The 576716-nt window shown below is 42.0% G+C and overlaps 16 protein-coding genes and 2 long non-coding RNA genes across 37 annotated transcripts; 13 read left to right on the top strand and 5 right to left on the bottom strand.

Moving 5' to 3' along the window:
• The first annotated feature begins 6538 nt into the window (after window positions 1-6538).
• On the top strand, window positions 6539-9386 carry LOC111949002 (uncharacterized). Its single transcript, XM_023964652.2, has one exon. It carries the CDS (start codon window positions 6773-6775, stop codon window positions 7979-7981), a length of 1209 nt encoding a protein of 402 aa, XP_023820420.1. The 5' UTR covers window positions 6539-6772; the 3' UTR covers window positions 7982-9386.
• A 1183-nt stretch (window positions 9387-10569) lies between these two features.
• Window positions 10570-15151, top strand: LOC144984646 (uncharacterized). The gene has a single exon (XM_078933881.1). It carries the CDS (start codon window positions 12536-12538, stop codon window positions 13742-13744), a length of 1209 nt encoding a protein of 402 aa, XP_078790007.1. The 5' UTR covers window positions 10570-12535; the 3' UTR covers window positions 13745-15151.
• Window positions 15152-16610: 1459 nt separating this feature from the next.
• LOC144984645 (uncharacterized) lies at window positions 16611-21645 on the top strand. The gene has a single exon (XM_078933880.1). It carries the CDS (start codon window positions 18293-18295, stop codon window positions 19499-19501), a length of 1209 nt encoding a protein of 402 aa, XP_078790006.1. The 5' UTR covers window positions 16611-18292; the 3' UTR covers window positions 19502-21645.
• Window positions 21646-22092: 447 nt separating this feature from the next.
• On the top strand, window positions 22093-31486 carry LOC144984499 (uncharacterized). Its single transcript, XM_078933138.1, has 2 exons — window positions 22093-25264; window positions 29798-31486. The coding sequence occupies exons 1-2, from the start codon at window positions 24059-24061 to the stop codon at window positions 31028-31030; spliced, it is 2439 nt and encodes an 812-aa protein (XP_078789264.1). The 5' UTR covers window positions 22093-24058; the 3' UTR covers window positions 31031-31486.
• Window positions 31487-33817: 2331 nt separating this feature from the next.
• On the top strand, window positions 33818-38939 carry LOC111949003 (uncharacterized). Its single transcript, XM_023964654.2, has one exon. It carries the CDS (start codon window positions 35587-35589, stop codon window positions 36793-36795), a length of 1209 nt encoding a protein of 402 aa, XP_023820422.1. The 5' UTR covers window positions 33818-35586; the 3' UTR covers window positions 36796-38939.
• A 1543-nt stretch (window positions 38940-40482) lies between these two features.
• On the top strand, window positions 40483-44606 carry LOC101166330 (uncharacterized). The gene has a single exon (XM_020709955.3). It carries the CDS (start codon window positions 41350-41352, stop codon window positions 42556-42558), a length of 1209 nt encoding a protein of 402 aa, XP_020565614.2. The 5' UTR covers window positions 40483-41349; the 3' UTR covers window positions 42559-44606.
• Window positions 44607-52557: 7951 nt separating this feature from the next.
• Window positions 52558-53816, top strand: LOC144984410 (uncharacterized). The gene is made up of 3 exons (XR_013648061.1): window positions 52558-52747; window positions 52827-52956; window positions 53132-53816. It is a non-coding gene; the product is annotated as an uncharacterized LOC144984410 (long non-coding RNA).
• A 92006-nt stretch (window positions 53817-145822) lies between these two features.
• On the top strand, window positions 145823-263479 carry zfpm2a (zinc finger protein, FOG family member 2a). Of its 2 annotated transcripts, none has more exons than XM_011484912.4 (8): window positions 145823-146347; window positions 175602-175760; window positions 184451-184552; window positions 202446-202570; window positions 218483-218591; window positions 258692-258898; window positions 259331-259558; window positions 259880-263479. In XM_011484912.4, exons 1-8 carry the CDS (start codon window positions 146308-146310, stop codon window positions 262417-262419), a joined length of 3510 nt encoding a protein of 1169 aa, XP_011483214.2. In that variant the 5' UTR covers window positions 145823-146307; the 3' UTR covers window positions 262420-263479. The 2 variants fall into 2 exon arrangements, with proteins under 2 accessions (XP_011483214.2, XP_011483215.1); XM_011484913.4 differs by having other exon boundaries at window positions 218480-218591.
• On the bottom strand, window positions 223078-326386 carry si:dkey-122a22.2 (uncharacterized). 4 transcript variants are annotated; one of them, XM_078933878.1, is made up of 13 exons: window positions 326202-326386; window positions 325955-326117; window positions 325746-325817; window positions 325596-325672; window positions 323371-323471; window positions 320965-321081; window positions 319467-319541; window positions 267204-267342; window positions 264235-264317; window positions 264059-264155; window positions 263796-263955; window positions 225013-225049; window positions 223078-223279 (listed from the first exon to the last, which is right to left on the bottom strand). In XM_078933878.1, exons 1-12 carry the CDS (start codon window positions 326256-326258, stop codon window positions 225021-225023), a joined length of 1170 nt encoding a protein of 389 aa, XP_078790004.1. In that variant the 5' UTR covers window positions 326259-326386; the 3' UTR covers window positions 223078-223279; window positions 225013-225020. The 4 variants fall into 4 exon arrangements, with proteins under 4 accessions (XP_078790004.1, XP_078790005.1, XP_004077679.2 ...); XM_078933879.1 differs by lacking the exon at window positions 225013-225049 and having other exon boundaries at window positions 223166-223279; XM_004077631.5 differs by lacking the exons at window positions 223078-223279; window positions 225013-225049 and adding an exon at window positions 242181-242751.
• LOC111948982 (uncharacterized) lies at window positions 282331-287948 on the top strand. The gene has a single exon (XM_023964563.2). It carries the CDS (start codon window positions 285167-285169, stop codon window positions 286844-286846), a length of 1680 nt encoding a protein of 559 aa, XP_023820331.1. The 5' UTR covers window positions 282331-285166; the 3' UTR covers window positions 286847-287948.
• Window positions 291912-297049, top strand: LOC111948981 (uncharacterized). Its single transcript, XM_023964561.2, has one exon. The coding sequence runs from the start codon at window positions 294268-294270 to the stop codon at window positions 295945-295947; it is 1680 nt and encodes a 559-aa protein (XP_023820329.1). The 5' UTR covers window positions 291912-294267; the 3' UTR covers window positions 295948-297049.
• Window positions 301040-306175, top strand: LOC101163637 (uncharacterized). Its single transcript, XM_020700988.3, has one exon. It carries the CDS (start codon window positions 303394-303396, stop codon window positions 305071-305073), a length of 1680 nt encoding a protein of 559 aa, XP_020556647.2. The 5' UTR covers window positions 301040-303393; the 3' UTR covers window positions 305074-306175.
• Window positions 326387-327193: 807 nt separating the features above from the next.
• oxr1a (oxidation resistance 1a) lies at window positions 327194-531039 on the top strand. 15 transcript variants are annotated; one of them, XM_078933866.1, is made up of 18 exons: window positions 327194-327250; window positions 358849-358934; window positions 425052-425248; window positions 471727-471809; window positions 490305-490412; window positions 492941-493054; window positions 499361-499402; window positions 507772-507924; window positions 509429-509613; window positions 515275-515906; window positions 516772-516937; window positions 519653-519815; window positions 523618-523698; window positions 526228-526353; window positions 528653-528805; window positions 528880-528975; window positions 529047-529120; window positions 529295-531039. In XM_078933866.1, the coding sequence occupies exons 2-18, from the start codon at window positions 358918-358920 to the stop codon at window positions 529428-529430; spliced, it is 2526 nt and encodes an 841-aa protein (XP_078789992.1). In that variant the 5' UTR covers window positions 327194-327250; window positions 358849-358917; the 3' UTR covers window positions 529431-531039. The 15 variants fall into 15 exon arrangements, with proteins under 15 accessions (XP_078789992.1, XP_023820265.1, XP_023820266.1 ...); XM_023964497.1 differs by lacking the exon at window positions 327194-327250 and adding an exon at window positions 337255-337423; XM_023964498.2 differs by lacking the exons at window positions 327194-327250; window positions 499361-499402 and adding an exon at window positions 337255-337423.
• On the bottom strand, window positions 454335-460417 carry LOC144984644 (uncharacterized). Its single transcript, XR_013648470.1, has 2 exons — window positions 459338-460417; window positions 454335-459258 (listed from the first exon to the last, which is right to left on the bottom strand). It is a non-coding gene; the product is annotated as an uncharacterized LOC144984644 (long non-coding RNA).
• A 2582-nt stretch (window positions 531040-533621) lies between the features above and the next one.
• On the bottom strand, window positions 533622-540780 carry sqlea (squalene epoxidase a). Its single transcript, XM_004077709.4, has 11 exons — window positions 540151-540780; window positions 539736-539997; window positions 538476-538653; window positions 538241-538337; window positions 538039-538152; window positions 537297-537468; window positions 536807-536902; window positions 536518-536660; window positions 536264-536360; window positions 536095-536182; window positions 533622-534391 (listed from the first exon to the last, which is right to left on the bottom strand). Exons 1-11 carry the CDS (start codon window positions 540427-540429, stop codon window positions 534199-534201), a joined length of 1719 nt encoding a protein of 572 aa, XP_004077757.1. The 5' UTR covers window positions 540430-540780; the 3' UTR covers window positions 533622-534198.
• Window positions 540781-550070: 9290 nt separating this feature from the next.
• On the bottom strand, window positions 550071-563839 carry rnf144b (ring finger protein 144B). Its single transcript, XM_011484906.4, has 8 exons — window positions 563564-563839; window positions 560841-561088; window positions 560189-560293; window positions 559594-559654; window positions 558316-558529; window positions 556017-556146; window positions 555854-555943; window positions 550071-550962 (listed from the first exon to the last, which is right to left on the bottom strand). Exons 2-8 carry the CDS (start codon window positions 561009-561011, stop codon window positions 550816-550818), a joined length of 918 nt encoding a protein of 305 aa, XP_011483208.1. The 5' UTR covers window positions 561012-561088; window positions 563564-563839; the 3' UTR covers window positions 550071-550815.
• Window positions 563840-568314: 4475 nt separating this feature from the next.
• LOC144984637 (uncharacterized) lies at window positions 568315-570806 on the top strand. The gene is made up of 5 exons (XM_078933767.1): window positions 568315-568471; window positions 568920-569061; window positions 569149-569187; window positions 569408-569560; window positions 569673-570806. Exons 1-5 carry the CDS (start codon window positions 568448-568450, stop codon window positions 569867-569869), a joined length of 555 nt encoding a protein of 184 aa, XP_078789893.1. The 5' UTR covers window positions 568315-568447; the 3' UTR covers window positions 569870-570806.
• Window positions 570568-574126, bottom strand: drc9 (dynein regulatory complex subunit 9). Of its 2 annotated transcripts, none has more exons than XM_004077630.5 (10): window positions 573982-574126; window positions 573647-573779; window positions 573531-573565; window positions 573194-573283; window positions 573005-573089; window positions 572797-572937; window positions 572634-572708; window positions 571160-571291; window positions 571000-571089; window positions 570568-570918 (listed from the first exon to the last, which is right to left on the bottom strand). In XM_004077630.5, the coding sequence occupies exons 2-10, from the start codon at window positions 573773-573775 to the stop codon at window positions 570808-570810; spliced, it is 888 nt and encodes a 295-aa protein (XP_004077678.1). In that variant the 5' UTR covers window positions 573776-573779; window positions 573982-574126; the 3' UTR covers window positions 570568-570807. The 2 variants fall into 2 exon arrangements, with proteins under 2 accessions (XP_004077678.1, XP_020565613.1); XM_020709954.3 differs by having other exon boundaries at window positions 573647-573776; window positions 573982-574122.
• Window positions 574127-576716: the final 2590 nt, after the last annotated feature.

Below are 576716 nucleotides of genomic sequence, written 5' to 3'. Positions count from 1 at the left end.
CCAATAACCACAGGGTTGGCAGATCAATCCCCACTTTCCCCAGCTAGCCATCACCCCCCCCAAGCACAGCCAGCCTGCAGCTCACCGCTCCCCCCAGGGGATCTGTCAAAGTGTGGAAAACAATTTCCCCATTGTGGGATGTAACTTAAAATAAAATAAAAAGCAGACACATTAACCTAAGCATCTGCAATCCATTCACAAATTGGGGTGTAACTTGCCTGGCACTGCCTCCCAGTCTTACTAAAAGACTTAGTGGAAGATGGACAACTTTCATTGTAATAATAATAATAAGTTAGCATTGGGAGACCTGAGAGACAAAATTCTTTCCAAGTTACTTGAAGTCAGAAAGATTTAAACTTACAAATATATAACATGATTAAAGTCCTAATAATTTATTTAATATTTATGTTTTTTGTAAATATTTTTTGACCATGGTATGAGCGGGATAATTCCCTTCCCCATGTGCATTATCAGACATGACTAGACTAACACAAAAGAAACCATCCGAAGCAAAAATTATAACGAATGTGCTTCAACTAACCTGTCATGAAGAAAAGGGAAGGGATGCCTGGTGAATTGAAAATGTTTTTATTTTTTTTTTTTGTTAAGGGGAAGGTGGAGGAATCCACTACTGGTTGAAAATATCAAACAAACTGCATACTACTTTTAAACCTCTCTAGGTTTTACAAAGCTCTCTAGAAACATATATAGAAACTCATCAGAAACTCATAAATACACAAAACACTTTTCCATTACACACAACACACACTGATGAAGTGAACAACACATTGTGACTCTACCTCAAAGACATACTTGAATCCCTGATCTTTCCTCTAAAGTTGATCTCTCCACCAAAGCCCAAAATGAACACAAGCAAGCATGATGACGACGGTAACAGTGGAATTTTCCCCATCCTCAGTGTGCTGACTTGTCTCTTGGAGAATAAGGCGTCCTCACTTGACTGCAAGGGTTGCTTTGTGGCCAATGCTGTTAAACTGTAACCCATAGCGCATCTACGGGCACACATGCATGAGCACATGGAGAGCGCTGTTTGTGTTGTTTATATTTGAAGGCTTTTTTTTCTTCCTAAATCCTCACAAAACAGCATGCCTGTGATAATGCTGCGATATCCCTGGAGCATGCAACTGCCTCTCTTTCAGGAAGAGTTGTCAGCCACTGGGAGAGATTAATATTTTACTGCAGTGGATTGGTTGTCTGCGCCGCATCAGTCCAGACAACTTTTCTCATCCATTAGTGTATTACGAAAAACAAGACACATTGGAGAGACAAAGATGCATGCGCTGGTGAGATAAGCGCACGCACAGGGCTTAGGAATACCTAACCTTCACAGTTGCAATAAACAATAACATGTGACTTAAGAGGATTTACATAAGATGAGGGGAATAATCAGAGGGAGTGAAAAACCAATGAGGCAGCAATGGCATCTCCTCAAAAGTCTCTGAAAGAGGAAAGTTGCCTTTCAGCAGGATTTAGAAGAAGGGTGTTGTTATCAATTCATTTCCTCTACGAGTACTGCAAGCCAACAAAAATGTCACTTCTTTATTGCCTCACTTACTTAAAATTTGACAAGAAAAGCTTTCAATGTTGATACTGTAAAACTCAGGCTTTGGAAGGGCAGAGCGTGCTCTAAAAAGTGACATGGGATGATTCTCACACAGACGCTGAACACGTCTTTACCCAAAGGCATGCCATGTGATGCACGTGCGCAAAAGCTGAAGGCTCTGCAGAAGAAAAGAGAGGCAATTGCATGGCAGTTTTGTCAGTTACTGTGGGAAACCCTAATTTTTCTTTGTTTTTTAATAAATATTACTCCTCATTTTCCCTTATATGTTTACATTTTAAAATCCTCTAGAAAAAATCCTCTTATACATCTCCATTCCTACGATGTTTGTTTTCTGAGTATAGATGTCATCAAGCTGAATAGATGGAACACTGCAGTCAGAAATCACAAGTCCTTGTTTACTTCTTGTTCAGTTATTCTTTTTATTTAAACCCTTGTGCTATCTTAGATGACCCCAGGGGGGCCTCCTCTGTGCCTGGCAGGGTGGGTGGGCGGTCTCTCCCCACTGGGGCTGCATGGGTCCCGCCACTGGGGATGCTGTCGGGGTGGGGGTGTCCCCCTCTCTCCTGGTCTGGCTGGTCGGGCTGGGGAGGATCTGGTTCCCCTTGTGATCACATGGTCTATTTTGGCAGCGTGCATGTAGCTCCACCCCCACATGCACATGCACACTGCTCCCTGTCTGCTTTATCCCTCCTCCTAACCCAAAGAGTATTGATGTGGACGGATATTTTCCACTTGTCTTAGTGTCAGAATTTCATGTTTGAATGTAATATTTGCCTTTCTGCAGATCTAGCATAAATGTTTCACAGCTTAAAATAATAACCTATTCAAATTAGCTACTCAGCACTTGTATCCCCTCACTTTCTCCCCCTCCATCTTTATTTCTTTTTCTTCTACCCACAAACTCACACTTTCCCCCTCTCCCTCCCCTTTACTAACAAGAATATGTATAAATACTTAAAACACAACATGTAACAAATGAATAAAAAAAACAAAAAGGGGTTTATACAAATTTACATCCTGGCTGTCCGAAGATTCATAACCCCTTTTTTGTAATAGCATAACCTGTCCAACACAAAGAGCCTTCAGTGCTCATCTGTTTGCTCAGTTGCTGGACAGAACAAGTTTAAGAAAAAAAAGGATATCTCCTAGGAAACCGCTGCTAAAGAAAGGCAACAAGCAGAAGAGACTTGTTTGGGCCAAAGAACACAAGGAATGGACATGAGACCAGTGGAAATCTGTGCTTTGGTCTGATGAGTCCAAATTGGAGATTTTTGGCTCCAACCACCGTGTTTTGTGCGACGCAGAAAAGGTGAACGGATAGACTCTACATGCCTGGTTCCCACCGTGAAGCATGGAGGAGGAGGTGTGATGGTGTGGGGGTGCTTTCCTCATGACACTGCTGGGTATTTATTCAAAATCGAAGGCATACTTAACCACCATCGCTACCACAGCAACTTGCAGCCGCTGTCAAAAAATCACAAAGGAAGCGATCCGGTGACAAGTGAGGAGGCACAAAAGGTACATATACACAACAGCGATTGAAAACAGGTGAGTAGACAGGTGCTGGTGATGAATGAAGTCAAGTTAACAAAAGCACAATGGAACACAGAACAGGAACTTAACAAAATAAAAGCCCCAACCCGGAAGTGAAGACAAACATAACCGCCCTGGCCCTGGTACCCGACATCCGCATGCTATTCCATCCGGGTGGCGCTTGGTTGGACTATCATGAATTCTTAAACAGAACAATGAGCCCAAACACATCTCCAGGCTGTGTAAGATCTATTAAACCAAGAAGGAGAGTGATGGGGTGCTGCGCCAGATGACCTGGGCTCCACAGTCACTTGACCTGAACCCAATCGAGGTGGTTTGGGGTGAGGGCAAACAACTGCTAAGCATCTCTGGGAACTCCTTCAAGACTGTTAGAAGACCAATTCAGGTGAGTACCTATTGATGCTCATCAAGAGAATGCCAAGAGTGTGCAAAGCAGTAATCAAAGCGAAAGGTGGCTACTTTGACATATTTTCAGTTGTTTCACACTTTTTTGTTATGCATACAATTCCACATGTGTTAATTCATAGTTTTGATGCTTTCAGTTGGACTCTACAATTTTCATGGTCATGGAAATAAAGGAAACTCTGAAAGAGAAGTTGTGTCCAAACTTTTGGTCTGTACTGCATAGAAAAAAAGAATACATTTAAAAGTGTGTTCCTATGTTGAGAACAAAAAAGTAGAGGTTAAATCTTTTGGATAATTTGTTAGGTCTAAATTGTTTTGACAGGTCTTCAAGAGTTCTCAATGCTGCATCTTGCTTTACCCTCAGGAACGTGAATGTTGTTGAAGAACACTAATAATTTGTCACCCACTCCACTCAAATCAAAATGTCTGATCCAACTGAGCCCGTTGTGGGAAGAATGGGCTTGTCTACTTTGTCTGTTTGTCCACACAGAAATTTGGAAAGAGTTCAGTAGTTTTTACATAATTCCTATCCTCAGAGATCTCTCCCTGAGAGAATCTCTCCTTAACGTCTGGATCCGGTCCTTCCTTTCTGAAGCACGCTATAATAAATCCTGTGCTTAAAAAACCTAACTTGGACCACTCTGATCAAAATAATTTCCGTCCCATTTCAAAACTTCCTTTTATTGCTAAGATCTTGGAGAAGGTTGTAGCAGAGCAAATAAGGTCATTCTTAGAACAAAACAATATTTGTGACGTTTTCCAATCTGGCTTTAAAAAGAACCACTCAACTGAAACAGCTCTTTTAAAAGTTTCTAATGATGTGCTCATGGCGGCAGATTCTGGTTAATTTACCGTTCTCGTTCTTTTAGACCTAAAATCTGCATTTGATACTGTAAACCATGTCATCATGCTCGAACGTCTTCACAACGACTACGGTTTATCTGGTTCTGTCCTAAGCTGGTTTTTCTCCTATTTCAGTGGTAGATCTTATAAGGTCTGTGTTGACTCTCTTTCTTCAGAAACAAAAATCCTGTCTTGTGGCGTTCCCCAAGGTTCTGTATTGGGACCCATTCTATTCACTCTCTACATGATTCCCCTTGGGAGACTCATCAGCAAATTTTCAAATATTTCTTATCATTTTTACGCTGATGACATTCAACTTTATTGCTCCTTTGGTAAAAATAATTACACAAATCTACCAAATCTCCTAAACTGCTTGGCCAGCATTAGAGTTTGGTTAAATGACAACCACTTACTCCTGAACCCAAACAAGACAGAGACAATAATTTTTGCTCCTGATGACAAAATTCCCTCCATCAAAAGACACCTTGGTTCACTGAGCTCTTCTGTCCAGCCCAGTCTCAGGAATCTTGGTGTCTGGTTTGACAAAGCTATGTCTCTAGACTCTCATTCGAAGCGCTTGGTCAAAAACTGTTTTTACAACCTGAGGAATGTGGCTAAACTGAAGCAGATGTTGACCAGGTCTGGCCTTGAGCTGATCATCCATGCTTTTATTTCCTCTCGTTTAGACTATTGTAATTCTCTTTTTACTTGTTTTAACAAAAAGTCTCTTAAACGTCTCCAACTGGTCCAGAACTCTGCTGCAAGGCTTTTAACTGGAACCAATAAGCGCACTCATGCCACCCCTCTGCTTTTATCTCTACATTGGCTTCCTGTTAAATTTAGAATAGATTTTAAGATTCTGATTTTAGTTTTTAGAGCCCTGCACGGACAAACCCCGATCTATATTTCTGCCCTTTTAACTCCCTACACTCCTGCACGTCCTTTGAGGTCCACTGAAAAAAATCTCTTGTGTTCCAAAAACTCATTTTAAAACAAGAGGAGACCTCGCCTTTCAGGCAGTCGCTCCCCGACTTTGGAACGACCTCCCCCTGTCTCTGCGCCAGATTGACTCAGTCGAGTGTTTTAAAGCTCAAGTTAAGACCTTTTTATTTAGGAAAGCTTTTAGCTGACTTTTACTTGTGTTCACTTTTGCCTGTTTGTTTATTTCTATGCCTGTATGCGTTTTATTGGGTATCGCTACTGATTTTATATTGTTTTTACTTTTTGAAGCACTTTGTGAGTCGCTCTCTGTGAGAAGTGCTATATAAATAAAGATTACTTACTTACTTACTTACTACTTACTTACATACTGAGAAGAATTCTCATCTCAGGGATGTTGCTTTGTTTTTTCAGGATCTCAAAAAAAAAAAAATTAATTAAATTAAATTATATACAATATGACATATTTTCAGTTGTTTCACACTTTTTTGTTATGCATACAATTCCACATGTGTTAATTCATAGTTTTAATGCTTTCAGTTGGACTCTACAATTTTCATGGTCATGGAAATAAAGGAAACATTTTGAATGAGATGTTGTGTCCAAACTTTTGGTCTGTACTGCATAGAAAAAAAAATCCATTTAAAAGTGTGTTCCTATGTTGAGACAGAAAAAGTAGGTTAAATCTTTTGGATCATTTGTGAGGTCTAAATTGTTTTGACAGGTCTTCAAGATTTCTCAATGCTGCATATTGCTTTACCCTCAGGAACCTGAATGTTGTTGAAGAACACTGATAATTTGTCACCCACTCCACTCAAATCAAAATGTCTGATCCAACTGAGCCCGTTGTGGGAAGAATCGGCTTGTCTACTTTGTCTGTTTGTCCACACAGAAATTTGGAAGGATTCAGTAGTTTTTACATAATTCCTATCCTCAGAGATCTCTCCCTGAGATGAAAAATGTGTTGCTTTGTTTTTTCAGAATCTCAAAAAAAAAAAATGATTTTAAGTAATGTATTAATTCTTCTGGCAACATTTTACAAACATAAATTTAAATGTAAAAATAAAACATCATATTTTCCACAATCCATTAAAGATTAATTTTTTTTTACATAAATCTAATGTAATATTCCACCAACATAAATGCTCTCAAAACTATTAAAATCTGTAATTCATGGCATATTTTTATGTAATTAACCCCCCTGTTTTTTTAAGCAGAAAATGCGTCAAACTCTGATGACATCGCGTCATGTGATGACATGTGATGACATGTGACATCATCTGATGACATCACATGTCATCAGATGATGTCACGTCTCATCATATGAAGTCACATTGTCGTATCTGAAAAACTAATAAATACACCTGCCTTCTTCTCCATCTGCCATTTCAAGATTTCCAAGTTTGCTTCCTTAAAGATTAGATAAGAAAACAAATCTCATCAAAAATGACCAACAAAGTGTGCAAGCTTTTCATCGGTGGACTCTGTGTGAACACGAACGACGATGGGCTGCGCAAGCATTTTGAGCAGTTCGGCACCCTCACTGACTTCGTTGTCCTTCAAAACAAGAATGCACAACGATCTCGCTGTTTTGGCTTTGTGACCTACTCTACACCAGAGGAGGCCAACGCAGCCATGGCAGCAGCCCCGCACACAGTGGAAGGGAACAGTGTTGAAGTTAAACGAGCTATTCCAAAAGCAAAGGACAATAAGTCTGAAGCTTTTGCCAAGGGGGAGAAAATCTTTGTTGGTGGCTTAAGAAATGACATTAAAGAGTCTCACCTCACCGACTACTTCTCTTGGTATGGTCAAGTCGAAAAGTCTGAAATCCTCTTAGAGAAGGAGACAGGGAAAAAAAGAGGATTCGGCTTTGTGCACTTCACGCATCACAATTCGGCAGACTTGGCCTTGGTTGTAAAGTACCACACAGTGAATGGACACTTAGTTGAAGTGAAGAAAGCTGTTGCCAAGCAAGAGATGCAGGCAGGTAACCGAACGGAAACAACAACAAGACACAGGCCAGGCCCGGGAATGATGGAAAACCAAACTGGATACGGCGGCTTCGGCTTTGGGACCTACTATACACCGGAGGAGACCAACACAGCCATGGCAGCAGCGCCGCACACAGTCCAAAGGAACAGTGTCAAAGTTAAAGTAGCTGTTCCTAAAAGAAAGGCCAATGGGTCTGCAGCTCCTGCCAAGGGAGAGAAAATCTTTGTTGGTGGCTTGAAAAACAACATTGAAGAGTATCACCTCACCGACTACTTTTCTCGGTACGGTCAAGTCGAAAAGTCTGAAATCCTCTTAGAGAAGGAGACTGGAAAAAAAAGAGGATTCGGCTTTGTGCACTTCACGCATCACAAAACGGCAGACTTGGCCTTGGTTGAAAAGTACCACACAGTGAATGGACACTTAGTTGAAGTGAAGAAAGCTGTTGCCAGGCAAGAGATGCAGGCAGGTAACAGAACTGAAACAACGCCAAGACACAGGCCAGGCCAATGCATGATGGAAAGCCAAAATGGCTACTGCGGCTTGGCTTATGGGGAGTGTTGCTGCCCTTGCCACCTCTCCTACTCGAAAAATGGCAACAGAGGCTATTCCTACCCACAAAATCGTTACAGAGGCAGTGGCTATTCCTACCAGGAAAATGAGTAAAAGAAGATTTAGGCATAGAGGAACCCCCCTTTTAGGAATCCACACTTGTAGTGTGTGGATATAGTGTAGAGTTGGGATTTATATTGTCTCTGCATTTTATTTAGTTTTTAGTTTTTATTTATGTTAGAAAATGTAATGCATTATATTGTGAGTAGGACATGCAAAAAGAAGATTTAAACATACAGGAACCCCCTTTAGGAATCCACACTAGTAGTGTGTGGATATAGTGTGGGGATGGGATTTAGATTTAATCTTTTTTTCTTATTATTATTATATATTTTTTTATGTCTGAAACTTTATGCCTCATATCGTGAGTGAAGATTATCAAAAAATGAATCTAAGAGATTAAACAACTCTATCAAAATTGGACTTTTTTTTGCATTTTTATTTTTAATTTGTTGTTGAATTTTTAAAAGTAATTTAGAGTAATGTAAAAAGCTAATTATGTGAGGCTTCACAGTCATGAATTTTTATTTGTGAACAAAATGTTTTTGAAATGCAAATCAATGTATTTATTATATAAAATAAATTGTTTAATGTTGTATTTTTACCTGTCAACCACTTAAGAAAAGAGGACAAGAACAGTTAACCATGTATACAATCAAAAAACAAATGTTCTAGAGTTTCAACCTCATTTTCACAGAAAACATAAACAAACAAAATATGTTTATCACAAGAGGCACTCAGCCAGAGGAATTTTTGGATTAGAATAAAGGAGTTATTCTCAATTTGGGAACCACATTTATGACTGAAAACGATCAGGGGAGATTGTGACCAGGGAAGTAATACTTAAACCACGACAAACAGGAAACTTTCCAAATAAAACAGGAAGCAGAACTTAAATCATGACAGAAACCAAATGGAAGCAAAAACCAAGGCAAAAAACCCAAACCAAGACACAGAAATTGTTCTTGTGTTCCTTTGTGCATTAGTGGGTTCTCTCCGGGTGCTCCGGCTTTCCCTAGATTCTAAAAAAGACTTTTTTCAAAGTAAATTAGAGGCTAAGAGCACTACTTTCCCTCGTCCTCACCTCTACGCACCACCCACCCTCACTGTTCGCATCTACGCCCTTCTCTTTATGTAAGGCTGTCTGACCTGTATGTGACTGCATGTGGCTAAAAGTGTTAGCATTTCTATCAGCATCATTAACTGTCTGAAAAAAAGGTTTGCTAAAGGTGCAGACATTTTTCCAACTGTGAAAACAATACGGTCCTTGCAGTCAGTGACTACTACTGCTAATAATAATATTAATAATTAAAGATTTAAAATATATTAAATTGAGTTTATAATAAAGTATTAATAATAATACATTATGATAAAAATGAAAAAAACAAAAACATCAGTCACCAAAATGTATAGAAAATTAACCAAATCAAAAACAGTTTCCCCACAGTAATTGTTAGCAATTGGCTAGTGACTGATAAATATCCCCTCCCTGAATCGCCACCTTATCGTGGTGGAGGGGTTTGCGTGCCCGAATGATCCCAGGAGCCGCTAGCTGGTTGGTGTACCACCTCAAACTGGTCCTGGGAGACGGGCCAGACTAAGAGCGATTCAGACAAAATCCTTTTCCTTTCTAGATTTATTTACTCCCCCCAATGAGAGTTGCCAGTGCCCCATCCTGGAGCCAGACTTGTTAGTTTATGTCTGGTGGCTTTGAATTGCTCTGGGTCAGTGGACAGCAAGCATGTTGTCCCAAAGGCCCCCCAACGCAAAGGAACGTCTTCTGTAGTTCCTCTTGTGGCTTTGGTTTGTTGTTGGTGATAGATGTTGGGCCAGGCTTCATCAGGTCCTCAGCACCACAGGAACCTGCAGTGATCCGGCTGTGGTAACTGTAGACGAACCGCTGCACAGGATAAAACAGGTAAATGTCAACAGAGAGGCCTTCCAGCTGAGAGACTCCTTCATGATCCACTTTCTTGCAGAGGGAGCAGACCCATGACACCTCCAGAATCGTGTTTTCTGTCCTCCAAGGACTGACCCAAAACGGCTCTTTTTAGAGCCACCCACAAAACCTTTAAGAAAGTGATTCTCTCTTTTTCACTGTTTTTACTCCAAACTTTTAAAGTAATGCATTGTAGAAAAGGTAAGAGATTAAAACAGGTTAAACAGAATATTTGGACTTGAGCACAACTGCCCCCTCCTTGTGAAATCACAATGGATTTCCATCAGATATAAATACGTGCCAATAACATCACCTTACTTTTGATTTTTGACAAGTAAATATTTGTTTCGTTATTCAATAAAAAAAAAACTGCGTTTTTTCGTTTCACAGAGTCAGCACAGTGTTTTGCGACAGTTTTTGCTTACCACACCCACATTCATATGTAGATACACAAATATACACTCAAACACAGACATATACACACACACACGCTTACAAACACACATACATTACCGGCAGCCCACACCACAATACACAGGTGGGATTGGGGAGGGGCGGCCGGTCTTCACTCGCCTGGCCTGGTGTGTTGGGACCCTGTTATACCAGGTGGTGGCCAGGCATGCGGTGCTGGGGGGGTCGGTGGCCTGGAGGGGGTTACTGTGTAGCGACAAGGGACGGGGGACGGGGGGGGGGGGGGGGGGGACTAGAAGAATACCTGTGTCTGAAGGTGCATGGGTGGGGACAAGCCTGGGGGCTACTTCCCCAGCACCCTCTGGGGCTCACCCTCCCTTTTGCAGAGTGGGAAGGGCACCGGGTGTGTAAGGGAGGAGGGGTTGAGGAACGTGTTGGGTGATGGGGGCTGCAGAGGGTAGTGCAATGTGGGGGGAGGTAGGGGTGGAGCTGTAATTGTGTCGTGATCTTTGGGCTGCTTGGGTCGGGCGCCGGGGCTGGGCTGCGTTGACGAGGCACCGGCTGGGTGGTGGGCTGCTCCTTGGCCCTCTGGGCCCTGCATGGCCTTACCCTTGGCCTGGGTCTCTGTGTCCGCCAGAGACGTACAGTAGAGTGCGCCTGTCCTGTGGCCTGGGGGTCCTGACGCTGGGCTAGCCAAAAAGGGGTTTATATAAATTTACATCCTGGCTATCCGAAGATTCATAACCCCTTTTTGTAATAGCAAAACCTGTCCAACACAAAAGGCCTTCAGTGCTCATCTGTTTGCTCAGTTGCTGGACGGAAGGGGGATCTAAGGGCAGGGATGCCAGTATAGCTTAGTCAGTTTGTTAGTTCATTTTAGTATTTTTCTATTGAACTCTTTGTATTCGTGATCCTTTTGATTTCATGTTTTACTTCGAAGCCCATCGAGACGACTGTTGTTGTGATTTTGGGCTATACAAATAAAATTGAATTGAATTGAATTGAATTGAATTGGACAGAACAAGTTTAAGACAAAAAAAGAATATATGCTAGGAAACCGCTGCTAAAGAAAGGCAACAGGCAGAAGAGACTTGTTTGGGCTAAAGAACACAAGGAATGGAGATGAGACAGGTGGAAATCTGTGCTTTGGTCTAATGAGTCCAAATTGGAGATTTCAGGTGACTACCTCTTGATGTTCATTAAGAGAATGCCAAGAGTGTGCAAAGCAGTAATCAAAGCGAAAGGTGGCTACTTTGAAGAAACTACAATATGACATATTTTCAGTTGTTTCACACTTTTTTGTTATGCATACAATTCCACATGTGTTAATTCATAGTTTTAATGCTTTCAGTTGGACTCTACAATTTTCATGGTCATGGAAATAAAGGAAACATTTTGAATGAGATGTTGTGTCCAAACTTTTGGTCTGTACTGCATAGAAAAAAAAATCCATTTAAAAGTGTGTTCCTATGTTGAGACAGAAAAAGTAGGTTAAATCTTTTGGATCATTTGTGAGGTCTAAATTGTTTTGACAGGTCTTCAAGATTTCTCAATGCTGCATATTGCTTTACCCTCAGGAACCTGAATGTTGTTGAAGAACACTGATAATTTGTCACCCACTCCACTCAAATCAAAATGTCTGATCCAACTGAGCCCGTTGTGGGAAGAATCGGCTTGTCTACTTTGTCTGTTTGTCCACACAGAAATTTGGAAGGATTCAGTAGTTTTTACATAATTCCTATCCTCAGAGATCTCTCCCTGAGATGAAAAATGTGTTGCTTTGTTTTTTCAGAATCTCAAAAAAAAAAAATGATTTTAAGTAATGTATTAATTCTTCTGGCAACATTTTACAAACATAAATTTAAATGTAAAAATAAAACATCATATTTTCCACAATCCATTAAAGATTAATTTTTTTTTACATAAATCTAATGTAATATTCCACCAACATAAATGCTCTCAAAACTATTAAAATCTGTAATTCATGGCATATTTTTATGTAATTAACCCCCCTGTTTTTTTTAAGCAGAAAATGCGTCAAACTCTGATGACATCGCGTCATGTGATGACATGTGATGACATGTGACATCATCTGATGACATCACATGTCATGAGATGATGTCACGTCTCATCATATGAAGTCACATTGTCGTATCTGAAAAACTAATAAATACACCTGCCTTCTTCTCCATCTGCCATTTCAAGATTTCCAAGTTTGCTTCCTTAAAGATTAGATAAGAAAACAAATCTCATCAAAAATGACCAACAAAGTGTGCAAGCTTTTCATCGGTGGACTCTGTGTGAACACGAACGACGATGGGCTGCGCAAGCATTTTGAGCAGTTCGGCACCCTCACTGACTTCGTTGTCCTTCAAAACAAGAATGCACAACGATCTCGCTGTTTTGGCTTTGTGACCTACTCTACACCAGAGGAGGCCAACGCAGCCATGGCAGCAGCCCCGCACACAGTGGAAGGGAACAGTGTTGAAGTTAAACGAGCTATTCCAAAAGCAAAGGACAATAAGTCTGAAGCTTTTGCCAAGGGGGAGAAAATCTTTGTTGGTGGCTTAAGAAATGACATTAAAGAGTCTCACCTCACCGACTACTTCTCTTGGTATGGTCAAGTCGAAAAGTCTGAAATCCTCTTAGAGAAGGAGACAGGGAAAAAAAGAGGATTCGGCTTTGTGCACTTCACGCATCACAATTCGGCAGACTTGGCCTTGGTTGTAAAGTACCACACAGTGAATGGACACTTAGTTGAAGTGAAGAAAGCTGTTGCCAAGCAAGAGATGCAGGCAGGTAACCGAACGGAAACAACAACAAGACACAGGCCAGGCCCGGGAATGATGGAAAACCAAACTGGATACGGCGGCTTCGGCTTTGGGACCTACTATACACCGGAGGAGACCAACACAGCCATGGCAGCAGCGCCGCACACAGTCCAAAGGAACAGTGTCAAAGTTAAAGTAGCTGTTCCTAAAAGAAAGGCCAATGGGTCTGCAGCTCCTGCCAAGGGAGAGAAAATCTTTGTTGGTGGCTTGAAAAACAACATTGAAGAGTATCACCTCACCGACTACTTTTCTCGGTACGGTCAAGTCGAAAAGTCTGAAATCCTCTTAGAGAAGGAGACTGGAAAAAAAAGAGGATTCGGCTTTGTGCACTTCACGCATCACAAAACGGCAGACTTGGCCTTGGTTGAAAAGTACCACACAGTGAATGGACACTTAGTTGAAGTGAAGAAAGCTGTTGCCAGGCAAGAGATGCAGGCAGGTAACAGAACTGAAACAACGCCAAGACACAGGCCAGGCCAATGCATGATGGAAAGCCAAAATGGCTACTGCGGCTTGGCTTATGGGGAGTGTTGCTGCCCTTGCCACCTCTCCTACTCGAAAAATGGCAACAGAGGCTATTCCTACCCACAAAATCGTTACAGAGGCAGTGGCTATTCCTACCAGGAAAATGAGTAAAAGAAGATTTAGGCATAGAGGAACCCCCCTTTTAGGAATCCACACTTGTAGTGTGTGGATATAGTGTAGAGTTGGGATTTATATTGTCTCTGCATTTTATTTAGTTTTTAGTTTTTATTTATGTAAGAAAATGTAATGCATTATATTGTGAGTAGGACATGCAAAAAGAAGATTTAAACATACAGGAACCCCCTTTAGGAATCCACACTAGTAGTGTGTGGATATAGTGTGGGGATGGGATTTAGATTTAATCTTTTTTTCTTATTATTATTATATATTTTTTTATGTCTGAAACTTTATGCCTCATATCGTGAGTGAAGATTATCAAAAAATGAATCTAAGAGATTAAACAACTCTATCAAAATTGGACTTTTTTTTGCATTTTTATTTTTAATTTGTTGTTGAATTTTTAAAAGTAATTTAGAGTAATGTAAAAAGCTAATTATGTGAGGCTTCACAGTCATGAATTTTTATTTGTGAACAAAATGTTTTTGAAATGCAAATCAATGTATTTATTATATAAAATAAATTGTTTAATGTTGTATTTTTACCTGTCAACCACTTAAGAAAAGAGGACAAGAACAGTTAACCATGTATACAATCAAAAAACAAATGTTCTAGAGTTTCAACCTCATTTTCACAGAAAACATAAACAAACAAAATATGTTTATCACAAGAGGCACTCAGCCAGAGGAATTTTTGGATTAGAATAAAGGAGTTATTCTCAATTTGGGAACCACATTTATGACTGAAAACGATCAGGGGAGATTGTGACCAGGGAAGTAATACTTAAAACCACGACAAACAGGAAACCTTCCAAATAAAACAGGAAGCAGAACTTAAATCGTGACAGAAACCAAATGGAAGCAAAAACCAAGGCAAAAAACCCAAACCAAGACACAGAAATTGTTCTTGTGTTCCTTTGTGCATTAGTGGGTTCTCTCCGGGTGCTCCGGCTTTCCCTAGATTCTAAAAAAGACTTTTTTCAAAGTAAATTAGAGGCTAAGAGCACTACTTTCCCTCGTCCTCACCTCTACGCACCACCCACCCTCACTGTTCGCATCTACGCCCTTCTCTTTATGTAAGGCTGTCTGACCTGTATGTGACTGCATGTGGCTAAAAGTGTTAGCATTTCAATCAGCATCATTAACTGTCTGAAAAAAAGGTTTGCTAAAGGTGCAGACATTTTTCCAACTGTGAAAACAATACGGTCCTTGCAGTCAGTGACTACTACTGCTAATAATAATATTAATAATTAAAGATTTAAAATATATTAAATTGAGTTTATAATAAAGTATTAATAATAATACATTATGATAAAAATGAAAAAAACAAAAACATCAGTCACCAAAATGTATAGAAAATTAACCAAATCAAAAACAGTTTCCCCACAGTAATTGTTAGCAATTGGCTAGTGACTGATAAATATCCCCTCCCTGAATCGCCACCTTATCGTGGTGGAGGGGTTTGCGTGCCCGAATGATCCCAGGAGCCGCTAGCTGGTTGGTGTACCACCTCAAACTGGTCCTGGGAGACGGGCCAGACTAAGAGCGATTCAGACAAAATCCTTTTCCTTTCTAGATTTATTTACTCCCCCCAATGAGAGTTGCCAGTGCCCCATCCTGGAGCCAGACTTGTTAATTTATGTCTGGTGGCTTTGAATTGCTCTGGGTCAGTGGACAGCAAGCATGTTGTCCCAAAGGCCCCCCAACGCAAAGGAACGTCTTCTGTAGTTCCTCTTGTGGCTTTGGTTTGTTGTTGGTGATAGATGTTGGGCCAGGCTTCATCAGGTCCTCAGCACCACAGGAACCTGCAGTGATCCGGCTGTGGTAACTGTAGACGAACCGCTGCACAGGATAAAACAGGTAAATGTCAACAGAGAGGCCTTCCAGCTGAGAGACTCCTTCATGATCCACTTTCTTGCAGAGGGAGCAGACCCATGACACCTCCAGAATCGTGTTTTCTGTCCTCCAAGGACTGACCCAAAACGGCTCTTTTTAGAGCCACCCACAAAACCTTTAAGAGCTTGATTCTCTCTTTTTCACTGTTTTTACTCCAAACTTTTAAAGTAATGCATTGTAGAAAAGGTAAGAGATTAAAACAGGTTAAACAGAATATTTGGACTTGAGCACAACTGCCCCCTCCTTGTGAAATCACAATGGATTTCCATCAGATATAAATACGTGCCAATAACATCACCTTACTTTTGATTTTTGACAAGTAAATATTTGTTTCGTTATTCAATAAAAAAAAAAAACTGCGTTTTTTCGCTTCACAGAGTCAGCACAGTGTTTTGCGACAGTTTTTGCTTACCACACCCACATTCATATGTAGATACACAAATATACACTCAAACACAGACATATACACACACACACGCTTACAAACACACATACATTACCGGCAGCCCACACCACAATACACAGGTGGGATTGGGGAGGGGCGGCCGGTCTTCACTCGCCTGGCCTGGTGTGTTGGGACCCTGTTATACCAGGTGGTGGCCAGGCATGCGGTGCTGGGGGGGTCGGTGGCCTGGAGGGGGTTACTGTGTAGCGACAAGGGACGGGGGACGGGGGGGGGGGGGGGGGGGGGGACTAGAAGAATACCTGTGTCTGAAGGTGCATGGGTGGGGACAAGCCTGGGGGCTACTTCCCCAGCACCCTCTGGGGCTCACCCTCCCTTTTGCAGAGTGGGAAGGGCACCGGGTGTGTAAGGGAGGAGGGGTTGAGGAACGTGTTGGGTGATGGGGGGCTGCAGAGGGTAGTGCAATGTGGGGGGAGGTAGGGGTGGAGCTGTAATTGTGTCGTGATCTTTGGGCTGCTTGGGTCGGGCGCCGGGGCTGGGCTGCGTTGACGAGTGGTGGGCTGCTCCTTGGCCCTCTGGGCCCTGCATGGCCTTACCCTTGGCCTGGGTCTCTGTGTCCGCCAGAGACGTACAGTAGAGTGCGCCTGTCCTGTGGCCTGGGGGTCCTGACGCTGGGCTAGCCAAAAAGGGGTTTATATAAATTTACATCCTGGCTATCCGAAGATTCATAACTCCTTTTTGTAATAGCAAAACCTGTCCAACACAAAAGGCCTTCAGTGCTCATCTGTTTGCTCAGTTGCTGGACGGAAGGGGGGTCTAAGGGCAGGGATGCCAGTATAGCTTAGTCAGTTTGTTAGTTCATTTTAGTATTTTTCTATTGAACTCTTTGTATTCGTGATCCTTTTGATTTCATGTTTTACTTTGAAGCCCATCGAGACGACTGTTGTTGTGATTTTGGGCTATACAAATAAAATTGAATTGAATTGAATTGAATTGAATTGGACAGAACAAGTTTAAGACAAAAAAAGAATATATGCTAGGAAACCGCTGCTAAAGAAAGGCAACAGGCAGAAGAGACTTGTTTGGGCTAAAGAACACAAGGAATGGAGATGAGACAGGTGGAAATCTGTGCTTTGGTCTAATGAGTCCAAATTGGAGATTTCAGGTGACTACCTCTTGATGTTCATTAAGAGAATGCCAAGAGTGTGCAAAGCAGTAATCAAAGCGAAAGGTGGCTACTTTGAAGAAACTACAATATGACATATTTTCAGTTGTTTCACACTTTTTTGTTATGCATACAATTCCACATGTGTTAATTCATAGTTTTAATGCTTTCAGTTGGACTCTACAATTTTCATGGTCATGGAAATAAAGGAAACATTTTGAATGAGATGTTGTGTCCAAACTTTTGGTCTGTACTGCATAGAAAAAAAAATCCATTTAAAAGTGTGTTCCTATGTTGAGACAGAAAAAGTAGGTTAAATCTTTTGGATCATTTGTGAGGTCTAAATTGTTTTGACAGGTCTTCAAGATTTCTCAATGCTGCATATTGCTTTACCCTCAGGAACCTGAATGTTGTTGAAGAACACTGATAATTTGTCACCCACTCCACTCAAATCAAAATGTCTGATCCAACTGAGCCCGTTGTGGGAAGAATCGGCTTGTCTACTTTGTCTGTTTGTCCACACAGAAATTTGGAAGGATTCAGTAGTTTTTACATAATTCCTATCCTCAGAGATCTCTCCCTGAGATGAAAAATGTGTTGCTTTGTTTTTTCAGAATCTCAAAAAAAAAATGATTTTAAGTAATGTATTAATTCTTCTGGCAACATTTTACAAACATAAATTTAAATGTAAAAATAAAACATCATATTTTCCACAATCCATTAAAGATTTTTTTTTTTTTTACATAAATCTAATGTAATATTCCACCAACATAAATGCTCTCAAAACTATTAAAATCTGTAATTCATGGCATATTTTTATGTAATTAACCCCCCTGTTTTTTTTAAGCAGAAAATGCGTCAAACTCTGATGACATCGCGTCATGTGATGACATGTGATGACATGTGACATCATCTGATGACATCACATGTCATCAGATGATGTCACGTCTCATCATATGAAGTCACATTGTCGTATCTGAAAAACTAATAAATACACCTGCCTTCTTCTCCATCTGCCATTTCAAGATTTCCAAGTTTGCTTCCTTAAAGATTAGATAAGAAAAAAAATCTCATCAAAAATGACCAACAAAGTGTGCAAGCTTTTCATCGGTGGACTCTGTGTGAACACGAACGACGATGGGCTGCGCAAGCATTTTGAGCAGTTCGGCACCCTCACTGACTTCGTTGTCCTTCAAAACAAGAATGCACAACGATCTCGCTGTTTTGGCTTTGTGACCTACTCTACACCAGAGGAGGCCAACGCAGCCATGGCAGCAGCCCCGCACACAGTGGAAGGGAACAGTGTTGAAGTTAAACGAGCTATTCCAAAAGCAAAGGACAATAAGTCTGAAGCTTTTGCCAAGGGGGAGAAAATCTTTGTTGGTGGCTTAAGAAATGACATTAAAGAGTCTCACCTCACCGACTACTTCTCTTGGTATGGTCAAGTCGAAAAGTCTGAAATCCTCTTAGAGAAGGAGACAGGGAAAAAAAGAGGATTCGGCTTTGTGCACTTCACGCATCACAATTCGGCAGACTTGGCCTTGGTTGTAAAGTACCACACAGTGAATGGACACTTAGTTGAAGTGAAGAAAGCTGTTGCCAAGCAAGAGATGCAGGCAGGTAACCGAACGGAAACAACAACAAGACACAGGCCAGGCCCGGGAATGATGGAAAACCAAACTGGATACGGCGGCTTCGGCTTTGGGACCTACTATACACCGGAGGAGACCAACACAGCCATGGCAGCAGCGCCGCACACAGTCCAAAGGAACAGTGTCAAAGTTAAAGTAGCTGTTCCTAAAAGAAAGGCCAATGGGTCTGCAGCTCCTGCCAAGGGAGAGAAAATCTTTGTTGGTGGCTTGAAAAACAACATTGAAGAGTATCACCTCACCGACTACTTTTCTCGGTACGGTCAAGTCGAAAAGTCTGAAATCCTCTTAGAGAAGGAGACTGGAAAAAAAAGAGGATTCGGCTTTGTGCACTTCACGCATCACAAAACGGCAGACTTGGCCTTGGTTGAAAAGTACCACACAGTGAATGGACACTTAGTTGAAGTGAAGAAAGCTGTTGCCAGGCAAGAGATGCAGGCAGGTAACAGAACTGAAACAACGCCAAGACACAGGCCAGGCCAATGCATGATGGAAAGCCAAAATGGCTACTGCGGCTTGGCTTATGGGGAGTGTTGCTGCCCTTGCCACCTCTCCTACTCGAAAAATGGCAACAGAGGCTATTCCTACCCACAAAATCGTTACAGAGGCAGTGGCTATTCCTACCAGGAAAATGAGTAAAAGAAGATTTAGGCATAGAGGAACCCCCCTTTTAGGAATCCACACTTGTAGTGTGTGGATATAGTGTAGAGTTGGGATTTATATTGTCTCTGCATTTTATTTAGTTTTTAGTTTTTATTTATGTTAGAAAATGTAATGCATTATATTGTGAGTAGGACATGCAAAAAGAAGATTTAAACATACAGGAACCCCCTTTAGGAATCCACACTAGTAGTGTGTGGATATAGTGTGGGGATGGGATTTAGATTTAATCTTTTTTTCTTATTATTATTTTATATTTTTTTATGTCTGAAACTTTATGCCTCATATCGTGAGTGAAGATTATCAAAAAATGAATCTAAGAGATTAAACAACTCTATCAAAATTGGACTTTTTTTTGCATTTTTATTTTTAATTTGTTGTTGAATTTTTAAAAGTAATTTAGAGTAATGTAAAAAGCTAATTATGTGAGGCTTCACAGTCATGAATTTGTATTTGTGAACAAAATGTTTTTGAAATGCAAATCAATGTATTTATTATATAAAATAAATTGTTTAATGTTGTATTTTTACCTGTCAACCACTTAAGAAAAGAGGACAAGAACAGTTAACCATGTATACAATCAAAAAACAAATGTTCTAGAGTTTCAACCTCATTTTCACAGAAAACATAAACAAACAAAATATGTTTATCACAAGAGGCACTCAGCCAGAGGAATTTTTGGATTAGAATAAAGGAGTTATTCTCAATTTGGGAACCACATTTATGACTGAAAACGATCAGGGGAGATTGTGACCAGGGAAGTAATACTTAAAACCACGACAAACAGGAAACCTTCCAAATAAAACAGGAAGCAGAACTTAAATCGTGACAGAAACCAAATGGAAGCAAAAACCAAGGCAAAAAACCCAAACCAAGACACAGAAATTGTTCTTGTGTTCCTTTGTGCATTAGTGGGTTCTCTCCGGGTGCTCCGGCTTTCCCTAGATTCTAAAAAAGACTTTTTTCAAAGTAAATTAGAGGCTAAGAGCACTACTTTCCCTCGTCCTCACCTCTACGCACCACCCACCCTCACTGTTCGCATCTACGCCCTTCTCTTTATGTAAGGCTGTCTGACCTGTATGTGACTGCATGTGGCTAAAAGTGTTAGCATTTCAATCAGCATCATTAACTGTCTGAAAAAAAGGTTTGCTAAAGGTGCAGACATTTTTCCAACTGTGAAAACAATACGGTCCTTGCAGTCAGTGACTACTACTGCTAATAATAATATTAATAATTAAAGATTTAAAATATATTAAATTGAGTTTATAATAAAGTATTAATAATAATACATTATGATAAAAATGAAAAAAACAAAAACATCAGTCACCAAAATGTATAGAAAATTAACCAAATCAAAAACAGTTTCCCCACAGTAATTGTTAGCAATTGGCTAGTGACTGATAAATATCCCCTCCCTGAATCGCCACCTTATCGTGGTGGAGGGGTTTGCGTGCCCGAATGATCCCAGGAGCCGCTAGCTGGTTGGTGTACCACCTCAAACTGGTCCTGGGAGACGGGCCAGACTAAGAGCGATTCAGACAAAATCCTTTTCCTTTCTAGATTTATTTACTCCCCCCAATGAGAGTTGCCAGTGCCCCATCCTGGAGCCAGACTTGTTAGTTTATGTCTGGTGGCTTTGAATTGCTCTGGGTCAGTGGACAGCAAGCATGTTGTCCCAAAGGCCCCCCAACGCAAAGGAACGTCTTCTGTAGTTCCTCTTGTGGCTTTGGTTTGTTGTTGGTGATAGATGTTGGGCCAGGCTTCATCAGGTCCTCAGCACCACAGGAACCTGCAGTGATCCGGCTGTGGTAACTGTAGACGAACCGCTGCACAGGATAAAACAGGTAAATGTCAACAGAGAGGCCTTCCAGCTGAGAGACTCCTTCATGATCCACTTTCTTGCAGAGGGAGCAGACCCATGACACCTCCAGAATCGTGTTTTCTGTCCTCCAAGGACTGACCCAAAACGGCTCTTTTTAGAGCCACCCACAAAACCTTTAAGAGCTTGATTCTCTCTTTTTCACTGTTTTTACTCCAAACTTTTAAAGTAATGCATTGTAGAAAAGGTAAGAGATTAAAACAGGTTAAACAGAATATTTGGACTTGAGCACAACTGCCCCCTCCTTGTGAAATCACAATGGATTTCCATCAGATATAAATACGTGCCAATAACATCACCTTACTTTTGATTTTTGACAAGTAAATATTTGTTTCGTTATTCAATAAAAAAAAAACTGCGTTTTTTCGTTTCACAGAGTCAGCACAGTGTTTTGCGACAGTTTTTGCTTACCACACCCACATTCATATGTAGATACACAAATATACACTCAAACACAGACATATACACACACACACGCTTACAAACACACATACATTACCGGCAGCCCACACCACAATACACAGGTGGGATTGGGGAGGGGCGGCCGGTCTTCACTCGCCTGGCCTGGTGTGTTGGGACCCTGTTATACCAGGTGGTGGCCAGGCATGCGGTGCTGGGGGGGTCGGTGGCCTGGAGGGGGTTACTGTGTAGCGACAAGGGACGGGGGACGGGGGGGGGGGGGGGGGGGGGACTAGAAGAATACCTGTGTCTGAAGGTGCATGGGTGGGGACAAGCCTGGGGGCTACTTCCCCAGCACCCTCTGGGGCTCACCCTCCCTTTTGCAGAGTGGGAAGGGCACCGGGTGTGTAAGGGAGGAGGGGTTGAGGAACGTGTTGGGTGATGGGGGGCTGCAGAGGGTAGTGCAATGTGGGGGGAGGTAGGGGTGGAGCTGTAATTGTGTCGTGATCTTTGGGCTGCTTGGGTCGGGCGCCGGGGCTGGGCTGCGTTGACGAGGCACCGGCTGGGTGGTGGGCTGCTCCTTGGCCCTCTGGGCCCTGCATGGCCTTACCCTTGGCCTGGGTCTCTGTGTCCGCCAGAGACGTACAGTAGAGTGCGCCTGTCCTGTGGCCTGGGGGTCCTGACGCTGGGCTAGCCAAAAAGGGGTTTATATAAATTTACATCCTGGCTATCCGAAGATTCATAACTCCTTTTTGTAATAGCAAAACCTGTCCAACACAAAAGGCCTTCAGTGCTCATCTGTTTGCTCAGTTGCTGGACGGAAGGGGGGTCTAAGGGCAGGGATGCCAGTATAGCTTAGTCAGTTTGTTAGTTCATTTTAGTATTTTTCTATTGAACTCTTTGTATTCGTGATCCTTTTGATTTCATGTTTTACTTTGAAGCCCATCGAGACGACTGTTGTTGTGATTTTGGGCTATACAAATAAAATTGAATTGAATTGAATTGAATTGAATTGGACAGAACAAGTTTAAGACAAAAAAAGAATATATGCTAGGAAACCGCTGCTAAAGAAAGGCAACAGGCAGAAGAGACTTGTTTGGGCTAAAGAACACAAGGAATGGAGATGAGACTGGTGGAAATCTGTGCTTTGGTCTAATGAGTCCAAATTGGAGATTTCAGGTGACTACCTCTTGATGTTCATTAAGAGAATGCCAAGAGTGTGCAAAGCAGTAATCAAAGCGAAAGGTGGCTACTTTGAAGAAACTACAATATGACATATTTTCAGTTGTTTCACACTTTTTTGTTATGCATACAATTCCACATGTGTTAATTCATAGTTTTAATGCTTTCAGTTGGACTCTACAATTTTCATGGTCATGGAAATAAAGGAAACATTTTGAATGAGATGTTGTGTCCAAACTTTTGGTCTGTACTGCATAGAAAAAAAAATCCATTTAAAAGTGTGTTCCTATGTTGAGACAGAAAAAGTAGGTTAAATCTTTTGGATCATTTGTGAGGTCTAAATTGTTTTGACAGGTCTTCAAGATTTCTCAATGCTGCATATTGCTTTACCCTCAGGAACCTGAATGTTGTTGAAGAACACTGATAATTTGTCACCCACTCCACTCAAATCAAAATGTCTGATCCAACTGAGCCCGTTGTGGGAAGAATCGGCTTGTCTACTTTGTCTGTTTGTCCACACAGAAATTTGGAAGGATTCAGTAGTTTTTACATAATTCCTATCCTCAGAGATCTCTCCCTGAGATGAAAAATGTGTTGCTTTGTTTTTTCAGAATCTCAAAAAAAAAATGATTTTAAGTAATGTATTAATTCTTCTGGCAACATTTTACAAACATAAATTTAAATGTAAAAATAAAACATCATATTTTCCACAATCCATTAAAGATTTTTTTTTTTTTTACATAAATCTAATGTAATATTCCACCAACATAAATGCTCTCAAAACTATTAAAATCTGTAATTCATGGCATATTTTTATGTAATTAACCCCCCTGTTTTTTTTAAGCAGAAAATGCGTCAAACTCTGATGACATCGCGTCATGTGATGACATGTGATGACATGTGACATCATCTGATGACATCACATGTCATCAGATGATGTCACGTCTCATCATATGAAGTCACATTGTCGTATCTGAAAAACTAATAAATACACCTGCCTTCTTCTCCATCTGCCATTTCAAGATTTCCAAGTTTGCTTCCTTAAAGATTAGATAAGAAAAAAAATCTCATCAAAAATGACCAACAAAGTGTGCAAGCTTTTCATCGGTGGACTCTGTGTGAACACGAACGACGATGGGCTGCGCAAGCATTTTGAGCAGTTCGGCACCCTCACTGACTTCGTTGTCCTTCAAAACAAGAATGCACAACGATCTCGCTGTTTTGGCTTTGTGACCTACTCTACACCAGAGGAGGCCAACGCAGCCATGGCAGCAGCCCCGCACACAGTGGAAGGGAACAGTGTTGAAGTTAAACGAGCTATTCCAAAAGCAAAGGACAATAAGTCTGAAGCTTTTGCCAAGGGGGAGAAAATCTTTGTTGGTGGCTTAAGAAATGACATTAAAGAGTCTCACCTCACCGACTACTTCTCTTGGTATGGTCAAGTCGAAAAGTCTGAAATCCTCTTAGAGAAGGAGACAGGGAAAAAAAGAGGATTCGGCTTTGTGCACTTCACGCATCACAATTCGGCAGACTTGGCCTTGGTTGTAAAGTACCACACAGTGAATGGACACTTAGTTGAAGTGAAGAAAGCTGTTGCCAAGCAAGAGATGCAGGCAGGTAACCGAACGGAAACAACAACAAGACACAGGCCAGGCCCGGGAATGATGGAAAACCAAACTGGATACGGCGGCTTCGGCTTTGGGACCTACTATACACCGGAGGAGACCAACACAGCCATGGCAGCAGCGCCGCACACAGTCCAAAGGAACAGTGTCAAAGTTAAAGTAGCTGTTCCTAAAAGAAAGGCCAATGGGTCTGCAGCTCCTGCCAAGGGAGAGAAAATCTTTGTTGGTGGCTTGAAAAACAACATTGAAGAGTATCACCTCACCGACTACTTTTCTCGGTACGGTCAAGTCGAAAAGTCTGAAATCCTCTTAGAGAAGGAGACTGGAAAAAAAAGAGGATTCGGCTTTGTGCACTTCACGCATCACAAAACGGCAGACTTGGCCTTGGTTGAAAAGTACCACACAGTGAATGGACACTTAGTTGAAGTGAAGAAAGCTGTTGCCAGGCAAGAGATGCAGGCAGGTAACAGAACTGAAACAACGCCAAGACACAGGCCAGGCCAATGCATGATGGAAAGCCAAAATGGCTACTGCGGCTTGGCTTATGGGGAGTGTTGCTGCCCTTGCCACCTCTCCTACTCGAAAAATGGCAACAGAGGCTATTCCTACCCACAAAATCGTTACAGAGGCAGTGGCTATTCCTACCAGGAAAATGAGTAAAAGAAGATTTAGGCATAGAGGAACCCCCCTTTTAGGAATCCACACTTGTAGTGTGTGGATATAGTGTAGAGTTGGGATTTATATTGTCTCTGCATTTTATTTAGTTTTTAGTTTTTATTTATGTTAGAAAATGTAATGCATTATATTGTGAGTAGGACATGCAAAAAGAAGATTTAAACATACAGGAACCCCCTTTAGGAATCCACACTAGTAGTGTGTGGATATAGTGTGGGGATGGGATTTAGATTTAATCTTTTTTTCTTATTATTATTTTATATTTTTTTATGTCTGAAACTTTATGCCTCATATCGTGAGTGAAGATTATCAAAAAATGAATCTAAGAGATTAAACAACTCTATCAAAATTGGACTTTTTTTTGCATTTTTATTTTTAATTTGTTGTTGAATTTTTAAAAGTAATTTAGAGTAATGTAAAAAGCTAATTATGTGAGGCTTCACAGTCATGAATTTGTATTTGTGAACAAAATGTTTTTGAAATGCAAATCAATGTATTTATTATATAAAATAAATTGTTTAATGTTGTATTTTTACCTGTCAACCACTTAAGAAAAGAGGACAAGAACAGTTAACCATGTATACAATCAAAAAACAAATGTTCTAGAGTTTCAACCTCATTTTCACAGAAAACATAAACAAACAAAATATGTTTATCACAAGAGGCACTCAGCCAGAGGAATTTTTGGATTAGAATAAAGGAGTTATTCTCAATTTGGGAACCACATTTATGACTGAAAACGATCAGGGGAGATTGTGACCAGGGAAGTAATACTTAAAACCACGACAAACAGGAAACCTTCCAAATAAAACAGGAAGCAGAACTTAAATCGTGACAGAAACCAAATGGAAGCAAAAACCAAGGCAAAAAACCCAAACCAAGACACAGAAATTGTTCTTGTGTTCCTTTGTGCATTAGTGGGTTCTCTCCGGGTGCTCCGGCTTTCCCTAGATTCTAAAAAAGACTTTTTTCAAAGTAAATTAGAGGCTAAGAGCACTACTTTCCCTCGTCCTCACCTCTACGCACCACCCACCCTCACTGTTCGCATCTACGCCCTTCTCTTTATGTAAGGCTGTCTGACCTGTATGTGACTGCATGTGGCTAAAAGTGTTAGCATTTCAATCAGCATCATTAACTGTCTGAAAAAAAGGTTTGCTAAAGGTGCAGACATTTTTCCAACTGTGAAAACAATACGGTCCTTGCAGTCAGTGACTACTACTGCTAATAATAATATTAATAATTAAAGATTTAAAATATATTAAATTGAGTTTATAATAAAGTATTAATAATAATACATTATGATAAAAATGAAAAAAACAAAAACATCAGTCACCAAAATGTATAGAAAATTAACCAAATCAAAAACAGTTTCCCCACAGTAATTGTTAGCAATTGGCTAGTGACTGATAAATATCCCCTCCCTGAATCGCCACCTTATCGTGGTGGAGGGGTTTGCGTGCCCGAATGATCCCAGGAGCCGCTAGCTGGTTGGTGTACCACCTCAAACTGGTCCTGGGAGACGGGCCAGACTAAGAGCGATTCAGACAAAATCCTTTTCCTTTCTAGATTTATTTACTCCCCCCAATGAGAGTTGCCAGTGCCCCATCCTGGAGCCAGACTTGTTAGTTTATGTCTGGTGGCTTTGAATTGCTCTGGGTCAGTGGACAGCAAGCATGTTGTCCCAAAGGCCCCCCAACGCAAAGGAACGTCTTCTGTAGTTCCTCTTGTGGCTTTGGTTTGTTGTTGGTGATAGATGTTGGGCCAGGCTTCATCAGGTCCTCAGCACCACAGGAACCTGCAGTGATCCGGCTGTGGTAACTGTAGACGAACCGCTGCACAGGATAAAACAGGTAAATGTCAACAGAGAGGCCTTCCAGCTGAGAGACTCCTTCATGATCCACTTTCTTGCAGAGGGAGCAGACCCATGACACCTCCAGAATCGTGTTTTCTGTCCTCCAAGGACTGACCCAAAACGGCTCTTTTTAGAGCCACCCACAAAACCTTTAAGAGCTTGATTCTCTCTTTTTCACTGTTTTTACTCCAAACTTTTAAAGTAATGCATTGTAGAAAAGGTAAGAGATTAAAACAGGTTAAACAGAATATTTGGACTTGAGCACAACTGCCCCCTCCTTGTGAAATCACAATGGATTTCCATCAGATATAAATACGTGCCAATAACATCACCTTACTTTTGATTTTTGACAAGTAAATATTTGTTTCGTTATTCAATAAAAAAAAAACTGCGTTTTTTCGTTTCACAGAGTCAGCACAGTGTTTTGCGACAGTTTTTGCTTACCACACCCACATTCATATGTAGATACACAAATATACACTCAAACACAGACATATACACACACACACGCTTACAAACACACATACATTACCGGCAGCCCACACCACAATACACAGGTGGGATTGGGGAGGGGCGGCCGGTCTTCACTCGCCTGGCCTGGTGTGTTGGGACCCTGTTATACCAGGTGGTGGCCAGGCATGCGGTGCTGGGGGGGTCGGTGGCCTGGAGGGGGTTACTGTGTAGCGACAAGGGACGGGGGACGGGGGGGGGGGGGGGGGGGGACTAGAAGAATACCTGTGTCTGAAGGTGCATGGGTGGGGACAAGCCTGGGGGCTACTTCCCCAGCACCCTCTGGGGCTCACCCTCCCTTTTGCAGAGTGGGAAGGGCACCGGGTGTGTAAGGGAGGAGGGGTTGAGGAACGTGTTGGGTGATGGGGGGCTGCAGAGGGTAGTGCAATGTGGGGGGAGGTAGGGGTGGAGCTGTAATTGTGTCGTGATCTTTGGGCTGCTTGGGTCGGGCGCCGGGGCTGGGCTGCGTTGACGAGGCACCGGCTGGGTGGTGGGCTGCTCCTTGGCCCTCTGGGCCCTGCATGGCCTTACCCTTGGCCTGGGTCTCTGTGTCCGCCAGAGACGTACAGTAGAGTGCGCCTGTCCTGTGGCCTGGGGGTCCTGACGCTGGGCTAGCCAAAAAGGGGTTTATATAAATTTACATCCTGGCTATCCGAAGATTCATAACTCCTTTTTGTAATAGCAAAACCTGTCCAACACAAAAGGCCTTCAGTGCTCATCTGTTTGCTCAGTTGCTGGACGGAAGGGGGGTCTAAGGGCAGGGATGCCAGTATAGCTTAGTCAGTTTGTTAGTTCATTTTAGTATTTTTCTATTGAACTCTTTGTATTCGTGATCCTTTTGATTTCATGTTTTACTTTGAAGCCCATCGAGACGACTGTTGTTGTGATTTTGGGCTATACAAATAAAATTGAATTGAATTGAATTGAATTGAATTGGACAGAACAAGTTTAAGACAAAAAAAGAATATATGCTAGGAAACCGCTGCTAAAGAAAGGCAACAGGCAGAAGAGACTTGTTTGGGCTAAAGAACACAAGGAATGGAGATGAGACTGGTGGAAATCTGTGCTTTGGTCTAATGAGTCCAAATTGGAGATTTCAGGTGACTACCTCTTGATGTTCATTAAGAGAATGCCAAGAGTGTGCAAAGCAGTAATCAAAGCGAAAGGTGGCTACTTTGAAGAAACTACAATATGACATATTTTCAGTTGTTTCACACTTTTTTGTTATGCATACAATTCCACATGTGTTAATTCATAGTTTTAATGCTTTCAGTTGGACTCTACAATTTTCATGGTCATGGAAATAAAGGAAACATTTTGAATGAGATGTTGTGTCCAAACTTTTGGTCTGTACTGCATAGAAAAAAAAATCCATTTAAAAGTGTGTTCCTATGTTGAGACAGAAAAAGTAGGTTAAATCTTTTGGATCATTTGTGAGGTCTAAATTGTTTTGACAGGTCTTCAAGATTTCTCAATGCTGCATATTGCTTTACCCTCAGGAACGTGAATGTTGTTGAAGAACACTGATAATTTGTCACCCACTCCACTCAAATCAAAATGTCTGATCCAACTGAGCCCGTTGTGGGAAGAATCGGCTTGTCTACTTTGTCTGTTTGTCCACACAGAAATTTGGAAGGATTCAGTAGTTTTTACATAATTCCTATCCTCAGAGATCTCTCCCTGAGATGAAAAATGTGTTGCTTTGTTTTTTCAGAATCTCAAAAAAAAAAATGATTTTAAGTAATGTATTAATTCTTCTGGCAACATTTTACAAACATAAATTTAAATGTAAAAATAAAACATCATATTTTCCACAATCCATTAAAGATTTTTTTTTTTACATAAATCTAATGTAATATTCCACCAACATAAATGCTCTCAAAACTATTAAAATCTGTAATTCATGGCATATTTTTATGTAATTAACCCCCCTGTTTTTTTTAAGCAGAAAATGCGTCAAACTCTGATGACATCGCGTCATGTGATGACATGTGATGACATGTGACATCATCTGATGACATCACATGTCATCAGATGATGTCACGTCTCATCATATGAAGTCACATTGTCGTATCTAAAAAACTAATAAATACACCTGCCTTCTTCTCCATCTGCCATTTCAAGATTTCCAAGTTGGCTTCCTTAAAGATTAGATAAGAAAAAAAATCTCATCAAAAATGACCAACAAAGTGTGCAAGCTTTTCATCGGTGGACTCTGTGTGAACACGAACGACGATGGGCTGCGCAAGCATTTTGAGCAGTTCGGCACCCTCACTGACTTCGTTGTCCTTCAAAACAAGAATGCACAACGATCTCGCTGTTTTGGCTTTGTGACCTACTCTACACCAGAGGAGGCCAACGCAGCCATGGCAGCAGCCCCGCACACAGTGGAAGGGAACAGTGTTGAAGTTAAACGAGCTATTCCAAAAGCAAAGGACAATAAGTCTGAAGCTTTTGCCAAGGGGGAGAAAATCTTTGTTGGTGGCTTAAGAAATGACATTAAAGAGTCTCACCTCACCGACTACTTCTCTTGGTATGGTCAAGTCGAAAAGTCTGAAATCCTCTTAGAGAAGGAGACAGGGAAAAAAAGAGGATTCGGCTTTGTGCACTTCACGCATCACAATTCGGCAGACTTGGCCTTGGTTGTAAAGTACCACACAGTGAATGGACACTTAGTTGAAGTGAAGAAAGCTGTTGCCAAGCAAGAGATGCAGGCAGGTAACCGAACGGAAACAACAACAAGACACAGGCCAGGCCCGGGAATGATGGAAAACCAAACTGGATACGGCGGCTTCGGCTTTGGGACCTACTATACACCGGAGGAGACCAACACAGCCATGGCAGCAGCGCCGCACACAGTCCAAAGGAACAGTGTCAAAGTTAAAGTAGCTGTTCCTAAAAGAAAGGCCAATGGGTCTGCAGCTCCTGCCAAGGGAGAGAAAATCTTTGTTGGTGGCTTGAAAAACAACATTGAAGAGTATCACCTCACCGACTACTTTTCTCGGTACGGTCAAGTCGAAAAGTCTGAAATCCTCTTAAATAAGGAGACTGGAAAAAAAAGAGGATTCGGCTTTGTGCACTTCACGCATCACAAAACGGCAGACTTGGCCTTGGTTGAAAAGTACCACACAGTGAATGGACACTTAGTTGAAGTGAAGAAAGCTGTTGCCAGGCAAGAGATGCAGGCAGGTAACAGAACTGAAACAACGCCAAGACACAGGCCAGGCCAATGCATGATGGAAAGCCAAAATGGCTACTGCGGCTTGGCTTATGGGGAGTGTTGCTGCCCTTGCCACCTCTCCTACTCGAAAAATGGCAACAGAGGCTATTCCTACCCACAAAATCGTTACAGAGGCAGTGGCTATTCCTACCAGGAAAATGAGTAAAAGAAGATTTAGGCATAGAGGAACCCCCCTTTTAGGAATCCACACTTGTAGTGTGTGGATATAGTGTAGAGTTGGGATTTATATTGTCTCTGCATTTTATTTAGTTTTTAGTTTTTATTTATGTAAGAAAATGTAATGCATTATATTGTGAGTAGGACATGCAAAAAGAAGATTTAAACATACAGGAACCCCCTTTAGGAATCCACACTAGTAGTGTGTGGATATAGTGTGGGGATGGGATTTAGATTTAATCTTTTTTTCTTATTATTATTATATATTTTTTTATGTCTGAAACTTTATGCCTCATATCGTGAGTGAAGATTATCAAAAAATGAATCTAAGAGATTAAACAACTCTATCAAAATTGGACTTTTTTTTGCATTTTTATTTTTAATTTGTTGTTGAATTTTTAAAAGTAATTTAGAGTAATGTAAAAAGCTAATTATGTGAGGCTTCACAGTCATAAATTTGTATTTGTGAACAAAATGTTTTTGAAATGCAAATCAATGTATTTATTATATAAAATAAATTGTTTAATGTTGTATTTTTACCTGTCAACCACGTAAGAAAAGAGGACAAGAACAGTTAACCATGTATACAATCAAAAAACAAATGTTCTAGAGTTTCAACCTCATTTTCACAGAAAACATAAACAAACAAAATATGTTTATCACAAGAGGCACTCAGCCAGAGGAATTTTTGGATTAGAATAAAGGAGTTATTCTCAATTTGGGAACCACATTTATGACTGAAAACGATCAGGGGAGATTGTGACCAGGGAAGTAATACTTAAAACCACGACAAACAGGAAACCTTCCAAATAAAACAGGAAGCAGAACTTAAATCATGACAGAAACCAAATGGAAGCAAAAACCAAGGCAAAAAACCCAAACCAAGACACAGAAATTGTTCTTGTGTTCCTTTGTGCATTAGTGGGTTCTCTCCGGGTGCTCCGGCTTTCCCTAGATTCTAAAAAAGACTTTTTTCAAAGTAAATTAGAGGCTAAGAGCACTACCTTCCCTCGTCCTCACCTCTACGCACCACCCACCCTCACTGTTCGCATCTACGCCCTTCTCTTTATGTAAGGCTGTCTGACCTGTATGTGACTGCATGTGGCTAAAAGTGTTAGCATTTCTATCAGCATCATTAACTGTCTGAAAAAAAGGTTTGCTAAAGGTGCAGACATTTTTCCAACTGTGAAAACAATACGGTCCTTGCAGTCAGTGACTACTACTGCTAATAATAATATTAATAATTAAAGATTTAAAATATATTAAATTGAGTTTATAATAAAGTATTAATAATAATACATTATGATAAAAATGAAAAAAACAAAAACATCAGTCACCAAAATGTATAGAAAATTAACCAAATCAAAAACAGTTTCCCCACAGTAATTGTTAGCAATTGGCTAGTGACTGATAAATATCCCCTCCCTGAATCGCCACCTTATCGTGGTGGAGGGGTTTGCGTGCCCGAATGATCCCAGGAGCCGCTAGCTGGTTGGTGTACCACCTCAAACTGGTCCTGGGAGACGGGCCAGACTAAGAGCGATTCAGACAAAATCCTTTTACTTTCTAGATTTATTTACTCCCCCCAATGAGAGTTGCCAGTGCCCCATCCTGGAGCCAGACTTGTTAGTTTATGTCTGGTGGCTTTGAATTGCTCTGGGTCAGTGGACAGCAAGCATGTTGTCCCAAAGGCCCCCCAACGCAAAGGAACGTCTTCTGTAGTTCCTCTTGTGGCTTTGGTTTGTTGTTGGTGATAGATGTTGGGCCAGGCTTCATCAGGTCCTCAGCACCACAGGAACCTGCAGTGATCCGGCTGTGGTAACTGTAGACGAACCGCTGCACAGGATAAAACAGGTAAATGTCAACAGAGAGGCCTTCCAGCTGAGAGACTCCTTCATGATCCACTTTCTTGCAGAGGGAGCAGACCCATGACACCTCCAGAATCGTGTTTTCTGTCCTCCAAGGACTGACCCAAAACGGCTCTTTTTAGAGCCACCCACAAAACCTTTAAGAGCTTGATTCTCTCTTTTTCACTGTTTTTACTCCAAACTTTTAAAGTAATGCATTGTAGAAAAGGTAAGAGATTAAAACAGGTTAAACAGAATATTTGGACTTGAGCACAACTGCCCCCTCCTTGTGAAATCACAATGGATTTCCATCAGATATAAATACGTGCCAATAACATCACCTTACTTTTGATTTTTGACAAGTAAATATTTGTTTCGTTATTCAATAAAAAAAAAAAACTGCGTTTTTTCGCTTCACAGAGTCAGCACAGTGTTTTGCGACAGTTTTTGCTTACCACACCCACATTCATATGTAGATACACAAATATACACTCAAACACAGACATATACACACACACACGCTTACAAACACACATACATTACCGGCAGCCCACACCACAATACACAGGTGGGATTGGGGAGGGGCGGCCGGTCTTCACTCGCCTGGCCTGGTGTGTTGGGACCCTGTTATACCAGGTGGTGGCCAGGCATGCGGTGCTGGGGGGGTCGGTGGCCTGGAGGGGGTTACTGTGTAGCGACAAGGGACGGGGGACGGGGGGGGGGGGGGGGGACTAGAAGAATACCTGTGTCTGAAGGTGCATGGGTGGGGACAAGCCTGGGGGCTACTTCCCCAGCACCCTCTGGGGCTCACCCTCCCTTTTGCAGAGTGGGAAGGGCACCGGGTGTGTAAGGGAGGAGGGGTTGAGGAACGTGTTGGGTGATGGGGGGCTGCAGAGGGTAGTGCAATGTGGGGGGAGGTAGGGGTGGAGCTGTAATTGTGTCGTGATCTTTGGGCTGCTTGGGTCGGGCGCCGGGGCTGGGCTGCGTTGACGAGGCACCGGCTGGGTGGTGGGCTGCTCCTTGGCCCTCTGGGCCCTGCATGGCCTTACCCTTGGCCTGGGTCTCTGTGTCCGCCAGAGACGTACAGTAGAGTGCGCCTGTCCTGTGGCCTGGGGGTCCTGACGCTGGGCTAGCCAAAAAGGGGTTTATATAAATTTACATCCTGGCTATCCGAAGATTCATAACTCCTTTTTGTAATAGCAAAACCTGTCCAACACAAAAGGCCTTCAGTGCTCATCTGTTTGCTCAGTTGCTGGACGGAAGGGGGGTCTAAGGGCAGGGATGCCAGTATAGCTTAGTCAGTTTGTTAGTTCATTTTAGTATTTTTCTATTGAACTCTTTGTATTCGTGATCCTTTTGATTTCATGTTTTACTTCGAAGCCCATCGAGACGACTGTTGTTGTGATTTTGGGCTATACAAATAAAATTGAATTGAATTGAATTGAATTGAATTGGACAGAACAAGTTTAAGACAAAAAAAGAATATATGCTAGGAAACCGCTGCTAAAGAAAGGCAACAGGCAGAAGAGACTTGTTTGGGCTAAAGAACACAAGGAATGGAGATGAGACAGGTGGAAATCTGTGCTTTGGTCTAATGAGTCCAAATTGGAGATTTCAGGTGACTACCTCTTGATGTTCATTAAGAGAATGCCAAGAGTGTGCAAAGCTGTAATCAAAGCGAAAGGTGGCTACTTTGAAGAAACTACAATATGACATATTTTCAGTTGTTTCACACTTTTTTGTTATGCATACAATTCCACATGTGTTAATTCATAGTTTTAATGCTTTCAGTTGGACTCTACAATTTTCATGGTCATGGAAATAAAGGAAACATTTTGAATGAGATGTTGTGTCCAAACTTTTGGTCTGTACTGCATAGAAAAAAAAATCCATTTAAAAGTGTGTTCCTATGTTGAGACAGAAAAAGTAGGTTAAATCTTTTGGATCATTTGTGAGGTCTAAATTGTTTTGACAGGTCTTCAAGATTTCTCAATGCTGCATATTGCTTTACCCTCAGGAACCTGAATGTTGTTGAAGAACACTGATAATTTGTCACCCACTCCACTCAAATCAAAATGTCTGATCCAACTGAGCCCGTTGTGGGAAGAATCGGCTTGTCTACTTTGTCTGTTTGTCCACACAGAAATTTGGAAGGATTCAGTAGTTTTTACATAATTCCTATCCTCAGAGATCTCTCCCTGAGATGAAAAATGTGTTGCTTTGTTTTTTCAGAATCTCAAAAAAAAAAATGATTTTAAGTAATGTATTAATTCTTCTGGCAACATTTTACAAACATAAATTTAAATGTAAAAATAAAACATCATATTTTCCACAATCCATTAAAGATTTTTTTTTTTTTTACATAAATCTAATGTAATATTCCACCAACATAAATGCTCTCAAAACTATTAAAATCTGTAATTCATGGCATATTTTTATGTAATTAACCCCCCTGTTTTTTTTAAGCAGAAAATGCGTCAAACTCTGATGACATCGCGTCATGTGATGACATGTGATGACATGTGACATCATCTGATGACATCACATGTCATCAGATGATGTCACGTCTCATCATATGAAGTCACATTGTCGTATCTGAAAAACTAATAAATACACCTGCCTTCTTCTCCATCTGCCATTTCAAGATTTCCAAGTTTGCTTCCTTAAAGATTAGATAAGAAAAAAAATCTCATCAAAAATGACCAACAAAGTGTGCAAGCTTTTCATCGGTGGACTCTGTGTGAACACGAACGACGATGGGCTGCGCAAGCATTTTGAGCAGTTCGGCACCCTCACTGACTTCGTTGTCCTTCAAAACAAGAATGCACAACGATCTCGCTGTTTTGGCTTTGTGACCTACTCTACACCAGAGGAGGCCAACGCAGCCATGGCAGCAGCCCCGCACACAGTGGAAGGGAACAGTGTTGAAGTTAAACGAGCTATTCCAAAAGCAAAGGACAATAAGTCTGAAGCTTTTGCCAAGGGGGAGAAAATCTTTGTTGGTGGCTTAAGAAATGACATTAAAGAGTCTCACCTCACCGACTACTTCTCTTGGTATGGTCAAGTCGAAAAGTCTGAAATCCTCTTAGAGAAGGAGACAGGGAAAAAAAGAGGATTCGGCTTTGTGCACTTCACGCATCACAATTCGGCAGACTTGGCCTTGGTTGTAAAGTACCACACAGTGAATGGACACTTAGTTGAAGTGAAGAAAGCTGTTGCCAAGCAAGAGATGCAGGCAGGTAACCGAACGGAAACAACAACAAGACACAGGCCAGGCCCGGGAATGATGGAAAACCAAACTGGATACGGCGGCTTCGGCTTTGGGACCTACTATACACCGGAGGAGACCAACACAGCCATGGCAGCAGCGCCGCACACAGTCCAAAGGAACAGTGTCAAAGTTAAAGTAGCTGTTCCTAAAAGAAAGGCCAATGGGTCTGCAGCTCCTGCCAAGGGAGAGAAAATCTTTGTTGGTGGCTTGAAAAACAACATTGAAGAGTATCACCTCACCGACTACTTTTCTCGGTACGGTCAAGTCGAAAAGTCTGAAATCCTCTTAGAGAAGGAGACTGGAAAAAAAAGAGGATTCGGCTTTGTGCACTTCACGCATCACAAAACGGCAGACTTGGCCTTGGTTGAAAAGTACCACACAGTGAATGGACACTTAGTTGAAGTGAAGAAAGCTGTTGCCAGGCAAGAGATGCAGGCAGGTAACAGAACTGAAACAACGCCAAGACACAGGCCAGGCCAATGCATGATGGAAAGCCAAAATGGCTACTGCGGCTTGGCTTATGGGGAGTGTTGCTGCCCTTGCCACCTCTCCTACTCGAAAAATGGCAACAGAGGCTATTCCTACCCACAAAATCGTTACAGAGGCAGTGGCTATTCCTACCAGGAAAATGAGTAAAAGAAGATTTAGGCATAGAGGAACCCCCCTTTTAGGAATCCACACTTGTAGTGTGTGGATATAGTGTAGAGTTGGGATTTATATTGTCTCTGCATTTTATTTAGTTTTTAGTTTTTATTTATGTTAGAAAATGTAATGCATTATATTGTGAGTAGGACATGCAAAAAGAAGATTTAAACATACAGGAACCCCCTTTAGGAATCCACACTAGTAGTGTGTGGATATAGTGTGGGGATGGGATTTAGATTTAATCTTTTTTTCTTATTATTATTTTATATTTTTTTATGTCTGAAACTTTATGCCTCATATCGTGAGTGAAGATTATCAAAAAATGAATCTAAGAGATTAAACAACTCTATCAAAATTGGACTTTTTTTTGCATTTTTATTTTTAATTTGTTGTTGAATTTTTAAAAGTAATTTAGAGTAATGTAAAAAGCTAATTATGTGAGGCTTCACAGTCATGAATTTGTATTTGTGAACAAAATGTTTTTGAAATGCAAATCAATGTATTTATTATATAAAATAAATTGTTTAATGTTGTATTTTTACCTGTCAACCACTTAAGAAAAGAGGACAAGAACAGTTAACCATGTATACAATCAAAAAACAAATGTTCTAGAGTTTCAACCTCATTTTCACAGAAAACATAAACAAACAAAATATGTTTATCACAAGAGGCACTCAGCCAGAGGAATTTTTGGATTAGAATAAAGGAGTTATTCTCAATTTGGGAACCACATTTATGACTGAAAACGATCAGGGGAGATTGTGACCAGGGAAGTAATACTTAAAACCACGACAAACAGGAAACCTTCCAAATAAAACAGGAAGCAGAACTTAAATCATGACAGAAACCAAATGGAAGCAAAAACCAAGGCAAAAAACCCAAACCAAGACACAGAAATTGTTCTTGTGTTCCTTTGTGCATTAGTGGGTTCTCTCCGGGTGCTCCGGCTTTCCCTAGATTCTAAAAAAGACTTTTTTCAAAGTAAATTAGAGGCTAAGAGCACTACCTTCCCTCGTCCTCACCTCTACGCACCACCCACCCTCACTGTTCGCATCTACGCCCTTCTCTTTATGTAAGGCTGTCTGACCTGTATGTGACTGCATGTGGCTAAAAGTGTTAGCATTTCTATCAGCATCATTAACTGTCTGAAAAAAAGGTTTGCTAAAGGTGCAGACATTTTTCCAACTGTGAAAACAATACGGTCCTTGCAGTCAGTGACTACTACTGCTAATAATAATATTAATAATTAAAGATTTAAAATATATTAAATTGAGTTTATAATAAAGTATTAATAATAATACATTATGATAAAAATGAAAAAAACAAAAACATCAGTCACCAAAATGTATAGAAAATTAACCAAATCAAAAACAGTTTCCCCACAGTAATTGTTAGCAATTGGCTAGTGACTGATAAATATCCCCTCCCTGAATCGCCACCTTATCGTGGTGGAGGGGTTTGCGTGCCCGAATGATCCCAGGAGCCGCTAGCTGGTTGGTGTACCACCTCAAACTGGTCCTGGGAGACGGGCCAGACTAAGAGCGATTCAGACAAAATCCTTTTACTTTCTAGATTTATTTACTCCCCCCAATGAGAGTTGCCAGTGCCCCATCCTGGAGCCAGACTTGTTAGTTTATGTCTGGTGGCTTTGAATTGCTCTGGGTCAGTGGACAGCAAGCATGTTGTCCCAAAGGCCCCCCAACGCAAAGGAACGTCTTCTGTAGTTCCTCTTGTGGCTTTGGTTTGTTGTTGGTGATAGATGTTGGGCCAGGCTTCATCAGGTCCTCAGCACCACAGGAACCTGCAGTGATCCGGCTGTGGTAACTGTAGACGAACCGCTGCACAGGATAAAACAGGTAAATGTCAACAGAGAGGCCTTCCAGCTGAGAGACTCCTTCATGATCCACTTTCTTGCAGAGGGAGCAGACCCATGACACCTCCAGAATCGTGTTTTCTGTCCTCCAAGGACTGACCCAAAACGGCTCTTTTTAGAGCCACCCACAAAACCTTTAAGAGCTTGATTCTCTCTTTTTCACTGTTTTTACTCCAAACTTTTAAAGTAATGCATTGTAGAAAAGGTAAGAGATTAAAACAGGTTAAACAGAATATTTGGACTTGAGCACAACTGCCCCCTCCTTGTGAAATCACAATGGATTTCCATCAGATATAAATACGTGCCAATAACATCACCTTACTTTTGATTTTTGACAAGTAAATATTTGTTTCGTTATTCAATAAAAAAAAAAAACTGCGTTTTTTCGCTTCACAGAGTCAGCACAGTGTTTTGCGACAGTTTTTGCTTACCACACCCACATTCATATGTAGATACACAAATATACACTCAAACACAGACATATACACACACACACGCTTACAAACACACATACATTACCGGCAGCCCACACCACAATACACAGGTGGGATTGGGGAGGGGCGGCCGGTCTTCACTCGCCTGGCCTGGTGTGTTGGGACCCTGTTATACCAGGTGGTGGCCAGGCATGCGGTGCTGGGGGGGTCGGTGGCCTGGAGGGGGTTACTGTGTAGCGACAAGGGACGGGGGACGGGGGGGGGGGGGGGGACTAGAAGAATACCTGTGTCTGAAGGTGCATGGGTGGGGACAAGCCTGGGGGCTACTTCCCCAGCACCCTCTGGGGCTCACCCTCCCTTTTGCAGAGTGGGAAGGGCACCGGGTGTGTAAGGGAGGAGGGGTTGAGGAACGTGTTGGGTGATGGGGGGCTGCAGAGGGTAGTGCAATGTGGGGGGAGGTAGGGGTGGAGCTGTAATTGTGTCGTGATCTTTGGGCTGCTTGGGTCGGGCGCCGGGGCTGGGCTGCGTTGACGAGGCACCGGCTGGGTGGTGGGCTGCTCCTTGGCCCTCTGGGCCCTGCATGGCCTTACCCTTGGCCTGGGTCTCTGTGTCCGCCAGAGACGTACAGTAGAGTGCGCCTGTCCTGTGGCCTGGGGGTCCTGACGCTGGGCTAGCCAAAAAGGGGTTTATATAAATTTACATCCTGGCTATCCGAAGATTCATAACTCCTTTTTGTAATAGCAAAACCTGTCCAACACAAAAGGCCTTCAGTGCTCATCTGTTTGCTCAGTTGCTGGACGGAAGGGGGGTCTAAGGGCAGGGATGCCAGTATAGCTTAGTCAGTTTGTTAGTTCATTTTAGTATTTTTCTATTGAACTCTTTGTATTCGTGATCCTTTTGATTTCATGTTTTACTTCGAAGCCCATCGAGACGACTGTTGTTGTGATTTTGGGCTATACAAATAAAATTGAATTGAATTGAATTGAATTGAATTGGACAGAACAAGTTTAAGACAAAAAAAGAATATATGCTAGGAAACCGCTGCTAAAGAAAGGCAACAGGCAGAAGAGACTTGTTTGGGCTAAAGAACACAAGGAATGGAGATGAGACAGGTGGAAATCTGTGCTTTGGTCTAATGAGTCCAAATTGGAGATTTCAGGTGACTACCTCTTGATGTTCATTAAGAGAATGCCAAGAGTGTGCAAAGCTGTAATCAAAGCGAAAGGTGGCTACTTTGAAGAAACTACAATATGACATATTTTCAGTTGTTTCACACTTTTTTGTTATGCATACAATTCCACATGTGTTAATTCATAGTTTTAATGCTTTCAGTTGGACTCTACAATTTTCATGGTCATGGAAATAAAGGAAACATTTTGAATGAGATGTTGTGTCCAAACTTTTGGTCTGTACTGCATAGAAAAAAAAATCCATTTAAAAGTGTGTTCCTATGTTGAGACAGAAAAAGTAGGTTAAATCTTTTGGATCATTTGTGAGGTCTAAATTGTTTTGACAGGTCTTCAAGATTTCTCAATGCTGCATATTGCTTTACCCTCAGGAACCTGAATGTTGTTGAAGAACACTGATAATTTGTCACCCACTCCACTCAAATCAAAATGTCTGATCCAACTGAGCCCGTTGTGGGAAGAATCGGCTTGTCTACTTTGTCTGTTTGTCCACACAGAAATTTGGAAGGATTCAGTAGTTTTTACATAATTCCTATCCTCAGAGATCTCTCCCTGAGATGAAAAATGTGTTGCTTTGTTTTTTCAGAATCTCAAAAAAAAAATGATTTTAAGTAATGTATTAATTCTTCTGGCAACATTTTACAAACATAAATTTAAATGTAAAAATAAAACATCATATTTTCCACAATCCATTAAAGATTTTTTTTTTTTTTACATAAATCTAATGTAATATTCCACCAACATAAATGCTCTCAAAACTATTAAAATCTGTAATTCATGGCATATTTTTATGTAATTAACCCCCCTGTTTTTTTTAAGCAGAAAATGCGTCAAACTCTGATGACATCGCGTCATGTGATGACATGTGATGACATGTGACATCATCTGATGACATCACATGTCATCAGATGATGTCACGTCTCATCATATGAAGTCACATTGTCGTATCTGAAAAACTAATAAATACACCTGCCTTCTTCTCCATCTGCCATTTCAAGATTTCCAAGTTTGCTTCCTTAAAGATTAGATAAGAAAAAAAATCTCATCAAAAATGACCAACAAAGTGTGCAAGCTTTTCATCGGTGGACTCTGTGTGAACACGAACGACGATGGGCTGCGCAAGCATTTTGAGCAGTTCGGCACCCTCACTGACTTCGTTGTCCTTCAAAACAAGAATGCACAACGATCTCGCTGTTTTGGCTTTGTGACCTACTCTACACCAGAGGAGGCCAACGCAGCCATGGCAGCAGCCCCGCACACAGTGGAAGGGAACAGTGTTGAAGTTAAACGAGCTATTCCAAAAGCAAAGGACAATAAGTCTGAAGCTTTTGCCAAGGGGGAGAAAATCTTTGTTGGTGGCTTAAGAAATGACATTAAAGAGTCTCACCTCACCGACTACTTCTCTTGGTATGGTCAAGTCGAAAAGTCTGAAATCCTCTTAGAGAAGGAGACAGGGAAAAAAAGAGGATTCGGCTTTGTGCACTTCACGCATCACAATTCGGCAGACTTGGCCTTGGTTGTAAAGTACCACACAGTGAATGGACACTTAGTTGAAGTGAAGAAAGCTGTTGCCAAGCAAGAGATGCAGGCAGGTAACCGAACGGAAACAACAACAAGACACAGGCCAGGCCCGGGAATGATGGAAAACCAAACTGGATACGGCGGCTTCGGCTTTGGGACCTACTATACACCGGAGGAGACCAACACAGCCATGGCAGCAGCGCCGCACACAGTCCAAAGGAACAGTGTCAAAGTTAAAGTAGCTGTTCCTAAAAGAAAGGCCAATGAGTCTGCAGCTCCTGCCAAGGGAGAGAAAATCTTTGTTGGTGGCTTGAAAAACAACATTGAAGAGTATCACCTCACCGACTACTTTTCTCGGTACGGTCAAGTCGAAAAGTCTGAAATCCTCTTAGAGAAGGAGACTGGAAAAAAAAGAGGATTCGGCTTTGTGCACTTCACGCATCACAAAACGGCAGACTTGGCCTTGGTTGAAAAGTACCACACAGTGAATGGACACTTAGTTGAAGTGAAGAAAGCTGTTGCCAGGCAAGAGATGCAGGCAGGTAACAGAACTGAAACAACGCCAAGACACAGGCCAGGCCAATGCATGATGGAAAGCCAAAATGGCTACTGCGGCTTGGCTTATGGGGAGTGTTGCTGCCCTTGCCACCTCTCCTACTCGAAAAATGGCAACAGAGGCTATTCCTACCCACAAAATCGTTACAGAGGCAGTGGCTATTCCTACCAGGAAAATGAGTAAAAGAAGATTTAGGCATAGAGGAACCCCCCTTTTAGGAATCCACACTTGTAGTGTGTGGATATAGTGTAGAGTTGGGATTTATATTGTCTCTGCATTTTATTTAGTTTTTAGTTTTTATTTATGTTAGAAAATGTAATGCATTATATTGTGAGTAGGACATGCAAAAAGAAGATTTAAACATACAGGAACCCCCTTTAGGAATCCACACTAGTAGTGTGTGGATATAGTGTGGGGATGGGATTTAGATTTAATCTTTTTTTCTTATTATTATTATATATTTTTTTATGTCTGAAACTTTATGCCTCATATCGTGAGTGAAGATTATCAAAAAATGAATCTAAGAGATTAAACAACTCTATCAAAATTGGACTTTTTTTTGCATTTTTATTTTTAATTTGTTGTTGAATTTTTAAAAGTAATTTAGAGTAATGTAAAAAGCTAATTATGTGAGGCTTCACAGTCATGAATTTGTATTTGTGAACAAAATGTTTTTGAAATGCAAATCAATGTATTTATTATATAAAATAAATTGTTTAATGTTGTATTTTTACCTGTCAACCACTTAAGAAAAGAGGACAAGAACAGTTAACCATGTATACAATCAAAAAACAAATGTTCTAGAGTTTCAACCTCATTTTCACAGAAAACATAAACAAACAAAATATGTTTATCACAAGAGGCACTCAGCCAGAGGAATTTTTGGATTATAATAAAGGAGTTATTCTCAATTTGGGAACCACATTTATGACTGAAAACGATCAGGGGAGATTGTGACCAGGGAAGTAATACTTAAAACCACGACAAACAGGAAACCTTCCAAATAAAACAGGAAGCAGAACTTAAATCATGACAGAAACCAAATGGAAGCAAAAACCAAGGCAAAAAACCCAAACCAAGACACAGAAATTGTTCTTGTGTTCCTTTGTGCATTAGTGGGTTCTCTCCGGGTGCTCCGGCTTTCCCTAGATTCTAAAAAAGACTTTTTTCAAAGTAAATTAGAGGCTAAGAGCACTACTTTCCCTCGTCCTCACCTCTACGCACCACCCACCCTCACTGTTCGCATCAACGCCCTTCTTTTTATGTAAGGCTGTCTGACCTGTATGTGACTGCATGTGGCTAAAAGTGTTAGCATTTCTATCAGCATCATTAACTGTCTGAAAAAAAGGTTTGCTAAAGGTGCAGACATTTTTCCAACTGTGAAAACAATACGGTCCTTGCAGTCAGTGACTACTACTGCTAATAATAATATTAATAATTAAAGATTTAAAATATATTAAATTGAGTTTATAATAAAGTATTAATAATAAAACATTATAATAAAAATGAAAAAAATAAAAATATCAGTCACCAAAATGTATAGAAAATTCACCAAATCAAAGACGGACAGTCCTGTTGGTTTTCTCAGAGTACTACGATTTCCACACAGTAATTGTTATCAATTGACTAGTAACTGATAAATATCCCCTCCCTGAATCGCCACCTTATCGTGGTGGAGGGGTTTGCGTGTCCGAATGATCCCAGGAGCCGCTAGCTGGTTGGTGTACCACCTCAAACTGGTCCTGGGAGACGGGCCAGACTAAGAGCGATTCAGACAAAAACATTTTCATTTCTAGATTAATTTACTCCCCCCGATAAGAGTTACCAGTTCCCCATCCTGGAGCCAGTCTAGTGAGTTCTTGTCTGGTGGCTTTGAATTGCTTTGAGTCAGTGGACCGATAGAGCTGCATCTTTAACTACGACCTCTCCCCAACCTGCCTGCTTGTGAAGAAGGCCTTCTGGATGTTCTCTCCACAGTGGGGTCTGTATTGACGCCTGACTGAAGATCCAGAGCAGAGTGTGAAGTTCTCGTGTTCTGCACTGCTTCATCAGGTCCTCAGCACCACAGGAACCTGCAGTGATCCGGCTGTGGTAACTGTAGACAAATACAGGATAAAATAGGTTGCTGCCAACAGAGGCCTTCCAGCTGAGAGACTCCTTCATGATCCACTTTCTTGTAGAGGGAGCAGACCCATGACACCTCCAGAATCGTGTTTTCTGTACTCAAAGGGCTGACCAAAAACGGTTCTTTTGAGAGCCACCCACAAAACCTTTTAGAGCTTGATTCTCTCTTTTTTTTACTGTTTTTACTGTTTTATTTATATCTGTTTTATATATATCTGATTTCCATCAGATATAAATACGTTCCAATAATTTCAGCTTTCTTTTGATATTTGAAAAGGATATATTGGTTTTGTTATTCGATTAAAAAATTGAATTTTTTTCGTTTTGCAGAGTCAGCACAGTGTTTTTGTGACGGGGTAAGCCAGGGGGGAAACCCAATAGCAGGAAGGAACGACTCGAAACCAGTTTCCAAAAAGAGAAGGGTTTTAATGCCAAAACCACAAGAGTAAACTGGAGCATAGACAGAAGATGCTTCGGCACAGAATCAAAAACATACATGGCTTAAGTAGACCCAAACATAATTAACACTGGGCCTGCACAATATACCTCAAATTTATCGTTATCGCAACATCAAGCTGTGCAATATGCATACCGCAAAACATGCCAAAAATCGCAATAAGTGGTTACCTTAAATGTGCTAAAACAAACTCCTGGCAGCTTGAAATATTGAACAAATGAAATAAATCCCTTTATGCATTTAACCAATAGGAAGGACCCATTTACGTTGTTGATCAATCAGATGAGCCCTTTTATGTTTGATGTTTGCCGCCTACGTTGACAAGGGTCATTTGGAGTATAATTTTTAAACTGCTGCAGTGAAATGGAAATTTTTTTTGTTTTGCTATTTGTTTATATACCGCAAATTATATCGTTATCGCAATATTAATCATCAATATCGCATATCGCGAGTTATCCTCATTTTGTGCAGCCCTAATTAACACAGAATTAAAACACCTGTGACACTTGCAGGAAACCTCAGGAAGGAGGAGGAGGGACTCCAGGAGGGATCCCACAGAGAAAGTCAAGCCTTTTCATGACAGAACCCCACCCCCTACGTCCGGCTACCAGACGGACGACGAGGTTGATCAGGGTGATCACGATGGAAACGGGCAACCAGGGATCGGTCAACAACGAAACGGTCAGGAACCCACTGTCGATCCGCCGGACCGTAACCCTCCCAGTCAACCAGATATTGCAAACCACGACCCACCCTTCTGGAACCAAGGAGAGTCTTGACCGTATAAATGGGACCTCCATCCACGATACGGGGGGCTGGAGGAGATGCTGGCACGGGTTGAAGAGGGAAGACTCTGGCAGGTTTCAGCTTGCTCACATGAAACACAGAATGGATGCGTAGGGTGCGAGGAAGATCCAATCTAACAGCAACGGGATTGATGATTCTCGAGATAGAGTAAGGACCAGTGTAGCGTGGATGTAACTTTTTGGAACCCCCCTTTAGCGGAACATCTGCTGAGGAGAGCCAAACTCTGTCTCCCACCTTATACTCCGGAGCTCTTGTTCTCCTGCGATTGGCCACCACCGTGATACGCTCCTAGTTACGCAAGAGTTCGAGCCTGTATCTGCTCCAGGTTCGGCGACAACGTCTCACGAAGGCAGCAGGTCCAGAAGAGGAGGCCTGTTTTTCCTGACGAGGAAACAGAGGTGGCTGATAACCATAGGCAGCCTGGAAAGGGGAGTATCCGAATGAGTTGACTAGAGAGTTATGGGAGTACTCCGCCCATGGGAGCTGAGAAGACCAGGTTTTGGGGCTTCTGCTGCACATAGCTCGTAACGTGGTCTCCAAGTCCTGGTAGTACCTCTCTACCTGGCCGTTAGTCTGAGGATGGAAGCCAGAACTCAGACTGACCTTGATCCCAAGGAGGCTGCAGAACTCCCTCCAGAAAGCAGCAATGAACTGGGGACCACGGTCTGAGGTGATGTTCTGAGGAAGTCCATGTAAATGAAACAGGTGTTGACTGACGAGCACAGCCAATTCCTTAGATGACGGGAAATGGCGTGTACCAGCTTGGAAAAATGATCAATGATGGTAAGAATGACCGTCTTACCTCGTGAGTTGGGTAGACCAGTGATAAAGTCCATGGCAACATGGGACCAAGGTCTAGACGGCACAGGTAGAGGGTGAAGCAATCCAGCAGGTGGGGTCCGGGGTGTTTTGACACTGGAACATATTGGACAAGCAGCCACAAAGGTCTTAATGTCAGAGTACATAGAGGGCCACCATGAAAAAACACGCCATGAAAAGAAAAATGGCCATTACTCAGCCATGCATAATCCAATCTGATCCAAAATTGGGCCACCAGAAAACTGGTTCTGGTCACTCCGGGATGACAGGCCAGTCGGGAGGAATGACCCCACTTTAATACCAGGGTGCGTAGGGATGGAGGTACAAACAGGCACCCTTCCGGACAGCCGGCAGGTATGGCCAGGTATGGCGGCAGGATCAGGAACCGAAGCCTTTACCTTGCGCTCCAGCGACCAGCGAGTGGTTCCCAACGCCAAGTGAGGAGGGATAATGGCTGTGGTGGCTGCAGGTATTGCAGACCCTTCCTCCGTCTGGAACTGCCGTTAAAGGGTGTCAGGCTTGATGTTTTTGCTCCCCGGACGGTAGGATATAGAAAAATTGAACCTGTCGAAGAACAGAGCCCACGTCGCTTGGCGAGGGTTCAGACGCTTGGCAGTTCGGATATATTCTAAATTTTTATGATCGGTCCATACTAAAAATGGTTGTTCAGCCCCCTCCAACCAGTGACGCCACTCCTCCAAGGCAAGTTTGACCGCTAGCAGCTCCCTGTTCCCAATGTCGTAGTTTCTCTCTGCAGGAGTGAGCTTGCAGGAGAAATACGCGCAGGGATGGACTTTATTATCAGCCGCTCTCTGTGACAAAACAGCTCCTACCCCAGACTCAGACGCATCCACCTCCACAATGAATTGTTTGGAGGAGTCAGGCTGAGTCAGAATAGGAGCTGTAGAGAAACGACTCTTCAGCTCGGTAAACGCCTTATCGGCCCCCTCATTCCAGACAAAACGTACCTTAGCTGATGTGAGTTTATGGAGGGGTGCAGCAACGCCACTGAAACCTCTGATGAAAAGTCTGTAAATTGGCAAACCCGAGAAAGCGCTGGAGTGGTTTGAGTCCAGAAGGAACAGGCCATTCTAGAACAGCTTTAACCTTAAAACCATCCATCTGGACACTCCCAGGAGAAACCACATGACCCAGGAACCGAGTTTGCGTGGTGTGAAACTCGCACTTCTCGGCCTTACAGTAGAGCTGGTTCTCCAGCAGGCCCTGGAGTACGGCTCTGACGTGCTGCACATGAGTGTCGAAGTCTGAGGAGAAAATCAATATCTCGTCAAGATAAACAAAGACAAACTTGTTTATCATATCTTTCAGAACGTCATTGATTAGACTTTGGAAAACTTCTGGGGCATTTGTGAGGCCAAATGGCATAACCAAATACTCAAAATGTCCATTAGGAGTATTAAAGGCCGTCTTCCACTCATCCCCCTCTCTGATGCGGACCAGATGACATGCGTTCCTGAGGTCTAGTTTAGAAAAAACCTGGGCTCCGCTCCACAGGTCAAAAACAGTCTGTAACAGAGGTAGGGGATAAGTATTGCGAACTGTAATACTGTTCAGACCTCTGTAATCAATACAAGGGCGTAGTCCTCCATCACACTTCCCCACAAAAAAGAATCCCGCTCCAGCAGGAGAGGAGGACGGTTGAATGACCCCTGCTTGAAGACACTCCTTTTTTTTTTTTTTTTTTTTTTTTTTTTTACTTGTCCTGTCCAACAGCTGGGCAGACAGATGAGAGCTGAGGGCCTCTTGTGTTGGACATATTTTGCTTTAACAAGAGGGGTTATTAATCTTCAGACAAACCAAAGGTATCTCTGAATAAACCCCTTTTGTAATTAAGGCCAAACTTTATTAATTTCAATCATGTCTGAAAATCTTTGGTGTTGGACCGGACGGAAAAGGAAAGAGGGGAAGAAGAGAGAGGGACGCTAGAGAGAGGGGGGGTAGGGGGGTGATAATAGGAGGGGAAGGGGGATAAGACCATGAAGCAGCATACAGCAACAAGTTTACTGGTTGTTAATCATTATGGTAAGGTTCAAATGCAGTACAAAAAGGGCGGGGCCCGTCCACACACACACTCAAATTTTATAAACACACCTGCTAGCTGCAAAAATGTCCACCTGTCGACATGTACACAAAACAGATAGTGTTCACACACGCATACTTATGCCTTAAAACCAACTAGTGTGAAATATTTCAGTCATTCAGTTATGCAAACTGTTAGTGCAAAGGTGAGCTAACACCAGTGCTCAGGTGAGTGTTTATGTTCTTCTAAAATGGATGGTGGAACGTGAAAAGAAGGAGGGAGAGTGCCCAGCCATCCCCACTGCTTGAAGACACTCCTGTAGGTAACTGTCCATAGCTTCCCGTTCAGGTGGTGACAGGTGGTAAATGTGACCCCTAGATGGTTGCGTACCTGGCAAGAGGTCAATAGCACAGTCATACGGACAGTGGGGAGGAAGAGACCCAGCTCGAACCTTACAGAAAACAGTGCTTAAGTCACGATATACAGAAGGATATCAGGGGGGGCAGCAGGCCGTTGACCTTTAACAACATTACGAACAGCAGCAGAAGAGAGACAGTTAAGCAAGCAAAAAGAACTCCAAGATAATACCCGTCCTGTGGACCAGGCTATGTGAGGGGTATGTTGACACAACCAAGGAAAACCCAAAATTATAGGTGGATTCAACGACTCCAAAACATAAAAACTTAGGAGTTCAGAGTGGTTACCAGACACAGAAACAGAGACATTGACGGTGCGGAAAGACACTTTGTGGATAACAGAGCCATTTATGGCTTTGATAACTAAGGCAGGAGACAAAGGTTCCTCAGGAATCTTAAGTATGTCTACTACCTCCCGGGAGATTAGATCTCCATCAGAACCAGAGTCTATCAGGGTCTCAAATTCCTCTGCTGCTCCTGCATGAGACACTAAGACCTTGTTTGACGGTCGTGGATGAGAAGAAAAAGAGGATGTGCAGCTTACCAGTTCCCTCTTAGCTGGTAAACCCTGACGTTTACTAGGGCAGTGGCACAAAAAGTGTCCAGACTGTCCACAGGACAAACAAAGTCTGTCCCTCATGCGGCGCCGTCGCTCAGCAGAAGTGAGACGGCCTGTTCCTAGCTCCATGGGCTCCGGGGGAAGAGCAGTTACCTGCCGAGAAATGTTGGAAAGGGGCGGGGTCTCCCCTTCAGAAAGCAGTGGATGGAGATCTTTGTTGCTGCGTAGTTCACGACCCCGTTCCCTCATCCTCCGGTCGTTACACACGGCGAGATTGATCAGCTCTTCCAGATCTTCAAGGATCTCCCTTGCCGCCAGCTCGTCCTTGAGGGCATCGGAGAGCCCCTGGAGGAAGACGTCCACCAAGGCTTTGTTCGACCAGCGGGTGCCGGCAGCCAAAATCCAGAAATTCACACACACAAAATATGAAAGATGGCGGCCTTTTCCTGACATCAAATATCAATGAAACTCCATAAGTGATTGTAGACTTGCGCCAGTGACATGTGTGTCAGATTTCTTGAATATCGTTTTAAAAAAAGTTTATTTTTCCATATTGTGAAAAAGCGCATAAATTGCGAAATAGCAGATTTTGACACAAAATGGCTTGCCAAACCATAGGTCATGTAACCGACCTGTTAAGATTTTAAATCTTTGTTTGGATAAACCTGACAATGTTATATCGGTTTCATTCTCCAATCAAAAAAAATTCTGATTTGTTTTATTTTTTCCCCTAGAGTCAGCACTTTTTTGAGACCATTTTTTGTTTACCATGTCTACATTCCTTTATCGATCTTGCCGTATGTTACATTGTTTTGTTCAGCGTGGGACAGGGAATCGCATATTTGATTTTCATGATATCCAAATAAAAAATGTGACCCTGGAAAATTACCAGAAATAGTTACTGAGGGTCAAAATTAAATGTGTGCTGAACACATTTGTTATCTTTAATTTGTTTACATTAAGAAAATAAATTATACTCATAAAGAGTGTTATATCCATGTCTTTAAAAAAAATATGCTGTAGGACAAATATCTTCTTCTGTGTATCTTATATGCTGTTACCAGCTGTTGGATGAATGGTGAAATTATAAATCTGAGTTGGAGCCTCACCAGCCATCAACCTCACCGCACGTCACTGGGCCACGCCAACAATTTTTTTAAGTTTGGCAGCTGCATGAAATCTTAAAGATTTGCCTGTCTCCCCATCGCCTGATGGCAGTTATATTTCTGCCCGTAGTATTAGAGAGATGGTTTCATTCAAAAAAATCTATATCTGATTTGTTCAGTGCCAATGTAACCCAGGCAGTGTGAGCCCACTCTGAGGTTTATTTAGTACTTGGAGGTAGCCTACTGTTGTTGGTTCTTTTGTTTGTAACAGTAAAAAAATGTTTTTTTCCTAACAAAATTAATGTCAAAAACTTTTTGTTAACTAAGAGTGGTCATCTTAACTGCCTACCATCTTTGTCCGAATGGCATTTTTGGCGCCCAAATTTTTAGCTCAGAGTTATGAGGTGCCGTGTAGGACATAATTCAGAATTAGCATTCACAAACACATATGAAATCTCTCACACACACTAGTGAAATGCTTGTATACATACAACTGAAAATGTATTCATTCACATACACATGTGAAATCTCTCACATACACATGTGAAAATGCTCTCACATACACATGTGAAAATCCTCTCACATACACTACTGAAAATGCTCTCACATACACTACTGAAAATGCTCTCACATACACTACTGAAAATGCTCTCACATACACTATCGAAAATGCTCTCACATACACATGTGAAAATGCTCTTACACACACTACTGAAAATGCTCTCACATACACTACTGAAAATCCTCTCACATACACATGTGAAAATCCTCTCACATACACATGTGAAAATCCTCTCACATACACATGTGAAAATGCTCTTACACACACTACTGAAAATGCTCTCACATTGATACACTACTGAAAATGCTCTCACATACACATGTGAAAATCCTCTCACATACACATGTGAAAATCCTCTCACATACACATGTGAAAATCCTCTCACATACACATGTGAAAATGCTCTCACATACACTATCCAAAATGCTCTCACATACACTACTGAAATTTTCGACAGAAACGGAAGGCATTTCAGTAGAAACGGAAGTTGGCTGATTATCGCGAGATAATCATTCGTCTGAATCATTCGAAAATGGCAGCCGGTTGCGCAAGGAAAACCACCGAAACGTGTAAGTATATTAAAAAATATCCAGTATCTGTTGTAAAATATATTTGTAAATACTTAAGATGATGTGTTTAATATGTTATATTCCTCAATCAACAACCTAGATTGTTTTGAAGCTCATCAATTTCAGTAATGCTAAAGCTAACGCTAACGCGAATTAGCGCCGAAGGCTAAAAACAAACGCTAGATATTACATCAAAAAGCAGTGACTTCTAACCGTAGTCACAAGTTATTAACACATGTTTTAAATGTGTTCATATATGTAGGGACAGACGAGGATGAGGAAAATCCGATCCATTTGCGGATGGAGAAAGATAGCCTGTTTGTTTTCAAGCTAGCTCGTGCCAGATGGGTAGAGACATATGATCAGATTTGACTTCATTTTAATAAACGGTTAATCGTTGTCGTACTGGGTTAAAGGTTTATGTTAAAGACCCAGAAGAGAGAGGAGGAAAGGGCTAGAAGGGAGGAACAGCGACAGGAGAGTCTGTTAAGTTTACTTGAGTTGAAATTATTGTTCTAAATGTAATGCAGCCATTGTTTTTCCAATTTGTTTAATAAATGTATGAACAAAAATGAATAATTTACATGTATTATTTAAATCTGAGCTATTTTTAACAATCTTAAAAGGATTTTCATATAAATATCAGATGTACATATTTAGAATTTCGTTTTATATGTTAATATTTATTTTTATACATGTTAACAATAATCCTGGTCTTCTAGAGTCATGTGTGTCACAGTTGGAGCTGAAAGGAAAGCAAAGATTTGTCCTTGCAGACAGACGTGACTCTGCTCGTCCTGCATGTTCCTGGTTTTGTCCTGCTGTGGCTCAACATCTGTGGCTAAGCAGTCGCCTTTGCTGATGCACAGAATGTGCAGAATTGAACTGCAGGCAATGATTTTCATTGCAAAGGTTGGTTTTACTTCCAGTGCCCCCAGAAATATTGCTCTCCTCCTCATCTTTATCATGCCAAATGCTCTCTTCACAACAGAGCGTGTTCTGGAGTGGTTCTGGTTGTAACTGCCTCAATGGCATTCCTCATGGGTTCCCTGTAGGGTGTCAGCAGCATGATGGGATGTGCAATGCAGGGATACCCACCATCACCCAAAAGGATCCTTCAGGTGGGTTTGTTTGATTTACATAAATTGGGCTTTTACGTAGAACCCGTGAATCATGGATTGATCCTGGATTCCCAACAAAAATATCTATAAATTTGGCATTAGAGTCACATACAGCATGCATTTTAATGGAATAAAAAAGCTTCCTGTTAAAATAACAAGCTGCATTTTCTTTTAGGGCCTTTATTCTTATGTGGCAGCCATCAATGCTCCTTGTGACCCTTTGGAAGGAGAAAGACCAAGCGAGCTGCTAAAATCCAGAGGCGACTTATGGTAGTTCATTCCCACTGGGAAGCTGGGTGACCCTGCTCATCAGCTGGAGGATGCGGTCTGCCGTCCTGTGGACAACATCGCTCACGGTGGACCGTGTCATGTCAAAGACTCTGGCTACCACACTGTAAGATGTGCCACACGCCAGCCAGAAAAGAAACACCAGGACGTCAGTCTCCTGTGACCCCCCAGAGTGTGAGGAACCCGAAGCTGATGCTTCAGGACCATCGACCCAGATGCTCGATGGTCCTGCGGGTCAACCGAAAATCCAGTCTTGTGTCGGACTGACCGTCAGCGTAAAGGGCCAGGACAGACACCTTTGTGTTGGTAAAGCAGTAGAGACGTGGAAGACCCTGGAAAATGCAACATTAATTATTTCATTGAGGAAATTAAATCACATTTTTTTAATGTTTCTATTTATTTTGATGTCTTACATTTTAGATTATGAAGTATTTATTAATTCTGGAAAATCTCGTGGTTTTTATTTGGCTGGGTCTTTTGGATTTTCATTTAAACTTTTAAAAATGAAAGTTTTTGTTTTGTTTTTGTTTAAAACAAGTGATATGGTTTGACTCTGAATAAAAAATTCTAAACTTTGAACTCACAAGTGTTTCATGTAATTGGACTACACAACTCACTTGAAAAAGAATGTTAAACTCTTACCCAGCAGACTGTGTAACCTTGAGCATGATTAGTAACAAAGTTTAAGTTAAAGTTTAAGTTTAACTAAAAAAAAAGCTTTAAATTTAACTCACAAGTTATTCTGTCTGGTCAGGGCATCCAGAGGAAATCTTCTGAGATGTCTGCTTGTCCTTGCCGTCCTGTGATGCTGCATATCTGCTCGTTTTCAGTTTGATCTCACGAAAAACGGTTGAATTATTGCCAGGAACACGGACAGATTCATTTTCAAAGCCATTTTCAGTAAGGTGTAAGAAAACTACAGAAAAAAATGCCTCCTTGCAAGAGCCCGTTAATCGTTCAGCGGCACAAAAACAAAATAAATATTGGCATGAAAAAATAACTTGGGGGTTTATTTATGAACAAATACATTAAATCAACACCAAAGTGTTTGTAATTTAATTATTTATAAATCAGTCACGTTTTCCATGATCAGAACACAGCAGATTCATAAATAGTCTTTGTAAAATGTTCATATTTATTATGTTTTTACTCTGACAAATAAGTGTCATTCTCCGCGTTAAATAGGAGTAGTTCGCCTCCACACCAGGTGGTGGCGGTAATGCGCCACTTTGTTTCCGTGTCAAGCGCGTTATGAACAACACCCAAAAGAAAAAAGTACTGAGCACGGGTGTCTGAATTGCTTTTAAATTCAGAGAACTATATATAGTTCTGCACTATATAGGGTTTTAGTAGTTAGGGATCAGGGCAGGAATTCGGACACAGGTTCATTTCCACTGAAATGCCTTCAGTCGACCAACTTCGTTTCTAACAATAAAGTTAAAAAAAAAACGTTGTTTCTACTGAAATGCCTTCCGTTTCTATTGAAATTTTCACATGTGTATGTGAGATCATTTTGGATAGTGTATGTGAGAGCATTTTCAGTAGTGTGTGTGAGAGCATTTTCAGTAGTGTGTGTGAGAGCATTTGACATGTGTATGTGAGAGCATTTTCAGTAGTGTGTGTGAGAGCATTTTCAGTAGTGTGTGTGAGAGCATTTTCAGTAGTGTGTGTGAGAGCATTTCACATGTGTATGTGAGAGCATTTTCACATGTGTATGTGAGAGCATTTTCAGTAGTGTGTGTGAGAGCATTTTCAGTAGTGTATGTGAGAGCATTTTCACATGTGTATGTGAGAGCATTTTCAGTAGTGTGTGTGAGAGCATTTTCAGTAGTGTGTGTGAGAGCATTTCACATGTGTATGTGAGAGCATTTTCAGTAGTGTGTGTGAGAGCATTTTCAGTAGTGTGTGTGAGAGCATTTCACATGTGTATGTGAGAACATTTTCAGTAGTGTTTTTGAGAGCATTTTCAGTAGTGTGTGTGAGAGCATTTCACATGTGTATGTGAGAGCATTTTCAGTAGTGTGTGTGAGAGCATTTCACACGTGTATGTGAGAGCATTTTCAGTAGTGTGTGTGAGAGCATTTCACATGTGTATGTGAGAGCATTTTCAGTAGTGTGTGTGAGAGCATTTTCAGTAGTGTATGTGAGAGCATTTTCACATGTGTATGTGAGAGCATTTTCAGTAGTGTGTGTGAGAGCATTTTCAGTAGTGTGTGTGAGAGCATTTCACATGTGTATGTGAGAGCATTTTCAGTAGTGTGTGTGAGAGCATTTTCAGTAGTGTGTGTGAGAGCATTTCACATGTGTATGTGAGAACATTTTCAGTAGTGTTTGTGAGAGCATTTTCAGTAGTGTGTGTGAGAGCATTTCACATGTGTATGTGAGAGCATTTTCAGTAGTGTGTGTGAGAGCATTTCACACGTGTATGTGAGAGCATTTTCAGTAGTGTGTGTGAGAGCATTTCACACGTGTATGTGAGAGCATTTTCAGTAGTGTGTGTGAGAGCATTTCACATGTGTATGTGAGAGCATTTTCAGTAGTGTGTGTGAGAGCATTTCACATGTGTATGTGAGAGCATTTTCAGTAGTGTGTGTGAGAGCATTTCACATGTGTATGTGAGAGCATTTTCAGTAGTGTGTGTGAGAGCATTTCACATGTGTATGTGAGAGATTTCACATGTGTATGTGAATGAATACATTTTCAGTTTTATGTATACAAGCATTTCACTAGTGTGTGTGAGAGATTTCACATGTGTTTATGAATGCTAATTCTGAATAATGTCCTACACGGCACCTCATATCATCACAAGATCATCTTGCTCCTACTGAGATCTTTGTGTGATTGCGTTTTTTTTGCAACACCGTGTGTGCAGAGTCACAGAGAAGGAAACGGAACGTGGGAGCGAATAACCAAATTGATATTGTAGTTTAAAGAAAGAAAACCCTAGAAAGCTATTTGATTTGTCCTGGAGCTGTGCTTTGTTGAAACTCCACTGAACATGTTTTGATACTTTGTACAACGGATAACCTGGTAAGTTATTACAGCTATTCAAATAGCTGTTAGGATGCTAAACCAAGTTGCCGCGTGCACAATATTAAATTAAAAAAAAAAAAGTCGTGATAACTTTTTTTTTTTTATTGGAATTTGTCAGTTGTTTTAGAATCAGTCACATTGTCAATTATAACCTGGTTATGCAGTTAATAAATGTGAAAGACCATTGTATGTCGTTGCTATGCTGTGAAAAGGCAAAAAAAGAAAAAACTTTTTGAGCTGTTTTATTTAAATTTCTAATGAATAAGAGTTTATATGAATAATATTTCTACACGTTGTGCAGGCTTTTTTTTGGTATTTTTTTTGTATGTGACATTCCGGAGGAGCTTTCGTTGTCTGCCGTCTTCTGTTCCCGCCTCCAGCTTGGATCATTTCCCTCCTGAAGTGAAAAGACCGTTGGTCCCATCCAATCATCCCCTTTCAGGGGTGTCAAACATACGGCCCGCGGGCCGTATCCGACCCGCCAGGTGGTTTAGTCCGGCCAACAGATGAAGAGTAAAAATCACAAGGAAGTTTAAAAAAGAAAGCAAGTTTTTAGTCCATTCCTGTGGCGAGTTATGATTTTTTAAAGAAATAACCGAAATGCGCAATTCTGCCACTAGGGGGAGCAAAGGGAAAACTTAACAGGTGAAACAACAAAACTCTGCATGTGCCAAAAACTAAACCTAACAGCTCTATGTCTGGGTAGGCAGTAGTTTGGTTCCCTGTGAGCTTCATCACTGAAGGATGATCAGTAGTGACACCCTAATGACCAAAATGTTGTCAAAAAGAAAAAAAAGGTTGAAGTGAAGTCCTGAGCTTTCCAGGAAAATGGAAAGCGTTTTATTTGTTCACGGAGCTGAATGCAAACCTGCAAGCTTGATATGTCATCAACAAGTTATCCAAGAACATAACATTCAGCACCACTATGAGACTCTCCACAAAGAAAAGTTTCACCATTTGCAGTTAAAAAAAAGATTTAGCAACTATTAGCTGGACTGATAAATAACCATCTGGATTTACTGCAGCCGTGACGTCAGTGATGGAGCAGTGGCACCTAGCTACCTTATTGCAAACAAGTTGGACCCAACATCCAATCCATTTTCTGATGGTGAACTTATGGAAAAATGCTGAAGGCTGCAGAAGTCTTGTGCCCCAAAAAGCAGTTGACCTTAAACATGAGTCTGTCAAGAATTATGATCAGATCCAACATCTCTGGGGAAACATGGGCAGCCATATGAAGGAATCCAGTCATTTATTGTATTTTCAGTCACTATTGATGAAAGCACCAACATCACAGATATGTACAGCTGTGCATAGTTATTAGAGGTGTTTCAGAGATGTCACAGTGGAGTTTCTGGAGTTGATGGACACAAAACAACTGATGACATAGTCAGCTTTCTAGTTACTGTGCTGGACAATGTAGGAGTGAACTGGTCACATTAAGTAATTCTGGTCACTGATGGCGCTCCATCAAAGGTCAGGAAGAAGGCAGGTGTTGCCACAAAATTCAGGCAGAAACCAGGAAAAGATTCTTATAATAATGAATGATAATAATAATGGACATTTCATTGTGTTTTGCTCACTTGAATGACAGTAAATGTGTTTTTGCACAGGATTTAAATCCTGATATCTATGGACGGGTGAATTTTCAGGAGAGAAAGGAGGTTAACTCCAAACTCTTATGTTCACAAATGCTTGCAAGTTTAATTTAGTGTAATTTTGTCATCGTTTGGACGTTTACATTTAAGGAAGGTGTTTCATTTTTTTATGTAGCCACTCTTGAATTCATTATCAGGATTGCTCTAGTGTCAGTTTTAAAATATTCAGTCTGTATAAAATTGAATAAACCAATATTTTTTAAAAGTGAAATTAATTTTATTTAAGATCCATTGGCCTCTGTGAATGAATGTGTAATAAGAAATGATAAGGCTACCATGTTGGTTGAGGCATGTTTTCCAATTGGGTAAAAAGCTTTATTTTCCCTTTACGCTACTGGTCCGGCCCACTTGAGATCAGACGGGTTGAATGTGGCCCCCGAACCAAAAAGAGTTAGACACCCATGCCTTAGATCCAAACCAACTCTGTGAACTGCATTCCTGGACATTAGAGGGCGGTAGGACTGTTGAGTGCACTCATTTGAGGGTATTTTTGTGGGTTTTTTTGGAGCTCCAAATTGCAATTTTCCCTGAGATCTCAAGTGTTTTTATTTATTTCTTTTTTTAAATCTTTTTTTTTTTTTTGCTTCTGAAGTGGGGGAAAAAGGAAAGAAAAAATATCTGTAAATTGACAGAATTCAAGAATCCATGCAGTTTAGGGGCGGCCGTGGTGCAGCGGTAGGGCGGTCGACCCATGATTATAAGGTTGCAGTCTCGATTCCCGCCTTGTACGCCCATGTGTCAAAGTGTCCTTGGGCAAGACACTGAACCCCACCTTGCCCCTGGTGGTAGGCAGGCACCTGTGTTTGGCAGTGGAGCAACCACCAGTGTGTGAATGGGTCTGTGACTGTAAAGCCCTTTGTCCTTGTAGGTAGAAAAGCACTATATAAGTATACAGCATATATGTCTGAACAATTTTTTTGAAACTGTTGAGTATAATTCTGTGTTATTAATACATTTGTTATCATTTTCAGTACTTGTCGTGTGAAATTCTTGGGGTGGATAGTATAAACCTTCATAGGTAAAATTTGACCCAACCAAGAGTAAAGATTTCCCCTCTACCACAGTGGACAGCCCGCCTGTGGAGCAATAGGAGCAAAGAGAGGGATTACACGTCCCTATTATTTAAAATGCTCCTTCTTCTAGCTACTTTTTGTCATTCATTTTACAACTTTGGATTTCTCCGTTGCCGTTGTCACTTGGTGCAGCGAAGTTTGGGGAATCAAAGATTTTCATTTGTGCCTAATTCAAGGAAAAGAAAAAATCATTGACTGTACATGAGAACTGGATGGATGAGTGTGATTTCACTCATAGAAAACGGTTTACTTCTGGCTCCAACCAAGTTAAGATTTCTTTAGAAATCATCAGTAAGCAATGATTGGTACTAGTCGGTCTGAGTCAATATTTCTATGGCAACTACTCTCACCAACCAGAAGTGAGCTTCTTGGGAGACTAATATTCAGGCATCTGATTGGTCAGTTTAAAATTTAAATAACTTGCACTACAGCAAAAAATATGACAAAAATTGGGATTATCAAGAACATGTTTTTTTTTTTTCTTTTTTTTTTTCTTTTTTTTTTTATTTTATTTTTTATTTTATTTTTTTATTTTTTTAACTTGTCCTGTCCAACAGCTAGGCAGACAGATGAGAGCTGAGGGCCTCTTGTGTTGGACATATTTTACTTTAACAAGAGGGGTTATTAATCTTCAGACAAACCAAAGGTATGTCTGAATAAACCCCTTTTGTAATTGAGGCCAAACTTTATTAATTTCAATCATGTTTGAAAATCTTTGGCGTTGGACCGGACGGAGAGAAAACGGGGGAAGAAGAGAGAGGGACGTTAGAGAGGGGGGGGTAGGAGGGTGATAATAGGAGGGGAAGGGGGGTAAGACCATGAAGCAGCATAAAGCAACATGTTTACTGGTTGTTAATCATTATGGTAAGGTTCAAATGTGGTACAAAAAGGGCGGGGCCTATCCACACACACACTCAAATGTTATAAACACACCTGCTAGCTGCAAAAATGTCCACCTGTCGACATGTACACAAAACAGATAGTGTTCACACGCATACTTATGCCTTAAAACCAACTAGTGTGAAATATTTCAGTCATTCAATCATGCAAACTGTTAGTGCAAAGGTGAGCTAACACCTGTGCTCAGGTGAGTGTTTATGTTCTTCTAAAATGGATGGTGGAACGCATGGTGGAGGCACGGAGGGAAAGAGAGCGCCGCCCCAGCCCAACCAGGAGAGCAGCCCCCCCGCCGCGCCGGGAGCGCCCAACGCAGGGCCCCACCGGAGAAGGACGCCCACAGCCCCAGACGAACACCCCACCACCACCCAGGAGTTCCGGGCATCCCCCCGCCCCTACCCCAGGTATGAGCCAGGGCCCCCCAAGGGAGACCCGCTCCGCACTCCAGGCAGCCATCCGCCCGGCCCACGGTTTGTCCAGGGAGGAGCGAGGCAGGGGCCCGCCGCCCCCGCCCAGGAGGGGGGGAACCCCGGGAAAAAAGAGGGCCCACAAGGGGTGTTATAAATATGGCCCGGCCAGGCTCGGCCATGTTGGAAGTTTGGCGGGGCCCAGGGCTCAGGGGCAAGGACCAGGACCCACCCCCCAGGGAGACGAACACCCCCGACTCAGGTGTAATATGAACCCCCCCACCGTGCGGAGAGAGCACCGCCGGGCCCAGGGAGCCAGCACCCAAGGGACACGGCCGCCATCGCCAAGGGGCCCGCACCCCCCACCAGGGAAGGGGTAGGGGACAGATGGACCCAGGTCCCACCTTCCTTGCAAAATGTGTGTGCGTGTATGTGTGTTTGAAGGGGTGTGTGTGTGCATGTGTGTGTGTTTATGTTGGAATGTATATATTGAAGGGGGAGGGGTGTGTGTACTAAGGGGGGTGCAGTTAAAATTGGCGAGTAGGGCACTAAGGGGACATCTCCTGATTACTCACAGTGATGTCCCCTCACCCTCCCCACCAAGGGGCCCTAAATGTCTAAGGTGCGGTTAAAATTGGCGGGTAGGGTGCCAGGAGGACATCTGCTGCTTGCTGGCAGTGATGTCCAAGCACCCCCCCTACCAAGGACCCTACATGTCTAAGGTGCAAATAAAACCGAAAGAGGGGGGGCCCACTCCATACGGCAACCATAGGAGGGGGGCCACTGCCAAGTAGCCCCCCCCAAGGCGCATCGCAGGCTAGACCCCCCACCCCCTCACCCTAATATGAGGTTATATGAGGAAGGGCGTGAGTTGGGGACAGCTGGTAGACTGTCCCCCGGTGGTCAAACAGCTGTCCCCCAGCCCCCCCCCCCCCCCAGCAAAGGGGCCAGGGCCACCCAGCCCAGGGGCCCCACCCCCGGAGGCGCCGACACCCCAGGCCCAGCACCACCCACCCCACACAGAGAGAGAGGAGCCAGAAAGCGCCGCCCCCCCCGGAGCAAGCCCAGGCCCCCACCCCCAAACGCCGGCCCTAGAAGAGCCCTGGTCAGGCCTCGACGGGACCGAGGCAGCCAACCGGCCGGGGAAACCGCCGATGGCCTCAGCGGAGACCCCGACCCGTCAACCCCCCCTGCCCCGTACCAATAGTGCCCCCCCCTCCCCCAGAATGCCCCCCCACAGGACAGGGCCGACAAGACCCCCCACCCCACCCCAGACCCCGCAGCCGAAGCGGATGACACCCAGAGCGACCGGGGGCCCCAAGAGGGTTGTCCCGTCCCGCCCCAGAGCCAGGGAAGGGCCGATCCCAGCCCCAGGTGCAGATGGGCAGCCCATCCGGCGCCGCTGGCCCCCCCCCCGAGCAGGGCCCCCCGCCAGCCCCCCCAGCAAAGGCAAAGGGACCACCCCCCCAAGCCAAACCAGACCACCACCCCACCCCCCCACCACGCACCCCCACACCGAAGCCCAGAGGACAACGCAGCACCCCAGCCCGCCCCACCCGGGCGCCGGACCCGACCCCCCGACCAACAGAGCCCCCACCACCCCCCGCCAGGCACCGGAGGCCCCGACCCCCACCCCAGCCCACGGCAGAAGGGCAAGGAGCAACGACGACCAGGCCCCCCCACCCCCTAAGTCATGGAGTTAGCTATGGGAGACCAGAGAGACCGAATTCTTTCAAAGTTACTTGAACTTTGGGCTGACATTTTTTCCAAGCTGATATGATCAAGCAGCAGATTTCTGTGTTGACTTATATTTATATTTTTCTTGCTTTTCCAATTTATTAAAATAGTTTTTTTAGCAATGCAAAGAGTTATGAAAATGATAGAGCCTAATCCTCCTTCTACATCGATGGCACTCATGTCACCAAGCACACAAAGTGACGGTGAAGCTGTGATTGAAACCTTAAGCCAGACTGATAGATCGGCACATACCTGCTGCCAGAGAGCCTGGACAGGCGTGCAGAACCATAGTGCATGCATGTAATTGTCGGGCAGATTACCGTCACAGTGCTGACAAATGTCTGAGTTGCTGAGACCCATCTTGAACATCCTTTGTCCAGTGTAGTAAATTCTGTGTAGAGTTTTAAAATGGATTAGCTGCAGATTTGGACTTTTTGTCAGTTTAAAGGTGTTTAGACAAAGTTCTGACCAAAAGCTTTCATCTGTGCTGATGCTCAAATCCGCATCCCATTTTGTTGTCGGAAGCGAAATATTATTATCTAAATTACATAAAAGTTTGTATATTTTGGAGAGAGTTTTATTCATTGAGAATTTGATCAGAGTGGTAACTACATCTGGTAGCTTTAAATCGTTGTCTCTGTATTTAAACTTTTTAGTAATAATTGATTTAAGTTGCTGATATTCCAAGAAGTTATTTATTCCATGTTTGTCTTGAAGTTCCTGGGGAGTTATGAATCTTCTATCAATAATTATGTGCTCTAGTTGTTTTATGCCCCCTGCTTGCCAAGCTGGATCCTGATAATTTTTTTGTTTATGAGGATGTCTGGGTTGTTCCAGATGGGTGTCATTTTGCACGGTTGAATTGATGATTTTGATATTTTGAGAAATTCCCACCAGGCTGTTAAAGTGGCATTTATATTAATACTTTTGAAACAATCCTGTTTTTTAACTGTTTGGCTAATAAATGGAAGATCTGATAGGTTGATCTTTCCACATAACGCCTGTTCCAAGTCTAACCATGAGTTGGTTTCTGGATTATTTTTTTAACCATTTTAAGATGTATTGTAATCTATTTGCAAGAAAGTAATTGTGGAAGTTAGGTAATTCTAATCCTCCACAGCTTTTTGCAGATTTTAAAGTTTTTAGACTAATTCTTGCAGGTTTATTGTTCCATAAAAAGCTTGACATGGATGAGTCTAATGTTTTGAACCATTTTAATGGCGGTTGTGTGGGAATCATTGAGAAGAGATAATTAACTTTGGGTACGATTTTCATTTTTACTGTGGCTACCTTGCCCATAAGGGACAGAGGCAGGTTGGTCCAGCGTGTTAGATCGTCCTGTATGTTTTTCAGTAATGGGGTGTAGTTTAGCTGCACCAGTTCTGATAGTTTGGGGGAAAAATTGATACCTAGATATTTGATATATCCTGATTTAACTGGTATTGTGAGTCTTTGCTCCGCATTATTGTTCAGTGGTAATAAAACAGACTTATTCCAATTAATGGAATAGTCTGATATAGAGGAGAATTCCTTAATGATTGTTGCCGTTTCATTTACAGAATGTAAATTACTTAAAAACAGTAATATGTCATCTGCATAGAGACTAATTTTATGATGGCTGTGTTTGGTTTTAATTCCTTTAATGCTCTCATTCTGTCTTATTGCTGCAGCTAGAGGCTCAATAAATATAGCAAAAAGAGAAGGAGAGAGTGGGCAACCCCGTCTGGTTCCTCTTCCAAGAAAAAACCTGTTGGAAGTCTGTTTATTAGTTCTAACTAATGCATTGGGGTTGTGGTATAATATTTTGATCCAATTGATGAAGGATTCTCCAAACCCAAACTTATGGAGGGCAGCAATAAGGAACTTCCAATTTACTCTATCAAAGGCTTTTTCAGCATCCAGTGATAGTATAGTCATTTCCTGTTTTTTGATGGTGGCAAAGTCTATTATGTTAACGAGTCTGCGGACATTGTCATCCGAGTGTCTGCCTTTGATGAATCCAGTTTGATCAAAGTCAATTATGTGAGGAGTGACTTTTTCTATTCTCTGTGCTAGTGCTTTGCAGATAATTTTTACATCTGCATTAATTAAAGAAATGGGGCGATAGCTTGAAGGACTAGTGGGGTCTTTGTCTGGTTTTAGAAGAAGGATAATGTTGGCGGAGTTCATGTTAGGTGGTAGAGATTGGCTTTCATTGATAAATTTTACCGTTTTATAAAATGTTGGTGCCAGTTGTTCCCAGAATTCCTTATAAAACTCTGCAGGAAAGCCGTCAGGCCCTGGTGCTTTACCATTAGGCATAAGTAACAGAGCTTCATGAAGCTCAGACAACGAGAGCGGAGAGTCTAAATTTGTGATTTGATCTTCGTTTAACCTGGGCAGGTTTACATTGTTGAGAAATGAGTTGATGCTTTGTTCTGATGGATTGATCTGTGGAGTGTATAAGTTTTGATAAAAGTCTTTAAACGCATTATTAATTTTTACCGGGTCATGGGTGACATTCCCTGTTTGGTCCATAATAGAAGTGATTGTTGATTTTTCTTTATTAATTTTAAGCTGATTAGCTAGAAATTTGCCAGATTTATTTGAGTTTTCATATCTTTCCAGTCGAAGCCTTTGTATCTGGAATTGTGTTTGTTTATTGATGATGTCATTTAACTGCAGTTTTAAATTTTTCAGGTCGCCCAGTATGTGTTCCTGTGCAGAAGCAGCATAAGCAGTCTCCAGGGTTTTGATTTTATTTTCTAGTTCTAATAAATCTGCTTTCTCTTTGCGTTTTTTATGCGTTGAATAAGAACATGTCAACATATCATATCAAGAACATGTTAAAAAGGTATCAGAGCAAGAATATTTTTTCTGACTAATAGAATGAGTAGCAGCTGTTTATTTCTCTATAATATAATGGATCAAATATTTATGCTCACAAGAAAAATGCTTAAGGTTGCAGTACCGCCAATCACAGCCCAGATGGCAGTGTTCTCCTCAGGCTGAAAGAGATTGTGTGTGGATCCTACAGTAACTGACAATTATGCCAATTTTATGATGAGCAAATGATCTTAAAAATACAATTCTGAAATGAATCGTTACACTAAAATACTGCTCATGCATTTAAATGGGATTTGAGTGCATCACCTAAGTTAATGTGAAAACAAATAAACCCTCTTTTTTTAGAAGGATTTTATTGAAATACATATGGTTTAGGATAAAAACAGAAAATGTATGTGTTAAAACAACCAAAATCTAAAACAGTGTTTGCATTTCTATTTTTGCTTTTCAAGAAAACAAAATGAGTGACACATTTCTTCTGGTTTCCAGCCTTGCATAAAAAAGCATGTAACAAGGCTTCAAACGTGACAAAAGTAATGTAACTTTGTCTGAGTCGTTGCCAATAAAGACACAAGCAAGTCTGCAGCTACTTCAAAACATTTGTCAGTCACATTGTTGCAGCTCAAGCATCACAAGGCAGCTGTTAAGCAGACTCCAAAAATGTTAAGCTTCCAACAATGGGAGGCAGAAAATGTGAAGGGAAACAATTAAATTACGCCTTGCATGAAGTTTGCTTTTCATTTTGTGAGGCAAATTTAGCGCCGTGGTTAATCATTATGCTGTTGAACACGATTTGCAAAAATATTCAAGAGCTTTATGTGCCTCAGTGCTCCTTCTGTATTGAAAAATAATGGGCCTCTATCCAATTAAAAACTGCATTAAATCTCTAAAGTATTACATGCACTTTACTGGTATCTCTCTGATTAGGCTTTTCTGCATGTGCAGATGGTGACAGCACTCTGAGAAAGAGAGCTTTGGCTAACTGTTCCCTCAAAAAACTGCTTCACTGGTCCTGGTTTTTAATGGTTAAAGAAGGTGCATGCATTTATTTCCAGAAAAAAGAACACCCTTCAATAAAAATGTGAATCTGGATGATATCACAGTTCAATTAAACCAGCTATTGTTAAAAGAAAAAAAGCTCACGTTTTATCAATATTTTATGTTTTCATGCCTCTCACAGTTTTTTGGGATCTTCGTTTCCATATTCTGATATTTTCTAGAAAAAAAACAACAAGGCAAAAAAGTTTGAGTTTCATCTCAGCTCTCGTGTTTTCCTTTTTAACTTTGGAGAGCAGCTGAGGCATCACTCCAACATGTGAATAAATGATTTATGTGGCCATCTGTTTTGTTTTGATCTAAAATTGATTATCTGTTTTTGTGGAACAACTTTCTTTGTCAGGAGTCATGCTGTTGAACAAACACTCTCTCCATGAGTGAAGCAAACTTTGGAATGATTCTGCTTCTTCTCTGCCTCTGTCTCACATAGTCTCCCATTTCCCCGAACAGCTAACCAAATTATGATTACAGCCAGCAGACACTTCAACAGCCAGCTCACTTCCTTCTTTCTATGTGTGTTAATTAAAAGATTTGCAACAACATGTCTGCAGATAATCAAAATATCTCGTGCAGAGGCTTTCCCAGATGCATCATCACTCCAGAGCTCATTTGTTTGCTTCGATCTCATGTTTGTTTAGAAATTATCAATCTACCCACAATTGAGTTAATTAATTACTGTTTTAATGCTGCTCTTTATAATTGCAGTCAGATGAGTCTGCAGACAAAGCAATCACATTAATGCAAATACAACAGATAATTGTAATCCAAAGTTCGTCAGCAGAAGCAGAGCTGAGCTTCTACTGGCATGTGGGGCTCATGGCCTTCAGGGGACACTAGATGGCACCATTGAGCAGGCTTGCTCTTCCATCCTGCTGTCACTTCTTGGATGTTGAATTTTGTTGTCTTGTATCGCCCTAACTGAGTGGCTGCACACATGCATTGATGGATGGAAGACAAAAGGGTACCCTTGATACACTCACTTGTAGACGAGTGTCTATTACTGCAGCAGCGGCGAGATGAAAGGTCAGCCGGTTCAACAAGTGCAACCCGGACCGCAAAATGTGATCACTTCTGTGTATCAGCTGTGTATCTACGGAGACCTGGTCTGTGTCGTCTCACAACAGTTTACCTATCAGGACCTTTGAGGCTCCTTTTGACTAATATCTGTGTTTTCCGTTTATAACGTCTCCTACAAATGTTGTTCAGCCTCGGAATGCTGAAGAAAATGAAAATGTCCTAAATAGCTGTTGCTTTTTGGGGAAGGGGGGGGGGTAAAATAACTGATCGATGGACGCAAATGTAAACATTTGAAATTCCTTTTCAGAGTATTCTTCATCTGTGGCAAAAGTTTGACTTTCTTTGAATTTTGAGTCTATAAAAAATTCTACTGTTCAATGTTCTTCAGAGAATCTTCCTCATCGCTCTTGCTGCCATCATCACCATCAGTTAGCAGGTATCATTTTGGAATGCGAGGCTTTGTACAGTATCTTTCTGTTTACCCGGATCCTGGTGTTTTTCAGGAATGTGCTGGAATCATCCTGCTGCCTCTCAGCGAGAGCCATTATTCCCTCATCTCCTTAGCTTATCTCCTCTGATGATCTGCTCTGATAGATATGACAGCTGAATAAATATGCAAACGTGCAGCACAGCCCTGCAGTTCTTCTCACAATTTCTTTTCCGCTCTGCGATTTTGAGAGGAACTGTATATTGAGATAACAATGGGAGTCTTTGGGGATTTGGATGAATGATTTTCTTCTTTACTTTCCCATCTTGTGATAAAAATGCAGATTTCAGCTTAAATAAGAAATACATAGACATATTTCTCATTCACTCCTTAATTAAAAATCTGTTTTGACAAATCAACAATTGATACTCTGAGAGATCTTTGACAATCAGAGAATATAATGGTATTCATAAAATCTTTTTTAATTAACTTTAGTCAGTGGAGTCGTGTCCTCTCTTCGCTGTGTCCTTCAAATCTGTTCTGTTTGAACCAAGGATGAAGGAATCACATCACAAATGTTTCCACTGCTGTGACCTGTGAGTTTCACACCAAAGGCAATTACATTAGATTATTAGAAAGTTTGATTTTGACTAAAAAGACAAAATCTTTTCTGGTGAAAAATCTCCTGTTCCTCTTCCTGTATGAGAAGAATTGGTAACATTTCCCTTTTGTCTCGGAGTCAAAATCACAAAACCATTTTAAAAAGCATTCATTACTTCTGAATCACAGTGTGCATCAGTGCTGGAGCATATGCCGTCTTTTTATAGCATACTAGTGACTTCTTAATACTTTGGGTTTTCGCCTGGGCCCCAGTTCCCTGCATGCTTTGAAACATGTGAGGCTCTTTTCAATCAGTTTTGAGCATGGCATCTATACTGGCTGCAGTTGTGGCAGTGGAGGCGCTTTGGCAGCTCCGCCTGAAAAGAATCGCCTAGGGAGGGGTCGGCCTGACCCAGCTTTAACACAAAACTGAAAAGAAAGAGGAAACAAGGACCACAAAAAACCCCCACTATATTTAACCAAATCTGCAGCTTACTTAGAAAACACATGATAATGATATCCTCTTAACACTCCTCGCTGCAGAATTACAGCCCTCATGGCTGCGGGGGCCAACATTCAAGACCAGAGAGACGACACAGTTATTACACAGCACAATCATTGTGTTGTGTCTGTGTTTCTGGCCTCTCTCACCTTCCTTGGTCAGAAGACCAACGCTGCAAAATTAGCAATTAACAATGCAGCACGGACCCATCTCTCACAGAAGACTGCATTACCCCGTCAATATTCAAAGTGATTAATTTTTTGTAGTCTCTGTGGTTCAGGGGATTTGCCTCTGCACTACAGCTGTGTTAATTGAAGCACAAATGCAGCACTTTGACAAGGTTTGTTTTTCTAGAGGAATGGAAACTTTTCTGCATCCACTCCTTCCACAAAATCCTCTAAAAATACTCAATTCCTCCAGAAGGTTTCTTGTTTTTTTTTTGTGTAAATCTTAATTAGTGATTAGTTAGAATAATTCTCAAAGTGCTTCCTTTTTTTCTCAGTGGAGGGTTGTCTGTTATTTTAATTAAGCAGAGGTCAGATTTATTAACTCAGCAGGAGTGTGTTGTGTGAAAACGAGAAAATCAGCAACAATAATAGACGTCATGCCACTCACACACTGATGAGCGTTTTGTCTGTTCTTCTCCACCTAACTGTGAAACGAGGCAGGAGGGGAGTCTTCAGGAGGGGAAGGGGGCTTCCATTCCCATTATGTTGCTCGATGATTCCTTCTTGCTTCCTTTTTTGAATCTTTTCAGTACTTTCCTCTGTTTTTTAGATGATAATGGGAGTTTAGAAGACGAGCTGACAGCAGGATCACAGGAAAAAAGACAAACCGAGAGAAAAAAAGGAGGGTTCACGAAGACTTTTAATCAAATCATGCACTCTTACAACGGATGCCACAAAAAGATCAAAACAACTTTTTTTAAGGATTGCAACACCCCAAAACATCCTCACTAAATGTAAACCTAAAAGTTTGGAAAATGTTTTGTTAGAGATGCACAAAATTTGTAAACTGTACATTTTAAATTAATTGCTAGGTTTAGAGGCAAACATTAGTTTTTATTTTGGTTATTCATGTGTTATGATTCATTAAAAAAAAGGTTAATTCTGTCAGTGGCCTTGCAAACATGAATGCCAGCAAGGTTTTGACTCCTTCTGTTTATGTGAAGCCTTTCAAAAATACCAGATTTTACATCACATGCTGAGCATACCTCAGCTACAGTTTGGAGCCTCACAAGAAAATCTCGACATTTACGTACACCCCCCCCACACACACACGCACACACCCCTGCTTCCACTATGGGCTTTATTTGCCTGTTAGGGCGATGAAAGACAAACACAAGGGAAACTGCTTCCATTCCATGCTCGGCGCTGCAAAAAATATCCTTCCTAATAAGTCATTTCGTGCAGTCTTGATTTATGAAAGCAATTTGTCACAGCATAAAGATGAGCTTGTGAATGATGTGTTTCTGTATGAACCATACTGATGTTATCACAGGGATGAAAACACTTATCTTTATTTCTTTTTTATTCTTTGACAAAAACGACTAATTAAGATTTAAGAAATACTTTTTAAAAATAATCTAAAACTGTCTATTTTTGAACATCCTTTAGTTTAATTCCTGGAATAAATTGGGATAAATAAAAACTCACATTTGGTCCATTCACTATTTTCCACACAGGAAACAGTCAATATAGTTTAGATCAAAACAGAAAGGACAGTTGAGGTGTGTCTACAGTGGATTTTTTACTTTTACATTTTTAACTATGACATAAAATATTTAAGAGACTTTCGTCAGTTGGAACCTGCTCACCAAGTGCGTGACTTCAAACTTTTGATGCAACTCATCACTTGTAATTCCCCTACCATTTTCTATGGCCCACGTTATGGCACACAGCAATGAGGTGTTGCAAATAAAAATGACACATGCAGAATATTTCCAGCCCTCCCATAAAAAAAGGTACAAACATTCAGATTCTCTTTCATCAGTGTCACATATTGAGTGGGTAAGGAAGGATTTGTGGCATTTTATAATTTTGGCATAAGGTCCTGTAAGACACACACTTCTCTCTCAGCTCTCAAAATCCATTCATGTTTTTTTTAAATTAATCTTTACATAAAAACTGGAGTATTCAATCTATTGAAAACTTTAGGCGATTTAATGAATGTTGCACATACTATGAAAATGAATCAATCCTCATCAGAATAATCATCAATATATTATTTATGTGGTTTTATTCAAGCAAAGAAGCTATTGCATTTCTGAAGACTGAGACAGATATTTCTGTGTTGATCATCAGAATACATATTAAAATTTATTCTCCAACACAAAAAATCTACCGCAACCATGCTGGATAGTTCCTGAGTAAAATAACTGTCTTTAATGACTGGTTTAAGTTTCATCAGCCAAAGGTAAAAAAGGATGCATGGATGGATGGATAAGTGGATGGATGAACAGCTGGATTGATGAATGATAATAAATGGATAGATGGAAGATAATAAATGTGTGGATGAATAGATGGATGGATTTGCAGAGCAGTCTCATTGAGATTTTTCTATACAAGGCATCAGTACCACAGTCAGCCTGAACCTGGCCAGATACTTAAAACCTGAATCAGAATTCTCAAGAGCCATCCAATTAGAGGCTTGTACCTCTTGTAAGAAAGAAATTGTCATAATTAAAACCAGTTGGACCAAGAAAACATTGAAGAAGTCCCAATTCCTCATGAAATATTCCAGATTTTCCTTTTTCTGTAAATACAAAAGTACAGCCCAACTAAAAAAGCAATGAACAAAAGATGGAGGCGTATGAACAGAAATACATTTGTTAGCTGCATCTAATGAAAGAGATTGCTAATACCTGGATTGAAACTAAAAATTCATTTACTGTCTCCAGTCAGCGCCTCAGTCAATGACATTGTGTGACAATTCTGAAGACTTAAAATCAGTTCAGTGGTTTTAATTGTGCCTCATTTCTTTTCCTGGAGGTGACTCTTATCAGATGCTTGGTGCTGAGCCACAGTAAGCTGGACCCTTTTCGCAGGGTGCTCCAGAGGCGTTCAGGTTGCAGCAACGTCAGCCAGGGGCCTCCACTCTGACTGACACTCAGTGAGTGATAGTGAAATCTAGCAGGTGCGTTTGGCTTGCATACCTCTGATCAGAACACCACTGCGCTTGTCTTCTTAGCTTGCTCTGTAATAAGCTCCTTCAAAGATCAGTATGTACACCCGCAACCCCCCTCACATCCCTCCAGATAAGATCTGGAGTATGTAGTTCTCTCTTTCCCTTTATTCCCAACTCTTTTCGTTTTCTTAAGAAAATGTCAGTTTAATCATATTTTAATGCTTTGATAATGGGGTTCTTTTACACGGGCAAAGAACAGTCACTTCAGTGTCTTAAAGCCCAGGATGTGGAGGGTGGAAGAGAATGTCTCTAAATTAAATTTAGTCGGGCCCTGCCTCAGCACTCTGTGTTTGTCTGAGTGTGAGAGCGTGTGTGCAACTGCAGGAACTGAGGCTTTTTTTTCACCCCTCTTGACAAAGACACAAAACATGTAATTGTTTCTCGTGCGAAAGTGAAGACTATTAATATTCAAATATCAGCTTGCTTCAATGGAATAACTGTGAAGGTTTAAGTGGAGGCTAAACATGAGAATCTGTTTGGGTTAAAAACTGCAGTTTTCAGGATTTTTTTTATAATTCTTAAAATGATTTGGCTGTTAATAGGTTTTGAAACAAAATTATTTAAAGAACCACTCAGATGAAAATTGTTTGGGGAATTTTTTTTAACATGTTTATTGTTATAATGCTGGAGGACATATAAAAAGAAAATTAAGATCAAAATTGCATTTTTAAGTATTTCTTTGTTCACATTGTTGTGAATCACACTCAAAAAAAGGAAATTACCAGCCAATTAAGTTAACGAAAAAGTAACTTGTCATTTCAACCAGAAAATGTTATGTTTGTAAATCTTACGTGAATGAATCATGTCGATTGTACATAAAAATAATCCATTTAAAAGTTACTAATTTCAATCATGTTGATCCAACGTGATACCATTAAATTGGATGCATTAGTAATCGCAAGGAATTGTGGGATACCATTTTCTTTGTCTATCTGGGCAGATTGGGGTTTAAGTGTGAGTTTTTGTCCCTGGGTTTTATTGTCTAGCTGTTTTACTCTGTTTTAACTAGTGATTTAAACTGTTATGTTTATTTTTTTTTTGCACCATGAGTTAAAGTTTGGTAGAGGATGATGACCAACCCCCTTGTGTGGTAAAATGTTAATGTTCCAATACTTAACACAGAGTTCGTGGTAATTGAGCTCTTGGCTTGTGATGTGGGACTTTGCTGGGTAATTCATGTCTTTGATGTGAAAATTAAAAGACCCATTGGTTGTAACATTGGAACAATGTACCAATTACAGATGTGTAAATAAAATTAAAGAAAAAAAAAGAAATTTAAGTTAAATAAACTTAATTTTCTTATGTGTGACCAATTGAAGTGATTCAATTAAATTGGATCAACTTTATTCTTTTTAGAGTGAGCAACAATATCAATTTAAAGTTGGGTGCAACTGCTCTATTTAAATTGAATCAACTTAAATTTATTAGTTTGAACCTAAATACATTAAGTTGACCCAACCTAAATATATTAAGTTGAGCCAACCTAAATACATTAAGTAGGACCAACATGATTCATTTTTGTTAAAGTAACGCAATCTAATCATGTGGAAATCCTTTCCATAATTTTTTTATGTTCATTCAAAGTGAACGTTTTTTGAGTGCAGGAGCCGATGAAAAAAATGCTGTTTAACAAAGATCGTATATGTGATGTAGAAAATACGTTGGGTGGGCCACAAGCTTCCTGCTCCGCTCCATTCTGATGCATCCACTTGCAGACAAGTAGATCCATGAACGTCTTTGTTTTCCTCGTCTGAGCTGGAATCTGGATTTAAACTCTACAGCTTGATAGCTCCAACATTGGTTGCCATTTTGTTGCACCAGTAATGTTAGGTTGGGGGTGTGAGGGGCGATAAGCTAACAAGAGAGCATGTAAACAAAGAGCTCTCAGCAAAGGGGAGGGAAGAGGTTGCATCACGCTAACTGTGCGTCAACACATTTCTAATGAACTCCTGCGGCTCTGCAGAAACTATGTCATAGAAGACGGCACAGATTTTTTTGATTTTGGCGAAAAACAGCACCATAATCAAAAGACCACTGGGAAAATTTTGAAAATAGTTCAAAAGATGATTGGAGGCGATCTTTAAGCTCAGAAACATTACAAACATAACAATGAATATGTGTAACAGAAACAAAATCCACACTTAAGAAGCAATTTGTAAAAACCTTTGGCATCTTCACTTCTTCCTTTGTAGAAAACAACTGTACCAGTATATTTAAGAACTAGCAGGTTTTTTTGTTTTTGTTTTTTTGTCTGGACTGCTACACTTAAACTCAACAATAATCCCTAAAATAAATCCTATGTGCATAAGTGGCTTTTGAAAACATTTGGAATAGTACAGGTCTAATTTAGGACAAAAAGGAAAACAAAACATAAATGCTGTATTTCATTTAAAGCGCATGAATGGAGGATCAATAGTTTGGGCTATTTTGTTTTCCGTGAACGGGGCTGCTTATCTTTTTAAAAGGGCTGCCTCATAGTTTAAAATAATGAGCAATGTGCACATAACACACATTATAAGGCTAAATTGTTCTTCCTTAGTTTAAAACAGAACTAACTAATGAACAGCAGATTTGGAATTGGTTTGTTTTAAAAAAATCAACACAAAAATACAAAAACAGACATCAAAATAAATATATATTTATACATGAATATATCAAACTTTAGGTAATTATTGTAACTTTATTAGAAAAAGAAAAAAAAGAAAAATACATTTCCATGTACATCCACATATACATGTCAATGATACATTTTTTATCAATATAAAACCATTAATAGAAGTTTTTTATTTTTTATTTTGTAAATCATTATGTGATTTTTATCTGAGAAAGTGATATAGAAATATACATTTATTGCAGTTTGTATTTATACACTTAACCCTTGTGCTATCTTAGATGACCCCACCCTTACATTGACGTGTTCTCCCTACCATGACAAAGGTGGATAAAGGTGGAAAGATGTCATGTAATCCATGGACACCAGTGAAGATCACAAATCATTGAAGAAAAAAGGTTCAGAGCACTGTCTATTGGGTCTAGATGACCCAACTCCCAATGTTAAAGTGCCTAGGATAGCACAAGGGTTAATGCATGACATGACGCACTAAATCCATTAAATGTGAAGTTTGTTAAAAAGAGTTTATTAATTTCTTGAAGGTCTCAATTAAATTGATATAATCCCACCCTTATAATGTTTTTGCTTAAATACATATATACATATCACAGGCCAAGTATCAAAATTGAGCGCTTAATAATTGTGTATTGTTACAATATTCCAAACTTATTATTACAATTACAGATCACATATCCAATGGCTGTATGATAATGACTACTTGATCATCTAAAGTCACTGAGATAATCAGGGATTTTTTTTTTTTAAATTGTGGGGGGAAAATCTTGAATTTGAAATTTCCTTTGATAATTTAAAAAAAAATACTTAAAACTGTTTTTAATTGTTTTGGTCAGTAAATTTATGAAGAAAAAAAAATGGTTAAGAAATTGCCATTATCAAAAATATACATGCTTAAATTTCAAAGCAAAGAAAGCTTTTATCTCAATGAGCAATGTTTATTTATGAAAGAAACTTAAGAGGTTAAATAAATTCTATCAAATAATGTATTTAGAAAAATAACTAAAACGATTGTCTTGACAGAACATGTGTGAGCACGAAGAGATACAAAATACATTTGTGTTTATCTGAATAACTGTACGATTTGTAGGAAATACAAATGTACCTTCATCTGCGCCTCTTCATTCACTTGCAATGTTCTCTTTTTTTTATATATATATAAATTATTAAAATCACTAAACAAACAAACAAATAGCTTTCTACAATAAAGAACCATGTCTGGTGGATGAAAATATCAGATATCTCTCAAAATGTGGTTTTCTGTTGTTTTTTTTTTTATTATTGAATCCAGAGTCTGGTGCAGAGCTCGGCAGAGGGTGACAAGTAAAGACTTCCGAATGGACCATCAATAATCTGGCAGTGGGTGAACCAACTTTATAAAGTGCTAATGGTGATGGGTGATGTAGCTACAACAGTTCTTGCACAAAGAAAGGAGGAGACACAAGGAAAAGAGAGGAAACCTTTTGCTAGGGTCAATTCGAACCTAAAGTATAGTTAGTTTAATAGTTTTCATTCTATACTTGAGCACAGAATACATAGTCTGATTGCAAAGATGAGCCACAGCACTATTTTCTGGGCTCAGTAATGACATACATTACAACATCTGCAATGGGACTGAATATTGGGACCCATCAGTTGAATTTAGGAAAAACACAGGTTTTGTGAGGCCTTGTGGGCTGAAAGGAACTTTACCAAAAGGACAGCAAAGGGATCTTAATGTCCTGGAGCCGATGCTGAGGATCTGTATGGACTCAATACAGACCTCAAATAGAAACACAGTAGCTCCATGTTAGCAAGGTGAAACACCCATTACGGTGCAGGTGTACATAGTAACTGTAACTGTGCTTAAAAACAAATATGCAAAAACTGAATTTTAAGTGTTGCCAGGGGAGCAGTGCCATCGACTGTTGCATTTTCGTCACAATTCTGTCCAGATGGTGTGCTACAAGCAAGCGCCGGTGCAAAACAGGACAGATACCAAGCAGTGAAAAGAAACGAAACGGGGTTAAGCTGAATAGCAGCCTGTGTAGATTCTCATTCATTCAGCTAAAGTCCATCAAAGTGTTAAACAGTCAACTGGACTTGGTTTGTATCACACACACAAGTAATATGTACATAGCATGTGAATGACAATCGTAGTGATTAATAAAGGAAAAAAAAGGAAAAAGGAAAAAGTGAACAAAACACAAGGATCCAGAAAAGAAATGACAAAGGTCTAAAGTCTATCTCCAATCATTATTTTAACTGTTTTTAAAGCATTCCCAGTGGTTTTTTAAATTATGATTGTTTTTTTTAGTCCCCCCAAAAAACTGTGTTGTTTTCTAGGACTTAGTTTCTGCAGAGTAGCAGGATTTCGTTTGAAATTCACCCCTTACTGTCACTCATAACTAAGAACTGTTTACTCCCTCCCCTGTGTGAGGGGCTTATGGCCCTGCCTCCTCCCAAACTAACTTGACTTGAGCAGCGTAAATGGTGAGAAATATTGAAGCTATCCAGCCGAACAGTTTTATCCAGATTCTAGCTCTGATGAGGAAAACAAAGACTTGCATGGATCTGTTTCAAGTGGATGCATCAAAATGGAGCGGAGCAGGGAGCTTGAGACCCGCCCAGCTAATTTTCCACGTCACAGATCATTTTTCAAACAACGTTTTTTCTTCTGCTGCTGACTCACATCTATTTGGATAAAGAAATACTCAGAAAATGCCATTTTAATATTAATTTTCTTTATAAATGTCTTCCATCATCAGAAAATGCCACAAAAGCCTGTTAAAAATACCAAACACACCATTTTCAGTGGAGTGGGTCTTAATGAATATCAAAGTTCAGACCTCAAACTAAAAAATTCCTATTTGTAATTTTCAAGACTAATTATGTGATGCAGAATTTTTTTAATTTAGGTTTTACTTCTCCTTTTCAAGTGATCTGTGTTACCCCCCCCCCCCCCCCCCAAGCTGGTGGGAAGCTGGTGTTTTTCATCGACTGTTCTTTCAGGAAAACAGCTGTTTGCTTCTGAGCTTGCTCTTCTTCTCTTCTTACATTTACACCCCCCCCGACCCCCCGTCCTCTCTTCGCACACATCCATCCCGATCCACAGATCCATGTAAGCCAGGGATTTGTTATTTGTCTCCAAAAATATCCAACTTCGCTCTAATATCCTGATGTCTGATCCTGTCTGTCCTCATTACACCACAGACAGCATTTCTTGCTTTGCTATTTCCAGCTCTGTTGCCTGCCTGTCAGCTCTCTGTCTTCAAATCATATAGTTTTACCATCACTGTTATTTCAAACACTTCCTGACTGGATTTCAATATATAACATTAAATCCACAGATTGGTGTCAAAAGCAATATTTTTAATATTAAGAAAAAACAAATTAACAGGTCACATAGGATTTCTTTCTAAATTCAACTTCCATTGAAACAAGCAAAAAATAAATAATACATGTGCTTAAACAAGGAAGGGGGAACAAATAAATTATTTGTGAAGTTTCTATGCTTGCAAACAAAAAAGTGGAACATGGACCCGAATGGAAGTGTAGCTGTGCAGGTGTGACGCCAGCTGCTGGGCTCTTGAACAGCCCCCACCCTCCCCTGTCAGTCATGTTGACAGGCAGGTGAGACAGCAAGCGCAAACTTGTGCATTCCCCTTGAATCAACGACAGAAGCGCAACTGTTAAGGTGTGTTTTTCTCAATTGGCATTCGGAAACCGGCGCTGAACTTGTGCCACTCAGAGTAAGAGAACGGGCAGGAGAAAGTTTTTCACGTCAGGGAAAGACTGTACAAGTCAAACGAACCCTGAAATTGGTTTGCACTGCGGAGGTGGAAAACTTTAGCAGATCCTTGCTGCCACCCACTTTAAGCCATTTAGACAGCGCGAGAGGAAAGACCAGAGGGCATATTTAAACAGCCCTCTGGCTCTTCCATGTCGCTGTCAGTCTCTGAGACTGAGACACTGCTGGCTGCAGCGTCGTGTTGACCTACTTGTGACTCGTTATTGCTCTGAATTACAGGGATGTCTGACAAAAACAGCTCAACAAAGGGAGGCGGGGGGAAAACAGCTTAAGAACAAATAGCCATTTCTGGTGGAGTTCTAATCAGTGAGGCAGAATCCAGCGCAGAGCATGGGAGCCCGCGTGCACAAACATTATCTGTGTCTCAAGATGGATCCTTGACTAATCCTGCTGTCTGAGCTCAATGCTCCCAAGATGCTCCAAGAGGAGAGACGGAAGGCTGGTGGAAAAGAGGTGGTGAGGGGGAGGAGAGGGAACCACAGATTTATAAAAAAAAGAAGCCAGTTTAGTCTTCCCACAGGCCAGTGTCAGCTAAGGGACAACACTCTGGCCCTAATTGCACCTCGCCAGCAGCAGAAGATTACAGTTGGGAACACCTGAATCAGACCGTTAGCTCCTCAAGATTCCTATTAACGTCATGCTCACTTTAGCAAAGTTTTCAACACACTGGTGTTTGCATTTAGAAAAAAATCGAGGTCAAAATTGTATGAAGACATTCCCCTTTCAAGCTTTAATTAGTAACCTTGCATTGGCTGCAAATGTAAGCCAGGGATTTGTTATTTACTTGCAGAATCACAGGCTGCCATATTATTGTGCGGCTCTTAGCAGGCCTGTGTCCTCTTTGATTCAAGCCAGTGGAGTTCCACCAAGCTACATCATATGCACAGTGTGAAAAGCTGTTAATTGCAAATCATCTTAAAGGAGTGAGGCGTGCAGCAAAGAGCAGTTTCTTCAGAATGACACCCAAACACAAAAGAGAGGTTAAAATAAAGAGGAAATACAACACAGGAACTCCTTTGGATTTTTTCTAGACTTTAAGCCAATTTAGTTCATGTGACCATTTTGCAGCGTTCACAGTAACGGGGGTGAGGGGGCACATTGATTTCTGGCACAAACGCAGCACATCAAATAACAAAATAAAAATTAGGATTCAGCCTTCACACTGACAGTCTACTCAGTAATACTCCAAGAATTGCTGTGTCTTATGTGCATTACATTTAAGTCACTTTTTCCAAAGCAGGAAACAGCCAAAATCACACTGTCCTGATGGACAGAGTTGCCCTGTGAACAGCTTAGATTCTCATTTTACTTTCCTTAATGTTGAATTTAGTATATTCTCTTTAAAATCATTCGCTGCAAAAAGTGAAGATTGTTGACAAAGCTTCTGCTTTTACAAAAAACATGAATTGAAAATGGAATGCACACCATCGGCTTTAGTCATTTAATTCATATTGTATAAACTTAAGAGGTCCATACACTGCAAAAACTGAAACTGAAGTAAAAAAAACTGTTTTGCAATCCTAAAAAAAAGAAAAAAAAGAAAGACAGATCGAAATTATTTCTACATCGATGAGACAGATATATTGGTTCTATGAAACTATTAGGCTGGGAATCACATTTCAATCATGACATCAAGTTTCATTCTACAAGGCCAGTCAGGAATTACAACGCAAAGGTCAGTTGAAAAGAGACTTACAATGGACCATTTTCATTCATCTATTTTCTGCATTTCCTTCAGGAACGGGATGTTTTCAGAGTTTCTGAAGCCTTTTAAAGCATTTGAAGCATTTTTGAATTCATGATTATCTCATGATGTTGCAGTATTTTTCATTAAAAAATTTGGAGGAAATACTTAAAGAACATCAAAAGGGATCTTTTGCTGTGATGCAATTGTAATACATTAATCCTGTTTGATGAAAAATACTGCAGGATTCTCAGTACTACTTGTAACAGAGCTTACAATAAACCTTCAGTGCCCTATAATTATGCTCTAATTTTCAACTACAGGAAGGAGATTTCTTGAGGATCCCAGGGAGAGACCTGTGAACAGTGTTTAAGCTGCTGCCAGTCGCTGCTGCTTAGCAGGACTCTGTCACAGGCACTCTGCAGAACTGTCAGGGTTACCATTGAGATGAATCTAAAAACTGGCCACAGGGCTATTTTTAGACTTGGCTGCAGGATAGAAAGTTTCTGAGCCTCATAAGTAGGTCAGCTCAAGTGGTGTTCACATTGCAGTTGTGTACAATTACTGAAAAGTAGCAACTCCGCTCCAGAGCAACTTTTAATCCATTCTCCAGTGAACCAGCAAGTCTCTCTCTCTCTAAAAAATCTGCCCTAATCCATGAGACAGTTTGTTTTACAAGTCGAGGACACACCTTAACAAATGTGGACAAATACATTTCTGTTTCCTTCCTTAAAAGTGAGTGTGATGTAGGTGTGAATGCTGCAAAAATTCCCACACATTAAAAACCATGCAAAAATTAATTTATATAGAAATACTTAGTTTCAAACAATGACAACAAAAAAGAGTCAAATAATATTTAATCTTATATTTAGATTTCCAATCATTCAGTTCTGAATACAAATGGATCAGTTTTGATCCAAATGCAGCGAAAATCCTAAATTACAGCAGGTTGTGTGTGCTATTTTCAAAGCCTAAATTGAGATAAACACTTTCATGCCAAAAATGAAAAAAAGTAGATATATTAAACACGTTTTCTGTTTTATGATTATATATTTTTTCAATCATTCCGTCTCTGCATTTACATGCATTGTCTCACAACCTTTAATGTGTAGTAACCAGGGGTGTAATGATTTATCAACTTAATAGATGCATCAATTTCATTCGTATGATCCAGCAAGATGGATCTGTCTGATTTGTGTTGTTGATCAAATCATCCTATACCAAAAGAAATCACAAATCGAGTATATCAGTTTTTTACTACAACATAAAAAAGACCATCACAGAAGACAACACACCTGTGAGCAAAAACTGATCAACCATCATTCCAGTCCAATGTGTGGAAACACTGAATTTAGCAAATACATGCGACCATACAGTGTGCTACAATGTTCTAAGAATGTTCCCTTTGGAGTCTTTGGATGTAGAGAAACAACAGTGGGCTGAACTTTAGGAAACTAAAATGTGAATGGATTTGACATTCATTCTTCTTTACTTGTTTGTTTGGACAGATATTTATTTCACACTGGAATATCTTGCAATGAGGAATCTGGAAAACTTCACCTGCACTGTTCAGTAGCAGGTATTTCTCTCTGAGTCACACTGGTTGAAGTTTTGGATAAAGATGTCCAGAATCCATTTTAGGTCAGTGAATCGGATTGTTCAAAATGAACCGATATCTACTGAATCACATCGTCAACCACAAATTATGATATGAATTAAATTATTAAAAGACACCCCTAGTCATGCCCCAGCACGTTTCCTTTAACCCTTGTGCTATCTTAGATGACCCCACCCTTACATTGACGTGTTCTCCCTACAATGACAAAGGTGGATAAAGGTAGAAAGATTTCATGTAATCCATGTACACAGATGAAGATCACAAATCATTGAAGAAAAAAGGTTTAACGCACTGTCTAGTGGATCTAGATGACCCAACTCCCAATGTTAAAGTGCCTAGGATAGCACAAGGGTTAAACAGCTTTATCATTGTTTATTGTTTATTGTTGATGTTGTTTCTTACGGAGCCTGTGTCCTGACATGGAAAAAATAAAATGTATCTCGTTCCCACAAATTAATATCTTGTTCCTGTCATGATATCACTTGGCTTGGCAGACCCAGAGGCTGTATCCCTGAAGAAAACCCAGGAGAGCGTGGCTTGAACTGGATCCCAGGTGAAGATGAGGAGCATGGAATGGTGACGGTAACCAGGTGAGCACTCGTGGATTTCTTTTCCATAGAGAAACACTGAACTAGCGATGAATACTGGAACTGGAACTCCGTAACCCTTGTGCTATCTTAGATGACCCCACCCTTACATTGACGTGTTTTCCCTCCCATTGCAAAGGCGGATAAAGGTGGAAAGATTTCATGGAATCCATGGACACCAGTGAGGTTCACAAATCATTGAAGAAAAAAGTTCAGCGCACTGTCTAGTGGATCTAGATGACTTATGTCATGGAGGGGAATGTTAAAGTGCCAAGGATAGCACAAGGGCTACGAGGGCTGCAGGCTGAAGAGGTGAGTGGTTACAGCTGGTCACGTCAGGAACAGAGCAGAGAGGGGAGGGGGAGGGAGAGGAGAGCTGCCAGAGGCACCATGACAGCACCCCCGCCCCCCCCTCAACGACTGCCACCTGGCGGTCCAGGACGCCAGTCCAGGTGGGCACGCAGGGCTCCAGACTGCGACCAATTGGTCGCATTTTGCGAGCAAAATTTAAGAGTGTGCGACTGAATTTTACATCCAGTCGATCGACCAGTAAATTTGCCTGACCCACCCTCTGTATTTTTTATACATAAAACTTGGAAGGGGCACATCAATGAGCAGTGAAAAAATCAATGAGACGCGAGCGCACACGCACGCAGGCAGACACACACACTCGCGCACATACTCATGAAACGCGAGCACACACTCACGTGATGTCCGTCTGTGAGTCGGCCACTGCGTGTGAAAAGAAAGGGAAAGCCACTGTAAGTGGCTAAAATGCGTGGAGGGGGCGGGGCCTAGAGATAATCGAGCGCGCGTAAACATCTGTGGGACGGAAACGGAGACAAATATCACAACCTGATATGTGCGTCTGAGCTATGAGGAAGTGAACTATTGATTCATTCTTCCGACCTGCGGCTAGTGTACCAGTGACAGAACTTCAGCAGGGGTCTCAAACTCTTGGCCCGCGGGCTATTTGCGGTCTCCAAGATGATATTTTGCGGCCCCCGCCTTAATATGAAGGTTTAATGTTAGTGCAGGCCTCCAGTTTTAATGAATGACACTTTTTCATCGTCGTGCAAGGAGATGACCAACCAATCACAGCGGGGTAAATGACTCTTGGGGAAGTGACAATGACAGGGCTTGAAAGCAGGAAACCTGACAGCCCCCTCCCCGGACCACATTAAGGAGTTCCTTACTTTCTTTTCTAGAACGGTTCCTTACTTTCCTCTTTAGAACGTATCTATTCACTCGTAATTTTCTAAATACATGCAGTCCATGCTGAACTTTTCTCTGGGTCACACAGACCCGGAGGAAGGTTTAGGTTTTGGTTACGGTTACGGCGGCGCATCAAACGGGTTACGGCAGCACACCGCTCCCGTCCCGCAGGAGTCGGGTCAGCTGAGGAGAATAAATGTCCCTCACCTACATGCGTGACAGCTAACGGGGCTTGAACATTAAACACTCTCGAGAAACAACAACATTAGTTTTAGACACACTGAAAATACGTGGGGAAAATGCAACGATAGACGTGTTTGAGATGAACTGGCACCTCGCCTGGATCATTAGGGAGACCAGGCCGGGGGGGGTGAGTTCACCTGGGTGATCTCAAACACGCTTATTGTGCATCTTGGCTGCACCTATTTGGTGTCACAAAGATAAATTTCCATCTGTTTTCTTTACTATTTGTACTGTCATGACAGCGATAGTGCTGTCAGTTTACCTGTCGTTGTTGCATCTTCAAAAGTGCAGAATAAAATGTGACACTGAATTTGAAACAGCACATTTTAATTTCTGCATCTAATATTAAAGTATTTATTAGTAATACAGTGGAAATTAATGGATTTGGTTAGCATGTTGATTTACGGCATGCGCCCCTAAATTTTCTGCTTGTGCCCCTAGAATTTTCAGTTAGGGGCCACAGTGCTCCTAGTGAAAAAAGTTAGTCGGGAGCCCTGGCACGATAGAAATCGTCTATAAGGTATGGTCCAGGATGAGGGAACGGGAGATCCAGGAATGTTCCTCTGGATCATAACCCTCCCAGTCCACCGGGAACTGGAGGCCGTGACCACGGCGCCGGACGTCCAACACCTGGCTAACGGTAAAGGCCGGGGTGCCGTCACTGACACGGGCGGGTGGAGGGGAAGCACACGGCGGGCACAAAGGGCTTTCGTTAACTGGCTTAACTTGAGAGACATGGAAGGAGGAGGGGACCTTGAGGGCAGCTGGTAACCAGAGGCGGACACACGAAGGACTGATGATGCGGTCGATGACATAGGGACCAATGTAGCGGGGGCCAACTTACGGGAGGTAGCCTGGATGGGGATGTTCCGCAACAAAAGCCATACCCTTTGTCCAGGTTGGTAAGTGGGTCCCACCACCCTGTGGCGATTAGCAATCTGGCAGTTGCTCTCCTTGGTGCGGAGGAAAGAGGCCCTGGTCTGGTGCCAAATCTGTCGGCACTGCTTGAGATGGAGTTGGACCGAGGGCACTGCCAGATGGAGTTCCTGTGACGGAAACAGAGGTAGTGAGTACCATAGGGAGGCTTCGAAGGGAGACATCCCCGTGGCGGTAGAGGAGTGAGTATTGTGAGCATGCTCTACCCACATCAGGAACTCGGACCAGTCTATTTTGGGCAGCCAGACACCTTAGAGCAGCTTCCAGCTACTGGTTGGCCCTATCCGCCTGGCCATTGGGTGGTATCCTTACGAGATTAACTAGGGCTCCGAGGGCAGAGCAGAATGCCTTCCATGGCTGTGAGATGAATTGAGGACTGCTGTCTGAAACAATGTCAGAGGGAATGCCATGATGGTGGAATACTTGATTGACCAGAATGTCGGCGGTCTCGGTAGCGGTGGGTAGCTGGGGAAGGGGAATGAATTGGACAGATTTAGAGAAACGATCTATGATGGTAAAAATAACAGTATTGCCTTGAGGAGGTGGTAATCCCGTCACGAAGTCCAATGCTATGTGAGACCAAGGGCGACTGGGAGTGGGCAGAGGAAGCGGATGACCAGCGGGTGGAGAATTGGATGCTTTGGAGCGAGTACAGGTGGTACAGGCCGCAACATATTCGCGAACATTGTTTTCCATAGCGGGCCAAAAAATGCATCTCTTGAGGAGATTGACAGTTCTACGTACCCCTCCATGGCAGGCAATTCGGGACCTATGCCCCCAAGTGAGGAAATCAGACCTAAGAGTGGTGGGTACAAAGAGAGTTCCTGGAGAAAATGGCAAATGATCGGGTTCCTCACCTTGGGCCTGTTGGACCCTGGTTTCAATGTCCCATGTGAGGTTACCCACAAAACAAAAAGCCACTAAAGGTCGGAATAATGGTGTATTTGGTAGTGGTTTCAGAGGTGTGGTATTTTCTGGAGGGTGCATCAGGCTTGATGTTACGGCTTCCGGGACGATAGGTGATGGTAAAATTGAACCGATCAAAAAACAGGCACCAGCGAGCCTGAGGAGAGTTGAGTCGCTTAGCAGATCGTAATTATGCCTGGTTCTTGTGATCCGTCCAGACTATAAATGGTTGTTCTGCCCCCTCCAGCCAATGACTATATACTTCTAATGCGAGTTTTATAGCCAGAAGCCCATGATTCCCAACATAATTTTGCTCTGCGGAGGAAAGTTTGTGGGAGAAAAAGGTGCATGGCTTGAGTTTTCCAGAGGTTTTCTCATGTTGGGAGAGAATGGCCCCTACTCCAGAGTCGGAGACGTCGACTTCAACAATGAATTGTTTTCGAACATCAGGTTGGATGAGTATTGGGGAGGAAACATAAGGTTCTTTAAGCTTAGCAAAATCGTTATTTGCTGCAGGATTCCAAACATAGGGTCTGTTGATCGAGGTGAGTTGAGTTAGGGGTGTGGCTAAACTGCTGTAATTGCGGATGAAACATCTACAGAAATTGGAAAAACCCAGGAATTGTTTTTTGCGTGTCTCCGGGATCTCCCAATTTGTGACAATTTCTATCTTTCAAGGGTCAGGTCGGATGCTACCTGCCTTAGTGATATACCCCAGAAAGGGGACAGTGGACACATGGAATTCACATTTTTCGGACTTGACATATAACTGATTTTCGAGTAGTCTCTCTAGAACGAGGCGGATGTGGTGTTCATGTTGAGCAAGGTTATTAGAATAGATGAGGATATTGTCGAGATAAACAAAGACGAAGCGGTTGAGAAAATCCCGGAGGACGAGATTATCAAGTCTTTGGAATACCCCAGGAACGAGGTACTTATAGTGACGCAAAGATGTGTTGAAGGTCGTTTTCCACTCATCACCTTCTCGGATTCGAACCAGTTGATACGCATTGCGGAGATCAAGCTTAGAAAAAATAGGAGCTTCTGGGACAGAATCAAAAACAGAATTTATGAGCGGAACAGAATACTTGTCTTTAACGGTAATTTGGTTCAATTCACGATAATCGATGCAGGGTCTTGAGGACTTGTCTTTCTTCTCAACGAAAATAACGACCGGACAGATTAAATAATTTACCCTTAGGAAGAGTAGTGCCACTAAAGAGTTCAATAGAACAGTCTTAGGGCCTGTGGGGAGGTAAAGCACTGGCTTTAGCCTTACAAAACATAGTCTTAAGATCATGGTAACAAGGAGGTACTTTGGATAGATCTATGTTTTCCTCAATATTGGAGACGGGAGTAATGTAATGGTGGAAGGAATAGGAGAATGACGTGGCAGAAGTAGAGGCCGGAATGTTGCTGGAAGATGGTGGCAAAGCTGAAACAGTAGGATTAGAGATTTGTCCGGTTAATTCCATGACAGTCTGAGTTATACCGTCCAGGCGGCGAAAAAGAGGACATCTGGGTGAGAGCATCCGCTTGACAGTTGAGGACTATTCCTTGTTGGGATATGGTGAGGCGGAGTCCTTCCGGGTCAGCTGGGTCAGGAGTTTGGCCAGTTCGTTCTGTCATGATATCACTTGACTTGGCAGAAAACCCAGGAGAGCGTGGCTTGAACTGGATCCCAGGTGAAGAGGAGGAGCATGGAATGGTGACGGTAACCAGGTGAGCACTTGTGGATTTCTTTTCCGTAGAGGAACAACGAACTGGCGATGAATACTGGAACTGGAACTCCTTAAGAGGGCTGTAGGCTGAAGAAGTGAGTGGTTACAGCTGGTCACATCAGGAACAGAGCAGAGAGGGGAGGGGGAGGAGAGCTGCCAGAGGCACCATGACAGTTCCCACAAATTAATATTCCGTTCCCACGAAATAAAATTCCATTTCCACAAAATACTATTTGTATAGTATATGAAATAATTAATTCGTGCTAACGAAATAATTATTCACATCATAAGTCATTCATAAACACAGATATGCTCTCCGTCCTGCCGCAAAAGCCGCATTTCTGCGGTAACTACCGTGTCTCTGTGACCCACATTCGTTCAAGAAAGGAATAAAAAATAGAAAGAATACTCAATTTATTATTGTCTCAATGAATATAAGAAAAATATAAGATTTAAGACACCGAAGCTTGCTGTTTCACCATACCCCAGCGACTCTCCGGACGCAGCTCCTAGCTCCGCCCCAGAGCTTTTTTATCTTGTGATGTCAGCATTCGGGCAGCTTTTCGGATGTAAAGCGATTGCTAACGAGTATGTTAATAAAAGACAAGTCCTGAATATTATTATTCCTATTCGACCCTAAACTACAATATCCCATACCGCAGCTGCCCGACAAATTAACTATTTCGAGGGAAAGAAATAGTATTTCGTGCGAATGGAACATTATTTCATGGAAACGGAATAATTATGTGTGGGAACAAGATATATTTTATTTTTTCCATGTAAGGCCACGGGCTCCGTAGTTTCTGAATGTCTTAAAAGAAGTGTTCAAGACTCTTAAAGTTATGTTTTTTGTTGGATTCATATTCAGGTTTAGTACAGAAATCCACAGCGCCAGAAAAGCCCTGCTGTACATTCAGCGGCATTCATTTCATTCATATCATCATCAACAGTAGGAGAGCAGGTGACTGTGCTGCAGCAAAGATGATGAGCGACCGCTGGTGGCATGGCCTCCTTTGCAACTTTGACAGGTAAACAGCCTAATTGATTTTCCACGGCGCCTCACCGGACAATTCGCTCCCATATTTTCAGTCTAAACGGCTACCATTCGCAGTGTTTGCAGAACAGACAAGCCCGTCATCTGTAGCACTGACAACATGTCAAGTTAGAACGAGTAATTTGTGGTGATGAGTGACAAGTGCAGGCTCCTGTTCAGCAGTCGGAGCGCTCATTAGAAAACACATTTTCAGATGTCACCAGGCTCCTGCTTTTTTGTAATTTTGGGGTAGAATAAACAAATATCGCTTGAATGCTGCAGTGTCAAAGAAATGAGCAGAAGGAACTTAAACCTCAATTGACATGTCTCAGGCAGCCGACTTTTTTTGAACGTTGACAGCCATCTGTGAGGATTCCTTTCACTCTCCACTAATGAGCTGTGGGTTGAGGAGACCCAATCTACACAGGGCTGTCCCTGGGGCCCTGTGCAGCTGCTGGGCACACATACTCATGTGCATACACGTATCCTCCACACACACAGTCAACAACATCCCCCTTGTGTTTGAAGGCATACTTTGGCCAGATCTAAAGTTTCACAACTTTACAAGAACTACAACTTTAAAAAAATATTAAAATATGATATTGCACATCATCCCCTGCACTTCTTTTAAATAGGGCATAGATTATTTAGTTTATACCATCTAAATGTGTGTTTTTGCAAAACTGTATGCATTTGTTTTAAAAATAAGCACTGCGGTGTATGTGAAAGAGACACTGGACCTTCGATGTTAGAACATTGAAAGTTTTCATGACTGCTGCTTCCAGCCTGAACACGGCGTGACAATGTGAGAAACCCTTTATGATCCGTATCGTGCACAAAAGCAGATAAGCTGGAATGTCACTGATGGAGCGTGTGAATGCAGTGCGATAGGAAGAGTCTAATCAATGTCCTGCAAGACTGGCAGTACATAGTCTTCTTTTTTTTTCTTTTTGTAAATACGAGCCTCTTTAACATCACAATATGAGCCATTATCTCGCCTGGCAAGGTAAATACTGGAAGGGGGGGCTGCACAAAAACACACATTTTCTTCAGCTTGGAGCAGATCAGAGGGATGAGATCTTAAGTCATGCAAATGTTACAGCAGGAAAATATTGGCAAAACTCATTCTAATTATTCCATATCAGCACATTTGCATGGATTGGATTTTTTTAAGAAGAGAGGAGTTAATGATCTGCGGAGCTCCGGTGTGGGGGCTGTTTAGGAATTCACTGCATTTTGATCTAATCACAAAATCAAAATATTCATGAAACACAATGATATCTCCCAGAAGCAGGCGGCTGGCCATTAATTTTCAAATTCAGGTAATTTATTAGCACTTATCAGAGGCTGAAAAGCCTTGCTCTGTGTTTGTAAAGTGTGCGAGAGGGAGAAGAGGAGTTTGAGAAAACTGATTCCAGATGATTTATAAGGGTGTGCTGGCTGCATTTTCAACCAGGTATTCAATTAGGATGCATGTCCAATTTTCCATTCTAGATCTACAGTTAAAAACTCTATTAAAGCCCCAATTTCCTTCACATACATATCTATTATCAGCGTTCACAGCAAATTTGATAACTTTGGCTGTGGCTTTGTTATTGTGTTCTTTTTATGTTCATTGCTTGCTTTCCCCTGCTAATTAAAGCCAGCCTCACAATAGCTTACAACATGTTACCTGGGCATATTGGTTATGCTTTTAACAGCCTGCCGTAGTTCACACTTTCATACTTCTGCAAAGTCCATGCAAAATGACCGCCATAAACAAGAAGCTTTACTTCTACTCGCTTTACTGCGCATTTCCAGATTATAATAACCTCAACAGATTTTTCCTTCTAAATTTGTAAAACTTTTCAAAGTTTTCTTTTAATTCACACAAAAGAAAAGCTGTTATTCCTTGCGGCAGCAGGTGTATGTTTAGTCAGTTATCTCAAGTGAACTTTCACCAGCCGCCACCAGCATTTTAAGATGGTTCTTATGCAAACTCTCATGTTCTTACTATTTACTGTACACTTTTTCCATGTACTTTAAGTTTACAAATGATTGTGAATGGTTAAAGTTCAACCTGTTTTAACCTTCAATGTATGCAGAGCCCAAAAATGGCTATGGAAATTTGCGTAGCAACGCGTGAACACATGAGTTTTGAACGTGGAAGCCCAAAAATATGCGGTCACATAGACTTTATATTGGGGTGATGCGTAGAGCGGTGTGAACGTAGTGTTTATGTTTTGTGAAAAGCTCAGAATTTCGAACTTCCAGGTCAACCTTTAATTGATTTATCAAATAAATTATTCATGAAATTATTATTTAAACCTCTACAACCCTCTGCACTGGAGCAGCTTCATCCGATCGGATGAAGGCATTTTTGATAGTTTTTCCAGGGATGTTTTTAGCTAAACACAAAGAATGACTTACAGAGACAGAGAAACCTCTTACAGAAACACAAATTATTGACAGTTTAAACAAATCAAATTATAAAAACTTTCAAGATAGAAATAAAGCAGATAGATTTGAATGAATCATTAAGGCACATTTAATGTTATGTGTTGACTTTTTAATGTGGAGCTCTACAACTCCTCCCTGTTAGGTACTGCACTAAAGTTCAGTGTTAGGGGTGTAACGATAAATCAACTTAATCAATGAATCGATTTATATTCTTTCTATCAGAGTATAGTTTTTGTGAATACCTTCAGATATCCTACAAATACTTATGATGCACAAGTGGACGTGCACACATATAGAAAAGATTTTCACCTATGTGAAAATCCTGACGATTCGTTTAATCCGTTTTAAAACTTACAAACTTGTTTGGACTTGATTGATAAGTGTCACCAGTACATCATAAGTGCATGTAACCTATATTAGTCTTGCAAATACTTCACAATAAAGTTATCACAGGCCTGAAAATGGTACATTTTAGTTTTATGACATCCCTTCAGGTGGCAGTACAAACTGCTTCCTACAGGCCTGGACAACCCAAAACCCCCCCTATGGTGCATGTGACACAACCCACATCATGGCGGTGAGAGGTGTGCTTGGGCATATTTTTATGATGTACAGGTGATGCCTTCACATCGTTAGAAGTTATTAAGTTGTTAATCAAGTACCTTTCCATTTAACAGCACTGAAGGGTTCCCTGCGCAGTATGCAGGATTCAGGTGGGTAGAAAAAAGGAAATATGTGTACTGCCTGCTTCACACCTGCTTACTAACTTACCCTTTCGTGTTGTTTATATGTTTGCTATGAGCTGTCGCCAGAAGCATACTGGTAAAAAAAAAATGTGTTTGAAGACTTTTGCCTTACAGCCTCACCAGGCGGTCTACTGTCTTGATATGTCATGTGTTTCCCCCAACCTACGTGCCTCTTACAGGTCTGCCCATTTTTCACCTGCAGACAGCCTGTATCCACTTGTAAGGGTAGTTGTGATGAAGGCCTGAGGCTTCACTGTTGTTGCTTCATTTTGAATCTTCCGGATAGCTTGTCTACATGGACAACACTGGTGAACCCATCGTATTCATTTGCAAGTAAACATAGTGCTGGGTTTTCAAGTAGACTTCATATGTTTGGTCCGCATTGAAGTCCAATTAGGTATGTGACTTTTAATGCTTATTAAACAAAGGAAGCTCTTATAAAAAACTGTAATATGAATCGTCAGGACTTTTTCGCAACATCTATAAGGCTTAAGCTACACACAAACTGGGCCACATAAAGACTTGAGAACAGGAGAAAAATGACCAGCCCTCCTGGTTTGCATAGCTTTATTTTGAAGAAACTGTCTGAAGAGCATGAAAATATCAAGGATTGAAACATTTTCAGTAAATCTGAAATCCTATTTTGTCTGTATATTTAAACACATCTGCACGCACGCATATCTATGGAGTTCTCTGCATGTTTAGCCTTTTCTCTTTGTTTCTCAGGATTTCATTAATAAGCTGCTGTGGTAGGGTGTTATTTATAATTTTATTACTTATCATTCCACTCCCTGTGCACACATATGCTCACAGATGATATCTTGTGCTTCTCATTGTGTATGTAGTCATCTCAAGGAGACCAGCAGAGAGAGCAGTCTGTCTGGGGAGAAGGATGGCCCAAGGACAGGTCTTACAAAACCAGCGGGGCTGCCCCTCTTTGTCTCTCTGCATTATTGTGGGATGGATTCAAATGGCCCCTGAAGCTGAGCTGAGCCGAGCTCTGAGAAGTGATCCCAGGCTGATAACAGCAAATGGATCAATACATGTGTTGTAAAGGTTAAATGATGTTGTGTTGTTCGTTGTTATTGGACATGCCGTGTCACACTTCATGATACTGTCGCCTCTTTCTGCCTCTGTTTTTTCTTCGCTCCAGGTGGGGGTAAGGCTGAGGACTTCATAAGCGTCTTCATAACAGGGTCAAACACACACAACTCGATCTCCTCAGCAATGCAGCAGTCCAGGCTATAGCTAAACTGACAGACAATTGAAGAATTTTTCAAATAATGTTTAACAATCTGATAAGTAAATTATATGCAAGATTAGGATACACAGACTTGTTTAAACCTATGGGAAGCATTAGAAGCATGAGTCCTTCTGTTCTATTCAATCGGTGTCCCGTCTATAGATGTGGGCGTGTGTCATGATGCTCAGGAGCACAAAGTAAAAACTTGATAAACTGAAGCTGTCATGATTAGGGTATTTTTGCTTTTGTTATTGCTTCCGTTTTGTTTCTGTCATGATTAAAGTTCTGCTTCCTGTTTTATTTTCATCATCATCATTCTGATCATCTTGGGGTTGTTGAAACCAAGAAATAAACTGTCAGGGTACACGGGCAGACAGGGAAGCAGAGGATATGGACCAGCACAAGAGGAAGGCAGAGACAAGACATATATAAAAACACACGAGACACAGGTGAAATCGATCAGGAGAGATTGGGACCAGAGAAGTAAAATTCAAAACTAAGACATACAGGAAACCTTCAAAATAAAACAGGAAGCAGAACTCTAATCATGACCGAAGCAATATTGTGAAAAAGTGTAAACAAAACAAAAAAATCATATTTAGATTTTTGAAAGCCACAAAAACCAAACATTACAGATCACTGAAAAAAAAAATGTCTGTTTAGTATGATGAAGAAGAATGAGGTGTATTTGGTTTTCCAGCGGAATTGTGATGTGTTTTGGCTAAAAAAAACATGACTTTGTTCATTTGTCATTAATACGACTGTATATCGGTGGTTGCCTCGGCCGGTTGGCTGCCTCGGTCCCATCAAGGCCTGACCAGAGCTCTTCTAGTTGGCGTTTGGGGGTGGGGGCCTAGGCTTGCTCCGGGGGAGGCAGCACTTTCTGGCTCCCCTCTCTCTGTGTGGGGTGGGTGGTGCCGGGCCTGGGGTGTCGGCGCCTCCGGGGGTGGGGTCCCTGGGCTGGGTGGGCCTGGCCCCTTTGCTGGGGGAGGGGGGGGGGGGGGGGGGGGGGGCTGGGGGACAGTTGTTTGACCACCGGGGGACAGTCTACCAGCTGTCCCCAACTTACCCCCTTCCTCATATAACCTCATATTAGGGTGAGGGGGTGGGGGGTCTAGCCTGCGAGGTGCCTTGGGGGGGAGCTACTTGGCAGTGGCCCCCCTCCTATGGTTGCCATATGGAGGGGGGCTTCGGTTTTATTTGCACCTTAGACATGTAGGGTCCTTGGTAGGGGGGGTGCTTGGACATCACTGCCAGCAAGCAGCAGATGTCCTCCTGGCACCCTACCCGCCAATTTTAACCGCACCTTAGACATTTAGGGCCCCTTGGTGGGGAGGGTGAGGGGACATCACTGTGAGTAATCAGGAGATGTCCCCTTAGTACCCTACTCGCCAATTTTAACTGCACCCCCCTTAGTACACACACCCCTCCCCCTTCAATATATACATTCCGACATAAACACACACACATGCACACACACACCCTGTCAAACACACATACACGCACACACATTTTGCAAGGAAGGTGGGACCTGGGTCCATCTGTCCCCTACCCCTTCCCTGGTGGGGGGTACGGGCCCCTTGGCGACGGCAGCCGTGTCCCCTGGGTGCCGGCTTCCTGGGCCCGGCGGTGCTCTCTCCGCACGGTGGGGGGGGTTCACATTACACCTGAGCTGGGGGTGTTCGTGTCCCTGGGGGGTGGGTCCTGGTCCTTGCCCCTGAGCGCTGGGCCCCGCCAAACTTGCAACAGTGGCCGAGCCTGGTCGGGCCATATTTACAACACCCGTTGTGGGCCCCCTTTTTTCCCCGGGGTTCCCCCCTCCTGGGCGGGGGCGGCGGGCCCCTGCCTTGCTCCTCCCTGGACCAACTGTGGGCCGGGTGGGTGGCTGCCTGGAGTGCGGAGCGGGTCTCCCTTGGGGGGTCCTGGCTCGTACCTGGGGTTGGGGCGGGGGGATGCCCGGAACTCCTGGGTGGTGGTGGGGTGCTCGTCTGGGGCTGTGGGCGTCCTTCTCCGGTGGGGCCCTGCGTTGGGCTCTCCCGGCGCGGCGGGGGGGCTGCTTTCCTGGTCGGGCTGGGGCGGCGCTCTCTTTTCCTCCGCGCCTCCCTGCTCTCTGGCTCTGGGGGCCTCGCGGTGGTCCTGCTGGCCCTGGCCTGGGTGGCGGTCTTGGTCGCCCGGGGGGCGGTTGTTCCCTGCCTGTTCCCGTGTGGCGTTGGGGGGATTCCGGCTGCCGCTGCTGCTGCGGCGGGGGTCTGGGTGTGGAGGTGGCTGGGCGCTCCCCCTCCTTCTTTCACATTCCACCATCCATTTTAGAAGAACATTAAAAACTCACCTGAGCACAGGTGTTAGCTCACCTTTGCACTAATAGTTTGCATGATTGAATGAATGAAAGATTTCACACTAGTTGGTTTAAAGGTATAGGTATGCGTTTGTGAACACTATTTTGTGTACATGTTGACATGTGGACATTTTTGCAGCTAGCAGGTGTGTTGATAACATTTGAGTGTGTGTGGACAGGCCCCGCCCTTTTTGTACCACATTTGAACCTTACCGTAATGATAAACAACCAGTAAACCTGTCTGCTCTATGCTGCTTCATGTTCTTACCCCCCCCCCCTCTCACTATCACCCCCCCTCTCTAACATCCCTCTCTCTTCTTCCCTTCTTTCATTTTCCGTCCGGTCCAACACCAAAGATTTACAAACATGATTGAAATTAATAAAGTTTGGCCTCAATTACAAAAGGGGTTTGTTCAGTCATACCTTTGGTTTGTCTGAAGATTAATAACCCCTCTTGTTAAAGTAAAATATGTCCAACACAAGAGGCCCTCAGCTCTCATCTGTCTGCCTAGCTGTTGGACAGGACAAGTTAAAAAAAAAAAAAAAAAAAAAAAAAAAAAAAAAAATTAATACGACTGTATAACTAACAGATTAAGAAACCTAACATTATGACTTATATGGTTTTAAGAATGCCATTTTTTTACTGTGTTTTCTGGCTGAAGGTGCCCATCCTGTTAGCTGCCTGCAGTTTGAAAAGGGTTGGTCCTGCTGGTGTTTCAAAGTTTTCTCGCCCTTCCCTTCCTGCTGCTGATCATCTTTGGATCAGATGTGTTTTTAGGGATTGTAAAAAGCAAACCAGACAAGAGAATCCTCGACACAAACTTTTGAAACATTCGAGAGTTGAATTTTATATGAAACTTCATAAAAAATACATGAACACATAAAGGGCAAGTAAATACAATCAATGGCAAAACAATGACTTGCGAGTGGATTGTAATTGTGTGTGGTTGTATTGAATAGGTGTTTTGTTTTTTGGATGAGTGTCTGGAGCCAGACATTGTATTTAGACAATAGCATTTCTTCCTCGGTCCAAAAAAATGCTCCTTTGAGTCTAGTCTTGATATGAAAATGATGGTTTTCACATGAACAAGAACAGCTTAAAGCTTCAGGAGACTCAAGGAGGTCATGATCAGGCTAAAGTGAAACTCTCTCTTCACTGCTCATTTTTCATTTTCTTTCATTAATTTCCCTTTCAACAGCTGGAATCCATGCAGCAGATATAATGTGTCACTTACCCGTTGCACTGCAGTGCTTACTCTTAATACCATAGAGGACTGTAGCTTATATTACCAGTCACATTACCAGAGCCACCAATTAGCAGCTTAGCCTGTACTTGGCTGCATGTTGACAACTCAGACTCTTGTTTCTGAGGTGTGCAACTTGGCAGTCCTGGAGGATTATCAGTGCTCCAAATTACATAACTGAACTAATGAGATACATACTCACTCAGTCTCCACCCGTATTCCCACCGGGTGCCTCGCTGGCGGAATGAAATATTCCACCGCTCCCTGTGGACTCCTCACACATCCCTGCTTGTCTGGGGAGAGAGCAGCAGAGGGAGAAACTGTGGAGAGGAAATAAATTGAGATGTATCGCCTCCTAAAGGTCTGACTGACAAGAAGTTAATATGCTGTAATTGTTCTTGTGAGTGGATTGGAGCTTTTTGCTACATTAAACCAAGGTGACAGTGACTCCCTGCACTGTTTTGCTGGAGATTCTTCAGCTCACGACGCCTCCTTTAAACAAGACTAAAGTGCAATCTAACTGCCACGAAGGATTCATCTTTATTAAAGACCCACTCTGATTTAAAAAAAAAAGGTGTTTATAGTGTGTAGACAACTGTTGTTGTGAATTTGGGCTAGATAAATTGAATTGTTTACAACATTTGTCTCATGATGAGGGATATATACAAAGAAAATTAAGCTTAAAATTTCATTTCTGAATATTTCCTTATTTAAATTGCTGTGAATCAGGAGCAGACAAAAAAAATGCAGTTTGAAAAATATGCCATTTGTGACGTGCTGCTCAAATCGTTCCGCTGGACCTCTTATTGTGACTTAACATTGAAACTTACCGCCCCTGATTTCCAACATCTGCTGAATCGCGTTCGGTGTGAACGTAGCTTAACACTGGCACCAATCTATAACCCTTGCGCTATCTTAGATGACCCCACCCTTCCAATGACGTGTTCTCCCTACCATGACAAAGGTGGATAAAGGTGGAAAGATTTCATGTAATCCATAGACACCAGTGAAGATCATAAATCATTGAAGAAAAATGGTTCAGTGCACTGTCTAGTGGGCCTAGATGACCCAACTCCCACTGTTATATTGTCTAGGACAGTGTTTTTCAACCAGTGTGCCGCGGCACACTAGTGTGCCGTGGGAGATGGTCAAGTGCGCCGTGGAGAAATTGCCCTCATTAACTGATCTAAAAATATTTTCCATCTCCAGGAAATCAGCTCTTTGTTCATCCAAACAGGCCCTGATAAAACACTGAGTAGTTAGGAATATAAAAGATCTTAAAATTACTTTTTCTTTGTGTTTATTTAATTCTATTAAAGACATTTTGATAAGAATCACGGTACCGCGATTTAGCTGCAGCTATAACTGTGTAAGGAAAAGTCCCGCCCCTTTAACTGTCTCCGCCAATCATTCTTGAAGACTTAATCACATGTCATCAGTCTGACCAATCAGAAGTGGTTAAAGTCTTCACTTCCTTGTTCTTAATTCTGCTGATAAAGTCGCTCAGTTCTAACAAAAATACCAGCTAAAGCTCGTCTTTAGCTGGTGGTTCATCTCTTAGAAAAAAACAGCCGCAACTTCCTGCTTTTTCTGCCACAATTATCACAAAAATCCACGTGAGATTGCGCGCGCGGGGGGGGGGGGCTGTCGATCAATACAGACCATGAATTTTCTTCTTTTTTTTTTTTGGGGTGCTGGTGTGCCGCGGGATTTTTGTCAGGGTTAAGTGTGCCGTGGCTCAAAAAAGGTTGAAAAACACTGGTCTAGGATAGCACAAGGGATAACCACCAAGAGCAATGTGGGGTTTAGTGTCTTGCCCAAGGACATTTTGATGCATGGGCAGGTAAGGCGGGAACCAAACCCAAGATCTTCCGAGATCTTTAGAGATCGGCCACTCTACCTCTGCTCTATGGCCGCCCCATAAAAATTTGTTATAAGTGAAAGAGAATTTATACTCTTGTCGGAAAATACGAACCACTTTAAATCCAGGTCATGAGTTTTTTATATAAAGGAAAAAAAGTCTCATTTGGCATCAGTGATTTGTTCTGGTTTAAACCAGAGAAGCGTCATTAACATGCTTTAGTGCTACTTTTCCATTCAGGTCCATGAACACCAAGTTTGTAAAACACTGGTAACACGTTCTTTAACTTATTACCTGTTAGGTTTGCTGCATGTCACACTTTGAGCTTGGAAATCCAAACAAAAAGACTTTCCTCCAGCTCTTTTGCCATAAAAGTTATCGTTGCACAAAAAACATGAGACATATGCTTTCAAATGGGCAGATTTATGCTGCAGAAGACACAAATAAAGTGTGTCTGCTTTATCACACTGTAGACTCAACATACTTGAGCTGTTAAACTATAAAAGTCCACTGCAATCAAAAAGAAGAGAAACCCTAGCTGGAGGGGACAAATTCCGGGCATTATTTATCAATTTACAATGAGCTTATCCCTTAATTACAACATGGTAATTTCCCAATACATGTCAACTACTCCTCTTCTCTCACTACATGTAAAGGGAAGTATTCTCTGCTTTTTTATTACTTTGACTAGTATATCAGTGCTAATGCTAACATGGAGGCATTTTAAAGACACATACCTCTAAACGCTGATTGTTTTTGTTTGATTTTGGAGCCACTTTATCAAGGCTGGCTCTTAATTAACAGCAATTATACATTAACTATTAAAGGAGGCACCTTATTAATTAATAGCCTCAGATGAAATTAAATTACAGATGCACACATCAATTTAGCAACCAACTTTCCTTAATCCTGTGTAATTTCAAAGGGAATTTAAAAAGGGGAAAACCATTCTATTATGGCTGTAGTAGGTATTAATTAAGAAGTAACTAGGGGGTGCATCTAATATGGAGGCTGTGTTGGGGTGGGGGTGGGTGCATGCAGCAGGAAGCATGGTGTTCATGCTGGATATTTAGGAAGAATAGACATGATCATGTGTGATCTTGATGCTGCAGCTTCAATTGCTGCTGTTTCCTTCATCACTTGATTTGGAACATTTCATCTTGTTCTGAGGTTTAGTGTCCATTTCTGCTTTAAGGGACTGGATGAGAAGAGCTAACAGTCTGAAGCTGGGCGGCTTTTTCACAAAATAAAGTAAACAGCACCGCATGTTCCGGTTAATTTTAGTTTTAAATATGTGACATATTGGGTTTGTGAGCCTCTGATAACTGTCTGAACAAAGAGAGACAAAGAGCAGCTCATGGGACCGGGTCTTCCTTCAGCATCTTCTTTGAGATTTAGAGGACCAGCATGTTTCTTTGGGGAATATCCAGGGCAACATGTCCAATTATGTTAATAGTAAATCCAATTATGTAGTCCTAGCATTATGCTGAGAAGTAAACCAGGCTTGTTGCCCATGGGGTCCTTGAGAAGGGGGACCACATTGTAGAAGAGATGTAATATCTTAAATGTTGTTCATTTTCATGATGAGGTGACAATGAATACATTAATTTTCTGTGTTTTTTGCATCAGTATCATGTGTCTTAATTGCATTAATCTCATCTGTGGACCGTTGAGAGTTTGGAAATCGCAGAAAGCAGTTTAGAAGTGAAACAAACGGTGATTAAATGACAAGCCGACTAACTTTATCTGTTGTTGTGCTGACATATAACAGACAAACACAGCCGTTTTTATTTGATAAAATTACACAAAAACTGTTTTATGAAGAGTCTGCTGTTTGTCTGCTCCTATAAATATTTCTTCCCTGTTGGCTGAGTGCAGCAGGCTGTGAGATTTCAGACAACCAAGCGGTTTAACTTTCTTTAAAAAAAAGATTACAAGTTATGATCTCATTACACTAGATTCTTTTCCTGATGTTTTATTTTTTTCCTGGCTGGCTTCGTAGAGTTTTTTTGTGCTCTTTCTTTAGCCTTTTTCCCATTTTTCAGTTTTTAGCATTAAAATATGTGCGCACAGCTCAAGCAGCCTTGATCTGTGTGATTTAGACATTTGCTGTTTATGTTGCACATGAAACGCCCTCTAAAACACCCAAATGCCTGTGTCCATGCTAATTAATGTTTGCTAAACTTGAAAGCCAGTATAGGCTACACTGGGAACCATAATTACAAATGTGCCTTCAACAGCAATTTGTTTCTTGGGTGATTGAGAACATTAACAGTCTGCCTTAAATGAGAGTACAAAGCTAACGAACACATGTATTTAAAGTGTTTCAAGCCCATTTGATCCCTCCCCAAGACATACTATCAGTGACATTTCCCCGATCGGAGAGGAAACTGCACAACACATTCAAACCAGCAATTAGTGCAAATTAACAGGCATTTTCAAAAATGTCTTTGCTTACAAAATGCTTGCTTTGTAGTTCAAAAAATTCCCACTTTGGCCTTAGAGTGGGAGTGTTTCCAACAAATGCTTAAATCCTAAAATAAGTACTGCAATCTTCTGGCACAGACACACTGTAATGCTTTAAAAACAATTTAGCAACTGTCATCGCCGTAATTACAGTAACTAATTAGCATCCTCAGCAAACAAATAGCTTAACATAATACACAGGCCCAATCAATTTTGAAGAAATGCAAATTCCAAAAGCAAAAAAGGACATTTGGCAAACCTGAAAGACTTACGGGGAAATAATACACTTTGTTTTATCCCAACATAATTCCCAGGGAATATCATATCATAAATATTTGCATTCAGTTCTTATCAGGACATTTGCATTTGCCTCTTATCAGTCAGCAAGCCAGGCACTGGCAGATAGGGAGAGCTGCCTTCTCGCCATACACACATTTCTAATGAGTCACGTCGCAGGCTGATATCATATTTTGGCTAGAACTTTATCACCAAAACGAGGAGGTCATTTTCTCCAGGAGTTGGCTCATCTTGGAACTGTCTTTGAGTTTTTTTCCTCTGATGTGATTCAACTGAGATTCATTTTTTAAGGCCCACAAAAAAGGATTATTTCCTCTCCTCCCCCAGCAGAAACAGCCCCCATATCAGTGGCACGTATGCTTGCAATGATTATCATTCTGTCATAAAATATTTCAGTTTTATCACAGTATTATTTTATTTGCCACAGCATCCCGCGGAACAGAGACTCTGGGGAAGGGGGGAAGAAAAAGGAAAGGAGAAAAAAAAAGGAAAGAGCTCATCTGCATGAACAGCAGTGGATGACAGGCAGGAGCCTCGGCAGCACCATCTCATTTTAGGAAGAACATGTGCAACAGTTTCCAGGGGGAAAAATTAAAGTAATTGTTTGATAATATTTTTCAAAATGGTATTCCACAATAACTATTTCATGGTGCACTGCAGAGTATAATTATAAATCAGACTTCGGACAGCCAAGGAATATGGCGGTCAAGTAAAGAATCCTCGTCAAATTCTGTTCTCATTAGTGCAATCGCTTCTCTCTGCTAATTATTTCCTCCCTCTCTCTCGGCCAACCATTTCTGCCTCTCACTGGATTATTCTGAGCTACACCGTTAGGCCATGTGATGAATTAATACATTTTTGACTAAAATAGGAATTTTTTTTGTCCAACATGTTCTAAATTAATTAGGCTTTTTTTTTGATAAAAATGACAAAATGCATTTATTTGCAGGCTGCATGTTTCATGTTATCGGCTAGTTGACTTTTATTTTTAGGTTGTTTTTTTTTTTTTTGCAATTAAAAAACAAGTCGCATTTTCCAGAACAGAGGGAGATGAGAAATGATTAAAAAGCAGTAATTATTAAAATGCGCTTTAAGGGTTTTTCATGCGACAAACAAATGATTTAGGTCGTTCCAAATGCAAAACAGAAATACCAGCTTAACACCGACACTTGTAAGCAGTGACTTCTTCCACTAAAACAGCCTTACCTTACATGCTTTTTTTTTCCTAATCTTTTGTTTCTTCTTTAGCACTTGGAAAAGAAAGTGTAAGAGGAAATGTATTCTGCTGCCCAGCCTCCTGGAGGTGGGTCTCTGATCCTTTTTTTCCGTCTTCATTACAGCTCTGTGCCTTGTGAAGCCTGGAAGAGGGCAGCTGGATCACCTTTAAGATTCTCCTTAAATCTTATCTTAAGCTTTGTTTAAACAGAGGAGGGGAAACATTCCTCCAAGCCCAGCTCTAAAACTCCATCAAGCAGTGTTCATGGTGTCTCCTTTTCAAGTTGTAGATCTGGACATTTCTAGTACAGTTGTCACGCTCACGTCTACGTTTTCAAATCTCTACAAAAACTCCTAATTTGTTGCAGGTCGGGGTTTTCCACAACTCAGGCCAGAGTCTGGATGGAACCATTTACTGTTTACTTGGGTGTTTCTTTGTGTCTGTTTGTTGTATTGCAGCCCCACTGCTCAGTCACATCCTCTACTTTAAAAGGTTTGCATTAAAAAGCAGGAAGTCTTTTGAACCTAAATAAGTTTTATTGAAACGACAGCAACGTGGATTTTCTGAACGCTATAGCTAAAAAGCATAAATCTTGATGCATCAACATGAAGTCATGAAATGTCTCAATTTTGTTAAATTCACGTTGAGTCTAGAAGCCTCTGCTATGCGCATCATTTGAAAGACTGGAGTTCATGCGTTTGTATGCATGTATGAATGTGAGGCTCATGCAGCAGTTACAGTATTTAAAGCACATTTCCTAAACAAAAATATATAAAAAAAATGTTGATCTAAATGTATGTTTTTGATGTTAACAAAGCATACTTTAGAGTTATTTCCCATTTTTGAAACATTTTCTGCTTGAAAAAGAGATAAAACTTTCTTCTTTGAGCCTTTTTTCTCACACTAAATCGACTCACAAATGACAAAACTCACTCCAATGAAAATGGATGTTTTTGGTGTTTTAACATGTTCTTGGGACATGTATAAAGAAAATTAAGATTGAAATTGCATTTCTGAGTATTTTTTATTCAAATGGTTGTGAATCAAGAGCAGATAAAAAAAAAAAAAACGCTGTTTGAAAATTGTCATATATGTGACGCTGGGTGGGTCACAAACTCACCAATGGTCCTGCCCACAACTCAGAGGTGAATTATTAATAAACTCCTGCAGCTCTGCAGAAACTATGTCCTAGAAACACCATACAGGTTTTTGGATTCTGTCAAAAAACTGCATCATCATAATTTAAAGACCACTGAAAAATAGATCAAAGTAGGCCTGCACAATATACCGCAAATTTATCGTTATCGCGACATTAAGCTGTGCAATATGCATACCGCAAAAGATGGCGAAAATTGCAATAAATGGTTACCTTAAATGTGCTAAAACAAACTCATGGCAGCTTGAAATATTGAACAAATGAAATAAATCCCTTTATGCATTTAACCAATCAGAGGGACCCGTTTACGTTTTTGATCAATCAGATGAGCCCTTTTATGTTTGATGTTTGCCTCCTACCTCGACAAGGGTCATTAGGAGTATAATTTTTAAACTGTTGCAGTGAAATGGAAATAATGTTTTTAGTTGTTTTGCAAATTGTTTATATACCGCGAATTATATCGTTATCGCAATATTAATCACCAATATCGCATATCGCGAGTTTTCCTCATATCGTGCAGCCCTAGATCAAAGGATGATCGGAGTGGGACTTTCAAGTGTTTTTAACAACTTACATTGCTTTATTAAGCAAACTTAATAAATCAAGTCTTGTTTTGGTTGGAATTTTAATCACAAAGTCCGTCTTTACCCTATTATCAGACTGCGACTAACTTTTATTCTGTAGTTTGTTTTTTTAGATCAGAGAAAGATGACATAAAAGTACCGGTACAATGCATGCTCATCAACTGTTAGAGATTTATTTTTCACATTAAAATACAAAGCACATTTCCTTCACTCACAGACTTACCCAATATAAGGACAGCAACACAACAAGATTTGTCGATAAGAAAATGTTTTCATGGATTATCTGCTACTTTTGTGCAGCTGTGAACGCTCATCTGACCTCTGTTCTGAACCAAAGCAGTGAATTCTGGTCTCAGATTACTTGCATGGAAACACAGATGCGGTTCACTGAAGTGTGAACATCCAGAGGATCATAGAGAGGAAGTAAACCAAAGACATTTAGTGATGTAATAACAGCCAAGCGTTGAGGCAGCAGCATGCATTGCGTGATGTTAGAGAAGAAAGGAAAAGACAGAGAAAGGTTTGAAAACGTCTTCTCGTAAAATGAGGAATAGGAAGCATTAACTGATAGATGTGAGGACTGTGCAGTTTAGTCTGGTGTTTCAGTGATGTTTTGGGTCATGTTGTCCCCTGTCAGTCACACCTGGTTAAGGTTGATGATCATCCACAGCTGTTTTCATTTCTGTTAATTACCCTCAGTGTATTTAATTATATATATTATATTCAGACTGGAAAGGTTCTTTAGTCCTGACTGAGTCTGAAACCTTGCATTTGGTCAGCGTTCAGACTGCCTTTAAACCAGACATTTTTGCTACGAACCAAAGCTTCTAAACAAAACCAGGCGACTAAAGATCTTTTCAGAGGGGGCGGGGCAAAGCAACAAGAAAAAGAATAATAGAAGTCCTACGCTTTGCAGTCCATATCAGGATGCATTTTATATTTTGCCCACCAATTTTAAACAACTGTATCGTCAGGCTCAACACTTTTTACTGCTACTGTGGTCCAGTGGAGGCGTGCTGCAAGGCGGTTACTGAGGAGACAACGGCCAAGAAGGTATGCCGATAAGTGTTACTGACATATAGATTGTTGGGAAAAACCCTGAGGAGCAATGTGTGTAACGTTAAAAGTTGTTTTTATGAGCCTGCATTCATCCAATCATATTTTAACCCTTGAGCTCTCTTAGATGACCCCACCCTTACATTGACGTGTTCTCCCTACCATGACAAAGGTGGATAAAGGTGGAAAGATTTCATGTAATCCATGGACACCAGTGAAGATCACAAATCATTGAAGAAAAAAGGTTCAGAGCACTGTCTAGTGGGTCTAGATGACCCAACTCCCAATGTTAAAATGCCTAGGGTAGCACAAGGGTTAATGAGTTGTGTCTTATCCAAGCTCCGTTACTCTGTTTACATCCCATAATGCCCGGCTACAGTGGCTGTTTTGGTTTAGTTGTTCCTCTCTGAGCATGGGACTAAGGAATCTCAGAGCAAACAGAAGCTCAGTCCGATTGGAAACAAACCAAGACCACCTCCAAAGATGGGTCAGAAAGCGGTTCCTGGTCCTGGACCTGTGTCAGCCTGGGTCTATTCAGACTGAAAATGTGTTTTTTCGAGGGAAATGAATTCTTGTTCACTTTAAGTAAACATTAAACATAGAGGAATTATTATAAACAGTTAATAGTTGTGGGTAACATTGCTGAAAAGGTTGAAAACGTTGTGAGTTGATCCAGATAAAGGATTCATTCAGGTACAGTATTTTCATGGGTATTCTGCTGGAGACTGCTGCCACAGTCAGGTCCCGTGGCATTAAAGAGTCAGATTCACCAGCGTGCATCAGAAAAGGTCTCTGTTCATGCTGACCCGAACAACTGATGAGCAGCCATCACGCCAGAGCGCTGCTGATCAGCTATAGAGCAGCTAAAGGCTCTGCAAATGAGCACAGAGATGGTGTTCTAGTGTTTGCAAGCATAGCGACCACATGGCCGTCCACATCAGGAGTTTTGGGGCAGTCTTTGTCTGAGGATCTGGGCTTTGCCAGCGGTCTGGCCCCAGCAGGGACCAGGATTTGAGCGGGGCTTCAGCAGCTTTTACTAATAAGCTTGTTGGAGAGAAGATACTGTTCGGCGTTGAGGTTGAACACAGGAAATGGATAAACAGTTGCCTCAGAACAGAGACGTTTTGTGGCTGCTCTGTCTGCATTAGTTACTCTGTACTTGACACCTCGATAAGCTGGGCCTCATGAATAATACTGAACCTCACTTGTTCTGTTCATGGTGTGCATGAGGCCCTCAGTTTGCAGCCTGCTAAGAAAGGGCAAATGTTTGTGTTTTTGTTGGAAACTTAATAAATAAAATAATAAAGCATTTTGAAATCTCCAAGACATTTTTCTCAGTTTATTAAGCAAATGTTGTTTAGGCCCCTCAAAACTATTCTTAGATAAAATACACTTTAAAGTGACACACAGGAGCACAGATTTTCTGATGCATTGTTCCTCTGCTGTGTTCTGCATCACGTTGTTCTCAGATCTGTGGTAAAACCTGAAAAGTGTTTTATGTTCTGTTAATGAACTATAGTGCAAGAGCAGCTTGGGTTTGAAAAACGACACATGTAGCCGATTCTGCTCTCAGTCTAGTCTTCAAGATGTTTTTGGGTCGTGTAGAAGCCAAAGTCTGTAGGTTTGGTAACACAGCTCCTCAATCCTTTTTGGCAAAGCCCTCAACAAGTTCCCAAACTCTTTCCCGCTGGTGCTGGCTGACTCACCAACTGAGAATTGACTGTGTGGCTCAGAGGAAATCACATGTGATGGAAGACAAGGACAGTGCAGGGTGGAGTCAAGCTGATTAAGTGATTGTGGTCATCCTGCTGCTGAAATGCGTTCTTCAATCCTGCAGATAACATCATCCTTGCTTTTATCTTTGTTCTGGAACTTATTTTAAACATTCCCCTCTGCCTTCCTGTCATTGAATACTGTCCTCTCCTTTTGACATCCACTTTCATTACTGCTGATTTATCTCTGGCATCCTTCTTTTCAGTCGCTCGGCTTACTGTGAACCAATTTCAAGATGGTTGTTTCACTAAAGTAACACAATGGCATCACTAGGATTTGATGCAGTGACACAATTCTGACCTTTTTTCAGCTCAGAGGAGGGACGGTGTATTTACTTACTGCTGCGAAAATGTTATCAAATAATCTGGAAAAAGAAACCACATGAAGATAAAATATGAAAAGAATAATATTTAAATCCATAATCCTAAAATTAAAATGGATTCAAATGTGCTGAAACAGGAAATACTTATCAGTTACAAGTGCAAATTTGACTTACATTTCTTTTTATGAAATTCTAGCATATTATCTGAATTTGCAATGCAGAAAAATGTCATAAAGAAGAAAGAGAAGATTATTTATTATCTTTTGACTACTTTTTTTTAAACAAAAACAGAAAAACTTTATTCTTTTAAGTTGAAGAAATGTATCTTTTCTTTTTTATAATAAACTGTTCTGTTTGCTCTGTACAGAAGAGGATTAGGGCCATGGAGAAGAAGAAAAAAGGACATAGAAAATTCTGATTGTAATATCAGAATTCTGACTTTATTCTCAGATTTCTGACTTTAAAGTCAGAATTCTGACTTTAATCTCAGAATTCTGAATTTATTCTCAGAATTCTGACTTTAATCTCAGAATCATGCGCTACAGGCGCATGTGAGCCACATCCTTCAGCACTGCAGGGTCCAAGGAGCTGCAGGAGTGAAACCAGCAAAATTGACGTTTCAGTCAGACAAAAACTCTTGCAGTAGAATACATTTATTTCACATAGTTAATTTACATCTTAGTTGGCATTAACAAACTTTGATTGGCATAAGGCTCCGTGCAATTCCATGAGATAATTTCCATAAACTTTAGGGTAAGAAACCCCGAACGGATCCCACAGGTGGAAGCGGGGAGGAGGGTGGGGCGACGAATGTAGCGCTGTGGTAAGAAAGAGAATGAACGGCTGCACACCTGGACTTAAATAGAACGCTGAACAGGTGAGTTAATTAACTACCGCCCTACAGGGGGGTGGGAGAGACTGCAGAGTTTTTGGCTGCCTGAAAGACGAACTCGTTCGCTGTTTTGTAAGTGTCTTTTTGTACGCTCAAGGCTTACCAGAGGAGGTCATTTCGCTAATGGAAGAACAGAGGGTAAGTAAAAAAGAAATAGTTTTAAACTGGATCTTGTGAATGAACAACCAGCAGGCTATACTAGTATTTTGCATCAGTCATGTAGGGCTTTGCATAGCTGGTGCAAACAAGGCTTTGTGATATGTTAGCACCCCCATGTCGTGCCCGTTTATATCAACAACTACCTTATATTGACCTATATTGTCAAACAAACACTCTGCAGACGACGGTCCCCCATCACAGTATCATCCCTTTCATAACATTTAAAACAATATAATAGTTTTTGTTATTCTGTATCTGCGCGAGTTTAAATAAAGTTCAGGTGGTGGTAGTCACTTGACATCTCAGAGTAGCGTTGCGTATCCACGGCAACCGCCGATTCTTCTTCGTGAAACCGAGAACAGCAGCACTGTGTTTACTATTTAGCACATTAGCACCCACATTAAGCTATCGGCACCGCTTTTTTTATTTTATTTTTATTGGATGGGGTTTTTTGAGACACCGGGAAGCCTGAACGTTACGCCATTTTTTACGTAGTTCTGCAGAATCAGATGATTGACTCTGTCTGTCTGTATTCTGCTATTTCTCAGCTGCATTTTCAAAGTCTGTTTAGATTAACCGGAAACAACCACATTTGTCCAGTTTTAGTGGGCTCATAAATGGCCAACAAGTACATTTATGTCAAATGTTTGCACACAGCAAGAAAGAAAGAAGCTCCATTTATCACTTTTTTTTTTACGCTTCTGAAAATACAACTGGATTTGTTTTTTTCCTATATGTTCCCTGTGACATCAATTAAAACTCATTTATTTTTTAAAACTAATGTATTTTTCTTTTGTGCAGATTGACAGTGATGTCATCAGTTTGGAGGATCCAGAAATGACACTTCACATCCCTGACAGTGGAGTCTGCAACACGTCATTGTAGAAAAGAATTCCTTTTGCTGAGATTTCTTCCCATCAGATGCTAGACTCTACTTTGCTTCTTAGACACTGGAGCCTTGTTTTTGTTATTATTTTTAAGCACATTTATTTATTTATCTGTCATTTTTATTGGAGCTATGGTAACAAAGTAATTTAACTGTTCTGGAATCAATCTGTTCAATTCTGTTCTATTTTCTTCTGTTCCAACTTTTTTGTTTGGTGCTATCGCTGCTGTCAAGTGATCTTGATTTCTTTATTTATTTTGTCATTTTTTCTTATTTATATGTGCGAGATCTCAAGATCTCTGCAGGTATCTGAGAATACCTGCAGATAACTGACATACCTTTTCCTTCTAATTTGAATTGATTTCTTATTTTTTATTCATCTTCTAAACCAGTTTTGTCCCTTTTGGGGTCACGGGGCTGCTGGAGCCTATCCCGGCCTCTTATTTCTTCTGTGAAATTTAAAGAAATATGTATAATTAAACACATTTTTTTTCTCATTATTTTGTTACTTACTTTTACTTTTCAGTATTTCCATAACAGATGCATCAAATTATAGTAACCTAAGATCAAAAATCAACTAAATTTCCATTATATGATTTGTTTGTATCCTTTTGAAATATTTAGTCACTTGCATTACATGTGTTAGTTCTGCCCTTGTAAATAATGTTGGCAACTCCTGTTTAACTCACTCATGTGGTAAAAAAGGGGTTATGGTTCCAATAAATTCATACAAAAACATTTCAGAAGAAAAACCTTTATTTGTACATTTTTATAGAAACATGTTAAGTTATGCATATTATAATAGGGAAGGGATTAAATAAGTTTGCTTCTTCCCTTCCCATTTCAAGCATTAACTGTTTAGTTTGTATTATGAAAAGTAAGATACAAGGATGTATACTCACAGATTGTGACTTATTTTTGTTTCTTTATATATGTGCTGTTCCTGTGTTGAAGGAAGCATGTTCCAATTGACCATGCTTGAAACAATAAACCCAAATTAATATTGTTTCTAATAACTGCTTCAAACTTAGAATAGTCTATTTTAAAAATAAACTTCTCACAGCTGCACAGTGATGCACTGGTTAGCAGGCATGCCTCATAGCAAGAGGGCTCTGGTTCAAATCCCAAAAGGGTCCTTATTAAACTCAGAATTCTGAGATAAAAGTCAGAATTTTCTATGCCCTTTTTTTTTTCTTTGTTCATGGCCCTAATCCTCTTCGGTAGCTCTGTGCTTCATCTGTAAAATCAAAACATTTTCAAACTTTAACAATAAACAGATGATGAAGTGATCTTTATCGACTGATTAACATTCGTTCTTCCCTTTCCAAGACTTCAGCGCATTCCTTTGAACATGGAATAAACATTAAAGTGTATGTGAGGAGTTCTTACTTAGATTATGTTTTACTTCATGTGATAAGCACATACTTTGCATTTTTCATCAACCTATGCCTTTGAATTAGGATAGATTCTTTAAACAAACCACTTTTTTTCATGTTTGAAGTTTCCAGGTAAAAATTCTATACACTTTTTCTGTCAAAACATCTTTGAACTTTTTAAAAGTTTTCATTTGCCCGCAATGAAGATTTTTCTTTACATTTCAGATCATTACAAAAACCAGAATGTCCCTGCTTGGGTCGCTTAAATATGTTAAGTTAAGGTTAGTTAAGTTTAGTCTAAACTCTCCTACTGAATTCATCTTCATCTCACTTTTGTTTTAACTCCTCTGATGTCATACATGTTTACAAATGGATGTAGATAATAGAGCATTGTTTCTTATCAATTATCAATTAGGAAATGCAAATGTATCATTATTTTATTATGCACATATCCTTCATCTGAATTTAGCAGCTCAAAGTTGTTAAGATCATATTGAGACAGAAGGAAGTTGTATTCGAGGAACCTTCATTGAGTCCATCTGTGAGGTTTTAGGAAAAGCAGAGAGTCAGGTGGAATGTGCTGATCTCAGGTTCATCCTCTGATCTGATTCAAGGTAACTTAAGCAGCTGTTCAGCACAGGATGTTGTTTTACGCTCACAGAAAGCTCTCATTGCTTTTGTTTTTATTCTTAAAGTGATTCTTTATTTACAACGTGCTTCCTTTAAAAAAAATGTTTTTTTCACATAAGAACCAAAAAAAGGTAACATCTCTAATGTCTTAAATGGCAGCAACCATTTTATTAAATGCCAAACAATATAAAGACATTTAAGCTGTTTTCCAGTTTTTTTAATGTTGATTCAAAAAAACTATTTTGGCATTTAAATCCCAAAATGCATTCCAAAACAAATTCCTGTTTTATGTAAGACCAAGACAATATGAAGATGAGTAAAGGAGGAGGAATGTGAGTTTTTAAGAAGTTTCAACATGCAAATTTTGTCGATCTACCTAAGATTACCGGTATTCATCTTAAAATTAGTAGTAAAATCTTATCCATCTTGATTTTAGACTAAAACAACAGCATGTGTAAGATTATTAAACTTGTTTTAAGAAAAATATCCCTTACCTTTCTTACTTAGTTTGTAAATCTAAGAATTAGTCCTTTTACATGCAAAACAAGAAGAAAAACACTGCAGGCCGGATTTAAGGACAGGAAAAGGTCTTAATTTAAGTTTATTTTAGATGTTACCACATTTTATCTGATATCCAAAAATGAATTTGAAAATTGATACTCAACAGCTCATACAATATTAACAGGATACGATGAATGTTTTAAATTTTTACTGCAATAACATCCTCAACATTATATTTTATCAAAACATAGAAACTGATTTTGAAATTGACTGGATAGAGTATGATGTGTAATCAAGCATGTTTTCAGCATTTATCAACTCAGTGACTTGAACAAGATTAGGTATAGCCGTTTCATAAGCATGAAGGTCTCTGTTAAAACAGTGTTTCATAAACCTGTTCAATACATTGTTGTCTGTAATGTCAACAATACATTGTTTTTTAAAAAAAAGTTTTTTATAAGTCCAAAAGTAAGTATTGTTGTATTTGCAGAAATGTTGACATATTTGTTACCATTGAGAACATGCCACTTCACTCTAACAGCATGGTGATCTGATTAAAATTAAACAGTAACTTTGCAATCCACAGATGACGCAATAATAATTCTGCCGCGCTTGGCTTGGGCAAAACCTACTCAAGATTTTGTGCTCTATCTAGATATATTTTTAAACGAAAGATTAAACAAATCAAACAATGATTATATATTAAAAAAATAAGTTATTTGTTATATTCACCAAGGTTGACATAGAATATTTAATCTTTTAAAATATGTATTTTTCATGTAATTTCGTAAATTCTTTTCAATGGAACCTTCCGGCGGGCACAAGCAAGAATGGAAAAGTCCATCGTGACCAGTTGAAGGGGGATAAATATGATCAGAAGACTCGCTTTAGCTAAACTGGTAAAGCAAACACGTTATTTGCAGTTTTATAACGTAAATATTTTCATAGTGATAGCATAATGAAGTATAACACACACAAAAAATTAATTTTATTTATTGCATTTTTGGGATATCCTTTGAGTATTTTCATATTGTGACCGACCTAGCACCATCTTGTCACATTTTCCACGTACATCTGATGAACACGGCGAGGACGAAGAGGAAAAACGAATTAGGAATGTAATATTCAACGGACAAGATAAAAGAAGGTGGTAAGCCATATTCATGTATATCACATGAAATAAATCACCAATACGCCCCACGCAGCTGGTAGGAGATTATAAAATGGGTTTAAACGTCTTGAGAAACAGGCTAACGGAGCAACCAAAGCTAGCTTGCGCTAGCTTAGCAACTGCGTCATTTTTATTGTACATGTTTTATACATCAAAAATATACTTTAAAATACAATTAATGAGATTTTGTTTCTGTTAAAACATGTTACATTTAATTTTTGTTTAGTTAAAAATGTATTTCAGTGTTTAAGAAGTAGGCTATTGTAGTAAGCTAACTTGAGTAATTGCCAGCCCTAAACTGCTCAACCTGTATCTCCATTTTATGCTAGTGTTGCCAGATTGGGCAGTTTCCCACCCAAATTGGCCAGTTTTAGAGTCTTTGTGGATTAAAAAAAATCCACATTGCTTGTCATCAAGCATACAAGACTGTTTGTCCTATATGCTTGATGATCTTAATGTTTGAATGAAAACTGGCTGTTAATAAAATTTGTGTCTTTAATAGATTTTTAAGTTTGTGAGTTACTTGTTAGCAGAAATTAAAACACAAGTTTGATCACTTTTAGTGAACAAGGGATAGTCTGCAAGGAAATGTTTTAAAAAGTAGAAGCCCAACCAAGATGATGTTGGGACCACAAGGCACAAATTCCTAAGGTCCAGAGATAAATGTTAGTGGTCACAAATGATAGAGTTGGTGGGGGAGGGTGCTTGGACATCACTGTATGCAAGCAGAAGATGTCCTCTTAGTGCCCCCCCCGCCAATTTTAACCACACCCTTTAGTACACACACCCCCTTTACATAACAAATACACACTCCAACACACAACTATACACACACACACACGCTCACTAACACACATACACCACACAAGGAAGAGGAACTTCTGATCTTCTGTCCCCCGCCCCATCGTTGGCGGAGGGAACCGGGGCCCTCTGTCACGGCGGCCCTGTCCCTGGGGTGCTGGCTTCCTGGGCCCGGCGGACCTCTCTCCATGCAGGGAGAGGGATCCCTGAGCTCTCTGGCAATACCAGGAGCCGGGGATCATATCACATCTGAGCCTGGGGGTGTCAGTGTCCCGGTGGTGTGGGTTCTGGTCCTGGCCCCTGGGCGCCGGCCTTTTTCATACACTGACCAAAAATCTAAAGGCAACACTTTTGTTATGGCTCCCATTTTTTATGGTATGAACACAAAGATGTGAAACATTTTCCACATACACAAAATAACCAGTTCTCTGAAATATTGTTCACAAATCTGTCTAAATCTGTGATATTGAGCACTTCTCCTTTGCCAAGACGATCCATCCCACCTCGCAGGTGTGCCATATCAAGATGCTGATTAGACATCATCATTATTGCACAGGTGTGCCTTAAACTGGCCACAAGAAAAGCCCACTTTGAAATCTTCAGTTGTATTACACAGCACAATGCCACAGATGTCGCAAGTTTTGAGGGAGCGTGCAATTGGCATGCTGATAGCAGGACTGTCCACCAGAGCTGATGCAAGGGGATTGAATGTCCATTTCTCCACCATAAGCCGTCTCCAAAGGCGTTTCCGAGAATTTGGCAGCACATCCAACCGGCCTCACAACCGCAGACCACGTGTAACCACACCAGCCCAAGACTTCCACATCCAGCATGTCCACCTCCAAGATCGTCTAAGACCAGCCACTCGGACAGCTGCTGAAACAATCGGTTTGCATAACCACAGAATTTCTGCACAAACTGTCAGAAACCGTCTCAGGGAAGCTCATCTGCATGCTCGTCGTCCTCATCGAGGTCTCAACCTCACTCCAGTTCGTCGTCGTAACCGACTTGAGTGGGCAAATGCTCACATGCGATGGCGTCTGGCACGTTGGAGAGGTGTTCTCTTCACGGATGAATCCCGGTTTACACTGTTCAGGGCAGATGGCAGACAGCGTGTGTGGCGTCGTGTGGGTGAGCGGTTTTCCGATGTCAATGTTGTAGATCGAGTAACCCATGGTGGTGGTGGGGTTATGGTATGGGCAGGCGTATGTTTTGGGCGAAGAACACAGGTGCATTTCAGTGATGGCATTTTGAATGCACAGAGATACCGTGACGAGATCCTGGGGCCCATTGTTGTGCCCTGCCTTGCTCTCTCCTGGACTAACCGTGGCCTGGGGAGGGCTGTCTGGAGTGTAGGGGCGGATCTTCCCAGGGAGGCCCTGACTTGCGCCTGGGGCTGGGGCGGGGGGATGCTTAGGACTCCTGGGTGGTTGCGGGCCGCCTGGGGCTTGGGGTGCCCCCCTGGGGCGGGGCCCCTCGTTGGGCCCCTCTGGGTGCAGTGGGGAGGCTGCTCTATGGTTCGGGGTGGGGCTTGCACTCTCTGCCCCTGCACCCCCCTGCTCTCTGGCATTGCGGCCCCGCTGGCCCTGCGGGCCCTGCGGTGGCGGATGTGGTTGCCTGGCTCTCTATCTGCTGTACTGTGCGGGTGTTGGGGGGGTCCTGGCTGCCACCGCTGCTGCGGTAGGGGCCTTGGTGGGGGGGCGGCTGGGTTCTCTCCCTCTTTTTTACATTCCATCATCCACCCCAGAGGATCATAGACACTCACCCGAGCACACGTGCTATCTCACCTTTGCACAAACAGTTTGACTGAATGGAATGTTTCACATGTGTTAGTCTGAATGCTTAAGTAGGCCTGTGTGAATGTTAGTGGTAGTACGTCTATGTAGACTTGTTTGTGTGTGAATACTTCTGGAGTCAACAGTTGTGTTTGTAACTTTTGAGTGTGTGTGTGTGTGTGTGTGTGTGTGTGTGTGGGTGTGGACAGGCCCCGCCCATTTAGATTTTTCCTGCATCTTAACCTGTCAGTTGTGATTATAAAGCTCTAGCAACTTGTTGCTTTCTGACGCTTCATGATCTTACCCTCGCTACTATAATCACCCCTCTAACCGCCCCACCTTATCTGTCATCCCGCTCTCTTCGCTGAAATTACAAAAGGGGTTTATTCAAATATACATTTCGTGTACCATAAGATTCATAACCCCTGTTATAAAAGTAAAATATGTCCAACACATCTGTTTGCTTAGCTGTTGGACAGGACAAGTTAGAGAAAAAAAACAAATGATAGAATTTCCAATTTCGAACACAGAAATACAGAAACTATTTTGTTTGATTTTGATTTAAGCTCCCATATCCTAGTTTTAGTTTTTAGTTTTTTTTTGTCTTAAATTACTGCTCAAAATAAGTGTTTTTGCCTAATTTCAAGATTTAACCTATTTACTAAGGGTTAGATATTTTTTCCTAAATCAAGACATCTTGTTAAGTAAAATTTACTAGCTGTACTGGCAGATAATTTGACTTATTTCTAGTCAATTTCTACTAAAAACAAATACTTTTTTCTAGAATTAAGATAGTCTTTTTTGCAGTGAACAACAGCTTGTTTTCTGGTTTGCAAGATTTTCAACAAAAGTCTGAGAAAAATAGAAAAGTCGTTTAAAACAGGAAAATGCTGACAAATTTCTCCAGGGGCAGGACTTCCTGTCATTTCTGCAGTTAAACGCCTGAAAAAGTAAACATGCAAAAAAAACAAATAATACAACAACTAAAAAACAGCTACTAACTCCTGTTCTTTTTAAGAATCACAAGTGACTGATGAAACCAAACTAAATAAACACTCATCGAGCAGTTGATGAGAACTAGACCAACATGGGACGTCCATGGGACGTTTAAAGAGACCTCCCATGGAGTGATTTAAAATTTGAAGTAAAATGGTTAAAGTGACATTCCATTTATAAAAACCTTAATATGAAATTACGGAATCAACTTATATGTTTTAATTTTAAAAAGTGATTGAATTCATATGATGAAACATTTTAATGTAAGTTAATAAACTTGAAATCTTTTGGTTGTGTAAAGTTGGATCTTTGGGATCATCTGTGATGTTTTATATGGGGTTGCATGCCGGTGCACGCCGGTGTGTGGAGTTTGCATGTTCTCATCGTGCATGTGTGGGTTTTCTCCAGAATCCTTCCAAAATCATGCTTCATAGGGTAATTGGTGATATGAACTGTTGTTACGCCCCCTATGTGTCTAGGGGCACCGAGGCGGCATAACATAAAAAAAGTAAAGTTTTGGCTACTAATTTAACTGTAACAAAAAACACCAAACGAATGTCTCCATAAAAATATGACAATTTTTTTTTACAAATAAACAATCAACAAGAACTAAAAGTGAAGCTAAAAGGCTTCAGGGTGAACCCAGGCCAAAATAACAAACAAAACCCCAACTAACTGAAACATGTAATCTTACCTGTACAAAGGAAAAGGAAAATAAATGACAAAACTCTAACCTCCCTAACCTAACAAAAACAGGAGAAAACATGTACTAAACAAAATGGCGGTTCACCCCTACAGCTTCACTTAAACAAAATTATCAACCAAAGGACTAAACAGAGTGGCCACAAACATACAAACTACAAAGAACTACAAATACAAAATACTAAAGTGCAACGCACAATTTACAAGAGGTGAAGACAAAAACAAGAGGTGAAGACAAAGACAAAAACAAAATGGAGAAGACAAAAACAAAATGGAGAAGACAAAAACAAAGCGGCAAAGAGGGCCAAGCTGCAGTGAAGACTGCTGCAGCAAGACTCCCTTCCCACAGGCTGGATGTCCAAATGGTGGCTTTAAAGGCTGCCTCCACCAGCTGGTCCAATGGGAGGCCACACCCTTTCCACCACACCTGAAAATAATCAGACAAATACAGACACACAAAGATCCACAAAAAACACAAGTCCCACTCTGATACAGAAATCATACACAAAACACAGAACAAAACCAAACAAAACCAAATACGGCCACAGCCGTAACAACTGTCCCTTAGACATGACTGTGAGGGAGTGAGGTTGTGTGACCCTGTGACCCTAGGCTCATAACCTTGTTTGTGTTTCAGGATGTATTTAAAAAAACTATACAATAAATTTAACTTTTTTATAACTATACAATAAATATACCTTTTTTCTACAAAAAAACTTGAAATTAAAAAAGACCATCAGAGATCTTTTTTCAGAGACAACAGGAATGTCTGAGAACTAATGTTCTCACATTGGCTAGGTTCACACTGCTGGGCTAAATGCTCAATTCCGATTTTTCGAAAAAATTGCAAGGCTGTTCCAATTAAATGCCAACTTTTGTGATCTCCTGTGTGACCGTGAAATGACCCAGAAGTGACCCGCATGCGCAGAATAATACTCAACGGGAAACGACATCACTAGTTGTTTGTGGAAGTAGCCAACATTAACAATGGATGTCAACAACAGTGTTGTCAACAGCGGAGTTCTTTTTGCATTATTAAATTCATTTTCACAAAGTAGCCAGCACAATTACAATCTTCTCATTTTAAGAAGGCATTGGAGCTGGGATCATCTGTAACCACTGTTGTGGAATGGGGATGTGTATGTGCTGGGGCCGCGCGCGCAGTGTTATTTCAATCCAGCCGGGCACAAAATGCAATAATTTATTCCTCTTTCGTGGTTGTGTTTACAACAGTTGGTACTTCATTGTTTTAAAAAGGACGCTACCTTCACGTTACTACCAAATCTGAGTCCCTGTTTTGTCACAGTGATGGATTTCCGTGACTAAGCGTAAAAAAGTTCAACCGTTTGAACTTTCAACGCGCAATCAATGAACGTCTGATTAGTACCTAAAGCCTGCCATGGGACATAAAAACTTGCGTAGCAATGCACCATCACAAGGATTCCGGACTTGAAGGCCCGTAATTCTGGTCTACATGCATTTGCATTTTATTTAAAGTGGCCGCTTGAGTGCGAGTCGACGCAGCTTGTGTGTAAGCACCTTGAGTCACATACATCTGTGCAGGGCATTGATCCATACAGGTGATGTAGGCTTTTGGGTTTTCCGAGCCATGGAGGGCCGTAGAGAAGAGCAGCCATATCTTAAGCAGAGCAGGTGTGACCTACAGTTCCCTTGAGGCACATGCGAGTCACCTTTGTGCCCCATACAGGTTTGCCCGTAACTATGGCGTGACATGGGGGCCATTAATTGAACGAGTGTAAAGATGACTGAGCGAGTGTATTTAGGAAGTGAGCGAACCCTGCAACCGCGCAAGCGCAATGCCAACTGAGCGACCCCGCATTTTACAACTCACTCAGTTTCTGAATACACTTGCTCAGTTATCTTTGCGCTCGTTCAATTAATAGCAACCATGAAACACCATACGTATCCCCCCATTGGGGCAGTTGTGGCTAAGGCATAACCTGCTACCGTGTCACTAAAGTGTGTTTATCTGTAAAATACAAAAATTGTGACAAATCTGTAGTTTTTTGTTTTTTTTGGTAAGAACTTAAATCCCAGTTTGAGTTTGCTCCTTCCGCCCTCTCTGAAGAAGTAGAGCCTCATTGTTTCTTAGTGACAGAGCTGATGTTGCCTGATAACCATCAGAACTTCATCACAACCTGATAACATCACACCCTCCATTCGCTGGATGCCGTCCAGCCTCCACTTAAACTCATCAAGTGTCGTGCTCATCTACATCATATCAAAGTTTGTGTGCAGCACCGAGATAAAACGGCATCACTCAACAAGCAGGTTAAGTGATGAGGTTGAAGAAATTAACATTTTTATACCGTCGATTTCCCTGGTTGTTTTAATAACCCATCTCCAACCTGCGATCTAATCTACAAGAACAGTGGAAGTAATTAAAGTTGAAATTAATTACTGTCTGTGTCTGATATTCTAATAATGGCTTTGAGTTTTGTAGCAGGAAGTTGATATTTTCTCGCTCGTGTTTCATCTCTGGCGGCCGCGTGCGATTCTCTGCTCTTACAGATTATTAATGTAGCCAGGAAGCGAGCAGGAAATGGCAGATAAAGGCGAGAGACTTTCATTCCTAGCACTTCTCCTGACCACTCTGGCCCCCTCTTGACAGCTCTGCACCCCCCCATCCCTGCCCCCCTCCCGCCTTTCTTTTAACAGTCACTTTATCATGACAGTATTTAGAGGAGATACGATTAAGACTGAGCAGGCCTCATGACTGCTTTTGATAGAAATTATACAATTGTTCATTAGTGGCTAACACTGTGCTCTGGCTCTGCCCCCCTCCACCCCCACCCCCCGCTCTGTTTTCCCACTGGGATCTCATTTAAGACCCGCAGCACTCAGCGGTGCATACTGTAGGGGATATATGGATGTGAGACGCTGGCCCGGTCGCAGACGGTGCAGCTGTAAATGTCAAGTTAAGTGAAGGAAACTGTGCGGCCGGCACACTCTGGTGAGCAGGTTATGCACCTCCCCGTGCATATGGGGGGTGATGTATCAGTGAGTGTATGCTCCCCTTTCCTGGGTCTGTCACTTTTACAGTGGCTATCGTGTTTTTAATGAAAAACGGTCAGCTAAAATCAAATATTAAGCTTTGATAAGCGTGCTGGAGGAGCAGTGGCCTCTGAAGTGGAAAAAACCTTTCAGCTCTCTTTGTACTCTGTCACCTCTCCCCAAGTCAGGAGCTTCACTTCAGAGTCCTGGGCGCTCAATGTGACCCCCCCAGTTTATGCTCCTCTGTGCATCCGAGTGGCCTCTGTCCACAAAATTCATTCTTCTGTCGTCTCGGTCTTGTTTTGAATGTCACAGGTGTTTGAATCTTTCTCATGAAGATCCCCGAGAGTGACAGCATTTTCACCAACATAGAAATAGCTCGTTGTTGGTCCATAGCACGTGAGATTGACATAGTAAGACAGTCACTTTTTCCCCCCTGTGTTTTTATTTTGTTTTACCTTCACATTTCTGTCTGTGTGTGTCTCATTACATTGCATGGAAGACACTGAGGATGTTTGGAAATCAGATTTATTTATTTTAAAAAGCTGTCATGCTCGGCTTAGACGAGAACAGACCCAAGTGCTGAAACCCAGAATGACAAACACAGGAAGTGGCGAGAAAGGATTTATTCAAAGTCTTTGGTTGCTGGTGGGCAGACAGCGGAAACGTCACTGGAGATGGAAACCGTGAGGCGATGAGAAGATGGTAAATTTCCTTCTGCGATAATGTTGAGAGGAGGTGTTTGACTAGGCAAACGTTAGCAGAGCTTTTGTTCCCAGCAGGACGGAGAGCATATCCGTGTTTATGAATGACTTATGAAGTAAATAATTATTTCGTTCGCACAAATTAATTATTTCGAGGGAGCGTAATAGTATTTCGTGGGAACGTAATTTTATTTTGTGGAAACGAGATATTATATTATGGGAACAAGATATTAATTTGTGGGAACGAGATATATTTTATTTTCTCCATGTCAGGACATGGGCTCCGTACAACAACCCACTTTTGAGATTATTTTTTTATTTAATTTATTTGTTCTGTCAGTACTTTAGACCTAAACAAACAGTTGACCAAGGCCAAAAAAGATTCGCAAATTTCTATGAATATTATTTTCAAAAAATGGACTGAAATTTTAATTTGTACATAAAATTAAGAAAGATCATCAAGATAGATATTTTGTACATTTTACAAAAGTAGTTTACTCTGTTGCTATTTATTAGAAAAAATCACCACAGGAAATTCATACAGTTTATTACTGTTAGTTATTTTTTTAATGCCAAACTATAAATAAAAATTAATAAAAAATTTTAGCATAATATTTTGTTGTGTGATAAAATTTAATGTAGCATTTAAAGTTTTTGATAAAACAGAACAATTTATGTTGGTCTTTCTTTGATTTATTTGATTATTTTGTGTAATTGACTGCTTCTCACTGTGGTTGTCATGGTGAAATAACTTGCTCAGTGATTTGGCCAGTACTTTACACCAGATATCTTTTTTGACACAACCAAACTGGTCTCAAACCTGCAACTTGCAAGAAGAAAATCCAGTAAGGTGCCCACTGTTCCACAGTCAGATGATTAAGAGATAACAGAAATAATGTGTTTAAAAAAACCCAGAGTGAACGCATATTTGTAGTTTGTTTTCAATTTCTTCTGTTAGTTACCTTAGATAGATAGATAGATAGATAGATAGATAGATAGATAGATAGATAGATAGATAGATAGATAGATAGATAGATAGATAGATAGATAGATAGATAGATAGATAGATAGATAGATAGATAGATAGATAGATAGATAGATAGATAGATAGATAGATAGATAGATAGATAGATAGATAGATAGATAGATAGATAGATAGATAGATAGATAGATAGATAGATAGATAGATAGATAGATAGATAGATAGATAGATAATTTGTTGTTTTTCCTGAAACCGCAAAACAAATGGAGCCCAGAATTATAGCATTTGATCAGTTCCGCATGTTTGAGGACTGGCTCTTATCAGACGGTTATGACTGAGGTGCTCAAAAAAAAAAAAATAAAAAAATAAAAAAATCAATAGTAGAATAAAAACTTTAAAAACACAGACAAACAGCAAACTGACCAGACATTGGAAGGAAACAGCAGAGGTTTTCTGCCAACAGCATTGAATGACAGTATTTTTCCCCCCTGTCTCCTGGCCCTGTCTCTGCAGCTATGAGACGATTTCAATGACATGCAAAAGATGAACTACGGGGAGAGGGAGGACTCTAAGAGTGGGGCTTAGAACCACAACTGGATCAGAACAAGATGAACATACAATCAGAGAGGAAACCACACGGGCTTATCTGCCCTTTCATGATGGCTGTCACCATTTGAGAGTTCCCTCGGCTGCTTTGCTGCCAAAGATGAGAAGGCTTTCTGGCAGAGTCGGAAAGTTTCTCTCTTTTAGCTTCGGGAAAACTTCTACAAGAAACTTTGCAGTGGCCAACAAAAGAACACAGGAAAGTTATAAAGAGGGGGTAAAGCATGAAATGAGAAGTTAGGAGATGTCAGTCTGGGTGGAAAAAGCTGAATCAAATGGTGTGATATCAAGCCGCAGGGCACAATGTCTAACAATAAACAATACATATATCTATGAAGGCTGATTCACAACAATTTGAATAAAGAAATACTCATAAATGCAAATGCAATCTTAATTTTCTTTTATATATGTCCTCTATCATCAGAAATATGCCACAAGAACATGTTAAAAACATTGAAAAGCAATTTTATTCATGGTGGGTATTAAGATCCTCCCTTTCCTAACCCTCCACCAAGGTATTCCATACGTACAGAGTGTAGCTTAATGCAAACATGGCAAATTCAGACGGTAAAGATCAAACATGCCATATTCCTCTAAGGACAGATCTTCATCCTCTAAGTGCCATTTTGATGTGAGCTACTGATGGACCGTCTGTGCTCTGGGCACATGTCACAAATACTTTATACAAAACCCTGTTTGGCATCAGTGTTGTCAGGCTGTGTGGGTGATCTGTAACATGAAATGGCTCCATTTCAGCCCACATCACTAAACATATCCCATACAAGACTGTGGCCAGTGTTTATAGCTTACCCCCTGTGAGGGATTGGCATCCAGTAGCGGCTCTATATCTGAGAGAGTATTGTGTCGGGTGTAGTCTTTTCCCATGCGAGCCCTGCAATGCAAGGTGATTATAGCATCTCTGAGAGAGGCTGAGGGGACAGATGGAGCAACAGAGGACTTTCTTGGGAGGCTATGGTAATTAGAAGTGAAAGGAGAGAATATGGCAGCGTTGGAGCAACTGGGTTAGGGGAAAAGCTTAAAACAACAACATTCAAGTGGTGCAGAGAGTTAGAGGGCTGCTGGCCAGTCAGCATGGCATTGTAGTGTTCATGTTAACATGTTTGCACATGCTGTGGGCTTCTCCCTGCAGAATATCTGCTTCATTCCACAGAGTTTACTACAAAATACGGAAAATTCCAAAAGCTTCTCTTCCACTGATAGTTCAAAGCTCTAAGCTGAAACTTTGGAATAAACTATTTATTTTATGAGCTTCACCAATACTAAAAGTATTTTCTTTTTAACTGTCTCCATAGAAGAACAAAGTCCGCACACATCGGTTTCTCCCTTTCCGTTGACTGTCATGTTCTTTCTGTGTGGCACCAAAAAGACAACAAACACTTTACATATCCTGAAACCAAAACGTTAAAAGTCAGCCTTTCTTTTAGACTATTCTCTAACCCTGTTTGTTTCTCTCCATGGGGTTAAACCCTTTCTAACTTGAGTTTTGCTTTTGTCGATGTTGACTATTTTAACCTTTCTATAGCATTTTCATGACACTAAACCTCTTCAACTGTCAGATCTGGGAGTGTTAATGTTTAAGCAGCTTCTAATATCTGTGAATATCCAGGTCAGGGGAAACCCAAGTTCTGTTCTTCAGGACAACTGGTCTGTAAATGTTGGAAGAGGAGTCACTGCTCTCTCATCTACAATGCTGTTTTCACATGATTGTTGGGAGATCAGGGTCCCATTCATACTCACAACACACTGACAATGGTAAATGGGGTATACTTGTATAGAACTTTCTACCTTCTTTGAAGGCCCAAAGCGCTTTACAGTCACAAAAGCATTCACCCACACAGTCACCCACTGGTGGCAGCTCCGCTGCCGAACACTGGCGCCAACCTTCCACCAGAAGCAAAGTGTGGGACACTTCAGCACATGGGGGGGGCGGTAATTGAACCTGCAATCTTCTGATCAGAGGTCGACTGCTCTACCACTTTCCCACGGCCGCCCCACAATAATTGCCTGAAGAGTGCCCCACCTCTTAGCCACACACCAAGACCCCCACCAAGAACATTAGACCAACCGTTCCTAGAAGCAGTGGATGTGCAGCACACAAAAACCCTGAATTCTCATCTGCAACAGGAGAAGAAGAAAAAACGAGGAGAAAACACATCTTTGAGATCGATCATGAAAGTCCAGCAGCTGGAGGCTGCATTCCAGAAACGCTGAAGTTGGTTGTTGGCTCCGGCCCAAGCAGCTGTGGTCTCAGAAAGACAAACATGCAATAGAGACATCGCTGGGAAGTGTAAGACAGAAACACAAATACATGAAGCGGTGACAGTTTCTCAAAGATCTGTTCTTATTTGCATGAGTGTAATGGTACAGACACCTGTATGCTTGGTGATTGGATTCCCACTACGTGTGTTGAACCAATGACTGTTGCTGTGAAGTTGACTGTTGACATAAGTGAAGACCATCTTCACAAATCAGTCAGTGGAGATTCTGGGTGAGAACATTGCATGTGTCATTGGCACTGAGAGCTTTGTCTCTGTCCTGGCAAAACCAGAAGGAACTTTTTTTTCCCCCAAGACGTACTAATGGGCCGTCTCTCACAGTCTTTGTTCACCAATTCTGAGCAGCTACGAAATCTTTTATAAATCCCAATTTTCACCTATATTTTCACCTAACCTAAAGTTTTGGACAATTCTTTGGCTGATTACATTTAAAATGTCCAGCTACACTTTTGCACAAACAGAATTCATCAGCACATCTTTGTCCCACAATTTAAAATTTGTTTTTTACCTTTAATGTGGCACAGAGACGTTACAGAGGCGGAGCACAGCAGGTGTGTGTATGGGATTCATCTGACTTAATCACTACATTTAAACCCCTCACGTTTTCAAAAAGATGCCAGAATCAACGACAGTAGCCTTTTTATTCCTGTCACAACAGCTCACAGAAGGAATTCTGTTCAGTCATATAAGCCAACATGATATCTTGCCAGATTCAGCTTGCCCATTGTTCTTTCTCTGTGTCCTTTACTTACATTCACTACATTCCAAATCAGTGGAAGAAAATTAAACCTGATAAAATGTTCCTGTTTTCTTTTCAGCTTTGTTTCAGTTGTGTGTTTTTTTCACATAACAAAAATAGTTTCATTTAGCATTGAACATTTTTGTATAATTTAGTGTCATCCATGTTTTATAGCATTCTTTTCTGCATTTAGTCTAATGTCAAGTTCAAGCTAAATATAAAGCATGCAGTTTCTTGGATTTTGTTATTTTGTGTAATTTAAAATGGAATCTAATGTGAGATTTATCATAAAATGTAATAGTAGAATAGTAAAATGTGGTGGTATTTTTTTTCTTGGTTGGATTATTCATCAATGATAATTAAACACAAACATTTTGATAACACAACATAAATGAATTGGATTTTTTTTAATGTTTTTGTTTGTGTGAATTGGTAACACACACTTTTCGAGCCACAAAAAAATCCGACCAAAGAAAATGGTCTGATAGACGGCGTTAGCTCCTCACTTAAGAATTTAAAGAGTCCTTTGTCCTGCTGCTGTTCACACACCCACAGAAAGGCCTGTCCTCCATGCGATTAATTGCTTTGTCAACCATCAATCTCCAGCACCATAAAACAGCCTGCAGACCTGCAGGCAGCAGGTTGCTGGTGAGGCAGTGACATTAAAATCCCCATGGGGCACATATTAATGAGACTACAGTGAGAGTTAACAATTCCCCATTAAAACGTAATGCATTCTTTAATTAATTAAGCTCTCATTTACCAACATGCCCCTTTTTTCTCAGACTCTAATTCTGACCTGCACAATAGAGTATTAAATGTTTAATGGCAGGGCTATACCATCTTTAAATGTTATTACTGCGTGAACAACTGAAGTCAAATACCTCATTTTCAGTGATAGTTGCTGCTTTCATCCAGAGTTTCTCAATGAATCTCATTGTTTTAATTATGAAATTGTTGTAAAAAATGATATTTTCCAGATGACTTGCAGTGGTTTGGTTTAATTTTACACAAGAAAAGTGTTGTGAATATTTTTATCCTGAGTAGCATGAACATATCAGTTGGAACACACATGACATCAAACGATTATCATCCAACTCTACTAGATAGGGACTAACTGAGAATCTAATTTCAAATCCCATCCATCCCGTGTACTTGAAAAAAATCAAATTGGCTTCTAAATTGGTTGGTCACTCCAACATTGAAAAATGGGTCAAGGTTTTTCCAGTCCAAAGTATCGGCTAGGCTCTGTGATTTCACATTGATATGTGAAGTAGATTTTATTTTTTCAACGCCTGGCAAGGCCGGAGTGAGAAATCCTGGACTCAGAGGGGGCAAAGCTTTGTTTTTAGCAAGCTTCAGAGGAAAGTGGACTCAGAAAAGGAGAAACTGGCAAAAGTAATTGTTGGTTTGATGTTGAAAATTAATTTTTTGGAGTAAAATATTGTTTTAAAATGTCTCCCTTGAGTTGCTTTGTGTAAAATAATTCCAACTGAAAGTTTCTTTGTGCCAGCAGAATTTCTGTCAACAGAGAAAAAAATTAAACCAAGGCCAGGCAGAGACTCTCCAACAATGTTTCTGAAATTCAGAAAGTCGCTTTCCTGAATTAGTTAGGTTCATATGAGGAAAACTGTTCTGCCATAATCAATTAACGGTGTCTGCAGACCTTCAGCCTCACCCCTGTGATTTAATCAAACCTAATCTGGGTCAGTCCATTTTGGCTGCAGCATCTCACCTCAACATCATCATTTCACTCCTTCGACCCAACCTCTGCACTCACTTTGCCTCCCCGGACTCACAGCTGAGCCTGCCAAGCAGCAAACAGCTGCTCATCCTCTGTCTTGTCACAGCTTGTCCCGCTTTTGGACAGCAGCTCATGTTTTCTGTGATTTTGGTTCTGAATTTCACCACGATTCAAATCAGAAATGAGACTTTGTGTTTAAGATTTTACTTCCCAGCTCTCTCTGCCTGTGGGACGTGCTCCTTGGGCTTTTCATCAGCTGCCATTTTCGACGGCATGCAGTAATTTCATGGCTCATTGCAAGCGCTGAAAACCTTTGAAACTGCAAATGTTAACTTTGCCTGGCCTGCAGCCATTTAGGAAGCGATTAATTTAGCAAACAGAAGTGAGCCACTTTCTCCTCCTAGCCTGCACATAATTTTGGGGGGCTTCTATCTGTATTTGAGTAAGAGTGAGCGATGTAATGACGGTTCCTGTAATTGTGGAAGTGTGAAAACGGTTCCTTACCTCATCCCCGTATCTACCTCATCTCTCCTGGCTGAGCTTTGACAGCTGTGTACAGTCAGAGCACATGCTGACTGAAGAAACCAGGGATCACTTACAACATGTTTGACCTTTTTTCTTGTTGTGAGTTGTCAAATCATTTTGAAATAACACCCTTTTCTTGCAAATTCATTACTTCAGGACTGATGCAATGCTTCACAAGCATTTTCAGATCCTGAATGTTCTCTATCTTTGACTCAGGATGGGAGCGACTATTCCATTAGGAAAAGGGAGAGGAGACAGCGTTGGAAGTATGAAGCTTTTTGGCTACGGTTCCTGCAGGAAATAGTGTGGATCCCAGTGCGAGTCTCAGTGTTTGCCCAGTATTCCTGGAGGCTTGTTTTGTCACAGACTCTGTGCAGCAAGGCATGGGAGAGGCAGAAGGCAGCGGGTCGGCCAGCCTTCCCCCACAGCTGTCCTTCTCCATCCTGGCACCCAGCTACACCACGCCAATATGAAAACAAATTCTCAGTCCTCTTCGCAATTAATTTTCCTTTGCAGCCGGAAAAAAAAAAAATCACAGTCTTGACAGCATAACATATAGCAGGTTGTGTACAGAAAATCTGGCTGTACACAGAAGCAGAACAACCTCATAAAAATCTGTTTGTTCCCCAAGAGTAATTTTTCACTCTGCTGGGAGCAGTTGTCTTGCACATATTCCTCCTCATGTGCATATAGATCAGTGTAGACAACCAAAGTGGTAGCAAATGGAACAAAGACAAGAGGCTTAATATTTTATATCTACAATGACAATTTTTCCATTTTAGAAGATTATTTTTGTCCGCAAAATAAAGTCTCTGTGAATAAAAAAAATCCCATAATGCTATTAAATTTCTCTCAGCCAAAAAGTCTGATTACACTTTAAAACACTGCACTGGCATTGTGTGAAGAGCATGTCTGTTTTAAAAAAATCAACACATTTTGTTCAACGTAAAGTGGGTCAAAATACATAAATAACAAAAAAGAGAGCCGTGGGAGTGCTGTGAGCACACAATGACAATGCTCCAAATTCCTATTTCGCCTCGTGCGTTTCCAGCTCGGCAGCGTGTGCGTGTGCGTGCATGAGCTCTGTGTGAAGGAAATGACTGCTTCCTATACCTGGATGCCCTGTAACCACATCTGCATCCTGTTTCACCACGGCCACACTGCCATCTCCCCCACACCATTAATTTTACTGAAAGCCATTCACAATAACTGTGAGAGATTGGGCAGCAGTGTTCAAAAGCTTTCTCCTCTCCTCTTATCATAAAGGTCCCACATGTCTTGGCAATATCCTCAAAATAAAAAAAATAAATAAATAAAGGGGGAGAAGATAATTTTGTCCTAATTACGTCCCTTGGACAATGTTGTTTGACGGCCAAAGACATCAAATTAAATACCATTTTGATTCTGCTAAAGTGGTGTCAAGGTCTTATATTTTCATTGCAGGTACACTGACTGATAAATATGAGGGAGAGAAGAGTAATTATAGGGTGGAAATGACATCAGAAATTAAGAAAATTGTGAAAGGGTTTCTGTTTAAATGGGTTTGAGCCGTGAATTAAAAAGACCATTAACTAGGGGAAGGCAGGTGTTCTCCTTTCTGCCCAAAACAAAACAAACAGATATGTGGAGATGGCGGCGTGTGTCTGTGTGTGTGCTGTTATCTCTGAATAATCCCACGTCGTCACACATTAATGGTTTTTTCTGCTAATTTGCTTTTAGTATTGTCATTTTTCATAACTGGTTCCGTAGTTTTACTACTTAATGCTTAAATAATTTAAGATCCACTGATGTTTTGTTATTTTTATTTTGACATTGCACTGACTTTTTCTGTATTATTTCTATCAAAAAGTTGAGGATGTGAGTTGCACTCCGCCCGAGTTTAAATTTTTCCTTTCATTTTTGTTCAGGTCTTTTCATGAGCTGAAAGAAATTTGAAGGTGATGAGAGGTCTTCTGCCTGATAGGACCAGAAGTCGGGTGATCAGACAAAATTACACAAAGTTTTTTCCCCCTTGATAATACTTGTCTCTCTTCTTTTTCTTCTCGTTTAATCAAAGTTCCTGCAGCCCGACGCTGCCCTCTCTCTTGGCCAGGTGTCAAACGCTTTCCATTGATGTCAGTGTGCTGATAATCACAAAGTTTTTCCACAGATGCCAGCGTGCACCGGCGTTTCACTGGGGCATCGCATTCTCCTCGCTGCGCCTCTGAGGCATGTAAGATTATTTCTTCAATCTGAAAGAGGGAATAACCTCTCGGAAGAAACTAAATCACAACATAAAGTAATTAAGCACATTATCAACGAGGAGGTTAATTAGAGAGGACCTTCTACGGCAGCACCATTTGTGGCATTGCAAACAGACAAATTCTTTCCCTTTTTTTGGACCTCACTCATTTCCACACACAGTAACTGCAGGAGGTGGATTGTCATTGTTTGGGGCTCTGAAATTGATTACACAACTTGCAATCCAGTTTAATTATTGGAAACTATCTGTAGTTCAAACCTTTTAACTGGATGTTGCGTCTTGGCACTGCCCTCGCATCTCATTTTACTTAAACAATGGTGGAAATTAATTGAATTCTTCCCCTACTGTAAGGAGTAACCTTTAAAGTATCCGCCGTACACGCCTGACCAAGATGTAGCAGGTTTAGAAAATGAATGCGAGTATCTGTGAAGTTAAAGAAAACATTCAAAGGAAGACAAAACCTGAGGGTTGAGTTTTGTTAGTTCATGTGTTTATCCACCAGCAAAGAAGAACTTCGCAAAGCTATAGTATCACAATACAGGGACGACAGCGTGCCCAGCCTCTATATCTCTGAAGTGCAGCCGAGTCCAAAATGGCACATTGACAACAACATACATAGTGGCGGCACAGAAACAAAAGATGAGGCATTCCTAATTATTGACATGCAACATATATTTACTTTTCCTCATTTCAAAATGATAAGTCCTTGAAGCTCCACTCAGTGTCTGCAGCGTGAAGATGTCCCTATCAAAAAAACACAGGCATACCTGTTTGTTCAGGAAGACTTGGCATGAAAATGCATCCCCCTCTGTTCCAGCTCTGGGTGAAGCCAGTAACCAACTTCACTTTTTTAAATGCATCAAAATTTTGATTGCTCCTTTTGTGCTCCATATCTCATTTCGTTGCACAAGAGGGGGAAGAAACACAAACAGGTTTTAGGCTCCAAACTTTGAATGTGCATCTCATTAAATTAGTTGGAGCAGTTTTCACAGGCCCAGCCCTCTAAAGCAGGGAACTCATACCCAGGAGCAAAGGCAGAGACCAAGAAGCAGACTGCTGCAGACGGCTCCTTTTATTAATTCAAATCAACTGAAATTCCCTTACTGAAGGACTACTGCTGCTGGGAGGTTTTACACACATATAGTACTCACACGGCACATTCTAACCCTACAACAAATCTAAGAGGGTTCGACAGCAAAGACTGTGAGGAGGCTGACTGTCAGACGCATGTGACATAGGTTACACTTCCTGTTAGGATCCAACAGCTGACCTGATCAGTGTTTTTGATGCAAAAGTTGATGACTTCTTTGAAATTCTGTCTACATCTATAAGACATGAATTTGTTTTAATACAAATAATCAAGTTTTTCTTTGACCTGCAGTCTAAAATAATTAATAGATGGTTAAAAATGTCATTCTTGCCTTCTGTCTAATGCTGAGAATGCTATGGTTGAACTGCGAAAGCCAAAAATGTGCTGTTTCAACAAATATATCAAAACAACATTCAAACTTTACAAAGATGGATGTGCATACTGTGCATAGAACAGGAAACAGTTTAGCTGATCACCACTAGCCCATGGGCGGAGCTGGCTGCACAGACTCTTCCTGGAAGGGGCTGGTTCTCACTTTGTGATGTCACAGTATGAGAACCTTCTGGTTTTTGTGGGTTGAGAGGGGCTGATGCTCAGAGAGCAAGTTTTTAGAGGAATACTCATCTGAAATGCGCGAATGGTTCCGTATTTTTACTACTTTTAATGCTTAAATGATTTTTAACGATCAAAATACCACCTCAGAGTTTTTTTTCTTGAGGAACGGACATTACAATACACTTAAAAGCTCAAAAAATTCACTTTACCTGGTGTATGTCCTTTAAAATGTAATTTACAATGAAAATGTTTAATTTAGGAGACAAGAAAAACTGTGCTGCTGTTTGATAGTTACCGAAAAGAAGATTTTAGCCAAAAATTCCATAAGAAACAATTTATTAAAGTAATATTATAAAGAGGGCTCTCAATTAACACCTGCCAAATACGGGTCAAACTTCAATTTGGTAGGTAGAAAAACAATGTCACTAGCCCCTTTGGCAGGTGAGGCATTGTTCATCATCTCTGACAGGGGGCTCAAACTCACAACCAAGACACACGCACTTGGCTACCACAAACATCCATCCCAGAGTTCGTCCAAACTTTTAATAACACTGCGCAGATTTAATAGTCACATTTGCTGCAGCAAGAGGTGCATTCAGGGGCTGCATGGAATTTCCGTACTTATGTGCTTTCACTAAGAGCTTCAGTCAAGGGTGCTGGAATTTCTAGGATTTGCTGACACTGACCTCAGCCAACACAAACACACACTCACTCGTTGCTTCATGGCATTGAAATGATTAAGACTCACCACTACAACACACTGATCTGTAAGAACACACAACAATGCAAAATGTTGCACATATTTCATTATATGCATGTTTTGTCTATGGATGACATTTCTGAAAAGAAAAACAACCTTTAAAGTAATTATTGTATTTCTTAACACTTTTTTTTATCTTCATGGAAGCATATTGAATTCAATTAAAAGAAAAGGATTGTCTTCTTTTTTGTAATTGAATGCAATCTACTTCCATAAAAACTTATGTCATAAATCATACAGAAAATATCTTTGAAAATGGACTGGAAGCCACAAAGTTGACCACACCTACAACAACAGCAGGTAACCCACGGTGTTTGTGCACAAAGTCGGGATAGATTCACAAACAAAAAACAAATACACAATTCATACTGGTCAATGTTTAATACTTCCCCAAAACTTTGTAATGTATGTGGATAAAGTGAGTTAATGCTTTAAAAAAAGGTATGTATAAAAAGGTTTAGAGATTAAAAGTGTCTTTTGTTAAAATAACATTACATTTCTGTAATGTTAAAACTGACACAAGACTATACTTCCAATTGTTAGTTTTCTTTTTATAAGAGAATAATCCTCAACTGAAATTTTAAAGATAAAGGGAATAACTGTTTTGATTTCAAATACTAAAATAATTTTTCCAGATAAAAGTTTAGCTACTAGTAATCTAATTTGGTTGTTAGACTTTGGACATTACCAGCCATCCCAGCTAGTACCCCAAAAGGTTCATTTAGAGCCCTGATTATAAATAATAATAAAAAATAGTCCATGAAAAATTTATGTTGTGTAAACAACAATATTCATGATGATGATAAAAGCAGATTTAAGGAAACAACAGTTAAATGTCACAAGAAATTGTTTTATCAAACAATTGTTCAAAGGTAGTGCTGCTGAGATTTCATGTGCTTAGTTTTCAACTGAAATTTGTGATTCAAATGTTTGACACAAGCTGACTAAATGGGAGCGTTCAAAAATGTGCCACAGCTGTCTCCATCCATTTACAAAGCTTTGATGTCCCACTCCCATCATCTTTTGTGTCATTTCCTATGCAGCAACAAACCTGATCCGGTCTAAGAGCGGACTGGAGGAATTTCTGACCAATAAGCATCAACATTCCTGTCCATGTCTGTGATAGGCTGGCATTTGTGGAACATTTGTAACACGGTGGTGTGCTCTGTTTTGAGCGCAAAAGAGAGAGAATTTCTCTAAAGTAAAAATTGTTTTGAGTTTCAAGTGCATTTTTCTGTTTCAAATACACAATATGTTTTTGAGCACATATAATATTTTAACGTTTTATGCTCAAAACAGTCAGTAGCTGCGGTTACATGTGCAAAATATCTTTGATCGGATCAAAGATCGTATAAGAATTGAAATGTGTACATTGTCCAACTATAAGAAACATTTACATACGCCACACTTTTGGTCAAAATAAATCATTTTGACAGAACTATCTAAAATACTGGAAACAGCCGCAGAAGAAGAATTATTGAGTTCCTTTGTAAACAAACAAAGCTGAGGCACAGAGCGAGACGATCTTCTAAATGTGCTTTTATTATTGTTATGATTATTATTAAGTGCTTGTTCGCTCATAAATTTCTAAATCTGTGTGGTCAGTGCTTTATTACTGAATAAGAGTTTGGATTAGCCTAATTAGCCGCAGCAACAATTAGCCGTGGATGAACTAAAAATCCATGCGGGCAATGCCACAATCTGCATCTTGGCTATGAGGGAATAACATCAGCGTTTATTTTGTCTGGACACGACTTGTAACACAAACTCACGTGATTGTTTGGACGTGGAACGTCCTTCTGCATTCAAAAGCCGCCTCCGCCAGCTCAAACACCGTCCTATGCCGCTCCTCTGCTCAGAGACACGGTTCTTCCAGGAGACACGGTTCTCTGGAGACTGGTAGCTGACCCACGTAGAGCAGCCTGATGGACTGCGGTCCAAACCCTCCTCCGGACTGCACACTGTAGCAAAACAACCTTCCCTGCCTGCAAACATGAAGTTAAGAGTCCAGCTGCACTGCTCAGACATGCTTTGCTCGTGCGGGGAGCAGGCCGGTCCTGTTTGCGCTCCAAAGCCAGAGCAGTAGTGACCCACTATCATAATAAATTGTTTATATGCACCACGATCAGATGAACAATCGGCATAACCTACTTATCTCGATCGCAAAGAAATTTTGATCCAAATGAGTCTGATCGGGTCAGAGTATTCCGAACAGCGATCTATTCTGATTAGGCGTTTATTACGATTACTCTTGTCCATGTAACCGCAGCTATTGTTGCGCTTGGAAAAAGGGCACAAAAATTCCTACATTGTTTTCTTGGACATAGTTTCTGCAGAGTGGCAGGAGTTCATATTCACCTCTGAATTGTGAGGGGGACTACTGTTGGTACAGAGTAGGTAGCCACATGATGCACATCATGCCTTTGTTTACGCTCTCCCGCTATCTTACAGCTCCTCACTCGCCCAACCTAACATTAGTGGTACAACAAAAATGGTGAGCAAAATTGGATCTATCCAGCCGTACAGTTTAGATCCAGATTTCAGCTCAGATGGGGAAAAAAAATACGTACATGGATCTATTTGTCTGCAAGCGGATGCATCAGAATGGAGGTTTTCATGTAGCTGCAAGCAATTTCCGACAGTATTTTTTAATCTGTTCCCAATTAACAACAATTTAAATAAAGAAATACCCAGCAATACAATTTAAATCTTAATGTTCTTTATATATTTCCTCTATTATCAAAAAAATGCCACAAGAACAAATTAAAAACACCAAAATCACCCTTTTCATTTGAGTGGGTTTTAATAGTTATTGAAAAAAGTTGTTTTCACAGTAGCTCTCCTCAAAGAAACCATTTCCCTGTCATTTGAGTTGTCTTGTTCGTGTCGTCTCATAAGGAAATGTCAGAGTAATCCATGAAAAACTGAGGTGTCTGGATGTAAATTTTGGTCTAAATTAGATGTGCAGAAACACATAAGCTGCCTTAAAACTGAAAGACCAGATAAGACTGTCTTCTTCACCCCCACCCCTCCTCTACCTCCTCCTCTTTTCTTTCCACCCTGCCCCCACACACACACACTTTTTTTTCTTAAATGGCATGAAGGTTGCGATGGCTGGAGTCCAAGATCATCACGCCTGAGACCGCACAGATGGGGAGAGATAAAAGTTCTCTGTGAGCCGCTCAGTGCTGCCATTTTACACAGAAGCAAGAGGGGCGCAAGGAGGAGGTGGGGGAGAAGGGAGCCACCTGCAGCCGTGACATCACCGCCTTATCGCATATCATGTATCACCTGCAGCTCCACGTCAAGCCCAAAGAGACAGATTTCATCTGTCATCTCTGCGAGGATCTCAATATAATTTACTCTGCTGATCTGACATCCAGAGGAGAGGAGTGGAGTTGCCAAACCTAATCTTACAGATGAGGACTCTCTTTTTTCTGCCCAGTCATGTCCTTGTGTGCTGTTTCGTAGGGGGGAGAGGGGCTGGCATATCAGATTTAACTGTTATTTGAAAGCAGCATGTTGGGTTAAGTGGCTCTAGTGGTTTCATTCCTCCGTGAGCATGTTCAAGTCAACCTGCTGTTCCCTTTGTTCTGAACAGAGCCTGTGGGACTGAAAAAGCTCCAAAGAAATGCCAAACATTTTTAAGGAATCACGTTTAGGATATGCGTTACACCCACAACTTTCCCAGCTTCCATGAGGCCAGTATAATGAAAAAAAAGATACAAAAGGATTATCACACAGAAATGCCAGGAGCAAAAAAATCACTATTGGTATCAAAAAGCATAACCTAATTAGAAAGACTAATCAACTTTAATGTCTTCACATTTAAGGGAGAAGAGAGGATAATTAGTTTTGGGGTTCAGACTCCATTCCTTTACAGTCATGCCACTAACAAGAGTCAACGCAGTCTGGAATAGCCAGCCTCGTATAGCAGTTAATTGCAGGTTTTTGCCCTCGAGCACCCTTCTAGACAAGGAGACAACAGCAAAGTTGGCCATTTCGGTTGTGCTGGCTGTCATTAACAATTAATGTCACTTTCATGAGTCAGTGTGTCCCCAGAAAACTTGAGCCAAAAATATTTTGTTTGCTGTGTCTTTCACTCTTGTCAAATTATGTTTCAGTATACATGGGAGGATAGCCAAAGCTCTTATGAAGAATTTAAAGGTAAATCTTTCAACCTATATGCTTTTATGTATTTGTAAAAACACATTTTATGCATAAGAAAGGGATTTTGTTCTGCAGAGTTTACGCATCCATCTCGTCAGTTTGAACTTTCCCAATTTGAAACAAGCTGACCCAAGCAGTCACAGAAACTACATGCAAGCATGATCCAAAACCAATGCAAGTGAGTTCTAATGTTCTAAAAGGGGGTGGGCTAACTTTTTGACTCGTGGGCCACAAAGGGTTCTAAAATGTATTAATCCTCCTCATAGAGAAAAGATATAGTGAAATCTCGATGAAAACATGCTTGTGGCTACTTGCACCTCTGAATGGATGTCCATCAGGGAAAAACACAAAATGAAGAAATGCTGCATTCAAGCAGTTTTGGAATGATCAAAAAAATACCTGTCTGACTTGCAAAGCACAAAAACAGAGACGGTTTTCTTTATCATTCCTTATCATCAGTGTATACGTTTTAATGAACTTCCAGAAGCGTCTAGACTTGCTTCAGATGTTGAAGCCACGGCTCCAAAGCAGCCAGCGGTTGGGAGAGGAGATAGCACGGACCGGAGATTTGTGACAGAGCAGCGCATGAAACCCATCAGTTGATGAGTGGAAATCCCTACTTTCTAATTAATAGAGGTACACAGGCCAGGGGGATAAGGAGGATCAGGAAAATGAAATCAGCAAAAAGATAGCATCACTTATTTCTGAGGTCCATTGTCACACTTGAGAATCTTCTGTAATGAATCACTCAAGCATTCTGCAGATACATTTGAATGGCGGGGAAATTCATTGTCCAGCGGAGAGCATTCGATAAGGATCTTTTCTCTTGCCTCTGCCTCTTTTCCAGCTTCTTCTTTCCTTCCTTTGTCAAAAAGGACGACTGATCAAAAAGCAAAATCGAGGCTCAAGCATCAGGTGTGTGGTGTGAAAGGCTGCCATAATCTGCAAGTGAAGTGGAAAGCTTTCTCTGATTTAAAAGGAAAAAAGCTTTATTGGAGGAGTTTCGAAGAATTTGTTTCTTGAGATGAAATGCACAAGTCCGTAGAGGGAAATATCTTTAAAGACCCACTCCAAAATAAAGCGTTATTTTGGTGTTTTTAACATGTTCTTGTATCATTTATCTCAAGATGGCGGAAAATAATTTAAGCTTAAAATTGCATTTTTGAGAATTTATTTACTCAAATCATTGAGAATTAGGAGCAGATGAAAAAATACCCAATTGAAAAAGTTCTCAATGTGACGTAGAAACTGCGATTGGTGGGCCAGGTCTGCCTGCTACAGTCTAATGCATGTACTTGCAGACAAATAGATCCATTGCACCGCTAATGTTAGCTTGGGGTTTGAGGGGCTGTAAGCTAGCGAAAGAGAGTGTAAACAAAGGGATCATGGGAAGTAAGCCTTGGGTAACTTCTGCACCAAGAGTCCCGCCCAAAATTTCAGATAAACTTCTGCTACTCTGCAGAAACTATGTCCTAGAAATCTGCAGATTTATTTTTATTTTGGCTAGAAATTGCATAATTTTAATTAACCCTTGTGCTACCCTAGGCATTTTAACATTGGGAGTTGGGTCATCTAGACCCACTAGACAGTGCTCTGAACCTTTTTTCTTCAATGATTTGTGATCTTCACTGGTGTCCATGGATTACATGAAATCTTTCCACCTTTATCCACCTTTGTCATGGTAGGGAGAACACGTCAATGTAAGGGTGGGGTCATCTAAGATAGCACAAGGGTTAAGAGACCACTGGTAATGCTTTGTAAATAGATCTTAAGGAGGATTGGAGTGGGACATTAGGTCTGACGTGAGTTTTGCTTCATAAACATATATTTTTTTCCCCCTTCGATCCTAAAATGCACAGATGTATACGTGCAGTGGACATTTCTGCCATTTAAGTAAAGACCAAGAATACTTTTCTGCTTTTACTTGCCTCATTTTAACGTTGTAAAAGTTGCATATCGACACAAAGCGGCCTTTCTCTGCGACAGAATCAGCTGATTTATGTTGATTGTGTAAACACTACACTATTGTAAAGGTTTTATCAACACAAAGCTGCTTTTTTTCTACTTCAGAATCTGTTTGAATTTTGTTAATTGAGTAAGCGGTTCAGGAGTTATAGTACCGGTAGTTTAAAGAACACTGGAGCTAAAGCTGGTGTTTAAAGTCCCTCTCCGATCATCTTGTGATCTATTGTAAAAGTGTTCCCAGTGGTCTTTAATTATAATTATGCTGTTATTGCCTACATTAAATAATCTGCGTCATTTTCTAGGACATAGTTTCTGCAAAGCAGCAGGGATTCATTAGAAATTCACCTCTGAGTGGCTGAAAGCCCCGAGAAGGGAGATTGTAGCTAACCCAGCGTATTTTCTACGTCACAAATACGCTTTTTTTCAAAAGCTATTATTTATCTGCTCATGATTCACATTCATTTGACAAATGAAATACTCAGAAATGCATATTTAAGTTCAATTTTCTTTCTATATGCCCTGCATGATCAGAAAATGTCACAAGAACATGTTAAAAACATCAAAAACACTATTTTCATACTAGATTTGTTTTATACACAGAACGTATTTCCTTCACACCTCAGCATCTGTGCAACTATGGATACCTGCAAACAAGCGTAACTTCCGAATCATAAAGTTCCTCTGTAAGCTTTGCAAGATGAAGCAACAAATCATCAGTGTGCCCTACAGAGCTTGAAATGAACAGACGTCAGAGCACAGCAGATGCTTTTGGTCTGAAAGCCAAAGTTCTGAATCCGCATACATATAGATATGACTTTATTTCCTCAGGCTCTGAGTCTTCATTTTGACTCATGTTTGTTGATTACTAAATTCATAACATTTTAGGAATAAAACAAAATGTCTTATATTTTAAATCAAATTTTAAAAGGGTGATTAGAAGTTCAGACATTCAAGGATTCCATTATTACATTTTTTTGTAAAAGGGTCTAGTTATGGCTTTAGTTCATAGTAAACAACCTAATTTAAGGTGTTAAATTGGTTTTATGTTAACTTTAAGAATACAGTTTGTTCATCAAATGGATTATATGTTTGGTTCATTTTATAGCAGTTATAGTTTTGAATTGTTCTTTAGTTGCATCCAGTCTTTTATCCCTTAGATAAAAGCTCACACAACCAATATGTAAGTTTTCACCCTGATCTTGCATGTGAGGGCTACAATAACCGTCTTTCCATTACGCATATGCGCAAAACTTTATCCAAATTTTAGAAATGTCAAAAAAAAAATATTTAAGAACTACACTGTTTTATTAAATCAAAATTAATCAAATAAACTCAAACCAACTCAAACGATAAGTCATTCAAAAACATGGCGACGGATGTGAACAATATTTTGATTGACAGCAGATACATTCAGATTTCTGCCATGGCACTAGCGCTCATCATCATCTGTTCAGGCCATGGAGCGGCGAGCTCCTTAAACGTGGGAGGGGCTATGGATGAAGTCATTTTGGGAAATTTTGGTTGTTGATTTTACAGAGGAGCTGTGGATCCAACAATCCCACATGACACGCTCAACTGTTGATGAGCTGTGAGATGCTGTGGGACCTCTGGTGGCGCCCGCTGTGCAGCCAGTTCCTACCAAGACGCGCATCACCATCCAGCTGTTGGTCACATTAAATTCTAAAAAGTGTAACTTACAGTACTGCGACAGACTGGAAGCCTGTCCAGGATGTCCTCTGCCTTTGCCCACAAGTGGCCGGGATTGGCTCCAGCAGCCCCAATGACCACGAAAGTGACAAAACAGATATAGAAGATGAATTAATGAATAAATGTTTGCATTCCAGTTTTCAGATATATGTTCATTTTGATACGTCTCAAAAACCACCTCTTCCAAGCGCAAAAAAGTTTTTTGGATAAATGCGAGTTTTTTTCAAAATTGTTGTGTTTCCACTAAGCAAATTTATTATCGCAAACCCAATTTGCGCAACTTCATAGTCAATGGAAATGCAGCTACTGACTGCTATGCTTCTCACCTTTACAATTTAACATATACAATTTATTTGGATTTCATGATACTTCATCTGGGGCAGAAAAAGAATCAACCAATAACAGTTTGTCCCTGAGAAAAGATGATTTATTTAACCTCTCATGTGTCTCACTATCAACAGTGGCTCCTTAAGGAATAAAGAAAATGCAAGCCTAAAACTCAACACGTATTAGCTGCATGCATAAAGCTTCTAGGCTTTTTAAAATGTTCGTCCATATAAATTAGGTGGTAAAATCTGAAGATACAAGATTATGAAAAAGCAGCATCCTGCTCATATGATGCATTCTTGGAGCTTCTCTTCTTTATAGCAAATTGCGCCATAAACACGTTTGAAAAAGAAAGGTATGTGAAAAAATCTTGACTTGTGCATTAACTCTGGCTTTTAAAAGAAGCTCCTTCCGCTTTGCGGTGGTTTAATCAAACCAGAAACAAGGTACTCTTTTTTTTTAAAGAAGAGGGGTTTAAACTTCCTTTTCCTTCCTTTTTTTTTTTTTACTTCCACCCTTATATCCCAATACAATTATTTAATACACCCACTCATAGTCTGCATATGAGATATGAATATAATTGTATGTTACTTTTTAATTACAGGAAAAATCTAACTTGTAAGATGATGGGCTGGAAGGTGCCATTGCATTGTTATTTTTTTTTTTTTCATCCTCGTTTTCTGATTATGTGAGCTGGTCTCCTTTGCTAAGCGATGATAAGCAGAATTTCCATGTTCTCTGCATAATTAATCCATCTTTGCCTCTCTTCATGCCAACTCTGCCGTTATCGCGGGCACATGCCTGAATTGCAAAAGAATCCTCTCTTCAATTGGAACTTATTGATATTCCTAAAAAAAAAAGAAAAAGGAAAACTGAAAATCCTCAAATTTAAGCCACAGATTGTTAAATGGATTAATTTCGCGGCAATCGCAATCATCTAAGGCAGGGAGACAGGCAACGCAAATTGAAAGTGTCTCCTGTTTGTGGAGTTTTAGTCCCAAATGATAGGGCTTATTGGCATGTATTTTCTCCCTCCATAGTCAAAAATTACCATTTATTTGCATGCCATAAAATACTTTTATACGGTTGAAAATTCACAGAATTTTCTTTCAATGTCTGTCTTCTTGATAACAACTTCAGCTTCCCACATCTGGACGCTTTTGATACTGGCTGAAAGGAATGTCTGAATATTTAATATTTTTATCTGCTCTCATCAATAGTTTCACCATTAAGGATGGCTCTGCTGTTTGCATGAAGCCTGGCAGATGTAGATTTATTTTCTGAGCTGTCCACAGTCTGCCTTTCTGTGAATATATTGATGCATTTTTTCCATTTTGCTGTGCACTGATGCCTCTGCATATGTAATAAACCAGCAGACACACTTATAAAACACATCAACAGACTGTATTATAATGCTGCATTTAGATGGGGCTCTTCAGTTACTCATGCACAAATTCGGAACGGAGGAGAAACTGACTACTAACATCAAATATCATTTACTTGACCTCCTAAAAATGAGGAACACTAAATTACAAGATGTTGAAACACAGGAGTTGCTCATGTATAAATCAGCTAAAAGGTTATTTAGACACTTGACATATGATACACTGGGAGAGGAGCATTACAGTGAGCTATGCTGACATTTGGAGTGAGATGTGCACAGTTACCCCTGTTTAAAATTTAGCTAAAATCTGAATTAGAAATGTAGTTTTGTCTGAGGGTTTAAGACTAGCCGTTTGGCTCAGAGGTGTCTCTTCTTCTCTGACCAGATTATTGAATGTTAAGAGTTCCAGAGAATTTTGTGATCTTAATAATGATTCTTTTCAGGTGGACATAAACTTGAATTATGAATTTAATTGGTTGCAGTACTGGCTACTACTATTATTGCACAATCCTTTCAGTTCCCAAACATTTGTTGGATTTTTTTTTTATGTTAAAGCATCAAAATAATGTATAATTAAGTCTCCTCGGCCTTCACTCAGAGCATTTTGTCTTCTCACTTAGATTTTAGAGACTCCACTATTGAAATTGACCTCCTTGAAATGAGAGGGGATATTTATGATTTTAATCCATGCAAAGCTCGCTGGTTATCCCCTAGAGGTTGCACAATCTCAGCTTTTGACCACATAAAAAAAGAAAGTCAGATTAGTGGGAGGAATATACTGCCCCATAGTTCTTTCCTTTTCTTCTCTTTCCTTCTTCTAAAAAAAAGGGCCTTTATTTTCAGATTTACTCATTCCCAATGGGAGGGGCATAGTTTGTTCATCCCGCCTTCTTTTGGTATTTTAATCTCTCTCTTCGACTTTAATGTTTTTGGTGTCATCTTAAGATGCTTTAGGGTTGTGTGGCATTTTGATTACTGCTTTTGTGCTTTCTTCAGCTCACTTGTACATGGCAGAGACGGGAAAGGATGAGAAAAGAGGGGTATACTGGATAGTGGTGGTGAAGCCTCTCTGGATGGAGCTGGCACTGAGGCCTGCGGGGCTGCGGGTGGTTTTGGCAGCTCGGCCAGCGGAATGGGCACTCTCTCAGACATCTGTTTGCTCGCTGCTGCTGGAGCGGCTGCCTGGCTGGATGCTGGGAAGATGCTCGAAAGGTGGAGCATTCAGCCACAACCAGCACAGCTACCAGCCGCTTTCTCAGATAGAAAACATTTAGCTGCTTTTTAAAAAAATAAATACTGCATCTATAACGTTTAAAATCATGTTCCATATTTTAATATCTTTAGGATAATATCAGATTTTTGAATCAAATAAAAAATGTAAAAGTTGAGAAAGGATTTTAGATCTTTTTTTTAACTGTAACTTCTGAGGACGTGTTTCTTCAGTCCACCCTTTCAGAAAAAACATTTCATTCGACCCAAAAGAGTTTTAGATGTGCCACCCATAGCCTATCCTTTCCTACACTCACGTGCACACACACACACACGCACATGCACGGATCTCACTTCCTCATGAGACAAACCAATCCTGAACAGCCAGAGGGTGACATCGCAGCAGGCAAACTCATAACACCGGTGCCCAAGTTGAGCTGCTGAGGCTGCTCTTTAAGGAGCCAGTTGCTGTCCACGCCACGGCTGTCACTCCCAGCGCCACTGGACATGTGTGATCCCTTGAAGAAATCAACCTAGTAATTTGTCACGCTAGCCCCCCCCCATGATATGACAAAGTCAGCACGGCAGCTCAAATCAACAGAGTAGCAGGAAAGCTGCAGCTGTTATTTAAACTATACATCAATTGGGGTTTGTTAAAAAAAAACCAACAATAACATTTAATCAGTTAAGACATTTGGAGACAATATGAAAGTATATAATAATTGGAGGTCACTTTATCTGAAAGGAGCCTGCTGTCTTTACTACTTTTTAAATCTATTTTTACAATTGCACATCCTGGTAAGTTTGGTTTTTGTAAGTAAAACTGCAGAATAAATGCTCCTATCTTTACCTTTGTGTATATGTCAGCCACACCCCGTGTGTTTACAGGAAATGTGTCAAAAATATGTACATTCAAGAAATCATGTTGTGTGCTTCTGACTTTAATTAGAAAAATATGGCTTAAACAGTCATTATTTTAGAAAAATAGTCAAATCCTTTACTGATTATTTTTCTTATAATTATTTCTGTTCTTTTCAGAGATGAGTGCAATTTTGGTGTGATTTATTTTCCTTTTACATAATAAAATATTCTAAACTGATTTGGGACTGTCTGTTTTTTTAATTTTTATTAGAACCTTTGCAAAATTTACTAAAAAGAACTAAATTATATTTTAAAAATTATTTTAAAATCAAATGTGCATTTTAAAAAAAAGTTTGGATCCTTTTTCATCAATATACATTTAATGTTTGTCCTTTTTGACCTCTCTGTGCTTGTTTTTACAGGTTATTTATTTATTCCAACTAATTGTACTTTTCAAATTAAATGTAAGTGCCCTGGACATCAAATGTATAATTTTCTTGAGAATAACATTGAGGGTCTGATGCACCCACACCACTCTGCTGAGGTGACAAGCTAAAAACAATGCTGTGCATTTCAGCTGAATGTTTGACTTTTTTTCATCTGAACCAACATCTCAACCGCTCCTGATGGGACAGGAGACAAATCGACTGATGAGGAAACATAAGGTTTTTCAGAAAGAACAGGAAGAAGCAGCAGCCAGCTGAGCTCCTCTGCCCCGATACTCAAGTCCGTTACCCAAATGTGACTTGGCAGTTCTAATCAAATGATTTAGCACATTAAATCAACCTTTCCCCTCATAATCAGATTATGAGCACACAACACAGCATCTCCGCTGCATACAGTATACCTTAACCTCTTAATATGTGCAACCTTGTGTCAGTGATTTCCCCAGCGATGGACACAGTATCATGTTAATTATCACTGCCATCTGGTTTGAGCAGAGGAAAAAAAAAGCTTTCTCTTCCTCTTGCAGATTTGTACCTGCCAATCAAAGTCGGCTTCAAACGAGCCACCGGGGCTCAGGAGGAGCACAGAAGAAGCACGCTCCAGTCTCAGAGGATTTAGGAGTGGCGTTAAATTAATCTTGAGCTGGCAATTTGACTCTTCTCTCGCACTGTTTTGTTGCTTCTAACACACATCATTATTGATTTTGGTGTTGAGCTCCTAATAAGGCCAGTAAAAGCTGTTTGTGGCTGGTTAACATGGTCATTTTAGAGGCTGTGTCGGGAAGGGACACTGGCAAACCTTTAATAGGTTTCTTGGGATTTTTTTTTTATGTTAGGAGAGTATTAGCAGCTATTTTGGGATAATTAACACTCTTTTTTTTTAACTGTGACACCTTTAGGCCTCCCTTCTGACTGCAGCCCAAAAAATCTGGATGTTTGAATCCTGGCCAAAGCTGCATATGCAAAGCAATACAGAGAGAAGAGGGCAGGTGAACGGACGATAGAAGGACCAAAGAGACGAATCCAGGACCCTCTTGGTGCAAACGCTCTCCTCAAGGTGAACGCCTGCTGACCCGTCTGCCACAGAAATTATTCCGTAGTTTCAGACTCCATTCCAAACTTGTGGAATTGGGTTACAAGATAATTTCACAGGCCACTTGCTTGTCTTCCTTGGTAGTCCAACTGGCTAATTGAAGAGAGTGATTTCCAGTTTGGGCAACTATTCAGAAAATAGCAGTCAAAATCTGAATTATTTGAATTGCTCTCTGCTTTTCTGTCTGTCTGACCAATTTTTTTTTAAATATACAGTCTGAATATTTCTTTTTTTCTTCCCCAGGTTGCCTTATTGCCAGCAAGAAACTCTTGTTACTTCCTGACAGTTTATCAATTATTAATAGATAAATAAAAACTTACCCCCCCCCCCCCCAAAGATTTATTGTTTTTTATTAGTATAAATTAAAAACCAACTAATTCCCTAAAAATTATAATATTATGTTAAACTGAGTTAGAAAAATACATTCAAAAATATATTCTTAAAGTATGAGGTCAATACTTTTTTAGTCAAACTAATCCCCAAAGTGCATTCTGGGAAAGTAGTGGTCAAATTGCAGATAAGCTCTTTTACTTTGGCAGGATAAATAAGTAAAATGGATTATTTTTATTTTATTAAAAATAAATGAGAATAACCTTGTTGTGAGAAAGTCATTTGAGAAGTAAAATGTGAGAATGTTTTCAGCTTTTTCTCTTTTTTTCAACAGTTGTTTGCGTGAACCTTCATGCGTTTCTGCGGTCAGAGCTTAGCTCGCCACAATTTACCCCCAAACAAAAACGGGCGCTAATGAAGGGCGCCGCTAATTAAAAGAAGGGTGTAAAAGCGATCAAGTAAGTTCATGGTGCCGCGGCTACGGCGCCCGGGGAGGAACAAACCTTATCTTCAAACAAAAGCGCGAAACGCTTTCACCTCCCCAGTCAGTCCGTGCGGATCGCGGCGAAGCGCAGCCTCATCACGGAGACCGGTGCTGAGGAAAGAGGAAGGGAGGACGCCACGGAGAGAGGGAGGGCTGCGGGCGTGCGTTCGCGCGCGAGCGCGTGTGTTCGTGTGTGTGAAGGAGAGAAAGTCAGAGCCAGAGCCAGAGACGAGAAAGATAAAGGAAAGACAGACGGAACGATAGATCCGTGCGTAAAAAGCGCCCCTTCTTCTTTTTCTTCCCCACTTTTCATTAGAAAAATAATAAAAGTAACAAAAACAGAGAGAAAGACAGAGCGTGGATGAAGCAAAACCTATCGATCAGTCAGTACTACACCTGGATTCACTGACCGCCGCCGCAGCAGGCATGTCCCGAAGGAAGCAGAGCAACCCCAGGCAGATCAAACGTAAGTTTCTCTCCTTTACTCGCCGTTGCGCCGCATTTTCAGCCTGCTCGGAGTTTGCGGGATATTGGAGCGACAGTGACCCCGTGGAGGCTGAGCTGTCGGCGCTCGTGCGCTGCCTGTCACGGTCCTCGGGTCTCCCTCCGCGCGCTCCTGTTTTCTGGAGATGATTTACAGTCCAGACCCCGGTGCTGCTGCAAAACTTTCCCCTCTGCGTCCAAGTTCCAGAAAGGACAAAAAAAGATTCGGTTTTTATCCCGGTATGCTGCTCAGTCAGTCGTTGTTTAAATCCTCCTAAAGTTTTTTGATCGCCTATATCCAACTGGATTTTTAAGCTCCATTATTTATAGTGTTAAAAACGCACAAAAAATCTGAGCAACGACAGAAGCAAAAGCAATATTTAAAAAAAAAAACTTTATATTTTAATCATTAAATTTGTATTATTTGTAACAGACTCTAATAGGGGTGTTTTTCCAACTTTCCAACAGTATTCTAGTCTTGGCTTCCCCTTTCCCTTCATGCATTTCTTCTTTCAGATGTTTGAATAAATACTTACATAGATCTCCTGAAAAATCTCACTGCAGTGTTTAAATGTTGAGCTCCTGTGTCAAAACTGTGGATCCCAAAGACAAAAAAAACAACAACAAAAAACACACTAAAACAAGTTACATTGTTATTTATTTTCATTAAAATAAAAAGGGGGAAAATAACATGATGAGAAAACAAAAACTCCTGATATTTTGAACCTTTTATGACAATCTTATTGTTTCATCTTTGGTTGTGTAAAGTTGATGTTCATTTTGTTAAAGTAGATCTGGAGCGAGATGCTGATCAGCCTGGATCAAATTGGATGATATTTTACACCTGAATTTGTATTTTCTTAAGGACTTTTCTGACATTTTGTGGATTCCAGAACCTGCAGACGTTTAGTAAATTCTGAAGTCATTCCTCAGATGCAGCTGACAGTGTGTGTTGGGTGTGTGTGTGTGTGTGTTTACTTCCACCGCTGTGTGTGGCTGCTGAGAGCAGCGTGGATTACCATTTTTTGCTCTGACAATCATCAGAACTTCAAAGATGAAGTGATTTGGATGTTTCTGGATGGGTTTGTGTTTGTTGATGCTGCCATGGATGCACAGATGTGTGTGAACTAATGAGGATATCAAGTTTATATTTCTCAAACCATTAGAGAATTGTATGAAAATGTTTTAAAACATATTTTTCATTTAATTTTTTTGGTTTTCTTAGAGACAAAAAAAAGCTGGAATTAAGTATTATTTTTCTTTTTTTTAAATTTGTATTAAAAAATTAAAAAGTTATTTTTTTATGTAGTTACAGAACTATTTGGAATTTGATCATAACCATGCGTTTACATTTTTAATTTATTTTCTTTTTCACTAAAATGAAACAGTTTAACAAAACATATTATTATTACTTTATTTAGGTTCCTTCTGAATGTTTGTGCTTTTAGCATCCTCTACAAACTGTTTCCACAACAACGTATGACGTGACAGCGCCTCTCATTCTGCGGACCAATCCTGTGGTGGGATCCAAATTTTAGTTGCCGTGTGAAAGTAATGTATCGTTTGTGTTCTTTTTCAGCCACTGTGACCCAGCCCTTTGTGAATTAGCATGTCACGTGTAAGAGCTTGTTAATATGGAGTTAGTGTGCAGCCGGATAATCAAGCACTGGTTGGAAACAAAAAGGTCACCAAGAGCCTAGATCCTCTCTTCTTCCCCGGGAACTCTGGGTTAAAAAAAAAAAAAGTCAGCACAGACAGTCGTTCTAAAGGACAAAAAGGTTGTTGGGCTCTGTGCTCCCTCTCCCCCGCCCCCCCACCTTCCTCCTGCATACATTGGACCGTTATCTAAAATTGTGATTTATGCAGTATTTTAATATTTTGCTTATTCTTTCCCCTTGGGTGCTCTCTGAGCGGTGATAAAAAGGCAATGCTGAAAGAGCACCATTAATTTGCTCCGATGACTGGGGAGATAAGGCCAGATAATGGGAAAGATAAGAGGAGAAGATATACCATCAGAGCCCCGATTATTACCATTAAAATTCCAGCCCAGCAATCTGCAGCTGGCTGATAATTTCTTCTCCGTTTCCACCACTTCGGATGATAAGGCAAAAAATAGTCAGTCATTGCTCCTTGATTACGCTGCCTGGATATCCCGATAATACTCTGATAAATTATGTATTTCCCCCCTTGTTGTTTCTTTTCTCTGTATGTTGCATCCATAAGAATATATATATAAATATATGAAGTGTAAAGTGGTGCCCCATTCCCATCTTGTTTTTCTAGGGAAGTAAGAGATCCCAAAGCTTTTCTATTGTAATAAGAGTTTGATAGAAAGAGGAGATAATGGAGGTGTTTTGTGCAGAAGCACATATCAATGTTATCAGCTCATCTGTGTGGGCCAGCTGCTAGCTGCTGTTGTTTTTAGCCTTATCACCTCATGCCAATATGCCAATAAAAGGTTTTTGCTGGTGTGGAGGAGAGGGGAAAGCGTGCGACGGAGGAAGCTGACTGCAAAGATGAAAATATGGCCGATGCTCGGCGGATTGCGATTAGCTGCCGCACGGTGATGAGTGAATTCAACCGAGCTCCTCTCTAACAGCTCTTCCTCCTCCTCTTCTCCCTCCTCCTCCTTTATTTGGGGGGTATCCATACCTCCACTCGCTCTGAGAGGAGAACATTTTGATACTTAATAGGATGGGAAGATATGAACAGGGACCGAATTGAAACCCGGCTCCCTGTGGGTAATTTTTCTGGAGAATTGCCCCCAAAGTTTTGCACCGTAAAGGGGAATCTGGATGATGTAGAGAGCCTACCTTCTCCTGCGTGTATGGGAGCTTATTGAAGAGGCCTGGCGAGGCCAGGCCTGGATGTCTAATGTCAAATGTGCTTATTAAACTGACTTAGTGCTCTCCTTGTTTTGCTGTTGTCTTGCCCATATGGGAGAATGCATGCTGCCTCTCCTGTGTTGAACTAAGTGAGGGAACGGAGGCCTGCACTGTAGTCCTGCCTGTGAGTTTGTATAGCAGCAGAGTGGCACATCTCCAGAGTAAATGTCATCTTATCCAAATATATCATCTGCTCTGCTTGTACAAGAGTTTTCATTTTACAAAATTTCAAATTCCACTATGAAACAAGAAAAAAAAAAATCAAAATTCATTTTCCAAAATTCAAATAATTAAGAGGAGATTTTTTTTTTTAATGAAGCTGCTATTTGACTTTAATCTCTGCATACTCTGACCTATACGTAACCTTAACTTGGACGCAGTGAGAAACAGCAGGAGCAGAGCGTCACAGCAGACCAGGGCTGTCTGTTCAAGCTAGAAGTCGTTTTTTTTATCACAGCAACCATTTTTTCCATCTCCGCTCTACAGTTAATCTCTCAGCTCCTTAGCATAAGGCCACTTTATGTAACGTCAGCACGCTGTTTATCATATCAGGTGACATTTCTATCTTTGAGGGGCATTTATCAGAGGCAGATTACACTAGTAAGGGATAAGGGGGAGTGTTTACTGAATTGACTGCCAACATCCTGTCTGATTGTGTGTTTGCTGGAGTATACGTTGGTGCCTGTACAGTAGGCATGGAGAGCATGGGCTGGTGTGGCTTTTTCACAGAGCTGTTAGCTTGTTGTGCTTTCTATTTTGTGCGTTTCACCAATCTTTCCTGCAGTTGAGCCTCTGTCTTGAAAACAGTCGTGGAAGTTGTATACTGTACGTTCACCTTTGGCCTGCAAGTGCTGGCAACTTTAGTAGTCAGATGTTTTGGGGGTGGAGACTAAAAAAAGAAACAGCCCTATTGCTCGCCAGCTTCCCTGTGTAGTTAAGGGTCTTCCTTTCATTTGGTGACAATCTCGGCATGTCTCCTGTGTTTCTCTTGTTGATTTCTGTCAGAAGAAGAATGGTTGTTGAATGCCAACTTTCCCTCAAACATCTGTTCCCTGCCAATAACAGCTTGTGCCGTTGCTTCGTCTTAGCGGAAGGATCCCCAGTTGCCTCCTCACTTTTGACACAAAACAACAATGCGGATGAATGTCATCTCCTTTCAGTTTTTTTGTCTGTGTCACAAATAAAATGCTTTCTGCAGAGGGAAAGTCTTTGAGCTTTCGTCGCTGACGACATGAGAGCTGCTATAGGGGAAGAATGCAGCTGCTGCCTCCTTTCCGTTGAAAGCAGTGTTGTGTAAAGTGTTTGATGGTGTGGGGTTGGCAGCCCGCGCACCGACGGGGCTTGACTCTGCCCTCGGTGTCGCCGTGGCCCGCGGCGCCCGGACGGCAGAGTGAAATGTGGGCAGGGTTGCTGCAAAGGTGGAGGTCACTTCCTCTCACAGCTTCCTCTTTATCTTCCTCTTTCCTGAATTCCACTGCTATTATTCCAATAACGGCTGCTTCAAGCTGCGGTTGCTGTGTTTTCCACACAATGGTTGTTTTTGGCACTGAAACCAAAATGCAAAATTCTTAAATTCATCATTACTCTCCTTGCTCATTTTCTTCCGCTTTATTCAGATTTGATATTAATGGTGTCCACGGAGCCCAAGGCAACAATTGACTTTCAGCCTGCTTTAAGTTAATAGCCTTGTCTCTTCCCATGTAGGGATCAATACTGGTATTAATTAATCACCATTATCAGGAGCAGGATCTAGTTCCATTTGTTGTTACATCAGCAAAATATCAATAAAGAAAGTGTACTCCCTGATCGTCATGGCAACTTCATCTCTTAGGTCAAAGAGAGTTTATCTTATCTTGCTTCTGAGAGTGGCAAACTGCTTAGGAATCTGGTTTAGACTCACAGATGATCGATTTAAGCTTTATTTCGCCCCCAACCTTGTTGTTTTGCAAGAGAGGGGGTGAAAAAAAAATGCGAGAGGCAGTAATCTAATCACAGGTAAGATGTAAGATTTAAATATTGATGTGCAAATGCCATTACAGCAAAGAGGGCGTCTGGTGTCTCTGCTGTTCAAGTACGTCCTTTTAACACCCAGACAAAGCTTTGATTATCAAAGGTGTCACAGTAGAGTTTGGATGTAAAGCGGACAGTGTGGGACTGCAGAGGAGATGAGTTTCCTGCTGCCACCAGCTCTGAAGGCTCACAGAACACAGTCCACATCCTGCAGGCCTCCGCCTGAGCAACAATAGGTTTGTGCACTTCAAATCCACGATGCACTGATGTGTTCAAGACCCGAAAGTCTTTCAGGTGTTGCGTTATATTCCAACAGATGAAGGCAGATGCTGTGATATACGGAAAAAGAAAAAGTTTACCTCACAAAATGCTTCTGATGTCATATTTCTGGTTTCTTTAGAAGCGGAGCAGTGAGGGGTTACCCTAGATATGCTTGAGATTAACAGCATTCTTCTTGATCTCAGTGGTTTATGGTTTCTTTCTCAATTATTTTTTTATTGTTATCTAGATTTTCAGTTTAAACTAAGAGTTGCAAAATGTACCTGATTTATTGATCACCATTTATTGATCATCATTTGGGTTTTAAACATTTTAATACTTTCAAAATTTTGTGGGAAGACAGAAATCTTAGCAGTAAAGGGTTGAATAAAATGATAAAAAATTATGTGACAGTAAAAACAAGTGTTTTGTATAAAAATATTAGCAGAGATTTTTTAGAGGTTGTAAAGTAAGGTTGCATGTGGTTCATGCAGAGGGTTGGTGAGAAAGATTCTAGTTTTTTTTTTGTCATTTGCTTTCTTTGCAATAGCATGATTGAATAAGACAATTGAGCGTCGAGCTGCAGAAACACTAAAATTATTTTTTACGGTCACTTTTTTTTCTCAGTTTTTACATTTTTCAGATCAGTTTTGCTTTGCACAGAGCAGAAGTGCATACTTTTTAACATCTTCTGGCACGGTGAGACACAGAGTTGTGTGATTGAAGTTTTCAGTGTTTCAGAGAGTGCAGCAAAGTATTTTGTGCTTGATGGAGGCAGGGCTGGGTGCCTGGATGTACCGCATCATGCAGCAGAATGCCCCTCAGGGTGGGAGCAGGGAGCACGGGGCCTTTTTTTCCCTCGTTTTGCCTCCTGGACACAATTGCTTCATTTAACATTCTCTATTTGGCCCCTGCCAAGAGGGCAAATAGCCAGGGTGAGTAAGAGAGGCTTCCACACATCATGAATTCTTCTTTCATTTGACTTGCACAGTCCCTTTTCACCTTGGAGATGCACATGGATGTGGAATGAAGATATTGCTCAATTAAGGGGATTTCTAAGGTGGCTCCTGAGCTATTGCGGTTATTTTTCTGTGCCATACAGAGGTTTGGATGTATCATGGATATGGATATTGAGTTCATCACATTTGTGTGATGCTTTGACATCTCCATCTTTATAGCCCAAGAGAGACTCTGCTCTTTTCTCCATCACATTCAAGAAATAAAAGTCCAGGGGTTGGAAATCTGTCAGTCTTCTATTGCTGGCTTATAAATAACTTTTGTGTGTCTTTTTTTTGTCTCTTTCAATCAAATTAAGCATGGTTGATCATAACATTTTCACGGGATGTGTCAAAACTGCTCAGACGGTTTTGACTGAATCTTGGATGAGACACGAGGGAGAGGGACTGCTTGGAAACATGACTCATGTCTTGCAGACGGCACATTGTGTTGTCAGCAAAATACAGTGAAACGAGCTCCGAGTACGATGGGTAGAAATTGTTTCAGCAAATTAAAAACAAAAAAAAAAACAACTACTGAGCTGATTAAAAGAAAGATAGCAATAAACAGGGGGAGTTGGCTGACAGCAGCAGAGCGGGATGGTAGCTGGCACGCAGGAAAGTGACGCCCTAATAGATGTTCGGTCTAAATCTCAGGCTTGGCAGGAATTACTGCGGATGGGCTTGCAGGGATGTGGTGCACAACTTTGCACGGGGCTGAAGTGCACCAGGCTGCATAGTTCAGGGAACGTTAGCAACAGAGGATTAAGTAACAAGCTTTTCAGTTCAATTTGTACATCAGCATTTCCCTCCTCAAAACACACAGCGTCTCAAGGGTTCAGTGGAAAATCACTAATGACAAAGCTCTGTAAATAGATAAACAATTCGTGTCAAATATGTTGAAAATATAAAGCAAACTTCAAAACAAGTTAATACTTTAAAGAGGCTGTGTTTTGATGTGCACCACTGCAAAGCTGGTAAAGCTGTTGACAGCGCAGCTTACACGTGATGTGATCAGAGGCCGTATCTGCGCGCATGTGATTAGCACGGAGAGCTGCAACAGAGTCATAACAGAGCCATTTTCCAGCAGGAGCACGTTGATGAAGATCACGTCCGTGTAAACTGTGCACATCGGATGGGTTCAAGAGTGGAGGAAAGAGACCGGATGGAGTTTAAGAGAGATCCTCTCAAAGCAGGTTTTTAGGAAGTCGTAGGGGAAAATGCTGCTGGCGTTTTTTCAGAATCAGCCAGCTTTCTCTTTTTGTGTGTTTCAAAGAAAGCTTATCTAGTAATTACTAAAAACTGTTGACACTGAGCAAATGCCGTAGCCGACTAAAATGCCTTTTTGTCTTATGATATCAGATTGGATTTTTATCTGAGGTCCATGCAGTCATGCATCCCTGAAAATGGAAGATAAGAGACTCCAATTCATTATTTTAGCATGACTTTAGAATTAAGAGGCTCATTTCGAAAGAAGTCATTACACTTTCTGTTTTTTAGAAGGAGGGGGCTGTAAAAATAACAGATTGGATGTTTTTATACTTCTGTTTGAGCTGAGGACGTGTCTGGGAATCCCAAAGATGTGAATTTAACCATAATCAAGTTTTTTTAAGCTTCAGAAAGGGGATAACAACTGGGTCAGATGATAAGCTCTGGCAAAACAGGGGAAAAAAATTCCTGTGGCAGACGAGGAGAAAATCTGATTGATTGATGTCTGCTGGATTTGCTAGCATCACAAGCCAGTTGACAGTTAGTTTGGGATCAGATGATTTCACTCTTCAGATTGAGGCTGAGGGGGTGCTAGGCAAATATGAAGGACACAAAGGTCAATGGCTTTTCTCCTCCTCTCTGTATCTATCTCTCTCTGGCAATAGCTTGCTTTGACAAACTCTAATATGTTGCTAAGCTTTGTGGCGGCGGGACACATGGTCATAGTTTGTACTGTAATATCCTATAGCTGTAATCTCACCAGGCGTGATTGAAAGTGCTGCTGCGAGCAGGGACCCGCTGACATCATCAGCCGGACTGGCACCCCCCCCACTAGTTTGGACTGAGTTTCCTTGTGGGATCGAATAAGTTAAACAACAGCTTCAGCTCAAAGGGAATCTGTTATTGTAAGCAGGATCTGATAAAGAGGGTTTGTGCGCTGAAGAGTTCAAACTGGAATCTGCAGCGAGTGTGCCTCTGGTTACAGAAATCGCTGAACATGGAGCCAGGGCAAGAGGATGATGGGAGGCAGATTGTAAATAAACACCCAAAGTTTTCAGGGCTTCTTCCTCGCTCTCAGCTGTTTTGCATACGTTTCCCAAGCAGCATTTGAGCCTCAGCTGCTGCTGAAACTGTGTGCAGCAGAGCCTGCTCTGGAGTCGGCCAGTCTTGGATGAAATCTATTATAAAAACAAAAAGCCTTTCATGGTCGACCTATTGTTGTCAAGAAAAAAACACAATTAAAATTAATAAGACAGGACGCAAATGCCCAAGTTGATATTTATTCTGCTGCAGGTCTTGGGTCCTCTGAGGGTTCATCTCTAAGAAACATAACAGACACATCCATTAGCTTTATGCTGGGCTGCTTTTAAGATCAAGGTCTCACTTGTAATGAAGTGGCTATGCAAATCCAAGTCCAATTCTACTGTTATGAATCACTTGTTTTAATCAAGTTTCCACTGAAAGAAATGTAGCCTTCATTCAGAGGCACTAACCAAACAATAAAAACGGATAATCCGGAGACAATTCCCGTCCAAATGGAACCGGACATCATTTAGAGGAAGAGACAACAACTCTTTGTTTGTTTGAAGTGGTTGATATGACAACCTCCTTGTCAAAGACTCAGGACGAATAAAAGGGATTTGTAATTACCATAATTATCTCTTATATGTTTTCACCTAATGATGTCCATTAACTGCCTAAGGCTTCATTATGGACTGCCTCACTGTAGGTTGGCATGCACTGGTAATGCAGCATGTTACATTACACGGCAGGCAAGTAATGAACTTCTTTCATCGAAGATGTTTATCGAGCAGCGCGTCTGGGGGGAAAAGCCAATACACTTCAGCTTTTTGTTACAGTTGGATTATAACAATTCTCAGAGTTCCCACTTATCTTTTGAATTTTCTCCACATGTGATATCAACCCAATTGGCTTCATGTCTAAACAGGATGGCGCTCTAATCTAGACCACTGTTCGTTTCATGTAAAACATCTCATTTTGTGGCTTAGGCTGGTGGCTGTCTTATCGTTACATAATTGGCTGCCCTCTCCCTGATTTTCTTTGTGGCAATTTATTTAAATTCCCCCATGTTTATATACTCGCTGTCTCCTTTCATTCACAGTGATTGCCTTTTGTAAGTTCAAAGACTCATCTTTAAGACTTTTGGCAACTTTTTAGATATGAACTCACTTTGGGGAGAAAGAGTTTTGTGGATTTGAAGGTTGTCTAACCCCATCAGTGATGCAGATGTCGGGTTTTTAGCAGTCCACACCTCGGCTGGTGCAGCGTTTAGGGGGCAGGAGCTGAATGCACGCCTGCTGTTGGGGTCTTGGGTGCTGCATGTGGCTCTGCTGTTGTTGTTGCTTCGGTTTTGGGGTCTTTGTCCGCCACACATCAGCATATCAGCAGTGTCTCTGAAGCCTGCCTGTATAATGCACCATTTACGGCTTTGTGGCGGGAGATGGCGGCCTGGCGGTGGAATAGCTCCAGGCCTTCCCTTCAGTGAGTGGATTAACAGCGGCCTGCTTTAGCGCTCTCTGCCGCGGTGTGAAATCGGCCCTGCTTCAGCGCCGACGATGAGACTCCTTACCCCCCCCCCCCACCCCCCCACTCTGTTTCCTCACCTCATGCAAAGCCTCTCCCAGCCATCTGTGAAATGTGGAAACTCTGTCTAAGTTGAGTTCAGATCCCATCCCCTCCGTCGAGCTGCGGCCAGGAAGCAAATGGGAAGGCAGTCGGCATGGGGGGGTGGGGGGTGCAGCGGAGGAGGGTGGCGATTGGGGATCAGCTCACTGATGTCGTGCCGCGTGTGCAGGAACCCTGCCTGTTCTCCGCGGGCGAATTGGAGGAGGGTCCAGGCCTGGGTGCCGGCCGAGAGATCCCTGGTTCCTGCTTGCGGGTCCAAATCCCCTCTCTGTGTGTGTCTGCGTGGAGGCGAGGCGGTGGCACGGCTCCCATGAGCCCCTGCCCAGTCCTTTGAAGATAAGATGGTGATACAGACTCCCTTTCGGTACGACGCTAACCGATGGTCTTTGTGTGACACACATGCCTCTCTCCGCTGGAGCCTGCAGCTGAAACACCTATGGTCTTCACTGAAACGAATTGCCTGCATGGCCTCTGGTCAAATTAGATTATGAATGGGTGACAAAATCTAGATCGCATGTTTGGGATATTCCTTTTCTCCAGACACCATTTCATGCTGATAACGTGGAGTTGTGCTCTGGCTGATGCAGTAGTTCCATTTGATTTTCCTCCACTAAGAATCACTCAGGAGTCTCACCGCTGACTTCATATCTTTTTTTTTTTTCATTTTTCCACTGCAACTAGTTGTCATCACGGCTCTGCTGATTTCTCTGCTATCTGCACCAAGCTGCTCTTGATCATGACAGCTTTTCAAACACAATTCTCCTCTGTATTTATATCCATATTTTGTGGCACTCTCAGGCAAATTTTCCCACTTCTGGCACTTCACATAAGCTTTTCAAAAGAGCAGCCATCACAATCAAGCTTTTAAATGATGAACTCAGCTTTGCCTTAACTGCGTTTCAACCTTCCCCCCATCCTGTGGCTTTTGGGGCTCAGATTTGTGCATAATGTCTTGTGATTGCGCTGCATTATGGTGGTTTGGAAAGGCCAGGCGAGGTCCAGCCACACATCGATTTTCCATAGACAGTGGATCCGTGTGTCTCTGTGAGCTCATCAGGGATGGGGCGTTGATTGCTTTTTGATACCCCTCCAATGTGGACGAGGTCCTGCATACATCAGCTAATTAGAATGTACTTAAAGTGTTTGTCTGCGACAGACCCCACACTTTCCATCAGATCCTCAGCCCGAGTGCTCCAACGGCACTCACCGAAGGCTTTGTCAAATTCAAAAGAAAAGAAAAGGTCTGGCTTGGGTATGGTGGTGGGGGCTCTGTGTGTGGGTGTTGATGCAGGGGTTGGGGGTGGCACTTAAACTGAAAAGGAATAGTAGAAATGACTGGAGTTATTTCAGTAAATGGAAGACAACATGCACATTTAACAAAATATAGCAGTTATTGTCTATAATTGAATGATTCCACTGATCCACCTTATGCTTCTGTTCCATGCAGTAGAAGGGAAGCAGAAGCCTGGAGTGAATGACACAGCAGCAGGAAGGGAAGTTGCTGCGAGTAATTAGGCAGCACAAACGAGTGAGCGCTATCGTCCTGTGCACCTTGATGATTTTACAGCTGTGGAGCATCTGACAGGGACCAGCAGCCCCCACACTTTGGACATGTCCCTGCCTTTACTGCAGCTGCCTCACACACACAGTGAGTGTTCTGGGGTGCCCCTTTATATTTCATAGAGTCATTATATTACAGCTCCACAGTTTTGTGGGGGGCTGTCTAGCCCCCCAGACAGCTGGGAATAAAGTGGGACATGGCTCTACACCAGAAATCTAACCGCTGTTTCTTCACTTTATCTTGACTTGAATCTTAATTCCAATAAAGAGTTCTTTCTTTTTTCTTCTCACAGGATAAGCCAAGCAGGAGCACTCTGTGTGTTTCAGCTGTTATGCTCTATTCAATATCATTTCAGATAAGAGGTGTAATCCTTTTTTGGGGGGGGGTGGGGGGGGGGTATATTGACCAAACTCTGATATGAAAGCAGTAAAATAACGATTTGTGCCGTTGGCTGAGTGAAATGCTGAGGAATATTGAATACTATCCTTATTGTTGTCAGCTTTGATGGAGTGAGGCTGATTATTCAAAGGTGTCACAGCTGTGGACTCGACCACCACAGGACTTATTTTAGTGTTGGGGAGTGAGTTCATCAAAAAAAGCAGGTAAAACCGGCACCTGTGCTGCTTTATGTAAGGGTTTGTTCAGTCGTTCAGTCTGTTGTTGATTTTACTTGTATTAGTTACAGTTGACAGCATAAATGATGTTTACAGAGTTTTGTTAAAATGTCAGTTATATAGTTATTTCCTTAATGCAACACAACAATTCATAAAATCAATAAAAGTTGTGTCTTTGTACTGCCAAAAGTGGCCGGCCCATCTGGATCAGGCACAGGGCAGAAGTCAGCCAGGGAGAAAGAACCAATGAGGGCGCCACCTGTCTGCCAGATGGATGTCAAGTAATACGGACAAGCAGAAAAACACTGAGACGCCTAAAAAGAATGACATTACATAAATGTTGATGTCTTTCATCTGACATATTTGGCTGAAAGTTCATTCTGAACACGTACAGCAAAACATTAAATCTGGCTTTTTATCATAACTACCACAAACAGTTGGCCTTATTTAACAAAGCCACATCCAAAATGTAAAATAAAACAAAATATGAATGCATAAATGCACAAACATCACAGGTGTAATCCAATGTTCAGATAAAATAAAAGAAAAACACGTGAAAATAAGTCAAAAGGTGCTTTCTTTAATTAAAAAAACCCTCAGTTAATTAAAAAAGCTAGTCTATAATAGGCAGCTATATCAAAGCCTATTACAGAAAGACATCAAATCAAGTGATCAATGTTAAAAATCTCTGATAATACTTTACATTTACATTAAAATCTGGAAATTCATATTTCCATGGCAATTTAGACATTTATAACATCAGCTGAACAGAATAATTTGTTCAGGGAAAGCCAAAGAAATGAATGAAATACTTTAAAACTTAATCTTCTTATCACATTTTGGATCAGAATGTTCAAACATACCAAATTGTAAAATTAAAAACAGAGCAAATGTTCCAAATGCACAAAGCTGCACGGGAAGTATTGGTTCTGGCTGTCAGAGCGGCGTGAGTGGAGGCGTCCTGTTTAGACAGGAGTGTTGCAGAGAGTAGAGGAGTTCAAGCAGAGAGCCACAGCGCTCAGGTCAATACCTCACTGCTGCAGTCTCACCTTTCAGACTCACCAGCTTTCTTCCATCAGCAGAGAGCAGCTCTCTTTGCTCCCTCATGGTTCATTTCATCAGGGTTTCTTTTATCTTGACTGGCCAGACCCATGACCCCTGAGCACTGATAGTCCAATAAGACTGCAAGGGAGCATCATTGGGGCATTGTGAAGACTCAAACAGAACCTAACTGGGCTAAGTCTGCCCCATTATACTTTTATGTCAACTGTTTGCAAAGAAACTTGTTTGAATGTGGTTTACAGAAATAAAAAATACATGAATGAACAGATTATGGGCGAAAAGAAAATGTGCATTGGGCCATCGTCTTTTCTGACTTTGTCCTGTGCAGGTTCATGGGCAGTAAAAATTTATGTTTTAAGTATTTGTTTTTGTTCTAATGTTGAATTTTACTAATCTTCAGTGGAGTTTGCGCATCTAATTTTAAGAAAGGACTGCACGTTACTGTCAGAGCTGTCGGATTTCATGAGCCTGCAGAGAGTGTGGTGTTTACTTTTCTTAGAAGACAAATGGATGCTCTGGGTTCCACATGAAGACAAACATGAAAGAAATCACCAAGAGTTCTTAAGGCCTCTCCTTTTGTGCTCGGCCTCTTTTCAGCCTGTGCAGCCTTTTCCATCTGACTGCTGTTTGAAGTCGGACGTGGGCAATATTTGCTTTTCAGCAATTCCTGCCCACTGTGTCTCTCCGTTGCTTTTGAAGAGTGTAACCAGTGTGGGGTCTTTATCAGCTCACTTCTTGGAAGAAATTGCTCAAATTGGGTGTTTGGTTCATTGGTGTGTTTGACGAGGAGGTTTGTTGTCTCCTGGTGGATGTGATGGACAGTTTGAGCAGGTGTTGGTGGAGCTGGAGGGTGTGAGCAACCAGCCTGGGCCATGGGGGAGCAAAAGGCCTGCAGTGGAGTGAAATCCACAAAAAGTGAAGCATCGGTTGAACCTTAAAGACAAAGTAGCGAGTGGATGAGATAAGGACAGGCAGAAGGGGGAGAGGTGGGGTCTGGGTTACAGAATGAAATGTAGTTTTTCGCTCATTCCTGATGAGTTTTTTTCAATCGCAGATGTTTGATGCCAAAGTTCCTGTTTAAAAAAAAAAAAAAGAAACACTTCCTGGTTTGTTTTAAACCAGGCTTAAAATGAGCTTTGTCACAAGTTAAAGGAAAGAATTTGCCATTATGAAAGCAGACATTTCTAAGATTGTGTAAGAACAAAAACCAAACATCTGTTGATTAGTTTAGACCATTTTTCGTACAAATAATATTGCTTCCTTGTCTTTAGTGATTGGTTTAGAACCTTCAGGGTTTTTTTTCTTGCAATACTTTGGAGCCATGCCATTAGGGCATAGAATTAAGAGGCAAAGCTCAAGCTATTTCAGAAATACTGTATAACACGCTTTCCTTCCTGAGCGAGCGCATCTTTGCGGATTTGCATCACAGAATGCTGTTTCTTTTGGCATTATCTGGTGAGTGTGTGTGCAGAGAGCTGCTGCTTTTCTCTGTGGAAGTGTGTGTTTGTGTGTTTTTGTGTTGTGTGGGTGGGTGGGTTAGAGGGGAGGCTGCAAGGCTGCTGAGACCCCAGCGTTATCAGCACCAGATGCAGGTTGACTTCAGACTTTCAATGGAAGGTAAAGAGAGAGGGGAGGGGAAATTAATGAGAGCCATAAAACCAGCAGGATAAATAATTAGCCGACCGGTTCTGAGATCCGTCACTTCACTCGCCACCAAAAATAAATCCTCCCTAGAAAGTTTCTCTTTTCTAAACGGAGGCTGCCGGCTCTCAGCACGTTTGAACATGTGTTTGAGTTGCTTTTTCCTCCATTTCTGCTGTCATGTGCCTGAGTGACAGGTTTCTGTGCTGCCACTGAAACTCGGACGGACCAGCATTCTCCTCATACTAACTTGTGCAGCACAGATGACTAAAAAGTACTTTTAAGCTATCATGATGCAGCGCTAAGTCATCAGAATTAAAAGAGTGTCCTATTAGTCTTCTTTTGGCTCGAATAATCCCATGAAATGTGGCTAGTTGCTCAGCCTGCAGACAGCGTGTGGGCTATAAAATGTTGTTTTCGTGCACATACTAGACCCTACGTGGATGAAACCCCATGCATGTGTCCTACAAGCGTTGTAATTTCTCTGAGCTGTGCCCTCTTCTGGATCAAAGCTCATTTTTGATGCATTAAAGGACACTGTGTGTCAGTATCCAGAGTACTTACATGTGGTTTGCTCCCTGGGGATTTCTGCACCATTGTTGTCACGCTGTATGGAGCCCAGCCACTTGTATTGTTCTAATGCTCTGCCGGTAGAATGGAAAAAATAAAGCTGAGCAATCACGGAAGGACTTACATTATCCTGCAGTCTTTGAACACTGTTCATACATGTGAGCTAAGTAATCTTACCTGATAATCTCATGCACAGATATAAACAGATAAACTACGCTCTGACTGACAGCGAGCACACAAGTGAACATCCACGGGCTTATTGGGACTAGAAATCTGATTGCTGACTGACTGTGCTCTAAAGACTTCACTGTATTTGTCCCATAAAAGTTTGTCAGATTTGTAAATTCTAATGTTGACACCTGAGTAAGCTCTTAGTTTGTAGTGTAAAGAAAATCCAAAAGTCTGAGCCACATGTGGATCAAGTGGCCCACACCCCTGATTGATTTTTTTGGACTTTGCCCTTCTTTTCTAATCTGCTCCAACTTGACATTTGGAAAGTCAGAAATCAATTATGTCTCCTTCCAAAATGAAAGGCTTAAAAATCTGGTATATGACTTTAAAGTCAACCCAGCTCGCCTTTGACACGGCGCATTACAAAGGAAAAGGAAAATCACACTGCATACCTGATCCATAAAAAAGCCTTTGAAATGGATTGCTGGGTGGGATCCAGTCTGGCACAAGTCATGGCATTGATGGCACAGCCCCTGGGTGTGCGCATGCTTGGCCTGGACGAGATGGTTGCCGGGTCCGTATCAGTGGGCACTGGCCCGTCCTGCGGGACCACCTAAGCCATGCTGTCTGAAGCAGAAGTGGTGAAGCTGGCAGGACATTTGGACTTTTATGCTGATTTTATTTGAGTCAAAAAAAGCCACAATGTTATCGTCTTCAGCTTCCTGCTCAACAGCCCCTCTGAAGCTGCCTGGGATCTTTTCAAAATAAAACTTTTGGTCATCCATTGTCTGCTGCACCTGTATAGATGTTCACCTCTAATTGCAAACTTATACTTTCATCTTTCCCTGATGAGTTTCCAGCTGAATGAAAGCGTCGGTTTCGCTGTCTGTCTGCGAAACATCCGCATGTCGTGAATGACGTGAAATTGATGAGCGTGGATTCTGCCTACCGCCTAGCCAGCAGACAGGAAGTTGACAGCTGCAGCAGTTTTCAGAAATCATTGATAACCGTCCGCGAGGTAATGAAATGCACACCTTTGATCAGAAGTTCAAAAAAAGAGCGTTGGCTTTGCAGAATTTTAGAGCTGGCTGCAGGCGGGCAGAGGCCAACGAGGGATCGAGTTGATTTAATAGGGCTCATACAGAGGTTGACGAGAGTACCAAACCCACTAAACTGGAGGTGCAAGCCAGGGCTGCCAGTACATATCTTTTGTCTTTCATTATCTTTACTCCCTTATTATTTTAAATGGCCGGTGTGTGAGTGAGTGTTTTTTTTTCTGACTCTGGAAGCTTTTTTGATATCCATTTAGATTGGGGCTTCATTAAAAAACCTCAGACAATGGAGTGACTTCTAATTAAGAAGCACTGCATCTGGCCCCTGGCACCCTATCCCGTTGTTCCATCTATTTTGCTGGGGAGAATTCATTTGTTTCTTAATTAAGAAAAACACCAATAGCGTGAAAAATCTGCTTATGGTACCTGAATCCTAATTAGCTAAATAGTGAGGGGAAGGGGAAATCACATTCCAGTAGCCCTAGAAATGAACTCAGAGCTGATAAAAATGAACTAACTAGCCTTGCATAAATCGAAGCTGGGGAGAAAGTGTACCATCATTATGGCTAAGACAATATGCAAACTATCTTCAAAGAAATCAAATTGCTGGAATGTTTTCATTTGCATGTATTAACCATTAACATAATGAGGAGAAGTGACATTGGACCCGGATTGTGTGTCTGTTCGGATTGATAACTCTGCTGCATCTGCAAATAGTCTCCTCTGCAAAATTATGCCAGCAGTCAAATCAGTGCTGAACTGTGGAGGGAGAGTGATGGAGGGAAACACAGAGAGGGAGCGAGGAGAGTGGAGGATTTTGCTTTTTTCCCGTTTTATCGGGGAGCTGTGTGCAAACCTGCTGCAGTGTTGAATCAGAGCCATCATCCTCTGACAGCTATCCTTAAACGGCAAGGTGGCGCGAGTCGTTGTCTCTGGAAGCTTCTGCGCGTGTTTGGGGTCGGGGGCGCACACACCACCGCGCCCATGTGGCTGCTAGCCCTACAAAGACCTCGAGTGGGCACACTTTACCCCCCCCTCCCACATATCGGACAGTTACACGCACACGCGTGGGTCATCCCTGTTCGCCCTCCCCGGCCCGACACATCAAAGTGCTTCCAGGATACCAGAGGCTCACTATCTGTTCCGTAAAGACTCACCATGTCCCACGTTGGCGATTGGTGGGCACGCAGCCAAACACAGTGTGTCTTCTTCACTGCAGGCATCATGCAAAACACTGAACTGTCTTCAATTTTCAAAATAATTTTTCCGGCATGCTATTTCCCAGGATCAGCCTCTTAGGTCAAATTATTCAATTAAGTGTCTGTTTATTACTGATACCAAAGCTGGGTGGCGGTCCCACTTATCACCTTTTTTGCAGATTGGTGTTCTCACAGAATACCACCATAAAGATTGCCTTGGCTTGTAATTAAAATGGCACAGGGACAAATTTGGCACAGGGCTAAGACGCGGGGAGGTAAGGGAAGCTGGGGGAAATCTAAGGGAGCTGCATTCTGCTGAAAAGTTGAGGCTGTAAAATTATTGCCAGCACACCACAAAGGCCCAAACAGGAAGGCGGAAAAGGGCAGTGTCGGCGTGTTGACATTGTCAGCCATTATGGAGAAGATGGTCAGAAAAGCAGAGTTTTTTTTGCGGGTCTGACTTAAGCAAGGATGAGTGTCAAGAGATGCTGTTTAGACATCCGGTGTGCCAGTCAGGCATGCATCTATCTACAGGCGTGTGCGGTGATCAGCTACTGGCAAGCTTTGGGGACACGCCGTGTGGCAAACATACCTTTGAGTGTCTTTGACTCCCCAAGCCTGTGTGTGACTTCTCAGAAAAAAATAGGAAAGGAATCAAAGCGCCAATAAGCTGATGGTGTTAAGCCAGAGAAGGGAGGAAGAAAAGAAAGACCCCAGCGTCTTTGGATTTTGACAGAATCTCCATGTGCTCACTGACAAAAATTTGCATTGTTATCACAGATAACTGGTGATGTTTTTACTTGGTCGTACATTTTTGTGAAGTATGTAAAATGCAGAGCGAGCCCCTAACGATTCCCTTAATGACGCGGATCTTGCTTTTCTTCCCCGAATCGCGTCTTAGCGGGCTTCGCAGTGCGGGATGTCTGATATCTGAATATTAAAAGGAGTTTCAAGCTCATCTGCAAATGTGATTTGCACATATCACACTTGTGCAGTCGTCAGGCTGCTTCATCGTCAGGCTTCTAAGCAAAGAAGGCTCGGGAGGGGAGGGAGGAGGAAGAAAAAAGAAAGATGCACATATGGGTTGCTATTGATGTATTCCATTTCTGACCTAATTTAAATCCCTGCCAACAAGCTCATATGCATACTGTACATTTGCTAAATTACAGAGTGCAAACCTCACTTTCTCATAGAGACAGGTGTAAACACCAATGTTGCCATAGTGCACCAGTAGTAAATATGATAATCGCATCGTGCTGCAATAGCACAAAATAATTTGGACATCATTTCGATGTCTGATGGGCCCGGGGGAATGCCCTCCAGAACGAAAGTGGCCCATTGACATGCTCTACACGCCAAGATATAATTATGGCTGCCTGTCTTTGTTCCTCCCAAGCTTCCTCTCAGAGCTCTCGTAATTTGCTTGTGATATTTTGGTATTCTTTACGAGTGACTTATTCTCTGTGGACTGGAGCATTACATGGGTGTGAATGAGGATGCGAATAAGCTGCCAAATCCCAAAGTTCAGAAATTCCAAGTGCAACATCACAGCAAAAAGTTGATGCAGTTTAATGAGGACGAAGGCAAAGCCTGTTTTGAAATTGTGTTTTGAGTCCTGACATGTGATGACTCGTATTCCTCTGGATTTTGGGCGCCTGCTCTCTGTGTCATCTCTGGCTATCTGTGTGGGACTTTGGTGATAATAAGGGGGCAGTGCCAGAATATCTTTAGGGTGTGCAGCGTGTTGAGCTGCGGTTTGTTGTCATGATAATCCCTTCATTTGTAATGTCGGGATCAGCAGGTTACGGCTCTCCGCCTGCCTGCCGTGTCAAGACTTGGGACTGGCTAGGTGGATTGTCATTTCTGAAGCAATATTTTGACAGCGCCTTCACTTTGCTCGTATGCTGCAGCTCAAAGGTCAGAGCTGTGCCACTTCCATTTACTGTGTGTGAACACTCAATCCCTGAGGAGCACTTTACAGTTCCCCCCTTGCCTGAGTCAGCCTTGCTTCTGCCTCTCACCATTTAGCTCACTCGTTTAGGAGATAGATGTCAGAGCTGGTCCCACACAGAGCTTTACTGCCCGAAGCTCGCAAAATCACAGGTAATTGGAACTTCTTTAAAATAGTCCAAACAAAAACATGTCTGATTTCCATTCCTGAAGAATTTGTTGCAACAGCACAATGCCGTCATGGTGTAGCTGTCATCCATTTTCCCGTGTGCTCAGTGCCCCCCACACACACACACACATGCGTTCCGGCAGGTTATGTCAACCAAATAAGGCACTTGTCAGTAACACAAAAAGACATTGTTGCTGCTCCATTGTTACCTGCTCTGCCAGCTCTGGTATAGAAAGTGATGGAGTGACGGTGTTTTTGGAGCGCCGTGCAGCTCCAGAGCCCCAGGGGTGTTATGGGTGTAAATCTCCCTCACACAGCTCTGCTCCGGGCCAGAGAGAGCATCATCATTAGCCACAGCAGATGGAGGGGCTTCAGCACTGTTTTCCTCCCTCTTTCTCTCTGTGCTGTCAGGCTATACTGCTGGAATCTGGGGTGATAAAGTGGAAGGGAGCAACAGCAGAGCCCAGACACTGAATGATGAAATCCATGTGAAATTGGATGAAAGCTGCTCGCGCCCCAAAAGACCGATGCATTTTTTATTTGTGACCTGATGACAGTGGAGGTTTAGTTAAGTGATGGGTCTGTTCCCATGTTTGACTGCTCCTGCTCTGGTGGTAGATGAAGCAGTCGGAGTTTGATTGCTAATGTCTAGAAATGTTTACGGGGTTTAAAAATGTAACGTTAGTCTTCTTCAACCAAAAAAAAAGGGAACATTTTAACTTGTCAGATTGTGGGGTGAACCTCTTTGTGACAGTACAACAATTATATGTTAGCAAATACAAAAAAATTGTTGCTAGATTCCAGGTAGTTTTTTAAAGGAGGAAAACAAAACCTACAGAAAATAAATCCCCCAAAATGGAGTAGATCTTCCTCTAAATAAAAGGAACGGTGGCCCTGAAGGGCAAATCACACCAACAAATCACTCAAAACAAAAAATATTTTAACATCCCTATGAACGTTTAAAACAGCAACGCAATTAATAAAATAGCGTTACATTTTAGAAATGAAAAAAAATTCTAAAAACTAAAATGTAATTCCAAAAAACGAAACACAATTCTAAAAAGAAAAAAGAAAAAAAGGAAGCAAAATTAATTTCAAGAAATCAAAATGAAATGAAACAAGATAAGAAACCGGAAAAAGGTAGTACAATGGGACACGGCTTACTGGATGATGACGTTTGTTCACCTTTTTCAACCAGATGTTATTTTTCATGGTGACATCTTCTGACAGAAAATATTTCCTTAAGCTTCTACAACCACTGCATGAGTTTTGTAATCAACTCTTTACCACCATTTAGCCAACACATCCTTCTGCATTTCCCCTTCTTTAAAACTCAAATGTCATCATCCGATGCTGCAGTATTTCACAGGTCTTCTGTCCAGGGAGCATCGACGGTGTCTGAATGTGTGTGCTTAGATTTGTTATTTCTGGAATAATTACCTTTTATGAAGCACTCGCCTGCAATGGAGGAGAAATTTGGCGGGCTAAGCTGTAAATGGAGGTCAGGCTAAAGGGTTACTGTAATGTCCTCATAAGGATGGCTGTGTGGCTCGTGGTCGTCCAGTAGGAAGCGGCACATGCCCAGATCAAGAATTGTGAGGGAGGCAGAGTCGGGGAAGGGGTGTTGGAAAAAAAAAAACCCCGTCTCTCTGTGTGTTTTAAAGGACAGTGCTTTGAATGTCATTTGACAATTTCCTTTTAATTAGAACTAATTTACAGAAAGATGCCCACCAGCTAATCTTTACAGGATAATTAACTTCTATTTTCTTTACTTTTAATTAAAAAGTGGAAAAGATTTAGTTGATCCATAAAGAATTGTTCTTTTGAAATGTTCATCAGACTTCACACTTCTTTTGGCATTGGTAATATTTAGATGCTATCTACTGCTCACAGTCTCCACTGAGTTATTGCAGTGATTTCTTTCTCCCCCTTATCCCGGGTATTAAGTAGTGGAACTATCAATAGTAGAAATAGGAGCCAAAGGCAAATTAGAATTGAATTAATGAAGAATTTATTGCAAAAAGAGCCCCTCCCCACCCTCCATAAGACTGAATGAAATTGGAATCTTAGATATATCCATTTCATAGAAATTCCTTGATGTGAAAATATTGTTTTATCTACATTATTTGATACATTAATCAGTTTTCTCATTCAAAAAGAACCCTGGAAACTCTTTTAAATGATTCACGACTGAAAGCCAAATGTTGCAGAGTTTTGGATTTATAAATGTTCTTTTTGTGGGCCCTGAACACCCAAAAAACAGCAACATGGTAACTGCTGAAGACGAGTTCCTGACGGCTCTGCAGAATGAGAGCCGCCACAAAACAGCTGGTTAAGAAAAGTATTTTCTGGCCACTGTTAGCACCTTCCAAAAGACTTTACTTAGTGGAGATAAAGTGAGCCAATATGAGGTGAGCGCGCTGCAGACAGCGCCTCCACTCATCTGCAAACGAGCCAGTGGCTGAAGATGGATGCCCCCACTTAACCATGATAGCTCCCTGGAGGAGCCTCACTCAATGGCTTCATTAAAACTGAATGTTCTAGTGAAAAGCTTGCTTATAAACCAGTAATTAAGACCACACATATTTTACCTGCTTTGTTTCAGCTGTCAGCTCCAGTGTACAGGCATGTAGTTAAGTTACATTTCCATATAAGTAACAGGACGACACTCATAAATCAGAGCCAGAGGAGAAGAAGAAGAAGAAGAAGAAGAAGAGTGCAACATCTCTACTATGTTTTACTTCCTTCATGCTGGGATACAGACAGGTAAATATAAGAGAACAGGTATCATGGTCAGCGTGGACTCAGTCTGCTACCAGTGTCCATTGGACGTCCTGTGTGTCTTTGTCCAAACTCAAGAGGAGAGGACAGTCATCCGGGGAGAAGTAGGACCTGGTGATGTCCAGAGAGAAAGTGGTTGGCATCCACCGAAGCCCTCGGGCATGCTCAGAGGAGCCTCCAGCATTTTAATGGCATAGTCAAATGCCAACAAGTTTTCCTGCCATCCCATTTCAAATTCATTGGATAAAGAATTGTGAGCATGTTATTCCCCTTCAACAGTCCTGACAGAAAGACTGGGCGCCACAACACAGAACTTAGCAGCTCTGCATACTCGCTGGGATCCAACACTGTGCCTGATTGGAATATTCAACCATCACTTTTCGCGTTTTTTTTAAACTGGGATTAAATAAATCGATAAAATTGTTCTTTTTGTTTAGATCGGGCAAGAACGTCCTGTCTAAATTTCATCTAAACATCTTAATGTATGCTTTTGTCAACTTGTATCGTGGTCCTATGTCATCGTCATGGTTGCAGGCTCAGAAGAAGGTTGTGTGTTTGTGCACGTATGAGCGTTCAAGCAGACGTGAACACTTTTATTCAGCCCACAACAAGCCCACCCTCCCTCCTTTATCCTGCATAATTTCCACACAAGTGTCACCGCTGAGTTTTCAAGCATTTTGTTGACTGTTGATTGTAAGTGCCCGAATTTAGCAAGGCAGCCATTGCTAATCATGAGAATTACATTGCTTAGCAACCGGAAAATCAAGTTAAACAACACCATTGCTTATTCTTGGTCACAGACTGCAGCTCCAAAAACACATCGGTCTCCACTGAAGCTGCTCCACGCTCCTCCCAGCGCACACACATTTACCCACAAGCAGCCATTCACAGACAAAACACAAGTGCTAATTTACTTTTGACTTGTGTTACAGCATTAGCTCCACATTTAGTCTGATCACAGAGAGAACAGCTGGAAAAAAGGCTCTTCTTTTCTGTAGCATTTAATCGGTTTGAAAAGGGCCGTTTGAAACCAAACATTCCTTTGAGGGCTCCTGTGGCATATTAGGCCATTAAGAGTTGTGGAAATGGTATCTATTTCATTACGGTGATCAAGGATTAAATGAGCAGCTTGAGCCCTGTAACATATACACTGAGGCTGCTCCATAGCTGTGGGAGCCCTCTGCTTCCCAAAGGTCATTAGAGCTGTGGAGAAAGAATGGCCCCCAGTCTATACTTGTCTTTTTACACCACACCAGCTCTGTCTCTTTACTTTCAGCCTTCCTGACCCATCTTTTTTCCACTTTCAGAGTTTAAGTCTTTGTTTCTGACGTCCGAGTGTACCTGGTTGAGGGCCTGAAGTATTTTCAGCATCGTATGACAAAATCTGCTTTCTTTCTAAAGTCTCATCTTTCCTCACCCAGACGTGAGGAAGGTGGAGTATCAGGACTGGCACAAAGGGCCAGTCACTGAGAGCAGAGCATGCAGGGGTTGAGCCACATGGCCCTGTTGGATTTTCAGGATGCATAATGCATTCATGTTTGGTCTCAGGTGCTGCTATTTATACACAGGCCAGCTTGGCCACATTTTCAATGGGGCTGTTGGATGAAAAACTGTAAAGGTGGGAGCAAAAATGATTTCCATGCTTATAGAGATCTGCTGCTTTGTTCTGTCAGATTCAATTACCTCACCTCTAATTAGAGAGCTATAGAGGAGGCTAGGTTTGTGATCCACACATCACACTGTGGAGCCTGCTGATAATGTGAGGTATCGCTATCGCAGTCCGGCCACAAGCTCCCCGTGTTGCAGACAACTGAAAAAGCACGGCATGAAATCAGCCGTCACTCATAGAGTTTGGTGCAGGCACACATATTCCTTCAGGTCTCCTCTTCCTTTTTTAACTATGAGCTTTTGGTGGGAAGCTTTGGCACATTCCTGTTATGTTTCTTTTTTCTTTTTCTGTTTTAGTCCTCTGAAGCAGACTCCACAACTGAGTATTTTCTTGAAAGATGGGCTTATTCCTCCACCTCTGTCCATGCTCCTCTTCCCTGCTCCCCTTCCTTGGTGACTCATTAATCCTCTGTCCATCATATGGGCTCCGAGTATCACCCCATTTTATAGACTCAGTGGGGGCATTACCATATCCCTCGCTGCAGCTCCACTCCGCGTGGCCGATCCCTATCAGACAGAGGCCATGCCACGAACAAAAGAGCTGCTGTGATCAAGTCTGCATTCAGCCGCCAATGTCTCTATTAGCATTAGCTGCTCCTGCCCGCTGCAGCACGACTGTTTGAACAGGGCTTAGATTTGTCTCTGCAGTCATCTCAGGAAGGGTCTGACCGCTGTGGGTGATAGAGACCAGGGTGTGGACGGCCAAACTCTCACTGAAAAGGCTCAAATGCCAAGCTGCCACACTCCAAAGTACAAATAATTATTGTGGGACGGCTTTGACTAATTATTTTAAGGATTATTTTTCATGACGGGCTCTAATTATTTGGTCGAGTGTTTCCTCGTCAAGGCTGCAGATTGTCCCTCCGAGGCGGTTATAACCAGGGCAGCGGCGAAAGCAAGCTGGGTGGAAAGCAGATTCTCCCTCCACAGTGTCGTTGGCCATCTGAACTCCAGAGGAGGCTCGATAAGAGCGAGAAACAGCAGACTTGTCCTCTGGCCCAGTTCATCAGCACACCCAATAGAAATGCACCAACAAGCGTGGGTCACACAGGGAATGTGACAGGATTTTAAACAGTACACAACTAAATATAGCAGGAACACCACTATCAGAAAATGAGTTCGGAGTGTGGTGCTGGTCGTTTAGAAAGTCATTATTCTTATCATTGCTGTCTCTGAAATAATTTCAGGTCTCTCCATGCAATGAATACTGTATAATAAACTAAACATGTGGGAATGCGAAGAAATTTTAGTCATCTATGTGGTCCTCAAGAAGAAGCCATCAGGCCCCCTGTAAAGTCTCTGACAGCGTGGAATACTTTATTTCTCCATATTCAGGACGAGCTCCAGTGTCTCTGTTAGACTCATACTGCTTTCCCACTATCTGCCAGAGTGGGAAAGTGAGATAGCCTTTTTCTAAGTCTATTAAACCTCAATTCTATCTCATCTTATCTAACTAATCTTTGGTGTCTTGTTGACCATGACGTTTATCTGAAATCTCCTTTTTCCTTTATCATCACACAACACTGTACTTCTATTTTGTGTGGTGCAACATTGCAGCTGTACTTGCGGCAACAGAGGAAGAATCATTTTGTCGTACAAACGGTTCTCATTCAGCTGTGTAATGGAATGTGTACAGACTGTGTGTATAGAAATGTATTTCCTCGCTCGCTTTCACACTGTCTTCATTTGCCTTGGCAGGAGCTTTTAACGCCAGTCATACAGGCTCCCCTTGATACTGCGATATTTATCTCTCGGTATCATCTTAAGCGATGGTAGACTCATCGAGTCACTTCACGCCTCACTTCCCTCCTCTGCGAATCAGCAGAAGGCATCAGATAAGATCATAAAACTGTATCCTAATTTAAAGGCAGCACTCGGCCTCTGCAGTGTCTATTAGAGATCCGTGTGCTAATTCTTTTCATGTCCGGGGCTCCTGCAGATGCTGGCTTCTACAAAGGAGTAATTTGTAAGACTAATGAAAAAGAGCATGCGGTTTGTGGACATCGGGGGGGTCTTTTATGAGCCTCAATGCTAGAAGAAAAAGAGGACCACACCAGCCCCACTTTATGAGGAGAAATTATTGCTTTGTTAAAGATGAGGGGGGTTCACCCTGGCCACAATGGAACAAACACACCAAAAAGGTGGGCATGAGTGCACTCGCCGGGTTCCACAACAATGCACAACGGCTCTCATTGTAGAATGAAATAAATGTTAGTTTTCTCAAGTCAGAAGCTTCTCTCCAGGATTTATTGAAATGGTTTCACTAAAACAACCACTGAGACATTTAAACAGAGCAAAAATGAAATGTAAATGTAAAGCTGATTTATAGTATTAATAACTACAATTGCTTTCATTAAGCATTCTTCTTCACATTTTTTCACAAGTTTTCAGACTGAGGTTCACAGGTGTACCACAATAGGACAAAGTGGGCTTATAAAATGGATGGATGGATGGATGGATGGATGGATGGATGGATGGATGGATGGATGGATAGGGGTAAAGGACTGACTCGATGACTGATTCAGCTCCTTTAGTTCAAAAAAGATTCAAAAAATTGCTTTTGTGCATTCTTGTCAATGTTTGTTACTCCCATTTCCATAACAAGTTGCTCCAAATTTCTGGAGACTCGTTCAGATGTATCTTTGCTGCTACGATCACTTTTTTCCCTCCTATCATCTGTTGATCTATTTTCAAAGCGTTCCCATTGGCCTTTTAATTATGATTATGCTGCTTTTAGCCAAAGAAAACAACAACAAAAATCAACCTGTGTCGTTTTCCATGACATCGTTTCTGCAGAGCAGCAGGAGTTCATTAGAAATTCACCTCTGAGTTGTGGGCGGGATCATCGGCACAGAGCAACTGCCTCCCCCCCTCCCTGTTACTGTTGAGAGATCTCTGTTTACACTCTCCCACTAGCTTACAGCACCTTAGACCCCCAACTTTAAACTAGCGGTGCAACAAAAATGGTGAGCAGAATTGGAGCTATCCAGTCATGCAGTTTAGATCCAGATTCCAGCTCAGACGAGGAAACCAAAGACATACATGCATCAGAATGGAGCAGAACATGGAGCCCAGCGTATTTTCTATATAACAAATAAGATCTTTGTTAAACAGTTTCATTACGTCTCTTCCTTATTCACAGCGGATTGAAGAAATACTCAGAAATGCAGTTTTAATCTTAATCTTCTTTAAAATGTCCTCCATCATCAGAGAAATGCCACAAGAACATGTTAAACACACCAAAACACTATTTTCACTGGAGTGGCTCTTTAAATAAATAACTTCACATTCACTTTTGGCTGAACCTGCAGGGAAAACTTTTCCTAACAGTTTACTGGAGGTTCTTTTCAACTTTCCACTTTTTGATGTGCACCACTTTCCACTAAGAACTTTGCTGATGTCGTTCTCTTTTGACGTTACTCCCACATCTAAGAAGCAGCAAACTGACTAAACCTCAGCATCTCTGACGATCAAGTCTGGCAGATAACTGGACTTTTTAGCAACATCTGACAGCTGTTATGATCATTACTAATCTTGCAAAGATGATGTCAAATCTGTGCCCACGATCAGCATTTTTACTATTTTTGGTGAAAAGATTAGAATAACCAATTATGTGCCTCATAGTTCTGCCCTCTAGTTTACCTAGCCTTATAACCTTTGAATTTTTCTTTTTCCAGAACAAAGCTACATCTCTTTTTGGTTTGTTTTCCATTCTCGTGATTTTTGGGCAGCCATGGAGTAGAGGTAGAGTGCTCAATCTATGATTGCAAGATAGCGTGTTAAGGTCCCGCCTTACCTGACCCTGTGTCAGAGTGTCCTTGGGCATTTCCACATTGCTCCTGGTGGTGATAGGTTGGCGCCAGTGTTTGGCAGCAGTGTGTAGATGTGTGTGTGCATTGGAGAATGGGACTGTAACTGTAAAGCGCTTTGGGAAGGTAGGAAAATGCAACACCATTCTTTTTTTGTGTGTGTCTAAACCTGGAGTGTTTGTCATTTTGGTGCAGCGTGTGCAGACGCTGCAGACTTATTTGGGCAAGACAGAGAGGTGTGCAAAGGCAGAATAATCTTAATAACATTCAAAAGCTGGGTGAGACGTTTTTCAGACTAATACAATTCAGGTAGCAGTACAGTAATTGCATCAACACCCTTGATTGAAGCAAAAATTGTAATATGCAAATACCAAAAGAGATGTACAGCTACAAGCAAAACTGAAATCATTTAGATTTAAAGAAATAATATTGCACAGAAGGGGGAAAAAATTAATCACACGGAAAAGTGTCTCCTTTAAGATTGCACTGGTGTATTACCCCAAGGCATGGAATGTAAATGGAAAATCAACATTGTACCCTGTGATAAGGCTAACAAATTAATAAAAGTATTTTCTTTCCACCTTCCATGCCGATGCCTGTACGAAAAGTCCGGAAAGGATTTTTTTTCTCCCTCCTTCCATGTGAGGTTTGGTTTAACAGGGAGCAGGATTTGGATCGTTCACCTTGGCTGCATGTCAGACTTCAGAAGCAGAAGGGCACAGATGACATTTTCCAGAAATGTTTTGGAAAAATGATGGCAAAATAAAATGTTAATGACACAACTTTGTCTGTGCCTTAATTGTACCCTGATCGTGCTTTGTTCTGAACTGCATCCGGATTTGTAGTTTAGAAAGAAAAGTCGTGCTGATTTTTTTTTTTTTTTTTTTTGTCTGTAGAGCCCGAAGGGTGTGATGAAAGCAGCTGAACATCTCCATTGTGTGCTGTGTGTGTGTGTCTTTGTGTTCAAATGTGCGTATTTGTCCTCAGGTCCTCTGGAAGATGGCCTGGAGGAGGAAGAAGAGGAATGCGTCTCCGAGGAGAACGAGATGTTGGCCAAAGACGAGTTTTCTGCGGAGGAGAACTTTACGGCTGAGTTTGAGAGCGGGAACATGAGCTGCGAAGACATGGACTACTTTTGCAACAAAGGTGAGGGTTCTTCCCCGACGCTACGGTGAATCTACAACTGTTCTCTACAGCACCGCCATAGTTTCAACACCTCAAATGAGACAATATGCTTAGCCAAACTGGGGCCAAGCTTGAAAAAAGCAGCCAAAACTCCTGCCAAAAGCATTTAATAAAATTCCTCAGCATGTTCAAATCAAGCCTGGCTGAGCTTCAGTCTGTTTGTGAATATTTCCGGCATCACTGCTCTGAGTAAAAACTGTCCGTTTTTTACATTTGATCCCAGAGCAGTGGTTTGATCTGAGACGATGGCATGGACAGTGCTGGCTCTGGCTCTGTGATAGCACTATTGAAGGTGTGCTACACCAATGCACTGGGGACGGTGGCAGCCACCTTTGAGCCAGTGCTGAGGCTCTGTGAACGCTCGGCTGCACCTGCTCCCGCTCGGAGGTCCAGCACAAGAAAGTGCCTCAGCGTTGCCAAACTCGCTCGAGTCCTCTTTGAACTCCAGTTCAATTAGTTTGCCTCTTTTGTCTGTTTGTTTCATTTCACTCACACCTTGCCATCACAGGAGCTAATTTGCGGTCTGCTTCAGGTTACAGTGTGAAGATGACAGACTTGTCCCTCTCCCTCCCCCGGATGCCACTCGTCTTCCCCTCTGGTAGTGTGGCATTTGTTACCCCAGGTGTTCCTGCTCTAACCGGTGCACGGATGCCATAAATTTGACTTGTTAATGAAGAACTAGTGCTTTGAATTCCTGCCTCTTTTTGTCCCTTTCAAACTGAAATTTGTTGAGAATTATTTCTTCACACTTCTAAACTGATGTGCCTCGTGGGACTGCAATATTCAAGCGGGAAAATCTTTTATGTTTTTGGCAGGCTATGCCCCAGTAATCATATCAATAATGTTTTTCTTTTGTTCTAGGGAAAAAAGCTGAATGGCACAATTGTTCAGAAATTGCAATTACCGGCAATGCCTTAGCTGTTTTACCCTTTTGTCTGTACATCCTTACTTAAACTTCAAAGTACAAGTCACGGTCTTTAAATAACCCAGTGGCTATGAAGTAGATGGTGCAGTATATAATGGTTGTTGCAGGGAAGGGAAAGTACAACTTCTGAAAATCTTCAAAGAACCTTGTCACAGCCTTTTGAGACTTTTTGTTTTGGCTAAAGCCTTGTGAGAAACTCCAGTCTTCTTTTCGTGTTTGCGAATAAAAAGTCAACACGCCACACGAATCCTAAGTGTCAAAAAATATACTTTTCCTCGGCAGTCCTAATCTATTTGGTGTCACACACAAGCTTTAGCAGCCAGATTTTTTGTATTACTCTCCTATCTAAGCTTACAGTAGCTAAGTCTTCCATTGCCTTTTAAGACCCAAATGATGTAGTATCCATGTTTCTTTTTATGTGTTGCAGAGTCTGTGCAATCTTCAGGTGTAGCCATTTTCCCCATGATCCCTTCCTCAATTAGATCTGGTTCAAACTAACGTCATAGTGGCTTAAATTTACCCCACTTCTGTGAATTAAACAGGACGCAATCCTTGAAGCTTTAAATGGTTTAAGTGTGTTATTCCTCGACTATAGAAGGAAAAAGAGAGCCCCCCCCTTGATTAACTAAACCCTCTCAAATGTGATGGCATACTGTAATTAGCCCTGTGCGGACTTGAACGTGGGTTTTAAAGCAGCCACTCATCCCATGGCCTTTATCTTCTGCTGCTTCCCCGAGAATAAGGTCTCCCGTGTGAGGTTCCTCCACTGAGCAGCGACTCTCCGGTCTTAGCTTAGCCTTGTATCTGTGTAGTCACTCTCTGAAATGGGCTTGTCAGGGGGACCTAAAACCTCCATTAAAAGTTTCAGTCCATAATAGGTATTAAAAAGCTGTAGGAACACAAAGAAGAGTACCAATTTTCATTAACATATGAAGCACTTATTAACTTTGATCAGAGTGCGGTGAAGTAGCAAAGCCGCTTAAAGGCGCAAAGGTCAAGAAGTTGAATGCCACCAAAGACTCAGCCATTTGGCTTACCCTTGCAGAAAAGGAACTCCCCAGATAAGTGCATGAAGCACCTTGACGACCCACCGTGGTCTGAGGCTGAGGAACCTTACAGTTTGGTCATGTCAGACTCCACGCTTGCAGGATGATGACGCTGATGGGCTTTTTTGTCACATCTCTAACCGTCCCGGGTAGAAACAGACTACTGCAATGACCGCATAACATGGGTTTGCTTCTTTTTACATAAAAGTTGACCTTAACTGACACTGAAGATGTGCATAATTTCAGTGACATTACACCTGTCAGCAACAACGACACGCTGTAGTCCCACTCTAACACAGTCGGGGCATTATTTCGGCTGTATGATCATTTATTTTTGTAAGCTCATTCATTGCATTACAATAAAAATCTGACAATAGTTGAACTATTACAATGAAGAAAATCTAACTATATAAAGCATAAAAGAGCTTTTTTTTTTTGCAGATTAGCAACTCATACATTCCCATTAGTGCTTGCACTCTGACCTACAGCCGTTCTTTCTTGAAGCCCCGATGTTCCTTTGACTCACTGAAGAAGCTTCTTGATCTTTTAACTCGTTGTGCTAAAAAATGAAGCGTCAAACAACCTTTTGTTTTGTTGTTGCAGAATTGGAGGAATAAAATGGGGAACTAGTTTTATGAGAAAGAGAAAAAATATATATATATATATATATATATATATATATATATATATATATATATATATATATATATATATATATATATATATATATATATATATTTTATGTATAGATTTTCCAACAAAGATTTGTGCTAGAAACATACTACAAAATGTAATCCAACCTACGCTGTGTGCTTTCTAAAATGGACCTCAGATTCAGAAATGAACAGTTTCTAATAAATGCATTCATTTTCTGCAGGTGTACCTTTGAGAAGCTCGAGGGAGAAAAGAATCAACGTTATCAGAAAAACAAATCTGCTTTGTGATTAAAGAAGAATCCCACCTCAAACACCTTTTCCTCACTTTTACTTTTATTGGGTCTCTTCTTCGGAAGAAGCCAGAAAACACACTGACTTCACAGAGAGGATTTATTCCCTACTAACACACCTGACTCCATATTTGTGAGAAAATACCTTTTTCAGTGGTGTGTTTTATTTTTTTTACTGAAACTGTGAAATTTCACCTTGTTTTACTCGCTGTTTTATTGTTGGCTGCCTGTGAAGGTCAGCGCGGGATGTTGCCACAAGCTGTTGCCTTTGAATGCTCCAACTGATGTCCCGTGAGGAAGGACTGATGTCCTTAAAGGTGACATGTGCATGTCAGGTGTTTGTTAAGGCAGTTTTGAAATGAGTATGGGATGGACACACGACCTACAGCTTGGCATCCATTTTGTGGCAAAGTGTTTTTGTTTTCCCATATTTGTATATTTTTTAGTACCAGCTACAAATTAAACCTTTCCTAAGTTCTCGGGCATTATTGCAAAGCAATTGGGGAAAAATTTGGGGAATTAGAGGTTGTAGATTTTGAACAGTGTGCGCATGGCGAGCTTGTTCTCCTTTTAATTGCACATATTTTAGCAGAATATTATGAAAATGTTATGCATGGATCCCTGGCTAGAGGTGAACAAAATGATATAACATAGGATATGAAAATATTCAGCGGGGCAAACAAGTATTTAGTCAGACACCAATTGTGCAAGTTCTCCCACTTAAAAAGATCAAAGAGGCCTGTAATTTTCATCATACAAAATGAGAAAAAAAAATCCAGAAAATGACATTGTCTGACTTTTAAAGAATTCATTTGTAAATTACGGTGGAAAATAAGTCTTTGGTCAACCCACAAACCAGCAAGATTTCTGTCTCTCACAGACCTGTAACTTCTTCTGTAAGAGGATCCTCTGTCCGTCACTCGTTACCTGTATTAATGGCACCTGTTTGAACTGATTATCTATATAAAAGACAGCTGTCCACAACCTCAAACAGTCACACTCCAAACTCCACTATGGCTGTCTAAAGACACCAGAAACCAAATAGTTGATCTGCACCAGGCTGGGAAGACTTTATCTGCAATAGGTAAGAAGCTTGGTGTGAAGACATCATCAAAGTAGCAAAGGCTACCATCAGTAACACACTATGCCGCCAGGGAACTCAAATTCTGGAGTGCCAGACGTGTCCCCCCTGCTAAAGCCAGTACATGTACAGGCCTGTTTCAAGTTTGCTAGAGAGCATTTGGATGATCCTGAAGAGGATTGGGAGAATGTCCTGTGGTCAGTTAAAACCAAAATAGAACTTTTTAGTAAGAACTCTGCTTGTCGTTTTTGGAGGAGAAAGAATGTTGAGTTGCATCCAAAGAACAGGATACCTACTGTAAAGCATGGGGGTGGAAACATCATGCTTTGGGACTGTTTTTCAGCAAAGGGACCAGGACGACTGATCTGTTTAAAAGCGAATAAATGGGGCCATGTATCGTCAGATTTTGAGAGACTACCTCCATCCATTTGCAAGGGCATTGAAGATAAAACATGGCTGGATCTTTCAGCATGACAACAATCCCAAACACACTGCCCAAGTAACTAAGGAGTGGCTTCGTAAGAAGAATTTCAAGGTCCTGGAGTGACCTAGGCAGTCTCCAGATCTCAGCCCCCATCGAAAATCTTTGGAGGGAGTTGAAAGTCAGTGTTGCCCAGCAACAGCCCCCAAAACATCACTGCTCTAGAGGAGATCTGCATGGAGGAATGGACCAAAATACCAAGCAACTCATACATTGGGTGGGTCATTTGTGAAAACCTTGTGAAGACTTACAGAAAGTATTTGACTGTTATTGCTAGCAACGAGTATAAAACAAAGTATTGGGTCAAACTTTGGTTGTTGAACAAAAATATGTGTTTTTCTGTTTTTTTCTTCTCATTTTGTCTCTCATAGTTGAGCATTTTCATCATAGTTGAGGTCTACATATGATGAAAATTACAGGCCTCTCTCATCTTTTTAAGTGGGAGAATGTGGACAATAGGTGGCTGACTAAATACTTGTTTGCCCCACTGTAAGAAATGTGGGCGTGGTTAGCAAATAACCTCAATTGCTAAGGAAATACAAAAGTTTACTTTTCCGATTCTTCTGACACTTACATAGATCTGTTCGTTATCCCCATGCAACCAAGACATAAAATGGCTACTATGGAAATAAAACCAACAGAAAAGCTGCCATTTTGATTTTACATCAATTTGTAAAATTGGATGCACTCCACAGCTACACAGCAAGTGGGGCCGAGTAAAAGGCGGGCAGCGAGGGCAAGTAGACGAGGGTCTGCAGGCCACACAACTCTGCTTGCAGTTTTAATTTGTCTTATATTTAAAGTCTTTATTGCAACATAAACATAATTATAAATGTGAGTCATCCTCCTTAAAAAGAGAAATTATTTGGTGACAGAAATATATTAACCCTGTAAAAGGAGGGAGGGAGGCAAGGGCTGCATTCCCAGAACCTAAGATAGCAGATGAAAACCCCACCTTGACCCTCTAAACAGCCTCCCAGTGAGAAATCTGACCTGCTTCAGTCAAAGCCACACAATTACAAGCATAATCTATTCGTCTTTGTGCAACACAGAAGCAATCAGAATCTCCAGCAACACAGGACCGAGATCTCCTGGCTCTTTCACTACAGCTGCCTGTGCCCAGAATAGTCGACGTGGAATTTTAATGCACAGCTGAAGCTGGAGAATATGGGGAAATGCTAATTTGGGGTGCGATAAGATGAATCAAGTCATCCCTTTAGCCCCATTTGACTCAGTGGAGGAAATTAATCATTAATGTTTGTTAAGTATGACAATCTAACTGGGCCAGATCTACATGCTCAGAGACGAAGGCAGAGTGAGATAAAGACCCAGGCTGCAGACAGGGAGGAAAACTGCCAGATTCTGTAACGATGGGAATTTATTGGCGTTTAAAGAGACAGTGGCAAAGCATTTCTATTACAGCCCCCTCCCGCCGTTAAGAGCGCTGTGCCTGCCACAAATTGTGTGCAATTCAAAGCTAGTTTTCAGATAGCAGAGAAGTCTTACAGCTACGCTTGACTTTGGTTGGAAAGGTTGCTTCCTGGAATAGACCACATCTGTTAAAGCAGCACAATCTGCATCAACAAACAAATATTTAGTATCAGCTGACGAGCACGATTGCTGCTGGAGGGGGTGGCGGGCAGGGCAAGCTCCGGGAAGGAGCCATGGCTTTCGTAGTGGGGCTGCAGGTTCTTGTCCTTGTACCTAGAATTTGGTATAAAAACAAACCGGTGTTACTCAGAAATACTTTAGTAGAAAGCGGAGTTTGGCAGTCAGGATTATAGCGCTCTGAGCTTCTTAAAGTCTCGCACGAGAGATTGACATTTTCAAGGGCTTTCTTTGCAGAGACAATGCTAAAAGGGGGGGAAAACGCCAATATGACTTTGTTGCTACCTTGCTGGAGGAATTGTTTTGTGTAAATCGCCTATAAGCTTATTGACCTGAATGTGCGGCGCTCTGCATGTGACTGTGATTTGGCTAGAGAGCTGTCCTTTGATAGAGCGGCGATAGGGCTGATTTTAACAGCTCACTTGCTCCTCTTGCATGCCCGCCAAGCCAGAGCCCAGCAGGCCTCCCCCATCCCTCCCCACTCCTCCTGTTCCCTTCAGTCTTCTCACACTCAACCTTAAATACATCTTTTTGATTGCACAGGGAAGGGAAGCTTAGCCAGATGAAAATTATGATCGAGCTGATAATGTGGAGGATGATCATTGACAATCTGTCTCCTTTGATAAGCCTGCTGAGGTTTTCATTTCAAATGATAGAACAAGGTAATCTCCATTACTTAGAGTACTTAAAGAGGACCTGTGTGAATATAACATAGCAGCACGATCAGTTTATTTCTTTTGTTGTGTAAAATTAAGTCGACATATTTGTCTGCATGCTGGCTTTATCAGCAGCATGGCAAGCAAAGAAGTGCTGGAGCAGCACTCCTTTTTCCTGACAAATGTGCAGGAAACTTCTCCAAAGCCCTGTGACATTGTTCCCTGTGAGGTTGCCGGGGTGATTGTATTTAAAATGCACTGCAAACTGCGTTAGATGGAAGGCAGAAAATCCTTAATCACTGCTTAATTAAGGAATCATCTTGTAGCTTCATTTCCTGGGCTGTAATTAAACACTTCCAATACATTTCGTTACAGGGCTTAACATGTTCGCCTGAGATCAAGGTAGTGCCTTTAATGTTATCTCGCCAGCTTTTTTTTTTTTTTTCAAACTGCGCTTCATTGGAAGGAACTGTTGATACACGCCTTTGTTATCCTTGTCATAATACGAGACTGGTATGCTAAAGAGGTTCTCTGGGCCAAACAATAAATAGTGTGGGAATTTAGTTGAGGGGGCTCCTTGATAATATGCTGGGAGACAGGAGGATCGCGGGGGGGGGGGGGACTGACAGCCCAGGCAGACACTTGCATAAGCAAAACTGGGTCATAATGACCTCATGTGCTTTAAGTAGGACATTTCTGAAGACTTCCTTTCGCTATCACTTCTTTCTTCATGTGCATCTCCTATTTTAGTGTGAGGCTGAAAGCAGACATCCTTTTGGTAATCTTTGTTTCCTTCTTTGAAGTGTGCCATGTCAGGAAAAACAATGACCCCAGCATTGTGTGTTTGGAGGTGAACGACTGTTTGTTGTGGTAAAAAAACGGTATAAAAAAAAATCATATCCAAAACAGAGAAACAATATCTCACTCTGAATCAACTGATTTCATATATTTTGCATGAGCCAGACTTCTACACTTTAATATATTCACATGAAAATCTACATATCCTTCCCTTTTTCTTCCTTGTGAAGTGTATGAAGTGTAATAATCCATCTTGGTAATCCTGGCCTGTCCTTGACCATTCACTATTGGGTTTATAACATCAAAGGAATGAAAAAGATGTGGTGACAAAAGTGAGAGTAATGTTCCTCTACAAACCATCAACCGGCGCTACATGCCTCTGGCAGGTTTGCTCTCTCTTGCTGGAGTTTGAAGACACACTGTGAAACCCCTGTGTAGATTTATTCGGAGTGCCACAGTAAAAGCACCTACCAAGCACTGCTGGGCCTATAAACTGCAGTTTTAAACTGCCCTGGCTGTAAATATGCAACAACAAATTTCATGTTAAAGCGCTGAGTTTCCTGAACAAGTACTCCTGTTTGTGCAGACGAGGAAGCAGAGTCTGTCTAACTGTGGATTCAAAGGCTTACATCCTGGAAAGAGATGCCCAAATATCCTATAGCATTGTCTGTGTCAGCCACAAGACTGTAAATCAGCTCTACATCCTATAGCACACATTCTAGCTCACTCTACAATAGATCAAACAGTAATAAATAGCCACCTCGCTCCCACACATTGCTTTCCTTCCTGCTTCATGGGGCTTCCTCCCATCCTCATGGGATCTCCTTTTACACAAATGTGGACAGCTGGGCCTGGTGGGCTCACCGCCTGTGCACACGTTCAGAGATTTACATTCAACACTCTGAAGCAGTACTATTACAGGAAAAAAGTATATAACTTAGTCATTTTTTTCGGGAAACCATCCAGAATCTATTAGAAGCAGCTCTTTAGGCGGGCAGCACAGTCTATAACGCAGTGTTTAATTAAATTAGCTGTCTGAACATTCATTTAAAAGTACAGCTCGCCTTGCTCCCTGTGATTTGTTGGACTTAGAATATTTCTGCCTTGCAGGAGAGGAAGACGGCAACCGAGAGGCAGGGGAAGGGGAGACGGAGGGTCAAGGCGAGAACGGCAGGCACGCCACTGTTGGGCCAGACGAATGGGATGGACCAAGTAAGAAACTCAAACTAAACTGTTACACCTCATCAGAACTGGGTTTTTCTACCTCCACATCATGCATGTCGCACCATGTGATCAAAAGAGCAACAATTAAAATAAAATAAAAAATTGTGTCATAAAAAAAGAATCCCACAGCTCAATGTTCCAACCAAACCCAATGCAAATGTGTTTTTTTTAAGAGTTTACTCCAGTAAAAGGAAAGATAATAAATCAAAGAAAAACCCTGCACACACACTGCTGAACACACTACATATGATTCTCTTTAATGCATGAAATGACCTCAAGAATTTATTGCAGGAACATGACTTTGTAAAAAAAAAAAAAAAAGGAAATAGAGACAGAGAGGGAAAAAAAGCAAAGATAGAAAAGGGAGAAAAAAGTGGATTTGGGCAAGTTGTGCTTGCTAGCTCAAAGCCCCCCAGGGTGTGTATTTTATACTGACAGTGAATCAGTGTTATCGCACCTATCAGATAATGCATTTATCATTAAATTTCACATTTGCATTTAAATCTGGGGAAGGAAATGAGCATTGCTGGCTAAAGATAAGAGCGCTGGGACGACAGTAATAAACCATCACTGTGATCAGTCAGGAGACAGGGCTGAGGGGGTCAGCTCCGAACTATGGGGGCCGTGACAAAAAGAAGGCATCACACGTGGAGAAAAAAAAAGCCTTTGAGTGAGAAAACGCTGAGCTTCCAAATACTCCAGTGAAAAGGACAGGATAGATGTAGCATGACTAGATGTATGACGGACTGTAATTATGCTTCTTCCTTCCACTCGGATGAGAGTCAGGGCCTCAGAAACACGCTGATGCTTGGGCTGGATGGACTTGACTTCAAGGAAGGTGAAGTGTGTCAACTTTTTATCTTGAGAAATGTACCAAATTTAGTTCGTAAGAAAAAGGAGTTTTTAAAATTGATCATAATAAATTATTTATTTCGCACATTTTTTAATTAAATGATTCAAAGAAAACGCTGTTTGATCCCTTGAATATTAAGGAAAATCATCAAACTGATTTTTGAAGGAGGATTTTACATGAACAGTTTTTAGTTGCAACCTTTATTAGTACTTTTTTTATCATAGAAAAGTATAGAAATATGTAGTTGTTCCCATAAGCAAGAACCCACCCTCTACTTAGTGTCTATGATGTAGACTGCTTCATGCTGCCTTCCTGGGTCTTTATTTAAATTTGAACAGATTCATTCGGCATCTCCAGGCTTCACAAGCCTTCAAAGTCCCACTCTGATCATCTTTGGATCTTTTTTAAAGTGGTCTTTTAATTATGATTATGCTGTTTTTAGCCAAAATGGAAAAACCTGTGACGTTTTCTAGGACATAGTTTTTACAGAGCAGCAGTAGTTTGTTAGAAATTCGCCTCTGAGTTATGGGTGGGACTGTTGGTGAAAAGCAACCCGCCACCCCTTTTTCCGTCTGTTGCTGAGAGCTTGGAGCAGGGAGCTCGTGGTCCGCCCAGTATATTTTATGTCAAACGGCACAAATTTATCTTTGCTCCCAAATCACAAAGACTTGAAGAAATGATAAATACTCAGAGAACATTTTATTCTTAATTTTTTTCATATATGTCCTCCATTGTGACGATAACGCCACAGGATTATGTTAAAAACCCAATTTTCATCAGAGTTGGTCTGTAAAAGAGGCTCAGTGTGTCTACAGCTACAATCAAGTCTGTCAAAAATGTTGCCATTTCAGAAGCACTGTTTTTTGTTTTTTATGATCCGATAATCATCTGACCTTGGCACAGATAATCCGTGTCTCATATCAAGTCAATGTTCGTGGTTTTTATCAACAGAAGAATCTTAAAGTATCTAAAAACCGTGGAAAGCACCTGAACTGGAAGTAACTCCTCACATTTATTTTCCAGTCTGATGACAGTGTTCTGTGTGACAATAAGGTCAAGAGAACCCCATTTTTAGAAGTCAGATTATCAATTTAGAATCAGCCTTCAACCCTAACCTCCTTGTTTTCCCACATTTATGTGATAAACCAGCAAATTAGTGAGTGACTTACACAGAAGCATTCATGTCCCCACTCTGTTTTCTCAATGGGCAGTGTAGAGTGGGCAGAAATTAATCTTGGCACACAATATTGCCATTCATTCCCTCATCATAGCTGCCATGAAAGGTCATTTCCCTTTTTAATTTTTCCCATTGTGCTGAAAAAGTCAGATGGGCATGTTATAATTTGAATAAAGGGGGGAATCAGACAATCAGATAGGAGCATTGGAAATGACATGACTTCCTGTTGAAAGCGATTAAAATGAATTTATTTAGGTAGAGACTGTCTACCCTTTAATCTCTCTATAAATGTCCCGATAGTTCAGCGTTCAGAAGTTCTTTGTTATTCTTTGGCTTAAGTTTAAGCAGCTGTGATTATGATCACCAACAGATAATTTTTAATCACTGCGCGCGTGCATCTGAATGAGATGTGTAATGGACGTGGCATAAAAAGAGAGTGAAGGCTTTTAATGAGGTGGGCTGGATCAGAACATGCCCACCTGCTTTGGTGATTCAATTGAAGTTCAATCCATGCCATTTCCCCTTTGCCAAGTAACAACAAAAGCCTTTACAATCTTCCTCCTGTAGTTTCACTTCTTTTTGTCCCTGCGTTTCTTCTCCACTTGAGTAACTCATGTCAAGTCCACGATTGCCCCCGTTTGTCCGATTGTCTTTGGGTGTGAAGCAGCGAGCAGCCGCACGGAGTGACTGCCCGGTAATCTGATGGCGGGCTCTGATGGCGGGCTCTGCTGTGCGCGGAGAGCTGGCTGTCTGTCGCGGAACACCCAGCGAGTTTCCTTTTCCCCACGTATGTCCTTAAGCAAATCAGCGCACCCATCTCCCGTCTCATGTTCATTTCTCGTCATGGATGTTTCCCAATCAGCCGCTGATTTGAGAGATAGCGTGCCATGCTACTCTCTTCATTTTCAGAGACTTGCAGCGATAGGAATCTGATTCTGTCTCTCTCATTCTCTCCCAGTTGTTTCCTCTAGGCTAATTAGAAATGGGGTGTGTTAGCCAGCTAACTCTGCTAATGAACTTGTTCACAGTCTTATCTAAGTGCTCACTCATGTACACCACTCCCATTTGTGAAAATCATTGAAGGCTAGGGTTTGTTAACAATCCTCTAACCAGGATCTCTGCCAGTTCAGCTTTAACTGTCTGTAAAAAGAGTTCTCTGGTCAAATCGCTCCTTTTGTGTTCCAACTTCAATGAAGAACCCAAAGAAACAAAAATAGAAAAGTTAATACAGACATTCCTTCATTAGTTTTAAAGGAAATCTGTGTCCAAAGTAAGATTTACTCGAATATCCATACTCTCCTGAAATGCACGTAAATCCCACAATAAAATTACAGTTTGGCTATAACCTAGTCTTGAATGAGTTTGCCTTTTCATTTTTGGAGAGCTGAGAAAAATCTCAAACCAAAACTCTAAGATAATTTTACGAGTACTGATGTGATTTTTGACCAAACCTTTGTTACTTAGTTTTTTGTTGTACTTGAATAGAAATCCGTGTTACATCACCGCGACGCAGGGTCTAAGGGCAGGGATGCCATTTTAGTTTAGTCTGTTTCGTTAGTTCAGTTTAGAATTTTCCACACCCCTTCCATCTCATCACATACTGTTACTTCCTGTTAACACTGTTAGCATAAGACTGTGAGCTGTATCAGGCTCTTTTCAGAACCGCTGTATTCATTTAAAGCCTAAAAGTCAAACAAATGTAGGGTCTCCTGTTGTTAATGACATAACACTTGGTATTTGGACTCCAAGAAGAGATTAACGGATTGTTCATTAGTCCCTCATAGGACACAAATGATGTTTGGGACAAATAGTAGATGGTTTAAAAAAAAACGGAGCCAAAAGATTCCTTGTGTTCATGGGATAGGATCATTTAAAATTTAATGTGTGGAAAAATGGAAAGTGCTTTTTAGTCAAATGACTGGGTTATTGACAACTTCCATACAACTATCGTTACCTTTACAGAAAACATGTGGTATGAAATGTCCTGAGGCTAATGGACAGACCTGTAAACCTGAGAAATGGCCTTGTTAAGGAAACACATTTTAATCAGAAAGTCTGTCTAATACACTGAGGCCCCACAACTTGTGGGCCGTAGAAGACACTCACAGCTTGGATGGAGGTTTTCAGGAGACCAACATTAATAGTCAGGTCAAATCTCCATTGCCTTCAGTTCCTTTATTCCCTTTTGCAGCTTTTTTTAAAATAAAGTGTAAAGTTGGACACTTTTTAGAAACGCTTCTCTAACATAGATGAACGATCTGGCTAACAGAAACAAAGAACACAGTCTACTTTAAAAAGACACAACTGACTACTGTTCAATACCAAATGTATTTTTCTGCAAAGCCAGCTTGCACTGCACGTTTAGAATCGCGTCACTCCACACACCCTTAAAGAGAGAGACAGACCACAAAAAAAAAAAAAAAAAAAAAAACACAGCACAGATGGAGTGGGTGTGTGACAGAGGGGCAAAAGAAGACACATGATTGCCTCGTACACAAATCTCCTTTTTTGGCCGTCTATGACAGCCAGCCCAGGGCTCGGCTCGTGGTGCCAGCTGGGTACCAGCCAGGGCAAGACAAGGGTCACCTGAAAGAGAGGCCATCTGAATTCACCTGACCATCGAACACAGATGGAGCATGAGTGCATCAACCTGAAACACAAAATCCACACCAAACCCCCAATTTCCCCTCTGCCCACATGCAGCAGCCGCTTGCTGAACATGCAGTTTCACTCGGATGTAAAAATTCCAAACTCTCATGTTTGACTCCAGCGTACGGGGAAAGATCTGTGGCCGTTCCGTCTTCTCCAGACTCGAAAGAAAGACAATAACCATTTCAGGTGTAATGCGCACATGTCAGGAGAGCTGGAGGACCAGATGGCCACAATATTGTGGCAGGTGCCTCGACAAATGTTTGCAGCTGCCCCTGCTGCTATTTATATCATGCTGAAACACAGACATGCAAATATTTACAAAAGGACAGCGGGCCCTTCATGTTGGGAGTCAAAGTGATCCCCACAAGCAGCCGAGGTTCAAACCCGGAGGGCAGCAGTCACCAGCACTTTTGCCATTCTCTCAGCTCAGCCTTGCAAACTCACTTGGGTTACGTTGATTTTATGCTGAAGAAAATGGGCCGGTAAAATGGCCTGTCCACAACTCTACACTGCAGTTTCAAAACCCAGCAATTAAATTATAAACTCACACAAAAAAGGATAGAAAAATAAGGTAAATAGGCTTGTTAAAACAGTTTAGTGGAGTTTTCCAACTTCAACACCCAAGTCCATTACTAAGTCAGGGTGTCGTCAAGGAAGGAGGGGCGAGGCAAAATGAGGAGAGACAAACGGAGCACCCAGATGCAGATTAGGCTCCAGAAGATGAGGGGTGTAAAAGGGATTTAATGGTAGGATGGATTAGAGAAATCCTTGTAACAATGTTAAATAATTATGGTTCCAGCCGAGATCAAAGCGCCATTGATTGAACCCCTCAAGCCTTCAGCACACAGAGTCTTGGAAAGCAAAGATTGGTAAACTTACGCTCAGACCACTCTGGCTGCTCCAGTTAAATTGGATTGGAAATATTAGGATACAGATGAATCCTTCAGGAGGCTTTCGGAAAGCTTTTGTCACCAGAAATGTAGCTTGGGAACGCTATGAAAGGTTTGATAGTGTACTGTCTCGGCTGAATCTTAAGACGAGGGTGTCGCGGCTGTCTCCGCTGATACCTAAGCGTTTTAAGTAGACTTATAGGCACACTTGACTGTTATATCAGCAAAGTGAAAACTTTCAGGCTTTCAGTCAGGGTTTTATTTTTTTCTTCCTCCTCCGTCTTCTTGTAATCAAGAAATTTGTACGTGAATCTTGGCAATTCCCCCCAAAAGAGGAGTTTTTTTTTTTTTTTATCTGGCGCATACAGAGGTTTATTCAAAGTCCTCTGACATGTGTCACAAAACATGAGTGACACTGTGATCGCTGATACCGATGACGAAAGCCCATCATCGGCTTCCCTGCGAGCTCTGGGCCCTGGCTGATATGAAAATTACATTCCAATCAAAGTGCTAAGTTTGTCCACCTTTTGCCAAATATATTTGTCTCTTAAGAGACGGGTGATTAAGGCTTCACGCCGTGTGCATCACCTGTGTGCTCAGTGAACACGCACACACACACACACACACACACTGATGACTGAGAAAATATGCAACAAGAGATTAGACAAATCACTGTACTCCTGTGCTGCATCGGCTTGATGCAAATTTAGTCACTGATCCGCAGTGCTAAGAGGCTTTATGAGGGAACTTCATGGTTGTTAGTTATATAATCTAAAATAGGGCCAAATGCAATCACTGTTCTTATCATCTGAGGAAGATGTCACTATATTCGGTTTTAGTTCTGTGTGTGGGATGTGGCACACTGAGAATGCCTTAATAAGATAATTCACTTCCAAGCATTTTGTCCACATTTCAGCTGAATATCTGTCCACTAACAATGCCACCCTTTAACCATAATTACTACACTATTTCACAGGAACAAGTCAAAGGCTTAAACACAAACACACACACACGCACTTGCAGAAAAAAAGAGGGAGCTGTTGCTAAATATGACCGCTTTAAAGCGTGGCTGGAGGTACTGTTCTGCCCCCAGGGACTTGACACCCATTGCGTCTTTCTTTAGCTGCCTTGAACGTGTTTGTTCTGCAGTGCTTACCCTCCCAGGCGCTGTAGCTGCACACGGTTTTCTAAGAGGTATCATTGTAATTGGCTGAATATTTGATGTGTGAGTTTAGCATTAACATGGAGACACCAGCGCAGGCTGCGCTGGAGGATATAACGCAGAGCAAATTCTGGATTGTTCAACTGAAACTTACTCATATGTGGACTTCTTCAATTTCTCCTGGCGTTTCTTAATAAAGACCGACTCTGGTTTCCAGTTATTTTATGCTTGGATTGTTACTAAATCTAGGTGGCTCTTCTTTTGCGTGCGTGTAATTTGGCTTTGATTCATGATGTCTTCACTCAGCGATTTGGTGCACCTGAGCTGTGTGGTTCATCCAATGAGACCCCACCTTCCCCTGTGTCAACCACACACACAGTCTCAACACCGTGAGGTATTGATATCAAAACAACGCCTCCAGCCCGTGAGAGCCTTCCATTGTTGGTGCACGTGGTAGTTCTCACTATCGTCTTTGCTTTTTCAGAGAAGAGGGTGGGAGCACGGGGAGCTGCTTGTCAAGAGAATTAAAATAGCAAATAAAAACAATAATAGTGATACCGAAAAGTTAATAAAAAATGGCATGTTCCTCCCTGATTGTGCGAGTGTTGCGGTATTCAATTATGCAATTTTCATTGGCATATTAATCATCTTTTCAACAAACAAGCCGCCGTTAATTAAAGCAAAGCATGGATAAAGACGTGTTGCCGGATCATCACTCCGTTTATCGCCGCACGCACACCCGCAGTTAAGTAAATTCAAGCTGTGAGATGAATTTCAATGGTCTGCCTGTAACTTTCTCTGCGTGTTTGTGCCCTCATTCATGGGAATTGTGGTAGAGGCAGGATAAGTTCAATCAAATGTATTCATTTGACATTTTTTGGAAAGATCATCAAGTGAGGACCAGTTTTTCTTTTAATCTCTTCCCTTTCATCTTTTTTTTTCACATCTATTTAAAATTCTCTTTAGCCACTTCTCAGATTAGGCCAACTGGGGGTGAGGGATGTAGATTTTGCTGCACCTCCTCAGGTTCGGCAGTCTTGTGTAGAGTAAAACCAGCGGAGCCGCATGACATCTCTGTACACACAGGACAGCTCTGCCAATTCTCTGCCCCTTTTTCTCTGGCTTTTTGTGCCGCCTCTGTGCCTTGCTCATTGGTGGGAGGGGATGGAGATTATTCAGGATCTGGGAAGATATGGGCCTCTCTAATCATAGCCCACTGCCTCTACTGTCATTCAGCCACTAAATAGAAGTGGAGAAAGCGTCTTGGTGAGGGGAGCAGCTAGACAGCCATGTCTGTACTTCAGTTCTGCCGGCAGAAAAAGAATTCAAGGCACCTGCAGACATGTCGCTTGTCCCTGTCCCTCATTGAGGAGCAACTTTATCAGCACCAGCTGCTCACCCACTTGCTGAAGTGGAGGGCCAGCCGCCTCTTAACTTAAACATAAGATCTTTGTGGTTTGAAGCACTCGGCTGCTCTGCGCCCAATGTGGATCTGAAAGGCAAACACAACCCCAGCGCCGCCGTCTCCCATCAGAAAACCACACCTCGTGGAAAACTTGCTGGTGCTCGCTCGAATCTAAATGCACTCAAACAGACTGTTGCACTGGAGCGAGATCCACCACCCTCAAAAGAAAACAGGGAGACGATGGAGAGAGAAAGAGGGAGGGAGGGAGTTGGGGAGAAAGATGGAGATGGCGAAAAAAAGGAGGAGGAGGAGGAGTGAGAAAGGGGGAGAGAAAAGTCAAAAACCTCCACATAACAATGCCGGAGAAAAATCAGAACATTTTCCACCGAAAGATGGGCCATTTCCAAATCCTTGTGCCCTATCAGACAAATTAAAGTAAATCAAGCATGAAATGAAGCAGAAGAGCCCGGAGATAAGGCTCCTTTAAGTCGTTTACAGATTAGGACAGAGGGAGAGAGGGAGAGGAAGAGAGGTGCATCTGGTCTCTGCCAGTGAAGGAGGCTAGTTTCTCATTTCACAATAGCAGCCTGTGTATAGGATTACTCTCCCCTGTCACCGACATGAGGAGCAGTGGGAGAAAAGACGTCCACAAAATGTGTCTGAATGTGTCCCCTCAGAGATATTTTAAACCAAAAAACCTCCCAGCACTGACCAGATGTGACACGAGATAGGTAAAGACTTTACACGCGGCGTTTGACCTGCCGAATCCATCTGATTTGTTTGTTATTTCTGCCGCCCCTTCACCTTTTCTTTTGCTCAAGTGGCTCCATCTCCGCGCAGCTTAAAAATTCAAATGAACCCGGTATTGGCTGAGCGCCGTCACGTGATTGTATGGCTGTCAGCTCCTATGTGCGAGGATCAGGTCTGGGGGAGGGGGGGGGGGGGGTGCTGGAGGAAAAAAGGGGACTGTTAAATTAATATTTTCAATATTGTTATAATGTTTGGTTGATTTTATAAATTGGGTCGTTCAATTTGTGCTTTCCGTCTTACGTCAACGGATTAATTGTTTGTTTTATTTTTGCCCCTGCTAATAATCATAATTATAGAACGATATTTCACAGTGTTCAAACATCCCCGTATGTATGCATGCAAGAACCAACCCCCTCCCTCCATCTCTGCTCTCACACACTCAGTCACCCACACAAGGCAAGGGTGCGCTGCTCTTTGATGCCGCCCGTCGAGCTCCCGCTGGATTTGGTTTCACTTTTTCTGTGAGTCTTTTCTAGCAGTGTTGAGAGGTGGGCTCGGCTCCGGCACTCAGCCCCGCTCCGAGAGAGACGAAATCTGCCTCGTGTCTCTGGGAGCTGCTCTCCAAAGCCACAACCTTGACCTTCCCGGCCCGAACCTTAGGTTTACTTCCTTTATCGCACCATCTCCAGGCATTTAAAAATACTCCTGAAACCCAATGATTTAACCCGCTTTCACGCTGTTCACATCAAAACTGGAAGAAAAAAAAAGCTTAATCCATCTTATCTGTTGACTGTCAAACTGCTCCGGCTAAAACCTACTCACAAAACACAACTAGGTCACCCACGGAAGAAAAAACATCAATTCCTTGTTGCAGCCTGGTAATTGACTGTGGGAAGAAAACGTAAAAAATCTGCACCTCCTGAATAATACCAAGACGGTAAATTTGTTTTCCAGTCAGGACACAGAACACATTATTTCTATACTCAGTTTAGTACATTTAATGAGGCTTCTTAAAGCTCAGCTTTGAGATCCAGCTGTCCCTGAAACATGGACTTCTCCACTCCAAACTCACTCTTCAATCTGTCACACTCAGGTAGACTAATGTCCTTTTGATGGTTTTGAAATTTTAAAGAAAACCATTTAAAATAATCAGATTCCAACCAGACTGGTGCGTGTCCTCTAGATGCAGCGTGTGATACCTCTGTGCGAGGACAGTCATTCTTTAAGTTTTGCTGTCTCTCTTCATATGCTATCAGCTGAAACTGCTTTGCTTTGCTAAAGATGGATGTCTCACAGATTGTTGTCAGCCAGCCTGCTGCTAACTTCTCCTTGCTTTCGATGAGGCAGAACTCTTGACAGCTAATACACTTGAATTGTTCAATGACATCAGACAGCAGTCTGTGTGTTGATAATGTACTGCAGGACTGGAGCCTGTGACTGAAATTACATTGGTTTTATTTGCTCGGATGCTGCAGTTCAAACAATAAAGTCACAAGTTACACACACAACCTTTTGTGTGTAACTTTGGTTGTATTTTCTCACTTGGAGCAGCTAAGCCTTACTCACATGCACGCATTATTGGTACCTGTACAGAGGGCTGCAGGTTTTATGGGCAAAGAGGTTCATAGAGAAGAGTGGCTGCATTTTAACCCTTGTGCTATCCTAGGCACTTTAACATTGGGAGTTGGGTCATCTAGACCCACTAGACAGTGCTCTGAACCTTTTGTCTTCAATGATTTGTGATCTTCACTGGTGTCCATGGATTACATGAAATCTTTCCACCTTTATCCACCTTTGTCATGGTAGGGAGAACACGTCAATGTAAGGGTGGGGTCATCTAAGATAGCACAAGGGTTAACCCTAGAAATGCAGGGGTGTTGGAGTTCCTTTGATGCTCAAACAGCCACCTGAAGGAACTTCATGAAAATGGTACGTACCATTGTTGTGCGTGTGGGAAGTGTATCGTGTATGTAAGGATAATGTAAGTTACGTTGTCGTACGTAAAGAGCACTCTAGTCATTAGTAAGGTGTGTGTATACTGGTTCCTTACTGATCGCGCACAAATGCTTCATGCACTGCAAAAAAGAGGTAGCCTGAAAATAGGAAAGACTCCTGATCTTAAAAAGAAAATCCTTAGTTGTAAAATTATTTGTTGACATGTCAAGAAATTTTAACTTAACAAAAAATCTTATCCAGGAGTTCCACGCAGGCATTAAAAAAGGGTAAGGTTAAGCTAAAAAAAAGTGAACTGCTAGAATTACTTTGAATTGAATGTCATAAAACCCAACAAGATTTTTGTTGCTAGTTATAAGCACATGGAATGTATTTTTAAAGATTTTATGTACTAATTGTTGTTCATTTTGATAACAGGGACAAAAAAGTAGTGTAAAAGGTGGAAATGACTCATTTCAAAACAAAAATGTGAACAAAATGAGAATCTTAGTACAAGTTGTCCCATCTTAAGAAATCCTTCTAAAAAATTAAAACTTGCACTGATTGTTCAAACATAAATCTAAATATTTGTTTCTGAAATAATGACAATGATTGTCCGTCTAACTTAACATTTATTAAACTTTAAAAATGAAATCCTTAAATTTGAACAAAAAAAATTACAGCGCAGCTTAAGTTTTGTTTTAATCTTAAATGAAGTTTTTCTATTGTCGAGTTTAGAGCAAAAGGATTTGGACTCATTTTAGAATAGTTTCCTTCTTCTTAGATCCTAGATCTTGATGAGACAAAAAAATATCAACTGTGCTAATCTTGAGAAAAGTTTGGAAAGATGTAGAGCAAAAAGAATTTAAAACAACTAACCCCTAACCCTATTTTTCATTCACAGACCCCGTAAGGGCAGTTGTGACTCAGGTTTCAATGTCTTCTGCTGGTTACTAGCGGTTACTATTAGTTGCTCAGGCATTTGCTGCATTCAGCTCAAAGAGGAGAGCCAGGGGACGTTCCATACTCTCCAACTTTCTGCAGAACTCAGACATCAATCCCTATTAAAAACTAGAGTTTAATGGGTCTCTGGTCTATGGCCAAGTTGCAGTGTCTGCAGAATTTGGCAGATGGGAAAATACCAGAAACTGGATGACCAAAACTTTCCTCTTAGCTTTAGTCTTTGCTGCTGTAGGAGATGCTGTACTATATGTAAACCGTAGCCTCTTTTGTTAGGTTTTCATCACACACTGATGTTACAATACAAGTTTTATATATAAGACTTGACTCTAAAAGAGACACTGCCATTTTAAGATCACTTTAAAGGCTGTCCTAGGTGACTAATACAGCCTTAGAAAGAGCTCCTTCCCTTCAATGAGCGTGGTCACAGCTGTGCATGGAAGACAGCTGTGTGCAGACTGTCTGTTCCAGTACATAACCAGCTCAGTGGTGGAGTGTCCACCCTGACACTAGGAGCTATAAGGTTCAAATCCATGTTTTTAACATGCTTTTGTGGTTTTTCACAAAAAAACAAAAGAAATAGGACTAAAATGGGGTTTTCCAAGTATTTACCTTATTCATATTATTGTGAATCAGAAGTAGTTGTGGAATGTGGCTGTGACTCCCAGGAGAGCATCGAGGGGATGGAAGGACAACCCACAACTCACAACTCACGTGTGTGACAAGCTTTCATTTGAACATGACTAAGGTCCACTGGGTGGGATGCCTTCTTAGGAGAAAACCTAACACACTCATTTGCTCAAATTTCCATCAAAAGGCTTCAGGTAAAGATGTACTTTTCTCAAATTTTGATGATTTGCTGAGGTTTTGTGTTACTCAGAGTGAATAGTAATTAGGATATAACAGATCCACATACACTATTAACTGTGACTAACGCATGTGGGCCTCAACAGGTTCATGTTCACAACAAGTAATAACTATCACCAGGTACAAAGAGTTTTTGATCTTTTTGCAACACACTTGGCTGTTTAATAGAGAACGCTTCAGCAGTCAGTGCTTAAAAGTATGGCTGCTCAGACAGAGCACACAATTTTGCTGTGCTTTTGTGTGTGTGTGTGTGTGTGTGTGTGTGTGTGTGTGTGTGTGTGTGTGTGTGTGTGTGTGTGTGTGTGGGGGTGTGTGTGTGTGTGTGTGTGGGGGTGTGTGTGGGGGTGTGTGTGTGTGTGTGTGTGTGTGTGTGTGTGTGTGTGTGTGTGTGTGTGTGTGTGTGAGGTTATGTGTCCTGAGGTATAATGTGGGAGCAAACGTGTCATTGTTATTGAGCGAAATAAACAGCTTTTTGATTGAAAACACCAACATTTAAAGGTATCCTCTTAAAAGCAAAATGTTATCACGAAGAATGCTCCCCAACAAGAGTCTTCCATCCAACGATCCTCCACAACCATTCCAGCCCCCTGCTTAGCCTGTGTGGGGTATCACAGCTGAAATACCCTAATCCCTTTGGCTTATTTAACTCTTCACCCCCAAGCCACTGAGAGCCTGAAAACATGTCTGACCTGAAGGGGTGAATCCCCTCACCAAGCAACCGCCTGCTTGTGCAGCCAAACTCATATGTTTACCCGCCTGCAAACCTGTTCTCCTCTAACGCTCCCACTACTGCTTCCTGCTGTGTCAGAAAAAACGGCATCTAGGCCAGAGGCCTGTTGGAAGAGATGGGTAAAAAAAAAAGTCAGGGGGAGATGATGAGGTGCTGCTGGTCCGCCAAGCGTCTTAAAACAAAGATAATAGTGTGGGCTGTGGGTTATAAATGATGCATTTTGCTCACGGAGACCTGATGATAGCAATTTGGGTGGGAGGGAGAGAAAGTTCATCGCTCTCTTATCAAAGCTCTGTGACATTTCTCCTTCAGCTGTAAAATTTCATCTCACATATCTGCTTTAAAGATGTGGCACCTTTTGTTGAACCGATACAGTGCATTCCATTTCACCCAATATGCTTCTGTGCTGGTATATTAATTTATAGCCCATTTGCTGGCTCCATAACACCACCTATCAGTGGAGATGACTGGGATTCAGTGGGACATCTGTGAATTGCCACACACAGGTTATTGAACTTTGAACAGCAGTAATTTATTTGCTTTGAATCAAAGGCACTGCTTGATATGAAGATGGATGGTGTGCTGTGGGAATCTCAAGCACATTTTCCCTCTTGCCTGCACTCTCTCGTTCTTTGTTTTTCCTTCAAGATCAGCCCTTACCGTTAATATGGCATGAAAACTGGTTAAAGGTGAAGCAAACCAAAGGCAGGTCTGGCAATCAGAGACTATTTTGTGCCGCAGGCAATTTCTTTTCCTTGAAGTGGGTTCTTTGAACACGTTAGACAAGTTAAATTTATGTTGAAAGCCTCTTGAGCGGATCTATTGATATAGCAAAATGCTATTATAGCATTATAAACCAATAATGGTGCCATTTTTTGACTAGGATCATTACTCACATTTGAAGAATTTTAAGGGTATTTTTATATTTTCCAGCATTTTTTTCTTCCATTTTTTCCAGTATAGTGATAGAAATCATCAAATCCTGGGTTTGTATGACCAACAAGCTTTGGCAGCATATTTTCTGTTTGCATTGATTCAAGCAAAAACATTCAAATTGAAATCAGGCAAATGTGTGATAAATGGTTATAGACATACACATTGATTTGTCCATTCACCTGTCCAATCACATTAATTTTAATATTATAAAGCTCGCTACAGGTTCAGGTTTTTGGGACATTTAAGGGGGAGAAGACGGGGCTCCTTGTTTCTGACCTGCGCTCACCGCAGCAGAACATAACACACCAAAAAAATGAAAGGATAAAGACAAAACAGAAGCCAAAGTGGTGCATGTTGGATGTTATCTGAAAAGGATCTCTCCACACTAAAAAAAGCACTCAGTGGTCTGCCAACTATGTGTTGAGTGCAAGACTCATGCGACACATGATGACCTTATGGAAAGTGTGGATTTGGGGCAGATGTTAAGTAGGATGGAGCTGATTTTGGTTGGGGCTTTGAAGTTCAGTCTTTTAGTCGTGTGTAGGTTTAGGAGTGATAACATTTTGTTTGTAATTATTTTCTCGTCTAGAAAATGCTTAGCGACGCTTAATAGCGCTTAAACCTGTCCTCTTCCCAATGCAACTATTTCTATTAGTTTTTACCAAGTCATTCAGATCTTAATGCATGCCAATGTGCAACCTTTACTTTAATGAAAAGTGCTTTAACATGGATGGTTTTTCTACATCATTGTAATTTCTTATTCTCAAGTTTTCATCAAAACATATACGTGAACAGAGGGTTAAATTAAATCTGACACGTAGTGTCTTTAGTTCTGTAGTTATTGCTATCTTTTCCAAATGGGCACATTTTATTCAATTTTTCTCTTAAATTAGTGCTAATAAAATCCATTGACCATTGTTTGAGCACACTTTTAAATATAATATAATAAAAATAAAAATAAAGGAATAAATAACACAAAAAGCATCTCCGACAATCCAATAGACAGAGGCAAAAATGGTTTTCATTTATGACTCCAGGTTTCTGGGTCTTTTGATAATGGACTTTGTTATTACATTGGAGTAAAAATGAACTAACTAAGAAATTCACCTAAGAGTTGTGGGGGACTGTCGGCGTAGAGCAACCCCACCCTCCTCCCATCCCAATTGCTGCTAAGAGATCTCTGTTTTCACTCTCTCCCACTATCTTACAGCCCCCTCACCACCTAAGCCGTACAGTTTTGATCCAGATTCCAGCTAAGACGAGGAAAACAAAGACCTACATGCATCAGAATGGAGCGTAACAGGGAATTTGTGGCCATACCAATTGTTGCTTCCATTTATAAAATACAATCTTTTTGAAAATGGATTTTTTGTTTTCTTAAGTTAAGCCTAATTTTTTTCAGAATTATCCTCCATCGTCAGAAAAATGCCACAAGAACATGTTAAAAACACCAAAAACACAATTTTCCTCAGAGTGTTTCTTAATGAAGAAAAATCCTATACAGTGATAAACAATATTTGAATAATATCTGAATTTTTTAACTTAAGGGTTACCTTTATTAAAAAGTAGGCTATGCTCTAGGAACCCTAGATATATAAAGACTCTCAGCAATAAAAAATGTCTCAGATTCTCTAAAATAATTGAAAGTTAAGATGACAAACCAGAAAGGATGTCCTTGTCCTGAGTTCACAATTTACACCCCTTATAACGTACAAACTGTGCATGGCCGTGTCCCTGTCTTTTTTGTATAATAAATGTAATAAGTCTGTAAACATGCAGATAGTCACTGAAGGGACCTCATTATTCATCCCTGGATATGTTGGAGATCTTCAACCAGTATTTGCAACAGATGTGACAAGCCATCTGTGAGCCGAGGTCCTCAGGCAACATTTGGTGTGAGATGCATATAGGCTGGCATCTCATCATGCTGGACAACAAACGGCTCAAATTCAGTGCTAGCCTCTTTTTACCAGCCTCCTCCCTCACACCTAGCACCATGCGTCCGTTCTTACTCCAGAAGTCCCGCCTTCATTTGAGTGATGAGATAGGAGTGCGAGTTGCTGGCTGGGGGAGGCTTGAGCTGAGCGTCAGGCAGGGCTAAACAGGAACTTGCATCCAAGCGGTTAAAGGCCGTGGGTCTTATCTGAGGACAAACAGAATGCATGAAGCGATGGCTGTTGCTCTCGGTGATGACAGCCAGCTGTGCACCCGTGTTTAATTATTTCTCTGTAATGAGCTTACCCACCTCCCACTGCAGCACCAGAACAGAGAAGCAGCAGAGGAAGACTAATATCGAAGAAAAAAGTCTAACAATTTCTTTAAACTAGCAATAAACGTTCAGATAAAATGCGAACGTTTCCCTGATTTAGGATCTATATCTAACAAAGGTTCGGTCTGACAAGCCCGCTTTTATGTCAGGTGACATTTAGCTTTTTATTGTTGCCGGCCTGGCCTCCGCCAATGAGTAAATGATCAGCACAGTGTCATTTGTAGCAGCTGGTAACATTAGACCTGGCCTGTTTAAACATGCAAAGCAGCACATAAGTACAAATTTCCATACCATCACAACAGATGAGCACAATAGCGCATGCCAGATACACGAGTGATATTTAGAAAGTAAAGTGGAGCTGAATACCTCAGTGTAGCATCACAAAGTTCAGTGATCGCTGCAGCCCATTCAGGCGCCCTGAAAAGCCGGTAAGCTTACATGCTAACAAACAGGTTAGAAGACACGGTGGCAACAAGAGAAGAGAGTTATTACCAGAATTTTAAAAATCAGTACTGTGGCATTCTGGGAGGCATGCCAGAACAATAACCAGCTTCTGCTGCTAACTCGTGTCTTTGAACACCAAAAGAGGAGCATCAAGTGGAGCTTCCAAACACAACTCTCCTATTTTACATTCATTCATCTGATTTGACGTCTTAGTAAAAGTGGAGTCACAAATGTCTGAATCCCCAGTCTTCCTAAGACAAGATTTTTCAGTGTTGTCAAGGCAACCAGCCAGTCAGACTGCATAGTTTTCTTTTGGGACCCCCCTCTCCACCCACCCACACACACACACACACACACACACACAAGGGAAACATCATCTTCTGTAAACTATGTCACAGCCTGCCATGAGGTTTATCATAACTATTTGATTAATCACCATCCTGGAAAAGGCCACTGAATCTAAGAGATCAAATAGATGCGTGGGTGTCAGGGCGGTGAGCACCGGTAGTACTAACATTGCTGTCTCCTCTCTGTGTTAATTAACTGAAGCTCTGCTCTAACAAGAGCCTTGCCTTCTTTAGAACATCAGAAATAGGCCTGTCACTCGAGCCTGCACTGTCTCACAGAGATTATCTCTTCACAGGACACCTTTCAAGTCCAGTTAGCAAACCACGTGTGTGAGGAAGTCCATCAGATGGACGCAGACTTGATATGAGCATCTGCCTCCAGCGTTCGCTGTCTAATAAGGGGCTTAGGAAGCGAGGATAAGATTTCAGGTGTAAGGTTAACGGGTCACGGTGAAAGCCTGAGTCAAACTGCAGACCTGACCAGTGGTGGTTCTGCTGTGCTCTTAGGAGAGCTGGACGCATTCCTAAAGGATGGCGAGCGGCGGATTCACAGCCGGCAGCAGCTCCCTGTGGGAACCACGTGGGGACCCTTCGAGGGCAAGATTGAGATGAGCACTGACACCACGGCACTGGTATGTCCTCAGTCAAATACTTTAGTAAGTCTCTTCTATTGTGATAAGAGTTTGTAATAAAGGCTAAAATCAAGAGTTAACTTTTTGGCTCTTTTAAAACAAATGTCAAGTTTATATTTGATTTTTCAGGAGGATCGAATCTCAGGTAAGCAAAAGCAATCATACTCATGCATTTTTTCCACAAATTGTTGTCAGTTTCAGAAGCTAATTGTTATTTCTGTTTGTAAATGTTTGGTTCTTATTTGTTTTAAAAGTATCTCCTGAACTCTGATGTGTTAAAGACCTCTGCAACAAAAAGTGGAGCCATTACAGATGATAGAATCAACATATTAACAACAAAACTGATAAGATATGATAACATGTGCATGTTTTATTAAGTCTTGTTCCAGTCTCCTTCATCGTTGGGGATGAAATTCACATTTACACCCATGTGTCTATCTGTTTAGTATATTTTGTCTGCAAATTTAATGACAAACCACTTTAACTGGTGGATTTAGACACTTCAATAGAACAAAGTCATTATTTCTGATGTTACTCTGAAGGCAGCAGCTTTACGGGTCTTGTTTCCGAGATCCCAGCAGAGGCTTGTGCTGACCTGCTGCTCTGCTGGAGTGGTGAATCTTTCACGGGTTTGATATTCCATTCAGAATTTGGATTAATTAAGAATGTCCTATTAAAGTCGCGAGCAGCCTCACATTCATCCCAGCGAGACTGGTACATTGAAAAAAAAAAGTCATCAGGGATTTCCGACTCAGATGCCACACCCTCAGTTTTTCCAGATTTCTTAGAGGCAGAACTTTATTAAATCATTTCCAGGCCACTTTGGAGTGTTGACTAAGCTCCCCTCATGGTTTTGAAGTCATCAGTGGCTTTAAATAACTCAGGCTGTATTATAACCCTGAAATGTGGCTTTTCTTAGAGTAAAGCCATTTATCCTGGGGTGGAAAACTGATTTGACAACGCAACACCTCAAGTTGCCTTTCAAAGTAATGTAGCCCTCCAGAAATCTCCACATACACTTTTTAAGGAAGGCTTTAGAGAAAACCTGCTCTCAACCTCCCATCAGACCCCCAGACATGCATTATGAGTTACTTTAGTCTTCCCAGCTCCAACTGACACTTAGAGTTTATCACTGAGCGATGCACAAGGTGATTGTTGCTCTTGGCAAGAGTGGTAAGTTCTTAACTAACTGCCGTCTGAGGAATTCATCAGTTTTGGGTTTCTTGTAAATGTGCGCAGGTGCCGGACATCACCTGTAACAGGCTGTGGAGGGGTTACAGGATATGCCAAAACTCCCGCGCAATTAAAAGTACATGCAGCGTCTTTGCCTTTAAGGGTCTCACGTGTGTCTGTTCTCATGGGGGCCCGTTCCTGCCCGGCCTCCTCCACCCTCTGGTTTTATCTCTCACATGGAACGTAAGCAGCGTCTAACTATCTCCCAATAAAGACTAGGTCAAGTCAGCTGCTATGTTTTACTTTGCTTTTAAAGAGGCGGAATTAGGTAGAAACTCACAAACGTTGTTTTGTGTGCATCGCAAGGGATTCGTCTCATTTACAGCCGCATAGTTTTATTCCTCTCTCTTTTAATCAGGTCTCTGGTTATGGAGCTGATGCCTTGTTAGACATGCAGCCGTTGGCAACATCCCTAATGTAGAGCAGCCTTTATCTGAGAAATTTCAGGGGGAGGTGAGGGGGTTGTGCAACTCTTCAAAACCCATCCTTCCAGGCAAGAACAAACCCTGAACGCCACACCTGGAAAAGCTGAAATAACAAATGCGAGTGTCAAGAGAAGGAGAGACAATATAAAGCCGGGGTAGTTTTGATGCATGTCAGAGTAAGAAAGGTACAGGCTTCATGGGTCTGCACCCCTCCACGGAGGCTTCTTAGTCATCTCTAGGAGGTGAGACCCCCACAGACTATCACGTCCTTTCTATCTATATTTAGTTTTTTTTTTATCCATGAAGGTGAATAAGTATTCCAACCATAATCAGCTGTGAGATATTGATACTTCTCTCTCCAGTCAAACCCCTTTTTCTCCCTCCATCCAGACCCATTACTAAAGATAGGACTCTTCAGAGGTCATGCTGTCTTGTGGAGCCATGGTGCACAGGTCCAACTTCCATCCCTGGCATGATGCCCAGAGGCGTTGAGGGCAGCCAAGCGCAACCATTCTTTAAAGTGGTGCACAGTAAATAACGAAATGACTGTAAATTTAAGCAGCGTTTGCGTTAAGCCAGACAGAAGAGGTGCTTTGGCACACACACTCAGGAGGAGAGTGTGTGGGGTTGGACTGGTGTCTGGGGAGGAGGACTGTCGAGGTACTCCCATCTGCTGGCTCCCCAGAGAAGGCAAACTGGCTCTGGTGTCCGCTGTGGCCCGTGGGTTTGTCTGCTGGTGGACAACAGGCCACAGCAGTGGAGCGGGGAGTGATGGATGATGCCGAGGAGGAACGGCGAATGGAGCGTTTCCTGCAGTTGTCCAGGCGGGCCTTTAAAGAGAGGTGGAAAGCTTGAAAAGAGGATGAAAAGTCACAGAGAGGAAAATAGCAGAAAAAAACAGAAGGGAAAAAGCATGACAGGAAATCTGGGCATCTGCAGGACAGAGATAGGGTCACATCTCAACCGCTTATCAAAGAGGAAAGCAGATTTCACAGCTGATGGGTCGCTGTGGCAGGTCTGCAGACCCCAGGGGCTCTGCTCGGCATGAGGGACTGGAGTTGTGTTATTGCTGCTGTAAAACCTGTTAACACAATCACACTGCACCGTCAGCTCACATGCATCGCCATGTTAAGGTGATACGCTCTGCAACATTCTTAGATCACCGGCCGACTATGTGAATTTCCATCCAAGTAAGACCCACTGATTTCAAAGTTTTTCAAAAGATGACTTGGTTGGGGGGTGTCTTGATGGAGTTTCTATGGGAGTTTAGGTGTCCATCCTGAAGAGAGGAAAGAGGAAGTTCCCAACTACACAGACAGATACTAAAACAAGGACGGGAAACTGAAACTTTTGTTCAGGTCAGAGCAATTCACAGAGTGAGGGGAGACTGGAAATCGGGGTCAAAGAAGTAGCAGACCTGAGCAGAAAGGTGGAGAAGACATGAACGGAAGGGTTGGATCTCTGAAACATGAAGGGTTGGCAGTGATTTTTCGGCTTCTGCTTCCGTTCTTCTCATCTCTGACTCTCCTTTCTGGGTGAGTGATGAAGCTGCCAGCGCTCCGTCTCATCCTTCACTTCTCTCTCTGATCAATCAGACTATTAGACTCCAATTACAGTCGAAGGCTGAGCGCAGGTGAGCGACGACCGCATTCAACCAGCCGCCGTTTGACGCCTTTGCCCGGCTTCTTTGCACCTTCCAAATTAACGCAAATTAACAGCGACACGCAGACATAAATGTCTGCAATGGAAAGGCTAAATTAAGATTCTGGGTCACAGCTATTGAGTAGCAGGTGTCTTTAAGAGCAGTAATTACCTGGGCTGGACAGAACCAGGAGGGGAAGGTGGCCTGTGGTTTGCCTGGAGTAACAGGCCTGGCCCCGGTGAGCCTGGTTTCTATTGTAGGTGTTAATAATTGATTGGGAGGCAAGCTATTAATGAGCAGCAGATTTAGAGCAGGGTTGTAAATGTGTGTTGATGAGGGTGTTGCCGCCTCTCGTACAATGCCTTACCGGTGCTAATTACTGGGGCTTAGTCAAGGTGCAACTGTAATGAGTCTGGATTCAATAGAATTCTGTTTGTTATGTGTTTTCAGGGCCTTTTAGTGCTAATTACACAGCAATTGAAATGCATAAAGCTTTCCTAATTCCTGATTAGCATCTTTCAGGCAGCGTTTTTATTTAATCTTTTCTATCTTAATATTGTTGTAATAAGTCAACTGGCTGGGAGCAAAGATTTACGATTAAAACAAATCAGCTTCTGTATTCTGTGTTGCACAAAGGCCCTGACATGAAAAGTTCACAAGGACATAATAAAAGTCAAAAGACGCTGTTGGATAATTTATCGGCCTCCACACGTTTACCTTTAAATTGTTTATTGCATCCCAGGGCTAAGAACAATGTTACAAAGGGTTTTAAAAGGTCAGAAAGGCTGAAGTTCCCCTTGGGCATGGGTTACAGGTGGAGATTTTTTTGTTTAATTTTGTAATTTGTGATAGATTAGCATAAAAGCAAAGTCTTATTTAGCAAGCTGACACTTGCTGAAGTTCAGGTAATATGGTGGAGAAACTGCTGGTTTGCCTAACTGTGCACCAGAAAGTGCTGCAGTGGTTCCAAGCCTGTGTCAGTGCACGTGCAGCTCGTGTTTAATGTCTTGGAGTGTGCGTGAACTTCAGAGTGTGTTGTAGGTCTTAGTGTTTGTGAAGGTGCTGATGTGTGGGAGGGAGCGTGGAGACAGCATGCTGCTTTTGGCCAGGAACAGAGAGCTTGAGCTTGTAGACTACAGAAGAGCAAAAATGTCAAGATACTGTCCTAATTTTCACCTGGGACAGAGAAAGAGGCAGGGGCTGTCAGCCGATGGAGCGTGATTATTGTGTAATTCAGTACAAGGGTAAGAATATGGGCCTGTGCAAACCAAAAATTGCTCTAGAAATTATTCAGCCCATCACTCAAGCCATTTATCTCACCCCTTTTGCCCACCCTCCCCCTTCACTGTGTTTATTGTTAGCTACCCCCTAAACTTTAACAAGTGGTGGCGGATTTTTCTGTTTCAGAAATGATATTTTTCTTCTTGTCATTGCTTCATTAATCAAGAGGAGGCATTCTGAAAAATGTTTTGTTTTGGAGGCTGCAATCTATTTTGTGTGTGTGTGAGTGTGTGTGTGTGTGTTGTAGTTAATCTGCGCCCGTGGCAGGTTTCCCCTCCGAAACGCAGCGCTAAGCAGCGGTATCGCAGGCCTATTGTTGTAGCCTCTGTCATAGCAAGGAGAGCCTGATGCAGGCCTGGGCTCGCCTGATAAGGAAAAGAGGATTCAACATGGCTGGAAAGGAGAATCAGTGGGACTTGAGAGTGGAGTACGGATGGGGCAGATGCGCTCACACACATACGCACACAAACACACCAACACAACATACAGATGCACGCATGTTCTGCACACACGCATGAGCCGACACACACACAAATCATCACCATCATCACACTGGCACATGCCCAGGCAATTATTTACAGTAACATCCAATTACAAATGCAAGAAAGCACACCAGGATAGGACCTCTCTGTAGCATAGCCGCTAAATCATACACACGTACGGCATGCAAACAACAAACAAACAAACAAACCATTAAATTAAAGTAGCAAAGAACATCTGAACATTTTTTATGTTGCATGTAAAGGTGGCCTCTTTACCCGTCTGAGACCCACGCTGGATATGCCTGAAATTGCCCAGCATTATCAGAACTACTAGGATTTGGATTTCTGTGTTGGACACACAAATAATTTTGGCACCAAGAACGTGGATTCATCTAATGAAATAATAGGCTCAAATTTTAGGCGGAGAACCAATTTGTGATTGCACGCATCAATTATTTCTTGGGTCTAAACCAATATCAGAGCGAGGGTCTGTTCAGATGTGTAAAACGGTCATTATCTGGGCTCTGTGTCATCCATATATTTATTGGGGGACGTTTTCATGCCCTTGCACGACAAAACGCAAACGTCTTTCAAGGCGCAAGATTTTTGTAATCTGGGCCCACCAACTCAAATCCACTATTTACTTATGATTCAGAGGCAAACTAAGAATAGAAAAGAACCACAAAGAATGGAATTTCTACTTTTTTTAATCTCCCATTATGTATTTTAAAATGTAGCTGGTCACTGCCACCCCCCAGCTCTATGCATTAACCATGGACAGTCAGTCAGCTAGTCAGAACCACTATGGCTGCAGCTAAGCTCCACTGTTTGAGAGATAATACATGGTTGACTTGATCTACAAGTGAACCTGACATTTCGCTGTCCTTACATCACAACACCACTACCCAAACTGATATGGCAGCTCCCCCGATAAGCAGAGCAGGACTCACTGATTTGCTTTGTGGTCAATTTATAGTAATGTCTGCATGGTTTCCTCAAACATGGCCAGGACACAGAAAGTCCATCCAAGCACAAACAAAAAGAAGGAGCTGATCGTTTTCTGCACACTTCATAGGCACTGTTAATATTTCTGACCCGTTCATTTCAGCCCAAGTCCACCATTCGGTAGTAAAATTCTAAAAAGGACATGCAAGGCTAGACAGTGACTGGAATGGATCAAAATAACTTCATAGGCACAGTTACTTTATCGAGGTAGAATGACTAAAAACACCTTTGCGTAATATTCTTTCAGATGTTAGGATTTGAATATGATCATGTCATACTCACTATAAATAAACACATCTTTGGTAAGGAATAAACTCTTTGCTAAAGAAACAAGTCAACACACAAGTGGAAAGGATTTCCAAGACAAGAAGAAACCTGGTGAAACAAGAATAAAGCAGTTTGATCAGGCATTCAATGTCAGTTTTACCAAATCAAAAACATTTTTTTTACTTTTATGCAAGTAAACAAATGTTTTAAAAAACTCAAATCAAATGACAAAAACAGTATTTGAATGTACAGATTCCAGGATTGGTAACTGCTCACTATTATAGAACAACGATCTGTGATGTCACAAAAACAACAGATTAATTGTTTTCTTTGCCATAAACACTTTGCCACCGGTGATTAGGTGTTCTACAGATACTTCTGCCTTAATGCTCTTGCAGCATGATCCTCAGTTTTCTGATCTCACACAGATGAAAGAAGAGGAAAGAGGTGGATGTTAGAGGAATTGAACAAATCGTGTCTGCTGCTTCACGCTGTTTCTGCCGTCATTTCAAAGTTACAAATGTGAAAAAGGTTTACAGTTTGAATTAAGTTAAATAGTTACTATTTAATTCAATTTTTTAATGGTATGTTTAAATATGATTTAGTTTTGATGAAGTTGCATAAATACATGACAAAATTGAATTAAGGCTTTGAATGAGTGAAAATATTGTGGTTACATTCATTTATTTATCCTAATCTCCCTTTTTAGGCTCCTGACGGAATTTACTGACAGAAAAACCATTTAAATAAAAATGTCTTATTCACCTAAAAACAACTTTTAGAAAAAATAAAATGTAACCCATTGACCTTAGTAATGACACAAACCTAGATCATGATACTGCCTCCTCAGCCTAGGTCAGTTAAAGCCGGTCATGATCATTGATCTCATCTTGCTGTTTGATAATCACTGACGCAGAATTAATTAATAAGAAATCTTACGTGACCTTTGTCTGTTTCTTCACAGGCTAATCTTTATTATCTCAGTGATAAGTGTTAAAACTACAGACTTCAATCAGGTATACCAAAATGTCCCTCAAATGTTGGTTTATGTGTTATGGCATCCAACAGTTTTAAATTTAATCTTTTCTTAATTAACTGTTCGATGTGTTTAAAAACAGACTGCAACCATTCCGTGTTTGCCTGGGGAGGGACAGGCTGCATCATCAGGGAGAAAGGCACTGCATGCTGTAGCCAAACCCCTATTCTTTGTAAACCATGATTATTAATGCAGGAAAATAATGTAGAAAACTGCATATGAGCTGGAATATTAAAAACTGCATACAATCTTTCTTCAGTGACATTTCTGTGCTTTGCGTTTACTATTAAAAGCAGCAACATCAAATGAAACGATTCCTAAAGCACCAGAGAAACTCCAAATGTCCAGCTTCCCTCTTGTGGCTCCACCTTCACATCCCTCACCATGTCCTCTGTCCTCTGGAAACCTATCAAGGAAAACAAACTGTCCAACCAAGGAGATGATCTATCGTTCAGGAACGTTTCAGCACCATCAAGTATCTCCATGTGAATATTCCCATTCATTAACAAGTGCATGTGGGATAGATCATATCACTAAATACTCACCTCAAGAGTTTTATTGATTGAAATGGCTTGTGACCAATGTTGGGAAGATGCATCTTTAGTTTAAAGGAAACCAAAAATAAAGAATTAGATCAGTTTCAGTCCACACATGATGTCAGTTGGACTGTCCCTGGCTGCACAGCCGTCACCTCCTTTTACAACCCAAAATCCCCTTTGATTAACCAAAGCTACGACATGTGACATGCATTCAAGAACACTGTAAACGTGGTTCTTGTACATGCATTTAGCCCGTGGTATTCACACTGGACGAGAAGGGAGGGGGTTCTTTTTTCTTTTTCCACTGTTCACTAGCGCATGTGCACTACCTACAGCCGGTAGTGGCTTGACGTGGAATGTTGAAGTGGTGCAAATCTGGTGATTCTTGCTCCAGGCTTTTTCTTTCACAGCTCTTTTCCACTAAATGAAAGATTTGGTGTTGTGGGATTCCAGCCGGGCACAAACAGCAATTACTGTATTCATTTCTCCCTATGATCAATTTTGCAACAGTCTGCACTACCATGATCTGAAAGGGACACCATCCATTCATCCATCAAGTCCCTGATTAGTCAAAGCTCAACTGGTTGAACATTTTTAATGGCTGCGCGTTTTCTGTGTTAGTCCGAAAAATATGCCAAGTTACGCATGAATGCGAGAGTTTGGAACTCGGAAACCCAACGAACGCGTTTAAATAAACTTTACAGGCATTTACATAGACCTTTCATTGGAAGTGGTCCTTGAACGCACGTTGCCGAGGCCCGTGTGAACGTAGCTTCACATGTACATTACAACATATACACAACACGACTTAAATGCAGCAAAGTTTATGCGAAAGCACCATGAAGGAGGAGGAGAAATAAAGTGAAACAAAGTTGAGTGGTGCCAGCTGCTTTGCCATCTGTCACTGTCATGGCTGTAATTTGTGATAGCATGTTGAAACAAGTTCCTTGAGAAGTGCTGGAGATAATCCCGGACTGTTTTCATTCTGTTTTTAAGATAGTACTGTTGGGGTTTGAGCACAAAGACAGCTCTGAAAAAAGGTCCCATCAAAAAGATGGCTGAGCTGACTCCACAGGAATTATCATAGGAACACAAACTCTTTATTTGTTGCACTTCTTTTAATCTTCAGTTCAAAGTTCTTGTGATAATTCTAATCTGGCGAGGCATCTGGAAAACAAGAGCAACATGCTTGGCACATGAGAATCAAAGCTTCTTTATTAACCTGCAGTCTGCTGATGGGTGTTGTGACCAGGGAAGCGGAACGGCAGGAACCCGGTTGCTTCTGCTGGAAGAATGCAGACCTTTGCCAGGAGACCTGGGACCAGATCTTCTGGTCTGAGTCCTCTGATCTTTAACCTGACTGGCCCTGGACCTACTTAAGAGAAACCCTGTCAGAATGACTGGATGGATGATCAACCAAGCAGAGAAAAACACTCATCTAACAAAAGAAAAGGAAAGTTTGCTTTGACGATGAGAAAGCCGATAGGCACTAAAGAGAAATGAAGGTCTGAACGATGACCGCTCTCTCCCCGGTGGTCCAGCAGCACCTCATTAGATAGATGTATATGAGGCTGTCAAAGCGGGAATATTATACCACAGGGTCGTCAGCAGACTAATTGGGTAACAAAGACCATTTCCAGCTCAGGAAACCCATCTTTTAGCAGCCTGTGTGCTCTGCCTCTGATAAGAAAGTTCACGTCTAATGCATTTAGTGCGGGGCAAGTTCACCATCTTTATCTTATTTACTTAAGTTGGTGTAAATATTTTTGCACTTTTACAGTGGAGTTAGAAAGACCCCGTTACCCCAAAGTGCATGCCAGGATCAAACCATCCAACGGCGTGAGGGTGATCAGGGGTTTTGGGCCACTCATCAGATTTCAACATTTCCTTTTTTTATTTGTCAACTGCTTTCCTGATGCATTTCTAATTATTATGAAAGCGAGAGCCAGCTCCGTCAATCAGCAAGTGGCTGTGGGAAGTGTGAGAATCTCCTGAAATATAAATTCATATAAAGCAGATGCCATTTTAATACATCACAAAATGTTTCACTCCCTCACAGAAGAGCAGGGAGTTCAAAAGAATATGAAAATCCAATACCTAAAGGGGGGGCACCAAGGTTTATCTTAAGTCAGGGACTTTCTTCAAGCATTGTGCCTTCCACTTTATTGTTTGTCCTTATTTACCGCCTCTGACTGATCCTAGTCTTGCCTGTGTGCTTATGAGAGAAGGGATTTGTTGTGACCCCATTGACTGATTGACTCCTGAGTTTCCATTTCTTCCTCTCTGAGGAAACCCCTCAGAGAGGAATCTGCATGTTTATTTCACACAGAGAAAAAGCAGGATCTGTCCAGAGAATATGCCACCTGCCACCCTGACCCCCAGGGGCCACGGTAATATCCATACAGGTGAACATTACAGGCTCAGGGTTCCCTATTATGTTTCACTCGCACACGTTATGCTGCTCCAGGACTCAGACTTGACTTACATGCAAAAGATCAAACAACTTTCTTGAATTCAAATGTGAAATTTTGTGTAATTCATATCGTGAGCAGAAATGCGACAGCGCCGCTCTGTTCCTGACCAAAGCCCAACGCGGGACGAGCACGCCTCTGCCCCCAAGACCAGATCCTGGAGACACGCATCACAAATACAGCTTTCTGCTGTTTACAACTTCAAAACGCTCTGTGGGAAAAGGCCTTTTATAAACTGTTAGGAGCAGAAAATATCTAGTTGTGATTGACTTAAACATTTTATGGCATAAAGAAAGTGAGGTGTCCTGAAGCTTAAGGGTGGTTTATGTACAGTTGAGTGCCAAAGGAACCCAAATTATAATGGAAATTAAAGGAAGATGATAAGACACAGGAGAAATGAACTGAAACAAACTTATGCAGAGGAAGTTTGGTAAAGAATGAAAGAAGATGGAGGGAGTAGGGTGGAGAAAAGGGATTGCTTGTCTTCAGGGCAGTTGCAGCTTAAACTAAATTGTTTGGGTTTAGAGTTGGAGCACCTTGAAGTGCCTGAAGGTCTTTGAGAACGGAGCATGGAGCACAGATAGTGTTCCCCATTCTTAATCTTTATTCTTTCCCCCCATTTTTCTCTTATTTAGTAAACTGGAGATTCATTTTAAGACAGGAAATTATGCCGCGGTGCACTTTTTATTATGGGATGTGGCTTTTTGATCAAAATCCCAAATGGCTCGTCATTTTTCTGCTTTCTAATGCCCTGAAAAGGGACGTGAACATGCAGTAATCATGCAGCACCTCCCATATGCAGCATTAATACAAGCACTGTGAGCATTTCATCTGAAATAAGTAATAGCTAATGCAGCACATGAACTTTGAGGCTTACAGTCCAGTCAGCAGGATAAAAGCTGATTTAAATGAGAAAATATTTATTCCTCATAGCGGCGCCATGATAGCAGCTGCCAAATAAAGGCACATGCGCACAGGGATGGGTGTCCCTTTAAAGATTCTGGGAACAGCAGTGACTCTCTCAATTTAATCGATTTTAAAATGAAAAGTCAATTTAAGCAAGTTGAAAAGAGAAAGATGGGCAAAGGACAGAAAAAAGCATTCTCTTGCACTCAAGCAGTAAACTAACTGCCGCACAGAGCAGGCAGAGATTTCAGCTGAATTATCTCCCACCTCACATTTGCTCTTAGGCAAGCAGTTTAAAAGCCAAGCGATTGAGCCAGTGATCCAATTTGAAATGCAGAAATGATTAGAGCAGCTTGCCTCATTTCATATCGAAATTCTCTGATTTATGACAGGGCACAAGCCAAGATCTATCTCTAAAGGGAATTAGTGTGCAATTCCTGCATATTTCTGTTATTTAGTCTCCCAAAAGCAGATGCAGTAGCCTTCAAGAGGGTGATGGGGAGGGGGGGGGGGGGGGGGGGGGGTGGCGGCATGAAGGTATCTTTTCATTTCAGCAGATGTAACCGCGGCCATTTAGAGGAGGAGAAAATGACACAAAGGCAGTCTTGAGAGATGGAGGCATTTCCCACTTTATGTAGGATGTTGACATAAACTGTTATTTCAGGATGCAGAAGAAAATCAAATGTGGAGCACCTGGTTCAGCATGGAAAAAGCATGGACTGACTGCGGGGTTGACTTCTTTATTAAACAAAAAAACTCATCCATCCTTGAGGCTAAGAAAATATTAATACGCAGAGCGATAACGAGGGCTGGAGGAAAATCTCCCTTAATGAAATTTCCAGTTGACCACATGCAATTTGTTTCATCGCAGTGAACAACTAATTGCAATGGACGTTATCAAGGTGTGAGTGTGCTGTCTGCTGTAAACTGACTGGTAAAACAGGTACAAATCCTTTATCCTCACTCCCGCGTTGGAAACAGAGGATATAAACTTGACATAACCTGTATGTTTGTGCGCGTTTTATCAGTCAAAATTATTGGAGGCACGCTGACAGGCCAACAACTCCGAAATCCTCTATGACCAAAAAGAGCGAAAAGGCAGTACTTTCACAGCAAGTGGACATTGAAAGCTGAATGTAAAAACCGCGGGAATGTCCTGATATATTCCGACAGAGCTGGTTTGATCTCTCAGTTGTCTAAATCCCGCAGCTGTGGGATCAAGACGGATACAGTGCCAGTCAGTGACCTTGGCGGCGGGGTGTGTGTGTCTGTGTGCGATGAGGAAAATAATCATTCCCACCCAAGGTCTGTATCGATTTCACCTGCCCTGACCATGAAGCGGGTTAAGAGTAGCCAGTGGTGGTGAAATGGTCAGCGGTGATATCATTAGCTTGTTGTTTACACAGGGAGGCAGGGAGTTGGAAGAAGGCTGAGTGTCACAAGCCACTTTCTTCTTCACCTCCTTCAGCTGATCAGAGGATCATGGTATCAAGGAGGGATTAGTAGCGACTTGGGATTTGTGTGATTGGTTAATTTATTGCGGTGATGGCAGGTCTTTCATCTATGGCAACATTTAATCAGCGCAGCCACAGAGGCTATTACAGGTTAGCTCCTTTCTGAGTCGGTCCGGCTGTGCCATCAGCTCTATCACAATTCCCCTGAAATTTCCAAATTATCTGGAACAGGCTTTAGCTTCTCAGTAATAAAAATTAGAACAGATTCCTGATAGAAGCTTTTGCTCACACAGGACCAATTATAAATAGCACAGCCCTGGCTTGGAAGAGGGAAAAGGGGAAGGCGAACAAAAAAATATATAATCCAAGTCTGAGAGATGTGCACGGAACTTATCGTTCCGCCCCGGCTCTGCTCTGATCCAAATCCGCTGGGCTGAAAATTTATATTAGATTTTATCGGAGAGGCCTAAGTCTAGAAAAATCAATGAAGGTTATCTTTTATGTTACAGCAACTTGTGGAAATATTGATTTTCATTTTATAGTGAATTTGGAGCATCAGTTTGTAATCACTCCTGCGCTGACTACACTGTTTTGGTCACTGTATCTCTTACAGGAGGAACGGTAACAGAGCTCAGAGGATAAAAAGTAGAAATAAAAATACCAACAGAGTATTGGAACCACTGGAGTGAAGGCAGAAGGTAGATAAACCCAGAGGAGAAGGCTGGGGGAGCTTTATAGGCCCTGACACAGATGATAATCTGCACACTGAGATATTACAGAGTGCATTCATTTAAATCGAAGCATAAATAAATATGTTTTATCCTTATTTTAGTAGATTAATCAAAGCAACCAACAGGGGTCAGCATACCATACTTGTTCTGATTCTAATGGAAGAGGCCTCGGAAACGTCACAGTAGCCGTTAGTTTTCCTTAAAACCGAATGGTTGGGCCCTCCCCTCTCTCTCTCTCTGGACAAACTGCAGTTTCCGGCCTGTCACTCTGCATTTCTCCAGGCCTCCGCCATTTTGTTTGACTGGAGCAGCAAACGTTCCTTCATGTGCAGCAGTGTCGCCCGGCGTCTTAATCCTTCCGATGCCGTGTGCCGCCGCCGCTCGCACGCTTCTTTGTCTTTGCGTGTGCTGCAACACGCAGCGTGCTTACAAAGCACATATTGTAACTGGAGGTGTTTATGTAAATTGGTGCTGGGGGAGTGTCGTCGGTTATTCACTTTCCAAGAAAAAGACGGCAACGAAAAATAGAAGAAACTGACATTTAAGTGACACGCGATAAATTTTGAAAGGTTTCCACCGCCCCAGCTCCAGCGAGCAAAGAAAGAGCGGTGGTTGCTATTAATGTAATATTTTGTGTCCGTTGACTACATTCAGAGGAACTCTAATATCATGAAATCCCTCGGGCACGGGGGGGTGGGGGGGTGGGGGTGGAAGAGAAGCCCCTCGCCTCTGAACAAGAGGTGGCTCCAGTCTGGAGATCTGAGAAAGGGTTAATCTGATTCCCATTTGAGATAGTCGCTCATGGCAACAATCGGCCGGTCTGCTCTGCTCTTTTGACAGGGGTGTGAGATTTTCAGGTTAGCCAGATAGAAGACTTCATTGTGGGGCTAATTTAAAATGTGAAATCGCGGATGACTTAAAATACGGAGGTCCTCTCCGTCTCATCTGCTGCCAGCACGGCATGAGAAGATGCCAGGAGGAGGAATAAGAAAACCAACACTCAATTCCCCTGTCTGTGTTTGATCAGTTTGGAGGTGCCAATGTGCAAAGCTACATATGTATATTTAGTATATTTAAAAATGTGCCTTTATATGTGTCTGAATTAGTCTTCTTCAGTTTGCCCGCAGAAAAAGATTCATATCAGCCTCTGAGAGGCATTTGTTATTTGTAAATAATTCTCCCTAAAAAAAAAAAAAAAATCAGCCTCCAAGTGGATAGAGTTCATGGAAAGAGAGATGGGTAGGTGGGTGGAGGAGGAGGAGGGGGCATGCAGGCACATTGCCGGAGCACAGTGCTCATCTTTTGTGCATATCTGTGCCAATTCAGACCTTTAACATGCTCAAGTGACATTTGCATTTATCCTTGAAGGTTGTTGCCTTTTGCGGGGGAGAAATAAGTGAGAAGCGCGGGAGAGGGCTGGTATTTCTCTGCTGCCTTCAGACAGATGGACAGTATCCTGTCCCTCACTGCCCGAGACGGAGGAAGAAATGAAGTGTCAAGATTGCAAACCAACCCATTTTCTCTTAGCCAAACTATTTCTGCAACATCCTAATGAAGGGTGGGGGCGAGTTCAAAAGCAGTGGCCTGGAAACACTGACACTGTAGCTTTGAGGAATGTACAGCACCATAAGATATACCCCCCCCCCCAAACATACAGACACCACCAACGCATGTTTTACAAGAAGCAAAGGAACAGCAAAATGAAAGAAAAGAGAACAGAAAACCATCTGAGGATAAGCAGGGGGACACGGCAGCGGGTGAATACATTACGCTGAATGCCGCTCTCTGTATCACTGTTTCATTTTTTTTCTTTCTGAGGAACAAAACTCCACGTTTGACCTCTGACCGAGAAGAAAAACGACCTTGCACATTCAGAATAATTTTCCGGCATATTATAAAAACTCTAACCTCAATCGGCCTTTGAAACGGATACTGATTCTTTAAATTCTTTCCCGCTTGTTTCAGGAAATAGTGAGATCCTGGCGATAGCGAAGCACAATGTGTCCAAAGTTCACAGCAGAACACTCACTTCCTTTTCTCTGAAAGTCACCATCCCATTCCTTTTCTTTTTTCTACAATTCCCGGACACCTGGGATATTCCTCTTAATCTGAACGATCAGATGCTGGACCACTCGCCCCGATGCTTCGATTTTGATCCAGCGCAGCCATTTGTCACCACTCCAAATGCAGCTTTCTCCTGCAGGCCATCTTCAGCACGCACATGCACACTCACTAAGCCGAACGCCATTGTCACATCTTCACAGTAACACCCAATAAGTGGAACCAGGCCGGACATGAGCTGCATGCTGTTTAGTTTCCCGAATTGTCTTTTTGTGGCCATTCAGAGAAGCAGAAGAGCGGAACTCGCTGGTTATTAATATTTCTTTAATCGCCAAAATAAGCAAATGATTAGTGTTTGTTATCTGTCCTCGACCAGAAGACGAAGAGCACGGTCCCGGTGGTGCTGAGCGCCGGCCCCAGGTGGCTGCTGGATGTGACTTGGCAGGGAGCGGAGGACAACAAAAACAACTGCGTGGTGTACAGCAAAGGTAAGCGGGCAGCTCTGGCATCCTGTTATCTCTCTGCAGAGCAGAGCAGCACGCCAGTCCTCCATCCACCCCTCTTCTGCTTCCCTTCCTCAGCCTCTTTCTCTCCGTTTCCTCTTTTGTTTCCCCTCTCCTCACATTTCAAAGTCACAAACATTCGCAAGTAATTGCGTCTACACAGCTGCAAGGACACGCACAAAAAGGCGTGCGAAGCCCGCTCTCACTCAAAGGGTAATTTATATCACTAAAACTCTGATTAAGAGCTGAGAAACATCACTTGACACACAAAGTTAATGGTCTTTAGATTTCACAAGGTAATTAATGCTCTGTTATACCAAGTGAATCCCTATCGCAGGGAAGATAACGAGGAAAGCAGGAGATGAGATGGCTTTGCCTCCTTCATTTGCTAACTCAGTCATATATCTTTAATGAATCACTGCTGAAAGGAGGATTTGTATGAATATTTGGGATGAAAAAAAAACGTGAATTTTGTTTACGCAAAAGTGACAGCAAAGCAAAAACTCCGATGACCCCCCCAGTCATTCAGATAAACTCCTCAATCTGCGGCATTGTGTCGTGCAAACTCTCATTAAAAGTCTGCTCTGCAGATCAGAGGAGGGCTCCGTTTGCTGCAGATGGTGTGGGGAGATGCTTGAACTGTCACTTCTCATCAAAGTGCACGGCTCCCACAGCTATAATTGGGTCCTGAAAGGCGTTCACCAGAGAGAAAGAGCCCAATAAAAAAAGTTGTGTTTCGGATTCTAAAGGGTGAAGGAAAGGGGGGCTTCATTTATCACTTTTCAAAAATGATTACAGCGTGACAATACCCCCAAAGCTGAAATGGAGCCTCTTCTCCCTCAAAGTGAATGTGGCAGGAGTGGGATTTGCAACCCGGATTTTCGGTCTCCCAATTCTCATCTGCTAATCACTAGACTGCACTGGGGAGTTATCCTCTTAACCGGCTACTTAACTTTGTGCTCTTTATCACCAGATCGCTAAAGTTTTGATAAGCTGTTAAAGCAGATTACGCACTTCTTTAAAATCTTCTAATCTTTTTGCACAGAGAGCGACTGTATGAAACAAAAAAGGGCAATAACAGGATTGTTTTCGCCTTTTCAAGGGGAGCGAATGTCCCCCGCTATTCGTGGAGCGGGTGTTCCGCAGATAGCATCATGTGAGGCTAGCATCTTTCACCTCAGTGGGGTGTTGCTGATGGTTCCTTTGTTTGTCGCTTCTAGCTTGACCTTATTAAATTAAACACAAGCTCATCTCCCGACGACCCCTTGTGAGAATTGTTTGTTGTTGCGCTGTCTGAGTTCTTGACTCTAAATCCTCCTCAAGTATTGTTGCACACAGATAATGCAAAGAATTCATTCAAATCTCAAAGTAAAACATTTGCATCTCCTGTCATCTCAGCAGCTGTGAGACAAAAGCTAAGTCAGGATTTATTATATGTGTACTAAACGATGTCAAACATTGAAGATGTAGGACTTGTAGCAACTTAGCTGAGGAGTGTTGGCATAAATTGGATGGTCAACATTATTCTTTTGACTTTTCTTCTGAATAAATTGTCCCACATTTTTGCTCCTGGCCAGGTTTTTTCCCCCCTCTGCTGGAATCTGGAGTGAGTTCAGAACGTGTTGTGACGTTTGAAGCAGTCCAGCTGCCTGACTCTTTCACTCTTGAGTGTGACGCAATCTATGCCTCTCATTCTTCTCCGCTGGCTTCTTTTTAATGTTCCGATCTCCGTGTCTGTCCACCCTCTGGATTGAAGTTTGGGTGCCAAAACTGTCAAATCTTTGTCAGATTCTATGCTGAATTCAGCCTCTTTGCTATAGTTTAGAAGCTGGAACCGTGTTCCTCTGACTGTAAGAGGAACGTTCTTTCCACCTGGAGAGGTCCAGAGCGCTCCTTCGGTGCTGGTTCCCTCTGCTGGCTTCCTCGTTGATCTTTGAAAAGTGTTATTTATGGAAAACAGTGAATATCTAAATGCACAGTATGCTTGCAGAATGCGTTTTCCCTCACGTTTCAGTGGTCTCGACTTTTTGTAAAGCTGCCTCCAAAGATAGTGGCGGTTCACTTTGGAGGCTTGCCAGTGTGAATCTATGAGGGAGTGTCTTCCAGGCCTGGTGATTGGTCTGACGGGCTGTAGTGCAGGGATGGACGCGGTGTCCTGTGATTTCTGCTTTTCCACTCATCCACTTTCTCTGAAACTTTTCAGGAAGTGAGGAAGATAGGACTCTGCAGAATGATTTATCTGAAAATTGCAGTGTATGATGTAGAGCGTGTGCTTCAGAGCAGCAGGTTCCCCACAGATTTCTTTACAGTAACCTTCTTTAAATTAAGCTAAAAGGAGTTTTTTTTTTCAGCTTAATTTGGTGATTCAACGAATCATTTTGCTTTAAAAAAAATAAAGCTGTTCAATCTGACAGTGTTACATACTGTCGTCCTGCTTTTTTCTTTTCTTTTTCAAAATACACTAGCGTTTAAAAAAATAAGCCATGAGTAATGTTTGAGTCACTCAAATGACACAAATTTGGATTCCAAAGCCATTTCATTAATTTAAATTGTTCTTAGAATTCCCTTTCTTGGAACAGGAGGCGGCGAGAGCCCTGAAGTGGAAGCAGCAAAGACACAATATCTGTTTTCCCAGGCTGTCAGCCCGGCCCTGTTTGTTTTACATTAAACTCCCAGGAAGAGCTTTAGCAGCCAGCCATTACTAAAACCCTCAACTCTACTACAGCGCGAACTCATTATCAAGAAATCCACCTGGAACTCCCACAATGATCTCCTCCACACTCCGACAGTCACTTTGAACCGCTGGAGTTATAGAAAAAGGCAGCAAGGCTGCAGAGTAATTATATGTTACAGTAACACCGGAGGCCGCCGAGAGAGGGAGAGAACGACAGCCAGGAAGACAGAGAGAAACCTCCGGAGACTCTCCTGCACTGATAAACAACACACGGATAAACAATGCAGCTGGAAAGTGGGCAACATTTACCAGAGGAAACAGATTCTGAGACAGCTTTTGGAGATTTTTGCACCAAAACTGTCGAGAATCTGCCGAAATGCTGCTAACCTGACAAACAGGTTTTGTCCATTGATAGGGAAATGATTGACACTCAGATCAAAGTTTAACAGTAAAAAGACATTTTTGCCACCTAAATGAAATATTCATCTCAGTTTACCGTTGGTGCCAGTTGTTTTGCTGAGTAATTTTTTACCGACAAGAAATGTGTGAGCCAATGAGATCTGCACATTCAGTGTGTCCACATAATGTGGCGCTACGCAGAGGTCACCTAAACTTTTCAACTTTAAGCCTCTTAAGTCGGGCCACATTCAGATACGGCATGTCCAATAAGTCTGCCGAGCGACGGAGCCCATTGTTCACGCCGGAATTGACCAATGTAGCTGTGGCGTTTTACACCAGCCCGGACAGAGCCGAATTAGCTTCCTCTCAGTGTCTTTGAATCGGCTCACATTCTGCAGCCGCTCTTATAATCACATCCTCTTTATGCCTTCATTTGCTCTTTTCATTGATCCACATTTGCAGACCTCTGAGGCGTTCAGTGAACTGCCTTGAACTGATGTATTATCTATCCGTGTTTTTTCTGCTCGCTCTTTAACTAACAGGCCTTTTCATGTCCTCTGGAAACACTTTTTAGACATTTCTTTTTCATTTTTCGACGGCACTGAAAGCCCTCTTTCCTTTCCCTAGCAACATGCGGCGCTAATCTGAGAGAGGAGGGGACTCTTCCAGATCCAAATTTAATTGTTCATTTCAACCCTCCTCCTTTAAAAACGACTGCCGCGAACAGGAGGTGCGATGGTTATTATCTGTTATCAGGGAACATAGTAAAACACTGTGACGGAATAATAACTAAACAACTGACTCATTGTAAAAAATTCATTATCAGTGTATTAAAACAAAATTGTACCCTAAAGGAGTCCCCACCACAGCTCAGAGCAGCCGACTAATTATGTTTAATTAAAAGACAACAGAGATCAACAGAATCACTTTCATTAGGAAATTATTAATGATTTGACTGCAACAATAATTGATTGCACTGAGCCACGCGATAACTTGGTACGGTCAGGGTGGAGAGGAGCCGCTGGTGGGGGCATTTGCCACTTGTTTGGTGAAGTGTCTCATAGCTGAGGTTTCCACAAAAGCATTTTCAGAGGAAAGTTATGAAGCTGTATTCATGAAGAGGAGGTGTGGAAAGTGAGGAGTAGGTTAAAGAGAGGAAAATCCAGATCATTCAGCAATCTGGGAGGACTTAGCTATCCCACATGGAGGGATTTCACACACACACACACACACACACACACACACACACACACACACACATACATATTCAAAGTATTTTCTGTTGTCTTTGTCTGCAAACATCTTAAAGGGAGCATTTTTTCCCTATCCCACTCGTTATCATCTAAACTCTACGCAGAAGCAGCTGCTGCTGCATTCTGATCCACATGAAGGACGTCAGCTCCAGACGCTTCCTCCGTCAGCCTTTCACGGGCATTGTTCCCTCGCTGCGGAGGCAGTTTCTCTGTGCGAGACAGCTGAGCGCAGCCACCAGACACATCGGCAGAATGCAGACAAGGGCCATTACAGGAACGCTGCATTCTGGCTGCCGGCACATATGTGTCCATCTGCATTCAGCGCAGACAAAGCCCGCAGACAAAACCTGCAATTCAGAGGAAAATGTTAAAGGCGTGATGGGCACTGATGAGGAACAAGAAGACTCTGCTTTGCAGACGCTGCTGTTGCTGGGTCTCAGTGTATTTTTGGAGGGTGTGCTTGTGGTTTGTTTTGTGTAAGCCTGCCTCAGAGCACAGCCAGTCGCCTTTGTATCAGTGCCTTGGAGGATGTCAGGCTAATGAGCGTGGGCCGTCCTTAGAGCAGGAGGGTTTGGGTTGTGCCATTCACTCTGCATATTTAAACGCCTTGTAGAGCTTAAGTAGGCCCACTTTTCCATGTCAGGGCAGCGTTCAATCCTGCTGCGACCATTAATTATGATACCATTGTGCTCCTCTGTGGCTAATATGTGCTGCACCCTCATGGCATTATAATCATCTGAGTGAAGTACCTGGACCACACAGAGCTGGCTTTAAGCACCACATTTTAAAGGGAATATAAGAAAAAAAAGGGTTTGAAGAGAAAGGGTCTCCACTCTTCAACAAGAAAGCACGGGGCAGGTTTAATGTGTGCAAAACGGCAAAATCAACAAAAAGTTCCAAAAGGAAAGTTGACTATTTGTTGGAGGAAGAGATCCTCACAATGTACATGTCCAAAGTGATTGCAACCTTTTGTTAATCCATAAAAATGCCCAGTGGTTAATATTGCGCAGGCTCTGCAGACGTCTCTACTCACAGATAAGTGGATTCTGATCTTCATTTTTGGAACATGTCGTACCACTACTGCATGTATTCAATCAGAAAAATTATGGCATTAATCACATTATATGTGATTAGTTCACTTTATATTTCTCGTCTTAACTTCTCTCTGTTAACCACACAATCAATGACCGTTTTATATTCATTGAAAAATTCTCCGGATATGAAAATAAGCCTCTACGGCTTCCTATTTAATCTACAGCAGGATCTTGAATCAGTAATTAAAGGGTCTGTTCTGTGTGTGTGTCTTCAAAAAAGCCCTTAGCCTGCTTTTAGGCCTGGGCATGATCCAGCCCACCACCCCCATCTCTGCTGTGGTAAGTAGGTGTGAAAAGCATTGTCAGTGTGCTTGAGGATAAAGCTCTGCTCCTGGATGCCATTGGTCAGAGTGGAGCCCCCCCCCCCAACTCTCCAAAACACAGAGGCGCAGGTTGAGAAACTGTGCGCGCATGTGTGTGCGTGCACGTGTGTGTGCGTGGAGATAATCAGAGACAAAAGCTGCAGGCAGGAAAGAAGGTCCATTCTGCCCTTATTTCTGGTTTTTGGGAAGGGGGGGGTGGGACTGGAGTGGGGTCACTGTGTGTGCATGTGTGTGCATGTGTGTGCAGAGATGGAGGAGCAGAGATAGAGGAATCGCTGAGGTGGAGGGTTGTGCAGATTGTCAGTCAGTCAGTGTGATGGAAAAGCGGCTGCTTTAAGTCCCTGTGAGCGTTGACACAGGACTGCAGTGGAACCAAACTCTGATGCGCACACAGAGCAGATGATCATAGTGGGCAAAAACAACCGTAAAGGTGGAAGAAAAACAAAGAAACCAAATTTCACCTAGTGTAACACGGATGCAGCAGGCTGGTGCTGCAGGAGCCATTTCTCCTTTGATAATGTATACACCTGCAAATCGATTTCCAGGTTAAGCTAAACATAATCAGATTTTCTCTGAGGAAATAGCTCAAGATATTACAAAATTGTTTTGCAGGGTCTCCACTAGGTTCATACAGAAGAACTCAGAGATAACCTTTATACATACCTTTGCAGCTAATCCATTTTATTGATTGTACATCCACCTGCATGAAATAAAACACACCACCTTATAGTCTTAGGAGTATCAGTGCAATATCCCAGTTTTTCTTTTCTCATTGCAGCACACACAAAACACGAGTTTCTTATCAGTAGGTCGTTTTATCGAGCGATCTGGTCAAAGGATTTCAGCGATTCTGGCCCTCTAAAAGTCCGATGAAATCGGTAAGGACACCTGGATGCATGTGCTGGATTCAGTTATAAGCTCTGCAGGGGAGATATGCAATATGGGAATGTTCAACTTGGTAAACTTGTGAGTCTGGGATGAGATAAGGCGTTATCGAGGGTTTCGATTATCAAACACAGTTTATTTGGTCCACAATTGAGGTATAAAAAAACAACAACAGAAAACTGGTTTAAATTGAGTTAGAGGGGAAAAAGGTTTTGGATCCTCAGGCTGTTACTCTACAGAGACAGCATTTCACCCTTTTACCCTTAAAGAAGTTAAAAAACCATTTCTAAATTCTAAGTAACTTTTGTCAAACAGTACTATGTTTACTGTGGCTTTGGAGCAGGAATGTTATTTAATCTCATTACGGTAAGCATTTTATAACAGTTCTGATTTATGTTTATGGTATTTTTAACATGTTCTTGAGTCATTTTTCTGATGATGGAAAACATTTACAAAGAAAGTTAAGCTTTAAATTGCATTTTCAAGTATTTTTCTATTCAAATAGAGAATCAGAAACCGATAATAAAATGCCATTTGAAAATGATCGTATTTCTAGGGCTGGGTATCACCAATAATTTCCAGAATTGATTCGATTGAAATTTTTTTCAATTCTTTCGATCCCCCCCCGATTAGATTGATCTCGGCAAATCTCACAAAATCTCACGCGAGTGGCGTTAGGTCACTGGAAAAGGAAAGGCGTAAAAGATTGATCTTTACTTTTATGGATCGATTATTGATTTATTAAGCTTGGATCAATTCAGATCAATTAATCTCTTATATCAACCCAGCCCTCCGTATTTGTGACAGAAAATACGCTGGGGGGGGGGGGGGGGGGGCACGGGACACAAGCTCTCTTCTCTAAGCTCTCAGCAACAGGATGGGAAAAGGGGGGCGGGGGTGCTCTTCACCAATGGTCCCTCCCACATCTCACAGGTGAATTTCTAATAAACCTCTGTCACTCTGTACAAACTATGTTCTAGATATAGATTTTGCCTATAAATGGCATAATAATAATTGTACAGCAACATTTCTGCATTTTTAGTAGCTTTTGCCATAGTCTACTATGTTTTTTGTATAATAATGTTTAACAAAATAAAGTTTTTGAGCAGGGATGTTATTTAACCTTAACAACAGTTATAATTTATTCTCGTGGAACAGAAAAAGTTTTATTTATTTGATGTTATTTAACTCTTGATTGCTTTTTTATGTAGTCTCCTTTAAACAAAAGCTTTAAGCTGTATTGACTGGATTTACTTCTATTTTTATAATTTGTACATGTTTAAACAGTTTTAATTCTAACTATTGCTTTCTTTCCATGTTTAGTCTGCTGAGACAGAAGGTCAATTTGAAGCTTGTAGGGGCGGGTTGTGTTACTGCTGCTCTGCATAAAGACAAAAATGATTACTTTTTGTCTAAATCCATCTGATGTCAGCCTCTGGAATTTCATGGTGCACATAACATTTAACTTGTCACAATAACAATATTCTATTCTGTTAATAGTGGAATATGATCTTGAATTTAGTGTCCTGGCGTTGCACTGCCTTACTTTAAATGTGTCGTATTTAGGTGAAGTACAGGTATTAAAGCAGGAACTGGGTGATGGAGGTGCTTGCCAAGGTGGTGCCATGAGGGTGTTACACCATAGAATCTGACACACACATGCAGCTTCTGTTCATTTCAACGGGTCAGTCTGTTGCTCAGGGGTTTCGAGTTGAGTTTGACGCCTAACATAACAAATCTGATTTGTTTCGTTTGAATGATTCATGTGTGTTGATTTTGACACTTCATCAACTGACTGGAAATCTTTTTAGCCCACAAAGTAAGTCTTTGGTAACAGTTTTTGACAAAAAAAACTGTTAAAAGAATTCTAATGGAGATCATGTTTTGTTTATTGCTTTGATCGTGATAAGTGAGGGTAAAAAAGTAAAAGTATGATGCGTTACATTTTGATTAGTCAGCAAAGCCAGAATCCTCAGAGTTAGGAACTTGGGATGAAGCCGTCCCACTGTCTCCATATTAGCTGAATTTAGATGAAAGCCTGCAGGTTGCTGCAGAGTCTGAGCTCTGCTGACCTCTGCCTGTCGGCGGGGGGTGACAGAGATGGGTGCCCCCGCTCTTTGCAAGTGTGTGTTTGAGGAGAAAGAGCGGAGCAGACAGCCGTGCTGTAGGTACAGCAGCGTGGAGGACCAGGCATCAGTGTCGTTCAGGTCAGACAGGGCCATCCATTCTGTAGGCCCAAGGGAAGAGGGGACGGGAGGAAGAGGCAGCGGTGCTAACATGCGTGCATGTGTGCGTGGAAGGAGAAAGCGAGATGGGAGGGTGTTGATGCACTGTTTCTCTTAACTCTGTCAAAGCGGCTCCATTGTGCTGCCTCGTGCAGTGAGTGGAAGCCAATCTGTCATCGCTCCACTAGCCAGCACACTCCAAGAGGGCTAGACCGCTGGAAACACAAGTCTATTCAACGTGAAATGTAACTGGAATCCAAGCCCTCGGATAGCTGGATTAAAAAAGAAGTGATGTAAGATTTCCTGAACCCCGCTCTCCCACACACTGTGAAATGAGGCCTGTGAGCTCAGTATTTGGGTCTGAGCGCGATAGGTTTCAGTCTCATATCTGCTCCTTTTTTCACGGAGGGGCGATTGACGTGCTTCCTGATTGAACTGCATCCAGACTCCATCCGCTTTGCATAGACATGAAGGGTTCAGTTGAAACCTTCATGCACGCTATCAGTGAACAAAGTTGTCTTCTTTGTTCAAAGATTGGACTTTTCTCTCCGGCGCTGACATTCTTCAGGCTGCCACAGTCACAAAGTAGCTCCAAGGCGTGCGTCTTTGTGAGACTCCTTTGCATCTTGTTTTCCTCAACACCTGTCACCCCTCGCCTGATGCCTGAACTTACTAAGCCTGCATGCTGTTGAATAGTGGCCACTAATGCTCTGTTCCAATGCCATTTGGAGTCACTGCCTTCCCTCTCCTCATGGGAATCCTCCTTCCCCCATTTTTCTCCTGTAATCTCCCACTCCTCTCTGTTATGGGGTGGCTTGCCCGCTGCTAACCTCCTCTATTTCCCATCCCCTCTTCTTCATACAACCATCACCTCCACCATTTTAATCCTTTTGACCCAAACCCCGCGTGTTTCCCTGTATCAACAGCTCCTGGAGATTACATCCTGCTTGCCTCCTTAGTGCTCTGTACTTCAGTCACTGGGGCTGCAGCTGGTCACCGCATAGCAGCCTCTTAGTCAGACACTGCTGGGTGTGATAGCTACAGTGGCTAGTTAGCTCGGTCAGGGTTGTAGCTAGGGAGAAAGCAGCTGGAGGAGAGGAGAATGAGAGAAATGCAGCAGGTACAAAGCAGCAGGTGAAATGAGGGAAGCTGTGGTTTCAAAAGAAACTTTGCTTCAGATGTTGGGCAGCTTGACTAAATGACTTTAGAGTGTTGTGTGCACATATTTCCTCACTAGTGTATCCTGCAGCAAAGAAATAGATTTACTGCTGCTTAAAACCAGAGCTTTGTTTATTTCTGAGTTATAATTGATGAGCTGAGGTGCATGAATGCATCAATCGTTGCACACGTTTCATTTTTCCCGACACACCGCCAGAATAGGTCTGAACATTTCAAGTTTATTAAAAATTACTAGGAAAGACTCGAGCATTATTTAAATTATCTGTCTAATCAAAACCCACATAAAATCAACTCTCTTTTCTGTAACTGTGCACCAATTATTGAAGGGTTGTTGTGATTAATATTCTTTAAAAGTATCTGTATGACGGTTTAATGCATTGATTAATGATCCACACCAACTTTCATTAAGCTCAGATGACAGCAAAGAGCTATAATTTTCCTCTTAAACTAATTTTTCTCAAAGCTTATGCTGGGAAAAACCTGAAATTATAATCTAGGTTAGACGCTCAATGCCTTAGTCTCACAATAGCTTGGACTTCATTTATTGTCCTCAAAGGCTTCCATGAAATTAGTTTTCCCATTTTTCTGAACACTAACGTTGAAGCAGCTATGCTGACCAAACACTCATCAACCAGGTGAGCTGAAATAATTTCAGTGTGACCTAGTTTCACTCAATTTGGGATTGTGTAAACCCAATACAGTATATAATCTTAACTCTTTATATACCTGCTTAACCAAACAGTAGAGCAACACAAAAAACATATTATTAAAGACCGACTCCAATGGAAGGGTGTTTTTGGTGTTTTTAACATGTTTTTGTGGCATTTTTCTCATGTTGGAGGACATAAACAAAGGAAATTCAAATGAAAGTAGCATTTTCTTAACATTTCTTTATTCAAACTGTTGTGAATCACGAACAAACAGACAATGCTATTTGAAAATTGACTCTTGTGATCTCCCAAATACACTGTGCGGGCCACAAGCCCCCTGCTCCACTCCATTCTGATGCATTCACTTGCAGACAAATAGATCCATGAACATGTTTTGTTTTTTTGTCTAAGCTGGAATCTGGATCAGAACTGTACGGCTGGATAGCTCAGATATTGCTCACCATTTTTTTGTTGCACAAAATGATAAGATGGGTTTGTTGGTGAAATCTAGCAGGAGGCGTGTAAACAAAGGGTTGATGGGAAATCAGTGCAGGCTTTCGTAACAGTCCCTCCAACAACGTTTTTTGATTTTGCCTAAAAACAACCTAATCATAATTAAAAGACCACTGGTAAAGCTTTAAAAGTAGATTAAAAGATGATCAGAGTGGGACTTTGAAAACGTTATCTTTGTGTTTTACTCTACAAATGCAAAAGGCGGCAGAAAAAACATTTTTCTGTGATTTTGTCTTGATTGGGTAGTTAAAGGGTTAAGGCCCGTACACACCGGGACGAATATTCGCCAGGCGTTATTCGCCAGCGTTTTTCGCCACGTTTTTTGTGTTCACTCCCAGGTGATTTTCGCTGATGATGAGCCGAGTGAACATGTAATTTCATTCCCTGACATTAGATGGCGCTTAATGTAAACAGAAATACTCCTGTACACAAGGTGGCGCTGCGCAACTTTACGCTTGTTAAAGTCGCTTTTCACTCAGAAGAAGAGAGCAAGTATTTACGCGCTTGTCAGAATCATACAAAGAAAACATGAATATTTCAAGCACCAGTAGCTCCAACTGGTGCTTGGTTCGGGGATATTTTAGAATGTCCGTCATTATTTCTTCGCGGCAGTGTAGACGCTACTTGGCGTCTATCTTCTTCGCTGGTATGTGTGCTCAGCAAGGGAGTTTTGTGTTTGAGTGCCCCCAAGTTGTGTTTTACTGTAACTTCAGAAGCTCCAGACACGTGTGCAAAAGCGGCGTTCTCATTGGTCGAATAGATTTCGACGCAAAGCGTCGAAAAAAAAAAAACGAACCCGAGGTGTTTCTTTTTTTTGACGCTTTGACGCGTGGCGTTTTTTCGCGTCGGTGTGCACACTCTCATTGGTGCCCTTTGTTTAGTCACGAGGCGTTTCGCCGACGAAATTCGTCCCGGTGTGAACGGGCCTTTAAAATGAGTTCAGTTTCTCTAACGCTTTGACGCGTGGCGTTTTTTCGCGTCGGTGTGCACACTCACATTGGTGCCCTTTGTTTAGTCACGAGGCGTTAAACGTCGGCGAAAATCGCCGGCGAAATTCGTCCCGGTGTGAACGGGCCTTTAAAATGAGTTCAGTTTCTCTAACCGAAGTCTCAAATGTTTCTAGCGGCTTCAGTCTTCCCTCCTGATGGTCAGAGGGACAGCCATGCTTCCCGTCTCCCCACTGACACACAAACTGTCAGGAGCACATACACATACCAAAGCCTTCAGGTTTGCCTTCTTCTTTGTTTTGTTTTTTATGAGGCAGCTGATAATCCGGTGGGTGGGTTAGCACCACCCTGTGGCCACCAGAGCACATTACAACTAAGAAGGCAGAGAAGAGAGAGCTACGACTCACCTGCATTTCTAGGATTTGATGCATTTTTTAATGATTAAAATAATTTTGCCGCCTTTAAGTAGATTAGAAACCGAGAGTCTTTCTTTCAATGCTTTTGTAAAGAAGGAGCAGCGAACATTTTGGATGGTGAAAGCCGGAGCTGGAGGGGCTAACAGTGTTATCTGGGTGCCGTCTATCTGCATGCTGTTGTGTTTCATCTGCATAGCTTGTTAGAAAAGTGAAGCAGCCGTCAGGAAAGTTGAAGCCTCCTGTGTGGTATACAGTCCACTGAGGAGCAGCCATGCTGGCTCAGGGCCCCTCCCCTTTCATGTAGTGTTTCTGGTAATGGGCTCAGGCTTTATTGATGTGAACTTATGTGATCATTGCATAAAACGCTGACACGTCTGTCTCTCTTCCTCTCTCTCAGTGTTCCTGTGGGTCACATTAAATCAAGCTTTCGACCTAGACTCCAGTTAAATTAAACCCTATCAGGATGTTGCCCCCTCGTATCGCAGAACAGGCCTTTATATAGTTGGCCTGTAAATGGTGATTAGTGAGTGTTTTGATTAAAATTCAACCACGTCTGAGACTCTGGAGCCACTCACCTCCTCCTTTCCCTTCTTCCTCTTTCCGTCTGTGTGCACAAACATCCACTGAGAACACACACATCTCTGTCTGGGCCGTTCTCAGGGCTCAGCGCAGAGCCAGGCTGATTTAAGGCCCCCTTACAAACGGGAAGGTTACAAGTGAAGACAAAAAGCAGAGACAAATCACAGCACAGCAGCTTCAAGGTTTCTGCTTATGCTTTTCAACCGGAGGGAAGAGGCTGAACACGGAAAAATATATACACACACTCCACCCTGTCAGAATGCTTTTGCCTTATCTTGAGTGACTGTCAAGACTGGGAATATCAGGGAATGGACAGAAATATATAAAATTAATAAGCCGCAGAAGTTGTCGGGAGTTATGATGCTTCATAAATCCTGATTTGATCATGGCGGACACGGCTTAAACCCACAGCTTGCTAATGCGCACAGCAGTGTTTTGGGCTTGATTTCTTATTCTTCTTGGAAGATAGAAGGCCTTAGCTGGCAAAAGTAAGATTTATCATCTACCAACCCCCCCTCCCCTTTTTTTCATGAGTGACAAATATTAAAAAGAAGGCCTGAGGGAGCCTGGCAGCCATTACTACCTTTAATACAAGGGCACAGGCGTAGCAAGGTGAAACGGGGGCCAAAGGCAGAGAAATGCTTTTCAAAGGAAAGCCAGAGGAGCAGGAGGAGGGAGAAATTGCCACGAACTTATCAGTTGTACTTCCTCTGTGGGGTCAGGGGTCTTGGAGCTTTTGTTTGTTTGTTTGTGTCTCATACTGAAGGGATGGATGCTATCTCTCACACCATCCAAGCAGGTGGGCTCTGTCGAGTGGGGCCGGTAATATTTCATGTCAAGAATTAAGCAAGTCTTCCCACCGACTCCTTTCTACAGTTCCCTGGCCCGCCCATCCATCACTGTTGGCTGGTAAACTGAGAGCATCTACTCAAAAACCGCTCTAACTACAATACTCCTTTTTTTATTATTATTTCCTTCCCTAACATTTCATGTTTGCAAAAACGTTTCAATTAATCTAAGATTTTTTTCAAAGATGTGATGAACTTTTGAAGAAAAGAAGCAACTTGATCTGTATAAAACATGCAGATTCAAAAGAACGTTAAAAATAGAGATGCATGTTCTTTTTCATTAGTTTTACTTTTCCAATATATAAAGGCGAAACTGTTGGACATTAGAGATGCCTGGAGGATTTAAGCAATACATTTAAATGAAGTAAAAAGTTTCTGAAATTTGTTTTTCACTGCTTTGTACACTGAACACATAAAAAACGACCATGAAAATATTCATTAGCTTGAAAGGAAAAAACATTGTTCCCGAGTGTGGGATTAAAATGAAAGTTAAAAAACAACACCTGTTCCTGTAATCGGTGCTATAATACAGCACATCCCCAGATATACTGAAACACCCAGAGGAGGCAATTATCCATTCAAATTATTGATTACGGTTCCATTGTTGAGCTCAATGTAACAATGTAGTAAATCTTTTGTAGAGTAGCTATACTTTTATCTATATTTGTACATATAACTGTGAGTGAAGACCCTTCTTCATCTCCGGAGCTTTACCTGTCGATAAAAAAAAGTTGTCATTTGGGCTTTGGAGCCTTCACTTGAATAACTTTAGAAATGTAAAACACATGTCACAGTGTTTCAGTCACTTTCTTCCAGATGAGACAGGCTGTCAACAAAAGTTGAGTCTCTGCTGGACCAAATCAGCATAATGATGCTCTCCATGAAGGCACTCCTCTCCTCCCTTGTTCTATTTAGGAGAGGTCATGCTTTTTGAACACAAGCTGCAGTAAGGAAAATTATTCCACTTATTTCTTGTAACTGAAGAAAAAAAAACAACCTAATGAGGTGCTGGAGATAAAGGTTTGCAGACAATAAAGCGTGCGGGGCTGCTTTTGGCTGGCTGGTGCTGCATCTCAGTTTGCAGCCGCTGTGTTCACACGCCTGCTTTGTGTGTTTCCGTGGGCATCGCATGCTGCATCTGTGGGCCCTAATCTATAACACTTTATCCTGCACCGATGCCTATGGCCCTCACCATGAATTATTCAAAAGCACAGACAGGAGGAAAGAGCACGCTTCCTGAGTAAACAGATGTTCTGCTCAGGATCCCCACATACCTGAAGAGCGGGACACTGAAAGTGCTGAATAATTACATAGTGGCCTTTTGGCCTCTCGTCTTGGGGTTACCGTTCCTTTAGAAAACACATTTGTACCAGAATCTCAGCTTTTGGAGGAGCTGGAGCTGTAAAAAACCCTATTTTAGGCTTTATTTACACTTCTTGCTCTTCTTTTTCATCTCATCAAACACATTTGCTACAGCAAATAACAGGCCTGGACTTGGATTCTGGCTATAAATAATCACCTTAGTTCCTCGCTGACTTCTGTGCTCTAAAATAGAAACTATGAATATTACATGGGTTTTAAATCCCTGATTTGTATTCTTCGCAGAACAAGAAAATTGTCATATCCATTGCATTACTGCAGCACTCATCTTTGGCTAATGGAGATTTCACATTATAGCGCGCCCGCTGTAGCACCATGAAATGCACTCAGGATTTAGGAAAAATTAACTTTTCCGACATTCCAAGGCGGACAAGAAGTGGGTTTAAGAGATTCTCCTTGTCTCTTCTGTGCTGCGCGGATCTGCCCTGACCTTGAACTGCTGGGGCGGCCCGGTGCCGATCCGGGCCTGTGACACATGTCACGTGTCGGAGGGGATCTTGGAGGAAGCAGAGGTGGCGAGAGGGGGTGATCTTGGTCTGACGCCCAGTCCGAGTCGGAGTCTGCCCTCGGGTCAGTGGACGGACATGTTTGGCCCAAAACACAGACGGTACCTCAAAGACTCATCCCAGCACGAGAGCACCTTTGGGTGTTTGATTGGGGAGGGGGGAGGATGACGAGCAGAGAAAGAGTTCAGAGCCATCGCTAGAAGAAAAAAAAAGAGGAGAAAGAAAGCCCATCTCATAGAGGGAGACCCAACGTTTGTCCTCGCTCTTCAAAAGACGTGTCATTAAAAGAACACCTTTGGCACACTTAGGTGCTTGTTGAAGAACATCTGGGAATAAAGTCCAAGTTCCTCAGAGGATTAACTGTCTGACAAAGATGACAAAAACCTGTTTCTGCACCAGTCCTTTCATCGGAAGCTAAGCGTTGCCTGAACTCTTGCAGCGTATCAATTAGACGCAGGTTTTGATGTGTGTGGAAATAAATAAATCAAAAAGTTTTGTTTTCCCCTGAGTCAAAAAAAAAATGTTGTTGGCCTCTTTTGCGCTGACATGAGGCCAAAACCCAAAAGGCTGCAAGACTTAGAAGAGCACCTAACCAGCAGCGCTGAAGCCAGGTTGGAGCTTTGTCATAACGCTTGAAGAATTTCCCTTTAATGTACTGTAATGTGAAATTCAGCGGGGACAAGTTTAATTGAGTTTTACACGAACCAGTTGGGAGTAGCGCTGGAAGGTAGGTGATGTTGAGGTTTTTAATCTCTGGCTCCGGAGAGGCTTGTTGACGGAGTGGTTCTTTCTCTTTGTGGAGAAAAAAAGAGGAAGCCTAAGAAATGATACATCCGTGGATAAAACCAATTGGCAACCCTCAAAGGGACAGGGGGGGGTGTGATAAGGCAAATCCAGCACTTGTAGAGAAATAAAAGAATCCAACTGTTCATTAAAATGGGAAACAAAACAGGCGATTGAGAAGGAAGACAGACTGCTCGGTGGAGGAGTGAGTGAGACAGAAAAACAGAGCCAGAGATATCAGAGGAAAGGATTGGAAAATAATCAAGGATTTGTGAGGAGAATTAATAGGAAAGATAGGCACAAATAAGCATGTTTTTTCCGATCCTCTGCAAAATCATGAAGGATGGACCACAATTATCAAACGGGGAAATGGCATAAGCTACACAGACACCTAATTATAAAGAAAAACCCAGATATGAAGGCTGCTGTCTTTATGCTCTGCACACTTTGACTGTGAGGCAGAGGGCCCTTTTGTGTTCAGATGCTCACTGGATAGAAAATATTCAGACTCTGTTTAGTTCCTAAGTATTCTCTCTTTCTCTGCCAGCGGCCTGCATTTTGTAACAATCCACGGAGAAAAGACAGGATTCCAACCCTACACAAACGCGGTTCTGCAACACTATGTCATGAGCAAACCTAGGCTAGCAAGCAATCGCCAGAGACGGGAAAGAACTGTCAATCCTAGTCATAGTCACCAAGGCTGGGGTCTTTACACAAAGACAAACGGCCTAAAGTCTAAGGAATTGCTGCGTTTTAAAAGGTGACAGTGGTTAACCTGCTAATTGAAATAAAAAGTCCAGCAACAGTTGACACAAACCTAGCATTGAAGGCCTTTTGAAACCCTCTGCTGTGGTCTGCTGTGCCCACAAAGGGGGGCAGATGTCTCTGCAGAACCGGCAGATGTTGGAGTTGCTGCTGGACATCTCGGACAATGATTGCCTCCTGGAGGTTGGCTGTGTCTTCCAGTTGACCTCTGTAATGAGTTTTGGAGTCAGGGACTTAAGGTGATCCAAACAAAGGGCTAATGAAAGGCGCAGGAGAGGGGCTGGAAGGGGGAGCGGGCTGGGAAGCGAACAGGGGTGAAGGCACGCAGCCTTGAAATAATCAGCACTTGTTTGATCCGCCGCTGAGACATTCCATTGGTGTTTGGTGTGAAAGAGGGTCATTCATCAACATATCAATAAAAATATGGGGCAGATTATTATTGTGTTTGCTTACCAAGCTCCCTCCCCCCCATCATAAATAATAGGACTGCTGCTGCTGCTTGTATTAATTATAATTAGAATGCTGATAATGTGGGTGCTCTTTTATTACAGGAACTGAATCAATTTTACAGGCTTATTCAGTCCCACAAGGTCGCACAAAGTTGCCAGGCCGAGAGATGGATCCTTATAAAGCTGGGCGGAGGCAGGAGAGGCAGGCAAAGACTGACCCAAAAGGCTCACAGATGTCTCGGCACCTTCATGTAGCATTGACAAAATACACTTTTCCAGGAAGGTGTCAAACATTCATTATTGAATAGAAGCTTTTGGAAAAAAGGACTTTCTCATTTTCCTGTTAAAATTAGATTAACCTCTTGATATTCACTCTTCCTGTAATTTTAATCAAGCTTTTAAATTACAAAGAAGTCTCTGGCTAACGGACAAAACACAAGAACACCCTCCAGGTCAGAGAGACTTCCAGGGCCTTTTTCTTCTTTTCCATCATTAAAAGCAGCTCCTAATGACACAAACACGCTTCATTCCAAACAGCACAGCTGAAGGTTCATATAGTTTGTTCACCACAAATTTGTCCTTCATAAAAAAATTAAGTAGAGCTTGAATATTGAAAGAATGGCCAGATAATGACTGCCTTTTACTATTAAACACAAAAGTTAGTGAAGCCAAAGTTGATGCTGCTGCATTAGTCAGGGAATGTAAGCGGTGCCCCAGAGCAGTGTTTGCTCTGCTGGTGTGATCTCCCTGCTTTGTGCCCAGACACGATGACGTTTGCAAACGCAGGTCAGTTCTCTGGACCGTGGCACAGTATGGATCTGGTGTGGACGCCACACGCTCAGAGACGTGAAGACATTTTTTTGTGTGTCGATCACTTTAACGGCAGGTGCGAAACCTCAACATGGACTAAACGGGGATGAAAAGACAGAACAGAGCAAATGAAGCATACATTTAGCTCTACAAGGCCTTTTTGTATCCAGCAGTGTATAGAATGGGAAACAGAGGGCTAAACGGGACAAATTTAACCCTTTAACACTGGAGCTTTAGCTCAAATGTTTACGCAATTAAGGTAATTCCACTGGATTCTGACGTGAAGAAAAGCAGCTTTGTGCGGATCTGCTACATTTACAGTAGTGAACAGTTTATGCAGTGAGCCTAAATCAACTGATTTGTGTCGCGGAGAAAGGCAGGTTTGCACCGCTATGCAACACTTTGCATTAGTAATGTGTTGCTTGTCGACGCAGAGCCGCTTCTTTTCTGTGTCTAAATCAGCTGATTAATCGTGTAAACGGTCAGAGGTACGGTATGTCAACGAACAAGTGTTATTTCGGTGTCTCTGGTGTTAAAGGGTTAATGAGTTCACCCACCTGCCAGTCCACCCCACCCAGACACAAACAAACACACAACTTTATTGATCCCACTGAAGAGCTTCGCTGTTATCGGCAGCATTTACAGAAAAAGAAGGAGAAGAGAATACAGCACAATACTATTTAAGGTTTACTAACTTGGATTGATTTCTGGGGCAGTCGTGCAAAAATGCACAAGAAAATAAAAGAAATGTTCAAGACAGGGAATCATTTTACATTCCTACGATTCAACCAGATCGATCTGTTTGAGGCGGGTTGTTAATCAAAGAGACCGATACCATTATATCATAATTTTTTTAATGAATTAAATCGATTATATCGATCACCGACAACACATGCGATGACAGCAAAAATGGATCAGTCCATCATTCCAGTCCAATTTAGCAAAGACATGTGACCTCACGTGGTGGAATGTTTTTAATAATGTTCCCTTTGGATGATTTTCATGCAGAAATAATTGCTGTCTTGTCTTTTCTGTTGTTGGGGCTAAGAATGAGCCAGTTTGACAAAAAATTCCTGCCTGGAAATTTAGCATTTTAAAATAAGATGACAAATGAAAACCATGCTGAATCTTGTTCATGTGTTTTTGGTTAGATGTAACGGTCCTTTTTTAAATTCTTCTTTATCACTTAAAACCTAACTTTTGTCTTTTTGAGAATTGGTTCTGACCATGCAGCATCCAATACGATGATCAGCCCCTCGGTTTAACCCTTGTGCTATCTTAGATGACCCCACCCTTACATTGACGTGTTCTCCCTACCATGACAAAGGTGGATAAAGGTGGAAAGATTTCATGTAATCCATGGACACCAGTGAAGATCACAAATCATTGAAGAAAAAAGGTTCAGCGCACTGTCTAGTGCAGGGGTCGGCAACCTTTTTTACTCAAAGAGCCATTTGGGACCGCCCCTAATAAAAAAGAAAGCACCCGGAGCCACAACCCGTTTTGACATCATTATATATATTATGCATGTATATATTATTCAAAGGTGCTCATCACGTCGATCTTCAATGAGTGTAAGTCGCGGGCCAGAAAAGATACGGGACTTGATTGACATGTAGATTGGCCAATCGGACATCGTCTGAAGCATACGTCGCTGCAAATGCACATTATGTTCTTTAAAGGATGATACGGTGGCCGCGTGTGGGAGGAGCTACTGGTTCTGGTCTGATCACTGCATGGAGCGATGTGTTTGTCAATGCATGGTAGAAACTGAGAATGTGGAGAGATCAGGTTTATTATTTTGAAGAGTTCTACTTGGTAATCATGTTTCCATGTTTGAGTTCATAAAATCATCCCAGGGAAAAGTCTCTGCTTCAACTCCCGCAGGGAAAGCTGCGTCTCAATCTGACGACCGTGTTTGCATCTCTCTGACAGAGTTTGAAGCCAAAGCCCCTCTTCCGCCTCTTCACCTGCTTTTCCTCTCTACCTGTTCACCTGTTCACATCCTCTGCAGCTGAGAGTTGGTTTCCCCCGCGCTCCTCCAGTGTATCCTACACAGAGAACGCAAAATACGATAGTCGGGTCGCTCCAGCGCCGCACAAGGATGAAAGAGCCGGACGCAGGTTATAGCGGGGATAGAGCGGGTTAAGCAAATGAATGGAAGAAGGCGGCCCGCTGACTAAATATTCAATATTGTACACATTTTATTATTAGTCAGAACTATTTTTTATTTAGAAAAATCTTTTATTTTATCAGTCCAGTACGGAAAAAAACATCAACAAAAGCTGTTTTGGGCGGTTTTTGGCTGGGTCTGGCGGTTTTCAGATGACTTTTCGGCTGGAAAACTGTGACTCTATCTGGCAACGCTGGCGTGAACTCTCAGTCTGTCATCAGTCTCTGTCCCGCAGCACGTCAAGTTCCCGGCAGAAGATCGGATTGTTTATTGAAGCCGCCCCGCGTGCCTCTCCCTGCTATCGCCTCTGCAGGTCTCGCCCGATAAATACGAGCTCATTACGAAGCTGTTTTTTACGTGGCTTGCACTTCGTACAGAGCCATCAGCGCCTTTGAAATGCCATGAAAAATGAACAAACTAAAATAAAATTTAATTATTATAAAATACTCATTATTTTACAGGGAGCCACAACAGATGGATGAAAGAGCCACATGTGGCTCCGGAGCCATGGGTTGCCGACCCCTGGTCTAGTGGGTCTAGATGACCCAACTCCCAATGGTAAAGTGCCTAGGATAGCACAAGGGTAACGAGAGCTGATGACCCAAAGTCAAGACTGAATGAGCCTAATGAAACAACTGCTGAATTGTGAGCCAGCTGTAAAACTGTTTCTGCTTTCATTGAGTCAGACCGATCCTGGCACGTGTTGCAAAGTGGTCTGCATGTAAATCCCCATGACAGATTACAGAGATGCTGGCAAAGTGTGTTTTCACCAGGAGCCCTTTTGTTGTGTTTAGTTTGCATTTGTTGGCAGTTCACAGGAGAGAGAGGGGTGTTTTGGTAAAATGTTGAATCTCAACTTAGTCTAAATTCATAAGGCACCCCACTGGTCTGTTCCTCTGTTTCCCTCTTCCTCACGTGTTGGACTGTCAGATGGCCCAACAACAATGCATCTCACCAGCCTATCATCCGCTACCTACCTTTAAAGCCCGCTGTGGAGCTTTAAAGACTGGATTTAGCATGGCTGGGCAGGGTTGAAAACTAACAATCAATGCCACAGATGTTTTTCTTTTTTTTTTCATTATTTATTTATTGGGAGGTAAATCTACATATCTGTTCACCCCTGCTTTCACATTTTAAATGCTTTGTGTCCAAGTTGCAACGCAGAAAATTGGTCTGCTCCCAATATGAGCCGAGACCTCAAAGCCGGTCTATAATGTGACTTTAATACCTGCCAGACCCAACTCTGTAATCTGAACAATAAACACAAGCCTAATTGGGGCTGAATTTACAGAAAGGATGTGACCAGAAAGAGATGCATACCTTTTTTCATAGCTGGGGTTTACACTTTGAAGTTGAGATTTCCATTTATGATACTTACTCAGCTCTCAGTGAATATTTATCCTCGTATATTTCTTGTAAAAATGTCTTCCCTGTGAATGCCTGCATCTGTCATGAAATTATTCATCCCATCAGGCCTCATTGAACTGGGCATGGACTTTGTGCTGCACGCTCCTGAATCTTGATTATGGAGGATACTGTGATATAGTAAATGATTGAGATCCCTCTGAATGTTTCGGATTAATCAGTTTGGGCAGATGCGCTTCCCATTTTTGCTGGTCGCCGTAATGAACTGTTGCTTTTTTTCCTCTCCGTCTTCACATTCTGCATATAAAGCAGATTTGCAGATTGGTAATCCTTGTGGGTTTTTTTTTTCAAAAGCAGGTTATTTGAAGAGAGGGGGGGGGCTGTCAGTCTTTGCATCAATGTGTGATTTTTCAATGACAGTGACAAAGAGCTTTGTTTAAAGGCAGAAGACATAACCAACCTTTTTTCCTTCTCCTCAAACAACATCTATTCTCCTTAAAAAAATGAGCACACACCAGGTACCCACATTCACAGTCTGCACCTGCTCCCTCTGCTCCACCACCCAGAAAGCTCTGAAACGCCCGAGGCTAAAAAGCTGGTTACTCTCCCCTGGCTTGCAGCTCACAGCTCCAGATTATTTCTGAGTGCCAGGCCTGGTCTCCCTTCATCATCCTGCACAGCCAACACCAGCATCCCCCACCAGCCCAACACCGTCTGAATCCAGTCTCTACCTGTCACCTGTCACATGCACCCCACCTTTAAGTGGCCAGTTATTTTCCATTGGTTTTAGATGTCTTTCATATCATGGCTCATTAAAGCGCAGCGCAGTAGGCAGCATATTTACATAGGCTACTGGGAAGGTTTTAATTTGCGTCGGTACAGAGCATAACCGGAACTGAAGAAAGCAACACCAAAATGACTTCTTCACATGGCAACCCCCCCCTTCTCCGTCCACCGCCTGCCTCTCCTCCCTCATCTTATTCCCATATGAAAACATGGAGCTGGGCGTAATTGCTTGAGTCGGGGCACAAAGTCTGAGACAGAGCCGTCACTGAGGGGGACCGAGGTTTTTCCCAAGCGACAGAGCGGGAGGCCAATCAAAGCCGGCAATGAACAGCCTGTGGTTGGGATCATTCTGCTGCATATATACTATTAGTCTCTCCTGAAAGTCCCAGCTCTTTCAACCAGCCTTCAACTTCCTAACACGTATTCACTTTGCCTGGCTGCTGTTTGTGCGACTCAGTCCAGCATCACATCACTCCGCCATCTGCAGCTCCACTGTCATCCCAGCAATGGCTATGTTTATGTTGATTTGCTTGATTAAAGGCCATTTTTCACTTCAATTAATGCAGCAGAGCTTTGGGGGAGAATTTAGTTTTATACTCCTATTTTGCATCATCGCATCTTTTTTTAGTTTGGAATTTAAAAAAAACATCAATGATCGTTTTCCGTACAAAAAAACTGCGAGTAATCAGTTCTCTTTCAATTATTAACATGGGATGTCTATTGTGTTTTTCAGATTTATATAAAAAGACAGTGTCGCAAACTGGTAGCGTGGGCCCCAAATGTCAGGTTTGGTGGTAGAAACTTAAATATTTAATAAACTTGAACAGGACCAGAAACAAAAAGGGGAGAAAGCAAAGCAGATGACCTGACAATGACAAACGGAAAACTAGATGCTTCTATATTCTGAGGACAATTAAAAGAAATGAAAACACATCGACAGGGAACAACTCAATACATGACCAAAAACATCCCCCAAAAACCCAAACTGAACTGCATAATCCTCACAGATGCAGAGTTCTGGGGTTGTATTCACTTCAGTTTTTTACACTAAAAATTCTCTCAGCAGAGATTCCCCCGAAACAGTCCAGGTTTCCCAGCAGCAGAGGGTCCCACATCAGTTACCATCATGGGCTCTTTGAGAATCTAATGGAAAAGATAAAAAGGCATAGAGGTTAATATTGTCACAAGAAGCTCTGTACCGTTTTCCCAAAATACTCGGAACGCTGGGAGATGCAGCAGTTGCAGAATCTGCTCCTCAAACATTTGCTCTCCTCCCACATCCCTCTGAGGACTCTGCGCTCCATGCCGGCTCCTGCAGATGCACTCCAAATCGGAGGCTGTTCATCATGCATTGTCATAGAACAAGCTCGTTCCTTCACCCACAGCAACCCCCCCGCACCCACCCCATCCTTCCTGCCGGCGTTAACCCCCTCCCTCTCCCTGCTTGCTGGCCTTACATCCCATCGCAGCTCTCCAGTATCAATCAACAGCAATGAGGCGGGCTCCAGCTTCCCAACATTTCCAGCAGGGATTGCCACACCCAAGTGAAGATGGGCCGGGCCACACGGGACAGACTGACGGATGGGTGGGAGAATAGACAGGAAGACAGGCGCGCAGACAGACATGCAGCCGTGTGATTTCAGTGTAATTTTGGAAAGCATATTGTCTAATTTTGCCATCTGTCTGGGAGGGAGCGATGGCAGCGTGGAGCTCATTTGCCGTCTGCTTGCTTTATTGCGGCTCTACAGAACAAGTTTTTGGAGCGGGATGCAGGCCCGGGTGTGCGGCCCACTGGAGCTGAGAGGCCTGTCGATGCGAGCGCCATGTTCCCACCACTCCATCATTGCAGAAGCATGGAGAAGGCTCACAGACCCGAGCGCTGTTCAGTCTGGGCTTGTAGTAGAAATGGAACAAAGAGAATATGATTCTAGCTGCTGGTGCTCAACTTTCTCAGGACGAGTTTTTGCTTCACACTCTGTCAGGAATTGGGTCCAGTTTGCTGGGAATGGGCATACACACACATGCACACGCGCGCACGTGCGCATCACTGTCACACATTGTGGATCACGTCTGGTTCAGCTGCTCCTTGGCTCTGACATTAATACAGAGCAGATTGGTTGAGATCTGCAGCCCTTGTTGTTTGATCTTTCCTCCTCTTGCCACATTTCCTGGCACTGCCCCCCTGCCACACCGCGTGGCGCAGGCAGGACTGGCATGGCCTCAACGTGCCTGCCAGGTTTGTTCTCTGTCTTCTTCCCCGTCCAACTTATTCCCTTATGCCTGCTCCATGGATTCAGTTCTGCAAATTACAAGAGCTCCCCTACCCCCAGCGACAGACTGGATTCAAGAGACCTTCAATCTACCAGTTTGTCTCCTTCAGAGAGGAGCGATGCTACCACGGCCTGCGATGTGTCACTCACTTCGCTTTTTTCCATCATGACTGGCCTCTGCAGTAAATTAGGTCATCTTCCTCACTCTCCTCTCCAAGTTTAGTTAAGAGTCTCCTCCGAAAATCTCGTTTTTGCTCTAATTAGGTACACTATCAAATATTAGAAGCATTAGGCTGTAGGGCCACCACTAAACATAGGATCCAGGCCAAGCTCCACCTGAGAACAAAAGGCGTTCCTGAGCCAGCAGTAGCCTCAACTTGAGCAAACACGGCATTTTCTTATCGAGTCCCCATCCCCTTTTTTTCTCTGTTTATTCAGGGCTGTAATTTAGCAGGTGATGCCGCTAGTCTCAATAGGGAAATTGTTTCAAATGTCCCAATCCAACCTATGAATGAAAAGCAAATACATTTTGAAGGTAATGGCGGCATCAGGGCCACTAAAGTATTACTTCAAAGGAATGAGCGCTTCCCTATAGTGCCTTTTTTTTTCTCCTATTTCTCAGGAGGTTGGGATCAGAAAGACGGAAAGAAAAAAAAAAAACACATGCAAATTTTGTAGGAGCGCAGCCCCATGATGTCGGCACCCAATTTGCACGGTCTAGCTGCCATTTTACAACAATCTGCCTTCTGGTTTATGGATCAGAATCGGATCTGAGCTCCATCTTCGCCCGTTTCTGCATTAACCACTTTATTTGTGTCTAATGGCACGTGCACGATTGTTATCGCTCTCATTTATTCTGGGTTTCAAATGAAGGGATGGATAAGGTGCATGAAACAATGAGCTGAAAAAGTCAGTGTGGTGCCTCAGTTAATGAGGCATGTCTATTTTTCTCCTCCGTCTCCTTTTCTTTTCTGTGCCGCCGGGGTCAAAAGCAGAACGCGCTCAGATTGAGACTGAATGGAAGGAAACGGAGATGGCACATCAGAAGAGAAAGAGCAGAGGGAGGGGGAGTCGGGGCTTTCTTTGCTGAAAATCAGCTTTTGAAGGAAAGATATAAGATCATCTGAGCTTTGAAACATAACCTGAAGTACAGGCAGATGACTATGGCCCAGAGGAAGACCCAGCCCTGTTAAACCCTTTTCTTACTGGATTCAAGACTGCATGAGATGACCTGGATGGATCTACGCTGGAACCGTGATATCAACCTGTCACATTCTCAGAAGGTCTGAAAAAAAGGATTGCTGATGCTAAATTGTGTCTGTTTCTAAAGGAAACACTGAACCAGTATTTCTGGAGGAAAAAAGTAGACCAGTCACAATTCATTGCAGCTGTTTATCAATCAGCTGTTATATTGGAGCAGCATATGTAAATCACTTTTGTTGGCTTTTTTATGCTTTTTTTATTGTTACATTTGTGATGAAGGGATATTTACCATGAACATATAATTATCATTATATGATAAAATCTCCTCTGTGAAACAAAAAGACACACGCTTCTATCATCAGTTCTCTTTGGGGTTTTCATTTTTTATTTTTTTAAGGAAAAATAAAAATGTTTCAAGAGATTAAGAATTATTTTCTGACCCTTTAAACGTGTCATGATGCGTCTGCAGCTTTAAACGTACGGGTTTCAGATCTACAATTCATTTTTTTTGTATTAGAAATGCGATCAAATATTGTTCATTTTTATTACAAAGATAAGAGTGAACAAAATCTAAGGAAATCAAGCAGATTAGATCGATATTTACAAGCAGTTCTGTGATCTGTCTTTTCAGTGCTGCACTTTCTTTGGACTTTCTGCAGTGAAATCCAAACTTTTTTTGCACGTGGTTGAAAAAAAGGGATTTTTGTAATCTAAACTAAAATCTCGATATAAACAGACTTTTCTTTGATGTCTTAGACTCGGTTTGTTCTGAAGCCACTTGTCTTGCCCAAAACTGTAAAGCTACCTAAAACTTTAATGACTCCTCTCACAGAACGGCGAGAACATGTAGAAACATGCTTAACTGGAGACAACCACCTTTTACTGATTTGGCAGCTAGATTGAAAGAATATAAAGCTGCTTTTAGGAATGAACACAGTGTCTCCTAATGTGAACATGCAGGATCAGATAGTCTCTGAAGCCTCCTGGGCAACATATGGAGGCCCTCAAGTTGGTGTTCAACTTCCGAACGGCTATTGTGGGAAGTGGCGCACTAAATGCAGCCCTCAGAGAGCTAATTAGAAACCCTTGTGCATAAACCTTGCTTGGAAGTTGCTGTGGGCTTCACAGGCTTTAACCAAGGCAGGATCTAATAAACAGGAATTTGCATATAATGTCAAAGTCTGGCTTCCGTCCACGATGGCCAAGTGTCTCCCGTGGCTGCCTTTTGAGATATTGATCAAAAAATGTGTGGAAAACATTTGATCTATTACAGACTTCTGTAATGAATCTGGATTCATTCCTCACAAATCGTCACTCCCACCGTCTGGTCCTCCAAACTTCAGAAAAATGTTTTGTTTTGTTTTAAATCCTGCGAATAAATATTTACTTGAGAGTAATGAGGCTGTATTTGACTTCATTCATACCTGCATAAGTGTGACACTGCAGCGATGCACGCTGACGCTTTCCGTTAATGAAACCGTCTAAAGCAGCATCCATGACTGTGCAGGGTCTAGCTCCTCTGGTATTTGTCATGCAGCGTAAGCCAACACAATTACACAGGCCTAGCAGTAATTGCAAAGATGCTCCTGCAGTGATAGAAATCGAATTATCTCAACAGAAAACACTAGTGGATCCAGTGGATCATGCAGGAAGGGGAGCCAAGCAGAAAAAAGGAAAAGAACCTCAACCTTTCACCAGCCGTAAATCGTGTTTCACTTTTAAGAGGTGGGGAAATAAATAATGTCCAAAAGTGCAACGATTTCAGTGATTTAGGGGGGCTTTTGAGAAGCGTATTACTAGAGGTGACAGCTTGCGGGAGATAGGCAGGTTGTGTTAAGAGGAAAGGATAAGAGGCTATGACATTATGTCTGCAGGGTGAAGGTGTCAGAGTCAAAGAGTGAACCACTATTAATGGATCAATACTTCTCAGTTTTGCACTTATCTCTGGGGCTGATGGTTAGCAGCAGCGTTTCTGGGTACACACAGGGACTAAATGCCACTACTGAGAGACCTGCTTCATTTTTCTACAGCTGGAGAGGAGCATTGTAACAGGAAATGTTAAACACCTTTGGCTCTTTTCTTTGCCTTTCTTCCTTATTTTTTTCTCCAGGAAATGTTGAACTTCATTTTGAAAATGTATTTTTGAGGTCATTCTTTCTTTTCACGGTGTAGCTTCACAGTAGATTTTAATACCGCAGTGGATTTATGGAAAAAAGTATTTTTCTTTGTGCTTTTTTTTTTGACAGTACGAGATTCATTTGAACGGACTCCCACTAGTAAACCATAGTTTGTTAACATCTGACATCATATCAGACTAAAGTCCTTAAAACAGTACGTTCTACATCAAATTTCAAATTAAGCTGCATTTGGTTGAAGCTCCAGAAAATGATTATTTTCTTTATCATTATTATATTTAAAACAATATTTTCAATATGTTTCCTTAAAGACCCACTCTAATAAAAAGTTCTTTTGGCGTTTTTAACATGTTCTTGCTGCATTTTTTTCATGATGGAGCACATGTAACAAGAAAATTAAGCTTAAAATTGCATGTCTGAGAATTTACGCATTCAAATCGCTGTAAATCAGGAGCAGATGAAAAGATGCTGTTTGTAAAAGCTGGTATTTGACTATAAACTGCACGGCTGGAAGGCTCAAATATTCCCACCATTTTTGTTGCACCGGTAATGTTAGGTTGGGGTTGTGAGAGGCTGTAAACTAGTAGGCGAGAATGGAAACAGATCTCATGGCAGCAACGGGGAGGGGGAGAGGGGTGGGATTGCTCTGAGCCGACAGAAGCTAATTTGGAATGAACTTGTGCTGCTCTGCAGAAATTATGTCTTAGAAAATGGCAAAGGTTTTTTTTCATTTAGCTGAAAACAAAAGTTTATCTTTTTGCTTAAAAAACTAAAAACGGCACCCATGTGTACTCCTGCACAAGGGAAGAAACTGTGAGAAACAAGAAAAAGCGTGTACTTTCAAGTCTTTCATTAAAACTTCTGAAGCCCCTGAGTTAATCCTTGCTGTACGCAGAACAAAAAAAAAAGCAGAACTCAACAACTTAAAAAAGCAAAGAAAGGAGAAAGGCAGGAGGAGAGGCACAGGGATGGGGAGGATGGGTTTGTGGTGTTGGTGGTGGTGGGGTTCTACTGGCCTGATCGCTACATATTCATATTCCTATGCAGGTCTTATCACTTAAAAGGCTTTCTAATTACAACGACAAGACAAAAACTCCTTGGATTCCTTCCAGACCCGCTAAATGATAAAATAAGCTTGCACTCCCTCTCCTTCTTAATCTCTGTAAAGCACCTTGGAGCCTCATCTCCCAAATACAGGCGAATGAATGTGAAAATGCCATTTAGAGATGCAGGTGTGACATTTGATAAGAAACTTCTGGATTAAATATGTTCTGCTAATGAGGAACCCAGCTTCCCCATCAGGGCAAACTATTGGTGGGATTGTGTGCGTGCTGATAACGTTCCACGCGCAAACATCCAAATTCATTATTAATAAACAGCCGCAGTCTCTCTATCACACAGAAAGTCGGGATCCTTCAGTGGAGAGACAGGCATGTTGCGTCTCATTAGGAGGAGGCGACGGGAAAGAAGGGGGAGGTTCGACGGGGGATGTGGCAGGGAGGGGGTATCAAATGTTTTCATATTTTGTTGTTTGGAGCTTTTTTTTGCGGGAGGGGGAGAAAGGCCCCATTTCAAAGAGTATGTTAATGGCGTATTGAACGTTGGAACAAAAGGGTGGAAAGTTTCAGGGGATCTGGCAGCGAGTGTAATGCTCTGGCTGCAGCTAATACGGAAAAAGACGGGATGGCGGGCTAAGCCACTGGTGCAGTAGACTGGGAAGTCCCTGGCCCCGGCTTGACATTTATAACGATTTGGAGAAGATTAAAGCCGTATTACTGCTGTAGTCCGTAATGTGGCTCTGTAATGAGGTGTGAGTGCATTACCGTCCCGCCAAAGCCAGAACTTTATAGCAAAGAGACGGTTGCTGGCTGGATTGTGACCGTCTTCAGTGGAAACACAGGCCGGGAAGCAGGGTGAAGAAAGACTCCAGAGTCTGGCCTCTGGAAGCCGAGGCTGCCGAAGACTCATCAGTCTAAACCAGCTTAGTTCAGCCAGCTAGCAGAGTGTCTCCGACTGACAGGCAGCGCTTTGTTATTCGGACCAGGAAGCGGAGGTCCGTGTCCGCCGCGTGGAAGGGTTTTGCATTCAAATAGAAATTAGGAAAACGGAAGTGTTATTTCCGGTGCATTTTTAAACTCAGAGAAGAGAAAAACGAAGCTTCAGAAGCCGTGCCAGGACTTTGTTTTGACAATTATTATTTTTGGCCTTGTGGTTTTTTCTTTTTTTTTCCACAGCGCATTGTAAAATGGATGGAGGAGCTAAATCTGACGCCAACCGCAGCAAAATGAATATTCAAAAGAGGGCCTGAAAAATGCTGGCGTTATCTGCCAAAATAAAAACACAGGTATTCCTGCCTTAGCATGTGCAAATGAAGGTTGCAGGTGTCGTCTGTCCGCTTAAGCGCCCTTTGTGATGTTAATTGGTTTTTAGCGTAATTTTCGAGCCTCCGCCATCAACCATGAGAAGTTCAGAGACCTGCTGTTAACTGCGAGTCAATGCCATGGCACCGTTTCAAGAGCTCCCAAACAGGACGGCCAGTGATAACGAACAGGTGATGGGGCCTGATGCCTGCATGGCAGCAGGATATTGCAAAGACAATTGAATTTGTCGGGAGAAATGAATCTTGTGGACAGCGTATCGCATGTTAAAACAACACACACTGCATGCAATTTGCTTATGCAGGAGGGTGATAAAGTGTGCTTATTTAAAAGATAAACAAAGGGGGAATCTAGTGCAGTAAATTGTGTATGTGTGTTTATTTCTGATGAGTAACGCCAGAGGTTTATAGTCCCAGACATGGGCAGCAGTGCTTTATGACGACTCTGCTGTTGTGATAGCAATATTTATGATAGTGGAATTTATGTGGAGTTGTGTTGGCTGTGTCTGGCTGCATGTGCTGATCTGTGTTTAAACGTCCTCACGTAGATTTGGTGTTTGTCTCCTGTTTGAGTGAATGCTTTCGGATGATGCTGCTGCTGCTGCTGCTGCTGCTGCTGCTGCAACAAGCTTTCCGATTTGCTGCTTCTGACAGGAATCCGGACTCCCAAGGTCAAATTCAAACATTCCAAGTTTTTCTCCACAAATGAAAGCTATTCAAATAGAGAGGAGTCTCATCTCTCCTCGCCCCTGCTACAGCTAATCTTCACCCCTCGCAATAACATTTCCACTCCGCTTCCTCCGACTCCAGACATATTTGCTCCCCCTTGCTGCTCGTGTCCTGTTAGGATTTAAACAGCAAACACAAAATGCGGAAGATAACCTGCGAAAAAAAAAAGCTTTGGAGAGACTCGGCGCCGAACATTATTTTAAAGACCAGATCTGAGAGGCACGGCGCGGCAGTTCCGAGCGATTATCTGCTGTGATCCCTCTCCGATGCACCAGAGTCACTCATCTGCTGATCCTCCAGCCTTCCCCGCGCACACACGCAGCCCCTATGCAAAAGGCAGACCCCTAATCATGTCGACACTGTGTGTCAGTGCGGTGGATGAGCGAGGCCTAGAGATGAGAGCGGCTCTGTAAACACGGCAGGCAGCAGGGAGCTCCCCCACACGCTGCTCCGAATAAGCAAAAGGCAAGATTTAGGGATTTTACGGGGCCCAACTTTGTCGCATCAGCTCAGAGGCTTTTTCAGCGTTTTTGTGGGTGTGGCCTATGGGATATTGTTCTTTGCTTCTAAAGTGCCGTCCGCTTGTTTGAAGCCGTGTCTTTTGTGAATAGAATTACAACTTTTGGGCTGAATTGACCTCTTTTTTTCTCTCTCTTTCTTTCCCTGCCTTGGATTTAACTCTTGTGTATCTGCCGAGGGCCACATATTGTCTGCATCTCCTGCTGTTGACCTTTACTGTTGGCCCCCGACGCTCAGATAAAGCGGCTGCATCTTTACGAGGAACTCTTATTACACTGCCGGCGCCATTTTTCATTTGACCTCTAGATTCAACTTTTTTTCTTCCACCTCAGTGGGCTATGAACTATCAGGACAGAGCAGTAAATCTTGTGGGCATCAACTGTGTGTATTCCATAAACAGGCTAATGCAATTGGCTGCATCAAATGGGACGTATATTAAGAAGAGTCAGCTGTGCTGTCAGGATTCTATTATGGAGCGGGCTCCCGCCCCTTGTTTTGATACAGCAGTAATTTAAAGAGGGATCTTAATTGACTTATTTTTTCCGCATGTCTGTCGGAGCTTGTGCATGCACTCCAATAGGAGTCTTGTTTCTTTATTGGGCCACACACAATGTACTGAGTTCAATTTTACCATTCATAATGAATGCAGCCTCGCCATTCAAACGCAGCCATAAGCACACAGCAGATAAGAATTTAATTAAATGTAGATTAAAACCAAACAGGAAAACACACTGGCTGATAATTTTTTATCAAGTCCCCTGGTCATATTTTTTTCTCTCGTACTTTCGACTTGTTCTTCCTTGGGCTACATCTTTTCAGCTTGCCAAAAGTGGCGAAACACCTCACACATCCATGGCGCCGTGAGATTGTGTAAAATGCAAAGCGAGGGGCGGTCACACGATTAATCAGAATCCCAGCGTCTAGTGAGGATGGAGGCTGGCAGAGGGGGGGGTGGGGGGTGTAGAAAGGGGGCTTACAGGGGTGTGAGGAAGGAATTAGTTGCTTCATCCTAAATTTGCATCAAATTCCAAAGGACAATCCCAGCACTGTAGGCAAGGGGAAACATATCTCGCTCTCTGCAGGAACAATTAAATATTTTCCACAATGCAGAATAAATGTCACCTTCAGTATCAAATTGTCCATACTTGCTAAACATGTTGTTACAGCGAGTGCCTGGAAAGCATGCCCGAGCGGGGAGAAGGCGAATTTTCCATGTGGACCTCGGCCTCGGCTAACACGCTGGAACACACATTCAGGAGCTGCTCACCTCGGGCGCTAATACTGAGCTGAACTCCACTGGGGATACAGTCTTGTCAAGGATTTCTCACTGGTGAAACCTTAAAACCTGCACGCTCAGCTACATGTTCAACACGCATTGTTTGGAAAGATTTCTCACTGTTTGAATCCCTTCCCTGTTTAATTATCATGAAAGCTGACAGCTCTGTAGTTAATTATAAAGTTGCCTTTTTTTTTTACCCACAGACACGAGCTTTGTTTGATTTCCTGCCATTTCTAACATTTATGTAAATATTTTTTGTCAAATGAACACATTGACAATATTCTCTTGGAGTATTCGGAGGAACTGCTGTTGGTGTATCTTTGGGAGAAAGGCTGGAAACACGGTACCCGCTGGTGACGTGGTGACGCCCGCCTGGCTGTGCCCGCCTGCCCAGCGCGCCGCCGCCACATCTCAGTTCCACTCTATTACCCTCGCACAGGCGATTGGCCTTTTCTGCGGGGAAGAGAGCAATTTCCTGTCGCAGTCTGTTTGATCAAGTGCTAAACCCTTGTGATCAATAGAGAGACAGATGTCGGCTCCAGATGGCCGCGTGGTGATACCTGGGGCACCGCGGGGGCTTGCCAGGACGACAGAATGGCAATGAGGAAGGGGCAGCGGCTGTGCTCCCGATGCACCAGCCACAGAGACACAAAGTGACAAATGCAATTAGGCATTTTAGCTGCAGATTATTTATTTCTCCTGCAGACCCACAGAACATTTAATTAGCGCATACTTTCAGCAATATGCAGAGCTACAAGGGTGCAGAGGCAGAGGGCATGCTGGGATGATGCACCTGCGAGTGTGTTTCTAATCTGTTTCATTTTTCAAACAAAGCACATTTTCAGAAAGCGCTGCGCAAAACTTCATCTGTTCCATTCCTCGGGACTAGATCACTGATTTCTGAAATCCAAAATGGATGACAGGTGCATCTCTCTGGCTCGCTGTCCTTCTGGAGAGGAAGAAAATAAACGCCAGCACCAGAAGGCGAAAATAAACCTTTCCAAAAGAGGGGAGAGTGAGGAGGAGAGAGCCTCCCATCTTTAAACGGCGTGCATTTGCATTAGGGCTGGCATTCAGCACACGCCCCAAACACACACATACACGCCCAGGACACACACCCACAGACTCGCCAGCCAGCCCATGTGGTGCAGGGCTGGAGCCATGTTGGAGGAACCACTGAGGCGCGCGGCGCTGCTCTCTCTCAGAAGAACCCAGCCCTCCGCCATTGGCTCCACGCCGTTCACCTGCTCCCATCCAGCGAAGCACGATGGGAAGGGGACACGGGCCATGGGGCCACAGCTGGAGGCCAGGGAGGGGGCAGGGCTCGCCACTCTGTTCTGTCACGAGGGGTCTGCTGGTCCCATTAGCAGGGCTTGGTCAGGACGGGCCCCCAACCAGCCTGCCGCCGCAGCGGGGGCCACGGTAAACACATGTCGACTGGCCACAACCAGGACACCGGCAGCACTGCCCGCAGAGAGGGGAGCTAATAGAGTGCTCAGAGGGACAAACCTGTCCAAATAAAGCAGGGAGAGGAGAGAGGAGCCGGGCAGGGCTTTCCTTTATTAGTCTCCTCCACTTCAGTGAGGAGAGGGAGGAGCTGACGGAGGCTTCTAATGAGGCACAGCAGCTCCACACCGGAGGAATGTGGCGTTTCACAGATCTGCAAACTCTACGGGAATCGCTAAATGTTCCTCTTATTCGCTGTCTGCGGGGAGATCCTCATTTGATTGACGAAATTAAAATATGTAATCAACGCACATCTCTGCTGCTTAGAACCCCTCCCTGATCAGCTAATGTGTAAAGTGTAACTCAGTCCCCATCTGACCCAAAATAAACTCATTAGTAGCTGGAATACTTGGGCTTCCACTGGATCCTAATGGAGCAAAAATAGCTGCTAATTCGCATTTCTGTTTTCTTCCCCCTTCAGAATGATTACAACAGCATTAGCAGGCAGCCCCCCCCCTCACTGCCAGCCTCGCTCTCACACTGCAGAAAAAACCTCCAGAGACCAGCCAGAGAAACGGCTTTAATTGAAAGAAAAACATTTCATTTTCAGTCAGAGAAACATTTGCTGAATCAGTCTTTTGCTTTGGTTTATTCCAAAAACGAGTTGGATGAGATTCATCCAGCGAGGCTGGTGTTTAATGTCTTTGTTGCCTCTGATTACACACCGTAGAGCAGCGGGCTCCCCTGGGAGGACTTTTTTCATTGGTGGATCCTGACCTGCGTGCCATTTGCTCAAGGCCACGAGCTCTCTGCACCCACTGCATCTGCAAAGACGCCCCATCCTAAATTTAGCCTGGAAATGAGAGAAGGCAGGAGCCAGGTCCCAACCACAAAAGTCCAAATGAAGACAGTTCTTACTTTTTTTAATTCCTAAAACAGTTTGATCCCTTTGAACAACTGAAATAAAGCTAAATTTTAGGAAAAGTGTTTTACATTCTCATTGTTTTTTACATGCAGCGATCAGGGGAAATGAGGTCAAAAAGCTTTCATCTGAGCCCAGAACCTTCTGCACCTCCCTGCAGAAATGCACTTGCAGGCTGGTGTTTGCTGCTCTGCCACGTTCAAGGCAACTGCATCCTGGCAGCTTGAGCATGAGAAGAGTGCCTCCTAGTGGCCGAGACAAAGAATGAGACGGAGAAGGAGAGGAAGGCAGTGTGTGTTAGAGCTTTGGTGAAATAACAGTAGAGTCAGCTAATTCTAGTGTAGTGTAGCGTCAGTAATAACAGGCTTGTTTGACCCTTCGGATGATGCTCCTGCTTGAGTGTACGTCAGCGTTTTCCTTTCAGGACTGAGGGTCTGACAGCTGTGACTCATCCTAATGTTTCTATGATGATCCAGAAACATTCACAGCCATTCAGGAGGAGGAGTTCCTCCTCCTGTTGCACCAGCAGAGCCGTCGTCATGCTCTGATGCAGGTGATCATACACTCTTCTTCCATGACTCATATTTTCACAAGAAGGAGCTGCTGGTCGCGTCAGGTGATCAGACTTTGTTAAGGAAGCTAGTGTGGCTGTTAACAGCGTGCAGCTACTTGATATTCGGAGGTGCGAGCAGCTTGTTCCCATTTGACCAGGAGGAGCTGGAGCTGATTTGAAGACAAGGAGAGTAGAGGTCTTTAATTACAACCCTCTTTGTGGCTTAAGGCACCGCTGGCCACACTTCACAATTAAGACCACCACTTATTAAAAAAAAAGAAGTCTATGTAAAGTGAAGCTTGAAAAAATAAGTTTTTGGACTTTTTTTTTCCCTCCACAAATGCAATCTCATGCTTTCTCATGGAGGTTTAGAAGACCCTGCGGTGCATTCAAAGCATGCCAAGGGGCCACTGTTAGTGTCCCCAGATGCCCCATTTAACCTCATAATATGCGACTGCGGTGCAGAGAGACTGCACTCGGGAGCCGTAACGGCCTCTGCAACGGTAATGTGTTTGGACAGATGGGAGAGGCAAGTGCTGATGTGCTTAACTACGCATTTTACAGCTGAACTATTAAAGAGTTGTGCTGTTTACACACCAACATTTGAATACCTGTCTTCAGGCCAGTTTAATTATCCGGGCCCTTCTGTTATTTCTGCTTCTTTGTTGTCTCTCTGCTTTTTTTTTTTTTTTTTTTTTTGCATGAGGCATGAGAGATTTGTTTGCAGCTTCATTAAGATACGGTTGTGGTTTTGCAGGGAGCAGAAAAATAAATAAAAAAAACTGCTGGAGTATCTCATACTTTATTCTGACAGCCTCCCCCGTACAAACTCAGATACTGTACACATGCATTTTCTCATAAAGTCAGTTTAAAGTGAGAAAATTAAAAAATGCCCTGTGATGCCTGCACTTTGAAATCTCTCGGGGCTTTAGGCAAAGGGGAGGAGACACGCGCCTGGTTCCTGCGATTCATCCTGAGACGTTTGATTAGTTTATGAGTATTTATGGTGGGGGAGTGAGTTTGCATTATAATTTTGTTTCATGAATTCCTTCATATGTTCATCTTCAACTACATGTTCAAATGAACCATTAATCAAAGAGAAGAGAGGGAAGAGGGCATTCAGCCAGCAGAGCCATAGTCTCAAGGCCTCATTGAGCTGGTGGATATGGTATTAAGAGACGGTAGGAAGCAATGCTTTTTAATTATCTGGACTACGTACAGGATGCCGTTTTTGATTGTTTTAATGAGGCAGCTGGCCTATTGTCTCCTTTTAATTCCTCCATTGTTTTTAGAATATGTCATAGTTCTTTATTCTTTTATCAGGTGCTCTGCAGGAGGATTTAAACAATAGACTTCATTCCAACTGCATTGGCCACTGCACAAAGGCAGCTCACTCTGTCGACAGTTTGCAGGCAAACAAGTGCAAATCACACTCTGCACTTTCCCCAGCCTCTTCCCCAGTTTTACAGTTTAGCAATCCTGGCCCTGCACCCTGCCTCCTGACACCCCCCCCCCCTCGTTCTCATTCATGCCCATCATGCCACTGTCATGGGAAGCTCACCTGCATTTATCAGATTAAATCATCTGCCATGAAAAGGCTGTCAGAGGCAAATAGCCATGACAAATGACGCTGAAGAACTCCTTCATGGGATATTTGGTTGTGCCTGATGCCCAGCTGGCGCCTCCGTCCGGGCGCCAAGCGTCTCCATAGGTGAATAAAGAGGACGTGTTGCTCATAAGGCTTGAGCTGTGCAAAGAATCCACTTGCATTATTTAAAAGATGACGTTGCTGTGACTCCTGCAGCAAAGCTGGTTCTCGTTGTGATGGCAGGAAAAGTGCAGTGTGGACGATAACCCTGCAGCCTGGACACCACACTGGGCTGTGTTGGGAGGGCGAGCGACTGTAACAAGCAGACTGCTGCAACAGTGTTTTGTCAGAGGATCTGGGACATCCAGTCCCACACCTCACTTCTGCAGATGGATCTATGGTTTTCTTGGCTAAAAAGATGCAATACGAGAGTTCCTAGTTTGCTGTCAAAAAGCAGTCAAATATTTTCATCAGACTCCACATAATCTGAGCTGAGGAGTGCATGCAGTATCTTTGATTAGGGATCCAAACTACACAGATTCTTATCGATGCGCCAAGCTGTTGTTCATTATTCTCATTGTGAGCCGAGTGTGTCTGAACTGCAGGAAGAGATCCTTCCAGAGGAGAGAAGAACTTTTGTGGCTGTGACTGCGATATATTCCTAGCCATTGTCGGTGGCAGTTTGTATCTACCTTGATGGCAACTCGGGCAGACAGTGAAGAGGAGTTTTGTTATTTTAATTAGGAGATAAAAATTCAAAGGGTCTCTTCAGGCAGTGTGGTATGACAGAATCAAAACGATGAAGTGGAGCGGCCTGAAGTGTGCGTCTCGTCACGGCAGATCAGCCGACAGATAGGCAGTGCTCTTTAAAGTCGAGCTGACGTGCACGCACCCGCGCAGGTGCACACACACCCCGACAGGCAGCAAGTCCGCAGACAAACGGGACTGAGAAAGATAGCATATTTTAATGACATTCCACTCCTTCCACACGTTTATGCAGCTCTAATTTTATCCCACAGGAAACGTTCTAATCAGAAATATGAAACTTTTTCCATCAGGCGATTCATTTAAAACTCTTTCTTTCATGAAGGAACACTAAAGTATGGTCATTTCTAAGAACCAGACATTTTGTTTTCATTTGGAGCCTCATTATCACGTCTGCAGGAAAGTCTGAAAATTCACAGATTGTGTGTAAACATGTCTCATCCGTGCTTCTTCACGTGTGCGGCAGCGTCCCTCTGGCTTCACCTCTCCTCAGGATTCTCTCCATCCCACGTCAGCCGGGCCTCAAACTCGCTGCGCGTTTGTTTGCACATCTCTGAAGGCCAACAGCGTGCTTTAATTAATTGTCCAGCTTTCCCAGAGAAACAATGTTCTAATTCTGCTGTTTAGTGCAATCATATCATAGTTTGTTGTTATCGTCCTCGCCAGATTTCTGTAAATAGTCCTATTAAAAACTTTAATCTCTTCAATGGAAAATGAAGTGCAGTTGAAAAGCCTGTCATGGGCTGAGATAAATATTATCTGAGCTAAAACCTTCTGCCTCTCCCTTTACCCCCTCCTTCCTCCTGTGCCCCCCCCCCCCCACCCGCTCTGCCTTAATGAATATGTTCAGAAGATTTCAGAGGAATGCTTAATCCCCAAAACACAACAATCTGACATTGTAGAGGACCTGTCGGGGTTAAAGCTGACGGCAGCTCTCTGTGCTGCAGTTTACTTGAGATCAGGTGGATGCAAACAGAACCGACAGTAGAATAGAAGGAAAGGAAAGAGTTATGTGATGGAATGGAATTTGTTGCATAACAAACATGCTACTTTGCTACCAATAAATAAATAATAATAATAGGTATATGGAGCTCAGGCTATTTCCACAGACATGTCATTGCAAAAAGAGCATCAGTGTAGAAGCACACGGATGTCGTTCCTAAAACAAAATGAATTATTTTTGCCCAGGTTTTACTTTTATGAAACTTGTTTTGGGGATTCTGACTCTTTGGGAAATGTCTTGTGTGTCCAGCACTCAGAAAGCACCTGTATTCTTTTCTCTCCTTGCCTCATCCAGGAGGACAACTGTGGTGCACCACCACCAAGAACATGATGGAGGGCGAGGAGCTGGTGGCGTTTGCGGTGGACTTTGACTCGCGCCTGCAGGCGGTGAACCACATGTCTCTGAGCGAGGGCATGTACCCCGCCCGGCTGCTGGACAGCATCCAGCTCCTGCCTCAGCAGGCCGCCATGGCTTCCATCCTCCCCACCGCCATCGTTAACAGTGAGTGTCCGGACACGCACAAACGCAGGTCCGCTTTCAGCGCGAGGTGCCTGCTCGACGAGAGGCAGCGTCTCCGGCGGGCGTAGATTAACCCAGATGAGTCTCTGCGCTGGAGATAAGAACCATCGACCTTCAAGTTTGGGGTCAACACACTGAGGCTCCAACCAACGTGTTAATTGCAAAATACACGGCTGGAGCAAATAGTGTGTTTGTGTGCTTAGTGAGGGCTATCTGGGTTCAGCTCAACAGTGAGGCTTCTGTAAGCAGATGGTCCAGTGTTCTTGTTTGCCCTTGAGAAGGGGCAGCAACACACTGCAGCTGAGGATTTAGTGGAAAAGCCTTTACACAGGCCTTAAAAGTCAGAACTGTCCAAGTACAGAAGGGAAAAAAACTTTTTGTGATGTCTTTTTGTCCACTTCCGTGTCTTTCCAGAGGACATCTTTCCCTGTAAGGCATGCGGGATCTGGTTTCGGAGTGAAAGGAACCTGCAGGCACATCTCATGTACTACTGCAGCGGACGGCAGAGAGAGCCGGAGACGGTGGTGGAGGACAGTGACAGTGGACCCCACCAGAGTCCCAGCATCTGTCCCTTTCCACAGTGCAATAAGAGCTTCTCTGGAGCCAGAGCCCTGGAAATGCACCTGAGCACCTCCCACAGTGGTGAGTAGCAAAGTTTCCCAAAACAGCAGACTTTGGGTGTCTCAAACATGGCATCTTTCAGTTTGAAAGGGGAAAAAATGCTTCAGATATTCACACACAATCTGTTGTTTTTTTCACACACACTGGGGAAAACAGCCATCAATTCAGAGAAATATACCTATCTCGCTGTCAGCTAGCACAGCTGTCAGTTTATCCTTGAGCAAAAAGAGATGTATTGGAGCCTGGCATAATGCATGAGTGTGTGATGGTTTCTACAGTTAACTCTAAAGGAGAAGTGGGAGGCAAGATTCTGAGCATTTCTCCCTTTTATCTCCCTCACAGGTGTCAAAATGGAAGAGAGCCTCCCTCCTGGCACTAGCTTGAAATGCACAATCTGTAACTACACGGCGGATTCTCTTATTACATTCCAGCATCACATCATGTCTCACCTGTCACAGGCGGCCTTCAGATGCAATCACTGCCATATCAGCTTCCAGAGCCACAGGGAACTCTTACAGCATCAGGACTTACATGGGCACGGCAGCAAACTTCACAGGGAAGGCGACGGCACCGAGCATTCCCCCAGGGGGCCGGAGGACAGCCTCCAGCAGCAGCAGCCCCGCGCCGAGCTGGCCAACAGGAAGGACGCTCTGATGGGAAGTCCCAAAGGAGCCCTCAGCAAAGAGACCAGCACCGACGGGGAGACTGACAAGGCTGAGAAGAAGCCCCTGCTGTCTGCGCAGAAGGGTGAGGCCCACCCAGGCAGCAAAGCCAGTTTCTCCTACACCAGGATCAAGTCTGAGCCCTCCAGCCCCAGACTGGCCTCCTCCCCCGTGCAGCATAACATGCCTACATTTCCCATGGGGCCATTCTTGTCTCAGTTTGCTTTCTCCCAAGACATTTCTGTTGTCCCACAGGCTTCAGAGATTTTGGCTAAAATGTCAGAGCTGGTGCACCGGAGGCTGCGCCATGGAGGAAACAGCTACCCCCCTGTCATCTATAGTCCTCTCATGCCCAAAGGAGCAACCTGTTTTGAATGCAATATCACCTTCAGCAACCTGGACAACTACTTGGTCCACAAAAAGCATTATTGCAACAGTCGCTGGCAACACATGACAAAGTCCCCCGACTTTTCCGCCCTCGCAGATAAGGTGTCAGAGGCTGTAAGCCCCAACAGCGGTCACACTTCGGTCAGCATGCTGGCTGGCTGCCACCCCGCAGAGGCCGACAGCCACCTCATGCAGTCAGCTTGCCTCAGTTCCAACATGCTGGACATGATCAACGCTGGCGCCAAAGGGCCCGAGAAGGACCTCTCAGGTCAGGTGAAGAAGGGCTCGACCCCCACCGGGACTGAGGACAGGCTCAACGGCAAGCAAATGGAGGGGAAAAGCCCCACTACAGGTTTGGGGGATGCAGAAAATGATCCAACCAAGACAACTTGCGACGCCTGCAATATCACCTTTAGTCGTCACGAAACGTACATGGTCCACAAGCAGTACTACTGCGCCACGCGCCACGACCCCCCCATGAAACGCATGTCTAACAACAAGGTGCCCTCTGTGCAGAGAACCATGAGGACCCGCAAGCGCAGGAAGATGTACGAGATGTGCCTCCCTGATCAGGACCACCAGAGGCCCCCCATGGGTCAACCGGGTTTCCTTGGAGTTCCTCCCATGAACCCTTGTACGTCTCAGGAGGCCGTGGAGAGCCTTGCTGACCGTTTTCAACCCCGCTGTGATATCTTCCCAGGTATGGTGCCCAAACACCTGGAGGCCTCCCTGACTGTCACTAAGTCTATTCTGGCCCCTAAATGCAACACAGTGGAACAGCAGGAGCTGGATGCACCCATTGATCTCAGCAAAAAATGTTCGCCAGTCCCTGACAAGACGTGTAGCTCTCCAAAAAGACTTTTGGACTATCACGAATGTGCAGTGTGCAAAATAAGTTTTAACAAAGTGGAAAACTACCTGGCACACAAACAGAACTTTTGCCCTGCGACAGCGGCTGCTGCTGCTGCCGCCGTTGCTCAACAGCAACAACCCCAACAGCAGCAGCAGCAGGGTGAGAGCGGCAACCTGGAGGCTACTGCCTTTCCAGATGTGAAGAGTGACGGCAACAACAACCCCGATGACGGCTACAAGAGCCCTGGCAAATGTGAAAAGAATGGCAATGGGAAGGTGACAGTGCAGAATGGGGGAATGTTCCCTCCTCACCTGGGGCCTGTACCTGGACTCAAACCTTTCACAGAGCCCCAGATCGTCCCTTCAAAAGAAGAAAACAAGAACATGTTTCTGCCCCACTGCCTTTATCCCGGAGCAATAAAGAAGATGAAAGGTCCCGAGCAAATATCACCATATTTCGGAATAAAGCCGACTGATTATGTGTCTGGGGCTCCAGCGGGGCAGGGAGAGGCGGGCGAGCCGGAGCCCAGCGTTAATGGGGGAGGAGGAGCTGGAAAGACTGGAACGACCAGAGAGCAGACACCACAGACAGCTCCAAACGGCTGCCCCCACCCTGGCAAAGAACCCCTACCTTTGCTACCTAAGAACCGGGGCATGGTCATTGTCAACGGGGGGCACAAACCGGACGAGCGCTCAGGCACCGCTGCACCACAGCAGGAGAACCAGCCCCAGCCGGACACCCAACCCTCCAATCCCTCGCCCACGTGGGCCATGGAAAACCAGGCCGACTCCAACGAGAACATGTCCCCTTCCTCCAAGTCCCCCAGCGAGGAGGCGGCCCCCGCTGCAATCAAAGGAGTGAACGGCTCTGGAAGCGGCAAATACTGCCGCCTCTGTGACATCCAGTTCAACAACCTATCAAACTTTATTACTCATAAGAAGTTTTACTGTTCATCACACGCTGCGGAGCATGTGAAATAAGACCCTTCTCAGAACGTTCCTCCTGACTTTTGCTCCTTTTTCCTCCTTTGTTTGGGTACACTGTTGTGTCTAAAATAGTGCATCACGCAGTGCTGAACGCTGCTTGTGGACAATCAAGAGAAGCTTCTTCTTTCATCGTTTTCAGACTTTAAAATGCAAAAAGCATTGGTTTAAAAAACAAAAACAAAAAAATCAAGAAGAACATTGGTGCCACGTTCACTTTAATTTATTTTACAATCAGTATTAATAGGAGTAGTGATCTTAATTTAAATTCAAAATGAAATTTATATCAGAGTTGTTTGTAATGTTATTGTATAGTCATTCTTGTGTAGCACACATTGTTTACACTGTAACGTAGGCTCAACGAAACAATAGACAATACAAAAACGAGAAGCATTTTAGACACAAAAATAGCTACTGAGACACTTGTGTATTCTTATTTGCTGTATCAGTTTCTCTATATGTTCAAAATGTCTCTTGCAGATTGCTCCTGATGACTCGACAGCCTTACAAGTCACCGTCTGGGGGGGGGGGGGGGGGGGGTTCCCAGGCCCGGCCCTGCATTTCACATTTTGGCATATGTATCCATGGCTTTGCATACATCTGTGGCTGTTTGTCTGTGTCTCTTTTCTTCATCAGATGTGGATGTTTTCATGAGGATGACGACATTCTTGTATAGTACTCGTATTTCTGTTTGATGATACACTTTGTTCTCCCTTTTTGAAATTTGCTCTCAATGCAATACTTTGTAAATGAGGGAACATTACTGAGGCAGTATTATGAAATGGGGAGTGTGCATATAATTATTTGTAACCCCCGAAGGGGGAGGGGGGAGGGGTGAATCTCTACAAGAATTAAGTTTATTGCGGATGAACAAGTTGGGTGGGAGGTCAGTGGGAATACTGATGTAAAATGATCATTCCAATGTCCTGATTATGGGAGAAAATGTTTCTTAAAACGTTGTTGCTATGCATGTATATGGATGGAATTCAATTCCAGATCTGTTGGAAATTTTTATTTTGATGTGGTGTCATAATTAAACTTAAATCCTCAGGATAAACCGGTGGTCTTTGTTCTTTTTTGCACACTTGGGTCAGCGGCACACTGATGCGTTCGGCGTCTGCGATTCGACGGAGGCCCATTTATGGCCCAATCAGTTCAATCAAACAAACATTTTCAGTGACCAGTTGTGTTTGCAGCTTTAACATTTAATGGAAAAACATTCTGGGCCTTGAAAAATATGAAGACACAATTAGATATTTCAGCTTTTTAATCAAGAAGCTGTTCAGAAATGTCTCAAACAAATTTTCGGACTGTTTAGAACATATTCATCATTCAGCTTCTGCTGCGTTTTTTTTTGGCCACTGGTCACTCACTCTGCTGTCTGGCTTGTCGCTGGTTGACCAGCCTCTTCAGGTGCTGGCTGATGGCAGATGGCTTCTTGTAGATCATTCGCCTGTCTGCTCCTTTTATGTGAATGTGATTGGCTGATGGGTAGGACTCCTTTAGAAACCTTGTTTGAAGTTTAGCTACCATCTGGTGATGTAGGAGGGGTTGGGGGGGTTATTGGAGCATTGTTTGGCCATTTTTCTAGACTTCATAAAGCAGCAGGAAGTTATGCGTCACATTAAACACTCACCTGGTTTAGATGTTCCGGCATTTGTTGGTCGAATAAATCCCCCGTCAGCACGCTGACGGATATCATACTAGAAAGAGGCTTAAACTTTGTGATGTCCCTTTAAAACAAGACAGCGGGTCAAAGTGAAACACTGACGCCTGTTTCCAATAAATGTGCAGGGATGTCTTCAGGCGCACCTCACTTGAGCAGCACTTTCATTCATGAAGTAATGCTCGTCTACAGCACTGCTTTGGTGGACGGGGTTACTCAGGAGGTACTTCTGTCAGAAAGGGAAACAGGAGGATCTTTTTTATTATTTAAGGCAACAACCACTAAATGTTAGTTGGCATCCACACTCATCCATTCGTGTTCTCCTCTGGTGTCGCTTTTCCACTCTTCTCGTCTCATTATTGTTTCTTCTAGTACCCCCTTCCTTCATGCACTCATTGAATGGATCAAACTCTGTAGTTTTGCTCAACAAACCCCATGACCCCTGAACTCTCCTGAGGTTAAACACGTGGCTTAAGCAGACAAGGTGACTTTTCTGAAGCTTCAGTGGATTCATCATTTTTCAGACGTGGTTTTCTTGATTGACAGAGTTAAAAAGGGAAACAGGTGATAGATGCAAAACTTTAAAAAAAACAACAACTTATGTGTACAGATAAAATAAAACTGTTAATTTTAAGATCAGTTTTATTGAAAAAGAGTAAAATACAATAATTTGCCCCAAAACAGATTCCATAACTCAGACTTAGACTAGTATTTACTTGAAAGTCATATTTGATCTTTAGTAAAATCATTCCCAGTGGTCTTTCAATAATGAACACGCCTTTTTTAGCCATAATCCAAAAAACCTGGGTTGTTTTCTACGACATAGCTTCTGCAGAGCAGCAGGAGTCTATCAGAGATTTGCCTCCGACTTGCAGACAGAACTGTTGGCGCGGGGTAAGCCCGGCCCCATTTCCCATCATCCATCTGTTTACATGCCTTCTTGCTAGCCTACAGCGCCTCACACTTCCAGCCTAACATGCTACAAGAACATGTTAAAAACATCAAAAACCCCATTTTCATTGGAGTGGGTCTTTGATCGTATGTCATATTCTGAATCCAGATCACATTCTGGACCAACAATCCCGAATAAGAACGTAACATGTGATCTGGCAAAAACCCATGACATGCTAACATGCTAATGGGTCTTTTCCTACCATAGAAATGATCCCTTTTGTTGTGTATGACTCATTATTTAAAATGTTTGTATTATTTTTCAAAAATATAGACAGGAAAAAAATGTATGTGAAGGAGAAATCCATGAAAGTAGAAAGTATGGCATTTGCTCCCACGTCTCTTCTATCTGTTTTTTTCTGCTGACTCACTAGAATTTTTCAAAAATGATTAATCAGCCTCACATTTCATCCCCCATGTGACCTTTATTCCTGCTTAAATAAAAGGGAAAACACATTTCTGTTGTATTCTGCATGTAACTGCATTCATGTGTAACTGTACACAGCTCTTGATGACATGCTGTTTGGGATTTTCCACAGTTTAAACAGTTTTTTCTTATGTTGTCCTAATAATTTCACCTTTACTCATGACAGACAGTTTGGGCAACTTCAGCAAAAGTTTTCCTTAAGTCTGCAACCACTGACTTGGCTCTCACTCCTCCACACGAGTGTGTTTGGATCAGTTCTTATGTGCAATCACACAAACAACTGATCACTTTGTGATTACTCACAATCACCCCAAATCCCTGCGGAATCCTTCAATCTGGACTGAACAAATCCCAACTTCAACTCTTCAACTTCCTAATTCCATCTAAACATTTGCACAGCTGCTTTTTAAAGATAGGGAAATGGAAAGAACAGAAGTCACCTTCCACTGCTGGGAATGCCGTGTAAAGGAGCAGAAACACTGCTTTCACATTTGAATTCTCCCTCTCTCAAACTTGGAGAACCAGAATAGATGGGAATTCTCAAATTTGCAGAATTCCCCTTTCACTGTATCTATCGGGCCCATGCTACACGAGGCCGGGCAGCTTTAAAACTGTGGCAAACAATTCTGCTCCAGTTCAATTAGGCAATGGTTACAGAACATGCCCTTGAGAATGGACTGCATGCTCTGTTGAGCTCCTAGGCCTGCAGCTGTGCGTGCGTGCGTGCGTGCACATACGTGTGTGCGCTTCATAACCTTCACTAGCCTGCAGACAAAACCTTTTTTCCGTCCTTGGAGAATTCCGCCACAATGATGTCCTTATCTCCTTGGCAACAACTGTAATACTTGAAAAGCTGAAATGGGTCCCTCATCGCGGCTGCCATCAAACCGTGGGTGGCTGGCAGCGGAGAACAAGGCGTCTTAAGGAACTGCTCGCATTTATGCGTGAGCAGGCGTCAGAGCACCGTATCGTCAGACCGAAACCGCTAGAAAAAGATCCCCAACGGACATTTAAAGGGTCACTTCTATTGGAACAATGAAGAAAAAAAGATGTTCTTCGGTTTGAGTGTCTACATCCCAGCATGCACTGTTTTTTAAGATACTGATTGGTGTCCATCACGAAGATCTACTCCTTCCTTAATGATTGTTTTCAGGGAAGACAGTGAGAGCTGGCTTTAGGATTTCATGTCATGCAGAAGTCAAACATGATATGTGATTCATTGGAGATCTAAAAAAAAAAACCCTCCCCAGGAGGAAAACCTCATCTGCTCCATGCTTGCAGTTTCTATTAACAGCTGTCTCCCCACAAAGCGTTTGGCCTGTCAAAAGACGGCGCTCCACGATGCTGCGAGCGTCAGAAGACACACAGCATGTTTTCTGCATGACGGCGGCGCCTGCAAACGCGTCCCATTTTCATTTGTTCAGAAATGACGTCTGGTGTCACATCGTGCCAAACTGACAGCCTCTGACGGCGCGATGACAAATGCAACTGCAATCATCACCCGGCCGTATCTCTGCTGAGGAGTGGCCTGGATTGTCTCACACTAGCACCATCATGCGGCTGCACAGGAAGATGGGAGGAAAGTCATTTAACGCCCCCCCTCCCCTCCCCTCTTTGTTAACACATTTTCATTTTGATACAGAAACAGCGCGAGCAGCAGAGCAAAGCCGTGGAAGGCAGCGCTCAGGGTGTGGGGGGACATGCACGCTGCAGGGTGTCTACATGCACGAGCCTGACCTGACGCTGGACGACCTCCTCTGAGACGTTCTCTCCTTTTATTGACGGCTCCAGCACCCCCAGAATGATGAGTATCCGGCTGAGCCCTGCAGCTGCTGAGAGCTGCTGTGCGTGGAGCGATGGCAGCAGCTTCCCATACCTGGCATAGGAGGAGAAACAGAAAACGCTGCGTTATTTCTGTGTACGTCCACCTGAAACCCCTTCAATTTATCCAGACTTTGCATTAACAGAATCAGAAGTGAAGTCTAAAGTCTGCTTAAAACTACAACTCTGACTTTTGATCAATAATGGCAGTTACAGACACCGGTTTAATTAAAAAATGTCATATGTGCCCACCTTTCTAACCCCAATTTTCAAACTTTGCCTAAAAATACAATTGCCCGAGGAGGGAGGAATACTTTTTGGGCAGATGAGAGAGGAAGAGTTGGGGGGGGGTTGTAACTCAGGAGGCCCAATCGGTCTCAGCTCACTGATGCTCTGAATTGGCAGGTCTCAGCCTGTGGAGCCCAATCAACACTGCTGTATGCCCGCTGCTGCCGGCGCCGCGCCGCGCCGCGCCACGCTGCCTGCCGGCACACGCAGCTGCCGCACTTCAGATGTGATCCGATGGGCGGGTGGAGCCTCGTCCTTTCACCGCACTTACACCTCCGCCAGGTTCTGGCTTTTCAGTTTGAGGATCTGATAAACAAACATCCACAGGTCCAAACCCGGTCAATGCCAGGTCACCAAGCAACATTTCTGATGTGTCATCTCATCAGTCAAACCGGGTTGAATCCTCACATCTAAGAAGATTTTAAACCTGGTTTACCTTCAGTCCAATCGGAAGTTAGCATATGAATCAACATCTATTTATGCTGCTTCAAATGGTAGATGTGAGCTAATGTTAGTCCTCACACAAAAACTTAGGATGTCCTTGACCTCATTGCTTAACTTTATCTCAGGTTAAAAAAAACACTTTGAAAATCAAAACAGAGATTTTTCTTCCAATTTAGTCCAATATTCATGTAGCTCATTTAAACACTATCCTGGGTAAAAAAAAAAGAATCAAACTTTGTAACTTTGTTGATGATAAACCATTATGGTTGCTGCAGACAGGAGCCTGGCAGAGTGATGCGTGCTGTTCTGGAACTGTTTGTGAATGAGTTGAATAAAGTTTGATTTAACAGTAGTTTCCTTTTATTTTACTTCATTACCGTAATTTCCGGACTATAAGTCGCCCTTTTTTTCAAAGTTTGGCAAGGGGTGCGACTTATATTAGAACTAAATTGAAATAAATACATTGTTAACCCTCCTGTTATGTTCATTTGTGAGGAACAGAGATGATGTTCCTGGGTCAATTTGATGTATGAGGTATGTTAAGTGTTAAGAGGATGTTAAGTGACTCAGAGAATCAGCAAACTTTTATTTTACAATAAGACGTTGAAGGCTAAAAACATAATATTCTATTTTCCAATGATTTCATAGATTCAGAAATGCAATAAAAATGACAACTGTTGCTAAAAATACAGGATGAAAACAGAGTATTAGTTGGCCAATGATGCTTCATGAAAGGAATAAATAAATAAATAAGTATGAGAAAGAATTACTGTGAAATTATGAGATAAACAGTCTGCTATGATTGTGTCATATGAGGTTGTGGAACTTATTAGTTCTTGGTCTCAGATTTTGTCAAATAAATTTCCCGTCAAAATGCGAGTTATAGTCCAGTGCGACTGATCTGTGTTTTTTTCTACTTTATAATGCATTTTTGGGCTGATGCGACTTATACTCCAGAGCGACTTATAGTCCGGAAAATACGGTAGTTACTTTTTACGGTACTTTACAGTTACTTCTAAAAATTAAAACCTTTTTCTTTTTCCTCAGGTTGCACACTCCTGCTGTAGACCGTGGGTCACAGAAGGCCTCTTTTCTCTCTTCATAGCTCAGTATGGTGTTACATAAAGTGACTACGTAAAGCTCTTTTAACTGTCTGCAGGATTCTTCATCAACTTCTGAAAAGCCTCCAGACGTCCTTCCAGAGTTATTGTCGATTGTGTTCAATGATGACTTTGATTGATGAGGTCTGTTTAAAATCCCTTCAGTGACCATTGTGGATTTTGTTTTATGAATGACTTTAGATTCTCTCTCAGGGATTGAGCGGGTCGGCCAGTGTTTGAAGGGTTGGCGGCTCCATCCCCGCTCCCAACAGTCACCTGTTGTGTCCTTGGGCAAAACACTTCCCCCTCCCTCCCTGCAGGGGTGTGTGTGAATGTGTACGAATGTCCCGGTGATGGTCAGAGGGGCCGTGGGCGTGCACTGGCAGCCACACCCCTGTCAGTCTGCCCCAGGGCAGCTGAGGCTACATCAGTAGGGAAGGAATTACGGATACACATTGTAAGAACTTTGAGCATCTGGCTGGAAAAAGCGCAGAAAAATCCAATCCATTATGATTAAAAGCCTTTTTTTCTAGTATCTCTGATAAAATAGTCTTTTATTCTGACTATTTTACTCAGAACCCCTTTTGTTTCACATGTACATCTAAATTACAAAAAATAACTATCTGCAGTTTTTATACCAATAGCAATAAATAAAGGAGTAAGAGCTTCCCGGCCAAAGGAAGCTGCCCCCTTGGCTACACAGATCAAACTGAACTAACCCACCTCACCTGTGGCTGATGTGTGAGCGCTGCTCTAACAAAGCGTGTCGGCTCTGATTGGTCAGATAGGGAAGTGAATGGGTGTTCAAGAGGAGATACAGGCAGAGGTGAAAAGGAAACAAGAGGACTGTTTTGATTCTCTTTTTTTTATTATTCCAGCAGACTGCGTCAACTTTTCATGGCAGACCTCTGCACTGCTGCTTTTTGACATTTTCATCCTCCCTGCAGTCCTTTTGCCTTGAATCCCCTCCAACACCACCATTTGGAAGTGACTCTTTGACCCTGCTTTTAAGTAGCCTGTTTCTCAGCCTCCTCTTAGCCCTTGGTTTTAAAACTAACGAGGGGGGGGCATGGGGGCATGGGGGGGCTCTCTCCCCATCAGCCGCCCAGTTCCAATCTCGACAAATAGTTCCATGGCCCGGCAAAGAACATTATTTCAAGGATTCTCCAGCCACCTGTCCTATTCCCTCCTCTTTTTCCATTTTTAATTCTGCCCCCGAGTGAGGATTATGTGAAGCAAGGCATGCGTGTCAAAGGGAAATTTAGTGGGTAAAGACAGCCAAGATTGGTGGGATGAATTAAACAGATAACGGGAGGAGACGAAATGGGGGAACCATGTCGAGCAAAACGCCTCACCGATGTTGGTCATTTCAGTGGGGCTCTTTCTTTTTTTTCCTTTTTTTTTCTCCCCACAGGAGCGAGGAGGCAATATCTAAATTAATAAAGTGATGAAATGAGTTTGTGCTACGGACTTTCTGCTGTTTGACTTTCCCATCTGGATTAGTGCAGGCTGAATGGACGCTCTGTTACTTTTGTTACAACTACGCAATTCACTGTCGGAATTTGGCCCCGCGTTGATAAGACCCCCCCCCCCCATCCCCCAACACCCCCCACCTCCTCATTACCATCTCATCCCATATGCAGGGCCTCCGTTACCTGAGAGCCTGCTCTCGCACAAAACACCAACTATTACACAAGCTTCTGCAACTATTACAGAGAGAGCAGAACATTTAAACATGGACCATTACATGAGGCTCAGCTATCACACTAAAGGAATAGTGGGGAATAAAACTGCAGGCATAGGCAGCAGAATGAAGCGGAGGAGCAGTTATTTCCTGCAGTTCATTTGATCACTCAGAAGCTGGCTGGATTCTTCTGGGTTACACTGCAAACTTGATTTTTTTTTTTTTTTTAAGCTTCAGCTGCTGAGAAAGCCGAATTCAGGAAAAGAGGAGTGTCGCCATGACAATGGTTTATTTTTAAAAACAAATGTAGGACAAGAAGCTGCAAACTGATGGTAAAATATTAAAAACAGATCCAAGAGTGAAATACAAAAGAAAAAGAGCTTTCTGTAGACTCAGTCATTTGCTCTTCTGATGTCAACGGAATCCCAACTTTTTGCCAAAGAGAAAGTATTTTTTGCAACCGATCATAAAAAATGTAAAGATTTTCCATTCAGATAAATGAAAAAGGTATTTATGTGGAACATCTTTTTTGTGTATTTATATATCTAGACACTGGGGGGGGGGGGTAATGAATGACTGTAATTTCATTACTTTGTCAGTAACCGAGTGACGTAACAAATCAAAGTTCAAATGGCGGTAATGAAATCAAAGCCCTCATTACTTCATTGCTCACATTTTGCTGCAGTGAAACAAACTGTGAGTAATGAAACAAATGGTTGTGGAAACACTTCACACGCGCTAATTTACAGTTAGAGATTGGCTAAAAGTAAGATGAGGGAGTAAAAATATGGATGTGGAATTCAGAACGGTATTCGGCAGCTGGAATTATTCAAATGATTTCCTATTTGTTGTTAAACAAAGGCAAAAAAAAAATTCTGTTAAGTGCAAGTTTTGCACTGGAGATAAACTGCTTCCCACTGCCCTAGTGCCAATGAGCAACCTGTCTGTACACCATGCAGGCTGTTCTACAACCGACATGTTCTCATGTTCATGTGCTGAGGTGATGCTAAAAAAAGAAAAACTGATTATCCTCATGTAGCCCCTTGTTTTTTTCTTTTGTGGATTTTATAAGAGCATTCGTGCCATCTGTATTCCTTTGAGAATTTGTGTGCGAGTAGGAAAAAGTAAAGTACAGAGTAGTGAATTAATTTTTAAATTGGGGAATTACAATTTCCTACAGTAATTAAGGTAAAGTAGTCAATTACTCTTTAAAAATCTATATCTATTTAAATAGATATAGATATATATATTTGTTTTTCCTTTACTTTTTGTAAAAATGTGTACCGGTAGCTGTTAAATGATCTCTTTCATTGATCTTCTACATTTTGTATATACACCTTTTTAACCAATTGTTGACTTGAGAGCTCTGCACAACAATTCCAGCGTGCATGGACTGTCAGCTTATGCACAGATGACCAAATAGAAACCTTGAGTTTTGAGTTTTAACCTGCAGTACTGGGCATCAACACAGGGTGTCACTGTTGCACCGCAGCAGATATTCCTCATCGGCGTTCAGCCTTTCGTCCTGCATCAATACTATGGATTACAGCGGGGTAAACTCACAAAGGGCGCAGCAGGCCTGCTTCATTAGTGGAGCGTAGCAGCAATAGCTCCACATATTGTGGTTCTAACTAAAATAAGTGACATTCCTGACTCATCTGGGAGTCTCAGGACAAAGGACGAAGGATCAGAGGGTTGCTGAGTCAGGAGAAAACTGACAGAGGAAGTGGATACTATGGCAGCCATTAAAAACCACAATCAAGCAGAAGGAAGATCCTGTTCCCGCTGAGGAGGAAGCATCTTGCTGCTGGTTCGAGAGCGATTGTGGCCGTTGACAAACTTTACGTGGACGGCCGGCTGTTCCGGGACCCGGAGATCACCCCCTGGCTGTGCTGAAGGCTTTCAGATCCGCGCTGAGAACATCTGCGCTGCCCAGAAGAAACCCGCTAAACTTACTTCAATGAATGGAAAACCGGATCATCAATAATCCACACCTCGATCGCAGGAAAACAGTCTTTTTTTTTTTTCTTCGTCACCTCAGTCCCACTCATGTTTCTATTGTTGTTTTGTTGTTGTTTTTGTTTTCCCTTCTATCTCTTTTTTTCTTTCCTTTACTCTCCCCCCCCCCTCTCCCCCCTCATTATATGTAAATCTCCTGGAAGCAACTCATCCTCGGTAAGTATTTATTTATGCACGGAACGGGCGCGCGCACACACAAGCGCACACAGGGGCGTGCACATGCGATCCCGCACACACACGCCGACATACTGCAATCACCTCACACAGGCTCTCATAGGACGCACGCGACACGCAGCTCACATAGCCAGAAAACGTTCACGCGCACAGCGCTTCTCAATGCGGGCACGCGCACACGGACTGGTACACAAGCACTACTTAGCTTTACACCTTTTCAGTCAGAGCAGTTATGAACAGTCTTAACATCGTTAGCTGGAATGTGCGTGGACTTGGCTCTGAGCCAAAGAGACTGAAAGTGTTAAATCACCTGGATGGTCTAAAAGCAGATATAGCTCTACTGCAGGAGACCCATTTATCAAATTCTTTGGATCACCTTATGTGCTGCTTACAATTTCCAGTTATATACTCTGCCAGTTACAACTCCAAACAACGAGGAGTTGCTGTTTTAATTAATAAAAATCTTAATTTTACTCATAAGGATACAGTTACTGACCCAGAAGGCAGATTTGTAATCATTAATATATCCATTCAGAATAAGGACTTTTGTATAGTGAGTATTTATGGTCCCAATGTTGACGACTCTTCCTTCTTTCACAGATTCTTCACCTCACTCTCAGTCCACTCTGACTCCACAATCATTATAGGAGGAGACTTCAACCTTGTTTTGGACCCTGAACTTGACAGACTCAGCACAGCAGCAAATCAGCGTACATGGCGATCTGCAAGTATTCTAAAGCAGTACATGAATGATCTGGGTCTCTGCGACGCGTGGCGCTCATGTCACCCAAACACTAAAGGGTTCACCTTTTTTTCTCCAGTTCACTATTCACACTCCCGTTTGGACTATTTATTAATCAGTAACTCTCTTTTAAAAAATATTCAAAGCTCCAATATCCATCCAATTATTATCAGTGATCATGCACCAGTCTCTGTAAACATTTCTAGGGAAAAATCCACACCCTCTGGTACAACCTGGAGGTTTAATACGTCTCTGTTAAAGGACCAGGAATTTCTTGAATTCTTTAAAAAAGAGTGGGCAACCTTCTTAGACTTCAACAATACTCCGGACATCCCACCGTGCGTTCTTTGGGAAACAGCAAAGGCAGTCATGAGAGGGAAAATCATTTCTTATTCAACGCACAAAAAACGCAAAGAGAAAGCAGATTTATTAGAATTAGAAAATAAAATCAAAACCCTGGAGACTGCTTATGCTGCTTCTGCACAGGAACGCATTCTGGGAGATCTGAAAAATTTAAAGCTGCAGTTAAATGACATCATCAATAAACAAACACAATTTCAAATACAAAGGCTACGACTTGAAAGATTTGAAAACTCTAATAAATCTGGCAAATTTCTGGCTAATCAGCTTAAAATTAACAGAGAAAAATCATCAATCACCTCTATTATGGACCAAACAGGAAATGTCACCCATGACCCGGTCAAAATTAATAACGCATTTGAAAACTTTTATAAAAACCTGTACACACCGCAGATCAATCCGTCAGAGCAAAGTATTGACTCATTTCTTAATAATGTAAACCTACCCAGGCTAAATGAGGATCAAATCACAAACTTAGATTCTCCGCTCTCGCCGTCTGAACTTCATGAAGCTCTGTTACTTATGCCCAATGGTAAAGCACCAGGGCCTGACGGCTTTCCTGCTGAGTTTTATAAAGAATTCTGGGAACAACTGGCACCAACATTTTATAAAACTGTCACATCTATTAATGAGAGCCAATCAATGCCACCTAACATGAACTCAGCCAACATAATTCTTCTTCTAAAACCAGACAAAGATCCCACTAGTCCTTCAAGCTATCGCCCTATTTCTCTAATCAATGCAGATGTAAAAATTATCTGCAAAGCACTAGCACAGAGAATTGAAAAAATCACTCCTCACATAATTCACTTCGACCAGACTGGATTCATCAAAGGCAGACACTCGGATGATAATGTCCGTAGACTAGTTAATATAATAGACTTTGCCACCATTAAAAACCAGGAAATGACGGTACTATCGCTGGATGCTGAAAAAGCCTTTGACAGAGTTAATTGGAAGTTCCTTATTGCTGCCCTCCAGAAGTTTGGTTTTGGAGAAGCATTCATCAATTGGATCAAAATATTATATCACAACCCCAATGCATCAGTTAGAACTAATAAACAGACTTCAAACAGGTTTTTTCTTGGAAGAGGAACCAGACAGGGCTGCCCACTCTCTCCTTCTCTCTTTGCTATATTCATTGAGCCTTTAGCTGCAGCAATAAGACAGAATGAGAGCATTATAGGAATAAAAACCAAACACAGCCATCATAAAATTAGTCTTTATGCGGATGACATATTACTGTTTTTAAGGAATTTACATTCTGTAAATGAAACAGCAATGATCATAAATGAATTCTCCTCCATATCAGACTATTCCATTAATTGGAATAAGTCTGTTTTATTACCACTCAACAGGAATATGGAACAAAGACTCACAATTCCAGTTAAAACAGGAAATATCAAATATCTGGGTATCTACTTTTCCCCCAAACTATCAGAACTGGTGCAGCTAAACCACACCCCACTACTGAAAAGCATACAGGACGATCTAACACGCTGGACCAACCTGCCTTTGTCCCTTATGGGCAAGGTAGCCACGGTTAAAATGAAAATCTTACCCAAGGTTAATTATCTCTTCTCAATGATTCCCACACAACCGCCATTAAAATGGTTCAAAACATTAGACTCATCCATATCAAGCTTTCTATGGAACAACAAACCTGCAAGAATTAGTCTAAAAACTTTAAAATCTGCAAAAAACTGTGGAGGATTAGAATTACCTAACTTCCACAAATACTTTCTTGCAAATAGATTACAATACATCTTAAAATGGTTAAAAAATAATCAAGAAACCAACTCATGGTTAGACTTGGAACAGGCGTTATGTGGAAAGATCAACCTGTCACAGCTACCATTTATTAGCCAAACAGTTAAAAAACAGGATTGTTTCAAAAGCATTAATATAAATGCCACCTTAACAGCCTGGTGGGAATTTCTCAAAATATCAAAATCATCAATTCAACCGTGCAAAATGACACCCATCTGGAACAACCCGGACATCCTTATTAACAAAAAAATGATTCACTTCCCAGCTTGGCAAGCAGGGGGCATAAAACAACTAGAGCACGTAATTATTGATAGAAGATTCATAACCCCCCAGGAACTTCAAGACAAACATGGAATAAATAACTTCTTGGAATATCAGCAACTTAAATCAAGTATTACTAAAAAGTATAAAATTAAAGACGACGATTTAAAGCTACCAGATGTAGTTACCACTCTGATTAATTTTTCAATGAATAGAACTCTCTCCAAAATATACAAACTTTTATGTAATTTAGATAACAATATTGCCCTTCCAACAAAAAAATGGGATGCAGATTTGAGCATCAGCACAGATGAAAGCTTCTGGTCAGAACTTTGTCTAAACACCTTTAAACTGACAAAAAGTCCAAATCTGCAGCTAATCCATCTCAAAACTCTTCACAGAATTTACTACACTGGACAGAGGATGTTCAAGATGGGTCTCAGTAACTCAGACATTTGCGAGCACTGTGATAATAATCTACCCGACAGCTACATGCACGCACTGTGGTTCTGCACGCCTGTCCAGGCTCTCTGGCAGCAGGTATGTGCCGATTTATCAGTCTGGCTTAAGGTTTCAATCACTGCCTCACCGTCACTTTGTGTGCTTGGTGACATGAGTGCCATCGATATAGAAGAAGGATTAGCTTCTATCATTTTCATAACTCTTTGTATTGCCAAAAAAACTATTTTAATAAATTGGAAAAACAAGAAAAATATAAACATAAGTCAACACAGAAATCTGCTGTTTGATCATATCAGCTTGGAAAAAATGTCAGCCCAAAGCTCAAGTAACTTTGAAAGAATTCAGTCTCTCTGGTCTCCTGTGGTTGACTCCATGACTTAGGGGGTGGGGGGCTTGGTCGTCGCTGCTCCTTGCCCTTCTGCCGTGGTTTGGGGTGGGGGTCGGGGCTTCCGGTGCCTGGCGGGGGCGGTGGGGGGCTCCGTTGGTCGGGGGGTCGGGTCCGGTGCCTGGGTGGGGCGGGCTGGGGCGCTGCGTGGTCCTCTGGGCTTGGGTGTGGGGGTGCGTGGTGGGGGGGTGGGGTGGTGGTCTGGCTTGGCTTGGGGGGGTGGTCCCTTTGCCTGTGCTGGGGGGGGTTGGCGGGGGGCCCTGCTCGGGTGGGGGGGGCCCAGCGGCGCCGGATGGGCTGCCCATCTGCACCTGGGGCTGGGATCGGCCCTTCCCTGGCTCTGGGGCGGGACGGGACAACCCTCTCGGGGCCCCCGGTCGCTCTGGGTGTCGCCCGCTTCGGCTGCGGGGTCTGGGGTGGGGTGGGGTGGGGGGCTTGTCGGCCCTGTCCTGTGGGGGGGCGTTCTGGGGGGGAGGGGGGGCCCATTATTAGTACGGGTCGGGGGGGCTAGCGGGTCGGGGTCTCCGCTGAGGCAATCAGTGGTTGCCTCGGCCGGTTGGCCTCCTCGGTCCCGTCGAGGCCTGACCAGAGCTCTTCTAGGGCCGGCGTCTGGGGGTGGGGGCCTGGGCTTGCTCCGGGGGGGGGCGACGCTTTCTGGCTCCTCTCTCTCTGTGTGGGGTGGGTGGTGCCGGGCCTGGGGTGTCGGCGCCTCCGGGGGTGGGCCCCTGGGCTGGGTGGCCCTGGCCCCTTTGCTGGGGGTGGGCAGGGGGACGGCTGTTTGACCACCGGGGGACAGTCTACCAGCTGTCCCCAACTTACCCCCTTCCTTATATAACCTCATATTAGGGTGAGGGGGTGGGGGGTCTAGCCTGCGATGCGCCTTGGGGGGGGGGCTACTTGGGAGTGGCCCCCCTCCTATGGTTGCCGTATGGAGTGGGCCCCCCCTCTTTCGGTTTTATTTGCACCTTAGACATGTAGGGTCCTTGGTAGGGGGGGTGCTTGGACATCACTGCAAGCAAGCAGCTGATGTCCTCCTGGCACCCTACCCGCCAATTTTAACCGCACCTTAGACATTTAGGGCCCCTTGGTGTGGAGGGTGAGGGGACATCACTGTGAGTAATCAGGAGATGTCCCCTTAGTGCCCTACTCGCCAATTTTAACTGCACCCCCCTTAGTACACACACCCCTCCCCCTTCAATATATACATTCAAACATAAACACACACACATGCACACAAACACCCTCTCAAACACCCATACACGCACACACATTTTACAAGGAAGGTGGGACCTGGGTCCATCTGTCCCCTGCCCCTTCCCTGGTGGGGGGTGTGGGCCCCTTGGCGATGGCGGCCGTGTCCCTTGGGTGCCGGCTCCCTGGGCCCGGCGGTGCTCTCTCCGCACGGTGGGGGGGTTCATATTACACCTGAGCCGGGGGTGTTCGTGTCCCTGGGGGGTGGGTCCTGGTCCTTGCCCCTGGGCGCTGGGCCCCGCCAAACTTCCAACATGGCCGAGCCTGGTCGGGCCATATTTATAACATCCCTTGTGGGCCGCCCTTTTTTCCCCGGGGTTCCCCCCTCCTGGGCGGGGGCGGCGGGCCCCTGCCTTGCTCCTACCTGGACCAACCGTGGGCCGGGTGGGTGGCTGCCTGGAGTGCGGAGCGGGTCTCCCTTGGGGGGTCCTGGCTCGTACCTGGGGTCCGGGCGGGGGGATGCCCGGAACTCCTGGGTGGTGGTGGGGTGCTCGTCTGGGGCTGTGGGCGTCCCTCTCCGGTGGGGCCCTGCGTTGGGCTCTTCCGGCGCGGCGGGGGGCTGCTTTCCTGGCTGGGCTGGGGCGGCGCTCTCTTTCCCTCTGCGCCTCCCTGCTCTCTGGCTCTGGGGGCCTCGCGGCGGTCCGGCTGGCCCTGGCCTGGGTGGCGGTCTTGGTCGCCCGGGGGGCGGTTGTTCCCTGCCTGTTCCCGTGTGGCGTTGGGGGAATTCCGGCTGCCGCTGCTGCTGCGGCGGGGGTATGGGTGTGGGGGTGGCTGGGCGCTCCTCCTCCTTCTTTTCACATTCCACCATCCATTTTAGAAGAACATAAACACTCACCTGAGCACAGGTGTTAGCTCACCTTTGCACTAATAGTTTGCATGATTGAATGAATGAAAGATTTCACACTAGTTGGTTTAAAGGCATAGGTATGCGTTCGTGAACACTATCTGTTTTGTGTGCATGTTGACATGTGGACATTTTTGCGGCTAGCAGGTGTGTTGATAATATTTGAGTGTGTGTGAACAGGCCCCGCCCTTTTTGTACTACATTTGAACCGTACCGTAACGATAAACAACCAGTAAACCTGTCTGCTCTATGCTGCTTCATGGTCTTACCCCTCTTCCCCTCCTATTATCACCCTCCTACCCCCCCCTCTCTCTAACGTCCCTCTCTCTTCTTCCCCTCTTTCCTTTTCCGTCCGGTCCAACACCAAAGATTTTCAAACATGATTGAAATTAATAAATTTTGGCCTCAATTACAAAAGGGGTTTATTCAGACATACCTTTGGTTTGTCTGAAGATGAATAACCCCTCTTGTTAAAATAAAATATGTCCAACACAAGAGGCCCTCAGCTCTCATCTGTTTGCCTAGCTGTTGGACAGGACAAGTTAAAAAAAAAAAAAAAAACCACAATCAATATAGTCACATAGAAGTCAGAGGTCACCTTTTTTATACAGAACGACTGGACCATCCCATTAAATGCTTTTTCCAAAAAATGAAAGAATTTCATTATAAGATATCTAAAAGAAACATTGACTAACCATGATGGTATAGTCTTAGTTGGGTTAGTATGGATAAGACTTCAGACCTGACAATCAGCCAGAAGACCATCACCGATCAACTCCATATTCTGGGAAAGCCACAAAAGTTCCTAGCTAAGGAGGCTGGCTGTTTACAGAGTGCTGTGTCCAAGCAGATAAACCGAAAGTCTAAAGGAAAGACAAAATGTGTCAGAAGATGCAGCAGAAGAGACATACATGGGCTTCAGTGGATCATCTAAAGGACAATATTCAAGAATCGGCAGACCTCCAGAGAGAGTGGAATGAGGTGGAGGAACAGCTCCAAAAACCACCACATTCAGACCTATTCTGGAGACTGGAGACATTCTGGGCTTCAACATTCTGGTTCCTCGGATCAAACCACTTCTGAGCGTGAACGGTGGAAACGTCTCACTTGACCAAGGAGAAGAAGGACTGGATTGTTGGCCAGAGGTCCAAGGTCCTATGGTCTGATGAAAGTAAAGTGTTTCTTTTATTTGGGAATCAAGGTCCAAGGGTTTGGAGGACGACTGGTGAGGACCAGAACCCAAGCTGCTGGAGCTCCAGAGTGAAATATCCACAGTCAGTCAGGATTTGGGCTGCAATGTCCAGCACTGCTGCTGGTAAACTCTGCTGTCTTCAATCCAAAACCACTGCAACGGTCTATCACAAAGTTCTACAGGACTTTAGGTAGGGGTGGGCCATCAGGGCCTTCAAGGCCTTCTCTGAAGATTATATCCAAACAAAGTTTGCTCTTTAACAGAATTTACTGGAACCTTCTCCTTTAAAACCAGGAAGCTGCTGAAACCTCAAAAGAGGGACTTATGCAGTTGAAATCTGGTTCCTGAGCATCGGGAGTCACTTAAATGAATTTTTAAATAAATAAATAGTATATATGCTTTAAATCTGTCTCTTTTAGTTATGCCCTTGCTGCTCATGCAGCTCTTTTGTCAATTTAAAAGGCAGTAATATTACAAGTGAACTCCAAATGAATTGTTCTATCAGGATTCATGCATTTTATAGCATGAAAGTATCCTAAAAAGAACATGTCTCCTACAACCCTGATGGTGGTTAATGGGTTAAGACGGGGGTCGGCAACCCGTGGCTCAGGAGCCGCATGCGGCTCTTTAGCGCTGCCCTAGTGGCTCCCTGGAGCATTTTCAAAAATGTTTGAAAATGTAAAAAGATGGGGGAGAGAAATATATTTTTTGTTTTAATATGGTTTCTGTAGGAGGACAAACAAGACACAATCATTCTCAACGTATTCCAATGCTGTGAGAATGTGTAGAATAAATATTGTAACGTCCAGCAAGTCCGTCACTTGCAGCGGACAAAACGGGAGCCAAGCTGTCAAAAATGTTGAGCTGCCAATCAAGTGGCTGCACTAGAAAACTGTCGGTGTCCCACACACCACACGACACCGAACAGCCTCTGACAGGAGGAGGCGGAAAGAGAAGCTGAGAGCACAGCCTCTTTCCGGCCAATCAAGCCCGTATATTATAAACACACACCACATTGCACATTGCACATTGCACAGGGGTGATCAACCTCTCTCCCTGCCACACTCAAGGTGCAGCATAAAGAAACCAACATAACAGGAAGAATAAACTAAGGTGGAACAACAAAACTCCCATATGAAAAGAAACATGAGCAAACAGAAACACTCATGCTGAGCCCTAATAAGCTCATCATCCCACATCCCACAATCCCCTGCTGTTAACAGACCTAAAATACACATGACCACCACTACAATTTCAACATTTCTGTCAACGAAAATCTGCGTCATAGCCTGCAACACACGTTTCTACCAGCAGGGCTTTTTTTTTTTTTTTTTTTTTTTTACTTTTAGCGGACCGCTAGGCAGGTGGCTGATGTAAATCGAACCACCCTCAGTTCCGTGCATTGCTTGATGAAATTCAAAGCGAATATTCTGATCTCCTACACAACACAGTCCGATGGCTGTCCAGGGGTGACGTTTTGCGTCACTTTGTCGTCTGTTTCAAACACGTGAAAACATTCCTGAAAAGAAAAGACCTGAACTACCCGCAACTGGAAGATACCTTGGCTCGAAAAGCTGCACTTTTTGGTGGATATGACTGTGACAAGCCACTTAAACGAGCTGAATGAAAGTCTGCAGGCACCGCAAATGCTTGAAGCTGTTCTGTCATCCGAGCGCAAGCTGACTGTCATGGGGAACGTCGTCATGCACGTTCCATTTTATTGTTTTTTTGTTCGAATCCTCAAAATGAAAATGACATCAAAAATCAGATTTCTTTATTACATTTCTTTAAGTTTATTAAAGCAATGAAACATAATTCATTGATATTATAATGAAGTTAAACTTGCGCAACATAGAAGTCAAGTGATGCGTCGTTCTCCGCAGAATGCACAAATAAACATTTAATCGTTAATGCTTATAATGTATTTGTAGCCAACTTAGTCATTTTGATAGTAAGCTAATTTAGCTAATAAAGATACGTATTGCATGTGTTGCCTTCATATAGGACTTATTTTTATCTTATCTTAAATAGGGCTTTTAATATTTTGCTGCTCCAGACATATTTGTTTTTTTGTTTTTTTTCGTCCAATTTGGCTCTTTCAACATTTTGGGTTGCCGACCCCTGGGTTAAGAGAAGGGGATTTTGTCAATAATAGAATTAAAATAAAAGTGTTTTTTTCATTATCTTTTTTCTGTAGTGCAAATTATTCAAGCCCAAAACAGACCAATCAGATGCCTCCAAAGTAGGTGGTCTCACGTCCAAAACATTTGACAGACTTCGTGTCGCCTACTTTCAAGGGGTAGGCGTGTGGACTTCCAGCAATCTCACCCCTGATTGGTGAGAGTGTTTGCAATACAAACGATGACTCAGACTAGGGCTGGGAATCACTGGGTACCTCACGATACGATTTGCGATACATTCCTCACTATAACGATACTATCACGATATGGCGATAATGTGATAATCGATATATGTCGTCTCTAATAACTCATGATATATCAAAGAAGAACTTGAAAAACTGCTTTTTGGAAATATTTCTCCATTTCTTTTGTAGTTTTTGAACACAATGATAATGAACAACTTGTGTCCTATTTGGTGTAATGAATAACAGTCGTTCGTGAAACATTTCTGAAACCAGTAATACTCTGTCTTTGACAAACGTTGACAATTTTCATTTGGAAATATCTGTAAAATTTGGTTCAAAAAATAGTGAACATGAACAGCAGTGCTATTTTTTAGTACAAAATTGCTGTAAACAGAATAAAAAATGAATCAGTCAAGTAGGTGCCAGGCACATTGGTATTAACTTCTAAAAAAAAAAAATTATAGTGTCCTTGTTAAAAATAATGACACCATGTTATGTAAATGTAGTCTAAAAAAACATAAAATTCTGCCGGAAAAAAATAATCAAGTAGCTAGGAACTTTCCTTTAAGTTATTTAAGGCATAAACTGCTTCAAAATAAATTACCAGGGATAAAATACATGATGAACTTAAAGTGCATCTAAAAGTAAACATCTTTGTAAACAAAACGTTTGGGGAAAACCTGCATGTGATGTATGTTTATATGTTCATGTTCAGGCTTTTTAGCGTCAAGACGCCCCTCGTCCACCGCTGATTTGAGGAAAAGGGGGGGTCTAAGGGCAGGGATGCCACTCTTTCTGCTATTTCCATCTCAATCATAGCTCTGGTCTGACCATACAGTGCATAGATCATTGTTTCAGTATTTCCAAGAGGGAATGTCAAAGCCTGGCTCTAATGCATTCAATAAAAACCCAAATCCCTCGTTCTCCACCTCGCTGCAGGGACGGAGCCACATTTAGCAATCCCATTTGTTAGTGCCTCTGCTCCCGCAGAAGATGGTCACCGTGGTAGCTTCGCCTTGAAAAAGGTATCCACGCCGGGCTGCGTAGGCTTCAGGCCAATAACAACCACGGCTTTCTGACACACCTCCGGGTGATGCAGTTTCAATGCTGCCCGCGCGTCTTTTAACTTGCTCCTCTCGCTATTTTCATTATTTTCCCCTCCGCCATCTTTGTTTTGAATGTGTATTCTTCTTCGTCTGTCCGCGACAGCCAATCTCGCAATGAGCGACCCCTATGGGCCCTCCAAAGAATTGTCTTAATAATAATAATAATAATAATAATGGATTGGATTTATCTGCGCTTTTCAAGACACCCAAAGCGCTTACATTGTGTCCATTATTCATTCACTCCTCATTCATACTTGGTGATGGTAAGCTATGGTTGTAGCCACAGCTGCCCTGGGGCAGACTGACAGAGGCGTGGCTGCCATTTCGCGCCTTCGGCCCCTCTGACCATCACCGGGATCATTCATACACATCCACACACCAGTGGAGCCACACTGGAGGCAAGGAGGGTGAAGTGTCTTGCCCAAGGACACAACGACATTTTGGCTGGTGGGAGCGGGGATCGAACCGCCAACCCTTCGATCATTGGACGACCCGCTCAACCACCTGAGCCACTGTCGCCCTAAAGGCCAAAGGACGACTAATATAACGTATCAGAGGGTCTCCAAGCGTAAATAAAAGGTCAATACTTGATGAAGACGCATCGAGGATGAATCACGGGACTAAATATCGCGATATATCACAATATCGATATTTTGGCACACCCCTAACTCAGACCCACTCGGACCAATCACTGCTACCTGACAACGTCTGGGTCTAACATGATGGTGTCTGGAAAAGTCTTCCTTCTTTTATTTTTCTTCGGCACCAGTGAAGCTACAAAGTAGCTGTCAGCTCACGTCTGCCCCCTGCTAGCAAGGATTGCGCCACTGGCATCATTTTCTGCGCGCTTAAAGAAGCGCTTGGACTGCACGTCTCTGATTAAATTGAGTCCTCCAGTCAGACGTGAGGCGAAGCGCTCCGGAGCCTCACCCGGAGTTTCCGCTCCCTATGTGATCACGCAACACACAAATTTGGCCATTTTAACTTCAGAAACTGTGGAAAACGTGTCGAGTCAAATGAAAATATATCTTTAACACGGATCAGTGAACAATAATATTTACTCTGTATGTCTCTTTATTGCACATGGTATACTACATTGGTTCTACTGTTGTAAGCTTGCATTCTGTTCAAGTTTTTTTTTTAAGCAGAAAATGCCTCACCCTGCACAAGCTCTGATGACATCACGCCATGTGATGATATGTGATGTCATCAGATGACATGACAAATCAACAGGTGATGTCATGTCATCAGGTGATGTCACATGTCTTCAGGTGATGTCACATGATATCATTTGATGTCACATGTCATCAGGTGATGTCACATTGTCGCATCTTAAAACTAATAAATACAGCTGCCTTCCTCTCCATCTGCCATCTCAAGATTTCAAGTTTGCTTCCTTAAAGATTAGATACGAAAAAAAATCTCATCAAAAATGACCAACAAAGTGTGCAAGCTTTTCATTGGTGGACTCTCTGTGAACACGAACGACGATGGGCTGCGCAAGCATTTTGAGCAGTTCGGCACCCTCACTGACTTCGTTGTCCTTCAAAACAAGAATGCACAACGATCTCGCTGTTTTGGCTTTGTGACCTACTCTACACCAGAGGAGACCAACGCAGCCATGGCAGCAGCCCCGCACACAGTGGAAGGGAACAGTGTTGAAGTTAAACGAGCTATTCCAAAAGCAAAGGACAATAAGTCTGAAGCTTTTGCCAAGGGGGAGAAAATCTTTGTTGGTGGCTTGAAAAACAACATTAAAGAGTATCACCTCACCGACTACTTCTCTCGGTACGGTCCAGTCGAAAAGTCTGAAATCCTCTTAGAGAAGGAGACCGGAAAGAAAAGAGGATTCGGCTTTGTGCACTTCACGCATCTCAAAACGGCAGACTTGGCCTTGGTTGAGAAGTACCACACAGTGAATGGACACTTAGTTGAAGTAAAGAAAGCTGTTGCCAAGCAAGAGATGCAGGCAGGTAACAGAACTGAAACAACACCAAGACACAAGCCAGGCCCAGGAATGATGGAAAACCAAAATGGCTACGGCAGCTTCGGCTTTGTGACCTACTCTACACCAGAGGAGACCAACGCAGCCATGGCAGCAGCGCCGCACACAGTCCAAAGGAACAGTGTCAAAGTCAAAGGAGCTGTTCCAAAAGCAAAGGCCAATGGTTCTGCAGCTCCTGCCAAGGGGGAGAAAATCTTTGTTGGTGGTTTGAAAAACAACATTGAAGAGTATCACCTCACTGACTACTTCTCTCGGTACGGTCCAGTCGAAAAGTCTGAAATCCTCTTAGAGAAGGAGACCGGAAAGAAAAGAGGATTCGGCTTTGTGCACTTCACGCATCACAAAACGGCAGACTTGGCCTTGGTTGAAAAGTACCACACAGTGAATGGACACTTAGTTGAAATCAAGAAAGCTGTTGCCAAGCAAGAGATGCAGACAGCAAACAGAACTGAAACAACACCAAGACACAGGCCAGGGCCAGGAATTACGGAAAACCAAAATGGCTACGGCGGCTTCGGTTTTGTGACCTACTCTACACCAGAGGAGACCAACGCAGCCATGGCAGCATCGCCGCACACAGTCCAAAGGAACAGTGTCAAAGTTAAAGTAGCTGTTCCTAAAGGAAAGGCCAATGGGTCTGCAGCTCCTGCCAAGGGGGAGAAAATCTTTGTTGGTGGCTTGAAAAACAACATTGAAGAGTTTCACCTCACCAACTACTTCTCTCGGTACGGTCAAGTCGAAAAGTCTGAAATCCTCTTAGAGAAGGAGACCGGAAAGAAAAGAGGATTCGGCTTTGTGCACTTCACGCATCACAAAACGGCAGACTTGGCCTTGGTTGAAAAGTACCACACAGTGAATGGACACTTAGTTGAAGTGAAGAAAGCTGTTGCCAAGCAAGAGATGCAGGCAGGTAACAGAACTGAAACAACACCAAGACACAGGCCAGGCCAATGCATGATGGAAAACCAAACTGGCTATGGCGGCTTGGCTTATGGGGAGTGTTGCTGCCCTTGCCACCTCTCCTACTCAGAAAATGGTAACAGAGGCTATTCCTACTCACAAAATCGTTACAGAGGCAGCGGCTATTCCTACCAGGAAAATGAGTAAAAGAAGATTTAGACATAGAGGAACCCCCCTTTTAGGAATCCACACTTGTAGTGTGTGGAAATAGTGTAGAGTGGGGATTTATGTTGTATGTGCATTTATTTTATTTTATTTATTTTTTTAGAAAATGTTATGCATTATATTGTCAGTAGGACATGCAAAAAAGAAGATTAAACATACAGGAACTCCCTTTAGGAATCCACACTAGTAGTGTGTGGATAAAGTGTAGACTTGGGATTTATATTGAATCTTCTTTTCTTTTTTTTTTTTACTTTTATGCCTGAATTTGTATTTGTGAACAAAATGTTTTTTCAATGCAAATCAATGTATTGATTATTTAAAATAAATTGTTAAATTTTGTATTTTTACCTGTCAACCACTTAACAAAAGAGGACAAGAACAATTTACCATGTATACAATCAAAAAACAAATGTTCTAGAGCTTCAACCTCATTTTCACAGAAAACAAAAAAAACACAATGTGTTTATCACAAGAGGCACAGAAACAAAATGAAAGCAAAAACCAAGGGCAAAAAACCCAAACCATGACACAGAAATTGTTCTTGTGTTCCTTTGTGCATTAGTGGGTTCTCTCCGGGTGCTCCGGCTTTCCCTAGATTCTAAAAAAGACTTTTTATTTAAAAGTGAATTAGAGGCTAAGAGCACTACCTGCCCTCGTCCTCACCTCTACGCACCACCCACCCTCGCTGTCCACATCTACGCCCTTCTCTTAATGTAAGGCTGTCTGAGCTGCATGTGGCTAAAAGTGTTAGCATTTCTATCAGCATCATTTACTGTTTCAAAAAAAGGTTTGCTCAAAGATGCAGACATTTTTCCAACTGTGAAAACAATACGGTCCTTGCAGTCAGTGACCATTACTACTACTAATAATATTAATAATTAAAAATATAAAATATATGAAATTGAGTTTATAATAAGGTATTATTAATAATACATTATCATAAAAATAAAAAAAATAAAATATCAGTCACAAAAATGTATAGATAATGAACCAAATTAAAGCCTGGCAGTCCTGTGGGTTTTCTCAGAGTACTACGATTTCCACACAGTAATTGTTAGCAATTGGCTAGTGACTGATAAATATCCCCTTCCTGAATCGCCACCTTATCGTGGTGGAGGGGTTTGCGTGCCCGAATGATCCCAGGAGCCGGTAGCTGGGTGGTGTACCACCTCAAACTGGTCCTGGGAGACAGGCCAGACTAAGAGCGATTCAGACAAAAACCTTTTCATTTCTAGATCAACTTACTCCTCTCGATAAGAGTTACCAGTGCCCCACCCTGGAGCGAGACTAGTGAGTTCTTGTCTGGTGGCTTTTAATTGCTCTGGGTCAGTGGACAGCAAGCATGTTGTCCTGAAGGCCCCCCAAAGCAAAGGAACGTCTTCTGTAGTTCCTCTTGTGGCTTTGGTTGGTTGTTGGTTATAGATGTTGGGGCAGGACGAGCGACAGTGGGACATTGGCTTTTTCCACCTTCTATTCGACGCTTCACAGTGGATTGATTACTCAATCGTCTGTCTCCAATGAGTCCTCAATCCCGAGAGAAAGAAAACAAAGAACTGCTTCCCTGTATCTTTGTGGCAGATGAGGCATTCCCACTGCAGAGAAACCCGATGCAGTCATTTCCTGGGCGCCTCCTTTCCCGATAGAGCTGCATCTTTAACTACGACCTCTCCCCAACCCGCCTGCTTGTGAAGAAGGCCTTCTGGATGTTCTCTCCACAGTGGGGTCTGTATTGAAACCTGACTGAAGATCCAGAGCAGAGTGTGAAGTTCTCGTGTTCTGCACTGCTTCATCAGGTCCTCAGCACCACAGGAACCTGCAGTGATCAGGCTGTGGTAGACGAACCGCTGCACAGGATAAAATAGGTTGCTGCCAACAGAGAGGCCTTCCAGCTGAGAGACTCCTTCATGATCCACTTTCTTGCAGAGGGAGCAGACCCATGACACCTCCAGAATCATGTTTTCTGTCCTCCAAGGACTGACCCACAACGGCTCTTTTGAGAGCCACCCACAAAACCTTTAAGAGCTTGATTCTCTCTTTTTTACTGTTTTTACTCCAAACTTTTAAAGTATTGCATTAGTTGAAAAGGTATATTTGGACTGGAGCACAACTGCCCCCTCCTCGTAAAATCACAATGAATTTCCATCAGATATAAATATGTTTCTAACAACATCAGCTTTCTTCAAATGTTTGACAAGGATTTATTGGTTTCGTTAGTCGATAAATAAAACAAAAACAAAAAAATTCTCAGTTTTAGCAGAATCGACCCATTTTTTTTGCAACAGTTTTTTGTTTTTTACAGCAGTATGGAGTGCCGGCTGCCACTACGCTGCACACAAAACTCTCTAGGTTGCAAATGAAAAAATTAAATATTTGCTTTTCAATTATTTATTTTGCTTTCAAATTTTTCTTGCTATTTTAAGAACTTTTTTTTGCTTTCAAACATTTATTTTCCTTTTAAACATTATTTTTGCCGTTTGCAAAACACATTTTCGCAAGCGTCGTGTGTATCAAAGATAGGAAAAAAATGAGATTACCCACAACACATACGAAAAGTTTTTGGGCTGTGGCAGTTATATCACGCTAAGTTGTGTTCAGAGTAGTCAGCAAAATCAAAGATAGGAAAAAAGCGAGATTTGACACAATCCATGCGAAGACTATGGAGTCCTATACTAATCATAATTAAATAAATAACATGACCTCATGCAAATACACAATAAACCAATAAATCTCTCATAAATATATCAAAAGATCATGAAATTGTGAAAAACCTGCACATAAATTTTAAATTAGCCGCTATATTCTCAAATATATTTCATTTTGCTTTAAAAACCTGTTCATTTTAAAACAGCATTTTAAAATATTCCTTTTAATCACGTTGAATATTATTATAATTCTGTCTTGTTTCAGAAGCTCGGATTTCAAAATCCATATTTTCCAAAGTATCTTTGTTTTCATTTCACATTGCTGTTTTTCAGAATTACTTATTCATTTCATGAAGAGCTTTTCCTGCAGAATGAGTCTGTCTGTCAATCAGTGAAAGTGGGCGGGATCTAAACGCACATTGGCTGATCCCTGGAAATCGACTCATATACCTGGATACCCACTCTGCGGTGTGCCAGTAGGAGAGATGACATATTTCAGCGACATCTGCACGGCTTTGGATCAAATAGAGACAAACAATCTGTCTGCTGCAGAAGATGCAAACATGGACCTCTCTCTTATTGTAGTTTGAGGGTTTGTGTGGACCAAACCACAGAGGAGCTCCGGTCGTCCACACCTTGAAGTCCCCGTTGAAACTCCTGACTCTCGTTCTCACGCCATTCGCTCAGAGCTCTTCTCTGCTCGTCAGCTAACAGCTCTGCTGTCTGTGCTCACAGATCCAGTCTGACGTCACATCGTGCCTTACACTGTGCCGGCTGGCGGGAGGCGAGCCAGACAGACAGAGACCGGCTGCGGAAAGCGGAACAAGCCTGCTCAGGCCTCCTGAACCTTATGATATTTTTCTATTTTCATTGAGACAATGATTATAATCAGGTCCTCTGATTTTATTTTTCCCTCTCGGGGAAAATGTTGAACCTTTCCTGCGATGACGTTTCTGACCATGGTGGTCATAAAACGCAGCGGAGATCCGGGGTTTGATTTGGGTTTCACTTCCCCGTTCTGACCCTCTGAGCCTCCACAGGGGGTTAATAACAGAACCAGTCTGTTCATTTGGAGGAAACCTTTTCTTATTATTACTTTTACGGCGAACTGAACATTGCATTGTGCATTGTGCAGCCATGCATTGTAAGTGAGATAAACACAGACACCGCTCCATGCGGCTATCAGGCGAAAAACATTAGCTGGTAGCTCCTCCCACACGCGGCATGGTGCGTTCATGGAACACCAGTTCATAGAAGCTTAGTGGAACTCCAACAGTCGCCCAGCCTAACTTAGACCACTACTATATTTTCACGAGAAAATGAAAACCGCCGAACCAACCACAATAATCACCCGAATTATGCACACCCGCCCAAAGCCATTTTTATCCACAAATTTAGAACCAAAACTCCCCGATTTCTGGCAACACTGTGGAGCAAAAAAATGGGACTGAATCTATATCCTATGAAGTTTAATTTTTTAAGGGAATTATGGAAAACAATTGTTTTTCATATTTAAACTTTTTGGAAAAGGTCTGTATGCTGGCACTTATTCTGGTCTAAAAAACAGATATTTGTTGCCTGGGATTTCTTCAGACTTCACATGTGCATGTTTATGATCTAGATGTTTTAAGGGACAGATGTATGTAAACAAAAGGTAGATGCAATATCAATACAATGATTATGATAATATTATGCACTATGATATCTACACCTCCATGCTTTGTTGTTATACTAAAAAAAACTGAGGCTTTTTACTTCCATAAATCACTGACCTTTGTAATGGTAAAAGCAAAAGGTTTATAAGAGGTTAAATATTAACCCAGCAAAACCCATGGAGTCAAATCTTGAAGTAGTTTCATTTATTATTTATAAATATGGTTTATTTTCTGTTCATTTCACATTTATTTGCCATTTGAATTGCTGCTACCCTCAATGAACAGAGAAAATTTGTCAAATTAACTTTAAAAGATCTGAGCAAAATTGTTCTTGGGTTCTCCAAGGTTAAGTTTTTATCCAAAAAAAGTTTGCTCTTTAACAGAATTTACCGGTACCTTCTCCTTTAAAACCAGGAAGCTGCTGAAAATTTAAAGGAGGGACTTATGCCGTTGAAATCTGGTTCCTGAGCAGCATCGGGAGTCACTTAAAGGAATTTTTAAATAAATAAGTTGTATATATGCTTTAAATCTATCTCTTTTAGTTATGCCCTTGCTGCTTATGCAGCTCTTTTGTCAATTTAAAAGGCAGTAATATTACAAGTGAACTCCAAATGAATTGTTCTATCAGGATTCATGCATTTTATAGCCTGAAAGTATCCTAAAAAGAACATGTCACCTACAACCCTGATGGTGGTTAATGGGCTAAAAGGAGGGACGTTGTCAATAATAGAATTAAAATAAAAGTGTTTTTTTCATTATCTTTTTTCTGTAGTGCAAATTATTCAAGCTATAAACAGACCAATCAGATGCCTCCAAAGTAGGTGGTCTCACGTCCAAAACATTTGACAGACTTCGTGTCGCCTACTTTCAAGGGGTAGGCGTGTGGACTTCCAGCAATCTCACCCCTGATTGGTGAGAGTGTTTGCAATACAAACGATGACTCAGACTAGGGCTGGGAATCACTGGGTACCTCACGATACGATTTGCGATACATTCCTCACTATAACGATACTATGACGATATGGCGATAATGTGATAATCGATATATGTCGCCTCTAATAACTCATGATATATCAAAGAAGAACTTGAAAAACTGCTTTTTGGAAATATTTCTCCATTTCTTTTGTAGTTTTTGAACACAATGATAATGAACAACTTGTGTCCTATTTGGTGTAATGAATAACAGTCGTTCGTGAAACATTTCTGAAACCAGTAATACTCTGTCTTTGACAAACGTTGACAATTTTCATTTGGAAATATCTGTAAAATTTGGTTCAAAAAATAGTGAACATGAACAGCAGTGCTATTTTTTAGTACAAAATTGCTGTAAACAGAATAAAAAATGAATCAGTCAAGTAGGTGCCAGGCACATTGGTATTAACTTCTAAAAAAAAAAATTATAGTGTCCTTGTTAAAAATAATGACACCATGTAATGTAAATGTAGTCTAAAAAAACATAAAATTCTGCCGGAAAAAAATAATCAAGTAGCTAGGAACTTTCCTTTAAGTTATTTAAGGCATAAACTGCTTCAAAATAAATTACCAGGGATAAAATACATGATGAACTTAAAGTGCATCTAAAAGTAAACATCTTTGTGAACAAAACGTTTGGGGAAAAGCTGCATGTGATGCATGTTTATATGTTCATGTTCAGGCTTTTTAGCGTCAAGACGCCCCTCGTCCACCGCTGATTTGAGGAAAAGGGGGGGTCTAAGGGCAGGGATGCCACTCTTTCTGCTATTTCCATCTCAATCATAGCTCTGGTCTGACCATACAGTGCATAGATCATTGTTTCAGTATTTCCAAGAGGGAATGTCAAAGCCTGGCTCTAATGCATTCAATAAAAACCCAAATCCCTCGTTCTCCACCTCGCTGCAGGGACGGAGCCACATTTAGCAATCCCATTTGTTATTGCCTCTGCTCCTGCAGAAGATGGTCACCGTGGTAGCTTCGCCTTGAAAAAGGTATCCGCGCCGGGCTGCGTAGGCTTCAGGCCAATAACAACCACGGCTTTCTGACACACCTCCGGGTGATGCAGTTTCAATGCTGCCCGCGCGTCTTTTAACTTGCTCCTCTCGCTATTTTCATTGTTTTTCCCCTCCGCCATCTTTGTTTTGAATGTGCATTCTTCTTCGTCTGTCCGCGACAGCCAATCTCGCAATGAGCGACCCCTATGGGCCCTCCAAAGAATTGTCTTACCAAAGGACGACTAATATAACGTATCAGAGGGTCTCCAAGCGTAAATAAAAGGTCAATACTTGATGAAGACACATCGAGGATGAATCACGGGACTAAATATCGCGATATATCACAATATCGATATTTTGGCACACCCCTAACTCAGACCCACTCGGACCAATCACTGCTACCTGACAACGTCTGGGTCTAACATGATGGTGTCTGGAAAAGTCTTCCTTCTTTTATTTTTCTTCTGCACCAGTGAAGCTACAAAGTAGCTGTCAGCTCACGTCTGCCCCCTACTAGCAAGGATTGCGCCACTGGCATCATTTTCTGCGCGCTTAAAGCAGCGCTTGGACTGCACGTCTCTGATTAAATTGAGTCCTCCAGTCAGACATGAGGCGAAGCGCTCCGGAGCCTCACCCGGAGTTTCCGCTCCCTATGTGATCACGCAACACACAAATTTGGCCATTTTAACTTCAGAAACTGTGGAAAACGTGTCGAGTCAAATGAAAATATATCTTTAACTCGGATTAGTGAACAATAATATTTACTCTGTATGTCTCTTTATTGCACATGGTATACTACATTGGTTCTACTGTTGTAAGCTTGCATTCTGTTCAAGTTTTTTTTTTTTTAAGCAGAAAATGCCTCACCCTGCAGAAGCTCTGATGACATCACGCCATGTGATGATATGTGATGTCATCAGATGACATGACAAATCAACAGGTGATGTCATGTCATCAGGTGATGTCACATGTCTTCAGGTGATGTCACATGATATCATTTGATGTCACATGTCATCAGGTGATGTCACATTGTCGCATCTTAAAACTAATAAATATACCTGCCTTCCTCTCCATCTGCCATCTCAAGATTTCAAGTTTGCTTCCTTAAAGATTAGATACGAAAAAAAATCTCATCAAAAATGACCAACAAAGTGTGCAAGCTTTTCATTGGTGGACTCTGTGTGAACACGAACGACGATGGGCTGCGCAAGCATTTTGAGCAGTTCGGCACCCTCACTGACTTCGTTGTCCTTCAAAACAAGAATGCACAACGATCTCGCTGTTTTGGCTTTGTGACCTACTCTACACCAGAGGAGGCCAACGCAGCCATGGCAGCAGCCCCGCACTCAGTGGAAGGGAACAGTGTTGAAGTTAAACGAGCTATTCCAAAAGCAAAGGACAATAAGTCTGAAGCTTTTGCCAAGGGGGAGAAAATCTTTGTTGGTGGCTTGAAAAACAACATTAAAGAGTATCACCTCACCGACTACTTCTCTCGGTACGGTCCAGTCGAAAAGTCTGAAATCCTCTTAGAGAAGGAGACCGGAAAGAAAAGAGGATTCGGCTTTGTGCACTTCACGCATCACAAAACGGCAGACTTGGCCTTGGTTGAGAAGTACCACACAGTGAATGGACACTTAGTTGAAGTAAAGAAAGCTGTTGCCAAGCAAGAGATGCAGGCAGGTAACAGAACTGAAACAACACCAAGACACAAGCCAGGCCCAGGAATGATGGAAAACCAAAATGGCTACGGCAGCTTCGGTTTTGTGACCTACTCTACACCAGAGGAGACCAACGCAGCCATGGCAGCAGCGCCGCACACAGTCCAAAGGAACAGTGTCAAAGTCAAAGGAGCTGTTCCAAAAGCAAAGGCCAATGGTTCTGCAGCTCCTGCCAAGGGGGAGAAAATCTTTGTTGGTGGTTTGAAAAACAACATTGAAGAGTATCACCTCACTGACTACTTCTCTCGGTACGGTCCAGTCGAAAAGTCTGAAATCCTCTTAGAGAAGGAGACCGGAAAGAAAAGAGGATTCGGCTTTGTGCACTTCACGCATCACAAAACGGCAGACTTGGCCTTGGTTGAAAAGTACCACACAGTGAATGGACACTTAGTTGAAATCAAGAAAGCTGTTGCCAAGCAAGAGATGCAGACAGCAAACAGAACTGAAACAACACCAAGACACAGGCCAGGGCCAGGAATTACGGAAAACCAAAATGGCTACGGCGGCTTCGGCTTTGTGACCTACTCTACACCAGAGGAGACCAACGCAGCCATGGCAGCATCGCCGCACACAGTCCAAAGGAACAGTGTCAAAGTTAAAGTAGCTGTTCCTAAAGGAAAGGCCAATGGGTCTGCAGCTCCTGCCAAGGGGGAGAAAATCTTTGTTGGTGGCTTGAAAAACAACATTGAAGAGTTTCACCTCACCAACTACTTCTCTCGGTACGGTCAAGTCGAAAAGTCTGAAATCCTCTTAGAGAAGGAGACCGGAAAGAAAAGAGGATTCGGCTTTGTGCACTTCACGCATCACAAAACGGCAGACTTGGCCTTGGTTGAAAAGTACCACACAGTGAATGGACACTTAGTTGAAGTGAAGAAAGCTGTTGCCAAGCAAGAGATGCAGGCAGGTAACAGAACTGAAACAACACCAAGACACAGGCCAGGCCAATGCATGATGGAAAACCAAACTGGCTATGGCGGCTTGGCTTATGGGGAGTGTTGCTGCCCTTGCCACCTCTCCTACTCAGAAAATGGTAACAGAGGCTATTCCTACTCACAAAATCGTTACAGAGGCAGCGGCTATTCCTACCAGGAAAATGAGTAAAAGAAGATTTAGACATAGAGGAACCCCCCTTTTAGGAATCCACACTTGTAGTGTGTGGAAATAGTGTAGAGTGGGGATTTATGTTGTATGTGCATTTATTTTATTTTATTTATTTTTTTAGAAAATGTTATGCATTATATTGTCAGTAGGACATGCAAAAAAGAAGATTAAACATACAGGAACTCCCTTTAGGAATCCACACTAGTAGTGTGTGGATAAAGTGTAGACTTGGGATTTATATTGAATCTTCTTTTCTTTTTTTTTTTTACTTTTATGCCTGAATTTGTATTTGTGAACAAAATGTTTTTTCAATGCAAATCAATGTATTGATTATTTAAAATAAATTGTTAAATTTTGTATTTTTACCTGTCAACCACTTAACAAAAGAGGACAAGAACAATTTACCATGTATACAATCAAAAAACAAATGTTCTAGAGCTTCAACCTCATTTTCACAGAAAACAAAAAAAACACAATGTGTTTATCACAAGAGGCACAGAAACAAAATGAAAGCAAAAACCAAGGGCAAAAAACCCAAACCATGACACAGAAATTGTTCTTGTGTTCCTTTGTGCATTAGTGGGTTCTCTCCGGGTGCTCCGGCTTTCCCTAGATTCTAAAAAAGACTTTTTATTTAAAAGTGAATTAGAGGCTAAGAGCACTACCTGCCCTCGTCCTCACCTCTACGCACCACCCACCCTCGCTGTCCACATCTACGCCCTTCTCTTAATGTAAGGCTGTCTGAGCTGCATGTGGCTAAAAGTGTTAGCATTTCTATCAGCATCATTTACTGTTTCAAAAAAAGGTTTGCTCAAAGATGCAGACATTTTTCCAACTGTGAAAACAATACGGTCCTTGCAGTCAGTGACCATTACTACTACTAATAATATTAATAATTAAAAATATAAAATATATGAAATTGAGTTTATAATAAGGTATTATTAATAATACATTATCATAAAAATAAAAAAAATAAAATATCAGTCACAAAAATGTATAGATAATGAACCAAATTAAAGCCTGGCAGTCCTGTGGGTTTTCTCAGAGTACTACGATTTCCACACAGTAATTGTTAGCAATTGGCTAGTGACTGATAAATATCCCCTTCCTGAATCGCCACCTTATCGTGGTGGAGGGGTTTGCGTGCCCGAATGATCCCAGGAGCCGGTAGCTGGGTGGTGTACCACCTCAAACTGGTCCTGGGAGACAGGCCAGACTAAGAGCGATTCAGACAAAAACCTTTTCATTTCTAGATCAACTTACTCCTCTCGATAAGAGTTACCAGTGCCCCACCCTGGAGCGAGACTAGTGAGTTCTTGTCTGGTGGCTTTTAATTGCTCTGGGTCAGTGGACAGCAAGCATGTTGTCCTGAAGGCCCCCCAAAGCAAAGGAACGTCTTCTGTAGTTCCTCTTGTGGCTTTGGTTGGTTGTTGGTTATAGATGTTGGGGCAGGACGAGCGACAGTGGGACATTGGCTTTTTCCACCTTCTATTCGACGCTTCACAGTGGATTGATTACTCAATCGTCTGTCTCCAATGAGTCCTCAATCCCGAGAGAAAGAAAACAAAGAACTGCTTCCCTGTATCTTTGTGGCAGATGAGGCATTCCCACTGCAGAGAAACCCGATGCAGTCATTTCCTGGGCGCCTCCTTTCCCGATAGAGCTGCATCTTTAACTACGACCTCTCCCCAACCCGCCTGCTTGTGAAGAAGGCCTTCTGGATGTTCTCTCCACAGTGGGGTCTGTATTGAAACCTGACTGAAGATCCAGAGCAGAGTGTGAAGTTCTCGTGTTCTGCACTGCTTCATCAGGTCCTCAGCACCACAGGAACCTGCAGTGATCAGGCTGTGGTAGACGAACCGCTGCACAGGATAAAATAGGTTGCTGCCAACAGAGAGGCCTTCCAGCTGAGAGACTCCTTCATGATCCACTTTCTTGCAGAGGGAGCAGACCCATGACACCTCCAGAATCATGTTTTCTGTCCTCCAAGGACTGACCCACAACGGCTCTTTTGAGAGCCACCCACAAAACCTTTAAGAGCTTGATTCTCTCTTTTTTACTGTTTTTACTCCAAACTTTTAAAGTATTGCATTAGTTGAAAAGGTAAGACATTAAAACAGGTTAAACAGTATATGTGGACTGGAGCACAACTGCCCCCTCCTTGTAAAATCACAATGAATTTCCATCAGATATAAATATGTTTCTAACAACATCAGCTTTCTTCAAATGTTTGACAAGGATTTATTGGTTTCGTTAGTCGATAAATAAAACAAAAACAAAAAAATTCTCAGTTTTAGCAGAATCGACCCATTTTTTTTGCAACAGTTTTTTGTTTTTTACAGCAGTATGGAGTGCCGGCTGCCACTACGCTGCACACAAAACTCTCTAGGTTGCAAATGAAAAAATTAAATATTTGCTTTTCAATTATTTATTTTGCTTTCAAATTTTTCTTGCTATTTTAAGAACTTTTTTTTGCTTTCAAACATTTATTTTCCTTTTAAACATTATTTTTGCCGTTTGTAAAACACATTTTCGCAAGCGTCGTGTGTATCAAAGATAGGAAAAAAATGAGATTACCCACAACACATACGAAAAGTTTTTGGGCTGTGGCAGTTATATCACGCTAAGTTGTGTTCAGAGTAGTCAGCAAAATCAAAGATAGGAAAAAAGCGAGATTTGACACAATCCATGCGAAGACTATGGAGTCCTATACTAATCATAATTAAATAAATAACATGACCTCATGCAAATACACAATAAACCAATAAATCTCTCATAAATATATCAAAAGATCATGAAATTGTGAAAAACCTGCACATAAATTTTAAATTAGCCGCTATATTCTCAAATATATTTCATTTTGCTTTAAAAACCTGTTCATTTTAAAACAGCATTTTAAAATATTCCTTTTAATCACGTTGAATATTATTATAATTCTGTCTTGTTTCAGAAGCTCGGATTTCAAAATCCATATTTTCCAAAGTATCTTTGTTTTCATTTCACATTGCTGTTTTTCAGAATTACTTATTCATTTCATGAAGAGCTTTTCCTGCAGAATGAGTCTGTCTGTCAATCAGTGAAAGTGGGCGGGATCTAAACGCACATTGGCTGATCCCTGGAAATCGACTCATATACCTGGATACCCACTCTGCGGTGTGCCAGTAGGAGAGATGACATATTTCAGCGACATCTGCACGGCTTTGGATCAAATAGAGACAAACAATCTGTCTGCTGCAGAAGATGCAAACATGGACCTCTCTCTTATTGTAGTTTGAGGGTTTGTGTGGACCAAACCACAGAGGAGCTCCGGTCGTCCACACCTTGAAGTCCCCGTTGAAACTCCTGACTCTCGTTCTCACGCCATTCGCTCAGAGCTCTTCTCTGCTCGTCAGCTAACAGCTCTGCTGTCTGTGCTCACAGATCCAGTCTGACGTCACATCGTGCCTTACACTGTGCCGGCTGGCGGGAGGCGAGCCAGACAGACAGAGACCGGCTGCGGAAAGCGGAACAAGCCTGCTCAGGCCTCCTGAACCTTATGATATTTTTCTATTTTCATTGAGACAATGATTATAATCAGGTCCTCTGATTTTATTTTTCCCTCTCGGGGAAAATGTTGAACCTTTCCTGCGATGACGTTTCTGACCATGGTGGTCATAAAACGCAGCGGAGATCCGGGGTTTGATTTGGGTTTCACTTCCCCGTTCTGACCCTCTGAGCCTCCACAGGGGGTTAATAACAGAACCAGTCTGTTCATTTGGAGGAAACCTTTTCTTATTATTACTTTTACGGCGAACTGAACATTGCATTGTGCATTGTGCAGCCATGCATTGTAAGTGAGATAAACACAGACACCGCTCCATGCGGCTATCAGGCGAAAAACATTAGCTGGTAGCTCCTCCCACACGCGGCATGGTGCGTTCATGGAACACCAGTTCATAGAAGCTTAGTGGAACTCCAACAGTCGCCCAGCCTAACTTAGACCACTACTATATTTTCACGAGAAAATGAAAACCGCCGAACCAACCACAATAATCACCCGAATTATGCACACCCGCCCAAAGCCATTTTTATCCACAAATTTAGAACCAAAACTCCCCGATTTCTGGCAACACTGTGGAGCAAAAAAATGGGACTGAATCTATATCCTATGAAGTTTAATTTTTTAAGGGAATTATGGAAAACAATTGTTTTTCATATTTAAACTTTTTGGAAAAGGTCTGTATGCTGGCACTTATTCTGGTCTAAAAAACAGATATTTGTTGCCTGGGATTTCTTCAGACTTCACATGTGCATGTTTATGATCTAGATGTTTTAAGGGACAGATGTATGTAAACAAAAGGTAGATGCAATATCAATACAATGATTATGATAATATTATGCACTATGATATCTACACCTCCATGCTTTGTTGTTATACTAAAAAAAACTGAGGCTTTTTACTTCCATAAATCACTGACCTTTGTAATGGTAAAAGCAAAAGGTTTATAAGAGGTTAAATATTAACCCAGCAAAACCCATGGAGTCAAATCTTGAAGTAGTTTCATTTATTATTTATAAATATGGTTTATTTTCTGTTCATTTCACATTTATTTGCCATTTGAATTGCTGCTACCCTCAATGAACAGAGAAAATTTGTCAAATTAACTTTAAAAGATCTGAGCAAAATTGTTCTTGGGTTCTCCAAGGTTAAGTTTTTATCCAAAAAAAGTTTGCTCTTTAACAGAATTTACCGGTACCTTCTCCTTTAAAACCAGGAAGCTGCTGAAAATTTAAAGGAGGGACTTATGCCGTTGAAATCTGGTTCCTGAGCAGCATCGGGAGTCACTTAAAGGAATTTTTAAATAAATAAGTTGTATATATGCTTTAAATCTATCTCTTTTAGTTATGCCCTTGCTGCTTATGCAGCTCTTTTGTCAATTTAAAAGGCAGTAATATTACAAGTGAACTCCAAATGAATTGTTCTATCAGGATTCATGCATTTTATAGCCTGAAAGTATCCTAAAAAGAACATGTCACCTACAACCCTGATGGTGGTTAATGGGCTAAAAGGAGGGACGTTGTCAATAATAGAATTAAAATAAAAGTGTTTTTTTCATTATCTTTTTTCTGTAGTGCAAATTATTCAAGCTATAAACAGACCAATCAGATGCCTCCAAAGTAGGTGGTCTCACGTCCAAAACATTTGACAGACTTCGTGTCGCCTACTTTCAAGGGGTAGGCGTGTGGACTTCCAGCAATCTCACCCCTGATTGGTGAGAGTGTTTGCAATACAAACGATGACTCAGACTAGGGCTGGGAATCACTGGGTACCTCACGATACGATTTGCGATACATTCCTCACTATAACGATACTATGACGATATGGCGATAATGTGATAATCGATATATGTCGCCTCTAATAACTCATGATATATCAAAGAAGAACTTGAAAAACTGCTTTTTGGAAATATTTCTCCATTTCTTTTGTAGTTTTTGAACACAATGATAATGAACAACTTGTGTCCTATTTGGTGTAATGAATAACAGTCGTTCGTGAAACATTTCTGAAACCAGTAATACTCTGTCTTTGACAAACGTTGACAATTTTCATTTGGAAATATCTGTAAAATTTGGTTCAAAAAATAGTGAACATGAACAGCAGTGCTATTTTTTAGTACAAAATTGCTGTAAACAGAATAAAAAATGAATCAGTCAAGTAGGTGCCAGGCACATTGGTATTAACTTCTAAAAAAAAAAATTATAGTGTCCTTGTTAAAAATAATGACACCATGTAATGTAAATGTAGTCTAAAAAAACATAAAATTCTGCCGGAAAAAAATAATCAAGTAGCTAGGAACTTTCCTTTAAGTTATTTAAGGCATAAACTGCTTCAAAATAAATTACCAGGGATAAAATACATGATGAACTTAAAGTGCATCTAAAAGTAAACATCTTTGTGAACAAAACGTTTGGGGAAAAGCTGCATGTGATGCATGTTTATATGTTCATGTTCAGGCTTTTTAGCGTCAAGACGCCCCTCGTCCACCGCTGATTTGAGGAAAAGGGGGGGTCTAAGGGCAGGGATGCCACTCTTTCTGCTATTTCCATCTCAATCATAGCTCTGGTCTGACCATACAGTGCATAGATCATTGTTTCAGTATTTCCAAGAGGGAATGTCAAAGCCTGGCTCTAATGCATTCAATAAAAACCCAAATCCCTCGTTCTCCACCTCGCTGCAGGGACGGAGCCACATTTAGCAATCCCATTTGTTATTGCCTCTGCTCCTGCAGAAGATGGTCACCGTGGTAGCTTCGCCTTGAAAAAGGTATCCGCGCCGGGCTGCGTAGGCTTCAGGCCAATAACAACCACGGCTTTCTGACACACCTCCGGGTGATGCAGTTTCAATGCTGCCCGCGCGTCTTTTAACTTGCTCCTCTCGCTATTTTCATTGTTTTTCCCCTCCGCCATCTTTGTTTTGAATGTGCATTCTTCTTCGTCTGTCCGCGACAGCCAATCTCGCAATGAGCGACCCCTATGGGCCCTCCAAAGAATTGTCTTACCAAAGGACGACTAATATAACGTATCAGAGGGTCTCCAAGCGTAAATAAAAGGTCAATACTTGATGAAGACACATCGAGGATGAATCACGGGACTAAATATCGCGATATATCACAATATCGATATTTTGGCACACCCCTAACTCAGACCCACTCGGACCAATCACTGCTACCTGACAACGTCTGGGTCTAACATGATGGTGTCTGGAAAAGTCTTCCTTCTTTTATTTTTCTTCTGCACCAGTGAAGCTACAAAGTAGCTGTCAGCTCACGTCTGCCCCCTACTAGCAAGGATTGCGCCACTGGCATCATTTTCTGCGCGCTTAAAGCAGCGCTTGGACTGCACGTCTCTGATTAAATTGAGTCCTCCAGTCAGACATGAGGCGAAGCGCTCCGGAGCCTCACCCGGAGTTTCCGCTCCCTATGTGATCACGCAACACACAAATTTGGCCATTTTAACTTCAGAAACTGTGGAAAACGTGTCGAGTCAAATGAAAATATATCTTTAACTCGGATTAGTGAACAATAATATTTACTCTGTATGTCTCTTTATTGCACATGGTATACTACATTGGTTCTACTGTTGTAAGCTTGCATTCTGTTCAAGTTTTTTTTTTTTTAAGCAGAAAATGCCTCACCCTGCAGAAGCTCTGATGACATCACGCCATGTGATGATATGTGATGTCATCAGATGACATGACAAATCAACAGGTGATGTCATGTCATCAGGTGATGTCACATGTCTTCAGGTGATGTCACATGATATCATTTGATGTCACATGTCATCAGGTGATGTCACATTGTCGCATCTTAAAACTAATAAATATACCTGCCTTCCTCTCCATCTGCCATCTCAAGATTTCAAGTTTGCTTCCTTAAAGATTAGATACGAAAAAAAATCTCATCAAAAATGACCAACAAAGTGTGCAAGCTTTTCATTGGTGGACTCTGTGTGAACACGAACGACGATGGGCTGCGCAAGCATTTTGAGCAGTTCGGCACCCTCACTGACTTCGTTGTCCTTCAAAACAAGAATGCACAACGATCTCGCTGTTTTGGCTTTGTGACCTACTCTACACCAGAGGAGGCCAACGCAGCCATGGCAGCAGCCCCGCACTCAGTGGAAGGGAACAGTGTTGAAGTTAAACGAGCTATTCCAAAAGCAAAGGACAATAAGTCTGAAGCTTTTGCCAAGGGGGAGAAAATCTTTGTTGGTGGCTTGAAAAACAACATTAAAGAGTATCACCTCACCGACTACTTCTCTCGGTACGGTCCAGTCGAAAAGTCTGAAATCCTCTTAGAGAAGGAGACCGGAAAGAAAAGAGGATTCGGCTTTGTGCACTTCACGCATCACAAAACGGCAGACTTGGCCTTGGTTGAGAAGTACCACACAGTGAATGGACACTTAGTTGAAGTAAAGAAAGCTGTTGCCAAGCAAGAGATGCAGGCAGGTAACAGAACTGAAACAACACCAAGACACAAGCCAGGCCCAGGAATGATGGAAAACCAAAATGGCTACGGCAGCTTCGGTTTTGTGACCTACTCTACACCAGAGGAGACCAACGCAGCCATGGCAGCAGCGCCGCACACAGTCCAAAGGAACAGTGTCAAAGTCAAAGGAGCTGTTCCAAAAGCAAAGGCCAATGGTTCTGCAGCTCCTGCCAAGGGGGAGAAAATCTTTGTTGGTGGTTTGAAAAACAACATTGAAGAGTATCACCTCACCGACTACTTCTCTCGGTACGGTCCAGTCGAAAAGTCTGAAATCCTCTTAGAGAAGGAGACCGGAAAGAAAAGAGGATTCGGCTTTGTGCACTTCACGCATCACAAAACGGCAGACTTGGCCTTGGTTGAAAAGTACCACACAGTGAATGGACACTTAGTTGAAATCAAGAAAGCTGTTGCCAAGCAAGAGATGCAGACAGCAAACAGAACTGAAACAACACCAAGACACAGGCCAGGGCCAGGAATTACGGAAAACCAAAATGGCTACGGCGGCTTCGGCTTTGTGACCTACTCTACACCAGAGGAGACCAACGCAGCCATGGCAGCATCGCCGCACACAGTCCAAAGGAACAGTGTCAAAGTTAAAGTAGCTGTTCCTAAAGGAAAGGCCAATGGGTCTGCAGCTCCTGCCAAGGGGGAGAAAATCTTTGTTGGTGGCTTGAAAAACAACATTGAAGAGTTTCACCTCACCAACTACTTCTCTCGGTACGGTCAAGTCGAAAAGTCTGAAATCCTCTTAGAGAAGGAGACCGGAAAGAAAAGAGGATTCGGCTTTGTGCACTTCACGCATCACAAAACGGCAGACTTGGCCTTGGTTGAAAAGTACCACACAGTGAATGGACACTTAGTTGAAGTGAAGAAAGCTGTTGCCAAGCAAGAGATGCAGGCAGGTAACAGAACTGAAACAACACCAAGACACAGGCCAGGCCAATGCATGATGGAAAACCAAACTGGCTATGGCGGCTTGGCTTATGGGGAGTGTTGCTGCCCTTGCCACCTCTCCTACTCAGAAAATGGTAACAGAGGCTATTCCTACTCACAAAATCGTTACAGAGGCAGCGGCTATTCCTACCAGGAAAATGAGTAAAAGAAGATTTAGACATAGAGGAACCCCCCTTTTAGGAATCCACACTTGTAGTGTGTGGAAATAGTGTAGAGTGGGGATTTATGTTGTATGTGCATTTATTTTATTTTATTTATTTTTTTAGAAAATGTTATGCATTATATTGTCAGTAGGACATGCAAAAAAGAAGATTAAACATACAGGAACTCCCTTTAGGAATCCACACTAGTAGTGTGTGGATAAAGTGTAGACTTGGGATTTATATTGAATCTTCTTTTCTTTTTTTTTTTTACTTTTATGCCTGAATTTGTATTTGTGAACAAAATGTTTTTTCAATGCAAATCAATGTATTGATTATTTAAAATAAATTGTTAAATTTTGTATTTTTACCTGTCAACCACTTAACAAAAGAGGACAAGAACAATTTACCATGTATACAATCAAAAAACAAATGTTCTAGAGCTTCAACCTCATTTTCACAGAAAACAAAAAAAACACAATGTGTTTATCACAAGAGGCACAGAAACAAAATGAAAGCAAAAACCAAGGGCAAAAAACCCAAACCATGACACAGAAATTGTTCTTGTGTTCCTTTGTGCATTAGTGGGTTCTCTCCGGGTGCTCCGGCTTTCCCTAGATTCTAAAAAAGACTTTTTATTTAAAAGTGAATTAGAGGCTAAGAGCACTACCTGCCCTCGTCCTCACCTCTACGCACCACCCACCCTCGCTGTCCACATCTACGCCCTTCTCTTAATGTAAGGCTGTCTGAGCTGCATGTGGCTAAAAGTGTTAGCATTTCTATCAGCATCATTTACTGTTTCAAAAAAAGGTTTGCTCAAAGATGCAGACATTTTTCCAACTGTGAAAACAATACGGTCCTTGCAGTCAGTGACCATTACTACTACTAATAATATTAATAATTAAAAATATAAAATATATGAAATTGAGTTTATAATAAGGTATTATTAATAATACATTATCATAAAAATAAAAAAAATAAAATATCAGTCACAAAAATGTATAGATAATGAACCAAATTAAAGCCTGGCAGTCCTGTGGGTTTTCTCAGAGTACTACGATTTCCACACAGTAATTGTTAGCAATTGGCTAGTGACTGATAAATATCCCCTTCCTGAATCGCCACCTTATCGTGGTGGAGGGGTTTGCGTGCCCGAATGATCCCAGGAGCCGGTAGCTGGGTGGTGTACCACCTCAAACTGGTCCTGGGAGACAGGCCAGACTAAGAGCGATTCAGACAAAAACCTTTTCATTTCTAGATCAACTTACTCCTCTCGATAAGAGTTACCAGTGCCCCACCCTGGAGCGAGACTAGTGAGTTCTTGTCTGGTGGCTTTTAATTGCTCTGGGTCAGTGGACAGCAAGCATGTTGTCCTGAAGGCCCCCCAAAGCAAAGGAACGTCTTCTGTAGTTCCTCTTGTGGCTTTGGTTGGTTGTTGGTTATAGATGTTGGGGCAGGACGAGCGACAGTGGGACATTGGCTTTTTCCACCTTCTATTCGACGCTTCACAGTGGATTGATTACTCAATCGTCTGTCTCCAATGAGTCCTCAATCCCGAGAGAAAGAAAACAAAGAACTGCTTCCCTGTATCTTTGTGGCAGATGAGGCATTCCCACTGCAGAGAAACCCGATGCAGTCATTTCCTGGGCGCCTCCTTTCCCGATAGAGCTGCATCTTTAACTACGACCTCTCCCCAACCCGCCTGCTTGTGAAGAAGGCCTTCTGGATGTTCTCTCCACAGTGGGGTCTGTATTGAAACCTGACTGAAGATCCAGAGCAGAGTGTGAAGTTCTCGTGTTCTGCACTGCTTCATCAGGTCCTCAGCACCACAGGAACCTGCAGTGATCAGGCTGTGGTAGACGAACCGCTGCACAGGATAAAATAGGTTGCTGCCAACAGAGAGGCCTTCCAGCTGAGAGACTCCTTCATGATCCACTTTCTTGCAGAGGGAGCAGACCCATGACACCTCCAGAATCATGTTTTCTGTCCTCCAAGGACTGACCCACAACGGCTCTTTTGAGAGCCACCCACAAAACCTTTAAGAGCTTGATTCTCTCTTTTTTACTGTTTTTACTCCAAACTTTTAAAGTATTGCATTAGTTGAAAAGGTATATTTGGACTGGAGCACAACTGCCCCCTCCTCGTAAAATCACAATGAATTTCCATCAGATATAAATATGTTTCTAACAACATCAGCTTTCTTCAAATGTTTGACAAGGATTTATTGGTTTCGTTAGTCGATAAATAAAACAAAAACAAAAAAATTCTCAGTTTTAGCAGAATCGACCCATTTTTTTTGCAACAGTTTTTTGTTTTTTACAGCAGTATGGAGTGCCGGCTGCCACTACGCTGCACACAAAACTCTCTAGGTTGCAAATGAAAAAATTAAATATTTGCTTTTCAATTATTTATTTTGCTTTCAAATTTTTCTTGCTATTTTAAGAACTTTTTTTTGCTTTCAAACATTTATTTTCCTTTTAAACATTATTTTTGCCGTTTGCAAAACACATTTTCGCAAGCGTCGTGTGTATCAAAGATAGGAAAAAAATGAGATTACCCACAACACATACGAAAAGTTTTTGGGCTGTGGCAGTTATATCACGCTAAGTTGTGTTCAGAGTAGTCAGCAAAATCAAAGATAGGAAAAAAGCGAGATTTGACACAATCCATGCGAAGACTATGGAGTCCTATACTAATCATAATTAAATAAATAACATGACCTCATGCAAATACACAATAAACCAATAAATCTCTCATAAATATATCAAAAGATCATGAAATTGTGAAAAACCTGCACATAAATTTTAAATTAGCCGCTATATTCTCAAATATATTTCATTTTGCTTTAAAAACCTGTTCATTTTAAAACAGCATTTTAAAATATTCCTTTTAATCACGTTGAATATTATTATAATTCTGTCTTGTTTCAGAAGCTCGGATTTCAAAATCCATATTTTCCAAAGTATCTTTGTTTTCATTTCACATTGCTGTTTTTCAGAATTACTTATTCATTTCATGAAGAGCTTTTCCTGCAGAATGAGTCTGTCTGTCAATCAGTGAAAGTGGGCGGGATCTAAACGCACATTGGCTGATCCCTGGAAATCGACTCATATTCCTGGATACCCGCTCTGCGGTGTGCCAGTCAGAGAGATGACATATTTCAGCGACATGTGCACGGCTTTGGATCAAATAGAGACAAACAATCTGTCTGCTGCAGAAGATGCAAACATGGACCTCTCTGTTATTGTAGTTTGAGGGTTTGTGTGGACCAAACCACAGAGGAGCTCCGGTCGTCCACACCTTGAAGTCCCCGTTGAAACTCCTGACTCTCGTTCTCACGCCATTCGCTCAGAGCTCTTCTCTGCTCTTCAGCTAACAGCTCTGCTGTCTGTGCTCACAGATCCAGTCTGATGTCACATCGTGCCTTACACTGTGCCGGCTGGCGGGAGGCGAGCCAGACAGACAGAGACTGGCTGCGGAAAGCGGAACAAGCCTGCTCAGGCCTCCTGAACCTTACAATATTTTTCTATTTTCATTGAGACAATGATTATAATCAGGTCCTCTGATTTTATTTTTCCCTCTCGGGGAAAATGTTGAACCTTTCCTGCGATGACGTTTCTGACCGTGGTCGTAAAACGCATCGGAGATCCGGGGTTTGATTTGGGTTTCACTTCCCCGTTCTGACCCTCTGAGCCTCCACAGGGGCTTAATAACAGAACCAGTCTGTTCATTTGGAGGAAACCTTTTCTTATTATTACTTTTCTGGCGAACTGAACATTGCATTGTGCATTGTGCAGCCATGCATTGTAAGTGAGATAAACACAGACACCGCTCCATGTGGCTATCAGGCTAAAAACATTAGCTGGTAGCTCCTCCCACACGCGGCATGGTGCGTTCATGGAACACCAGTTCATAGAAGCTTAGTGGAACTCCAACAGTCGCCCAGCCTAACTTAGACCACTACTATATTTTCACGAGAAAATGAAAACCGCCGAACCAACCACAAAAATCACCCGAATTATGCACACTCGCCCAAAGCCATTTTTATCCGCAAATTTAGAACCAAAACTCCCCGATTTCTGGCAACACTGTGGAGCAAAAAAATGGGACTGAATCTATATCCTATGAAGTTTAATTTTTTTAAGGGAATTATGGAAAACAATTGTTTTTCATATTTAAACTTTTTGGAAAAGGTCTGTATGCTGGCACTTATTCTGGTCTAAAAAACAGATATTTGTTGCCTGGGATTTCTTCAGACTTCACATGTGCATGTTTATGATCTAGATGTTTTAAGGGACAGATGTATGTAAACAAAAGGTAGATGCAATATCAATACAATGATTATGATAATATTATGCACTATGATATCTACACCTCCATGCTTTGTTGTTATACTAAAAAAAACTGAGGCTTTTTACTTCCATAAATCACTGACCTTTGTAATGGTAAAAGCAAAAGGTTTATAAGAGGTTAAATATTAACCCAGCAAAACCCATGGAGTCAAATCTTGAAGTAGTTTCATTTATTATTTATAAATATGGTTTATTTTCTGTTCATTTCACATTTATTTGCCATTTGAATTGCTGCTACCCTAAATGAACAGAGAAAATTTGTCAAATTAACTTTAAAAGATCTGAGCAAAATTGTTCTTGGGTTCTCCAAGGTTAAGTTTATATCCAAAAAAAGTTTGCTCTTTAACAGAATTTGCCGGTACCTTCTCCTTTAAAACCAGGAAGCTGCTGAAAATTTAAAGGAGGGACTTATGCCGTTGAAATCTGGTTCCTGAGCAGCATCGGGAGTCACTTAAAGGAATTTTTAAATAAATAAGTTGTATATATGCTTTAAATCTATCTCTTTTAGTTATGCCCTTGCTGCTTATGCAGCTCTTTTGTCAATTTAAAAGGCAGTAATATTACAAGTGAACTCCAAATGAATTGTTCTATCAGGATTCATGCATTTTATAGCCTGAAAGTATCCTAAAAAGAACATGTCACCTACAACCCTGATGGTGGTTAATGGGCTAAAAGAAGGGACGTTGTCAATAATAGAATTAAAATAAAAGTGTTTTTTTCATTATCTTTTTTCTGTAGTGCAAATTATTCAAGCTATAAACAGACCAATCAGATGCCTCCAAAGTAGGTGGTCTCACGTCCAAAACATTTGACAGACTTCGTGTCGCCTACTTTCAAGGGGTAGGCGTGTGGACTTCCAGCAATCTCACCCCTGATTGGTGAGAGTGTTTGCAATACAAACGATGACTCAGACTAGGGCTGGGAATCACTGGGTACCTCACGATACGATTTGCGATACATTCCTCACTATAACGATACTATGACGATATGGCGATAATGTGATAATCGATATATGTCGCCTCTAATAACTCATGATATATCAAAGAAGAACTTGAAAAACTGCTTTTTGGAAATATTTCTCCATTTCTTTTGTAGTTTTTGAACACAATGATAATGAACAACTTGTGTCCTATTTGGTGTAATGAATAACAGTCGTTCGTGAAACATTTCTGAAACCAGTAATACTCTGTCTTTGACAAACGTTGACAATTTTCATTTGGAAATATCTGTAAAATTTGGTTCAAAAAATAGTGAACATGAACAGCAGTGCTATTTTTTAGTACAAAATTGCTGTAAACAGAATAAAAAATGAATCAGTCAAGTAGGTGCCAGGCACATTGGTATTAACTTCTAAAAAAAAAAATTATAGTGTCCTTGTTAAAAATAATGACACCATGTAATGTAAATGTAGTCTAAAAAAAACATAAAATTCTGCCGGAAAAAAATAATCAAGTAGCTAGGAACTTTCCTTTAGGTTATTTAAGGCATAAACTGCTTCAAAATAAATTACCAGGGATAAAATACATGATGAACTTAAAGTGCATCTAAAAGTAAACATCTTTGTGAACAAAACGTTTGGGGAAAAGCTGCATGTGATGCATGTTTATATGTTCATGTTCAGGCTTTTTAGCGTCAAGACGCCCCTCGTCCACCGCTGATTTGAGGAAAAGGGGGGGTCTAAGGGCAGGGATGCCACTCTTTCTGCTATTTCCATCTCAATCATAGCTCTGGTCTGACCATACAGTGCATAGATCATTGTTTCAGTATTTCCAAGAGGGAATGTCAAAGCCTGGCTCTAATGCATTCAATAAAAACCCAAATCCCTCGTTCTCCACCTCGCTGCAGGGACGGAGCCACATTTAGCAATCCCATTTGTTAGTGCCTCTGCTCCCGCAGAAGATGGTCACCGTGGTAGCTTCGCCTTGAAAAAGGTATCCACGCCGGGCTGCGTAGGCTTCAGGCCAATAACAACCACGGCTTTCTGACACACCTCCGGGTGATGCAGTTTCAATGCTGCCCGCGCGTCTTTTAACTTGCTCCTCTCGCTATTTTCATTGTTTTTCCCCTCCGCCATCTTTGTTTTGAATGTGCATTCTTCTTCGTCTGTCCGCGACAGCCAATCTCGCAATGAGCGACCCCTATGGGCCCTCCAAAGAATTGTCTTACCAAAGGACGACTAATATAACGTAACAGAGGGTCTCCAAGCGTAAATAAAAGGTCGATACTTGATGAAGACACATCGAGGATGAATCACGGGACTAAATATCGCGATATATCACAATATCGATATTTTGGCACACCCCTAACTCAGACCCACTCGGACCAATCACTGCTACCTGACAACGTCTGGGTCTAACATGATGGTGTCTGGAAAAGTCTTCCTTCTTTTATTTTTCTTCGGCACCAGTGAAGCTACAAAGTAGCTGTCAGCTCACGTCTGCCCCCTGCTAGCAAGGATTGCGCCACTGGCATCATTTTCTGCGCGCTTAAAGAAGCGCTTGGACTGCACGTCTCTGATTAAATTGAGTCCTCCAGTCAGACATGAGGCGAAGCGCTCCGGAGCCTCACCCGGAGTTTCCGCTCCCTATGTGATCACGCAACACACAAATTTGGCCATTTTAACTTCAGAAACTGTGGAAAACGTGTCGAGTCAAATGAAAATATATCTTTAACACGGATCAGTGAACAATAATATTTACTCTGTTTGTCTCTTTATTGCACATGGTATACTACATTGGTTCTACTGTTGTAAGCTTGCATTCTGTTCAAGTACTACAGCAGTACTGCATTAGTTGACAAGGTAAGAGATTAAAACAGGTGGACTGGAGCACAACTGCCCCCTCCTCGTAAAATCACACTGCTTAAGGTGCAGGATGCTGCTCAGTAGCATAAAAGCAGTCGCCATCGATATACATTACTGGGTCGGCCGTCACGTAACATACACACATACATGCATTGATTTTTGCCCGTCTTGCTGAGTGAAGTAATGACTAGGTCTAAACAGGCATGCAAAGAATCACAAAAGGGGACGCCATCTTGCGAATGTCAGTAATCACATTTTAATAGAAAGAAATCAGGCTGGGACGTGTGAAGTGGGTACCAAAGTGAGTGCTAGCATAATAGTTTGGGTCATCAATGTATATTTTTATAAATGAAGTGACAATTCGTATACGATACGTTTCCCAATATTGTACCGAAAGAAATTTTCTTTTTTTTCCTTTTTTTAAAATGACTTAGAAAAAAACTCTACCTGAATTCTAATACGTCTTCCATTGCAATAAAATTGTCAAATTCACTTTATTTAATGATCACAATTTTTTAGCACTGCACCTGTATCTTATATATAAGTTGCTTTTACCCAGTTAAATGTGTAGTGCTTTTATTTTGGTGACTTAAAATATAGAAAGGTAAGAGTCAACATTGTCTGATTTACACAACAAAATACATTTCAAACAATAAGGTTCTAAAGTATAATTGAGAAAATAAAGTGTTGTTTATTTCCATTATTGCCAACTGTAGCCTCTCCAGTGCTTTGACAGGAGCCTTAATGGTACTTCAAAAATAAAGGGGGGAAAAAAACACTCATTCTTTGCAGAAACAATAAAGTGTGATGATGATGCAGCAGCATGACAGGATGAAGGAGACGCTTTAATGTGGCAAAGATGCTTTGTTTACATATCAGTCTTCACTGCACCGCTGCAGCGACACTTTCTCACACACACGGAAGTCAACTGGTAAAGGTCATCGCTACGACGTTGCCCTTCTTTCAGAGCGTTGGACACATCACTCTGATCCATCAGGTCGCTAAACTAGAATCTATAGCTGGGAGGTTCTGCAGAACTTTGGCCCAGTTTGCTGGGCCAAAGTTGGGCTAGCATTTTAGCCGATGCTAAGAGCATTAGCCACTGTGAAGCTATTCGCTAAAAAGCACCGCAATCCGCGTTTTTATATGTTGCTGGCAGCAACATGGCTCAGAGTTTTGGTTTGGTACCCATCCAAAGTAAAAACTAAGTTGTTCATGTCTCATAACAATGAAAAAAGCTGCAACTAGCTGAGGTCTTCCTGTTGTTTTGTGTGGTGTAGAGCTGCTCAAAGAGGCTCCGTGTGCTCTGCTGCTAAAAAGCGATCGGAGGCTGAAGTGGAAACCAAAGAGTCAGATGCTGATGGATGCTCAGAAATAATTAAATAAATATCGTGACAGCGTTTTGAATTGATACAAGTATCGCCAAATGAACTATCGCGATATATTGCAGAATTGATTTTTTTCTCACACCCCTACTCTCTGAAAACCCTCACTAAAAGAAAGCTACTGACAGAATGACAGAACAGAATTCTTATTAAGTAAAGCCTCAAACAAAGCAGATCTAATGATCATGAATGTTTTCGTGAACCTGAATGTCCACATACCGTATTTTCCGGACTATAAGTCGCACTTTTTTTCATAGTTTGGCAAGGGGTGCGACTTATACTCCGCAGCGACTTATATTAGAAATAAATTGAAATAAATACATTGTTAACCCTCCTGTTATGTTCATTTGTGAGGAACAGAGATGATGTTCCTGGGTCAATATGATGTATGAGGTATGTTAAGTGTTAAGAGGATGTTAAGTGACTCAGAGAATCAGCAAACTTTTTTTTACAGTAAGATCTTGAAGGCTAAGAACACAATATTCTATTTTCCAATGATTTCATAGATTCAGAAATACAATAAAAGTGAAAACTGTTTCTACAAATACAGGATGAAAACAGAGTATTAGTTAGCCAATGATGCTTCATGAAATGAATAAATAAATAAGTTTGAGAAAAAATTACTGTGAAATTATTAGATAAACAGTCTGCTATGATTGTGTCATATAAGGTTGTGAAAGTTAAAATGCGACTTATAGTCCAGTGCGACTTATCTGTGTTTTTTTCTACTTTATAATGCATTTTTGGGCTGGTGCGACTTATACTCCGGTGCGACTTATAGTCCGGAAAATACGGTATATGGTCAGTAAAGCAGGCTTTTTAGGAACAGAAGACCGTGGACGCAAAGCCACATGTGGCCCCAGTCATGGTGGAGAGTTTCAAAGTGATGAGCTTTTAGACCTCTGAGCAGGAGCGCAGCTCTGGATCCTCAGCTGAAGCAAAAACATGACCTCAACCCCGACTATCATCAAAACGTTTTCGTGCAGCATCACCTCTCTAACACTCACTGCACCAACAGACTGATTTATCATCGGCAGCATTATGTCCGCTGTTAAGAAGAATGAGCAGCAAGGTCTGCAGAAAAGGCGGCAGACCTCTTTGAACGAAGAGGCACAAGCATAACAGCCCAACATCCACGCGGACACATCCTCCCCGCCCAGGAGATGGTACTGATTCAGACGGTTGGATTTAACAGAACTCATTTTGGCAGTGAGCCTGAGCTAACAAGCTCATCTTTGATGTGTAAATCCTCAGTCCCCGTGTAAAAGCTGATACAGCCTCGCTACAATCCCGCTCAGGTGCACCCATACTCCTTTGTGCATTATTGTGCATCAAATGCTTGGAGACTCTCTGCAGCTAATAAGCGCACACCTGAGAAGGCTGATGAAACGCATGCACCTTCAGAAAAAAAAGAGGGAAACCCGCAGTGAAGACGGATAATGGAGCAGGTAGGTTGCAATGAAGGCTGATGTGCTGCACATTTGGCCTATCCAATCTTACATCTGTAGAGCAAGGGCAAATGATGACATTGTTTTTAACAGACTTAACGGCAGACTTTGGTTCATTTCATTTCTGCATCGTCTTTCCACACAGTAATTGGATTGTGGCTGCACTGTCATGTACTTCGCTAAACGAATGCCTATTAATCAGAGAATAATTGGACACATACCCCTGATAAATGGTGCTGCTCCACTTTGAGTCACGTACAAATTAGGCCATTTTAAAAGATCCATTTCTTATCTAGCTTGACTCACACTTACATAAGCTGTGAGCTAATATTGGTCCACAGACACTAACACCCTCCAGGACATGCCTCCATTATCATGTTAGACCACTGTAATTCCTCTGTTAGACCCAAGCAAAGCTAATCTGCTGCTGCTTTTCATTGTGTCTTGTGTTTTTTTCTCAGTCAGAATCAGAACCATACTGGTGCCAGAAGGGCTTATAATTCAAAGTGATAAACAAGGAAATGATTTAAACCAAGGGTTAACTCATCCTCTAGATTATCACCGGATTATTCAAATATTTACAAACCAAACAAATTAACTAGAAGCAAACAATCTTAATTCACTCCACGGACAATGTACCGAAATCATTCCAGAAATTAATATCATGCAAGAAACAGTCAAACAAAACGAAATAAACAACCTCACAACACCTTCATACTTGCTACAGCCCTAGTGACATCATCACTGCTCTCTGTAAATACAGGAAGTGGGTTGTGCTTCATCCTTTACCAGGGAACCAGGTAAGTGAGAAAATACATAAAGCAGGTCATCTTTCTCGAGCAGAATAAAAACAAAGCGTTACTTAATAGTCAAGTGTGTTCTGTTTAAGCCTCAAATAATAAAGACATTGCGAATTCGATGTATGTAATGTAAAAACGCAAACAAAACCAGAAAAGAAAATGTTGGCAAACATTTTATGAATGAAATGATTATAATGCATTTTTAACAAAGAAATTTCAAAATGGGCTGCACAGTGGAACAGTGGTTAGCGCTCTTGCCTCACAGCGGAAGGCCCCCGGTTCAACTTCAAGCTGGGACCGTGCATGCGTGGGTTTTCTCCAGGGACTCCGCCTACCATCCACAAAGATGCTTCATAGGTTAATTGGTTACTCTAAATTGTCCATAGGTGAGAATGTAAGTGTGCATGGGCGTGTGATTGTGGCCCTGCGACAGACTGGTGACCTGTCAAGGGGGTCCCCTGCCTTCGCCCGCAAGTGACAGCAGTAGGCTCCGGCAGCCCCGTGAACCCGAAAGGGAACAAACGGTTTAGAAGATGAATGAACAAACAAACGAACGAACGAAAAGTAAAAATGTGGACAAATGAGACGAACCTTACCCACTTTGTCACACTTCCAGTCTTCAGATAATTGAACATGCAAGCCTCAGGTTAGATCACACCCTCCTCAGCAATGCACGATCAAGCAATCGTTTCAATTGAAAAGTCTATGTAAACGTGTAAATGCACATCCTTTCAAACGTACATTCACACAGGTGTAGCTTCTGTACTAGTTTGTTTGATCTGTGGGCTGATGTTGAAGAAAGTTACACAGCGCCACCAGTTCAGAAAGTAGAAAAGATCTGCAGCAAAAGTTCACCTGAAAGAAAGCTGTAAGCCATTGAGGTTCTGTGTAAAACTCTTGTCTGAATCCAGAATCACTGACAAACCTGACGTCCCCGTGTCTGACCATGAGAGGGGGGTGTCTAATCAGAATGCACAGCCTTCCTCATGTGCCAACTCCATGGACAGATCCTAAACACAAGCTAACTAACCAAAGTGTATTCTCTGGGAACTCCTGATTAATGACTTCACATGGCGCAGTGTACGTGTCAATGATCTTTGTGTTTGTTACTTGTACTTGTTACTGATCATTCCTAGTCTTGTATAACAGACACGGCCTCTCTCATTAACTTTTAATAAGAACACATTTGGTTTAGCGTGATAATTAATTCTCTATGAAATATGTGATGTGACAACGACAGAAGTGCAGATTTAAGCAGTGTTGTTTCTTCTGCCTACACGATTTCAGCTAAATGAAAAGCTGGCAGTCTCAGAACAGTTACAATAAACTTATTTTAACATTGTTTTCATGTGATTCAGCATCAGATTGACCCGGACTCTACCAAAAGATTGATTCCTGCAAACATGGTTCTGATGAAAACTAAGGAAAAAATAAATCTTCCCTCTCTTACTGGCTTCCTAGTATAAAAAATATTATTTGACTTGCATATAGGTGGGTTGAAGGCACTGACTAATATAGATGAACTTGTACGGATTGTCTTGTTGTTTGGTGTCATGCATATGTCAGGCAAACATGCACGATTCAATTAAATTTCATTTACATAGCCTAATATTACAACCATAATTGTCTCAATGGGCTTCATACCGGTAAATGTATAATGAACGTGAAATTATAAAACACATGAAGTCATAGCATTCAATAGGTAATGGCTAAACTGAACCAAACAGACTAAGCTACGATGATGGAGTGTGCTTTGTTCCTCCAACCAGCTTCTCAGTGCCAAGAAGTCCTAGACCACAAGTACAGGTGGATGACATTACTTAGCTTTGCAAGACTAAAAGGCATTTTTGACCTGTGGTTGCATCTGGTCATAACCCACCTGAACCTCTACCTAGTGAAGTGGTAGACAGCTGGGGTTACCCCACATGGCACGACCAGGACTCGCTGGAGAGATGAAGTCTCTCAGATGGCCATGTGACACCTTCTGGATGAGGAGGCACCCCATACACTAATTTTAATAATTTATGGTTTTTTTTATTTTCTGAGACTGAAGACATAATCATAATTAAAAGACCACTGGGAACACTTTTACAATATATCAAAGATGATCGGAGTGGATCTTTGGGAAAATGATAAGATGTTACAAAGACCTCAGTACAAACCTTCTCTCAAAGCTGGCCTAAAAAATATAATAAAAAAATAAACTTCAACTTTATTATTGTTTATTTAAATGTTAGATCTCAATTAGAACACAAGACAAACAATGCAGTTTGTAATAAAACCCCAGTTAACAACAGAGATGATCTCAAGGCGCTTCAGCAAAGACCCATTGACTAGCGAGCCTTTCCCATGTGTGCTGAGTAACAGGGTTTGATGTCTGTCAGCTCTGATGTTAGTGCAGATACAGTTAGAGCAGATGAGGCACACCTCCAGCTCATACATTTAACACAAAACTATGTTAAGCATCTGTTAAAAATGAAAAATTAAATGAATTCACTGTAGACAAATAACCAGAATGTTTTTAGCCTGATGATGTTCTGTTTTTTTTTTTTTTTTTCACATCACACGGTCATAACGAGCCTTCAGTCAGTGGACTCACCCACCTGTTCATCCACCTTTGCCTTTCATTCCTCTGTGAATTACAACGTGAACCACAGTTCAGTCTAGATCAGGGAAAACAGCTCGATTCATGTAGTGCTGGGTTTTTTTGTCTTCCATCGACTGAAACATACATTTTTTTTTTTATGTTTACTGAAATCCTGGCATTATTTTAGTAAAAACAAGCAGCTGATCATCAGAGCAGCACCGCTGAGCTTCCCACAAACAGCTGCACATCCTCAGGTGTCGGATCCTTAATGAAAGTAGTCAAGACAACCTTTCACTCCCCCAGCTGATGACCTCTGTGATGCTCCTCTCCACATATTCTGCTGAGATGTTTTAGTATGAGTCTCTTCATTATTTTGCAGCAGAATTACCTGACCAGGTGGGTTTTTTTTGTGTCTCTTGACCTCTAACTCCCAAACTGATCAAGGAAGATGACCATTCTTCCAGGATTGGGATTCTGCTCATGTTTCTCATTTTGTGTTTGTTAAAACCAGAGACTGAATCGAGGTTATTGATCTGTGAGCCTTCCTTTAGTCCTGTAGGAGCGCTTTGCTTTACTACACTGGATCTACTGCACACTGAACGCCCAACAATCTATGACATGACACACAAAATGATTCTTTAACTTTCTGGGACTCGTACCCGCCTGTTTTCTTCATCCTGTTTCATCCGATGAAGAACACTGCAATATGCTTTTTAGTGTTGTTGATGGAAATGATCCCCATACAGCAAAACATATTTATCCGCTCTCAGTGTTTCAGCCAACAACATAGGACTGGTAGTTTGGCCTCATGTCTCCATGTCCCCTCTCCTCATCATCGTCTACAAAATTACTTTTGATCTGCTCTTCTTCATCAATCAGAGCTCCGATCGTCATGCTCTCTCATCTCGTTTCACTTTTCCTCTGCATCCCACTTTTTCGTCAGTGATTCTCTCCTTTATTTTTTTTCTCCTAACCTTCTTCACCTGCACTCCTCCTCCTCCTCCCACATGCTCTGAAACTCACCAGTACTCGTTCCACTGCTGCTCCTCAAAGACCTCCTCTGGGATGGGATCGATCAGCACAAGGTCGGACACTTGCCTGAAGACCGAGAGGAAGCACAACCATTCAGATTAAGTACCACCTCCTCATTTGCTGCCCTCCTCCTCCTCCAGACATGGACAAGAGTACCAGACAGATGTCCTCGCTGTGTTTCTGTACATGTTTTCATACTCATCAGATCCACAGGAAACACCTTCATGCGTGAGAGCATTATCAACACTAATTCATTTTCTGTCTTAACACAATACATCTTTCATGCTGGTCATTTTTTATGCTAATCACTGAGCTGTCTCTGAGTCAGGTGCAGACAGGACAGGAGGGGGCGCTTGGAGGTACTTATTCACTTATTTTGGGCAGATTTTGTTTATTTGTTTATGATTTCTGGCATTTTAGATTTAAAATTCATACCAATTTGTTGTTTTTTTTAGTTGTACTGTGAAAATACGTTTTAAAACACGAGTCTGTTTTAACAAATCATGTTAACGTTTGACTTTAATCAGTCTCACTTCAGAGCAGGATTATCTGTATTCTCTTGTTATTTGCAGATATACTTGCTATAGGCTGCTTTTCAGAAGAACATTGGAAAAACCTCTGTAATATTTTTGTAGGAGTTTTGATAACGTCACGTTTTCACCCTGTGAAGAATCAGTCTCTGCATTACTGGGCAGCAGTGATCCTGTTACGTCTGACTGAATGATTGTTTGCCAACAAGATTTAGAAAATTACAGGAAACGAAAAAAAAAAAAAAGAAAGCCACATGAAGCAAAGATGTGGAAAAGTTTTGCAGGTTTTTCTTTGTTTACCAACTACACATAGAAACTTTTTCGAATCTTGGTGTCCCCCGCGAGAAGCTGCGGTGTGAGTTTTGCCAGAGGCACAGCGGATAACGGCTGTCGTGGCAGATTTGTTAACTCCGGTATTGAACACAGCAGCCTGATGGGTCAATCCTGCAAACACCAAGGTCAAAGTTAAAGGGGTTTCTCCTGCAACTGGAGAAGGAGTAGAACGAGATTAATGCGAAACTCCCGGAAATGTAGGAGCTCGTTCTTGTCCCAGTTCTTTTCCACCAGGCTAAAAAGGCACCAGGAGGGAGGGCAGGGCACAGGAGGTGAGAATTAAAGAGCTCTGTTATCTTGAATGAGGAAAAGGTGATGAGATGCCGGAACCAAACTGGTCTAAAGCACAATATTTTATGCTGGAATCACCACGATGCTGCATCAGTTAATGCTGAAGATGTTCCCACTCTTTATAATTTTATAGAATCGCAGCCCTGTGAGTTAGCTAAACAGCTTTAATAAAATTGAATGAACAACTCAACTTCAGTTCATGTAGTAAAGACAAAAATGTTCCCATGTGTCTTCATTTGCAGCTTTTCTTTTTCCCACAATGATTCCACTCATCTCTGGGAAGAAAAACCTTCCATGGAAAAACACTCTGCTGTCTTCCACTGTGTGACACTTACACATCGTGGATGTGGGCGTAGAAGCGGCTGTTGAGGGCGCCGAGCTCGGAGCCAACCAGGATGAACGGCATGGATATGTTTGCCGCCCGCAGGAGCCGCTGCAGATCATCCACCATCCTGCAAAGCAGCAGCACTCATCAGCTCCAAACCAGGCCAGGGTCATACATCAAGCCATGGGGGCAGCATGAGCCTCACTGCACCAAAGATGCTCATTAACACTGTTGACAAGTGAAACCACTCAAGAGTCATCGCTTCAAATAACCACAGAAAAAACAAACACCCGCACAGGGAGAGGAGCCTGTTGGCTCGTCCTCATCAGAAGCAAACGTTTATCATCATCATTTCATGAAAGCCAGAGGAGGGCTTTGAATCAAACCCAATCGCTGGAATTGAAACATTCGCCGGACATGCAAGGTTAAGGCTGGGCAGCCGTCAAACTCCTGCAGATATTACAGTCGGGGGAATTGATTACTTTCATCTCAACCTGGCAAGCCCGCTGTTTTCTGGGCCAAGCGCCAAGATATCCAGACTGCTGACCGTCAGCGAACCACACCTGCTCACCCCTTAGGCAGATTTAAGATGCTGCAAATGTCTTGTGTCTGAGACGGAGGGATTACAGCCCAATCATAAAGCGGTCCAGGCTCAGAGATGTCTTCAGCAGAGGATGACAGATATGGTGTGGTTTTTCTTTTTCCAGGATTAAGACTTGCAGTTACCGGAGGGAGGCGGAGAAAAAAGCACGGCCAGACAGAGAAACAAGTCCTTCTCTTGTCCCTGAACAGAACTTTAAAACCACTTTCTAGCAAAAAGTTCATACGTGTTTTAGCAGCTGTGTGTGAACAAATACTTCACCAAAACTAGTGTACCGGTAGTTAAAAAGAACGCTTAGTTTAAATTAGAGAGCTTGTGACACGCCCAGCATATTTTCTACGTCACAATTAAGATACGTTTCAAACTGAATTTTTTCCCCCGCTCCTGATTCACAACAATTTGAAGAAAGAAATACTCAGACGAACTTTTCTGTACGGATGTTCTCCATCGCAAAAATGTCACAAGAACTTGTTAAAAACACCAAAAACTGAATTTCATCGGAGTGGGTCTTTAAACGTGTAAGGTCAAGAATTTCTGTGGTCATTTTCATCCACCGACGTCAACGGTTTCAGCAAAACATGAATATCTGCCTGTGATTCTAAGGTCTCTTAAACCAACATCAGTTCATTACGGTTTAATCACCTCCAGGGAGTCCTGGCCCTAAAAATCTCGGTTTTCTGTACAAAGCTGACCGAAAACAACTAGCTCTGCTGTTAGTGAGACACCTATGATGAGAAGTGAAGCAGGTGAGCAGCTTCAAAATATCACAGCGATCCAGGATCCACTGTGAGTTAGCCGTCTCAGAGAAACTGTTCTGCTTTCACGGTGATGTGTGGACAGAATGGAGGTTTTTGGCCATCAGAAAAAAATCCCAGTCACTATACCTGTGGAGAAGGAAACATCTCCATCCATTACAATGTGTCAGTTAGCAACTCTGCTCCTAAATATTTCAATAAAGCCTTAAGAATAACTACCTTAAACACCGACCGCTTCATATTTAATAGATGATTTAATGTTTTTCAGGCTTCTATTTATGGCCAGAAGATTTGAAACATAAATGACAGAACTGAAACTATTTTGAAGGAAGGATAGAAACTGAAGAAGAACCATTAAAACTAGGGTGAGAGGTAACAAATTACATTGATTTAAGCTCTGCAATTTTGTAAAAAAGGTTAACCAAACACAGCACTAATTTCCTGTTTGCTTTTAAAGCAGCAGTGATGTGTGGCAGAGAAAAAACAGCCTTCATTCGGCTCTAAAACTTGTATCATTTTCTCCAAAACATGTTATATAAATAATAAAAAGGAAATCAAATGTTTAAATATCAGATAGAGGTCAACACTAATGATTACAAATAAGTCTAACTGTAAAATGTTATCAACATTCATCTCTGTTTCTTTACAGTAAAACAGTAAAAGCCTTGTTTTAGTCAAAAAGACTATAAATTGAACAGTTAACTGAAAATGTTTTTTCATTACCTGATAATACGGCCCTTTGAGCAATATTTGTATTTTTGTTTGCCTGCTTCTATAAGTTTTAAACTATAAAGGCGGACATCTGTTCCTCTGTTTTCTTCAAGTATTTTGCAGGACTCAGACGCTAAACAAAAATCCATGCAGCTTTTTTCTTATTTTATTTTAAAATATAGTTTTCATCCTCTGACTCAGATTATTCATCGGATTAAAAACCAAATGACTGCAAGAAATAACCTCTTAATGGAACAGCATTGTTCTGACAGTATTGACTTTGTTTAAAGTTCCTAAGGAGTTTGATGGAAGCCCCGATTTTGGCCGGCAGCTAAGTAAAAATACCCACCGTCCTGTGGTGGACAGTCCCCAGACCTTCTCGGTTCCCGTGGTTTCATTAGGAAAGGCCCGCTTGCTGAAGCCCAGACCCACTCTGTCATAGGTGCAAACCTGATCAAGAACAGCACAAACATCAGTCCTCGCACACGAGAGTCTGTCGGTGGAAAACACAGAAGCATTTTGAGAAGCCTAAGGCCTTGGAGGGACTCAGTCTGTTCTGTTAAACTCAACCCTCATGACATTGAGGCAGAACTACAAAGACTACAGAGCCCTGGTCATGACATTCAACATAAATTAATGAATTTTTCCCACAAATTATCAATTTGCAGCAATAAATTAGTATTTTCTGTGCACAGATAGCATTTTTGTGGCCATAATATAGTATTAAATGGCCACAAATTAGTATTTTATTAGTATCTTATTATTAGTAGTAATTTGCGCCCACAAAATTCTAATTTGTACCCATTTAACCCTTGTGCTATCCTAGGCACTTTAACATTGTCTAGTGGGGTCATCTAGACCCACTAGACAGTGCTCTGAACCTTTTTTCTTCAATGATTTGTGATCTTCACTGGTGTCCATGGATTACATGAAATCTTTCCACCTTTATCCACCTTTGTCATGGTAGGGAGAACACGTCAAAGTAAGGATCGGGTCATCTGGACCCATAGGATAGCACACGGGTTACAAATATATTGTGGCCACAAAAATGCAATCTGTGCACAGAAAATAGTAATTAATTGCTGCAAATTGTTTATCTGTGGGAAAAAAAATCATTTATTTATGTTGAAATTACTCATTTGTGTCCACAAAATGATAGATTGTGGACACAAAAATAAAACGCTAAATTGTTCCCACACATTACAAATTTGTTGAAGTGGAACAATTCATTGATTGCTCAAACCAGATTGATCTGTCTGAGGCAAGATGTTACTTAAATCCAATCAACCCCATCATGAAATCCTTTCAAAATGAAATAAATCAATTATAATCGATCTTGGAAAATACTATTTGGATGGAGACACAGTAGGTTTATTTTACTATACTGTAAAAACGACCATCACACGCATGTGATGACATCAGCAAAAACTGATCAACCATCATTCTAGTCCAATGTGTGGAAACACTTTGAATTTAGTAAAGTCATGTGACCATCCAGTGTGCTAGAATGTTCTAAGAATGTTCCCTTTGGATTCTTTGGATGTGGAAAAACAACGGTGGACTGAACTTTAGGAAACTAAAATGTAAATGGATTTGACATTCATTCTTGATTACTTGTTTATTTGGACACATTTTATTTACACTTGACTATCTTGAAGAAATCCAAGAATCTGGAAAAGTTCAGTAGCAGGAATTTCTCTCTGAGTCTCACTGGTTGAAGTTTTGTATAAAGGTGTCCTGGATCCATTTTAGGTCAGTGAATCAAAACGAATTGGATCAGCATCTACAAACTGTGATATGAATCCAATTGTTGTTATAACTAATCTTTGCACTCTTACTAATTTGTGCCAAAATGTGATCATAAAATATAAATGTGTGGCGGTAAATTTTTAATTTGAGGTAACTATTTAGTAATTTTTTTTTTTGAAAGTCATGTCCAGGATTCTGTGGCAAACATCTAGATTAGGGGTCGGTAACCTGCGGCTCCGGAGAATTTGAAAACTAAATTTTAGGCCTAAAAGAATTATTTTTTTGGTTAGTTTTCCAGAAAACAAAAAAAATACCAGAAATAGTTACTGAGGGTCAAATGTGTGCTGAACACACCTGTATACTTTCATTTGTTTACAGTATATATGAATAATTCATACACAAGAGGAGTGTTCTATCCATGTCTATCAAAGAAATATTCTCTGTAGGACAAATATGTTCTTGTGTGCATCTTTTATGCTGTTAGCTGCTGTTGGATGAATGGTGAAATATTCAATTCTTGCCATTGTAAATCTGAGTCCAGAGGAGTCGGAGCCTCACCAGCCATCAACCTCACTGCACGTCACTGGGGAACATCACGCTCATAAGTAATTAAATAAATATCCTGACAGCATTTTGAATCAATACAAGTATCACCAAATGAACGAGTTTTTCTAATACCTCTAGTGTTGCGGCTCCCTGTGCTTTCATTTCTGTGGGAAACTGATCCAAATGGCTCTTTGAGACGTTCAGGTTGCCGACCCCTGACCTAGAAGAAGAGACCGTCCAGCTGACACTCACCTGCAGAAAAGCCTTTCTGCTTCTTACCTGTGTGACTGAAGAAACACTTTCCTGGACATGAAGCCAAGTATCTGAAGACATTCCAGCTGGAGCATCTAGAACCACTTTTACAGAAAACCACTTTTTAAAGTTCTAGTTTCAGACACAAATGATGTGATAGTGAATGGAGATTCTTACCAACAGGTTTTCCTCGTCCTTTACACAAAAGATGCATTTTCTGACCCAAGCCCACATCCACAACCTGCCCACCTAGACGCAAAAGGAAAGACAGCACTAATAAGCATCGGAACTTCATAAATGTCATGATCAATGACTTGTTTTTCTGGATTTTATGTATCTAGAACACCCTTTGAAACAGGTGGGAAGCTGCTTTGTTGCAGGACAACCTTGGGGCAGCAGCATCTGTTCTTCTCTCTGCAGGGATGCATAGTTGAGGAAAGGCGGGATGATGATGAGGAGGAGCACACATTTCCCAAAGTTCAGCAGCACAGAGCTGTAAGTCCGGCCGCGTGTGGCTTCGGGTTGTCTGTGCTGCTTCTCCTCTGGGTCCTAAAACGTGACGACGAGCACATATTAACTGACGCTGGCGTACATTTAGATGACAAACGAGCGGGACCGTCCGCGATGCCTCACCTTTTTCGTGGCTTCTGGTCTGCTGCATGCGGGCCGTGCTTCGACTCTCCGGCGCATTTTTAAATTAAGCCGAGAATAAACTGTTCAGAGTGAAATGAATGAAGAGCTCCTAAAGACTTCCGGGAAGACCTACGGAAAATTACGAGGGACAATCGTCTCGCGCAAATCCTGCCCACAACTCCTCAAGCTGCCAGTTATTGTCTGACTGTTGTCTATAAACCGTTTGAGTCACGTCTAACTTAGTATGATCATGTTTGAGTTGGAAAAAATAAACGAATATTGATACAACCATATTTGTAGTATATATATTACATTTAAAATCAACAAGTAGAAAAGATGGTGTCACGTGATTTTGTGTTTGTTTTTTGTTTTAATGTGGGATCACAATTTTTAAAGAATGTATCTGTATCATGGGGCTGAACAAATAGTATTTAGTTCACATAAAACAAGCAAGAATGAAGCTTTACAGGGCAAGAAATGATCAACAACAACAAAAACTGTCAGTTCTGCATAGGTGCAACCCTGAAGGTAATTTTAATGTTTTGAGGAAAAAAATTTATTCTTTTTTTTTAGTTCTTCTCTTCCCCTTTTTTGTATTAACATCACCGGTTTCAATTGTTTAAAAGTCAAAAGTGTTTAATAAGAGTTTTTTTCTGAAATTATTATTGAGTATTAATTTGTAAACATATCAATATTTATTATTGACATTCTGTTATACTTAAATAATGCATAGAGTTTAAATATCATCTAAAAATGTCTAGAAATGAGGTGCAGGGGTGCTTGAATAAATGTTGCTCTTTATTGTTCTGGAAAAAGCAATAGTAGCAGTATCAGGACCTGCCTGTAGAGGGCATTGTATAACGCAGAGTTGTCTTGAACCTGTGTGGCCGGCATGACAGAACATTGTCGTCCAGATCACTAGTGGAAGCTGGAGGTCAGTAACAAACAAATGAAGAAACTGGACTGTGGAATCAGAAAGTTTAGTCCTCCACACATGTCTTTGGCCCGTCAGTCAAGCCCAGGTCATGAACAATAAGAAAAGGCTGATGGTACGTAGAAGAGTTGCCTTTACTGACACATATTGATCTGAAATGTCCTGTTTGTTGCCTTGCTGACTTTAAAAAGGGATGGTTTGAATCCTTCAACTGTTAACAGTTTTGATAAACACTTACAGTATGACTTGTTTTGAACTGATTGAAACTTCTCATTTTAGGTTTTACAAGCTGAAGTTAGATTCCCCATTTAGACTGGAGTTTGCAGAGAAACGGAATTTCATTTTCTATGTATGTGAAAACATTATAGAGATTGACAATAAAGTTTACTTTGACTTTGACTAAAGACATAAACAAATGATCAGTTTTAACTAAATAAGAGTAAAATATATGAGAAGTTAAAAAACGTAGTTTTGCCATGATTCCAAGCTCTCTACCACGTGTTTGTCCTGGCTTTAGAGGGAACAAAGGCCGATTGTAGGATCCAGCTGTCCAGTGCAGACAAAGCAGAAGCTCAGCAGAGAGCATTGTTTAGATAGCTGGTCAGTGGAGACATGCAGGGAATTCATTGCAATAACCAAACAGATGATAAATATCAGTTTTTGAGTCAGGCCAGCAGTGAATGCTGCTATCATTCATTTATGTCTTCACTCATTCAATCATTTCCCTGCAAAATCCGAGGTATGTAAACATCTTTTTTGAAAAACATTTTTTTTTAATAACAATATAAAACATCAATACAATTCATGAAAAAAATGAGCATCTCCTTTTTAATAAGACTTGTTTGAAGGCAGCAATTGATTTTGTGTTTTTAGCTTCTTTGTCTAATGTATTCCATACTTTAGGTCCGTATACTAAAATAGACCTCTCCGACACCTTTGTTCTAAATCTATGTTTTCTGAATACTTCATGTCCTTTAAGGTAAAATCACTTTGTAATTGAATTTAACGTGTAAATTGAGGGGTAACCTGAATAGTGGTCTTGATGGGTCTCTATATTTACTTCATGTACCGATCAGAGAGTTGTGCAGTAAATGTAAAGTAAAGTAGACAAATGCTTTATGATTTAGGGATCATGTCAGCTTGTGTAAAATAGCAAATCCTTTGGCTATTTTTGTTTTAATACTACTAATGTGAGGTTTCCAACAAACATTGTCATCAATTATTACACCCGGAAACCTAATTTCATCTACCCTTTGAATGTTAATTAGCAGTAAAAATGTGAAGGTTAAATGGAGTCTTTACACATTTTATCAAAAACCTACATGTGGATTGATAATTTATCTACAACAATTAAACCATTAAAATAGTCCTAATGTGATGATATGCATCTAACACTGACATACAATATTTGCATGTGCAGTTTAATGCATCGTAGGAAACAGGACACGGCCTCTTCAAGAGTGTCTGCATTGTTGTTTGCATTTAAGCCAAATTTTACGTTGATTCCTAAATGTATTAAACGTAAATGAAAGCATCACAACAATCTGTTCTCAAAAAGTAGAAACTGATTATGCATTTTTGTAACGATGTTTTTTGAGCTTACATATGCGTACATATTACATATGCGTCTTTTTAGCTATGGGATGCCCTTTACATTGAGAATAACATAGTTTGTAGTTGTCCTTTAGACTGAATAGCTTAAGCATTTTGTTATTATAATTTTTCTCATGAGGAAAATCTATCCCGAGGCCACACGCACCGCCAGCACCCAGAGAGCAAGAACAAAACAGAGTGCCAGGTCAGTCTGACACCATCCTGGCTGTTCTTGCTATGTCTGGAGGCTCAGTCCTCCACCACCGCTCTGACATTCAGCACAAACTTACTGTTTTCTGCTACTTGCATGGCATCTCTCCAAAATAACAGATATTCAACCGGACACCCACTGAAAACAGCTAGCGGAGCAAAATATGAGCCCAAATAACAACTTATTGTTTTGACATTTCTGGCTACCCTCCACTCTCATTTCTCCCTAATCTCTTGCAGTTTATTCTCAGGCCGTGCTGCTCCTGTTAGCTGTTTTATCTTATTTTCAAAAAATGTTTTTATTCACAAGAAAGCGAAAAAGGAAATCTAATCGCTGTGGCACACATGCAGGAGTCATTCAAAATGTACAAGAAATCAAATCACATTTGTGATAGTTTGGCAGGGGGATACAAGCCTGTTTCCTGCATTTCCTGTTTGTCTTATCTGTTTGGTCACATATAGAAGAGGTTAACTGTGTGATATTTCCGCTGTGAGCTATCTGGATTACCAAAGGCCATCGCCGGTGCGTGCAGGAGCATTCATATCTCACAGCTGGCCTTTATTAAATCCATCTGAATGAATGATGTGTGAGGTTTGACTGAAGCAACTGCAGCAAAACACCTGCAAACAGCAGCGCAGACAGAAGACAACTGTTTTTACAAGCCTCAGCTGTCTCAAAGGCAGATTACAGACGCTTGTTCTGCTTAAAATGTTTTGTTTCAAGTCAAGTTTTTGACCCGATGAGGGGAAAGAAACTGTTAGGAAATGTAGAGATTAAAGAGAACAGGAGCTCTAAAAGCTGCGTTTCAGAAACAAAAACTGAATGCAATCGTTTTTTTCCCCTAAACTTTTCAGACAGAAGTGGAGTTAAGTGAATAAAAATGCGCTGAATGCATCAGCATGTTTCCACTTTGAGCTCTTTATTCAGTCTGCAACACTTTATTGTTTTTCATTCTGCTGTTTTTGCAGGAGGTAGTTTGCTACATTCATGCTGAAAATTCAAAGTCTTCCATTCAGTGACTTAGAGTGGACAGTAGTGCTTGTATGTGTGGATCCAGCTGCAGTGGGATGATGTGCACAAAGCCCTACAGTCTGCAGACCTGCTCATGAAAAACAACATCGGCCATTGCCATCTTAGTTTCATTAACGTCCGCCATAGTATTCAGTTTATTTGCTTTGTCTTATTCATCAATCCATTCCTCTATCTTCAGAACCTGCTGAATACCTTTTGGGTTCATAGGACTGCTGGAGCCAACCAGCTACTGCTGGGTGAGGCCAGGGTTCACACTGAACCAGACACCAGTCTGTTGCAGGGCCACAAACTCACACATTCACACCAAGGGGTGTTTTCAAATCACCACTTAACCTTTAAAGCTTGTCTTTGGACTGTGGGAGAAAGCCACACACGCACAAGGAGAACATGCAATCTCTTCACAGAAAGAACCCAGCTGGGGTTTGAACCAGAGCCTTGTGAGGCGAGAGGGCCAACCACTGCTCCACCTGCACCTTTCCTTTTTGATTAACCAGGGGGGTTCCAAATGTCTGGCAAAGAGGCCAGATTTGGTGGGGTGTAAATAAGTGAGGGCAACCATTTAGCCTGGATCTGTTGAACCTTTATAAAGACATTAAATTTAAATGAACTTTAATGATTTTTTTAAAAAATAGGATACTTCTCATTTCTTCACATAGGACACAAATACATCTAAATATATCTTTACTAAAATTACTCTAAATTATGTGTTTGAAAACCAGAAACAAGATGGGGAGAAAAGTCTGTCTGAAAAAAACAAACTGGCATCAAGATTAAATCTGGGTTCACGTCAAATGTAACATACTATTCATTAATACATTCACTTCTAAATGTAAATCATGTGAACAGAAACATCTTATTCAGAAGTACAAATCACTGTGATTTTGATCAGAGGAACTAATCTTTTCATTTCGTTTACAGCGGCTTCTAATTGAGCCCAATCACAATCAAGAAATCATACACACAGTTCTGAGAAAGTCTTGGGTGACGCATATTATTGATTTTATGACTAGGACCTGTGGGCCAGTAGGAATTTAAATGCATTCGACCCATGGGCCAGACTTTGGACATGTCCGCAGTCTTTCGTGTTTGTGGTGGATTGTAGGTTTGCATGGTGGTGTTGTGGTTAGCTCTCTTACCTCATAGTGAGAAGGCCCAGCTTCAAATCCCAGTTGGGTTCTGTCTGTGTGGAGTATACATTTTCTCCTCATGCATGTGTGGGTTTTCTACCAACACTTCAGCTTTCTCCCATTTCAAAATAATATGTTAACTAATGATATTGTATTGTCCCCCTGCAGTGGATTGGTGACCTTTTTACCCAACAAATAGCTGGATAGGCCCCAGCAACCCTGCCTTGACCCCAAAAGGGATTCAGCAGCTTCAGGTGGATGGATGTCACATGAAACCTGTTCAGAAACATCTTAAGTTTCTCTAAACAAAATTGTGCTCAAAGCAAAAAAAAAGTAAATTTAAGATCTGAGCAGGTTTGACCCGGCTTTTTTTTGGAGAGTTTGGGATGTCTTCAGGTAACAGTTTATGTCAGGTGATCCAGTTAAAGAAAAGTGGTCAATAAGCAACAGCACGTCAGTTCAAAAGGCTCACTGATGAGGAGTCATGGCTGACCTAAGCTACTGTTACTCAAACTGCTGATGAAGTTTGTGCTGGTTCTGAATTAAGGTGTTTGAAGGTGTTTCCCAGTTTTTGTATGTGAAAAGCTGCAGACTGGATGTTCCTGCTGACCTATATGCACCAAAAGCATGAACAAGTGCATCATGAGGGTCAGGTGTCAGTGCGATTTACCCTGGGATTACCAAGATGCACTACCGGAAGAAGACGAGGAAAGCTGCTGAAATGCTTTATTGACATTGTCTTACTGGGAAAAATGAGCTGGGTCATGCATGTGGACATAGCTGATATGTACCACCTAGAAGAGCTGCAAAGTGTTGTGGTAAAGATTTCTCATAATTTTCAGATATGCCATCATTGTCATGTGATGTCAAGCTCTCCCATCCATCCATCCATCCATCCATCCATCCATCCATCCATCAGTCCATCCATCCGTCGATCCATCCGGGACTGGGTTGAGGGGGCAGCAGTCTAAGCCAAGACTTCCCTCTCATCCCACCAGCTCCTCTGGAGGGACTTTGGGACACTTACAGGCCAGCCAAGAGACGTTGTCTCTCCAGCATGTCCTGAGTCTTGCCCAGGGCCTCCACCCAGTGAGACATGCCTGAAACACCTCCACAGGAATGCACCCAGGAGGCATCCGAACCAGATACCCGAGCCACCTCAACTGGCTTCTCTCGGTGTGGAGGAGCAGGGGCTCTACTCCGAGCTCTCTCCTGGGGGCCCAACATTTTAACCCTTTGTTTACAGGAGCTCCAAGCCGACCTATGGAGGAAGCTCACTGCAGCTGCTTGTTTTCGGAACCTCATTCTTTTGGTCATGACACAGTACTCATGACCATATTGAGTATTGGAACAAAGATAGACCAGTAAACTAAGAGCTTTGCTTTCTTGCTCTGCTCTCTCTTCACCACATCAGGCCGATGCAGCGACTGCATAACAGAGGACGCTGCACCAAATTGCATGTTGATCTGACAATCCGATCTTCTCTCACTCGTAAACAAGACCCCAACATATATAAACTCTTCCACTTTCCTCTTTTTTATAATAGCAATTTGCATATACCGGTACTCCTGAATGTTATAAAGAGTGTTCAGATGAATGCATAGTCCTTCCTTGTCTTGTGGTACAATGCAGTTTCCAGCATGATGGATAACCATGCCATCAGGCAAAAGTGATAACTAAGTGGCTCTGGGACCAAAGCGTTGACATTTTGGGTCCATGGCCTGGAAACTCCCCAGATCTTCATCCCATTGAAAACTTGAGGTCAATCCTCAAGAGGCGGGTGGACAAACAAAAACCCACTAATTCTGACAAACTCCAAGAAGTGATTCTGAAAGAATGGGTCAGTCAGGACTGGTCCAGAAGTTGATTGACAGAATGCCCCAGTCAAATTGCAGAGGTCCTGAAAAAGAAGGGCCGACACTGCAAAGACGGACTCTTTGCATAAATGTCTTGTAATTGTCGATAAAAGCCTTTGAAAAAAATCAAGTGCTTGTAATTATATTTCAGTACATCCCAGAAACAACTGAAAGAAAGATCTAAAAGCAGTTTAGCAGCAAACTTAGTGAAAACTAATATTTGTGTCATTCTCAAAGGTTTTGGCCATGACTGTACATGAGGGTCACTCTGTAAAAAAGTCATTTCTAAAAAGAAAAACTTTGATCAAATAAAAATGAGAATTGATAGTGACATATTAGGCATTATTTAATCAATGAAGTTCTACCAAAACACTTTCATTTGTTTTGAGTTTTTAAACAGTTTTAAAAACCCGATAAATCTGACTGCTGCTTTCAGTTTTCCTGCACACGAGTTGTACCGGTAATTGAACGAAACCCATTTTCAAGGCTTTACTTTTGCTCACTTACCCAGATAAAAGATAGGCCTTTAATGTTTCAATGGGTCTTAAGGCCTAATACATTCACAAGATTGTTTACAGTGTCATGACAGTGAGAAAAAGCCACACAGCACTGAAGGTTTCTGTTTTTTTGTATGTCAGACTAAAAAGGTGGTACAAAAAATGGCCGGCCGTGGAGAAAACTATCTGTTTCTCAGGAAATGCAGTCTCCGCCATTTATTTATGAGTGAGCTCTGGGGTGTTCAGAAGGGTAAACATCACAGGCATCCGTCTTCTGACTCCATGTGACACTCATTGATTTTACCCCGTTGCTGCTGAAGTGAACCATCAATCAATACAGTAACAAGTCTTCATTTTCATTTGAGAAATGCAGTCTCCGGCTCAGCTGGCACAAAACACAGCTGCTGATCTGCATCGGCTTTGGCCCCGTCTGCCGTACACGAGAGCATTTCACCAATGTATGGGAGACATTCTTCCATGTGTTTGTTTTCTCCTCTCAGTTAAACTTTCCTTGAAGGCAGCATGACATTGTAAAGAATATTTGCTTTACACCTGCAGTGAGATCTTCACCCTTAAGGTCACTCCACTGAAAGGAAACATTGGTTTGTGTCCAGCTGTTTGCTGAAGGGCACATATTTCCCCAAAGGCAGCACTAACGGCTTTGCTTTTGCTGGCTTCACTAATTTAACTTCACAAACAGGATTAAGAAAAACAGAAACTGGTTGTAACTTTACAATAAAATATGCATGAAGGCATTTGCCCTCACCATTCACTGCTCAATTATTGCTTTAACTGACAGCAGTTTTATGCAGTTAATGATCTAATATGTTTTGCATAAAACGTTTAGGTCAAAACTAAACTCTATTATGCTCTCCATCCAGGGGATCTCTCAGAGATTAACCGTCCTGCAATGCTTTGGGCAGAACTTCACTTCAAGCTATTAGCTTGAAGGTACGCGTGCCTCAATAATGTTCCATCTGAAATGTTGCTCATGTTACAATCAAATGGGGAGGTGGTCATTTCACTTCAATGAGGGGGGGGGCTGGATTTAAACAACTTCAACCACCAGATTATAATTTGTTTTTCTATGTAGCTACCAGAGACAATAAAAATATGTAATAATCCCTAATATGTTTGTTTGATTTTGTAGCAAAATTATTTGGGGTATTTTACCAATAAGTATAAAAGTTTAACAACACAATTTCTTATTTTATAACTTCTCATGTGTTTATTAGAACATAGAAAAGAAAAGAATTGTCTTTATTTGAAACTGCATATTTGAATCTGCAACTAACAGTGATGATTGAAAGTGATTCACAGCTGTTGGGGTGATGGTCTCATGAGAGCCAAATTTCTCTGCTTGTCCGATCTGTCTACACGCAGCCAAGAGCAACTGTTCATTCTGCCGCTTTGTCCACCAGACTGTAGCCGATCCTTCAGATGACACGTCAGGATTTTGTAATCCATCCTTTATCACAAGCACATGAACATGTAGATAGTTGCAGCAACAGTCATTTTTTAGTACAAACTGAAACCCTTTCTATAAGTAGTGGTGAAACACTGAATGATGGCTAACATAACAACAGGTTAGAAAACTGGAAATGTTTGAGGTGAAGATGCAGGTCTCCAGGCGGCTCTTAAAGACCCACTATGATCATCTGTGATCAACACTCAAGGGTCACTTCGTTGGGCACACCTGTCAAACTGTTCATTTCTACTCAGCCAATGACATGGCAGCAACTAAATGCATTTAGGCTGTAGACATGGTCAAGACAGTCTGCTGCAGGTCAGTATGAGGAAGAAAGGTGATTGAAGTGACTTTGAACGTGGCATAGTTGTTGAGGGGCTGGTCTGAGTATTTCAGAAACTGCTGATCTACTGGGATTTTCACCCACATCCATCTCTAAGGTTGACAGAGGATGGTCCAAAAAAGAGAAAATATCCAGTGAGCTGCAGTTCTGTGGGTGGAAATGCCTTGTTGATGTCAGAGGTCAGAGGAGAATGTACAGACTGGTTCCAGCTGATAGAAAGACAACAGGAACTCAAAGAACCACTGGAACCAACTGAGGTCTGCAGAAGAGCATCTCTGAACACGTCCAACCTCACGACATATGGACTACAGCAGCAGAAGACCACACCAAGTACCACTCCTAACAGCTAAGAACAAAAAACTGAGGCTAAAATTCACACAGACTCACCAAAACTGGACAATAGAAGATTGGACAAACGTTGTCTGGTCTGATGAGTCTCCATTTCTGCTGCCACATTCAGATGGTAGGGTCAGAACATGAACAACATGAATGATTGGATTGGCCTTGTATCAACGGTTCAGGCTTGTGGTGGTGGTGTCATGGTGGGGGATATTTCCTTGTCCAACTTTGGGCCTCTTAGTACCAATTGAGAATTGCTCCAGCACCACAGTCTACCTGGGTATTGTTGCTGACCATCTCCATCCCTTTATGACCACAGTGTACCGTCTTAAAAGGATTTAAAAGGAAAACACATAAACATCAAGACACATGAGCTGCTCTGAAAGTTTCTATTTACTACTTAATACTTTTACTGACTTACTTGGGGTGTAAGAAAAAAATCAATTTTGTGAAATATCACAATATTTTATTTGGCAATACTGCTAATGATTTCAAATGCTGCTGAAACAGTTATTAATTATTATTACGCATACACGTAGGTCAGTGTTTTACTCTTGTGCTTTACTTTAACCCCAGACCACTAGTTGGCAGCCTACCACACCAAGCCTCTTATATCAGCTCTGCACTAAAAGGACATCAAGGTCTTGTGACAACCTTGTCAAGTTTTTCAAACTCATAGTCTTTGAAAAAAATCTTTTGTCTCTGTTACAGTCTTGTTTGGCTGAGAAAGGCCTACCTTGCTTCTTTTTAACCTGTTTTGTTGTGAATTGTAATCTACTATCTGGTTATAACAAGAAAACTCGTTTTTTTTTCTCATGACAACAGACCAAATTCCGAGACACACGCAGTCCTTCCAGCCTGCAGCTCTCATGCATCATTCTGTGACCATAAAGTCAACATGATGAAAGTGACAACAACTGACCTGCTGCAGCTGCAGGTGGGCCAACCTTCAATGCTGGATTTGGATGTGGTTCATGACCAACATCAGTGCAATCTCCGCCTGGGTTAGACCACGATTAAAGTAATCAATTATAAATTGATCAGTTCTTCTGGCGTTTGACATTTTCTCTGACAAACTGCTTTGTTTTGCTGAAAAATGAAAAAAGTATATTCTTCGTTATCACGACATAATGAAATGTTATCTCATGATAATGACATCAACTATCTCATCTTCACACAAAAACATGTTTTCTCATTTGTAACATGACAGTAGATATCGTTATCATGAGAAATAGACAAAATAAATAAAAAACATGACATGTATATCATGATACATAACGTATTACAAGGCTCTTGCCAATACACAGCCCTACTAACTTATATTTGGTTGTAATCGTATAAAATTTAACCTAAGAAAATGATTAAGCATACATTTGGTGTCCCCACTCTTTCATCCAAAGGAAGTTTTTTTTTTTTTTGTAATCGTTCAGAACAAATGTGTTTTTCCACTTCAATGTTGACGAATAAATCATTGGACATGGAATGGATGTCCAATGTGTGGATGCTGCGCAGCAGAGGCGCTTAAAGAGCCCCAGCCTCCTCTCCTCCGGCTCTCCGTCATCCCTGCAGCACATCCGAGGAGGACAGCGGCTCCACCCCCCCAGCTCTGCTGGGACGGCTGCTTGGTACCGTCCGCTCCTCCCCCCGTGACGTCTCACCGATGGTAGTTTCTATTGGGAGAAGGTCAAATGACTCCGCATGTCTGTCTGTGTACATTCCGGCGACGGCGCACCTGAAGAGGAGTCAGTCCCCGTCCCCGCCGGTTGTTGGAGCAGCGGCAGCGAGCATCTCCGCCGGGACGCGGCGCCGTGAGCCTCCGGACGTGAGTACGGACCGGCCCCGGCTGTCCGGCCGGCTGTCGGTTCCTCATTAAGCTTTGATGTTTGCAAAGAGTTGCGTTTCCGTGCAGCTGCTCTGCTGCAGGTTTAAAAATAGTTGCATGGCTGCCTTGTGTGATGCATTTTGGAGCTGCAGGTGAAAAAGACAAAGTATGTGTTTTCTTTAGTCAACAGCCATCTGCTCTTGCCGCTCTTGAAATGATGACTTTTGCTGAAGTTCTGAGCGTCAAACCTTCTGTAAATGTGTGGTCTGATCAGGTTTTAGAACAGAGACTCAGAACTGAAGTGAGTAATGCAGATGCTGGAGCAAAAGCATCAGGCTTCTTCAAGGTCTGTATGCATGCTCTGTATTCCTGAAGGAGTGTTGAAAGTTTCACCTTCTGCAGCTGGAAAGCTCTGAGGAAGGGAGACTTAATGAAGTGAGTCATCTAACTCAGGCCCCCACCTCCCCTCCCCTCCCCTCCCCTCCCCTCCTCATACTGCTAAGCCCATTACGCCACTGCATAATGCAATAAGGTATAGTCCCATAAGGTGCAGAGCGAGCTGCCTCCAGGGTTTCATCAGTGGAAAGCTCCTACGCAATGTTCAAGCTGCTTTGTGTTTCTTCTTCTTATACTTGTTGTTGTAGACCACTGTGGTCATGGGGGGGGGTCGGATTGCTGAAAGTTGACACGGGGACGTCAATCATTGTCCACTCAGCAGAAAGGTAGTTTGTTTCATGTTGAGGGCAGAAAGATGGAAAACCTGTTTAGATGATGTGGTGACAGCATCCATCCACTCAGGATCATTATCAGCAACATTATGGGATGGATTCCAGGAATGCTTCAAAAGCAGATACAATTGTCACACAGCCAAGTGTGGGACTTTGACCTACATTTTAATAGACGCTTTAAGTATGGTATACAGTATTTGAGCACAAGAGTTAAGCTAAAGAGCTTCCAAACTGACTACAAACAAGTCTTCAGACAGGAATAGTCTTATTTGTCTTACTAGCCTTCCAGGAAAATAAATTCATTTTTTAGGCAAAAGAACTAAGATATTTATGTTCAAACCACTGACTGTATAATATAACAGGACAAATTGCATGTGATATCACCCATAGAAAATTCCTTTCTTCTAGTTCCGACCAAATGAAGTCGATTCAGTCGCCAATTTTTCACAATATTTCCGTCACCATGTTGGTACCAGACGTCCTCAGTAAGCCGTGATTGGTCCGTGTGGGTCGGAGTCTACAATTCTCTGGCGCATGTTAGAAGGCCACACCTCTACCACTAAAAGTGGGCTAGAGAGGATCTGTCAATCAAAAGCTTTAAACGTTTGATGCAAGGCCACAAACTTTGATTGAGGCATCTGATTGGTCAGTTTATAACATGAATAACTTGCAGTAAATATCATGAAAAAAAAAGGATTAGCAAGAATATATTAATAAAAAGTATCTGAGCAAGAGTGGTTATTCTGATGATCATAATGACTGAGTAATAGCTGTTTATTCAGCTACAGTCAGTTCTCATATGCTGTCTATGGTTCAAACCCACATCTAAGGGCTTTCTTGTTTATTTTGTGCCACATAGCAAAGCATCTTGTCAAACTAAAGTTTTGCTGATAGGAAAAATTCTAAACATTGATTTTGGCCTCTAACTACACAATCAACAATTCAATTAACATGTATTTGGTTACAGGCTTTAAGCTGCACAGTCCTGATTAATCAGCCAATCACTTCAACGCCATGATTGGAAGTTGGTTTATTAAGAGCGTGTCCTGCTGGAGATGCTGCTGTAAAGCATGACGGAGACGTACCTTGAGTGATGACTCTGGTGATGAAATTATGCGCGGTCCTGCTGGCTTTGATTAATCCCTCACCCTGCGTCAGAAGTGTGAGCTTGCTGAACAGATTCATATTAATGGAGCTCTGCTATATTTATGAAGTAAAAATAATTGATACATGCTGCTTTGAAAAGGATCAAATTGAATTTGTTCAGAATATTTCCATACTTTTATTTCATCGTTGTGATGAGAGACTGTAAAGCCTGATGTTTAAGGAAGTCGCTACATAAAGCTTTGCATTGTTGCTGTGTTTAGACAGCCGCAGCTATCTCCCCAAACCTAACGTACTGGACTATTTGTGTTCTCCCTTCAGGAATACAAATCTTAAGGCAGTAGCAGAAGATCTGACTTGTTTCCATGTGAAACAAACAGCAGTTTAGCTGCCATTTTCAAGAACTTTCCTTGAAGTCCCACTCCGATCCCCCTTTGATTTATTTTCCTAGTAGTCTTTTTATTGTGATGATGCTGTTAGCCAAAATGAAAAGAAACTGTGTTGTTTTCTTGGACATAGTTTTTGCAGAGTGGCAAAAGTTCATTGGGAATTCATCTTTGAGTTGTGGGCGGGACTTTTGGCATGGAACAAGCCCGCCCGTCTCCCTTTCACTGTTGCTGAGAGCTCTCTGTTTACATGCTCTCCCGCTAGCTCACAGCGCCTGATACACCCAACCTAATATTACCGGTGGAATCCAGCCGCACAGTTTTGATCCAGATTCCAGCTCAGACGAGGAAAACAAAGACGTTCATGAATCGATTTGTCTGCAAGTGGACGCATCAGAATGGAGCAGAGCAGACAGTGTTTCCTGACTGTCTGTGTGAATGTAAAGGTGGCTCTACCTCGAGAGTTTCTGCACTCACAAGTGGGGTTCAGTGTTGAATTTAAACTCCCTTTGAATGCTGCTTTAGTGTTTTTTTTTTATAAGTGCTGCTTGTCACTGAGGTTGCAAGTGCTTGTAAAATCCCAGCGCCACTCTCCAGTGGGTTCTGTGAGTTTTTACCTCAAGTGGAGCAGCACTGCTGCTGGTGGAGCCTTAAGTCTGCCTCAGAAGCAGCCTGGTGCTAATTCAGGTTCAAAGCTGTAATCCCGGTCGTACAGTGGAAGCAGTTACTTTGAGAAATGTAGTTTCAGCCTGACTGGAGCCACGTGATCACGCTGATCTGAGAAAAAGAAACCTGACAAAAGCACGTCTGCAGCTGAAAGCACCTGCACTTTTGAACCAGGCTAAAGTGGTGGAGACTTTGGCCAAGCTTTAGAGAAAACTTCTTCATTATTATGCTTGGCGAACCTCAATAATGCGACTTTTTAGGCCAAATGGGCTATTTAGATTATTTAAGAGTTTTTCTGTTTTCCTGCTCCACCCACTGTGTCTTAAACAGTGTTTTTCAACTTATTTTGAGCCACAGCACACTTTCTCCTTGACAAAAATCCCGCGGCACACCACCATCCAAAATGTGAAAAAGGAGAAACTTTATAGTCTGTATTGATCTACAGTCCCTCCACAATCTCACGTGCATTTTTGTGATAATTGTTGCAGAAAAAGCTGGAAGCTGCAGTTTTTTTTTTTAAAAGATGTAATAAAAGTTAAAATAGTTTTCAGTAATAATTTTCAACTAAATTTTTTGAAATTTTACCCTGGTAGTTGTTTTTTCCTCCAGTTTATTTACATGCAATTTTATGTAACCTCACAAAAAAACAAATATACTTTTTCTAAATAGTGATTTTTTTTTTATCACAATATGTTTGATCAATTTTACAAAAAAAGACTTATATTTATGTTTTCTCTAACTACACAAAAAGTGAACATGTTGTAGTTGTATTAGTTTTTCTCTTGTCTTAATCAAAGATGAAGTCTTTGAAAACTTTAACAAAAATCTTTTTTTTTCGTTTTAGATGATTAAATGGTTTCAATTTAGTTTAATTATGTCTGTTGGCCACTTCACCTTAACCCTACTTCTTAAATTTTGTTATTACTTCTTCTTAAATTTAACATATAAAATAGTCCAGACGTTATTAGAAAAGTCTTTCAGTTAAAACGATGACTTGGATCAAACTCTGGGATGTTTGGCTGTTAATAAACACAAACTTTGAAGGAGAACTACACTGTTGACCTCTGACTTCATCAAAAAGATTTAAAAACTGTTTCATGTGTGTTCATTGTGGTTTCAAGATGTTTAACAGGGAAGAACTCATTGAAGCACAGAGATGCTGTCACTTTAACCCAATGCATCATGGGAGATGTAGTACAAAAAAACGCAAACGGCAGACAGACTCACTTCTCAGAGCTTCATTGTTTTGTTCACTTGTTCCACGGTCTGATACCGGATTCTGTGGAAAGCTCACCAAAGGCACACCTGACCATCTCTCACGGCACACTGGTTGAAAAACACTGTTCTAGAGGCACCTCATCCTGCAAAGTCAGGCAGTGGAAAACAAGCAGAACAAAAGCAATGGGGGACCAGAATCACAGACCCCTAAATTTTGATAATAGCTGTTAAATAAAAAGTTAAATTACCTACCAAAAAATACTCAAAAAAAAGAAATGTGATTATTATAAAGGTAAACGCTTAAAGATCCACTCTGATAAAAATGTTGTTTTTGATGTTTTCAACATGTTCTTGTGGCCTTTTTCTCATGGTGGAGGACATTCTTAAAGAAGATTAAGTTGGAAATTGTATTTCTCAGTATTTCTTTACTTAAATAGTTGTGAATCAGGAAGAGCCAAAAAAAAAATACGAGTTGAAAAAGATTGTAGTTTTGACTTAAAAACTAGAATCGGCTATAAAATGACAGGTTTTTTTTATTTCTTGCTAAGAACATCATCATTATAATAAACAAAAACGCTGGGAACACTTCTAGAAGAGATCAAAAGATGATCGGAGTGGGATTGTAACAAAGGGGTGTTGAACTTCAAGCTGTGGGGATGTTCCTGCCCTACCTGCTGCTGATTACCTGGGTCAGGTGTGTCTCTCATTAAAAGGTTACAAGTACAGTGTTAGTTGAAAAAGCAAACAGGACAGTGTAAGTCCAGGTCCACCGTTTGAAAGCTGAGCTCAGTAGAATGAGCTGGTTAGCAGCTTTCAAGATGGCTGACCACCATGATGCATTTTGTTTGGCTCCAATGGCTGGAAGTGTAAAGGTTTAGAAGGCTGCAGACACAAGTATACTCGTTTTCTTGAACGGACACGGATCAGGCATGCTGGCGAAAGCTGTGCCCTCAAGCCCCCATCTGAGGAGCTGGTTTGTTTTCTCCTGTGTTTACGTGAAAGGCACTGCTTTTGTCTGCCCCCCTTTTCGTTATCCCACCGTCTAATCATGATTATCTCAAAATAGACCTCTGAAGGATGAACAACCTCCCCAGCCCTCTCATAAGAGCAGGCAAAAGCTAAGCGAGGTCGACCACGGAGCGGTCGGGGCTTACACGGGAGAAGTGGGCTTGGTTCGGTCCATAAGCTTTACCTACATACAGTAAACAGCGTCATGGGAGCGGCTGAGGGATTAGAGGATTTGCAATGCTAAGCCACAGGAACCCGGCCCATTGACCCCCTCGTGCGTCCTCATCCCCTGAGCAGTGCAACAAACAAACTTCCTCTTTTCTTTTTTCCTTGTAAATGTGTGTGTGTGTGTGGGGGGGGGGTGGTCATGTGACTTGGCTTGCTGGTTATAGAGATGGGTTTAAGGGAGAGTGGAGGTGCTGTTTGGAAGCTTCAGAGAGTGATGCAATTCTTTAAAAACAACAGACCTTTGACCTCTTTGCTCAGGATGACATTTCCAGATAAATGCTGCTCAATAACAAACGTATTTTTTTTTCTCTTAACTTGTCCTGTCCAACAGCTGGGCAAGCAGATGAGAGCTGAGGGCCTCTTGTGTTGGACATATTTTACTTTAACAATAGGGGTTATTGATCTTCAGACAAACCAGAGGTATGTCTGAATAAACCCCTTTTGTAATTGAGGCCAAACTTTATTAATTTCAACCATGTTTGAAAATTTTGGGTGTTGGACCGGACGGAAAAGGAAAGAAGGGAAGAAAAAGGGAGGGATGTTAGAGAGAGAAGGGGGGTAGGAGAGTGATAATGGGAGGGGAGGGGGGATAAGACCATGAAGCAGCATAAAGCAACAAGTTTACTGGTTGTTCATCATTACGGTAAGGTTCAGATGTAGTACCAAAAAGGGCGGGGCCTGTCCACACACACACTCAAATGTTATAAACACACCTGTTAGCTGCAAAAATGTCCACCTGTCGACATGTACACAAAACAGATAGTGTTCACACGCATACCTATGCCTTAAAACCAACTAGTGTGAAATATTTCAGTCATTCAATCATGCAAACTGTTAATGCAAAGGTGAGCTAACACCTGTGCTAAGGTGAGTGTTTATATTCTTCTAAAATGGATGGTGGAACGTGAAAAGAAGGAGGGAGAGTGCCCAGCCATCCCCACCCCAAGACCCCCGCCGCAGCAGCAGCGGCAGCCGGAATCCCCCCAACGCCACACGGGAACAGGCAGGGAACAACCGCCCCCCGGGCGACCAAGACCGCCACCCAGGCCGGGGCCAGCAGGACCGCCGCGAGGCCCCCAGAGCCAGAGAGCAGGGAGGCGTGGAGGGAAAGAGAGCGCCGCCCCAGCCCAACCAGAAAAGCAGCCCCCCGCCGCGCCGGGAGAGCCCAACGCAGGGCCCCACCAGAGAAGGACGCCCACAGCCCCAGACGAGCACCCCACCACCACCCAGGAGTTCCGGGCATCCCCCCGCCCCAACCCCAGGTACGAGCCAGGACCCCCCCAGGGGAGACCCGCTCCGCACTCCAGGCAACCACCCACCCAGCCCACGGTTGGTCCAGGGAGGAGCAAGGCAGGGGCCCGCCGCCCCCGCCCAAGAGGGGGGGAACCCCGGGGAAAAAAAGGGGGCCCACAAGGGGTGTTGTAAATATGGCCCGACCAGGCTCGGACACTGTTGGAAGTTTGGCAAGGCCCAGCGCTCAGGGGCAAGGACCAGGACCCACCCCCAGGGACACGAACACTCCCGGCTCAGATGTAATGTGAACCCCCCCACTGCGCGGAGAGAGCACCGCCGGGCCCAGGAAGCCGGCACCCAGGGGACACGGCCGCCGCTGCCAAGGGGCCCGCACCCCCCACCAGGGGAGGGTTAGGGGACAGATGGACCCAGGTCCCACCTTCCTTGCAAAATGTGTGTGCGTGTATGTGTGTTTGAGAGGGTGTGTGTGTGCATGTGTGTGTGTTTATGTTGGAATGTATATATTGAGGGGGGAGGGGTGTGTGTACTAAGGGGGGTGCGGTTAAAATTGGCGGGTAGGGCACTAAGGGGACATCTCCTGATTACTCACAGTGACGTCCCCTCACCCTCCCCACCAAGGGGCCCTAAATGTCTAAGGTGCGGTTAAAATTGGCGGGTAGGGTGCTAGGAGGACATCTGCTGCTTGCTGGCAGTGATGTCCAAGCAATGTGACTTGGCTTGCTGGTTATAGAGATGGGTTTAAGGGAGAGTGGAGGTGCTGTTTGGAAGCTTCAGAGAGTGATGCAATCCTTTAAAAACAACAGACCTTTGACCTCTTTGCTCAGGATGACATTTCCAGATAAATGCTGCTCAATAACAAACGTATTTTAGGAAGAGCTGCCAGGCTGAAGTGCATCCATCCTTTTGGGGACTGCTTGATGGTGTGACGGCCGGATGACAGTGACACAGGGCTTAATGATGTAAGCAGAAGTTCAGCTGATGTTGTCTTTGGTTTCTCCTTTCAGCCGCTGTTTGTGAACGAAATGAATCATAGCGAAGGGGTTAGGGTCACTTCTGACATTCACTCATAAGCATCTGTCTCTGTTCAGCCTAATGTCACACCGTGAAGTGTATCATCGGAGGACAGAGTCCCCTATCTTTGTCTTAACTGGACCCGACAGTGTCCCTGATCCCACTCAGACCTTGCCATGAGCAGCTCTTCTGGAGAGCTCAGGCTCCTCCTCCAGTGGGTTCTGCTGTTGTCGTCAGTCTCCACTAAAGGACAGAACTTTAAAGCAGAGTTGTCAGATTCCAACTATGTGAGGTCTGTTGGTAATTTGACCGCAGCTGTAGATGTGGCTGTATTGTTGTGGTTTGCTTGGTAGAGTCTGTGCTGACCTGATTCACATCCACCATGACCCTGAGCAGGAAGTAAAGGAAACCGATAAAAATCACATCTGAACCTACGCTCACACCGGGAATGTGGCGCGGGTCCAAAAACGCACTAAATGCAGGTTCTTGAGCCCATGGTGTTCACACTGGACAAGCAGCGCTTTCTACTGTCTGTCAGGTTTTGTGGGAAATGTCGAAGCGGCCCAAATCTCACTCCAGGCTTTTTCTTTTACAGCTCTTTTCTGATATGGGAAAGACTTTGTGCCATAGGCTGCGTTTCCATTGACTATGAAATTGCAGAAATTGAATTTTCCTAAAGGAAACACGACCATTTTGAAAAAAACTTGCATTTATTGAAAAAAGAGTTTTTGTCCTTGAAGGAGGTGGTTTTGAGGTGTATCGGAATTCACACGGTTTGCAAAACTGCAATGGAAACACTTTTTTCTAAGTTGATGAGTCACAACCGGATTGCGATGAAGTTCTTGGTAGCAACTGGGCGCCTTGGGCGCTGCACAGCAGGCGCCACCAGAGGTCCCACAGAATCACACAGCTTATCAAAAGCTAAGCTTGTCCTGTGGAATTGTTGGATCCACAGCTCCTCTGTAAAATCAATAAGCACCATTTCCCAAGATCCCTTCATCCGTAGCCCCTCCCACGTGTAAGGAGCTCGCCGCTCCACAGCCTGAAGAAGACGTTGACGTCTCCTTTGATAGATGATGATGAGCGCTAGTGCCGTGGCAGAAATCTGAATGTATCTGCTGTCAATCAAAATATTGTTCACATTCGTCGCCATGTTTTTTAATAACTTTGTGTTTATCTGCATAATTATGATTATGATTATTAAGTTCTGTGCATGTGTAATGAAAACACAGCTAAGAAATTCCAGCTGGACACAAACTACAACTCTTAATTTCTCCTCCATGACCAATTTTCCATCCATGCATCACTACCAAATCTGAGTCCCTGATTTGTCGATAGTTAAAATTCAAACTGCGCTCAGTGGCCACACGTTTTGTACGTGGAGCCCAAAAAAACTCTTAAAACTTGCACAGCTACGCAGGAACGTTGGAGTTTTAAACCCAGAAGTCAAAAACGTGCTTTCATGCATGTTTACATAGACTTTTCATTGGAAATGGTTGCTCGAACACGCGGTGTGAACATAGCGTTAGCATTTACTTTGTGTGTTTTGTTTGTTAATCTCACTTTACAAAAAATCCTACCAAATATGGATTGTTTTTAATTCTATTGTTACTGGATTGTGTTTGCAGATGTTGCTCATGTGATTTATGACTTTCTTTAAATTTAAATACGAAGTAAGTACGGTATGTTGTTTAAACCAGCATTTTGGAGCCAGTTCTGCCATGGAAACAGTTTTAGGGACACCATTCAACGCTGTGTTCCTCAGGGAAGCACGGATGGAGATAAATTCAACACAAACGTCCCAGACAGATGTGATGGTGTTTTGTCCTTTTTTCTCGGTAATTGACAGAGAATTTCCATAATGGCATTGTTTCCTGCTGCCCTAATGTAACCCCTATTAGTGGAGGCAACAGTCTACATCATGGACGACGAGTGCCAGACGGATGCAGGGAAATGAAGCGAGGACAGACGAGAGGGGAACGGCTAAAATGGAGATGATGGAGCGGCACAGACAAAGTGACAACCATAGTGGGGTTAGAATGGGGACCAGAGGAGGAGATGAGTCATATTACTGCAGCAAACCAAGGCCAGATTAACATCTCACCACAGCCACCAGAATTGGATTTAGTTTGGTCTGATGAATGTGCACCACTTTGACTGTCTTTGTGGGTTTGCTTTCACTGATCCTCTCCTGGACCGTAAGAAGACATGTTTGCTGCTCTTTAACGGGTTTTCGGACTGCCTGCTGCCTCTAAAACAACCATCATGACTCTGTCATCAGCTGTTGGATGCAGGGAGGCGCTTTGAAAGGAAGTGAACTGGTTCTGCATGCAGATATTTTAGTAGTACTTGCTGCAGGTTTTCTGTTCAGAGCTGACAGTCTTTGCTTCTTTGTGTTTGTTGGGACTTCAGCTGCCAGCTAATCCTGCTACCAATCAATACTCCACTTCTTTTACTCACAGTCTGGATTTTATCCAGGATTTCTTGCTTTCTGTTTTCGCTTTCATTCATAGAGCCAACACCGTGCAGCTTTGGGATTTCAATCTGAAACTGTGTGGATTGGACATGGCGGTTGTTTACAGAATCTGAGCAGCATACGGCGCGATGTGTTTACGGCCGGCTCTGCTGACTGCTCGGCTCGTCTGTGTTCCTGTGAAAAAGGCTCCTTCAGCTCTGACGGAAGAGCGGCCCGCTCTCAGCTGCACCAGCCCCTCCACGCCACTGCAGCTTTAAAGGCCCGAGTGCTGGCAGGACCTGCTGTCAGTCTCAGGGATTTGCCTCCAACCGTTCCACAACTGGATGCTGATGGAGTTTGTCAGCATGCTCAGCATGGCCAGAGACAATTACGATGAAAAACAAGGCTGGCTTAATGAAGCTCGGCTGGAAAAACATCCTCAAACAAGCAAAGAAGCAGGCGAGGTTCACTGTGTTTACAAGAAAAGCCACGTCTATAGGGAAGACTAACAAACCACAATCAAGAACTGGTAAAACATAACTGGAGGTTAACTGGGATTTGTTATGTGGCAGGGCGCCGTGGTTTTAGGGTTGCTGAGAGTGCAGAGCCTGCAAATCATAATAATTTGACAGGCTGTAAACAAAACAGCATGACGCGTCCCTCTGGCCTGCACACCAATCACTCTGGATACAGTCAGCCGTCTGCAAGGCTGATAAAAATAAAATCTGTCTGAACGGCTGCTCTCTTGTGTGCCGGATTTTATGAGGCGGTAGATGGGTTTAAAAGGAAAAATGACTTCAAGGCAGTTTCCTTAGAAATAACTTCAATTTGTTTGTTTTTTTCAGATTTGATTCAAAAGCTAAGCACAACACAAGGCAGCACAGTCATTTGCAGGGAAATCCTGTAATGCCATGACGGAGATGCTGGACCTCATGTGGTCTGTGCTGCTCCAACAACCCACTAAAACCCAATGAACCCCTCAGTTTTACAACACAAGTGACCTGTTATGTCAGTTTAATGAAGCTGTTAAACCCCCCCTCCGTTGTCTTATTTAATCACCTGATGAAGCGCTGCGTTCATGTCCAGTAGTACAAATGGAGAACTGTACGCCCGTTTTAAGGTTGCTATGGAAACTAACATGTCCGACCCTTTTGTATTTTTTTCCCGAGATTCAGGGTTTAATCGGGGAAAAAAGGAGGATAAACTGGCAGATTGAGACATTTTTAACCTGCTTCAATTACATCTCTATTTTCATTTTTACTTGAGAAGATTAAAGCAACATTTAAACAAGGATTTTTATGCAATCTGTTATTTGTAAGAGTAATATCCTGGCAGAGGGATGGAACTGGAAAAAAAAGTTGAATAAATGGGAAAAAAGAGAAATGAAATTCTAAGATAGTTCACTCTTTTTTGTACTTTGCCAACTTGTCAGATATAAACATACATTTTCCAAACCCCCCCCCCCCAAAAATGAAAGTAGTTCTTTTATTCTTTTCAGTCTCTTTAGGCTTTTTGGTCTCCCTTCCGGTGTTCAAACGGAAATTCCAATGTCCCAAAAATATAAATCCACAAGGAAATGTAAGTCACAAAAAAATCTCTCCAAAATGCATGTGCTTGCAGTTACCTCCCTAAATCCGACCTTCTTGGGTAGGTTATTTCTTCCTGGGACCTTTTCTCCTTATTTCCTCCTCTGAAACCTGCAGACGCCACAAACTTTTTACCTTTTTCTTTGCAGCAGCTTGACCTGAGTGTTGACAGATACCTCATAAGAGTTTTAAAAAGGCTGCTGTTTTTTAGTGCATTTTACCTTCTGCTAGTAAAAGTAAAATTGGAATATATTTCAAAACTAGTTTGATAAACAAGGAATACAATAAAATTGAAACTTTAATTTCAATTTTAACTAATTTTTTTTCCCCCTGAGATGCTCTTTGTTTAATAAATGCTTTTCATAATGTTGAAATTGGACTGTGCGTTCTCATGTTCAAGTAATTTTGGATGTTCTACATAGTTTTCATCCTCAAGCATTAGTTTCCCTCTTCACTTCATGAATGTGGATGAGACTCAGCTTTGCTTCTTTGCTATGGGAAGCGATTCAGGCCTTCAGTTTGCTCAGTAAAGCTGTGGTGAAGCTGTTTGGAGCTTTTCACAGGTGTGGATGTGCTTAAGAGTCAGATTTAATCAATAGAAAAACAGGATTTCACAAGTTTGCTTTTTTCCGCCTTCTTCAAGTATAATATTTCCAAGAAGTCATTAAAAAAAATCATTTTTTCCCCTAAATTCTAAAAATGGATTATTTTCACCATTTTGATTAAAATGTTAGAACTAATGCTGAAAGATCACAAAGTACCTTTACTTTTTATTATAAAAGTTTGTGGACAGTTTTGTCAAATCTGGATTTTAGCAGCAGAAACATCTTCAGGAATTAAGGAATACTTGAAGATTCAAGGCAGTTCAGAAGAACAAACGCCGTTCTATATTCAGCTGAGAATTTGAGAGTTTGCTGTGATTAAAATGGATTACATTTAGTTTTGCTGCAGAAGACATTCTGCCTGGCTCATATCTGTTCGTGCACTAATAATCTGTGTTGTCTGTTTTAAAACAATAGGAAAAGCACTCAGTTATTGTGAGTGAGTTAAAGAAATAAAGATAAAAATGAAAAAAAGGGGTCAAATTTGATCCGGTAGGTTCTCTGGGGTTGAACACTGCGGTTTGGATGTAATGTCTCTAAAATTGTGACATTATCAATTATAGAACTAAAGAATTGACATGGAAACACTCTTGAAGTTTTCAATACCTTGTTTGTCATTTAAACCCAAGTTAAAGTCCTTAGTGGGTCAAACCAAAGACTTTAAAGAAGGATCCTTGGGTTGGATTGAAACCACCAAAGTAGACCCTCCCCCCCAACCCCACCCCCACATTCTGGTGTAGGAAATTCTATGAATATCTTCCAACATCTGCTCCAACATGTTTAACATTTATGAAACAAGTTTAATAATTCCTAATATTTCTGTGTACAGAGCAAAGACACACACTGGTGAGTGCCTGCTGGCCCCCACATCAAGTTGTGTTTGCCGTAGCATAAAGCCGAGAGTCCCCCGGTGAGAAATGATTATTGTCACAACCTAAAGCCTGCTGCGCTGCGCTGAGCTCGTGTTTATAAGTGGAGACAAGCTCTGTGCCCTTTACGTATTTCCCTACATGATGGAACATGAAAGCTCCCTGTGACGAAAATGACAGACTCCGCTTCCTTTAAAAACAACTTGAAAAACCCACTCCGATTCAAATGGTGTGAAGGTGTTTTAAACATGTTTTTGGGGCCTTTTTCTGATGGAGACATCAGCTGTCAGAGTTTCGTTTTGATTTGATTTTTTTAATTTTATTTGAAATGGTTTATTTCAAGCAATCAAATAAAAATAATACACAGAAAACATTACAGTCATTAGTTATACATTCATACAATGACGTATCAAACTTAGGATAATTAGACATAAAATTAAATATTGCTTGAAAAAGGAGTGGAAGGAAGTGAATTTAGATTATCCCACCCCTGTTTTCTCAGGGACAGACATGCTACTTTCACCCCAAAAAATCCTGTCCTTGGAGCTTCTTACTGGCAACAAGCACCTCATCCAGAGAATCAGCAGCTGGAAAACCTGCAGGGCAGTGAAATAGACGGTCCTGTCTACTGTCTTTTTGTTGTGTACTCCTCCTTGTGCTGTTTCTTAATGGAGGACCACGGCATTCTGGAGGTCAGCAGGAGATGTGCCAGAGATATCTATAAAACTAGGACCCGGGTCCTCGAGGACAGGGTTTGGACATCCCTTCAAAGGGAACTGCTTCTCCTAAAGATGACACTGCCACAGCTTTGATCCGATTACATTTGCGTTTTCATTCCCACATCTACTATGCTGTAATTCTATCTTTTGATTCTTCACTCCGTAACTCATATTCTTGTGCCTTTTTCTTAAACTATATGTGGGAATGAACAGTGGATGTAAGAGGACATGTGGACAAAATGATACTTTTGTGGAGATTCATTAGTTGTTTTCCAGTTCCTGCTGGACATGAACAAGACTTCCACCTCAAATGTGCGAGAGTACTCTTATGAAGTTTTTAGGCATTTGATTTTCACTGAGTACTTCCAGTTCTACCAGCTCAGTGGTAGAATGTCCGCCCTGAGACTGGAACGTTATGAGTTCAAATCCAGACCAAGTAAATCAAAGATGGTAAGGCATAGGACCCAATGCCTCCCTGCTTGACACTTAGCATTGAGGGGTTAGATTGCAGCTCACCACTCCCCCAGGGGAGGGTGAAATGCAGAGAACTCATCTCACACAGCTAGGTGGGTGAAAACTAAGGGGACATTTTTTCTGTCTCAACTATATCTTATCTTTCATTTAAGTTTTCCCTTTTTATTGACCACTCATTTAACCAGTCAATTTCAAACTTTATACAGAACTTTTATACAGTAAAATGCAACAAAATATGGTCTACATAAAATAAAACAAAAGCCCTCAACCCCCTTATGGGCAAGGTAGCCACGGTAAAAATGAAAATCTTACCCAAAGTTAATTATCTCTTCTCAATGATTCCCACACAACCGCCATTAAAATGGTTCAAAACATTAGACTCATCCATATCAAGCTTTCTATGGAACAATAAACCTGCAAGAATTAGTCTAAAAACTTTAAAATCTGCAAAAAGCTGTGGAGGATTAGAATTACCTAACTTCCACAATTACTTTCTTGCAAATAGATTACAATACATCTTAAAATGGTTAAAAAATAATCCAGAAACCAACTCATGGTTAGACTTGGAACAGGCGTTATGTGGGAAGATCAACCTGTCAGATCTTCCATTTATTAGCCAAATAGTTAAAAAACAGGATTGTTTCAAAAGTATTAATATAAATACCACTTTAACAGCCTGGTGGGAATTTCTCAAAATATCAAAATCATCAATTCAACCGTGCATAATGACACCCATCTGGAACAACCCAGACATCCTCATAAACAAAAAAATTATCCACTTCCCAGCTTGGCAAGCAGGGGGCATAAAACAACTAGAGCACGTAATTATTAATAGAAGATTCATAACTCCCCAGGAACTTCAAGACAAACATGGAATATATAACTTCTTGGAATATCAGCAACTTAAATCAATTATTACTAAAAAGTTTATATACAGAGACAACGATTTAAAGCTACCAGATGTAGTTACCACTATGATCAATTTCTCAATGAATAAAACTCTCTCCAAAATATACAAACTTTTATGTAATTTAGATAACAATATTTCACTTCTGACAACAAAATGGGATGCGGATTTGAGCATCAGCACAGATGAAAGTTTTTGGTCAGAACTTTGTCTAAACACCTTTAAAATGAAAAAAAGTCCAAATCTGCAGCTAATCCATTTCAAAACTCTTCACAGAATTTACTACACTGGACAGAGGATGTTCAAGATGGGTCTCAGTAACTCAGACATTTGTCAGCACTGTGACAGTAATCTACCCGACAATTACATTCATGCACTATGGTTCTGCACGCCTGTCCAGGCTCTCTGGCAGCAGGTATGTGCCGATCTATCAGTCTGGCTTAAGGTTTCAATCACAGCTTCACCGTCACTTTGTGTGCTTGGTGACATGAGTGCCATCGATGTAGAAGGAGGATTAGGCTCTATCATTTTCATAACTCTTTGCATTGCTAAAAAAACTATTTTAATAAATTGGAAAAGCAAAAAAAATATAAATATAAGTCAACACAGAAATCTGCTGCTTGATCATATCAGCTTGGAAAAAATGTCAGCCCAAAGTTCAAGTAACTTTGAAAGAATTCGGTCTCTCTGGTCTCCCATAGCTAACTCCATGACTTAGGGGGTGGGGGTCGTCGCTGCTCCTTGCCCTTCTGCCGTGGGCTGGGGTGGGGGTCGGGGCCTCCGGTGCCTGGCGGGGGGTGGTGGGGGCTCCGTTGGTCGGGGGGTCGGGTCCGGCGCCTGGGTGGGGCGGGCTGGGGCGCTGCGTGGTCCTCTGGGCTTGGGTGTGGGGGTGCGTGGTGGGGGGGGGTGGGGGGGTGGTCTGGCTTGGTTTGGGGGGGTGGTCCCTTTGCCTGTGCTGGGGGGGTTGGCGGGGGGGGGCCCAGCGGCGCTGGATGGGCTTCCCATCTGCACCTGGGGCTGGGATCGGCACTTCCCTGGCTCTGGGGCGGGACGGGACAACCCTCTTGGGGCCCCCGGTCGCTCTGGGTGTCATCCGCTTCGGCTGCGGGGTCTGGGGTGGGGTGGGGGGTCTTGTCGGCCTTGTCCTGTGGGGGGGCATTCTGGGGGAGGGGGGGGGGCGCTATTGGTACGGGGCAGGGGGGGTTGACGGGTCGGGGTCTCCGCTGAGGCCATCTGCGGTTTCCCCGGCCGGTTGGCTGCCTCGGTCCCGTCGAGGCCTGACCAGAGCTCTTTTAGGGCCGGCGTTTGGGGGTAGGGGCCTGGGCTTGCTCCGGGGGGGGCCGGCGCTTTCTGGCTCCTCTCTCTCTGTGTGGGGGGGGTGGTGCTGGGCCTGGGGTGTCGGCGCCTCCGGGGGTGGGGCCCGTGGGCTGGGTGGGCCTGGCCCCCTTGCTGGGGGGGGGGGGGGGGGGGACAGCTGTTTGACCACCGGGGGACAGTCTATCAGCTGTCCCCAACTTACCCCCTTCCTCATATAACCTCATAATAGGGTGAGGGGGTGGGGGGCTTAGCCTGCGATGAGCCTTGGGGGGGGGGGGGGGTTACTAGGCAGTGGCCCCCCTCCTATGGTTGCCGTATGGAGTGGGCCCCCCCTCTTTCGGTTTTATTTGCACCTCAGACATGTAGGGCCCTTGGTAGGGGGGGTGCTTGGACATCACTGCCAGCAAGCAGCGGATGTCCTCCTAGCACCCTACCCGCCAATTTTAACCGCACCTTAGACATTTAGGGCCCCTTGGTGGGGAGGGTGAGGGGACGTCACTGTGAATAATCAGGAGATGTCCCCCTTAGTGCCCTACCCGCCAATTTTAACTGCACCCCCCTTAGTACACACACCCCTCCCCCTTCAATATATACATCCCAACATAAACACACACACATGCACACACACACCCTCTCAAACACACATACACGCACACACATTTTGCAAGGAAGGTGGGACCTGGGTCCATCTGTCCCCTGCCTCTTCCCTGGTGGGGGGTACGGGCCCCTTTCAGGGCTCGACATAGCCATTTGTCCGCTGGCCCGGTCCTGTTTTTCGAGCAGTACGGACCACAAGACTTTATTTTTTACTTGTCCGCTCGGGCCACTAAAATATCTAACAATTAATACATTTTTCACCTTTTACAATAAAGTATATTTTGCGAGAACATGTAGATTTACCTCGTCTTTATAATTCACTTTTTCTGCTAGTCCTGTGTTCAGACTTCAAGGGTTTCTATGGGAAACCTTTTATCACTCTTCTCCTCCTCTCCCGCCTGTGCGCGCGGCTGTCACTGCCGAGCACCACGCGGCACGCGCTCACTCAATTTTTTTTTCAAACTTTATTGAATGTAACAATTCAATACTAAACAATGTTAAACAGCAACAACGAAGGAACAAGCCAGTGGGTTATTATTACATTTTAGGCAGATATATTTAAACTGACACACACATCAGCGCGCCCCCTGGTGGTTTTTCACCGCGATGATCATAAATCCAACACCGTCACTGAAGAGAGACTGAAGCATGTCAGAGATGTGGAAGACATGGCAGGAATAGATAGGAATATGTTAGTAGTTATTAATTAGTAGTATGGACAGCAAGATATTTAATGAATGCATTGAAGATGAAACTGTATGCACTAAGCTTTAAGCTGAATGTCAAAGAATCAAAGGCAACTCAAAATACCTGAATCTCAGACTCAAATGGAGTATAAGGTCAAACTACTTAATTTTGTTTTTCTTTACAACATTGTAAGCAGTAAGTATTTCTAGTTAGCTGAATGATCTCAGTAATTTAATTGTATTTAATTTTTCAATTATTTAATTTAATTAGGTAACTAAAGTAACTAAAAAGTAAATGTAACTTTGCAACAGTAACAAAAAGCAGAACCTTAAGGCAGTCAGGGCAAAAAAGTCAATAAAACTTCTTAACTATCGATTAGGAACAAATGTGAAATAGCAGTGATTAGAAGCAGCATGAAAACTTCTGAACTAGTGTTACCTACTACACTGCAGCGCTCTCTTCAAAACATCTGAAACAGACTAGAGCAGATTTAAGTTTGATATGCTCTATTTTTAGTCATTGAAAAGTGTATAAATAAGTGCTTGATGTCACCAGAATGCACCAAATTGCACCATATTAAAATTTTCCGGGGGGGCATGCCCCCGGACCCCCCTAAAGTTGCAAGCACCTGCGGAGCGGCGGGTCTCGCTGTGCGCGGTGTCAGGCCAGTAACTTTCAAAAACTACTGGCCCTGTGGGCCAGTGCAAATTTCTGGGCTATGTCAACCCCTGCCTTTGCAACGGCGGCCGTGTCCCCGGGGTGCCGGCTTCCTGGGCCCGGCGGTGCTCTCTCCGCACGGTGGGGGGGTTCACATTACATCTGAGCCGGGGGTGTCTGGTCCCTGGGGGGTGGGTTCTGGTCCTCGCTCCTGAGTGCTGGGCCCCGCCAAATTTCCAACTGTGGCCGAGCCTGGTCGGGCCATATTTACAACACCCCTTGTGGGCCCTCTTTTTTCCCCGGGGTTCCCCCCTCCTGGGCGGGGGCGGCGGGCCCCTGCCTCGCTCCTCCCTGGACCAACCGTGGGCCGGCGGATGGCTGCCTGGAGTGCGGAGCGGGTCTCCCTTGGGGGGTCCTGGCTCGTATCTGGGGTTGGGGCGGGGGGATGCCCGGAACTCCTGGGTGGTGGTGGGGTGCTCGTTTGGGGCTGTGGGCATCCTTCTCCGGTGGGGCCCTGCGTTGGGTTCTCCCGGCGCGGCGGGGGGGCTGCTCTCCTGGTTGGGCTGGGGCGGCGCTGTCTTTCCCTCCGTGCCTCCCTGGCCTCTGGCTCTGGGGGCCTTGCGGCGGCCCTGCTGGCCCTGGCCTGGGTGGCGGGCTTGGTCGCCAGGGCGGCGGTTGTTCCCTGCCGGTTCCCGTGTGGCGTTGGGGGGATTCCGGCTGCCGCTGCTGCTGCGGTGGGGGTCTTGGGGTGGGGATGGCTGGGCACTCTCCCTCCTTCTTTTCACGTTCCACCACCCATTTTAGAAGAACATAAACACTCACCTGAGCACTGGTGTTAGCTCACCTTTGCACTAACAGTTTGCATGACTGAATGACTGAAATATTTCACACTAGTTGGTTTTAAGGCATAAGTATGCGTGTGAACACTATCTGTTTTGTGTACATGTCGACAGGTGGACATTTTTGCAGCTAGCAGGTGTGTTTAATACATTTCAGTGTGTGTGTGGACAGGCTCCGCCCCTTTTTTTTTTGTTTTTTTGTTTTTTACTACATTTGAACCTTACCATAATGATTAACAACCAGTAAACTTGTTGCTTTATGCTGCTTCATGGTCTTTTCCCCCTTCCCCTCCTATTATCACCCCCTACTCCCCCTCTCTCTAACGTCCCTCTCTCTTCTTGCCCTCTTTCCTTTACCGTCCGGTCCAACACCAAAGATTTTCAGACATGATTGAAATTAATAAAGTTTGGCCTCAATTACAAAAGGGGTTTATTCAGACATACCTTTGGTTTGTCTGAAGATTAATAACCCTTCTTGTTAAAGTAAAATATGTCCAGCACAAGAGGCCCTCAGCTCTCATCTGTCTGCCCAGCTGTTGGACAGGACAAGTTAAAGAAAAAAAGAAAAAGAAAAAAAAAAAAGCCCTCAACCCCTTTTATGCACAAAATATATAAAAACCTCTAAATTGTTTCAAACTACACATCCCAAAGAACAGGAATGGAACCTTCAAGCAATAGCTTATCAAATGGGGAGCCATCTGCATTGCAGAGCATCTGTCGGCATTTAAAACAATTTTTCATCTTCTATTTTATTAAATACAAACAAAAATAATCATGTAGTATATTTAATAGTTGCTTCAATTATGTATGTTAGCTGCCAACCTTATATCGAACACAATCCTTTGGCAAAGAATGACTATATACTTAATCATTCTTACACTGGAGATGTTAGCACGCTTTCTTCAAAGATTTCCTGTTTATCAGGGAAAAGCCTGAGGAATTTTCCTGTTACAAACAGTAACAGACCTGAAGGAATGAGGAGCTTTCTTAGAGACGGGAGGATTGGTTGATTTCTCTTTACTAGCAAAGAGACTTCTGTCGCACATAAGAGGATGTGAGCACCTAGAGGGATTTGCTGATGTTCTTTGTAATGACTTCAAAGATCTTTGATGGCGCGATGAATGGAAGGAAGAGTCACATTAGAACAGAAATTTAAAAGAGAATGACTTGATTCTCCAATGATCTCACTTCTCCCAGATCTCCTAATTTTCTGTCAGATTGAATAAACAATTAGCAGTGATGAAACAAAGTCCTTTACGATAAATGTTTTTCTCTGAGGTCTTTGGCTGCCAAGCAGAATCCAATGCACTTCCATAGTGATTATTCAATTACTCCCCTAAATGTATTTGTGATTTTGTCATGATCCACTCAGTTGTTCCATGGTCTGCAGGAAACCTTTCAGCTTGGGTTTTTTTCTGAACTGACTGTTTGAACAGTTTGGGTTGTTGCTTGTGTCTGGTGCTCATGGATGCTCATGTGTCTGACAGTGGAAGGTGGGGGGACGGCAGACGACCTTACACACCGCACACACTCCTTATTCCCTCCACGCACCCTCTGGCCCTCCACCCATCTCATCACAGACAGGAGAGGGTGGGTAGTGAGGCCTGTGTGCACCTCTGCATTAATTATTGAGGCCTATCTTCGTTTACCTTCAGCTCCTCCTCCACAGTGTCTGATAACCTTTACATGAAAGAGCAGAGGTCAACTCTCAGCCATCATGCAGGCGTGTAGGTAGAGCAGAGATGAAGGCGGGAGATTTATTTCTTTGAAGAATGCGAAACATAAGTCATTGTGCTGCAAGTCAGGAATAATGTCGCGCTTCAAACTTAATTAAATCCATTCTGCTTTAGTTGTTTGCAGAAGTGAAATCAAACAGTAGTTTTGTCATTTGACTCTGCTTTGTTAGTGGTGGTGCATTTGCGCTCCTCTTGTTGCCTCCCGCCTCCCGAGTCAATTTGAATCACTCCGTTGGAGGCTAGCTGATGAAGGCAGCAGAGGTCATTGCGGTCCAAGCATTCAGACAAGGCGACAGGACTGCTGTGATGCTGAAAATCCTATGGTTCTCTCCCCCCGTCCCCTGACCCTTTCTTTTTGCTTTGTGTGTTTCCTGCAGGTTTGAAAAGGCAACATCAAACCTTGACCTCCCCAAACCTCTTAGCAAAAGAGAGAAGACGCTGCCAAGATGTTCAGCACCAAAAGGTCAGCACTGTGCCACTTTTGATCTATTCTTATCCTCTCATAAAAAAAAAAGCAGCAGAGAACTGGAGGCTTTTAAAAATGCTCTCTGGTGGTAATGCCTGACATTTCTGCTCAGCTTAAGCTCACAAACACTTTGTTGGGGGGAAAAAACGTAAAAGGTCTGTTCTTTTTAGGACACAAGTCTTAAAAAAAGATTTTGTTTCTTTTACTTCCACACTTTTCCTGACTTTTTTCAAAGAATGCTTTCACCTGGCATTCTGCAGAATGTTCCATCCCAGACGTGTCTTTTATACACAACCTTAAATACTTTTCTTGAGGCCTTGCAGGAAGTTTTGAAAGCAAGTTTACACTCCCCTGCATTTTTAATGGGGCTCACAGTTGCCTACAGTCTGCATAAATCATTTAGCACTGAAGCCTTTCTGAATGCAGGATGGACAGAGTCTCATGACCGGGGTAGAGCATGTGTAGGTGCAGCCAAACACTGATCCTTGAGGTGTTCACAGCTTAGATTTACTTTAAAGTGCTGAAAACTTTAAATGTAAAAGAAAAAGAAAATAAATACAGGAAGATAAGAGAGCAGTTTTGAAGCTAACTGTTTTTTTAAAGGTTTGATTTTTAAAGGTTTCATTTCTTAATTTAAAATTCAAAGTTAAATAAAAGTCCAGGTTTTGATGAGAATCCGGTCACTGATCTCCCAGTTATTGGAGTTTTGTGAGCATGGGAAAGGGTTAAATGACCTGCAAGCCTAGTATTTTAACTGCTGACCATCCTCTACAGGATGACCACTCAGTCCACTGATCCACAGCTGCTCTGATTGTACTGTATGTGTGGAAATGCAAAAGGATACCAGTCCTTCATCTGAGTTTTTCTGGATAAGGCTGTGAAATAGTAGATCAGGTCTGGCCCTGCAGTAACTGTGATTGAAGTCCATTAGCGGGCAGTGCAGCCAGCAGCCAGCTTCATCTCTCAATCACATTACACTACGAGGCTGCATTTAATATAACTTACTCGGGTTACCTCCACTGCTGGGATTTCAGCCTTCCCTTCTCAGCCTCCTCCTCATTGCTCTGCAGGAATTCCAGATTTGCATTGATTAGGATGAGTGGCCTGTGGACAGATACTAGGCGACCCTCCACTCCTCCCATGAGCCACCGCCTCCCCCGTGGAGTCAGCAACCGAACCTTCCTGGCTGTGTTTACAGAGTAAAGTTTGTTTTTGGGAGTGAGGTATGATAATAGGATGGTGACTCAGTGCTTTGACAATGCTGATGCATCCGCCTGCCTCTTTGTGTGTTTTGTCACCCCAGTGTGTGTGAGAAGATGATTAAACCACGCCAGCCCTCCATCTCCTGTGAGCTGTGTCAGCACACTCCCTGACGTGGAGGCGCTCCAACTGGCTGTAATAAGCTGCCATCTTTAAATTCAAGCGCTCCAAAAGCTCCCCCAGTTTCTGCTGAATATGAAACAAAGCATTTTTTCCTTTTACTAAACTGCTGATCAGGACCTGAAGACTTTGAAAAAAGACAATCTTTTAATAAGATTTCTACTCAGCATTTTAAAAATGGCTTTCCCCTTCTTCTTCTTTTCATTTCTTTCCTTAAAGCCGACTTCAAATACATCCACTTACTGTGATTACAATGCAAAAGCTTAATTAAGAGTTTCTTTAAAATCTAATCAAAACTTGCATTTTACTTTTGATTCAGATGGATTAGGGTGTGGACCAGCACCACATATCATGAATTAGCACTCGGTTCTCCTAACCTGGCCTGACTGGCTGTTATGGATGAGCAGAGCATCGCTGCCTGACCGCCTGTGTCTCCGTCCGCTCATTGAAATGCAACTCGTGCATTTTCAGTCACATCTCACTGTGGGTGAATTTATGGAGTGACACGCTGCAGGTTAGATGTTTGTGAAGTTCATTAGTGTCGCTCCTTAAAAAAGAAAATCAGTAACTTCTTTCCACTGTTGCTGGGATTTGTTGTTTCGTTGTAGACGAGAGAGGCGGTCGATGATTTGAAAGCAAGCTCCGCCCCCACCTGCTGTCTTCAGGCAGCACACCAAACCTCTAGGCGGCTGTGATGAGCTCAACACTGTTTGAGTTTTTAGTTCCAATGAAAAGACTGTTTATTTCTGTTTGACAGACGAAAAATAAAAGGAACTTCAATTAATGCAAACCCTTTTTTCTTTAACATAGATTTATGAATTCAGCTTGTTTTTAATTTAAAAAAAAGACAGTTTTAGTCAATTGTAATATTTTGTTACAACTAAAAGTTTGTAACTGTTCATTTCATAATGTAATATTTTTTCTTTAAAAATATGTCGCAGATCATTTGACATGTATTCAAGAAGCTGGCTGGATTTTTTTAAAGAGTTTAACAAAATATATATTTTTTTAATCACAGTAGTGTGGAAACATTTGACGTCTTTATTTCTAAGCTGAATGAGAACTTTTTCTTAAAGAAAAGGGTCTAAAATCTAACATGTTATTTTCATATTTTGTAAATGATTTTTTTTTAATATTTGGAGGAAAACCTAACATTAAAAAGTGGGAAAAAATAACTGCATCAAATTGACCTGCTCAGTTTGTGAAATGATTTTCTTTTAGGGCAGTTTCATGTTTCTTACCGTCAAAACCGACCTTTTCTTGGTTACAGTAAAAATAAAACTGTTAATGATATAAAAATTTTTTTTAGATGGAAATTTGAAAAATGTAATAAATTGTTGTCAAGTTGTAAAACGTGTGAAGATATAAATAGGGATGGATGGATTCAGTGTTGTGATGCCTAGCTCTAAAGTCCCACTGCCATAATCATTTGAACTATTTTCAAAGTGTTCCCAGTGGTCTTTTAATTCTGATTATGCTGTTTTTGACCAAAATGTTAATCATTTCTAGGACATAGTTTCTGCAGAGCGGCAGGAGTTCACTGGAAATTTGCCTCTGACTTGTGGGCGGGACTTTTGGCAGGAAGCTCGCCTGCGCTCATTTCCCATTACCGGTGCCACAAAAATTCTCAGATGAGGAAAACAAAGACGTCCATGGATCTTTTTGTCTACAGGTGGATGCATCAGAATGGAGCAGAGCAGAGAGCTTCAGGCCTGCTGATTCTAGTTCCTGTGTAACTACAAGCTCTTTCAAACAGCAATTTTTCGTCGGCTCCTGATTCACTATGAATAAAGACGCAGAAATTCAGTTTTAATCATCTTTATATGTGTCCTCCATCATGAGAAAAATGTTACAAGAACATTTCACAGCTACACATTGCATTCTAAACTTTTCAATGTCAAACAAATTTTAAAACCTTTACATCTTTTTTCCTAACATCCCATTTGAATTGGATAAAAACATGCTGGTTTTCTGCTAATGACAGCAGGACAGGTATTTTTTTAAAAGACACGATGGTGTTCTGCTCCGTCAGTGAGGAATCTTCATCTCTCATCATTTGTTTGTCTCAGTGCCACTCTTGTGCTGTTAAACGGTGAGGACAGTGACACTAGAACAGTTTTATTTTCCAAATGAACATGGAACATTTAGCCTCACAGCAAATCAGTTCTTGCTTTCATGTCTGCTGATACTCTGGGCTGACCGTGACTCTTAAAGGTATAAATATTAAGAGGTTCTCTGGAGAGTAAGGTCATGTTTCAGCTCTGAACGTGTGGACAGAGTTGTTGATCTTCCGTTGTTGCCACAGTTCTCTGCCTGTTTTCCTCTGGGGAGCTGGCTCTCAGTTGGGTGTTGCTTCCATCCTGGGTTTGTCTCCTCCTGACATTAAAGAGCACAATTCCAAGAGATGCCAATAATTTCAAGCTGATTGTTGTGGTGCAGCGGGGTCAGAAAGGCAGTTTGCCACGCTGTGGTGACGGACGGCTCCTGGGGTAAATGGTGAGGAGGTGCGCTGCTGGTGTTTGCATCCGAGGATGACTCATGACAAACAGTAAAGAAAGCAAACACCTTTGTCTTTAACAGCTGCACCGTCGGGTTTTAACGAGCAGTTTGCCCTTGAAAAAGGGTTGCAATGACACGGAGCTCTGCTGACATTTAAACACGGATCAGTGTCACATCGTGTTCATGGCAGTTAAGCCTGGAACATGTTGGCAAAAGGACCCACTCCGTCAAACCTGCACATCCGCCTGTAGCTTTAAGCTACTGACAAGCAGGGACATTGCACTTGATAACTTATGCATGCAGGTGGAACAGAACAATGTCTGGGGAGCAGAGAGCATGCTGGGAAGCATTAACCCCCCACAAAGACCTGCTGATCCAATCATTAAGAACAGGCTGCCCCCCCCCCCCCCCCTCCTTCCACCTGATGCCACACGCCGACTCTCCTTGGAGTGACCTGGGATGGGTTGCAGCAGCGACTGCACATACGCCCTCCATTCAGAGACATACTTTGTGTAGAATCTGTAATTTAATTCACTCCAGTCTGGCCTTGACGGGATTGACTCGCTTTGAATGCTAAGCAAGTTTTTGCATTCAGTTATTCTGAGGCTGCGCCTTGGAAAATGGAAGAGTCTGAGTGGCTGGCAGGTGTCCGTTAAAATCCAATTGCAGGATGTGTTAAAGGTCTTAGTCAGCATTTTAGCTGGCCTTGCAAAGCTGCATGCTTCAGCATGATGGGAGCAAATACCAGCTCCATCTATTCTTCATTGCAAAACAACATATTGGATTAAGTATGGTTTTCTCCAAATAAATTGGCCTTTCAGTTAGAGAAAGTTTTCATCTTTTGAACTGCAGTTCTGGTGGGATCCGACAGAAAGAGCATTTTTTATCAGGTCACTGATGGTATTTGCAGGTCTGCTGATGTTTTACAGCAGAACAGGAAGTTATGATTGTGATGCAAAAGTAGTTTTTGGGAAACTCTTATGACTACTTACTTTCTATGAGCTCAGAAGCTCAAATGAAAATGTGACCAGACTAGTCATATTGTCGATAAATAAAGCTGGTGCAGAGCTGCACCTTCAGACTGCTTTAGCCAAATCCACATGGGTATAATCAGCCTCTTGGCTGCAGAGGTCTGCACCGGTTGGTGCCAGCAATGCTTAGTTTTACTCTGCAGACGACAGCAGCAGCGGTGTGATTCCTTATTTTCCAAATGAAGCAGGTCCTAGACAGTAATGAAGTCCGAGGATTGTTAAACTCTGTGGGAGAGTGATGAAGAGTGGGCTTTCTGCTGACAGAGGAAGAGGAGGGATGAAATGCCAAGGTACACATTAAATCAATCCCTTCCTCCTGCTTCTTTTTATTGCCCCATTAGGAATGTGGAGGAGGAGCTGGTGCCACTGACTGTGGCAGACTGCATCCACACTATGACAGGCGGAGTTCATACATGATGTTCTCCAACTGCTGCATGAAAGTGGGACATTTTCCTGATTAGTTTATTATGAATAATTCATAGTTCAAGTTGTCAATCATAAGTGGACTTCATTGCATAAATAATTATATTTAACTTGGTAAAAATATTTAATGCACTTCAAAGGAAATCTGCCTGATGTTTGCATAGATGGGGGAAAAAATGTCATATTCTCTTTTTTATATCTTCTAATAAGTCATTATTAAGTATCATAGATCAGGCTTTGTCACCATTTTCTAGTTTTTTTATTTTTAAAAAACTAATTTGGAAGTTCTCAAAGAAAGAACTTCAAAGGAAACTTTCCTTTTTTTGTAAAAATGTAAAATGTTAGCAATGCAAGAGGGGTCAAATGAAGAACACTTGTCACAACACATGTGGCCTATGCCACTGCTCAAAGTGTGATGTGGAAAAAACCTGTTCCAGGTATATTCAGATCTATCAAATCTGAAATGACGCCACTCTTATAACCCTTGTGCTATCTTAGATGACCCCACCCTTACATTGACGTGTTGTTCCTACCATGACAAAGGTGGATAAAGGTGGAAAGATTTCATGTAATCTATGGACACCAGTGAAGATCACAAATCATTGAAGAAAAAGGTTCAGAGCACTGTCTAGTGGGTCTAGATGACCCTACTCCCAATGTTAAAGTGCCTAGGATAGCACAAGGGTTAAAACCCAAAGAACTGTTTAATACCTCCATGTTCATTTTCACTGACATTAGGTATTCCATTACAATGAGTTGCACCTTTATCTCTCTACGTCTGCCCTTTGTGCACAGTTCTGTGTGTGTACCGGACCACCCCCCCACCCTTCCTCTGCGTTAGCGCATTGAGCGCAAGTCATATTGACCAGAGATGCAGTCACGTGCAGCTTAGAGAGTACCAAAAGCGCACATGCGTGAGTTTATGTACCAGTAATCGTAATTAATTACCAAAATTTGAATTGTAATTCGTTACGTTACTCCGTCACTGACAATGGTAATGAAATTACAGTAATTTATTACTTTGTTATCTATTCTCCCAACACTAGTCATTTTGGTCTGCACACTAAGTTTTGGATTTTTTCATATTACAAACCATTAATAGTTATCAGGTGGTAATAGCATTAGTTAATCAATAATGTGAGAAATGAAAAGGGGGAGATGGGTGGAGCATCACCTAAAGGCTGCTCGTACCCATAAATCCCAAAATGTATCCAGATGTATAAAAGAATCGCATTGAGGTCATTGTTTACTTGGTTTTGAAGTGCAGTTTCTCCCCTGGAGGCGCAGGCTGCGGTCTGTTTCTGCCTCCTCCGCCTTACTTTTCCACCCCTGCACTTGTCAGTCATTTGGATGAGCTGTCAGTTTTCAACCTTGAGCTAGAGGGAATAAAACTGCAAAACAAAACGAATACATGGAAAATCTAAAGTGTGATTTTATCCTGAGGAAACACGACTGCACATGACCTGTGATAAAAAACAAAGGAACATGCTGGTGCTCGCCGTGGAAGCAGCAGAGACGAGCCCCCTCAGGGGCTTTAATCAGCTGCATTTCCTTAGGTATCAAATCAATGTACAGAGGTTGAATATCACTGAGTGAATTTGGTGAAAGTGAGCCCGTACGCCACGGGGATCTGCTAATGAAATTTTGATGCAGCTTTATTTAGTGCTATTTTTTACAGGATAACGTTCCCAGCTCCGTTTTCACTTCAAAAGCGAGCTTTCACCGCTGCTGGGGGTCGTTTCACCACTTGCCATTACAGGAAAGTTCCTCCCCGCTTTGAGTCTTGAGGCTGTGTTTACTTAGTTTGTTTATGTATTTGTTGCCCTTTTTTTTGTCTGTCAGTCTTGAGTGTTTGATGTGATCATGTCCAATCTCGTTTGATTTTCTTCAGTTTCCACTTGGCTCTGCTAATCCAGGGGTGGGAGGTGCTGTGCGCTCGTGGGTGGCTCCCTTCATTAGATTACTGCTTTCATTGCTTGTGGCCAGACAACAGGGAGTATGGCGGGTGGAAAACTGGATCTCCTCATTTAGGGGAGGGGGGACGCACAAACCTATTTTTAGCCTGGGACTCCAAAGGTTAACACTGCATCATACATACTTTAGAAGTGTACCTCCTGTGTCGATTCAGCAATGAAAACCCCACAACATTAAAGCATTTATTCATTTCTTTTCATTTTGAAGTGATAAATAAAATCTAAGCATCACAAACAAAAGGATAACAATGAATGACTATATGCGTAGCTCAGAAAAGGCTTTGGATGAAGTTTAAAGTCCCACTCCGATCACCTTTTGATGTAATTTCAAAGTCTTCTCAGTGTTCTTTTTAATGACGATGATGCCGTTTTTAGCCAAAATCGAAAAATCTGTCGTTTTTGAGAACATAGTTTGTGCAGAGCGGCAGGAGTTGAACAGAAATTCTCCTTTGGCGCAAAGTAAGCCTTGCGCTAATTTCCCATCATGCCTTTGTTTACACTCTCTCCTGCTAGCTTACAGCCCGTCACAACCTCGACCTAACATTAGTGGTGCAACAAAAATAGAAAACAATATTGGAGCTATCCAACTGTACAGTTGATCCAAATTCCAGCTTAGACGAGGAAAACAAAGACGTTCATGGATCTATCTGTCTCCATCAGAATGGAGCAGAGCAGGGACCTAATAACTACGATATTTTTCAATCAGCATTTTTTAATCTGCTCCTGATTTACAATAATTTGAATGACAAAATACATTAAAATTGCATTTTTCTTTTTAAATATCTTCCATCTTGAGATAAAGGCTACAAAAACATGTTAAAAACACTCTAAACTCTATTTTCATTGAAATGTGTCTTTAACAACTGATGGAATCCAACCCCTTTTTTTTAATTAAGTCCAAGCTTACATTTATTCATTTCATTTAATCAATTTATTCATTTCCAGAGCACCTTCCACCACCAGCCAAGGAGGCCCAAAGTGCTGTACACAAGGAAGGCAGAATACATTATATAAACATAAAAAACATAAAAGACATAAAAACAGATTTGAAACAGAGATTGAAACCAACATCTTAAAAGGCAGTTTGGTAGATACTACGGTGCCCTAGTGGAGGAACAGTTTGGCTTTAAAACTCTCCAAAAGCGTAACCTCTCTAGTAACTGGTGGCAATTGGTTCTAGAGTTTAGGAACCAGCACAGCGAGCACACGATCCCCCCAGAACTTACATTTGGTTCTCGGAACCAGTAACACACACTGGTCTGCAGAGCGCAAGGACTTAAGGGGAGAGTATTTCAAAGCAGAGTACCTAATGACTTAACAACAAAAACAAGAATTTTCACAAAAATCAAATATTGCACAGGGGTTAGCTGAATAAGACCAGGATCGGGGTAAGTGCTCAGAATTCTTTGTACCACAAATAAATCTGGCTGCTGCCTGTTGAACCAGCTACAGACTCGCTATTGAAGCCTTGGGCAACCTGGCATATAAGGAGCTGCAATAATTCAGCCTGGACAATACAAAAGCATGCGTCACAAACAGTGTTTTTACTGAATGACACGGAATAAACACATGCACAGAGAACAATGAATTCTGGTAAAAGAAACATGTCAATAAATCTTTAGTCCCTAATATTTATTTATTATACCGTTCTTTATAAATGTTTTGAATATTTTTATGGGTGGACAATTTTGTAATAACATCCCTGCAGTTATTCCATATCAGAACCCCTCTTGTGAAGTTTATCTTTTCTTCTCACAGCTGGGTTCATAAACACAGTTGATCCTCCCCAACTGTATGGAAAAGAACGGAAGTGCTGGACCTTTTTTTTCTTCTTCTTATGTTTTTATGATTCATTCACAAAAAAATAATGGTTCAGATTAGTGGATCAATGACATGAATGTTTGTTTGAAAAACAGTCTGCCTTACAAAGTCCACATATCCATAAATGATCCACTCTCAACCATTGACAGTAGATATAGATGGTCAAAAGGGGGGGTCATGTGACCCTTTAGGCTCTTTACGTCACGAGGAGAACACAGAAAACCCTGTACTGCTCTCTCATTAAGACTTCAGAAACACAATTTTTCTAGTCCTAGGATAATCCTTTCATTGATGCTTTGTGATTACCTTACACATGGACACAATTGTGTCAAAAACATACACACCATTTAATACATGTTTACTGAGCACACATATGGTAAGGAAGAGCTTCAGAAGGCAGACTTCCTTTATTTTTTGCAAGTATCAGTACATCAAGAATTAATTGTTTTTACAAAATGAAATTATTTGTTGAACTGTAATAGAGACAAAGACAAACTGTTTTTATTTGATAAGCTCAGACTCTTGCATCAATTTGTGTTGGGAAAAAGATTCCCAAGGCTGAATTGGTTTCTTTATTAAGACGTCAGCTGTGGTTTCAGCTGTAAAATGACTTTACATATATCTCAGGGAAATATTCATCCCGTAAACTGGATGATATCATAAATCCCATCTATGGTGTTTGTTCTTGACCTGCTTTCCCTGAAACATGAGCGGGTAACCTCGCCCCTCAGCGCTGTCCTTCCTCAGTGTGTCCTCTTTCTCCTGTCATCTTCGTCATCGTTCCGTCATCCTTCGAAGCAAATGCTTCGTCACGCAGTTCGGTTCAGCTGCTGGCGCCGCAAGATATTGTTGACCAGGGGTGAAAGCTAAAGTAGAGTCAAATTAACATTTTCATTACGTTACTCTCATTGAAACACCAGCAGCATTTCTCAATGTCAGTCCAAGGTTGGTGGAAGGGTTAGGGGGGTACCTTTAGTTTAAGGACTCTCTGCTTCTGAAACTTTTAAGCCTCAGTCTGTGTTTTTATTTCTGTCACTTTTATAATAGCAGGCTCTAAGAATAGACAAATGTTGTTCATGACATTTTGTGTTCAGTTCATGTTTAACAGTCAGCTTTGTCACTTGCAGAGCGGTTCTCCTGCATCTGGCTCAGTTGTCCGTCTGCACTGACATTTCACTGCTCACAGGAGGAGCCGCAACTGCATTCATTGTCCTCTGCTTTATGGGAGAATGAGCTCATCCTTATTCCATATGATTAGATTTATATTAGTTTCAAGACTATCGAATCCAGAAAACCAATAGTGGTGTCCCCATTAAGAAAAAGGAAAAGGTTGAAGAGGAACAAAGTGTCTTAAGCCTGAGTTACAAGCAGTGGAAATGGGCTGTCTGCGGGTGAAAAATGGGAGAACCTGGACGGATGGGTGAGTGGGATGCAGATGTGTTGTACGGATCTTTCCCGTAAGCCTTTTAATGCTGTTCATGTGATAAGCGCATGTTCTTTGAGTGAGGCCTGGCTGTCATAAGTGAAGCTTTGGTGCAGTTTCAATAATGAAGATCTACCTCATCTTCAGGAATGCTGGGTGATTCATCCCACCACATGTCAATCATCATTTGGTCCTCACTCTGATCCAAAAGCTAAAGTGTTCACAGCCAATCACAATCAAATCCCTAGCCTTTAAATTCATTATTTCATTCATTATTCATTCATTTATCATTTATCATTCATTATTCATTTATCCGCATTCCAGACATTTAGCTGGCCCACTTCTGCCCTGTTCTCCTCCTGGCTCTTTGATTTGGTGTGGTCTGGCCTGAACCACCATCAGCATCTGGGCTCTGGGGAATCTTTGCTTGGTTCAAGCTCATCACAAACAGGCAAGATGTCTCTGGCCCAGAGTCCAACCGCCAAAGACTACGGACTATTTCATGCTTCACTATCAAATCTTTTCTTTAATTACGCTTTCAAGATCTCTCCTTATCGAAATGAGCAAATTAGACAATCCAGGGCTCGACATAGCCATTTGTCCGCTGGCCCGGTCCTGTTTTTCGAGCAGTACGGACCACAAGACTTTACTTTTCACTTGTCCGCTCGGGCCACTAAAATATCTAACGGTTTATATATTCTTCACCTTTTTCAATAAAGTAAATTTTGCGAAAACGTGTAGATTTACCTCGTCTTCATAATTTAGTTTTTCTGCTAGTCCTGTGTTCAGACTTCAAGGGTTTCTATGGGAAACCTTTGATCACTTCTCCTTCTCTCCCGCCCCTTCGCGCTCGGCTTTCACTGCCGAGCACCACGCGCTCACTACTTTTTTTTTCAAACTTTATTGAATGTAACAATTCAATACAAAACAATGTTAAACAGCAACAACGAAGGCACAAGCCAGTGGGTTATTATTACATTTGATTATAAATCCGACACCGTCACTGAAGAGAGACTGAAGCATGTCAGAAATGTGGAAGACATGGCAGGAATAGATAGGAATATGTTAGATGGAGTAATGGGTATAATTAGTACTATGGACAGCAAGATATTTAATGAATGCATTGAAGATGAAACTGTATCCACTAAGCTTTAAGCTGAATGTCAAAGAATCAAAGGCAACTCCAAATACCTGAATCTCAGACTCAAATGCAGTAGAATGTTAAACTACTTAATTTTGTTTTTCTTTACAACACTGTAAGCAGTAAGTATTTCTAGTTTGCTGAATGATCTCAGTTAGACCTGCACAATATGAGGAAAACTCGCGATATGCGATATCAGAGATTAAAATTGCGATAACGATATAATTTGCGGTATATAAACAAACAGCAAAATAACCAAATAACCATTCCCAGTTTAAAAATTATACTCCAAATGACCCACGTTGACATAGGTTACAAACATCTAACATAACAGGGCTCCATCTGATTGGTCAACAATGTGAAGGCGTCCATCCGATTGGTCAAATGCATTAAGGGATTTATTTGATTCGTTAAATGGTTCAAGCTGCCATTAGATTGTTTTAACACATTTAAGGTTTATGATTTATTGCGATATTTGCCGTTAGAAGCACCATGAAAACTTCTGAACTAGTGTTTCCTCCTACACTGCAGTGCTCTCTTCAAAACATCTGAAACAGACTAGAGCAGATTTAAGTTTGATATGGTCTATTTTCAGTCATTGAAAAGTGTAGAAATAAGTGATGTCACCAGAATGCACCAAATTGTACCATATTAAAAGTTTCCGGGGGGGCCCCAGACCCCCCTAAAGTTGCAAGCACCTGCGGAGCGGCGGGTCCCGCTATGCGCGGTGTTGGGCCAGTAACTTTCAGGCAGGGCCAGTAAGTTTCAAAAACTACTGGCCCTGTGGGCCAGTGCAAATTTCTGGGCTATGTCAACCCCTGCAATCAAGTTTGTGGTTTGTGTGGTCATACTACAGCCACTTATGTATCAGGTGCAGCATTTATGCAGCATTTATGTCAGTAAGGAGCCGATATTCGTATTCCACTAATGACTAGAGTTTAGCGTATGACAGCATCACTTGTATGTCATAATTGCGATTAACTTACATTAGCCTTACAAATGCTTCACAATTCACTGACCACACGCACAACAATGGTACGTTCCATTTTCATGACGTCCCTCTAGGTGGCCGGACAAGGCTTAGTGGAACTGCAAGACACACCTGCCACCTGCGCTCCTCTTAAGGTTCTGCCTCTCCTCTCTTTGACCCACCGTGGTTCTGAACAACCCAAACACCTGCACCACCTGTACTGGTCACCCCCCCCCCCCCCCCCTCTATATGGGTGCAAGTGACTAAGGCTTTAGAAAGAGAGCTTGTTGACAACCACTCTGATACAAATAACTGAACCAAACAGCATGTAGAGCTGAGCAGCATCACTAGCAGTTTTTGCTTTTTTATAAAGAAAAATTGTAACAAATACTTCAGTAAACGATATTTAGGCCTCTTTACTTCAGGTTACAGGTGATGCAATCACATCTGATGGTCCTGCATCTCGATGCTAAATATTGTCATCCTCACCGAAACATTTAAAATAGGCTTGGATGCATTCCAGTATCATATCCTAGTCAAAGACTAGAACTTTTCTTGGATCCATATTTTTAGGATAACTGCAGCACACATATTTCCCATACCTTGAGGCTGCAGTTTATTGGGATCATCCTGCTAAATGTCTCACCTTCATGTGGTTTGTTTTGCTTTCACACACGGCTCTCCGGGGACCATCCAAAGACTGAAATAGCAGATCTGCATGGAAAATCACAGGGCTTCTGTCATTAATAGGTGCTTGCGACTTCTCCAGACACCATGTTTACCTGCAAAATTTGTTTGGCCCTTTTTGAGCTCTGTGCTGTGGACTGCCATTTTTCCCCCTATGCTGGTAATGCACAACCTGTCAGGTAGGGAGGGCTGATGAACATGAAGGACCCAAAGTGCAGAGACGGGAGGCACACGGTTCCAAAACAAGGGGTTTATTCAACTACGAAAAGCGCTGCACAGCAGGAAAACAAAACTAAACGTACTGTGGGCATAGCATGAACACATGGCAGAAGGGAGTCAGGGAAGAGACATTAATGGACCAGCACAAGAGGAAGGCAGAGACAAGACTTAAACACAAAACAGGACTGACAAGACACAGGTGAACATGATCAGGAGAGATTGGAACCAGGGAAGTAAAACTCAAAACCATGACATGCAGGGAACCTTTCAAAATAAAACAGGAAACAGAACTCAAACATGACAAAAACAAACGGAAAGCGCAAACCAATACAAGGAAACCCAAACCCTGACACATCCCTTACATCACTTCTGCCGTTCGGTCCTCTGGTCCTCCAGTGAGTAGTCACCCCAAATTAATCTGCACAGACGTCATTAGCAAGTGAACCACAATCCTCGCTTTGTAGCAGACCAGGTTTGATCGATCTGCACCAGGGTTCAGGTGAGCTTTCACAGCTGCCAAAGGAAGTGAATGGATGTGAAAACTGACCGAAGCCTCAATGGAAAAGATACTCTTTTCTTTACCTTCATCAATAACTGATGAAATGTTATTGGAAAGACATCAGACATAACATATGGAGCTTTAATTCATCATTTTCTACAACACAAAGCAATAAGCACATCAAAAAACACATTACTATCAGCATTTTAAATGTCAACATGTCTTCTTTGGATTATTGTATTAAAAAGCAGATCAGGTCACTCTAATGCTTCGTCTGCCACTGATCACAGATAAAACATTTACACATCTCAGATTTTAAGTGTACTTTATTTTACAGTGTCAAAGGACATGAAAGCTATTCCAACCAAAACCGCTGATACCAACAGTCTATTTTGTCTTCATGTGGTCTCTTTGATGGAGCCTGTGTTTGTCTTGTTTGGTCCACAAAATGGAAAGAATGTTGTGGATGGCTACTCTGACAGCAGCTTTCTTTTGTGTTTAAAAATGGAGCTTTTGTTTTTAGTAAAATGATTTTTCTTCAGGGCTGCACAGTGGCCCAATGGTGGCGCACAGCAACAAGGACCCCAGTTCAAGTCCTTCTGAAACAATGGGGGACCTTTCTGTGTGGAGTTTGCATGTTTTCCCTGTGCATGCAGGTTTTTTTTCCGGGAAATCTGGCTTCCTCCCACCATCCAAAAACATACTTCATAGGTTAATTGGTTATTCTAAATAGTTTCTAGATGTAAATGTGAGAGTGTATGGGTGTCCCGACAGCCCCTTGACCCCGAAAGGGACAAAACTAGTTTAGAGAATGATGAATGAATGAATGAATGAATCATTTTTCTTTATCCAAGCAATTAAAAAGGCTTCCCTTAAAAAATAAAAAGCATGGTTATGTTTGACTGGAAGAAACTCCACTGAATGAATTACAGTAGTTTTTCCCTCCACACTCTCTTCCTGAAGGAAAGGAGAATTGTTTGTTGAAACTTCCGAACTTCCAGGTTTGGTTCAGTTAAGAAGACACATATTAGCTCCTCTGTAGTCTGAGTAGCTTAGCTTTTAAAAGCTTAAAGTCCTAAGGTTTACTTCATGGGAGATAGCCTACGATAAAGTGCTTCACCCTACATGACACTGAGGAATGACATTAGAAATTTTTAAGTGAATGTTTCAATAACAAAAACCCTTTTCCATGCATAAATCCTTTGCTCCCACGCTGGCTAAAAGGCTCTGGATTGGCAGAGGATGTGTTCATCAGAAGGCTGACCCATGGCGAGGTTTGCAGAGTCAAAGACGTCTGCCCTGAATACCACAGAGATCACTCCAGGTCCAATCCTCTTGACAGAAAAACCTCTTTGCCTCCCATCGCAGACACCCTCTAATCTGGTTGTAAGTATGAAGGTAGAGTTTTACAGGCTTTGGAAGAATGTAGGAGAAAGCAGCTTTGAGACCTATTTGTGACAAATGCTGGCTCACGAATCCCAGCTCTATCTATTCTACTCCAAGTTCACAGGGAGGTAGATGCAAACCACGCCCTCCAATCTCCTCCAGAAGCACATACGGCTCTGTAGTGTCTCCCGTTTTTTTTCTTCCTTCAGCCCTAATGTACTGCGGCTAAAGTGGCCTGAAAGGAAGGATATAAAGTGGACAAAGTGCACCATTTCTGCAGAAAGCTCCATATAGTCCCTCTGCTTTAATGCATTTCTTTGATGAACCCGTAAAACCTCTTTACATTCCATTTTAATCAGGAGTAGTTACATTTAGAAATGAGATGTTTATTAAATGGACTTGTTTGTTTAAAGAGTCAGGTGAGAACATCTCTAATGGCCATGTCTGTAGATGAAGCTCGCAGCCTCGTTGTTCAGCTGCTCTCTAAGCTCTCCTGCTTGCCTCAAGCTAATGTGTTGTTTTGACTGGAACTCCACAGAAGCAGAAATATTTTCCAATTAATTTGTGTTATTTTAAAAGCAGATGAGCAACCTTTTCCTGGTTTAAAAGTAATAGTTGCTAATGCTATTTTAAAAAAGGTTGTTTTATATTTGGGATTTGATTAATGCATGACTGTTAGTCAGTTATAGATCAGCTATATAATAGTAATATATTATCATACATATATATAGATAGATAGTTTACTCTGAAAGACTTGAGAAAAGCCTGACATAGGACCTTTAAATTCCTGCACCTTTTATCAGTTTTGCATCTTTAAATGACACATTTTCAGGTTAAAACACAGTTTCTGTTTTTCATTACTATGCAAATCTGAGTCCCGTATCTAAAACATTAAACTATTTCAGAGATTGAAAATATGAGGTTCTCTTTAGGAGAGACTAGGATGGATCAGGAATGAGGACATCAGAGGAGCAGACAGTGGTAGATGTTTTAGAGATAAATGCAGGGAAGCAGATGGAGATGTTGGGATACGTTGAGAGGAGGAACAGGGAAGATGCTGGTAAAAGGATGCTGAGGTTGGAGCTACCAGGAAAGAGCCCTAGAGGAAAACCAAAGAAGAGTTTCATGGATGTAGAGAAGAAGGAGGAAATGGTGGGAGGGGAGGTAAACAAGAGTTTTGCAAAACTACATATGTAACTGCGGTTGTAAGGAAATGGAGTATAGTTTGATAAACCTATTCAACTTTGTCATCAATCAGAAAGAAGAAAAACAATGTAGCATGGTTAGTAGTTTGAAAAAATACAGTTGATAAATAATTATTCCCCTAAAACCTCCATACATGTACATTCACTGTATATTTGTCTGGAAAGGTGATATTTGTGCGGTCCACTGAAGCGTCTTTAAACAATTTCTGACAAATCTACCCAGTGGTACAGAGGCGTCTTAAAATAAACTGCCCTTTCCCCTCCCTTGCTCCCTGACTGCTGCTGAATTCAAATCACATTTCCTTTCCCTTTCCTCCTGAGCTTTGTTGCCTAAGGTTGAACCAGTGACTCATCATAAATGGAAAAAAGACGGTTTGAAAAAGCAGTGGTGCACTGGCACTATGCACACCGCTTACAGGGAAAGAAATGCTTTAATTGTGCGAGGAAACAAGGTCGGGTTCAATAAGTGAGTGCAGGGCTGCTGTACAGCACAGCCATAGTAATGAGGCGACACGCTGACTCGTCTGGAAGATGTTACTGAGATGCTCAGACTGAAGGTACACCGTTTTACAGGAATCATTTTATTTCAATTTAAAGCCTGTGGTTTTCTGTTCACACACTTTAAAGGTTAGCTATCCAAGTTTAACAACTGCCATTATTTATTTATACCGTCAATTATGAGGGGAGCCTTTCTTCTAGAAATGGTCCTTCAGCTGAGAAAAAGCACTTGTGTTTTCGAGGTTACGACAAAATAGAATCAAACTTGGTGAAAGCTTGATTTATGTAAAAGTTTCAGCTGACTTAGTTTATTAAATGTCATTTTTTTTATTTCAGCAGTTGCTTGTGTTTTTTATTTAACTATTTTTATTTAAGTTTTCAAATTTGACTGCTTTTAATTTGACGTTTTTAGCCAAAATCCCAAAACTTGTGTTGTTTACCAGGACATAGTTTCTGCAGAGCAGCTGGAGTTGATCAGAAATCCACCTCTGAGTTGTGGGTGGGACTGTTGCTGAGAGCTCTCTGTTTTTTCTCTCTCCCGCTAGCTTACAAACCCCCAAGCTAGCATTAGCAATGCAACAACAATGACGACCAATATCGTAGCTGTCCATCCGTACAGTTTAGATCCAGATTCCAGCTCAGACGAGGAAAACAAAGACGTACATGGATCTATTTGTCTGTAAGTAGGTGATCAGAATGGAGCAGAGCAGGGCTTGTGGCCCCGCCCAGCACATTTTCTACATCACAAATACGTTTTTTTTACCAACAGTATTATTCACAACGATTTGAAAAAGAAAATATTCAGAAAAGAACATGTTAAAACCACAAAATCACCATTTTCATTGGATTTAGTCTTTAAAAGAGACTGAATAATATTCTAGTGCATTAGTTGGAGCCTAAACCAACCACAGTGGGGCGAAGGTGGAATGCACCCTTGACAGGTCGCCGTTCTGTTACAGGGAACGTTTATTTCACTTTGTTTAATCAAAGCAGCATTGTTTTGTGCAACAGATCTACACCCCAGAAATGGCAGATTTTGGAATTGTGTCTCATTAAATGTAAAGGAAAGTTGTGCGTTCGCCTTGAATTGTGTTAGGCAGATTTCAGCCGGGATGTGTTTCCTGTGATAGGTCGCTGATTAACAGCATATTCAGAACTGTGAAAGGTGAGAGGAGGGCTTTCAGAGCCACCATTAAGCAAGTGAGTTCTGATACCTTTAATACTGAAAGGCTGAGTTTTGATTTGCCCAAGAATTCCCCATCATCAGAACTTGACAGCAGAAACTTCCTTTTGGCAGGTCTGTTACTCAGCTTCAGGATTTTACATCTAATTTTAGGCTTTTCAAAATACAATAAAGAAAATGGTATCATCTTGTTTCCTTGAAGTTACATTTCCCTGGAAATTTGTTTTTTTATTTTTTAACTTTCTTAAGTTAGTTGTTCAGAGCTCTGTGGTTTTTAGGATTTTATGAAACCGTTTATCTGTGCAGATTAAAATTTCTTTCTCATGTTCTGCTTTTCCGCTGGTTACAGATGTGTTTCCATTTTGTGTTTTTATGTATCAGTTCTTGTTTCTCCCAACCTAAGACATGAAGCAATCCAAGCTTTGTTTATTGGATTTTGTAGTTTTCTAGTTTTCTTGATCATGTTCAAAACGACATGGAGCAAAGGTTTCACTTTTCATGCATGGTAAAAATAAATAAATAAATAAAACTAAGAGAAGGCCTGTTTGAGTGGAAGCTATTTAGAAACTGACAGATCCCATCATTGGGCTTGTATTTCCTGAGAAAATCATAACTCTACGAAGGTTTTGTTTTTGTGACCATCAGGTAACGTTGGTTTTCAGAGAAAAGCCTTCACAGACACATTCGTTTTGCTTCCACACGCCTCCGTCTTCCAGTGCTTGTACTATCTGGGCAAAGGTGATGTTTTACTCTGAACATTTTCAGCCTAAACAAAAAGCAGACTTTCTTCTTTTGATTGAAAGCTTAAAATCTAGCTCCCTGTTGTTTGTTCTCAAGGTCGCCTCTGCTCAATAAACCAGGCTACACAGATGCAGATCACTCAGGAGTTCTTTAGAGGTGTGGACAGATTTCTGTAATCCTCACAGCCTTTGAGCAAGGCTGTCTGCTCCTGGAGCAACCAAGGCTGCTTTGATACAATTCTGTTTTGAAAATAATAACGCTAGTCAAGATATTTGATCACCTGCCACTCTGACAACAGCTTTTCTAGCACTGTGGTCACATTTTTAAAGGTAATGTTCGAACTTTTTGAGTAAATCTTTAAGGTAATTATTTTTTTTATTTGACGATTTAAGGAGACACAAATTATCGTCATGTTGGTCGCTTTATACCTTAAGGCCAAGTTTCACAGCCACTACATACATTTTGTGCTTATTGCACAGGTAAAAATTGGTCATACATGAATATTAGAGGAAGAAATGAGAAGCTGTGGTCTTTTATGTGAAATTTTCACAGATGTATCAGGAATGAATCACGTTAAAACCACGGAATAAGTACGAATACACCACGCAAAGAACACGTAAATCACCATAGAACTTGACCCTTGTGTGATGATTGCGCTGTTTACATGCAATTCCTAAGTCATACGTGCATCAATTACTTAATTTTAACCTGATGTGTGCGCTGTAGAAACAAAATAAAAGTTATACATCCGTGGTACATGCGTGAAAAGTCCATTAGACATAAGTCGAACGCCACAAATTTGCTTCTGCATCTTGCAAAAATCACACACAATTGGGTAAGATATTTATGCAATAATTGGGTATGAACTATGTAAAATACACTTGAACAGCACGATTGTCCATCAACCAAAAATTTTTATCAGTTTAAAACCGAATTCACTTGTAGACATCTGCACACATCAACTACTGGCGAAAGAAAGAAACACTTATGAATTCCGTAAATCACGCATGTATCATGAAAGACACAAATTCCATAATGCTCAAGTAGTGATTGTGTGACTCTGCATTTCCTCCCAAAGCATCTGACCTCACTCTAACTCACGTATTATATGGGATTTTTTTTTAATTTTAGAGAAGTTTCAGCGTTTGGACTGTTAAATGACCTTAACATTCTGCAGGTTGTGTTTTCTCACGGCAAAGCTGGTAGCTTGTTTACGAAAAAAATAATTACGGTGGCCCAGAAGGGTCACAACACAACACATTAACTTTATACACAACATACTAACTTTACACACAACACATTAACTTTACACACAACACATTAACTTTATACACAACACACTAACTTTACACACAACACACTAACTTTACACACAACACATTAACTTAACACACAACACATTAACTCACAACACAACACAATAGCTCACAACACAACACATTAACTCACAACACAACACATTAACTCACAACACAACACATTAACTCACAACACAACACAATAACTCACAACACAACACATTAACTCACAACACAACACAATAACTCACAACACAACACATTAACTCACAACACAACACAATAACTCACAACACAACACATTAACTCACAACACAACACATTAACTCATGGCCCAGAAGGGTCACAACACAACACATTAACTTACCTCACAACACATTAACTCACAACGGAAGTAAAGCAGCAATTGAAGTGCTTTTATTCTGAAATTTCTACTGGGCTGAGCAGCTAACTACCTAACAGAAAGTAATGTCACAGTGAGCTGTGGAGGGAGCATGTTATTGCTACAAGAGAAGCTAGCAGCAGTGTTGCCAGAAACTTTGTCTTTACTACGGTTCTCCTTCCTCTAAACACACACAATATGAACACACACTCCTCCCTCCGCTCTGACACCCCCCTCTGTCGCTGCACGCGCGCTCCTCTCCTCTCCTTTTTTCCGCTCTGTCCTGTGTGTGCGTGTGTGTTGGGGACTGCACGTGCCTGTGTGAGAGGACGGAGCGGAAAAAAGGAGAGGAGAGGAGCGCGCGTGCAGCTCCCTCCACAGCTCACTGTGACATTACTTTCTGTTAGGTAGTTAGCTGCTCAGCCCAGTAGAAATTTCAGAATAAAAGCACTTCAATTGCTGCTTTACTTCCGTTGTGAGTTAATGTGTTGTGAGGTAAGTTAATGTGTTGTGTTGTGACCCTTCTGGGCCATGAGTTAATGTGTTGTGTTGTGAGTTATTGTGTTGTTTTGTGAGTTAATGTGTTGTGTGTTAAGTTAATTTGTTGTGTGTAAAGTTAGTGTGTTGTGTGTAAAGTTAGTGTGTTGTGTATAAAGTTAATGTGTTGTGTGTAAAGTTAATGTGTTGTGTTGTGACCCTTCTGGGCCACCGTAAATAATAGTTTCAAAGACGTGACCTTATTTTGTGATAAAAAATAATTAAGGACACTTTCCCGGGGGGGTTGCTTGGTGACACCAGAGTTTGTTTTTCTTGGACAGTCGGCTTCCTTTGACAGCTGTGAAAGCTCCTCTAGGCTCCGGAACGGACAATGCAATGAGCCCGGCTTGAGAGTGTGCTTCTCACTTCACTCACCAGTGAAGCTAACACTGACGGACTGTTCAGCAAACCAAAGAACGAAAGGAAACCAGGGTAAAAGAGGTTGGGAGCTGTCTTATTGGACTGGGATTGGCAGGCTTCTGATTACACCTTATTACCAAAAATACCAATCTTTTATAAACTTTTTTTGTTTTTAAAAACTAATATCTTCCTTAGGGTTACTCAAAAGCTTTTAAGACAGCATTTAAAATAATTTTTTGTTTTGACTTTTTAGGGGCTTTAGTAAAGGATTAAAGAGCAGATATGAAATTAGGCTTACATGCAGAATGTCCACATACCACAAGAAAAAACAAAACATTTACATGAACTAATAATATCTTTTAGACAGAACATTTGTTTTCTACTTGAAGATAAAGTATAAATCATATTTATAATATTCCAAAGACTACAGTTCTGTTAGTCTTGCACAGAGGTGCCACTTGTGTTTATGAACTCCAAAATAATTTAATATCTAAGGATTTGCAAAGCTGCATCATTAAAAAGAAACATCCCAGGTTTTCTAAGTTAGTTAAATTCCCTGTGCAGGTGTCTAAATGTGAGACAGCAAGCAGCAAAGCATCAATATTATCTGATGCTTTGCTTTACAGGAAATTACCAAAGCTATCGTGAACATTACGGTTTGTTACTTTAAAACTAGCAAAGGCTAACAGAAATCAGTTGTTTGGAATGTCAGTTTTGTAGAAGGATTCCGGCAGATTTCCCTGGAGGAAACCAAAGGAACTTGTAGAAACCAGACAGAATCGAGGAGAACATCCAAACTGCAAAGAGTGGCTTGTCAGGACTTCAACGTGGACCCTTTAAGTTTGTTTTTATCAAAGTGCAGAAGAAATAGGAATAATCTTTCAACTGCAAATGCAGTTTGTGCTTAATGGTTTACTTTTAATACTTGAAACTTAAGGTTGTGTCACACATCCAGTACAAAAATTTTGTGCATATTGCACGGATGAAAATTGCATGAATGCACGTGAAAAAAAGTGAGAAAAGTTGCCTATTATGAATGACCCACATTAAAACCATGTAAGAAGTATGAATAAACCACGCAAAGAACACGTAAGTTCAACGTAGCACATGAACGGTCTGCTACTATTGTGCTGTTCAAATGCAATTCATTAGTGGTTCATGCATCAATTACATAAATTAAATTGTGATATGTGCGACGTATACGCAATGTAAAGATTATACATCTGTGTTGCGCAAGTGAAAAGTCTCTTAGACATATGTGGAACTGTCATGGAAAGCCACACACTTGCATATGCATATCCCAAACATCACGGACAGTTGCACAAAATTTACGTAACAATTGCATATAAACTATGTCAATCAAATGTAAACTGCGAAATTCTCAATGACCAAAATTTTTGAACAGTTCAAAACCGAATTCACGCAAAGACCCGTCGCCCTAAAACCTCAACAGAAATCTGCGGACATCAAAGAAGAAACACTTATGAATTATGTAGATCACGAATCAGTATCACGAAAGACCGAAATTTCAGACGTGGAAAATGGGCAGTAGGCAAAATGTAGGCAGTGCCTGTGTGACACGGCCTTTCCTCCCAAAGCATCTGACCTCACTCTAACTCACATTTTATATGGGATGTTTCTTTAATTTTAGAGAAGTTTCAGCGTTTGGACTGTTAAATGACCTCAACATTCTGCAGGTTGTGTTTTCTCACGTCAAAGCTGGTAGCTTGCAAAGACGTGACCTTATTTTGTGATAAAAAATAATTAAGGACACTTTCCCGGGGGGGTTGCTTGGTGACACCAGAGTTTGTTTTTCTTGGACAGTCGGCTTCCTTTGACAGCTGTGAAAGCTCCTCTAGGCTCTGGAATGGACAAAGTGTCATGGTTTCAGTTTGTTGTGTCTTGTTTTTCGCTTTAGTTCTTGTCCTGTCTTGTTTGGTTCTGTTTCCTGTTTTATTTTGAAAGGTTTCTGTCTTGTCATGTTTCTTGAGTTTTTCTTCCTTTGGTCCCCATCTGCCCTAATCGTGTTCACCTGTGTCTTGTCTGCCCTGTCTGTATATAAGTCTTGTCTCTGCCTTCCTCCTGGGTTGGTCCATTATTCCTGTCTGGTGTTCATGTCATACCATGTTCCATGTTCCATGTTTCTCGTCACGCCACGCCACAGTGAGTTTTTGTTCTGACATCCTGCTCTGCAGCGCTTTTTGTTTGTTTTTTGTGAATTAAACCCACTAGCCCTGATCCTCATGCCTCCGCCTCTGCATCTGGGTCCAACCGGCTCTCGAGCCACCCTCCACCGTGACACAAAGCAATGAGCGCGGCTTGAGAGTGTGCTTCTCACTTCTCGCTTCGCTCACAAGACGGACATCTGCGCAGATCGTTATGAATTACGTATATCAGGCATGAATTGTGGAAGACCGAAATTTCATACGTGTAAAATGAGCAAAATGTAAGTAGTGGCTGTGTGACACGGTCTAACTAAAACATCTAAAGATGGTCTGCATAGGAGTTACATAAAATGTAAATGCTTCACTTCGCAAAAAAGTACAACAGATTTTTTACGCCGTCCTCATATTTTCAGTTGAGGTCTATTTTTTCAGCTGCTTTTGTAAAAAGATGCAGCAGGCAGGACACTCTTTCCATAAATTGTTACGCTTGACATGACAATTGAAACAAACATGTCAAGTGTTGTCATCCCGGTTATATAACATCCACTTTGAGGCCGAAAGCTGAAGGACTTTGGGCCATGATGTCCTAAAAGGTCAGTTAGTGCAGCTGAATACTCTGCATGCATTGGTCTTCCTGCAGCGTTGGCTTTGCCAAAGAGGATGCAACCTTTTGTTGCATCTGAACTCACTAAAGTATTGTTTTGAGATGTTATTAATTACAATAAATTACGTTTCCAGTTTGGATGGATAAAATCACTGGACAGGTGTAGGTAGATGATGGAACCTCCCTCGCTCTTATAGCCCTTACGTTGCTTAATACTGGGTTCATAATGGATCGAAAACACATTTCTGTTAATTGCTGAAAGCATATCTGAGACTATTATTGTGGCGTTGTGGGAAATTATATAGACAGTGTCTGTAAAACGTTCTGCGCTAAGTGCCACTTCAAGTAACCAAATGAATGAAATTGTTCCTCAGAGAACTTGGAGAATACAACTCTTAATGTCAGAGCTAAAATCAGTTGAAGGAGAAAAAGTGTTGCAGCTCATCAGTTCCTAAAGGAGGGAAAGTAAACAACTATGGGAGCGAGGGTTGGTGTCAGACTAATTGAAATGCTCCGTACTCTGGTAGAGTTATGCTAACGCTGTTAGTCTCACTTGTGTGTGCAGAACTGATAGATTTGTGCTGCTGAGGCAGGTTTCCCCTCTCTGGAGCTGCTACCCTGCAGCACATGTGTGAACATATTGAAGATCACAGCCAGAGTTCCTCTTAGCTTCTCTCTGAAGTGCGACTGAGGGGAAGCCCAGGCAAAAAGTGTGAAAAGAGCAGAAGAACTTCTCCAACTTAACTTCACACTTTAATCAAGTCATTTAAAAGTAGGACTTCTCTGCTTTCTTCATCTCCATTTCCCACTTTTCTCACTTGCACTACAGGCAGAGCAGTGTTTGAATAACTTTTTTAAAAAGTGCTCACATCGCAGCATGGAGAAGTTGACCAAAGCTATCTCTGTAGGTAGAAGACATTTGAAAAACTTCTGACAGACTTTCTACAATGAGGACGAGTAAGGGCCAAAACTGACAGTACTTTTTGTAGAGAACTCCGCTTTGAAGGTGATTTTTCATTTACGCTGACACTGATGAGTGATCTCTGACCAGAAGCATCCGATCCTTCTCTTTTCCTCCCACACAAGCTTCCTCACATGCTGCGGTTGTAAAAATAATGAAATAAATATTCCACAGATTTACCCTGCAAACACACTGAGCATCATGTCATCACCAAGACCTGATGCATTTTTTTCTGCTCAGATCTAAGAATTGGGTCAATAAAAGCGGTTTCCTCTCTGGGTTCTTTGCATGTGCTTCATCAGACACGGTTAGGGTTTAAGGAGTTCTGGATTCTCCCTTTTATCAGGATATCAGCATTCCTATAGAGCGGAATATCATTGGAAATGTTGCTATGTAAACTTGTAACCAGCAGGTTTCCTCAAACATCAGCTTACTCAACCCTGTAAGGCCCTCTACAGCAAAGACTTGACATAAAATTTATTTTGTAATTTTATTGTTTTTTAAACCTTTTGGTGAAATCCACAAAAGTATTTTGCTGTATTCTTTTTTAATGAGATATCAATTATGATACGTTGAGTGAATTGGTAGGTTTTTGTTCACAATAATGTGAACAAAACACCTCATTTACACACTGTCCGTACATTTTTAACATGATGGAACTGGATTATAAAGAATTAATTATCAACAAAATTTTAATCCTTTAAATACAGAAAGTAGTCAGTTTTAAACGTGAGAAACAATAGATGAGTTATTACCACCATAAACTTTTGAAAATTAGCAAAACTTTTTCCGCCATAAGGGTTTTTATTTTATTTTATGGAAGCAGCCAGGAAAAGTCCCTCTACTGCCCCTAATGGAATGATGATGAACTACAGGGCAGAAAACATTGACTGCATTCAAAGATTCAAAGATTTTTATTGTCATTGTATTTCTACAACAAAATTTCCGATGTCCCTCAGTCGTAAAAGAAACAGTAGACATAAAAAGAATAAACACTAATATAAAAAATATAAAAATCAAAAATTACGTTAAGACGTTTTTAAATAAGATGTCACAGTAAATATAACAGTGTTATTGCACATTCAGTGGTATGTTATACTGAGGGAAGTCTGAGATGAATAATATTTGAGTCAGGGGGAGGTAGAAAGCGGGGGTGGGGTGGGGGCTGATAACAATTTACGAGGGTTTTTTAAGGAAAGTTTAGATCACGCCAATAAGATGGGGGTCTCTGAAATGCATGTATCAAACATGATACCAATGGTTGTATAGAGTTTAACAGATTGCAGAGATGGAGACTGATCTTGAGTTGCACCCACATCTTTCAAAGGCAAGTACTTGAGACTTGACTTAAACCTTGTCCTTAAGGACTGTAATACTTGTGGGCAATGCTCATTTTTTCATCTTTATTTTTTTATTTATTTGACATCAGTGTCAAATAAACCAAATTCAGGTTATTCACCTACGTTTTTGGTTCAACACGTAAGTGTTGGGACTTAAACCTTTTAGCAAATGATTGAGTCTTGACTCCGATTTAGAGGAAATTATGAGCACATCTCAGGCAGACACATCCATGTCTTATATTTACACCTGAATGGATATTATATTTTTAAGGTTGTATGTGTGAGTTTGCAGAGGGAATCCTGCTGCATCTGGTGTATCAGACTGGCAGAAAGCTGGTGCTTTTTAAGTGTTAAAAGTATTTTTTTTTACATATTTCAGAAACTTCCAGACTGATGGGCACTTGAAAAACAAAGTAACTGGAGCAAAGTCATTAAGTAACCCCATGAGGCTTTGTCTAAAAGTAAGTTAGTATTAAGGTGTTTTTACCCGAAACTTTACAACAGGAATTAACACACTTACAGCTTCACCTATTGGGGTATAGGGTGGTGTAATGGATACCCCCCTTCTACAACAAGATGGTCAACAACAACTTCTACAATAAGAAGTCCCGGCTGGGTCCCTGCTGTAGTTTGCATGTGTGAGCTTTCTCCAGGCATCAAGGGTTCCTCTCACCCTCCAGAAATATGCTTCATAGGTTAATTGATGATTAAATTGCCCCTTTAGGGTGAGTTTGTGGTTGTGTGTCTCTGTGTAGCCCTGTGATTGATTGGTGAGCTACACAGTAGCTGGGAAGGTTCTAGCATTTCCCTGACCCTGAACAAAATAAGTGGGTATAGAAAATGGATGAATGGATGGACCGATGCCTATTTGGATGAATTTCAGATTCCTGACAATTATACTGCAGAGACCATTTTACAAACCTTACAATTTATAAGTAATAGTGCGTAAACAGGATCTGAGTCACAAGACCATTAAATCCTTAGATCGTACTGGGCGAATTCCAACAACCAGTTAAAAACCAACTATATTTACTCTAAAAGGAAGCTTCCAGAAGCTGCAGCACCTGATGAATGTCCATGGAGGACGGCTCTACCAGCTGTTCTTCTATCATTAGTTGCATAAACAGTTGTTTATGCAGCATTAACCTGCTTTCCCACCGTGATGTAATATATTTCTAAATATAAATCTGATGAGGTTATGGACGGTCATGATGATAAATTTTGATCAGTTGTAAAACTATTTATGTAATTCGCCTTTTAACTCCACAGGCCACAGCCTTTTTTTATTAAAAGCCCGCTCTCCGGCCGCCACAGGATTTACTCATAACATCACAGAGGGGAGGAGGGAGGATGGAGGATGGAGGGGGAGGGGGGCCTACGGCTAGTCTTTCCAAATGTTCTTTTCTATTCTATTCTGTAGTGGTGTGAGAAAAAATAATGAAAGTTTCAGGGAAAAAAACTTTAAATGTAGTGCTTGTTGAAGTCCACATACTAAATATCTATCTATCCATTTTCTTAACCTGCTGTATCCCTTTTGGGGTCACAGGGCTCCCAAAGCCCAACCTGGCTACTGTTGGGCAAAGGTGGGGTACACCCTGAAGAAGTCACTAGCCTGTCGCACACGATCACTCACCCATGGACAATCTAGACTAATCAGTCAACCTATGAAGCATGTTTTTGGACAGTACCTGGAGAAAAACCGCAAGTGTTTGGGCCGAACATGCCAACTCTACACGGAAAGGTCCCAGTTGGGATTTGAACCTGGGCCTTCTCGCTGAGAGACAAAAATGCTAACCACTACACCACTGTGCAGCCCACTCAATCTCAAATCATCATCTAAATTATTGAATTACAGAACCTTTTAGCTTACCTATGGAAACACTATAACCCCATATCTTTCATCCAATAATGGCATCTAAATATGAGACATTGGATTAACCCCAAAAAGCGGATATCTCCTAACACGTTTCGACGTGGCTTTCTGCTGATGTAGGAGCTGGAAGATTCTCAAGACATGGAACTTGGAGTAGCGTTGAATAACCAAGGAAACTGCTGCTTTCTCCATGCAGAGTGCAGAGGACTGCAGCAATGCCTTGTCTATTTGCAGATATTTCTTTCCTATGTTAGCAAAGCTAATGCTATTATATCAGCATAGTAAACACAAATGTCCTGGTGCTGTACATTTCCTCGAATAAATTGGATAATGGAATACAACGTACTTTATATTCTGGGTTTTCCTGATGATTCCCAGATATCCACATACTGTGGGAATGTAAACTGGCTTTTGTTTTGGGAATTCCAATAACTTTCTACAACTCTTTCCAATGTCGGTTTAAATGTTTTTGAAAGTCCAGTGAGTTACAGCCCCAAGACAACTTTATGTTTGTGAGCTGCAAGGCTAAGGGCAGACTGACATTTCAGCTGTAGGACTGCTGTCTATCTTCCCCTGAAGTGCATGTGGTCAACCATGGTTTTCTGATTAAACATTTGACTTCACAGTTGTTTTGAAATTGTTGAGCACAACCCAGTCAGAAGAGTTGAAAAAAGTCATAGTCAATTGTGTGTCAGTCTTTTAGTGCCTTTAAATCGTTTTACACCAAACCGGTTTATTGATTATTACTTTATTCAATTTTAAGAAGTCATGTGATACTGCAGCCTGCAGTAAAGAGTAAAGATATGCAGCAAACAATCATTTGTTTTTGTATTTGAACACTCGTTTTTACATTCATCTGACTTGTAAAACTGGGGAAATTGGTATTTGATTCATGATGAGGAGCATATCTTTTTCTAATTGGATGAAGGCCAGCCATCACTTGTTATAAACATAAACTTGACTTGGTTTTGACTTATATTATTTTCCCTTGTTCTGTGTGCTGAGCAGGTCTTTCTCCTGCAGCTCTGTCTAGCAGGGCGTTCTCTCGCAGGCCGGCTCTCTGCATTATGCAGGGCTTGTCAGGAAAGCATTACAGAGCTCTGCCATTTTTCACACTCTGCTCAGAAACCCAATCATGCACTGGCCGACTCGGATCAGCTCAGAAAACAGATGGGTGGGGTAGAGTGTCATTATCTGAAATTTTTCAGGACAAGAGTGGTATTTCTCACAAGCACAGAGTCCTGGGAGGCTCACGGCCTCTTCATCCTGCTTTCTGGCAGAGTTTTATTGTAAATGAGAACCCAGCAATTCCACCCTCCACGAAAACAGCTGACTCACTTCTTTGATAAAACACATTTACTGATACTGCTATTTAGTTTTCAAAGTGTCAGTAATGGAAAACAAACATTTTATTATGTTCTCACTGTTCTTCTGTTTTTCTCACCGTTACAGCAGTCTAAAAAAAGGAAAACCATTAATGTGGGGTTTTGGTGATGAATTCTCTGTTTCTCAGGGTTCCACAATAAATGAAATACAATTAATTACATGTGACGATCAGAGACAACCGAAGGTTTAGTTTTTTGATCAGAACTAATCGAAAAACCACAGTCGAGAAGGGGCGACTGTGTTCAACCGTAACCCTTGTGCTATCTTAGATGACCCCACCCTTCCATTGACGTGTTCTCCCTACCATGACAAAGGTGGATAAAGGTGGAAAGATTTCATGTAATCCATGGACACCAGTGAAGACCACAAATCATTGAAGAAAAAAGGTTCAGCGCACTGTTTAGTGGGTCTAGATGACCCAACTCCAAATGGTAAAGTGCCTAGGATAGCACAAGGGTTAATGGTGGTTTCCCTCATCAGAGTGTGAATGTGTGTATGCATGGGTGAATGGGATTGTGACTATAAAACGCTTTGGGCCTTAATCGAGGTAGAAAAGCGTTAAATTATAAATAGTCTGAAAAAACAAAAAAGTACACAGAGATAAGAAGGGAGAGACAGAAGAGCCACCTCAGTAACAATCATCCCTCCTGGTGTAACATTTCTGGTGTGTCCACTTGAGTAAGCAATAACAAAGAGGGTGATTTCTTGTGGTTCTGTATTGTGATTGGTTCTTTTTGTCTTTTCAGCGAGACTCTGGTTACAGCTGTAAATTGATTCTTTCTAGTTTACTTGCATTATTATCAATATTTGCTCATCCAGGTATATGACTGAAAAACAAAAACCCATTAAAAACCAAGACTGGAGTGTTGCTACAGCCACGTAGAAAAGGAGCATGAGGCCTGAGGCCTTTATGCCTTAATATTGTTTAAGCATTAAAACTTAGCATAAACTATGAGAAGTTTCTTCTTTCCTCAGGACTTAATTTTTCTGCCGTTTTAACTGATTCAGCGTCCAAATGATGCAAACCTCCTTGTCCAAATACTTTGATATTTTATATATAGTGCCCAGGCATGAATGGCAGAGGAGTAGTTTGAGTGAAGTCAGGAAAATCAAATACTTGACCCCTTGTCACATGAACACAGTGACAGCGGGCTGTGAGGAAGCTTGTAGAGCTGCAGAACTGAACCATACCAAAACTGAGGATTGTTGCTTTATGTTGGACCTGCTGAACCAATTATGCGATGTGCGGTTTTTCATATACAACTTCTAGCAATACTTAGTTAAATATTGATGATTAATTGATGTTCTAAACTGTCCCTTGGGTGTGACTGTGAGCGTGTGTGGTTGTGAGCCCTGGGACCGCCAGGCAATCCCCGTTAGCACTCAATACTAGCTAGAATAGGCTCCAGCAGCCCTGTGACCCCGGAAGGGATTGAGTGGCTTTAGAAAATGGATGGAACCAGAGAAACTTTGGAGGTTGCATTCCAAGCAAACAACTCTCTCAGGGTATTTCCATGAACTTTAGTTTCATAAATATCAACAGTATTCAGTTATGACAGGTCAATGAGCCAGAGACAGTGTTGACCTCTCCTTCGTATATACACGTATATGTAAAACTAAACCTATTATTCTCTAACCTTTACTGCTGCTGCTTCTTTTAGTCATTTTCTGCTGCCTTTGCTAAAGAGCTTTGGGGTTTAAATCTTTGCAACACATATTCTTTTTTGCAAGGATGATACGCTGAAGGCCAACTTTAGTTTGACAACTTTAATTCATAAGACTGTCACAATAAAAGCCCAGAATATCTCCTGTTCGATCAAATTTTTTTTTTTCTTATCAGCTTACAAAAGGTTTTCTTGTAGATTTGATATCACTCTCTTTTTTTTGATGAATGGTATTGTCACTTATTTACATAAATAGATTCCCAAAAAAATTGAGGAAAATTGGAATGTGTCCACCCTCAGACTGGAAGGTCGGGAGTTCAAATCCGGGCCGAGTCATACCAAAGACTCTATAAATGGGACCCAATGCCTCCCTGCTTGTCTCTTAACATTAAGGGGTTAGATTGAGGGGTTTAATCACCAAATGGCTCCAGAGCCCGGCTGTGTCTGCAGCTCACCGCTCCCCCAGAGGAGGAGTCAAATGCGGATGACTAATTTCACACACCTAGGTGCGTGACAGCTAATGGAACTTTAACGTAATTTTGATTTAAGTGTTTGTCCTTCTTGAAGAAAAGCACTTTTCAATCAGCAGAACTTCACCTGTGTCTGTTTGAAGGATGGAATTAAAAACAGTGTTAAAAAGTAGGTGGTGAAAATAAGCATGAAAGGAGAAATATCTGTTAAAATGAAGAGATTAAGAAGTGGAATGAAAAACTAAGATGTGAATTGATATCTTTGTTGATCCTTCACTTGTTACCTGCATTAATGGTGCCTGTTTGATTTGGGTTTTTTGTATAAGAGACAAAGATATCATACACCTGAACAAGACTGCGATGGACCAACTCCCCCTACAATAAGGAAGCAGCTTGGTGAGAATAGATCAACTCTTGAAGCAAATATTAGAGAATGGAAGAAAAACAAGCTCACTGAGAATCTTCCTCCACCTGGAAATCTTGGAATGAAAGATCTAATTTGGAGAACAGTGAAAAAACAGACCAGAACCACATGGAGGAACTAGTCAGTGAACTGAAGAGAACTGGGACCACAGTAACAAAGGTTACTATAGTTACACACTACGTTGTCATGGATTCAAATCCTGCAGAGCTCCAAAGGTCCCCCTGCTAAAGCCAGCACATGTACAGACCCATCTAAAGTTCTCCAGAGACCATCTGGATGATGTAGAGGAGAAGGCCATGTGATCAGATGAAGCTAAAATAGAACTTTTTGATTTAAATGCCTCTTGCTGGATTTGGAGGGAGAAGAATTGTGAGTTTCATCCCAAGAACAGCAAAAACACTGTGAAGCATGCTTTTGGAAGCATCATGCTTTGGAAGCATCAGGCTTTGGAAGCATCAGGCTTTGGAGCTATTTCTCTGCAAAGGGGAAAGGATGACTGATCCGTACGAAGGAAAGAATGAATGAATGGCACCATGTATGGTGAGATCTTGGACAAAAATCTCCTTCCGTCAGTTAGAGCGCTGAAGACAAAACGTGGCTGGATCTTCTAGCAATGACAAGGATCCCAAACACATCACCCGGGCAACAAAAAGTAACTGCAAAAAAAACATTTTAAGGTTCTGAAACGTTCTAGCCAATCTTTGGATCTCAATCCAACAGAGAATCTGTGGAGGGAGTTGAACCTCTGTGTCTTCCATCAACAACCCAAGACATCACAGCTCTTGAGAAGATCTGCATGGATGAATGGACCAAAGTACACTTTTTACCATTATGCTTTCAGGAGAATTTGCAGTCACCAAGTTCTGTGTAACCTGGGTTTTATTGTTATGAAAATGTATATTTTGTAATATTGAAAACCAATAAATGTTTAATTTCTGTTAACTCCACATACTTTTCAGACGCCTCATTAGCCTTCATTTATTCCAATGCTCAGATGAACTTTTAGTTGCTAAATAAACTCTTTTAAAATACATTTAATATGGAAAATACTTAGTACCTGTGAACCTAAATTTTATGGAGAGAATGTATTCCAACATTCATTTTCAGTTTCAAAACAGTCATTTTTTTCCCATGGTTGCAATGCTTGATTTTGGAAGATAGGGGGCAGTAGAAGTACGCCTGAATAATTCAATCATCCCAGCATGGGATCTGTGTGAGAAAGGACAGGATTTGAGGGGAGACTGAAATACTGAAGTGTCAGAGGAAATAAAAGGATTTGGGTCAGCTGTGGCCCGGAGGAAAGGAGCTGTCGCACAGGAACAGAGAGGTTAAGTTGGTTGTATCTCAGAGTCGGCATGCACGCCGCCATCAGGCATGCATACTGGTGAGATTACTGTGTGCATTGCCTGCAGCTCATCTCCATTAAAGTCTGCATTTCATTGCAGCACACAGATGCATTTGAAGTTGCGTTGTTTATTGGATTGTAACAGAATGCATATTATTTTCCCTTCAGTGTAGCTCAGTGTCCTTTTTGGTTCCACCGTCATGCTGTCTGCCGATTTTACAGGGTTACAGTTTGCTAAATGAAATGGTTTCTGAGGTTTCTGTTTATTGCAAATGAAATTCAGATCCTGTCAATGCAAATTACTTTCATCTAATAAAAAGAGGGGGCGGGGGGGGGCTCCAAAGGGACGCAGCCATCCACTCTGATGGCTTGAAATTTAGTGCCCAGTCAGAGAAAACAGGAACTAAGACAGAGTGACTCATCAGCAGATGGCTAAGCGTTAGCGGGGCTCATCTCTGCCACCAGAAGCCCTTATGCTTTTACCACCTGGAACCGTCTCGAGCGGCGTGCCCCTGGAGCACGGCCACCCGGGTAAACTGTGAGGAACTGGTGAAACGGGGCACAGCACCTGGTCCCAATTCCAGCAGGCCCGGATCCCATCCGTCTTTTTGCTCCGTCTACTGTTTTACTGTTTCTGCCGTCTTGCTAGCGCTGACAGCGTGCCTGTCCTTGTCCCCTCTGTCCTGTCCATGACAATTGTTTTTCCTGTCATCACTGCTCCTCTGCCCTCACAAACACCCTCTGCCTCCTCCTCTCTGTACCCCCAGAGGAGGGCAGCAGCCTCCGTCTCTTTTGGGTGTTGCATCCTTTTCCTGTGTGTCCATTTCTCACACGTACATGTATAATGAGTTCATTCTGTAATCTTTTATTTTCTCTACCCCAAAGCAATTTCTCTTCCTAATGGTGTTTAAAAAGCGGCTCTGCCTAAGCTTTAGGTTGTTTTCGAGAAGAAGAGGCGTAATGAGAGAAAGCTACAAGCTTAATTGTGTATTTTGCTGCACAAATTGAGATGACTTTTGTGGAGAAGCTGGTGGGGGAGCCTTTTGTTTTATCTCTGTTTCTTATCAGGTAAATCAAAGGAGTAATCACAGAAACAGTTTTCTAAAAGGCATCTCCTGGAGCTTCAGCTTTTAGGACTTTCACTGAAAATTCTCAAAGTAAATTCATGAATACCTGATTTTGTTGGAACTGTTAGTTTTCCGATGAAAACAAAACCTTGACTGAGTGGTTTGGCTTTTTTAAATCAATTTTGCTGTGTGTGTGTGTGTGTTTTTAGGAGGGGTGGTGCAAAAAAAGCTGTTTAAATGAAAAGACGCAGTCAACAGCATTTTCTTTTCAGTTTTGTGGGGTTTTTGCTTTTAGGGGGACTGATCCTTTCAAAAGCAGCTTTGAAAGCTTGGATCAGATTGTAGCAGCAGTCACAGTGTTCTCCTAACACCAGATGGTGGAGGAACCACTAGTCTGCCATATTTCCTCTGCTGTCTGAACATCTTACAGAATGAGGTCTCTGCTGCTGGATGAACATGAAGCTTCAGTGCAGCCACATCTGCAGCTTCTAGCTCAGATGGACGGGCTGAAGTAATGGCCTTTTAAATATCACTGTGATGAAAAAGCTGACAAACCTATGATTACTGTAGCCTGTGTTTGATGTGAGTGCTTTGTACAGCATGTGGCTTTTTCTGACCTTTTAATAGTAGACTTTCTAAATAGAGAGTTTTGCCAAATGTTTTTGTTTAGAAAATGTTTGTTTTTGAAAAGTGGTCCATTTTTCCTTTTAGTTTGTCATTTACTGTACAGAAACTTTCATAACATTGTATCTCCAGTAGACGATTAAACCCTGTAGGATGTGTAATATGCAATTTAGCAAATTAGCTGTTCCTGCATGATGTAGACAACTGTATGTTTCTGTCTTCAAAGACCCACCCTGATAAAATGGTGTTTTTGTCATGCCGGCTCAGACGTCGCCCGACCAAACAAGGTCTGCGTCAGGTGCTGGGGGACCAGAGCATCCTGATGGAAAGTGGGCTGCTGGAACAAGACGGAAATGGACTAGATGGGAGAACAAGGTTCTGTTAGAATGCTTCTACTCAAGCAATCCCACCCAGAAGGGTTACATGCAGAGTATGTGGAATGAATGGATGTTTCGAAACCCACAATCAGTTTGGCTAACTGCCAAACAACTGGTAGCCCAATGTTCTGACATCCACAAATGGCAAATCCCATCATCATCAACTGTCCTGAAAGACAAGATCATGTCTAGAATGAACACTAGGCAACCCCGTCACCAGCTACACCGGTCAAGTGATGTACTGCCTGAAAGTCTCCTGGAAGCTGTGAATGAAGCATTGAGGGCAATTCCTACCACAACCATCACAGAAACCAATGAAGTGGTTTACACTTCAGCAGCAGTGATCATTCAGGTGCTTGGCTATAAGAGCAACCATGAGAGAAAACAATACCCACCATGGAAGCCACGGTTAGAGGCCAAAATCAAGGCAACTTGGAGGGATGTGAGTAAGCTGACAGAGGCTCAAAGAGGTACAATGAGGAAGCAAGTACCTAAGAGATACAGCCAGATGCTAATACCTGAAATACTGGAAACTGCCGAACAAGGGCTCTTAGCCCTCAGCAGCCGCCTAAAGAGGTACACAAGAGTCAATGAAGCCAGACGGATAAACAGGCTGTTCGCAACTCAGCCTGCAAAAGTGTACGCTCAGTGGCAGGGTCAAAACAGCCGAGCAGACCCACCAAGGGTAGATACTGAACAGTACTGGAAAAGTATGTGGGAGAAAGAGACAGCACATAACAACAATGCCCAGTGGCTGATCTCTCTAAGAAAGGAACATAGCAACCTCCCTGAACAGAAGCCAGTAACATCACACCATCACAGTGGCAGACATCCAAAAAAGAGTCTCAGTTATGAAGAACTGGACAGCACCGGGCCCTGACATGATACATGCCTGCTGGCTAAAGACTCACAGCGCCTGGCAGCACAAATGAACCAGCTGCTAAGAGATGGGACTCACCCCGAATGGCTAACAGAAGGGTGAACGATCCTGATCCAGAAGAATCCCTCAAAGGGTGCAGTCCCATCCAACTACCGGCCAATAACCTGTCTCTCCACAACATGAAAGCTCATGTCTGGCATCATTGCAACCAAGATAAATAGGCACATGGATCAATACATGAGCAACACAGAAAGGCATTGGTAGAGACTCCAGAGGAGCCAAACACCAACTCCTAGTTGATAGGACAGTCGCTCAAGACTGCAAGTCATGACACACCAACCTGTGCACAGCCTGGATTGATTACAAGAAAGCCTATGACTCAATGCCACACACGTGGATCACTGAATGCTTGGAGCTGTACAACATCAACAGCACTCTAAGAGCCTTCATAGGAAATTCGATGAAGCTGTGGAAGCCACTTGCAAAAGTGTCCATCAAATGTGGGATATACCAAGGTGATGCTCTGTCCCCACAGCTGTTCTGCATAGGTCTGAACCCCCTCAGCCAATTAATCAACAAGACTGGCTATAGACACCGACTCAAAAAATGGAGCCAACATCAGTCACCTCCTCTGCATGGATGACATCAAGCTATAGGCTAAGAGCGAGCGTGACATTGACTCCCTGATCCATACCACCAGGATCTACAGTACTGACATTGGGATGTCCCAATACCTCCAAGGGGTAAGGCAAGTCCTGAGAAGCCAGCTAAATGGCAAGAACAAGACCCGGGCAATAAACAGCTACGCACTGCCAGTTATCAGATACCCTGCAGGAATAATAAGATGGCCAAAGGAAGAGACACAGACCACGGATATTAAGACACGAAAGCTCCTCATGATGCATGGAGGGTTTCATCCCAAATCCAGCACCCTGAGACTGTACGCTGGCCACAAGGAAGGAGGCCGAGGACTAGTGAGTGTGGAAGCCACTATCCAGGATGAGACATCCAAGGTGCATGAGTACATCAAGCTCAAGGCCCCAACTGACACTGTGCTCAGTGAATGTCTCAGGCAATGGAGAGCAGAGGATGCAGTTCGGGAGGAAAGATCCTCATGGGAGGACAAACCCCTGTATGGGATGTACCACCGGACCATAACTGAAGTGGCTGATATCAACAAGTCCTACCAATGGCTAGAAACGGATGGCCTACAGGACAGCACTGAAGCGCTCATCCTGGCAGCCCAGGAACAAGCCCTGAGCACCAGAGCGATAGAGGCTCAGATCTACCACACCGGACAAGACCCAAGGTGTAGGCTGTGCAAAGAGGCGCCTGAAACAATCCAGTACATTACTGCAGGGTATAAGATGCTGGCAGGTAAAGCATACATGGAGCACCACAATCAAGTGGCTGGAATAATATACAGGAACATGTGAGCAGAATATGGACTGGAAACCCCAAATTCAAAATTGGAAACACCTCCGAAGGTCGTAGAGAATGAGAGGGCAAAGATCCTGTGGGACTTCCAGATCCAGACTGATAGGATGGTAATGGAAAACCAACCATTGTAGTGGTGGATAAAGAACAGAGGAAAGCCGTTGTGGTGGATGTGGCAGTGCCAAGCGATGGGAACATCAGGAAGAAGGAACACGAGAAACTGGAGAAATACCAGGGTCTCAGAGAAGAACTGGAGAAAGCCTGGAAAGTGAAGGTGACAGTGGTGCCTGTGGTAATTGGAGCACTCGGGGCAGTAACCCCCAAGCTGGAGGAGTGGCTACAACAGATCCCTGGAATGACCTCAGACCTTTCAGTCCAGAAAAGTGCAGTGCTAGGTGCTAGGAACAGCTAAGATACTGCGCAGGACCCTCAAGCTCCTAGGCCTCTGGTGGACGACCCGAGCTTGGGTGAAAAACCTCCTGCGGAAGGGTGAGAGGGGCGCATATACATATATATATATATATATATATATATATATATATATATATATATATATATATATATATATATATATATATATATATATATATATATATATATATATATATATATATATATATATATATATATACACATAAAAAATAAGCTTAAAATTGTTTCAGAATCTTTCTTTATTCAAATCATTGTGATTGACGGAAAGGGGCGTGGTATTGCTCTGTCTTGCCTACAACTCAGAAGTGAATTTCTAACTATATCTAAGAAAATGACATTTTTTTAATTTTAGCTAAATGCGGCATAATTATAATTAAAAGACCACTGGGAATGGTTTGAGTGGGTCTTTAAGCGAGCTGCTTCTGCAAATTCCCAGAAAATTGTTCCAGCTATCAGTACTGTAAGGACTGTTGGGTGCAAAGTATGTAGTTTCATGGGAAGGACATATATATTTTCTCAGAGGGCCACCACTTAAGTTTTGTACCAAAGGTTATGTGGGCTCATAGTGATTACTAAACATCAGTGAGTATAACTAAGATGTCTGGAAACCCAGTTGGATATGCCACTTAAGGCTGAGAATTTCCTTTATTTGTACTAGATACAATTTAAAAAAATTGCGAAACTGGCAAAGAGTTTCAAAAGCATTTATTCATCAGCCTTAAAACATTTGCGCTCATCTGACGTCCCATTTGTAGTCCATATGGCCCTTTATAGTTGTACCAGCTTCAGTTTTTCTTGGAGGCTTTCCTTAGGTTTATGAGTATTTTTCACCAATTTACAAAAACTCCCTAGATGCAATGCATAGAAACAAGAACTGTGCTCTTGACAACTGCCAATGATCAGATGGAAAAATGGGATTCGTCTCTCCAGTCTTTGCTGCTCTGGAATCCAGTTTTGTTTTACGGCACAAAGATTTCATTGAACTTGGTGATGTACTGCTTAGATAATGCTCGTTGGCATTGGAAACCCATTTCATGATGTTCTACACTGTTCTTAGTCTAATCTGAAGGATATGAAGGTCTGAGGCCTCCTCTTTGCCCCTCAGCTTTGATGTGATGCCGTGGGCGGCTGACCATGGAACATTGAGCAACGTAGAAATGTTGTGACTGGACTTGTTGCACTGGAGCATCACAGCAGTACACTGGAATTTACTGAGCTCCTGAGAGCAAGCCATTCTTTTACAAATGTTTGTATATTTTGAGAAAAATCATGCAATTTTTTGTGTGCATGTTAATAAATTTACCAACACAAAAGTGCGTTCCTGTGACTCTCCTTTGGAAAATAGGTGCTTCTGCCAACAGTTTTTGGCAGATTGGAAACTGTCAAACTTCTGTTGGAGGAGACCTGGGTTTCAATGTTTAAAACCACCAACATTTTGTCGGAATGTCTTTGTGAGAACACTACCAAGCCCCACGTGGCTGTGAAGAACCTTTTGAAAAATATATTTGTTGCATTTTTGAAGGAATGTTTGTTTTACCTCTGGATATTAAATTCTTTTAGTATTCATTGGACAGAACATGTTTTTAGGACAGAAAAAAAATATTAGTATGAATAAGTTTCTAATTAAAATATTAAACAAGTATCATCAATCAAATATATGCCTTATTGATTCTTTTAAGCAATTTATAAAATTAGTATTTCTCCTGATTGCTGTGTTTTAATAGTCTTTCCTTATTAAAGAAAATATGTTATTAATTAAATCTTTGCGAAACATGTAATTGAGATTTTCCTGAAACATGGAGGAAATAATTGACAGAGACAGAAATGAATGAACTGTGTTTGTGGTGGACTCTGAGAGCATCCAGCTCTGCAAACAGTGCTGGTATTTATGCTGCAAACTTGCCTCCAGCTGTCTGATGCACAGATGGTTGAATAACTGTTTTGGGTAAACCGTGCTTTACTTTCTGTGTAAAACTGCTGTGTGGTACAACTGTGGGAGAACAGGGATGTTCCCATATATTTTTACCAGACTTTTGTTAAAATTGCACTGTTTACATGCAATGAATTCGTGATTTGCGTGTCCATTACGTAATTCGAATGTGATCTGTGCACCATATATGCGAGATAGAAGTTATACATCAGAGGTACATGCTTGAAAAGTCTGTTAGACATACAGGAAAATACGTGAAGCAGTCGTGAAAAGCCACAACTTTGTATTTGCATCTCCCCAAAATCACAAACAATTCGGTAAGATTTGTACAGTGATCCCTCGTTTATCGCGGTAATTGCGTTCCAAAAACAACACGCGAAAAGTGAAATCCGTGAAGTAGTCAGCTTTATTTTTTTTATTATTTTACAATGCAATACCGAACTATAAAATGAAACCAAAAATCCAAACCTGTTTTAAAGCCCAAAATTTGTTTAAAACAATAATTTTAATATAGTAATACAAGGTTGGAAACATTGTCACTCGCGTATTTTCACAGTCCCAGCTGTGCCTCTTTCTTACTGACTCCGCTCCGCTGTAGCGTCTGTTTCTACTGAAGCCGCAGGAGTCTTTCTCCGAGAGAAGAACATTGTTATGGGTAGTTGTTGGCGCTCTTTCTTTTTCTGAGCAGGAAGATTTTTATAAACGGTTATGCCACCTTCGATTATATTTGAGAACTGCAATGAACGACTCATCAACAGTGTTGCCAGATCTGAGCGACAGTTTCCAGCCCAAACTCATCGTAAAACCCGCCCACCTCAATAAAAACAAGCCCAAATCTCAACCTAGCAAAAACCTAATGTTGAACGTAAAAGTATAGCCATAGCCTAATAAAAAATGACGCAATAATAATAAATTATTATATAATAAGTCTGTTATAATACATTTTTTTATAAAATAAGTACAGAAAATCCAGTTATAGGTTTCTCGTATCGTGTACTCTAGATGGCTTTTGATGGCGCCCCCCTCTTTCTGCCACTGCCAGTTGCTGGACCACAGCGTATGTCAATCAGCGGTGGGCTGGTGACTGGTGGATTAGAGGGGGCGGGGCCTACCTGGGTGCGCGTTGGCTGAACGTTCTACTCCGGCTGAGTGTATAAGCAGGCTGCGCTATTTTTGTTCGAGCTGTAACCATTCTGACAAGGTTAATAAAAGCCAATAAAAGCCCTGCATCATCTCCATCTTTTGGAAATGAACCCAAACGGCAGAATAGGGTTCTGACTCTGCAGAGGCTCTGGGAGTTTTAAAACAGCGTCAATTATTCGCTGATTTTTGTTATTCGCGAGGGGGGGGGGGGGGGGGAACTAAACAGGGGGATTACTGTAATGCTTTTTTTACGCTATATATTAATTAGTATACTTTTACTTAATATTTTAAATAATAAGAAAAATAATAATAATGACAATAAAACCGCTAAATATTTTGAAAAGCAGCCCAAATTTTATAGACCCGCCCAATGCCAATTTTACCCGCCCAACATAACCAAAAGAAGCCCAATTGGGCGGAAACCCGCCCAATCTGGCAACACTGCTCATCAAAGGCTCCCATTCTTGTGCCGTGCGCTGAAGTGCAATGCACTGTAAAAATATCCGCACTGTAAAAATAAACGTGAAGCAGCGAAGCCGTGAAAGATGAAACGCGATATAGCGAGGGATCACTGTATAATAAATTGTGTATAAACTCCATATGCACTGCGTAATTCTGAACCCACCCAAAATTTTGAACAGAATTCACGTAAAAACCCGTCAGCCAAAATTCTCGACTGACATCTGTGCACATCGACAAATGACGAACACCAGAGACTCATGAACAACATATATCACGCATGTAACACGAAAGACTAAAAATGTATACATGGAAAATGCGTAAAATGTACGTGCGGGTGTATGACCCGGCCTTTAGCTGTTCAGAATAGCGATGCCCCATGTTTCCATGTTCAGCAAAATTTGCCTTTTGTTTTATTAATTCCTTTATAAAAGTCAGTTCTTATTTGTTTTATCATTAAATTCCTTTGGCATTTAAAAACACATCTTGAAAAAAGACCAGGCTCGAGCTGTGGAGCGGGGGGGGGGGTATTTTCTGTGCAAATGTCACAGGTGAGTGAGGTGCTATAACACTGGTATGAATCTTTCATTGTCTGATGCTCTGTGTTAGATAAATGTGAGTTTTCAAACAGAAAGTCACATGAGAACCATAAATTAATTATTGGAACTTTGAACAAAAAAGTTTCACAAAGAAAAGCAAAGAAAAGTATATCTGTCTTAACACTGTAAATTAAAACGTGCTACGAAAAGGTGGAGGGATTTAAAAAGAAGGATTTGTTATTTTAAAGCAGGCATGTCCAAAGTCTGGCCCAGTGGCCAATTGTATCCTGGATTTAAATGTCTAATAGCCCACAGCCTCCTGTCATAAAAACAGGCCTCCAGCACAATCAGAAAACTGTGTACAATTTCTTGATAGCTGTCTGCTAAAAATTAAAATTTCATATTCACCATGAAGAGGCACTACCAGACATGACAAGCTAACTGGGAATGAACAGTGTGAAAAGTGGATAAATTGACAGTGATTTAAGTAAAAACGCACTTAAAAATGTTGTTTTTGCAGAAAAGAAATGACCAGTATGCCATTCCAATAAAATGTTAAACTAATTAGTTAATTTAAATGTTATGTTATTAAAACAGTTTAAAGAATAAAAATGCACTTTGGGCTATCTATGAAGGAAGTAAAGTTATAAATGTATACGCCATTTACCATATGATTCGTTTGCCATATTGTTACATATAAGTATTGTCTAAAAGTCATCATTCTAACCGTACGTTTTTTGTGTTTCTGTGTATGACTCCTGCAGGTTTCTCCTCAGAATTTCCTAGTTTAGATTTGTAGAAGAGGACTTTCTAAACTTTGATCTGTGTTAGCCAAGTCTGCGACAGGTGACAGCAGGGTCGGGTGTCTCAAGTTTAACTTGTGCTTTTTGTGGCTCAACTGGGCTGTTGATAAGTAAGACCACTGGTATTTAGGAAAAAGCTTAAAAGAGTCATTTGGCATTTCAAAGAGATGTGTGTGTCATATGTTGAGTCGTCCAAAAAGCCATTATATCCATTATTCACTCGCCCCTCATTCATACTTGGTGATGGTACTGCGGATGCAGCCAAAACCGCCCTGGGGCAGACTGACAGAGGCGTGGCTGCCAGTACAGGCCTACGCCCACTCTGACCCCCATCACTGAGACACTCATAAGCATTCACACACTGGAGCCACACTAGAGGCTGGGAGTGTGAAGTGTCTTTCCCAGAGACACAACAATGGTTGTCTGGAGGGAGCGGGGATCGAACCGCCGATCCTTGACCGACCTGTTCAACCACCTGAGCCACTGCTGCCCTTTAGCTGTTCAGAAAAAGCCTGCTAAGCCCGAATACATGGAGTTTTTAGCAAACTGTGTTAGAATAATTTCAACTGTTTTGTTCTTACTTTTTTTACCATTGTTCCATGCAAAAGACACATAATGTGAGACAGGAACCATGGGAAGGTTTCTGCCCCAGATTGTCTGTTTACAAAACATTCTTCCCCCTCCCAACATTGTTTCTATATCTGGAGAAGTAAGCCAATTAAAACCTAGCCAGCACTGAGAAAGATTTACCTTTCGTAATACCATTCAGACGACAGAGGACTCTGTCAGGATAGGAAGTGATCCTTTGACCAAAAAAAATGCCTTTTCTGTCAAGCCAAAAATGATGCAGCTGTAAAGGAACCGCTGGCGTAGACGAGATGTCCTTACAACATTTTGCTACAGCCTTATGAAATCTAATCAGTACTACTCAGAAATAGGCAGAAATAGGCAAAGTAAGATATGTATTTTTAGTGCAGCATTGACACATCCACTCAGTAAAGTGTTTGCTGCAGTAAGTCCACTCGTCCTGACATTCACCTGCTGTGAGTGTCCTGCATTCACCTGCAATCACTGCAGGATTCATCATTGATGCATTTTAACTAGCCTATAGGAAGCAGGACTGATTGGACAACACAGGACCCAGGATGGGCCCCTGGGGGTCAATTATGTTTAGCACAAATGCTTTCTGTTCAAGACATGACTTAAACTGTGCAGGAGCAGTTCTAAAGGTGCCTTCTCAGTCTTCAAGTCTCTGTGGTAGGACTGCATGATCAACTGTTTTGAAGGCAACACGCAGATCCAACAACACCAAGATGGATGTCATTTGTCAAAACAATTGTTCTGCAGGCAGAATTTCTGTCAGTTTGCAGCATCTGGTTGCTCATCGCCCTTTCATTTTTTATTTAAATGTGTTAAACAGTATTTTGTGAATTTCTGCAAATGTTCAATCACAACAACAGCTTTTAACCAAGAATGAAATTTGGCCTGCCTTCTGCAGACTTGATCCTAGTTTTTGCAACCTTATTGGATTTGGGTCTTAATATTAGGGTGAGGACCTGGTGCCCCAGGTAACCCGGTGCTTTAAGTATTTCTGTGCGCGTACAGACAGGCTCTGGGTTGACTCAGACCTTGGCAGAGAACATGAAATGAGCTCTGCAGGACATCTTTCTAATCTTCACCACTCTTGCTCTAATCCACTTTGATGAGGAGGAGAGCAGATTCAGGACTGAAGGAATGTTGCTGGACTGACTCATGAAAGACCTTACATAAGCGAAGAATTCATGTTTTTAATCAAACATTGATTAATTGGCTGGATCAAAGATAGATTGATTTTCATGCTTTTGGTCATTTTCTTTTCTGTATTCTTCCAATTGAAGTTGATTAACTTATAACCTTTGGAAAAATAAAGGTGAAACTTTAAGAAATTAGAATGCAAATATTTGATATTTACTCTTTGTAAACATTCTGAAGGGATTTTCCTCTTTATTGTTTCTTTCTTTCAAAAATGTACTGATCATCAACATTGTGGGTTTATAAAAAGTTTTCTAGATTATTCATATATTTAGGACAATGTCGTATGTGCCACAAATATTCCATAAAAAATACCTAAAAGTGAGGAATCCTCTCAAATAGTTGTACTGTCCACCATCCCAGTACACAGCAGCACACATCTGTTTCTGCTGTTACATTGGTTCTGTGGTGGTGTGTGCATTACCTCAGGCCCTCACCAGCTACAAGTAAGATGTCCAAACCAGATGTCAACCAGCAAGTGGATAAACTCATTAGTGACTTCTCATTTAGTCAGTTAACATCTGGACCTCTGCTTTCTGCGGATGTAAACATTTGAACATGTGCATCTTCAAATCCGGCTTTTTATTTTGGATTCTGAATGACCAGCGACGGCTGTGCTGCCATGAAAATAGGGGAGCCTGTGAAAAGTTGTGAAGAGTTGTTGCAGTCTGAACGCATCACGTGTCAGCAGTTATTAGTTCTGGCACAGAGACGGGCAACCTCTGACCACAAGTGTACAGCAAGATGGTGAAGCCTGTCTGCTCGTTTGTTCTGGAAGTTTGCAGGAGACTGGCGCAGATGGATTAATAGTGACAGAGCAGCGGAGCAGAAAATGCTCCAAGGGTGGCAGTGAGGAAATGTAGAGAGGGGCTTGCTGCGTCCCACAATGCTCGGCTCTCAATAAGAAGCAAACCCAGCTGAGGAGCGTTGGGCCTGGCCAATGAGATATCTGGAATGGAGATTGAGGGGAAGGTAGAAGGACGACAGGACAAAGCAAAGCAAAGGCCTCTCCTTTTCATTTTTGTTAGATTCAAACATGAGCGCATTACAACAAAGTTACAGGAGCACTTTATGAACAGGTTTTTTACCCTTCACAGTTATATTTAGAAGGACTGATAAAGTACATAGACAGAAGAGCTGTTTGCTTATCAAAAGCATTTACTCCAGTTAAAAGTGTGTGCTATCACAACACAACAGGATTACTAACACAAGGCATTTAAGTCAATCTTTACACATTATTAATACTACTTTTCTCTATATTTACCACATTTTAAATCATACCTAAATCTATCTTTCAGGCAGTTTTTAATCAGGGTACAAGACCTAAAAGCCTCTAGGCTTCTAGCTAACTGGGAACAGTGACATCTGGTGGCCAACTGAAGTCTCAACAATCTGTAAAGAGCTCACCTGAAATGCTAACATCGTTTCAATCGCCTGTAGATGTTATGTAGATGTCATGTATGTGTAGGTTTTTAGAGCAAAAACACCAAAAGTTCAAGTCATCTGCTGAATAAGTTGCCCTCTTTGCAGGATGAATGAAATGTGTATTAATTTTCTGCATTTTTATTTCCTGCATAGCTTCATGAGAGTCTTTTACTGTTTAGATGCCTATAACACAAACCTAGACATAAAACGGTTCACTGTTGATCTGCTGTAGAATAAAACCTAAACTTTTATGAAGCCAAATCTGCTCATTATCTGGTTCTTGTACAAACATCAGTAAGTCAAGACTATATCTTGATTTCCTGTTTGAAGCCAAAGTCATCTTCTCGCAGTTTTATTTCACAGTTCTAACACGGCAATGACTCCACAAGGGTTGGCCTTAACAGTTTCCTCCTCCGTAAAAGAAAATCTAAAGTTTTGTGTGAAATAAGAGAGTGCAGTGCAGCTTCACATCCATGCGGCTGCTCTGCAGCATCTGTGGGTCTCACAATGACATATCAGGAGCTAAAAATAACCTGCAGTCATGCCTGCTTTGTTGATGGCTGGTGCAGTATTAGTGGGGATAATGCAAGGCAGATTAAGACAGTTTGTCAGCCATATTTAGAGACTCAATGCTATGGATCTATATGGCAGAAGAAAAAGAAGCATCTGTCTGAGCGTGTTCTGGTAGGAAAAGCCCCCCCCCACACACACACACACACACACACACACAGCTTCAGCGTGTCCTGTGGGCTCAGGGAGAGGAGCAAACGGCCTCTGTCTCCTCGGTGACACCAGGTTTCTTTTACTCAGCAGGAACGATTACAACAATCTTGCGTTTTTGTTCATTTTTGTAAGAAGGTTTTAGCATTTTGGTGCATCAGCTTCATTTCATCCTACCAACAAGAGACTTTTCTCTTATTTGAGTTTAAAATTCTGTTTCTACTCTGCCAGACCAGCTGACTGATCTTCATATCAGGGACTTCAAAAGTGACGTTCACTGAGGCTGACATCTACATTCAGTGGAGCTCTCCAACTTGACCAATTTCATCAACGTTTTGAGCGTTTTCTGTTTATTTTTGATGGAGTAAGCCTGTTGAAGTTAATCTGTCAAACAAAATTCCTTTGCTGAGGGAAGTCAAGCTGTTCAGGAGCAGACGAGTGGATTAAGGGGTGCTGGACGAGATAAACCTGTCAACATGTTCTACACGTTCTAGACCTATTGGAGCTCCAGACTAAAGCTGCTGTGTCCTTATCTCTCAAACTCAAAAACTGCTTCATAAAAGGGTTGAATCAATTAGCATCTTGTTGCTTTTTTCCCCATCACGCTCCCTGAATGCAATTTCTGCTCAGGATATTATTACATCTGAGCAACTTCTTTCACCTGGTTATGTCTGAAAATTTCCCCCGTATAATAAATGGAGCTGAAGTCGTTTGGTTTGGATTGCTAATTAACACTGGAGCAGATGGGCAGTGCGTCCTCACTCTTCAGTGTTTTTTTATAAGGAAGGCGGTTGATGGAGGCCTTCCTGCAGGAAGCTAACAGATGTCCCGTTAGAGCGGAGCTGTGCTGGGAATATGAAGTGTAGCTGCCTGCATGGTGGCATTGGCCGCTGTAGCAGGAAGACCGGCTGTTCACTAAGTGCTGCCTGTTGGGAAAAATCAGCCATCTTTACTCCTGGTTCCACCCTGACATCATACAGGAAGCTGCTATGGTGACTTGGCTGTGCTTTCTGAGCCCTAAACTGCCTTCAGCCCACTGCTCTGATGCTCAACCAAACAATAAAATATGCTTTTGTGTGCATAATTATGATGGTCCTCCTTTTAATTTTGTTTTTCACAGCTTGTCTGCATGTAACAAAGTAGAGGCTCTTATGCTTGATAATAAACATGGTTTTTATCCCAGCCAATCTTTATGTAAATATTGTTGATACACAAAATCTGTGGAACTTTGTTAGCACCATTTATTCAAAAAACATTGTTGTTTTTGGTTTTTGTGGAAGTATTAAACATTGCAACACCAGAGTTTGAGAGTCTGACGCGACTTAACAGTCATATGTACCGGGCCTTCAATCTTGTGTCAACAACATGAAAGCATGGATCCATGCTGCCTTGTATCAACGGTTCAGGCTGGTGGTGGTGGTGTCATGGTGTGGGGGATATTTTCTTAGCGCACTTTGAACCCCTCAGTACCAATTGACCATGGTTCCAGCACAACAGTCTACCTGGGTATTGTTGCTGACCATGTCCATCCCTTTCTGACCACAGGGAACCATCTTCTAATGGCTATGTCCAGCTGGATAAGGCGCCATGTCATGAAGCTGGAATCATCTCAGACTGGTTTCTTGAACATGACAATGAGTTCACTAGACTCAAACGGCCTCCACAGTCTCCAGATCTCAACCCAGTAGATCACCTTTGGGATGTAGTGGAACAGGAGATTGGCATCATGGATGTGCAGCCGACAAATCTGCAGCAACTGTGTGATGCTATCATGACAACACGGACCAAACTCTCTGAGGAATGTTTCCAGAACCTTGTTGAATCTATGCCACCAAGGATTAAAGCAGTTCTGAAGGCAAAAGGGGGTCCAACCCGGTACTAGTAAGGTGAACCTATTAAAATGGCCTGTTGGCAAACTTTATTTTATAATTTCTAGCCATTTTTTACAGACACTTAGTTGAGACAAAATAGATGCATAAAGATAATTTATTGGACGCAAACATCTTCTGTTTGGCTGCTGATGGATGTCTTTTAAGTTCCAGATTTATCAGTAAACATTTTATTTAACCGTGTATCTGTCAGGTCCCAGGAGATTTTGAATATACATACAATCACTTGTTTTAAATCAAGTGGAAACCGTGACTTGCTCTGACAGTGGAGCTGGCTGCAGCTTGTCTGTACTGATTAGGTGTGAGGGAGGGTTGGACGTGATTGACAGCTGCCTAGAGTCGTCCTGCAGGCTCTGTCTTCATTTGCCACATCTGTCCTAACTGTCACTCCCCATTTAGTAGCTCCTCTTTCCCCCTGTGGTGCAGTGGCCAGCGCCCTAGTCTTTATTGTTCTGGGGGAAAGTAAATCAGGTCAGAACCGTCATAAAAAGGTAAGTGATTGCTCAAAAGGCAAATATTTTAAATTTACCTTGCAGATTGGTGTACAGATAAACCCAGCAGGGAAAAGTTTGTATCTGCGGCAGCAGCCTCTGCGTCTCTGAGCTGCAGAGCGTCCATCCGCTGCTGCTGCATCAGCTTGACCGGCGTGAACCGACAGGCCTGGCAGCTTTGTGGGGAGGAAGGCAGAGAGTGGGAGGATAACGGACTTCATGCAGTGGAGAGGAGGATTTGGATGAAGATATGAGATGTTGAGGAAGGTGGAGGTGTCACAGTACCTCTGCCCCACGAACCAGCGGGTGCACAGCCTCCTAGGTTGTGCCGGTGCCAGTGACAGCAGCTGGGACAGATGCTGATGCCTGTAGTCAGCCAGTCCCAGCTTCCTGTTGGTTAATGAACAGATGTGTAAGTGAGAGATCCCGATGAAAAGCCAAGATCTGGTGCTGTGGAAGGCTCAGTTCCTGACAGAGGCAGAGGAGGCGACTGTGGTGCAGATAGGGCTTAAAAGCGAAAGAAGGCTCTCGTGCCTGAATGCACACATCACGCATCACTCCTCCTCTTGGCTGCCTCACTAATGCAATTCCAGTGTGAGAGTTCAAATCTGCCACTGTCCCTGGAGCTCAGAGGCATGTAAGAAGCTGCAAGTTTCTACTTCTTCTTTTTCCTGTTTTTCTTTTTTGTTTCATCCTTTGGTATTTTAAGTGTTTGTGAATGTTGAAAATGATTTTATTGTTCTGCTGTGGCCCAACAGGTTAAATTTACCGGGATCAGTGCTGCAGCATTCACACATCTCGGATACTGTTGCTATAGATAAATAGATAGAATTGAAAGGTTGTCATTGCTGAGAACAGATGATGCTGCTGAATGCAGACACTTTCAACTTAAATCCATTTACAGCCATGTCTTCAACCAAACCATCATCTCTATTCAAAATAGTTCCTCTCAATAATGATGAGTATTGCTGCTCTGTCATTGAACTAGGTTGTTAATATTTAAAGTCCAGGAACAAGTTTGACTAAATTCTTGCAGATCTTTTGGCAGCAGCACAGAGGTGGACATTTAGCAGCAGCTCAGCAGGTGTAAGACCGTGTAGCCAGTGCTGATTTGCTTCGTCCTTCATGTTTAAAGCTGCACCCAGACACCAGGCGGCTTGATACCGTTTCAAGGAAAGGGCACGGACAATGTGACCTGTTTTTCCTCCTCATCTGGATATTTGGGTTGTTTGGGGAGTAATTTGGAGCCACAGCCAATCAGAAGTAACAAAGAGCTGTCTCTGCTTTGGGTCAGACGGGATCCTTTAGTCACAGTTGCGTTTGAAGAAGAGAGGAGGAAGAAACTGTTTTTGTGAACCTAAATTGCTATCTTTTCTAAAATGGAGCATGAATCACTTCAGATCATGAATCACTACGTTCTCTGTCTGTTCTGGTCCCAGAGTTTGTCTAAAAACAGCCAAACAGGACAAGAAATCAGCAGCAGGATAATCAGACAAAATGTCTGTCAGACAATGGAGCTAAACAAAGTGTTGTATCATGGGTGTGTAGCAGCAGTCCTGCTGATTTTACAAACAAGGGATGTGTGGGTTTTGGGGCCGTCCCATTTGCCTTTGGAGGTTCGGAAGGAGAAGCGTCAATTTTTATTGAAGGTATAGACAATTCTGAACTACACTACTCCTAATAAGTTAGAGATATTATTTTTTACACTAGTGCTTCCCCTATTTGGTCTGTATTTTTGTGAAACATGTAAAAGTTTCTTTTGAGATTAATAATGTTGAATAAGAAGAAACACCATTTTCATTAATTTCATGTTTATTACCCCAACAGTTATGATTAGGGATGGGTATCTTTAAGGTTTTAACGGTACTACTACTCTTACTGATACTGTTTATCGATCCGGTATTTTAACGATACTCTTATCGATAATTTTTGAGGACGAAAAATGAATAAATAACAAATGCAGAACATCAAATGTTTTATTTCCTCATGATGAAACAACATTGTTTTTTAACAAAACATTTTACTTTATACATTATAATGTTAAAATTCAAGCACGTGGATGTGATAGACCAGGGGTCTGCAACCTGTACCTCTCAAAGAGCCATTTGGATCAGTTTCCCACTGAGGTGCGCTGTGGATAGATGGTGCTGCTCGTCCGGTAAGCGGCGTGATGTGTTTATGGCTGTTTGAATGATGATCTTGGTATGACTTACTGGCAAAATCAGCTTTTATACCCAAAGAATGTTGACATTGATACCACATTGGAAATGTGTCTCTTTTTGAACGTGTTGCTTTTAGTTCTGATAAGTAAAAGACACTGAACACAATGTGACCGTTACATAGAAAACACTAAAGGGGGGGTGTCCATCACCACCTTACAATGACCTCTCTACCCTAAAATTCTGTGCGGTGAAAAAAACACTGCTTACGACATCCTCTGAATTTTTCACAATATCCCTAACTTACTGTTATAGTGTCTATTGCTTCCACATCTAGTCTTTTGTTTTGGGCTTTTGATAATATTTCCTCACCATCATGTTGTTCTTCTAGTTGTATTTTTTGGATCTGTTCCATGTATCATTTCCTAATCAATGTAAAACCTGTCATTAAAAGGCTTTTCTACAGTTTAACTGCATTTCAGTTTCCATCAGTTATAGTAAATTTGAGTCTCTCAGTGACTGGGCACGTCTCTGACATGACGTTGGATGTCGTTGGATGAGCACTGACCAATCGCGCCTCTGCTTGTCACTGCAGTTCTGCAAATGAGAGGATGATTGAGGTGCAGCGGCAGACTGTGGTGATCGTACTCACTGAGGGCTGTGCATGATTGCAGGGCAGACTTGTGTGTTGTCAAGATGGGGTCGGGGGGGCTTCCTTTGGCATGTCTGCATGTGGTGCTTGTGTGATGCACAGAGACAAGAAACTATGGAGAAAAACAAGCACAGGAGTTTCCTTGTTGTACTTCATGCCTTTTGTCTGCTAAAGTACTTCCTGTTGTGGAGTGAAAGGCCATAGCTGAATGGGGGGGATCTTGAGTCATCTAGAGCATCAGCAGCCAGAGCTGCGTTTACATTGATTTATGAACTGGATGTTATCAAAATGAAGTTGTTGAACATTGTTAACAGATGCTGCTCAGTAATAGAGCAATGATTGGATGCAGCTCCGGGCCAGTAGGCTGGTGAGTCATTGTCCACGCTGGTGTCTGATTTTGCTCTTTTTTGGTCATTTATGAAGTTAAAAAGAAAACCATTATTTTGGAGTTCTAAAACACATCTCAGCTCAAGGCGTAAATAATAGAAAACCTGCCTAGTTATTAGAAAAAAATTCATATGCACAGTTGCCTTGGGTAATGGACAGTCTACAAAGTCTGATCTAAAAAACTCTTGCAACCTTTGTTTGTTACACAAAAAGTCAATTTCTACTCAATATGAACCCACTGTCCAATTCTACAACAGAATTCACATACAGTTTGCTGCAGAAACTCATGTCACCTGTGTGACAAGATTATTATCTATGAAAATAGTACTGTGGGGATGAATTTTATATTTGACCTTAAAGCTGCACAAAAATAGAGGTGCAATTGTTTGATTGACAGGTGATCGCTGCTGCCCTGCCTCTGCACAGGCCTGTGGTATCGAGCTCAAACAAGCATTTGGCCCGTTTTTAGGTCTAAAATCTGGAAAGGCAATACGTCTGTGACTGCAGGTCCGGCAAAAACATAAATGACTTGGATGATAAAGACAATCTCACAATCTGCTCATGTTACATGACTGCATCCTTCTATTTCCCTTTTATGGATATTGGTCCTTGTTTGAGTGGATCTTGTTCGACAGTAGAGCAACAGCACGCATGCAGTAACCACACCCGTTCTGTACTAACCCTCAGCCTTTGTCCAACCTCAGATTAGATCGATTATGTTATGGGCAGGGCTGGCATTAGCCTATATGTAAGGAGTAACTAAGACATTGATTGCACTTTTATAATGTTTGACTTCTTTTAAAATGTTCAACAAGCAGATAGGGCAAACAGATGTTTACTAACTTGTCAGGACGTATGGGAAAAGATACACCTGTGTAAGTCAGTTTTAGCTTTATAGTGGCGAAAACATTTGAGTCCTTGTCTGAAAGCACAGCGCAGCAAATTTCCCCAACCACTTTGCATTTCCTTTTATCACCACTCCATCCTGCAGGAGCCTCCCTGATGTCTCCAGTAGCTGCGGCACCCTCAGTCAGAGCTTTCACTGCTGCTTAGTCGAGCTGCACTTGTGAGTCAGCTTCGTCAAATAGCTGCTGTTGTCCCAACAGACATGTGCAGGAGGTGAGACCACTGTTCTGAAGCAGCCTGTAAACCGCAGTTTGTGCTGATTTGGCTCCTTTTGCTGTCCCAACCGTCACTTTCTTTTAGTTTAATATCTGATGAGATGGAAAGTAAATATGATAAAATAACTACAGTTTTCTGATGTTAAACGTATCAAAACAGGATGAACATCTGAGAGCTTCAGTGATGCTTCAGTGATGCTTCAGAGAGCCAAACATCTCAGCATTGTTTTGGAGAAGAGGAAATGCTAAATCAGTGTCCTATGTGTTCTATTTTTGCTCTTTTTTTTATTTGGACAATTTAAGATTTAAAGTTTTAAATGTTTCTTTTTTTTTACCTTTGACCCATCAGGATGGCCACCAGAATTTCATTTCTTATGAGTCTCTACACCTTCCTGACGCTTTTAGAAGTCCTGCACCCACAGAGCTGCTACACAGAAGCAGGACCTGAAACCTCCATTCTTTGGGAGGACTTTTCACACGAGTATGGGAGGATATTTGTGAGCCGCCATTAACCCAACACCATCAGCCATTAGTTCAGGTTTGCGCACCTGTAGCCAGCTTCTCTGTCTCGCCCCAGCAGGAGGAGACTTCCTGTCATCATGATGGGGAAACTCTCACTGCTTCTCTTTACCCTTCATCCACCTGCTGCCTCTAAGTTAGCATCTGTCTGTGCTGCTGGAGGAAGAAAATCTCTAATTTCATGAATGATTGATTCAAAAAAACCAGAGGGGGCAAACATAGCAAAGATTTTGTCTTAAAAGTATGAAATGTTATTAATAATACGCATTATGTTATTAAATAATTACCAGTTAGGTTTTTTTAACATAGATGCAACAACACTCAAACCCAGGATTCAACACTGAACACTGAAAGCTGGTCAGCTGATGACTCTCCGTCATTTACGGTGTTGGTGAGGCTGCCTCATGACCTCATGGTCTCTCTGGCTTTTAGTGAGGGCAGGGGGGCAGAGCGCCACCACCTTTATGTGGAGTGGTCCGCCAGCCGAGCAAAGAGCCCTTAAACCCGGCCTATATTTCATTCAGAGACCATTCCCCGGCTCTCTGTGGGTCAGGAGCACAGCCTCTGCGGGGGCTGACTCATGAGCCAGAAGCTGCTCCACGGCCGCTGAATTGTTTTTATGACAGTTTGCTTTGGAAAACCAAGGTTCTCCTGCCATCGGGGTGAACAATCTGCGGGGTTCTGCCATCCGAAGATAATTTGGTGGACAGTTTTAACTTCCAACATTCTTTTTTAAACAGAATGAATTCACATTTTTATTTACCATCCGGATATTTCAATCTTCTTCTTGCCATAGGATCACTCAGTATATGAGCATGACCTTAAAAACATTTAGCCTCCATTATGAAACATTTAAGCAATTCAATACGAGGTTTAATTGTTAGAGAGATTATCTTACTTTGTCCTGTAATACAGAAAATGATGCTGAAATGATTTATAGAAGAGTTCTTGTTGGTCCAACTGATGGCACCATGGCATGGTCCCGTCACCACTGGAAACAAAAAGCCCAGGCATTATTTCATTTTAATCATGCCTGACTCTTGGAATGAAGATTTATTGCTGGAAGCATTTCACATTACTGTCATTATCAAACGCTTATTTCAATGTTGGCTCTCCTGTGACACTTCATCTTTAAGTATCTGTGGTTTGTTCTGATGCTATTTTAAAAAAGTTGCCTCCATTTTATATCTAAGGGTTAAAGCAAACCAGAGTTCAACCATAATCCATAGTCGAGTCATAGTCTGGGACCAGGAACCGCTCTCTGACCCATATTTGGAGGTTGGCTCGGTTCGTTACCAATCAGACTGAGCTTCGGTTCCCTCTGAGATTCATCAGTCTTCCGTTCTCGAAGCGGAGAAACTGAATCAAACAGCCACCGTAGTCAGTGGTCACGTGATGTAAACAGATTAGGAATTTAGCAACCGATGATCCGCATACAAATGTAAAGCAACAATTGTTGTGTTATCTAACAGAAAAACGTTTTCTCCAGTCTGGCTTTAAGATTTACTGTCTCCTAGATCCTGTCGCTGTCAGGAAGAAACACTTCTGTTGTAGACGCCTCTGTCTCTGTCAGGACCTAAGATATAACATAAATACATATATAATTGTACTTTTGTTAGCATTGGGAGATCCAATCCAGATCAAATTGTTTTTCTTTAAGATGTTCCACTCCTGTATGACCTTCCCTGAAGTCTCCTTTCCTTCTGCTTGTCTGGAGCTTCTGTAACAGAGGCCTTCACACCTGTTTATCAGCAGTAAACCATCATTTAGCAACAGCTGCCTCTTACTTGTCTTCTGAGATGTAATGGAAGTAGGAAGAAGGTACTTGGCATGTTCCTCTTTTTATTTAACTTCTCGATTCTTTTCTGTTGAGCAGAGTCTCGTTTGAAAGCCTAGTCAGAAGCTGCCTTAACCCTTGTGCTATCTTAGATGACCCCACCCTTACATTGACATGTTCTCCCTACCATGACAAAGGTGGATAAAGGTGGAAAGATTTCATGTAATCCATGGACACCAGTGAAGATCATAAATCATTGAAGAAAAAAGGTTCAGCGCACTGTCTAGTGGGTCTACATGACCCAACTCCCAATGGTAAAGTGCCTAGGATAGCACAAGGGTTACAAGGAAAAGGCAGCAAAAGCAAGATGTTTTCATTTATTTATTTTTTTATCAACCTATGGGAAAAGGGCTGGATGGCATATCAGCAGAGAACAATGCTTTGTTTTTTTCAATAAATCTCACCAATTATAGCAAACATGTTGACTGCTAAATGTCTGTCATAATTTAAGTCCATTGTTATGCAACAGAAAATGAAACTGTTAAGATACTTTTTTATAGAAATAATGTGGAAAAAGAATAAGAACTATGTCTATGTAAATGTGTTTTATGATATTAGAAAGTTTTCTTTGGCTTTATAGAGAACTGTCCTTCACATAGTGGAAGGTGACCTTTTAGCATGCAGAAATGAACAATATTCTTGGACATTAGTGACTTCTTTCTCACGTTTCTTTCAAGAGCCACAATAGATATTGGGACTATTGAAGCATAATAACTGTCGGGTGGGTTATTTCACTACCATTACTATGAGTGTTGCATCAGGATACACTTACCTTTCTTCATACAGCGCAGCATCATGCCTGCTGCTTCATGCACAACACCAAATTCCAAAATAATGTGTGAGCATTTTTGCAGGGATGTGAAGCAGAGAGGAGAGATGGCAGCTCCGTTTTTGCAGGATAATCCCTCTTAGTCGAGAAGTGATAATCGTGTTTGGATTCAGCCCCAAATTTTCTGTTGTTGATGCATCCTCTGCCAAACCACATAGTTCTCTGTGGAGTCGGATAATGTAAGCCGTGCCAGTTTGGCAGGACTGCAAATATCTCACTTTTTCCTGTCCCAGGTCAGATCACTACAAAGGCGGGAAAACAAAACGCCTGCATCTTTTTGTCCTCAGCTCTCCCTGACCTCCTCTTGCTTTTATGGAGGCATTTGCTCACAGATGGAGATCCATTCTTCATGGGGACTAGTGAGCTTTCAGCAGAGATGGACAGAGGCACAGTCACAGCTCAGGATAAAGCCTTCTGAACATTTTCAACCCCCAAAAATTTTCTGGCAGCCATCTACCCAACGAAGCAGAAGGAATGGACTCGTATGCTACCTTCACACCAGGCATGTGACACGCATTCAAGAACGTGCTAAACGTGCATTCTAAGGCAGCATAAATATCGTGAATCTTGCTCCAAGCTTTTTCCTTCACAGCTCTGCCCGTACGTCCCTACCAAATCCAATCCCTGATTGGTCAGAGTATGACCAGATTCATCTTCCAATATCAATGAAGAAAAAAGGTTCAGCGCACTGTCTAGTGGGTCTAGATCAGTGTTTTTCAACCTTTTCTGAGCCACGGCACACTTTAACCTTAAAAAAAATCCCGCGGCACACCAGCATCCAAAAATTAAAAAAAAGGAGAAACTCAGACTGTATTGATCTACAGCCCCTCCCTCCACAGTCTCACATGCATTTTTGAGATAATTGATGCAGAAAAGCTGGAAACTGCAGCTGTTTTTTTTTCTAAAAGATGCAATAAAAGTTAAGTTAGAAGATTTAAAAACAGTTTGAAGTGTGTTCGTTGGTTTCAAGACGTTTAACAACAGATCTCCTTGTGCTCACAACCCAATGCATCATGGGAGATGTAGTGCATAAAACGGCCGGCGGAGATCGCTTTTCGGAGCTTCATTGTTTTGTTCACTTTTTCCACAGTCTGATACCGGACTCTGTGGAAAGCTACACCGCTAAAGACGAGCTTTAGCTGGTATTTTTGTTAGAACTGAGAGACTTTACGAGCTAAATCGGGACGAGGAAGTGAAGACTTTAACCACTTCTGATTGGTCAGACTGATGACATGTGATTAAGCTCCCCAAGAATGATTGGTGGAGACAGTTAAAGCGACGGGACTTTTCCAAAATACAGCCGGAGCTGCAGCTGAATCGTGGTAACGTCATTCTTCTCAAAATGTCTTTAATAAAATAAAATAAACGCAAAGAAAAAGTATTTTACGATCTTTTATATTCCTAACTCCTCAGTGTTTTATCAGGGCCTGTTTGGATGAACAGAGAGCTGAAATCCTGGAGATGGGAAATGTTGTTAAATCAGTTAATGAGGGCAATCTCCCACAGCACACTTGACCATCTCCCACGGCACACTAGTGTGCCGCGGCACACTGGTTGAAAAACACTGGTCTAGATGACCCAACTCCCAATGTTAAAGTGCCTAGGATAGCACAAGGGTTACAAGGAAAGCATCTGGTTGGGCCAGATGTCTCAGAGACTTTATCTAACTCCTGTTGATGTGGTGGCCTATCAGCTTTAAGATCCTCATGAGTGGCTGAGCTCAGCACCCTATCCGTATTAATTTCATTTATATGGCCCAATATTATTACAATAGTCATCTCAATGAGCTTCATACCGGTAATTGTATAGAAAACATGAAATTATAGAGACATGAAGTCATATAATTCAAAAGGTAATGGCTTAACTAAACAGAATAAACTAAACTGGACATCCCTGCCCTTAGACCCTCCTTCTCAGTAAGGAAAAACTCCTAAGAAAAACGGATTTAGGAAAAAAGAAAAAACCTCAGGGGTGCCCACACGAAGGAGGGATCCTCCCCCAGGACGGACAGTTGATGTACCAGGAGTCTTAGAGAAGAATGTGGCTGTCTAACTCTACAACTACATGTTTAAATAGTCGAGCGGATTGGCTTCATTCAGATGGAGTTGGGGGACGGCTGGGGGCGCGAGACGAGCCAGAGGCGAGGTACACGGTCATGTACAAAGCACAGATGAGCCAACTGGAATCACTCCCGCTAACCTGGAGGGGAGTTGGAAAGGACAAAACATGCATCGCACTGCAACAAAGAGAGGCATGAGGAACTAAATGATAAGCAAATGATGAAGAATAGAATAGAGGAGAAGTAGAACCATAGTTTCCCCAGCTTCTAACTTCTAGCAGCCTACTATCAACTAATTGTTATTGGTATTACATTTAATTCAAACATTTTAATAGTAAGTTGCATGCACTATGGTACTCATAGCACTCTACTAATAATAACAATTATAGAAAATCTACATTTTTAGGATATGAATATTAGTATTAATCTAAGCAGGGGGGATGGGCCTCCATGTGAAGGAAGATTAGTCGCCCAGATCCTTAGCTGGGGGTGGGAATGTAGATTAACCTGGTAAATTGAGAGCTTTGTCCTCAGGTTCAGTTCTCTCCTCACTGATACAAACTAGTAAAAGGTCATCATCACTGCAGACGCTGCACCAACCTGTTAGTCAATCACATGTTCCACCTTTACCTCACTTACACTGAAAACACCACTTAGACCTCCAGATACTCCGTCCCTAAGGGAGTTATTCTCAACCTTGGCTGGATGAGAATCGTTTTTTGTTTCTTTCTGTTCTGTTTGAACATCACAGAGCCTTTAAATGATAGTTTTCCTTTTGCAGTTTTCTTTGATGTTTTGCCTTTCATTAGTTCTCTCTTTCTCGTATGTTTAAATGGAAGCAATGCAAACTAGACCAACATCCTCATCAGTCATCAGTCATTTTTGGAAACTCTGTGGTTGTCATGCAGCTAATAGAGTGATGTTTACATTCGAACAAACTGTCCTCAGATAATGACTGTCATTTATTTCCTGTTGAGATTCATATTAATGTTTGGTAATAAGATTAAAGATTTCTTGGTCTTTCTCATTGCATAAGCAAAGTGATCCTCTTTATTTTACACATATCAACCCCAAAGTGTTTACGATACTGTTCTATGAGTTCTATATTATTAATTCCCATCTGGAGAGGCCTGGCGCTTTTGTTAAACTGGAATTGTTGGCTTTTCTAGTCTTATTGAGACAGTACAACACCATTTGAGACAAAAGATTCCCCAGACTGACATGAAAGCACAATTATTCTTTTCTTTTTTTCCTCACTAAAACCCAAGCTGAAGCCTGAATGGAGAATCTTTATATTCTTCCATGATCTCATCTGTTCTCTCTACATCGAATCTGATCCACACACATTCTATTGGGATTCTAACCAGTGCAAGGGCAAGTTCAGGGAGACATCTTTTCAGAGGTATGAAGAAAAAAACACTTTAAGCTGCTAGTTTTGCAGTGAACGATAGGCTAATGGGGAAGTTGAAGAGCACAAATAAACAGTAATAAATACCAGATCGTGAACCTGCCTTCAAACCTGAGAGGGAAATGATCTTTTTAAATGCCACCCCCAACGCAGGGTTCTTGATTTCTCTCAGCATCAGCTCTGAGAGCTCCTCACAGGTGTTTTGGATAAATCAAACAAACCATATCGTGTTACAGACTGATTAGGCAGTCGATGGACAGAAACTCACAAACTCATCAGTTGAGGTTCCTTCTTTGTTGAGTTAGAAAACTTAAATATATGGATACGGTTTACACACTTACTGTTTATGTATCAATAGAATTTTGTGTTTATCTTTGTAGATTTGTATTGGGAACTTTTAATATTTAAGCTAAAACAATTATCTAATGTGATCATTTATACTATTGATGTCAAATCTTATTAATATCATTCCTTGTTTATGTGCTGCGGAAGTTTTGCAAAGTGATGTTAAAGAACCATGGGAGAAGTTTAAGAAAATACAGGAACCCTGACGACGTTTTTAAATAACCCGAACATTTCACAGAAAATAAACTACTGATTATCAGAGAAAGCTGAATGAATCTCTGAGGTTTTCCGCATAAAATATACTTATTATTAAGATGCTCTTGTATAAATGATACAATGTAACATTACTGGTGCAACAAAAATGCAGAACACTATCCTAGCTATCCAGCTACGCAGTTCCACACAGCTCAGTCGGAAAATAAAGACGCACATAGATCTATTTGTCTGACAGTGGATGCATCAGAACGGGCCGGAGCTTTTATGTTACACCTACAAACTTTTTCAAAGAGCGTTTTTTTAATCTTCTTCTGATTTACAACAATCTGAATGGAGAAATCTTCAGAAATGTAGTTTTAATCTTAACTTTCTTTACTTCTGTCCTCCATTATGAGAAAAACACCACAAGAACATGTCAAAAACACTAAAAACACATTTTTCATTGGAGTGGTTTTTTAAAACCACCTAGTGTGCACACATATTTATCTTCAATGTAAAACTCTAAAGATGTGACCAAAAAAAACTCTGGATGGGAGAATACTAAGACAGAACATTTGTCAGGAAAAGGAGGATGAAATATATGGGGTCATGATATTAAAATAATCAAAATAAATGTGCCACTTAACCAAAATATTTGTTAGCAGCTGCCAAACTCACATCTTGTGTTCTTCGCTGATGTTTGTTGAAGTTAGTTTTCTCCATTTGACTTGTTCCCTGGGGGAGCGGCCAGCTACAGTCACTGCCGTGGTTGTGAAGTGTTTGGGAGTTTAACCCCTCCAATCCAACCCCTTAAAGTCCCACTCCATTTTTTCTATTTTGTAAAGTGTTCCCAGTGCTCTTTTCTTGTTATTATGCATCTTTTAGCCATAATCAAAATGGTTTTGTTGTTTTTTTAAGACATTTTTTCTGCAGAGCAGCAGGCATTAAAATTTCACCTCAGAGTTGAGGGTAGGACTGGGAAGTTAGCCTCCACTAATTTCCCATCAACCATTTATTTGAACTCTCTCCTCTATTCTTATTTGTTATGGAGCATAGAATAATAAATAGAGTATAGATGTTCTTTCAATAGACTTGGTGATGTTAGAGTCCTGATGGCTTCCCGGAGTATGTTCCAGGTTTTAATGAACACAAAAAAGAAAGACTTCTGACCGTAGGAGTTCCTAAATCCTGATGGAGGCAAGAGTCAATTTGTGATAAATCTGGTAAAGCGTTTGGATCTGAGTTTTGGAGCCATTGCGCAGAGTGCTGCTGAAGTGTGTCCATTTAGTACTTAGTAGTACAGTACAGTTTGAGTCCGTGACTTACTGTATAATTCTGAAATGTTAAAACATTCCACAGTGATTATACAGACCAATGGTGAATCCAGCCCGGGACTCAATGATGGATTGGCTGTATTGTAAAGTCTTGCTAATGGTTCATGAATTTCATTTGTTGTAAGTGACCAAACAGGCAGACAATAGGATACAGTAGACATAATGACTGCATGAAGATATGTTTCAAAAATTTACAAAGACAAATGTGGTCTGATTTTACTATAAACATATACTTTTTGTTTTATTCTTCTGGTTAGATTTTTAACATGATTACTGTAATTGAGGTGAGTCGAGAAAGACACCAGATACTTATAAGAAGGGACAACCGAGAGTTTGTAACCAGATAGGGTGATGGCATTAGATATAGAAAACTGTTTTTGAATTGAATAAAAATACATTCATTCAGTTTATTTAGCATTAAGCTTATTTTGATGCAACCGATCATGTAAATGCTGTTTATCTGTATTAAGTTTACTGTTAATTGTAGCAGTAATTGGACCAGACAAAAAATAACAGTGTCATCTGCAAATAAAGAACTGAAGAAATTAAGCACACAATGTTATTTATATATGTACAAAACAAAAAGTAATGGTCCCAAAATACTGCCTTGTGGAACATATCTGAACATGTCTCTGAACTTGAACCCACAATCTCCCTTTCTCATACCGGACACTCTTCCAGTAGGGCATTTAGCAGGTAAATGTCAGACCGATGTAACCCACATATTGGTGCTTGAAATACTTCTGGTAATATTTAAGCGAGTGTTGTAATTGCAGACAAGGTATGGTCTCCAAAGCGTTTTTAAGATCCTCAAAAACAACTAGCAAAATAATAGCTTTTCTAATTATTTGTTTGTTTGTGTTTGGTCCAATTTGTCGTTCTGTCACAACCAGTATTTCAGCCTGAAGTGCTTAGAAATGTGAGAAGGTTGGTAATTAATAGGAGTAAACTTGACACGTTGGTTCTTCTGTTTACTCAACTCTTTTTTTGTCTGAGACAAATCAACAAATTTAGTCGAGTTCCCCAGTCATTTCCCACCAAACAAACAAACACACACACACACAGACACACAGTCTCTTTTTCTCCGGTAATGTTGTGCTGTCACTGTTGTGCCTTGTAGCACAGTGAAACATAGCTAGAAGAGGAAGGCCCCCTGTTCTTCTGATGAGATGGTAATTTGTGCCAACTCCTTGGGAAGTGCAGATAGGCGCCCCCAGGTTTGACATGCTCTCCCCTATACCCCCCCCATTCTCCACTGTCATTAACAGTAGCAGCAGCAGGTCTCTGCTTCTCTTAATTCTCCCACCTCATTATATGCTATCCAAACAAACAAAGTACTTTCTCAAAATAGTCTGTGGCACAGTCTGATACATCCAGCCAACTTGGTATGCCTTTGTTCGGTTTTGTGTGGAAACTTCCACTGCATTTAAATGTGGTATTGGGGAGGGGGGGCATGTAAATAAGCACAACCTTTGACTTCCTTTATTTGGTTGAATGTTTCTGCAGTAAACACCTGCTCTGTGACTGTCTGTGGCTGAGCAGCCCTTAGTGGGTAAAGGTTGGTGTTCACATGGCACCGCTTTGGTTTCCCTCATGTTGTTGGGATCACACTCTGTGATGGACAGCGTTTCCTTGGAGAATAGGCATTTTCTGTAGCCAGTTAGCTGCTGTGCCATGCATGTCGCTGCACTCCATGAGGAGATGGGCATGCGGGTGAAATGGCCTGAAAGATTCTGTTCGCATCAGCAGTTCTGCTGGAATGATTGAAAGTGTGTGAGAGGGAGTGCAGTGCTGGGAGTCTTGTAATGCTGTTTCAGGACTTTTCCCAGCCATGGACAGAAACAGTTCCTGCAGCCACTTTATATTTCTTACTTGGAGACTTTGTGCAGGAGCATCCAAAGGTTTTAACCCTTGTGCTATCTTAGATGACCCCACCCTTACATTGACGTGTTCTCCCTACCATGACAAAGGTGGATAAAGGTGGAAAGATTTCATGTAATCCATGGACACCAGTGAAGATCACAAATCATTGAAGAAAAAAGGTTCAGAGCACTGTCTAGTGGGTCTAGATGACCCAACTCCCAATGTTAAAGTGCTTAGGACAGCACAAGGGTTAAAGCTGGTGTTATGTGTGTTGGTGCAAATCATGTGGTTTAGGGTCACCTGTTTTCTCTGCAAGGGTGTTAGAACCTACCAAATATCTCTGTGGAGTGATATGGGGATTGGTCCAGTTCACTCATTTCTAATTGTGCAACTCAAGCCCAAGTAGCCATCAGATTTAACAACCAATCGGCCAGATTGGTGCTGTAGGTAGATTTTTATCAAATTGTCTTGACCTTCCAAAGTTTTTTTCTTAACTAGAGTAAGTTTTATCCTTCAGCTTCATTTAGGCTTACATACCAACAAAATGTTTGTGTTACCATTAAACAAGAATGGGCACAATTAAAGAAACTCTTACTAGCTGTGTTTCCATGCACTATGGAATTGCGCAAATTGGATTTGCAATAATAAGTTTGCCGAAAGGAAACGCTTTTTTCTAATTAAATGAGTCACGTGACCACCAACTGGCCGCCTTGGACGCTGCACAGCAGGCGCCACCAGAGGTCCCACAGCATCTCACAGCTCATCAAAATCTGTGCATGTCGTGTGCGATTGTTGGATCCACAGCTCCTCTGTAAAATCACAAACCACCATTTCCCAAAATGGATTCATCCTTAGCCGCTCCAATATGTCAAGATCCCACCGCTCTATGGCCTGAATAAGATGCCAACGTCTCCTTTGATAGATGATGATGAGTTAGCGGTAGTATGGGAGAAATTTGAATGTACGGCTGTTTATCAAAGTATTGTTCACATGCGTCGCCATGTTTTTAAATGACTTGCGTGAGTTGGTTTGTGTTTATTTGCATAATTAGGATTTAATAGAAACAGTCTAATTGTGAAATTGTGTTTTTTTTTCTCCAACATTTCTAGAATTTTGATAAAGTTTTGCACATTTGTGTCATTGAAACACAGCTACTGTGACCAATGGAAATAAGGATCAGTCAGCGTGCTCAATCAAAAAATCCTAAATGTTATCATAACAAAAAAGACAGAAGTGTTAAACGGTTGTTGGCTGGGAGATTTTAGTGTTGGTTAAAGACTAAGAAGATCTTTGAGGGGTTAAAAAGCCATGTGTAAAACTATTTGAACTTTCAATGTCCCTCTAAACTGTAGATTGGAAGGACATTTCTGTGACAAAAACACAATGAAACCCATAACCTAAAGACCATACATCCTTTAATTTCTAATGCCCTCCAAATGGTCTCAACTATCCAACACCGGCACATTGGGCAATAATGGTTCTTGCCTCTGTCTTCTGTATCCCCTTGACAGATTAAAGCAGAAGTCTCAGTCGGTGGACATTGCCAGCCAAGGTTTCTCACCAAAGCTTGTTCCAGCCTCACCCCCAAACAAGACTCCACCACTTGTTGCCAAGACAACCACCGGCCTTGTGGTGCAGGAAAAGAACACCACCAACTCCCAGCTCCGCAACCCTCGGTGTGGAGAGCTGAAGCGGGGCTACACCATAGGTAAGTGACCCGGGGGGGGGCTGATCTATGACTTGGTTTACCGGCTCATGTGTTAAGTTGATCGCTTTTACTTCATCTATAGATTCACATTTGTCTCACATTTCAAATTTGTTGCCCAATTCACAATTTTGTATCTGTCTTGAGATTGAGTCACGACTTCTAGACATGTCTCCACTCATCCAGGTACCTTAATGGGTATTTTTTCTTATTGCATAATTTTTTTGTGAAGTTCTAGGGATTCAGAAATAAAACTCTGTTAAAAGTAAGACTGACTCCCTTTCTTCCCCGACTTGTGATTCATTTATAGTGAGTACGTTCTAATTATGCGGTTCAGATGAGATCTCCTCTTGTGGTGAATTCTAATTTTGCTGGCGCCTTTGTTGGTGTGGGGGTTGACTGTCTGCACTCAGCCTGTTTCTGCGTTGGAGCTTTGCTTGTTCAGGGAGCTAAGCACACTTTGGGGAGGTCAGCCTCTTAGAGATGAAATGAATTTGAGCTAAACTCCTTTTGAACCGATAAGTGCAAAGCATCTCTGATGGTTTCATTTAAGCGATTCAGTCTGCAAACATCTTAGGTTGATATTAGAAGCAGCAGAGATCATACGCAGATGAAGGGCCATACTCCGCTTTCTACACCCCCAATTCTTTCTTCGGACTTTGTTTAATGTTGTTAGAGATGCATTCATTACCATTGTCATTACCAGTTTATCTCAACGTGATGCTGTTGCTGCTGGAAGTCGTCTCCGGTCAAAGTTGGTCAAGCAGAAAATCGGATGAATCTGGTCAGCATCCAAAGCTCCAGTGCTGATTGTGAGCAGGAGTATCCTCACAGGCCCTTTTAGAAGATACATCTGTTGCATAATGTAGCTGTCTGCTCAGCCAAGATACATGGTTGCTTTTATGTTAAAGTCCCTCAAATCTCTGAGTAAGCAGATTTTTGTGTTTGGCTTTAGTCTGGCATGTTTACTCATTTAAACTTGGAGCAGGGGTTTATGTTGTTATGTATGTAACATTTTGGTCTCATTTCATAAACTAAAAAATGTTATTAATATATGTGAGGCATTAAAAATGAAACATTTTAAAGGTAAATAGTGTTTTAGCACACATAGGACTAAGTTACTGATGAAAATGGTCAGGTAAACTGAAGGCTGGTTCTCCTCAGGGTTGTCTGAGGAACTCTGGAGGGTTGTCTTGATTCTTACAATCTCTCACATTCTTGACACCCGTCATGTCCTAAAGCTGGCTGAAGTTGCTAAAACACCAGCTTTTGAAGGAAGTCGAGAGCTTTCAGACTCACGCTGTTCTCCCTGAACTGTGAGCACGCTCTGTAAGCTGTTTCTCCATTTCTGTTTTTTAGAGGTTCATTTTTAGAACTAATGTTTGCATGAACATAGTGTTGCCAGAGTGGCATTGTTTTGTTTGTAGCCTTGCAAACAGGGTTGTGTTGAATAATTTATGAGAATATCTGATTTGTAAATGACGGAAAACATAATTGAGAGCAAACGAGAGGTCAGTCTTCCAGACAAAGTGCAGTTGACAGATTTAATACTGAAGATGGGATTTCTTTCCTTTTAGCTGACAGTCTATGTTTGGTCGTGTATAGGACAGGAGCTGCGCTGCAGGCAGAGGGCAGAGTCTGGGTGGGATGTGTCTCACCGAGGCTTCAGCGCAGCAGTCCGGGGGAGGTCTGCTCTTTTGGTCAATGAGCTTCTGCAGAGTAATTGCACATTGATGTGTCCTTCTGCAGGCCAGGCTTTGACTTTGGACTGATCATCTGCATCAGCTTGGTCTGCAATAATCAATACAGGAAATGGTGGCAGGTCAGATGGATTGACTGTTATTGCGGCCAAATCTTAACGTCCATTAGCCCTTAGATGACAGCTGTGAACTCCCTTTAAAAGTGCATGGGCGGAATTTGTAATTAATCAGCCGTTAAATAAAATCCAGCCATGCCTCAATGTGCTTTTAGCTTCAATAAAACTAATTGTACAAGCCTTAAAAGCATGAGTCATAGGAGTTAATCATTAGCACTGGCAAGCGTTGACCTAGATGAAGCAACCACATGAAAGCTGGCTTTAACCAATGACTACAGAAATCTGCCGTTTGTTAGCACTAGTGGATCTCCTAATGAGACATTGATTAGCGGCTGTCGTCTCTCCAGTCCCTATCTTGATGGGAGGCTGTAGCCCTGTGGCATTTTTACACAGCCACAGCAGACGCTTCCTACAGGGCCGATCATGCTAATTTATTCTAATGGGGGAGTAATACGGCACGCAGCTTGCTTTGCTTGTCTCCCCGGCCTCAGAGAGACCTGTCATTAGAGGCACATTCACTGAAGACATTTTAATAACCCAACCAATGAGCCTCCATCCAGAGCCACGGTGGATAGTGATCTTCCATTAAACGCGTTGCAGTGAGTGCTTCACTCAGACCGGGGATGACTCATTGCTCATGGTAATGTCAACGCAGAGAGGAGAGGGGACAAGGACAATATTTACTCAGTCTGGACAAAGCTGCTTGTCCCTTTTCATGTCGCTATCTTAGGAAATGATCTGTATTAGAGTAGGAAACGGAAAGATGAATAATGGAGGAGATGAGGAGGAAACATGGCACAGTAAAGGCAAGAAGGGTCAAGGATGTAAAAACAAAAGGTTAGGAAAGAGGATAAAGAATCATTGCTGATATTTATAGCAGGATAACGGTGTTGTATAGAAGTAATTTGTTTTTTCCCGCTCTCCCTGCACTTCTTGCTGCTCATTACCTGGATCAGGTGTGCCTAGTCAGTCAGACCACGGACACACCTGAGTCAGTTAATCCACAGAAAGGAAGGGAAGGGAGAGCTGAAAAATGATAGGGTGGAAGTATTCGAGGACGAGGGTTTAAAGTATATTTAGGTTATGAAATGATTATCTCAAACATTAAAATACAGCATCAACAGGGATGGAAATATCAAAGAAGGGTGACAACGCTAACGGGATTGAAATAAATGTAGAGAAATGAGCGTGAGGGTAGAAGTGGAGTGGAAAGAAGGGAAAGCAAAGCAAAGAAGCAGAAAAATCAGTTTAGAAAAAGGCAAACTGAGTGAGGAAGGGAAGAAACGGGAGAGACAGATAATTAGGAATGGAGGAGTGAACCAATAATTAAATGGAAACGATGAAAAAGAAAGAAATGTTCAATGAAGTGAGGAAATGAAACATATAGAAGATAAAAACAGGGAAGTGGAATGAGGTTGGAACATGAAGGAATAAGGGCTGGAGGGCTGCAGATCCACACTCACAGTTGGCCCGCTCGCTGTGGACAGAGGTGAACGCGATGTGTCCAAAGCCATCCACTGGTTAAGTGTGGCATAAGCGCTCTTATCTGTGTTTTTCAGGGCTGCATGGTGTGCTCTCTGCCTACACGAGCCCCTTTCTGGCTCTGTTGTCTCCCAACGTTAACTACATGGAGACAGATTATGACTGTGCCGCAGAAGCACTTACAGGCAGGAGACGGTCTCTTCTTTAAACCTGTTAGTGTGGCTGCCGCAGGAGAGTCTTCTCAGCGAGTCACTGCAGCTAATGGTTTCTCGAGCTGACCTGCCTCCCTTCACACAGTCATATTTTTCTGCCTGTAGTACTATTTTGTTCCTGATTTTTCCCACTGTCATTTTTTCTTCCCCCTCCATCCTGTCCATGTATTTGCTGCATGTTTGGCTTGGGGTATTTGGGCGATGAGTAATCAGTCTCACTGACAACACTAACTGCTTTAAATTCTGGCAGAATCCTGGATTGGGAAATATCTACCTTTTTTTTTGCATTTAGGCTCTTATAGGGTGGACTTTTTTATTTTCTGAAATCCAGAGGTATAACAATCAATCAACTTAATTGATGAATTGATTTGGATTTCTTTGATCCAACCAAATCGATCTGTCTGAGGCAAGTTGTTAATCGAATAATCCTAAACCAATTATGAAATCATTTTAAAATGGAACAAATCGACGATATCGATCTTGGAAAATACCATTTGGAGTGAGAGATGGTAGGTTTATTTCACTGTAACGTAAAAACGACCAAGTGCATCACAGAGGACAACACACATGTGATGACATCAGCAAAACTGATCAACCATCATTCCAGTCCAATGTGTGGAAACACTTTGACTTTACCAAAGTCATGTGACCATACAGTGTGCTAGAATGTTCTAAGAATTTTCCCTTTGGATTCTTTGGATGTGGAAAAACAACAGTGGACTGAACTTCAGGAAACTAAAATGTGAATGGATTTGACATTCATTCTTGTTTACTTGTTTGTTTGGACTCACATTTAATTTACACTTGATTATCTTGAAGAAATCCCAGGAATGTGGAAAAGTTCACCTGCACTGTTCAGTAGCAGGTATTTTTCTCTGAATGTCATTGGTTCCCCCATGAAGAGTCTTTTCAAAAACAGTGGTGGACTTACGGCTTAGGTCTTGTTTGTGCGACAGTGCAGTTCACCTGCAGCAGCTGACATAGGAAATACTAATGATCAGGGCGAGCCTCAACACCCAGAGATCCTTCCGCCCTGCCACTGATTACTCTCCAGTAAGTTATTCATTGGATTCCACAGCCAGCTGAAGCCACCAAACTTTGCTTGATGTGCAGTTTTAACAGCGTGCCTGCAATTCCATTAGCAGCAGTTCAATAGATCGAAGGCGGTGTCACGCCAGGCGCTAAGTCGCATTCTTATTGCTCCTTTTCTTCGTATTATTGGGAGGGTGGGGGGAGGGGGTTCTCCTGAGAGCACAGGCTTGTAGCAGCAGTACTTGTCCTTTAACATGGTGCTTTGTTAGCCCCCCTGCAGCAGCAGCTCACCTCCACCATGATGTGACAGGAGGAGCTGATCATGGCAGAAGCTAACAGCTACAGCCGGCGCCGCAGGCCCTGAATTCGTGCTGCTCCTTCTGTATTTGTCTCAGGTGGCGCATCTCTGGTGTTTACACATCCGGATTGTTGCCAGAGGTGACAATTGCATTGAACCTCTGCTTTGTTCTTCATTGGAAATGGGGTGACCTGCACTCCTGTACTAATGTTCTAAACAGGAAAAACAATTCTTTAAAGTGTGTTTGCTGATTCAGTTTATTGATCAATGGTTGCGAACCAAGACATCAACTCTGAGGCAACAACTGTTTCCTGTCTCTAGAGAGGATTTGTTGCTCGGTCATTAAAAAATATATCTGGTAATTCTACACCATTTTTCGCCATTTCTTAAGGGGATTGTATTATCATAAATCGTGTATTCAGACTGGACACATTTGGTTCACTTAAAGTGAACCAGAGTTTGTGTCCCCCGATAAACTGGAACAAATATTTAGTCTGAATGCACCCAAGCGGACCCTGGTGAGGGGTCAGGAACAGCTCTCAGAATCATCTTTCCAGGGGTCCCGTAGAGCAAAACTGTTTGTGCACATTTTATCTATGGGCTTGCTGGAAGTGACAGGTCATAGCAAACACTTCTACATCATGTAAGGGTAAATAAAGGTGAAGTAGGTGAGATGTAGTGGTATCGTACAGATATTTCAGTTTTTCATTCCCCTCTAGTGTGCAAGGAGCCCATTAAATGGTAAATGGCATATACTTCTAAAGCACTTTCTTCCTTCCTTGAAGGCCCAAAGCGCTTTTCAGTCACAAACCCATTCATACACTGGTGGCGGCTCCGCTGCCGAACACTGGTGCCAACCTTCCACCAGGGGCAAGGTGGGGTTCAGTGTCTAGCCCAAGGACGCTTCGACACACTTCGATTCCCGGGCAAAGCGGGAACCGAACCTGCAATCTTCCAATCAGCAGTCGACCACCCTACCTCTGCACCACGGCGTCCCATTAGTGCTCTTCAAGTGATAGATGTGCGCTCCTTGCACAGCCTGACTGTTGGAAATAAGACATTCGGAGTGTAGTTTGTGTGGACATTCTACGGGCGACCAATGGACACACATACACCCTGTGCATGGGCGTGGTCAGTAAGGGGCCAGTATTCGCAGCTTACTAAAGACTAGAGTGTGCCATTCGAGCACTGATATGATATGATAGCGTCACCTGTATGTCATAAGTGTGTTTAACTTACATTATTCTAACATGTACTTCTCAATCCATTTACCACATGCATGACAATGGTACGATCCATTTTCACGACGTCCCTTGACCCTCAAGGGAACTGCAAGACACACCTGCAGCCGCTCCTCTCTATGACCCTCCATGGGCCCAGGCAACCTAAAAACCCACAGAACCCGTAAAGGTCAACCACCCTAAATTCTTTTAAAATGTACTAACGTACCGGTATATTGTGCTGGTGGATACATATCCTACACCTTCAGCTCCTCACTGCTGTTACTGCACCTTCTCAGACTTCATGACTGCCTGTCCATGAGTGATGGTAAAGTGCCGGCAGATGAGATTAGGGCAACAGAGGGGACAATTAAGAAAAATCTTTATTTGCCAGCATCGTATCTGCACCCTTGTAAATTGTCGATCAATTAAGCAGATCGGCTGTTCTGACCTTTTACTAAATACTAAACGCCAATAAATAATACAGTCAAAAATAACTGTGTTGGCTGTAATACCCAAATGCTTCATTCTGAAAACGAGTAGACTGACTCAGACAAAAATTTCTTTTTATCTTAAACCCCTTCTAACCTGAATCTGTTTTCAATTATATAAAAATTCTTCAATGTTTTTTCCATTCAAAGTGATGCTAAATTATTAGACGTCCTGGATTTAACGATACGTTACAAATTAGCGACATATGACATGAAGGACTTAAATTAGTCGTTAAACATCTCATCCATACCATCTAGCTTTGATCTGAAAACAAATATCAATGTTTTGGGAAATGCTGCATCATGTTTTCAGTTTTGTCTTGTATTGTGGAATGTTTTTTACTCTGCACAAAGCCAGTGAACTAGAAGCTGTGCAGGGAGAGTCCCCTGTTAAAATGTGGGCATCAAGGCTGATTGATTCAGATTACCATGCAGAAAAAGGATCTGAAGGAGCTGTTTCCATGCTGTCCTCCTCAACCTGTTGGATCTACCGTTTGCTTCATGATTCCATCAGGATTTCTCTGGAGTTCATGGAAGCACGTTCAGTTGAGCTGAAGAGCTTTAAGTCTAAGCAGCTTATTTTTCAAATGGCAATAATTACCTCATTCTCATTAGGAAAGCCTAGATTGATCTTCATATTAGAAGGCGGCTTCTCCAAACAGCTCCAACAAAGGCAGAATAATAATCAATGTTTTCCCACTACAGCTTCTTTTCTCCAACTTTAAAGTTTATCCTATTTTACTTTATTTCTACAAACTGTATTCATTTATTTTCATTTAAAGAAGATTTTTAAAATATTTTTTAAAAACATTTTATTTTTTATCAATCTGAGTTTATTTTTTGACTTGGTAATAAAAAAGCAGCAGGAGGGTCTTTCAGAGTTTTGCAGCATTTTTGGCATAAAAGCTCATCTAACATAACCCATAAGGACCCAGACCTCTTTTTTCTTAAAAAATAAAATTATGTGTATTTTACCACAAACCAAGTTGACCACAGAATCCATTTCTGATAATTTTCTGTGACACAAATGCCACCACGGGTTCTTATGGGTTGTCAAAATAAAATAAAATAAAATAAAATACTAAGTTGTGTAGAAATGGAGCACAAACACCCAGTGAGTCATTTTTCAAACTATTGTTGTTGTGAGGAGCTCATTCTTTGCTGTGGTGTGAAGGAAAACCTTGTTTGTTTGCACATTGAATAAATTGATTAAATGCCAACAAGGATAGAAAATATTATGAGAAAAAAGTTGCTAAATATGTTAGGAGTAGTCTTTTCTGATTTTTTTTCTTTAATACTGGCTAAGAGGAACAGCACATGTAGAGGTTTTGGAGATAGAGAAGGTTAGTTAGCCGTCAGATGCACAGGTGAGCGCTGGAGATTTCCTGAAGAAGCTGCAGTGGCTAAAGACATCATTGGTGAGTCGCTGCGAAGAGCGTATGACCTCACCAGATTCCCCAAGGCCAAAGAGGTGGGATCTGGAATTCCTCTGACAGGTGATGACCGACATAGAGCTGCGTCTCCATTATGAGTATTATGAGACTAGGACTCCGGACACTCCACAATTTCCTAGGCGAAAGCAGAGGAGGAGAAACACAGGTGAAAAGAGACAGACAGAAATCCCTGACCCAGGCCAAAAAAAAGGTTGTAAACATGAAAAGCTAAAAGACTTAGGCCAAATCTGAATTCTTCCCCTACCCTTACGGCTTCTTCCTAACTCTACATTTAGCCCTCCAAATGGAGAGGTATGCAAAAATAGTGTGAACAGTGAATTCGGATTTGGCCTTAAGCTATGATTTGCTGAAACATGAACTGACTCAACGCACCGGCAGAGAAGGAATGAAGCTGAAGGCCTGTAATACAGTGAATGATCAGTTAACAAGAACAGGTAAGTGGAGGCAGACTGAATGAAAACAGAGGAAAACAGTGAAAGCACAGGACACATCATGGCAAGGCCAGACTGAGATGATTCGGACACGTCCAGAGGAGAGACCGTGACTCTATTGGTAGAAGGATGCTGAGTCTAGAGCTGCCAGAGGAAAACCAAAGAGGAGGTTTGGGATGCAGGGAGGGAAGACATGAAGGTAGCTGGTGTTAGAAGAGACGATGCAAAAGACAGGGTTAGATGGAGGAAGATGATTCACTTTGGCGACCCTTGAAGGGAAAAACCCGAAGGAAAAGAAGATGTGCTTTATTTATGTATTCATTACAGAATTTGTGTATTCACGACTTTTCTATGTACTGCTGATCTTTCAGTTATAAAAAAACTTTTTAAAACCCTATTAGTATTGATAATTTCTATCTTTTTCCTTCAAACAGCTGTGGAGTGGTGCAGCGATGAGGTGACTGAGGGAGTAAAACTGAATAAAGTTTCAGCTATTGGTCACGCTCCAGCAGCGGCACCCACAGCCATGCGGCTGCGTTTGCCAGCAGCGCTGCTTGTGTGCGCTGAGATAAGCTCATATTTGCCTTGGCAGCACGGGCTGGTCACGCAGCACCAGAAGGCAGCTTCCACAAATCCAGAGGAGGGTCTCTCTGTCGCCCCCCTCTTCGTCTTGCTTCCTCCCTCTTGGTCGCACCTCCTCAGACATGTCTTTGTGGAGCTTTTCGTTTCCTCCTGCCCCATCAGCACTTGACATTTCCTGCTTGCCTGCAAGATCGATATTCACCATTCCTGGCTATGGTTTTGCTCCGTCTAACTTCCTTTTTCAAATAGAAAACGAAAACGTGTCCAGCTTTGACAGCCGGTTTATCATTAAGAGTAACATCAGGTTTTACCCTACAGATTTGAAGTATGAAAGGGAACAGACGGTAAGTGCCAGCTATGACAAAGCTGCCGTCATTAAAACGACCGATATTCATGTATAAAACTGTGAGTGCTCGTGACCAAAAGGAGCTCCTCATGGAATAGTTAGTTTCTGCGTGTGTTGGGCTTTTGGCAGTTTGGGTATTTTGGGTGCGCTCACTAACACTGTTAATCCTGGGAAAGTGCTGGTGCCCCCCGGATACCACCATCTGCACCAGCTATTGGTAAGAAAAGCCTGACAACAGTGTCCCTCCAGGGCTGCATTTATGCAGAAAAATCACCAGCTGAGGTCAAGTTGTGGGATATGACACATTCCGTCTTTAATTATGCCTCGAAATAGAAATAAGATGTGATTGTTTTAATTGTGTTTCGCATTACTGCCTGCAGTCTTTAGTGTAATGAAGACGCAGCTCATGTTGCAGTTGGGAAACCAGAAGGTAGTTGGTGTAGAAAGGGGTATTTTGGGCTCATCTGGTCTTCTGCGCATAGTCCACAGGAGCTGTGAGGGCCTTCAAAGCATTACCACAAAGGTCAGCGCCTCACAACACAGCGATGAGGCAGCTTTGGTGCTGAATTAATGGCAGGCAGAAAAAGTCACCAGTTTTACCAGATGGTGACTCATTCCCTGCCTACTATTCTCGGGCTCCTGTGGCACCATCACCCAGACTTCTGCAGATAACAAATCGTCTTTCTTACGTGAGGATGTAAAAGTGAATCCATCAATATAATTGACCTAATATTAAACTTAAGTAACTTTTTTCCTCTGATGTACAATGTTCACCTTTCGGCATTTCCCTGCAGGGGTTGCCACAGCGAATCAGCTTTCATTGAGAAGCAGAGAGCTTTTACGCTGGATGCCCTTCCTGAGCAACCCGTTATTTTATCCGGGCTGGGGACCAGCGCAGGAAGAATCAGACTTGGGTTCTCTCGTGGCAACGTAGTTGGGCAGTAGAGTGAAGGGCATTGCCCATGGACCCACAAGCTCATCGTCCTCCCTGGGAGTTAAACCCTGATTTCCCATGTGCCAGTGCTATGCTTAACATTCTCAAGATTAATGACCATTGAATGTATTAGAGAACTGACCTGTGTGACCCCCTTCCCTCTCGCGCTCCAAACAGGAAGTACCTGCTGGTTCCAAGAAGCCAAAATCCCATGGACTTCTATAGAGAAATAAAAAATTCAATTGGTCAGAATAACCATTCTTGCTCTGATACCTTTTTTTATCCTCTTTTTTTCACAGTATTCTTTCTGTAGTAGAAGGTATAAACTGACTAGTCAGATGACTCAATAAAGTAGGGAATGCCCGCTGGCCCCCACGTCCAATGTTTAAAACATTTGATTGAAAGATTCTCCAGAGCATGGACTCTGTGTTTCCTGTCCAGAGTAGTTTCAGTTTTTTTCTGCCTCATACAAGCACCTCAAAGGATAAACAGGATTTAGTTCAGCCATAAAAGACAGTTTTTCTTCCTGCTTGCCGTTTTAATGAGACATGACAGGACTGAACCAGCTCTGTGCTTTCACACAGCTCTCTTGTCCTTCATGCCTTCCACAAAGAAACAATAGATGGATTCAAGTGTACTTTACCTTCAGCTTTACAGCAGCTAAACTCAGCTTTTTTCCCCAGCATCCTTTGCTGCCATGTGCATGAGTCAACACTGTTAGATCTAAATCGCTGCTATGACTCACAACTTCGCCTGAAGCAAAGGCAGCAGAGATTACCAAGGTCGCTGTTTGTTTGTTGGAAGTCAGAGCTCTGTCTCCCCCTCTGGTCACCGGCGGGAACCGTCTGAATGTACTTCATCTCCCAGCAACCCCAGCACACAGTTTCTGGATGCCACACACCTGACTTTTATGTGCAATCACTCACAGCATACGTAAGCATTGCACTGAGCCTCACTCAGTGGGAAGTATCGTTTGTGCCACTCTGCCTATATTACCGAGCGTTATATCCAGGCCTGATCCTCTGATTTCCTGTCCCTGTTTTGTCTTTGAGAACAATTGGAACCAGCTGTCTGCCCGTTTAGTGTCGTTGTTGTTCTTCCTTTTCCTCTTTTTTCTCTTTTTCACGCAGCAGCAAAAACTGTTTCTTGTTGCAAGATGGCAGTGAAGGAAAGAGGCTAAATTTACTGCAGATATACTGTAAAGGATCTGTGGCTTGAATTCCTTGGCCTGTCGGCGTAATTACCGTATGTTGGCTGGAGTCTCACTGTGGCCCTGCTTTTGCTGGGCTCACTTTATAAATGCCACAGAGTCAGTAATCTCACCGTTTCCCCACTTTGTTTGGAAAAAGCTCTAACCATTCTCTGGCCAGAATTGATTACATTTTGCTCAAATGAAGAGTAAGCAGTTTTCCTCCGTCGAACCCCTGGACCAGCCTCTGCTATTGATTCATTCTACTGCAAAGGATAAATAAGATCTGCCACTTCACATAACTGTTGATATTTGTTTCTCTTTAGCTCCTGACTTTATTGCCTCTTATTCAAAATGGATCCACTGTTTCCTTGAGTTTAATGCGCATAAAAGAAAAAGAAACGCAAGAGAAAAGTCAGTTTCTTGATTAGATCTTTGGATGGCTTTAGTTTTAGAGCAGAAGTGAAAGTAAAGTTTAGATGCTTAAAAACAATACTTAACTGCAAAAAGGGGTAAAGCTGTACTTGACTGTGCTTTTACATCGAGGTGACATGTCAGTTCATCTCATTAGCTGTGTTTCCCCTGCCTATTAAATTGCACAAATTGGATTTGGAATAATAAATGCAATGAAAACACTTTTTTTTTAGGATTTTATGAGTCACATGACCAACAACCTTGGGCGATGCACAGCGGGCGCCATAGGAGGTCCCACAGCAACACACAGCTCATATAAAGTTGAGCGTGTCATGTTGAATTGTTGGATCCACAGCTCCTCTGTGAAACCACCATTTCCCAAAATGGCTTCATTTGCAGCCACTCCCACGTGGAAGGAGCTCGCCGCTCCACGGCCTGATTAAGACGCAGACGTCTCCTTTGATCGATTATGATGAGCGCTAGTGCCGTGGCAGAAAACTGAATGGATATGCTGTCAATCAGAGTATTGTTCACATCCATGGCCATGTTTTTGAATGACTTATCGTGTGAGTTGGTACGGGTTTATTTAGATAATTATGTTCTAATGCAATTACGTGTTTTTTTCGACATTTCTAGAATTTTGATAACGGACCAATGTAATATTAGAGATGTAAAACATAAGTTTGAGCTTAAAGATCCGCTCCGATTAGAATCCTGTTTTTGGTGTTTTTAACATGTTCTTGACATTAAATTGCATTTCAGAGTATTTCTTTATTCAAATCCTTGTGAATCAGGAGAAGACTAAAAAAAATACAGTTGGAAAAAGAGCTTGTTTGTGGGGTAGAAAATACAATGGGCGGGCCAGCTCTCAGCAATGGGGAGGGAAAGGGGGGCGGGTTGCTCTCGGCCAACAGTCCCGCCCACAACTCAGAGGCAAATTCCTGTCAAACTTCTATTGCTCTGCAGAAACATGTCCTAGAAAACTACTTTTTTTTGTCTTTGCCTAAAATCATAATTAAAAGACACTGGGAATGCTTTGAACAGGTAACAATAAGATTGAAATGGGACTTTAAACACAACTGGAGTAGCAAGCTGTTTACTGTTATTAGCTTACTATTTTAGGTATTTATCCACAATATTTACAGTGAGTTTCTGCTTTTCTGTATCATTTCTGATCAAACAAAAGGGAAAAAGTTAAGAGTTAAGGTAATAAAAAGACAGATGTAATACCAACTATTGTCGTTAATTCTTATGACAGATGTTCCTGTGTTCTGTTTCTGTCTCATCCTCTTTGATCCCAGCCAATCACAGCAGGTCACCTTTGCACAGTCTGCTTGTAGCGAGATGAACATTAAAATGCATTTAAATGAATTTGGCCCTGTGAACGAATCAGGACTCACAAACATTTCTTAAGTCTTAAATAAATGTTTTGGACGCTTTTTTTTCATTCTTTCTTTGTCCCCTTCAAACAACCTTAGTTGTGAATTTGTGTTTTATCAAAATAAATGAAATAAATTAAATGTAAACAAACGCATTTTACATGGATGCATACTTATTACTTAGGGCTGCACGATATGAGTGAGGAAAACTTGTGATGTGCGATATTAGTGATCAATATTGCGATAACGATAACTTGCGGTATATGAACAAATAGTAAAACAACCAAAAACATCATTCCCATTTCATTCCAACAGTTTAAAAATTCTACTCCAAATGAACCTCGTCGACATGGAAGACGAACCTCTAAGATAAAGGGGCTCCATCCGGTTGGTCAACAATGTGAAGGCGCCCATCCGATTGGTCAAATGCATAGATGGATTTATTTGATTCATTAAATACTTCAAGCTGCCAGAAGATGTTTTAGCACATTTAAGGTAACCATTTATTGCAATTTTCGACATCTTTTGCGATATGCGTATTACACAGTTTGATGTCGCGATAACAATAACTTTGCGATATTTTGTGCAGACCTATTATTACTGCAAACCCGTCTATAACTGGTGAAAGAAGGACGCTTTGAGCACTGTTCTTGAAGAGTTTGAGTTCCTCAGTGCCGAACATGACAGAGGAGTAAAGTTGGGTCCAAACTGGAATGTTTTAGACTTTCTTACAACTCATCTACACCCACCTTAAGCGCTCTGCTTCTCCCCCCTCGGCAGCCTTCCTCAACATTTATGCTTCCAGGGTGACGTTTGCAATGCAGCGCTTTAACCAAGAGGGAGAATAGCTGCAGGATAAGATTTGGCTGGCCAGTGCGCTGCCCCTCCGCATGGGTCACTGCTCCGAACATTCACTGAACGCCACAACTCTGGAAAAGTATCGGGCAGAAGCAAAGCAGCAGAAGCTGCATGCGTGTGGTCTGAATGCTTTCATCTTTTCTCCCAGTGGTTTTGTTGTTCAGAAGATAGAAGTACAGTGCCGGCCTGGAAGGGGAAACATGTAAAGCCAACTCATGTCACTGGATGGTCAATTAGGGTCCATTGGCTCATTTATGATGTGTTTTTTGAAAGTGTCTCCTCTAAAGTCGGTTTGTTGTTTCTTTAAAGTCACTCATTAAATTGTCCGGCATTTTTGCAGCAGCCAAAATGTAAATTCACATGCATTAATTGGTGCGTCATGTTTCCTGAGTCTTCTATTGTGACTGAAGATTCCCCTGTTTCATTATCAGAGCAGGTCTGCTCGTCAAACTGCCACTCTAAGGCTTTCTGAGAGAAAAGCTGCTGCACCTGCAAGAGGAAAGGATCTGTGCAAGTCTGTTTCTCACCACGGACCTCACAGGCCACTGTGGCATTGTTCCTGTAGGACACATATGTCAAACTCAAGGCTGAACATGGCACTTAAGTCATCATCAAGCGCCTAAGAAAGGACCTTATCCTAAGTTTGATACATCTTTGTACGAATGTATAACTGCTGATTGTATTGTTTTGTGTATTATTCTTGCTTTGATTGGTTGAAATAAACCATTTCAAATCCAATCAGAATCAAATCATAATAATATCTGGTCACTGTTGGAGTGGGACTGCTAGCATCTATAGTTCACTACAAATCCCACAATGCACTGCTAACGTGTTGGCACATTGAAAGTCCGTTCGAAAGCCTGTGGGAAGGAATCCTAGCAAAGTTGAAAAAAAAGATCAGGAGTGTCAAACTCATTTTCACTGAGGGCCACATCAGCACAGTGGCTGTCCTCAGAGGGCCAGATATAACTTATACATGTAACTAAATGTAATGAAAAATGAATGTAACTACTCCCTAATAATAAATTATTTATTTACTATAACTTTTTAAAGTGACAGTTACAGTTGCATAGTAAACATATGTTTACATGTTACTTTGGCATAAATCCTTTTAAATTTGATTTAAATTTGATTTTTGAATTTGATGAGGTTATATGGACAGTGTTTAAGTCCTAATGTTTAGTTGCCCAATCTGATATTTCAAGTCCGATTCCCCTTAGATATGAATAAATACACTCCAATTTTTATTTTTTATTTTAAGAAATTAAAAACTTTTATGCTCTCACATAAAATGACATGGAGGGCCACATTTGGCCCCTGGTCCTTGAGTTTGACACGTGCTATAGATAAACAAATCATCACACAGGAATTTTACCACAGATGAACTCCTTCATTTAACCCTGAAAGCCTGACGCCTAACGCTGATGAACGTTTGACACCCCTGTTATACCCCTGATGACTCTATGTGACTCTATGAGCTCCGAACCCAAAGATCACATGACAGCCTCCATCAGAATTATGTTTATTTACTCCAGTATATCATGAACAGACAGCTGAATCTGAAAATGTTTGACAAGTGACAACAGATTTGTTTCTTTGTAATGAATTTTTAGAAATCATGTTGAGCTTTTATAATATGAACCTCTGCTCTGAGTGCCTCAGTTTTTGGTGGAAAACCCTGATTTAGACCATCAGGGCCCCATTTCCTCCTGTTGTCCCAACAGCTCCTCGCATGTTTACAATAAAACAACAGAAAATACCAAAATGTTTCCAGACAACATTCTTCTCTCAGCTTCTACTCATCTTCATCCTTTGTTTTCTTGCTTCCATATGGAGGGGTGACTCCTGATGCAGTGCGCCAAAGGTGTTTCTTTATGCAACGTAGAATATTTAAATGTTTAAACAGTTTCTTTAAACACAATTTTGAAGGATTCCTTTAAAATCCAGATTACTCCCTAAATTAATGACTGGTAACACTTTGATGGTCTCGGCTGCTTCGTATCTGCTGTAATTCTGTTTGATTGATCAGCGGCATTACGATAAAAGTGGTTTGTCAGAACTTTGTACAAACTGTATCATTTCTCTAAAATATTTAATTTTGGAGACCATTTAGGAAAGAATTTGGAGCTTTTTAGAATGCAATCATAAATCCATGCTAAAGTAGGTGAAGTTAAACAGGGATGTAACTCCTCTTCAGCCCCCCCCCATGAGAAAAAAAGGACTCTGGTTTCTTCTCCTATGGTTTTAGACTTTGCAGTTTGTTGTCACATCTTCTGAGCGGAACTTTTTATCATCTTTTGACCAAAGAGCACAACAGGAAAAAAGTGGAGGGGCTAATTTGGAAGGGCGGGTGCCTGCTAACCGAATGCACTGATCTGACAGACAAAATCTGCCATCACTCCTTTTCCTCATCCACAGTATATAGACGTCAGATTAATTGACATCACATCTTCATCATGCTGCTGCTTTAAAGGTAGTTTTTCTCCACTTTCATCAACTCAAAAACTGTCTCAGTCAGCCGCTGTGTTGTGGATTCCTTGTTACGTGGCTGCGCTGCAGTGAAAAGCCCTTTGAGGAGTTTGCTAGAGTTCTGCACATTCATCTATTTTCTGAACCACTCTCTGGGTTGTGGGGTTGCTGGAGCCTATCCCAGCTACTGTTTGGGGAGATGGGGTAGACGATGAACAGGTCGCCACTCTGTTGCAGGGCCACACAATCACACTCACATCCACACCTAGGGGCAATTTAGAGATAGTGTTGGAGCATGTTTTTGGACTGTGGGAGGAAACCAGAGAGCCCAGACAAGGACATGCAGACTCCACACAGAAAGGTCCCAGCGGGGATTTGACCTTCATGCTGGGACGTAAGAGGGCTAACCACTACACCACTGTGCAGCCCCCACAAGTTTCTCATGAGTCCTTAAAACATCCCACCAGCGTGAGAGCCGGAGTTCTCAGATTGTGAGAAACATGAGCACAATTTGATCTGCTGAGTCTGAACTTGTGGCTAAATAAATGTCGGTAACCGTCTTTTTATTTGACTTATCTGATACCGTTCTTATTGATACACTGTCAAATGTTGCTGGAAAAAGCTTCTCTGATGAACTGGTGTGACTCGTCTCTCTCCAAAGTTGATTACATCTTCATTGCGCTCTAATTGACTCCCGTTAACTGCTGTGGACTTATCCGTGTGATTACATCCATTTAGCCACTCAAACATCTCAGATGATGCTTTATGATCCCAGTTCACAATTTAACCAACAATTTATCCATCTCCTTCAGGAGGAGCGATTCATTATCCAATCTAGGGTACTTGTGGACTGACATCAGGTGATAGATGGAGGCTCTGCAGGGTGAGGATGTTTCCAAAGCAGCAGAAGATGCTGCTTTGGAAACATCCTCGTTGGACTTGGGTCTGCCCGTCTTACTGCCATCTCCGGTGTATCTGTTTGCATTCTGACTCAGATGCCTGTCTGGGGCAGAGAGGCATGCGTGGAGCATCCTTTGGTGCAACTGAATGATTCATGAGAGGTGTTTTAGGGTAATGATGAAATATACGACTGTATCTGTGTTTAGAAGAAAGCAATTAACTCCTGGGGAAGAGTTCAGCTGGGATAATAAGGTGGATGCCGACACAACAGACTGTCTTTTGTTTGTTTGCCTGACAGTGTATCAGTGTTATGGCTCCTCTTTCTGTCTTCCTGTCAGGTTTATTGTGAGTTTAACCTTCAGCACAATGCTGGGCTTCATTATTTTAATAAATGGCTCTGTATGAGGAGAGCAGTGGTGCATGTCTGATGCATGTCCCCTCTCTGCACTTACGTCTCTTTTTTTTCCAGTCCCCCACTACCCTTTGTGTCTTCTTGCTTGCCGTTCCTCTCTCGTTCTGCACTTTAAAGCATCTTGTGGGGGCTCTTCGGTGGCGGGACATCATTAAGGCTGAAAAACAGTGTCGGCGTGAGAACGAGAAGATGAAAACGCTGATAAGCGGACTTGTGCAGTCTTCCAGCTTAGCCGGCGGTCATCTGTCGCTTAGGCCGGCCAGTCTCCCGTGGCAGCTTCAGAGACCCACAGAGGATGGATGACCGCGGGCAGGTGCAAAGGAAGCAGCGTTGAAAGATGGTCTGCTCTGATGTCGCCACTCATCGATCACCACCAGCCACCCTGTAGATGAGTCCGCAGAGAGTCGACAGGCAATAGAGGAGGATTGAATTGTAGGGACAGCGGGGCAGGGTCTCTCTGGATGGCACAGCGACGCCTACTCATTTCTCGTCCCCGCTGAGAGCATTAGCCTGAATCCAGAGGCTCGGCGCCACGCTCTGACTTTATCTGTTCAACTGATTCAGAACATTTTTTCATGCAAAATGCTCATTTGCCTCCGTCTGTAGAACTCAACGTGTAGAATGTTCTCACCAGGACTTCAGGGGAGATTAAACAGAACATGGCTTCTCTGCTCACACGTATCAAAACAGGAGAGAAGAATCTTTCCCTCAGTTCAGTTTATTCACACACAACATCACACCAAGCTAGATTTATTATGCTGGGTATAGCCCACTTCCTTCTAGATTATTCCAATATTGTAAAAACAGTTTTTATTTAGTAATCCCAGAATTCAGCAGGAAAGGGGCTACAGTGCTGAAGAAAATTCCTCTAAATGAAAGATTCAGAAAAATCTCAGTAAGACCGAGCATCTGCTGTGACGCATCAGACTGAGAGGATGGGAAAGAGACAAACCCAGAAACACTGGAACATCTGCTGTGATGGTCGTTGGTGCAGGAATGAGAGAACAAGACGTAGAAAAAAACAAACGTCAGTTAGAAGAAATAAGAAAAGATGTTAAGAACTGCAACAAGGACAGGATGGAGACAGACCAACATCTGTAACGGAGCAAAGAAAATCAGGTTTTGAGACTAAACAACCTTTTCTTTTAAACATAACTCATCATTTAAGAACTATCATTTAAGATTCTCTGGAGTTTACAAACATCCTGAGAGTAAAGAATTACAGAAGTTTGATCAAATGCATTAAACATTTTCATGTTTGCCTCAATTATAATGAATAGTAAAAAGGCTTAACGTGAGTTTCCAAATTATGAAAAATGTTTAATGTCCCACTTAAACTACGTTTCTATCTATTGAAAAAGTATTCCCAATGGTCTTTTAATAATGATTATGCTATTTTTAGCCCAAATCTAAAAGAACAATGTCATTTCATGGACATAGTTTCTTCAGAGCGACAGGAATTCATTAGAAATCACCTCTGAGTTGTGGGCGGGACTCTTGGTGCACAAGTAAGCCTCTGCTGATATCCCATCATCCCTTTGTTTACTCTAGCTTGCTGACCCTGCTTTGATAATGTTTCTGTTAAAAATATGTGGTCACAGCATTGGATTACTTCAGAAAATGTGTTCTGTCTTTCATTCCTGACGCATAACTTTGATCTTTATCAATGTTTACTTTGTAAAGCAGAATTAGGAAGAAGAACAGGCCTTAATATGAACATTTACCTTGCAACCATTGACAGTAAAATAAGAACTGGACTGCACAAACCCCTCCCCCCGGCATTCCAAACAGGAAGTACATGCTGGTCCCAAGAAGCCAAAATCCCATATAGAGAAATAAGCAGCTGTTACTCAGTCATTCTGCTCATCAGAATAATCATTCTTGCTTTACTACCTTCAATTTACATCTTCTTGATTATCCTCATTTCTTTCATGATGTGTTTGCTGTAGCGCAAGTTATTCATGTTATAAACCGACCAATCAGATGCCTTTATAAAAGTAGTTTGATTGACAGATTCTCCCTTGCCCACTTTCGTGGTAGGGGTGTGGCCTTCTAACATGCTCACTCCTGATTGGAGAGAGTGGTTGCCATGGGAAGACGGGGTAATCACAGCTTACTGAGGACATGTGGTTCCAACAGGGCGAAGGACATATCGCAGAAAAATGGCGACTGAATTGACTTTATTTGGTCGGAGCACACAATTCATCCAGTTATATGTTATACAGACAATGCTTGTTACACACAGGTTCGTGGCAGTTGTCAGAATATTTTTCACATAAAAATACTTTTTTTTAAAGACATTTGAAGCCCTTTCTTTTTTTGGTGAATGTTTGTTTTAACGTTTTTAAAGAAGCCACTAGAGAAAGTTTAAATGATACTATTTACCTGTAGTTTTAAAAAGATTTAGTTCACTTCCCCTGTAAAGATGCAACATTAAGGAGGAGCTTAGAATTGATTTTAAAGGCATCTGAAAATGTTTTTGTCTTTTCTCGTTCTCCATTTTTAAATTAGGAATTGGAATTGAGTTGTTGTTTTGCATTGTTGTGAATAGTTTTTTGATGTCGACTTAAAGAGATAAAATAGCTTCAACCTAAAAAAAATAAAAGTTTAGAGGCAATACTGGGAATGCAAGCTTAGAAAAGAATGGCCTTTGTTTCTTTATAGAAGATTCCCTGAGAGAATGCGCAAAATGTTCCTTTTAAAGACCCTCTGTAATAAAAATGTTGTTTTTGGTGTTTTGAACTTGTTCTAATAGCAATTTTCTCATGATGGGGGACATTTATATAGAAAATGAAGCATAAACTAGCATTATAAAATATAATAGATCCAAGATTTGCTCATTTATTATGTTTTTCATTTAACTGTCTGACAGCCAGTGAGAAATGTAACAGATAAAACCTCTTTAAAAAAGTTTGTGTAAATAAAATAATATCCTTATCTGTTTGCAGCTGGAGCACAAAGCACCAAGCGACCTACATTCCCTGCTTCCTGTCTTCATGCTAAGCTATGTTTATAGTCTTCTGGCTTTAGCTGAATAACTTTTAGAGGGAAAACAAATCTTCTTATGTTACTCTCTAGAGAAAGTTTCTTCTTTTTCTTTCCTTTCTGTGGTCTAGGAGCGATGAGTGCAAATGGTTTCCTGGCGACACATCTACCTTCGTTCTAAAGGACAGGTTGATCAACTTGACCTGCTTGTTTTCTTTGCTTTTGGAAGATAATTTTACGGTTGGTGCTGATTTATCTGCAGTGGCTCATGACACGAGCAGTGCGGCTCAAGCGTTTCTAAGACGATGTGGGGGCCGAAATGTACTGTGTTCTTGAAATGCAAACACAGAAAGTAAAGGACGTTTGAGTGGCAGCAGTCAGGCGTTTTCATCCAAAGCAGAGGAAAATGAAGCTTGTCTTTTTCTTCAGATGAAACGGTGATTCATCTTGGCTTTGTCTTGAAGAAGAGCCGCGCTGCGTTTGATTCGTGTCGCCCTCTCATGAATATTTTGGTCTTGTTACTAGTGTGAAAAACATGTTCGTCTGTTGTGCAGACGAGCTCTGGAGGAGCGAAGCATCACTTTTCCATGGAAAGCCTGAGAGAGGGCGGGATTTTCCGACAAGGGCTGTTCAACACCTGTGATTGCAGCGATTGTGCGAATGCCTCCGCCTGATTCCTCCCAACAGCAAACTGTCTTCAGCGGCCAAACAGCGGGATAACTCATCACTGCTGTCAGAACATCTCGCATGTCTCCAGAATTCCACTGATAAGCTGCTTTATGTGGGTTCATTTGTGCCACATGAGTGAGCGCGGCTGCATTCACGTCGGTAAACAGGAAAGACCAGATTGGAAGCGTGTGAAAGAAGTGCTTGCAGTGTGTGCACACATGTGTAAAAGAGGCCTTTCACTGCTCACTCCTGATGTTCACGTCAGCTCAGCTCACGAAGCATTTTGTGTGGGTTTTTTGACGGCAGGGAGAGCTGCAGCTCCCCCCTGGCTGAAGTTAGTCTCCCCGAAGGAAAGCACTCCTAGACGTTAGCCCACCAGGATCAGGAAACACCTGGAATTAACTCTCACTCTTTAGGATCTTCTTCCAAGTGATGGCAAAGCCATGTGCACGAGGCTCTGAGCTTCTACTTGCTTTGCCTGCTTAACAACATTACTGTGTAGAAGCTATTGTGTGTCTTTTCTCCTTACAGGATTTGATACGATACCTGGTCCACGAATCGATACAGAAAAGATTTAACTAACTTTGTGGCGGTACAATACAGCCCACTTCTTTTACTTACCCCTTGTGCTATCCTATGACCCCACCCTTACATTGACGTGTTCTCCCTACCATGACAAAGGTGGATAAAGGTGGAAAGATTTCATGTAATCCATGGACACCAGTGAAGATCACAAATCATTGAAGGAAAAAGGTTCAGAGCACTGTCTATTGGGTCTAGATGACCCAACTCCCAATGTTAAAGTTCTTAGGCTAGCACAAGGGTTAAATGGATACTCTCTGGATATGTATTATCCATTTAGTGTGTATGACCATAAATGAAAATGTCTTTTAGCAGAGAAACTCATTTTGTTTTTATTTCAAGTACCAAAAACCTCATGTCTAAGGACATAACAGCTTCAAACATTCAAACCGGCATTTTGGGTCTTTTAGACAGTTTTGTTCTTTCTGGTTAAATAAGAGTCTCATTTTAATTTAGGTTTTGTTTGAAGTGCTGTGAAAAAAAGGTATATGTTCAATGAACACCATACACATTCCTCACTGTGGTTCACCTTCAGCCAACTGGAATTGGTTCCGCTTGGTAGAAGTAAGCCTGTGATTGGACATCCTTTGCTTGCATCACATGTACAAACAGAAGCAAAGCCTATCTCCAAATTCTTTCTCGACTCACTACATAATGCACTATGCAGTGCGTTCACCATTTTGTAGTCCTGTCCGAATCTACAATTCCAAAAATCGAGTGCTCTAGAAATTTCCCAGAAGTCTCTGCGCAAAACCAGTTTGTACCATGCTCACTAGATTGGCAAATACAGACCACAATGCATTGCGTTTGAACATTTTTTGCAACACAAAAATATGTTTAAATGTATTTTTTAAATAAATCATTAATGATTTCATCAACAGAACACAGTGTATTCATAAATAGTTGTTGTAAGACGCTCGTATTGATCAGATTTTCACTTTGTGCAATAGGTGACATCATAAAAGTAGTGAGCAAGGTGTCCAATTTGCTTTTACGATCCAGGGCAGTAAAGTGCCACACTGTATAGTTTTTTAGTAGTTCAGGAGTAGGGAGGGAATTTCAGACATAGCCAAAGGGAGCAGAGACACAACAAGAAGAGAAACGGACAAGGTTTGACAGAAACTGATTAGTTACTTCCAGATTTAATGTTTTACCTTTTTACTGACACAATCTTGCTCCTTTTCTGTGGTTCTCAATTGATACTGCTGGTATTCCCAGTACTAAATCAATTTTTTGATACATATCTGTTATCCTATACATCCCTAGCAGAAGCACTTCCAAAAAAAATCTTTTCAAAAGAAAGTGTGACTCACTGAATAAATTATTGTTTTGTGCACAAAGGTCTCTGATTATGTTGTGACATTTGTACAAAAAAAAAATATATATATATATATATATATATATTTATATATATATATATATATATATAAGGTTAAAATAAAGTGATGATGAAACATGAAAAAAATCTGTTTCTTCAAAACTTTGCACACAGTCAACATCTGGAAAAGAGTTTGCAAAGATTCCGAAGAATACGAGGCTACAGGGAATAACAGCTACCTCGGGGTCTCCAGAGTCTCTCTAATCATCTCTGAAGCCCATATCAAACACGCTGGCCTAAGTAGAACAAAGTCCCTTCTATAATTCCCATGCAATAACGCTCGTGTAGTTGGATGAGCACAGAGGGAATTCTTCCATTTTCTCTCTTTGGTCACACAACAGCTTAATTAGAGAGTGAAGGAGTTCTCCGGGAACACAGATTTTTAAGCGTAGATTGTTGTTGAAGCGTGTGGTTCACTGCGTTTCGCCTTCCTGCTGAAGGGGGAAGAGGCCAGTCAGCTTCTCTCTGAGGACTTTATTGATGACTTGATGACCGCTCTGTGCAGCTGAACAGCAACACGGTAGATCAGACTCACACAGGGTCCATTTAGGGAGCAGGGAGGAGGCGAGTCGGAGAATAACGGCAAGTGTGGCAGCTGGTTCATGTGGGAGGAGAGGACCAGATGAAATCCAGCTGATAGAATGTCCTTCAGGTGTCTCATGAGTCAGCATGACTTGTGTTTAATCTGACTCAGAAGGTTAGGTTGACCTGTTTTCATGAAGCGTTTTATCTTCCATCAAGAAAATACTTGGTTGTTTTGATGGATTACGTGTATTTAAAGTATGTTTTTATTGTGTGGCTATTGGGTAATCTTACCAGGTCTTTCATTCATTTTCTACATTATCAATCAATGATTTTTACATATCGGTTACGTTGCTGTTTACTGAAATCGTGAATAAAGGTTTTCTGAAGATAATCAATCATTAATAAGCTCTGGATTTTGTAACTTGAAAAGAATCTTTCTGATCAGAACCAGATTATAAAAAACTATGTAAAACAAAAAAATGAATTACACTCCTCTCCTCTCCACTCCTCTTCAAGCAATACATCAAGCTCTACTTGTGTTTACCTAATGATCACTATATTAAATTAACCAAATGTGATCTAAGTGTCTTTTTTTTGTTTTAGTTTCATTTTTTTAATTACATATGTGGATTTCATGGTTTCTTTAATAATTTTGATAAATCTTTGTACATTCTTTATTGCTTTGACTACAATGCTTGAAATCAATCAATCAATATATCAATCAATCAATACATCTTTACAATTAATGTTCCAGTCACTGAACTGATGGATAAATCAGCTGTTAAAAACATTTAAAGAACATCAGATAAGTCAAGATAAATAAAGTGAAATGTTTTCCTCTTAAGCAAAACAAAAGAAAAAAATCAATAAATGAATAGAATTACAAGCTATTGCATGAAAAGGCAACAATTAGCTGAACTGTGTTGGTTCAGTAGTGGAAACCACAGCTTGCATTACCCAAGGTGACCAGCAGATGGAGCATCATCAACAACAGTGGGCCTTGTTTGGTTTCAGTAAAACCAGAGCCAATATGTCTGCAAAGGAAAACTCTTCTCTTTCTAACACAAATTATTGAGAATTTAAGAAAATGTAGGATGTTTTATTTTGTCTTTCAGCTGAAGCGGCAGAATGTTTTTTCCTCCTCCTGGTGACTCCATCCTTCCATCCCCAGGCATATGGGATTGTTTTTCCTTGACTCAGTCACAGTCCAGACTAGAACTGTTTTATTTTTGGCTCCACTGAGTGTCTCACATTTAGCAATCTGTAACATTTTCCAAGCACCTCGCACAGGTTTAGCATGTCAACTGGAGCTGAATCTAAAACAAATTCAGGTTAAATCTGTAGGTTAAAAAAATGTTTAGGTGTAAGGTGCAATAGTTAAAAAAAGGAAAAATAAAAAAAAACTATTTAAAATCATTCGATCAGAGAAATACACTGTATCTATGTTTTTATGACCATTAAGCCATTTATTTCTTAAATGTAGCTTTTAAATAGTTACAATAATTGAATTATTAGAATTTACTTTGTGTAACAATTTTAACTTACTTTATTTTCAATAGCAGCAGATTTAAGTTCCCTTCAAAATAAAATACCCCCCAAATTATTCTGCTGCAGCAGATTTACTTCAATTAAAAACTTAAAAAAGCTAAGTTTAAAAAAAAAACATGACTCTGGTGTGCCGTAATTCTTTTTCTCCCTTTACCAAATATAAACAACATTGGTGTATAATCAATGACTCTTAATACATCCAAATGTGCTTGAAGCTTATTCCAATAATTCACCCCTCTTACCATTATTTCTTTTATCAGTTATCTGACATGTTAAAATATTAAATCTAAATGACAAAACTTACTAATTAACTAAAAGAAATGAACTACAAACCTTGTTTTATTGAAATCGTTAGCAGTCTCCATGAAGCCAAAGAGCTTTGGAGGGATGAAGGAGCTGCACGGGGCTCCAGAGCCTGTGGTTGCAGACCCTTGGCCTAAACGTCAACCCAAATGTTTGCATTCTTCTTCTTCATAGTAGTAGTAGTAGTAGTAGTAATAGTAGTATTACGCTGCACTGTTAGTTATAGGTCTGCACTATGAACCATGAACTTGCTGAGTGTCTGCCTTCCTCCTCTGAGTTTGAGCTGCAGTAAACAGAAGACTCAGTTCATGTGTCTGATCCTGCAGGGGCCCGTGAACAGAGCCCTGGGGGTCAGTGGGACAGTGGGTTGCAGCATGTGACGCTCCTCTAGAGGGGGGGAGGAAGAGGAGGGAAGAGTTGTTGACGCGTTTCAAAGAGTTCCTGTTTTGGAATGTGAGGGGTGCAGAAGGCCGTTCACAGCGCGGGTTCGAACCTGTAACACACGCGGAGCCGCCGCGGGCCATGCGTTTGTCGTGACGGCCACTCTTCCTTCTGCTCTCGCGCCATGGACCTCTTCTCTTTGACGAGCAGCGGCGCCAGAATGTTCCGGGAGGCCATCTCCCACAGGCTGTGGGCCGGACCCGGACCGGAGGCTGACCCGGTCCGCCAGCACCACGACAGACACAGCCTCCGCGCTCACACAGGTCAGTGCAGCGGTCCGCGCCGCCGGGCGGGTCACGCGCGTTTTTAATGGAAACTCCGAACTTCAAGCCGTGAAGTGACAGTCAGGACGCGCTGAGTCCGCCAGCACAGCAACACAGCCAGGTTCTCCAGAAGTCTTCCCTCTCTCCTCGGTTCAGTTCACTGTGTAGAGAACTTTACTAGACCCTGGAGGTTCGGGTCTGTGCCACAGCGTCTGGTGCGCAGTTGGAGCTCTTGCTGCGCTTTTTACAGCACATTTTTAAGAGGAGTCTGCGCCAATCCGGAAACTTTCAGTGCTGCAGGAAGACCCAGCTGAGGAGTCGGTGCAGTTCTCAGGCTCAGAAACCTGCAGAACTCCGCTGCAGGAAGAGATTGCATTATACCCCTAACATGAGTGAAGACCCTGAGTGTCGTTTGCTCCGTGTGTGTTATGCAAGGCTGGCTGCTGAAGCAGACTTCCTGCACAGACAGAGCTGTCACTGCGCTGCCGCTCTGCGCGCTGGCTGGCCTTCCTGATCTGCTGAACTGATCTTTCTGCAGGAGGAAACGGTTCGCTTCACAGGACGCATGCAGCGTCTGAGGCGTTGCAGACTTCACGTCCATCCGGGGGTGGGGGGGGGCAGCAGCTCTGCAGGCTGTCTGCGTGACAGCTGGACTTTCCTTTTGCACTGAGTCTTCAGGGAAACACATTCATCCAGTCCTGGTTTTTAGTCAACCAGGTAAAGGCGCTGAGTCGGCAATAAAGGCCGCACACCAAAATATCACAGCCTACTCTGCCCTGTTGGTACATTTAATTGGCTCCTCTGAAGGCTCAAAAGTTTCAGTGTGGGGGCTCCTGTTTAGAAGTGCAGGGGTGGTGGAGGGTTGGGAGGGGGGGGGGGGGGGGGTCAGCTCATGCTCAGTCACTTCGTGGCTCCTGGGCTCTGTGGAGGCCTTGGTAACTGTTCGATCTAATTAGAGCAAAGATTAATCACATTCATACTCTGCAGCTATGGAAGCGATTCTGTGGCATAATTAAAAATAAAATTCAAAACCAGAAATGCTTTTTCATTTTCTAAATGAAGCTGCATTTGTTGACTCAAAATTAAAATGAAAAATCAATCCTTCAAAATGCGTTTTCATTTTCTTCTTCAACACTGCTTATTCTGTCACTTAATTTAAATGATAATAGAAAATGGTATTTGACATTTCATTTTCTAAAAGTTCTCTGGTAAATGTTTGTCAAAATTCATTTAGAAATGTCTAATTTGACAAATAAAATGGATTAACAGAAATGCTTTTTCCTTTCCAAAATGTAACTGCATCAAATGACTCAAAATTAAAATGAAAAATCATTACTTCAAAATGCTTTTTCATTTTATACTTTAAAACCGCTTATTCTGTGTCATAATTAAAGCGAAAAATGCAAAGAGGGGATTGCATTTTCATTTTAACATCCACCCTGACAAGCTTTGTCTTCGGACCAGCAGCCACCTCGCACCAGCTCAGGCTCCTTCCCTCCCAGAGAGGTGACATTCCATGTCCCAAAAGCCAAGTTCCACACCGGCACCGGCCCCTTTTGAGGTCTCCTATGGGTGGTGGGCCCATGGGAGAGTGGTCCCACGTCGCTCCTTCGGGCTGTGCCCGACCGGGGCCCGTGGGAAGAGCCATGGTCACCAGGCGCTGGCCTGCGAGCCCCAACCCCGGGCCTGGCTCCAGAGTGGGGCCCCGGTGACGCCAATCCGGACGACGTAATCGGGTCCTTGGTGTTTCCTGTCATCAGGGATTCTGATGAAAGGAATGATTGATGATTTATATGTGAAAAAGACTATAAACAGTTACCATATGAAAACTAACGTTTATCTCTAACAGCCACTGTTTGGTATTTTCAGCATTTTTTTTTCTGTTTCTCTCATTATTCGCTTTCAGTCCTTAATTTACACTTTCAATTCAAAATTTTTACTTTTGGAGTTGAGCTAATGTTGGTGGGGGCGGGGGTTTGAGCCTATTGGCTACCGGGACACAATTGACATGGGGTGACAGAGATTATGGTGACATTTTTTCTGCTCCAGAACAGCGTCTTTTGTTGGCGCCGCCTGTGTCACCCCTCCTCTCATGTGGCGTAAAGCAGTAACAATGCTCTCCTGATCTGACCCCACATTAGTGCTCCAGTATGCAGCAGCAGCAGGGGACTTAGCGGCAGGTTTGTCCCGCTTACACTTACTCCCCGTTGCGTCTCTTGAGGTGTATCCTGCTCAGAGGCTGTTCTCTCATACTGTTCATTTCCACCCAAAGGACAGCAGCAGATATTCAGATGAATCAGAAGGTGCAATCTGCTGAAGCTCCAGCTATTTTGACTTTAATCACATTCATTTCCATGAAACCCCTAAACACTTTGTACCAGCATGACTTTTGTCCTGCTTACTATTATAAGACCCCCTGGGGATATTTTCTAGTTCCATCTGGGAAGCATAAGTGGCAGGAGTCCCTGTGGGACGGGAGGAAAGGCATCAAACACCCGATCTCTACTTGAAAAACTTTGGGGATTTGATGTCATAATTGCTCCCTGTGTTTTGAGTAGGGCTTCTGCTTATAACAGAAAATATTGGCAGTTTGTCCCACTGCCACAGCAACGATGCTCTCCACAAAAGAAGATGGAAGAACTGGGTCAGTTTTATCCAAACTCATGAAAGATGAAGCTTAGCAGCTCTGAAGCCTGTGATGAAACAGGAGAGCAGAGCGGGCCAGAACTGTGCCTCATGGTAGGATGCTGTTCTGTAAGGGCCACGGACCGGTACCAGCCTGTGGGTCATATGGTACCGGGCCGCACAGAAAAGATAAAATAACAATTACATATAACAATTAACAATTACATTACTTCCGTTTTATTTATTTCAGAATCTGAAAGATGAAAGAGACGGATTTTTCGTGCACTTTGTCAAACTTTGTATTTGCGGTGTGTCTTATTTTGAAGCCATTTTAAACAATATCATAGCGACCAGAGAGTGTTGCGGGCAGAGAGGATGTTGCTCATGTCATAATTCATGTTTATTGTTATGCTTAGAAAATACCACAGTTTTCATGCAGGTCATATCCTGTCATTTTGTTGTATTTTAGTGTCGGTCACATGTACGTTTGGTCTGCTGATGGAGGTCCGCAGGCTGCAGCCAGGGGAGCTGGCAGCACAGGGAATTGTGGGACATAATCCCCTTTGCCTGCTTTGGTCAAAATAGGGTTGAGCATGGGTGTTTCTTTTTGCCTATGGGTCCTTTCATCTGGCAGTTATGTTGTTTCACCCTTAGTTATTTCTTCCTGTTGTGTGGACTTCTTTTTATCACCATGAGTGTGGGAAGGGGGGAGGGTGATGACATCTGTACGATGTACAGTGCTATGCGTGTCAAAATAAAAGCTCATAGGATGTTTAATAAGGTCTCCCAAATTCACAACAACAGTCGTCTCAGTGGGCTTTGTGCCGGTAATTGTAAGGTAAACATACAATTAAAAATGATCATAAATGCATAGAATTCAATAGGCTAATACTAGAGGTTTAACTAAACAGACTAAACTAAACTGGGCATCCCTGCCCTTAGACCCCCTTCGCGATAAGGAAAAACGGAATTCGCAAAAAACGAAGAAACCTCAGTTCAAGATGCCACAGCTCCAGAAAAGTCCTCCTGAATTGTTAAAAACATTTAATAAGTTAAACAAGACCAAAAAAATCCTTGACAGTATCGGGGAACTGGAGCGAGTGAGTGTGATGTCACACAAACAGAAAATGATTCACTTCCAGCTCCAACCTCATGAAGTCAATTCAGTCTCCACATTTTTTACAATATATGCGCCGCCATGTTGGAGCCAGACGTCATCAGTAGGCCTTGTTAGTTCCAGTCAGTCTGAGTCATTGTTTCTATGGCAACCACTCTTGCCAATTAGGACAGAGCTTGTTGGAAGGCCACACCCGGTTCCAGAGAGCCTGTGAATCCAACATTTTGAATGTTGAACGTCAGACCTCCTACTTTTATTAAGGTATCTGATTGCTCAGTTTACAACTTGAATAACTTGCACTACAGAAAAAATATCACAAAAAAGGAGGATAATCAAAAATTAACAAAAGGTATAGAAGGAATAATGGTAATTCTGACCAATAGAATGACTAACAGCTGTTTGTTTTCTCTATAAAGGTCTGCGAAATTTTGGCTCTTTAGAGCCAGCAGGTACTTCCTGTTTGGAACGCCAGGGGGGAGGAGTCACTCAGTCCATGGGGTCTTATACAGTCAATGTTTAGTATCACCTGAGTGATGAGTTTGCAAATGATCAGATGGAAGTGAGCCAGCAGGAACGAGGATGATGAGCATGATGAAGACAGCAATTAAATGGGGAATAAAACAAAAAGGCATTAAAAGCTGAGCTTAAATCCGTCCGACTTCAGAAGGCACATCCATGCCTCTTTCACTTCATCAGCGTGCTGTAAAAACCAGACAAATGTTAAGAGAAGCTGCCAGTCCTCCACAGCAGCCAGGGCAGAAAAATGGGCTGAGTCACCACAGAGTATCATACTCAAATGTCAATCAATGTTCATTCTGTTGTCGTTTTCGTGTCTAAATAACGCTCACACTCCAGCCAGAGTTCATTTGTTTTTTTCTAAATAAGACGGCGGCGTTCACTGCGGTGCTGCAGGCAGCACTGAGCAGGATGTCGGGTGAAAGTGGCCTAATGAAAGGTAATTATGTGATCTTCTGAGTGACTCAACTGCTTATTTTAGCGCCTCGTCACTTCAGCTGCAAGAGCGCCTAGTCTTTGTAAACATGCAGGTGATAATTTCTCATCTTAAGGAATCCAGCCTGAAGTGATGCGAGCTGCAGATTTCACAGGAAGCAGCTTGTAAGTGCAGATTCTAGTTTACAGCTTTTTGAGTTTCAGCTCTTAGTTTGGCTGTTTGGACGATTCCTCTCAGCTTATCAAAAGCAGAATTCCTTTAAGAAATCATGACATCCTGGGCTCATGTGATGCACCTTCAAAAGTCTCTTTTTTTGTTTTAATACATTTTATTTTCATTTTCAAATAGATAAAATCACAGACAAGCAAAAGAAAGAGTTCAGGTGCTCTTTTGGCCATTACAAAATAGAATGAAAAAGGAAAAGTACATAAATAATTGCCAGTTACATTCTATTCAAAATGGATTTAAAGGCCATCCAAATAGAGAAAAGAAAAAGAAGAAAAACTACACAGTTTCCTTTTGGAGACATTGAACAGAAGACAAACACTTCAGTTCCCCATCTTTCCTCTGAATTCATTTATAAATGGTGTCCAGAGTTTATTGTGAACTCCGGCGGTCCTGACATGCAAAAGTCTCATTTTTTGATTAAGTGTAGCAATGTGTAAAAAACCTCCTGATGTTTGTCTCCATGATTTTAAAGTCTGATTCTTTCCATCTATTCTAAAAATGTTTCCAGTGGTCTTTTCTGTTTCCAAATCAAAAACTTGTGTTGTTTTATATGACAGTTTCTGCAGAGCAGCAGAAGTTCATTAGAAATTCACCTAAGGGGGGAACTGTTGGTGTGGAGCAACCCCACCCCCCTTCCCTTCCCCGTTTCTTGCGGCCTGCCTAGAATATTTTCTACGTTACAAATACGATCCTTCTGACACTTTTTGAGTCTTTTTCAAACTTTTTTGGTCTGTTTCTAAATGACGAAATACTCAGAAATGCCATTTTTAGCTTAAGTTTCTTTAAATGTGTCCTTCATCATCAAAAAAATGCCTCAACATGTTAAAAACCCCAAAAACACCTTTTTAATAGAAGTGGGTCTGTAAACTAGGTTACCACTCTAGTGCTGCGTTGGCTAACTGAGCGGATGCTGCTGGTTCTTCTTGATCGAGGAAAGTACAGAAAAACTTGTTTTTTAGAGCCCAATGAGGTTACTGTAGTCTCTCACTGATCAAACACCTTAAGAAAAGCCTTGATTTTATTTGAATGCAATGAATCCTGTAACATTTTTAAATTTTTAAAGAAGTTGAATAACTGAATGCTGCTTTATCATTTGAAACTGTTTAAGAAATAAAAGTGAAATCCCAGACATAACCGTCTTTCTTAACTTCCCGTGGAGAAGCTCTTGGCACTGCAGCTGTTCATGGCTGAGCTGTGTTTTCAATGCAAAGACGACGCATCAGGTTGTGGAGAGTCGTCTGTTTTGTGTTGGATGCAGATGGATGTGAAAGGATTTTTCCCTGGAGCTTCTCTTGATTGATGAGCGTTACAGATTCTGGTGACATGGATCTTTTGTAAATGAATTCATCAAAACAGTTTACAGATCATTTTTATGAATGTTATAATGCGGATAAGTTAGCAGGACTACTATTTCTCGGTCTTTTAGATTTTATTTGTTATAATAAAATATGTGTAGGCAGAACTAAAAAAAAGAAAAGTAAATACCTGCATATGACTATGTGAAAAATGTACAGTTGACTACAGAGAATGCATTAAACATTTTAGAATCACATTTTCAGCATTATTACGGTCGGCACACATTCAGCGCTTTAATGCACGTGGGAAGTGGCTGTGCACATTGACAGCAGCATCGCTGAAGACATTCAGCTGGCGAAGGCAGAGGTGTTGAACAAAGGGAGCCTTTCACCACACTTACTGCCCCACATCTCCAACGGCAGAAGCAGAAGAAACCACACACACCACAACGTGCACGACGGTCAGTTGTTGCTGTGACAACAGATGTGTCACAAGAGCTCAGGAGAAATGTTGCCAGCTCTCTTTTCCAACTCATTCTTCTGATAATCACATGTAGTTTTCAGAAACATTTAGCCCAAGTTTTTTATGGTTCAGGTTGTAGATTTTAAAAAAAATTCTGAGGCTTTTAGGTTCAGATATAATCAGACTAGTCTTGTTTCATTGCTGTAGCATCTGAACTGTAGTTATTGGCCTGTACACCTGGTAAGGATCCCACCCCAAACACTTTTTGATCTACACTCGGGGGCCACTTTATTAGGGACACCTGTCCAACTGCTTACTAACAAAAATTCCAATCAGCCAATCACATGGCAGCAACTCAATACATTTAGGCTGTAGACAGGGTCCAGACGATCTGCTGTAGTTCAAACAGAGCAACAGAATGAGGAAGAAAGGTGATTAAAATGTCTTTGTCATGGCTAGCTTGACGAGACAGACCCAGACGCTGGAACCCGGAAGGAAAACACAGGTGAGTTTAGAGGTGAGAAATAAAGTTTATTTCTCTTGGTCCAGTGTGGTAGATGGCGTAGCAGAAGACCAGATTATGGCTCGTGGTGTGACTGGAGGTTAGTCCGTGGCTCGTGGCGTGACTGGAAGTTCGGCAGAGGCTCGTGGCGAGACTGCAGGTAGGCTGAGGCTTGAGGAGTGTAGATGACTCAGGTGACCACTGGTGGCAATGATGTTCTGAGAATGAGGCAGAGGGCGAGACTTTAGGCAAAGGCAAAAGTACATGAACTAGAAAACTAGCAACCAAACTATGCACCATTAGGGGCAACGACTTGGCGATGAATACTGGAACTGGATCTCCTTTTGAAGGCTGGCAGGTGATGAGATGAGTGGTCACAGCTGTGTCGGATCAGGAACCAAGCAGAGAGGGGAGGGGGAGGAGAGCTGACAGAGGCACCATGACAGTCTTTGAACGTGGCATGGTTGTTGGTGACAGATGAGCTGGTCTGAGTATTTCAGAAACTGCTGTTTACTACTGGGATTTTCACCCACAACCATCTCTAGGGTTTACAGAGGATGGTTTACAGAGGATGGTCTGAAAAAGAGAAAATATCCAGTGAGCTGCAGTTCTGTGGGCAGAAATGCCTTGTTGATGCCAGAGGTCAGAGGAGAATGTACAGACTGGATCCAGCTGATAGAAAGACAACAGGAACTCAAAGAACCACTGGAACCAACCGAGGTCTGCAGAAGAGCATCTCTGAACGCACATCACGTCCAGCCTTGAGGCAGATGGTCAGAAGACCACACCGGGCACCATTCCTGTCAGCTAAGAAAGGGGAAACTGAGGCAATGGACTCAAATGGTCTCCACAGTCTCCAGATCTCAACCCAATAGATCACCTTTGGGATGTGGTGGAACAGGAGATTGGCACTATGGATGTATAGCCGACAAATCTGTGTCAAATGTCAATATGGATCAAACTCTCTCAGGAATGTTTCCAGTACTTTGTTGAATCTATGCCACCAATGATTAAGGCAGTTCTGAAGGCCAAAGGCGATCCAAAGATGTACGGGGAAAACAACGACGTACATGGATCTATTTGTCTGCAAGTGGATGCATTGGAATGGAGCGAGCAGGAAGTTTGTGGCCCAGCCAGCATATTCTACCTCACACATACACAAATAATCTTTTTTTCTGATTCACAACCATTAAAAAAATGAGAAATGAAGTTTTAAACTTAACTTTCTTTATATATGTACTCCATTATGAGAAAAATGGCACAAGAACATGCTAAACATGAGTCATTAAATTGCCTTTTGTGTACAGTTTTACTGTACTGAATTTTAAAATGTTTTTTTAAATTTTAAAAACTCGGCTCAAGAACAGTTTTTGCTATCATCTCAATACCTTCTCCTCCTTGCAGCTGATCTCCTCTGCTCCTCTGTGATGGACTGCTGGTTTCAGAGGTCGCTCTTTCTGTTAATGAGAGGCAAGCCACCAAAAGGTGGCAGGAGTGAATGAGAAGCAGGGTTTTTATTACTACCATTAGTGCCACACAAGGGCTCATTCCAACTCCAGTCCATAGTTTATCACCTGCTCAGCATCACAGATCCTCCCTGGAGAGCATTCCTCATTATTTCATTAATCTGGAGATGATTACATATTAATGAATGAACACTGAGCAGTGCACATGTTGATGTAGCCCATCACACGACTTCATCATTATTCTCACAGAGAGTGTGAATCATGGAAGCTCCAGCAAACATGTGACAGTCATCACCAGTGACTGAGCTGGAAAGAAAGTGTAGAAAAAAGTTCACCTCCATCAAAAAATAATGTGCCACTAAATACCGTATATCTGTTATTTTGAAAAGGTTGGGCAGGTGGTAGGTACAGGAAGTGATGTTGTAGGTTTTGCCAAACCAGACGTACTCTTCCTCTGCACCCTCGCCTCGTGTCTTTAAATCTTAAAGGAGGTGGGAGTGGTTTGAAGCCTGCCAAAATATGTACCCGAAAGTAACCCTTTAGGGTTATAAGCCTTCTGCAGCACAACTGAAGGCCTGGCTCATGGGCACCCTAAACTTTAAGTTTTAGCAAAAAGAAAGGTTTTAGGGTTGCAAGAGAGATGGAGTCTCCTTCCTGAACGGACAAAGGGAACTGTTTCCACAAAAGAGGAGCCTGAACGCAGAAAGCTCTGCCCCCCCCCCCCCCCCCCCCCCCGGTTCTATCTTTGGAAATATGAGGAACAAATAGTAAACCTCCAGTCTGAGAACAAAGTGTTCGGTTTAGAAAATATGGAATGTGAGCTTTTTAGAATAAAGTGTTTTCATGAAGAGCTTTATGTCTTAGTAAAGTAATTTTGAATTATTTCTGCTTTTACCGGTATAGTGTTTACTAACACGTGTGTGCCACCTACAGTTGGAATAGTCTTGGTCTGAAATCTTAAAGTGGTTCATATCTTGGTATTGGTCAAGTTCAACCCGGTTTAACTTTCAACACATATTCAATGGCTGCATGTTTTGTAAGTAGAGCTTGAAACGTATCACAGAAACATGCATAGTGGTGTGTAAATGTGAGAGTTTTGAACGCGGATGCCCAGAACGCATATATTTGACTTTATATGACATAGACTTTACATCGGAAGTGGTCACTTGAACATGCATTGAATAGGGCATTGTGAACGTAGCTTCAGTCTTCTTCAAAAACGACTCCAATGGTTTTGAAAGTTGGTTTGATGGCCAAAATAAAATGCCATCCAATGGGATTATATTGTTACAGAGTGAATCACTAAAGCTCTCAAGTCCAAAAACAGCACCTCCTATTTTATCTGAGTTTAGGAAAAGAAGATACGCTTGAAGTCTTGTATGTTGGGAGACATTTTCTGGTTTAAGAGACAGGTATAGCTGAGTGTCATCAGCATAACAATAGAATTGTACGATGTGCTGCCTTATGGAAGCATGTTTGGACTAAACAGGATAGGACCAACCACAAAGCCTTGTGGAACACCAGGACTGACTGATGTGAGAAGAAAACTCGCCATTTATACGAACAAACTTGAATTTATCAGATAAATATAACTTAATGCAGGTAAAAGCAATGGTAATATAAATGACATGTTCCATTCTGCAATAAAATGTTCTGATCAGTTGAGTCAAAAGCAGCATGGAGGCCCAACAGAATGAGAACAAACACAAGTTCAACATCTGCAGGCTGGTGGAGATTATTGTGACCTTCAGTAGAGGCTTCTCAAGTCTATTATGTGCTCTAAATCCACTAAAAGATCCTTTCTGTTCAAATGATCACAGAGTTGATCTGTTTTATCAGGAACTTTAGAAAATAACAGTCAGATCAGATGTCAGCCTATTTAATCTCAATTATATGGATCATGGGTGGACTTTATGAGACGATGGTAGAATTGGAGGGGTCAGCGGCTTCACTAATGGTCTTGACTGAAAAACCTCCAAGGCTCTTTAAAAGCTTGAGGATAGATCTTTGTTGCATGGATTGCTGTGATATTTTCTGTTTACCCTTATAAATCCCAGAGAACAAAGCCCGGTTATCAGTAGAAAAAGAGAAGTCTTTAAGAAGAAAACCCGTCAGTATAAAGTGGTGTTCCTCAGTACTGGTTATCAGCCTCCGTCTTCCGTTCACTTTTTGCATGTTTCCGTGCTCCAGCACACCTGATTCAAATGAGTCATTATCAGGCGTCTGCAGAGCTTCACAGAGAGCTGATAAACTGGATCACGTGTGCTGGAACTGGTACATTAGTAAAACATGCAGGGCAGAGGGAGCTGAGGGGCCAGATTAATAAAGAAAAACTGAATATTAACTCAACCTGAAAGATCATCAAGCCAGGCTAAAAGCTTCATGGCTGCTACACTGACATTTAAGCTCAATGCAGTTTACCTGCCAGCATTTTCTGAGCACACATGACAGACAAAAGATGACAACAAAAACACGAGTTAGGAGCTTAAGTCAGCTCTCATTGAACTTACAGAGAGACTGTTGAAGCATCCCTCTTTTTCGTTGAAAGCAGCAGGAATTTGCCACAATCTGAACCTGCTGCTACACAATGCAGACACGGTCAACACAGACTTTTTTCCCCCTGTAACACCTTTCATTCTGCACCGGGTTCGTCACTATGGAAACAGTCATGTCCACGCTGTAGGAATATTAATTGAAGTGAGTGTGCATTTGCATGGACACATGGATCACAGTGCAGATCAGCTTAAACGTGGACAGTGTGGAGGAAGAAAGTCATCTGCATGTTAAAGGATGCAGGACACACCCCTGAACAAGCAGCACTGCTGGGGTGTGATTAGTCGCCACCGGGAGAGCGTTAACGGGTACCGGGCAGATCCAGATCCTCCTGTTCTGACATGGACACACACACACACATGCTCTAAAGTGCAGCTCAGCAAAGATTGCCATATTGCTGAGTGCTGTAAAGGCCATCCCTTGAGGGCTGGGACTGTAATGAGGAGCTTGGTGGTACCGAGTGTTGGTCAAGGAGGAATATTATCTATTTCTGTTTAAATTGAGGACTCCACCATACTTCTGCAGTTTTTTGTTTTTGTTTAGTTGTTATTTGTGTTATAGAATGACTGCAGTTTTTATATATATATATATATATATATATATATATATATATATATATATATATATATATATATATATATATATATATATATATATATATATATATAATGAAATATTTGTCTCCACATTCTTTAGGCACTGTTTGCACTTTGTTGAGTTACTTTCATAAAGTCTCTTATACTCTCAGACTGTTGATCAGACAGTTTGACATTTGCTTTTGTTTATTAAGGTGGGTTAGTTACATCCTTCTGCAACCTGGAGTATAAGATGTAATTTAAAAAAACTTTGTGTACAATTGAATTTCTGTGGGATGATGACATTTGAGATATTTAAAAGTTTAAAGAAAAACATCTCTGCTTCATTAAAGAGTATGGATGACAATAAGAACAGTTACTAATTAAAATACGGAAATTGTATAAAGGTTTAAAAGGATTTACAGGGTTATAACTGGAGCGAAAAATATGAATTTAGTGGTTTTACCTTCTCAGAGCAGCATGCAGTCAACAGCTTCTAGACAGATTTTCAGTGCAAAAACTGAAACTTAGGAAAGTGAAAAGACCCGATTGTCTAGAAAAAAAAAATTTCTTGCAAGAAAAATAATTGTATTAAGAAAGTTTTTCAACTAGAATTTGTTTCTTAAAATGAGAAATCCTGGTAAGACCATTCTTCTTACCCTGTCGGCAGGTTTTTTTTATTTACTATACATTAGGGGTTTGTAGTAGGTTTAGGGGATGTCATCTGGACTTGGCTTAAAAGTTAGAAGACGTTTCACCTCTTATTCAAGAGGTTTTGTCAATTATGAATTAGCTGGTCGAAGAGCTGGTGTATATGCGCTCATGGGGTAGGAGTCAGACCTAAAACTGGATGGTATTGTCAACTTAGCCTACATGGTTTCGGGTCGTTAAGAGTCCTTTGTCCTCAGCTGGGGGTTGGGGAGCCAGTGACTCCCTCCCCAAACTGGTCGTCTCTTTCAGCTGTTAACGACCCAGTTGGAACTGGTTTGGTTTGTTTAGGTTTCAAAACACTGCCGTAGATGGATGGAAGAATAAACCTGAGACCACCATTCTTATTAAGAGAACCTGGATGAATTAGAGTCTTCATAGACATATACATTAGAGGTGTAGTATTTAATAAATTTATATTTCTACAATGTTAATTAAATCAACCCATACTATTATTAAATCATTTCAAAATGGACTAAATCAATTATAATCGATATTGGAGACTACCATACAGATTGAGACATGGTAGGTTTATTTTACTATAACATAAAAACGACCATCAACGCGGACAACACACATGATGTCAGCAAAAAACTGATCAAGCCTTCAATGTGTGGAAACACATTGAATTTACTGACATTAGCAGTGCAACAAAAATGGCTAGTAATATCTGAGCTATCCAGTGATATAGTTTAGATCCAGATTCCAGCTCAGACGAGGAAAACAAAGACGTACACAGATCTATTTGTCTGACAGTGGATGCATCAGAATGGAGCGGAGCAGGAAGCTTGTGACCTACCCAGCGTATTTTCAACATCACAAATAAGCTCTTTTTAAAACTGCATTTTTTCTTTATATATGCCTTCCCATCAAAAAATGCCACAATAACATGTTAAAAACCCCAAAAAACCCTTTTTCATCAGAGTGGGTCTTTAACATTCCTCCTGCAGAAACGCTCATTGATTCAGACCACTTTTTTCAATGTTAGACCCATAATTCTAAAAAAAACTCTGCTATTAAGGAATTTTATGTCTCTCTACCTCTGACTTAGTTGCAGTAGCGGTTTTCTCGATCCAGGAAGAAATGTGCTGTTTTTGCCTGCCTTTCAGAGCAGAACTGTTGAGCTGAGATGGAAACCGGACAGCTGCAGGACAGGATCACTGGTTTTCCTCCAATCTCAGCTTTGACTTCATGTACTCTAACTTTGGGAGCTGAAAAACCGAACTAATTATATGACAAGCTGTAATCACAATTCCATTTAAACTTACAGGTCGAGTCATTGTTAACCTGTGACAGCCGGCTGCATCATCCGTCTGTGTCCTCTGTGTTGCTCTGTCTGTGTCACAACACATTCTGGTTTCACACCTGACAGTGAAGGGGCAAAGCAAATGCTTTGAAACAGGCCTTCACCTGTTTGCCGGATCACCTGATTGGAGTTCTGATTTGACAAGTACAGTTTTGAGAATGCGCACGTGTGTCTTTTGCAGCAATGCATGAACTGTGCTGGAGGACTGCTGGTTTTTACCTCCCGCTCTGTCAAAAGGTTATTTCTAAAGCTTTTGATGTTCCATCATTACCACCATAAGCTCTCGCTGTGTCAGAAAGAATGCTCTTTGTGTAATTTGACCTAAAAAAGGATCAGAACTTGACAGCTTCATCATCTGCCTTTGTATCATCTGGTGTTCTGTAGCTGCTGACTGATGGCGTGCAGCACCTGCAGCATGGCTGTGGTGCAGAGCTATAACCTCCTCTACTGTTTACAAGAGGGCTTTCTAAAAATAACAGCTGGGGAAGGCTATATTCAGCCAGACAGGGAGAATGAGGAGAGAATGAGGGAACAGACCCAAAACCAGTTGCTTGTGTATTCTATCAGACCATGAGGGAATGTGTTCCGGGGAGCTGATTGCCTCAGTTTTTCGTGGCGGCATTGGAAGTGAAGGGGAACTAAATATTTAGCGGCCATGATTCATACTCAGCAGATTGCCTGGGTACAGAACACAGCAGGCTTTTATTATCATTCTGCGTTTGTCTACATTCATTCAGATTTATTACTGGGAAACACTTTCAGAGTACAACCCTCTCAAACTGTGTACTATGTCTGTTTTTCTGGCCATCTTTGGTATTTTGTGTCCTTCATCTGCCAGGGGGGTAGTGCAGGATGCATGTCCTCCAAACATGTTCAGGGTTTTTGTTTTCATTCTTAAATCCTGCGCACTAAGCTGTAATGAGGACAAAGTTTCCCTCAGAAAGTGGCCGTTGTGCTTTTGGATGCAGTGTTGTCTGCTGGTTTCTGCTGAGAAGGTGAGACCTCTCGTAACTGTTCACATCCCAGCCTCCAGCTGAGAGGCAGCTTTTCTTTGTGGAGCAGATCTTTTCAGGAACAGCCCCCAGCTCAAACACTTAACGGTGCTGTAATGAACCATTTGTGGTACGACAATGAGGAGGGAAAGTTTGTTTTGTTTTGCTGAAAGCGGATGATGCCTAGAGATTCTTCTATTATTTTTCAAGCTGTTTCCATAGTTTCTGTAGAATGGTACCAGGGTGGATTTGCCCCTCCTGGTTCCTCCTCCTGAGAGCTGTGGTTGAGCAGAAATGTGCATGTGAGCTTCAGCTGCTCTATAATCTGTCAATGCATCCTTTGTGACTCCTAAACAAAAATGAAGACATAAAAAAACAACCAAAACACAGTTTTATGCGGCCATCACTGCTGCCAGAGCTGATGTTCAGCTCACACTGAAAACATTTATCACTTTATCGATTTAAAGAGTCTGAATTACTTTCTTTATTCCCAGGATTTTGAAGATCCTTCATATATTGAGCCTCTCAGGAGTCAGAACAGCCATGAAGTGAGAAATCTCCTGCTTCATTATTGTCTGACAGCAGATTATCAGAGCTCTGTGAAGCTGAACCCGGGTAGCTAACTGATCCAGCTGTCAGAGCGGCACCGTCACTGTTTAGCCGTCTGCAAGGACAACACCACACTGGGGCTTTTATGCATTTCCATGGTAACCATAGATGTCGAAAGGCTACCCTGAAATGTTTCCTCACAAACTGCGGCTGGTCTGGTTTTTGTTCCAGCTTTGTGTGAAACTGCATTTCACAGCTTTAGCATGTTCTTGTGGCAAATGACATTTGCATATTTTGGTGACCGCTGCTGAGACGCAGACTGAGAGCGCCCCCAGGCTGAAATCCAGCCAAGGGTCTCCACTGAAGCAGAAGTCTTCTTCTTTTGGGAAGAATACAGCAGGAACGTCTGGTAGTTTCTTTTTTTGATAAATATTGACAAATTAAAAAAAAACTTCATAAGATGTGAAGTGAATTAAAAGTGTTTATACCCTTATGAGGTACCCTTAAAATAAAACCCATTTTGATCCAACAATGTAAATTCCCTCAACGATTTAGATGAAGATGACTCACAGAAGTTCAGTTTGTGAGTTTTAGACTTATGAACCAGATTGTTTGTAGAAAAGCAGAACTTTTCCCAAAACAATAGATGTTGCTGATTTTTCTAAGAAGTGGAGGGATACTGCCCTAATGGTTGAATGCCTTTTTTCCCTTTAACTTTGGGGTGTTGTCATCTACTGAGCCCGTGACCTGACATGGTTAAAATAATAAATATCTCGTTCCCACAAAATAATATTCCGTTCCCACGCATTAATTCATTTGTGCAAACGAAATTAAGTCATACATAAACACGGATGTAAGCAATATTTGGATTTACAACAGATACCTTTACATTTCTGTCTGTGCGTGTCTCATTACATTGCATGGAAGATGTTTAAAGATCAAATTTATTTATTTAAAAAAGCAAAAAATCATCGGTAATCATGTCTCCATGTCTGGGTTCATTCACATACGCACTCCATCCTGCTGCAAAAGCCGCTTTCTGTTGCTACTTCCGTGTCTTTGTGACCCACATTCTTCAAGAGGGGAAAAATAAAAACAAGAATGATTGATTTATTATTGTCTTGATGAAAATAAGAAATATATCATAAGATTTAAGATGCCCAAGCTTGCTGCTTCGCCATACCGGACATGGCTCCTACGAGCTCCGGCCCGCCGAAGAGTTTTTTTGCTTGTCATGCTGGCATTCGGGCAGCTCTGGTATGGGATATTGTAGTCGAATTACCGAATAGGTATAATAATATTCAGGACTTATCTTTTATTAACATACTCGTTAGCAATCGCTTTACATCCGAAGGCTAGTAGGCTAAAATAAATAAATTTGATTTCTTAACATCCTCCGTGTCTTCCATGCAATGTAATGAGACACACACAGACAGAAATGTGAAGGTATCTGCTGTAAATCCAACTATTGCTCACATCTGTGTTTATGAATGATGACGTGAATAATTATTTTGTTCATACAAATAAATTAAAAGGTGGGAACGAGATATTTATTATTTTACTCATGTCAGGTCACGGGCTCAGTAGTCATCAAACATCGTTCAGGCAAAACGATTCCAATTCTTTAATGTTTCATTTTAATATAAATTGCTGGAATCTGCAAAAACGCCGTTCTTACTTTTTTCCCTTTTTCAAAGCCTAACAGCACAGCGGGTCAGAAACTAACAAGCTTAAAGACGACAGTGTCTTCGTGCAGGTTGGGATAAGCTTAAACTAAACAAGAACGCCCTTAAAAAAGCAGTCTATCATTCTGTGCTATTACAAGTGGAATTTGTTCACCCTCTTTACAAGCACTGGTTAAATATTGAGAGGTGTGTCTGCAAACTGTAAAGGGGAAATGAAGCAGCTTTTGCATTGCTGCATCACAAAAAACAACACACACCTTGTGTGTAGAGTGGCGTTACAAAGCTCGCTCCGGTGCCCTGAGATGACCTCCAGATGAACAGCGGTCATGACATATCAGCGCTTCAGAGTCGAGCATAAAAACAACTGTTAATCCACAAGACGTCCTTATGTATTATTTTCAATGACATTCTGAATAATTGATCAGGGACGCGTTTGCTGGCTGGTTTTTAAAAGAATTCCACATCTGTTTCAAATCTCCCCATCATACTGCCTTAATTGAACCTGACAAAGTTTTTCTTTTGTTTATTTGAAGTGCTTTTCAAGACAAGACTGCCTTTGTCTGTTGATGACTTGTCATTAGTGTGGACATGCCGCCTTAGCAATCAGACATCCGCTGCTGGTTTCCAAGTTGTGTTTCTCTGATTACAGCTAATGCAGACCTGTGAAGAGCTAAACCACTACTGCCACAACTGCATAGTTAGCAGAGGTGGCATTCTTTTAAAAAGACTGGACGGCTGAACTCTACAAAGACGTTTGAGGCTAAACCTGTAAATGCTTCTTGTGTTGTAAACGTCAGCGGATGCAGCGTTCTTTGATGCACTTCAGAAAAACTGTTGTCATGGTAATTGGTAAAGCATCGTCTTTACGGAGGTCGAGTGGTAGTTTGTCCTGAAACCGGGTCATGCCAAAACTCTAAAAGATGGAACCCAATGCCATCCAGCTTCACACTCAGCATTGAGGTTTTGGTTCCTAAATGCACTTGTAACTCCATCTCACCCATTGATTGTAAACAAGAGCTAGACAGAGTGAGTGTGATGTCACCCATAGAGAACGGTTTACTTCTGGTTCCAACCAAATGAAGTCACTTCAGTCACCACTTTTGTGCCATGTTGGAACCAGACGACATCAGTGAGCAGTGATTGGTCCGAGTCGGTCTGAGTCATCATTTATATAGAACCACTCCCGCCAATATGGGACAAATACTTTTATTGAGGCATCTGATTGGGTTGTTTATAACTTGAATAACTTGCAATTAAGAAAATATATCATGGAGAAAAAAAAGAGGATTATCAAGAACATGTTAAAAAAGTATCAGAGCAAGAATGGTTTTTCTGACCAATAGAATGACTGAGTAACAGCTGTTTATTTCTTCTACAGAAGTTCATTGGGTACTTCCAGCGGGTACTTCCTGTTGGAACATCGGGGCGAGGGGAGGGGGGGTGTCACTCAGTCCAGTCACACACTCAGATGTGGGATAACTAATGGGATTCTACCTTTAGGAGTAAAACGTGCTGGTCATAAACAGAGTGACCTCCGTAATAAGTTTAGCTTTTCTAAAACTCCAAACGCTTTGGAATGCGCTGGCATCACACCGTCCTTTGATGAAAGAAAAATCAATGAGCTGCTCAGGTCACATTTCTGTCTGAATGTGGCTTTAATGTAAATGTCACCCCTCCTTGATGTGCAGCGCTCCTAAGCCCCAGAGATAAACAGCCTCTCTATGATCCATGGTTTGAGATGGACGGAGGTGCCCGCCTGAAGGTGCGGTTAAGGAAGCTTATTAACCCTGAACAGCAATGGAAAGACATTCTTGATGGCTTCAGGTCAAACATCTCAGCCTCCTTTCCTTTTTGGCTTCTCTCACAAGACCAGTCATCAATGCTTAAAAACAGGATCCCCAAGGTAAAGATGACTGGTTCTCCTCTTGAGGTTAAAAGCTGCTTGACAGCCTTCGCTTTAGTCCCAGGAGTCTCCTTAATCTTCTGTCTTGTCGTTTGCTTCTATCCTTCATCTGATGGATCTCAATATTCCAGCTTTCCTTTGCCTTCATCTCCATGCCCTCACTCAGCCCCCAATCTCCTTCCTGGCTCACTTCCATCTCTCTCTTCCCATTAACCCTTTCATGAACTGGAGTCTCTGAACTGCTCATCTGCACGGTGTCGGATGTTGTGATTTGTTGACCACTGTTTCCTTCATTCATTTCCTTGCATCCATTTTATCATTCTCTCTTTGCTAATTCTCACAGATTCTCCCTGGAAAGGTAGGAAAACATCTAAAATGTCCAAATATTCCCTCATCGACTGCTACCCTCTCCATCAGCTGTCACCATCTTGCAACATCCATCTTTTAACCAACCAGCACATAGCTCTAAACCCTCCCTTCTCCTCCATATCCACCCTGTGGTTCAGCCCCCGCTTTGCTTCCTTTGCCTTTTTTTTAGCAAACCCCACTTCTCATTTGAATCCATCTCCTCCTCCCCCTCCTCTTAGGCTCACAACCAGAGCGCTGATGCCCTAATGGGGGTCAGAGCGGTTTCTGTCAGCCGTGAGAGGCGACAGGAGGAGGAAGCCAAGGTGAAGCGCTTTCGACGGCTGTGGTGGCGCTACGCGGCGGGGCAGGGAGGAGAGAGAGGATGGCAGAGCGAGGGGAGGACAGTGTGATGAAGAGAGAGCAGGAGGACAGAACAGAGAGAGAGGAAGGGGGTCCGGCGCTCATCGCTCTCATTGCTGGCTGGCTCGCTCACAGTTGACGAATGAGCTGTCTCCCCACAGCGCTGGGAAACGGCAGCTTGTGACAAGCTGGGGAGAGAGGAACATGAATGTAATGCGAACCTTGCCTCGTTTGCTTTCAGACACCGGCCAGAAGAAGACCCCAGAAAAGAAGGATGGGAGGCGCATGTCGTTCCAGAGACCCAAAGGGACCATCGAATATTCAGTGAGTAACCTGCAGGCAGCTGTGATGTGGCTGCGAGCTGGTGCCGTGTGATGTTTCCGTGCTGCTCTGCTTGTCCTGCTGCCTGTGTGTGTGTGGACGTGTCGTCTCGGTGGCTCCGATTAGCTCCAGCAGTACAGGTTTGTTTCCAAACGCCTGCTCTTTGCCAAAAGAGAACTGTGAGGGTTTCTGGTTTGGTCAAACACGCGTCCCCCCCCCCATAGAACTGTTTACAGAAAGTGTGTGCGTGCGCATGTGTAAACAGAAACAGAAAGCTGGTGGGAACCTGTGCAGCAGTGCAACGCACAGCTCCGTTCGGCATGATTATGCATGGGAAGGTGAGCTGTGGCAGCCGGACCACAACAAGCCTTCAGAGGCAGGGAGGCTGGCAGCAGCTCCGTTTGTTTTTCTACTTGTTCTCCGCTCTGGAAAGAAGTGAGCGTTCCATCACACAAAGCTTTTGAATGACCTTCCAACTGCATTGTCATCGCTATTGATTTTGCTGTTGTGAGGGAGAGGAAGGAGAGGGGGAAGACTCCAGCTCTGTGGTATGGAGTGAAAACGGAGCTGTCTTTGCTCCGTCTGTTGTGTTCTTCAAATGACCCTCAAATGCAGCTGCAGTCAGACTTCTCTTGCTGGCGGTTTTTTTCCGTGGCAACAGCGAACAGTGGGAGAGCGGCGGCCTGGTGCCGGCCGTCTGTGGTCTTCTGCTGGGAGAGGACAAGATAGGCGGGCGGGAGGGAAGGGTCAGTTGGTCCCGTCTCTGCGCCCCACGCCTGCTGATCTGGCTGGTTTTCTCCACACGCTGCTTGAACAGCTGCAGTAGTTCTTGACCCCATCAGGAGCAGCACCTCCACCTCTCCTAACCTGTCAGCTGATCACAGAGGCTTTGTTTACCTCACTCAGACTTGATCAGACTTGACTGTTGCCATGAGGTTTCACCGTGTCGGAGCCCTGATATGAACCTCAGGACTCAGAGCTGGACAAATATGCAGGTGATGTGTTTTTATTATAACCCTTGAGTCAAATTCCTTCCAGTGTGATGGATGGACTGAGCACTGGCATTTCAGTCACTTACCATGCCGCTGCAGCAAACAGAGGAGATATAGCGCGAGGCAAATCCCATCGATTGGGAAGCATCTTTATCTTAAACTCATCTCCTGCACCGGTGGGAGCGGGTGTTGTCTTATTTCGCTCTTCAGGAGATGAGTATATAAATATTATCAACCGGAAAAGGAAGATTTCCCCCTGTGTGGGCCTGGTAACGCCGTCTCTCCTCCTTCCCCGCTTTACCTCACACACAAGCTTCTTCATCTTCCCCCCTTTTCTTTATATTGAGAAATAACCTGTGCAGCTGAAGCCCATCTGCCTCAACACTGATAACGCCAGTCCAATCAGCTCAGTCCCGCTATTGGCTGACCCACATCCAATTAAAAAGTCTTTAAGTCTTCGGGAACAACTTGAATAGATGAGGAGACGGAAAGATGGGGACAAAAGGAAGCAAAGAGCAAAAGATGGAGGGGAAAAAATGAGAAATGTTTATGTCTGTTGAGCGCTACACCCAACTGTTGGAGAGCACGGCGGACCTCCTCACAGAGACTCACAGAGTCAGAAGACCCATTATTGGACAAACAAGCAGAGCAGCAGACCTGAAACTGCTGACACTAGGTTAGGAAGGGTCACTGCATTAAGAAAAGCTGGAATAACATGTGCTGAACCTTCACCGATAAGGAACATTCAGAGCAAGATGAACATGTTTGACAAATTTAACAGAAGAAAATAACCGCAGAACATCTGAACACAATGTGAGATGTCCAGGGCAATAATAAAAAAAAATTTTAGTGAGGGTTTATTTAAACAGACCCAGTGAGGTTTCACAGTCCCCTATTCTTTTTGTTTAAAGGCATTTAACATAAAGTGGAGGGTGAAGTGGAATCCTGTGTAGGTGCTATTATCATATGGGGTCCCTTGGATAGTCAGGATGAAGTTTAGCTACGTTATATTAGATTAGATTAGATAACTTTATTTATCCCAGGATGGGGAAATTCACTTATCTGCGGCAGCAAGAAGGACATTCAGAAATGACATTCTAATTATATAAAATATGCCAAAAACAGAAGTCTACAGAAACTTTTACTAAAGCTTTGAAGCAAAGGATTCTTACCGCATGAAACATACTTCTAGGTTCAATTTTTTAAAGTTGGGAGAGCTAAAATAATCATTGGTCAGATTTATTTTTCAACAGATTATCATATAAAAAACAGGTTTTTATATCAGTTCCAAACCTTTAAAATCTATTTTTGTGGTTTTATGAGCCCAAGGCTTATTTCTCGAGATTACCGCATAATAAGACACATAATAAGAGTCTTTAAGACGACATGGTGGTCAGTTTCAAATTTTTTGGTTTTCAAAGTATGACAGGTGAAGAACTGGTTTCAATCCAAGCCATAAGAAGTATTTCTTTTAACTAATGCTAAATTACTGTGGAAACAGCACAAATCCTGACGAATACGTTTTAGTACTCATAAGGGAGGACGTATTAAAACAAAAAAACAAAAAAAGCTATTAGAGCCAGAATGATTTTTAGAATGACTAAATAATAGCTTTTTATTTCTCTATTGAAGTCTATGGGATTTTGGCTTTTTGGAATCAGCGGGTACTTCCTGTTTGAAATGCTGGGGGGGGGGGGGGGGGGGGGGGAGTTATTATTTGTATAGACAACTGGACTCTATACAAATAATAATTCAAAAGAAGCCAAATCAGGGACAAAGTCAACTGCGTGTAAAAAATTCCCCCCTACAAATACATTGTACTGCTTCAAGAATGTGAGCAAATCTCCTTGTTTTTGATGGAGCAATTACAACCAGTGGTTTTTTCTTTAATTTCTCCTCCAAACTGTTTGTCAGACCCCGAGGGCTGGCTTAGAAGTTTGTTTAACGTGGGTGTCGTTGTGTCCTAGATTTTCTGTAAACACAATCCCTGCTCCAAATTCTTTTTTTCACTTCTTCTCTACTGCTTCTAGCATTTAAAAAAAAGAAACTCAGGAACTGCTCTGTCTTCTTTAACCCCAGATTAATTTCAGATCCCTCTTTAAGCCAGCCGTTAACTTGAGAAGTCAGTATTATCCCAAAACATTAGACACAATGGGAAACAGTTACATCTCAGTTTGGGATGAGCTGGATTAGTTAGGAATAGTTGCTTGAATTAGCTCGACTTATTTTTGGCCTTTTCTGGTGTCTCTTTTGAGCTCTTTTGGGCCGCTGTAGTGCTCTCAGCAGAATTGGCACCGCCAACCACTCATTACGTTTTGTGTAGGGACACATGAGAGCAGTTTAGAGGGGAGGGACTGTCTGAATATCACAGTTGTAGAGCTGGGAGGGAAAAAGGAAGCTGTCAGCCTTCATCATATAGTCTCCTTTGCCAACAAACATGAGAAGTCACATGCAGTTATAGACGGTTCGTTGTGGCTGGCTGTGGAGGAGCAGCTCTGGTGTTTTCCAGAAGAAAGATATTCTTAAATAGTGCTTCATACATTCTTGTCTGCAGACTGACTTCAGGGACCTTCAAGGTCATTAAGTCAGTCTTCTTGTCCAAAATTAATTTTGATTATTGAACATTTATCTGAAATGTTCACAAATTGATTTTAAATAAATTATCTGTATTTTTTCCCTTATATTGAATGCAATATAGTTTCATTTGTTTATAAAACAGCAGTTCACAATTGTGGTTGTGTGAATGTGCTACACTAAAGACAAGAAACTTTTAAGTAAACTATAACTAATTATAATCTAATTTATTACAGATCATTCCAGTTAATTTGTCTAATATTATAGTAACCTATCTAAGAGACCCACTTCAATGAAAAATGTGTTTTTGGTGTTTTAAACATGTTTTTCTAGCATTTTTCTCATGATGGAGGACATTTATAACCCTTGTGCTATCTTAGATGACCCAATCCTTACATTGACGTGTTCTCCCTACCATGACAAAGGTGGAAAGATTTCATGTAATCCATGGACACCAGTGAAGATCACAAATCATTGAATAAAAAAGGTTTAACGCACGTCTAGTGGGTCTAGATGACCCAACTCCCAATGTTAAATGGCCTAGGATAGCACAAGGGTTAAAGAAGATAAAACTGCCTTTGTGATGATTTCTTTGCTCAAATCGGTACAACCAATGGGCCACGAACTTCCTGCTCTGCTTCAATTCAATTCAATTCAATTCAATTTTATTTGTATAGCCCAAAATCACAACAACAGTCGTCTCGATGGGCTTCGAAGTAAAACATGAAATCAAAAGGATCACGAATACAAAGAGTTCAATAGAAAAATACTAAAATGAACTAACAAACTGACTAAGCTATACTGGCATCCCTGCCCTTAGACCCCCCTTCGCGGTAAGGAAAAACTCCCAAAAAAACCGGATTCCGGAAAAAACGAAGAAACCTCAGGGGTGCCCACATGAAGGAGGGATCCTCCCCCAGGACGGACAGGCGATTTACCAGAAATCTTAGAGAAGAATTAACTTATCTAAATCTACAACTACATATATAAAAGTCCAGCAGACGAGCTTCATCTAGCCGTGGTTGTGGGGACAGTCAAAGGCGCGAGTCGAGCCGGAGACAGGAACCACAGCCAGGTGTAGGAGCTTCATACTGATGCTTCCACTGTCAGACAAACAGATCCATGAACGTCTTTGTTTTCCTCGTCTGAGCTGGAATCTGGATCTAAACTGTACGGATGGATAACTCTGATACTGCTCCCCATTTTTGTTGCACCAGTAGTGTTAGGTTGGTGGTGTGAGGGGCTGTAAGCTAGCGGGAGAGTGTGTAAACAGAGGGATGATGGGAAACCAGCGCAGCTTTGTAATGTAACAATGACAGAACAGATTGAAGAGGAAGGTCCGGAAGTTTAGGAAAACAAATCATGATTCGAAAAGATTGAATATGTTATCCTTAAGGCAAAATGCTGGGAATCAATTCAAAGCCAGATTTGTGTTCATCTGAAGGTGGTTTAAACCAAAGGTTGAGGTTTAACACTTAAATAACATAAAGTTGCTCCATTCAACGGTGAAAACTGGTCACTCTGATCCACCAGTCTTCCAGTGTGCTGTCGTTAGAGGACTTCAGGGACATTAGATGAGTCGGACTTTGAACATCAGGTGTGTGTTTGTACTCGTGGCAATCTTAACTAGTCTGTTTAATCGGTTACCTTGATTGCATTATGCAGTGCTCTGTTGCAAAGGTGACCCCCCTATTGAAGGTGATTGAAGGCTTAACAGAGCTCATTGACAGGGGGGGGGGGGGGTCTGTAGATGTCAGCCAATCATTTGCCCTTTGTTTTGATCTGTAGACATATTTATGTTGTTTTTAGATATTTGTGAACAGAGAAAGATGCTCAGAACTGCTTTTTTATGCATATCTAAACAAAACCTCATCAAGACGCCCAAAATGAGATGTTCCCAGTTTTCAAACCGCTGGATTCTTCATTGTGAAGAAACACTAAACAGCACTCTGACCCACTTCACCTCAAGGATCTTTAAAAATGATTAGCAATGGAACAAAACACGGCTAGCAAGGATCAAAGTATCACTGTCCTGTTTTATGTTATGCGTCCACAGGTTCCTGTCCGTCCACATGCTCTTCTCTTCTTGGAATCAAGTTTTATATTAAAACTATGGACATCCATTATCAAACCATGTTTAAAGTTATTTTTTGGCGCGCACAGATTTTTACCATCTGTACCGGGCATCACTTAATACTTTTTCATTGTCGAGGGGCCCCCATAAGCGGTTGTATAAATTATTAATTATTTTTTAAATCCTTACCTATAGGGTAAAACGTTAAATAACTTCCTTACTGGTCCACTTTTAGACAACGTCAAGTGTTTTGATAAGAATTTAAAAACTGATATCAAATTTAAATGTTTAAGAAATGGTTTTTATATCAGATTCATTCATTTTACTTGGAACATGTTTATTAAATGCACTTATTTGTTAATCTTCACTTTGTAGTAGGAACAGATGAAGATTTTCTGTTTTTGTTTTAATTTATCAGGTTTTACTAAAGAGAACAAAAGAAACCATTTTTTTCGTGGTTTCTGTTTATGTTCTTGTTTTTTTCTATTTTGTCTGTCTTCCAGCACTTTTGGAGGTTTGGCAACACATTTCTTGCCTTCCTTTGCCTTCCCTCTTTCCACTGCCCCTTGGCTCTCTATGCTTCATTTGACCACTTTTTCAAAACTGCTTTGAATCATCATTTAATTTCTACCAGTGTTGCCAGATAATGTCCCAGTTTTCCAGCCTAAAATTCATCTAAAGACCCAACAAAAAAAAACAAAATATTAATCAGTGGTTAATTAGCAGTAATTATCAATTAATTATTTATTACTTCCTGATTTGATTGAAAATCTAACTTTAACACATTTTTAATATTGCATCCACAATTTGAAAAAATGGACTCCTATTAAACTTCTCTATCAAGCGTTGATGTTTTGCTCAAATATTAAGAAACATTTAAAAAAGGAGAGTGAAAATTACTAAAATAATTAGGGGCTTGGTGATAAAACAATTATTAAATAGATCGCGCTATAACTTTTTCTCGATAGAAGAATGAGTCTATCGCAATTGACTTTTATTTTGAGGGTCGGAAATTAGCACTTGCCAGTTGCGAGCATTTTCTCCTCTTTGGCGAGTAAAAGTTAGAGGATCAGCCGCCACTTGGCGAGTAAACGTTTGCGTAAACGTAGTCATGTTTATCAAATCAAACCCATAATTTGCATTTATGGAACAGGTTAGAGTGAACACATGTTTATTTTACTATCAGTAGACTTTACATCTCATGAAGGCAGGTGAGGAAGACAACAGGTGAAGCACTGCCTCTCCCCAGACTGCACTTTCCTGTTGGATACTTATTTCAACCAGGAAATAAAATCTCCAGAACCGATCCCAAACCTGCCCAAAGGAAGTCTGTCCACCTAAAGCAACGTTTACCCGCAAAGTCAGAAAAAAAGTTGCCTTATTGAGCTCAAAACCGGCTAGTCTGGCAACGCTGCTTCTGCTCACTAACCTGCGAGTCTCTGGACTTGCTGTTGACTGGAATATACCAATGCTGCACAAGGATGGGTGAGGACCAAACACTTTTACATGATCAGTCTTATCAGTCATCTGGGGTGTTTTTTCATGACAGAGTTAAATAATGATGGACGGCAAATTCCTTTTAGACATTTTTATTAAGTGTTCAGCTCAGGGCCCCTAGAGAGTTGGGGACCCGAGGCGATCGCCTACCTTAGCCTTTGCCTGTGTCATGCTTGTTACACAGATGACGCAACTTTGCTCCATGACTTGCTCACCTTGCAAGTCGTTTTAAATTGTACTATTCTGACCTACCTGCCCCCTGGAAACAGCTTTTAGCTCCTAACCAGCATCAGCCTGCCATTAAATGTAGCACAGAACTTAAAGAATGATTTCTTCCTTGGTGTTTTGATGACAGTTGAACTGGCTTTGCCGGCTCTCATGTGTTTGTCTCAGCCTGTCAGCTGGAGGTCATCAAGACCTGCAGCAGCAGCAGGTCAGAGCCTGACACAGAGAAGAATTCATGGGGGAGTGAAAATGAGATAGAAAGCTTGCTTTGTGTTGCCTTGAACAGGACAGAATAATGCTCCTTTCTTCCCACGTTTCTCGTAGTAGCTTTAAATTTAGGTCTGGAACGGATCAGCAGGGCTATATACCTTTAGGTTATAATGGCAATGTTGCCAAGGCAACTGACATGCTGAAGCTGACTGTCATCTTTCATTTTAAAGCATAGAGAATATCAGAATAATTAGGAGAATTCTTGCTGTCCTTCTGTTTTCTTCACATTTTTAAAGTGGTTTCAGAATAAAAGGTCCAGAAATGATTGTTAAGACTAATTGGTTGTAATGAGGCCCTCGGTTTCATAATTTATTTTCAGTGCTGACCGTCACAGTGAACCGCCTGTTGAAGTTTGGTGGACAAGCTCCATACCTGTGGATCTGAAGGTGGAGCCCCCACCCCCCACCCCCGGTTAATTTGGCTGTTTTTCCTGAATCGCTGTCCTCTCCTGCTTGACAAGGTGACCGATGGCTTATCGGTTACTCATACTCCCCCACCCACCCCAACCCCTCCTCTCCAACCTTATCCTGCCAAGGAGGGGTGTCAGGCTGACAGAAAGAAGCCTAATTATTCATCCAAGTTTGAGATGAATAACGGGGATTATTGATTTGGAGAGGAAGAGGATTGAGTCTGCCTGTCATTACTGGCCATGATAGCAATTGTGATTACCCTGTGTTTCCCTCGCTCACTCGTCCTTGTGTCAATAACGGCCCTTTATCCATGGGTCATGTTTGCTTGTCCCGTTGTCTGAGACTTAATTGAGTTAGAGACGGCTCCTCTTACACTGTGATCAATGGCTGCACCTCTGAGGTTTGGTGGAGTCAAATGTACTGTTTGCCACTATGGCTTGGTGATGTATGAAGCTGGCTGTGTGGCTAATAGGCCTGCTTTGTCTGCATTATATGTTAATTAAGCCTAAAAGCACATGCTCCATTAATTATTTCTACCGTGCCTGGATCAGCCCACAAGTTGACTTTTTAGATCTTTCTTTCAATGCCATATTTGTGTTCTCATGCACATACAAGCTCTGCTATTCCAAGAGTCAACTCCAGGCTACCTCGGGTTGGGTAGAAAGCGACCTTAGATTGCCGAGTGCTGCTCTGAACTGTAAGAGAGCTTTAAATGCCTTGCAACCCTATAACTTGGTTTTATGCTGAGCAACAGAGGAGCTATTAAGCTAAAAATAAAATAAATTGTTCATGGTTGAGACTGTAGCAAGTAGCACCCAGGGAGAATCGATGTTCTCTACTGAAGCAGGCCGCACCAACCGCTCCGACTCTGTTGGATTCTCGTTAACTCTTTATTCTCCCAACTGAAAGAAGCCGAGTCCGTTTTGAAGGTCAGTCTTCATATGCAGCCCGCATAAAGGACAAACAGATGGTTGTAAATTCTCTTACAAGTCACATGTTTAGTCACAACCAACCTTAGTAATCATTTCTATTGTCTTGGGTGTGCAGGAGTTATTCTTCTTTTTATGGCCGTCTTGTAAAAACACGACATGCTCATGTTTTTGTGTGCCTTTGTTGTGCCACATAGACTCTGTCTCAGCGCCTCTGATCCCCGTGACACCCCCCCCCCCCCCCATCCCCTCTGTGACAGCATATTTATCAAGCTGACTTGTGGCTGTTGTCTGAATGAAAAGCAGCTCCCCTTTTAGAGAACCCATAAACTTGCAAGCCCTCCTGTCAAAGAGGTGTGCGTGGCAGCTGTTAATGAAGGAGGTGTTTCAGATGCAACAGCAGTTTGTCACCACATCCTCTTTTTATCTTTGTTGTACTTCGGCTCCAGTGGTTTCTCTTAGATAAAAGCCATTGGGGAGTTTCCCGCGTCTGCGGGGTGCTGCAACGTTGACTTGACGGCATGTCGTTTGTTTACCAGACAGATTTCTCTCCTGTCATTTCTTTGGTTTGTGTCCAGCTTCCATTTATCTTGATTTCAGCTGATTAAGTTGTTGAATTAAATTTGGGCCGTTGAACAAGCAGTATGAATCTAAATGTATCATCAGAAAAATGACTGATGTTCTATTAATTACATTTGTGTCAATGAAGGTGATTCAATTAGCTTTTAATCAAACCCTAGAATGTAATTCGCTCAAAAGACTACTTTTACTGTTTATTTCCATTTGACTTTCAGTAAAATCTATGTGAATCTGTATGATGATTGATATCTTTTGCTTGTTGGAAGGCCAGAGTTTAACGTCTTTGTTTGGGCCACAACATTGGGCTAGAGATGTTTGCATGTCTGCAGTTTTCAAGCACAATCATTTGAAGCTGCAGCAGGAGAGACAATGTAAACTTTTGTTTCTCTCTGAACAATTTGTTTCTATCAAGAAATTATGCAAAATATTATAACAAAATTCTCAAAAAGTAATAGACACTGTGAATGTGAATGTAAACAGAAACAAGTCCGAAGACAGAACCCTGAGGTACCTCACATTACGGTAGAGGGGTTTCAGCATTCTTTAAAGACATTGACCTAGAATATTCATTCTCAACATCAACTGTTAGCCACTTCTTAAAGTCCCACTCTGATCATATTTTAATCTATTTTCAAATTGTTCCCAGTGGTCTTTAAATTATGATTTTTGGCTAAAATCAAAAAGCCTGTGTCATTTTTATAGGACATAGTTTCTGCAGAGCGGCAGGAATTCATTAGAAATTCACTTCTAAGTTGTGGGCGGGGCTGTTGGCACCTCTGCCCCCCACTTCCCGTCACCCATGAGTGAGCCCTCTATTTATATGCTCTCCCACTAACTTACAGCCCCTCAAAACCCAACCTTAAGGCCTGTTCACACCGGGACGAATTTCGCCGGCGATTTTCGCCGACGTTTAACGCCTCGTGACTAAACAAAGGGCACCAACGAGAGTGTGCACACCGACGCCAAAAAACGTCACGCGTTAAAGCGTCAAAAAAAAAAAACGCCTCGGGTTCGTTTTTTTTTTTCGACATCGAAATCTACTCGACCAATGAGAATGGCCCTTTTGCACACGTGTCTGGAGCTTCTGAAGTTACAGTAAAACACAACTTGGGGGCGCTCAAACACAAAACTGCCTTGCTGAGCACACATACCAGCGAAGAAGATAGACGCCAAGTAGCGTCTACACAGCCGCGAAGCAATAATGACGGACATTCTAAAATATCCCCGAACCAAGCACCAGTTGGAGCTACTGGTGTTTGAAATATTCATGTTTTCTTTGTTTGATTCTGACAAGCGTGTAAATACTTGCTCTCTTCTTCTGAGTGAAAAGCGACTTTAAGAAGCGTAAAGTTGCGCAGCGCCACCTTGTGTACAGGAGTATTTCTGTTTTACATTAAGCGCCATCTAATGTCAGGGAATGAAATTGCATGTTCACTCCACTCATCGTCAGCGAAAATCGCCTGGGTGTGAACACAAAAATCGTGGCGAAAAACGCTGGCGAATAACGCCTGGCGAATATTCGTCCCGGTGTGTACGGGCCTTTACATTATCTTTGTAACAAAAACGGTGAGCAGTATTGGAGCTATCCATCCGTAGAGTTTAGATCCAGATTCCAGTTCAGACGAGGAAAACAAAGACATACATGCATCAGAATGGAGCAGAGCATGGAGCTTGTTGCCCACTCGGCATATTTTCTACGTCACAAATACGATATTTGTCAAACTGCATTTTATTTTGTCTGCTCCTGATTCACAACAATTTGAATAAAGACATACTCAGAAATGCAACATTAATGTTACCGGGAAACGTTTTCTAAAAATGGACTGAAAGAAAGGCTGTTAGTTTTTACCTAGTTTTCCAGACATACAAAAAGATTCACTAGCTGTGTTCCTATTTGACTATGAAATTGTGCTATTTGGATTTGCAATAATAGATTTGCCATGAGTCATGTGACCACAGGGGTTGACATAGCCCAGAAATTTGCACTGGCCCACAGGGCCAGTAGTTTTTGAAACTTACTGGCCCTGCCTGAAAGTTACTGGCCCGACACCGCGCATAGCGGGACCCGCCGCTCCGCAGGTGCTTGCAACTTTAGGGGGGTCCGGGGGCATGCCCCCCCGGAAACTTTTAATATGGTGCAATTTGGTGCATTCTGGTGACATCACTTATTTCTACACTTTTCAATGACTGAAAATAGACCATATCAAACTTAAATCTGCTCTAGTCTGTTTCAGATGTTTTGAAGAGAGCACTGCAGTGTAGTAGGTAACACTAGTTCAGAAGTTTTCATGGTGCTTCTAACGGCAAATATCGCAATAAATCATAAACCTTAAATGTGTTAAAACAATCTAATGGCAGCTTGAACCATTTAACGAATCAAATAAATCCCTTAATGCATTTGACCAATCGGATGGACGCCTTCACATTGTTGACCAATCAGATGGAGCCCTGTTATGTTAGATGTTTGTAACCTATGTCAACGTGGGTCATTTGGAGTATAATTTTTAAACTGGGAATGGTTATTTGGTTATTTTGCTGTTTGTTTATATACCGCAAATTATATCGTTATCGCAATTTTAATCTCTGATATCGCATATCGCGAGTTTTCCTCATATTGTGCAGGTCTAACTGAGATCATTCAGCTAACTAGAAATACTTACTGCTTATAGTGTTGTAAAGAAAAACAAAATTAAGTAGTTTAACATTCTACTGCATTTGAGTCTGAGATTCAGGTATTTAGAGTTGCCTTTGATTCTTTGACATTTAGCTTAAAGCTTAGTGCATACAATTTCATCTTCAATGCATTCATTAAATATCTTGCTGTCCATAGTACTAATTATACCCACTACTCCATCCAACATATTCCTATCTATTCCTGCCATGTCTTCCACATCTCTGACATGCTTCAGTCTCTCTTCAGTGACGGTGTCAGATTTATAATCAAATGTAATAATAACCCACTGGCTTGTGCCTTCGTTGTTGCTGTTTAACATTGTTTTGTATTGAATTGTTACAATCAATAAAGTTTGAAAAAAAAAAAGTAGTGAGCGCGTGGTGCTCGGCAGTGAAAGCCGAGGGCGCGCAGGCGGGAGAGAAGGAGAAGTGATCAAAGGTTTCCCATAGAAACCCTTGAAGTCTGAACACAGGACTAGCAGAAAAACTAAATTATGAAGACGAGGTAAATCTACACGTTTTCGCAAAATTTACTTTATTGAAAAAGGTGAAGAATGTATAAACCGTTAAATATTTTAGTGGCCCGAGCGGACAAGTGAAAAGTAAGGTCTTGTGGTCCGCACTGCTCCAAAAACAGGACCGGGCCAGCGGACAAATGGCTATGTCGAGCCCTGGACCAACAGCCGGATGGCGATGCGCTTCTTGGTAGGAACTGGCTGCACAGCGGGCGCCACCAGAGGTCCCACAGCATCACACAGCTCATCAGAAGCTAAGCTTGTCATTTGGGATTGTTTGATCCACTGCTCCTCTGTAAAATCAATAACCACCATTTTCCAAAATAGTTTCATCCGTAGCCCCTCCCACGTGTAAGCAGCTCGCCGCTCCATAGCCTGAAGAAGACGCTTACGTCTCCTTTGATAGATGATGATGAGCGCTAGTGCCGTGGCAGATATCTGAATGTATCTGCTGTCAATCAAAGGATTTTTCACATCCATCACCATGTTTTTGAATGAATTATCGTGTGTGTTGGTTTGTGTTTATCCGCATAATTATGATTTAATGAAAACAGTGTAATTCCAAAGTTGTGTTTTTTTTCAACATTTCTTGAGTTTCAATAAAGTTTTGCGCATATGTGTGATGTTTGAAAACACAGCTAGTAAGACTCAAAAGACCAGAACTTATCTTGTAGCATTTTACTTGCAGCAAGGAGTGAACAGAAGACGGTTGCATTCATTCTGCACACTGAAGAGGATTTTGAAAGGCACAGTTTTGGAAACACACTCTCACACGAAGGATTTAGCTTCTGTCTGCACATTTGGTTACCACATAATAAAAAAACACAGACAGTATAGTGACTAACTATTCTATCAACCAAAAACTAGAATAACACGCAGAAAAAGCGAACATCAGAAACAGTCAGCATTTCTACGAACTATGATTGGGTGTGATAATATTTTTTTTTGACTAATAAACTCAAAGACTTTGAATAAATGAAAATAGATATTTTCTCAACAAATCTTAATTTCCTTTGGATACGTCCTCCATCATCAGAAAAATGCTACAAGAACACTTAAAAACACCCAAAACATCTTTTTCATTGGGGTGAGTCTTTAAAAATGTTTTGACATCATGTCTGAACGGGTTTGGTACTGTGCTGCATATACATATTGAACATGACTACGAAAGTGAGAGGGAAAAACCAAGGGAAACATTTATACATCAACAGGGAAACACTAACAAGATAAGAAGTGCTAGATTAAACTCTAGGACCATTTATAGACATTTGGATTTTTAGAAAACCACAACAATACCTCAATAAAACTACATTTACAGAAATGCAATGGGCCAAATATTGAGTTTCTCACTAATCAAATACTTCTTTAAAAAGTCCCAATAATTGTGACTGGTCTTTGTTAAAGGTAACTTTAATGCACAAAACTGTAGAATCTGCTCCGTAGCTTTGCTTTCACCAAACATAGTGGCGCTCAGCTGACTTCCCTGCCCATACTGCATGGTGCATCCCTGCTTGGCATTGTTCATTGTTGAGCTGCCATGATTGCTGAGTCAGGGAGCCTGGATCGCAGCAGTGTGACTGACCCCAGCTCTTATTAGTTTGTTCCCCGGAGGTCAGGGAATCCAAGCTCAGCAAAGCCCACAATAAGGCCTCTGTTAGCTCTTATATGCACACTTTCTCTACAGATTTATGCAGTCTTCAGAGAGCACCAACCTGCGTTGATGTTGATCACTGTGCAGGGGGCTTTCGTCTTGACCCCAAACACACTTTTTTTAACTATCTTTTTGAAGATTCTTCTCCTCCGACTGTTGCCACTGATAATTAAGCAGCCCCCTCAGACGATTTGGCTTCAGAGGCTAATGAGCTGTGCTCTGGAGCCAAAACAAGTCACCCAGAAATATCACAGTCTCTATACTTTTGTGATGATTCGTCTTTTATGAGCCATTCTAGCTGGATGTCGGCCATAATGTGCTGATTTGTCCTCGGGTGGCTTTAAAGGTTGGATGCTCCAAGATCATCCTTCCAGAGGTTATTCCTCTGTGGTCCACTTGCTTCATCCAGAGAGGCTTCACTAAACCACCTCTGTTTGCTGCTGTTATTAGTAATCCTGAGGAGATGAGTTGTTTATAGTTTTTAGAAGTGACTGCTCTGTGTACTACTCATTTGGTTTTGTTTCCAGTCATCTGACTCTTTTCACCAAAACACAAGATTGTTGTCTCTTAAAAAACTGTTTGGGCATATCACATGAATGATAATTGGTCATACGTAAACAGACGTGCAAAAATGAGAAAGGTTATGGTGTATGACGAATGAACCAGATTAAAACCATGGTAGAAGTACGACAAAATGCAAAGAACGCGATTTGTGTTTGATTCTAGCGCTGTTTTTTATGTAATCATTAGACATTTGTGCATTAATTACTTAATTTGCCATGGCGTGCGCTATATACGCAATTTAAAAGTTATACATTGGTGGTACGTGTGTGACAAGTCTGTTATGTGGAACGGTCACAGAAAGCCACAAATTTGTGTATGCATCTAAAAAAAAGTCACACACAATTGTGTAAGATGTAAGTCATAATTGCGTATAAACTACGTAGAATACGTGGAAATTGCGTAATTCTCAACCGACCAAAAATTGTGAACGGTTCAAAACCGAATTCACGTAAAGACCTGTCGGCCGAAACCCTCGACGGACATCGATGAATGACGAACGCAAGAAACGTATATCACGCATGTGTCACGAAAGACCGATATTTTACACGTGGAAACATTTGCATAGTGGCTGTGTGACACAGCCTTCAGATGCTGATATTTCCATTTTTTTTTTTTCATTTATTATAAACAGATTTATTGAAGAACAAAAGTGATGTTAATCATGTGTTGCTCCCTCACAAAGTTCCTCTCTGTTTGTCCGTGTTCACCTCCCGTCGGTGATTGTCTGCTTTGTCTCGTTCATTTTGACAAAAATATCCTGAAAATGATGTGGAAAAACTGCCATTCCACCTCTGCGGTTGTGGAAATAATTTTCACAAAACTCTGGATCTGAGACGGTCCTGTGACTCTTAGACCAATATGACGTTGGCATTATGCTGGACAGCCATTAAAGCTCAGTTTAGAGCTCCTGTGCACTTGTTTCCCAGAGTTCCCTAATGTCACCCTGTTATGGAAGATGGGAGCTCCTGCTGGGCATGTTGGATTAACCGTCTCGGACACTCAGCTCTGTTGTGGACACCCTAACCGGTAGAGACAGCACCTGTGTCACACTGCAGGGTGCTACTGTTGAGCGCAGCCACAACACCCTACACCAGAGGTGGGCACTGAGGGCCGCATTCCTGCATGTTTTCCAGCATACCCTGCTCTGGCATGTTCTGATTGGCTGGACACACCTGAACCATGTAATCAGCCATGAGTAGGGCAAGACTATCTGGAAATCATGCAGACACACCGGCCCTCGAGGCCTGGAATTGCCCACCCCTGCCCTACACCAACCTAGAGCAGCTGCTCTGCTGCCACCAGCCACAGTTTCCTTCTATTCTGCTAGGTTTGCTGAAAATGCAAACACAGTTGTGAGCTGGTCAATAGCCTGGATTGACATGTGATGCTAATTGAGGGGGATTGACAGCTGGCCAGTATGGATGATCAAACGTCGATTTGTTTTTGCTTTTAAATCTTTGCATTTAGAGGATTCTGTATTATTTTAAACATTGTGTTTTTTTCTGCAATGATGGTTGGTAAACCTTTACATGCTGGCTTAGCAAAAAACATTAAAGACATTAAGATCCAGAGGATGAAGAATTGTTGTGTGACAGATGATGTTCTCACATGAAATCAATCAAACCAATCTTTGGTTTTAAAAGCTACACCTGTGGATGTTAAGAAAAGCTGGAGCATTACCTCTTCTTTACAAAGCCTCAATGAACGTGTTATTTATATGTGTAGTAGGGATGTGTTAAAGTTCAATTTGATTCATATCATAAATTCTGGATGACGATCCGATTCACTAACCTATAATGGATCCAGGACATCTTTAGCCAAAACGTCAACCAGTGAGATTCATAGAGAAATACCTAGAACTGGTTTTCCAGATTCCTGCTACTTCTTCAAGATAATCAAATGTAAATTAAATATGTGTACAAACAAACAAGTAAACAGGAATAAATGTCAAATCAGTTCACATTTTAGTTTCCTAAAGTTCAGTCCACTGTTGTTTTTCCACATCCAAAAATCCAAAGGGAAAATTCTCAAAACATTCTAGCACACTGGATGGTCACATGTATTTGCTACTTATTTACCAAACTCGATATAATCAATTTGTTTCATTTTGAAACAATTATCGAATGATGGTATATAGGCCTGCACAATATACCGCAAATTTATCGTTATCGCGACATCAAGCTGTGCAATATGCATACCGCAAAAGACGGCAAAAATCGCAATAAATGATTACATTAAATGTGCTAAAACAATCTCATGGCAGCTTGAAATATTGAACAAATGAAATAAATCCCTTTATGCATTTCACCAATCGGAAGGACCCGTTTACGTTGTTGATCAATCAGATGGAGCCCTTTTATGTTTGATGTTTGCCTCCTACGTCGACAAGGGTCATTTGGAGTTTAATTTTTAAACTGTTGCAGTGAAATGGAAATAATGTTTTTGTTTTTTGTGTATTTGTTTATATACCGCAATTTGTATCGTTATCGCAATATTAATTACCAATATCGCATATCGCGAGTTTTCCTCATATCGTGCAGCCCTATAGGTCAATTCGGTTAACAACTTGCCTCAGGCAGATCGACCTGGTTGGATCGTAGAAATATCAGTTGATTAATCGATTCATTGAGTACTTATTACACCCCTACTGTAAACCTCTAAATCTTTCGACGTCTCTGTATTTTGAGCAGATGGGTTGCTTGATTGGTAAGGTATAAGGCTGCCATGCAGGAATCCAGGGTTCGATGTTTATTCAATGTGGACTTGTGGCAATGACCAGCATCAATGGCGAGCAATGAACATCACCAACATCTCCTTGGGCAAGTCTCTTAACACCACTGCAGCTCAGCTCTCCCCCAGGGGATGGGTCAAATGTGGAGAAGAATTTCCCCATTGTGAGATAAATAAAGTATCAAAGAAAATAAAAATTATAATTTAACATGTAAAATGTTTGTCTTCATCCTCTGGATAACACCATTATAGATTTTTTTTAGGTTGAAACAAATATTCTGTGAATTTGGTAAACCTTCATCCAGCCTTTTCTCATGTGAGGGTCTGAATTCCTTCATAGGTGTTTCATCACGTTGTGTAGCTTATCTTTTAATAATAATTAGACAAAAAATGTTTTATTTATTTAAAACAAAAAAACTGGAGTTTTGTTCTCTCTTAGAAGAGCTTACAAGGACTTTCCCCTAACAGCGTTGATTAAAAGAAGTTTGTTATGATAGAAATATTCACACCAAACATTGTCAGTTGTGTGTGTGTGTGTGGGGGGGGGGGGGTCAAATGTTTGAATAGGGATACAATCGAAGTCTTGTGGTTGACATATAACAGCAGTGAGTTTAAGTTTCTGAACGTTGAGCATCATGGTCAGCAGTGACAGCCGGAGCCAGGGTCACGTCTAAGCTTCACGCCTCTTAGATGCTTAGATCCTCTGTGTCGTCTTCCTCTGTGTCTCGTCTTCCTCGGCTTCTGTCCAGCTTGTTGTAGAAGCCCTGAACAGGAGCAGCAGTGTGATCTCTGTGTTCTCTTGTTTTGTGGTCCAGGTGGAATCGCGGGACACTCTGAACAGCATTGCACTCAAGTTTGACACCACACCCAACGAGCTGGTTCAGCTGAACAAGCTGTTCTCCAGAGCAGTGGTGCCTGGCCAGGTGTGAACCTCCGTCCTCACTGATATTTTCCACAGCGGCCACACACTAACACCACAAGCTCATCCTGACCATTCCTAATACATGCTCTGTGGTTTTCCTTCATCTTACTGTCTACTTTTGGCTTTTGGGAATTTTCCTGAAAAAGGAGCTCCACATGCTGCATGAGTTTATCCTCCCACTTCCTCAGAGCATCCTGCTGGTTCACTAAACTCATCTCCGTTCTGTGTTCCTCATAATTGCCTGCCATTTACAGCGTTGTTTGCTCCATTCAGATGCATCTTGATGCGTGACACTAAATTTGTTTCTAAATGTCTGCACCTCCACCAGTGATGCTGTTCTTCAACTTACACCAGCAACACGTCTGTAATCTGCTCCAGTGTCTCCAGCTTTACTGCATCCCAAATTCAAAACCCGCTTTTACAGGATCATCGCTTACAGGTTTACTCCGTATTTATTGTTATCAGAATAAAATCCAGTTGTTTGGAAATGAGCCACTGAAACCCTCAGCTCAGGTCAGACTCTGAGTTCACCACCAAATGAAGAAGAGCACAAACTGAGCCATCGGCTCTCCTCCTTCAGCACAAAATGAAAGCAGCTGGTTCGTTTTTTTCTCCTCAAAGTGGAAGTCAAATGAAGAATTTATTCCTTTAAAGGAACAAAGAGATCATCATGAAACAACAGATCCTTAGAAGAAGTTGGGTATCTCTGCCATTAATCTCATATAATGAGAATTCTCCACATGGAAATGCAGCCCCAGAATGTTTTCAGACTGTAAGATGGATGCCAGTTGCTACATCAGCTATTAAGTATGTGCGGGTGTGACACAAAGCAAAGGGAAGTGCATCTATGCCCAGCATGACCATACGCAGAGCACCTGGGCTGTACAGATTCCTCTGCAGAAAACTTTACAACACCTGTAAAGCAAGAAAAATAGGAACAAAGTAGAACTGAAGAGGTAAAACTAAGCTCTAACATCGCCATTGCCCATAAATCACTGCAGCAACTTCAAAGACACGTTTAGTGTCAAGTTAGGCTTTGGGGTTCACAGTGAAGATTCTTCTTCTAAGTGACATTTTAGAAACCACAAAATGAAATAAAGAAACAAACAGGAACTTCATCTGTGATGGAAATGAATAATCTGCTACATTTTTTTTGATTAAATGAATTAAATTCCAGAAGGACAAACATGTTTTGCAAGAAATTTAAAGTATAAAAAGTTTCTACATATCCATTGACTGTATATGAGAACTGGACTGAGTGACTCCTTCCCCCTGGCGTTTCCAGCAGGAAGTATCTGCTGGCTCCAAGAAGCCAAAACCCCATAGGCGTCTATAGAGGAATAAACACCTATTACTCAGTCATTCTACTTGTCAGAATAAACATTCTTGCTAGTTATAAAAGTTAGAGACTGACCAATCAGACATCTAAATAAAAGTCTGAGGTCTCGCGTCGAGCATTCAAAATGTTTTAACAGATTCTCTCTAGTGGTAAGGGTGTGGCCTTCCAACAAGCTCCCTGCTTACTGACGACCTGTGGCCAACATGGCAGTGTTAGTTTGTATCGCGGGGCAAAAATGCCAACTGAATTGACTTTCTTTGGTTGGAACCATTTTCTATGGATGACATTACAGTCAGTCATAGGGAGGGGTTGATAAAAATCGAGTAATCAATCTGAAATCGAACCTACCGGATAACAGTAAACCCAAAGTTAGCTAGCTTGATGCTGACGTATAATGGAATTTCCCATAGGATGGCTAATGCTAACGATTGGTCAACCTAAACATACATTGCTGACTAAATTAACAGCTTTATATCCTCACAGGCAGGAATTTTCCCAACTCTTCTATGGAAACATTTATTTAAGAGTAACCTTTTGTGGTCATGAGCACCGTTTTTCTCAAATCTTCTGGAATAAAGTGTGATGCTATAGCGTGAGCTCCACCTAAGGGCCAAACTGAAATGCCCTCCAGGAGAGGCAGCACATAATAATAATAATAATGTGCACATTTTTGGAGCTTCTCCATTTGAAAAACCATGAACTAATCCATTTGGTGTCAACGATCCATTGTTTTATCATTTCACTAATAAATCTTACAGTATGTGGACTGTATCAGATTAATACAAATATCTTCAAATCATAAATAGATTATTGTATTTCTATACAAATATGTTTAAATGTGTAAATTGTGTAAATTCAAAATCAAATTGAATCAAATTGAGTGGATCTAAAGAATCAAATGAATCAAATCGATTCAGGTTCTGGTGAATCGAATCAAATCGATTCTAATTGTTGGTGATACTCAGCCCTACTCAGTCGGTCCAGTTCTTGTATATAGTCAGTGTAAACAACACACGAACACAAATTCAACCTTCCGTTTCCTATCCATTCTGTCAGTAACATGAGATTTTTCTACTTATCTCATGACGGCATGTTTGAGAAATGTTCTGTTTCTTCTTGTGTGTTCACGTGTTTGCATGTGGGCAGAAGGGCAGCACCTGTGTCAATACAGACATGGATTGTGTTTGCAGGTTCTGTACGTTCCTGATCCCGAGTACGTCTCCAGTGTCGGAAGCTCCCCCTCCCTCAGTCCCATCAGCCCCTTGTCTCCCACATCCTCCGAAGCAGATTTAGAAAAGGCAACGGTATGTTCACCACTCCTCTAATGCATGTTCTCACACACGTTGATTGGTGTTTCAGACACAGGGCCTCCACAAAGGTAAAAAATGCAACTAAAGTATAGATCCACAACTGAGTTTTGAGGTTATTTTCAGGGGTTTACAAGAACATTTGAAGGCTCAACTTAAGCCAGAAACGCTCCTCCTATCAGTTAATAAAATCAGTTGATTCCTTGAAGGTCTGCAGGAGAGCCGCCCGCTCTCCAATATCTGACAACCCTGAGTAATTGAAAGGCTGGTCTACTTTGGCCAAAGTTTCCATATCTGGAGGCAGCATGTTGGTGCTTTGCAGATAAAATAAAGAGCGGGTTTGTTTGGTTTCACATGTATGAACTGGAGTCAGAAAAGCTACAAAATTCCTCAAAATGTTTGCCGGGGAACAGGTGCAAGAATGTGTGCATAAAGGAAGGTTCACACTGATAGTTTTCAGTCCTCTTAAAATGAATACATTCAATCTTTTGATTTCTAATCAATGAAAAGTTGCTAGTTTTCCTTCTGGATGCTTATGGCATGCATCAATTTGAGCAGAAAGTCAATAAAAACACTAAATACATTTCCATTGCATAGTCTAGTCTTATGTTTGCTTATTTAAAGTAACATTTACTTCATCTTTACACCATTGTGAGCTGAGTTGTCACCTGAAAAGTTGAATGCGCTTTCCATGCTCAACAAAGTGCCGGACAGGAAGTTTCTGTGCTGCAGCAGCGGTTGCTAAACCTCAGTCTGCACAGACCTGAGCTCCCAGCTTTCATTTATGCTTACAGATGTTTGATGACCAGAAGGTTGCACGTATGTTTTGGAAATTTCCCCAAAAAACAAAATCCAATCTTAAGAAGGAAGAAAGACCCTTCTTTCAAAAAAAAGTCCTATTTTCTGTCTTGCAAGAACAATAACACCTAATCTAGAGAGTTTGTCAATAGTTAAATCATTTTACTTGAAGAAACCATGTCCTATTGACTTTTTTATTTTCTTAAAATAAGAATTCTTGATATGTCCATTTTTCTTACCCCATTGGCAGAATGTTTTGAAACAGTGGAGCTGCTTTCTATGTTACTCTATCATCTTACATGAATATCTGCAAATGCTTGGTTAGTTAGTGGAATCATTTAGTTTCATGATTCAGAAACATGGCAAAAAATGAACTTTAATAGCACATATAAACAAAGGTGTTGCAGCACTTTTCTCATCTGTGAAGCTGTTTTCTAAGAATCCATAAGTTCAGGTTAGCTGTCAGGCCTCCAGCTCCTGATTTGTCCTCATGACATAAAGGAGCTGGTGTTCCAGGTTCACTCACACACTTTTCCTGACCAAAGCGATCACGCTGCTTTGCCCCTTTGTCTGCTGCACAGACACATCAGCACACACTCAATAGGGGACACGAGCATTGAATTATCCCTTAAATCTGTGCTGTCAGGCCCTAAAGCCCTGCTCTTTGTTGGCCTGAACTTCAACACCCAGGATGGTGCGTCGTGCTGGCCGGCACAGAGGAGACAACAAGAGGTGCCAATACCTGCTGCATGCTTTTTTAAAGACAGGAAGAGATCTGTCCGTGTGTTGCGTGTGCATGTAAGCAGGAGCCAGGATGTGTGTTCCCTCCCAGTTTTTTGTTATTCTGTGTATCCACTCAGAACGTGTGCACGTCTTGCTCTTTGAAGGTGATATTTCACTTAATGCAAATTAGCAAACCTGAGAAGCACAGAGAGTACTGAGAACATTCTAGGTGGTGTTTTCAGTGCATCTTGATGTTAAGGCAGCAGAGGTGTAGATGCAAATGCAAACTTGCTGTAAGATCAAGTGCAATCAGAAAACAAGCACATGTTAAATCCATCCATCCTCAGAACTCACTGGGATGCTGGAGCCTATCCCAGCTATTGCAAGGCGAAGGTGTGGCACGCCCTGGGTGGCTCACAGGAAAAATGACAGGTACTTATTGTTCCTCCATTTCAGGAAGTGAAGTTTCCGTTCAAAAACTACAGGGATTATTAATCTCATTGTTTGCATTTATCAGGGGGTTTATTGGCATAAAAACCAGATTTTTTGAAAATAATAAACAAAACCGAATGAAGTCAGATGTTTTGTCAGCTCTGGTGTTTAACGTTTATGATCGTCCGTTTTTTCATCTGAAAGAAAAGTAGCTATAGATTAACGGCTGCATAAATCTCCTGGTACAATACTAGAACTCATTCCTAAATGTTCACTTGGCAGCTTTTCAAGCGCAGATAGATTTTCTTCCACTCATGTTTTGATCTCCACATTTCACAAGTATACACAGTTTTAGGTTCATAAACTTTGTGGTGCAGAAAGGTCTCCCAGTTTCTGTTCCTGTGGATGTACAGAACGGTTCTTAATCTTTTTTGAAGTAAGTTTTGTGATGTCCATCATGTTATCTACCCAAAGGGAAGCAGCCACTACGCACATTTTGCGCATTTTCCACGCATGGAATTTCGTTCTCTCGTGTTACATGCATGATCTATGTAATTCATAAGTGTTTCTTGCGTTCGTCATTTGGCGATGTGCGCAGACATCCGTTGAGGGTTTCGGCCCACGGGTCTTTACGTAGATTCTGTCCTTAGCTGTTTAACAACTTTGGTTAGTTGAATTAAATAGTTTACGCATATTTTATGTAGTTTATGTGCATTTATTATGTAAATCTTATGCAACTGTGCTTGATTTTTGCGAGATGCATACAGAAATGTGTGGCTTTCCATGACCAAACGTATACGGCACACATATCACGTTCAAATTACGTAACTGATTAAGGAATCACAAATTGCATAAAAACAGTGCAATAATCACGTACGGTTCATGTTCTACATGGATTTACGTGTTCTTTGCGTGGTTTATTCATACTTTAATGTGGTTCATTCGTGATACATCTGTGAAAATTTCACGTATTGACCATAACTTTTCTCACCTTTTCCTCGTTTTTTCACGTATGACTAATTTTCATCCATGCAATATGCGCAAAATGCACGCGTAGTGGCTGTTTGGCACGGCCTTAATGCAACATGCATCAATTAACTTTCATTTCTTGAGTCAGTTCTGTTTCTATTCTCATTGCACTTTTTGCAAGTGGACTAAGGTGTACTGTATAAGAGAAGCATATGTGTAATCCTGCGTTCATACAGGGCATGTGCATGCTATACGCAATTTGATGAACGCGCACTCAGCCCATGGTGTTCACACCGGACAAACAGGGAGGGGCTTCTTTGTCTTTTGTTTTTCCACTGTTTACTAGCGCTTGTCCACCACCTACAGCCAGTAGAGGCTCTGGTCAAAATGTTGAAGCCGTGCAAACCTGGGGAATTTTGGTTCAGGCTTTTTCTTTCACAGCTCTATTCCAATATTTGAAAGACTTGGTGTCATATAACTCCGGCCAAACACAAACCGCAATTATGAATTTCTCCTTCACACCTTTGTGTTTTGAAAAGGATACTACCCACTGGTTCCTGATTGGTCAAAGTTTAGCTTTTTTACATTCAAGCAGTCAAAAGTTCAGCTGGTTGAACTTTCAGCGTGCGTTCAATAAATGCCCACTTTGTATGTAGAGCCCGAGAACGGACTCAAAAACCTGTTTGAACACGAGGATTTTGAATGCAGAAGCCCGAGACACAGTTTTTTGGACATTTACATAGACTTTTCATTGAAAGTGGCTGCGTGAATGCATGTTGCCGCAGCCAGTGTGTATATATTTGAGTGATCACTGCACCCATTGGCCAGAAATCCTGAGGGCGGAGCTACTCAGATTTAGATGTGCTAATGTGCTGATCTTTCTGCCACGAAGCAAAATCTCTGTTACAGGAACAAGTTATTTAGAAATTCAAGAGAATGCGTCTGCTTTTCTTGCTATTTTACAACGTAAGAATGGGACATGCTGAAGCCTCGTCGTTTGGTCTCCGGGATGAACAGCTGGCCTCAGCCACAGTATCTCATGGTGTTGGTCAAACGATGGAGCAGAACTTTCTCACATATCTCCATGTTGGTTTGGCAAAGTTTTGAGGTGACTGCTTGAATGGACATTGGGTTAGCCTAGGTGTGCTTTGAATGTCTGTGTGAATGAAAGGTGACCCTAACAGCAAAGCTCCTCTAGCCTGGTCCTTGAGGTTTTCTGGCTTCGAATGTTTTCCTTTTGCCCCCATTTCCTCATTGAGGTGACTTCCTGAGTCTTTCAGGTCTGCATTTGAATCAGCTTTGTTAAAACAAGAGCAACATGCAGGGCAGGGCACTCGTGGCCCTCAAAGCCCAAAGCGTCCGTTCCTGTTTGATATGACAGACGGCTGTAACCAAATCTGTTAGTCCTGAATTTCCCATTTCAAAAATGAAACCTAAAAACAAACCCAATAATAAGGAGGACAGAATAAGAATATGTTATTAAAATGTCCTCTGAGAATTGAAGCAGTTTTATGTTGATTACTTTTTTTGCTTGGAACCCTTTGCTCATTGTCACACATTGACCTCCGTCAGTACACCTCGGCAGTAAAGGAGCCATGCTCCTGACGGGGCTCGCCTCTGTTCTAATGGCTTGTTATATGCACATCGTTAGAATTGCAGACCCTGACGCTCCAGCGGTCTCACTAACGCTGCTTTGGTGATTGATTCTTTGTCGTCCGTTTTGGACGTATCTTCACATCCAAATCTGTCAGGCCTGCATGTGGTCCTGGCCTCGGCGCTCAGGAGAGCAGCAGCGTGAGCCATCTCCCCCAGGTTCTGTGTCTGCAGCATCCGAAGGAGCCAATCAACGAGCACCGCTGGAAACTCAGTGGTCCCTTAAGAAATATGACTGTTTGCTGGTCTCCATAGAAACATCAGCCGTTTTTCTTCTTTTGCAGGGAATTGATTGCAAGTCTCCACTGCAATCACCATCACTCTCAGTCCACTTGAGTTTGACGCATCTGGCCACGAGCATTTTCCCGGTGGTTTGTGCTCATCGCTGTCTGTTAATTTCTCAGCAACCGCCAGAAGAAAGGCCCTCTTTTATTTGCCACTTATCTATTTAGGTCATAGCTTGGGAGAACAGGAGCAGATTCTGCGGCTCTCGACGGGGGAGGATCAGCCCGTGACTTCAGAAAAATTAAGCCCTTAATAGTGATCCTGTGTATGATATACAGAGCAGCTAATGAACGTTGCCGCTCTCTCGCAGACAAGCGGCAATTATTCCAGGCAAAGGAAGTGTGCTTGGAAGGCAGAATGGAGGGAACATTACCTCACCCCAAGTGTCAACTTTGTGTTTGTGTAGGCGTTGTGAGCTTCAGTGTGAAAGTGTGACTGCCATCTCTCCGCTTGTGTTTGTGTGTGTGATTCCTTGGCGGATGCAGCATTTAGGTGCCCTTCAGTTTTTCTTTTAACTGCAGGAAGAGCCTTAATAACCCAGTCTGCATCTTTCCTTGTTTCTCCAGAATCTCAAGCATCTTTTAATTAAAGGCCTATTACAGGGCTTGATGTGCTCGTCTCAAGGAGAATATTATGGCAATGAATGGCTCTGGCAGGTGTATATTAATAGAATAGCAGTACAAGTAGAAGATAACTTGTTAAAGCACGGATGAAAATGAGTCTCTTGAAAAACGAGTCTGAGTTCGAATAAAAGTCAAATCTGGTACAAAGCAATTAAAGGAAAGTTAAATATTGAATAGAAAAGTGTGTGTACAGAGCAAATGCTCTGCAGATGTTCACAAAGCTCTTACCGGTATCCTGTTAACACCAGGTCTCTCTGTGGTGAAAGTTTGAAAAAAGCGGCACAGTAGAGCTGAGGAGGATAAAGGTTTTAATTTTGCAGTAAAATCAATCCTGTGAGACTCCTCGCATTGGCCTGTAAACCCTTCATCCTCAGCATGACACCAATGCAGAGTCTGTAATGCGCAAAAACTGGAGGTAATTGATTTGTCCTCTAATCCGTAAAATGTAAATGTAATTGTCTAAGCTGGAACAACTTCTTTAATGCTGCAGTTAAACTGTAAATGAATCAGTGTCAGTAAACTGGATCATTTCAATGAATTCCTTTCATCCATAATATCAAAACAAATCAAAAACATGTCAGAACGCATAAAAAAAAATGCACTGTAATACAGCCACTTACTGTTACAATCTTGGTGTTCATACTCAATTCCAGTGGTGTTCCCAGTCTTTTTACTGGTTTTCCCCCTTAGTCACAACTGTCCTTTCAAGTGGATGCAGGCGAAAAATGGTCAAATCCGTACAGGGCTCACAGGAAATATATCATAGACCGCCAGGTGAGCCCACAGAGGGAAAATGTTCATGTATATTTTTTTTCTACAGGCATGCTCCGAGCGACTGGTCATAGTTGGGCAACACATAGGGGTAAGTGAGATACAGGTGTGTCGAGTGGAGTTTTCGCTTTGCGCAAGGAGTCTGTTAGTGCTGCTGATGTAATAAGTGCGCGCTCCTTGCTTACAGCCTGACTGTTAGAAATTAGAAAATGAGACATTCAGAGTGTGGTGTGTGTGGAGGTCCTGCAGGCATCTTACAGGCATTACTTTCCACGTGCACACTCTTTGCCCACGGTCAGTAATGGGTCAGCACGCGCACCTTACTAATGACTAGTGTGGCGTAAAGGCATTTCACGACGGCATCACCCATGTATGTGCAACTTCTATTAGCCTAACAAATACTTCACAACACACTTGCAGCACGCACAACAACGGTACCATCCATGTTCATGACGTCCTTTGAGTGGCTGCACGACCCTCAAGACACACCTGCGCTCCCCTTAAGATGCAGCCGCTCCTCTCTACGATCGCCACGGACCCGGACAACCCAAAAACCTGCAGCACCCGTGCAGGTCAACCCCTGGTCCATGTGCATGTGACTAAGGCTTTAGGAACCACCAATGCACCCTTTCTTTACTGTGAGGCTGGATCATCTCTCCCTTGCTGATGAGGAATCATTTAGTTTTATATTTTAGATCCAAGCTGAGGAATTTTATTCTTTTTTTAATCACAGGTATCCATTAAATGCTGTTTCAGAAAGGCCTAATGGACACCAGGTTTGGTTTCTGAGCTGAAAACCTCACCTCAGATCAGCTCAGTACAGACCAGTGTGGGACAGTGCACATGCTCTGACCATGCCTTTGTACAGCCCCCCCCCCATCAGAGTGCACAAAGCTGAGCTGAACCAGTTCCCTGACTGTAACCGCCCTTGTCCTACTTTCCTGTTGGCCAAACTCTGCCATGTGTCCTCGTCAGAGTAAAACTGTTTACATCTTTGGGGCGGAGACTGTCACCCAGTTGTTTACGGCTCATTGTTCAAAATGGCAAAAGGTATATTTTTAGATATCTAAATTTGGAAAAATGAATATTAAAGAAGCTTTTTGTCTAATTGAAAAGTTTATAAAAGTTATGACATGTTTCCAATACCTAAAGAACTTGTGCTATAAATGTGCTATAAAGTATGAATGCGTCAGATGTGGGCAGCGTCTTCCACCTCATTTATTTCACCATCCGGTTTTTATTGATCCGTGTTTCTCTGACGGCGCTTGAGGCCACACGCCGCCGCTCTGAAGCCTGTCTCTGTTTGCCTGCTGGGATTGGCAGAAAAAAGTAACACATCTTGCAGGCATGGATTGTTGGCTGGTTGGATGACTGGCTCTGTGAGTGCACACACACGCAGGGGCGTGCACGCGCCTGCATGAGTCGCTGGCTGCCTGTTTGTTTGGCGGATGCCATGCGCTGGCACGGCTGCTCTGCGGTCATCCGTGTGCTGTCCCCACGGTGCACATGTGTGTTTTTTCTCTCCGACAGTAATTGAGCTGTAGAGTGACCAGAGAATATGACTTGGTTTATCCTGTTGGGACATCTCATGCGCTCACGTGCATGCTCATGAATGCATGCTCACTCTGGTGCTGCATCTACGACTGTGACCTTTGTTTCTTCCTCCTTTGGCACCACATTTGTCTCCCTCCTTCCTTCCCTCCTTCCTTTGTTCCTTCATTCCTGCTGGGGTGTGACTTAAATACGTTTTGGATAAACCATAGCCAGTCTGGGTCACCTGCGTGTTGGGATGCTGGTTCGGTTGTTGGGATCATATTGTGGTTTTTAAATAAGAAGGATGTCTGTGTCATGTGGAGGTAAGATCAGCTCTTCAGGGCTGCAGACTGACAACAATGCTTTGTGACACAAACAACAGCACTGATTGTTTTTTTGTTTGTTTTTTAATTCAGTGAAGTAATTCAGTGTGGTCACCCCCCCCCCCCCCCCCAGCAGAGTTCCTCCAGCCCCACTAGGTGGAGCTGTTTCCCGTGTTGTTGTTGTTTTTTTGTGTTTTTTTGCATGAGCGTGTCAGTGTCAAGGTCAAAGCTGGGTGGCTCCTGCAGCCAGGCTCTGTCAAATCTCCATCATCGAGCAGCAGCAGATGAAAAAGGCACAGCTTTCATGTTTGAAGGTGTTGATTTCTTCTACAGATTCTGTCCTTTACAGGGAAGCATTTTACCCAAATGCTACAGGCCTTTTTCTATTCATTACACTGAAATAAAACTCAAATATTTGGGTCAAATAAACATAAACTTTCTAGTTATATGTCTTATATTTTTCACTACTAAGAAGACATCTGTGAGTTCTCTCCTTGATGTTGCAGCTGTGGCACAGAGGGAGACTGAAAGGTTTTTGGTTTGGTTCCCGCCTTGCCTGCCTATGTGTCAAAGTGTCCTTGGGCAAGACACTGAACTCCACAGGTCCTGGTGGTTGACAGCAGGGTGTGAATGTGTACTTATAGCTGAATGGGACTGTAAAGTGTTTTGGGCCTTAAAGTTCCCCTCTAACTAGATTATTTTTCTATTGTAAGATCTTTCCCAGTGGTCTTTTCTTTATGATTATGCAGTTTTTAGCTTCAACTACAAAGCCTGTCTTTTTTAACACACATTTTCTGCAGAGCTGCAGGAAATCATTAGAAATTCGTTGTTGAGTTGTGGGCGGGAGTGTTGGCGCGGAAGTTGGCGACAAGCGTCTCACAAGCCCAAGCTAACGTTAGCGTAGCAAAAAAAACAACTGGAGGTGTCCAGCCACACAGTTTAGATCCAGATTCCAGCTCAGACCAGGAAATGAAAACGTACATGGATCTATTTGTTTGCAAGTGGATGCGTCAGAGAAAGCGAGTTTAGCTCATCCACAGCAGTAGCTGCGTCATAAGTGTGGACCCTTTCAAAGCTTTATTCAAGCTGTTTTCATCTCCTCCTGATTAAACACGATTTGGTTAAAGAAATGCTCAGAAACACAGTTTTAGACGGATGTCCTCCACTGAGAAAATGCTACAAGAACTTGGTAATACAGTAAACCCTTGTTTTTCGCGGGGGTTACGTTCCAAAAAGAACCCGTGATAGGCAAAATCCATGAAGTAGAAACCTTTTTTTTTCAATTATTATACAATTAAATACTCTATTATACATTGAAAAGAAAGAACAAACCATTTTACAGGCTCAAGCATTTGTTTCATAAATAAAAGTACTTTAGAAACCTTTTTTTCAACAAATAACTTCTGTACTGTACTGTCAAATAATAATTTTAATCATCGATGTGAACAGAAGGCTTCAAATTGCGGAGATTAGCCCCGCCCACCGCGACCCGAGTAATTGGATTAAACGGGAGAAAATTTTAAATGATTATGAAAAAAATACAAAGTACAGTGGGACAAATAGTGACTCAAGTGTATTTCACTGCTCTTCAGACTGAGCCGCTGCATCCTGACTCCGCTCTGCAGTGTTTTCTTCTTTTGAAGCCTGCGGTGCAGCTGTGTGTTTGTTTGGGAGAAGAGCATAGTGATAGGAAGATGTTGTTGCTCTTTTTTCTATGGGTTTTAGAGAAACTCGAAATTGCAAGAGAATTTGCACGTATGTAATTTAAATTTGGCAAGCTGATTTACTTATGTGTACATATTAAACTGCAACGTTATTGACGCACAGGTAGAGAAGAAGCGGAGTGACTTTTTAGCCAATCAGAATGCAGAACACAATGCACAATCATGCAAATCCGTGAAGTAGCAAAACCGTGAAAAGTAAACCACGTTATAGCGAGGGATCACTGTAATAGAATTTTCATTGGAGTGGGTCTTTAAAACAACGTAGAAAATGCTATATAAATTTAGTGTTAGTTCATTAAGTTAATTTGAACTTTTGGCTGCTGCTGCTAATGTTAAACCCAAATAGATCTGCTTTGACTTGAGATCCATTTTTTGACCTGTTAATGAAATGTTTTATTTCATCGATTTTTTTGTTTTATCAGTTAGAGCAGCAGCCACAGGAAAACATTCAAACTCGCCTTTAAAATGCCTTCTGAGCAGCTCCTGGCGGATTCGCAGTCTGTGTGTGGACAGACTGAGTGATGGGTTTTTATTTTGTTGCCAAAATGCAACACCCCTTCCTGTGATTTGCCGCAGAAATGACAGGGAACATGAAGGCCTGATTTGACACCTGTACCTGCTCATTAGTAGCAGGTGTGTGCAGGTGGGACGGCGTCAGGGCAGGAAGGCACGCTCTCTGAGGGAAGCGAGAACCGTTGAGACACACAGCTGTGCGCTAGCTGCAGTGTTTGGTTAAGTCCTTGCTAGAAGGCGTCGGGGCTTTGGAATGAAATGGTTGAAAGCAGAAACAATGGCAGGTCTCCCGTCCTCTGGCTTAGAAAGACCTTGATTCGGCTGTAACAGATTGACCGGGCTGCTCAGTCTCTCCTGGCTGCCAGTGTCTGGGCTGCTTGTGCCGGTGTGGGTCAGTAGCTGCAGGCTGTTTGTCGGCTGCGCTTGGAGACGGCGAGGGGGAGGCGTGGGTGATGGTGTCAAGAGGACAGCAGACAGTTGTTATGGGCTCAGACTCTTGTCTAAGGCCTTCATTGCTGCTGCGTTTTTCTCACGTCTGCACCAGGGGCTCTGGGGAGGGCATCACACCCACACAGAGTCCAGCTTTTCCTTTGTGCTCAGCAGTCACGCCCTTCCACTGCTGCTTCCATCCTCTGCATCTGTTCATCTCCCTGCTCTCTCTTTTTTGGTGCAATTTCCAAATTTCTCCCCACTTATGCGTTATTTTCTTCTCTTCCTGTCCAAGCTTACTCCTTCAGCTTGGACAGGAAGTGAAACGCTGTCCTCCATTGTTCTGTCAATCAGACCAACAGGTGTCCCTGAGGACGGACACCCATCAGTCTGTCCCTGTGGGCTCACTCATTGCGTGGCAACAAGCCACTGCGAGAAACACCAAGCCATCTCTCCTCGCATTTCCAGCCCAGCACACACACCATCTGTGGCAGATTGCAGAGTTTCCATAGTGCAGATAAGGACGCACTCATAAAATTGCTTTATAGCAGGTGTATCAAGATACGCTACAAGGAAAAACATGGTTGAAGTGTCATTTAGATTCCATTTTGTTTGTGCAACATCTGGCAGATTGTGGGAAAACTGTTATTTACGAGGGTTAAAACATTCTAATGTTTCTGGGAAGTTGAGGTTTTTTTATTGGGTTTATTTATAGGAGCTAGTACACTGAGGCTCTGATGTTTCAGGCTTGATGTTATACTGTTCTTCAGGATGGTATTTGTGACAGTAGTATGTGATAGAGCCCTCTAGAGGCCCGTACACACCGGGACGAATATTCGCCAGGCGTTATTCGCCAGCGTTTTTCGCCACGTTTTTTGTGTTCACACCCAGGCGATTTTCGCTGACGATGAGTGGAGTGAACATGCAATTTCATTCCCTGACATTAGATGGCGCTTAATGTAAAACAGAAATACTCCTGTACAAAAGGTGGCGCTGCGCAACTTTACGCTTCTTAAAGTCGCTTTTCACTCAGAAGAAGAGAGCAAGTATTTACACTCTTGTCAGAATCAAACAAAGAAAACATGAATATTTCAAGCACCAGTAGCTCCAACTGGTGCTTGGTTCGGGGATATTTTAGAATGTCCGTCATTATTGCTTCGCGGCTGTGTAGACGCTACTTGGCGTCTATCTTCTTCGCTGGTATGTGTGCTCAGCAAGGCAGTTTTGTGTTTGAGCGCCCCCAAGTTGTGTTTTACTGTAACTTCAGAAGCTCCAGACACGTGAGCAAAAGCGCCATTCTCATTGGTCGAGTAGATTTCGACGCGACGCGTCGAAAAAAAAAATCGAACCCGAGGCGTTTTTTTTTTTGACGCTTTAACGCGTGGCGTTTTTTCGCGTCGGTGTGCACACTCTCGTTGGTGCCCTTTGTTTAGTCATGAGGCGTTAATTCGTCCCGGTGTGAACAGGCCTTAGGAGATCCAAAAAATGTATCCAGACTATGTCCAAATTCAGTCCCTACTGAAGAATTCCCTCCCTGCTCCCTAATTACTAAAAAAAACGAAATAGTGCGGGACTATGTAGTGCCCTGGATTTTAAAAGCATTTTGGACACCATGCTCACTACTTTTTTTATGTTTTACGGTGACTTCATTGATTTGACGAAGTGAAAATCTTATCAATGCAAGCGTTTTACGATGTTGAATCCACTACGTTCTGATGATGAAAACGTGTGAACTTTTTAGGGCACTCCATTTTGGAATTGTAGATTTTGGACAGCCCTGAGAAATGGCGAACGCCCTGTATAGTGAGTAGAGAAGGAATTTGGAGACACCCTTCTGCTGTTCACGTCTGCCTCTTTGGAGCATGCTACTGTCCTGCTGTCGCTTATTTGTTTTTCCTGCATCTACAGAGAGCACAGAGGGACAAAAATGTCTCTGTCAAAGACCAAAAAGTGCGACAAAGTTGACAGCTTTAGTCTTTTACAATGAAAAGCATGCAGTTTGCCTTATGCATGCAGTTTCAGTGTTGGGCCTCATACTGTTAAAGCACTGCTTCTCAAATAGCGATGCGATGCCAGGGGGGGGGCACGCAGTAGTAGCGGTTTTAGGCACAGGTAATACAGGCAATTGCTCGGGGCGCATAAGGGGGGCAGCGGCTCAGTGCTTGGAAAAAAAAAATCTGCTCCACTATTGGTTTTTTCTATTATCTTTTCTATCACGGAGTTTATAACAGCCTGAAACCTGTGAACTGTTGACCCTGCAGCTGCTCCTGTCACCTGTCACATGGGGGTGTGAGAAGGAGAGGGGAGGGGTAGGGGGCTCAGGCTGCAAGGTGGAACGCGCACGCGAGAAGCCTCTATTGCGCAACACCAGGATCATTTAGATTCCTCAGCTCATGCTAATAAAGTCATTCTTTATGAACTATTGTAGACATTTTTATGACGTGTCTGTATTTTCCATAAATGTATTCTTTGTCTGCCTGTTGTTTAGTTGGTGTCAGTATTTGACAGAAAGACAGCAGGTAATGCAGGAAAACAGCTGCACTTTATGAGATCATAAATAAACAATCCATGATTTAGAAAAAAAATCAACCCAATGTTTTTATCTATTTCTTCAGACTAAAAACGTTAAATATATTGGTTCTGCTGTGTTAATGTTTCAGATCAATTTAGATGTCAAAGTATTTATTGATTGAATTATTTTTCTCAGCATCAGATGGTTCAGTTGGTCCAAAATGTTTCTAGTTTAAATAAGGAATGACAGATCTTTTTATTTCAGGCACTTTAAGCTTCTTTTCTGTTTTAGACTAGAACAGTGTTTCTGTGGCTAAATAAAGGTAATATTTGTTGAAAGTGGATTTATATTGCTTTTTTTCTTTTGTTAATGTAAAAGATACAATTTCAGGTATACTTACACAATTTTTATAGATATTAACCTAATACATTGTCACCGCGCGAGTGTGTGTATGGGGGGGGGGGGGTTCTTTTTCCTAGGGGGGGCCTTGCAAAAAATAATTGAGAAGCACTTTGTTAAAGGACAAAGAACTGCAACAGGAATTAGACAAACACTGAAAATTTGTGATGCTTTTAAATAATTAGTCTGCCCGTTATTAGCCCCACTTCTATTGATGTAATGTTTCATCCTCAGTTTATGCAGGAAAACATCAGCATGAACTCAGTCTGCTTAATTCTAAGCCACGCTGCCTGCCGAGTGAAGGATTCCAGGTTGATGCAAGACAGTTTTGAACAAATGCAAAACCATTAGAGATGGAAAGAGCTGCTAACTAGAAAACACACAGCGCAGCTCTGTAGTTAGTTTGAACGGCTTTCCGTGAAATTCCAGTTGGTTTCTTTAAATAAAAATGTTGCTGTTAATAAATTGTTATTGCAGGCATCCAGGTTTTAACACACTCCCTTTAAATGTGCCCTGATAGTCCAGCACCAACTGGAGGGCATGTTATGGCCTAATGGCATAACACAGAGCAAACACAGAGCTGTGCTCCTTAATTAAAGCTCCGCTCTCGTATGAAGGTTTTTTACCTAATTACCGCTGTGAAGTTCAGACACACAGGAGGTGCATTCTTCTGGCTCTTCACTCGCTTTCCTCTAACCCGATTGTCTGTGCAGAAAACATCCCTTTATTTATAGATAATACATTTAGAGAGCCGAACACATTAGTTTGATGAAATCAAAGGTAAGCAAATTAGTCATGCTGTATATCACCAATTAAACTGAGCACATGTCTGTTCTCCCGCGTTCATTATTTAGGATCTGGCTGTTTGTTTGGAAGATGTATTTGTCATCATAAAGGAGTCTACAGCTTTGGAGTCGTCACTAGATGTCTGCTGTATTTGTCCTTTGTGTCAGTCCAATAAGATCCACTCTTATCCAGCAGTTTAAAAGGCAGGTTAATGAGTTTTTTTTTTTTTTTCTGGTTTCAGGATTCTGATGCCCTCCCCAGACCAGACGCCGTTCACCCCCCTGTTTTTTCTGCACTACGCCAGTCCAGAGTGGTGTCATCCACCTCCGAGGAGGAAGAGGCGCTCACAGAGAAGTTCCTCAAGATCAGCTGCAAGTACATCACCGATGGCAAGGTAACTCACTGTAAAGACCCACAACATACCAGCAGCACAAACAGTCCTCCTTAATGTGGCGAATTAGAAAGTAGCTTGAGCTATTTTAATATTATAACCCCAATTATTTTAAAGTATTTGCTCAGAATCAAACAGTCGAGCTGCAGAAAATCCACGTTTGCACCTAAGAAACACCAGTTACCAAAGACAATTGTTTGATTTTTTTCTAAAGTAGACCTTAACTAATATAAAACAAGACCGTTGACTTATGCTGGCATTTCAAACGGGAATTACCCGATGGCGCCAAGAAGCCAAAATCCCAATCCCAATTAGTCATTCTATTGGTCAGAAAGAAAAAATATTCTTGCTCTGATTCCCTTTTTCACATGTTCTTTATAATCCTAGCTTTTTTAAATAGTTTTTTTCTGTACTCCAAGTTATTTAAGTTATAAGTTGTTAGTTATAACAAGTGGTAAGGGCATGGACTTCGAACAAGCTCACTTCTGATTGTTAAGGGGGGTTGCCATAGAAACAATGACTCAGACTGACTTGGACCAAAGACTGCTAACTGATGATTTCTGGTTCCAATATTGCGATGTCCACATTGTGAAAAAATGGCGACTGAATGGACTTCATTTGGTTGATGCCAGAGTTAAACCATTTTCTACGGGTGACATCACACTCACTCAGTCCAGCTCTCATATACAGTCAATGGACAAGACTAAGGCTTTTATTATAAACAACTGAATAAATATATAAACACAACATTTTTGTTTTTGCTCTCATTTGTCATGAGATGAACTCAAAGATCTGAAACATTTCTACAAACAAAATTACAATTTCTCTCATGTATTGTTCACAAATGTGTCTGATTCTGTGGTGGTGAGCACTTTTTCTTTGCTGAGAAAATCCACCTCCCTTCACAGGTGTGCCATATTAAGATGCTTATTAGACAGCATGATTATTGCACAGGTGTGCCTTCGACTGGCCACAATAAGGGGACAGTTTACATTTTTGTACAATGTAATAAAAAAAATGAGAGTGTGTAGCTCCGTCTGTCATGATTCTAATTTTTTTTCTATATCCAGAGAACCTGGACACAAGGTGCAGCATTTGAAAAATTATTCAGAATATTTCTTTTTACATAAAATGATCTGCTAGTAACAGCTGATTGATGGTTTTAATGTTTTTTCGCTCTAACATTGACACACACAGGTATTCTTTACCTGGATCATCTACATTTTAAAGACTGAAAGGCTTTTTTAAGACATGTTTGTGTTACACGGCCCTCCTCTTTCCCGCTCAAACACTCACAGATCAATAGTATTGAACAGCTGATTCAGTTCCAAGTACCAGATGAAAGCTCTGATGTGATCAACGCTCTCAGTCAATAAAGTCTTCCTGATTGAGGAGGACATTGTGTGGTCTGAAAGATTTAACCTCCTGTTTTTTCTGTAGGGAAGAAGTGTTGTCTGATTATCTGAAGAGGCTTCCTCACCATTTGATCCACCTTCTCTGCTCGCAGGGTGCGGTGAGCGGGGTGCTGTTGGTGACCCCCAACAACATCATGTTCGACCCCCACCGCATGGATCCGCTGGTTCAGGCCCACGGCTGCGAGGAATATGGCATCATGTGTCCTCTAGAGGAGGTTCAGTCTGCCGCCGTCTGCAAGGAGATCACCGACCCCAAGATCAGAGAGACCGTTCCAGAGTGAGAAAAGAGCTTCACTCTGTAGAAGTTCCAGACTATCTGGCATTGTCAGCCATTAGAATCTAAACTTATGAAGAACAAAAGTTATCAAACACAAGACGTAAACATCTTAATGTTAGTGTTTGGTTCATCCAGCGCATTTGATTTTGCATAAATGGTGGCGCATTATTAATTTGACACATTTATTGAGGTTTCCTTTTCATGCCTCGTCTAAAGCTGATAGTTGCATTTGCTGGCAGTTTATTGAAGAGGGAGTTTAGACGAGACAACGGTCCTAAATTGGGAGCCTTTTTAATTTTTCCAATAGAAGAAAATGACAGACGTGTATAGTTAAAATCCCTACAGGCATAAACACTCGTTTCCCTCACTACATTTTTATAGAATGAACTGCCCAAAAGCAGATGAGCCTTTGGTTTTCGAAAACACATCTGTGCTTATTAAGGAAGATTGCCATCTGCTGGTCATTAAATAAAAATAATGTAACTGTAATAATCGCTTCACTTGGTGCAGTGCAGCTGTGAATTTGTTTCTCGTCATTTAAAGTTTATTGATTGATTTCAGGTTTGCTGTAAAGAAGAAAAAAACCTCTTATTTACCATCTTTATCCAGGCAGACTAAAAAAGGGTTTTGTCATTTTATTAAATTGGATAAGTGACGGCCTTGAAGAAAATTAAGATTAAAATTGCATTTCTAAAACTTTATTTCTTAGTGTTTACTAGTTCTTAGAATTTATTTTATCCAAATCGTTGAGAGTCAATAGCAAATGTAAAAATGCTGTTTGATCATGTTTGTGACATAAAAAATATGTTGAGTGGGCCTGAAGCTCCCTGCTCCGAGCTCTCAGGAATAGGGAGGGAAAGAGGGGGTGGGGTTGCTCCGCACCAACAGTCTCGCCCACATCTCAGAGGTGAAATTCTCTGGACTGATTTCCACTGGTCCATTTGCGGTGCGTCTCAGTTGCGTTGACACAAAAAAATAGAACGTTCATTAACCAGAATGTTTTCATCGAATCAGTCATGTCTGCGTTCCACGGCCGTCCCGTCACTCCGCAACACAAGCTTTACACAGGAGTTCTATTTATTTATTTGCGGCAAAAAGCCGGAGAACCGGCCTAGGTTTCAAAATAAATGAGAGCTGAAGGCCTCTTGTGTTGGACATATTTTCCTGTTACAACAGGGGGTTGTGAATCTTCTGACACACAAGGTGTATATTTGAATAAACCCCTTTTGTAATTTAGACTACACTTTATTTATATTAATTTTATCTGTAACCGTTTTTTGTTGGCAGAAAAGAAAAGGAGGGAAGAAGAGAGAGATTTTGGGGGGAAGGACAGGAGGTTAATTATAGAAGGTGGTGGGGGGGTAAAATCATAAGCATTATAAAGCAACAAGTTGCTGGAAGTGTATAAGCATTGCTGTGAGGTGTATTATATATGTAAAAAGGGCGGGGCCTGTCCACACACACAGTCAACTGTTCTAAACTTACCTGTTGACTCCAATAATGTTCACATACAAACTTGTCAACATGTACACAATACAACTACCGTTCACACACGTATGTATACTTGTGCATTCAGACTAATACATGTGAAACATTTCATTCAGTCACGCAACTATTGTGCAAAGGTGAGCTAGCATCCATGCTCCAGTGAGTGTTTATACATCCGCACAGTATTGTAGCGTAATCACGTCCACAACCGTTAGATCGTCCTGTATCCTTTTCAATGATGGGGTGTAGTTTAGCTGCACCAGTTCTGATAGTTTGGGGAGAAATAAATACAGTGATAATAAAACAGATTGAAAAGTCTGAGATGGAGGACAATTCATTAATAATCGGAATTGCACTGCGGACATACTTGTTTAAATTTGGGGTAATGAACTCCTGCTGATCTGCAGAAACTATGTCCTATACAATGACACAGCTTTTTTGATTTTGGCTAAAAACAGCAAAATCATAACTAGAAGGAGCTGCATTTCCAGAAGAAAATGCAGGGTTGAATGCTATAATGCTGAATGAAAGCTGAATTTGCTGAAGAAATGGCTGAACAGAGCTGAAAGAGCTCAACATTTTAAAAGTAGAATGGTTAAAGTAGGTAAAAAACTGTGAAAGAAGTTAAAAAAAAGATTTCCTATGTATTTTAATGAAGCAAAAATCCTGGGAAATCCCGGAATATCTTTAAAAGTTAAAAGATTTAAAAAAAAATCATAGCAGGAAAAAGTTGAAAAAGTTGAACATTGTAATAGTAGAATGGCTAAAATAGGTCAAAAAATGTAGAAGGAGTTAAGCATGAAAGCTTAAGTTGATACAAAAATGACTGGACTGTTGAAAATTTGAAGATGTTGCTAAAATGGTTAAAAGTGCTAGCATTGGAATCAGCATCATCAACTGACTCAAAAAAGCACTTTGTTTGAGAGTATCATATTGTTAAAAGCTACATGTTCTAAGTTGACAGAAAATCCACTTTTTCCAAAATGGCGGCTTTCCTATTGATTTTATCTCCATAGCAACCATTTTATGTTTCGGTCGCCTGGGGATGACGAACAAATCGACGTCAGTTTCAGACAAATCGGAAAAAGTAAACCTTTGGACGTCCTTAGCAACGAAGTTTGTTTGCTAACCACGCCCACATTCCTTATATGTCCAGATCCAGTGAATTTCAATATGTTCAGTTCCAGCCATGGATGAAGTTTATTGCAACATTTGCTTCAGATTTTGTCAAAAAATGCCCACCAAACAGTAGGTTGTGTTGCCATCCCATAATAATTTCAAAACGTATGTTGAAGTCCAAAGCCTTGTGAGCATTTCAATGTTTGAACGGTGCCTCTAGCTGAAAGCTTGTTAAAGTTATAATGCTTGAAAGCAACAAAGGTTTTCAAGGATTCTCCATGTATTTAAATGAAGCAAAAATCTTGGAAAATCCTGGAAAATCTTGGAATATCTTGAAAAGTTCAAAGATTTGAAAGACTAAAAGTCGTAGCTGAAAGGAATAAGCTGAAAGGGTTGAACATTGTAATAGTAGAAGGATTAAAATACGTGAAAGTTTGAAGAAGTTTAAAATTGCCTCACATTTTGGCACAAAATGGCTGCCAAACTGTAGGTGGTGTTGCCATCCCATAATAATTTTGAACTTTATGTTGAAGTCCAAAACCTTGTGAACATTTCAATATTTGAACGGTGTCTCTAGCCAAAAGAATGTTAAAGTTACAATTGTTTAAAGAAGCAAAGGTGTGGCCAATGGAGCAAAAACATTGGAAAATCTGGGAATATCCGGGAATATCTGGAAAAGTTCAAAGATTTGAAGGACCAAAAGTCATAGCTGAAAGGAATAAGATGAAAGGGTTGAACATTGTAATAGTAGAATGGTAAAAATAGGTGAAAGTTTGAAGAAGTTTAAAATTCCCTCACATTTTGGCACAAAATGGCCGCCAAACTGTAGGTGGTGTTGCCATCCCATAATAATTTTTCAACCTTATGTTGAAGTCCAAAACCTTGTGAACATTTCAATATTTGAACGGTGTCTCTAGCCAAAAGAATGTTAAAGTTACAATTGTTTAAAGAAGCAAAGGTGTGGCCAATGGAGCAAAAAGATTGGAAAATCCAGGAATATCCGGGAATAAATGGAAAAGTTCAGGGATTTGAATGACCAAAATGTCATAGCTAGAATAAGATGAAAGAGCTGAACATTTTCATAGTCGAACGGTTAAAATAGGTGAAAAATTGTAGAAGGAGTTTAACTGTGAACTTCTGAACAAAAAATTCTCCATGTATTTCAATGGAGCAAAAATTCCCGGAAAACCTGGAATATCTTAAAAAGTAAAAGGATTTGAAAAACCAAAAGTCATAGCAGAAAAAAGGTAAAAGAGCTGAAAATTTTAAAAGTAGAATGGTTAAAATAGGTTAAAAATTGTAGAAGGAGTTAAACGCCAAAAAACGGCGGAAGATACTATAATAATAATAATAAATAAAGAGAAACAGGAAAACAAAGGGTTGAATGCTTTACAGCATTCAACCAATTAATAGACAACTGAGAACAGTTCTTGAATAGATCAATACATGATCTAAGTGGGACTTTTAAGACTTTAAATGGAAGGTTTTGGTTAAATTCGTTTGAGCTACAGCGGCTGCAGCAATCTTTAGTCCATGTTTTTTATTAACCGGCTACTGATCAGAATCTGCCTGCTGCTGTCACTGGTAGATAAAGTTCAAATTCCCACTCACCCAAACAAAAAAGACACAGAAAGACACCAGAGTTAATAAAGTGTGCATTCACCCTCCCACATTGTGATGATTGAGTTTCCTTTCCTTCTGTGTGTGTTTGTGTTCAAAACACTTATTTTTATTGATCACTTCAGTTTGACTGGAGCCAAATCTCCTTTCAGGATCATATGAGAAAAGTGTCCCGCCCCTTGTTGAGTCCATGTTTTGTCCTCGTCATCAGGCCCGTGCTCACGCTGCTAAACGCCGCCATCTGAGATGCTGTTGTGCTGGAAAATGGCAGGTTTCTGTGCCAGGCCCAGCTGTTTTCTCAGCTGTGGCCCACCATCTGAAGCTCCTGTTCCTCCCCCCAGTCTGTGCTGACCTCCTTCTCTCAGTCTGCACACACAGCAGAGCAACAAGTGTAGCTCAGTGAGGAGAGCTGGTTGTGTGCAGACAAATAAATGGAGGGTTAGGAGCAGTGCACTCCAGTGTTGTTGTTCAACAGGAAAAGATACAGTTTAATGGATATTTGAGTAAGAAAAACTGGTGCGACTGTTGACTTGACCTCCAGCAGCTGTGTTTAGCATCTGCCCTTCTGCTCATCTTCCATATGTTTAAACATCCATTGGTATTTAAATTATAAGTCAAATAACCAAATTGGCTGGCCAATTGACAGACAGCTATTTTTTGGTATCTTTTCATCCCAGCATTACTGGAGAAAGGACTTGATCCCCACTCTGTTCCGATTAACCTGTCAGTTATCCTAGCGGTAGAGTCATCCTCTTGTCAAATTGTATCATACGATTGTTCCCAGGTTATTGAAATAACGGTTTTCTTTGTACACCATTTCCTGCTTTTTGAATGCATTGTTCCATCTTTTGACTGTTTTCTAAACCAGATGTCACTTATGGATGTATCTCCTTCTAATAGTTTGCTCAGAAAACATTGAAGAAATGTTTGTTCAAGTGTAAAACTGTTTGAAAGGCTTGGAAAATCAATATCAACAACCTTCTTTTAACTAATGTAATTTTAGTCTGAAAACGCTGGGTTGGGGTCAGACTAATTATGACGTCTTTGTCTTTTTTTCTGTGAAACATTTTCAGTTCAGGCTTTTGAGCAGGTGGCCTCAGTGTCAGATCTTTAGAGGACTAGAACTGGCTAGATAAGCATCCTAGTAGAAGAGTATCCACCACGAGATGGTAGGAGATCCATTGACGCGTCCTGCCAAAGATTGAGAATAAATTGCATCTGACTGTGGTTGGGAATTGTTTGGTGTTTTTTTATGCAAAACTCTGGATATTACATTTCTAATAATAGATTCATTGTGTTTGAATCTTTTTGCATGCTCTTGATGAATTGTTGTATTTAGTGTTAAATGTTAAATGGTGAAGCAACAGATCCTCCATAGCCGGCAAACTGTAGAATGAAGCTGACGGTCGTATTCTTCTGTTCGGCTGTTCTCAGTGACCTGGAGCCTCTGCCAGCTGAGAGGCACCCCTCCCAACAAAAGGACCCAGAGCCCCGCCTGAAGGAGCGGGGGGCCAGTGACGGTGGTGTCACAGTCCCCTGCAGCGCTGAAGGCTCCATCTCAGAAGATGTCTTCACAGAGACGGAGCTGTCCCCCATTAGGGAGGAGGAACAAGCGTCCACTGAGGACCTCCGCCTGGACAAGTCTTCTGGTGCTTCTTCTGAGTCTGTGCAGACCATCACCCAGGTGGAGGCTGCCAGTTCGCAGGCCCAGGGTGAGGCCTGCAGCCAGTCGGAGGAGCCCCTAGAGGCCAGAGCAGAGGACAATCCACCAGACACTGCCACAGAAAATGTCAACCAGTCTCCAATGGCATCTAAGCAGCACAGTGTAGAGAAGTCACCAAGCATTCCCACCACCACCACCACCAGCAGCAGCACTAGCCAGGATCCCAGCAGCAGCACCTCTCGTCCAGGATCCCAGAGCTCAGCCAATTCCAACCCAGCCGGTCCACAGGGGGAAGCCAACCAGCAGACCAACGTCTCCAAAACAGACACTATGCAACAAGGCCAGGAGGAGAAGGAGGACACAAAGGAGACACAAGAAGACAACACTCAGAACTCAGCAGAGGGTAAAAACACTGTCTCAGTTAGAAAATGTTTCATTTCTCTCTTAAGGTTCGGGTGAAGAAACTTTACCTTTAATAAACTCTGTGTGTATTTGAGCTGCACATCAACTTGGTCTTTTTCTTAAAGCAATCAAAGGGATTTCCTTTGATCTCTGGCTGTTCCAGAGTCATGGCCCTCATGTAACTTCCCGATAACTCTCCTGTTTGCACTCTGCCTCTGTGCTGGAACGTAACACGAAGGGAAATGTTACCCTGCGTGTTCCTATCAGTTTTGCAGAGCTTGCCTGACTCGATGCAGCTTTAAGCAGGAGTCCTTTGATCTCCGGTTCTGTTGGTCTGGGCCACTTCTGCAGCCGATAAGCTAAAGCCTATCAAACAGAGGGCTGCAAACACACCTGCAAAAAGCAAACCGGGAACAAACACAGTCCACATCCAAACATGAGAGAAGGTGCAAATGCTGCATTTAAGAAAAAGAACAGATGAGATGTATCCACTGTCAGTAAAGAGCATGAGGTACATTTTAATGAATGTCAGTGATAAAATAAATGCTTTTGTAATTGTGTGGCTTGGAAATCGTAGGTGCCAGAATTCCTCTGCTCGAAGTCACTATCTGATCAGCTAAGCATGGGTTTTTTGAGACAGACATGCATGTCTCTGCAGCTCATCACGCCTAAAGCTTTTCATTTAATCATTCTGTGTGTAATAAATTCTAGCATTAACAGGATTCTGATGGTTTTGATGAAGTTTGTTTATTTACTATACAGCCCAGCTGATGCAAAACCATCAACTTTTCCCTTTTGACACATAATTGGTGAAACTCAGGTCTGTTTTTATGGGCTGGTGACTGTGGGATCGTGTGTTCGTGCAGGGACGGGGTATGCTGGAAGACGGAAGCATCGTTCTCACAAGTTCCTGTGTCTGAGAGTGGGCAGGCCCATGAAGAAGACGTTTATTTCCAACGCCAGCGCCTCCATGCAGCAGTATGCTCAGCAGGGCAAAAAGCATGAGTACTGGTTTGCAGTGCCACAGGAGAGGTCAGTATGTCAGAGACTGAAAGTCTCTTAAAATCATGTTACAAAGCCTGTTTTGCATTAAATGTTTCGGACCACTTGACTTTTTCAGTTAGACCTGCTTCCACTTTTCCTACATAGCTTTCAGAGAGGTTTTCAAGTGTTTCCGTGGAATCGATGTAATTTTAGTACTATTAGTCATGTAAAAGTCACAGATGCTGATGTCTTTAACTCTAACTTTAAAAATGTGCAACCAACAACAACATTTAGCCTTCGTGCAAAAATACGTAAAATACGTGCAGGCAATGTGCATGTTAACACGAATTTCCATCACTTTTTGTGATTGGTCGCACATAAATACGTGCAAATAACATCAGCCTAAAAAAAAGCATGCAAAAGTGTACACACACAAAAACATGCAACAGCAAGACCACTAAAGGTGAACCAATATATATTATTGCTTTAGAAAAGGCCATTTTTCAAAGATTTAAATTAGTTTGGAACTTCTTAGCCGTCGTAAAGATGTTAGAATTGTCTCATATTAAAGCCTCCACAGTTATCATATGTACTGACCTTTGGCAAAGGTTTAAATTAAAATTAGGAAGTGTTTTTATTTCCAAATGTAGCCTCTTTTTGTAGTGTGCATTGAAATTGAATTGAAACTTTAAAAAGTCAACTGTAACCAAATAAATCCTCCTGTTTCTTTCACGTTATGCATCATCAGATAGAAATATAAATGTGAACACTTTGTGAATCTTAGGGAAAATCTTAACACAAAAATGGCATAGTGTTTTGTTTGTGTGTTTCAGATATGGTCAGTCTGGCTCTACAGTCGCTCAGTCAGCAGTTCTCGTGATAAAATCAAGAGCTCTTGACGCTTTAGCCTTGTCATAAATTAATTTAATCTTAGTTGAACTAAAAGCTTGATTTGAAAAGTCACTTTCATTTAAAAAACCATTAGCTGGAACCACATTTGGAGTCAATTTTAAACACCGCTGAGCTTTTTAATGCTGGTGGGTCACATTACGTTGTTGTTAATGAGAAAATACGAAGGCTGTTTTAGTTCACCCACCAGAATACATGGCACTCTCTCCAGCTGTTTATCGCATTGACTTGGACGAGCTGCTGTTATAGTTTTAGGGAGTTCAATACTCTGAAAATACTGTTCAAATCCCATCTCGCTGTTACTCACTGCACACACCCTGTCACAGCTGTTTTGTTTACCATCACATGTTGCTTAGCTACTTTTCCCATCTGACAGTTTACCAGTCAGAGTGGAATCATATTCAACGCTAATGTTAAAACTGCCAGTCCCACGTGTTCTGTGCTGCTTATGTGTGTGATAAACAAATCTTTCAGACTCTTAAAAAGATCCACAGTCTTGTTTATCCAGTGTAACTTGTCTCATAATCACTTCACTGAGATGTTTGGGTGTATTTTAGGGTCTACGCTGCATAATAATAAGAAATGCTATCTAGTGGCTTGTTTTTTGTTTTGGCGACATTATAGGTGGTTATAGCAGGAAGGACTCCCTGTCAGTGGATCTGAAGAAAACACGGTATTTGAATTCAAGTGTTGGACAGAGAAAGCTCAAGCTTTGCCGTGTTGGTTTCCGTCTTAGGCGACACATCCAGCGTTCTTCCTCTGTTTGTTCGGACTCATTTATTGTGTTTGTTCCACACAAATGTTGCACATCTCTGCTGAGCAGCCAAATGATTCCTTGTGAATGACACCTAACCACATCTTGGCCCCAGTTGGATAAAAGCATCTGCTTTAATCCTTTAGTCACAACTGCCTCTATGGGTGGATACAGGCTGTCTGGGGGTAAACCACCTGTAAGAGGCCTGCAGGAAATAGCAAGGTCGTAGACGGCTCAGCTAGTCCGCAGGGCGTAGAAGTTCATGCACAATTTTGTCTAGGAGCGTTCTGCGGGCAGCAGGTCATAGCGAACACTTACTGTATACAACATGTAAGGGTAGATATGGGGGAAGACGCAGGCGTGTCATATGCTTATGGATTTTTTATATTTTCACACCCCCTCCCAACCTGAAAATACTTTGGACTCCATGAGGAGTCAATTAGTGCTGTTCAAGTGATGAGTGTGTGCTCCTTGCTTGCAGCCTGATTGTTAGAAATAAGAAAAGGAAACAATTGGAGCATAGATTGTGTGAGCGTCCTGCGGGCACTTGTGTATCCTATGCACACCCTGTGCGTTCAGCACACACCATGTCAGTATTTGGCCCGTACTCTCACCTTACTAACAATTGGGACACCGTACGACAGAACCACCCGTACGTCATAAGTGCGTGCAACTTACAATATCCTGAGGAATCCTTTAAGCTACACTTACCGCGCACACAACAAAGGTACGTTCCATATGAACAACGTCCCTTGAGGTGGCTCAAGGCAACGGCAAGACATGCAGCCACTCCTTTTTACGATCCTCTGTGGGCCTGAACACCCAAAAACCTGTCCCAGCATCTGTACATGACTCGTATGTGACTTAGGCATCAGGGATGTCTGAACAGTAAATTCATTGGGGCTGTGCTGTTGTGTTTTTAAGAAAAGCAGCATTATTGGGTTCACATGCATGTGCTTTGGACAATATGTGGAAGAAAGGCAGGAAGCCTTTCTATTCAACTTTCAACTCCCAAATCAGATTAGTAACCATTAATAACAACCTGCATTCTCTCAGGATGAGGACAGGGCTTGATGGCGTTGTTTGTGTTTCCTTCGCAGATCAGACCACCTGTATGTGTTCTTTATGCAGTGGAGCCCGGACATGTACGGTGAGGGGGTTGGGGGGATGGGACAGCCGGGGTTCAAGGTGGTCAAGAAGAACGAAGTGTCAGAAACGGCCGAGGATGAGCCCATCACTGACCTCAACGTGAAGGAGTGGGAGGTGAGCTCTGGGCAGTCAGCTCTCCTGTCTCTGCCTGGAAAGCACATCCGTGTTGTCTCGTGTCTCACAGACTTGGGTTGAGCACCATTACCAGTTTCATCCATAACCCGTGAAAACACAGAGTTATGTGATGAGATTGTTTACCAAGTTTTTATATTTTTACTAAGCAGTTTGTAATAATGTGGGTGTGTTGAAAAACAGCAGCTCAGTAAATCCTAAGTTACATATCCTGCTTCTGTACTTCGCACCTTTGTGGTCCACTGCATATTTCTTATTTTTGCCTCACCTTCTTATCACTGCTGGTTACTTTTCAATGTGGCACACTTGCTTTGCTTGGAAATGTGCTTCCAAACTTCCAACCAAAGTGTTTTGCATGTTTGTGTAATTGTGTATTCCAAACTGTTTTAGTATTTCCGTCACGTTCTATGTGAGTGCTGCTCGTGCTGGTCAGTATTTGTCAGCTTCACTTGCTGAATGACAAATGTCAAACGCAGCCATGAGTCCTGTGTTTTTTATGGAACGGAGGAAATGCGTTGTTGTTTTTCTCTATTTGTCACAAAGATCTTTGAGTCCTTTATTTTAAAGAGTGTGAAACGAAAGTACTGCTAGAACGTAAAAAGGTGAAGGATGCTGGAGTGTACTTACGCGCATTTGTTTCTCTGAGTGATGGAGTGAAATGAGTCTGCAGGACTGTGGTTAATGAAAAGGATTCCTTCATAGGAAGAAACTGAAACGACTGAGGCTCTGACCTGCATTTAAATTTTAATGCAAATAAATGATGTAGGAAACAAAGTCGAGTGATTTGTTTGGACGTGGACTTCTGTCAGGCATAATTCATTACATCTGAATTAGTAAATAGGAACCTGAGGCTTCACAATTAAGCAACAGCTTCCGAATGGATGGTAAAGGAGGTCAAAAGGAAGGCTTCTGTGGGATTTGTTTAGTAATTAAGTTTGATTCTATTTGTTAAACTGTACAGCTTCAGGAAATGAAAATGAAAAAAAAAACTCTCCCACAACAGTGTTACTGTCACTTTAAATAGTGACGGCTTGATGACGGAAACACGATTTCCTTCTATCCAATCGGGTGCTAGGTTTCCTCCCACTCCCTCTTCTGATTGGTCCTTTGCGTTGTCGCACAAATCTTACAGCGTAAAGACCCTTTTGGGGGAAGAAAAAAAAAAAGCTGTTTCTATTTTAGTCAAGCGGTCCCCCGGGCTTCAAACCAAACTGGCTAGGCTGGTCTTGGGGCGACACGGGTCCAACTTTACGGGTCTGCAATGAGACTTTTCAGCGTCCTCGCTGAATAAACAGGAAATGTTCTCTAGGAGGGGGAAGGACCGGGACAAGCAGCAGACCCTCACCTCCTATCCATGTGTATGTAGCGGCTCTTTATTTATGTTCTCCGCTCCCGGACATTTTTCACTGAGTGGAGTTGTTGTTAGCACGGTATGCTAACTTGCTAGCGACCCCTTTTAGCCAGCTAATTGGGTTGCCAGGTTGGTCAGGACACCGTTCGCGCCTTTTCCCTGTTTTCAGGTTGTTGACAGGGTTTTGTAGAAAGTTGCCAGACCTGAGTGATCCCCAACCCCCGTGGACGTCTAAGTTATTACATATGGTAGATGTTTTTGCTTTATTTGTCTGAATTTTAAAACATAAGACTGTTGCTCCGCAGTTGGTTTTTATGTCAGAATGTCTGAGAAGAAGGGTCAACTGTCAAAAAAGCTTCAGCTGAGGAGGAACCGTTAAACCTCTGAATTTTGGAGTTTCATACAGAAGTAGGGTTTAAATTAATGATTAATTAGGTAATCAATGAATCAATAAATATTCCCAGATCGATCTTTCTGAGGCAGGTTTTTAGTAGAATCGAACTATACACTAGAATATTTATAAAATCGTTTCAAAATGAGATAAATCTTTCAGTGGAAAATACCATTTGCATTGATTGAAACATGGCACAAATTAAGACACCCTTATGAAATAATCAGCTCTGTCTGCAAAATGTTCATATATCAATGTCCAATCTTATTTTGAAAAAAGAAGAAAATCCAACTAAGACATTACTCATATTCTACTCATAGAAAAAAAGATCTGAACAAAAGATTCATGTTTGAATGGCGGTCCAGGTTTGGACCTCCTGCCTCCTATTAGATATTTTTGCTCCTTTGGCTGAAATCGCGTCCCTTATATCTCATAAGTGTGAAGTGTCTAAGCTTAAAAATAAACAGGAATTACGTTAATTTGAAATGACATTTCATACCCATTTTTCATGTCAAGTTATATCCCTTGGATCACTCCATGATGTTTAAATTGATATGTAAGGGTTAATGGCCGACGAAGTATGCATTATCACTTTTTAACGCACGCCGTGGAGGACGGTTGCTTTCGCGAAGTGCATTCAAAAGTAATAATGCACACTTTGAAGACCAATAACCCGCTTATACTATGGTCACTTACAAAAGAATTAAATAGTATACAGTTTTTAGTCCTTAATTCTTGTTTTTTCCAATTTAGATCACTTTTCTCACAAAAAGCTTACTATTTGTAACGTGGTGTGGCACGTCGTGACAAATAGTCCGCGGCGCACCGCACCACCACTGAAGTAAAGACTCGGTGATATAAAGCGATATATATATATATGCTGATCTTTCCAATGGGTTGAATAAAGCATCAGTTCAGAGAGAAAGTTCACCTTTTACCGCTTGTTTCTGTCCAAATAATGAAGCAAAAGGTTGTTTTAAAGAAGCCGGCGCATTGATAGAAACATTTAAGCTAAGTGACCGGAACTTCTTTTTTCACCGTGCGGTTATCCTGTGGTATATCACTTTTCAATGCACACCCAGTTTTTCATGACTGAAGGTTTGTTTTACTATAACGTAAAACGACCATCACAGCGAACACACGTGATGACATCAGCAAAAACTGATCAACCATCATTCCAGTCCAATGTGTGGAAACACTTTGAATTTAGTAAAGTCATGTGACCAGACAGTGTGCTAGAATGTTCTAAGAATGTTCCCTTTGGATTCTTTGAATGTGGAAAAACAACAGTGGACTGAACTTCAGGAAACTAAAATGTGAATGGATTTGACATTCATTCTTGTTTACTTGTTTATTTGGACACATATTTCATTTACACTTGATTGTCTTGAAGAAATCTCAGGAATGTGGAAGAGTTCACCTGCACTGTTCAGTAGCAGGTATTTATCTCTGAGTCTCACTGGTTGAAGTTTTGGATAAAGATGTCCTGGATCCATTTTAGGTCAGTCAGTCAGATCTTTGACAATGAACAGATATCGACTAAGAATCGAATCCTCAACCACTAATTATGAGACATAGAAGGCCCACAAGCAGAAGTTCCTCCTCAACTATTTCTTTAAAACAACCAACATAAAGGAGTCAAAGTGTCACTTGTAATGTTAGAATAGGCAGTTCATTCAGTATGTATCTCTATATGTTCCATTGCTTTTGTGAGAGCTTTTGCAGAAGCCTATGAGATGCTGAGAGCTAGCAGTTGTTGTCCATGGAGAATGTGTTGCCGTGCCATGCTCAGTGAGTCATTGTGTTGCTCTGTCTGGGTTGTAGTTCTGATTTGTTGTTGCTGACAAACAGCCTGGGCGAGTTCTGTCTGCGCTCTCGCCTCTGCAGTAGTGCGTCCTCATCCGAATCTGATTGTTGCAGAGAAATAAAACACATTACACAGACATGCAAACAAAAATGAATAATAATCTTTTTTTTTTCTTCCAATCTTCAGCATTAGACATGGCAGTTTGATGCACTTGTTCCTGTGTTTGTACTACCAGGTAGTGTCTCATATGGAGTACCACCGTCGGGTTGATGCTCTAAACAGCGAGGATCTGCGCTCGCTCTGCAAACGACTCCAGGTGCCCCTCCATGCTTTGCCCGGCTCTGCAGCCGTCTGCATCCCCACAACCTCCTTAAGGCTGCAGGCTTTGGGGCGTTTGTTGGGGCTGATGTTTATGCTGATGGGGCAGGTTTATTTGCCCCAATTCCCCCAGAGACTGAACTATTTAGAAATTTCTCCAACTTGGGAGTTTGTTCCTCAGTCCGTGGGAGTGGTTACAGTTTAGTCAGTGTAGTCCTTTTGCAGGTTAGGAATGCTACAGAAATGTGTTTTTATGTAAGCAAATGGTAAGAAAAGCTCTCCGTTTGACTGAGTTTTTGCATGAGGCCAGACCCAGAGATGATAACGGGGCTGAAGGAAGGAAGACGCAGCGTTGGGGTGAAAGGGGACGTAAGACTCCCCTGACAGGACAACCCATGATTTCACAGGACAATAAAAGAGGGCTGAAACCCGAGAGCTGCTCAAAGTGCCCCACAATAAGCCCCAGTTATGGAGAAAGAAAATGTGAGGGAACAGCAGTACAAATTACCGTAAATTCCGGACTACAAAGCGCTCCCGATTATTAGCCGCACCCACCCATTTTCACGTGTTTAACTAATTTCAGACATACACAAGCCGCGTCGGGGTACAAGCCGCATGAATTAGGCAACATTGTCATCCTGACGGATCACTTCCTGACTCAGAGTTAAGTGTGATTTATTAGCACACAGTGGGTGGAGTCATTTTTGCCTCAGGCTCATGTCTTTGAGTTTATCTGCATCTGCCAAACAGTATGCACCTCTATTCTGTTCACAAGTTCCTCAGTTATGGTTTTTATTTTTATTATTTTTTTTTAACTTATTGACAATCTAGGTATCACACATAAAATTACAAACAGTAACCATATAATCAACATTACATCCCTCAGTTATGATGAGGAAATTTACATCCCCGATCCCCCATTTCCCATGAGTCTTAGGGGCTAAAGGCGGGGCCAACGCCCGGCTCGCCATTCTGTTGTACGTGTTTAAGAATGAGCAGCAGTGCATGGAGGGGTGAACGGGTAAAGCTCTCCTTCCGCTTGTGTCGCGGCAGCGTTATGGGAGTAACAGGGCTGTTTAAAAAACACGCTAGTAAAATAAAGCAGCGACGACTGAAAAGCGCGCGCCTCAGCGCGATACGCGCGCCTCCTCGCGGCGCGTGGGTCAGAAGTTTCCTTCCACAACAAACACTTGCTCCGCGGACGCCTCGAGTAAGCCCTGGCTGCAGCCTGCAGAATGGCTCGCCGCCTCCGCGCTCCCGCGCGCTCCTTGTCTCCCCTTCCTATCTACTCCGACAGCTCTGGCCAGCGCGGCTACAGGGAGGAGCGCTTCGTCCCCATTGCGCCGGTGGACGGAGCAAATCGTGTCTGTGCAGAGCAATCGGACTTAATACTGTACGTTTTGTGTATGAGGGGCGGATGCGTTGTTACGTGTGGGAGCCTTCAGACTGCCATCGGCCCCGCAGCTCACACGACACGCAGTCTCCAGCTCACACGGAGGCTGTGAGCGTTTCAATGCAAAACTCTGCTCAGTCCTTAGAAACCGTTAACACCACCACGTCAATTTGTGTTTCCAGTCGTGTCCCGACAAAATAAAGGCTGATATTATTGCCACATATTTACGTGCAGCCAGCCGAGTCACCATGACTCAGAGGTAAATTCCCTCCATGCGCTGTTCTCTCCGTCACGCAGCTGACCGGCTTTTCCAAACCCGTTGGTGATTTTTTCACGCTGCTTTTAACGATTGCTTTTAACTTGAAAGCTTCATCATATTGTAGCGGCGATCACGTGCACGTTGGGTCTAATGGCACCAAAGGATTCTGGGATGCGGCTGGACATGCGTGTTTCGTTTTGTTGAACCATGACTGAAGTGTCTAAGACCTGAAGTGAGGTCCATGCTGTTTGGCTGCTTAGAGGTGTGTTGAAAAACAAATGACTTGTGTTTGATGTTAGAGAATTCAAACCATTCACTGTGTCCATAAATACGTACACGGCGGCCGCCAATAAAATCCAATAATTAGCCGCGTCACTGAATAAGCCGCAGGACTGTAAGCGCAGGAAAAAAGTAGCGGCTTGTAGTCCGGAAATTACGGTATTCATTGACTTGACTTTAATTCTCTTTGCATACTCGTCTCTCAAGCAGCTTCTGCGCTGTTTGGTTTTTTGCAAACTAGTCCTGGTGATGAATCGACTGGATGTTGTTCATCTGTCCTCATCAGACAGTTGGTGGGTTAGTTCTGCTGGAAAACACGAGATTTTCAGTGTGAAAAGGCCTGTTTTAAAAGCTGAAAATCTCCGCCTTTGAGTCGACTTTATGAGGTTCACCACTGGTTTAGCGCTCCATCTCTGACATCCAGCTAGCAGAGCGTTGTTCACTCTGCAGAGATCATTATCTCCCTTCACTTGTAAGTTGTTTGTCGATAATTGCAGCTGTTTACACAGCTTTACTTGTGTTTTGAAGTCAATCGCCTGATGTAATGCAGAACCAATTGTTAAGATTGGATCGCTAACTGTCATTTGCACTTTCAGATTACGACCAAGGAAGAGGTGAACTCCAAGCATGGACCATCCATCAAAGCTGAGCTGGAGCCCGAGACCTTCAAACCCAACCTCACTGAGCCCAGTGATCTCCTAGAGGCAGACCAGATAGAAAAGGTAGAGGCTCCTGAACAAACCTGCACTTCAACAGCTCCAGCCATGAATGGATCTCTGCTGAAATTACTGCCTCTGATGTAGTTCATAGTTGTTGTTTTTCCTGCTTCCATACGGCTGCTTCATTTCTATAAAGCAACATTCCCACCGGCCGCACCGACTTGCATTTCAAGCGCCCACTTTGGATGCAACGTCATTGTAAAAGCCCCTTCCTGCCGCTCCCTTCTTGTCCGGTGTGCGACCACCATTGGCTGAATGTGTGTACATGAAACCGCATACAGCGCGTTCTTGAACGTGCAACACATGCACATCCGGAGTCAACGTAGCTTAAGACGTCGGATAAGCGCGTTCTTGCACATCAATGAGACCAAAACAGGGGTCTCTCATGCCTGGATGTTTCAGTTTTATAGGAAAGCTTTGTCAGATCTTCTACTTACGTCTTCCCACTGTTGCATGGTGGTCTCTTTGGTAAAAAGAGCACCACCAAAACACAGAACAGGCTTTAATCAGCAGACGGGACACATCTCCTCATAGAGGATTGAATCTTTGTCTTTGTGGCCTTTTGAAAATCTCTACCAACGGTTACTTTAAGCAGCCTTGCTTCAAAAGCTCGTCTCTGCTTTCCGTGCCACTTCTCTGGTGCTTTCAGGCTGAGCTCCACCATGGCAGCATGGGTCTGAAGTTCTCTGGAAGAACTCTGGTTGTCAGACGTCACAGCGGTCTGAGAACACATCTGACATACTCCATCCAGAAAAGTTCCCAGCAGCTGAATGCTCAAACCTGAATACCACAGGGACGAACCTTCAGGCCTATTTGCATCCTAAACCAAAATAGAAACTAATGTGCAAAAACAGAGAACCTGGAAGTCATGCTAACAAATGGAACTGCCAGTGGGGCTAATGAGTGTAAGCTTTGTGGAGTGAAAGAACATCTCACCTCCACACACTTCCACATATTTACCATTCACAACCGTATAGCTGCAGTTTCCTCTTCCTGTGTGCCGTGCTTTGTGTTGGCTGAGGGTCGAGGGTTCAGAGTGGGATCTGTGACACATGCTCGTAGTCATGGATGTGACTCTGCTACATGCTGCCACCGCGCTTGATGACAGAAAACCTGCTTTAATGCAGTTTGAGATCAATGTTTGCATGTGATACACGGCAAGGACTGTTGCAGAAGTACAGTAGTTATCTGTGTTTTCAGTTCAGATTTATTTAAACTCTACAAGAGTGACAGTGATGCATTAAAACCATTTTTACATTTGTTCTGTTCAAATTCCACTCCAATCATCTTTTGATGTGTTTTCAAAGTGTTCCCAGTGTTTTTTCCTTACGATGGCGCAGTTTTTAGCAAAACTCAAAAACCTTTTTCCCTTTGACACAGTTTCTGCAGAGCGGCAGGAGTTCATTAGAAATTCACCTCTGAGTTAAAGCCGGGACTCCCTGCTGATGTCCCCTCATTCTTTTGTTGACCCGCTCTCCCGCTAGCTTACAGCCCCTCACACCCCCTAACCTAGCATCAGTGGTGCAACATGGGAAATTCCAGCCGGGCCTAAACCACAATTACTCATTTCTCCTCCGTGATCAAACGATCAGCACTTCTGTGTTCTGAATTGGACGCTACCCAAACGTCACTGCCTAATCCAAGTCCCCGATTGGCCAAAGTTCAACTGAACTAACTTTGTGTTTTGTACATAGAGCCCAAAAACTGACTGTAGCAACTCATGAATCCCAGAATGTGCATGTGTCTGCGTCGACTTTTCACTGGAAGTGGTCACTCAAACACGTGTTTCTGGTGGACGTAGCTTCACAGACACTGCAGATGATGTTGGTACTGCGGTCCCATTTGAACCCTCTGACCTGCAGAAGGCCGCAAGGCCCCTTCTGTGCTCCGCTGAGGTGATCTGGATTGGGTTTGTGTCTTCGGTTCACTCCACAGCTGCTTCAGCTCCACCTCTGGAGAGGAGAGGAGAGGGAGGCGAGGCAGGGAGAAAACAGCGAAGCTGATAAATCTGTTTTAGGAGGAGCAGAACGTTTGTTTTCCTTCAGCAGTCATTCATAAAGTTACGGGTTTTCGTCGGCACCGCTCCATTTACTTTTCTGGCTTGTTCCCCTGGTGACCTTCGGCTGCTGATGGGTCTTTTAGGGCCTCCTCTGTCCTGTAATCCTCCTCTCGGCTCTTTGAGCTTTTTCTTCAAACGGCAGACCGTTTAAAGGTCACCACACGGGAAATTGAGCTTCAGTGGCCTTTTCTTTTGTGTTTGAATTTTTTTTCCATCCTCATTTAACATATTTTTTGTTCCCAGCTTGCCAAGAATCTCCCACCACGGACCATTGGGTATCCCTGGAGGCTGGCGTTCGGTACGGCGAAGCATGGCATGAGCATTAAGACACTGTACAGAGCCATGCAGGGCCAGGACACCCCGGTGCTCATGGTCATTAAGGACAGCGACGGCCAGGTGAGCGGCAAGATTCTACTGAAAGACTCCGCTGTGTGCGTCACGAGGCTAATGGGGTTTCTAAAACTCCTCAGGTGTTTGGCGCTCTGGCTTCTGAACCCTTTAAGGTCAGCGATGGCTTCTACGGAACCGGAGAGACGTTCCTTTTCACTTTCTACCCTGAGTTTGAGGTACAACAATCCCAGAGAGTTTGGTGTGTTTGCTTTTCTAGTGCTGATGTGTGCTGCTGTGGTCTCTGCAGGTGTACAAATGGACAGGAGACAACATGTTTTTCATGAAGGGGGACATGGACTCTTTAGCTTTTGGTGGAGGAAGGTGAGGCTCTTCTACAGAAATGTCTCTGAGATGCTCTCAGTTGTTCACACAAATGTGGAAGAAGCTGAACCCGAGCTATGGGGCGGAGCTTCAGAGAGCTTTGGTTGTTTGTAAAAACTGAGCAGGAGTCTTGATCTCATTTTTAAGCTTCTTGTCCTTGTGCTTCTCTTCCAGCGGGGAGTTCGGCCTGTGGCTGGACGGAGACCTTTACCACGGCAGGAGTCACTCCTGTAAGACTTTCGGGAACCCCATGCTCTCCAAAAAGGAGGATTTCGTCGTGCAGGACATTGAGATATGGGCTTTTGAATAACACAGCGCTGCAAAACATGGGAATAAAAAAAAAAAGTGAAGGACAAACTGAGGAGTCCTCGTTTTTGAACAATTGCGACGCCCCAAACCTGGCTGCACATCACCAGGACTCCCGGGTCTGGAAGCCAGCGATTTGGATGCTTGTTGTGCGTTACTACTGCAGCTTTGTTTTTCTTTGTGGAAAATTACCTTTGTGTGTATCTTGTTACAGCCTTGTGCAGCGTCTTTGCAGAGTAGAAGGGGTGGCGCCGGGTTGAGAGGAGGGGTGGGGTGGGGCCAGGACTCGGAAGTGAGGGCTGGAAACGCTGCAAGACGACCAGACCATCCCTTGAACTCGATCAGAACCTCAAGTAGCTCCTGGCGCCCTCTCAGAAGCCCCGCCTCCCTGGTGGGGTTTCACTCACTGTGCTGGCAGCCTGGAGACTCAGCTGGAGGAGCGGCTGAACACATTCCTTTATTCTGAAGAGTGGAGTATCCAAAGAACAGCGATTGGGGGGAAAAAGGCTCATCAGCAGCTGGACGTGGTGAAGATGAACTCTGAGGGCATCTGCTGTGCGAGCAGCGGAGGCGGGCGCGGTCCTTCTCCGTTCTGAGTATTGTGTATCGTAGTCCTCCCGTCGTTCCCCGTCACAGCACACCATGGGGAAGCACATAGCTATAACCAGACCATCCATCGTCGTAACGTTCTGTTCAGTGGGTGTACGTGTGAGTCCAGTTATCGCCGGCTCCTCTCGCAGGATGCGAGCTGTACTGTTCGTAGACAGTAACGTGTTGCAATAGATTTGTGGAATATGCAAATAACTGTCCTGTGACCTCAAATGACCCGTGGGTCGTGGCACTTTCGCCGCCGCCCGTCACTCTTTCAAGAGAGAAACTGGTGAAGCTTTCCTTGATACACAAAGCCTGAGACGTGGTTAGCTGTTTTACATGCATATATGACAATTGTATACAGATATATATGATTATATATGGGGATATATAATCGTATATACGTTGCTGTTGAGTGTGACAGTGATACCTTTGTGCTGATATTTCAGCTGTTACTATATAATGTATATTACCCTGTAAATTAATGTTAAAATAGTAGATTTGTTCCTATATATAAAAATACACAATGCTATATAAATATATATATATATATATATAAATATAAACAAAGTGTGGATTGGTGGGTTGCTTCTAGCACTTTAATCTGGTGTGAAAGCGTTGAGACCAGACTCTTAGATTCTCTAGCAGTAGCTGTACAGTCTTTTTCTTTGTTTAGGTTTTTTTTGTATCGTTTAGATCTCGCTGGTGGGAAGTTTGCCGCCGCAGGGAAATCCCCCACGCAGGTCTCCTGTGGTAGGAGGCTGACCAAACGCGCAGCCGGTCTGAGTTTCTCCTCACGCTTGTCGGGCGGCGGATGCTGCAGAGAAGCAGGAGGGTGTACAGGACGGGACCCTCCCCTCCCCTGTGGAGCCCTTTACCCTTTATTCTGGTCTTCCACACCAGTATTTGTGTCCTTGTGGAACGTCACAGGTAGAACATGGAGAATTCTTTCGATTGTTTCACCAGAACAATGTATCAGTGGTGTATAATTAACAATAAAGTTGAATTAATTGTTGTAATGATTCAGTTGTCGGTCTGCTCTCAGCAGCGGCTCAGTTGAAGGGGAAACGCACACAGACACACGTTTGTTTCCAAATTCTTGATCCACGTCTGAGACGTATACTTTATCACCAAAAGTACTGAACTAAAGTGGCGTCCCATTCCTAACCCTGAGTTCAATATGATGTCAGTCCAACTTTTGCAGCTTTTACAGCTTCAACTCTTCTGGAAAGGCTGTCCACAAAGTTCAGGAGTGTGTTTCTAGGAATTTTGGACCATTCTTCCAGAAGCTCATTGGTGAGGTCACACACTGATGTTGGTGGAGAAGGCCTGACTCTCAGTCTCCGCTCTAATTCATCCCAAAGGTTTTCTATGGGGTCCAGGTCAGGACTCCGTGCTGGACAGTCAGGTTCATCCACATCAGACTGTCATCCATGTCTGTATGGACCTGGCTTTGTGTTCTGGTGCACAGTCATGTTGGAAGAGGAAGGGACCCACTTCAAACTGTTCCCACAAGGTTGGAAGCTTGGAATTGTCCAAAATGTTGTGGTATCCTAAAATCATTTCACTGGAACTAAGGGGCCAAGCCATGAAAAACAAGCCACACCATAATACCTCCACAAGACTTCATACTGCAGTCCCAAATGTACCGTTCTCCTGAAGACCTCCAAACCAGACTTGTCCAACAGATTGCCTGTTGGAAAAGCGTGATTCATCACTCCAGAGAAGGCGTCTCCACTGCTCTAGAGTCCAGTGGTGGCGTGCTTTACACCTCTGCATCCGACGCTTTGCATTGCACTTGGATGCAGCTGCTCGGCCATGGAAAACCATTCCATGAAGCTCTCTACATTCTGAACTTGGGCTGATCTGAAGGTCACATGAAGTCTGGAGCTCTGCAGCAATTGACCGTGCATAATGTTGGTGATCTTTTGGCACTATGAGCTTCAGCATCAACCGACCCTTCTCCATCAGTTTACGTGGTCTACCACTTGGTGCCTGAGTTGCTGTTGTTCCCAAACTCTTCCATTTTGTTCGGATAGAGCTGACAGTTGACTATGGAGGTGAGTGAGGTCATCTTGACCCCACAGGATAGAACAAAGTTTACCCCTTGTGCTATCTTAGATGACCCCACCCTTACATTGACGTGTTCTCCCTACCATGACAAAGGTGGATAAAGGTGGAAAGATTTCATGTAATCCATGGACACCAGTGAAGATCACAAATCATTGAAGAAAAAAGGTTCAGAGCACTGTCTAGTGGGTCTAGATGACCCAACTCCCAATGTTAAAGTGCCTAGGATAGCACAAGGGTTACAGACAACTGTTGAAAATCCTGTTTTTTGGTGTTTTTAAAATGTTCTTGCAGCCTTTTTCTCATGATGGAGGACACAGATAAAGAAAATTAAGATTAAAATTGCATTTTGAAATACTGGAACATTCAAATCGCTGTGAATCAGGACCAGACGAAATGATGCAGTTGGAAAAAGATCGCTCCGTTCTGATGCATCACTTGCAGACAAATCAACCTGTGAACATCTTTTTATTTCCTCGTCTGAGCTGGAATCTGGATCTGAACTGCACGGCTGGATTTCTACGATATTTCTCCCCAATTTTGTTGCATGGATAATTTTAGGTTGGGGGTGTGAGGGGCTGTAAGCTAGCAGAAGATAGTGTGTAAATGGAGAACTCTCAGCAGCGAGGACAGGAAGGGGGAGCAGGTTTGCTCCGCCCACAGTCCCCCCCACAAGTCAGAGGTGAATTTCTAATGAACTACTGCCGCTCTGCAGAAACTATGTCCTAAAAAACAACACAGGTTCTTTGATTAGGGCTAAAAACGGCATAATCATATACTAAAAGACCACGGGGAAGGCTTAGGAAATAGATCAAAAGATAATCTGAGTGGGACTTTAATTATCTGATATTGATCCCTCCTTTCCACCAAATCCAGCTTTTTTCACTACTACCATCATGTTAAGACATTTTAGAAATTAAACTACTGTAACGCTGAAAGCATTGGACTTTCCAGTCAAACTTTCTTTGAAGCAGCTAAAGCTTTTTCAAACATGTGATGATGCAGACCTAAACTCGCAGAAGCAGGATCGTGTTTGGAGGAACTTTCCTGTGACCTCCCTGATCTAAAGTGGATCCTCAATCTCTCTGAGGTTCTTGTTAGTTGTTGAGCGTGGGAAGCCTGCAGTGATCCAGGTCAACGGTGATGTTTATCTGAGCTGCTGAAGAGTTACAGAAGGGGGGCCGGGGACTGCAGAAAGACCTTAAAAGGCTTTTATTTTGTAAACTCATCTTATTCTGCTGTAATGAGTTCTCTATTGAAATTGTCCTGCACAGCAGGGGGCTGTAATCAAGATCTGAACTCCAGAGTGGCTCTGCCAGCTGTCACTGAGCGCCATCTACTGGTTAGAGATGTTACAAGATCTTCTGACTGTTCAAATCTCCTGACTACTTAAAAAAGCAGGATTAAGAAAGTAAAAGCTTTATAAAAGCCCCAAGCACTGTTGGATTTTTGAATTTTGATCTCACTTTTACCCCCATATACATTTCCTTATGTGAAAGTGTTAAGATCACGTGCGACAACCACACAGCAGTTCTTCCAGCCTCTTCCAATGACATTTATTTCCATTCTAACCTGCAAATGCAGACAGAAGGCATCACACAAGGCCCTGTCAGCGCGGGACAAGAACCTCCTGAGCTTCATACAGGGGCCAGGTCATATTTATGATTCCTCCCAGGAATAGAAACTACTATTTACATTGGAGAACAAAGTCTTTTAAAAATAGAGTTCATTGGATATTTTGCACAGCAAAAGGATAAAAAATACTCTGAAAAACACGTTTAAAATGCAGAATAAACATGATTTTGATGCCGTACCGTCTGACATCCTATTATGTGCTTTCTTCATCACTGTAATACTCTGTTAGCCTAAAAGGCAAATTCCTGAGCTAAGGCATGTCTCCTGCAGACAGGCACATTTTTTTAAGCACAAACGGCTTCACCAAGGCTTTGTGGAGTTGAGGTCCACTTTAAAACACCAACAATTGGAATATTTTGTTAAATTTCAGTAAAAACGATTCACATAAAAAGGAATAATCCCCTCCAAGGCGATACATTTTTGCCAGGGGGTCTCAGACCACAAACCCTTGTGCGTCCGTGCGCTCGGCTCCTCAGTCAGTAAAGCAGGTGTTTGAGTTCAGAGTAGATGAGCGGGAACATGACCGTGCACGCTCGGTACAGGATGGCCGCGCTCTTGAACACAGCTCGAGGTTTGGTGCTCCAGGATTCAGACTTAAAGGCGAAGTAGATCGCGTAGAGCGCCACCGCAAAGAAGTGTCCAATGAGGGTCATGGGCTTCGGTGTCAGCCTAGAAACAAAACAAAAAAGATATTGTGGATAGAAAAAAAGAAGGCTGTAAAACCTTCTTCAAACAAACATTTTCACTCAGAGAGCTAAAAGCTCATTTTAGAATCTGGAAAAGGCTTTTCTACCCTCAGATGATGCAGATAACATGATCGTTTTTTTATGTCTAGATCACCTTTTTAACATCACTTTGAGGGAAAAAGAAAAATTCAGTTTGGTTCAGCCTCACAGTAAAGAGGTAACGGACACAAAGCTGGACGACGATGACAGGAACAGAGAAACACACAAAAGTCTGAAAATTCAAGATAACCCAGAATACCTGCATGTAAACAGAGGTATTTGGAATCTAATATTCGGAATTATAAAACACCCGTATGATGAATTTAGAGAAGTCATAAACCAGCATGAAGAAGGAATAATGCTTTTTATGTCTGTTTAACCCTTTAGACCCTTTTTTCCTTAATTCATTTATGGGATAAAGACCACAAGAAGCGCTAAAAACACTTGTTTTAATTAGAGGTGATGTAGGAAAAAAATAAAAAAGACGTCCGCCCCTTAAATTTGTCTAAAGACCCACTTTTGTGTATTTTCAAAGCTTTTCTAGTGGTTTTTATATTATGATTTTGCCATTTTTAGCCAAAATTTCAAAAAACCTGTGATGTTTTTTAGGACATGGTTTCTGCAGAGCGGCAGGACGTCATTAGAAATTCCCCTCTAAGATGTAGACGGGACTGTTAGTGCAGAGTAAGCCCGCCCCCACATCCCGTCACCCATCTGTTTACAGGCTCACAGCCCCTCACATCCCCAACCTAACATTAGCGGTGCAACAAAAATGGCGAGCAGTACTGAAGCTATCCATACGTACAGTTTAGATCCAGATTCCAGCTCAGACGAGGAAAACAAAGACAAACATGGATCTATGTGTCTGGAAGTGGATGCATCAGAATGGAGCAGAGCAGGGAGCTTGAGGCCCACCCAGTGTATTTTCTAGGTCACACATTTTTATGCAGTATTTTTTTCATGAAGAAATACTCAGAACTGCAGTTTTAATCTTACTTTTCTTCAGAAATGCCTTTCATCATCAGAAAAATGCTACAAGAACTTGCTAAAAACACCAATTTCAAACTGATTTGGGCTTGTTTACCATTAATGACAGCGACTGTCTGGCCGGTTCATAAACATGAAAGCCTTGATGCTGATCTAAAAACAGCTAGAATGCGGTGCGTTAGCTGGAAAAAGGAAAACGTAGAGCAGAGTTTGTTGAGCAGTCAGATGTCTGAACTCTAATAATGCAGACTGGAGGCCTCTGAAGAAGTTAAAGCCACAATCTAAGGCTTTGAGAGCCCACAGGGTGACATTTCCTCACAGTATTTGGCCCATATCCTGAGGGGATAGTGGGCTGCAGACACACTTGACACTCAGGAAACATTCAGAAGCTTTTCCGGACACATACAGTGAATCCTTACTTTGTTCTCTGTAAAAAGGAAGCTCAGAAAAAAATCTGTTGATTTGTCTCGACTTGATGTGGCAAAAATGTAGAAGAACCTGAACTAATGACTCTGGGTCATTTAGGTTTTGGTGCAATTCCCTAAACTTGTTCTTCTTGTTATGCAAAATGAGGCTTTTGCTCTTTTGGACTCCTGGAAAGTCAAAGCTGAGCAGGCTCCCCGAGGGATGAAGGCGATAAGATCAGTGATTGATGCTTACACAGAGAGAAGTCCGATGGGCCCAGAAATACACTCTCCACCCAGCTTGAAGTACTGGAAGCAGGCCTTTCTGAGCTCATGAAGAGAACCTGTCAGAAGCAAACCAGAGGATGAGACCACACTCTTTTCTGTCTGTCTGTCTGTGGGCCGCAGAGGCAGACGGGACTCACTGTCGGTGGCTGAAAACAGCTCGTACAGAGCCTGCGCCAACACGTTCACCACAAAAGAATGGGATGACTTGCGTTCCCAGTGGAATTTTTTCTTTGCCTATTGAGAAAAGAGGGGGGGAAAAACGGCGTAAAACCGCAGGTATGTCCAGAAGGTAATGAAGGATTATGCATTTATGCCCCAATTTTTGATGATTTCCAGAGAGATGGATGCAGTTTTATGGTTTCCTGTGAGAGAACAGTCATGTTGGGAGCACCTGCAGCAGGGCGGAGTCATCGTACAGATCTGGGATGTTCTTCAGCAGACCCCTCCAGATCCGGACGTCATTGAGGGCGACACTCATCCCTCCCCCCGTCAGAGGGTGCCTCATGTTGTAGGCATCACCCAACAGCAGCACGCCTGCAAAATGGAATGAAATGGTACTTGGTCTTGCGTGCAAAAAAAACGACTTCCTGTTCAAACTTTAAGGTTATACTAATATTGTTCAAAATGCCAGCACAGATATTGCCTCAACATCTGCGACGGCTCCAACCACACCTCAGTACCTGGTTTGTTGACGGGGGAGGGAGGGAGGAAGCTGCTGGGCATGGACCGGAGTCTGTCGTTCTGCAGCGCCACCATGAAGGGCTCTTTCAGGTGCTCTGGAAGGAAAGAACATGAAGGCAGGACGCCTGTCACTGGTCTGGAGGAAACCCTGCAGGTGCATGCTGGGAACCAACACGTTTCTTTGGGCGTCTGAGTGTTTCTCAATGCATCAGCGGGGCTGACTCCTCTACTCCAGCTGGACCTCAGTCAAAGTCTTCAGAGCTGCTTTGATACTTGGGCAGGATGTCGACGCCTTCAGCTGCTTCCTCCCCAGAGGAACAGGCAGCAGACGCAGTCTGCATGGATTCCTGCATCATAGCCGCTTGATCTCAGCTCAACATTTCACTCAGACTGCAGCTTTTCTTCTCCAGGCTAAAGGCGGCTGGACATCTACGGTTACACAATCCGATCTAACCCAGATGTAACGACCAACGGTCTGGTTTGCATTACCTGGCAGCTGTGGGTGTATTTTTTCCGCCATGTACTCGGACAGGTTGCGAGGCAGCTCCCCCCTGATGTCCACCAGCACCCGGGTGTGAGAGGAGGAGATCTGGTAGATCAGCACCGGGCTGGGGTCGGCCAGCACCAGCTCCGCATGGTTGGCTTTGAACTGCGGACAGTCCTGGGTGGGGGGGGCAGCACAACAGTGGACATTTAGGACGTTGGACAGCACATCCACTGTGGAGTCTCTCTCCTCTTTTAGCTCATTCATTCTGCCAGTTTGATCTCAAATAAACATCAGTTCACAGTAGAATAATCCTCTTTCTGAGAAAGTCTCTTTCAGATTATTATTATTGGATTATCTGTATCACAGTATCAGAACTGTGAGCAGCTTTAAAAGCACGGCGGTGGACGGGTAGTGGTCAGGGCATGTTGTTCTGCAACTGTCCCTGCAGATCATTTTAGCAGTTGATTATAAAGTACTTTAGATATGAGAATATTCTAGAGGCACATGGGATGTTTCCTGTGTCTAAAGTTAGGTCATAACTGGGTCTGACGAGGTTGGCACGTCCTAAATCTGCATCAAAGCTCTACAAGTAAAGGCACTGGGTTGGAAAAAAGGAATCCTTAATTGATCTAAATTTGGCTGCATTTAACAGTTTAGAGTTCAGCTTTGCTCATCAATAGAATCTTATCTTTTAAACCAGTCATTTCAGTTTCAGTCTGCATTTGGATGCTTTCCTCTGCCTACCTTCATCAGACATCCGATAAAGTGTGAGGTTGTCTTGGCCTTCCCGGGAACGAGGCTCTTCCTGAACTTGGAGAAGCAGCCGTCGGCCACCACGGTGAGCGCGGCGTGGATCTCCTGCGGGACAGTTTCACGGCAAGCGTCACAGACGCACCCTGCTAAAAGCAGCCTCTCCTCTGCTTAGGCGAGGTTCCCCGCCGCTCACCTTCAGCTCTCCGCTGTCTTTGTCTCTGTACTGGACTCCAGTCACACAGCCGTCCTCCTCCAGTAAACTGTTCACGGTGCCTTCTATGAGCCTGACACTAGGGGGCAGAGGTTGACCGTTAGAAACATGGAGCACCAAACCTCGACCGTGCAGAGAACGCCACTTTAATCATCAGTGTATTCACTTTTACTGTATTCAAACACTGTATATATCGTCAGGAAAGGTGCCTCCGTACTTTTTTTCGGCCATGACGGCTCTCCTTAGGCCTGAAATGAATCGACCGTGATGGAAGGCGCGCCCACACTGGACACGCCCCTCCTCCTCTGGGTACGGGATCTCCACCTGGGTGCTGCTCTCCATGTCATGGATGACATAGCCGTTCACCTGGTGGGCATCCAGACCTTCCACTGAAGCTGAGGAAACACAGACAGTTACTCCACGCAAAGGTTAAAGACTGCACAAGGGTTTGGGTTTTTTTATTCCAAAAAGTGTTTGTTGCAGTTCTACAGTCCAGTGTGGAAATGTTCCAACACGAAAATCTGAGAGAAAAACAAGACATTTTTTATCTTAAACTTGATCTTCACTGTCCAACTTTTTTTATTTTAATTTCCCATCTATAACTGCCATAATTCAACGTTTAAAAATCTGTTGATAAAGTGCTAAAGACCTTTAAATACCACACTAAAACCTGTGTTGGTTCTAGACTTAAGACTTTAAACAAATGCATTTAAATTTGATCCATGTTCTCTTTGGTGGATGTGTGGAGAAAACAGACAGTAAAAGTCTAAACCACACACAAACCTCTTACAATAAAAGATTTCTACGTTTAAAAAGTGTCTATGTCAAAATGCGGCTCTTTAATTCCTCCACTGTGGCTCTTTGGCTTTGAAAGAAAATGAAAACGAGTTGAATAAATGATGGTAAAAGGTTAATTCTATTCTCCATCCATCCATAATCATAGTTAATGTCGGGTTTGTCGTCTTTTTGGCATTTTAAAAAAGTAATGTAGCAGCAGGAGGTGTTTTATTTTGAAAGGAACTTCTGTGTGCCGCTGTCTAAAGTAAATGAAGCTGTTATTTGTAGTAAAATCCCTGATATCATTCCCCTATTGTAAATATATAAAAGCTACATTTTATAGACAAATAAAGTGTCTGTTTCTGAACATGAATGATACTTAGCAGTTCTCGCTGTGTTTATTCAGTAAGAACCGTGTCCCAATGGCTTTTAGTCTTAATATAGGTGGTTTACATAAATCAATATTCACTTTCATGGAGGAAGTTTCTGTTAGTGTAACAGGTTTTTTTTAATCCTACAGCTATGTAAAAACCATTAAATAACATTAATTTAATAACAAAAAGCCCTTATCTTGTTGATGCTAATCAAGGCCTTCCCTCTGCCTCATGGTTTTCTGATTGCATTGACACTTTCAACAAAAAGTGGAATGAAACGCCACCTGACATGACCTCATGACCTCCAGCCCCCGCTTTTTGCTGACCTTCCAGTCCCAGATCCCTCAGAGCTCTGAATCCACCGGGCTGCAGCAGCTCCCCCACGATCCTGTCCGGCTCCTTCAGGTCTCTCTCCACCACCGTCACCCTCCTCCCGTCCCTGGCCAGCACCACGGACAGGGCCGAGCCCAGCACCCCGGCCCCAACGATCACCACATCCGGCTCCGGCTCCGGGGCCACAGAGGCCCCACAGACTGAAGAACAGGGTTCAGCTGCAGACTCCGTTTCTTCTGCTCGTCTCCTCTTACTCTGTAAACAGATCCATAAAAGCATGTATCCTTTCTGCTGACATCAATACATGTCACAATGATTTAAATGCATTAAAAATCTAAAAACAACAGACAGTCAGCTTTGGGGTTGTTGGTTTTTTCTTCTTTTGACTGCCACAGCTCTGCCTCTTACCTTTTTCCTGCTGTTCTCCGCCGTGCTGCTCCTCTGTGGGGCTTTTTCAGGGACTAAGTGGTTCACCAGGGGTAAGAAGGACAAGGCGCTGAAAGTTAAATGAACCACCTGGAAGACTGTGAGCTTCTGGCCGTGGAAGAACCTGACATAAGACAGCAGCAGCCCAGCTGCCACAAACAAGCCTGTGATCATCAGCAGCTCCTTTGGGATGTAAGACAGAACCAGGTTGGATTTTTTATACAAATATGTAAAAGTTGCCACTCCTAGAAAAGTCCACATCTTTAAAATATTTTCTTAAAAAGACACATAGACGATCAACTGCTGCTTCTCAACAGAAAGTAAATAAATAATCGAAATAATGAGGTTTGGTCGGAGCTGGTTTTCTGGTTAAACTTGTCATAAATGTAAAAAACGCTCCCTGGACCTGCGGTTCTATAACCTCCCTGACAGCTGAGATGCTGATGATTATTTCATGACTAGAAAGACGGGCCTTTTCTGATTAGCAGCTTTTCCCTTCCCGCCCGCTCCGCCGCTCGATCCTCCAATCAGAAGAGGCGCGAGGGTGAGCAGAGCTCACGCTATTCGCTGATTGGACGGGCGCGCCTGCGCGGGGCCTCCTCTCGCACGCTGATTGGTCGGTCTGAGAGCAGCACAGTAGTATGATGTGATGTCAATGAAAGGTGCTCCTTTTATTTCTGTGACTTTTTCAGGGACCGAATGTGATCAAAGATCGTTAATGTCAGACAGACGATTCACGTCTTTGTGTTGGAGTTAATGGTAGATTAAAACCAGTAAATATTTGTTTAGTTCACCAACAAAACAAGAAAATGCCATAAAAGGATAAAGAACCCACCTCTTTTTATTGGGCACAAATTCATCAGTTTTCACAGTGTGATATAAAAATATTTTTAAAAAAAATACAGAGTTAGACTTCTTTTAAACCCACATGATCTATTAGCTGGAGAAACATTGGTTTACTCTGGAAAAAAAAAAGGTCTGAGCATTTACGAAAAAGCTGATGAACTCAGTTTTTATTATCATTATATATCATATTACGTATATCAAACTAACCCAGAACCAATAGATAGTGCTCAAAATAAGAATAAAAAACACACATCTGTTAAATTCTGAAAAGAAATCAAGAAAACAAGATGTTAACTTTGACAATAAAAAATCAGGGACAAGTGGAACTATTTTAGAATCAGATCTTAAATAAAAGTTTTCCCTGATCCAGTTTTATGAAGCAACTTTTCTGAAACATCTACTCAACCTTTGTGACTTTCAGAGTTTGCCGTTCTTGTGGTATTTTTCTTATATTGAAGTGATTTGATCATGTATAAAATGACAAGCAGGTGAAGAGGTTTGTCATCATCAGGCCTTTTCTGTACAAACACAAATACTTCATCATCTTAAACCATCAGGAAGACAAGACCTTCAAGAGACTTTGAGGTCAAACTTGACAGAACAAGACGTTACTGATTCAGCTTCTGGGAAATGTTTGTGTCAAATACCCACTGTTAAAAAAAAAGTTTTTTTTTTTTTTTTACTTACAGCCTTCTTTGGTGTGAAGATTGGAGAGAGCGGAGCCAGCATGTTCACCCACAGCCAGTCTTAGAAGAAGTCCCAGATTTCTGGTCTCTGCTCTATGTGATCTGAACTGACTGTGTCCTCATGCCAAGACAGACAGAAAAACGGATTCCTGTCCTGAATCTCCCAGAGCCGTATCAGCTTCGCTTGTCGTGAAGTTCAAAGATATTCAGAGATTTCTAATCTAGGCTTTGGCGAAGGAAAACATGAGATATCAATTATCACCTTATTTTGAAGAAGAAGAAAAAAGAATTTCAGGCTTTTTAAATGGTTTTAAATACAACAAACGTAATAGAAGAGCACATGTAAATTGTTGTAAAAGAGATAAAGAAATCTGTCTTTTTCTTCTGGTTGATGATAGAGTCACACAGCAGAACGTTTGATTCAGTTCAACCTGACATGTAATCTCTGGGTAAGCATGTCTGCCCTGCAGTCCAGAATGCACTGCTTCAACACTCGGAAGCTCACACCCTGCAATAGATAAAACAAATCACAGTGTTAGATCATATTTGGACGTTATTGTTTAAATGAGAAACACAGAATGTTCCTGATTTTAACCCTTGTGCTATCCTAGGCACTTTAACATTGGGAGTTGGGTCATCTAGACCCACTAGACAGTGCTCTGAACCTTTTTTCTTCAATGATTTATGATCTTCACTGGTGTCCATGGATTACATGAAATCTTTCCACCTTTATCCATCTTTGTCATGGTAGGGAGAACACGTCAATGTAAGGGTGGGGTCATAGGATAGCACAAGGGTTAAAAGACGACATCGTCCTGCAACACATTCCGCCTATTCAGGGAAATGCTAATGAAAATCCAATGAAAAGAGGTCATGTCAGGTATTCTATACATGGACTGTGAGTGACATCATTTTAGCCTTCATTTAGCCTTGATTGTTATAGTTTTGTTCATAAACCATTGATCATTTTATAAATATTGTCTTTGAAGACCCATTCTGAGGAAAAATGTGATTCGTGATGGAGAACATATGTAAAGAAAATGAAACTTAAAATTGCATCTCTGAGTATTTGTGAGGGATCGAGCGGCCAATGAGGACAACAGAAGTTTATCAAAAATGAGTTTTAATTTTTCTCAAAAACTGTAAAAAGATTAACAAACTGGGCCCTTAAAAGAGGTCAACAGAAACATAATTAACTCAGGCAATAACTTTAACTTAACCAACTGAACAGACCAAGTAACAGAAACAAAACTGACCTAACCAAAGACACAACAGGGGAACATATATAGTGGCTGATCAGACCACTTGAGAAACATGGGGGGGAACTAACATGACTACACAAACATTTAACAAAGACTATAAAGACAAGACTAAACACAAAACTTGGTCTCTTAGTGGAAGAGAAAATCATCAAAAGTGGAACAAAATAAATAATGACCAACAGATGCAAAGCAAATAAACATTAAATAAGTCCATTAGTTTCTCCCCTGGAGGCTTCAGTAGATGGTGCCTTCCTAATTGCCTGGCTGGAGTATTTAAAGGCTGTGAAGACTTGAGCTCCTCCTTTGCCAGTCCTCACAGCACAGCTCCAGCAGTAGAACCTCAGCCACACCCGTAGAGACCAGTAGCACCCTCAGCACTGGCAACTCAAAAACAGGTGACATTAATTAAACAAACCAAAATAAGTAAACTAAACAAGTGTACATGTGCTAGAAATGATTGAAAATAGATAATGAATGTATATTTTAACTAAAAGAAATGTGTGCAATTATTCAAGAATAGAGAATCTGAAATAATAAAATTAAAAAGAAAGTGTGCAATGCTGAAGGGAGGTTACCGCCATGTTGTTTGTGGGTGTGGCAGGGTATGCTGCCATCACAGTATTCCTTTATTCAGATTGCTGCCTTTAGAGAGTATTCATGCACGTCACATATCTAAACTGTACGGCCTCATAGCTGTGATGTTGCTCGCCGGTTTTGATGCACCCCTTTTACCAGAGTGGCGGGACCGGGGCAGCACCCTGACCTTCCATTTGGGTCAGATCCCACTGGAGTTCTGGCAGTTGTCCTCCCTGTCACCACTGCTGGTGATAGTGGTCAATGAGGTGGAAAAGCTGCAGGAGATGCGATAAAATATAAACTTTTGTTTCTAGTCCTTTTTGTGGAAGGAAAAAGGTTTCCATAGCCTTGTTCTTGACCTTTTTTCTCATTTTTTACCAATTAAAAACTTTTTTAGGACATCTTATCTTCACACATCACCACAAAATGTGTGACCGTTCAGCTGATTGATTATAGCTTCAGTTCTTTATTGTACCTACAGAAATAAAACACCATGCTTGCCTGAAAACGTCTGTTTTTCTAAGTGCGGTTTCATCTTTTAGTATATGTAGATCCTAAAAAGTCATCCTGTTCTGGACAGTTCTGTCATTTTTAAAGTACATCTGGAGACAAAGATAGGCGAGTTTCCTGAGAATGACAGCGTAACAAACCAGTAACACGGTTAGAATTTGAAACCAGGCCTGAAACCCCATCAGTCACAGACCATTCCAGCAGATACAGATAAAGAGCTTTATTAATACCAAAGAAAATAAAAAAGCGGCCAGCTGCTTGCATTCAACACACAGTAAAATAAACAATAAGAATAAAGCCATAAAAACTATCAATAGTGAAAGCCTTTAGTTAAAAATAGTAAAATATTTATAAATCCATTGTCATAGTTTGTAGGCGTGGCAGACCCAAACGCTGGAACCCAGAATGAACATACAGGTAAGTGAACGGTAAGTATGAATTTATTTTCCTTTTGAGAATGGGTGTCTTGGTGTGATGAAGATCCGGGCTTGAGGGAGGCTCGTGGCGTGGCTGGAGGTACTAGCACGGCTAGCGGTGGCTGGCGTTTCCACAGGAATGCAGGAATAGCTCGGAGTGACTTCCACACAGGTGACTCTCGTGAAGGGGAATCCTGAGGCAGGAGAACAATGTTAGTGGAATGCAAAGAACGAGAAAAACTTGACATGCGCAAACTAAATTTACCTTCGGGGATCAATAAAGTTGTTCTTGAATCTCGAATCTTGGTCCAGGTGTAGTCACCATAAGGGGCAACGAACTGGCGTTGAATACTGGAGCTGGGTCTCCTTTTGAAGAGCAGAGGCTGATGAGTGAAGTGGTCACAGCTGGTGGAGTCAGGAGCAGAGCAGAGGGGAAGGGGGAGGAGAACTGACAGAGGCACCATGACATCCATAAAATATTCGGAAAATAAAATCTACTGCAATAAAACCATAAAACTTTCAAAAATTACAATTCAACCTTTGATGCAACCTTTGATGCAGTCAGGAGTTGCAACAACAAAAGACGTCCTCAGTCTGTCTGTGGAGCTGTGTTGGGACGGCGGTCCTCTGCTGAACTCGCTCCTCCTCCCAGTAAAGGCCTGGAGCAGAATGTGTGAGGGATGACCACAATGGCCCTGAACTTGAACACAGTAGAAATAGGAGGCAGAACAGTGAAACTGCAGATTTGAAGAAAAAAAAAAGGTCTAGAAGGTTTTTGTAAAAGGAGAAATACATTTTCATAACTACCTGCTTTGTGAGACGTACCACTTATCTAAAGGTTGGGCAGGTTTTAGAGCAGTGAAGGTGGCATCAGCTTAAAGGCCCGTTCACACCGGGACGAATTTCGCCGGCGATTTTTGCCGACGTTTAACGCCTCGTGACTAAACAAAGGGCACCAATGTGAGTGTGCACACCGACGCGAAAAAACGCCACGCGTCAAAAAAAAAAAACGCCTCGGGTTCGTTTTTTTTTTCGACGCATCGCGTCGAAATCTATTCGACCAATGAGAATAGCGCTATTGCACACGTGTCTGGAGCTTCTGAAGTTACAGTAAAACACAACTTGGGGGCGCTCAAACACAAAACTGCCTTGCTGAGCACACATACCAGCGAAGAAGATAGACGTCAAGTAGCGTCTACACTGCCGCTAAGAAATAATGACGGACATTCTAAAATATCCCCGAACCAAGCACCAGTTGGAGCAACTGGTGCTTGAAATATTCATGTTTTCTTTGTATGATTCTGACAAGCGCGTAAATACTTGCTCTCTTCTTCTGAGTGAAAAGCGACTTTAATAAGCGTAAAGTTGCGCAGCGCCACCTTGTGTACAGGAGTATTTCTGTTTACATTAAGCGCCATCTAATGAAATTGCATGTTCGCTCGGCTCATTGTCAGCGAAAATCGCTTGGGTGTGAACACAAAAAACGTGGCGAAAAACATTGGGGAATAACGCCTGGCGAATATTCGTCCCGGTGTGTACGGGCCCTAAGTTTCATGTGAGAACATGGCTTGAGGAGTTAAATTGAAGGATTTGATCATTTGGAGTTATCCTATAGTGCCTTCACGTGATTTTTTTTGGAGTGTTTCATTAATCATGAACCATAATTATTTATTTTAATGAATTAACTTTTTTTGATCTAAAGAGATCAACATACAACAAAAAAGTGACTATATTAACTTTTTATCAAAACTTAATAATTATTTTTTACGTGGCGTAAAAGATCATCCCACCGGGGGGGATTATTTTCAATCTAAAACAATAAAGGGGAAAAAAGCCCCATCAGGCGAGAGCTCCTATTTAACACTTTTAAAACAGTAGGAAGACGTTTCTGAGCAATCCAGAAACAACTTCTTATTAAACCGTATTCCACAGTTTGTCACAACAGCTAGACAGTAGCGAATCTCAGGAGGAGATGAGACACCAGAGGAATTGAACAATTTGGACTTTTGCTTCATCATCTGGGCAAAAACAGGTGGGAAGAGGTGAACTTTCCCTTTGTTTCACTTATGATGCATAGTGTATATATCACTTTCCTCCATTCCCACAGAGGGAGGTTGGTGCAGGCTCTGTGGCCGTTACCATGACAACGCAGCGCACTGCATGTCAAGTGCTAATGATCGAATTGATATTTGTTTCTATGGTAAATGACCGTACAAGCGAGACAATGGCCCAATGAGGTTTGCATTATCAGAAATGATTGGACTTTGAGGGAGACCAACCGATCAGGCAGCCTGGACACCTCATCCCTTACATGATAGAGATCGAGCATTCTTCAGAGGTTTAAACGGACGGCATAACATGTCATTGTTGACATATCAGATCACAGAAACACTGTTCATACTTTGATGTTTTCTGAAGGAACGGATGAAATTATTCAAAAAATATTTCAGAAACTGCGTGTTGTAGTTGGTCAATCCCATTTCAAAGGGTAGCAAAAATGAAAAACAGCAGTGTTGTAAACAATCAAGGTGTTTCAACTGAAAACAATTTATTTTAGAATTTTTTGCAATTACTCTTTTAATTGCAAACTTTATTGGACTGTAGAACACTCATTCTATAACAAAAACATACCAAAATATTGATGTATGTAGGTGAAAGAAGATGCATGAGGTACATACTTTGTACCCTAAGGGGGTCAATTGTTTGTGTGCGTGTGCAGGTAGGCGTCTTATATTCCTGTTCATTTCCAAATGAACATTCGTATAACTTTTTTATATTTATATTATTTTAAAATTGTGTTTCAGTTTGAATAAGTATTTCTCTGTAACTCAGCTTCTACCATCAAATAGTTACAGAAATGTAGTCATGACTACGTTTATGAAGGGAAGATCAATATTTCAACCCAAATGTTCAAATTATTTTTAAACAAATTATATAAAAATAAAAACATTTGCTTTGTTTTGTTTAATGTCATTGCGTCTATAGTCCAGGAGGGGGCGGTGCAGGAACGACAAGAATCTTTTATTTTCAGTCTCAAAGAGAAATCAGAAAGTTTCTAGAAACTGCTGGAGTTGATGTCGAAATATTACAGTATACATCCAAAAGCTGGGTCTGAATGTTTCCTCAGGCTATGCTTCAGCGTCTACTCTCATCATCTATGGAGTGACATTTCTGCCACCACGTTGCACACAAAACTTTCTAAGTTGCAAGTGAAAATATAAAATATTGGCTTTTCAATCATTTTTTATTCTGCTTTGATATTTTATTTTTGCTTTCAATTTGTTTTTGAAAACAAAAAAAATTTTTTTGCGTTTGCAAAACACATGCCATAAATTCACTAATCTTACTTAATAAAAATTAACCAATGCTAAAAAAAGAAGGAAAGAAAGAATGAATTAATGTTAGAATTATTAAAAAAAAAATAAAACGTCTTAATCCAAAAAGACAAAATTGAGGGTAAAAGAGCAGAATATCAAAGCAGAATAAAAAATTATTGAAAAGCAAATATTTAATATTTTCACTTGCAACTTAGAAAGTTTTTTTGTAAGTGTGGCAGAAAGATCACTCCATAGAACCTGATCCCTACGTGTTCTCCCTACCATGACAAAGGTGGATAAAGGTGAAGAGGATTTCATGTAATCCATGGACACCAGTGAAGATCACAAATCACTGAAGAAAAAAGGTTCAGGGCACTGACTGGTGGGTCTAGGTGACCCAACTCCCAATGTTAAAGTGCCTAGGATAGCACAAGAGTGCGGACCCCCGATCAGCACAGTCCACTGCAGCCCAATGCTCCTGAGCTCCAACCATACTCCGGCCTCAGCCTCCGTGAGCGCGGATGACAGGCACGCGCCACCACAGCCGGCAGGAAACGCAGATCGGCTGTTGGACTGAGATCCTTTGTTTTGGAAAAACAAAAATGTTTTGATAATTTTTTAATGATTGTGTTTTGCAGTATTATTTTGTTTTGAAAAACATAAGATTTCCTTTGGATGCAAATTATAAAATAAAATCTCTCTTTGCTTTTTAATGATATCATTTTACTGTTAAATTTGACCACAAAACTGGTCAAATTGAATGAAAGTACGGGAAATAACACAAACTTGGTGAATATATACGGTAGGCTAATTGTTATGATTCTTACATTTAAAATAAATGTTACCGTTTATAAATTTAAAGATCCACTCTGATGAAAATTGTGTTTTTTACTGATTATGGAAAACATTTATGAAGAAAATTAAGATTAAAATCGCATTTCTGAGTATCTCTTTTCTGAATCATTGTGAATATGGAACAGACCAAAAAATGACGTTTGAAAAAGATGATATTTGTGATTCTGATGCTTCCACTTGCAGACAAAATCATCCATGAACATCTTCGTCGAGCTGGAATCTGGATCTAAATTGTACGGCTGGGTAGCTCCGAAATTGCTCACCATTTTTGTTGTACCGTTTCTTTTAGGTTGGGGTTGTGAGGAGCTGTACGCTGGTGGGACAGAGTGTAAACAGAGAGCTCTCAGCAACGGGGAGGGGCTGGGCGACTGGGTTGCTATAGGTGCCAACGGTCCCGCCCACAACTCAGTGGTGAATATCTAATGAACTCGTGCTGATCTGCAGAAACTATGTCCTAGAAAACCACACAGTTTTTTGAGTTTGGCTAAAAACGGCATAATTATAAATAAAAGAGCACTGGGAACCCTTTTATAAAAAGGTCACTTCAACAAAATGAGACAGTGCAGTACTTCTGTGTTTTGTAGTGTTTTTGGAAGCGTAGTGACATTCTGCTCAAACTCAAGTCTTTTGTTCATAAGAAAACACACATGACTCCTAACAAATTCATTGACTCCAGAGAAATCATCTTTAACCCTTGTGCTATCCTATGACCCCACCCTTACATTGACGTGTTCTCCCTACCATGACAAAGATGGATAAAGGTGGAAAGATTTCATGTAATCCATGGACACCAGTGAAGATCACAAATCATTGAAGAAAAAAGGTTCAGAGCACTGTCTAGTGGGTCTAGATGACCCAACTCCCAATGTTAAAGTGCCTAGGATAGCACAAGGGTTAAACTGCCCTCACCGCCATCTTCCCTCCTGCAGCAGCAGTTCTGTCTCTGAACATGTGATGGCGTCGCTAAATCCTAATGAAAGCAAAGAGCTCTGCTCTTTTCAAGAAAAATCAATAAATACAAAGCCCCGTAAATGTTTGACTCAATCAGACATTACGTGAATCAGACACGAACATTGTGTTGATTGTGAGCTCAGTTGCTGTGATTCAGAATTTTGCAGTGATCTTTTCAGAACTCAGAGGTGAAGAAACTGGGAAGTTTCCTGCTGGACTACATGCATGGACCTGCTGTGCTGATGAAAGTGCACGCTGGCAACACCACAGATTGCATTTGTTAGTAGTCTGTTAAATATCAGAGGAGTCCTCTAGCCCTTTTTAAAAAAAAACTTCTCTTTTGTGTTCCATGACACTCTTGTCCTTTAGCTTCTTCAGTGTAGAAGTTTCATCTAAATGGCCCCTGTTTGCATGTCTTTCACTCCAGAGCTCCATTGTTTGGAGGTGAAGTGTCGTGAAATGATTGGTCCCCACAGCAGCATGTGTCGCTTCGTCAGCACATTTATTTTCCTTTGACAATGGAGCGTTTAGAAAAGATCTGATGTAGAAACAAACAGAAACGTAGAAATGACACACACTCAAATCCATAAATACATACATAGTTTTAGAAAACTTTGCGAGCCTTTGGTCTGGGACATCTGCCTGGTGGAGACAACAAACGTTCTCTGTGCACCATTGAAGCCCTATCATGTTTAGATCATCTTAAAGTGCTGTCTTTACACTAAAGGACATTTTTGCATTGTTATGCTTTTTGTTTTTTTAGCCCTGTGAGATCCTGATCCATTTTCATAATGCTTCACTTTTGCATAAGATAAAGATAGAATGGAAGGCAAAAGAAATGGAAGCAAGCACCTGGCACTGTGGAGCGAGGCACTTAAGCACCCTACACCTCCGGTTTGGCATTATGACGTTTGGCACATGAGAGGGGCGTTGCACTGTGAACTGGATGTGAGCGGCAAGTGGAGTGAGAGCCCGGTCCAGGAAAACTTTCCAGCTGAAAGGCCTGCGATCTCCCTCCACATGTTTGTTGACCCATTCAGAAGCTCCTTAAAGTCTGCAGAGATTTGTGAGCAGCTCTCTGTCTGAGCTTCCAGTCCGTCCTTGTTGAACCTGCTCAGAGGCCACAGTGTTGAGAAACAAGAGAGCAGTTGTCCGGCTTGTTTACCCAGCGCCCTCCTCGCCTCCTGCGAGGTCAGTGGAGCGATCGTGGACAGGCTGATGGGAGCAGCTATGGCGAGGAGTCGCCGTCCTTCTTCCTCTTCTTTTTCCTGCTACAGGGCTTGCACACGCAGCACAGGATGCAGGGGGAGGCCATCAGCAGGAGCGGGGAGGTCACCAACACAACGATGCTGACTCCCACCAGGATGCCCACCACCTGAGGGAACACACAGCCGCACACATCCACCAATCAACATGTTGTGTTGGCTAACAGCAAACACTAGCAAAAGATCTTCACAGATACACATCGGGACACGAGGAATCTCTGCCCTGCAAAAAAAAAATCTAAATGGGTGCATTTGTATAATTTCTACTCAGCAGAACGTATACCAGTTTATATTATCCAAAAGCATTTTCAAAGTGTCACTGAGATAAAAAAAAACTGGATTTTATCAAAATCTTTTTAGCTTGTACTTGCTCTATATAGACGTTTGTTTTTCTTACAATTTTTCTCCTTGATGTGATTTTAGAATCAACTAAAGAACCTGGAAAAACACTATGGTCCTCTTTACTTCCCACTCTGTGATTTCTACCTTAATAATACACCTTTAAGGAGGAATGTTTTCATTCTGCTGTGTCCCAGGGTTTTTCAGGACATCTTGTCAATGCAGCAAAGAATTGGGGTTTCATTTTCAGTTCTGGCTACCATATTTGGGTGTTTTCAGACTGGATCGAGTCTGCTTGATTTGATCCGGCTCGAGTCCTTAACCTTGTGTTTAGTCTGTGTTCAGACTGCCTTTCAACCTGACATTTCTGTTTCAAACCAAAGCTTGCAAACAAACCATGTGACTGAAGATCTGTTCAGTCATTGGCCAGGAATTACAAGGGCGGGGCAAAGCAACGAGAGAAACAATCATGAAAGTCCTGCACTTTGCAGTCCCTGTCAGGACAGGTGACTTTTTCAAATTATATATTTCAGCGACCAACTTTGAACGTCTGTATCAACGTCAGGGACAACACTCTTTACTCGTTGCTTTGGTTTGGGGGAGGCGTGCTGCAAGGCGGTTACTGAGGAGACAACGGCTAAGAAGGTACACTAAGAAGTGTAATTGACATATAGATTGTCGGGAAAACAATGTGAGAAGCAACGTGGATCATGTTGAAAGTTGTTCTAGTGAGTCTGCAATCATCCAAGCACATTTCAGTGAGTTGCTGTGTCTCATCGTTGCTCCACGTTTGTCTGCGGATCTCTGTTTACCGGCTATGGTGGCCATTTTGGTTCAGTTGTTCCGCTCCGAGAAGGAATTGTATTCAGACCGAGGAATCTCAGAACGCTCAGTCCGATTGGAAACGCAAAGGGACCACCTCCAAAGATGGGTCCAAGAGTGGTTCCTGGTCGATTTATTTGTGATTTTATTAAAAACTTAAAATATGCTTATAAATTCCCTTTCCACCGCTCTAACAACTAGTTGCCTACAATGTGTATCAGCATTTGTTACTGACAGAAGAAGAAGAAGCACCGTCCGAAAAAACCCAGAATCTGATTGTTCTCCCCCTGAACTTTATGATGTTTATTTTCTTTTCTTTACTAGGCATTTGTTGGCTCCTGCGACTTGTACAATTTTTTCCCCTGGTGCGACTCATACTGCATGTGCAGTGTCTTCGTCAAAAATTCAAATTTCTATCAGGTTGGTCCTGTTAAGAAACATTTCCCTATGAAAGACAACTTAAAGAAGTGACTAACTCTTCTTTAGTTTAAAAACTGGACAGAGAATGAATGAGAAAGCAGACAGAATGGAGTAAAACATCTTCACAAAGTAAGAAGTATGACAGAAATGTTTTGTTCTCCATGGTCAAACAGTCCCGTTTCCTGTTAAACCACTGTCTGGATCCTTTTGAAGTGCTCTGAGAGCAGAGACAGTTCAGTCTGTGTCAACAGTGTTTTGGCAGCATGACATCACATGTCTCCAGTTTAAACAGGTTTGTGATGGCCAGGAAGCTTTAACCTATAAGAACCCAGACCCATATTTCATGAAAAATTCTGAAATAATGTAGAATACACCACACGTGGACCACAAAACACATTTCTGGTATTTTTCTGTTACACTGATGTCCCCATGGGTTCTTATGGGTTAAGCACAAACAAACCCTCAGGGAGGTATTCCAGGAAGCATGTTTAAACTACCCTGACTTTAACCCTGAGCTCTGGCTGAAATCCGCCTGAACTTGCTTACTCTGGGTATGTCGGTTCCAAAAGACCGGATATGAGTTGGCGTAATTACGCTCGACTTGGTAACCCTGGGTTAATGCGCGTGCACAGCAGGTACATAAAGACATTCTCAATAGATCGCCGATTTCCAGAGTCACCATGGAAACGCGTGGAGAACAAAAGAGAGCGCTATACTTCAGAGAAACGGAGTCTGAGATTTTAAAGACGGCGTATGAAGATTATACGTCCATCAAAAAAGTAATACAGCTGTATCAGCTAAAGAAAGAGTTTCTGCTTGGAGAAAAAGAACAGACAAAGTAAACGCACAAGTTTCTGATTTTATTTTCATTGTGACGCATATATATGTATAACTTATCCAACTTAGATGAATTACTTCAGTTGGTAACAATTAATTGAGTTAAATTTTTTTCAACCTAATACATTACGTCTACCCAACTCAATATTTTTTTACGACTCAAATTTACTTTTTTTTGTCATTCATTCATTTTCTATACCGTTTTTCCCTTTCGGGAACACGGGGCTGCCAGAGCCTATCCCGACCACTTAATTTACATATTTATCTAACTAAATGTCATTTTACTCCAATTCAATTAAATGTTTTTGCCATCTTCATTTATACTTCTTCAACTCTCATATGTCTACGTTTGAGCCTGCAGATATTCTCATTTTTATCACAATAAAAAGAAAGAAACAAAATGGATTCACAACATGAAACACAACATCATTTACTATTTCTCTGATTTTAACATTATTCCACATAGCAGTATGGGTGCTATATAAACTCATCATCCTCTCCCTCCCTCTCACTCATGGTACAGAAAGAATTAAACATAACTGGACAAAAGACCTATACAAAACACAGTAAAACAGCTAAACAACTAAACACATTTGCGCAAAAACCCACACTTAAACCCAAATCCATCCAGACAGGCAAAGGGAACGGTATCCCACAATTCCTTGCGGTGCCGATCTAAAAGCAGCACCCTACTTAATTGAATTAATTTGAATGAAAGTAAAATAACTATCTGATAACTACGTGTTATTTTTAAGCTGACTTAACTAAAAAAATGATTTATCTTAACTGAAGCAAATAAATAAGTCATATTTATATTAAGTCATCCATATGTGGTCTTATCACCCTCTCACGGTGGAAAAAGTATTATCTGAGCTTCTTCATCCACTAAATCATCTTCAAATGGACACGTCATGCTGCTTCACCTCTCTGAAAACAAACTAACTAAACCTGCTCCAAACCAGGTTATTTTTCAGAGCATGAGTTACTATGGCAACTTAACATACCCTGAAACATACCTCCATTTCTGAAACTGAAAGCGGAGGTTATCAACTTCCTTAGCCTCAAACTTACCGTGGTAACTAGCATAACTTTTGCTTTTTGGAATACCCCCCTGGACCTGCAGACTGACAGCAGCTCTTCACTGGGAAGTCAACACAATGGAAATGCCCACACCTACACTATTTTGGCTCAATTACAGCCCATAATAGTTAGAATCTAAAATTAGTAAGTGTTGAACTGACACAGTGCACAACAGCTCAGAATGTGTGAGCAGCAGAAGGAACCCGACACAAACACAGTAAACCTTAAAGGACCTGTTGGACGGGGGCGTGGCCGAGTCTGTCATGAGTTGTTTTGCAAGCAACAACTGCGCTGTTGTACTTTGACTCGGTGCACAGTCGGCTGTGCACGTCCAGTTACAGCAAATTTGATCCTAATCGTGCAAAAAGGACTCCAGAGAAGAAACCACGTCTGTTTGCTGTTCGGCTGTAATCGTCCTGGGGAGCAACCTCAGATCAGCGCTTGGATTAGCTCTGTCATAAATCTAAGATTTCTGAGGAAAACTAGTGGAAAACACAAGTATTTCCTTTGGGAATAAGTCACAATCTTTACTGGAGCTGTGTACTGGTAAGACACTGGGGACACAATGCAATATATATCCCAACAATATACAATATACCCCAATCTGTTGACAGACAATGACCAATACACAAACCGTGGTATCTTTTACATAAATTAAACTGTATAAAATACATTTATATTTTATTGTCAGGGCATAAAGGACTGCAACTCACATACAAGTAATTCTTCCTGAAGCAAATTCCTAGTGCTTTTATTTTGGTAAATAAATGAATTTTTTGCAACATTCCACTTTGTCTGGTTTCCACAACAGAATATTTTTCAGTATAAAAAACAAAGTGCTGTATATTTCATTCCACAGCTTAAATGTACTTTGTGCATTGTTGCTTCGCTCATTTATTCTCATAATCTCCAACAATCAGCCTTTTTCAGCGAAAAGTTAGAGTGGGTACAATTTGGAGTTTATCTGGTTCCAGTGCCGAGCTTTTACTTTTAAAATGGTTCAGGAGTCTGAACTGTGCTTTAAATTTGAAGGGAAAAAAATTGGCAGAATTTACACATTACCGTGTGACGAAGCATCATGATGAATGTGCCTAAATGCTTTATTTCCTCACATCTTGGTTTTTACACGCGCTGAAGCAAACACTTACGCAGTGTGTGCCCAGGCCAAATTATACCAAAGACTCTAAAAATGGCACTCCAATCCCTCCCTGCTTGACACCCAACATTAAGGGTGGGGGGGTTCAACCACTAAATGGTTCATGAGTGTGGCTGTGTCTGCAGCTCACCCCTCCCCCAGGGGAGGGGTCAAATGCAGACAGCTATTGTCGCACACCTAAGTGCTTGACATGTAATGGGACTTTGACTTTTTAAGTAGGACACAAAAGTAAGACCCTGAACTCTGTGTTTGCTCATGAATAATTAATAACCAGCTGATCCTGCTGAAAGGACAGCAACTTGAAGACATTTTCCCCACAGATTTGGGGCCCTGCAGGCTGAGCTCACCTGCGTTCGGTTCCACATCACAGAAGCCCTGGAGTGGCCCAGCTTGTTTCTGCACGGCCCTTTATCGTAGTGTCTCAGGAAGATGTCGCCCTGCAGGTAAAGCGTGTGCGTCAGCGGGTTTGGCTGCAAAGCATGGATGACGTGAGAGCTCAGACGGACTCACATCCAGGTTCTGCAGACAGTACCAACAGAACGTGTGCTTGCAGCTTTTGCACAGCATCTGTGCGCAGCCTTGGTTCCTCTCGATGTAGACGCCGCACATGGGGCACTGCTTGATGGAAGCATCCGAGTCCCTGTTGGGGCAAACTCACGGTTAGGAGCGGGAATTGACGGCAGTCTCAGCTCACAGACTCCATCAGATGCACTAAGGCCTGCACTTGAACTGGGGTTTGTTATTTTTAGGTGAGAAACGTCTGAGAGAAGAACGTTCAAAATGTGAAGTAAAATCTACTCCCTAAACTGCAGCAGGAGGAACATGAAAACACCAACAATGAGAGGAGGGGGGAGAAGAGGAAGGGGCTTTCATTTCAGTCTGAAAGCCTTAAAAGTTTCAAGGCAAATATTTAAACTAGTGCAGTGTTGGGGGTAATAGATTACAAAGTAACGTATTACTGTTCTGTAACTTGTGTCAGTAATGAAGGAACGTAACAAATTACAGTTCAAATTTCAGTTAATTAGTTAAAACTACTAGAGTACAGAAACCCTCATTCCTTAGGTTTTGTAGGCTCTGACATTTTCTCTTGGTTAAATAAAACAAAATGGAGATTCATTTTGTCTAAATGGACTAACTGGTGCATTCGTGCACACCAATGCAGAGTTGGGGATCGGTCAAAGTACAGACATGCCCTCATTGCTGCAGTCACATTGCTTCAATTCAAAATCCAATGAAAGAAGGAGATGCTGCGAGGAGACTTCTCATCTCTGAGGGTCCGACTCGCCTCCCCGAGGAGCAGCGGGGGAGCAGCAGAGCAGAGACCCGCCCCATCAACATGGAAGCAGCTCTAAGAGCCGCTCTTTGGAGCCAGCTCCTTCCTGGAAGCCCTCATGTATTCTTTTACCCTTTTCTGCTTTATTTTTCTCTCTCAGCTGCATTTGATCAGTCAATATCAGTTTGCAGCATTGAGTGTGAAGGATTGACAGTCAGTGGGTTTGCGCTGGGCAGAAGGGGGAGGGGCCATAGTGCGCTACACTAACAGCGGCACAGAAGCGACGCACACGTACGACAGATGTTACAAAAAGCTGTTTCACTTTAAATTGGTTTAAGAGGAAAAATCTGAACATTCAAAAGCTAAAAAGTTGAAATGTAAATTGCTGTTTTTTAAATATTTGATCACTTTATTTTTACATTTTATCTGGAGTGAATAAATGAAAACAAACATTTACACTAATTCATTTTGTGGATAATTCTACATGATTATTGCTAATGAATGAATTTGAGCTACAAAACAACCTGACGAGCCGCTTCTAGCCCCGCCCCCTCCAGATAGAAGAACTTTTTTTGCATTTGGGGAAGAGAAAGAAACTGTTGGAGCATTCAATATTTCTCTGTGCTTTTAACAGACTTAGTTTCACATTTCATAGATGTGAAGACTAAAGCTGTAACAGTTTTTTTCCCCTCATCTCACTTTGAGCTGTGCCAAAGACCACGTGTTGTAACTTATTTTTGAAATTGTTCACTGTTGTCTGAGTTCTAATAAAGTCAGGTTATGTCTTCCACCATGTTGATACTCTGGACGAGGTCATTGATTTAAAAATAAATGAAGGACAAGAGGATCTTGTTTGTGCTGTTTTTCTTTGAGAATTTGTATGAGTGAAAAAGTAAAGTAACTAGTAGTTACTTTTTGAAATAAGTAATGAGTAAATTAATGTAATTACAATTTCACCCAACAACTAAAGTCAAGTAATTGATCACCTTATACCTAACACTGCATTAGCGTGAGCTGCTAAAAGCGGTGTTTGAGAACAACCAGCACGGTGAGCTGATCCGTGCCCTCGCCAGCTCCTCTCTCCGCCTCCTCGCCACCTCCTGTCTCCGCCTCCTCGCCACCTCCTCTCTCCGCCTCCTCCCCTCTTTGGCAGAGAAGCAATGAAATTCCAAAACAACGGAGCATCCAGGATGACATCAGGTCATGTGGCGGAGCGTCAGCTTGGAGCGCTGAAGTCCAAGCGAGACCACTCTGTCCTGCTGGACTGAATACTGGTGACAGCTGGGGGGGGGGGCTTAAATAACCCCGCGATTCACCATGAAAGAGAGCAGGTGGATGCAGAGATTTTCCATACCTAATACCGACTGCTACTGATTTCTAAAACCTGTTGGAATTTCTGCGGACCACTTTAGTTTTCCACTGTGTGAATCTCTCTGCTGCTCTCCTCTGCTCTAAAACCACCTCCTGCTTTTAACACGGTGTCAGTTTCAAAGCCGTTTGACCGCCAGCCAAGCCGCTGACCGAGGACTGACTGACCTGCTTTCATCTGACGGGGAGGCCACGATCATGGGCTGCAGCTCCGGGCACACGTGGCCGTCCCGCCACAGCTCTCTGCAGCCGGAGCAGAACACCGCGCGGCAGGCCGGGCAGGGCGCGGCGGCAGGTCGACCCTCTGAGCTGGGCGGCACGCTGCACACCGCCTGACACTCCAGCACCGGGCACCAGGCTTTGCTGGGGTCCAGCTTCACTCCTGGAAGCGAGAAGAAACAAAGAGGTAGACTTCAAAACCACTACACGACTGACTACAAAGCCAAGTCCATCAGAAATATCATCTTAGAGTGGATTTTGAAATTTGAGGCTTGGCAGACTGAAATCCAGGGCAACGGATTTTATCTTTGAGGGAGAAAAAAAAGGAAACCTCTTAAATCCACTAAAGAAGATTGTATTTTTGATTCTGTGACATCATTGGAGGACCTTTGGTGTAGGAGAGTGCTGTTCCTGTTGGAGAAGCCTGTAAACTGCTCCAACTGAACATGGCCTATACGCTTTAGCACTTTAGCTTTAACACTTTAGCTCAACTCAAGGCCCAAACCACCACCCCTCCACTGCCGTGCAGCAAAGAAAAGTTGTGGTTTGGAACTAACGGTATGCCGACAAGTCGTGCTTGTACAGCCACTTCTGAATGGTGTCTCAGCGTTTTGTAGACGTTTAGAAGGATGCATGAGCTGAATTTAGGAAAACATTGGCTCCTGGAAGAATTATACCTTTGTCCACCTGTCAATAATCTGTCTCACTGCAGAAACGCTCATCACACACTCACACATGTACAAACTGCTTCTGCATTTTCCTTCAGAAATAACAACAAAAAGTTACATAAATAACTACAAATGAGTTTAATAGACAGACAACTGAATGTTTTTTTTAATTAAATTAAACTAAAAGCCCCACAACATTAGTCCAGCTTCTCTAAACTCACTTTTACAACAGCGAGGAAACAGCCTGCAGCAGTACAAAGCCTGTACTTTGAACTGTTTTATGCTTCCAACAACAATAAATACTGTCTTGACAGTGTTTCTTCATTATACAGTCTATAATAAATACCACAGGGAAATATTTGAGTAATTACAGTGAGTTTCTGCACTGCTAAGATAGTTGCTGTGCTGCTATTTTACCAAAACAGAAACAGTCAAGTGAGTTTCCCGTCTGTTCTCAGTTACCTTTCCTTACATTTCAGGGCAACAGTTTAGCGTTTGACCCAGGCAGAGCGGGAAGCTCACTGAGTGACTCGTATCTATGACAACCAACAGCACTTACCTCTCTCAAACTTCAGCCGCTGGTAAAGGCTCACCTGATCGGCCGCAGCCAAACTGGCGACCTGCAGTCAAAGAGAAGTTTCAGGCAGACGGAAGTCATGGTACAACTGCATTATGGGTCTTTGGATTCAAAAAGATCAAAGCACAACCGCCTTTAAGACACCAATCGATCAATATGTTTGCAGCACTTCAAAAGACCAGTTATGGAAGATTTAGCATCTTAAACGTCTAACTCATCTTTTCAAAATAAAAGAAAATGAAGATTTAAAAGGTCTAGAAGTTTGTTTTTTTTCACTTCTTCATCTACAAAGAGACAGAAAGACAAACACAGATAAAATAAAACCTAATTTTTTTTTACCACTGAAATCCTCAGGAATTTACTCTGAAAGACACACATCTACATTTATGCATCACCCGTTACCACACAGAAGCTTCAAAGACAAGAATCAATATAACACTTAAAGATTGTTGCAGCACACAGGGTGTGAAGCAAACGCAGACTTGAGGGAATAATCCACGATCAGTGCAGAAAAGCTGCAGACGTCTTCAGGATTTCCCTTGAGCCTGACGTGGGACGGCGTTGGAACAGGGCATACCTCCGAGTCCAGCAGCACGCCGCTCTTCTGGCAGGCCATATCCGGGCAGGTGATGGGGGTTCCCCCACCCTCCTTTATCGCCAACTCAACATACTGCTGCAAACACTGGAGAGAGGAGAGAGGACATGTGACGGAGCAGCGCCACACACATGCACGCTGCAGAAACCACACATTCCTGAAGATTAGGAGGATGAAAAAAACGAACGTCAGCGCTGCAAAGGCGTGATCAGCATGTCAAAAGTCACATGTTCCTTCAACTATGACATCTGGAAATGTGTGTGTGAGGAACTCAGCAGCTGTTGCACAAAGACAGACAGTTTGAGGTGCAAAAGAGGAAGAATCGGAATGTCACTTTTCGCCCTAAAACGGGCAAAAGTGAAAATGAAACCTGGGGCAGAGCGGGAGTCATCTCCATGACGGAACGCCGGTGATGGATCAACAAAAACTTCCAGTCATAAGAGAAAAAAGCCTAAATGTTTCACTAGTTTGGAAACATAAGAACAGCATCTGTTTTAGGGTTGTTCACTGAAGTCACTGGAGAAGGAAATGAGGCGGCACAAACAATCTACTTATCGATAATTGAGAGTTGGTGAGCTGAGTCAACTGGAGACCTCGGAGATTAGAAACAGGCCGGCAGCAGCAGATGACCCACCGTGCCGCAGAACGTGCACTTGCAGCTCTGCAGCTCCTTGGCTGCAGCAGCTGGACGCTGGCTCAAGCACAGCTTGCAGAAAACCTCGGCGCCACTCTGGGGGCCGGCTCCACCCTCATTCGTCACCAGCTCCTGGACGTCCCGGTGCTGTGGGGGGCTTCTGCCGGCCATGGTGGGGCGGGGCAGCAAAAACAGAGGAATCCGGCTCCGTCTAGGCTCTCGGCGGAAGATGCGGAGTTTCCATTATCCTAAAAGCAGAAATGAGACTTGTTTTTCTCTGCTTGTGGCTTAAGAAACGTCTGGAACCTGTCAGTTCTTCTAATTGCTGCTCTTGCAGCTAATGACTCCTCTGCTCCCTGCACAGGCTGGCTTTGTTGTCTCTCCCTTCTGGAATGTCATGTTGGCAGGCTGTGTTCCACGCAGAGTCCCTGAGAACTTCACCTAAAGAACTGGCCTTGTCTCAGTGTGGAACTTCCTACCAAAAATGTTAAGAGAACAGAACAGAACAGCGGCTCGGTTTGACCTGCATGAATAAACTACCGGAGACATGGCCGGATATAAGCATGGGCAAGGGAGGGCAATGCCCCCATCCTTTAATGCTGTAACTGCCCCCCTAAATGTGATGGCCCGCAAAAAAATCCAAAGCTAACTAAAGACAAAGAATTACAAAAAAAAAACTTAAAAACACTAAATAAACATAATGATGGACAGAAAGAACGGACAGAAAAAGAACGAAAATCCTGTTGCTGAGAGCTCTCTATTTCCATGCTCTCCCACTAGCCCAAGAAATACAATTTCAAACATCCAAAAATCTAAAAAAAATCAGAACAAAAAAGCCTCAACAGGCACAAACAGTGTCCTGCTGGTGCCTGTCCCAAGCCTGGGCACTGCAGTGTCAGCAAGAGCATTGCACATAAAACTTATAAGACACAGATATGTGGATAGATGACTGATGTGATAACATGGTTTTCTGTGCATGTTAGGGATATGACACCCCAAGACGTGCCACCCCCCCCCCCCCCTCATATTCTACCTGCACCCCATAGTGGATCTGGCTAAATCTGGACCCGACTGGAGATGGAATTTATAAAAAAAGAGGATTTCATGGCATAACCATCATTTGTTTACCTTCAAACTTTACACAGAGCCGTTTTGTTTGTTGAGTTCTTGAACTCAAAACAGTTCTGATGTGAAACCCGGCTAATCAAGGACCAAAGGGATTTCAACCTACACCTCTGGAAAACCACATGGAGAGAGAAGACAAACGGGATATTTTGAGCTGTAAGCCAAACATTACCTGCCTCCCTGACACTATGCAAGGGCTAAAAATATACTTGCTCTCATGTAGAACAAACTTCAGCAGACCTCCTTCAAAAATAAAATAAAATAATGGCTCGGTCCAAATAAAAGCAATAATAACACCATAATCTGGGATTTGGACTTAATCCTGTGGATAATGGTGGCTGCAGCCAGACTAGGGTCACACTCTCTTTGCTTCCAGCAGCTCAGTAGGTCCACCCAGCAGAGGCAGCAGCAGCAGAGGCAGCAGCAGCAGCAGGAGAGGCAGCAGCAGCAGAGGCAGCAGCAGCAGCAGGAGAGGCAGCAGCAGCAGAGGCAGCAGCAGCAGAGGCAGCAGCAGTAGCAGAGGCAGCAGGAGCAGTAGCAGCAGCAGCAGCAGTAGCAGCAGCAGCAGGAGAGGCAGCAGCAGCAGCAGCAGCAGCAGTAGCAGCAGCAGCAGCAGCAGTAGCAGAGGCAGCAGCAGCAGCAGCAGTAGCAGCAGCAGCAGTAGCAGAGGCAGAGGCAGCAGCAGCAGCAGCAGTAGCAGCAGCAGCAGCAGCAGTAGCAGAGGCAGCAGCAGCAGCAGCAGTAGCAGCAGCAGCAGCAGCAGTAGCAGCAGCAGCAGAGGTAACAGCAGTAGCAGAGGCAGCAGCAGCAGCAGCAGTAGCAGAGGCAGCAGCAGCAGCAGCAGCAGCAGCAGCAGTAGCAGCAGCAGTCGCAGCAGCAGTAGCAGCAGCAGCAGCAGTCGCAGCAGCATAGGCAGCAGCAGCAGCAGCAGCAGCAGCAGCAGCAGCAGCAGCAGCAGCAGCAGCAGCAGTAGCAGCAGCAGCAGCAGCAGTAGCAGCAGCAGCAGCAGCAGCAGCAGCAGCAGCAGCAGCAGCAGCAGCAGCAGTGTCCTCGTTTCTGCTGAGCAGCTCGGTTTCTGCGCCGTCATGGCTGCTTCTCCAGCTGTCAGGCAGCGCTGCAGCTCATCCTCCCACAGGTTGAGTCCTGCCTGCGCGCTGACAGCCGCGGCTAGAAAATTACAGCCTTCAATTCACCATCCAGCTGTTCCAGCCGAGGCTCCTCTGTCTCACCGAGATCTGGATCTGAGCAGATCTTCGGGGAGCTGGAACATCAGAGCCGTCACAGTGATTTCCAGATGCTCTTTCCGCTGTGCGCCCACAGCTGCTTCTTTAGGTGCAAACTTCGCAGCACGAGCGCACCCTAGCCCTAAAACAAGGAGGGGGCTGCATCATAGTTGGGGTGATCTGCTGTCACGCAGACAGCCGCTTGGTTGTGGATGAGCAGCTGGAGGGAGAGACTGGTTTTTCAGGTCAGAGGATCTGCGTGCTTAAGCTCATAGAGGTCTCGTCCCAGATTCTGCTGAGCCCTCCTGCTTGTAACATGATCGAGAAGCTGCGCAGATGCGTCTAGTCCCACACTCGGTAAAGGTGGACACGTACCTCTCTGTGGAGCTGTACCGTGAAGACCTGGCTGCAGCCGCCGCGCTGTGGTTCCTGCGGCCTCCACTCATCGATGAAAGCAGCTGTCAGCCCGCAGGTCACCGCAGCGCACCTGCCAGGCTGCCAAAACACGCTCCGACCCCCTGCGCGCGCCCCTCAGGCCCAAGCGCGCGACCGAACCTGTACTCGGTCGCCTGCTTGCCTGCTTACATCCAGGAAGCTGCGCGTGCTCTCCGAGCTTGCGACTGCTCCTGCTGGCTGCGTCACTGAGACCGTGCTGCCTTCAAGTGCACCTCGGAACTCAGACACTTAAAATCCTTTGGTCCAAAAATTCGGGGCCCAAAATTAGTTTTGGTTGAACTTGAAATGTACATAAAATCCTTAGGATATATCAAAATGTATATGTGAGAAAGCATATAATATGTTAACAGAATTTCAAATAGATGAGATAATCAAAATATTTGGGAAAATTATACATACTGTATAGCCATGTAGGGTGCATTTATGTGCATTCACTATTGGGTAAATTACCTTAAAAACAATTGATTACTTTTCTTTAGTTATTGAATGAAATTGTAATTACTTTATTTTACCCATTATTTCTTTCAAAAAGTAACTACTCGTTACTTTACTGGTTTTTCCACTCATACAAATTCTCAAGGGAAATCAGCACAAACAAGATCCTCTTGTCCTTCATTTAACTATATTTTTAAATCAATGACCTCGTCCAGAGTATCAACATGGTCAAAGACATAACCTGATTAGAATTCAGACAGCAGTGTGAAAAACGACACGAAGTTACAACACATGTGGTCTACAGCTCAAAGTGAGATGTGGCACACAAAAAACTGTTACAGCTTTAGTTTTTATATCTATAAAGTGTGAAACTAAGGCTTTTGAAAACATAAAGAACTATTGATGGCTCCAGCTGTTTCCTTTTCCTCCTCAAATGCAAAAAAGTCCTTCTGACTGTTTCCTTTGGCTCCCAAGCGGCTCTTCGGGTTTTTTTGTAGCTTAAATTCATTTGTTAACAACAATAATATAAAGTTATCCACAAAAATGATTTAGTAAATTTGTTTTTTATTAATATATCTTTATTGTATGTATATGCTTTCATTTTTTCACTCCAGATAAAATGTAAAATGAAGTGATAAAAAAACTATTTATAATTCAACTTTTCACTTTATAAATGGTGAGCTTTTTCCTTTTAAACAAATTTAAGCTGAATAGACTTCTTGTTGCACCTGTCTCTCCATTGCGCACGCGCGGTTCCCAACCTGGCGGTTCTTGTGCAGCTGCGCAGCATCTGTCGCCCCTCCCCCTTCCGCCCAGCGCAAACCATTGACTGTCAATCGTTTACAGCAAACTGATATCGATCGTCAACATGCAGCTGAGAGAAAAATAAAGTTGAAACGGGGTGAAAGAATATGTAACGGCTGACAGAGTTTCACGGGCTCCGGGGCGGGTCTTTGACCGGCTGCTGCTCACCAAAATTACCAAAATTTGAACTGTAATTCATTACGTTTCAACGTTTCTGACAAAAATAATTAGATTACAGCAATTCTTTTTTTTTTTTTGTAATTAGTTTGACTCTTAGGCATATCAGAAAAACATCTGTTTTGTTTTGATTTTCTTGATGTTTTGTTTTCTTAAATTTTATTTTGCTAATAATTCTGAAACAGCTTGAATAAAAGTTATTTAAGAAAAAACTCTACCTGTAAAATATATGAGATAATCTTGCATTAATACATTTGTAATTATTTTGTTTTTACCATCATCTGTTGTTCTGTATTTGTTCCTTCTGGCTGTTAATTGTTTTTTATTTATTCATCGAATGTAAAGCCATGTTTACTCCTTCAATTGAAAATAAATAAATTCAGGGCCCAAGGGGAGTGAGTGAGCCCTCCACATGCATCGATCACAACACCTGTAAATAGATATAGTTTTGTGATTGTTCCCTATTATCCAGTGTAACACACACACTTACACTCCCACCAACATGTGTGAATGTTGATGTAGGAGCAGCAGCAGCATCTTAACCCTTTAACTATTCAACCAAACGGTAGAGCAGATTTAGAAAACGTATTAATAAAAACATTGATTCTGTATATTACTCCCCCACAGTAATAAGCAGCATAAAAAAAGTGTTTCAGTTGATTTTGTTTGGATGGGTGGTTAAAGGGTTAACGATATGCTGCGTTAGTCTACTGCCCAAACAAAAAATGGAAAAAAAGGATCTGAAGACAGTTTTCCCACAAATCTCCTAAAAATATTCTTCTGTTTTTTTCTCAAATAGTGTACACACTGGATAAATAGATTAATGAGTTAGAATCATTGTGCTGGTGATGTCTCCTCTCCTGCAGATGCTTTCTCCTTAGGATAGCAGAGAAAAGAACATGAAGTTTCATTCTCCTTGATTCTTGAAGAGAAGAAAGAATGACAACAACAACATATCCTTATCATTATACTGTAGCTGCTCCCATTCCGGCCATGTGTGAAAGCTGGATTGCTTCACTGACATTGCGGGAACCTCGGAAAGCGCAGGTGTTGAATTGATCGATAAAAAAAATCCATAGTTTGCTTCTCAACACTGTGGCTTTTGCTCAGGTCCAGTGAGAACACACTCAGAGGTCTGAGAAAGAGAACAGTCTCCTGAGCCTGTTGGCGTGGAGATGTGTGCAGAAAGACCCAACGCTTTACAGAAACTCCTGAAAGTTACAGGACGCTTTCCTGGAGAGGCTTATCTCTCGTCCTGACGCCCACATGCAGTTTTAAAACCATGCTTATGGGCCAAACGTCATCATGCCAAACCCAAGGTGTCAAAAAAATAAAATAAATCAAGTTAGAAGTAGTCTAAATTCTCTTCTTTAGATAAATAGGTTGATGACGTTGTGGGTTCATGTTAAATACCCCACAAACCAATGAAAAATGGAAAACAAAAAGAACTGAATCTCTCAATTGCATCAACAAGTACATTTTGAACAGGCCTCCTTCACTGCTGCAGGTCAGCTGACCTTCCACATCAGTCTGCCTCCTCCTCATGGTGGCTTAAACCCTGTCCTCTCTGCTGTAACGCTTGCGCTATCCTAGGCACTTTAATCCACTTTCATCTAGACCCACTAGACAGTGACATTAAACAAAACTCTTTGAACATTTGAATCAGTTAGTTCAAAAAGGGCCCAAGTCCACAATATTTTCCAAATAGTTATATTATATGTTCTATGGTCTTCAAGGGAAAAGCTATCTGATTACGTGCAAAAAAGTCCTTAGTCCGTTGTAATGTATTGACTATGCTTGACATTTAAAATGCATTGAGTGCAAACTTCCTGGACTTGGGCCTCTCTGTCATGGCTTTAGCTTTATCCCATAGATGGCAGCACTAGTTATCCAATATGGCAGCTCCCCTGTTTAATTCAAGAAGGGCCCAAGTCATGAGACTTTAGTTTTCTAGTCTTCTGTAATTATAAAAGTGAGGTGCTTTATATTATAGCATTTGTAAGCTATGAACTGGTGCTAAATCTGGGCAAAGTATTAATCATTTGGTGTAGCCTCCCTTTAAGCTATGCAATTAAAATCATTTCCTGGAAAAACAAACCTCTTGGACTTGGGCCCCTTTTGAACTAACCGATGCAATTGAAATACAACAGGAAGAAACTTCAGGTTCTTAACAACCAAATCACTTGAACTGTAACTTATTTCCACTGACAAGAGTTTTTAAACCTTAATAAAAACAATCTCAGCTTTGAAATGTTTGACCCAGATACATTGTTTACCTCAATGCAACCTCTTTTGAGCTCATCATGAGGGATTATTTCCGACTTTTCTGACAATGTGAATGCAGGGCAGCTTTGATCATTTCTTAATTATCCTAATTTTCTGATTCTTTCATTGGAACACAAAGCTGATATGATTCTGGTATAATTGTATTGAGGACATGGCCTGATGAAGGGAACATGAAATTCTATATTATAGTGTCTGGACAGTCAGAGTGAATAAAAACAAACTTTAGCCTGTTTCATAGGGAGATACCTGTGTCACATTCACCTTTCTGAATTATTTATTATTTTATTTTGTAGTTGATTATTGTATTTATTTTTTGCACACTCTTGTTACTGTCATGCGTTTTGTCTGTTCTATCTATCTATCTATCTATCTATCTATCTATCTATCTATCTATCTATCTATCTATCTATCTATCTATCTATCTATCTATCTATCTATCTATCTATCTATCTATCTATCTATCTATCTATCTAAACAAAGTCAAATCCATTGATATTTGAACCCGTGAGTGGAACTCAGAGAAGGTTGACATAGCAGAGCGTCTGATCGTTCCTCACTTTACTCTTTGGTGGGACTTCCTGCTTTTGTTTTTAGCGTTTGTTTGCTGTAAATTCTGAGTCATTCTTCTTCTGTTATTGACCTGCAGGGCTGCTCAAACCGCAAACTGAAAGTAAAAGTGTCAGTTCTACCATGTATCACAATCATAACATCTCTGGTGACTTAATGGAAAAGTTTTTTTGCATTTTTCCCCCCAGACCTCACCTGTTTTTAACTAAGCTTTTACGTTATATTGTTATTCACTATTGAAGGTGAAATATACGAGGTGCAGTGAAGGTCACATCTGCCGGGACTGAGTGGGCCCTGTTGTGGGCAGCTGTTGTGTGATAAAGAGATGCAGCTTCCGTTCATTTCCCACACAGGACTCTAACGTTACCGTTACTTTTGCGTTGGCATTCTATGCTTGTCACGAGACACCGAGTAGGCGCGCGGGACCTGACCGCAACTACAGCTCCGAGTGCGCATGCGCCGGGGTTTTCCCACCTCGCTGCATATTAAAGGCGAGAAGAGGAGCGAGCCCCACACCCAGAAGATCAGTCAACCATGAAGAACTTTCTCATCACTCAGGTAAGACGTTTCACCTGAACTCCGCCGGCTCTCACCGTCTACCGGCGGCTCTGTCTGTGCGAACGAGTCACGTTCATGGATCCGTGTCGCTCCAATACTTTAGTTTTGCTGGGGGTTTTTTTCCTTGAGGAACCCCCCCCCTCCCCCCAAGAGGCCACCGAGCTAAATGACAGGTGGTTCACCTTCATCTCTAAAGTCCCCCCACCCCTTCCTGCTATTTCGACCTGGTGATCAACGCATAGATTTTCATTACTGAATATTTTATCCACACCTGCAAATTCCTGGAGGTGAACCCCCACACTTATAATTTAATGAGATAAAACTTTCCCCTTTTACTAGATTTGTTCAGATCTCACTCATTCTATTGCATTTTCTTTTTTATGTGTTTGAGTAGCGCTATGTGTTTGATGGTTTGTAACATCTTTGTACGAATCCATTGCAAACACAGGTGGTTTCCCTTAAAGCCTCCGGAGCGCACAGGGTCGTTGGTCTGATGGAGAACTTTGCCTGGAGGACCTGCACCTCCGCCTGCCAGCTCTTCTGCCTGCCCTTTCAGTGTGCGCCCTGTGGAAACATCTCATGCTGTGCAGGTAAAAGCGCCGCCCCACTGTGCTTCTTTGTTTTGCACATTTTTGTTAAGGGCTTTGGTTTTTCACCAGTCACATGTTTATTTACAGATCAAACCCGTCAGCTGGAGCCGGAGGAAAACAAACGAGGTACAGTACGGTTTATGATGGTATAATAACTGAGATTAGTTTGGTTATCTTGACGTCAAAAATACACAAGTTCTAATAAAACCAAGGATTCATGTCAGATGGTTACTTGTATCTGTACACTTTGTAGAAAGTACTGAAAAGCAAAGCCTTTACTTCAATCAGGAACTTCAACATACTGGAATTCACCCCTGCCATGATGTCACATTTATTGTCCCTTTAGACCACTCACCGGCAGTCCAGAGTGTCCCACCCACCATCCTGATAGTCAACATCAGCAACTCCACCCTCATTGATTGCGTCATCGGGGATTCCGGCCCGTCTGCAGCGGCAGAACGCCGGCCTCTGATGCAGGAGCCTGAGCTCCAGAAGCACGGTTAGTCCCACCAAAAGGAAAAAACGGCACTTTTTAAGAGATTTTGAAAAGGGTTTTTTTTCTCCACCCATCTTTTGCATTTGTCTACAATCTAACTATTTTCCTGTTGCAGCTATGGTGAAGTGTGGCTGCAGCCAGAAAGATCAGACTGCAACACAAAGCCTTCCTCCTCCTCCTCATCCTCCGGTTTGTCCTGCTTTACCACCACAAGAGCAGCTCAACATCAGCATTGAGGGCTCGCATCTCAACCATGTCATCATCGGAGACAACAACCACATGCACACTGAAATGAGCCAGGCTTTAGACTGAGACAAGCCAGGATTTAGACTGAGACAAGCCAGGCTTTAGACTGAGACAAGCCAGGCTTTAGACTGAGACGAGCCAGGCTTTAGACTGAGACGAGCCAGGCTTTAGACTGAGACGAACCAGGCTTTAGACTGAGACAAGCCAGGCTTTAGAATGAGACAAGCCAGGCTTTAGAATGAGACAAGCCAGGCTTTAGACTGAGACAAGCCAGGCTTTAGAATGAGACAAGCCAGGCTTTAGACTGAGACAAGCCAGGATTTAGACTGAGACAAGCCAGGCTTTAGAATGAGACAAGCCAGGCTTTAGACTGAGACAAGCCAGGCTTTAGACTGAGACGAACCAGGCTTCAGACTGAGACGGAAACGCTCAGAAACACTGTCATCTTTGCAAATGTACAAAAAAGCTCCTTCTGAATGTTTTGAATATCGTCTGTTTTTTTGTTCATTTTTTAAACTTCCTGTACACGTGTTATTGTTTTAATGCTGGACAAAGAAAAATATTTACTATTTATGATCAGCAGAGTTTATGAAGACGTCAGACGTCCCTTTGTTTGTGGTTTTTGTGACTAATGTCAGGACCTGACCACAGGTCTGCTGCTGTCAAATCCCAGAAAGCAGATGTAACTTTCCTCTAAGTATTTCTCAAAACTGGGTCTTCTGTGAAATGTTTGTGAAAAGCTGCTGGATCAGCTGGAAATGATATGTTGTTAAAACATAAAAGTTTATTTTTTTATTGTCTATTATATCCAGGGAAACTCATGAGGACTTGTATGGCCTATGGTCAGAAACAATAATTTCTTTCTGGTATTTATTCTAGCAGACTGTTTTTGGTGAAGGTTTTTGTTATTGACAGACATGAGGTTTTCACAGGAAAGACGGATTTTTCTTTCTTTGTCAATTAGTGAATAATGACATTTGAATAAAAGAGGAATTGAAGAAAAGTCACTTCTTCTTTCCTTTCTTCTTCTTCTTCTTGTCCTTCACGTTGTCTTCTGTTTTCCTGAAGGGGCCCAGGCCTCGGCGGACCATGCAGCCCCTCCACCAGGCCTGGACCTGGGCCAGATGTGTGTGAGTCAGCACAAATGCATCATCGCTGAGGCTCCTGAATTCTGCACTCTCACTGGATTGTGTTACCTTGGTAGCAGCAGTTACTTTTGCCTGCTCTTTCTGCAGCCTCTGCTGCTCCACCTTGTCCTCCATGACCAGCTGTTCCATCTCCCTGACCTGAAAGCAGCAAACGCTTATTTAGGAGAAATCTGTGCAGCACAGGCTGCTGCTGGACGCCCAAGCTCACCATCCTCCTCATCTCCATCAGTTTATCTAAGGCCAGTGTTTTCTTTCTGGAGACGTCATAAAGCTGCTGCTTCTTCTCATTCAGCGACTGCTGCGTCTGCTCCTTCCGCATGTGCAGCTCCTTCTGCACCTCCTGAACACAAATAACACTAAATGAGCTGCTTTAGTAGCTGCACATCCATGATGCCAATCTCCCGTTCCACCACATCCCAAAGGTGATCTACTGGGTTGAGATTTGGAGACTGTGGATGCCATTTGAGTCTAGTGAACTCATTGATTCCAGCTTCATGACATGGCGCCTTATCCAGCTGGACATAGCCATCAGAAGATGGTTCGCTGTGGTCAGAGAGGGATGGACATGGTCAGCAACAATACCCAGGTAGACTGTTGTGCTGGAACCATGGTCAATTGGTACTGAGGGGTTCAAAGTGTGCTAAGAAAATATCCCCCACACCATGAAACCACCACCACCAGCCTGAACCGTTGATACAAGGCAGCATGGATCCATGCTTTCATGTTGTAATGCCAAATGTTGCAGCAGAAATGGAGACTCATCAGACCAGACAAAGTTTTTCGATTCTTCTGTTGTCCAGTTTTGGTGAGTCTGTATGAATTGTGGCCTCAGTTTCCTGTTCTTCTGTTGTGTGGTCTTCTGCTGCTGTAGCCTATCTGCCTCCAGGTTGGATGTGTTGTGTGTTCAGAGATGCTCTTCTGCAGACCTCAGTTGTAACCAGTGGTTCTTTGAGTTCCTATTGTCTTTCTATCAGTTGGAAACACTCTGTACATTCTCCTCTAACCTCTGGCATCAACAAGGCATTTCCACCCACAGAACTGCAGCTCACTGGATATTTTCTCTTTTTCCGACCATTCTCTGTCAACCCTAGAGATGGTTGTGGGTGAAAATCCCAGTAGATCAGCACTTTCTGAAATACTCAGACCAGACCGTCTGGCACCAACAACAATGCCAAGTTCAAAGTCACTTCAATCACCTTTCTTTCTCATTCTGATGCTCGGTCGCAGATCGTCTTGACCATGTCTACATGCATAAATGTACTGAGTTGCTGCCATGTGATTGGCTGATTAGAAATTAATGTTAAAGGGCAGTTGAACAGGTGTACCTAATTAAGTGGCTGGTGAGATTATAAAAGATGGTGTATATATCTAAAAAAAACATGACATACAACAAGGTGCTTTGTAGAAAAAAGATAAACACTGAAAAAACAACCAAATGTTGATTAGTTGACTTTTGAGGCAAAGTGGAAAAGAATCTTGTGACTAAATCACTCCTGGAGACTGATAGTATGTCGTCACGCATGACCTCAGATAGTTACCAGAGTTTGAAGACAATAAGTGAAACATTTAGTGACACTCGTTTGTTAAATTCTGTACAAATAGATCCATTTCTTTGCTCCAGTCCAGAAATCCATTCCCTGTGACTGGAGCTAACATCAATGCATGATGCAGTCTGGACTGACCTGGTTCTGGTCCAGCAGAAACTTCTGGGACTCTGTGTGTACTCGCTCCTCCTCCCTCAGCCGTTCCCTCACAAACTGAAGAATAAACAAACGAGAAGACAAAATTAAGAAATAATCCAGTTGAGTACATGATAACCCAGCGTAAGATGATCCCATAATGCACCTCCAGCTCCTCTTCCTGCAGAGAGCCAGTCTGCAGCGTCTCCTCCTGGATCTGCTCACACTTCTTGTGGTTTTTCTCTTCACTCATCGTCTTCTTTGCATTGACCTGCAATGCCAACTTTTTCTGCTGCAATTTCAGTTTCTAAAAGACAAACGACGAGTCACCATAAATGATAAACAATAAATGGCAGCCATTAGAAGATTCTCACTTTTATTTCTTTAGTTTTTTCTTGTATTTCCTGCTGTTGTCTCATTACAGTCGTTTTTCTGTCCTCCAGTTCAATTTTGTCCCGTCTGCGTGGAGAGAAAACATTGTGTTGTTTTATGAATTGAACCATTCATAAAATGTGGTTAAATTAAGAAAAAATATTTTAAAAAACAAAAAAGGAACAACAAACATTTTCTCTGAGAAAAGCTGCAGAGAGCAGAAGCTTTGTCTCTTCTCAACCTCATGGCACAGATGAGATATCTCCTGTGACATTCGTTTGCTGCAAAATTAAAAAAACAACAGTGTCATCAAACATGGCATTTGATTGACAACTGCTTAATGTGGCATTGAACTGGCACTCAAATTTGGCACTGAAAAATAACAGGTTTGACATAATAATGACCTGGCTTACATTTGAAACCACATATTACACATTCAATAAAATGAACATACCCTCTAAGCTTATTTATGCTGTTTTATCTGTCATGGTTTCTTTTTTATTTTCAATCGAAGGCGTGTTTACTCACCACTCTGTCACCAGCTTGATCAGGCTGGATCTTTCCTGCACACAGTAGCAAATAGGATTTAGAGTCCCAGCCTTCACGTTCACTGTGTCATTTCAGTTGGCGGGAACAGAGCTCACCTGTGCAGGTGCTGCGTCTATCTCCACGCTGATCTTCAGTAGGATGCTGTGCTCCAGCGTCTGCAGGCGATGTGCAAAATGTTCGAGAGCCGCTGCAACACGAAGACTCTGGATCTCTGACAAAGACATCCTGCTGCACAGACGCACAAATGTGTGTTTTCACGCTTACGCTAACCCCAGACTCTCAGACGATAAGGTAGCGTGTTTAAAGTTCACATTTAAATTATCATCTACAACCACGGACGAGAGCTGCTGCTGCTGCTACTACTAGCTAACTCTGCGCTTGTTTTTCATTTTCTCCTTGTTAAAATGTGGAAAAAAAATCAGTGACCTACGTCTGTTTTCTTGTGACTGATGTCTGCAGCGCTTCCAACGTTGGTCTAGGTTAAAACAAAACGATCAGGATCAAATAAAAGAAGAGCTCAATAGTAGCTCTGACTCATTTGACTGTGTTACCATGGTAACGAGACGCACTCAGGCACGTGCCAGAGCGCCCTCTCAAGGTAACAGGACCCGAATGTCATTTAGTTTATGTTGTTGTTGTTTTTGAAAGAAAAAAATAAAACTGTATTCTGAATTGTTAAATTAATAAGGGGAAAAAATGATAAAAGAAGAAAAATAAACAGATGTGACGACTAAATAAGTTATGACAAAAAGTCAAATATTTACTTTAAATATATTTTAAGTCGAAATATTACGAGAATAAAGTCGTACATTTATTTTTTTAAATCAACAATTTACAAAAATAAATCTGTGTAAATTTATGCTTCAAAAATATTTACAAGGAAAAGTCATGCTTTTCGATAACAAATCATACAAAGCTTTTAATTTGTTTCAACGGACAATCAAACTTTACTTGTTTGATTTACAGTAAATTGCAGATATTCTGTGAAATCACGTGGACATCACACTCAAGAATCTTTGGAGAAAATCAACTTCCGCTTCCGGTATGTAGAGGAGCTCCTTCCGTTGTGGTTACGGTACCTACACCGGTCGTTTTCTGCAGTTTTGGCCGCCAGGATTGCAGAATCTGCTTTACTTTTTATTTTGGGCAAATAATCTACAGCTTCACTGTCATTAAATTACAACTTTATATAAAATAAAATCATAAGTTGAGTAATGTAAAATTACGAATTTTTTTAAATAGTAAATTTACAAAATTATTCTCATAAAGTTTGGACTTTAACTTTTTTCTCACACTTTTAAAACCTTTTTTTTATTTTAGTTTGAGTTTTTTTATTTTTTTTAATGGTGGATTTGATACTCTGTCTTAAATTGGTGTACCAATTAGTTTTGACAAAAAAACTGTAAAGTTAAAATAATAATTAATAAATACTTTTTCACTTTCAATTCATTAAATGCTTCCACCAGATGGCGGCAGTAACCCCCTTTGAAGGATGCATCAGCATGGCTTTCTGTCAAAAAACAAAAAACAAAACCAACACACAAACAAAAAAAGCATGGCTTTCTGTCCAACTCTGAAGATCGGTGCGTCTTTAGTTTTATTGTGTATTTGATCATTGGATTTGGAAAAGGTTTATTTAAAGCAATCAAAGCAAAAATAATACCAAAACAGGAAAAACAACTGAAATGCATATTTATACAAGAGTATATCAAACATAGGATAATTAGTCATAACATTGATTGGAAAATACGCATACCTGCACATACACTAGTAAATGATTCAATCATTTTTCTGTTTTGCATAGATCATGACACAATGAAATGATTAAATATCAAGATCATCCAAAAGCGTTCAATTTCTTATGATGAATTCATGTTAAGTAGTTTTCTCTCACTGTGCTTCATACCAGTTTCTGTTCTAAATCAACTCAGCTGCACCGCGGTTCTCTCTCTTTAGAGGAGCTTGGATTTTGTTTTTTGGCCAGATCATCAAGTAGGCCTGCTTTAGATCTTTCCACATTTTGTTTTTTCTCTGTTTTACGTCAGTTTCTATTTGGAGTTCATTTATTAAGTCAACAAGTCATGACTTTTAGTTTTTGGTCCTTCACAATGTCTTGACTGAAAGACTTGACGAGCCTGAACCAAGAGATCCTTCTGTGAAGCTGCCGCCCTTTTTGACCCAGGAGTCCAGACCAGCAACTCCAGGTCCCACTAACCCTGCAGCCCCCTGCTTCTCCTGTCTACCAGACCCCTGCAGCAGCATCACTGCTGACAGAAAACCATTAAAAACCTAACTCTTCCACAGCTGACTATGCACTTGAGGAAAAACAATCCCAGTCTACGTCTGCTTTAGTTGCCTTCAAACAAATCAATTTCAATTGCATTATTTCACTTATGGTGTGAAATACATTTTCATAATATCCATCATGTTTTGGATCCAGGATCAAATAATGATTTTGGATTTTCCAGAATGTTTTCAAATTTTTGCCCAAAGGAAAAAGTCTGAATTTTTTCTGCTGAGTCAGCAGAAATTTCAGCAAAGGTTTTTTTGTTTGCCACGTCTACACTGCTAATATTGTCATATGGTATGTTAAATCCTTTTGTATAGCTTGAGCCAGGGAATTATGTATTGCATGTTTACGACATTCGGAAATGGGCGAGCTAGCCATGATCGCAACAGTTGCGAGCTCGCCAAGCCGTTTAAAATCTACAACTTCTAATTCCAACATTTTTTCCACGGTAACTCTCCAGCTACCGTGGCTCGAGAAGTTGCTGGAGGATTTAGGATGCAACACACTTAAATCCCTTGGAGGAGTCTTAATTTTTTAGCAGGTACTAAAGTCGTTGTTTTGCTCTGATTCAAGATGGCGGCTTCTCCCCGAGGGTAAGGCCAACAAAACGTCTGTGTTGGTTGTAGACTTAATCTTGGCGACATGTGAAGATTGGTCAAACAAAAGTTTCCTGAAAATTGCCAAATCTCAAACTTTGCCATATAATGGCCGCCAAGCCGTAGATCAAGTGGCCATCCCATAATAATTTCAAAACTTCCTCTGGATTTCCCCGACACGTGTGTTTTGGTTCTGTTTGTGGATTTAGAAATGTTTTTTTCCAGCTGCAGAAGCGATTTTGGCCAATTCATTTTTTTACAGTTTCGCCCGCTGTGAGG

Source organism: Oryzias latipes, chromosome 16 (genome assembly GCF_053564925.1).
Source record: "Oryzias latipes strain Hd-rR chromosome 16, Olatipes_Hd-rR_3.1".
NCBI lineage: Eukaryota > Metazoa > Chordata > Actinopteri > Beloniformes > Adrianichthyidae > Oryzias > Oryzias latipes.
Note: the sequence above shows the minus strand (reverse complement) of the source record. Positions and strands in the feature narration are given on the sequence as shown.

Excerpts from the sequence above, each read along its gene's own strand:
- LOC111949002 (XM_023964652.2), top strand. The coding sequence starts at position 6,773 with ATGACCAACAAAGTGTGCAAGCTTTTCATCGGTGGACTCTGTGTGAAC.
- LOC144984646 (XM_078933881.1), top strand. The coding sequence starts at position 12,536 with ATGACCAACAAAGTGTGCAAGCTTTTCATCGGTGGACTCTGTGTGAAC.
- LOC144984645 (XM_078933880.1), top strand. The coding sequence starts at position 18,293 with ATGACCAACAAAGTGTGCAAGCTTTTCATCGGTGGACTCTGTGTGAAC.
- LOC144984499 (XM_078933138.1), top strand. The coding sequence starts at position 24,059 with ATGACCAACAAAGTGTGCAAGCTTTTCATCGGTGGACTCTGTGTGAAC. Across the intron at positions 25,265-29,797 it reads ATTCCTACCAGGAAAATGAG|ATAAGAAAAAAAATCTCATC; the intron begins TAAAAGAAGATT and ends CTTAAAGATTAG.
- LOC111949003 (XM_023964654.2), top strand. The coding sequence starts at position 35,587 with ATGACCAACAAAGTGTGCAAGCTTTTCATCGGTGGACTCTGTGTGAAC.
- LOC101166330 (XM_020709955.3), top strand. The coding sequence starts at position 41,350 with ATGACCAACAAAGTGTGCAAGCTTTTCATCGGTGGACTCTGTGTGAAC.
- zfpm2a (XM_011484913.4), top strand. The coding sequence starts at position 146,308 with ATGTCCCGAAGGAAGCAGAGCAACCCCAGGCAGATCAAAC. Across the intron at positions 184,553-202,445 it reads AGACGAATGGGATGGACCAA|GAGAGCTGGACGCATTCCTA; the intron begins GTAAGAAACTCA and ends CTGTGCTCTTAG. Across the intron at positions 202,571-218,479 it reads GCACTGACACCACGGCACTG|AAGACGAAGAGCACGGTCCC; the intron begins GTATGTCCTCAG and ends GTCCTCGACCAG.
- LOC111948982 (XM_023964563.2), top strand. The coding sequence starts at position 285,167 with ATGACCAACAAAGTGTGCAAGCTTTTCATTGGTGGACTCTCTGTGAAC.
- LOC111948981 (XM_023964561.2), top strand. The coding sequence starts at position 294,268 with ATGACCAACAAAGTGTGCAAGCTTTTCATTGGTGGACTCTGTGTGAAC.
- LOC101163637 (XM_020700988.3), top strand. The coding sequence starts at position 303,394 with ATGACCAACAAAGTGTGCAAGCTTTTCATTGGTGGACTCTGTGTGAAC.
- si:dkey-122a22.2 (XM_078933876.1), bottom strand. The coding sequence starts at position 326,258 with ATGCGCCGGAGAGTCGAAGCACGGCCCGCATGCAGCAGACCAGAAGCC. Across the intron at positions 264,318-267,203 it reads AGGAGGTCGTCCAGCGTCAG|AAGTACCTCCTGAGTAACCC; the intron begins GTCAGGCTCGTG and ends CCTTTCTGACAG. Across the intron at positions 254,391-263,795 it reads GCGACAAGCCAGACAGCAGA|ATGCAGTGGGTGCAGAGAGC; the intron begins GTGAGTGACCAG and ends GCGTCTTTGCAG.
- oxr1a (XM_078933866.1), top strand. Across the intron at positions 509,614-515,274 it reads ATCAGAGAGACCGTTCCAGA|TGACCTGGAGCCTCTGCCAG; the intron begins GTGAGAAAAGAG and ends GGCTGTTCTCAG. Across the intron at positions 516,938-519,652 it reads TTTGCAGTGCCACAGGAGAG|ATCAGACCACCTGTATGTGT; the intron begins GTCAGTATGTCA and ends TTTCCTTCGCAG.
- sqlea (XM_004077709.4), bottom strand. The coding sequence starts at position 540,429 with ATGTGGACTTTTCTAGGAGTGGCAACTTTTACATATTTGTATAAAAAA. Across the intron at positions 538,654-539,735 it reads GAGGGATCTGGGACTGGAAG|CTTCAGTGGAAGGTCTGGAT; the intron begins GTCAGCAAAAAG and ends GTGTTTCCTCAG. Across the intron at positions 536,661-536,806 it reads CTCCCCCGTCAACAAACCAG|GCGTGCTGCTGTTGGGTGAT; the intron begins GTACTGAGGTGT and ends TCCATTTTGCAG.
- rnf144b (XM_011484906.4), bottom strand. The coding sequence starts at position 561,011 with ATGGCCGGCAGAAGCCCCCCACAGCACCGGGACGTCCAGGAGCTGGTG. Across the intron at positions 555,944-556,016 it reads ACTGTCTGCAGAACCTGGAT|GGCGACATCTTCCTGAGACA; the intron begins GTGAGTCCGTCT and ends CTTTACCTGCAG. Across the intron at positions 550,963-555,853 it reads TGATGTGGAACCGAACGCAG|GTGGTGGGCATCCTGGTGGG; the intron begins GTGAGCTCAGCC and ends GTGTTCCCTCAG.
- LOC144984637 (XM_078933767.1), top strand. The coding sequence starts at position 568,448 with ATGAAGAACTTTCTCATCACTCAG. Across the intron at positions 569,188-569,407 it reads GCCGGAGGAAAACAAACGAG|ACCACTCACCGGCAGTCCAG; the intron begins GTACAGTACGGT and ends TTGTCCCTTTAG. Across the intron at positions 569,561-569,672 it reads GCCTGAGCTCCAGAAGCACG|CTATGGTGAAGTGTGGCTGC; the intron begins GTTAGTCCCACC and ends TTCCTGTTGCAG.
- drc9 (XM_004077630.5), bottom strand. The coding sequence starts at position 573,775 with ATGTCTTTGTCAGAGATCCAGAGTCTTCGTGTTGCAGCGGCTCTCGAA. Across the intron at positions 572,709-572,796 it reads TGCAGGAAGAGGAGCTGGAG|TTTGTGAGGGAACGGCTGAG; the intron begins GTGCATTATGGG and ends TTTATTCTTCAG. Across the intron at positions 571,090-571,159 it reads TGATGGAGATGAGGAGGATG|GTCAGGGAGATGGAACAGCT; the intron begins GTGAGCTTGGGC and ends TGCTGCTTTCAG.